Source organism: Saccopteryx bilineata, chromosome 8 (assembly GCF_036850765.1).
Source record: "Saccopteryx bilineata isolate mSacBil1 chromosome 8, mSacBil1_pri_phased_curated, whole genome shotgun sequence".
Classification (NCBI taxonomy): domain Eukaryota; kingdom Metazoa; phylum Chordata; class Mammalia; order Chiroptera; family Emballonuridae; genus Saccopteryx; species Saccopteryx bilineata.
The window spans coordinates 1,145,497-1,720,130 of record NC_089497.1 but is presented as its reverse complement, the minus strand read 5'-3'; the positions used below and the strand labels follow the sequence as shown (position 1 = coordinate 1,720,130).

Below are 574,634 nucleotides of genomic sequence, written 5' to 3'. Positions count from 1 at the left end.
CACCGGGGCAGCGCCGCCGCCGCAGTCCGCCGCGCCGCCGCTGGGGCTGCCGCAGCGCGGGCGGCCCGGAGCCGGTAGCAGGGAGCCTGGCGCAGGGGACGCCGAGCCCCGCGCGCCCTGCAAGTCGCCGGCCGCTCACAAAGTGATTCTCTCTTATTTATTCACTTATTTTTAGGACCGGCTGCTCGGAGGTTCGGGTCTTCCCTGGAACCTGCAGCGACGCCCCCGGCGCGCGCACAAAGGCTCCGACGGCGGCCGGCGGGGGCTGCGGAGCGCGCGGGAGCCGGCGCCAGAGGTCGCCTGTTCACCGGAGCCCGCGCCAGAGGTCGCCTGTTCGCGTCCTAGCCAAGCCCGGGGCACCATGCCGCGGCGCCTGCAGCCCCGGAGCACCGGCACCAGGGGCCCCCCGGCCACGACCGGGGCGGCTTTGGAGGACGTCTCGCGCCCGCACCCCTCGGCCTCCGGGAACCCTTCGGCCCCGGCCAAGGCGCTGCTGCGCTGGGACGAGGTGCCCGACGACTTCGTGGAGTGCTTCATTCTGTCCGGCTACCGGCGGCTGCCCTGCACGGCACAGGAGTGCCTGGCCTCGGTGCTCAAGCCCACCAACGAGACGCTCAACTTCTGGACGCACTTCATCCCGCTGCTGCTGTTCCTGAGCAAGTTCTGCCGCCTGTTCTTCCTGAGCGGCCGCGACGTGCCCTTCCACCACCCGTGGCTGCTGCCGCTGTGGTGCTACGCGTCCGGCGTGCTGCTGACCTTCGCCATGAGCTGTACGGCGCACGTGTTCAGCTGCCTGTCGCTGCGCCTGCGCGCCGCCTTCTTCTACCTGGACTATGCGTCCATCAGCTACTACGGCTTTGGCAGCACCGTGGCCTATTACTACTACCTGCTGCCGGGCCTCAGCTTGCTGGACGCCCGGGTGATGACCCCTTACGTGCAGCAACGCCTGGGCTGGCACGTGGACTGCACGCGCCTCATCGCCGCCTACCGCGCGCTGGTGCTGCCGGTGGCCTTCCTGCTGGCGGTGGCCTGCACCGTGGCCTGCTGCAAGAGCCGCACCGACTGGTGCTCCTACCCGTTCGCGCTGCGCACCTTCGTCTTCGTCATGCCACTCAGCATGGCCTGCCCTATCATGCTGGAGAGCTGGCTCTTCGACCTGCGCGGCGAGAACCCCACGCTCTTCGTGCACTTCTACCGTCGTTACTTCTGGTTGGTGGTGGCGGCCTTCTTCAACGTCAGCAAGATCCCCGAGCGCATCCAGCCGGGCCTCTTCGACATCATCGGCCACAGCCACCAGCTCTTCCACATCTTCACGTTCCTTAGCATCTACGACCAGGTGTACTACGTGGAGGAGGGCCTGCGCCAGTTTCTCAAGGCACCGCCCGCCGCGCCCACCTTTTTGGGCACCGTGGGCTACATGCTGCTGCTGGTCGTCTGCCTGGGGCTGGTCATCAGGAAGTTCTTGAGCAGCTCCGAATTCTGCAGTAAAAAGTGAGCCTCCGCCTTGCAGGCAGGAGACCGCTGGTTTGCCCACCCCGTTTGGACTTTTCTGTTGTTGCTACTGTTTAGTTTGTTTTCCAATTGTGTTGTGTTTTCTTCTTTGCGCAAAGGAGGGCGCTGCAGAGCCACAGGGGGCAAGTCCGGTTCCACACGGGGCTTTCGAGGCACTTGGGGCTTTGGTGTAGGGAAGTGGGTCTAGCAAGAGGGAGAGAGGGCCACTGGGTTTTTGTTTTGTTTTGTTTTTTTCTTTTTTTGCCCCGGGAGACAATTCAGATGGTGTCTGTGACATCCCGGGATTTTTAGAAGGCAGTGAATAAAATCCCAAATAAAACCCCCAAACAGTTCGATTTTTCAAATCCTCTTCTGTGCCTGTGGTGACAAGAAGTAGCCCCTGAGAGGTCAGGTATGCATTCAAGAGGGTAAGGAGACAAAATCCCGGCGTACTTCCCTTTCCGTCTGAGGAATGCTTGGATTCGTCCAAAGAATGGAGCTTTGTAGGACATGGGCACCCAGATACGTAAGCCCAGGGCTTAACCTACTAGAAAATGCATGGAATGTGAACACAAGTTAACTACTTCAAAATGTTTCTCGGATGTCGTTTAAATGGTTATATATATATATATATATATATATATATATATATATATATATATATATATATATATAGTGATCTCTCGTTATTTCTCGAGCCTGTGCTATGCACTGAATTTTATTTGTCCTGCAGTTTTGAATTTGGTGACCCCTTCTGCATTGCACACACTTGAACTAGAAGTCAGGGCAAGGTGCCCGAGAGTCCTCAACTACTTTCATAAACAGTGTTTCCTAAAGGCCTGTGTGCCGGGACTCAGTGAATTACTCTACCTTAGGGACTCCGGTTAGACTACTAGTGAGGAGCTCAGTGGTCTGGGTAGATCCCAGCTGCCCGTTTACTTTAATGTATTCCATGAAACCTACTTCTTTTCTTTTCTTTTTTTGTTTGTTCTGTGTTTACTCTTATTCTTTCCTTCCCTACTTATTTAAATTACCACTGGAATCAATGTGCCTTTTGAAGCAATGTCCAAATGGCTGGCCCTCAAAGACAGGGGAATAAGCTTTTTTTTTTCCTTACTGGACTGCAAATCAGGGTCTAACATTCCACCCAGGAGGGAAGGAAGATGGTGTTGGTTTTAGGTTTTGGGTCGCGCCGGAAGTGCTGACCAGGACCGGCCGCGCCTAGGGCTGCTCCTCTAGGACAAGGGGCCCACCCATTGGTGTGGCTGTGGCTCCTCGCATAGCCGTCAGGGAAGCTGAGGGGATGCCGTTCTAGCCTGATGCCATCTCTCCTCGCTTAAAAAATATAATACTCAGGAATACACGAGGCAGTTACATGAGGAACGCCAGGAGCGTACTACTTGAATCGTGACTGAAATTTTTGAGTTCAATACGATGACCTCTTGCCTAGCGTCAACACTGAAATCTCATTGGGATGCAGACCGGTGCTAAAGAATGCCGGTCATCCGACGTCGTGGAGAAAGGAGTGGACAGTGCTCCTGAGGGCCTTTCTGGCAACCACCCTGGCCAGCGTTAGGTCGGACATTTTTCTTGTCCGTGCTGGCCTGCACCTGAGACCACTGAGGCCGTTGATTTGAATACTGAACACACTTCCTGACTCATCCTTTGGTTGTGAGCCAAATACGTCACTGAATGGGAAGTCTTGACTTGATGGGGTGACTCAGATCAAGCACATAAAACAGACGGACACCTACCTCAGCCCTGGTAGGTGACGCTCCTGAAAACGTGGCTGGTTTTGTTTGCCGCTTTTTTATTTGCGACGGTCTTGGTAAACCGAGAGGCCCGGCACGGTTCCCTGGAGGAACCAGTGTGTTCCGTGTGTTCATCTGCACGCAGAAGTTCATTTCATCTGTGTCTCCATTTGATGTAGAGCCTCTCGAGGGGATTGTAAATACACTTTGCACGTTTGCGGACAGGGATCGGCGTCTCGTCTTCTGCTCGAGTGCAGGGAGGGGGCTCCCGCTCGGTGACCGAGGCTGAGAATCGGTGCCTACTACAGATGCCATTCCTCACCTGTCTCTTCATCCAGTACCTGCCTTCAAGGGCAGCGACGGGAGGCCGGGCATGTCCACCTGCGCGCTTATTCGCCCGGCGCGCTTCTCTCCTCTGGAGCTCCAGAGAGCGTGTGCTGGCTTGGGAGCTGGAGACACGGGTCGATGAGTGTGAAAGGGGGGGCCTGTCGGGAGAGAAGACGGCTTCTGAAAAGGGGCCGAGGCGTTTGAGAACAAGACGCCGGTCCTGGACTCCTCGTTCGCCGTTTCTGCCGGAGGTCTGGGGTCTGCATGCCGAATGCTGGTTCTCGCCCTGTGTCTCTTTCCCTAAGCGGGAGCCCCTTCAGGATGAAATTATTATTACGCCCGTTGTCATTTCCAAACAGTTGTGATGTGTGAGCCCGGTAAGATGTGCCCGTTTCCCTCTCAGAGGTTTCGGCACCTGTTCCCGTCCCGGAGAGAAGGAGGACCCCTCTCCCCTCCCTCCCCTCCCCTTTTCCTTCCCTCCACTTCCCCTTTCCCATCCCATCCTCATTGTGGTGCGCCCGCCACACACTGACTGACAGAGGCCATCCTGGTCAGCGGGAGCCTGCGCTGGTGCACAGAGAGCGTCCAGTGGACCGACGCTGCCCGAGGCCAGAGAGGTTTGGGAACCTGTGTTATTTGCTAAATTATATCGGATTTCTGTCAAGATAAATGATGATATTTTAGAATCAGCAAATATTTACTAAAGTCTCCCAGTTTGCGTGGAACTCTCCGGGTATGTGACCTACCTACGTCGGGGGCCACAATGGCTGTGGGAATAACATAGCTTTAAAAATAGGTCTGCCCTCTCCATCTCGCCGCATCCTGTAAAGCTCAGGTTTTACTGGGTTGGCGTTCAGCTGTTGGAGAATGGAGGGCAGAGGAGGCGCTCCGCGATGACCTCTCCGCCACCTAGTGTGAGAGCCTGTGGTGGAACTCACCTTCTTTCCACTGGTCCGTCGCGATCCAGGGGATGTCACAGGGAGCAGCGCCGTAGAGTTGTGCCACAGAGACGAGGGCGTTTGGTCTCCGTGCCTGTCCCCCTGTGGGGCTGGTCTCTGGGTCTGACTGGGGCTCATTCAGTTGACGGTAGTGGTGAGGGGGTCCCTTTCGTCCCCGTGCTGGCTGCCGCACCCTCAGCTGAGGAAGATGACCTTCCCAGAGAGAGGAAGTGAGTTCTTTGGTCATGTCATGACTGGCTTGTAAAAATAAATGTGATCTTTTTCCACTGGCTGTCCACCTTCTATAAATAGTCCAGGAAGACCGTTCGGGGCTCCGGAGTTAGCCGGCTGGCCGGAGTGGCCTCCACATGTCCCCATTCATAAATCCTGCCTGTAAGTGCTTGCCGTCAAAACAAACAAACAAACAAAATGCTCAGCCTAACTCATCATGCTGCTTCAGGGCACATATTTCTAAGGATGCAAAATGAGGGGATGGAGGTGAATTTTATAATTTTTTTTTTTTCTGGTTTGGTGCTGATTCCGAGGGCTAACAGCAATAAAAACAGGTACTTTTATCTTCAATTTCTTCACAACTTGATTTGGTGAGCCTGTACCAAGTCAGAACAGAAGTTACGGCCGCGTTTGTCTTCATGCCAAGGTGGTACCGTTGGTCCGAGGCGACACGGTTGTTTTCAGACTGACATGAGAATGTGGGCCGGTCGTGTGCTGGACCGGGAGTGTGGGCGGGCCTGCACGGCTGTGATGTCTGGCCAGCCACGAACACGGACGGGAGAATAAAGACGTATATTGTACAACACACAATTGTAAAATAGAGTGAAGTAAGATGCCCGCTGTCCTTGAATTCAGATGATAAAATATTACGCAAAAAACGTTCATTTCTGTCATCGTGGGTTGTTCATCTGTTGACGTCGGCCAGAGCCGACCTCCCTCTGTCAGCGTCTCTGAGTTGATTCTCACCCCTTCGTTCATGTGGTCCCTTCAGTGGTCCTTGAGCGTCCACTGCAGGTTGGACATGGGGGGAGGGTCCATCACATCACCGCCGGCACCCTTTGTCTGCAAGTGGGCGGGGTGGGAGCACCAGAAAGCCCTCGTGAGGCCAGGGACCAAACTGATCTTTGCCACAAGCAGAATGTCCCAAGCCACCCAGTGTGGCTCTTTCTCCTATTAGCATAAGAGCAGTGCATAGAATCTTACTTCAATTAACATGCTACTTACCCACAACAGTTTCTATTTTTCTCTTCTATTTTCTTTCTTTTCTTCCTTCCCTCCCTCCCTCTCTTCCTTCCTTTGTTTCTGTCTGCCTTTAGGTTGTTGAGGATTTTATGGTTAAAAATAACTACAAAATTGAATGTAAATCCAGGCGAAGGCAGGCATATACTTACAAAGAAGGAGTTGAAAAACTTATCAGGACCAGTTAACACAGGCAGTAGTAACAATCACCTTTGGAAGGGTTATAATAGCCACATCATTATGAAGTAAGGTTCATCCAAAGTGCCTAAGTTGTGGTGTTATTAAGTGTCTGAATTTCATAGATAACCTAAGCTTTTGTTCTTTTTTAAATGCAAGCTGAGATGCTTACCTCTCCAAAGATGGGTGTTCTTTAGTCTTTTTTTCCTCCTTTAAGGTCTTCCTGGTGTAATCTATGAGACATGTCTTAGAAGAATAAAAAGATCTGGAGGAAATTATACAGAGAAAGTATCAGATATTAAAAAAAATAAAAATAAAAGATAAAAGACAGGACAGAGGCATGCGAGTTAGGGAGAACCGAGGGCTAGGTCCAGTCGGCTCCAGGGAGCAGCCAGTTCAAGGAGGGACGGCTTCACCCGGGTTTACATTTTGTCCCTGGAGGAGCGGGTGAACCCTCCCACCCCCCACTGTTAGCACTCAGACAGGCGGGCAGGGAATCCTACTGGGCAGCCTAACCACACCCTGCAGCCTTGCGCCTGAGCCCGGGCGCCCAGGTATATACGAGTGGCACATGTAGGTACCCCCTGGCTTCATGTCCTTCATGTGTTCCGGTACAACGAAGGCTTCAGGGGATAGAGAGCACCGGACAAGTGCAGTTTGCCTTCTGAACCCTTTTCTTGAGAGATGACCAGTGTTCTGCCGTGTGGTGCCTGGCAGAAAGCGCACAAGCCTCAGCAGGCTGGGAAGGGAGACCCCCACCCCGCCCCGGGCCAGGGCCGCGAACCGCTGTGTTTCTTCGTGAGAGGCCTCACGCCTTTGCCTGTGGAAGATCGTATTTCTTCAGTGGGACTGTTTCTCCAACGTGAAAGTGGGTGGTCAGCCCTCCCGAGTTACTTTTCCGAAAGGCTGATAAATACAAACGGCTGTTGTGAAGAGGTCATGGACGTCATGCCCCCGTGGCTGCCCGATTTCTAACCGGTTGGCAGGCTGTTTCGTTCTAGAAGAGCTTCTTCATGAAGAGCCTGTGACCAAGTAGCAGAATTGGAATGTTTATTTATAGGTCAGGGGCCAAGAGTGCTCATGTGGCTGTTTATTGTGGCAGGATGTGACTTTTGAAAGCTCTGAACACACAGCTACCTATATGCAACAAAGTGCTATTTACCTCTTTTTTTTTTTTTTTGGAGTTTTTGAAGCTATTCCCCCACTAGACGGCGCTTCTAAATGTAATGCCTGAACTCAACTACTTTTTGTTCTTGAACAATCTCTGGAAGCTCTTCCAAACACAGCATTTCTTAAGGAAAACCTTTTGAACGTGCAAAAGTTGCAGGACCCTTATCTCGGCCTTGTGGCTCCACCCGAAACAGGCGCCCCGCCCTGTGGTGGGCGTGGGGAGGTCCTCAGCTGGCTGTGGGCCCTGCAGCAGAGACAGTCCTTCCCTGCAGGGCGGCTCCCACGACGAGGGGAAGACACACCGCACCGTGGGAATAAGCCTGTCCCTGGATGAAAAGAGTGCGGGGGGGGGGGGTGCACTGATTTCCTTTCTACTTTTATTTTCATCTCTGCTTGCGAAGCGTCCTCTGTTTTTCATATGCTGGATGCCAAACGCCAATAGGAAAATTCTGAAAGCGGGATTCTAAGTTTATATTTTATAAGGTTGTAGTAGCAATTTGTCTATGAAAACAGGCCTCAGAGGCACACAAGTGAGAACCAGCACCTTTTAGAAAGCCTTGTCCTGTCCTGGGCATTTAACCACCTGGATCTCTTACCCAGCGGATAAAGGCCTAGCAGGTCTTTTAAAATGCCGATGCCCTAGCGTTTACCAGACAGGGTGCTCAGAGTCGGCCGGCTGGCCCGAGGCCACCATGTGGGTTTCTCAAATCCGTACATGAATCCACCCCCTTGCTGACTGACCCCACCCAGCCCACAGCCCAGTGCCACCCTGGAAACACTGGGAAATAAAAAACATAATAAATAATAATATGTTAAAAAAATTTTAAGGAAGAAAACTCTCAGATATGTTACACGTGTGTCACAAGGCTAATTAAAAATCCTTGTTGGAAACTTCGTTAAGTTCCCTCTCCCAGCAAGGCTGAGCACACAGGGTCTACTGTTCCACCCGGCCGGTGTCTGCCATCCAGGCTCTGAGCAAACTGCTCTTGGCGACTGAGTCTCAAGGCAGTAGAGGGACAGACGAGGAGCAGGCCACGGTGTGGGGGCAGAACCGTGGGGAACACTACAACCCGAAACATGCACAGCCCCGCCACCTGCTCCTGACTTCTCTGGGGCGGGAGGAGGAGCCAAGGCCTGTGCCCTCACTGCACAGACCAGGGCGAGGGTGACCCAGGCTGGGGGCAGGTTCCGAGGGCCGCTCCGATCTCTGCATGGAGCCCGCGGTAGGGGTGCTGAGCGCTTACCTCCCCCCCCCCCCCCATGGCCTCCACCCTTGACGCCTTCGCTCGCCACAAGCAGCTTTGATGACAAAAGGTTCCTCAGAGGATTCCATCCCGACCTTCTCAAACCATCTGCCTTCGGGGAGGTCCATCCATTTCTAAGCCAAGGGTCCCAATAGGACTGCTGTCCTCAGAGTCACAAGGACGGACCACCAGCAGGTCCCCTTCCTGCAGTGCAGGGGATGTTAGCGGAAGGGCCGCGCTCAGTGGGGGTTCCTCAGCTCAGAGGCAGGCGGAGGATTTAACAGTGACCAAAGAGAGACCTCCTAGTACCAGGCAGGTGTTTTTTTTTTGTTTCGTTTTCGTTTTCCATTTAATGGGGATCGTGGAGGGAGGAGAGAGGAACGCAGGCACGAAGGAAGAAAGAAACAGTTCTTTTTCCCCACCGCTCGCTAAGTTAGCTTTCAGGCCACCCGGTCTCCCGCCATCACACACATCCTACCCAGCAGTGCTGAGAGAGCTAGCGGGACTTTCTCGGGACGCACGAACGTCCCACCCGGGGTTTCCAACCTGCGCGCACTCCGCCAAGCATTGTTTGTTCACAATTCTGCACTATCTGGTAAATGAGCAAAAACAGTCCCTAGGAATGGGTGTCAATCGGGTCAGTTCTGTGCACGTGGCTGAACTAATTTGTGACGTACCTCTGTCCTGTGGTTTGCTCTGATCTTCCCTCTGGTCTTGCATATAAAATTCTGTATAACTATGCATTTCTTTTTTGGCTGAAAAAATGAATGTATGAAGTAATAAATTATTTGTAAGCATAGCGTGTAGGATTGCATTTGTACGCCTCTGTGTGTTTTCAGAAGATCTCTTCCAGCAAACAACTTATTCCGATATTAATAGGAAGCATGTGTAACACTAGTAAGCAAGCATGATAAGAAAAAAACATCATCCTTTTTTATAAAAATAAGCGGGGTAGAAGGGAAGAGTGTAAGTTTGTCCTGAAGAAGCACCCTGAGGGTATTGTTACTTGACAATTTTTAGTTAAATGAAATGGAGAATTCATGAGTTGCTCTGAAACTGTATCTTCTAAGAAAATATAATACTTGTAAGTCTGGACAATGAGGATTTCCCTTAAAGACCCTACTTTCCAAGGGCGCACGAGGCCCGTGGGCTTCTGGGTAATACAGCCTGCCCCTGACCCCTGCTGGCGGGTGGGACTTGGCAGTAGCCCTGCCCCCAAATAACCCCAGCTAGGAGGCGCGGCCGGCGGAGACGGCTCCGTTTTTAAGTCCTGTTGACTCTTGTTTCAGGCAGGGTTTTGTGGTTATTAGGAACAGGAGGCCTCCTCTTGTTTAAGCCTGGAAAGGTCTGTAGGAAGAATCCCGGGGAGTTCAGAGGACGCACGGAGCTGACCGCGCAGGCCGCAGGAAGGACAGCCGCAGGGACCGTGCAGGAGGCTCCCGCAGGACTCCTGCCCCAAGGGAGCCGCTCTCCAGCGCCCGCTGCACGAGTGAGCCAGCGAGCCAGCGTCAGCTGTTCTCGGCCCGGGTGGCCCGTGCCCAGCTCAGATTCCTGGGGGAGAGTGTGTGACTGTCCTAGCGCAGCTCACACGGGCTCTCCAGGCGTCAGGGAGCGCACACCTGTGACTCGGGGCCCTTTCCGGAACCACGTGGAGGGAAGAGGCTAAGTCTCCAAAGGAAGAGAGACCGGGCGGACGGAACAGCAGCTGTCCACTCCACTGTCCACCCCCTTTGGCTCTGTGGCTCACAGGCACACCGCCGTGATCCCAACCCGAGGAGGTGGATGGTTTGCCCAATGGGCACTATGCAAAGCATTTTTCCAAACCAAGTGTCTTACGGTGTGGGGCCCCCGCCCGAGCTCTGGAGCACCTGGTGACAGAAGGAGGGAGGGAGAGGAACCGGGCCAGCAGCCCGCAGCCACTGTAACCACAGCCCCGTGCCCCGCTGGCCGGCCCACACCCTGCTTTCCATATGTGTTTTCCTTACTGTAATACGGCTGTTATTTGTGTAGTCTGAGTCTCCTCGCCCCCTTCCCAAAGTCAACCCAACGTCCTGACGTAGAACTGCAGCGAGCTCCGGGCACGCAGGACCTCCACATGATGGGACGTCCCCTCGGTCAGGGCAGGATGTGGCTGGCGGCCCGCGGACTCACTGCACAGCGGCGGAGGACTGGGCGGCTGAGAGGCCAACTCCCACTCACGTCAGCAGCGTGCGGCGTCGCCGGTGCACGGCGGCCATCGCATCCCGTGGTCCGGGAAGCACAAGCCCTTCATGGTGAGATGAGCTCCTCGGTCCCGTGGGCTGGGAGGACCTCTGTCTACCTTGCTCGTGGCCACTCCCCTTGTTACCACCCATTATCTCCTGGGTCTGTTCCAGCCATCTGCCTGCCGGCCTGGAGACCCGTCTCCCCATCCTGCCCCCCATCTGCTCTATCTCGGAGCTGATCACAGGCTCCCATACCCTCTGGCTGTTCGTTAGGTCCGGGCAAGGGAAGAAATGGAGAAAGATTAAATGAAAGGAGAGGGCAGGACACAGGGATGTCCCTCCTGCCTCCTCTGCCTTCTTCCTTATGGCTCCATTTTCCCTCTGAGATTCTCAGCACTGGATGATGCTGAGGGAAGCCAGGATAAAGAATAAAGCCAGCTTGGCCCTGGCAGGTTGGCTCAGTGGTAGAGCGTCGGCCTGGCGTGCAGGAGTCCTGGGTTTGATTCCTGGCCAAGGCACACAGGAGAAGCGCCCATCTGCTTCTCCACTCCTCACCCTCTCCTTCCTCTCTGTCTCTCTCTTCCCCTCCCACAGCTGAGGCTCCATTGGAGCAAAGTTGGCCCGGGCGCTGAGGATGGCTCCATGGCCTCTGCCTCAGGCACTAGAATGGCTCTGGTTGCAACAGAGCAATGGCCCAGATGGGCGGAGCATCACCCCCAGGTGAGCATGCGGGAGTCTGTCTTACTGCCTCTCCATTTCCAACTTCAGAGAAAAAAAAAAAAGAATAAAGCCAGCTTATGGAGTGGTGCCAAAAGGGTAAATCACAAAGGGAGCCTTGATCAATCTGTGCCTGAAGCCTACCCACTTTTGGGCTTTCCCTTGTGTGAGGCCATCAGTTCCCTTGATTGTACAATCCGGTTTCAGTTATATCTATGCCTTGCAGTGGGAGGCATCTGGACTGGCCTGTAAGGTTTGCTAACCTTCCGACCACATATCACAGGATTCCAGCTTCACTCAGCTGGTCCATATTTGTGGCTCTGCGTGTGACATACACGAAGTACTCAATTGTAGAGTGCAGATTTCTGTACTGGGGCTCAGGGCTGCCCAGGGACCCTGCTGTGTTGCCCGACCGCTTTCTCTCCTGTTCTCCACCTCAGGCTTCTCATCTCTCTGACCGCGCCCCCGACTCTCCCCTCGGTCTCGTCTGTGATCCTACCGATTCCCATCCTGCAGAAACCATCCTCTGCCTGCGGCCCCTTGTTCTCCAGGGCGGTCAACTACTTCTCCTCAGTAGGGCTCTTCCCACGGACGCTGAGAACGGGCTCCTCTATCTCCCACATGCCGAAAGGAGAAAGCCACCCTCTCCCCACCAGGTCCCCGCTCCACAGCCGACCTGGGGCAGGAGCGGTCTCCAGGCCTCCCACTCACTCGTTCGCCCACTGCGCTCTGTCTCCCTTCATCTCCCGAGAACGTTCCTGCAGGGTTTCCAAGAACCTCCTTCTTGACCGACGGGCATTTCTCAGACCCCCTCCCTAATCCACTCCTTTCTTGGGAAAGTCCTCCCTCGGCCCCTGTGACCTCCGGGATCCCCCGCCCACCTCCTGTCCTGCTCTCTCACAACCTCCTCTCCTGGCTCCTCTCCCCTCGCTCAAGCGGGAGGCCTGTCTGCTCACAGTGTGAGCTCAGCCGTCTATGCTTACGGACGTGAAGGACATGGTCAGCACCGTGACCCGGCCACGTGACCGATCGATGCAGGCAGGTGGCATTGCCACCCTTGTTCTGAGAGCCTCGACCTTGTGCCTCCAGTGCACCGGACACCAACCAGGGGGATGCCTGTTCATTAGTCCCCATCAGCCCCACATAGCTGGGGTGGAGTCTGCTGTCTGCAACTGCAGCCCCCCGGTACACAGGCAAGAAGGACAGGTGACCAGAACGGGGAAGCCATAGCTCTCCGCTCCTCAAAACCAACCGCCAGCAAGCGGCACGCTGGGCTTCTGGGATTTTACCTTCCTTTTCCCCAGAAAAGCAAAGCTGGTTCTGTGTCGGGCAGCTTTTTCAAAAAGTTCACATCTATTCCAAAGCAAAAAACAAACAAACACCAAACAACAACAACAACAACAAAAAACACCAAAAAAAACCCCAAAAACCCCAAACATGAAGAAAAAAATTACCTAGGAGTTTTGGGGTTTTTCCCCCCTTAATGTCAACTTAACATAGCTGAAGAGATACTACACCAACACTTAGAGTCTCCAGGGGTCCTCAAACTTTTTACACAGAGGGCCAGTTCACTGTCCTTCAGACCGTTGGAGGGCCGCCACATACAGTGCTCCTCTCACTGACCACCAATGAAAGAGGTGGCCCTTCCAGAAGTGCAGTGGGGGGCTGGATAAATGGCCTCAGGGGGCTGCATGTGGCCTGCGGGCCGTAGTTTGGGGACGCCTGACTTAGACTATGTGTCAAGTGGAACAATAAGTTTAAATAATTTTCATAAAGAAATTCAGCTCCTAACAACAAAAATGCATTAAAGAAAAGAGTACACAGAGTAACAACATTAGATAGGCGCTCCATGAGGCTTTGATGTAAACACTGAAGGGAGACCCCCCCCCCTCAGCCGGAAGCCATCGGAAGTCAGCCAGAACTCCTCTTTCCCTGGACAAGGTCCTTATCGCTGTCACACAGCCTCCTACTTCTTCTAGGAGTACCCTCAGTTTTCTTTTGAGAGAGAGAGACGCAGGAAGAGTGAGAGAGAGAGAGAGAGAGAATGAGAAGCATCTACCCCTAGTAGTTGCTTTCCCTTCGGCTGGGCTCTGACTGCTTCTCCTACATGCTTTGACCAGGGATCAGTCCTTGAACTCAAGCCCAGACAGTGTCCCCTTGCTCAAGTCAGTGACTTTGGACTTCAAGCCAGCGACCTCTGGGCTCAAGCTGGTGACCTTTGGGATGGTGGAAGGATTCCCCTCCACCCGCCACCACTCAAGCCAGCAATCCTGCACTCAAGCTGATGAGCCCGTGCTCCAGCCTACAAGCTCAACCTTGGGGTTCCAAACTGGCGACCTCAGCACTCCGGGTCATCCACTGCACCACCACCGCTCAGGCAGCAGTGCCCTGAGTTTTCTTTTAGGAAGAACTCGACTGCATTGATGAGAATGCTCTCCCTGGGCGTGGGTGAGCATGAGACGCAGGTAGACCTGCAAGGGCAGAGTGTCTCTGGATCCCAAACGTGCCAAGACTCGCCCGTATGTGTCTTCCTGCAATTCTGTGAGGTGCCCACAGCCTTGCCTAAGTACTGCCTCCTTCTTTCTTAGTATTCTTCCTCCCTGAAGTAAGCCAGAGGGTCCCATTTCCTACAACTAAGGAATACAGACGAGACTTCCAGTTTCTAGTCCGGCGTGTAAAGAGCTTAGACGTCGTCACTCCACCCTGACAGCAGTAGGAAAGCTGAACAAACTGAAACACAAACAACTCTTTTTAGATCCGTCAGGGCAGTGGGGTCACGGGGCAAACCAGCCTCCTCAAAACCGGAGGTATTTCTTTTTTTTTTTATTTGTTTTTTATTAAGTGAGAGGAGGAGAGGCAGAGACAGACTCCTGCATGTGCCCTGACCGGGATCCACCCATCAAGCCCCCCCTACCAGGGGATGCTCTGACCATCTGGGGCCGTGCTCCCAACTGAGCTATTTTTAGCACCTAAGGTGGAGGCTTCAAGGAGCCATCCTCAGCGCCTGGGGCCCATGCTCTCGAATCAATCAAGCTATGGCTGTGGGGGGGGGGAGAGAAAGAAAGAGAGAGAGAGAGAGAGAGAAGCAGGGGTGGAGCAGTGGGAAGCATCAACTCATACTTGCTTCTCGTATGTGCTTTCACGAGCAAGCCTGGGGTCGCAAACTGGCCACCTCAGTGTTCCAAGTCGACGCTCTATCCACTGCACCAACACAGGTCAGGCAGAGAGGGTGGATATTTTTAAAATATGATTACCTGTGCAATTTATAAGTACTTCCTAAAATCATAGAATTAATCAAAGAGGCCCCATATCCTGTCTACTCACACAACTTCCATCCTGCCTACCTGGAACCCATGTATCTGTAAAAATATATGTGAAAAAACAAGAGTTAGGGAGAAGGCATGCAGACATTTTCCGTAGAAAATGTAACTCTGAGAGTTATATTGTTAATTAAAGATGACTTGAGTAGGTTTTTACTTCAGCATTTCATTCCATTGTTCCCCATGTTGGTTGATCCTTAGCTGCTATAAATCTGTTTTTTGTTTGTATTTTTCTGAAGTGAGAAGCGGGGAGGAAGAGACACAGACTACATGTGTCTAACTGTGATCCACCCGGCATGCCCACCAGGGGGCGATGCTCTGCGCATCTAGGATGTTGCTCCACTGCAACCAGAGCCATTCTAGAGCCTGAGGCAGAGGCCATGGAGCTGACCTCAGCGCCGGGGCCAACTTTGCTCCAAAGGAGCCTTGGCTGTGGGAGGAGAAGAGAGAGACAGAGAGAAAAGGAGAGGGGGAGGGGTGGAGAAGCAGATGGGCGCTTCTGTGTGCCCTGGCCGGGAATCGAACCAGGGACTTCCACACACAGGGCCGACGCTCTATATAAATCTGTTTTGATAACCTGTAGGTATCAATGTCAAGTTCTTTCATATTCTTATTTTAGTTACACAGAAATGCCATGAAGGACAGAGAGAACGAGTTTCTGCAGACACCAACCTGTACTCCACCAGCTAGGAGACGATGGACACGTCTTGTGTCCCAGGCAAGGAAAAGATGCATGGCCTCCATCCTGGTGTGGTTTCGGTCGATGTTTTGGTTTTCATTTGCTCTTTTTAATTTGTAATTTTGGTGTTTTTCTTTGTATCACTTTCAGCTCCCACAGAACGGGTCCAATATAAAAGATGGCAGACGTGGAGTCCCGCCAGCAGCCCCTAGTTTTGGTCCCCGGTGTGACCTGTGTGTCTGACCGCATGTCAAGTGTGTACCTGGACAGGTGCCGATGTCTCACAGAAACCCACGAGGGGACCTGGGGCACGAGGTATAAATCTTGGGGCTTCCCTCCGTTAATTATTGCTGATGGAATCTGGCCCAAAGGAACTTAAAAGAGAAAAGTGATGGAGTAAAGTTTGGGGGGGGGGGGCTCCGGGGCACCAGTGGCCGTTGGGTAGCCTCCCATCCTGGTGCTGGACGGAGCCACTTGAGCCCCGGCCTGTCTGGCTGCGGTGGGGAAGGCACGGAGCTGTCCCGCAGAGCTGAGTCACTGCCACCCGGTGAGTCAGACTCTAGTGCGGATGCGGTTCTCCTGTCCTCCCTGAGCGCAGCGAGCCCAAGCTCCACCGGGGACACCAGGGTACCTCGGAACATACACCTCTTTCTCCCCGTCCATGCTGTTCAGTCCCATGAGCAGTCGTGTTGCTCAGCTCCCCGCTCACGTGCTGGGACTATTCACTACAGCACTGCAGAACCCACCCCCACCCCCCTGCCTCAAGGAAACAAGTGCACTCAGGAAAAGGAGGGGCTGCCGCCCCAGGGCCTCCTGTGCCACGCACCGCAGCCAAGCCGCATCACGCCCCCTAGCCCGGAGCTCCCGCAGCAGGGGGAGCGGGCCCCACACTGGGGGCAGCGGTGGGCATCCTGCCCCTCGCAAGAGCCCGAAGAGCTGTACATGCACACACGCCCCTGACTCACACGCCCTGGGCACTGCGAGGTGGCCAGATGCCTCCCGGGCGGTACAGGTCTCCAGACAGGAGGGGCAATTGGGCAGTTCGGGGTGGGGTGGGGTAGTCGCTCTGGTTTGGTTCCCCCAGGAATTCGGGCACGGCCCATGTAGGCTCGAGGTCCAGGGCTCCGCGCGTGGGCACTGGTGGGGCGGGTGGAGCGGTGGGACCCGAACTCCCAGCCCTGCAGATCCCGAGAGCGCAGCGGAGTGGGTGAGCTCCTGCCTCCCGCAGCCACATCGGCAGACCTGGGCCAGGGTCGGCTTAGGGAGCTACTCGACCCCTCTGGGCCTCCATCTCCTCACCTGTGAAATGGGGTTAGAGCTACTTCCCACCTCATGGTAGTGTGAGGATTCCCTGCATGAGTGCAAAGCTGTTTCGCTTAGAGTCCGGTGCATGCTGTGTGTTCCAACATTTTAGTGGCTGTTCTGTCGGCTCAAAGTCTTAAGGACTTGTAACACACCCAGTCCATGGGACCCCCCGGGGTGGGGGGGGAGGGGGGGTTGTGTGCACCCTGGAGGAAAAGCTGGATGGAATTAACTTTCTACTCAGTGCGGTCACAGAGAAGAAATACAATGCAAGCCACACGTGCAATTTTCCACTCCCTACATTATAAGAGAAAAAAAAAAAAGGATGAAATTAATTTTAGTGATATATTTCCTTTAGCCCACTGTATCCAAAATGTTAGCATTTCAACATGTGGCCTGGGCCACATTTCAAGACCTTCAACCTCCCGTGAGCTGGACAGCATAGTTCAGACTGGTCACCGTTTGAATCTCAGCCCCAATGCCACCACCACCTCTGATTATCTAAGTAGCTGCCCCTGCCTCCAGCCCCGCACCCCCCCATACACGAATTTAGCATGGCTTCACCCTATTTCTTTTCTTTTCTTTTTTTTTTCTGAAGCTGGAAAAGGGGAGAGACAGTCAGACAGACTCCCGCATGCGCCCGACCAGGATCCACCCGGCAAGCCCACCAGGGGCAACGCTCTGCCCACCAGGGGGCGATGCTCTGCCCCTCCGGGACGTCGCTCTGCTGAGACCAGAGCCACTCTAGCGCCTGGGGCAGAGGCCAAGGAGCCATCCCCAGCGCCCGGGGCCATCTTTTGCTCCAATGGAGCCTCGGCTACGGGAGGGGAAGAGAGAGACTGAGAGGAAGGAGAGGGGGAGGGGTGGAGAAGCAGATGGGCGCTTCTCCTGTGTGCCCTGGCGGGGAATCGAACCCGGGACTTCTGCACGCCAGGCCAACGCTCTACCACTGAGCCACCCGGCCAGGGCTTCACCCTATTTCTAACACATCACCTCTCACCGTGTGACATCGCCTGTTTGTCATCTCTCTCTCCCCATTGGCACCTCAGCTCTGAGACGGCAGAGGGGGACCCTGGACACCAGCACGGCCCCGCACCCTGCGGCCACTCATTTGCTCCTTGCGGCCTGACAGGCAGCAAAGAACCTAATAAGTGAACAAATGACTGGAGGTGGGAGATCGTCCTACTCTACAGACAGACAGGGCCAGCACCCGAGGGTGACAACGAAGGTCTCTCGTCCGCGCGGAGGTAGTCATATTGCAGTGGAAGAATTTACAGGACGCGCAGTGTTCACCGGGACGTGGAAACACAGGCTTCTATAAATCTGGTGACTGATGGAGCAACGGCGAGTGACGCAGCCGCGACCTTTACGCGGAGGGTTATAGACGGATTCACCCAACTGTGATGAGGTGAGTATCACCCGTTCGACAGTCGTTCGTTTTCTTTACGGAGGAACTGAAATGTGCCAACGCCAATATATAAGATTTGTAAAAGAAGAAATAGTTCTCAGAATAAACACTGATACGTAAAAACACTAAACTGAAGAGCCAGTTAACTGCGGGGTGGGTGACCCTGCACCAAAAAGAGAGTCGATGGCTGGCACGCCAGCGTGGGTGTATATATGCTCTGTCGAGACAATTTAGCAATAGTGTTCTCTTGATAAAACTAGACATTTGGGCTATGGGTCAATAACAGTAGTTAAAACTGAGTTCTGGACAGGCTACAGAATTAAGGCAATAATTTTTTTTTTTGTACCAGTTCTAATGGACTCTTTAACTATTACAAAATGGTTAGTAGCCTGACCAGGTGGTGGCACAGTGGATAGAGCGTCGGACTGGGATGCAGAGGACCCAGGTTCGAGACCCCGAGGTTGCCAGCTTGAGCGCAGACTCATCTGGCTTGAGCAGAAAGCCCACCAGCTTGAACCCAAGGTCACTGGCTCCAGCAAGGGGTCACTCGGTCTGCTGAAGCCCCGCGGTCAAGGCACATATGAGAAAGCAATCAATGAACTAAGGTGTCGCAATGAAAAACGAATGATTGATGCTTCTCATCTCTCTCCGTTCCTGTCTGTCTGTCCCTGTCTATCCCTCTCTCTGACTCACTCTTTGTCTCTATAAAAAATTTTAAAAAAAAATGGCGATTTCCAAATCTGACTGCAAAGAATTACCTAGGGGACTTCTACAATACAGATGATTTTCCTGGGCTCTAACCTCGGAGACTAGAACTCAGACACCCTACCCAGGCCCTGGAGGCTGTCGTTAAGAGAGCTCTCTGGAGGTCTTCCGGGGTCAGCCGGGTCTGGGAACCCTCTCTCTGCAGCAGGACTGTCCAAGTGTCAACAGACGCGGATGCTCCAGGACATAGAGGCTCACGTTCCAAGAGCCTCTCATCTGCCTGGGTCCCTCCCAAAGCCCTCTATGTAATTTTGCGTTTGTAATGTTGTGTTCTTTTTCTTAAAGGAGGAAAAAAAAAATTGTCACGTGTTCTCTCTCCCCACAAAGCCTTGATCTGTTCCTGGCCATGAACTCTACTGTAGTCAGAAAATTACAGCCGCAGAGCAAGCCTGGCCCTTCGCCTGGTTTTGTACAACTCACAGCTAAGAATGGTTTTTACATTTTTTTAATGGTTTGAAAAAAAAAAAAAGGAAAAGAAGAATAACTCTTTATGACACACAAAAAATTATATGAAATCCAAATTTCAATAGCTAGAGGACAAGTTACATGGGCTCACAAGCCAGGCTCGTACACTTCTAAATCGTTGGTGACTATGGCAATGTCAGACGTGAGTAGTTACAACAGAGAGTGTGTGGCCTGCAAAGCTTAAAATATTTACTGTCTGACCCTTTACAAAAAAAAAAAAAAAAAAAAGTGGGCCAACTCTTTGACCTACCATCAAATGATGACATTATAGACAGCAGAGAATTGATTGGAGAGGGTGACTTTATTAAATATGAAAAGCCTGATAAGGAATTGTTTGACGTAAACAATGGTAGAAGTGAGACACTTGAGTTCTCGGGTGGTTAAATTCAAATGTGACTGTCACAGACTTTCTAGAACCACAGCGTCTTCCTTAATATCATTTAGAGACACGATGGCAGAACTGAAGGGTTTGTAAGAGGATTCAGGACAGGATGATTACCAGTAAAAAAAAAAAAAACACACAAAACCCCCCCCCACACACACACACAAACAAACAAAACCTTTCCAGGTTGAAAACACAGGAAAAAATCTTGGAGGATCATTGTAAAAGATGTATACAATGAGATTAACCATGAATAATAAAATAATGTGTGTTCTGGGTTGTGGAAAAGTACTGTAAGATGTTGCTCAAGTTATACTTCAAAGTGTGTGGCTGAGCCAGTGAACCCAACACTTGAAACAAAGCTAAAAAAAAAAAAAAAATTAGAACAGCAATGATTAGGTGAACTGGACCAGAACTGTGACAGATCATTGAATTCTGGCAACAAAGCAGATCAAACAATATTGATTTACTTGTCCATTGTCATTGACGGATGATGGGAATGTATGCGGAGTCGTGAGGGTCACTCTGAAGCTCTGAGAGGGAGGAGGGACGTCTGTCAGAGGACAGTAGTCACAGCACCCTGAGCTGGTGTGTCCAGTCGCTGGTCAGGGTCCGTAGACGCAGCCAATGTCTCAGTCCAGCAAGGAGCCAAAGAGCAAATCAGTGGGGAGGATTCGTCAGTGAAGATGTTCGTTCAGTTGAGAGGTCATTTAGAAAGGCAGAAGCTTTACATTTAATAGTCATCCTGACATTGCAGAACTCATGACTGGATTGTACACAGGAAAGTGAGAGATCTTCCTTAGCTGACACTGGGGCCTGGGGCTTTGGAGACCCAGGTGATCTATCTGCTCAGTCCCACTCCTGATGGAACCCCGTCCGTGTGGCGGCCATTTATTCTGTGTCTTTTAGAGGGAGCACAGCCGTCCGGGTTCCAAAGGCCACCCGGGAATAATGTCCCAATCCTAGTTCAGCTTTTCCACTTGTATGACAAGAGAAGGCTCTTGCGAGCTGGAAGCTCGGAGAATTGTTGATGACCTGAAGGAGGAGTGAGTCACCAGGCACACACAGGCAGAGAGGAAGAGAAGCCACGTCTCGGAGCACCTGCCCTGTGCTCGACACTGGGCACAGGCTACTTCGTGGTCTCCACGTTCCCCCGGTACCGTTATCCTCGAGTCCACCTTCCACGTGCAGGTCTGAGGAAACAGGGCGAGTTTCTTGCTTCTACCATCCGGCCAGTGACTGTGGAGTTGAACTGGAATGCAGGTCCATCCCTCTGCCCAGCCCTGTGTCTTCACCCTTCCAACTCATCCTGCTCCGGGCAGGCTCTCTGCGCTGAAGATCACGGCGTCATCAATAGGTTTTTCTGCTTTAACGACCAGCAAGGCCTTTCTTTAAACTTACCTGAGTTATAAAAACTAAACTCCTACCCTCCATTAATTCATTATACTGTCTCTAAGATGGAAGGTCACATTACCCGTCATGGTCTTTCTTAAAGGGACAAATTCTTCATCTCAAAAATGTCCTCTTGGCCTGACCTGTGGTGGCGCAGTGGATAAAGCGTTGACCTGGAAATGCTGAGGTCGCCGGTTCAAAACCCTGGGCTTGCCTGGTCAAGGCACATATAGGAGTTGATGCTTCCTGCTCCTCCCTCCCCCGTCTCTCTCTCTCTCATTCTCTCTCCTCTCTAAAAATTAATTTTAAAAAAAGTAAAATAAATAAATAAATAAATGTCCTCTTCTAGGCCCCTTGGAGAGTGTACACATTTACACATCCAGATAGGCCATAACAATTGTCTCATAGGCTGATGCAAAGCTTGGCTGACCACAGGGGGCCCCAGGCAGGCAAGCAGTCCTCCTGACCCCTGATTCCAGGGGTGACTCCGTGGTTTCTTTTCCACCACACTCCAGTTAGAAGTGAAGTTGTAGTTCTAAGTCTCTCCCCGACTCCCTGGGGTGGGGTTGGGGGTGGGGGTGGGTTCTTTACACAAACCATCACAGTAATGGATCACGTGGTCTTTGCTTAGGTGATGCTCAGTGGTAAAAACACATTCATCATTAGAGGAATTATTATCAGCTTCTTTTAAAATTGGTTAAAGAACATGTTGCCGTTAAGACGTCCTTTAGTTCCCAGACAATAAAAGCTAAGGGAGTTCCTCACCGTCAAACCAGTATTACAGGAAATGTTGAAGGAGCCTTTTTTTTTTTAATAAAAAAGTAGAAAATAATAAATAATAAAATGGCAATAACTACATATCTATCAACAATTACTTATATGTGAAGGGCTTAAATGCTTCAGTCAAAAGACATAGGGTGGCCCTGGCTGTTTGGCTCAGTGGTAGAGAGTCAGCTGGCATGTAGAAGTCCTGGGTTCAATTCCCAGTCAGGGCACACAGGAGAAGCACCCATCTGCTTCTCCACCCCTCCCCCCTTTCCTTTCTTTCTCTTCCCCTCCCACAGCCATGGCTTCATTGGCTCAAGCAAGTTGGCCCTGGGCACTGAGGAGGGCTCTATAGCCTCCATCTCAGGTGCTAAAAAATGGCTCCAGTTACAACAAAACAATGGCCCCAGATGGGCAGAGCATCGCCCCCTAGTGGGCTTGCTGGGTGGACCCTGGTTGGGGCACATGAGGGAGTCTGTCTCTGCCTCCCTGCTTCCCCTCCTCCCACTGAAAAAGAAAAGACTTAGGTAACTGAATAAATAATAAAATAAGACCCTTACACATGCTGCCTACATGAGACATACTCCAGATGGTAAGACACACAGAGACTAAAAGTGAAGGGACAGGAAAAGATATCGCATGAAAACGGAAATGAGAAAGAAAATCTGGGGTAGCAGCACTTACCTCAGGCAGCAGACTCAAAGCCACCCAAACACGAGATAGAAAAGGCCCATGCCTCCTTTGTTCATTACAGCATTGCTTCCCAGAGCCGAGCCACGGGAGCAACCCAAGTGCCCCTCGATAGAGGACTGGGTAAAGAAGAGGCTGTACCTGTCTACAGTGGGATCGTACTCAGCCATAAAACAAAGTGAAATCTTGTTAAAAAATCTATATTGAAATTATTGGGGTGCCATTGGTTAATAAAATTATACAGAATTTCTAATATAATATTGTGTAATGTCAACAGCCATTTAAAAAATTAAAAATCTAAAAAATATGATACAGAATTCTACAATGTGTCTTCTGTATATTACATTGTGTCTTCTCCACCGCAGTGGAGTCTCCCTCCATCACCATGTTCCGCCTCCTCCCTCCCCCACCCCTCCCCTCCCCCTTCCTCCCTGCAGCCCCCACACTGTCATCCGTGCCTGTACCTTTCTTCCCTTTGCTTATTCCTATCACTGTTTCTTCCCATCCCTCGACCCCCGTCCCCTGACCGCTGTCAATTTGTTCTCATGAGTTCATTTCTATTTTATCTGTTATTTTGTTCATTAGATTCTACACCTGAGTGAGATCATATGGTGCTTGTCTTTCTCTGACTGGCTTATGTCACTTAGCACAATGCTCTCCAGGTCCATCCGTGCTGTCACAAAGGGTAAGATTTCCTTCTTTTTTACAGCCAAGTAGTATCCCTTGTGTAAACATACCACAGCTGGTGTATCCACTCATCTACTGACGGGCACTGGGGCTGCCTCCAGATCTTGGCTGTTGTGAATAATGCTGCAGTGAACACAGGGGTGCACATATGCTTTTAAATGAGTGTTTGAAAAAAGAATGAAATCTTATCATATGCAACAACACTGAGGGACCTGGAGAATATTATCCTAAGTGGAATAAGCCAGACAGAAAAAGACAAATGCCATTTGACTTATTTATATGCAGAGTCTAAAGAGCAAAATAAATGCACAAACAAAACAGAAACAGACTCAGATAGAGAGAACATTTCGACAGTTGCCAACCAGGAGGGGGAGTGGGGGGGCAGTTTGGTGGAAAAAGGAAGAGATTAAGATGTGCCAATTGCCAGGTGTGGAAACAGTCACGGGGATGTAAAGTACAGCATAGGGAATGTAGTCAATAATATTGTAGTAGCAACGTATGCTGTCAGATGGACACTAGACCTATCCGGGTGATCACTTTGTAAGGGACAATATATAAATCTCTAATCACTGTGTGGTACACTAAAAACTAATATATTATGTCATCTGTAGTTAAAATTTTTTTTCATTATTTAAAAATAAATATATTAAGGAATAAATAACCCAGAAAAAAGACCTTACTTAGTAAGTTATTTTATTGACTGGTAGATATCTCATTCTTTTTCCTCTTTTTCCAAGTGAGAAGAGGGGAGATAGAGAGACAGACCCCTGCATGCACCCTAACCGGAATCCACTCGGCAACCCCGCATCTGGAACCCATGCTCTGCCCATCTGGGGCCATGCTCACAACGGAGCTATTTTTAGCACCCGAGGTGGAGGCCCCAGGGAGCCATCCTCAGCACCTGGGGCTGATGTGTTTGGAACCAATCGAGCCATGGCTGTGGGAGAGGAAGAAAGAGAGAGAGAGAGAAGGGGGAGGGAGAAGGATGGAGAAGCAGACGGAAGCTTCTCCTGTCCAGGAATCAAACCCAGGATATCCACACGCCGGGCCGATGCTCTACCATTGAGCCAACCATGCAGGGCTAATTTGTATCTATTTCTATTCCCTCCAAAACTGTGTTCTCAAGTTTGTCAGAGATTAAAGTATTTCTTTTTTTTTTTTTCTCCCTAATCACAAACCATTCAGAAGAGGCTATAGGAAGAAACTACCATCAAGAAAAGCTGTCTTATTAAAGAATCCTGTGCACTCTAATTTAGTTGGCTTCCTTTGTAAACCTAGGACTAATCTCAGAATAAACAGAACAAACAGTAGCTCGCTAGATGGCCCCGGGAAATCTGTTTGCTGTACCGCAGAGGCGCAAGCCAGGACTTCCTTAATTAGCAGTTCAGAAAGCTCCTTTCCCAACTTAGAAGCAGAGCGGAGAGATGACCGGGCACCAACCGAAACAGACATTCCATAATTACAGGGCTTCAGGCTTGGAGTTACTTCATGTAATCTTCGCATGACCCAGAATTCAACCCAGAAGAGGAAAAGAACGGCGTTTTCAAGTCTGCTTATGAAAATTAGGGACTAAGCTAGAGTTAATAAAACGGAGAGAAAGAAACACCGGAAGATGTTACTCAAAGCAACATAATTCTTACTCCTCAACGCAAAGTGAAAGAAATATGTCATTGTTCATGTGCCATTGTAACAGGTAACACTTTTGCTTGTAGATTTCTGAAAAAAGAATATAATACCCTGGAGGTGAGCTGTTCCCTGCGGGAAAACCAGATTAAGATTCGCTGCTGGAAGAAGCCCGGAGCTTATCAGATCTGAATGAAAGATTGATTGATGGTGATTCTGGGTTTAAAACTGAAAGCCCAAGCCAGCCACTGACTTTTCACATTCTGAGAGTATTGACAGCCCAGTAAATCAATAAGATCAATTCTGGTTTCTATGGGATGGGTTTTATAAGAAGAAAATTATGACATGGGATTGTGCTTTTCCAGAAGTCATCATTTACTTATTTCACTGGCTGTCATTTGTGAAAATTTTTATTTTGATGTATTTAATGGATAGTATTTACATGGTACATTAGAAAGCCTAGTCTACTAAAAAATGCCTCCCCTTCCCCATCTATTGCTGATAGAGGGATCATTCCAACCTGCACGCACGGTGTACTTGATTTGCAGAAACAAACAATCTGATCATCTGATTGATAAACTCAAATTCAAGCAAACAACTGCTAACTTTTAATTATGTTGAAACTGATCCTCTTTCTGGGAAAAAAAGAAAAAAGAAAAAAAGAGAGACAGAGAGCTTAAAGATAGCCACATCATGCTGTGAAGAAACATCATCAGAGCCGTGAGTCTTCGTAAATAAATGGTGTCTTGTTTATTCAACGCCTTAGTAACTACTTAAGCCTTTTCTCAAAACCAGGTTACCAATTCACCCGAGCTTTGCCTTTGGTGAAGCCCATCTCTCAGGTGACTTAAAGCTGGGAGGGAAGGTAAACGACCTTCCATGAGTTTAAAATGGGCTATAAGAGGAAGCCTACACCCTGACACTGACCTTTAGCCTGGTCTCCCTCGGGTCCAGGGGGTGGAAATGATCTCACTGAATAATGCAGACATAAGCACTGAAACAATAACATATGTTTCCAAATTGTGTTTTCATAAAATAAGGAGATCAAGATTTTTTTTTTATCTTTTAGGATGACCAGACACTTGGTTACATTTAAAATAAAGTAATGAGAAGCGCCTGTGTGGGCCCTGGCTGGTTAGTTCAGTTGATTAGAGCACTATCCCAGGACACCAAGTTGTAGGTTCAATCCCTGGTCAGGGCATATTCCGGAAGCGATCAATGAATGCACAACTAAATGGAACAACAAGCGAATGCCTTTCTCTCTCTCTCTCTCTCTTCCTTCTTCTCTTTGTCTCCTAAAACTAATCAATAATTTAAAAAAGTTTTTTGGCAAAAATCAGTATCAGTTACAGTATCTTTTAATAAGTTGAGGATTTTATTCTCTAATGTGTAGTCCTCCCCCATCCCAAAGAAACCAGTAGAGGGTGAGAAAAAAATGCTACTCTATGTACTGAATGCACAACTAAGTGGAAAAATAAATAGATGCTTCACTCTCACTCGCTCTCTCTTTCTCTCTAAAATCAATCAATAAGTTTTTTAAAGCCTGACCAGTGGTGGCACAGTGGATAGAACATGGACATGGGACACTGAGGTCCCAGGTTTGAAACCCCGAGGTCATCGATTTGAGCGCAGGCTCACCGACTTGAGCTTCGCTGGCTTGAGTGTGGGATCAGAGACATGACCCCATGGTCACTGGCTTGAGCCCAAAGTTGCTGGCTTGAGCCCAAAGTCGCTGGCTTGAGCCCAAGGTCGCTGGCTTGAGTTCAAGGTTGCTGACTTGAGCCCAAGGTCACTGGCTTGAGCAAGGGGCCACTGGCTCAGCCGGAGCCTCCCGGTCAAGCCACATATGAGAAGCAATCAATGAACAACTAAAGTGCTGCAACTACAAGTTGATGCTTCTCATCTCTCCCTTCCTGTCTCTCTTTCTCTCGCTCTCTTCTCTCTCTTGGAAAATATTTATTTTCTTTTTAAAGTTGCCAGTGTGGAAAGAAGTCTCCTTTTCTTTTAATTTTTATTTTATTTATTAATTTTAAGAGAGAAAGGAAAGAGAAAGAGAGAGCGAAAGAGAGCAAGAAACATTACCTGTTCCACTTATTTACGCATTCATCGCTTGATTCTTGCAAGTCGCCCTGACCAGGGAAGTGCCCCCTCCGTGAGGACAAACGGAGCAGGCAGCTTCGGGAGGGACACACATGGAGCAGTGAGGCAGGCAGGGGACAGCGCCTAGCCAGCCAGACCAGCGGATCCACCCCTGTGAGCCATGGGGTGGAAGGTGAGTGTCCCGGCCAGGCTGCCCTCACACCCTAAGGTAATTTCCAGGCATTCTCCGACCTTGTCTGGGGGTACTGCCTCAGGACCTCGTGTTCTGATCACCCTGTGCAGGGCCTCAGCACTGAATGACTGACCCACATGCCCCAGGGAAAACACTCAACATATGGGTTTGTCTGGATAGGGGCTAGTTAGGAGGGACTCTCCCGGTCATCCCAGAATTAAATTTGTCCCTCAAAAGTCTAGACCAAGGACAGCCAAGCTTGCTGGGTGGGCCCCGTGCTGGAGCTGCAAGCCCTTAGCTGACAATATCGCAGCGGGTTTGTCTGGGGCGGGGGGGCGAGGAGAGAGCATTTGGAAAGGGTCAGCGAGCCTACCCTTTCTGGGACCTGCCTAACCCACAACGAAAAAGGTGGCGGCCAGGGCGTGATGTCCACCCTCGGCTCCAGGAGGAGCCCCGCAGAGGAGCCAGGGTCAGACCCGCTGCTCTCTCTGCACCACGGTCCCCACGTGACTCTCCGGGCCGCAACCCCCTTGCCTGCAGGAGCAGCCCTGTCCTGGGCCAAGTTCAGCGAAGCGCGTGCCCTGCCGACCTGGCCCTGCTCAGAGCTCTGCTGCCACGCGGTCCGCGCCCCGGCACCAGCTGGGGTGCTTGCTTCTGGGTGCGAGTCCCAGAAACCCCAGCTCAGGTTACTGCCTAAAGCAAAGGCAGCCGTTTGGCTACTAGGGGGCTCTCGGTTTAAGCACTGAAAACAGATTCAGGACACCGGTTTTCTGAAACCACGCTGGGGAAGGGGAAGGCGAAGGCGAGGGGGAGGGGCCGCGCGCAGCCTGGACGGGGCGGAGGCACCAGCCTGGCGAACACGTGCTGCTGGTAGCGCCCCGTTCTGTGCCGCAGGCAGGGCCCTGACGCTGCTCGCAGCGCTGTCGCCACGGGACACAGGATGCTGCTGCTGTCACCGTGACGGCCACCACCGGAATGAACCCTCCGCTGTCCCACCTTCCTCTCCAGGTCACCTGCTCGGGACTCGCAGGACCATGCAGGTGGGTCTGAGGGCCGCTCCGAGAAGGAGCCTGCGCTCAGTGGTGAAGCTGCCCTGGACTGGGGCGGTCCGGTCCTGGAAGGCGTCTCTGTCCCCCGCCAACATGCGTGTGTGTGTGTGTGTGGGGGGGGACAGATCGCCACGTGTGACCCGTGCTGAGAAGCAGGTCCGAACCTCACGTCCACACACCGCGTTCATTCAGAAGGGAGAGCACCAGAGTCCCGCCACAGTCCTGCCCCTGTCCCTTCCTGTGGTCACATGGGAACTTGGGACGTGCCAGAGCCTGTCACCTGCGTCAGACACTGGGATTACTGGGACTGATTTACGCCAATTAGGGGTCATCCTGGGGGTAGGGATGAGGGTAATCCCACATAAAAAAACAGGACTCATTCAAAATGGGCTGATGCTTGACAGATGTTTGGTTGGAAACACTCCTTCTCCAACAACAGTCGCTGCTCTTTCAGAACTTACATTTTCATGCCTTCTCTTATTTTATATATATAGATATAGATAGATAGATAGATATAGATAGATAGATAGATAGATAGATATAGATAGATATACAGATATATAGATATATAGCTATATCTCCCAAAAAGACTTAGGATCCTTGTGAAATAAGGGCCAGGTGTTTTTTTGTTTGTTTGTTTTGTTTTGTTTTCTACACAGAGAGAGTCAGAGAGAGGGATAGATAGGGACAGAGAGAAATGAGAAGCATCAATTATTAGTTTTTCGTTGCAACACCTTAGTTGTTCATTGATTGCTTTCTAATATGTGCCTTGACCGCGGGCCTTCAGCAGACTGAGTAACCCCTTGCTCGAGCCAAAGCCAATGACCTTGGGTCCAAGCTGGTGAGCTTTGCTCGAACCAGATGAGCACGTGCTCAAGCTGGTGACCTCGGAGTCTCGAACCTGGGTCACTCCGCATCCCAGTCCGATGCTCTATCCACTGCGGCACCGCCTGGTCAGGCAGGACTGGGTTTATAATGTTAGAATTCCCTCTGTGGTTAACATAGGACAGGCCGATGGTCGGCAAACTCATTAGTCAACAGAGCCAAATGTCAACAGTACAACGATTGAAATTTCTTTTGAGAGCCAAACTTTTAAACTTGAACTATATAGGTAGGTACACTACATTGTTATTATAACCTGCGCGCCCACACGTGGTGTTTTGTGGAAGAGCCACGCTCAAGGGACCAAAGAGCCGCATGTGGCTCGCGAGCCGCAGTTTGCCAACCAGGGGGATAGGCCCTCAGCAAGTGACAGTGAATCAGAGATTGTTCCTCCGTTGCTCCATTGTCAGTGATCAATTCATCAAGACCAGTAAAGTAAAGTTGAAGCAGGTCAAATAATTCAAGGACTAGAGTTTTCAGTTATTTCGCCAGAAACTTATCTTCCACGTAACAGAGACCACAGGGATTCCTTTTAAAGGATTTTGAACTACTTGGGGGGGGGGGGGGAGAAATGACTTCATTTAAAACAAGCATTCTCTTATTTCTCTTAGAGCCCTAAAATTGTCAAGAAGGGTGTTATTTATGAGGTCTGTATTTCTGGTGTTGCCTCCGAGTGTGTATTTCTAATCAGTCCCTTTACCCCTTTTCTCCCGACCCCAGTCTACAGTACAATTAATACAATTAGTGATTAGAAGAGACACACGTCTTCAAAAGTGTGTCCTGCCCTCGTTAGTGCCAAAATTAATCCCCCTTGGGTGAACTGACATAACATACTTTATAATTACTATTCTCACTCTGTGAACTCTTCCGTAAGTCTAACTGCAAAGAAGTCCTTCCGAGACCAGCCTTGTCTAGTTTTCATCATTTGCAGGTGAGCACTATTTTTTTTTTAAAAAAAAGTTGGTTTCAGAGTTCTTCTGAACATTCTTTGGGACTTATGTAAGTTACATAAGTAACTGGCTTACATCACTAACTTGGAAACTTAGTAAAGGCAAAGGTTTATGGATTCAAGTGTCCATTTTCATAAGTTGTTTATATTCAAGTTTTAAAAAAAAAAGTTTCCAAGGCTCAGAACCCTAACTGGGGGAAACAGTTCCGTGTCTCCCAGGTTGAGGGAGAAAGTTGGAACCTGCCGTCTCAGGATGGAGCTGTGGGTGGGGGTTAGAGGCCCGAGTCCGCCCCTCTGACTTGTAACCCCCACCCTGTACTTTCTGCCTGAAAGAATGGGGGTGAGGGTATCCAGCCCCACACCGGGGCTTCCCGGGTCCTGACACTCCACCCCGAGGTCTTTGAGTGAGGTGAGTATTTCATTGCCACGTGCCTCCGAGACTTCGTGGAGGTTTCTTTCACAGTAATATCTACAAGCAGCTTAGTTTAATATCATTTTGACCAGTTCTTCTGGGACTGAATTTGATTTATGGAAGATATGAAAGTTGCTCTAGTTTTCCTGGTGGTGGCGCAGGTAGACAGTGTTGACCTGGGACGCTGAGGTCCCCGGTTCGAAACTCTGAGGTCGCCAGCTTGAGTGCGGGCTCATCTGGCTTGAGCGTGGGGCTGCTGGCTTGAGTGTGGGATCACAGCCATGACCCCAAGGTCGCTGGCTTGAGCACAGAGGTCACTGGCTTGAGTCCAAGGTCACTGGCTTGAGCACAAGGTCACTGGCTTGAGCAAGGGGTCACTGGTTCAGCTTCAGTCCTCTGAGTCATAGCACATACCAGAAGCAATCAATGAAAAACTAAACTGAAGCAACTACAAATTGATGCTTCTCACTCTCCTCCCTCCCTTTCTCTCTCTCTCAATCAATAAATGAATAAGACATAAAGGTTGCTCTTAAAGATCAAGACCCCAGGCTCTGAGAACTGAGACTTTCTCTAGCCAATTCATAGACCTGTGGTTCACCTCCCTGCAGAGGACACGTAGAAGTTCTTACACGTTTTTGGCCCCGAACAATGTCTTTAAAATTACTGAGAACCTGAAGAGCTGTTTTTGCTGGGTTACATCTATTGATATTTACAATATTAGAGATTAAAAGAGAAATTTAAAAATATATATGTTTATCAATTCATTTTAAAGTAACCAAAATAAACCCATCAATACTAACATAAATGACATTTTATAAAAATAACTATATATTTCCCCTGGCCGAATAGCCAGGTTGGTTAGAACATCGTCCCAAAGCACAGAGGTTGCCGGTTCGATTCCTGGTTGGGGTACATACAGGAACAGATGGATGTTCCTGTCTTACTCACTAAAATCAATCAAATAAACTACAAAAAATATAAAACTGGATTTTCCAGAACAACAACAACAACAACAAAAAAGATGTGGTAAGTAGGGAGCACTATTTTACATTTTTAGAAATCTCTTTAATGCAGTGCCTGGACCCACGGGAGACAATTAGTGTCACAGGCTTCTGACATTAATTTGTTGCCATATGCTATTTGGGGGGAAGTATATGAAGAACATATGACCCCATACAGACATGAAGTTGGAAAATGGAAGAGCGTTTTAAGAGTCTTTCCAGATAACCGAAGACACTCTTCTGTGCCCCTGCACCCTCGCTTAACAAGTGGCAGTTTCTGAAAAGCTGTTGCCGTGTGGAGGCGGAGACCCTATTGAATATTTTGCACTCCGTTACATTGAAATCCGTTGGTCCATCAGCATTTTGAATGGGTATTTCGTGTATGCGTGATTTTGACCCCACACGCTCCCTGGAATGGTCCTGGGGACCCCAAAGGGTCTCTAGTCCACACTTTGAGAACCGCAGGCATACAGAGTGTCAAATATGCTTGGTCTACAGTCTACAGCACGAGCCGCCGTCTCTTTGCGTGAAACACAATTAGATAAAGAACACTACCTGCAATCTCACTTATCACATTAACAAAAGCTGCACTTGTATTTTAATGATCCTTGCAACTTACGTAAATGAAACCAAAGAATAAGGTTAAGTTTTTTTGGGTTTTTTTTTTCCCCAACCACCTTTGTGTAGAAAACACAGCTGTCTCCTGTATCAGTCTCAACTCGTGTGTGCCGGGCACTGAACAGATAGATGCTGGGGATACAGAGGTAAGACGGACAAGGTCCTCGCCCAGGATGCGCTTCTGGTCTTACAGGCAGCAGAGGGTAAGCAAGGACACAGACAGAGGTGGTCACCTCAGGTCGTGGCTGGCGCTTTGAAGAACGCAGGGCCCCACAAAGTGCAGCTCTGATGTGGCCTGGGAAGCGAGAGGGAAGAGGATGCAGCTTTGAGTCTGTGTTGATCTACGTGGGAACCGCCAGGCCCGCCGGGCAGAGAGAGAAGGGGTGGCTGGGACCCGCTGCGGGCAGACGACAGGCAAAGCCAAGGCAGGCGCTGCTGGGGTACGGTGGGGGCCCTGTGGGGGCTTGGTCTCTTTCCCCAACCCTTACTGAACTCAAGGGGTGCTCCATTTAAGAATGAGACTCTGCAAGGTAGTTTTATTGACTTGCATCAAGTCAAGGAGACAGGGGACTCCCATCCAAAGCTCCCTCTCCTTGACTGGAGGCTTAGGCATGAATGATACACCTTTATTTAGTCAATTACATGTTGATTTCTTCTGTGCACTTGGCTACATTTAGCCCCCCCCCCCCCCCTCCAGAGTTCCTGGTTGCTTACCCTGTTAACTGCTGGGTCTGCAAAAGTCTATGCTACCTGTTCACACTGAACAAGAATAACATTTAGTTACAAATGACATTTAGAGCGGCTCACACCTGGAGACCCCTTCTCCTATCTAACTCAGTGACCTCTGAGGAATCACTGCCCCGTCTGGGCAGTTCAGGCCCCTTGAGGCAAGTTGTCAGCTCTACAGGGGTGTCGGGGTAACAGGAGGGCGGTCCCGGAGCTGGGCCCCGGTCAGGAGGAGAAGACAGCAGTGGGTCCACCTGGCCCACCCCTTCCACAGACCGAGGAACTGCCAGGCAGGGAGGATCGGGTGAAGGGAACTGGCTCTCTCAGGGCATCTGTGTGCAGCCTGTGGGGACGGGGTGAGGGGCAGGGGAGCCCAGGCTGTGGCCCTGGGGGCTCTTCTCACACACTTGGAGGAGAGTCACCGACAAGTGTAAAGCCCAGCTCTACCGCTGGAGACGCTGAGCCCGTCATTCAACACTCTGCCTCCGTTTCTTCATCAGGAAGGTGGGGATACAATGACCTCCACCTCGCCGAGATCTCATGAGGACTGAGTGATTTAATTTAATGAAGCATTTAGAGGTCTCTGTGCCCCCGGGGTCATATGCAGGTCAGTTCTCGCCCTGTCCACGAAGGGGTGGAGATGGGTACACGCTCGCGGTGGGCAGGAGCTGGGAGCCGGCTGCACCCTGAGGGGCAAACACAGACAACGGAATGCCAGTGGTCAGCAGGAAGCAGTGGACAGAGGTGTTAGGTCCGACCACAGCAGGGACGCCCAAGGCCTGATGGGCTCTCTGAGAAGTCTATGTACGCATCTGCAGACAGGCAGGCCTGATGGGCTCTCTGAGAAGTTTATGTACTCATCTGCAGACAGGCAGGCCGAGACCCCGGTGGCATCAGCGGAGAGCTGCAGGCCGGGGGTGTCTGATGCAGGGACTGCGGCAGGCCTGTGCTCCCGTGGGGGTGGGCACACCCGGACGTGCTCAGACGAGCGTGCCCTGGTCTGTGGCCCTGATCACAGGCTGTCGCCCCTTCCCGACCCTCGGGCCCCTCCTGATCAAGCCAGCCACCTTCGCACTTTGGGATGAAGCTCTAACCAATGGAGCCATCGGGCTAGGGCAAAAGTGACATTCTGAACCTTTTCTGAAAGGTTACAAACCCAGGGGAGCAAGAGTGGAGGGGGCAGGGCAAAGAGGAGGAGGAGGGGAGGCCAGCACGGGGCCCCGGAAGGCTGGCCTCCGGTCAGTGGTGTGGGAAGTTTCCAGAGAGGCTGCCTGGAACCCCTGCTCAGAAGAGTCCTCTGAGGGAGAGAAAGAGAAGAATCCCTCTTTCCGTGGGTTCTCTCCCACCTTCTACCTCTCAGTGGTCAAAGCCTCTTCATTCAAATCTGCGTCACTGGGCACTGACTTCCTGCAGTTCCGGCACCATTTCCTGGCCCCCTCTGGTGGCTCTGAGGACGCAGCAGAGACAGCTGCCACCCGCCCGTGAGCAGGGGCAAGCCAGGGACCCTCTCTGCAGCCTCCTGGGCCCTAGGGAGCCGGCGTGGCCCCACAGGCCCTGGGTGTCTTAGACCTCAGTGGTGACAAGGAGGGCCCAGGGTGGAGGAGCAGGGGCCTGCTGTGAGGCACAAGGCAGGGTAATGACAGGGCTGTGCCGTGGGGCACCGGGCGTCCTGGAGTGGCTACGCCTGGGCCCCGTGGCTGGGCAGAAGGCGCTGCGACACCATGGCTTCCCCAGCGGCAGAGCTCCCTGAGCTGGTCGCACAACACGGTCAGACCCACCTGCCTGGGCGCCGAGGACGGCGCTGTTCCCAGAGGGTCAGCAGCAGCACGAGTGAGGAAGACGGCTGGGCCCAGGCAAGTCCGTCTGTGGGGACCTCCTCACGGGTCTTCTGGGCCCAGGCAAGTCCGTCTGTGGGGACCTCCTCACAGGTCTTCTGGGCACAGCAGGACGTCTGTGGGGACCTCCTCACGGGTCTTCTGGGCCCAGGCAAGTCCGTCTGTGGGGACCTCCTCACAGGTCTTCTGGGCACAGCAGGACGTCTGTGGGGACCTCCTCGTGGGTCTTCTGGGCACAGCAGGACGTCTGTGGGGACCTCCTCACGGGTCTTCTGGGCACAGCAGGACGTCTGTGGGGACCTCCTCACGGGTCTTCTGGGCACAGCAGGACGTCTGTGGGGACCTCCTCACGGGTCTTCTGGGCCCAGGCAAGTCCGTCTGTGGGGACCTCCTCATAGGTCTTCTGGGCACAGCAGGACGTCTGTGGGGACCTCCTCACGGGTCTTCTGGGCACAGCAGGACGTCTGTGGGGACCTCCTCACGGGTCTTCTGGGCACAGCAGGACGTCTGTGGGGACCTCCTCGTGGGTCTTCTGGGCATAGCAGGACGTCTGTGGGGACCTCCTCACAGGTCTTCTGGGCAGCAGGACGTCTGTGGGGACCTCCTCGTGGGTCTTCTGGGCAGCAGGACGTCTGTGGGGACCTCCTCACAGGTCTTCTGGGCAGCAGGACGTCTGTGGGGACCTCCTCGTGGGTCTTCTGGGCACAGCAGGACGTCTGTGGGGACCTCCTCGTGGGTCTTCTGGGCACAGCAGGACGTCTGTGGGACATCTGTGGGGACCTCCTCACGGGTCTTCTGGGCAGCAGGACGTCTGTGGGGACCTCCTCACGGGTCTTCTGGGCCCAGGCAAGTCCGTCTGTGGGGACCTCCTCACAGGTCTTCTGGGCAGCAGGACGTCTGTGGGGACCTCCTCACGGGTCTTCTGGGCACAGCAGGACGTCTGTGGGGACCTCCTCGTGGGTCTTCTGGGCACAGCAGGATGTCTGTGGGGGCCTCCTCACGGGTCTTCTGGGCACAGCAGGACGTCTGTGGGGACCTCCTCGTGGGTCTTCTGGGCACAGCAGGACGTCTGTGGGGACCTCCTCGTGGGTCTTCTGGGCATAGCAGGACGTCTGTGGGGACCTCCTCACAGGTCTTCTGGGCAGCAGGACGTCTGTGGGGACCTCCTCACAGGTCTTCTGGGCACAGCAGGACGTCTGTGGGACATCTGTGGGGACCTCCTCGTGGGTCTTCTGGGCACAGCAGGATGTCTGTGGGGGCCTCCTCACGGGTCTTCTGGGCAGCAGGACGTCTGTGGGGACCTCCTCGTGGGTCTTCTGGGCACAGCAGGATGTCTGTGGGGGCCTCCTCACGGGTCTTCTGGGCAGCAGGACGTCTGTGGGGACCTCCTCGTGGGTCTTCTGGGCACAGCAGGATGTCTGTGGGGGCCTCCTCACGGGTCTTCTGGGCACAGCAGGACGTCTGTGGGGACCTCCTCGTGGGTCTTCTGGGCACAGCAGGACGTCTGTGGGGACCTCCTCGTGGGTCTTCTGGGCACAGCAGGACGTCCGTGGGGACCTCCTCACAGGTCTTCTGGGCAGCAGGACGTCTGTGGGGACCTCCTCACAGGTCTTCTGGGCACAGCAGGACGTCTGTGGGACATCTGTGGGGACCTCCTCGTGGGTCTTCTGGGCACAGCAGGATGTCTGTGGGGGCCTCCTCACGGGTCTTCTGGGCAGCAGGACGTCTGTGGGGACCTCCTCGTGGGTCTTCTGGGCACAGCAGGACGTCTGTGGGGACCTCCTCGTGGGTCTTCTGGGCATAGCAGGATGTCTGTGGGGACCTCCTCACAGGTCTTCTGGGCAGCAGGACGTCTGTGGGGACCTCCTCACAGGTCTTCTGGGCACAGCAGGACGTCTGTGGGACATCTGTGGGGACCTCCTCACGGGTCTTCTGGGCAGCAGGACGTCTGTGGGGACCTCCTCACAGGTCTTCTGGGCAGCAGGACGTCTGTGGGGACCTCCTCACAGGTCTTCTGGGCACAGCAGGACGTCTGTGGGGACCTCCTCACAGGTCTTCTGGGCACAGCAGGACGTCTGTGGGGACCTCCTCACGGGTCTTCTGGGCACAGCAGGACGTCTGTGGGGACCTCCTCACGGGTCTTCTGGGCACAGCAGGACGTCTGTGGGGACCTCCTCACGGGTCTTCTGGGCACAGCAGGACGTCTGTGGGGACCTCCTCACAGGTCTTCTGGGCACAGCAGGACGTCTGTGGGGACCTCCTCACGGGTCTTCTGGGCACAGCAGGACGTCTGTGGGGACCTCCTCACAGGTCTTCTGGGCACAGCAGGACGTCTCCCATGTGCCCTCGGCCAGTGGCGTGGCTGGCTGGCCGGGAACATCTGTCTCCCGCCGCGCTGGACAGTGTCACCTTAGCCTCCTAAGTCACAGCTCTCAGGAGCCGCTTGTTGGCGTGTTCTGATTATTCCCTTTCCTTTCCTACAGATAATGCCTGAAAAACTCGACCACTGCTTCATAAATTCAGCCCCCGGGGAGGGGGGGAGATACCCGTGAATATCCCTCTCGTCACCCCCTCCTGAAGACACCGCTACGAGGTAGCTCTTACCAAATTCAGAGGGAAACAGAAGCCACCGTGAAATGATGTCAGTGAGGCATTTTCAACTCCTTGAAGAGAGAGGCTGCCCTGCAACCCACGTTCATTTCAGAACCAAAGTTTTTCCCACCGTTTCCAGGAGGGGGCACAACTTCATTTTAAGTTGATTCTTGGTGCCTTGCCCTTCACAGCGCACTCTAATCTCACCCCGCGCACACACACACTCACACTCCCCCTTCACTCCTGTCCTGCAGGGGACTGGATAAACAGCTCACACCCTCACTTCAGAACCTGTGAAGCGCAGCCTCGGGCAGGCTCCCTTGTAGCTGCAGGACCCCGAATGTTTGTGGGGGCTTCCTGAGTTTTCCGGGCAGGACCGTGCCCACCGGGCCCGGATGTGGGGCCGGCAGGGGGGGTCTGACACCGTAGATGCATCTGGCTGAAGTTCCAGTTCCTGTAGTACATATTTTCCCTCGTTTTCCTGTGGCCTGTGCCTCCCAAGGGCAGACAGGCCTCAGAGGGCTGCATGACCCAGACGGAACTCGGCTAGTAAAACAGATGAAAGGCTGGTCTGCTTCCAGCGCAGGGGCACACACACAGGCAATGCCACACAGTGTCAGATACCACGTGGAGTGCTCTTCCTCCCCCCCCCCAATCTTTTGTTGGTGTACATTAAAAAGAAATTGTTTTTTGAGGTTACAATTCAACTTTGTCACCAATACAATGAGTCTATGTTGCTGTTTGTCCTTTAATCAACGTGGTGTGACCTCATGCAAGTCAGCCCAGGGAAGCCCCCGCACAAACGCACTACCCACTTCGGGCACTGGGTTGGGAGGGCGGGGCCTGCTGCTCAGAGTCCTCGTGCACCCCCCGCCCCGCCCCCCTGCACGTGACGCCCCAACGCTCTGCCTTCCGCGTCAACCCTGGACCCGAAACCACCGATGCCAGCCGCGACCCTGACTCATTTTACGTCTTTAATTCTGTGTGACCTCTTGGAATTTTATTGATAATTAAAATTAAATTTTTAAATCTTATTTTAAAATTACTTAATTTTTAAATAAACTGCAAGGTCTGACACTTTTGCTTAGTCAAGCGCAAATTTTAGTGCATACGGGAAAAATTTTACTGCATTTGAGTAACAGCTTTAAAAATTGAAATTATTATTGTCCCTAATGTTATTGTGTTATCTAATGACAATTAGCCTCGTCTGTCGTTATTCATTTCTGTGGCAGGCAGCCTAATATGTTGGTATATGACTTTTTTCTTTCGAAAAAAACTAATGTAATTAAAAGGCATTAATCTATTGCGTTCTCCTTCTCTCTTGATCCTGCCATCGTTTATTTTATTACTTAATTACTTTAATTACTAAATTGGCTTGAGTATTTAGAAGATAACCAATAAAAGAAAAATGTTTTTTTCTGTCTGTTCTTATTATTCTTCATTTCACTGTCCTGACCGCAGTGACGCACAGAGGGGTGTCCACGCGCCCCCTGCGCCGTGTCCAGGATGCACGGGGCAGGGCACGTCCTGAATGGGAGACGCCCTCGTGGGTCATGGAGCCTGGTGGCCGAGCGGCCCGCCTGCTGAGACCGAGCCTCGCCCCTGCTGCCCGCAGTGAGTTGGCCCCTGAGGCTCTGCAGGGACCAAAACCCTCGCTCCGCCTCCCTTCATCTTCTTCTATTGTGTATGTCACTCAAATGTCAGCTCCACGGGGAGCCAGGCTGTTGCCTGCTCCGCGCCATCCCCGGGAACGCGGGACAGTCCGGGTGCATTTTGCTGAAGGACAGAGGACTGCGGTGTCGCTGGGCACTTAAGGCGTGGGCCCCTGTTCACGCCCGGTCCGAGCAAGAGCCAGCGTCCCCCAGGGTGCTCCCTTTGCCCCCTGGTGGTGCCCACTCTGCAAACCGCAGGCTGACCCATCGCGGACTCCAAGGTCGGGCCGCCAAAGACAATTCCAAAGAAATTACGAATGGCTGAGGAGTTAACACTCGATACAGAAGAGCATCTATTCTTCTTTTACATTCTTTTCTCACCGTTTTACTGGTCTCTTTAGGGTGGGGTTGGAGAAAACACTCAGCTCATTAGAAGATAGGGTAACTGATAATGATCTTTGCCAATTTTTAAAAATGTGTCCATTGGTTTGAGAGAGAGAGAGAGGGAGAGAGAGAGACAGAGAGATGGAGAGAGAGAAGGAGAGAGAGAGAGAGAGAGAGAGGGAGAGAGGGGGAAGCATTCTTTTGTTGTTCCATTTAGTTGTGCATTCATTGGTTGCTTCCCGTATGAGCCCTGACCAGGGATGGAACCCACAACTTTGATATCTCTGGATGGTGCTTTAACGGCCTAAGCAACCAGCCAGGGCCTGATCTATGCCAATTTTAATGATTTATTTCTCATTCATGGAACGGATGCCCAGGAGTACCTCTAACCGCGTCAGAATTACTAAACGTTATATTCAAAGTGGGAAGGAGGAGAGAGAGTCACTCTAAGGTACCTGAGCTGCCCATATAAGATGTTCTTTCAAGACAGGTAATGTAGAAGGTTAGAATGAGACATCCTAAAAACTGCAGAGCCCAGCCTCAGTCTGTAAAAGAAGAAGCCAGGGAACATGAGACGTTTGTCTGTCTCCCAGTTAAGGGGTGGAGCCTGGACCAGAAGCCAGCACCCTTGACTTTTACCCCAGGCACTGTCCTGAACAGCAGAAGTATGAGAAAATGGCTCTCTGTTTATGGTACCAACTGGCTTAAGTTATTTGAGATAGATGGTCCAGGGTTATAGCTCTTGATAGTGGACATTGGCTGAACAATGAAAAAAGAAAGCTTCATTGGCAGATAATATACTGATTCCTGAAGATTTGAAATTACCTTTAGGATTTATTTATTTATTTATTTATTTATTTTTGCATTTTTCTGAAGTGAGAAGCGGAGAGGCAGAGAGACAGACTCCCACATGCGCCTGACCGGGATCCACTAGGCATGCCCACCTGGGGGGGCGATGCTTGGCCTATCTGGGCAGTTGCTCCGTTGCTCAGCAACTGAGCTCTTCTTAGCACCTGAGGCACAGGCCATGGAGCCATCATTGGTGCCCCAGCCAACTTTGCTCCAATGGAGCCTTGGCTACAGAAGGGAAGAGAGAGATAGAGAGAAAAGGAAGGGGAAAGGGTGGAGGAGCAGATGGGCGCTTCTTCTGTGTGCTCTAACCAGGAATCGAACCCAGGACTTCCACATGCCGGGCCGACGCTCTACCGCTGAGCCAACCGGCCAGGGCCAGGAATTATTTATTAAAAAAAAAAAAAGAATCATGTATTATAGCACATACGTTTCAGAGGTAGAATTAAAGAATATCTATTAAGCATCTACCACTCTACCACATTCATGACCTATGTCCTATAGAGACCACAGGATGAATAAATGATAGTACACACTTACAGAACACCATATGCCAGTCTCTGTCCTAAATGCTTCACACTGACTCACACACCAAACCTTCACAACAACCTGCTTTTATCATCACCCCCACTTCACAGATGAGGACACTGAGGCTTGGAGCCCTCCACCAAGATCCAACAGCTTGTAAGTACAGCTCTCCCCAGGCCTGGCCAGCGTAACAGGAAGAGGTGGACGTCAGCGCAGATTTAAGGAACAGTAAAGGAAGAAAGACTCTTAAAAGCTACAAGAGCAAAGCAGTTAGTTCCCTACAAGGGAGCTCCCAAGACTATCAGCTGATTTCTCAACAGAAACTTTGCAGGCACAAAATATTCCACGTGATGGAAAGCAAGGACCTACAACCAAGACTACTCTACCCAGCAAGGCTGTCGTTTAGAACAGGAGGAGAGCCTGACCAGGTGGTGGCGCAGTGGCTAGAGCGTCGGACTGGGATGCGGAAGGATCCAGGTTCGAGACCCCGAGGTCACCAGCTTGAGCGCGGGCTCATCTGGCTTGAGTGAAGAGCTCACCAGCTTGGACCCAAGGCCGCTGGCTCCAGCAGGGGATTACTCGGTCTGCTGAAGGCCCACGGTCAAGGCACATGTGAGAAAGCAATCAATGAACAACTAAGAAGTCGCAACGCGCAACGAGAAACTGATGATTGATGCTTCTCATCTCTCTCCGTTCCTGCCTGTTTGATCCTATCTATCCCTCTCTCTGACTCTCTCTCTGTCCCTGTAAAAATAAATAAATAAATAAAAATAAATAAATAATAGAACAGGAGGAGACATAAAGAGTTTCCCAGACAAGAAGAAGCTGAAGGAGCTCATCACCACCAAACCAGTGTTACAAGAAAAGTGGAAGTGTCTTCTTTAAGAAAAAAGAAAAGATTAAAAATATGAATAACAGAATGGCAATAAATACATATCTATCAATAATTACTTTAAATGCAAATGGATGAAAGGTGCCAATCGAAAGACACACAGTGGCTGAATGGATAATGTAACAAGACCCGTGCACATACTGTCTGCAAGAGATCCCCCACACAGACTGAACATAAGGGGATGAAAAAGATATTTAATGCACATGGAAATGAAAGAAAAGCTGGGATACCAATACTTATACCAGACAAAATAGACTTTAAAACAAAGGTTATATATAACAAGAGACAAAAAAAGGACCCAGCAAATCTACTTTTGGGTATTTATCCAAAGACCCCCAAAACACTAAACCGAAAAGAAATACACTCCCATATGTTCATTGCAGCATTATTTACAACAGCTAAGCTATGGAAGCAACTTAAGTGTCAATAGATGAATGGATTAAAAAGAAGTGGTATTGATATATACATATAATAGAATATTACTCGGCCATAGAAAAGAAAGAAATCTTGCCATTTGTGACAACATGGATGGATGGACAAAGAGGGTATAGCATTGAGTGAAATCGGTCAGATGGAGGAAGACAAGTGTCATATAATTTCACTTATATGTTGAGTCTAAAAAACAAACAAACAAGCACAATGGAACAGACTCATAGACAGAGAGAACGCTCTGATGGTGAGGGCATAAGAAGTACAGTTGGTCATAGACAGAGAGAACATTCTGATGGTGAGGGGAGTAAGAAGTACAGTTGGTCATAGACAGAGAGAACGTTCTGATGGTGAGGGGATTAAGAAGTACAGTTGGTCACAGACAGAGAGAACATTCTGATGGTGAGGGGATTAAGAAGTATAGTTGGTCATAGACAGAGAGAACTTTCTGATGGTGAGGGGATTAAGAAGTACAGTTGATCATAGACAGAGAGAATATTCTGATGGTGAGGGGATTAAGAAGTACAGTTGGTCATAGACAGAGAGAACGTTCTGATAGTGAGGGGATTAAGAAGTACAGTTGGTCACAGACAGAGAGAACGTTCTGATGGTGAGGGGATAAGAAGTACAGTTGGTCATAGACAGAGAGAACGTTCTGATGGTGAGGGGATAAGAAGTACAGTTGGTCACAGACAGAGAGAACGTTCTGATGGTGAGGAGATAAGAAGTACAGTTGGTCATAGACAGAGAGAACGTTCTGATGGTGAGGGGATAAGAAGTACAGTTGGTCACAGACAGAGAGAACGTTCTGATGGTGAGGGGATTAAGAAGTACAGTTGGTCATAGAGAACGTTCTGATGGTGAGGGGATAAGAAGTACAGTTGGTCATAGACAGAGAGAACGTTCTGATGGTGAGGGGATTAAGAAGTACAGTTGGTCATAGACAGAGAGAACGTTCTGATGGTGAGGGGATTAAGAAGTACAATGGGTCATAGACAGAGAGAATGTTCTGATGGTGAGGGGATTAAGAAGTACAGTTGGTCACAGACAGAGAGAACGTTCTGATGGTGAGGGGATAAGAAGTACAGTGGGTCACAGACAGAGAGAACGTTCTGATGGTGAGGGGATAAGAAGTACAGTGGGTCACAGACAGAGAGAACGTTCTGATGGTGAGGGGATTAAGAAGTACAGTTGGTCACAGACAGAGAACGTTCTGATGGTGAGGGGATAAGAAGTACAGTTGGTCACAGACAGAGAGAACGTTCTGATGGTGAGGGGATGAGAAGTACAGTTGGTCATAGACAGAGAGAACGTTCTGATGGTGAGGGGATAAGAAGTACAGTTGGTCATAGACAGAGAGAACGTTCTGATGGTGAGGGGATAAGAAGTACAGTGGGTCACAGACAGAGAACGTTCTGATGGTGAGGGGATAAGAAGTACAGTTGGTCATAGACAGAGAGAACGTTCTGATGGTGAGGAGATAAGAAGTACAGTTGGTCATAGACAGAGAGAACGTTCTGATGGTGAGGGGATTAAGAAGTACAGTTGGTCATAGACAGAGAGAACGTTCTGATGGTGAGGGGATAAGAATTACAGTGGGTCACAGACAGAGAGAACGTTCTGATGGTGAGGGGATTAAGAAGTACAGCTGGTCATAGACAGAGAGAACGTTCTGATGGTGAGGGGATAAGAAGTACAGTTGGTCATAGACAGAGAGAACGTTCTGATGGTGAGGGGATTAAGAAGTACAGTTGGTCATAGACAGAGAGAACGTTCTGATGGTGAGGGGATAAGAAGTACAGTTGGTCATAGACAGAGAGAACGTTCTGATGGTGAGGGGATAAGAAGTACAGTTGGTCACAGACAGAGAGAACGTTCTGATGGTGAGGGGATTAAGAAGTACAGCTGGTCATAGACAGAGAGAACGTTCTGATGGTGAGGAGATAAGAAGTACAGTTGGTCATAGACAGAGAGAACGTTCTGATGGTGAGGGGATAAGAAGTACAGTGGGTCACAGACAGAGAGAACGTTCTGATGGTAAGGGGATTAAGAAGTACAGTTGGTCATAGACAGAGAGAACGTTCTGATAGTGAGGGGATTAAGAAGTACAATTGGTCATAGACAGAGAGAACGTTCTGATGGTGAGGGGATTAAGAAGTACAGTTGGTCATAGACAGAGAGAACGTTCTGATGGTGAGGGGATTAAGAAGTACAGTGGGTCATAGACAGAGAGAATGTTCTGATGGTGAGGGGATTAAGAAGTACAGTTGGTCACAGACAGAGAGAACGTTCTGATGGTGAGGGGATTAAGAAGTACAGTTGGTCACAGACAGAGAGAACGTTCTGATGGTGAGGGGATTAAGAAGTACAGTTGGTCACAGACAGAGAGAACGTTCTGATGGTGAGGGGATTAAGAAGTACAGTTGGTCACAGACAGAGAGAACGTTCTGATGGTGAGGGGATTAAGAAGTACAGTTGGTCACAGACAGAGAGAACGTTCTGATGGTGAGGGGATTAAGAAGTACAGTTGGTCATAGACAGAGAGAACATTCTGATGGTGAGGGGATAAGAAATACAGTTGGTCATAGACAGAGAGAACGTTCTGATGGTGAGGGGATTAAGAAGTACAGTTGGTCACAGAACAGTCACGGGGGCATCAAGTGTAGCACAGGGAATAGAGTCAATAATATTGTAATAACTACGTATGGTTTCAGATGGGTGTTGGATCTGTCACAAAGATCACTTCGTACATTATATAAATGTCTAAAACTATATAACATTGTACTGTATGTCAACTGTAATCTAAAAACATATATATATTTAAAAACAGATTAAATTAAGCCTTAGCCAGTTGGCTCAGTGTTAGAGCATTGGCCCAGCATGTGGATGTCCCAGGTTCAATTCCCAGTAAGGGCACACAGGAGAAGCGCCTGCCTACTTCTCCACCCCCACCCTTTGCTTCTCTCTCTCTCCTCTTCCCCTCCTGCAGCCATGGCTTGATTAGAGTGAGTTGGCCCTGGTGCTAAGCATGGCTCCATGGCCTCCACCTCAGATGGTAAAAAATGGCTCTAATTGTAACAGAGCAACGCCCCAGATGGGCAAAGCATCACCCCCTGGTGGGCATGCCAGGTGGATACTGGTCCGGCACATGCAGGAGTCTGTCTGACTGCCTCCCTTCCTCTCAATAATAATAATAATAATAATAATAATAGATTAAATTATTTCAAAAGCTATTTTTTGCTGTACAGTTAGTTGCTATGAGCTCATTTCATGTATTGACGTCTTGACAGCTGGTTCTTCAGAATTTGACTCTATCTGGAGACAGGACCTTGAAAGAGGCAAATAGGGTAAAATGAAATTATGAAGGTGGGCCCCAACCCAATCCGACGCGTGTCCTTCTAAGAAGAGGGGATGAGGGCACCCACACCGCAGAGGGAAAGACCGAGTGGAGACACAGGGAGAAGACACCATTCAGAAGCCATGGGAGCCGCGGAGGAACCAGCCCTCAGACCCTTGATCTTGGACTCCTGGTCTCCAGAGCCCCGAGGGCATTAGTTTCTGATGTTTAAGCCTCGCAGCTTGCGGTTTTCTGTCGTGGCCGCCCAGCAAACTAACGCGGAGGGATAACGGGTCGTATAGAAACCAAGGGCAGAGGTACAGGACGCGTGAAAGTTAACCCGAGGACCTCCACACCAGACACACACGCGCGCACACACACACACACACACACACAATCTCCCTCTCTCTCTCTCCTCTGTGTCTGACTTCCTCCTCTTCTGTCTCAGATGGGCTTGTTCTGCGTGGAGGGGAAACCTGGCTTGCACTCTGCTCCTCTCTTTCAACGTCAGAACATGAAAATGCCCAGGATGGGCCCCACTGGCCCGTGTTCGACCCCAGACCTCTCTGTTGTGCCCCCTTCTGTCAGGTGTCTCTCCACCACTCACCCTTGCGTGGCCTGTGTCCTGAGTCCGGGGCCTCCTCCGGTTCCCTTTCTTTTTTTTAATTTTTTATTTTTATTAAATTTAATGCAGTGACATTGATAAATCAGGGTACATATGTTGAGAGAAAACATCTCCAGATTATTTTGACATTTGATTACGCTGCATACCCCTCACCCAAAGTCAAATTGTCTTCCATCACCTTCTATCTGGTTTTCTTTGTGCCCCTCCCCTCCCCCCACCCCCTCTCTCCTGCCCCCTCTCCCCCAGTAACCATCACACTCTTGTCCATGTCTCTGAGTCTCATTTTTATGTCTCATCTATGTATAGATTCATATAGTTCTTAGTTTTTTCTGATTTACTTATTTCACTCCGTATAATGTTATCAAGGTCTATCCATGTTATTGTAAATGATCCGATGTCATCATTTCTTATGGCTGAGTAGTATTCCATAGTATATATGTACCAAAGCTTTTTTCTTTTTTTTTTTCTTCCATTTTTCTGAAGCTGGAAACAGGGAGAGACAGTCAGACAGACTCCCGCATGCGCCCGACCGGGATCCACCCGGCACGCCCACCATGGGGCGACGCTCTGCCCACCAGGGGGCGATGCTCTGCCCATCCTGGGCGTCGCCATGTTGCGACCAGAGCCACTCTAGCGCCTGGGGCAGAGGCCACAGAGCCATCCCCAGCGCCCGGGCCATCTTTGCTCCAATGGAGCCCTGGCTGCGGGAGGGGAAGAGAGAGACAGAGAGGAAAGCGCGGCGGAGGGGTGGAGAAGCAAATGTGCGCTTCTCCTGTGTGCCCTGGCCGGGAATCGAACCCGGGTCCTCCGCACGCTAGGCCGACGCTCTACTGCTGAGCCAACCGGCCAGGGCGTACCAAAGCTTTTTAATCCACTCATCCTCTGACGGACACTTGGGCTGTTTCCAGATCTTCGCTATTGTGAACAATGCTGCCACAAACATGCGGGTGCATTTCTCCTTTTCGAGCCGTTCTATGGTGTTCTTGGGGTATATTCCTAAAAGTGGGATAGCTGGGTCAAAAGGCAGTTCGATTTTCAGTTTTTTGAGGAATCTCCATACTGTTTTCCACAGTGGCTGCACCAGTCTGCATTCCTACCAGCAGTGCAGGAGGGTTCCCTTTTCTCCACATCCTCGCCAGCACTTATTCTGTGTTGTTTTGTTGATGAGTGCCATTCTGACTGGTGTGAGGTGATATCTCATTGTGGTTTTAATTTGCATTTCTCTAATGATTAGTGATGTTGAGCATTTTTTCATATGCCTATTGGCCATCTGTATGTCCTCTTTGGAGAAGTGTCTATTCATTTCTTTTTCCCATTTTTTGATAGGATTGTTTGTCTTCCTGGTGTTGAGATTTACAAGTTCTTTATAAATTTTGGTTATTAACCCCTTATCAGATGTATTGTCAAATATGTTCTTCCATTGTGTAGTTTGTCTTTTTATTCTGTTCTTATTGTCTTTAGCTGTGCAAAAGCTTTTTAGTTTGATATAGTCCCATTTGTTTATCCTGTCTTTTATTTCACTTGCCCATGGAGATAAATCAGCAAATATATTGCTCCGAGAGATGTCGGAAAACTTACTGCCTATGTTTTCTTCTAAGATGCTTATGGTTTCACAGCTTACATTTAAGTCTTTTATCCATTTTGAGTTTATTTTTGTGAATGATGTAAGTTGGTGGTCTAGTTTCATTTTTTTGCAGGTAGCTGTCCAATTTTCCCAACACCATTTATTAAAGAGGTTGTCTTTACTCCATTGTATTTCCTTACCTCCTTTGTCAAATATCAGTTGTCCATAGAGCTGTGGGTTTATTTCTGGGTTCTCTGTTTTGTTCCATTGATCTATATTCCTGTTCTTATGCCAGTACCAGGCTATTTTGAGTACAATGGCCTTGTAGTATAACTTGATATCAAGAAGTGTGATACCTCCCACTTTATTCTTCTTTTTTAAGATTGCTGAGGCTATTCGTATTCTTTTTTGGCTCCATATAAATTTTTGGAATATGTGATCTATATCTTTGAAGTATGTCATTGGTATTTTAATTGGTATTGCATTGAATTTATAGATTGCTTTGTGTAATATAGACATTTTAATAATGTTTATTCTTCCTGACCATAAGCAGGGTATGTGCTTCCACTTGTTTGTATCTTCCCTGATGTGATTCCTTGACTCCCCTCGGCCCTCTGTCTGCAGCCTGTCTCTCAGTGCTCCCTGGCTCGGAGGCGTCTCGGCCTCCAGCCGGGGGTCTTGTCCAGGTGCTGGCCAGGCCCCCGCTCCGTCCCCAGCACTACCCACGTGCAGACTCTCAGGGTTTCGCTCTCTCAGCTCTGCCGGGTTACGCTCCACGCCTCGAGCCCCTGACCACGTTCCAGAAATAAGCCGACACCGCTCCTCACCCTCTGTCTCTGTGCCCTCGGCCTGTCTGCCCTCTCTGCCGTCGCGTTCCTGGTGTTCTGGAAGGGCTCGAAGAAAAGCACGTGGTTTTCCAACTGCAGCGTTGAGCCAGAAGTCTATTCCGGGGATTTTCAGGTAACCCTCTGTGGACATGTCACAGTGGCTGCCTCCTGGACCGGTGGCAGTAGCCAGGGCGGAGAGCCCCATGCGGGCTGTGGCCTCACCCCAAGATCAAGCAGATAGCGGGCTTATACGATTTCATTCGAACAAAAAACCTTTAACTAAAAATAGAAAACCTTAACAACCACTGCGTAACCCCAAGCCCGGCTCCTGCATGTTTTACGAGGCGGTGGACACGCAGTCTTGTATTCTGATTTGTTTACCTCAGGCTGCCTTATAAATATCTTTTCATATCTCTGCAGCTATTTCATAATCAGTTTCCTAACCCAGGGCCTGACACATGATGGGCCCTTAGTAAATAGTGATTCAATGAATTGTAATATTTATCAGCTGCTCTTTCTAATTTTTTTTGTTATTAGAGTCATAACTTTTTCTTGTTGATTTTAGAGAGGGAGAGAGAGAGACAGAGGCATCCCTTTGTTCTTACACTTACTGATGCATTCGTTGGTTGCCTCCCGTGTGTGTTCTAAGCAGAGATCAGACCCACAACCTTGTTGTTTCGGAACGATGCTCTAACCCAGAAGACAGTAACCTATGGCTTGTGAGCCAGATGTGGCTCTTTTGATGGCTGCATCTGGCTCACAGACAAATCTTTAATAAAAAAATAATAATAACGTTAAAAATATAAAACATTCTCATGTATTACAATCCATTCATTTCCTACCGCTCATGTTCATGGTTGCAGGTGGCTGGAGCCAATCATAGCTGTCCTCCGGGACAACACCAAATTTTTATTGGATAATGCATAACGTACACGGGTCGTTGTGAGGTCAGGAAGTAAACTTCCCTCCTTTTAATCAAGTAGTCAGCTAGCTAATTGCAGAAACCCTTTTGACAAAGAAGATGGCTAAAAGAAAAAAAGATGAGGAGTATCATACTTTTCAGCAGGAATGGACAGAGGAATTCGCCTTTGTGGAGAGAGCAGGTTCTGCAGTGTGTCTAATATGCAATGATAAAATTGCATGATGAAACGGTCAAATATTTATATAAAGCAGCACTTCGACACACGCCATAGCCATACTACATTTGCATCGAAATATCCAGTGGGGACAGCAGGAAGAAAGCATGTCAAGACTACTGTGCAGAGTGCAAGCTAGTCAGCAGCAACTCCGTGTTTGGACCCAACAAGGTGACTGGAGTTCGGCTAGCTTTGCTGGTGCTTTAGCAGTTGTGAGAAATGGAAAGCCATTCACAGATGGGGAGTATGCCAAAACATTCATGCTTGATGTTGCCAATGAACTTTTTGACGACTTTTCGGATAAAGACAAGATAATCAAACGAATAAAAGACATGCCTCTGTCCGCAAGAACTATTCACGATCGTACCATCATGATGGCAAATCAAATTGAGGCAACACAAGTGAAAGACATAATGCAGCACCATTCTTTTCTCTCGCTTTGGATGAGTCAACAGACGTAAGCCATTTATCCCAGCTCAGCGTGATTGCAAGGCATGCTGTGGGTGACACACTACGTGAGGAAAGTCTTGCTGCTTTGACTATGAAAGAGACAACAAGAGGGGAGGATTTATTCAGGTCTTTCACTGAATTCACTAAAGAAAAAAATCTACTGATGGATAAACTTATTTCGGTGTGTACTGATGGTGCTCCGTACACGGTGGGGAAAATCAGAAGATTTGTAGCGCTTCTTTGTGAACATGAAAAGAGACCCATCCTAAGTTTTCACTGCATCCTACATCAGAAGGCACTTTGTGCTCAGATGTGTGGTGAGCAGCTTGATGAGGTGATGTCGCTGGTCATTCGGGTGGTCAACTTCATTGTTGCCTGAGCTTTAAATGATCGCCAGTTTAAAACACTGCTGGATGAAGTTGGGAATAATTATCCTGGTCTGCTTCTGCACAGCAGTGTGTGTTGGTTGTCAAGAGGGAAGGTGCTCAGCCATTTCACGGCTTGTCTGAGCGAAATCCGGACTTTTCTTGAAATGAAAAACGTCGAGCATCCTGAGTTAGCTAACACTGAGTGGCTCCTGAAGTTCTACTATCTCGTGGACATGACTGAATATCTGAACCAGCTCAATGTGAAAATGCAAGGCGTTGGAAATACAGTCTTATCCCTTCAACAAGCAGTGTTTGCATTTGAAAACAAACTGGAACTCTTCATTGCCGACATTAAAACAGGTCAAAGGTGCATGCACAGGATGTGACCCTGCTCAACATCTTGATCTCCAGCAGCTAGCAGGCTTCACATCTAATCTCCTGCAGTCATTCAAAGCGCGCTTTGGAGAATTTCGTGAGCGCACTCGTCTTTTTAAGTTCATCACCCATCCACACGAGTGTGCAGTAGACAGCGCTGACCTGAGTTACATCCCCAGTGTCTTCGTCAGAGATTTTGAGCTACAAGCTGCTGACCTGAAGGCCTCAGATGTTGTGGACCGGTAATGGCAAAAAGCCATTATAGATTCAAGGCTTGGCAGGGGGCTTAAGTTACCCCCTCCATCTCCATATTTGGCTTTGATGCTCTGTGTTTGCACCCACTCCCCTTCCTTCCTTGGGTTGCAGGAAGCAATATACATACCCTTCCTCTGACTCTTTGTTTTCAGATGTTTGTAAAATTCACTAATGTATACTGTTTTTGCCTTGGGAGAGTTCCTGTCTTAGCCTTTGATGTGCAACTTTGTATCAGGGTCCTTGATTTGCATAGGTCCATATAATAAAGCGAACTGGGGCTGTGAGGCACTCAGATGCTGCCAGGCAGTTTGAGGAGTCCTCCCGGTCCCATCGGTTTTGTTCTGACAAAGTGTGTTTCCTTAATTCCGCACCGTTATTTGGAAGCTGCGCTGGTCCGCGGCAAGTGGTGCCCGAACAGACGACTTGAGTACGAGGAAACTAAAACTGAAGGAAGGTGACGGAACTCCCCAAAGTGAAGTGCACACAGTGAGTAAAGAAAGTTTTTGGGGAAAGTGTAGTTGGGAGTAAAAGAATATGGGACAGATAGGGTCAAAAGTAAGGGACCTTTTTGTAAAAATGTTTCCATATGAAGACAAATCATTGTCTGAAGAGTATCAGGGTAAGCCGGAAACAGAGGGATGTGAATATGAGGATAACTTGAAGTCTGAGGATGACAGGGGGGATGAAAAATCCGTGGCTATGGCTGCCTTAGACGCGGGGCCTCCGCTGCCCTCAGCTCCTTCCTACATTCAACCCTCTGCTCCTCCATTCCCTTATCGGGCTGATTCCATAGTCTATAGCTCAAAATCTGGGAAATCTCTTCTCCAACAATCTATAGACCAGGCTCGAAATATAGGGGAAACAATAGATGGCTTTGCCTGTTTTCCTATTGTGGAAAGACAGGATGATACAGGGAGACTAGTGCGAGAACATGAACCTGTACCTTTTAAAACTCTGAAAGAGCTTAAACTTGCTTGTGCTCAGTATGGGCCTACTGCCCCTTTTACACTTGGTTTATTAGATACCATTAGTGCAAAGGCTCTTCCCCCAAATGACTGGAAGGCGATTGCTCGTGCTTGTCTCTCTGGGGGTGATTATTTGTTGTGGAAGTCAAACTTTCATGAAAAGGCTATAGAGCTGGATGAGAAAAATCAGCAAGAGGAGGTTGCTGTTACTGTAGATATGTTAACTGGAGAAGGACAGTATGCCCATATGGCAACTCAATTAGAATATCGACCAGCTATTTATGATATAATTAATCAGCTAGCCACACAGGCATGGAAATGCCTGCCTATTCCAGGGACCAAACCAGAAGAATTTGGTAAAATTAGGCAGGGTGCAGACGAGCGATTTCAAGACTTTGTCTCACGGCTAATTCAAGCAGTTGAAAGAATAGTAGGGGATAAAAATGTGGGAAAGGTTTTAATAAAACAACTAGCCTATGAAAATGCTAATTCTGCTTGTCAGGCTGCACTTCGGCTTCACCGCAAGAAGGGAGATATAGAGGATTATATTAGAATTTGCGCTGATGTTGGGCCTTCATACATGCAAGATCTTGCCTTTACCACAGGTAATAAGGCAAGATTTCCAGGACAAAATTTTGATAAAGGACAGAACAAGCGAAGGAAGGAAGGTCAGGGAAGTACTTTTGCCCGTGGAAACTGTTTTCAATGCGGGGGTTCGGGGCATTTTGCTAAAAACTGCCCTGCTTTCCCCAGATATTGGTCTCGGCCTCTCCCTCAAGGACAGCCAGCCCTTAAGGCTCCAGACCTCTGCCCACTCTGTAGACATGGGAAACATTGGAAGAATAAGGGGAGGCCTAAATGTACTACCGCAGGACAGGGAAACGGACAATGGGGCCCTCCCCGGCCCCATCAAACAATAGGGGCAATGTCAGTGTTTCCTCAGCAAATTCAGATTCCAGTAGGCCAAACATTGCCCAACTATCCCAGGCAACAACAGGCAGTACAGGACTGGACCTCAGTCCCACCTCCCAATTCGTATTGACTCCAGAGATGGGACCTCAAGCCATACCCACTGGAATTTTTGGGCCACTTCCCAGTAACACAGTAGGAATCTTGTTAGGCAAAAGTAGTTTAACTATGAGGGAATTCTTTGTTCTTCCTGGAGTGATAGACTCTGATTATACAGGGGAAATTAAAGTAATGGCTCACACTTTGAGGAATATAGTCACTATCTCCCCTGATATGAAAATTGCTCAATTAATCCTTTTACCTCTTTTAAGACAAGGCCAAACCCTGCTAAAGGGACCCCAAGAGAATCAAAGATTTGGCTCCACTGATACTGCCTATTGGATTCAAAAAATAGGTCAGGAACGCCCTGAAATGGAACTAACAATACAAGGGCGTAAATTTAAAGGGCTTTTAGATACTGGGGCTGATGTATCTGTTATTGCAAAGCTACATTGGCCTCCTTCCTGGCCCACTCATGCAGCAGCCACAGAATTACAAGGTATAGGGCAGAGTAAATCCCCTCAACAAAGTTCTAGTTTTTTACAATGGGAAGATAAAGAAGGTCATTCTGGATTTTTTCAGCCTTATGTGCTCCCTGGATTGCCAGTTAATTTATGGGGTAGAGATGTTTTGAAAAATATGGGGGCATTGCTTGTCAGTCCTAATAGTTTAGTTAGCACTCAAATGCTTGATCAGGGATTTTTGCCCACTAAGGGTCTAGGGAAAGAACAGCGAGGAATTCTCACCCCCATAGAAGTGGCACCCAATACCAGAAGGCATGGATTAGGATATCAAAATTTTGCATAGGGGCCTTGGTAGCTCCTGCTACCCCAATAATGCACTGTGCAGACCCAATTACTTGGAAATCAGATAATCCTGTATGGGTAGACCAATGGCCCCTTTCTCAGGAGAAACTTAGGGCAGCTGCTCAATTGGTACAGGAACAGCTACAGCTTGGGCACATTGAACCATCTAATAGTCCATGGAATACGCCTATATTTGTCATTAAAAAGAAATCAGGAAACTGGAGGCTATTACAAGATTTGAGAGCAATAAATAAGACTATGGAAATTATGGGTCCTCTCCAGCTAGGACTTCCTTCTCCTACTGCCATTCCATGGAACTATCACCTTATAGTTGCTGATTTGAAGGATTGCTTTTTTACTATTCCTTTAAGCCCTCATGATTGCAAGCGTTTTGCATTCAGTGTTCCTTCACTTAATTTTCAGGCTCCCATGGAGCGATACCAGTGGAGAGTTTTGCCTCAAGGTATGGCTAATAGTCCTACCTTGTGCCAAAAATATGTTGCTCAAGCCATCTCTCCAGTACGAAGGCAACACCCTAAGGCATACATAATTCATTATATGGATGATATTCTTATTGCTCATCCAGATAAAGACACTGTGTTGACCATTTTGCAACAACTAGAATATTCTCTGAAAAAATCAGGACTTTATATAGCTCCTGAAAAGGTACAGCAATCTTTACCTTTTTCTTATTTAGGACAAATTATTGAGGGACAACAAATTCGCCCACAGAAAATAGAAATCAGGACAGATCATTTGCAAACTTTAAACGATTTCCAGAAACTGTTAGGAGACATTAATTGGCTTAGACCTTCCTTGAAATTAACTACTGGAGAACTGAAGCCACTTTTTGATATTCTTAGAGGCTCAGCTGAACCAGCTTCTCCTCGGCTACTTACACCTGCGGGACAACAAGCTTTAAAGCTTGTAGAAAAGGCCTTGCAGCAAGCACAACTAAAACGCATAAATCCTGAGGAATCAATTGCCCTACTAATATGTCCCTCAAGTTACACTCCAACAGGACTATTGTGGCAAGCTTCAGGTCCTATTGAATGGATTCATTTAGCTGTTACTCCTAAGAAAGTTTTATCTCCATATTTTGATCTTGTTGCCTCCTTGATTATCAAGGGGCGTAGGCGACTCTTGCAGCTTATAGGTTTTGAGCCACAGACTATTGTTGTTCCTTTTTCAAAGGATCAACAACAATGGCTCTGGGAAACTTCCACAAAATGGCAAATCGCTTTTGCAAATTTTACAGGCCAAATTGATTCTCACTACCCAGCTGATAAAATAGTTCAATTTTCATTAATTACTACCTTTATATTTCCTAAGACAATTGTTAATGAGCCCATTCCTGAAGCACCTACAATCTTTACTGACGGATCCAGCTCAGGAATAGCAGGCTTAATAATCAATGGACAGCTTTATACTGAAACAGTCACCTTAAAATCAGCCCAAAGAGTAGAATTACATGCCATTATCATGGCTTTTCAGCATTTGCCATACTCCTCCTTTAATTTATATACAGACAGCAGATATTTACTTATGGTTGTTTCCACTATAGAGACTGCTGTCTTAGGGACAACTGCTGATGAGGAACTATTTCAGCAGTTCCTCCTTCTTCAAAGACTTGTACGTCAACATACAGCTCCGTGTTTTATAGGACATATTCGAGCTCACTCCATGCTCCCTGGAGCTTTAGCGCAAGGGAATGCCCTTGTTGATCAAGCTACCCAAAAGAAAATTATTGGAGCAACCATGACAGATCAAGCAATTCAGTCTCATACTATCCATCACCAGAACGCTGCAGCCCTGCGTAAACAGTTTCAACTTTCTCGGGAAGCAGCACGGCAGATTGTTAAATCTTGTCCAAGGTGCCCTATATTACAATCTGTCCCTTCGTTTGGAATTAACCCTCGAGGACTCCTACCGGGGCAACTTTGGCAAATGGATGTTACTCATATACCTTCATTTGGCAAACAATCCTTTGTCCACGTTACAGTAGATACTTATTCTGGATTTATAGTAGCCTCTGCCAGAACAGGAGAGGCTGCTAAACATGTTATAGCTCACTGCTTGTATGCATTTTCTATTATTGGACTTCCTAAACTGATTAAAACTGACAATGCTCCTGCATATGTAGGAAAAGCATTTACTACATTTTGTCAGACTTTTGGACCTGACCTAAGGACGGGAATTCCTTACAATCCCCAGGGTCAAGGCATTGTAGAGCGTGCACATCAAACACTTAAAAACCAATTGGAAAAAATTAAAAAAGGGGAATTATACCCTCAAACTCCTGCAAATCTTCTTTGTCATGCTCTTTTCACTTTAAATTTTTTAAATACTGATGTACAGGGTCATTCAGCAGCAGAGAGACTCTGGAACCCTGCAAGGAAAGCCTTCCCTGAAGTGCGATGGAGGGACCCACTCACAGGAATCTGGCAAGGGCCAGACCCTGTTCTCTTATGGGGCCGAGGATATGTGTGTGTTTTTCCTAGGTCTGCTGAAGCTCCTCGGTGGATCCCTGAACGACTGGTGAGACACCATGATTCTAGATGAGAGACTCACTTCACAAGAGCAATTGCATAAGAGTTACTATGCTCTTTTTCCTTTCTCAATTATTATCTAATTTTTTTTAATGTTTTAGATCATTTTATTTTCCTGATCCATTGCTTGAAAAGAGGGCGAAAGGGGGGCCTGATTTGGGTATTGCTGAATAGAAATCTCATACGGCCGTCTTGAGATTTTTCGAGAGAGATCTCTGTTTAGTATACATCCTTATTACGTTCCTATTAAGATAGCCCTACTTAAGATCAAGCAGGCCATAGTTCAATCTCTAAAACCCCGGGTTTCACTCTTGATTTGTGTGATTGTATGTGAAGTCTTTGTTTAATGTCTAAGTGTTTTTGTTTATAAGGCCTGAATAAGTCCTTACATGAAAAGTAATGATAATAATAGTTTTGGAAGTGCCGGCTGTAGTATTGAAAACAAAATGGGAATAATTTCATTTCCCTATATAAATATAATTTTGTTTGGAATAAGTAGAGCACGCTCATTTTGGATCCAAAAGACTTGCTGGTTTGGCCAGGCTGCTCCAGGCCGCAAGTGAAAGGCTTGAAGCAGCATAGATTTACATAATAAAGGTGTAAAGATTTTTTTGCTGTAGAAGAATAATGAAGATCACAATGGGATTTTTCAGTTTTGATATGTACTCTCTAAAGTGCCTGTTAATTAATGTTAAGGGGGTGTTTTGATAAGTGTGGGAATGTTGTTTGGAGGTGCTTTTACTCTATTTTTGTTAAAAGTTAACAAAGTCAAGAATTTCTTGCAATATTTGAAGTCAAAATATTGTAAAGTGTAATTCAATTGTAAATAATATAAAAAGAAAGGGGGGGGGGAGAGTCATGTCCTGGAGCTCCTGCAGGTCTACCCTGTTACGCTTTTTACTTTAAACAGTTTATCTTGAATGCTGATGTACAAGAGATGCCCAAATTTTTGTCCTGCAAACTACTACCTTTTTTTTTTTACTTTTATTTGATTCCAGCTAATGACACTGTTTTGTTCTATTCTGAATAGCTCCAGATATATAGGCAGATAGGGACCCTCAAGCCCCTCAGTGAGATCTTCTGAGCATGGCTTTTAAGGTACCAAGAGGCCGAAAAAGCCCAAAGGAGATCAGGTAAAATACTAGCTCTTGGCATACGCCCTCAGAGGCTCCAACGCTCCAACTGGAACTTCATCAGGGCCCTGCTTCAATAGTGGAAAGGATGGTCATTTAAGCCAAAGCCTGCCAGGCTTACATGCCTTTGCTGTGAGGAAGAAGGGACACACTGGAAGGTAGGCTTCCCCCTCACTCCTCTAAGGGAGGGTTCAGTCTCTTCCAGCCCTGCTCCATCCACCTGTGACCTAACCTTGCCCAGAATGCTGGGATTTGCCACTGAAGGCTAAAAGGTGCCCAGGGCCGTCAGCCCCATCTACGACACTGTGGACGAGCCTGGGGTATTTCTTCCAAGTAGCTGGTAGACTGGTCTCATTTACACAAGGGTCATTTAACTAGGTCTTGACTGAATATTCAGGTTTTTTATTCTTCCCTCGAAGATCTCTGTTGTGGGTATTGATAGTCCTGTTTTCTGCTGCTTTGATTAATATACAGTCTTTCTTTTATTCCTCCTGCCTCAATGCCCCACTCATAGTTTAGGCTAGGACCTACTCCTAATTCAGAGCTCCTTTTTTCCTTTTTTGCCAATTTACAAAATTACCTCTGCCACCCAGCTTGGTGTATCCCAAGGTTCTCCTCACCACTCCATGGCTGTAAAGCTCCAGTATAGGACCCCTGGGTTCATCTTTCCAGTTTAAAGAAAACGGAAGCTCCGTCTTCATGCGTGCTGCAGATGGCTTTTCCAGTCTACCTGGGTCATTGCCAGCTGGGAAGCAGCGGTCATTGGGACTTTGATGCTAGCTGCAGAGTGTGGAAGTGTGACAGCAATTCCAGTGCCATGTGGACTTCTCCTGAAAGTGGACTTTTCCTGGACTCCTGCTCCTGTGACAGTTTTTGATGGACTGAACTGGGGTTGGGTTGCATTTGCAGAGATTTGGAATGGTGTTGGTGCCAACTTGGACTTGGTGAACACTTTAAGGACATTACTCTTTTATAGATTCTTATTGTATTATTAGCTTAAAGAGTTTGCTTAAAGGCTTTAATTACTGTGATGTATTAGTATACTTGTTTTGGGTATCTGTTAGCATTGGCTATACTAATTTTGTGTTTATTCTGTATTTTCTCCGTCTGCCTCCAAATTAGAAAATCAGATGAGTGCAAATCTCCGCACACAAATTAAAAAGAAAAGGGGGATATGTTGTGGACCAGTAATGGCAAAAAGCCATTATAGATTCAAGGCTTGGCAGGGGGCTTAAGTTCTACCCCCTCCATCTCCATATTTGGCTTTGATGCTCTGTGTTTGCACCCACTCCCCTTCCTTCCTTGGGTTGCAGGAAGCAATATACATACCCTTCCTCTGACTCTTTGTTTTCAGATGTTTGTAAAATTCACTAATGTATACTGTTTTTGCCTTGGGAGAGTTCCTGTCTTAGCCTTTGATGTGCAACTTTGTATCAGGGTCCTTGATTTGCATAGGTCCATATAATAAAGCGAACTGAGGCTGTGAGGCACTCAGATGCTGCCAGGCAGTTTGAGGAGTCCTCCCGGTCCCATCGGTTTTGTTCTGACAAAGTGTGTTTCCTCAATTCCGCACCGTTATTTGGAAGCTGCGCTGGTCCGCGGCACTCAGACATATGGGTGAATAAGTTCAAGTCACTGAATGAAGATTTGGAAAGACTTGCATGACAGCAAGCAGAGTTGCTTAGCAAACACAAGTGGGGAGAAATGAAAAAACTTCAACCCGCGGACCAGCTGATTGTCAAAACTTGGAACGCACTTCCCGTCACATACCACACACTGCAGCGTGTGAGTATTGCTGACAGTGTTTGGCTCTACGTATGCATGTGAGCAGTCTTTCTCACATCTAAAGAACATTAAGACCAACCTACGATCACGTTTAATGGATGGAAGTCTTAACGCCTTCATGAAGCTTAACCTCACCACGTATCAACCAGACTACAAAGCCATCAGCAAAACCATGCAGCACCAGAAGTCGCATTAATGGTAAGAAATACTTTATTCATCATTGGTTAGCAACAGCATAACAACGTTATTAAAAAGAATTCAGAGACTTATTGTGCTTTGAAAGTGTTGGTCTTACATAAAATGCACACATTTACTTGTATTTAGTGTTAAACATATTGTACGGCTCTCACGGAATTACATTTTAAAATATGTGGCGTTCATGGCTCTCTCAACCAAAAAGGTTCCCGACCCCTGCCCAAGAGCAATGGGGACCGTTGCAGGGCTCAAATAAAGGGACAATGTTGCATTTCAAAAAAAAAAGAAAGAAAGAAAGAAACACCACAGCTTGCTTACAATAGGAAGCGTGAATGGAGGAAAAAGTGAGACCTCAGCGAGGACCCCCGAGGGCCGGCAGAGACTGGACGGCCGTGCAGAGAAGGGGGCAGGCTCACGGACCGGACCGGGCAGGCAGGAGCACTGAGCCTCGGTGGCTGCAGGTGGGGTGTGAAGGGGAGGGAGACGGTGTGATGACCCAGATTCCCGGCACAGGCACCACGGGGCTTGGCGATACCATCCAGGCAGAGACGGCAGCCCGGCCGGAGCCAGAGAGCGCACTGGACACTGGTGCCCGAGTGATAGCGAGGGGAGCTGCCTGTGAAATAAGAGGAGAGGGGCTCAGGAGCCCCGGGGGCCAGGCTGCAGCTGGGCACCTGGGAACCTCAGCACAGAAGTGGGAAGAGCTGTGGGACTGCGAGGAGCTTGCCGTCCCTCGGGGAGGAGTGGAGGAGAAGGGGGAGGCCTGTGCTCAGACCCCCAAGGTGTGCTGATGGTCAGGAGGTAAGGACAGGCCCGGGGAGAGCTGGCTGCTCAGGAGACGCCAGGTGTTGGGTGGAATCCAGGGACGCGCTGAGCCGCGGGAGCCCAGAAAAGATGGGGAAGGAGGAGCAGCCCGTGTGTCGGTGTGACAGGGACCGCAAAGTGGCAGCAGGGATGTCCCCTGTGTGCTTGACGAGGCAGCCCCAAGCTCAGCGATGGGACAGAAGCCAGGTTGCCATGGGTTGAGAAGCATCTGAATTTCAGACAAATTATCTAGGCGAGAGTTTTAAGACGTGCCACAGAAATGCAGCAGAGAAGAGAGAGCCTCGCTGGAGGGGAAGAAGAAGGCAAAAGAGACTAGAGTGCTTTCCGTGATACCAATGGCTCCCTGTACCATCTATTTAAAAACAAAATAAGGCTCTCTCAGGTTGGATCAGTGGATAGAGCACGGGCCTGGCGTACGGACGTCCTGGGTTTGTTTCTCAGTCAGGGCACACAGGGGACGCAACCCTCTGCTCCCTCTTCCCTTCCCACAGCCACTGGCTTGATCGGTTTGCGCACCTGCCTCAGGTACTAAAAGTAGCTTGGTACTGGAGCATCAGCCCCAGACCAGGGTTTGCCAGATGGATCCTGGTCAGGGTGCATGCAGGAGTCTGTCTCACTCTCTCCCCTCCTCTCATTGAAAAAAATAATAAAATAAAAAAGAAATACATTTAAAAAGAAATAAAACACAGAACTCCCTCGTCTACTGACACGTCAGGGGGTCCCCAAGGTTTGGCTCAACTAGCTCTGCATCCTACTGTTCTCTCACCCTCACCCTGCGCTGTGGTCAGACGGGTTAGTTCATGGTCCCCGAGGAAAATGCGTGGTTCGCCGCGGCCCTGGTGTCCTCCCCTGAAGTGCCTCTGTCACCTCCCCAGGCATGGCCCGCCTGCCCTGGGCAGCTCATCGCTGGCTCTTGAGAACCCCGTGTGCCCCCAGCCTGAGAAACCCCAGGGCCCGCGGCTCACCCCACCCTGGCGCCCTTTGTCGTCTTCCTTGCCTACGCTGTGCGGGCGATCTCTCTCACGCCCCTACTTTAGTTCCTGAACGGATGGACGGCGGCTTACTTGCCACTTCGTAAGCTCTCCGTCTACAGCGAGAGTTCAATATACCTGAATGAACCAGTGTTTCTCATACACAGTGGCCGCCGACGCCCTAGCAGGAAGCAATTCCCACACCGATGACGATGACCACGCCCTTCTGGGTCCTGGCATTTTCATCCAACAGTAGTAACTCCCCGGGCACCCCCCACCCAGGCGCCGGGCCTGTTGTCTGTTTTACACCTCGACCCTGTGAACCGGCTTCGGTTATCATCCCCTGTTATAGACGACGACAGGAAGGCTCAGAGAGGTGAAGGAACCCGCACCAGGTCACACAGCGAGTGGATGGCAGAACCCAGATGGAGTTCAGACTAAGTCTCGGCCCTTGGAGTTCACGGCCCTATCCAGGACACAACGCTGATGCTGCTGACTTTTTCCTGCTTTCCTTACTGACTCGAAGAATGAAGAAAAATAGTCGTAGGAAATGCTCTAACTGCTCTCCGTGAACATTCATATAAAAGGCTGAAAACCATCCTGCTTCAGGAAGCCCTTTCGGACCAGCAGAAATGTCCATAGATTCCGCGGTTTTTCTTCTTTTAAAATTCGGCAATGAGGAAACAACAGAAACAGTAGCAATCTCCGAGAAATAGCCAGGTGGATGACAATCACTGAAAAAGTCAGTGTGGTTGGGAAAGCGTGGCTGTAATCCATCATCAAGTCCTTAACTGGGCAGGTCACGGTGGGTGACCATGCCCCAGGCCTGTAACTTCTTCAGTGAGAGGTGTCTAAAGGTCAGGGTGGGTGGTCATGCCCCAGGCCTGTAACTTCTTCAGTGAGAGGTGTCTAAAGGTCAGGGTGGGTGACCATGCCCCAGGCCTGTAACTTCTTCAGTGAGAGGTGTCTAAGGGTCAGGGTGGGTGGTCATGCCCCAGGCCTGAAACTTCTTCAGTGAGAGGTGTCTAAAGGTCAGGGTGGGTGGTCATGCCCCAGGCCTGAAACTTCTTCAGTGAGAGGTGTCTAGAGGTCAGGGTGGGTGGTCATGCCCCAGGCCTGTAACTTCTTCAGTGAGAGGTGTCTAAAGGTCAGGGTGGGTGGTCATGCCCCAGGCCTGAAACTTCTTCAGTGAGAGGTGTCTAGAGGTCAGGGTGGGTGGTCGTGCCCCAGGCCTGTAACTTCTTCAGTGAGAGGTGTCTAAGGGTCAGGGTGGGTGGTCATGCCCCAGGCCTGAAACTTCTTCAGTGAGAGGTGTCTAAAGGTCAGGGTGGGTGGTCATGCCCCAGGCCTGAAACTTCTTCAGTGAGAGGTGTCTAGAGGTCAGGGTGGGTGGTCGTGCCCCAGGCCTGTAACTTCTTCAGTGAGAGGTGTCTAAAGGTCAGGGTGGGTGGTCATGCCCCAGGCCTGAAACTTCTTCAGTGAGAGGTGTCTAGAGGTCAGGGTGGGTGGTCGTGCCCCAGGCCTGTAACTTCTTCAGTGAGAGGTGTCTAAAGGTCACGGTGGGTGACCATGCCCCAGGCCTGTAACTTCTTCAGTGAGAGGTGTCTAAGGGTCAGGGTGGGTGGTCATGCCCCAGGCCTGAAACTTCTTCAGTGAGAGGTGTCTAAAGGTCAGGGTGGGTGGTCATGCCCCAGGCCTGAAACTTCTTCAGTGAGAGGTGTCTAGAGGTCAGGGTGGGTGGTCGTGCCCCAGGCCTGTAACTTCTTCAGTGAGAGGTGTCTAAAGGTCAGGCTGGGTGGTCATGCCCCAGGCCTGTAACTTCTTCAGTGAGAGGTGTCTAAAGGTCAGGGTGGGTGGTCATGCCCCAGGCCTGAAACTTCTTCAGTGAGAGGTGTCTAAGCAAACTTTGCCCCTTGTTTCTGTGCATCTAGGTTAAGGCACCTTGGAAATAAGCATGACCGCTCTCAACACAGCGCGTGGCGTCCTGTAACCTGGTTCCCACCCTGCCTTCCCTCACCTCCACCTCATCTTCCTTATGGTCTCTTCTTAATTCCCAATGCCTAAAAGAAGCTGCAAAACTGTCACTCTCCGGAGCGTCTGAGGTCTCGTTTCCTGGCAACTGTCATCAGTGTTAGCTCCAGTGGACTCATAAAAATCCTCTACAAGTCGACCCGAGGTAACGGAAGATGGGGAAGGAGGGACGCGGGCGGAAAGAGACAGTCGCTTTTTCTTGGATTTTATTTAAGCAATACTTAATACTTAGTTGTGAATGGTCGACTCCCGGGCACGATTTTAAGAGCCAGTTTCTTACAAAAATTGTATTTGTCCATGAATTTCCTAGGAACATTCTTTCGTGGTGAGACAGGTGGCTTTTGCTCTTCAAACTTGTAAGAGAGACTCTTTGCTTACACGACCCTGTTGTCCTGGGACAGACACACCAAGCGTCACAACGTCCCGCCACCTGGAAGGAAGCCCAGCGCCCACCCCCAGGGAACCATCCCGCAGTCAGACCGTGGTTTCTCTTTTCACAACCAGGTGGCCGTGGAGGTTTTTTTTTTGTTTTTTGTTTTTGTTTTTTTGTATTTTTCTGAAGCTAGAAACAGGGAGAGACAGTCAGACAGACTCCTGCATGCGCCCGACCGGGATCCAACGGCACGCCCACCAGGGGGCGACACTCTGCCCCTCCGGGGCATCGCTCTATCGCGACCAGAGCCACTCTAGCGCCTGGGGCAGAGGCCAAGGAGCCATCCCCAGCACCCGGGCCATCTTTGCTCCAATGGAGCCTTGGCTGCGGGAGGGGAAGAGAGAGACAGAGAGGAAGGAGAGGGGGAGGGGTGGAGAAGCAGATGGGCGCTTCTCCTGTGTGCCCTGGCCGGGAATCGAACCCGGGACTCCTGCACGCCAGGCCGACGCTCTACCACTGAGCCAACCGGCCAGGGCCCTTGGAGTTTTTTTTTATTAATCTAATAACACTGCTCGTTATTTCTTGATGATGATTATCTAACAGCTCATTTGTTTTTATTTGGAAAATCATTTTTAACTAGATATTCACTATAATAAAATTAAAATACAGCTCAATCTTTGCTAATGGGTGGGCATTCTTCATATTAAGAAAAAAAAATCTATTTCTATGGCATTACAAAGACAGTGAGTTCCAGGATTATTTTTCAGCGAAGTCAGAGACATCCAGCGACGGTCCCTCCTTGGGCCGGATTCCCGGCGATGTCGTTATGTCTTTTCTTTTAGAACGCTGGTTCGACTTTTAAAGTGGGGCAGTCCATCCTTGTGTGATGTGAGAGAGTTCTCTTTCGGTCTAACTCTCGTCTTCTTTCTGATCGCCCAGGTGTTCCATCAAAAAGTGCTCCGTGAACCAGTTTTAAAGTGAAAGTAAAATGAAATTGAAATGAAAAATGCAGTGTGTCGAGGGTTGAGACTGATGACAACCAATGACACTGAAGCAGTAATCGATGACACACCCCAACACGGCTTCACCGGTCAATTTCCCCAAACAGTTCAAGAAGAAGGCTCACCGAGCTGGCTTCAGCAGCACGTCCGCAGTAAGAAGAACTAACGCCTATCCTTTTCAAACTATTCCAGAAACTCAAAAGGAGGAAAGACCCCCAAGCTCATTTTCCAAGGCAAATATTACCCTACTTTCAAAACCAGATAAAGACACCACAAAGAAAGAAAATTATAGGCCAATATGCCCAATAGACATAGAGGCGAAAATCTTCAACAAAATGTTAACAAACCAAATTCAGCAATAATATTAAAAAGATCATACACCATGATCAAGAGGGATTTAGTCCTGGGATGGGAGCTTGGTTCAATGTTCACAAATCAGTTAGCGGGAAAAATGAAGGATAAAAAATCACATGTTCATATCAATAGATACAGAAGAAACATCTGACGGAACCCAACACCCATTTATAATAAAAAACCTCTCAAAAAAGTGGAAGCAGAGAAAACAAACCTCAACATAATAAACCCACAACTAACATCACACTCAACGGGGAAAAGCTAGAAGATCAGGAACAAAGCAAGCATGTCCACTTTCACCACTTGTGTTTAACAGAATAGTGGAAGTCCTAGCCACAGCAATCAAACAAGAAGAAGAAATAAAAGGCATCCAAGTTGGAAAGGAAGAAATAAAACTATCATTATTTGCAAATGACATAGTACTATGTAGACAGAATCCTAAAGATCCCACCAAAAGAACTACTGGAACTAATAAATAAATTCAGTAAGGTAGCAGTCTACAAAATGAATACTCAGGAACTGGTTGAATTTTTATACACCAATGAGGAACTATAAGAAAACAAAATTAGGCCCTGGCCGATTGGCTCAGCGGTAGAGCATCGACCTGGTGTGTGGAAGTCACAGGTTCTATCTCCAGTCAGGGCACACAGGAGAAGAGACCATCTGCTTCTCTCCTCCTCCCTCTTCCCCTTCTCTCTCTCTTCTTCTCTCACAGCCAGTGGCGTGATTGGTTCAAGCATCAGCCCCAGGCACTGAGGAGAGCTTGGTTGATTTCAGCATTAGGCCCAGACGGGGGTTGCTCGGTGGATCCCGGTTGGGGCACATGTTGGAGTCCGTCTAACTCCCCTTCTCTCACTTAAAAAAATATTAATTGTATCAAAAAGAAAATAAAACACCTACAAATAAATTTAACTAAGGAAGTGAAAGAACTATACTCAAAAAATTATAAGACACTGAAGAAAGAAATGGAAGAAGATACAAATAAACAGAAGCATATACTGTGCTCATAGATAGGAAGAATTAACATCGTTAAAAAGTCCATGCTACCAGAGACAATCTATAGACTCAATGCAATTGCTATCAAAATACCCAGGGCATTTTCCACAGAACTAAACAAATAATCTTACAATTTATATAAAACCACAGAAAAACCCAAATAGCCACAGCAATCTTGAGAAAGAAGAACAAAGTTGGAGGTATGATGCTACCTGATAGCAAAATAAACTACAAGGCTCTAGTCATCAAACAGCATGGTCCCGGCGTGGAAACAGACACACAGACAGCGGGACAGAATAGAGAGCCCAGAAATAAGCCCACGTCTTCATGCTCAACTAATCTACGACAAAGGAGGCAAGAACATACAGTGGAGTAAAGACAGTCTCTTCAATAAATGGGGGAAATTAGACAAATACATGCAAAAACATGAAACTAGACCACCTTCTTACACCACATATAAGAATAAATTCAAAATAGAATGAAGACCTAAATGTAAGACTCAAAACCAGAACACTCTAGAAGAAAACATAGACAGTACACTGACATTGTTCTTAGTAATATTTTTTCCAATGCATCTCCTTGGGCAAGGGAAACAAAAGAAAAATAGTCAAAATATAAAAGCAACCTGAGTGTCTATCAATGGTCTACTGGATAAAGAAGAGTTGGCATATATACACAATGCAATATTACTGGGCTATAAAGAGGAATGCAGTCTTACCATCTGCAACAGTGTGGATGGATATTTCCGATGGCTTTAGGTGACCCCTGTGTTTTGGTCGTTTGACCCCTGCCGGGGTCGCGACCCACAGGTTGAGAACCGCTGACCTAGAGGGTAGTGTGCTAAATGAAGTAAGTCAGACAGAGGGAGACCAATACCGTACGGTGTCACTTATCCGTGGAATCTAAAGGACAGTATAAACGGACAAACAGAACAGAAACAGACTCGTAGACACAGAGAGCAGACTGACAGCTGCCAGAGGGGAGGGGTTGGGGGGCTGGGTGACAAAGGCGAAGGGACTGAGAAGCACAGATCGGTGGTTACAAAATAGCTATGAGGATGTAACCGTGCAGCACAGAGAGTGTGTTCAGTAACATTGTAATAACTATGTATGTTCAATAACATTGTAATAACTATGTATGTTCAATAACATTGTAATAACTATGTATGTTCAGTAACATTGTAATAACTATGTATGTTCAATAACATTGTAATAACTATGTATGTTCAATAATGTAATAACTATGTATGTTCAATAACATTGTAATAACTATGTATGTTCAATAACATTGTAATAACTATGTATGGCGCCAGATGGGTGCTTGAATTATGGGGGCGGTCATTTCATAAATTATACTGTTGTCTAACCACTATGCTGCCAACCTGAAACTAATATAATATACTAACTAAATGTCTGACCAGGAGCCTGACCAGGCGGTGGCACAGTGGATAGAGCATTGGACTGGGATGCAGAGGACCCAGGTTTGAGACCACGAGGTTGCCAGCTTGAGCGCAGGCTCATCTGGCTTGAGCAAAAAGCTCACCCGCTTAGACCCAAGGCCGCTGGCTTGAGCAAGGGGTTACTCAGTCTGCTGAAGGCCCACGGTCAAGACACATATGAGAAAGCAGTCAATGAACAACTAAGGTGTCACAATGCGCAATGAAAAACTAATGATTGATGCTTCTCATCTCTCCGTTCCTGTCTGTCTGTCCCTATCTATTCCTCTCTCTGACTCTCTCTCTGTCTCTGTAAAAAATAAATAAATAAATAAATAAATAAATAAAAATAAATAAATTAAATGTATGACCAGGAGGTGGTGTAGTGGATAGAATGTTGGCCTGGAACACTGAGGATCCAGGTTCAAAACCCGAGGTCACCAGCTTGAGCGTGGGATCATAGATATGACCCCATGGTCACTGGCTTGAGACCAAAGGTCGCTGGCTTGAAGCCCAAGGTCACTGGCTTGAGCAAGGGGTCAATGAGTTGCTGGAGTCCCCCCCCCTCCCATCAAGGCACATATGAGAAAGCAATTAATGAACAACTAAGGTGCCACAGCTATGAGGTGATGCTTCTTATCTCTTTCCTTTCCTGTCTGTCCCTGTCTCTCTCTCTCTCTCTCTCTCTCTCACTTGTTAAAAATAAAAATAATAATAATAACATACTAATAAAACTAATATAATTGAATGTCAACTGTAATTGAAAGAGGACAGAGGGAAAGGGGATGAAGGGGGAGGGCACTGTGGGGAGGGGGGAAGGGAGATGTTGAGGGGAATATAGGGGAGGGGGGTGCATTCGGGGCAACACTAGAATCTATGTAAACAAAAGAAATTAAAATCAATTAAAAATGATTTTTAAAAAAGAAAACTATTAAGTGCTTAGACAGTGGTTCTCAAACTTTTTGCAGTCGGGGCACATTTAAAATTCTACAATTGTAGGTGTACTATATGCAAATTTCTGAGAAATATGTTATAATAATTAAGTCAAATATTAGAGAAAAAATATAAAGTCCAAGCGTGTTTTATGGTAATTAAATGAAATAAATATGACAAAATTAAATTTATTCTGACATTAAAAAACATTTTTATGTTACGTTTTTTGAGTTATGCTTTTTAGAATTTGTAAAAAAGGGGTTAAAAAATTAAAAAATGATGACCTGTGGTGGCACAGTGGATAAAGCGTTGACCTGGAAATGCTGAGGTTGCCGGTTCGAAACCCTGGGCTTGCCTGGTCAAGGCACATATGGGAGTTGATGCTTCCAGCTCCTCCCCCCTACTCTCAGTCTCTCCTCCCCCCCTCTCCTCTCTAAAAATGAATTTAAAAAAAATTAAAAAATGACAAAAATTATCTTTATATATATAGAGATAGATAGATAGATACATTCTTAGTAAGATTTAGTAAATTCGGCAGGTTCTGGCATGAATGTGTTAAGTTTCTTCATTCTTGTGTTTATGAGAAACATGAGCCTAATCTGTCCTAGTGATTTCTGCAATGTTTGGGCATATATTTGAAAGGCAAACTCTCATTTCCTCATCAATACATTGAAAAATTCCTCTCTTTTTACTCTTAATTGTGTTGAGTGCAGAAAACTCCCACCATACATATCATCATAACTTTACACCAAACAAAGGATAGAAGAAACTTGCCTCCAGTCTTTCCGGGGAACATGGGGGGTAGTGTAAACAATCCAGCACCACAGCTGAACAGCCTTTTGCAACCTAGTCAGGCAAGTGAGGTAGAGGGTTGGGCAGACTATCAGCTTATAGCCAATTCCTCACACCTCTGTCCCCCCAAAATCTAAACTCCAAAAACCCTGTTGGTTTTTTGGTCCCCAACAGGCACATATTTCTCTGGAATACCATGGGGTACACCTGGGAATCTTCTAGGGCACCCTGGTGCACCCTGGCGCACACTTTGAGAACCACTGGCTTAGAAACTGTCCCAGCACACGCCCTCCCCCCCCCACTCCACTTCCTCAGCTTTTGTGGCTCTCCAGAGCTGCTCCCTGAACTCCCCTCTGAGAGCAGAGGTGGCAGCAGAGCTGGGCATAGGTGGCATCTGGACAGACCTGAACACCTACCCCCAAGCATGAGCCACTCTTCGAGTGTGGGGGTCCCAGTTCTGAATGATACCCCAGGACATTCAGGCAGACGGACTGACCAGCCAGCTGAATGACTGACAGATCTGTCCCATCCTTTGCCCATCCTAACTTTTCACCACCTTACACCATTCCCCTGCTGAGATGCAAATATCTCTTACTGGAAATCTTGGGGGCAGATATTATGTCATTCATTCATTCATTCATGCCACCGATACTAGTGGTGCGCCTGCTGTGTGCCCAGCACTTGGCTAGGCTCTGAGGATAGGGCGCCCACAAAGAGCTCGTTCCCTCAGCGGGGTTACAGCCGCACGTAGAGGAAGCCACGGGTATAAGAGCAAGGACTCTAAGTGATGGAGGTGCGGGTGTAACAGTGTGTACTGAGCACAGCGGGGGAGATAAAGGAGTCGGTTTTAACTGAGGCAAGAAGCCAAAGACGCTCAGATCAGTGGTGCTTAACGTGAGTCTTGAAAGAGGAGGAGGCATTTGCCAGTAGAGGGGGGTGGGAGGGGCGGCAGGAAGGGTGGGGGAGGGGGAGAGGTGCGGGTTCAGGGGTGGGGTGGGGGTGAGGGGGCACGGTGTGGGGGTGGGGGGCAGCCCCTGGCAGAGGACGCAGCAGGAGCTTGCCTGTTCGGTTGAATGTGACAGAAACCTGACCCCAACTGGTTTGAGCAGAAAGGGAATGTGTTGAGGAACCGAGTGAGACGACCAACAGTCCGAGGATGGATGTGTCTCGTGTGGGCGCACTCAGGGCCTCAGCACTGCCCGTGGGACGCGGTTTCCTCCCAGTGCCCTCTGAGACGGCCTCGGGAGTGTCCGGATGGTGGCCGCGGCTCCAACACTGCAGCCACTCAGGTTCCAGCGTCAGGAGACAAAGTGTCACCCTGTCCCACTCTTCTCAGAAGTGACTCGTCCTCCAGAAATGTCTCGGGACGCCCCGTTGGCCCTGGGAAGGGTGCAGTCCTGGCTCATCCCTGAAGACATCACTGCGGCCAGGGGAGCGTGAGCCTCTGAGAAACCGGCCTGACTCATCGCTCCCCGGGGAGCCAGGGTGGAGCTGTCCTCACTCACCAGCACAGCCACAGCCGGACGGAGCATCGAGATGGACCGTCCAGGCCCTGATGTCTCAGGAGAGGGAGGTGGACAACAGATGTCCATGCAGCACTAGGCCTGCAGAACACTGCTGGTCCATGTCACTCTGACCAGGAACCTGTGGCCAAGCGGTCCGACACCACAGAGCCCCCCGCGGACCAGCACCAAGTCAGAACCTCGGGAAGGCTGGATCTCTGGGCATCACCCCCGGGAGCAGTCCGCTTCTCTGCAGTCCACACCCTGGGAAAGGTTTTCTCCTCACCTGCATTCAACCGGAGAGTCCCTGCCTCCAGAGCAGCTGGAGAGCCTGTGGCCACAGAGGTTCCTGGGGCCACAGGGGACACCTGGCTGGCCCACGAGAGAGGACACACCCTTCCCTTCGGTCCTCCCCTCCCCTCCCCACCCCTTCGTCCACCGCAGCCAGGCCATGGGCAGTGTCCCCTCAGCTTGTCACCTTTACTTCCCCTTCCCGCCGTCTCTAACGGAGCAGGAGTCCTGCAGGCTCAGGGCCGGGAGCCCAGCTTCGGGTCTATGCAGCGGCCTCGCTCCTGGATCTCAGAACCATGTCTTCTACCTGCTTGTTGCATGTGCCCACGGCGCTCACAGCGTAGTACCCGGGTCAGAAACGCAGCGGAAGGTGCCCACGGCACTCACAGCGTAGTACCCGGGTCAGAAACGCAGCGGAAGGTGCCCAGGGCGCTCACAGCGCAGTACCCGGGTCAGAAACGCAGCGGAAGGTGCCCAGGGCGCTCACAGCGCAGTACCCGGGTCAGAAACGCAGCGGAAGGTGCCCAGGGCGCTCACAGCGCAGTACCCGGGTCAGAAACGCAGCGGAAGGTGCCCACGGCGCTCACAGAGCAGTACCCGGGTCAGAAACGCAGCGGAAGGTGCCCACGGCGCTCACAGCGCAGTACCCGGGTCAGAAACGCAGCGGAAGGTGCCCACGGCGCTCACAGCGTAGTACCCGGGTCAGAAACGCAGCGGAAGGTGCCCACGGCGCTCACAGCGCAGTACCCGGGTCAGAAACGCAGCGGAAGGTGCCCACGGCGCTCACAGAGCAGTACCCGGGTCAGAAACGCAGCGGAAGGTGCCCACGGCGCTCACAGCGCAGTACCCGGGTCAGAAACGCAGCGGAAGGTGCCCACGGCGCTCACAGCGCAGTACCCGGGTCAGAAACGCAGCGGAAGGTGCCCAGGGCGCTCACAGCGCAGTACCTGGGTCAGAAACGCAGCGGAAGGTGTCCACGGCGCTCACAGTGCAGTACCGGGAAGGACCTGCATTAGGCACTTAGTCTTCTAAAGTGAGACGCTGGCCATTCTTCCGGAAAAGCTCTCCTTGAAACAGCTTCTGCCGTTCTCGTAAGGGTAACGTGAACTACCTGCTATTTTTAAATGCTTCTCTTTTACTGTCTGAGCCGGCCAGAGTGGACTCCTCCGCTGTTTGCCCGAGCAGCCTAACCGGTACAGCCCCCTCCAACGTCTTATTCTTGGGAGGAAGTAGGGGAGGTCTAGGTGCTAATGTGTGTTTACAAACATCAGAATACAGTGAGCCCTTCATTCTAAATATGCTTCTTGGCAAGAGTATCTACTCATGGATCTGTGCACAAAAACTCAAAGTCCACGAGGAGTTCCTAAATATGGATAGTATCTAAAAAGCTGACTTCAGTTCCTAAAAAGATTTAAAATGGACCTGCCTCATGACTCGGCAATTCCACACCCAGGGCTTTACCTGAAGAAACCTGAATTAGTGCTCACTGCACCCTATGTTCACTGCAGCCTTACTCACAACAGCCGAGCTCTGGAGGCAGCCCAAGTGCCCGTCAGTAGACGAGTGGATACACAAGCTGTAGCACGTCCATACAGTGGATGACCACTCGGCCATAGAAGCAAAGAAGGAAATGTTACCATTGTGGCAGCATGCATGGGCCTGGGGGCCTTGTGTTCAGTGAAGTAAGTCGGTCAGAGAGAGACAAGTAACCTATGATTTCACTGGTATGTGGACTCTAAACAACCAGATAAATGATCACACAAAACCGAAGCAGACTCACAGAGACAGAGAGAGAACCGGTAGCTGTGGAGATGGGTGGAAAAGGTTCAAGGACCCGTGGTGGCGCAGTGGATAAAGCGTCGACCTGGGACGCTGAGGTCACTGGTTCGAAACCCGGGGCTTGCCCGGTCAAGGCACATACGAGAAGCAACTATTACAAATTGATGCTTCCTGCTTCGCCTCCATTCCCTTCCTCTTTCTCTCTCTCTAAAAAAAATCAATAAATAAAATCTTTAAAAAAATTAAAAAATATATATAAATGGGTAAAATTACACAATAGTCATGGGGATGTGACATACAGCACAGGGAATAGAGTCAGTAATATTCTAATAACTACGTGTGGTGTCAGATGGGTACTAGAGTTACTGGGGTGATCACGTCCTCACTAGGTTACATCACGTCCAATCGCTGGGTATACACGTGAAACTGATGTAACATTGTATGTCAACTATAACTGAAAAAATTTTAAAAAACATTTAAAAAAATTTCAGAAAAGGCAGTTCCATTACTAAGGCCTCATCACTATTGTAACCTGACCCCAGGGTCTCCTCCCAGATAAAAGGGCGTGGGGAATCTCCCATCAGACAGTTCTACAGACATACAGACGTCACGGAAGTGTCGCAAACACAGCACTGTCGCTCACTGGGCCTGCATAAAGGAATTCCTACACTCCAGGAACTGCCTTCCAGATCCTTCTCCTGCCTGTCACACGCTTCTAACACTTGTGAATCAAGAGATACATGCGTGGCAGCTGGGGCCCTACCCTGTTCACGCGCGGACCACGCCCGAGGTCCAGAGATGGCTCCTGCCTTTAAAAGAACAAGGAGGGCTGGCTAGCAGGGGTGCGGCCCCTCCCTCTCCCCCTCAGTCTGACCCCCTGCCCTGGACGGGCTGCTGCTGCTCCGGCACCTCTCAAGATAATTGGAGACTGTCATCTGAGATGAATCGTGTTGAGGAAAAGGCCAGTGAAAATGGACTTCAAAGAGGCTTCGAATGTTCACTGGAGAGATATTCTCCAGGATTTTATCTTCAAAAATGAAACTGGAAATTCAAAAATTAAATTTATGTTGCAGTGAACAAAACATCATTCCTATGGGCCACTCGGTGCCGTTCTCACGATGAGCAGAGCGGGCGACTCCGTGGGCATGAGAGCCTCCTTTTCCTACAAAAATGCGTTCCAGCAAAATAAGAACATCCCTCCCCTTCACTTTTGACTTCTATAATATTTTTTTTCTTTCTTTTATTGATTTTAATTTGTTGTTCACATAGTTACAAGTGTACCCCCGAACAGATCTCCGTCTCCCCCCCCCTTGTTCTCCTTGATACTTTGGCCCCTCCCCCCACCCCCTTCCCCCCTTCCCTCCCTGGTTTATTATCCTGCTCCCTCTCTCTCTCTGTGATGAGTCTATACTTTCACCAATGTCTTTCTTTGTTCTATAGTATTCATAATGTAGAAGATCGCCTTTGAAAAAAAAATACTGTGGGCCCCCCTTTCTTTTTTTATTTACTCACTGGCTTTTCTTTCATATTTTGGCATTAAAAATCATTCTTCTTTGGAAGGAATTTCCGGTCAGCAAGCTTTTTTTTTGGTTTCTTTCCTTTGGCTGTCCACTGGAGGGACTCGTCCAGGTCTTCACGTGTCAAGAGAGCCTTCGTTGCCCATGTCTTCCCACACCACTGGCGCCCGTTTCATGAAGCCATCCTTGAGCCACCGCCACGGCTCGAGTGGGCACTGGATTCACAGCATCTTTTCGGGTGTTTACAAAGATGAGGGACTGACCAGAGACGGACCGACGGGGATGTTGACACATTGGGCCTCGCTGGATGTGCTAAGAATAGGCAGCAAGGTGTGTCTGACGCGGTACAATTTTTGTAAGCGGTCAGCCCGCTGGGGGATATTTTCGTATTCCCATGACTGGTTCTCTGTGCTGCCTGGTGGGCAGGAGGGACGGGGTACTATATGCTTTGGGTCACGAGGATCGTTTCACCAACCGCGCTGCTTCTCCACGGAGACCCACCCACCGGGTCGCTGTCCCGGCTCCCTCGCCCCTTCCTGTGGCTCCCTGCCCACATCAGGGCTGCTGGGCTCGAGTGCAGAAACGGGTTTCCCGGGAGTGGACCTGACACACACTTTCAGAGTCCACTTGAGCCTGTCTCGGTTTGAACACATTAAGCTTCTCAGGACATTTAAGGTTTAGAGAATTCTGTTCAGAACAGTGGCTTCACACATCTAATGTGTGTTTCTAAGACCCAATCATATGTGTTCTAGTAAACTTTTTTAACATCACACCATGACATCGACGTCTCTCTGTGTGTCCCAACAACAACAGAGCCACCAGTGTAGGGACCCCAGCTCTCTGGTGAGGACATGAACACAGACGCAAGTCCGTAACTTAAGAAGTACCATTGTGTATTTATGCTCAAAACAGTTTTCTATTCATTTAGCTGTGTTTAATATTTTTGTCTTTTAGTTTTAAAATTTGAAAACTTTTAGCTTACTCCTAAGAATGAAGTACATATTTTCTGGCTATGATAACTTCAAATCATTACCAGAAAGTGAGTTGAGCAATATTTTCACTTTATAATTTAAAATAGGACTTTTCAAACATAAGACTTTTTAAATAAAATGTCATCTAAAACATTTATGTGGTTGGATGGCAGATTCTTGAAATGTGTGCCAAATAAACAAACATTTATTTTGCTCTTTGCTTGTTTTAAAGCGATATTTATTGGGTTGAGAGAACATGTTTCAGGATATAAAGTAGTTTGCCAAATTCTGTAATCCCTTTTTTTAAAAAAAATGTTGCACAGGGTGTGGTGCCTTTAGAAAAATTTTGAGAAGTTGTAGTTCTCGGTTTTTTCCTTCTCTTTTTTCAGAAATAGTAAAATAATGCAAACTCCACAGAGAACTATTAGTTCCTACTATAGGCTGATGGGCTTCCTCACTATTAAAAGTCAAATTATTCCCTGCAGCTAGTTGTTACTACTTTCCCCCAGGAGTGGCTATGCTGTTAACTCATTATTAGAAATGGAGTCTTGATACCGACTAATTTAATGTTGTGTTTTTGTTTTTTTGAGGGGTTTTTGTTGGTTGTTTTGTTTTTTTACTTAGAAAGGTGTCAACATTCAGCTACATCCCTCTTGCAGTGGTATGGTTGTTGAAAATCTCAATAAACCCACTGTCTTCTTGTATTTCTTTTATTAATCCCTAGTTACTGGGAAGCACTCAACAAATTAAAGATTTAGAATTGTTTTGCTGGTCCCGGTCGGCTGGCCCACTCCGCTGGCCAGAGGTCCCGGGTTCCACCCTCTGTCAGAAACAAAGAGTTGATGCTTCTCTCTGTCTCTCTCTCTCCTCAATGGAAAAGTTTTAAACATTTTTGAAAAATAAAGTTATTTTTCTATAATTAGAGGAAAGCCTTGATCTCACAAAGCTGGAGTTGCTGTTCTTAGAAAAACAAATTCTCTGTGAATCTTAACTTATCCTTTTCAGAGATGATTGCAAAGAAAAACACATTTTCCGAACTTGAGAGGTTGGGACGCAATGGTTCTGCCTCTGTCTCCTCACCTGACACAGTTAGTGACACAATGTCTCAGTGGCTGAAAATGCACGCCTGGCGCCTGCGCGGAACCCCTCCGTATTCTCACACACCAGCGACACAGGGAAGAACCTCCAGACGAGATATTCAAGAAAGACAATGAGAGCAGGGGCAAAAACAGGAGAAGCTCTCTTCTGTGTCCCCTTTCTTGCCTTAGGTGTGGGTGTTTGAAGGAGACAGAAATAAGGAATCCAGGTTTTTCAGCAAGCGCTCATACTTGTTTAAAAAGCCACTAGGGAAAAACACTTCCCAAAGCAAACCCTGACCCTACCACACCCCACACCCCACACCCCATGACCGTCTGTGGGTCCTGGAGGAAGCCAGGTCACGCTTGGGTACCAAGGGGCGGCGGTGGGGGGGCGGGGCGGGGGTCACCCGTACTCCCTGTCCCCACAGGCCCCTGCAGGTGGGTGGGACCGGACTGTGGGTCCCAGGTGCGGGGAGGAGACGCCCGCCTGCCCCCGGAGAGGAGAGGAGGCGCTCCTGCCCGGGGCCGCCCCTCCCGCCGCCGAGAACAAACGGGATATTCAGCCGAGGCCAGTGGCTGCCAGCAACTCCTCGGGGAAATGAAACGTCGAGTCAGGCTGCACCGTGAGCGCCTTTAAAAGCGCCCGGACACCGCTGGACGCGCACACGCGGATACCTGGCTGCCCGCGGCCGCACGCGCGTGTGTGTGTGCGCGCGTGTGAGTGAGAGCGCGCGCCGCGTGTCCGAGCCGGGGCGCAGCAGAGTCCGAGTCCGCACTGTGCGCGGGGAGGCGGGCGAGCCGAGGGCGTCTGTCTCCACGGCCATGAGCGGTGCGCGCGCCTGGGCGGTGCTCGGCCTGCTGCTGGCGGCCCGGCTGTCGCGGCAGCAGCCCCCGGAGAGGTAATGCTCCCCGCCGGATCCCTCCTCCTTTTCTCTCTCCTCCTCCTCCCCCCGGGGCAGCCCTGCAGCCTCGCGCGCGCAGCTCTGTGCAGTCCACTCCGTGCGTCCCGGGACCTGGTCCCGCACGCAGGCTGTCCCCAGGCCCCAGGTCCACACCGGGCCGCGGGGCTCCCGGCTGGCTGCGGCCCCCCGCCCTGGCCGCCGACTGGCCACTCGGCTGGACCGGCCACCACGTGGCGAGGGCGTCATCCGACCTGCGTCTTCCCTGCCCGCGTGTTTACGCGGACGGAGGGAAGCATTAGGGCCCACATGTGTGGACTCTGGTTGACTTCTGATTTTTCCCCGGGGAGAAAGACCGATGCCTACTAGGGGAAAACTCGCGTGAGGCCCAGCAAGCTGCTCCTATCCACTTAACTCTTCACCGACCTCTGAGCTGCCAGGCTGCCCCGGTACCTGGACCAGGGCACCCACCATGGCCAACTTGGGCATCTCCTCTAACACCTCCATCACTACAGACCTCCCTTTCCAGTGGGGGGGCTCTCCCAATGCCCAATGATTTTCAGAGAAAGAGAGGAGAATTAGGCATCTCTCCAAACCTGGGAAATTTCAACTTTTTTTTTGAATTAACCAATTGCTTGTCTACCTTTAAACCATGCACTTCACACAGCCTAGCTCTCATTTCTCTCACTGCCCCTCGCTGGGTGGGGACTGCGGGAGGGAGAGGGGGTGGGGGAGGTGGAGGAGGGGAGAAGGGAGATAGAAGGTGAAGGAAGGAGAACACACAATACAGTATACAGATGTGTTATAGAATTGTGCGCTTCAAACCTGTATAATTGCATTAGCCAGTAATTTTGATAAAAATTAAAATAAAAAAATAAAATTTTCATTTACTAGTAAGATACTTGGAGGACTTGGCTGCACCTGGATGGATGGATGGATGGATGGATCTGGTGTTATTATGATGGAGATAGGGAGCAACTGGACAGAGCGTGCTATCAGGCTATACTTGAAATCTCCTGAGAGCCAGCAAGCTTTCAGATCCCTTATTCGGTGCAGGCGTTTATTGATCCACACTCACTTCATCCATATTAATAGACGCCTTTCTCTCGTTGACGTGGCCCCCTCTCACTTCCCAGGCCCGGTTTCACGTGTGGCGGAGTCCTGACTGGAGAGTCTGGATTTCTCGGCAGTGAAGGTTTTCCTGGAGTGTACCCTCCCAACAGCAAATGCACTTGGAAAATCACAGTGAGCACATTTTCAAACGGTCCTCTCCTGGGAGTGGGTGCCCGGAACAATGGAAGACAGGCTGCTTTTTTCCCCCTGGGAGGTCAAGGTGCGGGTGAGGGGCCAATGTCTGAAGGTGAGATGTTGGATTTGCCGCAGCTATTTGGAGGTTTTATTATTAATAGAACTAGTGGCGCCCGGCATTAGCGATCGGAGAGCGTGCCAGACAGAGCTCGGAGGGATAAATCCTTAAAGCAGATGTGTTTCTGAGAACCCTGCGTTTCGTGGATTAAAAATTAAGGCTATTTTCAGTCAAAGGCCTGTGGCCCTGATTCTTAGAAGCTATTTGTTGCCTGTGCCTTGCATAACTGTCTCCCCCGGGGGAACAGAAGATCAAAGTCAGCGCTTACCCCTGACCACTTCGCATGCATTACAGAAAAAGGGGCAGGGGAGGGAGACAAAAAGTCCCAGTTAATGTCCCTGACTTGAAACCGCCAGTGAGAGCCATTAGAGAATGAGCATCGATTCCATTTATACGTGGAATCTGAAGGACAATATAAACGGACACACAGAACAGAAACAGACTCATAGACACAGAGAACAGCCTGGAGGTGGCCAGAGGGAGGGGGGGGGGCCGGGTGAAAAGGTGAAGGGATTAAGTACAAATTGGTAGTTACACAGTGTCACAGGGATATAAAGTGCAGCACAGGGAATGAAGTCAATAACGTTGTAGCAACTATGTAGGGTGCTGGGTGGGTGCTGGAAATATTGGGTGAATATTCTGTCAAATATCAGCTTGTCTAACCCCAGGCTCTATACTTGACACTAATATAATACAAAATAATATTGAATGGAACAAAAGTTAAATAAATTAGCAAAAAAAAAAAAAATGAGAATAATCATCAGAGGGACAAAGGCTAATAAAATGCCTGTGCTGGTTAGTAATGGCATAGATGATGCTGAGGATAGGACTCAGAGTTAAAGCCATCAGCTTTTCAGAAAAAGATGTTTGGATTTACAGTTAGCTAGATTGAGTCATCTTCCCCTGTCAGCAGAGTAGGGACTGTTTTCTTCTTCATTCTTTGGTTGTTGGGAAGCTGTTTGGTAATGGAACACCGTGGCTCACCGAGACATCCATTCACTCAGAATACGCCACCCACAGATTAGGATTTTTAAAAGCAGCTCTCTCCAACAGCAGCACTGTGTGCCAGACACTGTGCCAGGTAATGAACAAGGATAATCTCACTGAATGCTCCAGATCACTCTAAGAAAAGGGCATAATTATCCCCATTTTATAGAAGGGGAAGCAGAGGCCTAGAACAATTGGTATCAATCTATTTGACCAAACCTTTGGTAAGTCCAACTTTATGGAAAGTGAAACTTATTTTGCAATGAGGCATTCCCAACAAGGTCATTTGACAGACAGATGAGAGGGGTTCCCCTCCATAATATAAGCCCTGACTCTGAGTGAGAGGGGTTCCTCTTCATAATATAAGCCCTGACTCTGAGTGAGAGGGGTTCCCCTTCATAATATAAGCCCTGACTCTGAGTGAGAGGGGTTCCCCTCCATAATATAAGCCCTGGTTCTACGATATATTGATGCCCTCCCATCAGATATCAACGACCTGATGAGCTGGCACAGACTCCACCATGTTGCAGTGCCTGGGGCCAGGAGAGCATAAGTCATAGAAAATACTTTTGAAATACTGGTATTAGCATAAATGTGAAAGACGACTCAGAAACAAACATAAAGGTAACCTCACCAGTGGTGGCGCAGTGGATTGAGCACCGCCCCAGGATGCTGAGGGCCCCGGCTTCAAAACGCCAAGGTCCCTAGAGCGCGGGATTGCCAGCTTGAGCACAGGGTCGCCCCCTTGAGTGCAGGATGGTCAACATGACCCTGTGGTCGCTGGCTTGAAGCCCAAAGTCACTGACCTGAAGCCCCAGGTGGCTGGCTTGAGTTAGGGGTCCCTGGCTGGGCTTACGCACCCTCCCCTCACACACTTACGAAAAGCAATCAGTACACTAAAGTGAAGCAACGGTGAGTTGATGCTTCTCGTCTCTCTCCTTCCACTCGCTCCCCTGCTTGTCTCTTTCTTTCTCTTAAAAAAAAAAAAAAAAAAAGTAACCTGGTTTTCATATTATAGTTGAATTTCATTGGAATTAAATGGCTACAAGGTCAAAATGACCCAAGAAATTTTATGACTGAGAGGAATCCTGGCCCCCAACAAGGAGGAATTCACAGTTGGCTATTTATTTGGGGTGTTACGGGACACCCCTGTGTGGCGTCAGACTTGGATTAGGGGGGGCGGTGTCCAGTAAGGTTTTCCTTGGGAAAGAAGGGGGTGCCTCCAGAGAGGCCCGGCTGCCTCATTCTCCTGTGGGGGGCAGAGGAGGTGTAGATGCTTCGTTTGGACGCAGTGGAAGGCCTGTGGGCTCGGCAGTCACACCTCCGAGATCCACCTTCTCCTGTCACTCATCAGCCGTGTGACCAGGATGGATCTCTCCTAACCCTCCAGACTGTTGTGAAGATACAGGAAGATAGTGCAGGTAGAGCCCTTGTTGTGAAGATACAGGACTGCTGTGAAGATACAGGAAGATAGTGCAGGCAGAGCCCTTGTTGTGAAGATACAGGACTGCTGTGAAGATGCAAGAAGATAGTGCAGGTAGAGCCCTTGGGCTCAGGGCCTGGGATGCAGTGAGTGCTCAATACCTGCTCGCCATCACTGTTTGATTGCCATTATCCTCGTGATTGCTGGTGTTGAGTTGTCCTGTCTTCTGCCCCAACGTGGCAGGTCACTGCCCACTGCTACCCCTCACCACACTGGCCAGGCTGGGCTTGTTGGCATCAGCTCAGAGCAGTGCTGACCCTCAGGGAACAAGTGCATGGTCATCTATATCGAGGAAGACCTTCCTCCTGGGCTTGGGTCCCCAGCTGTAATCTTACTGGAGCGACTCGGTGTGAGCCGGGGCAGAGTCGGCTTCCAGAAACAGGGACCAGCAACAACAGCGGCTCCGGCAGAGGCTAAGTCCTCCCTCACATAAAGGACCGTGGAGGTAGGCAGCCACCCAGGAGTCGTGTGGCGGCTTCACAACCATTAGGCACCCAGTTATCTTTCTCCCCCCTCCCCCGCTCTGCACGCCCCCTCATGGTCCAAGATCTCTGCTCCTGTGCCAGCCATCACCTTCCTGTTCCAGCCGACTCCAAAGGGAACAGAGGCCAAACCTCCTCCCTTTAAAGACGTTGTGCAGAATTACATGCCACTTGCTCCTTACCTGTCACTGGCTGGTTCTTAGGTACGTGGCCACTGCTGGCAGCAAGGTGGCTGAGGGTCATGTCTTCTGTCACTGTGGAAAGAAGGGAAAATGAGCAGTGGACAGGCAGTCTTGGTGACATACTGATTTGGGGCATGAAATTGAGAAACAAATGCCAACCTTTTTGGGGAGAGGGGAATAAAGAGTTGTCTCTAGAAAGCGGGGCTAAGGTGGAAGAAATGACGCCCAGTTCGCTTTCCGAGTTAGAGGCTGTACGGTTTCGTCTCTGGGCCCGTGGAGTTGTTCCTGCCGCCAGGGGCTGCCTCTCTGGTGCCTGCGTTCGGGCAGCCACCATGGCTCCCGGAGGAGCCGGGCATGCTCTCTTGGTCTTCACGAGAGCCTCAGCAGAGCGTGTGCAAAGGCCCTGGGTGCCTCAAGGTTCCCTTGTGACACCACCTTTGTTTCTTTGTATTTCACAAGGAAGAGCACAGATTCGTTTGCGAAAACATCCGTGGCCCTCTGGTTTGTCGAAGAAGTGGACGGGAGCTCCCAGCTCCCGTGGACTGTAGCGGAGACGAAAGAACCGTGGTAGCGCTAACCCGGTAGCCCTGAGGCTTTTCACATTCACTCAGTGATGTGTGTCGAGCGCTGGGCACTGTTGGGCGGCAGAGGCAAACCAGGCCGCCAGGCGCTTTGCCTTCGTGCTGCTGGTTTGGGGGTAGACAGGCAATTGTTGTTTGAAAAACAACAACAAGAAGTCAAGTATTGATAAATTATAGAACTAGAATAGATATCACATCACAGACAGGACAGCGATGATGGGGGGGGGGAACAGAAAATAACAAGTGTTGGCAAAGATGTGCAGAAATTGGAACCTTTGTGCATTACTGGTAGGAATGTCAACCGTGCCACTGTGAAAACACTATGGCAGTTCCTCAAGAAATTAAATATGGAGGCCCTGGCTGGTTGGCTCAGTGGTAGAGCATCGGCCTGGCGTGCAGGAGTCCCAGGTTCGATTCCCGGCCAGGACACACAGGAGAGGCGCCCATCTGCTTCTCCACCCTTCCCCCTCTCCTTCCTCTCTGTCTCTCTCTTCCCCTCCTGCAGCCAAGGCTCCATTGGAGCAAAGTTGGCCCGGGCGCTGAGGACGGCTCCATGGCCTCTGCCTCAGGCACTAGAATAGCTCTGGTTGCAACAGAGCAACGCCCCAGATGGGCAGAGCATTGCCCCCTGGTGGGCATGCCGGGTGGATCCTGGTCGGGCGCATGCGGGAGTCTGTCTGACTGCCTCCCCGTTTCCAACTTCAAAAAGATACAAAAAAAAAAAAAAAAAGAAAGTAAATATTGAGTTGCCACATTACTAAGGCATTCCACATCTGGGTCGATTCCCACAGGAAGGGAAAGCAGGGACTTGAACAGGTATTTCTGTGTCTGTGTTCATAACATCATCACTCACAATAGGTACAAGACAGAGGCAATCCAGGTGTCTGTCCACAGAAGAATGGATAAACAAAATGTGGTACAGACATACAGGGAGCACTATTCAGCCTACAAAGTAGAGAAATTCTGACACATGCCCTCCACATGGATGAAGACATCCTACGTGACATAAGTTAATCACAAAACGGTCAGTACTGTAGGACTCCACTTAGATGGAGCACCGACAGCAGTCACATCATAGAGACAAAGTAGAGGGTGGTGGCCGAGGGCTGCGGGGAGCAAGAATGGGAGTTCGTGTCTGATGAGGACAGAGTTTCCGTCTGGGAAGATGAGAAAGTTCTGGAGGTGATGGTGATGGTCGCACAACAGCATGGATGTACTCATGTCTCAGGACTGCACATTTAAAAATGGTTGAAAGGGTTAGCTTGGTGACGTGTATTTTTTTAAATTTTTTTAAAATTTTTATTCCTGTATATTTTTTAAATTTATTTATTCATTTTAGAGAGGAGAGGGAGAGACAGAGAGAGAGAAGGGGGGGAGGAGCTGGAAGCATCAACTCCCATATGTGCCTTGACCAGGCAAGCCCAGGGTTTCGAACCGGCGACCTCAGCATTTCCAGGTCGACTCTTTATCCACTGCGCCACCACAGGTCAGGCATGGTGACATATATTTTATCATAATAAAAATATATTAAAAATAGGCCCTGGCCGATTGGCTCAGCGGTAGAGCGTCGGCCTGGCGTGCAGGGGACCCAGGTTCGATTCCTGGCCAGGGCACATAGGAGAAGCGCCCACTTGCTTCTCCACCCCCCCCCCCCTTCCTCTCTGTCTCTCTCTTCCCCTCCCGCAGCCAAGGCTCCATTGGAGCAAAGATGGCCCGGGCGCTGGGGATGGCTCCTTGGCCTCTGCCCCAGGCGCTAGAGTGGCTCTGGTCGCGGCAGAGTGACACCCCAGAGGGGCAGAGCATCGCCCCCTAGTGGGCAGAGCGTCGCCCCTGGTGGGCATGCCGGGTGGATCTCGGTCCGGCGCATGCGGGAGTCTGTCTGACTGTCTCTCCCCATTTCCGGCTTCAGAGAAATACAAAAAAAAAAAATATATATATATATATATATATATATATATATATATATTAAAAATAAAGTGATGGAGACCTGGCCAGTTGGCTCAGTAGTAGAGCATTGGCCCAGTGTGTGGAAGTCCCAGGTTCAATTCCTGGCCAGGGCACACAGGAGAAGCATCCATCTGCTTCTCCACCCCTCCCCCTCTCCTTTCTCTCTCTCTCTCTCTCTCTTCCCCTCCTGCAGCCAAGGCTCCATTGGAGCAAAGTTGGCCCGGGCACTGAGGACGACTCCATGGCCTCCGACTCAGGTGCTAGAATGGCTCCAGCCACAATGGAGCAACACCCCAGATGGGCAGAGCATCGACCCCTGGTGGGCATGCCAGGTGGATCCCGGTTGGGCACATGCGGGAGTCTGTCTGACTGCCTCCCCACTTCTCACTTCAGAAAAATACAAAAAAATAAAAATAAAGTGGTGGAATATTGTGCAAGTCCATTTACACGAAATGTCCAGAAAAGGAACCTATAGAAAGGGGAAAAGGAGATTGGTGGCTGCCTAGAGCAGGGGAGAGTTACAGGAATTAACAGGAAGTGGTCAGGTGGGATCTTATTGAGAGGATGGAAAGGTTTGAAAACTGACAGTGATGGTTATACAACTTGATGTACAAAAAATTACTAAATCATGCACTTGAAATGGGTGATTTTATAATTTGTAAAATATACCTCAAGAAAGTTGCAAAACACACACACACACACACACACACACGCACACAACATGGTGGCGGGATAGAGAGTGGCTATGGTGCTTCATTTAGGTGGGATTGTCTGGGAAGGCCACTCTGAGAAGGTGACATTTAAGTGGAGGCCTGAGGGACGAGGAGTTAGCCATGTGAAAGACTGGGGAGGAGCATTTTAGGCAGAGAGACCAGCAAGTGCAAAGGTCCTGAGGTGCAAAGAAACTTGATTTGTCTAAAGAACAGCCAGGCCAGCGTGGCTGGAACAAGGGGGACATGGGAGGAGAATGTAAACAGGTGAGCAGAGCCCTACAGGTCATGGTGAGGAGAACTTTGAATTTTAATGGAGCAGGAGTCCACTCGAGAGTCTTAAGCAGAGGACTGAGGTTACAGTGTAGTCCCCCTTTACACAAGGGGAATATGTCCCAAACCCCCAGTGGATGCCTGAATCCAGGGACATACTGAACCCTATCTATACTATCTTTCCCCCTATACATACATATATACATACATACATATATATACATATATACATATGATAAATTTTAATTTATAAATTAGACACAGCACTAGATGAACAATAACTAGTAATAAAAATAGAACAATTACAACACTATATTGTAATAGAAGTTATGTGAATGTGGTCTCTCAAAATATCTTACTGTATTGTATGTACAGTGTGATTGTTCTGGAAAAAGGGCTGACTCACGTCCTGGGTGGGATGGAGTGAGATTTCACCAGGCTACTCAGAAAGGCAAGCCATTTCAAACTTACGCATTGTGTATTTCTAGATTTTTCCATGTCCTATTCCGGGGCCATGGCTGACCATGGTTACGGGAGCCGTGGAAAGGGAAACCGTGGATAAGGGGTTCCTGCATCTGATTGGAAATACGGTCTGGCTGCTGAGTGGAGGAGGAACGCAGGGAGTGGAGAGTGGGAGCAGGGAGGCACCACATCAGTGGAGCTGGGGAGAGAGAGGAGGGTGGAGTGGACCCGGGCGGTAACGAGGGAGGCGAGTAAGCACGGAGTCCCGCGTGTTGACTCGGCAGCTCGGAGTGCAGCTCCGTCACCAGCCCAGGGGCCGGATGCACCCGGCTCCAGACAGGGCTGTGCTTCGAGTGTGTCCTCCTTCGAGGCTGTCAGGGGAAGCCCCCCCAACCCCGGGCTGGCAGAACCAGCCCATGTGTTTTCCTGCACCTGCAGTCAGTAAACCAGGATAGAGTGCCCACTGGGTGACTCAGCGTCGTTCTTATTAAAGCAACACAGAGACCCCTCCAGATGGACGGGTCGTAGCGTGCCCTCCAACTCGGGGTTCCCGTGGCTGGAGAGAAATACCCTCACAGTCCCTGCTTCCCATTCGATTCTTCCAGAGTGGAGGGGTGTCCCAGAAAGGTGGCTTCCACCACCACTTTGTTTTTACTCAACTCTGTCTTACCCGTGGGAGTGGAGGAGGGGGTGGGGGAGGGGGGTGAGGAAAGCCTGATTTCAGCGTCTGTACCTTTGAGAAGGATGAATGGTACCCGCACACTCAAACTCCCTAGCCAGTTGTGCTGGACCTTCTGGTACGGAAGTACAGGATACAGACTGGACATTCAGATCTGTCCTGCATGTCCACTAGCCAGCACTTTAACCTTTTCCTAGTGATTCCTTAGACTGCTGTACTGTCTACTACACCATTCACATGGGCTATCTAAATGTAAATGAATTAAAAAGTAAAAATGACAGATTTCAGTTCCTCGGCCACACCAGCCGCGTGTCAAGTGCTCAGTAGCTGCGTGTGCACAGTGCCATCCACATCAGCTAGCATAGAATACGGATACTTTCATCACAGAAATCTCCTCTGGACACGGCTGTTCTGGAGAAGTTTCGAGCTCCGTTTTCACTGGTGTCAAGGTGTCGAGGATGCGGATGCGCCGTGCTGCTTAGCGGACTTCCGCTTTGCACACAGGGAAGCTGACGCTTCTTCTGCATCGTTGTTGGAGCTGTGACTGGAATCCAGCCTCTGGACTCACTGCTATTTTTCTGGCCTCCAATTCTTGGTGACTCCATGTAGTCTCAGGTTTTACTCATTAATTTTGCTGTGTTCTCAAAAGTCAGAGATTAAATGAGGTAATGGAAGGGTGAAGAAACCATTAGATATTTTGTAATCCACGATGGGGTGGAGGGTTTCTTAAAGTTTTCTGTTGATTTTTAGGGCTGTTAACCTAAGAGCATCTGCATGAAATGGCTAGTCAGCCGACGCGGCAGGGGTCAGGTGGGTTCTGACAGCAAAGGTATGCGTAATCCTCTGAAAAACGGTGTCTTTTCTCCTTAGCAGCTTGTGAGGACAGTAGAATTAAGTTGAGGCAAAAGTCACCCCAAATGATTAAGGATGAGAACCAATATCTCAACCTATACCCCAGTCCTGCAACAAGAAATGAAACTCCAAGAACTGGCTTCCCGACCTCTGGAGCCCTGTATTTCAGTGGTCCCCCTGCCGGGTCCACGTGCCCCCAGGGGCAGGACTGTGCACACCGTGTGCAGGAGACAGTGTGGCATCTCTGAGGTCGTGAGAGGAACTCGGGAGAGTGGATCATTGTCAACGAGAGCACAGCCACTGTGATGTTGTTCGCGGACACGTAGGCCAGGCCCAGGCACCGGGCTGGGTGCTGGGACAGAAACATGAAGACAGAGGTGGTCTGAGCAGGGGGCTCCCCATGATGCTGTGCTCCCCGGCCCTCAGCGGAACGTGAGATAAAGCCCACCAGGTTTGCCTTCTTGGCCCCAGAGGCGGCCCGGCACGGAGATCACCTTTCCACATGAGAGGTCAGGGAAATTGCCACAATCCTGTGGTCATTCACTGGGAAACCAGAGGTTCATCTTGCCACCTCAACACATAAGCTTTCAGAGGAAATCCGTATCTAACTGAATCAAGTCTTAAAACTCCTCTATTAGCCAGTTTTAACATCCTCTGCAGTATGGCCCCTTCCGCCCTGCCTGGGGTCCCAGCTTACCGGTCCCCTCTGTGGGCACTGAGCGCCTCCTTGTGCTGAGACAATGCTGAGTACACAGTAAGTGTTCAATAAATGCACACTTGTTCCAGGTTTTTAAGGATAAAAACAAGAGAGTCCTCAGACTTTTATAAAAATATATGACTCTTGGGAAAAGCTGAACATTGACTAAATATTTGATATTGAGAGAGTATTGTTACTGTTTTCAGGTGTGATTATGGTGCTGTTTGTTTGTTTTGTTCTTTTCTAAATCCTTGTGTTTTGGACTGAATTGTTTCCCTAAAAATCCATATGTTGAAGCTCGAACTTCCATGAGACTGTGTTTGGAGATGGGGCCTTTAAGGTGGTCATTAAGATTAAATGAGGTCCTAAGGTTGGAGTCTTGATCCAACAGGAGTGTTGTCCTCATAAGAGGAAGAGACAGCAGGAGGGCAGGGAGCGCAGAAGAAAGGCCATCTGCACGTCAGGAAGGAAGGTCTCACCAGAAACCAACCCAGACGGCATCTTGATCCCCGCCTCTAACCCTCCAGAAGTATACGCCAGTAAATTTCTGTTGTTTAAAAAATCAAAAACAAAACGCCAGTCCATGAATGATGTTATCATGAACTCATTGCAAACTTGACAAATGACCGATACGTCTCCTCCTTGGCCTTTTCATCCACAACCTGTGCGTTTTTTCATCTCATCGTAGAATCAGAGTTCATATTGATGATTTGACACATTTAAAAAAAAATAGGTTATCAGTAGCAAAATACATAACACCTTGTGAAAAAGACTCTTCAGAGTTTGACCTGGGCTAGGAATGGATGGCCCACTGAGTGGAACTGGCTGAACCTTTGTTTAGAACAGTGGTTCTCAACCTTTCTAATGCCGTGACCCCCGCAATACAGTTCCTCATGTTGCGGTGACCCCAAACCAAAGGATAATTTTGGTGGCTACTTCATAACTGTAATTTTGCTACAGTTATGATTCGGAATATAAATACCTGATATGCATTATGTATTTTCCGATGGCTTTAGGCGACCCCGCTGGGGTCGCGACCCACAGGTTGAGAACCGCTGGTTTAGAGCGACCCACAGGTTGAGAACCGCTGGTTTAGAACTATGCAAATGAGAGGAAATGTTAGCCGAGAATGTCGGCAAACTCCCCTCCAATAGGTATATAGAAATGATTTAACATTGGTTCCTGAAGATAAACTATCCCATCTGAATGTGTTAGGCAGTTGCTCTTACTATCCTTCAGAAACAGCAATTAGTATGCGGAGATCAATGAAAATAACTTGAGTTCTTAGATTTAAAGCTGGGCAAACTTTACAAAACAGTTTTAAAATAAGATAAGCCATGTATGTGGTCCTATGGTTACAAATCATTGAAATTATGAGGTATTTATTATTTATTTTTATTTCAAAAAAATTTTTTTTCAGGCACAGAGCCAATTATTGAAGGGTCCGGTTATTTTCAGCACAGCTCGAGCTTGGGAAAAATCAGCAAATGTTTGCGCCATTTAAAACTTGATTATTTATTGAAGTCCTTTAACTCGGAAGTAAATAATGAGGGAGGATGAGAAAGTCAAGACTTTGTCAGAAATGGCAGGAGAATTATAACAATGAGTGGAGTCAGTTCCTTTTAAGCTTGAAAGTATGTGGCAAATTTTTCCTTATTTAGCTAATTCATGCAGAAGAAAAAAAAACAACACAAATTATACATGTGGATCTTCAGATTCCCTGGGGGAACATATGTGCTATCAATTTGATAACTTACCTATCCTGTTTTTCTATTCAGCTGGAAATTAAATATACTAGTTGTTATACAGATCATAGATCTAAAATAATGTCTGGTTTTCAGCATACCTTCTGTCAACCTACGGTTGACGTCAGCTTAACGCCCACACGTATCCCCAGTTTGAGGTGAGGAAACTCTAGTTCGTTCAAAACAGCTCGACTGTGATACAGCACAGCTGTGAAAGCCACACAGCTGGGACGCCTACCTGGGGCTAGGACCTTCTCTGGCTAAGACGGCTCTGCTGTGTGCCCCTCACTGCCGGTGTTCTCTGCTCTGTGCCAGTCTGGCTGGTATGTTCCGATCTGGTCCCACCTGCTCTGCTCTGCTGTTGAAGCTTCAGCAGCTCAGCTCCAGCCCCAGAAAAACCGTCTTCCTTGGAAAGGCAAAATGAGTCTCCCACAGCCCTAGGAGAACTGCCTTATATAGACAGAAGCCCCCGCCCCTGGCCCCTGATTGGTCTGCTCTCATGCAAATGAGGACTCCAAATCTCGCAGTTTGAGTGTTTCTAAAGGCACAGTCCTGATTGGTCTGAATGAAGCCACTCTGATTGGTCAGTGAAGAAGCTGATTGGGGAGGAATACAGCTGCACAGCTCTGATTGGATGGGTAAAGCCTCAGTCCTATTGGTTGAAATAGGATTCTGGAACTCCTCTATATAAGGGCTGGCTCAGGTGCTGGGAGCACAGTGCGAGCAGATCATTTGGTGCAGGCTTTTCCCTGAAGTGCAGTTTGCATGAGAGGTCGTTGTGGAGAAACGGCTGCCAGGCTCTCTGTTTTGTGCGTGGGTCTTTTTTTTTTTTTTTGAGTCCAGTTAGCCCCTGGGAGCCCTTTTTAGTAAGTATCTTCTTTCTCAGGGTCTACACTTCAAATATATTGTATTGTTTTATTCATTTGCCTCCAATTCTGTGAGGGATACGTTTTAGTGTGCCCATTTTCATTAAGTGGGGAAACTGAGGTCTAAAGAACTTGGCCTGACCTGTGGTGGCGCAGTGGATAAAGCGTTGACCTGGAATGCTGAGGTCACCGGTTCAAAACTCTGGGCTTGCCTGGTCAAGGCATATATGGGAATTGATGCTTCTTGCTCCTCCCCCCTTTCTCTCTCTCTCTCTCTCTAACTCTCTGTCCTCTCTAAAATGAATAAATAAATAAAATTTTTTTAAAAACTAAGCTTTTCAAAAAAAAATAAAAAAGAAATAAAGAACTTGTACAGTGCCTGAATATTGTTATGTTTGCAAATGGCGTGAGAAGCACAAAATTTCTGGCTCAGTGACACAGATGCACCACTACACACTTATTTAGCAAACAGATAAACATTTATTCAGCTCTTATTGAGTACCTACCATGCGCTACACATTGGGTTGGGCCCAGGGCGGGTACAAAGACCAGCCATCGTTTCTGTTCTCCGGGAGTTTATAATAGGGTAAGGAGTAGACAAGAGCATCCGTAGTAGTCACATATGTAGATAATTACGATGTTCACTCTAAGTGGTTTTCAGTATGGACAATTTGAAATACAGGCTTCTTTCCATTTATTTAAATTGTTAAAGGTCTTAGGTCACTTAAGATGAAAATATTTACTGCCTCATGCAAATAATAGAAGATGCTATGACCCATTTTACACCTGTCTACTACTCTAAGACTGGAGAAATTGTTTCTATGCCCCTTTTGGTCGTTCGACCCCCGCCGGGGGTCATGACCCACAGGTTGAGAACCACTGCCCTTGTCTGATGGCACAGAGCTATTTACCATACACTCCTGGATATTCCCAAAAATGCCTAATAAACAGTTATGGGCCATTGCCTTGGGAGTGATGTTATTAATGTATGTTAAAGTCATCACGCAGAACCCATGTTCCAAAGAGCCTGATTAAATTTAAGTGACATTCCTATTTTATTTAAAGAAGTAATAGATTAAAAATATGATGGGATTTATATCTTCATGATCACCTTCATGTGGCTTCATGAGCAGAAATTCCTCAGTGGTGGGCCATGGGGTGTGTAGAAATCGAAACATATAGTGATGTTCCGGTAAGATCAGTGCGAGGTATATCATTTGAGAAAACAAGTAGTGAATATAAACAGGAACTCAATATTTAAGTCAATTATACCTAAGGGCATAGCAAGGGATTCTAAAATTACTGTAACTATTATATGCCTGGCATAGGCGCTCAGGAGAGATAGGGAATGGAATTTTGGCCTTAAACACATATTTCCTGGCTTTAAACTACATGTAGGATTTAGCATTATCCAAGAGACTTAAATACCAACCTTAACTACGGTTTTGTTTTGTTTTTAAAGAAAGTGTAACGTATGCATTGTTGGACTAAGCTCAGTTAGGTCAGCTGCCTGGATAATAATTTAACCCAGTGCTTGAGTTAATATGATTGACATCTGATTCCTCAGTAGAGATGACTATAATTAACAGAGAAAGTCTGAACGACCAGGCTTGAGCCCTGACTGATCAGCCTAAGAGCACCATAGCTGGGGCGGGGGTGGGGGTGGGTGGGTTGTATCATGTTTTAAATAATAGAGTACAATTCAGAGACTTTGTGATTCTTGATGACATTTAAACTGTCCCAGTTGGGTTTCAGGAGGTAAGATAGGGAAAAATGAAAACATTTTCCTTGCTGCCTCAATCCTTCTGGGAAGCAGGAGGAGTATAAATCCTAAATAAATAAGCAAGGAGGGGACATATTCCACTGGGTCCTCCATCCAGTTTTTTGTTTGTTTGTTTGTTTGTTTGTTTTTAAATTTATTGTTCTACTTTTTTTTTACTTATTCATTTTAGAGAGGAGAGGGAGAGACAGAGAGAGAGAGAGAGAGAGAGAGAGAGAGAGAGAGAGAGAGAAGGGGGGGGAGGAGCTGGAAGCATCAACTCCCATATGTGCCTTGACCAGGCAAGCCCAGGGTTTCGAACCGGCGACCTCAGCATTTCCAGGTTGACGCTTTATCCACTGCGCCACCACAGGTCAGGCTCCATCCAGTTTTTTATGGTTTGGTTTTGTTTTTTTCTAAATGTGTTGAGTTTTCCTCCTTTGCTTCTAAAGGTTTCTGCTGCTTGTCTTCCTATGCTCTTTCACGTGGAAATCAAATATGTTTTTATTGATTGAACACCTGATGTTTTATAAATGTGTTTGTAGTGCTTGTATTTTTATTTTTTTTAATTCATTTTAGCAAGAGAGGAAAGAAGAGAGAGAGAGAGAGAGATCTATTTGCTATTCCACTTAGTCATGCATTCATTGGTTGATTCTTGTATGTGCCCTGACCAGGGATCGAACCCACAACCTTGGCACGTTGGGACAATGCTCTAACCAACTGAGCCACGTGGCCAGGCTACTACTTGTATTTTCAGTGCAATGCTCAGGCAGATGCCTTAGAGAGGGCTAACTGAGTAGAGAAGGAAATGACAAAACATGAAAATGGAGTCTTCACTGGGTATTTCTTTTTTCTGAAAGAGGTTCTCTTTACTGTATTAATGACCGAAAAAGGTCATTCCTTTCTGAAACATCCCTGTCTTAATGGAGCACAGAGATAACGCACTGAAAACCCCTCCGTTACATACATTGAGAAGGTGTATAATAGAGGTTAGAAACCCAGAAAGAGTTTTTAAGAACATATTATTAAAAAGACTAATTTTTTTTTTTTTTTTTTTTACTGTCACATCCTTTGCCCTCCTGAAGAATTCAAGGTGTGATGTGGAATTGTGGGTGAGTTTGAATTGTACCGTGACTTTGAAATCTTACAAATCTATCAGGTCCTGGCCCTGGCCTGTCGGCTCAGCAGTAGAGTGTCAACCCGGTGTGTGGAAGTCCCGGGTTAAATTCCCAGTCAGAGCACACAGGAGAAACATCCATCTTCTTCTCCACCCCTCCTCCTTCTCTCTCTGTCTCTCTTTCCTCCTGTAGCCATGGCTCAATCAGTTCAAGCAAGTTGGCCCCAGGTGCTGAGGATAGCTCCATGACCTCACCTCAGGTGCTAAAAATAGCTCAGTTGCTGAGCAACAGAGCACCAGCTCCAGATGGTCAGCGTATCACCTGGTAGGGGGCTTGCTGGGTGGATCTTAGTTGGGACACATGTGGGAGTCTGTCTCTGACTCCTTGCCTCTCACTTAAAAAAAAAAAAAAGAAAATCTATCCAGTCCTGACAGTCAAGAAAAGAGAGAGCAGTCTCATTGGTTAATTGCTTTAAGAAGGTTTCTCTTTTTTTGCACATTGTTCTGCCTGGAATTAGGAAAGCATGCCTGTGGATGGCCGCTGTCCCAAGTCCCTTGCTGCACAGGAGCTTGATATGTGCATTGCCAGTCCCTGATCCGATGAAGAATGCCATTCGCGCCATCAGCGTGTCTGCCGCCCCTCCCCACGCAGCAGCCCCTCCCCACGCAGCAGCTCTCCCCACGAAGCAGCCCTCTCCACACCAGCAGTGGGGCTTTTGTGGACACTGTGACTTTTTTAGGCTAGCCACTGGGGAGAATAGCAGTGTTGTCTTCAGGCACACAGTTTGTAAGACAACGAGAGCCCATGGGGCTGGTGTCCGGGAAACCACCAATATAAACATCTACACATAGATGAAACGGCCACACAGAAATGGGGAGGTGGCATGAGAGGTGCCCAAGCCTCTGCCATTAAATGTCACCTCTCATCCACCACCTCACCCCAAGGGCACTCCTGAGCACGACACGTAATGAAGCAGTGTGTCCCCCAGTGTGGAGCCAGCCGTGGGCTGCCCCAGGACCAGGCTGATGAGGACACGGGGAAGTCAGTGGTGATTCTGAGGCTGCTTTGTGCTCCTAGAAACAGATCAGTAGTGGATAGGGGGCCTGAGTGCTCACTACACACCATCCAAAAGACCCAGGGCTACTGCGGACCTTGGGAAGAAATCGTAATGTATTAATTCATTTAAAACTATGTCCCGGCCAGGGCTGGAGGAGGTGTGAGGTGGCTCTCGCTGGTCAGGGAGGTGTCCCAGACATGAGTACCAGTGGCTCAGGGTGACTGGGTTCAGGATAGAGGGTTACACCTGTGGCATTCCTCTGGCAACTAGAACAACAATGGGCATCGGGGACGCATGCTGACCTTCACTGGGAATGCAATGGGGGTTTCCAGAACTTTCTGAGGTTGACACTGTGGTCGGACCTGCCGTGCGAGGGTGACGTGAGGATGGAAGGGGCAGTCGGAGAAAGGCCCTGGGCACAGCGCTTGGGGCGAGCAGTCCTCAGGTAATGGTGTTGGCGATGACTTTTTTTCTGTTTTGCCAGGTAGCTAACACCGTGTTGGACACATGCAATGGGAGTTGAGTGACGGAAAGAATGTATGTATGAATGAACGAAGAAATGAACCAGTGTATGGGGCAGTTTCTCCACCACCTACCTCTAGGCAGAACCACACAGAAGCAATAGTTTCTGCAGAAAAGTATCCGTTGACCGCCAGACAGATCTGGAGATGGGGACTTGCTCTGTAAGATCTCGGAGTTGGTAGAATGCTGCGGTTGAAAGAGATGGTCTCGCCCTGTGTCCGCCCTTCTGCGTCTCTGGCTGTGTTCTGTGTGTGCTGTCTGCCCCCGCCCCGGGGTTGTACTGGGTGACTGTCAGTCAGCGGGACAACATCGTGACGCAAACAGGGCAGCCTACCGTCGTGGGTTTAATGTCAGTGTCCGACTCTTCCCGCCCCTGCACGGGTGAGGGCGAACGTTCCGGATGCTTCCTGGAGGGAAGCTCCCCTTGCCCCTCTCTACGCTGACATCCCACCGCAGGCGGTACCGGTGCAGGTTACACTTTTTGTCCGTGCAGTTGGACCACGATGCGACATTCATGCTGGTTCGGAAGGCTGTGAACTTGATGTGCACACCTGTTATGGACTGGAACGTGCCAACAGTTAAACAGGAAGACAAACAGTACAGACTAAGAGAGCATAGTCTATTAGCTAATTAACTTTAGGAAAAATACTAATTTTTTTTTTAGAGCCAACAAAAGCCTATAAAAATGTAAAGTAACATGAGGCTGAATGGTGTATAGATGAGGTTCAATTATTCTTCTAACATATTCTAACATTTGTAGGCTTGTTGAGTGAACTAGCATTATAACATAATATCATATTCAGCATTGGGTTTAAGTTTTAGGTATTTCATTTCTTATTTCTATTTTTTTTAAACAAAGTGAGAGGAGAGGAGGCAGAGATACAGACTCTCGCACGCACCACAACCCGGATCCACCCAGCATGCCCCATATGAGGTGATGTTCTGCCCATCTGGGACCATTACTCAGTTGCTCAGCAATCAAGCTATTTTTAGCACCTGAGATGAATCCTCATTGCTGGGGCCAACTTGCGGACCAATCGAGCCATTGTTGGGAGGGGAAGAGAGAGAGAGAAAGAGAAAGAGAGAGAAAAGGGGGAGGGGTGGAGAAGCAGATGAGCGCTTCTCCTGTGTGCCCTGATCAGGAATCAAACCCAGGACTTCCACACGCCTGCTGAGTCTCTACCACTGAGCCAACCAGCCAGGGCCAGGTATTTAATTTCATTTAGGCCATAAATCTCTTGATTATAAAAACAAGAACATAGTAGGTGGAAGTTTTCACATTTTATGAGGATGAATGAACAGTGAAATTGTCATCCTGTTGGTGACAATACTTGGCTCTGGCTGAATAGTGATTTTCACACTGACCCGAGGTACGTATTCACGACTATGGAGTACATCCAAGAAAACAGGTGTGGCAACTTGGGTTGCAGAGCAGTGTAACAAGCGGCAAGATTGTTTCCCTGCTCGGTGTTATTTTGTGAGCTGTGATGTAGACTGAAGGTGGGTACGGTTATGGATGCAGCCAGATGCTGGAATGAGAAGTCACAGTATTATTTTACTGGACTTAAGCTTAACACACATCTAATGAGCACCTACCCGGTAACAGGTACTGGTTAGGCACTGGGGAACTACGCAGACAGGCACTCGTGTCCTCGAGGGACTTCACAAGCCTGGCATGGACCGGGAACAGCAGGAAGGCAGCAAAGGGAACTCAGGGGAAGGCGGCGGACACCGAGCTCAGACAGGGAAGGGGGCAGGTCTTGTGCAGCCTTGTGCACCAGTGTGGGCTGTGAGGAGACAAAGACGACGCAGGGAGCAGAAGGAAACTGCGAAAATGATCGTCACCCTTGGAGAGACAGGCGAAGAGATTGTGCACGTAAAATAGAAACAGGATGCTAAGAAAACAGTAAGAAAAACCACGCTTGGAAATTAGTGACTTGATAAACAGATACGTGCATAGAAGGGCTGGAGGGTGAACTTGAAGGAGACACTCAGAAAGCAGACCAGGGGGAAAAGATACAATAAAAACAGGAGGAGAGCGAAGACGAGAAAATGAGGGGATATATCCGGACAGGCTCCGTCTGACTGGTGAGAGTTCTAGAAGAAGAGAACAGAGAATATGGAAAGAAGGGAATGATCTAAGTACAATCAGTGGAAAAAAACAAATACCATGGTGCATCTTTGTTCAAAATCCAGCAAACTTCTGGAGGGCGGGGTTGGGGCAGAATCTTACGGGAAAGAAAAGAGCATCAGCCCATCAGAAGTCAGGCAGCCATGGGACAGTGCCAGTCCCACATGATGACAGTTATTATTATTTTTTTTTTTAGAGAGAGGCAGAAAGAGAGAGACAGACAGAAACAGTTGCGTGTGCCCTGACCGGGGATCGAACCGGCAGCCTCTGCATTTCGGGCGATGGCAGTTATTTTAAAGCTGCCATTCTGTGCAAACGGGGCAGACAGGTGTGAGCCCAGAATAAAGACGTTCTTAGAGAAGCAAGATCTCAAACTTTTTATCTCTGTACACCCTTTGTCATCAAACGACTAAAGGATGAGCTCCAGGAAAATGAGGGATAATATAGCAAGCAAGAAAAATAAATAAATGAAGGGGCCCTGGGGTTTCCTGAGTCGGTGGTGCAGCAGGGGCAGCAGCCCGGGTTCCGGGATGGAGCTGATAGGGTACCAGTGCCTGTCCATCATCGAGACGGGTCTTAGTGATAGGTCCATAGAAAAGTAAGAATAAAGAACGAGGCAACTGTTCACCCTGGGAAAACAACGTGCCAAAAAAGAATTGGGACAGCTTGGTTCAGTAGCGAGTCATCTAAATTTATGTGGTCGTAATAACGGACATCCTGACCACCGCTCTGAGCAGAATGGTGATGGAGCCATGGAGGGTGGTGACGGTCAGCGAGGAGGAAGCACAATCCAGGAAGTAGCAGCACAAGCATGTCACTTAGAAACAAGAAGGTCAGTTCCAACCCAGGCCGTGGAAAGAATAAAACTGTTGGCCTCTGAGGACTCAGAAGATGGATAGGGGTGCGGAGGGATACAGTTACTCTCCAGGACGGCCCGGTGATGCTCTTTTACATCATAAACGGTGGGTGCTGGTTTCTTTTCATAGAAGAACCAGGTTAGTTCTCTTGGGCAACTCTGCTGCCACCATGCAAACCCTGTTTTTTTCACAAGCACACTGGCTGCTGATTTGAACTTGTTCTTCTTTTCAAATGTGTTTATGACCTCACTGTGATTCCTCTTTCTCTCAGAAGGGAAGGGCGTTTTGTTTCATTCCTTAAAAAAAAAAAAAAAAAGATAATTTTGCGTTTCTGATCCATGACATACTTCTCAGATGAAATTACAGATCCCAAAAATATTTTCTTGAAAATGTCATTTCAGATTTTTCTCTTAGGCTGTGGCATTCCACACATCAGACTCACATGGCACGCAGAAGAAAGTGTGGGTGCCGCATGACAAAAAGACCCCGGGCTCGCAAATAAAAGGTCTCCCCCCACCCCGGCTCTTGTGTATCTGTCTCCCCCAAGCCTTGCTTTAAGACAACACGTACGGGCGACCCTTTTCTCCAAGAATCTCCACCAATGTTGCTTTTCCTGTGCTCTGTTCACTTGTGTTGAAAACATCTCTAGAATTGAAAGGATAGCCAAACATGACGGAATGTACTTTGCTCCATTGTTTTCTTTGTTTGTTTTTGTTTTGTATTTTTCTGAAGTTGGAAACGGGTAGGCAGTCAGACAGACTCCCGCATGCGCCCGACCAGGATCCACCTGGCACGCCCACCAGGGGGCAATGCTCTGCCCATCTGGGGTGTCGCTCTTTTACAACCAGAGCCATTCCAGCACCTGAGGCAGAGGCCACAGAGCCATCCTTAGCGCCCGGGCCAACTTTGCTCCAATGGAGCCTTGGCTGCAGGAGGGGAAGAGAGAGACAGAGAGGAAGGAGGGGGGAGGGGTGAAGAAGCAGATGGGCGCTTCTCCTGTGTGCCCTGGCCGGGAATCGAACCCGGGACTTCCACAAGCCGGGCCGACGCTATACTGTTGAGCCAACCAGCCAGGGCGCTCCGTTGTTTTGAGGGTGAATTGCAGCGTGCACCTTGTTCCTACTGGATGCTCTCAGTTCTGTGGTTGCTCCAGACTGTTTGCTGTCACTGGCTGCTGTGCCCATGGCCTGAGACTGTGCCTGCTTTTTGGTGGTCACGTCACCCTCCTGATTCCTGTAGAACTTACGAGCACCAAGAACAGGGTAGATATCACCTGCAGTTACCTGTCACTGACCTGGGGGAAGGATGACTCGGGCATGTCCCTACTATCCAGGTGTTGATCGTGGTCAATCACAGCAAGTGCACATCAAACAACCCCCCCCCCATCAGTGGCCAGCACAGCAAATGGTTACTTCGTGCTCACGCCACAGTTCAGTGCAGGGGACAGCTGTCCTGGGCAGTGACTCCCTGGGCAGCTAGCTCTGCTGTCCCCGGGGGATCTCCTTGTTCCCACCCCTCTACCCCCTCCTGGAAGCACAGAGAACCCCAGAGGGCTGCACAGGACATTGTACGGCTAGGGCTGGAGGCGGGGATCCCACTCATACCTGCAGCCTGTTGACCAGCACTTAGTCACATGGCGCCACCCTAACCGAAAGGGATGCTGGGTAATGTCGACTTCCTGTGCGCCCAGGGACAGGGGACACAGGACCGGTGAGCATGTCCACAGCCTCGGCAGCGGTCAGGCCCCAGGAAGCACAGTGGGCAGCAGTCAGGGGGCCAGGGCTCTGCCACCCGACTGGGCGGGTGGCTTTCGGGAAGTCAGTATAGCCACTCTGAGCGGTTTCTTCCTTCCAATAAGGTGCTCGTACTCCTTGCCTTGAGCCGGGAGTGACTTTACATTGTTATTAAATGTATACACTAGCCGTAGGAGTTGTGGCCCACACTGTTTTTTTAAAAAATAAGGATCCCAGTGATTTATTCAATGACTCTGAATTCCTGTAATAGTCCGGCATTGGACGAGCTACGGACAAGCTCTGACCTCCAGAGCTTGCCTTCTGGTGCAGAGATGGGTGATAAATAATCTCTGGGACAGCTCCTGACTAGGTGACCGGACACAGCTGAAGGGCTCAGGACAGGCCTGTGTAGAAAGGGGACACTTTCAACTTGAAGCTGAGACCTAAATGAAGAGGTGGAGGCCGACAGTCGGACGTGACGATCGGGGAGCGAGACTGCGTGCAAAGGTCCTGAGGTAGAAATGGGCTTGGAGGGTCTCTCGGACAGCTGGGTTGTCATCTGAGAGGGACAGACGCCTGTGAGAGCTGGTCAGGGCCGTATCATTGTAGCAGGGCCTTAGTCTCCCTGGGCCTTGGTGTCCTGGGCGGCAAACTATATAATACCAATCATGCCAACTTCACAAGGCTGCTTGTAAGGGACACAGTGAAGTAACTTGTGGAACGTGCTTGAAAAGAGGCACGGCCCCAGTGTGGGGCTGTGAGGGACGGTTTTATTCCGGATATAGTGGGAGAGTCCTGGACCGGTTTCAGCGGGGGGTGTCACCCAGTCCGCTGGTGCCTCTGGGCGGGGCCTCAGGTGGTTGAAGGTGCCTTTCCTCCTCCCAGACATCCGCGTGTGAAGGTTGTGTTGTGTTGTGTTTGTGGGTGAAATCCCCAACCAAAAACAAAACAAGAGCCTGACCGGGCAGTGGCGCAGTGGATAGAGCATCGGACTGGGATGCGGAAGACCCAGGTTTGAGACCTCGAGGTCGCCAGCTTGAGCGCAAGCTCATCTGGTTTGAGCAAAGTTCACCAGCTTGAACCCAAGGTCGCTGGCTCGAGCAAGGGGTTACTCGGTCTGCTGAAGGCCTGCGGTCAAGGCACGTATAAGAAAGCAATCAATGAACAATTAAGGTATTGCAATGCGCAACGAAAAACTAATGATTGATGCTTCTCATCTCTCCATTCCTGTCTGTCTGTTCCTGTCTATCCCTCTCTCTGACTCTCTCTCTGTCTCTAGGGGAAAAAAAAAGAGTATAAAAAAAAAAAAGTTCAAATCATCACATGCTATTTCCACTAGTCAAAATTTTTTATTTTTCAAACATTTATAAGATTCCCTTAAAAAAAAAGAAATAAAAAGATTACTTGACTATCCGTGAATAAAATCTTGTCCTCTTCTCGTTGGGCCCCTCTCTTGAGATACAACCAAGCACGTATATTTGTACGTGGAGTTTCGGTTCGGTGCGGGTTACGTGTGAGGCGACACTCTGCCTCCCGCGCTCTTGAACTCGATGTGGAATGAAACGCACCGGGCCTCAGAGCAGAGCACGCTCACCGTCCCAGGGCGATCGCGTCGTGGACGAGGGAAGTCTGGGGGAGGTTGCAACGTGGCTTTGAAAACCATGGGCGGGGCTGTGGAAACCTCTCTCTCCGCTCCAGTTAGTCAGTGATGAGTCAGGGAGAAGAAAAATCCCCACCGACACTGAGGATAGTGACCGCTCCTGCGGAAATCTCGCCCACCCCTGGGCAGCTGGCCCTGGATTTGCACTGTGTGTCCTGAAAACGAACCCCCGTCGGCCTGAACCGCGGTCCCCCTTGGTTCGCTGGCAGCCGCTTGGCAGTGGGCATCATCGGGAGACTTGGCACGGTCGCCTGTGACAGTGAGACCCTCCGGGGGCTGCGGGGGTGAGCGAGGTCGCCTGTGACAGTCAGGCCCCCCGGGGGCTGCGGGGGTGAGCGAGGTCACTGTTGCCGCACTGGCTCTCGGGACTCCCGGCTGTGGAGGAACACGGAACGCAAGCGCGGAATTGCTTTCCTCCGGGCAGACAAACGAGTCCCCTGGTTGGTGTCATCGCACGCCAGCCCCCGTAGCTTTGTCCAGGTGCCACCAAAAAGCTCCCTAATGGCGTTTCTGCATGGAATGTGAGCCCTTGACAGTCGATTTGGAATCTAGAGCTTCTTGAAAGATACGTATCTTCCGTTCTGTAAAGAAAGGTTTGGCAGGACGGCAGCCCCAGCGGGGGTGGGGCGCCCCCCCCCCGCCGGCCGGACAGGGCTGGGGGCTGTTAGAGCCCCCAGGAGGTGGTGGCTTGGCCTCTGATCTGAGAGAAGGAACTGGTTTCCCGTTTGGCTTCCGAAGAATTCTTGCATTTAACATCTTTGTGATGCACCTGAGACCAGGTGCTGTCCAGCAGCTGGCCGGGGACAAGGCAGGGGACAAGGCTGGGGACAAGGCCGGGGACAAGGCCGGGGACAAGGCGGGGGACAAGGCCGGGGACAAGGCGGGGGACAAGGCAGAGGACAAGGCCGGGGACAAGGCGGAGGACAGGGCCGGGGACAAGGCGGGGGACAAGGCCAGGGACAAGGCGGAGGACAGGGCCAGGGACAGGGCAGGGGACAAGGCTGGGGACAAGGCAGGGGACAGGGCCGGGGACAGGGCGGGGGACAAGGCGGGGGACAAGGCCGGGGACAGGGCCGGGGACAAGGCGGGGGACAGGGCCGGGGACGAGGCGGGGGACGAGGCAGGGGACAAGGCGGGAGGGGCCCTTGCCTCCTAGGGCCCTATCTGTCAGGGAAAACTGACCATGAGTTGGTACCTGGGTTGAGCCGTGCCATGCTCAGAGACCGAGGGGCGGGCTGCCCACCTGGGAGAGCCCACCTGGGAGGCAGTGTCCCCAACTTTTTTTGGGCCACGGACCGGTTTAATGTCAGAAAATATTTTCACGGACCAGCCTTTAGGGTGGGACGGATAAATGTATCACGTGACCGAGACAAGCGTCGAGAGTGAGTCTTAGACAGATGTAACAGAGGGAAGCTGGTCATTTAAAAAAAATAAAACATCGTTCAGACTTAAATATAAATAAAATGGAAATAATGTAAGTTATTTATTCTTTATCTGCGGACCGGTACCAAATGGCCTACAGAACAGTACTGGTCCGCGGCCCAGGGGTTGGGGACCACTGCTGGGAGGGGATGGGTGCAATCTGGGTTTGCCTCCAGGAAGAGGTGGCGTTGGCACCGTTTCCCTGGCTCATGCTCAGAGAAAGGGCAGAAGAGTGAAAGTGTTCAGGGCGGAAGGCAGAGCCTGGGAAGGCCCTGGGTGGGTTTTTATTTTATTTTTAATTTCTCCCCCTCACCCAGAAAATTCCAGGATGCCCAGGTTGTGGAGGGATTGTAACAGTGTTGTCCTATTTCCAATTATCTATAAAACACAGAACACACAATGCTGTGTGTGGACTCACTGTGCGCACAAAGGTATTTCGGCTGATACGGAAGGAAACCCGCCATGTTTGTGACAGTGGTCGCTTCCGAAAAAGGAGGGAGGGAGGGGGCCTGGGCCGAGGACAAAGAAAAGCTAACCTCATTTTATCAGAAAATGTGAATTTATTTTACCAAAGGAGACCTTAAAAAGGTGTTGACAAAGCAATGATCGATCCTGGCTGGTTGGTGCCTAGGCATTTGTTCTATCACTCTCTATATCTATGTTCTGTTCTATATTTTCACAATATATTTTTTTAAGATTTTACTTATTGATTTAGAGGGAAAGGGAGAAAGGGAGAGAAGGAGAAAGAGAGGGAAGTTGTAGTTGCTTCACTTTAGTTGTTTATGGTTGCTTCTCGAATGTGCCCTGACCAGGCAAGCCTGGAGTTTTGAACCGGTGACCTCAGTGTTCCAGGTCCGTGTTCTGTTTCCTGCGCCACCCCAGGTCAGGCTCACAATTTTCTTAATGAAGAAAAATCAAGGCTACCGACTGTGGCCTCTCTGAGTGGAAGGGTCATCTTCAGAGACGAAGCTTTCCGAAGTCCTTCAGACTGACCTCTGGGACGCTGGGATCATGTGGCACAGCGGCGTTGGACGAGCTTGGCGGCTGGCGTGTGAGTGACAGCCTCCGCGCCCCCAGCAACCGGTCCGTGGCGCCTCCTGCTCGCTATCAAACCTCTCCTAGGCCTCCAGTCAAGACCGCGCTGGTCTCTGGTTACAGCGGACACCCACCCCGCTTCCTTCCGAAGAGTTTCCGCCAGGGGCGTTGGGACCAGCCCGTGCCCCGAACCACAGGGATTCTCTCGCTGAACGTCCTGTGTCTCATTCTCAGGGAGGCTGCAACGTCTCCTTGCAATGGGAGCAAGTGAAGAACTTTCTAGAAGGAATGATGATGGATCCCCGCTGGGGATGAGTAGCCAGGGCCTGCATCCATCTCCACAGCTGACGACAGGAATGAACCAGCAGAATCTCCTTGGTGTCAGAGAACTGGGAACTTGGCAACAAGAGGAGATGGTGCTACCCTGTGCCCTTCCGTGTCACCGTCACCTAGAGACCTCGGGAATGTCTTCCCCACTTCTTGTCATTTCTGGCTCCTGGTTCACTGTCACCGTCTTCACTGTTCTTTCCTCCTTCTCATGGTTCACAGTAATTGCAACGTCCCCGTGGATGACCCTCCCCCCTCCAGCGAGCTGATCCCCCACCATTCCTCAGCTGCCCGCTGCCAGGGTCACTGTCCTCGCCTCCGCCACAATCTAGGGCTGCTCACCCCGCTGTGCCCTGATTTCTGTCCTGATTTCTGTCCTCAATCCCATGGTCCATCTTCACCGGTCATTCCCCTGCCCTCGTCCTCAACTCTCTTGTTGGCTCTCTCTTCTTCCATGGTCCCTCACCTGGCAAACACCCCTCCCTGCTGGCCCCCAGCCCGCCACTGCAGGTCCGGCTCCCTGCCTGCTCTGCACCCCGACCCAGGGAGCTGGCAAACACCCCTCCCTGCTGGCCCCCAGCCTGCCACGGCCAGGTCCGGCTCCCTGCCCGCTCTGCACCCAGACCCAGGGAGCTGATTGTGGCGTGGCGGGCCTGCTACGCTTCCCCGTTCCTTGTCACCCTGGTCCTCCGTTCTCAGACTCCCGAAGCTGCCCTCAGACCTGCTCCTGCTGCTGATCCCCTTGCGTTCTGTTTCAGCGAGGAAAGAAAAGCCATCAGGAGAAAAGTCTCATGGGCTCCTCCCACCTCAGCGACTACCCTGCGTGCCCCTGCCTTCTCCGACACCCAGACACACACACACACACACACACACACACACACACACACACACACACTGGGAGAATCATCGAAGCTCCTGTCTGGGTCACCTCCTCCACCGTGCCTGAGGTCACATCTCCGTCTTCCCATGCTTGCTCAGTGACACTTCTCCGGCCATTCTCCCTCTCTTACTTCATCCATTTGTTTTGCCAACTCTACAGAATGAGTCCCATTGAGGGCAAATGTGCCTTAAAACAGCCCACGTAGCCCTGGCCAGTTGGCTCAGTGGTAAAGCGTGGTCCCCGTGTGTGGATGTCCCAGGTTCAATTCCCGGTCAGGGCACACAGAAGAAGCGACCGTCTGCTTCTCTACCTCTCCCCCTCCTCTACTCTCCACCTCTCTTTCTCTTTCTCTCTCCCACAGCCATGGCTCCACTGGTTCAAATGAGTTGGCCCCAGGAGGTGAGATTGGCTCCCTGGCCTCTGCCTCAGGCGCTAAAAATAGCTCAGTTGCCAAGCAACAGAGCAATACCCCAGATGGGCAGAGCATCGCCCCGGAGGTGGCTTTCCAGGTGGATCCCAGTCAGGGCGCATGCAGGTGTCTTTCTGCCTCCCATCCTCTGACTTAATAAAAGAAAACAGAAAGCACCAGCTAATGTAAAATCCTGTCTTGACCTCACATCCCCTTCCAGCAACACTTCTTGAAAGGTTCGCCCATATTCCCTGGGTCCAGTTCCTCTCACTTCCTTTTCTCTTCATGTTTGTCTTATCAGGCTTTGTCCCTGCTGCTCCGCAGACACAACTTTGTCGGAGTGACCGCCGGCCTTGAGTTGCTAACCCCAGTGGCCATTTCTTGGTCCTCATCTTCCTCTCGACTCAGCCGACCGCTCCTTCCTTCTGGACACAGCCTCTTCCTTTGGGCTCTAGGCCCCACCCCTCTGGTTGCCTTCTACTTAGGGTCTCGATCTCTTTCGTGGTTTGACCTCACCTTGAAACCGGATGACCTTGGCATGCCCTGGGGCTCTATTCTTAGACCTCCCTCCCCCCCCTTTTTTTTTTAAATCTACACTCATCTCTAGGTGGAATGTCTCATGGCTTTGAATCACCCTCCATAATGTCTATCAGCACATGGATACCAATAGTCGTTTTTCCTGCGAGGACAATCCAAACTGAACTCGTTGAGTTCAAAATATTTTTCTTGGCTGGGAATTTTTCAGTGACTCATAGAGAGCTAGCTGGCTTAGAGTCAAGGTTACAGATGGTATCTCACTTTTCACAAATGTCTGATCATGGGATAAAAGCAGAGGTGGTATGCGACAAACAAACAAAAAAAAAACAAGGAAGTTCTGTAACAGATCTCAGCACGAATGTTTAATATTCTAGTAGCATTTTCTGCTATCCATTTCTTAGGCTGTGGCTTTAGAACTCCTGATATTCACGTTATCAAGATAAGCTCCTAGCAACTTCCTCAAATAATTAAAAAGGGAACAGCCTGATGACCCAGCAATTCCCCTTTTGGGGAATTTACCCAAAGAAACCCCAAACACTGTAATTCGAAGGACTATATTCATTGGAGCATTATTTACAACAGCCAGGCTATGGAAGCAACCCAGTGTCTGCCCATCCATAGATAAATGGATAAAAATGTAGTTGTACCTGCCTGACCAGGCGGTGGCGCAGTGGATAGAGCGTCAAACTGGGACACAGAGGACCCAGGTTTGAAACCCCGCGGTCACCAGCTTGAGCGTGAGCTTATCTGGTTTGAGCAAAGCTAACCAGCTTGGACCCAAGGTCGCTGGCTCGAGCAAGGGGTCACTCGGTCTGCTGTAGCCCCACAGTCAAGGCACATATGAGAAAGCAGTCAATGAACAACTAAGGTGTCGCAACTGATGCTTCTCATCTCTCTCCCTTTGTGTCTGTCTGTCCCTATCTGACCCTCTCTGTCTCTGTCACACACGCACAAAAACTGTAGTTGTACATACATTCAATGGAATGTTACTCGGCCATAAAAAAGGAATGAACTTCTAACATTTGTGACAGCATGGATGGACCTATGGGAAGTGAGCTAGGTCAGTCAGAGAAAGACAAACGCCATAGGATTTCACTGATGTGTGGAATCTAAGGAACAAAGTCAATGAGCAAACAAAACTGAAACAGAATCACAGACTCAGAGAGAGAACTGCGGCTGCCAGACGGGCGGGGGTGGGGGGCCGGGTGACACGGGTGAAGGCACTGAGAAGCACAGATTGGCGGTTACGGGAGAGCCACAGGGAAGTTCTTACTGTACAGCGAGGGAACACAGTCAGCCATACTGCAGTCACCGGGTAGGGGCAGTTTTGGGGTATAGGGGAAAAACGGAGAGGGCACTAGGTCAAGTCTATGATTGTCTAACCACCAAGCTGCACCCCTGAAGTAAAAGTAAAATAAAATTGAAAGAAGGAGAAAGCTCCTAACCTCTAGACTGCAACCATGGCAAGACCAGAACATTCCCCTTCTTGTGACGCTCCGTGACTGTTTCTCCATTGGGATGGGAGGTGATGATTGACAGAAAAGGAAAATAGCCCTGAAACACTTCTTCTTATCGTAAAAAAAAAATAAAAATAAAAGAATTCATGGCACTGAACTCACCAACATGGGGAGCCATGTTTCTGTGAGAGCATCAGTTGACTCTTGAGTCTTCTGACAGTTCATTAAAATGAATCTAAACCGCCTGACCTGTGGTGGCGCAGTGGATAAAGCGTCAACCTGGAAATGCTGAGGTCGCCAGTTCGAAACCCTGGGCTTGCCTGGTCAAGGCACATATGGGAGTTGATGCTTCCAGCTCCTCCCCCCTTCTCTCTCTCTCTCTCTCTCTCTCTCTCTCTCTCTCTCTCTCCCTCTCCTCTCTAAAATGAATAAATAAAAAAATAAAATATAAAATAAAATGAATCTAAACCAACCAGTGTGGCTTGTGGGTTTGTTTTGTTTTTAAATCTCCGACCTTTGTCATCCGTAAGATGTGACAGAATGACATTTTTTATGCTCTTCAGCGGGGGACCTCGTCTAGATAAAAAACGATGAAAGGAATCTGATCAAGACTTTATGACTCAACTCCTTGAACGAGGAAATTAGAAGGTGCTGGGAATGGGGCGGGGCATGGGCTTTTGTGAGAATTCTGCCACATGCTCTGCAGCCATCTTCCTTTATGTTGTTGTTGCTGTTCTCGTGCCTATTCAGGGGCTAAGGAGGGACATGTCAGCAGGATTATGTGGGGGAAGCCGTGGGGAAAAAAGTTTTACCGGAAAGAGAGGAGCCATGCTTCCCACCCACGTGCTGTGTTTCGGGTTACCTGGTAACCAGTGTTTCTAGCTGGGGATCGAAGGCTCGGGGGCTTTGAGAAGGGGTGATTCAACCAGTGCGTTAATGTCGCCGGTCTATGTGGTTGGTCTGGGTCTTCCAGGACCCAGAGGGAATGATCCAGAGATTAGCTGCACAATTGTTGAATACCCCCCTCCCCCATGTTCACTTGTTAGAGAGAGTCCCTCTGGTGAGATTGTCCCATTGTATTTGTGAGCCATGACCCTTCCCCTGTCTCTTTGGCACTGTTTTAGCATATGCCGAGGTCCGATCAGGACCGGTGTTCTCCGTGAGCGATGACATCAACGAGTAAGCCTGGGCCTGGGACCCACGCTGCCCTAGAAAACAGTGGCATTTGTCCGAGATGACCCCTGTTTGAGTTTTATGAGGCACACCCCGTCGGGCGCAGTTGAGGTTGGAGAGGAGAAAAAGCGTCCTCGTAGCCAGTGGCCGAGTGGGAGCCCCCCGCCATGTTGCTCTCATGACAAGGTTTCCAACGGGCTCCCCACCCCGCCCCGCCCCCGGCAGGTGCCCAAGGGCAAAGTGGTCGTCCTGCATTTCCGCTACCTGGACCTGGAGAGCGACAGCCTATGCCGCTACGACTTCGTGGACGTCTACAACGGCCACGGCAGCGGCCAGCGCCTCGGCCGCTTCTGCGGCACGTTCCGGCCCGGGGCCCTGGTGTCCGGCGGCAACAAGATGCTGGTGCAGATGGTCTCCGATGCCAACACGGCGGGCAACGGCTTCATGGCCACGTTCTCTGCCGCGGAGCCCAACGAAAGAGGTATGTCCCGGGCCCTGGCCGGTTAGCTCCGTCGGTGAAGAGAGTCATCCCGCAATGACAAGGTTGAGGGTTCGATCCCCGGTCGGGGCACACGTGGGAAGCAACCACTGAATGCACGACTGAGGGGAACAACAGATGAATGCTTCCCTTCCCTCTCCCCTCTCTCTCCCTTCCTCTCTCTGTCTCTACAAAAGAAACATCAATAGTGGTCAGGTAGATGGTTGCTGGGAGCGTTACTCTGCAGCTCTAATGTTGCTGGTTCAGTTCCCCGATCGGGGCACATACGGAGCGGCAGCACCAGATTCTTGTCTCTCTCTTTAAAAAGAAAAAAAAAAAAAAAGGTGCGTCCCTACCTTGTGGCAGTAACCACAGTGACTGAAGGCCTACTGTGTGTCAGCGCTGGTCTCGGCACTTTGTATGTATTCACCCCTTTAATTTAAAGTTTATGAGAATGCTCTTCTACCACAGAGAGGTCATAAATGCTGCTGAACCACCAGGAGACCGTCACAGATCAGTTCCCTTTTTCTTTTTAAAGCCCATATATATGTTAAAAATCCAGCTATGGAAACTCAGCGAGTAAAAGCACGAGGTCTGTAGACACGTGTACACAGACCGCTAGAGAAAACACACCCCTTCGTTCGATGGCAGCCCCCACTCAGACACAGTCACGGCAGGTGGTTCTCCAGCCTCTCCAGTCTGAGGGCTGAGAACTCCCGCAGTCGTTTTTAAAAACGTCAGGGGGATCGTGCAGTCACATTGTTTCACAACATCCTCTTTTCATTTAACACCGTGTGCTGGGATGTTTTCACATCAGTACACGTGCGTTCCCAAGGATAGAAACCTCTGCCCTCAAAAGATAACTGCATTGACTGACCTGTGGTGGCGCAGTGGATAAAGCGTCGACTTGGAATGCTGAGGTCACCGGTTCAGAACCCTGGGCTTGCCTGGTCAAGGCACATACGTGAAGCAACTACTACAAGTTGATGCTTCCTGCTTCTCTCCCCCCCCCTTTCTCTCTCTCTCTCTCTCTCTCTCTAAAAACCAATCAATAAAAAATCTAAAAAAAAAAAGAACCTTAAGGAATTAAGTTTAAAAAACAAAAAAGGTCATTGCCGAGGGCAAGATCTGTTAGGTCCACAGCCTTTTGCCTGAGGGCAGTCAGTCCCCAGTCGGACCTAGCCTGGGGTTGCCGAGCAACAGGACTGGACTGGGGTGTCCGAGGTTGGACTCTGCGGCTGACAGAGTAGCCAGAACGTTTGGGAGGGAGTCCTGGCTGGAGCTGCAGGGGGCCTGGGGCACACGGTGTCCACATAAAATCCACCCCTTCCTTGGCCGACAGCTGCATTCTGCACGAGTGGGGAGGGCTCAGAGCCTGGCACCAAAGCGTCAGTGAGAAGATGGACGGACAGACACTGAAGCAGCTGCCAGCACCAGACAGACATGTTTGCAGCTTGGGTCTAGCTGAGTTCAGTGCCAGCTACAGCACAAATCATTTTTATAAGAACACCAGAGAATCTGGACCCCGTGTAATGTATGGTTCATAATGTCCACTGTCCCACCATGTCAGGAAACCAGAAAAGAGCACCTACATTCCAGCAAAAAGAAAGTTTTCAGTCCGTGAAAACTGACCCCCCCCAGACAACTCATATGTTTTGCAATTAGCAGACAGCACTTTAAAGCAGTGATTAGATATATGTCTAAAAACTTAAAAGGAAATCATATATATATAAAATAGCTTGAAAACCTCAGAAGAGAAAGGGCAACTATAAAAAATAGTAAAATGGCTGGCCCTGGCTGATTGGCTCAGTGGTAGAGTGTTGACCTGGTGTGCAGGAGTCCTGGGTTCGATTCCCGGCCAGGGCACACAGGAGAAGCGCTCACCTGCTTCTCTACCCTTTCCCTCTCCTTCCTCTCTCTCTCTCTTCCTCTCCCACAGCCAAGGCTCCATTGGAGCAAAGTTGGCTCAGGCACTGAGGACTATGGCCTCTGCCTCAGGCACTAGAATGGCTCTGGTTGCAACAGAGCAATGCCCCAGATGGGCAGAGCATCGCCCCCTGGTGGGCGTGCCAGGTGGATCCCGGTGGGGCACATGTGGGAGTCTGTCTGCCTCCCTGTTTCTCACTTAAGAAAAATACTAAATAAATAAATAAAATGGTAATTCTAGAACTGAAAGACACAGAATCTGACATTTTAAAATTTACAAGCAAAAAAAAAAACACAAGAAAAAAATTTTTACAAGCAACTTGGAGATGAGAGAAGCAAGAGCAGTGACTTTGAATAGAAAGGATCTGATATGAAGAACCAGAAGGGGAAATACTGACACGAGAGAGCCCCAGCTCCAGACAGTGAGACAGTGTCCAGTGGTCCTGCCCGTGGGTCATTTGCATCCCAGAGAGTCACAGAGGGAATAAGGTGCAGGAAAAAAATCTGAAGAAATAACGGCTCTGAGCTACCAAGCTTTAGTGAAGTGCGTCCATGTCCAGACCGAGACCAACAGACTTCAAATGGGATCAATAAACCTGAAGCCGCACGGAGGCACATCCAAACTAAAAGTGACAGAAATCGAAAGATGGGGGGACATCTTAAAAGCGCTCTGATAAAACCCAGAAGACGCACCAGGGAAAGAGGGCTTGTTTCATCAGAAACGAGGGCGTCTGGAGGCAGGCCGGGGCCGGCATTTCCAAAGTGCCGGACAGAAGTGCCAACCCAGAATTCATAGCCAGTCTTCAAAACCGAAAGCAACATCAAGACTTTTTATTTATTTATTTTTATTTTTTACAGAGACAGAGTGAGTCAGAGAGAGAGAGAGATAGGGACAGACAGACAGACAGACAGGAACAGAGAGAGATGAGAAGCATCAATCATTAGTTTTTTGTTGCGACACCTTAGTTGTTCATTGATTACTTTCTCATATGTGCCTTGACCGTGGGTCTTCAGGAGACCAAGTGACCCCTTCCTCGAGCCAGCAACCTTGGGTCCAAGCTCACCTTTGCTCAAACCAGATGAGCCCGCACTCAAGCTGGCGACCTCGGAGTCTTGAACCTGGGTCCTCTGCACCCCAGTCCGATGCTCTATCCACTGTGCCACTGCCTGGTCAGGCAACACTTTTTTTTTTTTTTTCACTAAACGCGTGCATCACAAGAAATCGTAAAGTAAGCTCCTCAAGCTGAAGGGAGGTGGTAACGTGAAGGGTATGGAAGGATTGAAGGCCATGAGGAATGGTAAACATGAATGATGATGCATTCTTCTCTTTAATTTCTTTCCATGTGTCCATTCAAAACTAAAACCAGTTTAACACTGCATTGTGGAATATATGATATATGTATAATGAATGTCATATATATATTATATATATATATCACAAGAATAGAACAAAGGCTGGAGAGATAAATGGAACTACACTGTTGCAACCCTGGCCAGTTGGCTCAGGAGCAAAGCATCGGCCTGGCAGGTAGAAGTTCCAGGTTCGATCCCCAGTCAGGACACACAGGAGAAGCGCCCATCTGCTTCTCCACCCCTCCCCCTCTCCTTCCTCTCTGTCTCTCTCTTCCCCTCCTGCAGCCAAGGCTCGACTGGAGTGAGTTGGCCTGGGCGCTGAGGATGGCTTGGTTGGTCCAAGTGCATCAGCCTCAGGTGCTAAAAATTAGCTTAGTATCAACCCGTGCATCAGCCCCATATGGGGTTGCCAGGTGGATCCCTGTCAGGGCCCATGCAGGAGTCTGCCTCACTATCTCCCCTCCTCTCACCTAAAAAAAAAAAAAAAAAAAAAAAAAAGGAAAGGAAAAAATTATTGAAGATGTGTCCCATACAACTCTTTGTTTTTTAGGTAATAAGAGTTTTCTATACCACCTAATTCCATTTTTATCCATGGGCACGGATTCACATGTATGCCATGTGTTGAGCCTGCATGACTTCTGAATGAGTGCATGCCCAAATATTTTCTCTTTATTTGTCCAAAAAAGAAAATGAAAGAAAGAAAAGAAGCGATAGTCCTGACTCCACTCCTTTGCTCTGTGCTGACGTGACGTCAGGTAGCAGAGAGCACTCAGCCTGTGCGTGTACGCTTGTATGTGTGCATGTGTGTGTACATGCGTGTGTGAGAGTGTGGGTGTGCATGTGTGCGCGCATGTGTGTTTGTGTAGAAGAGACTTTGGGACGACCTTTAAGAGAAAGTTTAAGAGCTTCTGCCATCGTCTTTATTTCCTATAATATCGCCTAATATCCCAAATTCCTACTTGCCTCATGGTCGCGTTGTGATAACCTCTACAAAGATATAAACTTGGATTTCTTCCCCTCTATTTAATAACATCAGGGGATCAGTATTGTGGAGGACGCCTCGAGAGACCTTCCGGCTCCTTCAAAACCCCCAACTGGCCAGACCGTGATTACCCTGCAGGAGTCACTTGTCTGTGGCACATCCTGGCCCCCAAGAATCAGGTGAGAGCCCCCCGAAAATGTGAAGAAAGTAACTCCCGGGGGAACTGTCTAGACCATGTGAGAGCCCCCACTCTCGAGAGCTGCTGCCCCATGCCGCGGGCACAGGTCTCCCTGCCCAGGAACACCAGATCCGGAGGGCTTTTGTGCTTATTTGACTTACAAAGTCGTGGGCTCACGTTTCCTGTTCCTAATTTCCGTGTGCAAAGCAGGTTTTGAAACACGCATGGCAGGCACCTTGCACGTGAGATGGTTTAACCGCTGTAGGAGATGTTACAGCAGCAGCCGCCACTCACTGTGGGAAGACAAACGTCCCCAGGTGCACGTGTGCACGTCTCCGGGTCCCCTTCGCTCCCATAGCAACCCCCTTGCGTCCTCGGAGCAGGCATCCCCGTCGCTGAATCAGAAACAGCCAGCCGGCCTCACTTTGACAGAGCCAATGTCAACAGGCCCCATTGTCTCTTCCGAGAGCAGGTGGTCTGCTGAGACAGCTCATCTGCTTCATAGGGTTTGGGTTTTTTTCGTTATTGCTGTTACTGTTATTTAAAGTAGAATCTGTGCGGGTCCCCCACAACTAACTTAATTCATCGCTGTGAAACCGACCAACAACAGAGAAGGCCTTGTTTCCAGTGCTCATTAGTTTGTGGTTACCTGAATTTGCACCGGGACCCACTTCTGTATGTTAATGGCAGGACAGAACGCCGCCTGGGAATGGACCAGGCCCACTCTGGGGACATTTGAAAATAACCCCCCCCCCCCGTACTTTCGTAGCTCTATGTGAATGGAGCTCCTAAGTGTAGGGTTCCTAACCAAGGTTGGTCGGGGATCAATCGACGTGTGATCTTTCGGAATGATTAAGAAAAGGAAAGCCAGAGACTAGCCCGAGAAGTATGAGTAATACCACAGGAGAAATAGGGAAACAGGCAAGAATAATTTAAACGGAATGAATACTTTTTTTTTTTTTTTTACACCAAGGAGAGTCGCAGTCCCCTGCGAGTCTGAGGAGAGGACGAGGGGAGAGTTTCCCTGGTGGAGACCCCGCGAGGCCGCCTGGACCCCTCTGACCCTCTGCTTTCACTCCAGGTCATCGAGGTCAAGTTCGAGAAGTTTGACGTCGAGCGGGACAACTACTGCCGGTACGACTACGTGGCCGTGTTTAACGGCGGCGAAGCCAACGACGCCCGGAGAGTCGGGAAGTACTGCGGGGACAGCCCACCCGCGTGAGTGGCACCGGCGTCTTCATTTGGGACGTGTCCGTGTCCGTGGCCCTTGCGTGTCTCTCCTTCGAGACGTGTCCGTGTCCGTGGCCCTCGCGTGTCTCTCCTTCGGGACGTGTCCGTGTCCGTGGCCCTCGCGTGTCTCTCCTTCGGGACGTGTCCGTGTCCGTGGCCCTCGCGTGTCTCTCCTTCGGGACGTGTCCGTGTCCGTGGCCCTCGCGTGTCTCTCCTTCGGGACGTGTCCGTGTCCGTGGCCCTCGCGTGTCTCTCCTTCGGGACGTGTCCGTGTCCGTGGCCCTCGCGTCTCTCCTTCGGTTGCTCGGTCATCTATCTTTTATTTCCTGAGCGATGTGTGTTGCCGTGTGTTCATGACTCCCTGTGTTCTGTGACCAGGGAACCAACGCCAAGAATAGGCAGCCTGGAGAGTCAGGTGGTCTCACCATGTCGGAGAGGCCTGGAGAGACACACACACACACAGACACACACACAGACATCATACACAGCCACACACACACAGCCACACACACACACAGACACACACACACACAGACACACACACACATACAGACACACACACACCATACACAGCCACACACACAGACACACACACACAGACACACACACAGACACACAAACAGACACACACACACACCATACACAGCCACACACACAGACACACACACACAGACACACAGACACACACACACAGACACACACACAGACACACACACATACACACACAGACACACACACACACACACAGACACACAGACACACACACACAGACACACACACATACACACACACAGACACACACACACACACAGACACACACACAGACACACAGACACACAGACACACACACAGACACACACACACATACACACACAGACACACACACAGACACACACACACATACACACACACACACAGACACAGACACACACACAGACACACACACACACAGACACACACACAGACACACACACACATACACACACAGACACACACACAGACACAGACACACACACAGACACACACACACACAGACACACACAGACACACACACACACACACAGACACACACACACAGACACACACACACACACACAGACACACACACACTCCAGGGGCGGGTGCCGAGTCAGATGCACGCAGAGGTCACCGCCCTGCAGACCTCAGGGTCACGACAAGCAGCATCAGAGTGAATGAGAGAATTCTGAGGGGAGAAAACTGGAGGCTGCCTCCTGGGCGTCCCGAGCAGGCAGCCAGGCAGCGGAAGACAGACCCAGGTGACCCGACCTGATCAGGCTCCGTCCTGGACTTTTCCAAGCCTCAGAGCTCCTCCTGATGTTGTTGCTCGGATTTTTGGTGTGAGAACCTGAAAGCTACTTATCAGAGCATTTCTGGAGCTGCACCACTGGCTAGCTGTGTGACGCTGGACACGGTGCCCAACTGCCTAACTCCTCTCTACTGTATTTTGGTGCAAGATATACTGCTCACAAAAATGAGGGGATATTTCAAAATGAATATGAAGTGATTAAAAAAAAGCAGCACTTGGCCCTGGCCAGTTGGCTCAGCGGTAGAGCGTTGGCCTGGTGTGCAGGAGTCCCGGGTTTGATTCCCGGCCAGGGCACACAGGAGAGGTGCCCATCTGCTTCTCCACCCCTCCCCTCTCCTTCCTCTCTGTCTCTCTCTTCCCCTCCCGCAGCCAAGGCTCCATTGGAGCAAAGTTGGCCCGGGCACTGAGGATGGCTCCATGGCCTCTGCCTCAGGCGCTAGAATGGCTCCGGTCACAACGGAGCAACAGCCCAGATGGGCAGAGCATCACCCCCTGGTGGGCATGCCGGGTGGATCCCGGTCGGGCGCACGTGGGAGTCTGTCTGTTTGCTGCCCCCCCCCCAGCTTCTAACTTCAGAAAAATACAAAAAAATAAGCATTTAATTTTTTTTTTTATTAAACGAGAACATCAGAAAAGCAAACAACAAGTCAAAGAAAGTGGTTCAATTATGCAAATGAGAGGCAAAACCAACTTTTATTTCACTGGTGAAAATGCACTACATAAAAGGTGGAAAATACTGAAATACTGCAGTGTCTATACGTTCCCTGGTCCCCTAATTTTTGTGAGCAGTTCACATCTGCGTGTACAACACTAGGAAAAGTGACAACACGTGAAATGACTGTAGCTTGCCGTGGAAATCACCATTCTGCACAGGTGAACACCCTCCCCTCCTCTGTTGCTTACACATAATTCAATTATATGAATCACTGCTTTTACGTACGTTTCTACGGTTTCCACAGGCACTTGGAGTTAAAGCAAGGATTCTCCTTTGTTTTTTCAGTTTAAATTCATTTATATTTAAGTGCGATCGTTACAAAGAATTTTTTTAATGCATTCAGGCTAGTGGCAACTTAAAGACCGGTCTATCTGAGTCCGGCAGAATGGGTGCCCCTGAATTCTGCTGGCAGCAGCTGGGACACCCAGCGTGTGTGGACATGTGTGAGGTAACCGGATACAAAGGTGGATCAGGAGTGGGAGGGGTGTAAAGGGCAGATGGGTGAGCTGGCAAGAGAGTGTCCTGGGTGAGCTTCTGACAGGGGGTCGGGCGTCAGGGAGGCTTTTTGGAGGACAGGTGATCTCTTGGAGGAAGAGTTAGAGGCAAAAGGAAGGACAGACATGTTCCAATCAGAGAGAACGCCATCAGCCAAGACCCAGGAGAGACACACGCTCTTCTAGAGCCTATCCCCGGGGTGGGGGCCTAGAGAGAGATGGGGGGGTTGGTCGGGCGCTCCATCCTGCAGACATGGGGCCCTCGGAGTGCGTTTAGGCAGGAGATGACAGGACCAGCGCCCCTAGAACCCCGTCCCAGGCATGGTGAGCAGGGCTGGTTGGGAGGTTGTGACAGTGCTCCAGGCCCAGTTGGGGGAGGAGGGGGAAGGAGGGGGGAGGGAGAGAAGGAGGGAGGGGGAGGGGGAGGGAGGGAGGGAGCACGAAGGAGGGGGGAGAGATGGAAGGAGGGAGGGAGAGGGGGCAGGGAGGGAGGGAGCAGGGAGGAAGGGGGAGAGAGGGAAGGAGGGACGGAGAGGGAGGAGGGAGGGAGGAGTGGGGGAAGATGAAGAGGAGGCGGAGGACGAAGGAATATTTAGGCAGGACAGGGCAGTTGATTGACTTTGATCGAAGGAGAGGAAGAGTGGGGTGTGACACAGCAGAAAGTGTGTGACACACGGAACCGTGTCCTTCACCTGTTCCCGGGTTGCCAGGGCGGAGCCGATCCGAGGGCCATTTCCCCTCGCCTTCCTGGCGATTTGTAACGTGGCACGCAGCCCTCCATCCACCCGTGGCGCCCAGACTCTGTGACCTCCACATGAAAGCTCGGTGGCAAGTGTGACAGAAATAGGAGTGTTACCAAAGGACCCCCTTCTTGAGAAAATTCAGAGTCCCATGTGTGCTTCCAAGATGCGGTCAGAGCATGACCTCTATGATCCTGACACCCAGCCTGGCGGGCTGACCTGCACGTGTCGGGTCTTGAAGGTTTCCTTCGGTGCTTACCATAACTTGACGAAACACTTGGTGACGGTGGCGAACAAAACAAGAGGAACATTGTGTCGTTTGTCTGTTGAGAACTGTGTTTCATGCATACCGTTAGTAGTTCGTATGTATTTAATGGGATGAGTTTTCAAAAGCAAGGTAGAATATTTCTGTCCAAGGCGTGATTCTCAGAAGGGTTCTTACTGTCACCTCGTCACTTGCTGTCCACGATGCCAACAAAGAGATCCCGCCAAGGAGACGCCTCGGAGAAAGCACATTAGTCAGCCCACCCATTAACTCAATTAAATGACTTCTTTCATTTTCCACTTCTGACTTAGTTTTTAAATAGAATTAGACAAACAGCATTTCTTTTTTTTTGTAGCGTTGTTTAAATGAGAACAGCAAAAGCTTAAATGGAGCTGCTATTTGTCGTGCCCTGAGATTTAAGAGAGCTGTTGAGCCGCCCTTGATGGGCACCGCTAAGTCGTTAGTACCGACGAACCAGCAAGCCCCTGAAATAGCTTTCAAGTTGGAGTTTGTAACGGTGTCATTCATGGCCATCGAAACAAAGCTGTCCCTTTCTCTTTCTCCTTCATAGAGTTTTGCTACCAGGAGGATACACAGAGATGTTTCCGTACAGAAGAACACTCTTTAAGAATGTTCGGCTGAGCCCTGCATGGCTTTTATTTTTTTATGTGCAGGTGACCAGCTCTTTGGCCGTGTCTTCTCAAGGTCTGGGGGAATTTGTTCCTTAAATTTCTCCATCAGATTCTCCGTGGGCAGCGTCCCTAGCTCTCTGGGACAGCTGGGACCCAGAGCCCTCATTCAGAGAAGCCGTGGGGTTCCCCCATCTGGCTGACTCCCAGCCGCCGCCTCCCTGTTCACATGGGTCTCTGTGTCTCCCACGGTCTCCAGACTTACCTGGTCCTGGGTTCAAAGCCCAACTCTCCTGCATACTAGCTGCAGGGCCACAGGCAAATCACTTGAACCCTCTGAACTTCAGCTGCCTCTTCCATAACAAAGGGATAAGAATATGGTGGTGGGCCTTGACCAGTTGGCTCAGTGGTAGAGCATCAGTCCTGTATATGCATGTCCTGGGTTCAATTCCCGGTCAGGGCACACAGGAGAAGTGCCCACCTGCTTCTCTGTCCCTACCTCTCTTGTTTCTTTCTCTCTCTCTCTCTCTCTCTCTACCCCTCTCCTGCAGCCATGGCTCCATTGGTTCAAATGCATGGGTCCTGGACACTGAGGATGGCTCTGTAGAGCTTCCACCTCAGGCACTAAAAATAGCTCGGTTGTGAGCATGGTCCCAGATGGGCAGACAATCGGCCCCAGACAGGGCTTGCCGGGTGCATCCTGGTCAGGGCACAGGCGGGAGTCTATCTCCTCTCCTCTCACTTGGAAAAGAAGAAAAAATAGATTAAAAAAAAGAATAAGGTTGTGGTGCAAATAGAATCGGAGGGTGTGGGTCAAGCACAGGGGCCCCCCCCTTAGCGAACGTGCAGTAAATGGTAGCGACGAGCAGGAATAGTGAAGCGATTAAGGTTTTTCACCCTTTCGATGTATTTTAGCTTTTAAGTTTAAACCAGCACAGTAGTAACTTGTCAGAAATTAACGGGAAGCTAGGAGAGTCTACCTTTCAGAGAGGTGCCACTTAACCCTACAGTACATGTATTCACTTACACACGTTTCTGTTCCTTTAGGCCCATTGTCTCCGAGAGAAACGAGCTCCTCATTCAGTTCTTCTCAGACTTGAGTCTAACTGCGGATGGATTCATTGGTCACTACAAGTTCAGGCCAAGGAAACTGCCCACGACCGCAGCGCCCACAGTCACCACCACGTTCGCCACCACCACAGGTGCGTCCCTCGGTCCTGAAGTCGGTGCGCAAGACTTAAGGCGTATTTAAAAAATAAAAATCCTTTGAAGTAGAAAAAAAAATCAGAAGGAAGGCGGTTGACCCTAAAATAAGCTAAGATGGTAACATCTGTAAGAGAATAATAATGACACCCGCTTAATAAAAGGATAAGGGGGTAAGCGTACTAATAAAGCTATTAATTTTTAAGTGTCACCTAAGTAAATTACTAGGAACCCTGTAACAGATCATTAGAAGACTGATTTTTTTCTTTCTTTCCTCACACTTGTAAAGTGATGGTTTTCTTTTTATTATGTAGAATGATAGGTTAAGTCTGTTCAGGAGATTGTAGGTTGCAGTTCTAGAGCTTTGCTACCTACCTGTTCTCACTGTCATCATCTCCCAATATGTGGCTGGATTCTTTTGTTTTGTTGTGTGTGTGTGTGTGTGTTTTTTCTTCCTTCCAAAATGTGTCAAATACACAATAGGTTACTTTTCAAACGGGAGTCAATCGAATGAAAATAGTTGACGTGTCCCAGAAGTCATTTGCACACTCTGGTCCGGGACACATCTTAAGAATTGGAAAGGCAGAGAGGGAGACCCTAGCCCCACCCACTGGGGGGTCTCAGGCCTCAAGGATCAAACTCTAAATCCAGGGAAGAGGAAAAAGTGAGAAGGAAGGTTCTAAGGCAGGGGTCCCCAAACTTTTTACACAGGGGGCCAGTTCACTGTCCCTCAGACCGTTGGAGGGCCGGACTATAAAAAAAACTATGAACAAATCCCTATGCACACTGCACATATCTTATTTTAAAGTAAAAAACCAAAACAGGAACAAATACAATATTTAAAATAAAGAACAAGTAAATTTAAATCAACAAATTGACCAGTATTTCAATGGGAACTATGCCCCTCTCACTGACCACCAATGAAAGAGGTGCCCCTTCCGGAAGTGCGGCTGGGCCGGATAAATGGCCTCAGGGGGCCGCATGTGGCCCGCGGGCTGTAGTTTGGGGACCCCTGTTCTCAAGGTAATCAAGGAGCAGGCTGAGATAAGATCAACCCCTCAGCAAGGCCGTCGTGGGCTGGTTATTCCCCGGAGCACCCCTCCCCCACATGTGCCACCTTGTGGCCTGGACGGGCACTGCCTCCCACTCATCTCAGTGGACCCTGGAGTCCTCCTTCTTTCTAGTGAATTCTCAGGGTCACGCCCATGGTGCTGACGGGTTCCCAGCTCTTTCTGAATGTCCAGTCCTAACCTGTCCCTGGCATTGCAAACACGGGTTTGGAATTCTCTCCTGGGGTTTCACAACTGCTAGACGGTTGAATGAAAACCCATCAAACTCAACTTGCTTCTTATCACGCTGTTTTCTGCCTTAAACCAGCTTCTCCACCTCTGCCCCCCAGGCATGGCCCACAGCAGCAGAGCCAGCACTTAGGTCATGTGTGACCCCTCCCTGCATGCCCGTCCCCCCACCCCCACCCCACAGCATACACAGAGGGCCAATCCCACTGCTCTCCCCTTTAAAGTCATTCGGTGCCACGCACGGCCTTAGCCACTACTGAGCTGTTAAAACGTGCCCGCTGACACTGAGGAACTGCAGTTTTAATTTAATGAGATTTAGGAAGCCCCGTGTGGCTAGTGGCTACCCGCGTGGACAGCGTGGGGACCCGGCTCCTTGGCGTGTCCATAGGCCCTCCGCACGTCACTCCCGTTCTCTCGCTACTTTCATCGTTAGTCCCGGTTCCCGCTCTCCCCGCTCTCCGAGTAGTTGCGATTTTATCCTGAGGGTGGGCGGAGCGGCGGACGGATTTAAGCAAAGTTCAGGATCAGACGTACACTGTGAAGATCGCTCGGGCGCTGGGCGGGGAACGGATCAGCGGGGTGAAGGGGACCCGAGGCCTGTGGTTGTCCCTGTAAACAGGGCTGTGACAGGCGCACAGACAGTCCGGAGATGCTCAGTGCTGTGCGAGTCACAGACCTTGGGAGAGGGTGACAGGGCTTGGTGATGAACCGGACCAAGAGGGGGTCAGAAAGGTGTCAAGAGGCCTCCCGGGTCCCTGGCTTGCAGAGCGCCCAGAGGACAGTGTAGCCATTCAGTGACGCTGAGAACTGGAGTTGGGGGTGGACTTTTTTTTTTTTTTGTATTTTTTTTGTATTTTTTTGAAGTGAGAAGCAGGGAGGCAGTCAGACAGACTCACCCATGCACCCCATCGGGATCCACCTGGCATGACCAGCAGGGGGCAGATGCTCTGCCCATATGGGGCGCCGCTCTGCCACAATCAGAGCCATTCTAGTGCCTGAGGCAGAGGCCACAGAGCCATCCTCAGCGCCTGGGCCAACTTTGCTCCAATGGAGCCTTGGCTGCGGGAGGGGAAGAGAGAGACAGAGAGGAAGGAGAGGGGGAGGGGCAGAGAAGCAGATGGGCGCTTCTCCTGTGTGCCCTGACCGGGAATTGAACCCAGAACATCTGTACACCAGACCAATGCTCTATCCACTGAGCCAACTGTCCAGCACCCCAACCAAACAATTTTGTTCCAGTTGTTTTGTTTAGTTCTTCCTAGAATATTGCCACATATAAGTGAATAATTAGCAAATATTTTTCAAGCGATTTTTTTTTTTCTTAATGATGGTAAGGGGGGTGAAATATGTTCATTTTGTTAAGTTGGGGTTTCTCCACCTTGGCATGGTTAACAGTTCGGGCCACAGAATTCCTGTTGTTGTTGGGCACGTCCATAGTGAGATAGCTTGAGCAAAGTACCCACTAGATGTCACCCCCCACCCCGAGTCGTGACAACCAGAAATATTTCCAGACGGGCATACATGACAGGCTCAACACACATGTGTAGTAGTTGGTTGCGTCTAACTCCAGATCTGACACACTTGACACAGGAGCGGTGTCTCTAAAAACCCTGCGCTACTCACATTTAAGCAATTGCTTAAGTTAAACGCACTAGAGACCTCCCTCCCTCCTCGGGGGAAACACCCTACGATTCCTTGGGCACAGTGAAGAACACACCTGTCGTTCCTGAGTTCGTATTTGTGGTACGAGGTTATTCTCATCAGGACACGTGAAGACTGTATCTATTTTCGGTTATAGTGTTCATTTTATAAAAAGGGAGGAAGGAAATAGGGCTAATTCTAGGTTATCTTTGATCTCAGGTTTAAATTTCAGCGAAGGGTATTGAGTTAGACGGAGGACGTTGGACCAGTTGCTGGTCGCACAAAAAGCTTCTTTGGCAAGCCCTCTGATTACATTATTTCATTGCAATGATGTCTGGGCGGCTCCGGGCAGCGGGTGGGCATATGAAGTTGACGGATTCCTATCTAAACACCCATTGTACTTGAATTGCTTTTCCTGAAGCTCCCTGTCTTTCTTCCTTGAATGAAGGTGTCAGACCCACCGTGGCCACGTGTCAACAGAAATGTCGGTGGACAGGTACCCTGGAGAGCAATTACTGTTCCAGTAACTTTGGTAAGAGATCAGACCGGCCTCTTCTCGTGAGTGAGGAAAGCGAGATTGCGCACTTAGTCTGAAGGGGATGGCCGTGAATGACAGGAAGGGGTCAGCTCCACTCGGGACGGAGCCAGGGAAACACGTCCGCACCCGCGGAGGTGGGCTGGCTGGCCCTCTGCAAAGGGTTCGCTTTCACCACCGCGAAAAGATGCGTAGACAACACACACTCCTGAGACAGGGGCCGCCAGGATGCGCCCTCTGACGGGCTCGGTGCTCCTGAAAAAGCAGCTGTGCGTGTTTTTCTCTCGCACGTGTTTCACGTATTGGTTACTTTTCACACGTCTGTAATTTCCGCATCAGTACACGAGAGGCAGGCGAGCTGGCCTCTCGCACAAGAAATTCAAGTAGTATTTCCTCGTTGGTGTCCTACCAAGGACGAAATTAAAACTTGGAAATCTGAAATTCATTAGGAAACACGGATAAATTGGGACGTGAGTAGGCGCTACTTAGAACACCTGAGCTTTCTCAATTAAGAAAGAAAGAAAGAAAGAAAGAAAGAAAGAAGAAAGAAAGAAAGAAAGAAAGAAAGAAAGAAAGAAAGAAAGAAAGAAAGAATTGCACTTTTCATGAAAACCACTCAAGAGCCAAAGATACCCAACATCATTATGTTGCTTCTTTTCAAAAGGACCATTTAAGCAAAGTTTGACCGGGAAACGGAAGCTGCCGTAGCCCGAATAACTAACCCAGGACTGGGGCCTCAGCCAAGCGGACAGGTGTGCTGTCCTGACGTGAGGTTACGTAATAAGAAAGCAGCTGGATTTTGCTGTTTTGTTGTTTTTTTAAGCAAGACGATGTTGTGTGACCTCTCAGTTCTATCCTTTGACTTGTTAAATGGGATACACAGGGTGATGAGAAAGAGAACGTCAAAAGCCCAATAACAGACAGATGTTTACCGATAATTAGAGAGAGACGGCGACCCATGAGATGGGCCGAAGTTGCAGGAGCGAGGGCAGCTGAGAGAAGGGTGGGTGAAGGCGCAGAAAGGCAGGCTCCCACCCACACAGAGAGCGAGAGTCCCATCTCCGTGGCCAGACCCCGGAATGCAACCTCTTAGTGTGGTGTGGCCCCTGAAGATTCAGGAGATGTTGAGCACGCCCCGTGGAGGCTGAGACACCTGTGTCTTCCACGTTGGCTAAGACGTGGTGAGAGTCCTCCTCTCTGTCTCAGACTACAGCGTGGCTCCCTCTCTTCAACCTGAATTTCGGTGACAAGCGTCCAGAATCAAATCAGACACCTCTGTTAGGGCCACCTTGGGTCTCTTGAGCATGAAAATGCATCTCCTCTGAAACCTGGAGAAATGTGAGATTCTTTCGGGTCCCGCCTGCGTCTGCCCACAGGGCGACCCGGTCTCACGGCTGTTCTCTCCCACAGTGATCGCGGGCACCATCATCACCGCCGTCGCTCGAGGGGGCAGTCTACACGCCACGGTCTCGCTCATCAACATCTACAAGGAGGGGACCCTGGCCATCCAGCAGGCCGGCAAGAACATGAGTGCCAAGCTGGTCGTGGTCTGCAGGCAGTGCCCGCTGCTCAGAAGGGGTGAGGAAGCGGGAAATCCCGCGCCTGGTTGCTGGGGAGCTCGGGGACAGGGAAGGGGACAGGGAAGGGGACTGGGGGGGGGGTAGGCGCTCCGAGCAGCGCCTGGGTGTGCCCCTGCTGCGGGAGAGAAGGAAGACCAGGGGGTCGGGCAGAACCGAGCGCTGGTCCTGGTTCTCGTGCTGTGTGTGGACCAGGAGGAGGAGGTCAGCACAGGGGAAGAGGTTCGGGAGATGTTCGGCAAGAAAAGGCAGCTCAGAGCTGAAGTTCAGAAGAGAGAGAGGAGAGGCGTGTATGGGCCGGAAGGAAGGATTGGGGATCATTTTCAGAAATAGGATCATTCGATCCATAGATGGGATTGGGTTTTATAAGAGAAATTATGGAAAAAGGAAAATTACTCCAGAGCGAGAGGCACATAATCTTTTTTTTTTTAAGTTTTCCATCGATTTCAGAGAACCAGAGAGAGAGAAGCATCAACTCATTGTCCCACTTAGTTGTTCCATGAGCAGTGCACTCATGGGTTGTTTCTCACATGGACCCTGACTGGGAGTTGAACTTGTCACCTGGGGCACACCAGGACAATGCTCTATCCACTGAGCCACCTGGCCAGTGGATAAAAATTCTGGAAGAATTTTTAAACAAGCTCCTTAACTTAGAAAAGTAATATATGTTATATATATAATTATATTATATTATAAATATAAATATACTAAATTATAAATATATTGTTATATATTATATATTAATATATGTTATATATATATTAAGTTTAAGTAAAGAGAGAAGGATAGAAAATAAAATGTGAAGCTGTTTCCCTTTTAAATGCAGAGGTCCTATGAAAAGTTCCTTCCAGGAAGTCTCTACCCATCAATACACTTGGACAAATGGGATCAGGCTAGACATACCTTTTGCAACTCCCTACACACACACACGCGATATCCGTGCGGACATCTTTCCATAAACGACCCATGTAGTTACAGCCCTCTCTCTGAAAGGGCAGTGAAGTGACTCCTGGTGCCCCACGGCGTGATGGTCAGGTCTCTCTGCCCCATCTCGTCTCATCCGTGTCCTCACTCTCATTCCAGGACTCCCAAAACCAAAACAAAACAACCAGACAGACAGACAGACAGAGATACAGAATGTTCACTTCAAGAAAGCTTGACTCTGGCTCTGGCTGGTTGGCTCAGTGGTAGAGCATCGGCCTGGAGTGTGGATGTCCCGGGTTCAATTCCTGGTCAGGGCACACAGGAGAAGTGACCATCAACTTCTCTACTCCTCCCCCTTCTCTCTCTCTCTCTCTCTCTCTCTCTCTGTCTCTCTCTCTCTTTTCTCTCTCTCTCCCCCTCCTGCAGCCGTGGCTCAGTTGGAGAGAGTTGGCCCCAGGTGCTGAGGATGGCTCCAGAGCCTCTGCCTCAGGCACTAAGAAGAGCTCAGTTGCTGAGCAATGCCCAAGATGGGCAGAGCATCACCCCCTGGCGAGCATGCCAGGTGGATCCCAGTCAGGGCACATGCAGGAGTCTCTCTGCCTCCCCTCCTCTCACTAAAAAAAATACACATAGGCCCTGGCCGGTTGGCTCAGTGGTAGAGCGTCGGCCTGGCGTGCAGAAGTTCCGGGTTCGATTCCCGCCCAGGGCACACAGGAGAAGCGCCCATCTGCTTTTCCACCCCTCCCCCTCTCCTTCCTCTCTGTCTCTCTCTTCCCCTCCCACAGCGAGGCTCCATTGGAGCAAGGATGGCCCGGGCGCTGGGGATGGCTCCTTGGCCTCTGCCCCAGGCGCTAGAGTGGCTCTGGTCGCAGCAAAGCGACGCCCCGGAGGGGCAGAGCATCTCCCCCTGGTGGGCAGAGCGTCACCCCCTGGTGGGCGTGGCGGGTGGATCCCGGTCGGGCGCATGCGGGAGTCTGACTGTCTCTCCCCGTTTCCAGCTTCAGAAAAATACAAAACAAAACAAAACAAAAAAATACACACATACACACAAAGAAAAGAAAGCTTGACTCTAAAGTCAGGAGGCCGCAGTCTCATGTGGATTTTTCAAAGGAAGTAGCGAAGGCACTATGAAAAAAGATAACCCTTCTTCCCAGTATCACGCACATCTAAGTGCTAACACGGAGAGCTCCTGGTGACGCGGGCAGTCCAGCCGTGCGATGGCCCCCACCCACCCAGCCCATCCAGCCTTCGCACGCTCAAGACCACGGTGACCACGGTGTCAGCCCCCAGGGCGAGGGTGATGCAGGAGGAGCAGCAAACGCGCATCTCCCTTGCGCCACCGGCGGGAGAGGGAGAAGGGAGGGCGTCCTCGTGCGCACTGCCGCCGTGACGGTTTTCTGCCGCGATGTGAATCCTCAGAGCCGAACCCACCGAACCGCGGTGCGGGCCCCCGTCCGGGTCTCACCTAGCCAGACACACGCATATGATGAAAAATGGTATCAACAGAAGTGCTTTATTCGTACCTGTCACGCCGGTGGTGGCCGAGGCCAAGCAGGTCCACGTGGGATTCGAGCAGATGGCAGAGGAGCTGCGGAGCCGGAAGTGCTGGGCCATTTCCGTTTATTAGATTCTTGCAACAGCAGACGAGCAACAGGCCGGGGAAACCGCTTCTCACGTGGCTGTGAGCCAAGAATAAAATCAGCCCTCGCGGCGGCGGGTGGGGGTCCCCCAAAGGGCCCCTCGCGGCGGCAGACGGGGGTCCCCCAAACGGCCCCTCGTGGTGGCGGACGGGGGGGTCCCCCAAACGGCCCCTCCGGCGGCGGGCAAGGAACCGGCACCAAGTCCTGGCTATGTAGCCTGACACGGGCTAAGGGCTACAGACGTGGCTCTGCCCCATGCTCAGGCACTAATCCTGCAAAGGGCAAGCCCCCCACGGCTGTTTTCCCTGCGGTACCTGTGTTCTGGGGGACGACAGGATGCAAGGAAGCACGCGATCCAACCGCGCCCTGAAGAAACTCACACAGTATAGATGCCTGAGACTGGGGATGCCTGAGACTGGGGATGCCTGAGACTGGGGATGCCTGAGACTGGGGATGCCTGAGACTGGGGATGCCTGAGACTGGGGAAACCTTCAAGGCAGCAAGGCCTGAAGACGGGCTGTTAGTTGCCAAAAGTGTGGAAAACCCCGGGGCCCTGTGGGAGTGGGAGAGGCCGTGTGAGGAAGGCACTCCAGGGAGCGCTAGAGGTAGCCTGAGGAGCGAGAGCCCCTCACATGGACACGTGTGTCGTTCTTGGCCAACGCACAGTAAGTGTGCCGGACCACAGCACCCAGAGCAGGCGTGACTGCGCCTCTTCCTCCCACCCGGGCTCCTCACGTCAGCACAGCTACGTCAGCACAGCTGGGACACTAGATTTCTGCTGATGGGAGTCTTAAACCAGATCTCCTCCTAGTATCGTTGTTTCATTTATATCATTGTAGCATTAATGTTTATCTAGCCTTGGCCCGGCCTGTGGAAGTCCCAGGTTCGATTCCCCATCAGAGCACACAGAAGTGACCATCTGCTTCTCCACCCCTTCCCCTTCTCTCTCTCTCTCCTCTCTCTCTCTTTCTTTCTTCCTGTCCCACAGCCATGGCTCAAATAGTTCGAGCAAGTTGGCCCTAGTCGCTGAGGATGGCTCCATAACCTTGCCTCCGGCGCTGAAATGGTTCTGTTGCCGAGCAACTGAGCATCACTCTGTAAGGCAGCGGTTCTCAACCTGTGGGTCGTGACCCCGGCAGGGGTCGAACGACCAAAACACAGGGGTTGCCTAATATGTATTTTCCGATGGCTTTAGGCGACCCCTGTGTTTTGATTGTTTGACCTCTGCCAGGGTCGTGACCCACAGGTTGAGAACCGCCGCTGTAAGGGGTTGGCCGGGCAGATCCCGGTCTGTCTGTTTGCCTCTCCACCTTCCAACCTCTCAATTTTAAAAAATGTAATCTAGAGATAAATTATAGGTGAAGTTGTTTCAAATAAACACACATCGAGAAAAACTTAATGTTCTCTTTCTCTCTCTCTTTTTTTTTTTTTAGGTCAAAATTACATTATTATGGGCCAGGTGGGTGACGATGGCCGAGGCAGAGTCATGCCTAGCAGCTTCGTCATGCTGTTCAAGACCAAGAACCACAAGCTCCTGAACGCCCTGGAGCACAGGCAGTGCTGAGGGCGGCCTGGGTCCCCGGGAGCTCCGGCCTGTCATTGCTGCAAAGAGAGAGATCTATTTTTCTCCGTAGAAACACAGCCTCCCTCATCCTGTTGAATATCGAGCACTCAGAAAGATTCCCTCTTCACACGACGCAGGTGCGGGACCTGCAGGACCGCGGACGGAGGCCGGCTGTGTGCCCACCCCCGGAGCAAGCAGACGCCTCGGAGCGGCGCTGGGACGTGAACGGGACCACACGCAGGCAGCATGGAAGCGTGTATTTATACAACTCTGTGAAAGGGGATTTTAGAAATGGGGTTTTGTGAAGATGTTTAAAGAGAGAGAGAGAGAGATTTTATAAGTGCAATATTCACTCCAAGGAGTTTATATTCTTTTCTTGCCTTTTTAAAGTCAGTGCTTAATAAAATATTTTTAAATGATTCTTATGACAGCCATGAAACTGCTTTTCTATATAAGGGGGGGCACTGAATAAATAAGATTCCTGGCTATGTACATAGAAGTAAATATGTACTGTCTTTGTAACGATTTACACTTTGCCGGAAGACGGCATATGCCGAGAACTTGGGGGCTAGGTGGATCCGGCGGTGTGCACAGATGATGGTTCTTCTCTGCAGAAGCAGGAGATGTGAGTGCTCAGGTGCCGTCCCTCAGGGATCGGGTCAGCGCCGTCGTTTTATAATAGAAATCGAAGTTCGGGTATATTTAGTGACTTGTCCAAACACACATCTCTCCCTCGAGGCAGAGCAAGCCCTCGAGCTCGGACATCCTCGTTCCAAACCCAGGGCCCTCACTGCTAGGACAAGTCCCTCCCTGCCCCAGAGGGAGCCGTGCTATCCTGACTGACCAAGTGCAGCCCTCTGTTCTCCCAGCCTAATCAGACCTGGTCGCTCTGCCGGACTGGAAGTCAGCAGCGAGGCCTGGCCAGTTGGCTCAGTGGTAAAGCGTCGGCACAGCGTGTGGATGTCCCAGGTTTGATTCCTGGTCAAGGCACAGAGGAGAAGTGCCCATCTGCTTTTCCACACACACACACCCTCGCTTCTCTCTCTCTCTCTCTCTCTCTCTTCTCCTGTAGCCATGGCTCCATTGGAGTGAGTTGGCCCCCACCACTGAGGATGGCTCCATGGCCTCAGCCTCTGGAGCTAAGAAGAACTTGGTTGCTGAGCAACAGATCAACGGCCCAGATGGGCAAAGCATCGCCCCCTAATGGTCTTGCCTGGTGGATCCTGGTCGGGCGCATCCCTGCCTCTCACTGAATGAAAAAAGAAAGAAAGAAATGAGAAGGGAGCCTGACACCCTACCCTGTTCTCGTGAACTGGGTCAGGGTGTATCAGTGTGATGCCAGGGCCGAAGCCAGGCAAGTCCACACTGGATCCGGGCAGATGGGAGAGGAACTGCAGAGCTGGAAAGCAGCGGGACATTCCCGTTTAACAGAGTCTCGCAGCAGAGGGTGAGCACACAGGCAGGGGGAGCCGCTTCTCACGCAGCAAGCGAGTGGACAGCCAGAACGGACCCTCCCAGTGGTGGCCAGGTGATCCCTCATCCACCTTGAGGACAAACACCCGTAGCCTCACGTAGACCACACACACGTGCCCTGTGCTCACACACAGCTACTCAGGCAAAGTGCCAGCGAGCAAGCCCAACACAGCTGCCTTCCCACAGTCAGCTAGGGTTTACTCGCCTTTCAAAACTCTACATGGCCTGACCGGAGGTGGCTCAGTGGATAGAGGATCGACCTGGAATACTGAGGTCGCTGGTTCGAAACCCCAGTCCTGCCCGATCAGGGCACATCTGAGAAAGCAACTACCATGAGTTGATGTTTCTTGTTCCTCCCCTGCCCCTTCTCTCTCTAAATTTAATAAATAATTTTTTAAAAAACAACTGTTTAAAAAAAAAAACCAAACTATTTGCACTCAGCATGGGAGGAACCATGAAAGGGCGCCCCATCGTTTGCACAGAGCCTCTCGAAATGCCACTGTAGCTGCCACGGCTGCGGCCACAGCCCTCAGGACGTTGCCGGCCACAAGCTCTCCCATAGTAGAAGCAGAATTTTAGAAAATAGGGAAATATTCTTTGGCGTGAAAATCCAAGTATCATATATGCTATTTGAAACTGACACCTAAAATGTAAGGACACACAAAAGTTGAAGAGACAGAAAAAGGTAACTATACTGGGAAAATATCAACAAGTCTGATGTGGATTTATTCATGTTAGAAAAAAAATAGACTCAAGATGAAGAGGTTTACCAGGAGATACAACAATCCTAACATCTGCAGGGAGCTAATAACATCCTTCAAAGTAAATAACGAAAGATGGTGTTTGTCGGAATACCAGAGGGGGATCTGAACACATTTTCTCAGTAATTGGCAGGTTTAAAAGAAAAAAGAAAGATATAGAAGATGGATCCACACAGTTAACTAGATTCACCTGATAGATGTCTAGGGAACAGAACCAAAAGCATATTTTAATCTCAGTATGGAACAATTTCAACACCTGCTCACTTACTGCCCCATGAAACAAATCCCAACAAATTTCAAGGAACTGGTAACATACAGACATCCTTCAACAACAATGAATAATTAGAGATGAAGAATAAAAAGCAAATAATAGTAAAAATATATATATAAGGAAAAACCTGATGTTGAACATTGAGAAATGTACATTTCAATAACTCATGATCAAAAGGAAATTATAAAAATAAAATATTAAAAATGGAATAACAAAAATGCTAAACTAAAAAATTTAAATGTGTGGACCATAGCTTAAATAACACTTTAAAACTTATTTTTTTATAATTAGGAGAATATGGGGGATTTTTTATTTTATTTTTTGGTTACAGTTTACCTTCAAGATTATTGTGTGTTGGTTTCTGGTGGACGGCATAGTGATTAGACAACCCTACTTTACAAAGTGTTCCCCTCGACATTCCAGCATCCACTGGACACCATACATAGAGGAGGGTGTAGCTTTGCATGTATACTATAAAAATTGTTCCTTAGCTGAAGCTTATTCTTGTTTTTAATTAACATTTCTACCTTATTTTTGAAATAATTCTAGACTTACAGAAAAGGTGTAAAAATAGTGCAGTTTAGGTATACATTTCACCCAGCTTCCCCAGCTTACACCATCCTAGCTCAAGGGTCAAAGTCAGAAAACAGACAGTAGAATACTATCGTTTATACTATAGGCCTTTTTTTTTTAATTCAGTGAGAGATGAGGAGGCAGACAGACAGACTCCCACATGCGCCTGACTGGGAGCCACAGGGCATACCCACTAGGGAGCGATGCTCTGCCCATCTGGGGTGTTGCCTTGTTGCTCAACAACAAAGCTCTTCCTAGTGCCTGAGACAGATGGCCGTGGAGCCATCCTCAGTAACCAGGGCCAACTCACTCCAATTGAGCCATGGTTGCAGGAGAGGAAGAGAAAGAAAGAAGTGAGAAGGGGGGTGTGGAGAAGCAGATGGTCACTTCTCCTGTGTTCCCTGACCGGGAATCCAACCTGGGACATCCACATACTGGGCCAACACTCTACCACTGAGCCAACCAGCCAGGGCCTAAACTACAGGCCTTCTCTGCATTTCACCATCCCCCCCCACCCCGCTCAGTGTTCTAGGATATGACCCAAGATCCCAGATTGCATTTAGTTCCTGTCTCCATGGTCTCCTCCAATCTGTGCCAGTTCCTCAGTCTTTCCTGGACTCTTTTATTTTAATTGAATTTATTGGGGTGACATTGGTTAATACAATTATACAGGTCTCAAGGGTACAGTTCTATAATACATGGTCAGTGTATTGTGTTGTGTGTTCACCAGCCCAAGCCACATCTCCTTCCATCACCATTTACCCCTCACCCTCTTCTACCTCCCCCTACCCTCTCCCTCTGGCCAGCCCCACACTGGGGTCTTATGTCTAGGTGTTTTTTCTTCGCTTGATCCCTTCACATTTTTCGCCCAGCCCCCAACCTGCTCTTCCCCTCTGTCAGCCGTCAGTCTGTTCTCCCTATCTCTGAGTCTGTTTCTATTTTTGTTAGTTCATTTTGTTCATTAGATCCCACATATAAGTGAGATCATATGGTACTTGTCTTCCTCTGACTGGCTTACTTCATTCAGCAGAAGACTCTTCCGGCCCATCCCTGCTGTCACAAAGAGTAAGATTTTATTTATTTCTTTTTACAGCGTAATAGTATTATCCTACTGTGTAAATGGACCACAGCTTTTTTACCCACTCATCTCCTGACAGACACTTGGGCTGTTTCCAGATCTTGGCTACTGCAAAAAAAAAAACCGCTGCAATAAACACAGGGGTGCATATCTTCTTTTGAATTAGTGTTTTGGGATTCTTAGGATATATTCCTAAAAGTGGAATCACTGGGTCAAGAGGCAGTTCCCATTTCTAGTTTGTTGAGGAATCTCCACACTGCCTCCCACAGTGGCTGCACCCGTCTGCATCCCCACCGTGCAGGAGGGTTCCCTTCTCTCCACACCCTCGCCAGCACGTGTTTATTTATTGATGAGAACCATTCTAACAAATGGCAGGTGACATCTCATTGTGGTGTTGATTTGCATATCTTTGACCATTAGTGACATTGAACATATTTTCATTTGTCCTTGAAGAAGTGTCTGTTCAGGTCCTTTGCCCATTTCTTAATTGGTCCTGAACTGGGTCACTTCCCAGGTGAAATCTACCAAACCTTCAACGGAAGACTAACACCTGTCCACAAACTATTCCAAACAGCCAAGGGGAGGGAAGCCTCCCGACTCATTCACGGACCTGACTGGCTGCATAAGTTCTTTTTTGAAAACATACGTTTACCTCTGACATAACCCTGCTGTTTTGCCTGTGGTGTTGCTGTAATTTAATTTACTCAGAAGCCATGTCTCTTAAAGATGGTTATTTTTAAAGCATGCAGCTAGCACCTAAAAAAAATTTTCCTTCACTGATTCTGAGTTGTTCTATCTTAAATATTTATTTCAAACTGGGGGTGGGGAGAGCAGGAAAACGCAATGTGGAATGATCCAATGAAGGGAAACACTGTAACTGGTGATCCTTTTAAGTATATTTTCAAAAAACACAACATATCTACAAACAGGGAAGTGATGTCAGAAAGCTAGGAAGTTAACTGACGACTGAGGAATTCAGAGCAGCTGTGAGGCTGGTGGCCGAGGCCAGGGAGGTCCACACTGGACTCGGCTGACGGTGGAGGAACCGCGGAGCCGCAAAGCACTGGGTCATCCCGTTGGTTAGAGTCTCCCAACGGAGGACCAGCAAACGGGAAAACCGCCCCTCACAGCGGAGGGTCAGTAACCTGCACAAACGGCCCCTGCAGCGGCGGGCAAGCCATAGGCTACACACACGTGTCACATACTAATCATGCAAAGTGCAAGCCAGCAAGCCTCCCACAGCTGTTTGCCCAGCAGCGGCCAACGGCGAACGCAGCAAGGATATCGGAAAATGCCGGAAGATGCCAAATAACATGCTCAACAAACAGTGTGTGAGCCCGTCAGGTTTATCACATCTGAAGCAGGCGACCGGGGCCGTCGGGGGAGACGGAAGGCCGTCGTGGAGGGGGTATTCTCTCTGCCATGCGTGTGCTCTGGGCTTTGACAGGTGGGCAGAACCTCTGAAGTGACAGCTTCAGAAATCCAGCGGCCAGGAAAGGCGAGAAGGGCGTGTGCAGGGCAATGGCAGCGGCGGACGGACTAAGGGCAGGACAGACACGAGAAGCACTTGCTCACCAGTTACCTGCTGGTGCACCTGCAGCCATGCAGCCAGAGGTCACAGCTACAGAGTCCCCGTGTGCGATAAACCCTCGTGCTCGGGATCTGAGGGCGTGACGGGGCGGGGGGGGGCAGGGAAGCGAGAGAGCGAGGTCCAGAGGACCGCGGAGGGGGCGCCCTCCCTGGGTGTCTTCCGGCTGTGACACGGCTTCTGCTGCCGGGCCTCAGCTCGGGGCTGATTCTGACCTACTGGAGAATCTTTCTTATGAATGATTTTAAAGAACAACTTTGATTTTAAAGGTATTAAAATATTTTTTATAAGACTTTGTTGCTCTGTAGGACCCCGATATGCATTTTGTATTGCAATTTATTACCGGCATGGATTTGTAAACAGTTTATTTTCATACTGAATCATATTACTTTTTATTTTTATTTTATTTTTATGTAGTGAGAGGAAGGGGAGGCAGAGACAGAGTCCCGCATGTGCACTGCTGGGATACACCCGGCTTGACCACCAGGGGGCGATACTCTGCCCATCTGGGGTGTTGCTCTGTTGCAACCAGAGCCATTCTAGCGCCTGAGGCAGAGGCCATGGAGCCATCCTCAGCGCCCGGGCCAACTTTGCTCTAATGGAGCCTTGGCTGCAGGAGGGGAAGAGAGAGACAGAGAGGAAGGAGGGGGGGAGGGGGGGAGAAGCAGGTGGGCGCTTCTCCTGTATGCCCTGGCCGGGAATTGAACCCGGGACTCCTGCATGCCAGGCTGAATGTTCTACCACTGAGCCAACCGGCCAGGACCTGAATCATGTTACTTTTGTAATGAAATAAGCAGCAGGGTTAGTTCATGTTTACTCTTTTAAGAAAATATAAGGATAGAGTAAAAAAATATATATTCCATGTAATTACCATTGGAGCTGGGAGGGGCACAGAGGGTTTGAGGTTGATGTTTTGCATTTTAGGTCTTTCTTACCATGATTTAAAAAAACCCATCCAAACACTGAGTTGTATACTTTAAAAGAATGAATTTCAGGATGTTAATTATATCTCAAAAAATGTGTATGATAATACAATGGACAGACTGTCAATTTACAATCAAATGTCAAGTTTTATTCACCTTTCTTACAATATGCTGTCATTGAAAACACACCTCATGAGTGATCCATGCACACAGTAGGCATTCCACAAATACTTTTATTTAATAAGTAGGCATTTTTAAATTGACTAAAAATCCTGATGTAAAATCCCAATTGGGAAGTGCATAATCCCATTGTAGACAAAATATATAACTTTACAATAAACATTTTTATAAGAATTTGCCCCAAAGAGGGAACACTTACAATTTGGGAATTAAAAAGCTAAAAATAAAAGGTGAGATAAACACATACTAATATATTCCGACAAGGACCCTGCATGGGTGGTGCTTACAGACCCAGGTTTGCCTGTACCCCGAGGCCTGAACACCATCTGACATTCAGTTAAGAAGGTAATTATACACCTAATAACCACTTCACTGGGAATGTTACAAGAATAGATAAGCAACAACCTGCCAAAAAATAAATAAATTCTAACTACATCATTTGTATGAACATAGGGGAAGAAATTTAATATATATTTTTATTCTCCAACTTAAAATAAATCAATACGTTTCATGTTAAGCAGCAAGAATGACCCGGCAGTAAGCATGAAGCCACTTTCAGAGATGTTTGTTAAACCCTGTGGAAAACACTTCAGGAGGCAAGTTTAAGAACCTCCGTCCAAATAGAAAACAAATCCTTGCATTAAAGGGTGGGTCCTCTGATGTTTACAAAAATAAGAGAGGCAGTGACCATACATGATAAAGAAGTATCTTCTAAATCCTTATTTTGGGTTAGCTTTATAACAATGAACATTCACTCCAACTTGAAAAAGAATTCTAGCACTATTATTATACGGAAAAGTTAAAAACTACCAAATGCCTAAGCTTGGAGAGATATCTGTGCTGATCCAACAACATAAGCAAGCACTCTAAAGCTACAAATAAGAAGTCTGCTAACAGTATTTTTTAAAAGTGCAATAATTCTATAAAAATTAAATACGGGAACTATATTGATGCATGGAAATGTATATATCAAATACCATTAAGTGGAAAAAAAAGCAAAATTAAAAATATAGTGATTACAACCATGTAAAAGTAAATATAGTACAATAATAAAAGTGAAGTGACTTAAAATTTATAGACATAGATAGATTCAAATAATCATTATGGTCATTTCTTTGTTACTTAAGATTATAATAAAACTAAAAATGGACTATTGTGTTAAATAAAACTATAATCCTAAATGATGAATAACTATATTCTATGTGAAGTCCTAAAACAGAAATTTTAAAAACCATGATGTCAGTATTTCCAGTTAGTCTGTGGACAGAAATCAGCCCACATTTACTGGTCTTTCATGGCAGAAATGTGTACAATAATAACAGCCCTTCTCAAACATAGAAAGAAAGAATGTTAGAGCGCTGTTCAAATAAGAACACGAGGCAGCATGCTTTCCAAAATCTATCCGTGCCTTCCGTCTGCCTCTGGGAAAAGCCACTAACGCGGGTTTTAAAAAACTAATTCTATTTATGTACTTTACATAACATTTAGGCTGTGAACAGTTTAAGGAATGGCTTTAACTTGACTCTGTGTTTCAATATGTATCTTAGCGGTTTTATTGCAAGTGATGCAGAAACAGTCTTTCAGATTTACTACTGGGGAGTCCTTTCTCTATGTGGTTTGGAGAACGGTCAGTTTCTTGGGTAAAGCATAGCGTACTTCGAGGTCCGGAAGCCCAGCAGGTCCCGGACCTCGTTCCGGAAGGTGGACAGGTCCTGGCGCAGCTCGCCGAGGCTCTCCACGGTGGCCTGGTCCGTGCTCTGCGTCCGCTGCCTCATGGAGGTCAGGTAGCGGTGCACCAGGCAGCACATCACCTTCTGGTAGTTCTCGTCCCTCCTCTGCTTCAGGTTCCGCCACTCCTTCAAGACAAGCGGGCACAGGACACGGACAGTGGGCACAGGACACGGACAGTGGGCACTGACAGCCGGCACTGACAGCCCCTGAACGAGGTGGGCTTTTCAAAAATATTCACAATTACAAACGCACCTTCTAAGGCCGCTGCTCTTGAGTTACAAAATAACATTTGACAGCTGTCTAAAACAGGAGCAGCCTGCGCGTTTGTTTTATTCATTCACCTGTAGGCTTGTTGTGATTCAAAAATAGTTGTAGGGCCTGACCAAGTGGTGGTGCAGTGGATAGAGCGTTGGACTGGGACACAGAGGACCCAGGTTCGAAACCCAGAGGTGGCCGGTTTGAGCCCAAAGGTCTCTGGCTTGAGCAAGGGGTCACTTGCTCTGCTGCAGACCCCACCCCCACCCCACCCAGTCAAGGCACATATGAGAAGCAATCAATGAACAACTAAGCAGATGCTTCTCATCTCTCTCCCTTCCTGTCTGTCCCTCTCTCTGACTCTCTGTCTCTGTCAAAACAAACAAATGGAAACAAAATTAGTCCCAGGAACCCGCAGATGATGGGAGGAATTAGCAAACTATGACCCATCGGTGAAGTTGACCCACTCCCCAGTGTTTATGGCCTGTGGGCTAAGAACGGTATTTATCCATGAACATTTGTGACTAGTTTGATGGTAGGAAATAACTGAACCCCAGTCAAACAAAACGTTATCCCTCCAAAATGGAATTCCATTCTTCTCGTTAATAGATCTGTATTACAAACATTATTATTACTTGATTACTGTTACATGTTTAATTTCATCAATAAAAACAATAAAAATTTATGTTCTTTCTTATATTACTACTCATATAACACTTTGATTTTTGTCTCAGCCTACAGTCTGAATTATTTACTATCTGGATCTTTGCAGAAAATGTTTGCCAACTTCCGGTGTATAGCAACATGTACTGAATTATTCATGTAGTGAATAACTTTCAAGAAGAACCAGAAAAACAGGAAACGACTACAGTAGTCAGTGTTTATCGAGGCTCACAGAATAGGGGTTATGAATCTTTTCTATGTTTAAAAACTGAGGTACGATTTCACCAAAAAAAAAAATTGCAGCTCTCTCTCTCTCATTCTCAATAAATACTTACTGACTCCTTACTTTATGTTATGTCTATGCCATGCATCGGGGATCCAGGAGTTAAGAAAATCAGACAGTCAGGAAGCCTATATATATACAGTGTGTCCGTAAAGTCATGGTGCACTTTTGACCGGTCACAGGAAAGCAACAAAAGATGATAGAAATGTGAAATCTGCACCAAATAAAAGGAAAACCCTCCCAGTTTCATACCTATTCAGTGCAGTTTGATGTGGGCTCATGCACAGATTTTTTAGGGCTCCTTAGGTAGCTATCCCGTATAGCCTCTACAGACTCATCACTGACTGATGGCCTACCAGAACGGGGTTTCTCCACCAAACTGCCGGTTTCCTTCAACTGCTTATCCCACTGAGTAATGTTATTCCTATGTGGTGGCGCTTCGTTATAAATGTGCAAATATTCACGTTGCACTTTGGTCACGGATTCGAATTTAGCGAGCCACAGAACACACTGAACTTTCCTCTGTACCGTCCACATCTCGACTGGCATGGCTGTGGCTGCTCCGCTGTATACACGATGTTACGTCATCATCTGTAAATGCGCACATGCTGCCACATCATCCTACAGAAACTGGGAGGGTTTTCCTTTAATTTGGTGCAGATTTCACATTTCTGTTGTCTTTTGCTTTCCTGTGACCGGTCAAAAGTGCACCATGACTTTACGGACACACTGTATTTATGCCTCAGGAAACATCTGAGATTGGGAACCATTCAAACTTCTGTGTTGCAGTCCTCATCTTACCTTCAAGCTGTTCTGCCGTTTGACCTTGCCTTTCGAGGTGTGAGAGCAAATCCATTTACTGAGGCTGCTGAGCATGTAGCAGATGGTCTTGGGGGAGGGGATGATGTTAAAAGGGGGGGGCAGCGTACACTTGTCGTCAAAGTAGCTGAGCCACAACTTGGCACGCGCAAACTTCCATTCTTTGTCTTCATGATTCTGTGGAGGGCAGGTGCAGACGCAGTGCAGGATGGGCACATGCACACGCACATACATGCACACACACATGCACATACATGCACACACACGCGCACATGCACATACATGCACATGCACATACACAAACACGAGGTGGGGTGGGGGGCGGAAAAAGAGAGGTCTTTTTAAACTGTCTAAATATTTCCACACCTTGTAGATAAAAAATTTGGTTCAGGGTTTGCTGTTAATATACGTTCCTTGCATTTAAAGAAACCTAACTGTAAGATGACACTGATTCTGGTAACTATCTGGCGGCCCCATCCACCGCACAAGCCCGGTGTGACCTGCAGGGGGCGTGCTCACCGCGATCAGCTGGAAGCTCTTGTGCAGCATGGCCACCAGCAGCTTGGTGAGCACGATCACCACCACAGCGTTGTACGTCCCCACGATGACGGCCCCCACGAAGGACTGCAGCTCCTCGCCGTAGCTGAACCGCGTGACAAAGATTGCCACGTGGGCTAGGGAGAAAATATACCAGAACAAAGCAAAGCAAGTCCCAGCGAACCTGTAAAGATGATCATGTTTTTGTTTAAAAGACAGTGAAAAGAAGCAGGTAGCAAAAAACAAAACAAAACACAAAGCATTCATTTGTCTCGACACATTGCACAGTGCACGCTGATAACCCAAGAATGAGCATGCTGTGTAAAATAAATGAGGTAAGCCTGACCAGGCACTGGCGCAGTGGATAGAACGTCAGACTGGGATGCGGAGGACCCAGGTTCGAGACCCTGAGGTCGCCAGCTTGAGCGCAGGCTCATCTGGTTTAAGCAAGGCTCACCAGCTTGAGCCCAAGGTCGCTGGCTTGAGCAAGGGGTCACTTGGTCTGCTGTAGCCCCCCCAGTCAAGGCACATATGAGAAAGCAGTCAATGAACAACTAAGGCGTCGCAACGAAAAACTGATGATTGATGCTTCTCATCTCTCTCCGTTCCTGCCTGTCTGTCCCTATCTACCCCTCTCTCCAACTCAGTCTCTGTAAAAAAAAGAAAAAGAAAAAAAAGAGGGGTGGTATTTTATCTGCCTCACCACAACTGGCTGTTCAATTCCTTGTTGAACACACGTAGAGTGTGCACGCATTATGATAACAGTAAACTAGAGGAAAACATTGTTCATGATGCACACTCTAATAATTCTCCACTCTAACGTCCTCCTAACAAGTGATAAAACCGTGACAGACTGCTTTGGTTGTAACAGTGACTGCGAAGCAGAGAGGCTGAATGAACATCTTGCAGAATGTACAGCTGACAAAGAACTGTCCTGTCCAAACACCAGCAGGGCACAAGCCGCCAAGCGTCCCTCTCTTCAGACAGACGGCAGCGGGGAGACCTGCTAGCTATTTAAGATTCTATATGTGAAGATAACTATCAAATGATTCATAGAAAATAGGTATTTCTTATTAAAAAGGAACTTTTTTTTTTTAAGTGAGAGGAAAGGAGACAGACAGACTCCCACATGGGCCCTGACTGGGATGCACGTGGCAACCTCCCATCTGGGGCCAATGCTCTGCCCATCTAGGCTCGATGCTCACAACCGAGCTATTTTTAGTGCCTGAGGCAGAGGCTCCATGGAGCCATCCTCAGTGCCTGGGGCCAATGCACTCAAATCAATCGAGCCATGCTGCAGGAAGGGAAGAGAGAAAAAGAAGGGGAAAGGTGGAGAAGCAGATGATCACTTTGGTGTGCCCTGACCGGGAATCGAACCTGGGACGTCCATACGCCAGGTTGATGCTCTACCACTGAGCCAGCGAGCCAGGGCCAAGACAGAAAACTTCTTAAAGAAAACCTGAAGTTCTGTTTCTGTAGGTTCTAGTTCACACACAGCACAAGGGAAAGAACTATTATTTACTAAAAAGTTTGAGACACTCACGAATGGAAGGTGTCGTTGCTCTGCTCTTCACAGAAGATGCCCACGCAGTCCTTCTTCTCTCTGGAGCTGTAGCCTTTATCATACAGTTGTGTCAACCCAATCGTGAAAGAGAACAAAACAAGAAGGAACATCCCAAGGAACTTTCCAAAATCTTGAAGCATCTGTCCCATTGAAATCTGGAATACACAACACAGGGGTTCATGAAAATTACCAGGAAGACAAAATAGGAAATACTAAGTGACCGGTCAGTAACAGGACGACAGAAAGGAGCCATAAGCTACTCCTCAGCGCCATCTGGCGGAGACAGCTCAGCACGTGCAGAACGTCTGAAGTCGCTGCCCAAGGACACCCCCCCACCCCCTCCCCCACCCCTCATGCCAAGCCTGCAGGGGCGTCGCCGGGTGAAGGTAGAGGTGTAAGGAAGAAGCTAATCTGTGAGGAATTAAAGGAAACCCCCTGCTCAGGTCCAAAGGGAAATACGTGCTCGTATTTACTGCTTCTTCAAGTTTATGAACATATGACCAACATGACAAGGCATTTCATTGCCTTTTTACAACCAAGAATAAACCAATTCCCCAAGGACCGCACGTCCTCCTGCAGGACCGCCCTCCTCTCTTTTGCTGGGGTAACTGGTTTTCTTTCACTGGGGGCCCGTTAGAAGAAAATAACATGAGCACAAGCCCCGTGGCCGGGTCCAGTGTGGACACGATCGTCTTTTGCAGTGTAGACCTGTGCGGTCCACCTGGGAGCTTCGTCCAAGCCGGATGTCATTCTTCTGCAATACTCTTTGGCATCTGGGGAATCATCAGCACTTTATCACAAAATTCCTGGCACACGGATTTGGAGAATAATTCGACACTACCCTTTCGGCTCAGCGAGTCTCTCCCTACACCTCGCCAACAGATCGGAAGTCCACAGAGACGCAGGTGCACAGGCGGATTCCACTGCGGCCCTGGCGGAGGCAGCACGGGAGAGCATCCCGGCTGTTGTGCGTCCTACGGAACGGTCCAGCTACGCGTGCCGGCGCGGGGGGAGGGGGGAGGGGAGGGGGAGGGGGAGGGGAGGGGGAGGGGGAGGGGAGGGGGAGGGGGGAGGGGCGTGTGCATAAAACAGGGAGGCAGAAAACCAGGGCGCGGACAGTGTGGTAACAGCTCCCGTGTCTGTCTCTCAAAGGCTCCGTCAGATCCATGTTTTCGGGTAGAGAGGGCTTCGCACGCACAGGAAACCTCTGTAAGTTTATGTAACAAACTGCTCATGTGCACCTGTAAGGAGGTGGTGGGGCTGGAGGCTGGGAGGCAGCCTTTCTCGCTTTGAACTTTCTTCGCTTTATGCATTTATTCATCTTAAAGTACACCCCTTTCTCTCTCTCTACTCTCTCTAGAAAAAAAAATCAATAAAGTAAAATATTTAAAGTACAAAAAATAGTGTTTAAAAATAATCCTCCCTCAAATTTAACCAGGTCAGATTTATATCATGAAATCCAGCTTCAAGTAAAATTCCTAATTGCCTCAGCCTGCCCAAGCAACATGTGCCACACAGCGATGACACAGGCGGTGACAGCAGGAAGGTGGCCGGCCTGGGCCCTGCGTGAGCGGCTCACCCAGCGCGGAGCCACGCCGGATCCTCTGGGCCACCGCAGCGAGCGCCGGTCTGCGGCAGTGGTAGAGGCCCTGCACCCGACGCACACCTGACTAAATGATTAAAAGAAATCATTTAGTCAGACCATGAGTGCTGAGAATAAAGGCGCGCTGTATCAGTAGAGAATGTAGTAAGTCATGACTGTGAGAATTCAGTAAGTGCTTTAAAGGGTTGCCTTTGAAGACAATTTAGATGCTGAAACCTATACAGAGATTTTTTTTTTCCCAAGAGTGGCTATGTATGATGTTATTTTAATTTTAAAAATTTAGTCCCAAAGTAGAAGGCTTAATTTAACATGACTAAGTTTTAAGAGTAATTCAATTTTAATGTGAAGACAGGCAATATTTTAAAGAAAAAAAGAGAGCAATGTGTAATAAGAAACCCACAGACTTCATGACCTGATTTTTAGAAGCACAACATTAGTCCTGGGGCCATGAGGACAGCCCAAAGCGAGGACTGGGGGGACCTCCGAGCTGATCCAGCCCCGGGAGCACATTAGCCACTCACAGGAAAGGCAGACGTTAAACACAGCACATTTATTTTAGTCTGAGAAAGCACAAGACTTATTGATTTCTAAAAATAATAACAGTATTTTCTTACATGTTTACTTGAAGCTTATTAGCAAATTTTAAGAAATCTGAAATATGAAAACTAAGAATTAAGCATCAGTCTCAAGTGCTAAAAATAGCTCGGTACTCGAGCATCAGCCCCAGATGGGGTTGCTGGGTGGATCCTGGTCAGGGTGCATGGGGAAGCCTGTTTCTCTATCTCCCCTCTTCTCACTTAGAAAAGAAAAGGATTAAAAATGGGGGGTTGGGGGGGTTTGGAGGAGGGGATGGGGGATACATTGATGGACGGAGACCTGACTTGGGGGAGGAGGGCAAACACACAACACGGGGCACAGAGATGTGCTGAAGAACTGTGCACCTGAAACCTACAGCGTTTTGTTAACTAGTGTCACCCCAATAAATTCCATTAAAAGGGTAAAATAAAATATTAAAAAAGAAATGAGTGGAGACAGGTAATGAAAATATCAATACTGAAACATACGCAGCAGGTAATACTGATAACACAGAGAGAGAAAAATATACACATCTCTCCCAGTCATCAGAAAAATGGAAATTAAAGCAAACTACTAAGAGCTCAGGAAGAGGCAGCGCGAACGCCACTCAGGGGGTGGAGACGGTGCTCTCGGCTCCTGCACTGCCTGCGGGACGGCACGCACACATCCTCCCAGAGACAGACAGGCCGCAGGCTCCGGAGGGCTCCCCCTGCTGGACGCGGTCACGCCCCTGAGGACTCGTCCTGGGAAATGGGCGTGGAGGCGAACCGCCGCACGCACACCGCCCTGCGCACGGTGCCCAAAGGGCGCAGCCACAACGCCACGTCTCGTCCTCCCCAACCTTCCCCCAGGGAGAGCGGTCGGCATCGACCTCAGAGTTCCCGTCGGGTCATTGGCGCTGAAAACCTGCTCTGCGTGTGTGAGCGTGGTCCAGCTCCTGGCACCGGAACCGCCGGCACCCAGCCCGGCTTCTCTCTGCAGCCTCACCTGAAGGACACGCTGTCTCCTCTGCCGTCCAAGCGGAAGGACACGCTGTCCCCCCCTAAGCGTACCTCGCTTTCAGACCCCACGGTTCGGTTTCTGCTACTCTCTCTCTGCTCCATTCCAGGCGAGCCGCTCATCCCTTTGAGGCCCCAATCAAATGTCACCTCCTCTAAGAAGCCTTCCTGACTCCCTCCAGCACATGCTCCAAAGCAGTTTGTGTATAATCTCTAAAATTCTATTTTTCACTTTATACTAATGTTTCTGTCCCTTCTAGCAGTCTTTAAGGGCAGGACAATGTCAGTGAGCTCCAGAGCCTGGTATGTTAATTAAAATGTTAAATACATAACTACCTTTTCTATGCCTTTTTACCTAACTCAACCACTTTCTGAGAGCTGTCACCCCACCAGGCGGGAAAGGCCAGTATTAACTCTGTCTTCCTGAGGGGCGGATGGAAGCTCAGAGAGGGGCGGCGAGCGCCTCAGGGCGACAGAAAACGCCAGGCAGCAGTGAATTTCTGCTTCCAAAGCCTCACAAGTGCTTTCCTGACACGTCACCATGCGGCTGTATCTGGGCTCTCCCATTAAAAACCTGGGACTGGGTACAGTGAAGAAGGATTTAGTTCTCACCAACAGTTCCCCCCCACACACACACACACACAGCGCGGCTTGCTGAATTAACACGTGAATAAACACACAAGACAGATGCAACTGTTCACATTTCACGCCAGGTCTCTTGCTAACGCTGCGTGAGCTGAGCCGGAGATTTCTGAGCGTAAAAGGGATGAAGGCCGGACGCTGTGCCAGACCCGGCCACCCACAGCTGGTCAAGATCGGCCAGACTTCACTCCGGTCTGCTCAGTCAGCAGGGGTCGAGGTTGGGGTCGGGACTCGGGCTGCAGGTGACGGGTCCCCCCATCCCCGTGGCTCTGAAGCCTCTCATTTGAGAACCCTGACCAACCCCTGAGTTTTCCTCGAGCTCTGACACTCTGTGCTTCTTAAAAGAAAAATAATCTATCCCCCAAATCACAAAACCCCTAACATCACTCTGGACTCATCACGAATGACAGCCATGGGCCCTTCACGCCACACGGGCCACTGCTAACTCTAACGGTTACCCAGCGAAGCCCCACGACGCACTGGGAGTATACACCATGCACTCGCGTGCCGGTCACTCCATTCACCCGTCCAGTTTCCTGGTGTCGTGTTCGGGTCAGCCACCGCTAACCCCACCGGCCACAGAGGGGCTGGAGGAACCTCTGACCATCTGTGGGAGGCGCCAGCCGTGCATCTTACACTGACCCATTTGCTCCTCTCAGCAGACACAGAACCCCTCAGGCACAGGGGTGCGGTGAGCAGGGCACTGCAGGGCAGGTCGTGACCCGTGCTGTGTGGTCCTCTCTCTCCGAGCTGTCTGGTCACCCCACTGCCAGTGTTATAAGTTGTATATTACATTGGAAACACGTGGATAAACCAGGGGTCGTTTTTAAAAATCTATAAATTAGTAAAGTCTGTCCACAGAAGTGTTATACAATGAAGCTTAGTGAGGAAGCCTGACCAGGCAGTGGCACAATGGTTAGAGTGTCAACCTGGAACACCAAAAACCCAGGCTCAAAACCCCAAGGTCACCGGCTTGCACACGGGCTCATCCAGCTTGAGCGCAGGATCGCCAGCTTATGCGTGGGATCATAGACATGACCCCATGTCTGGCTTGAAGCCCAAGGTCGCTGGCTTAAACCCAAGGTCACTGGCTAGAGCAAGGGGTCACTGGCTTAGCAGGAGCTCCCCAATCAAGGCACATATGAGAAAGCAGTCAATGAACAACTAAGGAACTGCAATGAAGAATTGATGCTTCTCATCTTTCTCCCTTCCTGTCTGTCTGTCCCTTATCCTTCTCTCTTTCTCTCTCAAAAAAGAAAGAAAAATTAGCGAGGGAGTTATATTACTTTGCAAAAAAAAAAAAACCAGAGAGTCCACTTTGCCGGGTGGTCAGACCGTGGGCTCCAGAGCCGTATCGCCTGGGCGGGAACCCTGGCGGCCTTGCTCAAGTCACTGTCTCTACGCCTCAGTTTCCTCCTCTGTAAAATGGGACCTAAGAGTCTGCCTCTCAGGATGGCTGTGAGGATTAAGGGAGGAGAAATGTATAAATAGAGACCTGAGAACAGTAGTAAGCACCCACACGCTCAGGGCCATTATTACTATGACCACCTGCTTACAGATGCTCTCTTACCGTCTGCTTGTTAAAATATGTAACGTTACTGACTTCTGCCCGCCCCACTCTCCTCTGCTGCGGACGAGCTAGTGGCTCCGTGCTGGCAGGAGGTCCATCGGTCAGGAGCAGGCTGGCCTCGGCAACGAGGCTCAGGGTCAACGCCTGGCTCCACTTACTCGTTCTGTGAGCTGTGCAACCGCTACCATCCCCAAGGGGTGTCGTTTGTGCAGTGGAAATGAAAACAACAAGCGTGGTGACGAGGATGCTGTAAGGGGAAAGCACTCCCCACGCGCCCAGGGCGCCCAGGACGCCCAGGAGGCACTGGCTGCTGGCTCGACCTCTGAAGGAGGCAGCACGGCCACAGGCAGGGCGACCTCGCTCCTGGTCGGCCCTCTTCCCTCTCCCCAACAGGTGCCGGTTCCCCAAGTCAACAAACATCATTAAGCAATATGAGAAAATGACCTGTCCTCTAGGAATGTTTTTTAACTTAGTAGAAACAACACAACTGACTAGTTTAGATAAACCGAATTCAAATTGCCTTCCAGTGTAGACCAGCCTCAGAAGTGCCAGTTCACCGGGCGGAGCGTTCCCCTGGCACAGGAGCAGGGACAGACGGCAGCCGGCACGCGCCCCTCTCCAGGGATCCCCCCACTCATCCCCTCCGCCTCCTTCCTCCTCGCCCCTCCCCGTGCTGAACTCCGGGAGCATTCTCTGACACCCCCCTGCCTGCAGCTCCCTCTCCCAATGCCACTGGCCTGCCTGTCACCCTCGTGGGCTGTGAGCTCCATACAGAGACAGGGCAGCTCGCCCATCTTAGGGTCCCCAGAGCCCAGGGCCCTCCTGTCACCCTCGTGGGCTGTGAGCTCCATACAGAGACAGGGCAGCTCGTCCGTAGGGTCCCCAGAGCCCAGGGCCCTCCTGTCACCCCCGTCTTAGGGTCCCCAGAGCCCAGGGCCCTCCTGTCACCCTCGTGGGCTGTGAGCTCCGTACTGAGACAGGGCAGCTCGCCCGTCTTAGGGTCCCCAGAGCCCAGGGCCCTCCTGTCACCCTCGTGGGCTGTGAGCTCCATACAGAGACAGGGCAGCTCGCCCGTCTTAGGGTCCCCAGAGCCCAGGGCGCTCCTGTCACCCTCGTGGGCTGTGAGCTCCATTCGGAGACGGGGCAGCTCGCCCGTCTTAGGGTCCCCAGAGCCCAGGGCGCCCGTCACCCTTGTGGGCTGTGAGCTCCGTACGGAGACAGGGCAGCTCGCCTGTCTTAGGGTCCCCAGAGCCCAGGGCCCTTCTGTCACCCTCGTGGGCTGTGAGCTCCATACAGAGACAGGGCAGCTCGCCTGTCTTAGGGTCCCCAGAGCCCAGGGCCCTTCTATCACCCTCGTGGGCTGTGAGCTCCATACAGAGACAGGGCAGCTCGCCCGTCTTAGGGTCCCCAGAGCCCGGGGCCCTTCTGTCACCCTTGTGGGCTGTGAGCTCCGTATGGAGACAGGGCAGCTCACCCGTCTTAGGGTCCCCAGAGCCCAGGACCTCCTGTCACCCTTGTGGGCTGTGAGCTCCATACAGAGACAGGGCAGCTCGCCCGTCTTAGGGTCCCCAGAGCCCAGGGCGCCCCTGTCACCCTCGTGGGCTGTGAGCTCCGTACTGAGACAGGGCAGCTCACCCGTCTTAGGGTCCCCAGAGCCCAGGACCTCCTGTCACCCTCGTGGGCTGTGAGCTCCATACAGAGACAGGGCAGCTTGCCCGTTTCAGGGTCCCCAGAGCCCAGGGCGCCCCTGTCACCCTTGTGGGCTGTGAGCTCCGTATGGAGACAGGGCAGCTCGCCCGTCCTAGGGTCCCCAGGGCCCTCCTGTCACCCTCGTGGGCTGTGAGCTCCATACAGAGACAGGGCAGCTTGCCCGTCTTAGGGTCCCCAGAGCCCAGGGCGCCCCTGTCACCCTTGTGGGCTGTGAGCTCCGTATGGAGACAGGGCAGCTCGCCCGTCCTAGGGTCCCCAGGGCCCTCCTGTCACCCTCGTGGGCTGTGAGCTCCATACAGAGACAGGGCAGCTTGCCCGTCTTAGGGTCCCCAGAGCCCAGGGCGCCCCTGTCACCCTCGTGGGCTGTGAGCTCCGTATGGAGACAGGGCAGCTCGCCCGTCTTAGGGTCCCCAGAGCCCAGGGCGCCCCTGTCACCCTCGTGGGCTGTGAGCTCCGTACGGAGACAGGGCAGCTCGCCCGTCTTAGGGTCCCCAGAGCCCAGGGCGCTCAGGGAACTGGATACGACTCCAACAGGCAGAGGATAGACAGGGCTGGGACATTCTAAACGGGGTGACCTCAAACAGTGACACGGACGTGGGAAAGCACAGGACACGTGTGACATCAGTGACGGAGACTGAGACAGGAGGACAGGGAGAGAGGGCCGAGCGGACAGGCTGCCTCCCCCGGCTCCCTGCCACCACACCGACGCCACGAGCCAGGAGAAAGGATGCAGTCACTGCCGAACACAGGACCACGTCATGTATTCCACCACAGGACAGTCTCGGACCTCGGTTTGCCTAGGATGGTCCCTTACAGCATCTGTCCCAACTGAGTAATTAATAGCATCCCTTTCGTTCCCCCAGTGTCTCCATGTGGATGATAAAATATGGTCATGTCCAAGCCTGGCCTGTGGTGGTGCAGTGGAATAAAGCATTGACCCGGAATACTGAGGTCGCCAGTTCGAAACCCTGCGCTTGCCTGGTCAAGGCACATATGGGGACTTGGTGCTTCCTGCTCCTCCCCCCTTCTCTCTGTCTCCTCTCTAAAATGAATAAATTTTAAAAAATAAAATAAAATATGGTCATGCTGAACCAAGGGAGAGATCTGTCTGTACCTTACTGAATAGGTTATATAAGCCGTTTAAAAATCAGTCCGTCAACTCCTAAATCTGCAAAGATTTGAAAGGAAATAATGTTAGCAGATGCAGGTAAATTTAACAAATAACTGCAGTAATCACATAAAAACGTGGCCCGAAATAGCAGGTTAGGCACATAAAGGGGGAAGGCTGCACTTCTGCAAAGGTAGTTACCATCGCCAACTGCCTCCTCTCGTTTATTTAGTTTTATATTTATAACTGGATTACTCTACCTTCTTTTAGTTTTATATTTATAACTGGATTACTTATGATGAACAAAACGTGTTTTTTAAAAAAGGTATTAGAAGTGTTATACATGAAATTATTCCAGAATAGAATACTTCGGCACGGTTACGTAATACAAATCTGTCATGTCAGTAAGACTACACCAGAGAGCAACACTTCTCTTTTAAAAAGCCTGCAGACAGGACTGTGCAGGTGCCTGGCCCACCTCTACTTTCCTGCCCTCTCTTCCTGACTAACCAGAGCTTGGTTTCTTGAGGGACAACACGCACAATTAAAAGTGCCTATCTGCTCAGACGTTCCTGTAGCCGCAAATAGCCAGGCCACCCACTTCTGGTCACTGGGTTACCGGTGGAGGTGTGTGGAAAAGGACGGTTCTCTTGGTAAAAAGGGGAAAACGGCTCTCTGCTGCCCCTCCTCCTGCTGGGCGTGGAGCTGACATGATGACCACAGTGGGGAGCCCGCTGTCGCCTGAGAGCCCGCCGGGCGACCTCCTGTCTGAGACCATCTGCTGTGTGACACCACAGTGGTTGCATGGTGCTTCCAGATCCTTCAGCTCCGAGACCCGCCCGCCCCAGACAGTCACACACGGATCAGTCGTCCACGGCGGCCGGGACAGGGGTGGGGAGCACTAATGCCACAAAGGCATCAGGACGCTTCCCGAGGGAATGCAGGTGTTCTACATCCTGGTGGTGGTGGTGATGACACAAGTTCACACATTTCAACACTCATCAAACTGTACACTTAGGACGGGCACCTTTTATTCTGTATGAATTATACCTTAATACAGATACTTTTACTTTAAAAAGAATTTTTTTTTTTTTTAGGTGAGAGGAGGGGAGATAGTGAGGAAGACTTCCACATGTGCTCTGACTGAGATTCACCAGGCAACCCCGTCTGGGGCCGATACGCAGACCAACCGAGCTATCCTCAGTGCCTGGAGCCAACACTCTAACCAATTGGACCACTGGCTGTGGGAGGGGAAGAGGGAGAGAAGGGGGAGAGGGAGGTGGAGAGAAGCAGGTGGTCGCTTCTCATGTGTGCCCTGATCGGGGATTGGACCCGGGACTTTCACACACCGGCCAGGGCCAATAAAGATACTTTTAAAAAAATCCTTTGCTGAACTAGATCATAATATTAAAACATATTAATGATTAACCTGCAGACATTTAAAAATATATATATGAACACAATAAATATAAATACTTGCTGGCCTGACGTGAGTGATACGTCAGCTCTCCGGCGTTAGAACGCTACACCGCGTCCGGCCGGAGGGGCGGGGACTGGCTCACCTGCAGCGTCTGGCCGGAGGGGCGGGGACTGGCTCACCTGCAGCGCCCGGCCGGAGGGGCGGGGACTGGCTCACCTGCAGCGCCCGGCCGGAGGGGCGGGGACTGGCTCACCTGCAGCGTCTGGCCGGAGGGGCGGGGACTGGCTCACCTGCAGCGTCTGGCCGGAGGGGCGGGGACTGGCTCACCTGCAGCGCCGGCCGGAGGGGCGGGGACTGGCTCACCTGCAGCGCCCGGCCGGAGGGGCGGGGACTGGCTCACCTGCAGCGTCTGGCCGGAGGGGCGGGGACTGGCTCACCTGCAGCGCCCGGCCGGAGGGGCGGGGACTGGCTCACCTGCAGCGCCCGGCCGGAGGGGCGGGGACTGGCTCACCTGCAGCGGGCCCAGCACGGAGCTCGTCGTGTACATGAAGAAGAGCCGGAGGTAGCTGAGGACGTTCGCGAACGCAAACAGCCCTTCCGCCACCAGGGTGGGGTGGAACGCGTCCCAGTCCTTCCGGTCCGCGAAGTCGTGGAACTGAGGGCGGGGAGGAAAAGCCAACGGTGAACAGCTCTCTCAGGGAGGACAATAAAATCACATTCCAGTTCTTGAAAGAAAAAACAAACCCCAACCCATGTCAGTTACGGTCTCCTTGTGGGAGATCACCGCTTATACTTGTATAAAGGTCTCCTTTTAATACAGGGGGGTCCTCGGGCTACGACAGTCTTGACATAGGACGTTTCGAGGTCATGACGCTCACTGCCCTGAGAACCCGAAACAGTTGAGACGTGAGTGTTTCGGTCTGTGCCCTCAGCGTCGTACCCACGGACTGTGTGAGCGAACTAGCTGGGTTGCAGGTGGCAGAACACACGGTAACTTCGCATGGGAGGGAGGGAGTTGGCGTCCCCCACACGCCACGTGGGACTGTTAGAAGCACAGGTGTTCCATCTGTGTCCGGCTAGGGTGTGTTTCGACTCAACACCAACATTCAGGTTACGTCTCTGTCGTGGGAACGGAACTGTGTCGTAACCGGAGGCCCCCCTGTAGTAATAACATTGTTTTAACTAAATAAAAGATTTCTACACGGGGGAGGCAATATCACTACTCTATAGGAGGTTTCCTCAGACACGGGTACTTTTTATAAAAAAAAAAATTAAACAATTTAAAAAAATGTCATTAGACCTTGTGTGAATGAAATGTTTGCTAGCTTTTCTGAAATTCCACAACACAAATTTGAGGGACATTTACATGTCAGTTGGTCAGCCGTCATATAAGTTAACCTGGCCCCTGACTAAGGATCCTAGAATGAACCGTAGATGTTCCTGTCCTTTCTCAACGCCGAGGAAAAGAGTGCCCAGCTACCGGATGCAGAGTGGCCACGTGTTCTGGTGGCCTGGGGCAGTCGCAGGTTATCCACCGGTTTTCCCGGCACAATTAATAAGAGCGCTCGTCCCCTTTTATTCTCAAAGAGACCTGGTTTGGTTAATACGTGACTCGGGCATCCCACTACTAGGGCTAAAAGAAAAAACAATGGCCCTCAACTCTTTTTTTTTTTTTACAGAGACAGAGAGAGAGTCAGAGAGAGGGATAGATAGGGACAGACAGACAGGAACGAAGAGAGATGAGAAGCATCAATCATCAGTTTTTTGTTGTGACACTATAGTTGTTCATTGATTGCTTTCTCATATGTGCCTTGACTGTGGGCCTTCAGCAGACCGAGTGACCCCTTGCTCAAGCCAGCGACCTGGGGTCCAAGCTGGTGAGCTTTGCTCAAGCCAGATGAGCCTGCGCTCAAGCTGGTGACCTCGGGGTCTCGAACCTGGGTCCTCCGCATCCCAGCCTGACGCTCTATCCACTGTGCCACCACCTGGTCAAGTAGCCCTCAACTCTTTATTGAACCATATATCTATATGTGACCAAATTTTATTTCTTAGTAATTTCACAACTGAGGTTATTGAACGTAACTAACAAATCCATACTACTGATTACTTCAAGAAATAGAGTTTTTAATAAAGCAAAATGATATTAGATAACCAGCTCACCTTTGCTATAGTCTATAAATTGGTGAAAACAAACAAACAAAAAACCTCAGAAAATACTGTATCTTTTAGTTCCTCAACTGTTACACTTAGAAGAATTTTAAACTCAGAGTTTAAACAAAGATAGTTAACATAAAATCTATGGCCTTCTCTGGGCTTTGGGGAGTGAAAAGCTTTATAAAAGTAAAATGAAAAGGTATTGTGAAGGCTAGAATTTTTGTCAAATTCTAAATTTAAAAAGAAATCGGAGGCCCTGGCCGGTTGGCTCAGCTGTAGAGCGTCGGCCTAGCATGCGGAGGACCCGGGTTCGATTCCCGGCCAGGGCACACAGGAGAAGCGCCCATTTGCTTCTCCACCCCTCCGCCGCACTTTCCTCTCTGTCTCTCTCTTCCCCTCCCGCAGCCGAGGCTCCATTGGAGCGGAGATGGCCCGGGCGCTGGGGATGGCTCCTTGGCCTCTGCCCCAGGCGCTAGAGTGGCTCTGGTCGCAATATGGCGACGCCCAGGATGGGCAGAGCATCGCCCCCTGGTGGGCAGAGCGTCGCCCCTGGTGGGCGTACCGGGTGGATCCCGGTCGGGTGCATGCGGGAGTCTGTCTGACTGTCTCTCCCTGTTTCCAGCTTCAGAAAAATGAAAAAAAAAAAAAAAAAAAAAAAAAAATCAAAAAAATAAAAAAAAAAAAAAAAAGAAATCGGCATCAGAAAAATAGTTACATTTACATTGCTTTTAAAGCTGCGTAAGGTGATAACCATAATTTGGAATGTGTAAAACACTGCATAGTGAATCCTATGTAGATAACTCCCCCTCCACCCCGCAGATGTAAAGATATCAAATACTAATTAATTTAAGTAACTTTGTGTTTTCATTTTAACATAAACAGGTTAATGAAGCACATGAGCCCCGCTCAGATATCGGGAATCAGCACTTGGTAGAAAGAAAACGCCCAGCACAGGTCGGATTTAAATCCGGTCTTGGACAAGCTACTTGATGGTTCTGAGCTTGTTTTCCTTACTTGAAAAGTGGGGGACGCACGTCTGTCTCATCGAGTCCCTGCGAGGAGGGAATGAGATAAAGCACAGCGGGTACCAACCAGGGCACCTGGCACAGTAATAGGTAACCAGGCAACCAACGCTCCTGGGCAACAGGCATCCTCCCGCCCCAGGAAAGGAAGGAGACCGAGCACTCCGTCCCACGCGCGGGGGCATCAGGCACAGCCGTGAGCGCGGGGACATCATGTGAGCACGGGGACATCAGACACAGCCGTGAGCGCGGGGACATCATGTGAGCACGGGAACATCAGACACAGCTGTGAGCGCGGGGGCGTCAGACACAGCCGTGCGCCGCGGGGACATCATGTGAGCACGGGGACATCAGACACAGCTGTGAGCGCGGGGGCGTCAGACACAGCCGTGCGCCGCGGGGGTGTCAGGCACAGCTGTGAGCGCGGGGGCGTCAGACAGGGGACGTCAGACACAGCCGTGAGCACGGGGACGTGGGAACGTCAGGCACAGCCGTGAGCCCGGCGCGACTCTGAGCCGGGTGGCCAAGCACCGTGGGGCTCTTCCTAAGTAAGCCTCGTGTGTGCCTCCAACCAACACAGCGGACAGTCACCTTGTTGTGAGCCACCACCTTGAGGGCAAAGGTCGCCAAGTAAAGCGAATTCATGACAAAACTGAGTTGATTACGAGATTCTTCTAAAAAGTCTTCCAGCCCTTCATACCAGAGTCGTTTAATGTCAGACCAAATCATCCCTAAAAAAAATAAATAAATAAGGAAGGAAGGAAAAAGATCAGATAACACTGTTTTTGATTCAATAATAAACTGAAAAATACCATAAGACTGAACATGTTAAGTAACATCTGCATCAGCGATAGCCTCATTAAAAAAAGAAAACTTTTCAGTTAAAAAAATATTCTCAAAATTTGAAAGAAAATAACCTTAAGTTTCATGCGATAATATCTTTCCAAGAGAGGGAGTAAGCTCAAACAGGCATAAAAGAACAAATAAACTGATGCCACACACCCACGCACGCCCCAAAGGGGCTCAGTCCCCCTCTTTCCTCCATCTGCACTCCCTCCTACAGTGACATCCGTCTAACAGCTATAAATACCAGATAGGCGGCACTTCCAAACTGCTCTCTCTAAACCCAGCCTGTATTTATGTAACAGCTGATACCTCTAAACCTCTCTCTTAAGTTCCCCTGGGATAGGTACCCAGACCTAGGTGCCCTGTTCTTCGCCTGCCGTCTCTCTGAGATACCGCGAAGCCTAACTTGTTGCCAGGGAATATGACTTTAATTTGATTCTTGTGTAGGCTTGGGTGAATTGCATCTTCTTTACAAAATAAAATAGTCTTTCTCTTCATAATGCCATTTAAACAGTAGGTTATAAACAAATAGTACAAAATTTCCGTTCTGTATGACCAAGGCATATATAACCACCTTTCAGAAGTCGTTTAAATGAATTGGGGAAGAAAGTGTTTCTTAGAGATTCCTTTCAGCCCATTATCTCTTAACCTACTCAGATAACAATATACGCTAATTTCACATTGAAAAACATCTATAACAATGCAATTTGGAACTCCATGTGATAAAGTATAAATTATTCCCTAGGCTAAAACATACCATTTCAGAATAGCAGAAACACAGGAAACAGGAAATATTAACAAAAAGACACTATTTAATTGTCTTTGACCTAATGTTCAGATGTGTTTTATTTTTATTTTATGCAGCTTGTTTTATTTTGTAATGGCTTTTATTTTTCAATCACAGCTGACACGCAATATTGTATGAGTTTCACTTGGACACACAGTGACCAGACACTTATATGACTTAGGAAATGGTCACCCTATAGGTCCAGTGGCCATCTGGCACTATACAGACTGAATACATTATTGATTGCATTCCCTACATTGTATTGTACATCCCTGTGACTGTGTTCATATCTGGCAATGGGCACAGCTTGCTCCCTTCCCCCTTCTCACCCAGCACCCCCCCCCAAACGCCCTCCCATCCAGCGCCATCAAACGCTCTCTGTACCTATGAGGCAGCTTCTGCCTTGTTCATCCATCTGGTTTCTCAGATGTCCCACGTAAGTGAAATCACAAGGGATTTGTCCTACTCTGTCCCACCTGTCCCACCCAGGACAGCACCCTCCACACCCACCCATGTTACTGCAAATGGCAACATTTCACTCCTTCTGAGGCTGAGTCAGATTCTGTTGGACACGTACCACCTTTTCTTTATGCACAGTGGTGGTCAGCCTGGTCCCTACCGCCCACTAGCGGAGCAACCAAAGTATAAATAAAAAGATAGATTTAACTATAGTAAGTTGTTTTATAAAGATTTATTCTGCCAAACTTAGCGAAAATCCGACATAAAGTACTTGGTAACTATTATTATATGCTTTCACTTGCTGTTAACTCTGCTTTATAAATTTTATAAAATAAAGTTACTTCCCTACTTTATAAATCATCATGACTGTGGAACCGGTGGGCGGTTAGAAAATGTTACTACTAACAGAGATACAGAAGTGGGCGGTGGGTATAGAAAGGTTGACCATACCCCTGCACTAGTCCGTCAGTGGACGACACACCTGGATTGCTTTCCTAGCTTGGCTACTGTGAACAATGCTGCATGTCTTTTTGAATTAGTGGTTTGGGTTTCTCCCAATAAATAACCAGAAGTGGAATTGCCAGGTCCTTCTTTGTCTCGTTCTAGACTTTGTTATAAAGTCTATTTTGTCTGAGATAAGTGCTGCTCCCTAGATTTTTGCTGTTGTTTCTATTTGCATAAAATACCCTTTGCCATCCGTTTACCTTCAGTCTGTGTGTGTCTTTTGATCTGAAGGAGGTCTCTTGTAGCAGCATATATATGGGTCTCGTTTTCTTATCCATTCAGTTACTCTATGTCTTTTGATTGGAGCATTTAATCCATTTACATTTAAAATAATTGTTGGCAGGTATGAAGTTATTGCCATTTCATTATTTATGTTTTTCATCTTTTTTCCCCCCTTCTTCTTAAAGAAGGCCATGTAACATTTCTTGTAACACTGGTTTGGTGGTGATGAACTCCTCTAGCTTCCTCTTCTCTGGGAAGCTCTTTATCTACCCTTCGATACTAAACAGTAGCTCTTTATCCACCCTTCGATACTAAACAGTAGCTCTTTATCCACCCTTTGATACTAACAGTAGCTTTGCTGGGTAGAGTCATCTTGGTTGGAGGTCCTCGCTTTCCATCGCTCTGAATATTTCATTCCAGTCCCTTCTGACCTGCACAGTTTGTGTTGAGACATCAGCTGACAGTCTTCTGGGAGCTCCCTTGTAGGGAACTAACTGCTTGCTCTTCTCTTGTAGCTTTTAAGATTCTCTCTTTGTCTTTCACTTTTGGCATTTTAATGATGTTGGGTCTTGGTGTGGGGCCTCTTTGGGCTCATCTTGTTTGGGACTCTCTGTGCTTGCTGGACTTTTGTGTCTATTTCTTTCACCAGGTTAGGGAGGTTTTCTGTTATTATTTACTCAAATAGGTTTTCAGTTCCTTTCTCTCTCTTCCTCCTCCTTCTGGTACCCTATGATGCGAATGTTGGTGTGCTCAGTGTTGTCCCAGGGGCCCCTTCAACGATCCTCTTTTTTTTTCCTTTTGCTGTTTTGATGGGGTGTCTTCTGCTTCCTTGTCTTCCAGACCCCTGATCCGATCCTCTGCTGCATCTAGTCTACTGTTGACTCCCTGTAATGTATCCCTCATTTCAGTTATTGACTCTCTTCCTTGTCTCCTCATTTGGGCAGCCTCCCTGTGCTTGTCTCTGTGCATCAGGTCGAGTTGCTGTGTCCCCTGGTCTTGTTCGAGTGGCCTCGTGTAGCAGGTGTGCTGTGGGGCCCAGTGGTGTATTCTCCCTGGTCACCTGAGTCCAGTGTGGCCCTTGTGTGGGTTTGTGTGCCCTCCTGTAGTTGAGCCTTGATTGCGGCTGGCATGTCAGTGGGAGGGACTGACCAGCAGGCTGATTGGTTATCAGGACTGGCCATGACTCCAGTGGCAGGGTTGTTGTGCAGGGGCAGACCCTGCCGAGCAGGACTCCAGATATGGAGCCTATCTACACCTGCACCCGGGAGGGCCACAGCTCAGCAAAGGAACAACGGCTTCTGTCTGGGAGAGAGCTGCCCCTCCAGATCTCACTCAGAAGCCAGACAACTCAGTTCCTTCCAGTGTGACCCTGGCTGTGGCCCCAGCGCTGGAGCTCAGAGCCAGTGAGCCGGCCAGCATGTTAAGTCCTGGGTGGACATTTATAAAGAATACCCAGGACTCTGGCAGCCCTCCTTCCCACTCAGCCATAACCCTCTGAACCAGAATCCCTGCTGGTTGTCCCAGCGCTGGAGCCCTGCCCTCCCCAGAGGGCACCACCCAGCCCTGCCCTCCCCGGGGGGCACCTCCCAGCCCCCCGACTCTCAACTGCCACCGCGGGTGTGGGCCCAGGCTCTGTCGCGTCTCCACCCCTCTGACAGTCACAGCGTGGCTCCTCCTCATGTCCTCAGTTAGAGTTCTGTCCAGCTCTGATAGTCACAGCGTGGCTCCTCCTCATGTCCTCAGTTAGAGGAGTTCTGTCCAGCTCTGACAGTCACAGCGTGGCTCCTCCTCATGTCCTCAGTTAGAGGAGTTCTGTCCAGCTCTGACAGTCAGAGCGTGGCTCCTCCTCATGTCCTCAGTTAGAGGAGTTCTGTCCACCCCTCTGACAGTCACAGCGTGGCTCCTCCTCATGTCCTCAGTTAGAGGAGTTCGTGGCTCCTCCTCATGTCCTCAGAGTTCTGTCCAGCTCTGACAGTCACAGCGTGGCTCCTCCTCATGTCCTCAGTTAGAGGAGTTCGTGGCTCCTCCTCATGTCCTCAGAGTTCTGTCCAGCTCTGGCAGTCACAGCGTGGCTCTTCCTCATGTCCTCAGTTAGAGGAGTTCTGTCCGGCTCTGGCAGTCACAGCGTGGCTCCTCCTCATGTCCTCAGTCAGAGGAGTTCTGTCCGGCTCTGGCAGTCACAGCGTGGCTCCTCCTCATGTCCTCAGTTAGAGGAGTTCTGTCCGGCTCTGACAGTCACAACGTGGCTCCTCCTCATGTCCTCAGTTAGAGGAGTTCTGTCCGGCTCTGGCAGTCACAGCGTGGCTCCTCCTCATGTCCTCAGTTAGAGGAGTTTTGTCCGGCTCTGACAGTCACAACATGGCTCCTCCTCATGTCCTCAGAGGAGTTCTGTCCGGCTCTGACAGTCACAGCGTGGCTCCTCCTCATGTCCTCAGTTAGAGGAGTTCTGTCCAGCTCTGACAGTCACAGCGTGGCTCCTCCTCATGTCCTCAGTTAGAGGAGTTCTGTCCGGCTCTGACAGTCACAGCGTGGCTCCTCCTCATGTCCTCAGTTAGAGGAGTTCTGTCCGGCTCTGACAGTCACAGCGTGGCTCCTCCTCATGTCCTCAGTTAGAGGAGTTCTGTCCGGCTCTGGCAGTCACAGCGTGGCTCCTCCTCATGTCCTCAGTTAGAGGAGTTCTGTCCGGCTCTGGCAGTCACAGCGTGGCTCCTCCTCATGTCCTCAGTTAGAGGAGTTTTGTCCGGCTCTGACAGTCACAACATGGCTCCTCCTCATGTCCTCAGAGGAGTTCTGTCCGGCTCTGACAGTCACAGCGTGGCTCCTCCTCATGTCCTCAGTTAGAGGAGTTCTGTCCAGCTCTGACAGTCACAGCGTGGCTCCTCCTCATGTCCTCAGTTAGAGGAGTTCTGTCCAGCCAGGCTGCGGGCCCTTCTCCGTCCTGGCCGTGTAGTTTAGTTGTAGCTGTGACGTGGCTGCGGGAGGAGGCGAGGACATGGTGACCGCTCTGCCATCTGACCGGAAGACCGTTCTGTCTACCTGACTTGAAACGTGGATGTACCACAGACAACTTTGCCAACAGTGAAACAATGACTGAAATCAAGTTACTTGAAATTAATTTCCCCCAAAAAAGGAAAATCCCAAGTATGCACATTAATTTTATAGCTGAAGGAGAATTAAAAGCCAACAGCATCCACGAACTGTTCTCCAGTTGTTTAAGGACCGAAACAATTGAAGGCACATTCATCGATCAGTGCTTTCAACCATATACAAGACTGACCGTCAATAGCCCTTTACAGCAGACAGTAGAGAGAGGACTCGGGAATGCTGGGGTTAAGAGCAAGGCTGAAGGTCCACAGAGAAATAAAGGAGACGTCATCCAAGCCCAGAAACACACACTGGTCCCCCCAGCCCAGCACAGAAGGGCAAGGGCATCCGACAGTCACTTAAAATACTCAGTATTCAGCATACTTACAAAAAACAATTTTCACAAAACAGAATGTCTTGAAAAAAAACAAACTTGTAATTTCTAAAAAGCTCTAGCTATCAATACAAAGAACTGATTTTTTGTGTGAGTCGCTAAGAAAACAACTACAAAAGTTCGCAGGTTCTTTAAAGAAAAACTAATGATATAATAAAACAAAATACTTAACTCTTAAAATGAACCAAATATAAAATATATTACATTTCAAAATATGTAAAAATAGGTTTATACTCTTATACCCCCCAAAAAGCATTCATCAGCAAAATTTGTTTTTGTTTTAACAAACTATTTTAGAGACTGAGGATTTAAAAAATTTTAACTTCCATGTAATTAAGTAATATTATGTAAGAGTTCTGTTTCCTTATAAGTTCAGGAACACTTTTCTTTACAAAAATGTTAGTTAAGACTCCAGTGATCACAGAAGTGCTCAAATTCTTGATGCGTAAACAGTGTAAAATCACCAAGCGAATGCACTTGTTTATGATGCCACCAAGTAGAGGAGAATGAACGGGCCAATAGAAGCAGAGCCCTTCAAACAAATGTGACACTCACCAAAGATCCACAGTATAAGAAGGTAGTCTATCCTTTCCAGGGCCGGCCCCATCGTGTTCTTCTTATCCTCGTTGTAGACGAGAGAGTACAGGTTCAGCAAGAGCAAGAACGTGAAGTAGGACGCTCCGTGAATAATGAACTTCATGAAGGGCGTGTGGATGATTCTGCCAAACTGAGATTTGGGGGCGATCAAATAGCAAAGAGACAGAAGCGGCCAGCAGATGCCCACTGTTAAAACGGTCATTATCTTCTTACAGGTGGGCTTCCGTCGGTACCCGGACATCTGGCCAAACCAGACCGTGTTCAGAAACTGCTGGCAGTTAGACTGGGACACGAACTGAGAAGGAACAGACAGACAGACACACACAAAAGTCACGTGAAACCTGTAAGCAGGACCTGGTAATACCACTCTTTAATGGCTACTCAAAGCTTTCATAATAAACTCGCTTTCACGTGGCCCACACAGCTGCTTTTCTTAGACGTAGTAAAGAGTGGAGAGGCTAAGAGCACAGGCTCCGGAGCCAGGTGACCTAAGTTCACACCTGGACTCTGCCACTTAATGACCTTGAGCACGTTTTGAAACCTCTCTGAGCCTGAGCCTCAGATCTCCCATCTGCAAAAATGGAGATAGTAATAGTATCTACTTCATAAATGTCCTGCAAGGATCGCATGTCAAGTTCTTGAAATAGTGCCTGGTTCACTATTTCACTAGCATGCACTGTTACATTAATGACCATTACTTAGCTACTTTGCAACATTTAACTTATAAATACGCTTATAATATTGTTTATGAAATTTCAAAGTTAACAAGTAAAGTCCGCAGAAACAGACTTCAGCCCACAAAAAATGACGATTTCAGTTACAAGAAACCAAGATGGCGATCGAGGTAGCGAATCCAAGGATACACACCAAATATATTTCTGAACCATAAAAACTGAAAATTTTAAGAGCAGTAAGGATACTAAAATATTCCCAAATAAGAAGAACATTCCAATTCTACTTCAGGTACAGAAAAATAATTTACTGAAGTTGACAAAGCTCTTCAGTTTACGATTTCCAGAAGCAGTGTGTTCCTACCAGAACACTCATGCTGGGACGTTAACACAGGGATTCTGTAACTCTACACACAGTGCTGTGGTCAGGTTTGACATTATCAGAGTAAAGCACAAGTGGTCATAATGGCATTCAGAGAGCTAAACAGTGTTTAGTCAATCTTGTTTTAAAATGATTCATCCTGAGATAGAATATAATTTGTAGAATGCAACACTGTAGTAAAAGAGAGAGAGTTTCTATTGTCGTTTACTGTGCTTGTCAAAAATTTTCCTAATATACTATACTTTTGGGGGCTTAAGTCTTACTTCATTCTTAGGCGTCTGCTCAGATTCAGGTGTTCTCAGGAAATCTTAATTGTCCTTCAAGACAAAATACTGGAGAGAGAAACAGCTTTCTCTCCCACAAATTACCCAGCTTAGTAGCATCCCACACTTAAGTGGCTTCACCTTTTCCCCAGTTAACAAAGCAATCTCAGGACTGTTTGCTGTCCTTGCCTCCCTCTATATAACGATTTAATTAACAGTAGTGTTAAATATGTAATTGGAAAAGCAAAGTTTCCATTAGAAATGTTACAGGTCCGTGGTGGGTTTAAAGTGTAGACTCACATTATTTGGTACCTTGTTAATCAAAAGGTGGGCCATCACCATTCCTGCCCCTCAGCGAGCCTGTGATTGCTTTCGGCAGGAGATTCTAGAAGTGATGCTATGTGACCTCGGAAGGTCGGTCCCAAAAGGTCATGCGGCTCCCACCCTGAAGAACACTAGCTCTTGGAGCCATACCCTGCCACACAAAGTCCTATGGCCGTGCGTGTGGCCACCGTGCTGCGAGGAAGCCCAGGCTCTACGTAGGCCTGGGGTCAGTGCTGCAAGGATTCTCAGACTGTCCTCGGGCTGTGCCCCTCGGTGGTTCTGGTTCTCAGGAGGCTGTGCCCCTCCGTGGTTCTGGTTCTCAGGAGGCCCACCCTCTATGGATCCATCCGCCTGAGCACCCCACCCACTCAGGCCCCAGACCTGCTTGTGAGGAAGCTTCCAGATCAGTGGTCCCCAACCCCCGGGTCGCAGACCAGTACCGGTCTGTGGGCCACTTGGTACCGGTCCACAGAGAAAGAATAAATAACTTACATTATTTCCGTTTTATTTATATTTAAGTCTGAACGATGTTTTATTTTTTAAAAAAATGACCAGATTCCCTCTGTTACATCTGTCTAAGACTCACTCTTGACGCTTGTCTCAGTCACGTGATCCATTTATCCATCCCACCCTAAAGGCCGGTCCGTGAAAATATTCTGACATTAAACGGGTCTGTGACCCAAAAGAGGTTGGGGACCACTGCCCCAGATGACTGCAGCCCCCATCACCTGAGCCATCTCCAGGTGAGGCCTTCAGCTGGGGAAGAAGAGACATCACCTTTGCTGTGGCCTTCTCTAATTCCTGACCGAGAGACTCCAGAAGCATGAGATCGTGATGATAAAACTAGTACAACATGGTTATGAAAGGCTGTGTTATGCCACTAGGTAGCAGGGTAGTTGTTAGTCAGGATGAATTCCCCAAACAAAGTCTTCCAACTATTTGGGAAAGCATTATCTTCTTCGAATGTATTTAAAAATCTAGTTGAAAAAGCTATTTTACATTTTCAATCATCCTTAAAATTATGGAGTATCTTCCTTTCAACTAAAAAGATCATCATTTCTTGTTGCCTCTTCTCTCATCTCCTTTAGAATTAAACACTGTGTGTCCTTCGGGAGTACAATGATATCATCAGGAAGCCACGTCACAGGCTTTTCTTCCCTGACCCCAAACAACCTCGGTTCTTCCCGCCTTTCTGTGATGTTCTTTGCCCGGTCACTGAGGTTGATTTTTTTGTTTCTTTCTGCTTTGTTTTTTAATTTTTTATTTATTGATTTGAGAGAGAGAGAAAGTGAAACATCAATGTGTTGCTTTACTTATCCATGCACTCACTGCTTGACTCCTGCACGTGCCCTGACTGGGGTCAAACCTGCACCCTTGGCTCTAACCCACTGAGCCGCCTGGCCGGGGCCTTGGCTTAATTCTGTACCTTGTGAGCTCTCTATTCTATCCTCTGCTAAGATTTCCTGTCAACTTACGTAAAATATTAAGTTGTGGAACAAAGAAGTAAATAAATTAACCAAAGATCTAGTCAATAATCATTGTCTAGTCAAAATACATATTGAAGGAAGAACACGTCACCGGGTTTCTATTCTCTGTTCCTACTTACACCCATTAGCGTTGTATTTCCTTTTTAAACCACATAGGTATTTTATTGATTTATAATCTCATAGCTACTCTGATCCAAATTCTTGCACTTAATTTTTTCCCCTATAAATGTTCTACCTCAACTAATAATCTCGGAATACTAAGAAAGTAATAACAATAAAACAAACACAGGTTTTGAAGTCAGAGTCCTGGATAAGCCATAGACTATCGAGGTAATCTTAAATCTAACATCTTAAAATTCCTGTATCAAAGCTATCGTGAGGCTCAAATTTTCAACCAAGATTAAAAGAAAAAAAAAAGTCTGTCCCTACCATCAAAGGTCCTGTATTTTGCCTTCTATCATTACCTACTTCAGGTCACATTTTTGTATTAAAATGAATTTGATAAATGAGCTTTATTATCTCTGTTGATATTACAATAATGGGTCTTAGAAGCAATCCCTTTAAAGTGCCATTTATCAATACTCTATACTGCTGGCTGGATACCACTGTCTGTGTATAAAATGTTCAGTGAGTTATCCTTGAAACAAAATGTAAAATGCTTACCTTCCTGCATCAGGTTCCTGAGCGTTTGTGTGTGTGTGTGTGTGTGAGTGTGAGAGTGTGTGTGTGTGTGAGTGTGTGTGTGTGTGTGTGTGTGTGTAGTACAAATGGGCACATCCCTTGACAGGAAGGAATGTATGTGGTCAGGAAAGCCAGGTTCAACTGAGTCACCTGTCACCTGCCTCTCCACCTCTGGGTTTACAATGAATTAACAAGCAAGGACCAGAAAACATAATGTCTGATACTTTATTTTTAAACAGAAAGGCACCATTCAGAAAAAGGTAAGAACTGTGTGATTTCACACATAGGTGGGATTTAAATCTGAGGCTCATGGACACAGATAAAAGTGAAGTACTTCCCAGGGGGAGGGGGAAGGTGCAAAGAGGGACAAATAAAATGGTGACAGAAAATTATCTGACTTTGGGTGATGGGTATACAGCATAATCAACAGCTCAAATGCTATAGAGATGTTTACCCAAAACCTATGTACTCTTATGGATCAACGTCATCCTATTAAAGTTAATTTCCTAAATAAATATATTTTTTTAAAAAGGCACCATTACTATAAAAAGGACTACTATAACCGATCAATAAAACAAACCACAAACAACAAAACACAAAATGGAAACTTCATGATGAGGTCACGACACAAGACCTCACCTGTGTAGCTACTATTTTGCAAAAACGTTAAACTAATAACGTATATTATTATAATTAAACTTGTTTAAATAAATAATAGCAACTACATCTGGACACTGGTTGAATGCTAGTACTCATGATACTAACCTATTAACTACATCTCCTTAATTATTTCTTGAAACTAAAGCTCAGACAGGCTCAATAACTTTCCGGGGGGGGGCACCCAGCTCCATGAGGCAGAACTAGGACCTCAAGCCCCACACACGCAGCAAAGCCTCCACTCCCCACCCGACAGCTGGGGGGGGGGGCATTTAAACATGTCCCAGAAATCCTCCTACCTCCTTTTGGTTGTATTTGATGGCAAGCTTCAGCCGACTCAAGTTCATCCTTTCTTCTAACAAGCCCCGTTTGTCCAGGGGCTCGTCGCTGGACGTGTGGTTGAGAATGACCTCCAGTTCCCGGGAGTTCCGGGCTTGGGCCAGCAGGTCTTTAGCGAACATTTTACACTGCCGGGCTAGCTCCTCGTAGTCATTCCTGCAAGATGCAACGACCGGTGATTAGAAATGTCACCGCCATCCTGCAGCTAAGCTCCTTTCACAGAAAACGGCGGTGATACTTCAGTGCGACCGCGCTGCAGGAAGTCCCAAGCTGCTCCGTTCTGTGCTGTCAATCATAGGAAGCTGCTGGTGCGTTACTCTCCCACAGCCGTGGGGAAAATGTAACACAGTTACGTTCCCACTGTTCACACTGATCACCTTAGATAAACACAGCGTTTCCTTCCACGTACTGATGCTCCTAGAAATCCTGATACTATTTGTCAACCAGTGCTCCACTTAACTCATTTAACCTTATTCTTTAAAAGTGTGACATAAAATATCCTTTCATACTATCTAAACAGGAGATGATATATTAATGCTAGGTAGTAAATACTATTATATAGTTTTTAACTAAATAATTTGTCAATAACGGCTTACAACATGTTCATGCTACTTCTGATATTAAAATAGTATTCTGATTCACTTTTAAAGTTGAAAAAAATTCAAGTTAGGAAGAGACTGAAACAAGCCCAGTAAATAACTCTCTTTCCTAGAAACTTAGGATTTAACTGCTGTTAAAGGCAGGCTAAATCAATTTGTGGGAAACTAAGAAGTTTAGTAGATACATATATATTTTTAATAGCATTTATATTAAACTTATGCCTGAGTATAAGACAAAGTGGAGTGAGGGGAGGGAGGACTTGGAGCGGTTACAAGTCCTTCTGTTCTTGCTCAGGGTCACCACTGCCACCACCCCAGGACGCCGCAGCAACACTGAGCAAAGCAGGGACCTCAGGGTGGTCCAGGCGGGTCAGAGAGCGGGTGCGGAAGCAGTGACCTAACTGACACCAGGGTCCACTCCTCTGAGGGGGAAGGAAAACCCCGAGGAGAGGCCAGCAAGGCCTGGTCATCCTGGGTCGCGTGGAAGTGGACGCATGTTAGAACTTGGCCTATAAAAACAATCTGGCTGACAATATTCTGAAAAAAAAAAAAAGATATAATTTGTAATTTCCACTCATTCCCACCTGAATTCCACCTCCACGAGGCTCAGTTCTTTCAAATCAGCGCTGAGTTCAAATGCTCTCAGAATTGGATCCTCCTCTGTCAACATTATCAGAGCAGGACTGGCCAAACAGCGGTATATGTCCAGCCGGAACCTGTGGAAAGATGTGACCCCATGGTGTGAAAGAAAATTATCCCAGACTCGGTTAGTGCTTTCAAGTCACAATTTCCATAAATTTAACATTAGACTCTTAAAAATCAAAAGAAAATACAAGAAATATACTTATTATAAGATAACTTGCATAAAAAGACTAAAATATTTTGAGATGTAAATATTGAAAAAGTTTATATCTGTTGTTTTTAAGGCAATTGTTTTAGTGTTTCTTTCATAGATTCAAAACTATTCTTCAACACAATTTAATTTAAAATTTTTCTATTCCTGAATCCAACATTATTTTAAATGAAATATACTAATACATTTTGATTATTAAATTTTTCTGGCCCCAGCCAGTTGGCTCAGTGGTAGAGCATCGGTCAGCGTGTGGAAGTCCCAGGGTTCAATTTCTGGCCAGGGCACACAGGAGAAGCACCCATCTGCTTCTCCACCCCTCCCCCTCTCCTTCCTCTCTGTCTCTTCTCCTCCCGCAGCCAAAGATGGCCCAGGCGCTGAGGATGGTTCCATGGCCTCCGCCTCAGGTGCTAGAATGGCTCTAGTTGCAACAGAGCAACACCCCAGATGGGCAGAGCATTGCCCCCTGGTGGGCATGCCGAGTGGATCCCGGTTGGGCACATGCGGGAGTCTGTCTATCTCCCTGCTTCTTACTTCAGAAAAAAATAAATAAAAAATAAATAAGCAAAATTTTCCTTCTCCAATAGGACTACTTTAATGTGCTAAAAACATGTAACACATGACTCATTCAACCAGATTATTTTTTAAAGATGTTTCAAATCTTAAGAGTGAAATCATGTACTTATGCATAATCTACCTAGTAGATTACTCTTTTTTTACCTTCTGTAATCTAATTAATGTTCATATTCAATACCTACATAAGAACCAAATCAGAAACATTTTGCTAGAATTCTTTCATTTATAAATATATAATTCTTAATTTATAAATTTAGTGGATGTTATGTAGTGTATATTTTTCTTTTAAATATAAATTTAATACATGCTTGTTGTTTTAGAAAAGGAAGTACTATAGAAACAGGATTCTCCAATCAGTTGAATGACAATAATGTGTCACTGTTTGTTCTGGTGTAGCAGATACGCTACACTGGTCAGAGAGCACACCGGAGCAGTCACTGTTCCTCTACAGAGCGCTCCCTCCACACGACCAAACCTTCACCTGAGTCAGCCCGGTGCACACTGGGGGCCACACCCTGGGGAGTCCCTGAGACCCCACTCCATCACAAAGGTCCGTGGGCACAGAGCAGGTGGCCGCTCACCGCAGGGAACCCACAGACGGGCTGACAGCAATCAAGACTGCTGCTGAGTGGCCGCGGACCCAGCCCTGGCTCTGAGTTTGAATGTGAGTCCGTCTGGTAAACACCCCTCGTCCCTGCCTGGTGACTCACTGAAACCCTCACTCACACAACTCGCGTGCCCCCAGAGGCCCTCTCAGAGATCGAGCCCGACAGGCAGCTCACAGGTGAAGGCGGGTCTCGGGGAGCCCGGGCCTTTTGCTGACACCCCCTGGGGTCAGTGCTGGTGGAAATCGGCCTTGTGCAGCTGAGCCCCCCCCCCATGCACACCCAGGTCCAGCCGAGCGGCCACAAACTGGATCACTCCATACCTCCAAACAGGTAGTACAGGGCCCGTCACTGGCCGCATAGGACATCCAGCAGGACTGGAGCCCACCCAAGGCACCCCGAGTCAATACAACCAGCGGTGCAGACCACAGCGCAGCACGACCCAATAAGCTCCACAACCAGCGCACACACAGGGAGGCCTCAGCAGACACCAGGTCAGCTGGGTGGATTCAGCTTTGCGGAGCCAGCCCCCGCATGGCAGCTGTACGTGGCACTCGGGGTCAGTTCCCAGGGCCAGCTGAGGGGCGAAGCCATCCATGGACAGGCTCACAGCAATCAAGACTCAGCTACAACAGCAGAGCTCACATGAGTCCCACGAGAAGCGTTCCGGGAGCACTGAGCTCAGGAGAGTCAAGACCGCTCCTTCGAGCCCCAGAGAACAGCGACGCATCAGGCCGCTGCACCGGAGCGCGGAGCATCGCCCACACTGTGCCGGAGTGCAGCGCCCACACTGCACCGGAGCGCGGAGCATCGCCCACGCTGCGCCGGAGTGCAGCGCCCACACTGCGCCAGAGTGCAGCGCCCACACTGCACCGGAGCGCGGAGCATCGCCCACACTGCGCCGGAGTGCAGCGCCCACACTGCGCCGGAGCGCGGAGCATCGCCCACCACACAGAAACTCCTTGGCTGTGCTCACTGTTTCCAGCTGGGGAGAATGGGAAGAGAAACAGACTTCAATATGTATTGTGTGAGAAGAAATAAGACACAACAGGTTAATATTGATTTAGATAGAAAACAAATTTTGTTATAAAAAGATAGGAAGTGATATCTCTACCCCTTCTACTTGGAAATTCTCATAGATTAATAAACTCCGTTTCTTTTTTTAAAAAATGTTTATTTATTGAATGTAGAGAGAGAGGAAGGAAGAGAGAGAGAGAGAGAGACAGGAACATCAATCTGTTCCTGTATGTGCCCAGACCAGGGATCAAACCGGCAACCTCTCTGCTTCGGGACGATGTTCTAACCAACTGAGCTAACTGGCCAGGGCAATAAACTCTCTTTCTATAAAGCAAATGGTGCCCTTGGTCCCCACCAGCAGAAATATGAAATAAACCTTACTCATCATTTGAAGAAGTTTCCTAATGATTCAACTTTTAGGAGACATTTCTAAAAACTAAAATAAAAATAAAAATGCAGTCCTCATTGTATTAAGCAAAGGAGCTAGAAGTCTGGCTTTCATAAACTCATCCCAGTACTATTATTTCTTAAAAGCTTCAGAAAGAACAATAATTAAATAAAAAATAAATAAATAAAAACTTCACTGACAAGCATCTGACTGCATTACACATCTATTTACCTGGAGTGCCGGAGGCTGTCCTTCTTGTTCTTGGCGGAGCACAGCGTGCACTCGCAGCCGACGGCGTGGGGCCTGGGCAGGGACACCTCCCGCTTCAGCAGCACCGTGAGGATCTCGTAGTTGTTCCGGTGGGCGGCCAGAATGACCGGCGCGACGTCCATCGTGGTTGAGTACTCGGGATTCTGAATCTGCTCCATTAGTTTCTGAAAAGTATTTACGTCAACGTTCAAAAGCTATGTGTGACTTCAAAAAAATACCCGTCATCATCAGAGGAACAAAATGGCAAAATAAAGAAATAAAATTAAAAAAATATTGGAAGACACAAGGAACATAATTCTTTCGAGGGACACGATCGACATTTTGCAGGATGAAATTTTTTTTGAAACTTCCAAACTTAACTTTAGCTTAAAAATGTGATACAACCGAATCAAAATCTTCAACAGGAAACACCCATAGGTCTGTTCTCCTAGAGAAACTCATTAGGAAAAAGTGTCAGAAGACGACGGACCGTGCATGACAAGGACAACGAACAAGGATTTTATAAAACAGAACATACTGAAGAGACAGAAATGGTAAACACAGGCGGAGCATAAACGCGCGAGATAACCTGGGAAACCCCTGCAGCGCGCCCGTCACGCGGTAGCAATGGAGCGGCTGGAAGGGGGTGCGTGCACAGAGCGCCTCGACTGCGCGCAATTCTCGCCACGCTCTCCACCATCGCCTCTCTGCCTTCTCGACAGATGCACAAAAACACCAACAACGGCCGCCAGCACGGCCACTGGATGCTCAGCACCCCGTTCCATCCCCATGGTCTCCGCAGAACCGCACACCTCCTCCCCACAGCGGAGCGGGGGCTCAGAGCAGTTCGCGTGCCCCAGGTTCACGCAGAGCCGCCAAGCGCGGCCCAGAACCAACCGCCCGGCCGCTGGTACCCCAGGGCCTGAGCTCTTGTCCCCACGTGAAAAAAGGAGTGCACACACATCATAAAATATCTAAAAAAATTACAGGAGAGCCAAAGGAAGAATACTCCTGTTCCTACTACACCCCGCCAAACCATTTTACATGATTTCTTTCTGGTCCTTTCTTTACCACGCCCCCTTTTAAGGACTATCTTTGGCATAAGTGATTTGACAGCAGTAATTAAAAACAATGGTCCCTCATATTTGGAAGATCAAGGGCACTTTTAATGATTTCATCAGGCGAGAGCCCAGAATCTTCCAGAAAAAAATTCATGTATAGAATTCTGCATGCGATGTAGGGAATTTCATAGACCGTATTTTAAAGATATTTTATTTTGCTAATTTAAATAACACTATCACAAACATCTTTATGAATATGTTTTTTTCTTTAAATTTAGGATTACCTCATTAACACAGAACCCCTGAATTGCAATTATAGATCAAAGGGCCATAAACACTTTTGACTTTCCTGAAGCACATTGTCAAAGTTCTTTAACCTTTTAATAGCTTCCATTACCAATAATATAGTAATGTACCCAGTTCACTCTAAAGCAGGCGTCCCCAAACTACGGCCCGTGGGCCGCAATGCGGCCCCCTGAGGCCATTTATCCAGCCCCCACTGCACTTCTGGAAGGGGCACCTCTTTCAGTGGTGGTCAGTGAGTGGACCACTGTATTTGGCAGCCCTCCAATGGTCTGAGGGACAGTGAACTGGCCCCCTTTGTAAAAAGTTTGGAGACCCCTGCTAAAGGTTTATTTACCAGCACTGGGCAGGATCACACGTAATGAAAAAAATTATCATAAATACTTACTTCCTTTTGAACACTGGCAAACTTTAATATTTTCTACATATATTTTTGCCCTCTTTAATGAATAGGTTGTTTATATGCTTCCCATTTATTGGGGATTTCAAATTAATGAATTTATCTAAGATTACAGAGAATTCTAAAAGTTTAGCCCTTTCCCCCTTATCAAGGGTTATAAAGAGGAGAAAATTGTATTCAATCCCTTAAGAGGAATATGGTCCTCATTTTTCCTATGAAATATACTTAACTATATGAAAACACTATTAGAGAGAGATAAAAGTTAATAATTTCATTGTTGATAATATGAGCTACATGCTAAAAACAAAACAAAAGAAAAAAACCCCCCGTATTTTTAAGTCAAAATTTATTAAGAGCGTGACCCCTTGGTGGCACAGTGGATAAAGCATCGACCTGGAACGCTGAGGTCACTGGTTGGAAACTCTGAGCTTGCCGGGTCAAGGCACACATGAGAAACAACTATGAGTCAATGCTTCCTGCTCCTACCCCCAACTTCTCTCTCTCTTTTCCTCTCAAAATAAATAAATAAATAAACAAAATTCATTAAAAGGCAATTTTGACAAACCAAGAATACAGAATGAATTTACTGAAATGGTTAAAAGGGTAAATAGAATATTTAACATTGCCTATCTAGAAGTCATAGGGCTGTCAAAACGGGATCTTGCTGTCGCTGGAAGAATTCAAACAAGGGCTTTTTTGTTCACAGCAAAGTAGAAAGTGTTCTTCCACGGAGCAGGTGCTGACTCCCACGGCCTCACAACCCACGATTCAACTGGCAGCGTTTACGGTGATGAGACAGCGGCAGCAGTTACTCCAATCCCCAGCACACCCCGCCCTCCAGCCAGGAAAGCGGACGGGTGCACAGAAGGTGGAACAGGTGTGCCAAATTCCAGTGGTGACCGCAGGACAGGTGACAGGACGTGGAACAGGACTGTGGGTGTTTCTGACCCTTCGGGCGGGGGCTAGCTTCTTAGCCCTGTTTTCCTCTGTTCCTGTTGGTTTTCTGCCACAGGTTAAACTAGCTGGTACCATCCTTCTCTGGAGGAAGTCACGCTTGCACAAACTTTTTGATAGTAAAGCTTGAGTCAAATATGCAGTTAATATTGTACATAATAAAGTAGGCAACTTAGCAGAGTTTCTCACTGTTCTCAGATCATGCCTGATAACCTACAACCGATTTTTAATTCTTTCTTAAGCAATACTTTCCTTCTGAGCATAGCCAGTTTACACTCCAGGAGTTATTTAAATGCTTGTTGTGCTATATGATGCACCAATAATGAATGGTACAGTTTTTAAATTTTGATATACAACAAATATCTCATTTTTAAAGTATAGTATATCTGACTGCTAATGAATATCTTCCTAAAAGCAATAAAGAAATATAAAAAGAGTAAAAATAAAACCCTTAATTTGGCAATGAGACTGCTGCTACCCAGGGACATTCCGCTACATTTCTGTATGGCTCCTTTTCTATGCATATTTATAACCCTGGACTGAATTACATATACAGTTTACTGTTCTCATTTTTTATCCACTTCCTATATCACGTTTTCCATGTTCCTAAATATTCTTTTAAAAATACAATTTTAATATTGATGTAGTTATTTAAATTTCCAATCTTCTATTTTGAGATATTTAGGGTTTTTTTCACTGCTACAAGTGTGATCACAAGTCACATTTTTATCTACACGTCTGACCATTTCCTAAGCAAGTTCCCAGAGGAGGAAGCGCGGAGGGAAAGAATTTGAACACCTCCTGCTTCCCTGAGAAGGAAGAAAAGAACACAAGGAAAAGGAGCCAGCAGGGGAAACTGAGTCAGCCAGCGATCAATCAACGACATCCCCTAGTTCTCTAAATGGTGCTTAGAGTCGCTCACATCTGGAGACCCCTCCCCATTGCTGACCCACCCGAAACTCCCCCTCCCCTCTCCTTGAGTCCTGGGAAACCTGAAACAAAGGAATCACGCGCCCATTGCTTGGATACTGTAAAGATAGATAACCTGTGAGAAAGTCAACTTCGGGGAGCCCGTGTTTTGGAGCTACAAGCCCACGTGCTCCGCTGGCTTTAATCACTTCTCCTTCCTTCGTCAATTAGGTTGTCTGAGTGTACATCCTCCGTCGGGCCGCGTCCTGCCACGTCTGCCCACAGCTAGCCGAAGTCCCGCCTGACCGCGGTGTGCGAGATGGCACCACTCCCCGCCATCGGCGATTTTTTTTAATCTTGTCTAATTTGACAAGTAAATATCAGTATCTTGTATTTGATTATTGGTAAGGTTTCATGTTTTATATTCTCTTTTCTTTTTTTTTTAAGATTCTTTTTTTATCCTTTTTATTATTTTTAAATTATTATTATTATTTTTATTTATTCAGTTTTAGAGAGGAGAGAGAGAGGGAGAGAGAGAGACAGAGAGGGAGAGAGAGGAGAGAAAGAGAGAGAGAGAGAAGGGGGGAGGAGCTGGAAGCATCAACTCCCCTATGTGCCTTGACCAGGCAAGCCCAGGGTTTCGAACCGGCAACCTCAGCATTTCCAGGTCGACGCTTTATCCACTGCACCACCACAGGTCAGGCCTATATTCTCTTTTCGAAGATTTTATTTTTATGTCCTTTTCTGATTTTGGTGTTTTTCATCAACTTATCTAATATTAAGAGGATTAATTGTGAGCTACGCTGCAACTATCTTTTGCCAGATGTCCATCTGCATTCTAAATGTTGCTTGATGTCTGAATTCCGGATGTTTACTGTCTTCGCAGCCAGAGGCTGGGCTGCTGACGTCTGTTCGTCGTTTGTGCGCTTAGAAAGTCCTTCCCCTTCCAGCAAGCTGAACATTCGCCTACCTTTTCTTCCAGATTTATGATTTCACTGTTTATATCTACTTCTTAAATTCATGTGGAAACTGATTTGAGTTTTCAACTTCACCTGCAGAATGTTCCAGGCTAAAAATACTGGTCTGCACTGATGGAAATATCGTGAATTTAGAAAAGGTTTCCTGACAGCAACATTATTCTTAGTGCCTATTTACTTTAAAGCAATATTTTACAGAGTAAAAGAAATCTATTTCCTTAAGACAAAATAAATTTGGGGGAAGAAAAATAAAGGCAATTGAGCAGGAGATCTATTTTGGTTTAAAAATCCAAATTAAAAAACAAACAAACACTGGAGAGCACTGACTACTGTAGGTGGAGGTCTCATGACGACTTCGGTCGATGGCTCAGTAGCATAGGGACAGTGTCCACTACATCAGAGTCGACTGCCACCAAAAAGGCATCTCTGGATTTTAAAAAGAAAAGTTAAAAATGAAAACGGAGGATAAGAAGGTAAACTGTTTATGTTACTAGTTCATAAATAAAACTATTTTTTAAAATGTGAACTGTATTTATACGCAGTAACTGAATTCCCTCAAGTGTAGAAGGTCAGCTCCGTGTCATCGTAAAAGTTCTGTGTGCCACTCAGGCGGGCTCTGTCCTCGCTCCGCTGCACGGGTCGGGGACACTGGACGCTGACAGACAGCTTTACTCACGGACGGTGCTGATCTGTGGCGTGGGGGAAGCTGAAGACAGTTTTCAGGATCTTAACTCTTCAACTTTGAATCAAAAGAATCTTAACATTCCAAATCTATGAAAGAAATTGCCAGGAACTATTCCTACAGACAAAGAACTGTGGTCAGTCCAATAAAAATGACCATTGACGCAACCAGATAGGAGACGAAAGAAAAGACATAAATGGGGTGGGGGACAGGGGGTGCCCTCTGTTCTCAGCTTGAAAACATACCTGGCTGACCAGCATGGTACGAGTCTGAAATTAGTGTCCGTGGTCTTAGCAAGCAAAACTCACAAAGAGCTGGTGACCAATGAATGTCCTTAGGGACAGGACGGAAAAGTGACTTTGTCATTTTAACCTCTAATCTTAGAGCTCATTTTGAAGCTTCAACTTTGACAGGAGAAAGTAATTAGAGGCTCAGAAAATGGGGACTTTCTGTAACAAAAGTCCACCTACAGTTTCATTGTAACACTTGAAAACTGGAATATCAGGTTTGGGGGTTTCTTTTCTTTTTTAGGTTGCTGTTTCGTTTTGTTGTTGTTTTTTAAGGAAAATCATTAAGGCAGAAAGGAAAGATGGGGAGAATGATTTAATCTAAGAAAATGTCCCTGATTACTTTAATCTGTATATTTTTATACTGTTATAATCTGTATCGACTATTTAAATCAACGTTCTCTTAAAAATGAAATTATACCAGTTCTTAAGTATTCTCCATAGCTGGAAGGAATAAAGGCTTCATCTACTTTACCTAGATAGTTAAAAATGGAACTAAAAATTACAGACTTTATAGGACTAAGCAGCCCTGGCTGGTTGGCTCAGTGGTAGAGCATCAGCCCAACGTGTAGAAGTCCCGGGTTCGATTCCTGGCCAGGGCACACAGAAGAAGCACCCATCTGCTTCTCCACTCTTCCCCCTCTCCTTCCTCTCTGTCTCTCTCCTCCCCTCCCACAGCCAAGGCTCCATTGGAGCAAAGTTGGCCCGGGCGCTGAGGATGGCTCCATGGCCTCTGCCTCAGGGGCTAGAATGGCTCCAGTTGCAGCAGAGAAATGCCCCAGATGGGCAGAGCATCACCCCCTGGTGGGCATGACAGGTGGATCCCTGTCGGGCGCATGCGGGAGTCTGTCTGTCTGCCTCCCCACTTCTCACTTCGGAAAAATACAAAAATAAATAATTATTTTAAAAATTAAAAAATAAAAATAGGACTAAGCATCCCCAGACAGGATCATGGGCCATACTCGTCATTGGGACTCACCTATGTATTCTCGTAGGAGAAACTCCCCACTCTGATAAAACCTTAATTCATTATTTTGTCCCTGAAACTTTTAGGGTTCATTGGGCTGTAGCCTATTCACTGAAGTCTAGCATTATTACTCCTCTTCTTAGGAAATGTTTCTCTTACTTGTTTAGTTTTGCTGTATTTGGTCAGGTGAAGCAAAAGAAGAACAAACAACAGAAAACAAAGAACCATGCACTCAGTCCTACTTAACAGTTCCTTTCTGATTTTAAATATTAACTATGAAGCTACATACAGTAAACCACTGCTCTCACAGCGGAAACACCAGGAAATTCCAACCACCTGAAATGTAACCATGGGTCCAGCTGCAAATTTCCCCAGAAAAAAACACATTGCACGGCATGGTCACTAACTTCAGGAGCATCGTTTCCCCAAAGGAACTGCCTCAACCACACTGACTTATGACAGGGAAGGGAGGAAGAGGGGGAGGGAGGGGAAGGGAGGGGAGGAGAGGGGAGGGGAGGAGAGGGGAGGGGAGGAGAGGGGAGGGGAGGGGAGGGGAAGGGAGGGGAGGGGAGGGGAGATGGAGGGAGGGAGGGAGGGAGGGAGGGAGGAAGGAAGGAAGGAAGGAAGGAAGGAAGGAAGGAAGGAAGGAAGGAAGGAAGGAAGGAAGGAAGGAAGGAATAGAGGGAGGGAAGGAAGGGAGGGAGGGAGGTGGAAGGAAGAAAGGTAGGAAGGAAAGAAGGAAGGAAGGAAGAAAAGGAAAGGAAAGGAAAGGGGGAGGGAATGGGAGGAGGGAAGGGAAAAAGGAAGACAGGAAGGGAGGAAAGAAGGAAGGAAGAAAAAAGTAAGAATGAAGGAAGGGAGGGAGGGAGAAAGGAGGAATGGAGGGAGGGAGGGAGGAAGGGAGGGAGGAAGGAAGGAAGGAAAAGAGGGGGGGAGGAGGGAACAGAGAGAGGAAGGGAGGGAGGAAAGAAGGGCAGGGAAGACAGCGGAAGGAAGGAGAGAACATCCCGCACAGCGGCCTCGCGGTACCTGACAGCCGTGGTCCAGGAGAAGCTGCAGGATATCCAAGTTCTCGTTCTCGATAGTTATCGTCACAGCGTTCCTGCCAAGGACATCCATGCAGTTTATGTTCAGGTCATCGGAACTGCTTTCCTCCAGAATCTTTTTGACCATATAATAGTCACCTGAACAACAAATACAAACACGGTTCAGCATTCATGACACATTAAATACCAACAACTGTAACAAAAACCTAGCCTGTCGATATAAAAGATTAAAAGAACCCTAAACTCATTTTTGTATGTGGAGATGTGCAAAGAAAATGCAAACATTTCCTTGCTGAAAACCTATATCCTGAAAAAAAATAATATGTACATCAGCTGCAAGCATAAAAAGTAAAAATATAAAATAAAATAATTTAAATGTGCAGTTTGACATCAATGTTGCTATTTTAAAATTCATAACTGAATTTAAAAGGAAGAAGAGGAACTTTTAGAAGACATATAAAGTGACAAAGAATGTCCAATGAGCCTGACCAGGCGGTGGCACAATAGATAGAGCGTTGGACTGGGATGTGGAAGGACCCAGGTTCGAGACCTCGAGGTCACCAGCTTGAGTGCGGGCTCATCCGGTTTGAACAAAAGCTCACCAGCTTGGACCCAAGGTCGCTGGCTCAAGCAAGGGGTTACTCGGTCTGCTGAAGGCCTGTGGTCAAGGCACATCTGAGAAAGCAATCAATGAACAACTAAGAAGTCACAACGCGCAACGAAAAACTAATGATTGATGCTTCTCATCTGTCTCCATTTCTGTCTGTCTGTCCCTGTCTATCCCTCTGACTCTCTCTCTGTCTCTGTAAAAATAAATAAATAAATAAAAAACAAAAAAAATCTGTTTATTAAAAAAAAAAAAAGAATGTCCAATGACATGGACTGGGAGCTAAAAAAGCTCTAAGCCTCAAATTTTGTGTCTCAAACACACATCCATGTGTACTTGTCCATCGCGGTGGTTAAAAATGGAGAATATTGTTAAGAGGTTTCATATACTTTAGAAAAGCAGTGTGAATATGTGTCTATGCTTGACAAAGGAATGCCTGAAATTCCTCTCCTCTTCTCTACATGCTCCCAACACACACACACACACACACACACACACACACACACACACACACCCCTTATCTCATAAACGACTGTTTAAATGACCAGGCGCCGTCCAACTCACACAACTCTCAGAAGGACCAGGAGGCCAAGTCAGAATATTGCAAAGTAACAGTGTAACCTGTCGGGAGCATGGAGACTTCCTTCTAATTCTAGCCCACATCAAAACAGCGGACCCATAGGGAAAAATGAGAATAATTACGAAGGTGATCATTTTCACGGAGGGCCCACTATATTGTCCGCGGACCACCCGCTGAAGTACTAAGAGGAATAAACCAAAAGAGAAATGCTGGTTAACTGGACAAAGAAGGCAAACTTGATGATCTTCATTATACTTGTGAAGGTAACATGAATAAGCCATTTTAAATGACTTGCAAATACAGTTGTTATTTAGACATCTGTAAATAAAAAACTGAAAAAGAACAGAGTGAAAACCTGAGGAAAAAGAAATGAATGATTTCATGGTACAGAAAGGGTAAGTTTGAAAACCTAAGTGAGTGAATAAGAAAGGTACCATTTGGCCCTGGCCCATTGCTCAGTGGGTAGAGCGCTGGCCCAGCATATGGGGGTCCAGGTTCGATCCCTGGTCAGGGCGCACAGGAGAAACGACCATCTGCTTCTCTTCCCTTCTCTCTCCACCTTCTTTCTCTCTTCCCCTCCTGCAGCCAGTGGCTCCACTGGTTCAGGCCTCAGCCTCAGATGCTAAAAACAGCTCAGGTGATTTGAGCATTGACCCCAGATGGAGTTGCTGGGTAGATCCCATTCGGGGCATATGTGGGAGTCTGCCTCACTATCTCCCCTCCTCTCACCTAAACAAATAAATAAACAGGTAACATTTTTTTCTAGCAAAATTTCAAATACTAGATTTGCTTTTTTTTTTTTTTTTTTTTTTTTCATTTTTCTGAAGCTGGAAACAGGGAGAGACAGTCAGACAGACTCCCGCATGCGCCCGACCGGGATCCACCCGGCACGCCCACCAGGGGCGACGCTCTGCCCACCAGGGGGCGATGCTCTGCCCATCCTGGGCGTCGCCATGTTGCAACCAGAGCCACTCTAGCGCCTGAGGCAGAGGCCACAGAGCCATCCCCAGCGCCCGGGCCATCTTTGCTCCAATGGAGCCTTGGCTGCGGGAGGGGAAGAGAGAGACAGAGAGGAAAGCGCGGCGGAGGGGTGGAGAAGCAAATGGGCGCTTCTCCTGTGTGCCCTGGCCGGGAATCGAACCCGGGTCCTCCGCACGCTAGGCTGACGCTCTACCGCTGAGCCAACCGGCCAGGGCTTGCTATTATTTTTAATCAATGACTTTCAAGTCCCCAGTGCATGTTGGAAGAAGCTGAGTTGTCACTTTCTTGATGGCACATTTCCCTCAAGAAGGAAACCAATCACAAAAGAAAATGTCTTCCTTATAGCACTGCTAATTAATAATACTGATGCTCCTTGGTCAAAACGTATCAAACATTTCACAAAAATGAAGCTCTCAGTCACAAACTGAACTGAGAGTGAACACAGACAGACCACTGAAAATTTATCACAGATACTGAGACATTTAAAACCATATTTCAATAACGTAGTAGAAGAACACTACCCATAAAAACTGGCGTGTTTTCTTTGGTTTTATGATGTGTTTAAGTGAGAGTTTTTAATTTATCCTGCTTGGGACTCATTAGGCTTTCTGAATCTAAGAATGTCTGTCCTTCATTAATTCTGTAATATTTTCAGGCATTACCCAAATATTGCTTTAGCCCCATATTGTTTTTTCTTCTATCGGAACTTCTATTCGACATGTTGGATCATCTCATCCAACTTCTGTGTCTCTCGAAATTACTTATTTTCCTCTTTTTCTCTCTTTCCTGCGTCCTGCAGAATTTCTTCAGATCTCTCTTCAGTCCTCTTAATCTATTTCTGATTAACCCATGCCTTGATTTTTTTTAATTTTAATGACTTTTTAAAATTTCTATAAGTTTTATTGGATTCCTTTCCTAATCTTTTGATTTACTTTCTTACATTTTTCAGTTCCTTATTTTAAGTTCTTAATCATCTTAAGCACACTTATTTTATGGTCTCTGTATGACAATCACAGGAAGGTCTTAAGGACTTACTTACTATTTCTTGTGTCCACTGATTTGCAATAATGGATGCCTGTCTTCTAAAGTTTTATTTCTTTTTATTTATTTACATGAAAATTACTGGGGTGACACTAGTTAACAGAAGTATACAGGTGTCAGGTGCCCCATTCTATAGCCCGTCATCTGTACCCTGTATGGTGTGTTCAGCCCCCGAGTCCAGCTTCCGTCCGTCACCACTCATCCCCCCTCCCCCCTCCCACCCCCTCCCCTCAGCAGTCACCACACTGTAGTACCTGTCCATGGTTTCCTCTTTGCTCAATCCCTCCACCCCCCTCCCTGCCCGCCAAAACTGTCAGCCTGCTCTCTGTATATGAGTTGGTCTCTATTTTGCTTATTAGCTCATTTTGTTCATTAAATTCCACATGTAAGTGAAGTCATATGGTGCTTGTCTCCTTTCTCTGACGGGCTTATGTCACTTAGAATAACGATCCCTGGGCCCAATCATGCTGTCGCAAAAGGTAAGAGGTCTTTCTTTTTTTACAGCCGAGTAGTACTCCATTGTGTAGACATAGCACAGTTTTGTCCACTCATCTACTCATGGGCACTTGGGCTGTTTCCAGATCTCGGCCATTGTAAACAACACTACAATGAACACGGGTGCATATATGCTTTCAAATTAGTGTCTCAGGTTTCTTTGGGTCTATTTCCAGAAGTGGAACCACTGGGTCAAAAGGCAGCTCCATTTCTAATTTTTTGAAGAATCTCCACACTGCTTTCCACAGTGGCTGCACCAGTCTGCATTCCCACCAACAGCGCCTGAGGGCTCCCTTTTCTCCACACCCTCACTAACACCTGTTTTTTGTTGATTTATTGGTGACAGCCATTCTGACAGGTGTGCGGTGATATCTCACTGTGGTTTTTAACTTGCATTTCTGATAAATCATAACATTGAGCATCTTTTCATATGTCTAATGGCTGCCTGTAGAATACTTTGAGGAAAGGGGTTAGTTCTTCCTTGAATGTTTGGTAAAATTCACCTGTGAAGCATCCAGCCCAGGTCTTATGTTTGTTGGGAGCGTTTTGATTCCTGCTTCAGTTTCACCAGCTGTTAACCTGCCTATTCAAGTTCTCCGAGGCTTCCAGATCGCTGTGGAATGTTGTATGTTTTTAGGAATTCATCCATTTCGTCCAGATTGTCCAATTGGTTGGCATATAGTTGCTCATACTATTTTCTTACAATCCTTTGTATTTCTTTGGTGTCAGTTGTTACTTTTCTTCTTTCATGTCTGATTTTATTTACTTAGGTCCCTCTCTCTTTTTTCCTTGATGAGTCTTGTTCAAGGTTTTTCAGTCTTGTTTTTTATTTCAAAAAACCAGCTCTTGATTTCATTGATCTTTTGTATCATTTGTTTAGACTCTAGTTTGTTTATTTCTACTCTGATCTTTGTTATTTCATTTCTTCTGTTCACTTTGGACTTTGCTTGTTGTTCTTTTTCAAGTTCCTTTAACTGTGAGATTAGATTGTTTGAGGTTTCTCTTGTTTCTTGAGATAGGTCTGTAATGCTACAAATTTCCCTCTGAGGACTGCTTTTGCTGTGTCCCATAGATTTTGGGTTGTTGTGTTCTCATTTTCATTTGTTTCAAGGTTTCTTTCTATTTCTTCCTTGATCTCATTGTTAACTCATTCACTGTTTACTAACTTGTTGTTTAGCCTCCATGTCTTAGTGCATTTTTCAGGGGTTTTTTTCTTGTGGTTGATTTCTAGTCTCATACCATTATGATCAGAGAAGATGCTTGATATGATTTCAGTCTTCTTAAATTTACTGAGACTTCTTTTGTGTCCTAACATGTGGTGGTCTATCCTAGAGAGGATCCCATGTGCACTTGAGAAGAATGTATGTTCGCTGCTTTGCGATGAAATGCTTTGAAGAGATCAATTAAACCCGGTGAACCTAGTGTGTGGTTCAAGGCTGCCCTTTCCTCGTTATTTTCTGTCTGGAAGATCTATCCATGGATGTCAGTGGGGTGGTAACACCCCCTGGTGTGACTGTATTTATCTTCTGAAGTTTTAAACTGAGGGTTGTAAACTCACCTGCCTGCGCCTCACCTGTGGGAACCCTGGCAGCATGGTTTGAAAGCCTGTCTCACAAAGACTGTTTTGCCTTTGCTCTCTCCAAGTAACTTGGAGGTTTTTCTGCCTTGTGAACCTTTTTTCTATTAATTAATTTCTCAGTTTAAGTCTTCCAAGACCGAGTAGGAAGAATTTAAACCCAAGCCAACGTTAGGCAGGAGCAGTTACCAATTCTTTGGGGAGTCTTACTGACAAGCCGCTTTGTAGCCCCCTGTACGGTGGACGGGTTCTTTTCCTCCTCTAACCCTTTGCTGAAGGTATAGTCCTTTAAGGACCCGGGTCTTTGTGCCCGGATGCTGTTCCAATTCCCCACTATGTAGCGCCTCAAGACTTTGTGACCTTTTCCCACTAATGAGCATTAAAATCCAAATTCCTACAATGTACAGACCGGAAACTCCCATCCCCACCCATGGGGCAGCTGGAATGTTAGCTTACACGCGCCTCTGATTCTCAGGCTTTATTCCATCTTTGGATCCTGTGGTGTTTCCTCTCCTTTCTTCAACACTCAGCTGTTCATGTAAGTGGATGTTTGATACATTTTAGCTGTCATTTGAAGCAGAAGGGTTTTTAGATCACCTGGTCAGCCATATTGCTAGAGACAGATAAGTATAAAGAACTCTATAGTTATAATTCTTGTAACATTTTATACATTTCAGGCATAGCCAAGAATAATTGGTATACATTTTAAACGTTCAGATAGCAATTTAAATAGTAATTGTATTGTAAGCCCTAGCCAGGTAGCTCAGTTGGTTACAGCACCATCCACTGAGCCAGCCAGCCAGGGCTCCTGCACAACATACTCAAATGTTGTGATTACCGTCAGTCGGTGAAATGTGTTAGAATTCTGTCTACAGTGTGCCCCTTACCTCTCGTTTCTGCAGCACAATCCTTATTATGTTGGGTCCCCCTGTCAACGTAAACTACCCAGGAATACGCACTTTTTTCTTACTACAGCCTTCCTCTTTCCCCCCTTCCAACAGTTCAAAATCTCTTCTCAAGCAGAAACAAAAAATCCCATAAATATATTAAGGAACGTACTATTAAAACAGCAAGCTTTCTATTACTTCACCCGGAAATGCTGCCCTCTTTTCAATATGCTCAGCCCAGAGGTAGGAAAGCACAGTTTATGCAGGAATTCAGGCATCAAAGCACCCGCCTTACAGTGCAACGGTCATGCCACAAGGGTGACCAGAAGGCTCCAGGCTGAGCCAGAGGCTAATGTTGAGATTCAGCTCTCTCCATCGCTGCTCTGACCTCATGGTGAAATTTCAGGAAGGCCTCCCAACCCATTCCTTGCAAATCAGATTTCCTGAGAATGCTTCTCATGGGGAGTTGGCAGAGACTGAATCCTAGACTGAACCTATTTATCACTTCTTTTTTTTTAGGTGAGAGGAGCGGAGACAGAGAGATAGACTCCAGCATGCACCCTGACCAACCAGAATCCACCCGATGCTCTGACCATCGGAGGCCAATGCTTGGCAACTGAGCTATTTTTAGTGCCTAAGGAGGAGCCTCCAGGAGCCATCCTCAGTGCTCGGGGCCAACTTGCTCTAGTGATGGCTATAACAAGGAGAAGAGAGAGAAGGGGGAGAAGGAGGGGTGGAGAAGCAGATGGTCGCTACTCCTATGTGTCCTGACCAGTAATTAAACCCAGGACTTCCACATGTTGGGCAATGCTCTATCTACTGAGCAAAACTGGCCAGGGCCAACTTCATTTTTCTACATGAGAACTGATCACTGATTGTCGGCAGATTAAGGGGCTTCCATACATCTAGCTCATGAATATAAATGAAAAGCTACCATCTGCTCAACAGTTACTCAAAAGAGGTGAGTGAACGTAACTATATTTACTTTCTGCTCCCTTAAAAAAATGATATGAAGCCTTTCTCCAGCCAGCGAGCCTGAAGTTACACCACAGGCTTCCACAAATAAAAGTGGCTCATTACCATACCGGCTTTCAAGGGGACTAGAAAAGACATGGGTAGCAAACAATTAATGCTTAATATTTCATAAAGCAACACATTTGCCAGCTGTTGTTTCAATTAACTTTTACCCTGGCATGGTGGCATGCTGTGTCTAAAAAGAATGAGTGTACTTTCTGAGAATTTTCCTCGTGAGAGACCAGACTTAACTTGATGTTACCGGAACAGGAATTGGCAATTCGCTTTTTCTTCTAAATGTTTTACAAAGATAAGGAACCAGTGTTGAATTTGAGATGACTCTGACCCATTTTCAAAATCAGTAAATAGTTACTATTAAGCGGCCCCTGCCTGGATTGGCCCCTGTCTAGCTCTGTGGAACTCACTCACATAAAAGCCAGCTATACAAAATCTTTTTTTTTCTTAGATTTTTTTTTATTGACTCCTTAATCTGTACGTACCTTTCAAGGCCCACCCACCCACTGACATACACTTTAGTATTAACCAACCACCTTGTCTCCACAATGTTGCTTCAGGAATTCTTCCTAAGTGTAATAGATCGTGAACATTGTATACATGCAGAGTAAGCTTACTACATGAAAAGGATCAGAAACAGGGACTTCTACAGCAGATCTGCTCATGTGCTGCTAAAGCTTTTTACTTTATTGGATACATTTAATCTGCAAAAATCAAAGTTTATAAAGCATTCATAGAGAGCAAGTTTAATCTTCAACTAGTGCGTCCAAATGTGAACATGTCTTTTCTTTTCTTTTTTTTAGATTTTATTTATTCATTTTTAGAGAGACAGGAGAGAGAGAGAGAGAGAGAGAGAGAGAGAGAGAGAGAGAGAAAAGGGGGAGGAGCAGGAAGAATCAACTCCCATATGTGCCTTGACCAGGCAAGCCCAGGATTTCGAACCAGCGACCTCTGCGTTCCAAGTCGACACTCTATCCACTGTACCACCCCAGGTCAGGCCAAATATGTCTTTTCTAATACAACTGATTTTCACTGATGTCATGAAAAGCAGATCAATATAACAGTGGTTAAGAGGCCAGCCTCAAGAAAGGACCTAGTTCTATTACTCCCTTAACTAATGTAACCTTGGGCAAAGTAATTTTAAAATTCTGCTAAGCCTCACTTTTCTCAATTTGTAAAACAAGGATAATAACAGATATGGCTCTTGAGATTGTGAGGGTTAAATGAATTCTCAGAGAGAAGTATGTGTACTCGACTGCAGATAACTGTTTTAGTAAAGAGTTGCTATTTGCTTTGATGAAAGCTTCAATATAATAGTAGAAATTATAATTACTTTCGGATATTTTCACTTTTAGATTTGGTTTGGGTAACACTAAAAAAGGTTTACAACATTAGTGAATACAAACATGCAAAAAAACACTGCTATAATTCATATTTATTTTCTCCGTGTAAATACAATATATACCATTAGTGTAAGAAATAAGGGTTTTTCCCACTCTAACTCAAGAGTTCATTTTACGCTTGACCTGCAGTGGCGCAGTGGATAAAGCGTCGACCTGGAATGCTGAAGTCGCTGGTTCAAAACCCTGGGTTTGCCTGGTCAAGGCACATATGGGAGTTGATGCTTCCAGCTCCTCCCCCTGTTCTATCTCTTTCTCTCTCTCCTCTCTCTCTAATAAAAATGAATAAATAAAATCTAAAAAAAATTTTTTAATTAAATTAAAAAATAACACAAGTGAGTTTTAAAAAAAAAAGAGTTCATTTTACTATACCCAAAACAGGGCATACGTATTTACCCTCATTAAAAAGTTTTAACTTTTTTTTAAAGATTTTATTTATTTATTTTTAGAGAAAAGGGAGAGAGGATGAGGAATCATCAACTCATAGTAGTTGCTTCTCATCTGTGCCCTGACTAGGCAAGCCAGGGTTTTGAACCAGTGACTTCGGCATTCCAGGTCAATGCTTCGTCCACTGCACCACCACAGCTCAGGCAAAAAATTTTAACTTTATATGGAAAGAAAAACATGCATGTTTACTTTCTACCCAGCCCCAAAAGCCAAACATCTCTGAGGATTAAAACTTGCTCCCGTTTGAGATATGCCACACAACAATCTTAAATATACACACCACACAAGTACTTACTCGATCCACATTCCTTAGTCTGACAGGAATATCAAATTCCCTTTCCTGACAGACTTTGTTTGCTTTACAGTGCCCACAGCCCATCAGCGGGGGACGCAGCAGTGATTTACCCATTCTGGTACAACACAGGCTTTTCCCTTCCCCTCGGAGAATTAGTTCTTAGGGAAAAGAACTCACACACCCACTCCATTAATACCAACCAATTTTATATACTCTGCAGACAATGACTTCTGTGAGGTTCGTAGACATATACTCTGCACCTCTTCACACTGCAAAGACTCTCCAAAGCTGTGTTCACAGCAGACTTTCACAAGTACTTTCGAAATACAGGTTCATACTTTTACGTAAGAACATAAAGGTGGCAGACATAGCTGACCTTTACATGTCAATGTGTTTGCAAAAAGGTTGTGTCAACAACAAAATTCTACTTCAAAAGCAGCAAGAGAAGTTGGAGAGGCTGTCGCTTATTAAAAACACACCCGCACATACCAACATATCAACAAAAAACCCTGTAGCTAATCTTTTCACAGTGTAAGGGGCCCTTTGGGCTTATGCTGTGGAAGTCTGTATGATCCTAAACAGAGTTTTCCTAAGTGAGCACGGCCGTTGTATGGTGTGAAAACTAATCAAGGGAAACCTCATTTGAAATGGTGTCAGGAGGCCAGAAAGGGGTGCTGAATGTGCAGCGCCAGGAGAGGTTCAACTGCGGAAGAGGCCCGGCTGGCTTGGCTCAGTGGATAGAGCTTCAGCCTGGCTGTGGACGTCCAGGGTTCCAGCCCCAGTCAGGGCACACAAGAGAAGTGACCATCTGCTTCTCTCCCCTTCCCTCTTCCTCTTCTCTCCCTCTTCCTCTCTCACAGCCAGTGGCTCAGTTGGTCTGAGTGTTGGCCTCAGGCGCTGAGGATAGCTCGGTTGGTCCGAGCGTCGGCCCAAGACAGGGGTTGCCAGGTAGATCCCAGTAGGGGCACCTGTGGTAGTCCATCTATCTCCCCTCCTCTCACTTAAAAAAAAATACAGGAAGAAGTGATTATCAATTACTGACCCCAAGAGAAAAATCCTCAACGGGAAAGAATCAGTGGTAGGCCCCAATGTAAAAGATGTCCACTGCACACCTACAAGACCAACATAAAAGATGTCCACTGCATGCCTACAAGACCAACATAAAAGATGTCCACTGCACGCCTACAAGACCAACATAAAAGATGTCCACTGCACGCCTACAAGACCAACGTAAAAGATGTCCACTGCACGCCTACAAGACCAACGTAAAAGATGTCCACTGCACGCCTACAAGACCAACGTAAAAGATGTCCACTGCAACCCCTACAAGACCAACGTAAAAGATGTCCACTGCAACCCCTACAAGACCAACGTAAAAGATGTCCACTGCAACCCTACAAGACCAACGTAAAAGATGTCCACTGCAACCCTACAAGACCAACATAAAAGATGTCCACTGCAACCCCTACAAGACCAACGTAAAAGATGTCCACTGCACGCCTACAAGACCAACATAAAAGATGTCCACTGCAACCCCTACAAGACCAACGTAAAAGATGTCCACTGCACGCCTACAAGACCAACGTAAAAGATGTCCACTGCATCCCCTACAAGACCAACGTAAAAGATGTCCACTGCACGCCTACAAGACCAACGTAAAAGATGTCCACTGCAACCCCTACAAGACCAACATAAAAGATGTCCACTGCACGCCTACAAGACCAACGTAAAAGATGTCCACTGCAACCCCTACAAGACCAATGTAAAAGATGTCCACTGCAACCCCTACAAGACCAACATAAAAGATGTCCACTGCAACCCCTACAAGACCAACGTAAAAGATGTCCACTGCACGCCTACAAGACCAACGTAAAAGATGTCCACTGCAACCCCTACAAGACCAACGTAAAAGATGTCCACTGCACGCCTACAAGACCAACATAAAAGATGTCCACTGCAACCCCTACAAGACCAACGTAAAAGATGTCCACTGCATCCCCTACAAGACCAACGTAAAAGATGTCCACTGCAACCACTACAAGACCAACGTAAAAGATGTCCACTGCAACCCCTACAAGACCAACGTAAAAGATGTCCACTGCAACCCCTACAAGACCAACGTAAAAGATGTCCACTGCACCCCTACAAGACCAACGTAAAAGATGTCCACTGCAACCCCTACAAGACCAACGTAAAAGATGTCCACTGCAACCCCTACAAGACCAACGTAAAAGATGTCCACTGCACCCCTACAAGACCAACGTAAAAGATGTCCACTGCACCCCTACAAGACCAACGTAAAAGATGTCCACTGCAACCCCTACAAGACCAACGTAAAAGATGTCCACTGCAACCCCTACAAGACCAACATAAAAGATGTCCACTGCACCCCTACAAGACCAACGTAAAAGATGTCCACTGCAACCCCTACAAGACCAACGTAAAAGATGTCCACTGCAACCCCTACAAGACCAACGTAAAAGATGTCCACTGCAACCCCTACAAGACCAACGTAAAAGATGTCCACTGCAACCCCTACAAGACCAACGTAAAAGATGTCCACTGCACCCCTACAAGACCAACGTAAAAGATGTCCACTGCAACCCCTACAAGACCAACGTAAAAGATGTCCACTGCAACCCCTACAAGACCAACATAAAATATGTCCACTGCACCCCTACAAGACCAACGTAAAAGATGTCCACTGCAACCCCTACAAGACCAACGTAAAAGATGTCCACTGCAACCCCTACAAGACCAACGTAAAAGATGTCCACTGCAACCCCTACAAGACCAACGTAAAAGATGTCCACTGCGTCCCCTACAAGACCAACGTAAAAGATGTCCACTGCATCCCCTACAAGACCAATGTAAAAGATGTCCACTGCATCCCCTACAAGACCAACATAAAAGATGTCCACTGCAACCCCTACAAGACCAACGTAAAAGATGTCCACTGCACCCCTACAAGACCAACGTAAAAGATGTCCACTGCATCCCCTACAAGACCAACATAAAAGATGTCCACTGCAACCCCTACAAGACCAACATAAAAGATGTCCACTGCAACCCCTACAAGACCAACATAAAAGATGTCCACTGCATCCCCTACAAGACCAACATAAAGATGTCCACTGCATCCCCTACAAGACCAATGTAAAAGATGTCCACTGCATCCCCTACAAGACCAACATAAAAGATGTCCACTGCAACCCCTACAAGACCAACGTAAAAGATGTCCACTGCACGCCTACAAGACCAACGTAAAAGATGTCCACTGCACGCCTACAAGACCAATGTAAAAGATGTCCACTGCGTCCCCTACAAGATCTCCACCACCACAGCAACTCAGCCGATGAGAAACCGTCATCCCCTTCAACTCACAATGTTCTCCAACAAACTTTTGTTCGACGCTACCCGTCCCGACTTCCCTTTCCCCCATAAAATAACCCTCCTCTTCTCTGTCTGCTGGACGTGCCTGTGGCTTTTGCTGTGTGTGGCTTGCTTGCTCTGAACTGCAGCTCTTTGCTGTTCCCAAACAAACCCATTATTAATAACTTTAAAGGTCAACCAAGGCAAGCCGAATAAATGTAGAAAGAGAAAATTTACAGCAGTTTTGGTTTTTTTTTTTTGTTTTTTTACACAGAGGAAATAAAAGTAGTCTTAGAGCAATCAATTTCCCACGCCTTTTATTACGTGCAGCAGGAGAAAGCATGCGTAAGCAAGCATACTTCATACGGCCATAAAAGTGATGGATCTCTAGTTGTTGTTGGTTTTGTCTGTTGTTTTGTTTTGTTTTTAAGGTAAAACATTAAATATATGCCACATTTTTTTTGCCCTGCAATTAATTTTGCTCTACCTTCATTTCTCAAAGAAGGCCCAGGAGCAATCAACCTTCCTCTCCCATAAAAAGCATGCACAACGTGGTGTGCATCTGCAGAAAGTTGGAGAACACTACCTCGGCCCTGTCTTTATTCTCCACCGGGGATCCTGACATACCCGATGACCGTCCACAGTCACTGAACACCAAGGCACGGGGTGGGTGAAAGTCAACACTGTCATCACAGAAGTGATCTTAATGAAAAGGAGAAAGGAAAACCCGGCGAGAGCCCTTAATCACGAGGCATCTTAAGCAAGGTCATGAATTTTCTTATTAGACAAACCCCCTGGGCTTCAAAATAGAAAGAATGGGAGCGCCCAAGGGGAGAGGCCAGGTCATTCAGGAGGTCAGTACAGAGGCAGGGTTACTCAAGTCCCTGGGTCCGCGTCCCCTCCACGCGCCCCGAGCGCAAGACGCCAGGTCGGTGCCCCGGGGGCCACGGGTCCGCGCGGGGAAGGCGGGTGGCACCGCGCTCGGAGCGCGGCGGCGGCGCGGGCGCCCGGAGGGGAGGCCCCGGGGCAGGCCGGGCATCGGACGGAGAAGGGGGCGCGCTCACCCTTGTCGCACGCCAGCAGGAAGAGCTTCTCGCTCAGGGTGTTGTCCTCCTTCACCTCCCGCACCTCCTTGAGCGCCATCTGGTCGCTGGGCGGCGAGGACGAGGACGCCGAGGAGCGCGGGGAGGCGTACGGGGAGCCCGCAGGGTCCACGACCGGGGACCCGGCCGCCGACATCGCGCCCAGGGCCACCCCGCGGCCGGAGAACGGGTGGGTCGTGCCCGCGGCCGCCACCGCGTACGGCCCATTGGCCACGAAGGGCATCACGTCCCGCGGGAGCCAGCATTCGCCCTCCACCGACAGCCCCAGGTTGGTGGCGGCGCTCGCGCGTCCCCGGGGCCAGCGCCCCCTCCCCGCCCGCCTGCGCCCCGGCCGAGCGGGTCCGCGCCGCTCCGGGGACGACAGGGTGGCGGGCGCCAGGGTGGCGGCCGAGCGCGGGGCCGTGCCAGGAGCTGCGGGGGCCGCGGGGCGGCCCGACCCAGGCAGCGCACGGGAGGGCGGCGGGGCAGCGCTGGGGGACGGCTCCGCTCCGACGGGGCCGTGGCCGGGGGTCGAGGGGAGCCCCAGGGGATGCTCGCGACTCTCCTCGCGTCACCTTCCGCTCCGCCGCTAACGATGACACCGGGCCGGGGCCTGGGAAGGGCTCAGCGCGGTGGGCGCGGCCTACGGCGCTCCGCCCCGCCCCTAACGACCTGGCCGCCCGCCCCTAGCGACGTGAACGCCCCGCCCCTAGCGACATGAACACTCCGCCCCTGGAGACTGGATGCTCTGACGCTAGAGACCTGGATGCTCTGCCCCTGACGACCTGGATGCCCCGCCCCTAGCGACATGAACGCCCCGCCCCTAGCGACTTGGACGCTCCGCCCCTAGAAACCTGGATGCTCCGCCCCTGACGACCTGGGCGCCCCGCCCCTAGCGACATGAACGCCCTGCCCCTAGCGACTTGGACGCTCCGCCCCTAGAAACCTGGATGCTCCGCCCCTGACGACCTGGACGCCCCGCCCCTAGCGACGTGTACGCCCCGGCCCTGGAGACCTGGACGCTGCTGGAGGACTCCAGGCTGAGCCCGCGAGCGGCCCCGGCACAGGTGCGCGGCCCGAGGTCGCCTCCCCGCCGGCCCCTCCCGCACGGAGGTAAGTACGCAGCGCTCCGAGTCACGGAGCCGCTGACGATTCGGGTTCGGGTTAATGCGGAGCGCTGTGTCCCCTGCTTCGCCGCGTGGGCTACCCACCCGCGTTTCTGAACGCGCTGCTTTTTATCAGCTCCTTTGCGGTCGAAGATGCGCGTCGCGTGCCGGATGTCATACATGTATTCGCGTGGAACTCAGATGTACTGACATGTAACTATGGATGAGTACATTCTTAACAATTTTCTTTGGATTGGTTCATTTTACAGAGACCAAGAGAGAAGCAATCATTTCTTGTTCCACTTAGTTGTGCCCTGCCTGCTTCCATTATGTGCCCTGACCCGGGGATCGAACCTGCAACTTTAGTGTTTCAGGCCGGCGCTGCTACCACTGACCAAACCGGTGGGGTGGATAAGCATATGTTTAGGATCGACTCTTGCTTGCATCACAGACCTTCAAGTGGTTTCTTTTTCATCTTCACATTTATAAATCCGATTTTAAAAAGACCCATGCTATTTAGGCAGAGCTCACTGAAGCACGGTAAGAGCTACATTCCTTGAATAGTTTATTTTCTTAAGCAAGCTTTTATTTGTTTGTTTGTTTGTTTGTTTATTTTCTGAATCTGGAAACGGGGAGAGACAGTCAGACAGACTCCCGCATGCGCCCGACCAGGATCCACCCGGCACGCCCACCAGGGGCAACGCTCTGCCCACCAGGGGGCGATGCTCTGCCCCTCTGGGGCGTTGCTCTGCCGTGACCAGAGCCACTCTAGCACCTGGGGCAGAGGCCAAGGAGCCATCCCCAGCGCCCGGGCCATTTTTGCTCCAATGGAGCCTTGGCTGCGGGAGGGGAAGAGAGAGACAGAGAGGAAGGGGGGAGGTGGAGAAGCAAATGGGCGCTTCTCCTATGTGCCCTGGCCGGGAATCGAACCCGGGTCCCCGGCACGCCAGGCCGACGCTCTACCGCTGAGCCAACCGGCCAGGGCAGCAAGCTTTTATTTAAAGCACGTTCTTGCCCTTTTACAACCTGGGAGGGAAAGACCAGGAATTATATGGCTTGAATAATTCTTACTGCTTTCCACCTCCGACCATACAAAACTCTAAATCGTGTCCTCACAGCCTTAGGTTTTCAAAGCAGTACATACTTTCACTTCAGAGCATCTCGTATTTTAGGAAACTACATCCTGTTCTTCTCAGGTTGATTTGTTCCAGCCTGTCCCTGCCAACACTACCTCCCAAATGTCCTAAATATATATATCTTTCTTGTCATCCAAAGCCTTCTTTAGACATTCTGTAAGAGGCCCTACTAGGCAAGATTTTCCACCTTTTCATCTTCATGTCTTTACTTCAAAATAGTGGATTATCTTTTGGATCTTTTTAGCCTTTTTATACATATATAGCATATATCTAGATCATAAATCTTCCTATTCTATCTTTTTGTTTGTTTGTTTGTTTTTTGTTTTGTTTTGTTTTTAATTTATTTTTTTTTTAGAAAGGAGAGAGAGAGGGAGAGACAGAGAGAGAGAGGAGAGAAAGACCGAGAGAGAAAGAAGGGGGGAGGAGCAGGAAGCATCAACTCCCATATGTGCCTTGACCAGGCAAGCCTAGGGTTTCGAACCAGCGACCTCAGCATTTCCAGGTCGATGCTTTATCCACTGCGCCACCACAGGTCAGGCCCTATTCTATCTTGTTGAATTCAGTTTCAAGTGTGTGTATTTGGCAGAATGTCAAAGTTGCTCACTGTGACTTTATGACCAGAGAGCCTGGCGGTAGGTTCATGTGTGTGAGCTTGTCCAGTAACATGCTTACTCAGTAGCAGGACCACCCTGACCTTGACCCATCCGAAAGTCCCCGTGTTAGAGGGTAAAACTTCAGAGAGCTCAGAACTAAGCATACCACGTGAAAGTCTCTTCAAGCGTCTGGGGTTAGGTGGTTCCCGTACGACTTCCACAGGGGCTGGGTTAATTTCTTAGGTTCAGGGGAATTCCTTTAGCAGAGGGAACCACATGTCAATCCAGAGTTATCACAGGGCTTCTTCCTTCAGAGTCCGCAGAGTGGCAACTGTGTCCTGTTCCTCAGAAGTCTTGGCATCATCAGATGTCAGATGATACACCCTTGCCGGTCTGGTACCTTTTTTGTGTGTGTGTGACAGAGAGAGGGAGAAAGGGACAGATAGGGACAGAAAGGAAGGGAGGAAGGGAAAAAGATGAGAAGTATCAATTTTTTGTTGCACTACCTTAGTTGTTCATTGACTGCTTTCTCATATGTGCCTTGACAGGGGGGCTACAGCAGACCGAGTGACCCCTTGCTCAAGCCAGTGACTTGGGCTCAAGCTTGGTGAGCCTTGCTCAAACCAGATGAGCCCGCGCTCAAGCTGGTGACCTCAGGGTCTTGAACCTGGGTCCTCCATGTCCCAGTCCAACTCTCTATCCACTGCGCCACCGCCTAGCCAGGCTCCGGTACATCCTTGATATAGCAGAACATCCCCTGCGTGGTCTGCTTACAGCAGTGGTTCTCAAAGTGTGCGCCAGGGCACACCGGTGTGCCCTGGAACAGTGGTCCCCAACTCCTGGGCCGCAGACTGCTACCGGTCTGCAGAGAAAGAATAAATAACTGACATTACTTCCGTTTTATTTATGTTTAAGTCTGAACAATGTTTTATTTTTAAAAAATACCAGATTGGGTGCCCCGCGTTCCCCGCTGCCGTTAACTGCTGTGTGACCCCTGAGCACCTGGACTAAGGTGCCACGTGGACTCTCGAGCTGCATAGGTGGCTTCCGGGACTCCCGCTCGAGGCACCGTCCCTCGGTGGACAGAAAGCCCGAGGACTCATAACCAGAGAGACAGAGGCCCGTTTCCTAAGGAACTGTGGGGGTGACTTCTGACACCTGGGTGAAGTTAGAATCAACTCCAGAGAAACCCACGGCCTGTTTGGAAGAGCACCGACTTTGGCCACTGTGCAGTGTGGAAGGGCCCCCCCAAACCCGACTTCTCCAGGGAGGGAACTAGGCGGACATCACAGTGCCCCAGCGTCTTCTCCAGCAGTGGCCAATGTGACTGATGACCACGTGGCGGTCTCAGGGGCCTGGGAGCCACTCCAAGGCACCAGCTTCAGGGGACACCCCCAGGGCAGCGAGCCCTGGCCACGTGGTCCCCATTGCCCTGGGTCCCTGGTGCATCTCTCTGAGGGAACCACTTATTTAAGTCACACACTTGCTGTCCCACCCAGGAAGCTTGAGCACGTGGGCGTCTGGGGGACCCGAAACGGAAGATGGGCTGGAGAGGGGACACAAACGGTGGGGCTAAAGTGAGACCTGTGCAGCCTGCGTTCAGGGGCTAGGGTTTCTCCCCCTCCTGCTCCCCGACACAAGCAAAGCACCCAGGTGGAAAGGAGACATCAGTCTGTGTTGGTTTCTGGCACAGAGATGTCATGGTTGCTTGGGAATATTTATCCAAAGCATCCCCCCCCCCATTTCTTCTCTGGACTCTGACTCCCTCTGGATGTACTGGACATGCCCTAACCCTGCCCTGCCCCTGTTCTGCGGGCACCCTCTCCTGTGACCAGGAGTGTTGCGCATGTGTGCTGCAGGCGCGGAGTCACGTGCACGCGGTCTGCGGGGGCGGGTAGGTGCGCCCCCGCGGGCCGCCCCACCCTCTCCTCCCAGTCCAGTTCATCACCCTTCCAAACGGCTCCTGAGTCCTGGCCTGGCTCTCCCTGGCCACCTTCCCCAAGGGGCTTTCAAAAGCTGCACTCTCTTCCCGGGTGTCCTGTTCCCCAGCCCCAACATAACTTACTTAATTTGCACCACCCTTCAGTGCTCAGCTCACGTGGCACTTCCCGGGAAAAGCTCTCCCTGACTGCTCCCTCTCACCTGAGTCACACGCCTGCTGTTTGTCCCTCTAGGTCTCTTTCTTGGCTTCTGTAGTCAACACCCGTGTCAGCCCTTCCTAACAAGGTGTCAGTTCGGTAAAAAACAAAACAAAACAAAACAAAAAACCCCAAAACAAAAAAAAACCCAGATTCCCTCTGTTACATCCGTCTAAGACTCACTCTTGACGCTTGTCTCAGTCATGTGATATATTTATCCGTCCCACCCTAAAGGCCGGTCTGTGAAAATATTTTCTGACATTAAACCAGTCCGTGGCCCAAAAAAGGTTGGGGACCACTGCCCTAGAAGATTTGCAGGTGTGCCCTGTGGTATTCCAGAGAAATATGTGCCTGTTGGGGACCAAAAAACCAACAGGGTTTTTGGAGTTTAGACTTTTGGGGGACAGAGGTGTGGGGAATTGGCTGTAAGCTGACAGTCTGCCCAACCCGCCACCTCACTTGCCTGATTAGGTTGCAAAAGGCTGTTAAACTGTGGTGCTGGATTGTTTACACTACCCTCCATGTTCCCCAGAAAGACTGGAGGCAAGTTTCTTCTATCCTTTGGTGTAAAGTTAAGATGATATATATAGTGGGGGTTTTCTGCACTTGGTACAATTCTTGGGTTGCCTTGGAAACATGATCAAAGATCTCATTGATTTGCTAATGGCCCACTTTGCCCTATAAATAAAGCAAGATGCGCCCTGGCGGGTTAGTGCCGGGGTCCAGCCCCGGCGGTGATCCAAGGGTCCCACAGGAGGAGACGGCGTCGGCGAAAATGGAGTGAGAGAGCCGAATTCTTTTCTTTCTCTTTATTCTCCGGTTAGCATTTACTGCCAGGCATCTCTACCAAATGCTAGTATAGCCCCCTTTTTATACACGCACACCGAGTTACAATCACATGGTGTTAATTATTACTTTTGTTTCACTATGTTTCCATGTTTCCGGATAACAGTTAATTTACATCTATGAGTCACAAATCAGGTAGCAAATCATTCAAAATACAAAATAACTTGAATAGCGATAACAACATCAGTAAAAGCTTTTAGAGTATTAGTTCTAAAAGTTAACTAACTTTACTACTGTTGTGAGTTAAGGGGCAGAGAGAGATTAGCAGACGACAACAATGGACCACCGCTTGCTCAGGTAAATGGCCTTGGGTTTATGCAGTGTCCTACTTTTTCTCACAAGATTCTAAAAGGCTTGTCTCTAAAGAAATTAACATAACATCAAGAATAGCTTTCAGCCTGACCTGTGGTGGCGCAGTGGATAAAGCATCAACCTGGAAATGCTGAGGTTGCTGGTTCGAAACCCTGGGTTTGCCTGGTCAAGGCACATATGGGAGTTGATGCTTCTGGCTCCTCCCCTTCTCTCTCTCTGTCTCTCTCTCTCCCTCTCTGTCTCTCTCTCTCCCTCTCTCTCTCCTCTCTAAAAAAAAAATGAATAAATAAAATTAAAAAAAATATAAAAAGAATAGCTTTCACCCAAAGATATGCAGAGTGCACTTGCAAGATAGCCCAGCAGCAACAGAAGACATTCCATGGATTTCCCTACATTTTTAAATCTCATGAGAACATTTCATTGAGAAAGCCTAGCAATTGCCTTTAGTCAAAAGACAATTCTCTTAGTAAAACATTCTATTCTTGCTGACTACGCTCTCATCCTAGGCCACACAATGGGCTATTCTACTATACCTTACCTAAGATACTATTGTCTAGTCAAATATTACTTATTTATTATATTTAAACACTAGTTAAGATCTGACTCTTCTTCTCAGAATATACCACTATTTGCAGATCAAAGAAGAAAGGAATGTTTCTTTACTTATCACATGAAAAGGCTAGGGAGGAAATAATGTTAAGTGAAGGCCGAAGGGTGCTTTGTGCACAGCCACTGCCTCCTAAGTCACAATTCTTTTTAACATGATTAAGAAGGAATTCTTCTACAAACTTAACCCTTTACGAGGGATATCATAGCCAGCCTCTTATGTCTATGAGCCCAGTTCAAGGGGCTTACAGGCTTTTCTGTGGAACTCACACCCTCTGTCTCATTTCCAAAGAAATCACTACGAATCTACAGGGAAAGCAGGGTACTATTATCCCTGTGCCACAAATAATAGCACACACCCAGAAAAGGGGGGATATAAGGCCAGATTAATTCAAAAAGTCAAAGGGGGGAGTATCGTTGTGCCTATCCTTTGTGGTGACTTTGTCACCCCGCAGCCATTGGTCTTCTCTGCTGTGACTTTGTCAATCAGCAGTTTTTGATCTTCTTCTGCTGTGACCTTGTCAGCCAGCAGTTGTGGTCTTCTCCTGCTGTGACCTTGTCAGCCAGCAGTTGTGGGTCTTCTCCTGCTGTGACCTTGTCAGCCAGCAGTTGTGGATCGGCTCCCGACAGGTTAGCTCAGTGGTAGAGCATCGGCCTGGCGTGCAGAAGTCCCGGGTTCGATTCCCGGCCAGGGCACACAGGAGAGGTGCCCATCTGCCTCTCCACCCCTCCCCCTCTCTTTCCTCTCTGTCTCTCTCTTCCCCTCCCGCAGCAAGACTCCATTGGAGCAAAGATGGCCTGGGCGCTGGGGATGGCTCTTTGGCCTCTGCCCCAGGCGCTAGAGTGGCTCTGGTTGCAACAGAGCGACGCCCCGGAGGGGCAGAGCGTCGCCCCCTGGTGGGCATGCCAGGTGGATCCCGGTTGGGCACATGCGGGAGTCTGTCTGACTGTCTCTCCCTGTTTCCAGCTTCAGAAAAGTGCAAAAATAAATAAATAAATAAATAAATAAATAAATAAATAAAGCAAGATGCGGTTTGGGGGCATGCTTTGTTCTTGCCAGCAGCAATTACAGGGCCCTCCTGACCCCGTATTTTCTTAATTCCTCACCGTTCCCAGTTGGGACCTGGGATTACTAGCTGCGTTGGTTTGCAGCATGTGCCCAGATATAAAAATAAATTTAGTTACTCTGTTATACCATTTCATTACAGAAATACCACGCTTTTTGTTAACACATCATTATTATATTTATTATTAACACATCATTATATTATTTTTAGATAAATACACCCAAATAAAATTGATAGATTTCTTGAAAAGAAGCGTGATATTGAAGAATCCGATTCTGGAAGTGAGCAAAAGTTAAGTGTAAATAAAATAGGACTTGAGGCTGATGGGCAGAATTTAATTTATAGCATTTTCCATCACTTAACACTGAACAATATGATTGGATTAGAAACCCATTCATGGAAGCTTCAAGTGATTTTGGTTTAACATTAACAGAAGAGGAACTGGCAGCTATATCCACTGATCGTGGATTGATGATTAAACATAAGGAATTGTCTCCTGAAGCCTTTTGGATTTCTATAAAAGAAAAATATGTGGCAATATCTAAAAAAGCTTTGAACATTTTACTTCAGTTTTCAACAAACTATTTATGTGAATTAGGATTTTCTACCCTCAACACAATTAAGAGTAAAAAGAGAGGAATTCTTCAATGTATTGACAAGGAAATGAGAGTTTGCCTTTCAACTATACGCCCAAACATTGAAGAAATCGCTAAGACACATCAGGCTTATGTTTCTCATAAACACAAGAATGAAAAACCTTAACACATTCACACCAGGACCTGCCAAATTTACTAAATCTTACAAATAATGTATCTATATATATATAAAGATAACTTTTTTGTCATTTTTTAATTTTTTTTTAAATGGTGGGATCTTTTTTTTTTAAATTTTTTTATTTATTCATTTTAGAAAGGAGAGAGAGAGAGAGAGAGAGAGAGAGAGGAGAGACAGAGAGAGAGAAGGGGGGAGGAGCTGGAAGCATCAACTCCCATATGTGCCTTGACCAAGCAAGCCCAGGGTTTCGAACCAGCGACCTCAGCATTTCCAGGTCGACGCTTTATCCACTGCGCCACCACAGGTCAGGCTCATTTTTTAATTTTTTAACCCTTCTTTTTTACAAATTTTAGAAAGCATAACTCAAAAAATGTAACATAGCCCTGGCCGGTTGGCTCAGTGGTAGAGCGTCGGCCTGGCGTGCAGAAGTCCTGGGTTCAATTCCCGGCCAGGGCACACAGGAGAAGCGCCCATCTGCTTCTCCACCCTTCCCCTCTCCTTCCTTTCTGTCTCTCTCTTCCCCTCCCGCAGCCGCAGCTCCATTGGAGCAAAGATGGCCCGGGCGCTGGGGATGGCTCCTTGGCCTCTGCCCCAGGCGCTAGAGTGGCTCTGGTTGCGGCAGAGCGACGCCCCCGGAGGGGCAGAGCATCGCCCCCTGGTAGGCAGAGCGTCGCCCCCCTCGTGGGCGTGCCGGGTGGATCCCGGTCGGGTGCATGGGGGAGTCTGTCTGACTGTCTCTCCCCGTTTCTAGCTTTGGGGGGAAAAAAAAGTAACATAAAAATGTTTTTTAACATCAGGATAAATTTAATTTTGTCGTATTTATTTTGTTGAATTACCATAAAAGCATGCTTGGACTTTATATTTTTTTAATATTTGACTTATAACATTTCTCAGAAATTTGTATATCGTGAGCCTACAATTATTTGTAGGATTTTAAATGCGCCCCCATTTCAGAAAGTTTGAGAACCAGTGGCTTACAGGGAGTCCTTGGGTTAGGACAGTCTCTACATGTTTCAAGCTTACGACGTTCACTCCCACAAAAACCTTAAGAAATTGGGATGTGAGTGTTTCAGCTTAGCCGTTAGCATCACGCAGACGTGAGCTAGCCGGGTCACACGTGGCCAAAGAAGACACAGAAATGTGACGTGTGTGAGGAAGCTGACGTCCCCCGGTGAGCTTCCCCACGCCAGTTTGGACTGTTAAAAGCGCAAGTGTTTCATTTCTGTTAGGCTAGGGTGTGGTTCGACTTACACCAAAATTCTGGTTACTTCACTGTCCTAGGAACGGAACTGTGTCCTAACCAGAGGACCCCCGGTATTTGCTTCCGTCGCGTGGAAACCGATGGCGGAGGTTTGATGAACAGAACTTGCACTTGACTCCGAGAGCGACTCACCACGCCACCGGATCAGAAGAGGAGCCACCCCCCACTCGGGCTGGAGAGAACACCAGATCCTAGTCCAGTCCTCTAAGCCTACTAGAGCCTACCTGCATCTCCAAACTCTCACTGCTCCCAGACCACATGTGCCGACTTCTCTTGAAAGGCCCACAAGACCTCTGTCTGTCCAGAACCTCTACCCAGGGGTCCCCAAACTTTTTACACCGGGGGCCAGTTCACTGTCCCTCAGACCCGTTGGAGGGCCGGACTATAAAAAAAAAACAACTATGAACAAATCCCTATGTACACTGCACATATCTTATTTTAAGGTAAAAAACAAAACGGGAACAAATACAATATTTAAAATAAAGAACAAGTAAATTTAAATCAACAAACTGACCAGTGTTTCAATGGGAACTATGGGCCTGCTTTTGGCTAATGAGATGGTCAATGTGCTCCTCTCACTGACCACCAATGAAAGAGGTGCCCCTTCAGGAAGTGCAGCAGGGGCCGGATAAATGGCCAATGGCCTCAGGGGGCCGCATGCGGCCCCCAGGCCATAGTTTGGGGACCCCTGCTCTACGCCTTTCCCTCTGCTGACCCTCATCACGGAGCTTCTCATCCTTCCTGTGGTCTGTGTCACATCCTTCAGGAGCCCGTCCCTGAGCACCCTAACTAAGGTGACCTTCAGCCCTGTTCCCAGGTGGGTCTCTGTCACACCACGGTTTCACTGCTCCTCCCACATCTGTCACGACCCGAGAGTCCCAGCTGCTTATCCTCTGTCCCTCTTCGCTAGGACATGAGAGTCCGGAGGGCAGGACATGCCGTCTGTATTCTTCTCAGCTGAATGTCCAGTGTCTAATGTCATACCTGAATCATAAGACTCATTTACGTTTTTGAATGGGTTGAGTCACTAGAATTACGTCAGCACAAATTAAAGTTGTAGCGATGTGTAGTTGGTCTTTACTAAAATTCTTCATGTTACAAGACCATAGGACCACGTTCACTCAAAAATAATCTAATAATTGTTTTTAATTTTTTATTTTTAATGGGAGAGAGAGAGGCAGACAGAAAGGGAGAGAGATGAGAAGCATCAACTCTTAGTTGTGGCACCTTAGTTGTTCATTGATTGCTTCTCATATGTGCCTTGACGGGGGTCTGGGGGGTTCTAGCTGAGCCAGTGACACCTTGCTCAAGCCAGCAACCTTGAGGTCATGTCTATGGTCCCACACTCAAGCCGGTGACCTTGGGGTTTCAAACCTGGGTCCTCAGCGTCCCAGGCCTATGCTCTATCCACTGCACCACCAGGTGGTCAGACTAATAAAAATTTTTTTGTTTTAATAATTAGTTTAGCAATTAGTTTTTACTAACTAGTAATCAGGAATTGTTTTACTAATTATTTTAATTTCTCTTTTCTGGAGAATAACCTTATGATAGATTACCATATTTTTCGCTCCATAAAACGCACTATTTTTCCCCCCAAAAGTGGAGGGGAAAATGCCCGTGCATCTTATGGAGTGAAAAATAGGATATTTTATTAAATATTTTAACACACCATTTTGTTCAGAATATTGTTTTTTCTTATTTTCCTCCTTAAAACTGCAGGTGTGTCTTATGGTCAGATGCATCTTATGGAGTGAAAAATATGGTAATTTTCAAAGTTGTATATGTTTCTTTAAGTGAAATAAACACTGACACATTTGTGCATACACAGAATTTTTATTAAATATACTTTGAGAAAAAGAACATGCTACATAGTACTAAATTTTGTGTAAATTGGATAACTGAGTAACTATCATGGTGAAAAAAAAAATCTTAAGGGGGAAACATGATTTAAATAATCTCACAAAGGAACAGGAACATCTTAGTCGTCATTTTAAAGAAAACCATCATCAAAATATAAAAGGAAAGGAAATCTCTCTCTCGTAGAAGAATATATTTCATCATTCTACCTGGTGATGATTTCAGTTAAAAAGTCTATAAACACCTGAGCTGTCTCACGCTGCCCAACACGTATATTCTCATCAGTGGCAAAAAGGGACGTGCGACTTCTCACTCACAGGGACATAAAGGGACAGCACTTCTGTTCAACGGCACATTCACCGGCACGGACGGGGGAAAATGAAGGGCCAGGTGTCTGAGTTCAACCGTGAGCGAAGAATCTCCCTACTGCTAAAAATTCAGACAAAAACGGGGGGGGGGGGGGTGTCTCGGGTAACACGAGCATTAATTAGCCAAACATTGCCAACTCACAGGAGGTGGCGGAAGAAGAACAAACAAACGTGAGAATACTCGACGTTCAATAGTAGCTTTGCGTCCCGTCCATCCCGTACTGCTCAAGTAGTCTGGCGGGCGGGTTCTAAGTTATCTAGGGCCTCAGTGTTGACCGGAACAAGCATCTGTAATAGGAAGCTGACGTTACAGGGTCAGCGTGCCTTGAAATCCTCTGGCCAGCGTTCGGCTGTAAATAGTTGGACCAAGTCCATCGAAAAATAACCATCACGCACATCGGCAATGGATATTTCTACAAGAAGTTTTCACGTACCAAATAGCTACAAACTGAGAAGAACACGCAGTGTGGGGGTGAGGGGCACAATAAATATAGTTACTTAATGGTTGGCTGACTTACCAATTATACATACTGTTTAGGAAAAACTAGGTTATTCAGGTACAACACACACACACACACACACACACACACACACACACGCTTCTCTAGTAATGTCCTATCAACATATATATGCTGCCCATCATGACCAAACTAGCATGGGTAAAGTATCAATGCAGTTAAAATTAAGTTTTAAGTAAAAAGCTCTGGCTTCTTACATAAGGGAATGAACTTTGGGGTTTATTCAAGAGTTAGTGCTGAATTATATAAAAAAAATTAATGTTACTAGAATAATACTTGTCACTTAAAAGCTTCAGACAATATAGAAATTTACAGACAAGTTAAAAGTTTTTAGACTACTGCTCAGAGAGGAAGCCCACAGGGATTAAACCGGATGAGGACTCTGAAAACAGGGATAATCAAAATTAACACACACAAATCAAAACATGTTTCATAGTAGGAACGGCAAAAAAAATTTTTGTTTTGTATTGATTTTTTTTTTGAACCATGAAAAAAAAAAAAGAATATTAGTCTTGTTTTAATGAGACTTGCAGGAAATGAAAATAATTTAATCAGGAAGTATCCACTTGATGTGGAACATATTCTATGATCGGTATCTACTAGTCAATTAATTGTGTTATCCAAAAAGGGCTTGAAAACTCTTAACAGGTATGAAGAGGATATTGAATTCATTCATGAATTTTACAACTGTTTTCAGCATACAAATCACCTCTGGTTTCAGACCCACTACCTTTCAGAATTCTGTAAACTGTGAGGCATTCAGTGTGTTTGATGTGGCAGAATAGCATACTGAATGTTTATTTTAATCTGTTCAGTCCTTTCCCCATCAGGCATGCGAACACTGTCATCACCATTTTCGGTTTCACTTCCACGAGGTCATCGGGTAAGGCGTATATCCGGGCACCGATCTTTCGAGCAACTGAAATGGCGTATCTTGAAAAGACAAGAAAAACATCCTGGTCTTTGGTATTTACTGTGTGTTCACTTCATATATATGTTAACACAAGAATGAAATAGTGTGATTAAGATATAACTTGACAAGCCTGACCTGTGGTGGCGCAGTGGATAAAGCGTCGACCTGGAAATGCTGAGGTCGCTGGTTCGAAACCCTGGGCTTGCCTGGTCAAGGCACATATGGGAGTTGATGCTTCCAGCTCCTCCCCCCCTTCTCTCTCTCTGTCTCTCCTCTCTCTCTCTCTCTCTCTCTCTCTCTCTCTCTCCCTCCCTCCCTCCCTCTCCTCTCTAAAATGAATAAATAAAAAATTTAAAAAATTTAAAAAAAGATATAACTTGACAAAAAAGTTAAATTTATGACTCTTTACGAGTCCTATCCCCTGTCCAAGGTGTGTGTACTTAACAGTGTGAATTTTTAAAGATTAGTAACTCTGCCCGTAGGGTTTTAAGAAATGGAAGAGGCACGATGTTCCGAACAGAAACCGTAAAGGCTTACTTAGCGTTGTTCAGCCTGTCCTCATCAGAGAGGTCTTCTCGCTTCACCATTTCTTGACGAACTGCGTTTGGTGCAATGGCATCTATTAAATCGAGGACAGGTAAACTCGTGCTAATAGATTTGTCCTAGAGAATAAAGATTATAGATGAATATTCATGTCAGACCAGGCAGGGGGTCATAACCACAGACCTGAAAGCAATCTGTACATTTTCATTATACTTCATTCAGCTTTCCTGCAACCAGCGCACATCAAAAGCCATTTAAAATGCACTTTTTTCTTCCATCTTTACAGAGGTTACAGAGTAGATGGAGCTGTCACCATACCTAAGGTCTGTGGATATGACAATTCTTAAAGTGTGCTAACAACTTTTTTTTTTTAATTAAGTGAGAGGCGGGGGGGAGGGGCAGAGAGACAGACTCCCGCATGTGCCTGACCAGGATCCACCCGACAAGCCCACTAGAGGGTGCTGCTCTGCTCATCTGGGGCCACTGCTCTGTTGCTCAGCAACCGAGCTATTTTAGCACCTGAGGTAAGGCCATAGAGCCATCCTCAGTGCCCAGGGCCAACTCGCTCCAATCATTTGAGCCATGGCTGTGGGAGGAGAAGTGGGGGGAGGTGAGGAGAAAGCAGATAGTCATTTCTCTTGTGTGCTCTGAATGGGAATCGAACCTGGGACTTCTACACACTGGGCTGATGCTCTACTGCTGAGCCAACTGGCCAGGGCCTATACACAACTTTTGAAAGGGAGTAGAAGGTGAATTTTAAATGAATAGTTTTGCAAATTCTAGGAATAATATATATATTTTTTAGACCACGGATTCCTAAGCCGTCACTTGATACTTTTCAACGAGAAAAATGACAGTGAGAAGGAACTAACATGCACAAAGGCATTATTCCTGCTGCGTTCCATGCTCAGCTTATCTGACCCTCCTAACAGCCGGGTGTTCAAGGGAGCACAATCTCTCTTTCAAAGAGAAAGCACATCAAGTTCACAGGCTCGAGTGACTTTATCACTCAGCCAGTAATCTGTGATTTCCGCGTGCTTGCTTTTCACAGTATTTCAGCGGTGATCCAAACACAGACGGGCAGCTTAGCGGCTGCAATATGTTGACGGCTCACTGGCCTGTTTGTGAGGTTTTTCTTGTTTAAATTTGGGGACATTGTTTTATTCACTTGTTTTCTTTTTTGGCTCTCTGGAGGTGTAAGACAACGTGGTAAGACACCTGAAGCATACATCTTGATGCTGTGAAACAATGACTCTCATCTCAGTTAACACGCCCAGCACCACAGGTTTTATGCAGACACACACACATATAATGAAAACATGTAAGTTCTATTCTCTTGGAAAATTTCAATGATACAGTGTAACGTCAACCAGAGTCATCACGTTATATATATATACTTCAGATCTGGAGACTGCATTTATCTTGTAGCTGGAAGACTGTAGACCCTCCATGGTATCTGAAATAATTGCTTCACTCAGATGCAGCAAACAAGGATTTTCCCACCTTTTCCCTATGATTCACCTCAGGAATCACTTTGAGTTGAATGAAAACCTAAGTTTCAAAGATTCTATCAGGTCCCTTATCCTCCTATGGGCCAAGAAAATAGGCCCATCTTCCATCTCCTCTGATTTGTACATTATCAGCGAAAAACATTTTACTTTTGCAAAGGGAGGAGGGGCTGGAATAAAACCCTTAGTTTCGTATATAAATACATTTTCATCATTTTTCCTTCCACGTTCCTTCACTTGATCGTAAAGAAAATATAAGATCCTGGCTGGGTAGTTCAGTCGGTTAGAGCATTGTCCTGACACTCCCAGGTTAGGGGGTTGATCCCTGGTCAGGACACATACAAGAATCAACCAATGAATGCATAGATAAGGGGAACAACAAATCGATCTCTCTCTCTCTAAAACCAATAAATAATAATCAATCAATAACAGTAATAACTCAAATCCCTCCTCTCTCTAATGCTCAAATCAAATCAAACTTTCTCTATCAGGTTCCACCAACTATTCAGTTGGAAACAGCCCACTGGTTTATCTGTGACCATTAGCTGCATTAATTCTTTGGATTTTATCATTTACTCTGTAGTACCGTTACTTTCTTCAGTGAGACAAATTTGTCTTTCAAATAAATGGTGGAAACCCTCTGAGGGTCAAATTATTGATTTCTTAAATTCTGCACCTTCTTCTTTGCCCAGGAAGGTTATTTAATAGTAAGAGCTCAATAAACTTTCCTCCTAAATATTTTCTGTGCTTGACTTAATTATATACATGTTATTTTTTTATAAAGCATAAATGCCTCTAATTCCCAGTATAACAATTTTAATGAGTCAGTGTCAATTAGAGAATTTTATATGTTCTCCTTCCTGTTATATTTTTAAAGTTGTTTTGTCTCTAAAAATCTATAAAGGCAAATCATGGACCGAAATTCTTTCTGTCTATTTGAATAAGCAACATTCACAGCTCCACGTCGTGAGTCCCTTCCAAAAGGGAAAAAGAACACATTTGAACTAGGAACTCAGGCAACATCTCAGCCAACACCCAGCTGTCCCGAGAAAGCCACTGGGGGGCTTAGTTTTTGGTGAAGATGAGAAGATGGAATTTATCCTTTTTTTTTTTTTTTTTTGTATTTTCCTGAAGCTGGAAACGGGGAGAGACAGTCAGACAGACTCCCGCATGCGCCCGACCGGATCCACCTGGCACACCCACCAGGGGGCCACGCTCTGCCCACCAGGGGGCGATGCTCTGCCCCTCCGGGGCGTCGCTCTGCCACGACCAGAGCCACTCTAGCGTCTGGGGCAGAGGCCAAGGAGCCATCCCCAGCGCCTGGGCCATCTTTGCTCCAATGGAGCCTTGGCTGCGGGAGGGGAAGAGAGAGAGAGAGAGGAAGGAGAGGGGGGTGGAGAAGCAAAGGGGCGCTTCTCCTATGTGCCCTGGCCGGGAATCGAACCCAGGTCCCCCACACACCAGGCCGACACTCTACCACTGAGCCAACCGGCCAGGGCCAGAATTTATCCATTTTTGACCTTCCTTCTGCTCTACCATGTTGCTGAACACACAGAAAGAAAGGCAAAGAAGAGAATAAAGATGGTAGATGGCTCTTAGGAGAACTCTTGTAGGGGGCCCTCCATTGTCACTCTTTTATTTTGCTAAAAAAAAAAAAAAATAATAATAATAATAATAATAATGCAACGTGCTGATTTTTCACTTATCGTACACAATCACCACAAACACGAGGCTCACTGAACGGACGTGTGCAAGCGGGCATGCTTCGTGGTGGCTGACGTCAGCTTGCATGCAAAAGCCACAGAATGGAAACGCATGGCCGTGAGTGAGCATGTATGTGCAGGTGACGTTTCTGGGTGCTTTATGAACCGTCCACGGATGCTCAGAAGGGGGTGTTAACGTGCCACCGAGAAGCCACACGACAAGGCGGTTTCCTCCTACCAGTTTTCTCAGCGCCGTGACGCGGGTCTGGCTGGTTCTGCCATGCCTTGGACATGGTGTCAGTACCATTCTGAGACCGCTGCTAGCTAGGGGAGGGGGGCACAAAACGTTATCGGTCCTTGTATGAATGGTGTCTCCTTCCGCTCTCTTGTTCATCTGACAGTTGGGATATTTGGGCCCCTAGTCTGTTTCTGTCTTAAAGATCAGGTGGACCATCGTCTGATAATGTTAACCAGCAAGCACTTCTACACCATGAAGACAACCCATCAAAAACAGGTAAGAATTCAAACTTATGTCTGGTTTCCACATGCCGAGTCAATCAGTGTGCCTGAGCTCACACGATCGAGTGCCTGAGACGGAACGTCCATGGAAACCCCGAACCCAAACCAGCATCCTTCCCCATAGAGATTTCTTCCTAAACTTAATTTCTTGCCAAAAAAGAAAAAAAAATTTTAAATAGCTTTTCATTACCTTGAAGCTGGAAATAGAAGTACTTTTCTTTGCATTTTTAAGAGTCTGATTGACCCACTTGATGATAACCTCATCGTTGACTTTTTCGCCTTCCCCGAGATCTGATAACACGTTCAGTGTGTACCTGTGTAAGAGAAAAGGCACGTCTTCGAGACGAAAAGGGGTGATATCTGCTCCCAGAGCCTATGTATCAATGTTTAGATAAACATGGAAGAAACATTTCAGTTCTCGTAAAGATTTCTAATCTTCGTCTGGTGTTTGCTCTTCGCGACATTCCAGAGGGGCAAAACTCCGTCATCAGAAGCAAAAACCACCACATGGTGTTTTTTTAAAAAAAAATTAAAGCAACTCCTTACAAAGCAGTTTTCGGCAACATGAGGAAACAGCGGTGGTTTCTACTGACTTACCCACTCTTAAAATAAACAATTACTTACAAAGACTAGTCTATCACCCACAGTCAATCATTTAAAAGCAGATATATTTGTAGTCTATTTCTTCTGTTCTTGTTATATCTTCAGAATGTACTACAATTTTAGTTCGGGTGACTGGGGGAAGCCCACCCCCATATCGCTGTAAATGCTGCAGCCCTCACTCACTCACCTCCTCGTCAGCCGCAGCCCTCACTCACTCACCTCCTCGTCAGCTGCAACCCTCACTCACCTCCTCGTCAGCCGCAGCCCTCACTCACTCACCTCCTCGTCAGCCACAGCCCTCACTCACTCACCTCCTCGTCAGCAGCAGCCCTCACTCACCTCCTGTCAGCAGCAGCCCTCTCTCACTCACCTCCTCATTCACTGCAGCCCTCACTCACCTCCTCGTCAGCCACAGCCCTCACTCACTCACCTCCTCGTCAGCCACAGCCCTCACTCACTCACCTCCTCGTCAGCCGCAGCCCTCACTCACTCACCTCCTCGTCAGCCGCAGCCCTCACTCACTCACCTCCTCGTCAGCCGCAGCCCTCACTCACTCACCTCCTCGTCAGCCGCAGCCCTCACTCACTCACCTCCTCATCAGCCACAGCCCTCACTCACCTCGTCAGCCGCAGCCCTCACTCACTCACCTCCTCGTCAGCCGCAGCCCTCACTCACTCACCTCCTCGTCAGCCACAGCCCTCACTCACCTCCTGTCAGCAGCAGCCCTCTCTCACTCACCTCCTCATTCACTGCAGCCCTCACTCACCTCCTCATCAGCTGCCACACCAACGCCAGGGTGAGGGTGGCATTCCCTTCGTTCAGGTCCTGCCCGGCAATGCCCACCAAGGAGAATTTGGCCTTATTCTTCCCAAGCTCCACTGCATAGTTGCAGTTTTCAATCTACAGGTCGGTATAAAAAAAAATTTTAAAGAGTAATATATCTCCGGACTCGGCCAGCCTCGTTGGGTCACCTGCAAGAGAACAGCGATGACACCGGACATTGCATTACGGAGTTTCATTTCATCATCGTCTGGGGGAAATTAAGAAAGTGCTTACTCCCGTGTCACCACTGAACATATCGAAAGCACGGAGGGGTTGGTTCACCAGATAAACACCTGGCTGGAGAGTTTTCAGATCCTCTCTCATCTGGCAAGTCTAGATGGTCCAAGATGATAGAGCTTTATTGGTGGCAAATCTGTTGACAGAAAATCTAGGTCTCCTGCATTCCATTAATAGGGGTAATACATCCAGTCTTGTCTAAACTTAAAGGAAAGAGAAGGCTGTTGTTTCCCTAAGAGTCTAACTTCATCTCCAGTATTATTTATCTAGATCTTCCTCATCCACTGAAATTCCAGTTTCATCCTCCTTTCTTTGACAAGGGTTTCTTTGACCCAGCGGTTCTCAACCTGTGGGTCGCGACCCCAGCGAGTTCGCCTAAAGCCATCGGAAAATACATAATGCATATCAGGTATTTACATTCCGAATCATAACTGTAGCAAAATTACAGTTATGAAGTAGCCACCAAAATTATTTTTTGGTTTGGGGTCACCGCAACATGAGGAACTGAATTGCGGGGTCACAGCATTAGAAAGTTTTAACCCTTTAACTGGGTGACAATAATCTATCCCTTGTCTGAACCCCCAGTGCTCCTTGGGTAACGTGTGGGCCCCAACATATACTCAGTGTCTTGTCTCGTCCTTTCGCCAGCCATCACACAAGGGTCTTTCAGAAAGCAAAAACCGTAATGTGTATAATCTGTATCCCACTCCTCTCTCCCAGCAGGTGCCCTGGCTACAGCGAGACTCTGAGGAGTGAACACCAGGTAAATTACTTACACACACACACACACACACACACAGAACTGACTCGTATATAAACTCTTCACAGAACTGATTCATATATAAACTCTTATGTATTTGAGTTTCTCTCCACCAAAACTGTAAGCTCTTGTAATCGTGGCTTGTATCACCAGTAGTGAAAAGTACTTGCTAAGTAATTTTTAGAATCAAGGGAGCTTTAGTTAAGAAAAAAAAAGTGTAACTGGTTTCTCCTGACCTTCTGTCCCAAGTTTGTGGAGGCCTCATTACAGAACAATTCATCCTAAGACACACAGACGCTTTTTCCTAAGAATAAGACAATATTTCCAGAAAAGGACCACACACAGTAACAGAATTTGCACAAATAAGTGGGTATTATTTTGTTTCTCGTTCTTTTCTCTTTCACTTATTATTATTTTTTTGTGTGTGAGAGAGAGGCAGACAGGCAGAGAGAGACAGACAGGAACGTCAAGCTGCTCCTCCTGCGTGTGCCCCGACCAGGGATTGAACCAGCAACCTCTGTGCTCCGGGACGATGCTCCAACCAACTGAGCTATCAGGCCAGGGCTTTATTTTTATTGATTGATTGATTTTTAGAGAGAGAAAGGACAGGAGAGAGGGGGGAGGGGAAGGAGAGCATTCATCTGTTGTTCCCCTCAGTCGTGCCCTCACTGGCTGCTTCCCCAGGTGTGCCCTGACCGGGGATCAAACCCAGAATCTTGTCATTTCTGGACACTCTAACCAGGAGCTAACTGGCCAGGGCTGGGTATTGTTCTCTACAAAAGAGAATTCAAATTCCCAAAGGTCATTTTTACAAATAAAAAATGACATCTTTTGAACTTGCTGCAATATCTGATTGGTTTCCTAAATTTTAAAAAAAAGGCCCTGGCCGGTTGGCTCAGTGGTAGAGCGTCGGCCTGGTGTGTAGAAGTCCCAGGTTCGATTCCTGGCCAGGGCACACAGGAGAAGCGCCCATCTACTTCTCCACCCCTCCCCCCTCTCCTTCCTCTCTGTCTCTCTCTTCCCCTCCTGCAGCCGAGGCTCCATTGGAGCAAAGATGGCCCGGGCGCTGGGGATGGCTCCTTGGCCTCTGCTCCAGGCGCTAGAGTGGCTCTGGTCGCAAAAGTGCGACGCCCTGGAGGGGCAGAGCATCGCCCCCTGGTGGGCGTGCCGGGTGGATCCTGGTCGTGCGCATGCGGGAGTCTGTCTGACTGTCTCTCCCCGTTTCCAGCTTCAGAAAAATACAAAAAAAAAAGTGTTTGATATGTATTCATTCCCTTAAAACACAAGGAAATAAATGATATTTCAACATCCTTTCATCTTCCTAGTCGTCATATGACATCATAAATCTAGTCTCCCTGCTAGAAGTCCATGCGATAGAAACGCATAGGTTTGAAAAAGTGGCCCAGGCTCCGAACTCACGGAAAACAAGCATCAGAGCTCTGATTCTGCCACCGTGTGAACAGGAGAGACTGAAGACCAGCCTGTTTTCCACGCACACCCATTTCAGTAGGAAGATTCTCTAGCAAATTGTAATAATCATTTTAATAGAAAATGTGTTTTGATGAAAGGCCACCGGTTTTATAATCTGACCAGAATGCCTGAAGGGATAACTGAGGAGGGAGCTCCGAGTTGCCAGTCCAGAGCCCGAGATGCCGGAAGCCACCACCGTGAAGGGAAAACCAGAAACGGATGCTAGTGTGAGGGAAAAGCTGTGTTCTCTATTTTGGCAACATTAGATGCCAACTTTGGCAAAACACTCAAGATATGAAAAGGCAGACCCTGCCTGTTGGCTCAGTGGTAGAGCATCGGCCCAGCATGTGGAAGTCCCGGGTTCAATTCCAAGCCAGGGCACACAGGAGAAGCGCCCATCTGCTTCTTCACCCTTCCCCCTCTCCTTTCTCCCCTTCTCTCTTCTCCTCCCGCAGCCAAGGCTCCATTGGAGCAAAGTTGGCCCAGGTGCTGAGAACGGCTCCATGGCCTCTGCCTCAGGCGCTAGAATGGCACCAGTTATAAAGGAGCAACGCCCCAGATGGGCAGAGCATCGCCCCCTGGTGGGCATGCCTGGTGGATTCTGGTCGGGCACATGTGGGAGTCTGACTGCCTCCCTGTTTCTCACTTCAAAAAATACAAAAAAAAAATGTTTCAGGTATAACGACTTGTTCAATTTTTGTTTTCCTGCTACATTTTGTACCTGACAGTTCTTCGTGAAACACTTCAGTAAAATTGGTTCCATGACTAGAATTCTAGGCAAATCAAATAAAACTTAAAGTGTAGGCAAGTCCAATCACTAGAAATACTGAAAAATATGAATAGAAATCTCTTAAAATTATACTCCTCATTCCACTAATTTTAATATCATGATGCATTTCCTTAGTCTTATTTTTAGTTTTTTTTAAAGTATAAAGTTTATTAATACCTATTCATTCTAGAGAGGCGAAGACGACATGTCCTTTTTGTTTTTTGTGGGTTTTTTTTGTATTTTTCTGAAGTTGGAAACAGGGAGGCAGTCAGACAGACTCCCGCATGCGCCCGACTGGGATCCACCCGGCATGCCCACCAGAGGGTGATGCTCTGCCCATCTGGGGCATCACTCCATTGTAACTGGGGCCATTCTAGCGCCTAAGGTGGAGGTCATAGAGCCATCCTCAGCACCCGGGCCAACTTTGCTCCAATGGAGCCTTGGCTGCGGGAGGGGAAGAGACAGAGAGGAAGGAGAGGGGGAGGGGTGGAGAAGCAGATGGGCGCTTCTCCTGTGTGCCCTGGCTGGGAATTGAACCCGGGACTCCTGCACGCCAGGCCGACGCTCTACCACTGAGCCAACTGGCCAGGGCATCAACAACATGTCCTTTTTAACTGCAAGCCTCTGTGTGTGTGCTTTAAACAAAATAGATTCATATGCATATATGCTATTTTGTATTCTGCTCAGTTCCATATCACTATTCGTAAAATTCTAAAAATGCTGTTTTTCAATGGTGCATTTCCCTTCATCTTATGGGTATATCCTAATTTACTACTAACTCATTATGGAACAGCTAAATTGTTTTCATTTTTTTTCTTTGCTCTTTAAATATTGCTATGATGAGTAGTTTGGTTTGACTTCCTGTCCTTCTGAATATTTCACCAGGATTGATAATAACTGAAATTATTAAATCAAAGGACGTTTTGCAGATTACTGCTACGTATTACCAAATGGAATCTAGAAAGATTATACAAACAAACACTTCTAACACTGGACACAGTGCCATGCAATTCTTTCTCATCTTATTTTTGTTAATTGTTTCTTATTTTAAATTGCATTTCTCTATCATGGATGAACAAGTTTTCTTATGTATTATCCATCGTTCCTTCTTGTCTTGTAAATTGGTCACTCCTATCGGTCACTGTCCCATTCGGCTATTATCATTTTACTACTAGCAAGCCAGTTTTAGAAGTTGATTTGTACGAACTGTTTATATGTTGAGCATACTAACTACTTGTCACATTTGTTGCAAATATGTTTCCATGTTTACTGTGTCTATTGTTAGCTTTTTAATTTTGCTTATGGTATTTACTTTTGTAGCCAGAAGTTAAAATGTATATGTAATCTGCTATGCCATTTTTTCCTTGTAATTTCTAGATCATTCCAAGAGGAGATAATCGTTCACCTTTTTTTATTCGTCTCTTCATGTTGACTTTGATTTAAAAAAAAATGCACACGAATAGCACGTGCCTTCCCAATTTGAGTTGTTAAATGTTAAACACAACCTTCCATTATACTTTTCATACTAAGTTTTTTTTATGTGTGTGTGTCTGTGTGTGTGTGTGTCTGTGTTTGTATCTGTATGTGTGTGTGTCTGTGTGTGTGTCTATGTGTGTGCCTGTGTGTCTGTGTGTGTGTCTATGTGTGTGCCTGTGTGTGTGTGTCTGTGTTTGTGTCTGTATGTGTGTGTGCCTGTGTGTGTGTCTATGTGTGTGCCTGTGTGTGTCTGTGTGTCTGTGTGTGTGTCTGTGTGTGTTTGTGTCTGTGTGTCTGTGTCTGTGTGTGTGTGTCTATGTGTGTGTCTGTGTGTGTGTCTGTGTGTGTGTCTGTGTGTGTTTGTGTCTGTGTGTCTGTGTGTGTGTGTCTATGTGTGTGTCTGTGTGTGTTTGTGTCTGTGTGTCTGTGTCTGTGTCTATGTGTGTGTCTGTATGTGTTTGTGTCTGTGTGCGTGTGTCTGTGTGTGTGTGTGTGTGGCTTTCACAGCCACGGTCACTACGGTCATTCACCTTCTTCATGTTCCCCCCGAGGGCGGGGTAAGGAGGCTTGTTGACATGGCTCCAGTTGACGGGCACACGGATCATCTCATAGAGCTGGAAGATCACGAGGGCGTCGGCGAGGTCCCTGGAACGAGAGAAATGGAGGGTGAGGGCGGAGAAAGGGTGGGACCACCGAATCTGATGAAACACACCAGAGATGGACTTACATCCTTACCAGGACAGCCGGGTCCACTAAATGCTTCGAGAAGTGACGGGATATACACACCATTTGACCCAGAACTCCTAATCTAGGAATCTGTCCAAAATTTTTTCATAGATCTTTTTACAAACCTAGACATTATGTGTACAAGGACATTCATTGCCATAGAATATATAAATTTGGAAACAACTTAAATGCCAGGTGGTCGACGGCTGCTGAACAGCCTACATACCATGGACTCCAGGGCCACCTTTAGACGGGTGGATTTCTAAGTTCTGACATGAAAAGCTTTACAAACATACATCTGTAAAGTCATGGTGCACTTTTGACCGGTCACAGGAAAGCAACAAAAGATGATAGAACTGTGAAATCTGCACCAAATAAAAGGAAAACCCTCCCAGTTTCTGTAGGATGATGTGGCAGCATGTGGCATGCGCAGATGATGATGTAACACCATGTATACAGCGGAGCAGCCCACGGCCATGCCGGTCGAGATGTGGACGGTACAGAGGAAAGTTCAGTGTGTTCTGTGGCTCACTAAATTCAAATCCGTGACCAAAGTGCAACGTGAATATCGGCACATTTATAACGAAGCGCCACCACATAGGAATAAGATTACTGGGTGGGATAAGCAGTTGAAGGAAACCGGCAGTTTGGTGGAGAAACCCCGTTCTGGTAGTCCATCCATCAGTCAGTGACGAGTCTGTAGAGGCTAAGATAGCTACCTAAGGAGCCCTAAAAAATCTGTGCATGAGCCCACATTGAACTGCACTGAATAGGTATGAAACTGGGGGAGTTTTCCTTTTATTTGGTGCAGATTTCACATTTCTATTGTCTTTTGTTGCTTTCCTGTGACTGGTCAAAAGTGCACCATGACTTTACGGACACACTGTATATGCAATTAAAAAGAAAAAGCATGCGGTCAACACGGCATGGTGTATTATTTATTAAATTTGTTTTCAAAATTAAGAGTATTTCAATACCTATATGTTCTATGGGCTGTTAAGAGCGATGATCTCTGGGCAGGAAAGAAAGGAGCATGAGAAGCGTAAGGGCTGGACTCTCGAGTTTTGTTTTATCCTACATACTCGTTTCCCGGAGCCTGTACAGTGGGAACGGAGCTTACCTACTGCTTATGTATCATGGTTTTTAAAACTTTAAAACAATAATTACACAAAAATCACAATCGCTAACTCAGGAGGCAGCCATTCATGTTAAATAATGAGGGTTAAGAGGGAGGCATCCAGTCCTGGCCAGTTGGCTCAGTGATAGAGCGTCGGCCTAGTGTATGGATGTCCTGGGTTTGATTCCCGGGCACACAGGAGAAGCAACCATCTTCTTCTCCACCCTTCCCCCTTTTTTTCTCTCTCTCTCTCTCTTCTCTCCTCCTGTAGCCGTGGCTCAATTGGAGGAAGTTGGCCCCAGACACTTGAGAAGGACTCCATGGCCTCTTCCTCAGGCACTAAAAAAAAAAAAAATTGGCTCTGGTTGTAATGGAGCAAAAGACCCAGATGGGCAGAGCATCAGCCCCTAGTGGGGGCAGATGGATCCTGGTCAGGGCACATGCAGGAGTCTGTCTGACTGCCTCCCCTCCTCTCACTAAAAAGAAAAAATATACACAACAAATTATGGCATAATTGAGGGTTTTGGCAAACAAATAGAATGTGACTTATAATGAAAAATATTGATATAAGAACTATTCATACAATATTACTATTACTCTTATCTGTTAAAAGAGAAATAATTTATTTTCCTGATCAATAATTATAAAATTGTTAAGATGAATTATCTTTATCAAACTATTTGTATCATCAGGAATTATAATTAGGCCCTGGCCGGTTGGCTCAGCAGTAGAGCATCAGCCCCGTGTGGAAGTTCCAGGTTCGATTCTCTGTCAGGGCACACAGAAGAAGTGCCTATCTGCTTCTCCACCCTTCCCCCTCTCCTTTATCTCTGTCTCTCTCTTCCCCTCCCACAGCCAAGGTTCCATTGGAGCAAAGTTGTCCCGGGCACTGAGGACGGCTCCATGGCCTCCGTCTCAGGCGCTAGAATGGCTCTGGCTGCAACGGAGCAATGGCCAGATGGGCAGAGCATCGCCCCCTGGTGGGCATGCCAGGTGGATCCCAGTCCGGTGCATGCGGGAGTCTGTCTGACTGCCTCCCTGCTTCTAACTTTGGAAAAAATACCAAAAAATAAAAATAAAAAAAAACCCCAAAACCAAAAAAGAATTATAACTATTATTATCTTTTCAACCAATACTATATTTTTCTTTCTTTTTTTCAAGGTGACAGGAGGGGAGATAGTGATGCAGACTCCCACATGGTGCCCTGACTGGGATCCTCCAAGAAACCCTGTGTGAAGCTGATGCTCAAGTACTGAACTATTTTTAGTGTCTGAGACTGATAGGCTTAGACCAACTGAGCTATCTTCAGCACCTGGGGCAGACGCTCTAACCAACTGAGCTACTGCCTGCAGAAAGAAAAGAGGCAGAGACGGGGGGGGGGGGGGGAGAGAAAGGGGAAGAGAAGCAGATGGTCACTTCTCTTGTGTGCCCTGACCAGGATTTGAACCCAAGATGTCCATACACCAGGCCAATGCTCTGCCCACTGAGCCACTGGCCAGGGCCAATATTTTTCTTTTAAAACCATTCCATTGCCAATTCCCAGCATTCTGAAACTAAACATTGGCTAAAACTCTTACACAATTTTTATACAATGTCCTCAGGTAAACAAACATACCTATAGCTTGAAACTAGAACACCTGGATCCTAGCCATACAGCTGAAATGCAATGAAACAGTTACCTGTACAGGTGATTAATGTAGGGGTTGACCCCCAAGGAATTCATCCAGTTTCGAAACGTCCGCTCTTCCTTGCTCTCTCCTAGAGTAGACACAAGTTCACACTGATGACTCAGGACAAAAAGGAATGCGGAACTACATTGTAAACAGTTCAGGCAGGTGCAAACAGGCCAGCCATACTTTGCCATGGTTCCTATCATACCACGAAATGTTTAGGGGGAAAAAAAATAAAATCTCTCATTGCCAACGTCCCATTTCCCCCTCTGTCTAGAGAGCCTCTATGGGCTCTAAATTTTTCCATTGAGAGAGCTCTTCACTCGATGTCTGTCAACTACGGAGCCGTGGGTTTCTCTGTCCAGAAAAAGTAACAAACCAAACGTATGTGTTCGTATAGCCGCAGTTAGAATTGCATGCAAAGGGACTGGCTAAAAATCAATGAAAGGGTATGTTTTAGCAGTCGGGGTAATATCAGCACGTGCGCTTAGCAGACACGGAAAAGCAGTCTGACTCCACCTGCTCAGATACGGTCTTACACAGGAACGCTGCCGGGCACAGAAACCAACATTTTAATGACACCCAACAGCAAGGAAGGAGACGGGGATTCCCGGTAACGTACAAACAGGGCATGAGGGAACGGAACTATTTCATAGCCTTCTTGAGTTGTTTTAGACGGTCCCTATTGCACATACATAAGGGACACATTGTAGCATATAGGAAGTCCCTAGACCTCAACGATCACCTCCAGAAGAAATTCCTGCAGGCACCACCACTGGACCTGTGATGACCGGGGCGTGCCCTCAGAGCAGAGTTTATGTATCCTTTCTACGGGAAACGAAGGCTATTGTGTGACACAAGTGAGCAGAGAGAGAGAGATGTATTCCTCTGGACCTGTCTGCCTTCTAGTTCTCCCCCCCCCCCGCCCTCCCCACGTGTCCCAAGGAGACCTTAGTGACTACTAGTGGTACTGTTTGTCTATCAGAGTTAGGGGACACTGGATGGGATGGCCCAGCCGGCAGCTCAATGCCTGACGTCTGAAAATAATGAAACGTGGACAGTACACCTGTAAAGCAGATGCCAGGTACAAGCTGCTTTCTAGACTTTGTCCCAGGGAGATTCCCGGGACACCTGGGCCTCTGAGTCTACAGCCGCCTGAGCTCCAGGGGCCCGTTCCTGTCGAGCCAGCCCTGCAGGTGTCTTCAGACGGGCTGCCCCAGATACGACAAACCCAGAGGAGAAACCAAAACCTTGCAAAATCTAAAAGGTTCTGGGTGGGGTTTTTTTTGCTGTTATTGTTGTTTTTTTGTGGGCCAACTATTCAGGAAATAATCTGTCCCCTATACTTCCATGTGGCCCAGAACCTGTCTGAATTCTTGCTCTCTTTCAATTATACAACCACATCATTTCTGGTTTCACTTTCGTCCCCTCATGCCTGCAATAAAAAGGTCACTGATCATTCTACCGCTTTATAATAACCTATATGAGAACCTTAAAAAAAAAAAAAAAAGGAACCAAGTTAACCTTAATATTTCTAGAAACCACGCTCAGCTTCTTTGATCAGAGTTATTGAACAGGTGCAAAGGAAACGTCTGAACTTTTCTGAAAGTGACAATAAATATAAACATATTCTCATCAACAGCTTGATGCATGTGACACAATCTCTACCACAATCTCTTGTTTTGTGGCATATAAATTTTTTTTTCTAGTCATTTGAGAATTTTTACATCATTTCCATCTCTGAAGATCCAAATGATGTTTTAAAATTACAAACAGGAATAGTGTGACAACTGTTTAATTTTGAATTAAAATAATCTCTAAAATCTTCTGAGCCTGAAAATAGAGTGAATAACATTGAAAAGAAGATACTTGGCCCTGGCCGGTTGGCTCAGTGGTAGAGCGTCAGCCTGGCCTGTGGATGTCCCGGGTTCAATTCCCGGCCAGGGCACACAGGAGAAGCGCCTATCTGCTTCTCCACCCCTCCCCCTCTCCTTCCTCTCTGTCTCTCTCTTCCCCTCCCGCAGCCAAGGCTCCATTGGAGCAAAGTTGGCCCAGGCGCTGAGGATGGCTCCATGGCCTCTGCCTCAGGTGCTAGAATGGCTCTGGTTGCAACAGAGCAACGCCCCAGAGGGGCAGAGCATCGCCCCCTGGTGGGCATGCCAGGTGGATCCCAGTCGAGGTGCATGTGGGAGTCTGTCTCTGCGCCCCTGCTTCTCACTGAATAAAAATAAATTAAAAAAGAAAAAAAAGACACTAAATTATCTCTTGACCAAGTTCCATGAATATTATACATTTCAGAGGTCTGCATTTTTCTATAGTTCTCAACTAATTATATAATTTTTTTACTTAATTTTTGAGACCCAGACAGTAAAATAGATTTTTTAAGTGAGCATTTATTTATCTAATATCATTTCAAGTTGTTTTGGTAAAAAAAAAACAACAAAAAAAAAACGCTCAAAGTCAGCAGCACGGTGCATTTGTGCAAGAGCTGAGGCAAAACACCACGAAAACATCTGTGTTCCAGTTGGAAACATTGTCCGCAATGCGGACAACTGAAGCAATCTTAGGAGAAAAAAACAACAACTGTAAAACATTCTTTCCATTTTCAGGGTCAAACTGACATCTGCAACTGATAAAAAGTTTCAGAAAGAGTAACAAAGATATGAAAGACAGGCTGAAAGAACAGGAACTAAGGTATTTTAAACAGCCCCCTCCACGTGTTGTTCGGTGATGTGGTCTCTCCCTCGGCCTGACCATCACTTGAGCACAGACTGTACGCTCACTTCTTTCGTTCATGAAAAGTCATCGTGACTCACGCTGTCATTCTTCGAGAGAAGTGTGATGAGTCTTGCTTTTATGTAGGAGAAAACCAAGGCTCACAGAGGTCAATCAGATATCTGACGGTGGAACCATGATTAAACAAAGTATAATTCCGTGGCCTAGGGATTTTCTGACACCACAAATGAATTCTGACACGATCTGTCTCTATGCATCAGCGTCCACATTGGGCTTCATTGAATAGGAAGGTTTAATATTTAGCTGGGCTTCCAATGTCCCTTGAGTCCATAGAATAAAATGCTTTGCCAATGAGGACATACTAATATATGAATATGGGATTTCTTAAGGTCAAGCTTCAAACATTGTAAGGATCTAGGAACACAAATTTACAGAGGAAAAAAAAAATTCCAACGACAGTCAAAGTCAAATACATTTCGGCAGATGTATCAGGACATACATAAGTTCTAAACAAAGACGATTGATAAATATTTCCCATGGTATGCTTGCTGGTATACATATTAGTAAATACTAACGAACTAATGGAAATATTTAGCAATCCGGTGCACACTGAAAAATTCCAAAAGCATGCTGAACACTAGCAAAAGAATTCAAACGCTACAAACAGGAGAATGAGCAAGTCAGAGAAGACAACCCAGCAAGGCTCTGGGGACTAAAAGCAGCAGGTCATGTTTAATATGCCCCTCTAAACAATGCCTTCTCACGCCAGCCACGGAGGAACTCGGAAAGCTCCCAGACGCGTAAAAACGCAGCCGTCTTCCTTCCCTGTTTAATTTTTTCAGAAGTGCTCACTCCTCACCCTAAATGTCTCCGCTGAAATGTCCACGTTTTTCTCTCTCGCCTCCCTCTTACTGAGCTGAGTGGAGGAAGAAAGTCCCGATTTTATCTTACTGGGCCTCAGAGAGAGTGGACTGAATCAGTCGTATGCCTTAAAAGAACGTATTTGCTAACTCTGAAACTTCATGACTAAACAAACAAACAAACAAAAAAACACCTGTAATTATAAAGAGACACATTGGAACTCTGGCTGTGTCGGTCAAAAAGAAAGGATCGTGAAACTAACTCGTTCTGTCTCACTAGGGGAGAAATGAGAAGCGTGCGTGGACGAACACTGAATCATCCAATTCTCCCCACCAAGCAGGGTCCTGACTTGAGGTCTGCCTTCTCCAAACCAGGGCCACCAGTGGGTGTGGTTTAGGACCGCCCTCTCCTCCCACCTCTGACGGCTGCCCCCCTCCAAGGCTGCTTGACGCTCATGTGGGTTTTGGTAAGCATGTGAGTGAGAGGGTGGGAAAGGGGGAGAGAAGAGGAGAGAGGCTGCAGGAGACAGGGTGCAGGAGAAAGAACTAGATACAGAGAATGTATATGTGCTGCCGAAGCGAGCACTAGATACAGAGAATGTATCTGTCATTATGATGATTCATATATTGTAGGCTTCAGTGACATTCAGTCAACAAAATACAGCCGGATAAACAAACAAAACCCTCTGTGCGGTAGATCCTCCGCAGATCTCTTCCAAGATGGCTGGCGATACAAGAGGTTTGTGTGTTTACAGGAGAGTGATAAAGGCTTTCACATCAAACCACAGAACCCAACTGTCGATACTGATCGCTAATGTGTTTACAGCGATGCCATCCCACCATCACGGAAGGCACCTCAGGTGGAGAATTTACATAGTATCAAGCTATGCTCCGCTAGTCTAATTACGTTTCATTTGTGTTTCTTGCTTGTCATCATGCATTCTTTAGGCATATTAAGACTGAAAAAAATAAAAATAAAAACACAGCATGAACAATGCAAAAAAAAAAAAAATCAACCCAGACAGAAAGAATACATGGTTCTAATTTAAAACAGAGCATTCAGAAGGAATATATGATAGAGTATAGGAAAGTACTAAATACAGTACCTACATTAGGAGGGGTCAGATCTGCATTTCACGAAGCAAAACAGGAAAGTATTATAAATTATGAGACAGATAACAATAGCCCCCACACAAGACAAGCCATGAATATCATCAATTTTTTTTCACGTACACTAAAAACATTAAAAAAAAAAAAGAGGACAATACTGGAGTCAAAAACTGTAGCTTTCAAAGGAGAAAAGAAGCTACGAATAATTATGATTTTTTTTTTCCAATAGATAATTCATTGTCCATCTGCGTGGTGGAGTTATGTTATGTGGTCATTTAAGAGGATATTTTTCACGTATGACAGTTTTCACTAACGTCTTACAAAGAAATGACAGACAAGTAAGAGTTAGTTACCCCAGCCCTCTCTTCTAGCCAACACCAACAGCAACTTTCTGGAACCTGAATGTCTGACGGGACGCACACACCTACAGACAGTATAAAATACGTCTCCCCCCTCCCCCGGCCCCCCTCCCCTACCTCCAGCAGTGAGGCGGGACGAGACCACAAGGAGACACACACAGTGTATCAAGTAAAGGCAGGAAGAACGTACCTTCCAGTAAATTCATATCGATGTCATTATTATCAGGCTTGTGTAGGCATGGGTATGTGTTAAACAGATTAGCTACAAACGCTAAATTAAGCTTAGGGTTGCCTGAAACCACATCTGCGGGAGTGACGAACTGTCTGCAGCCCAGCTTGTCGGCTTCTTGAAGCATGAACCCAGCACGCTTCAGGTCATTTTTCTCCTAAACAACGAGATGGAAAGGGTCAAGGTTAAACTTTTTACTGATTTACATATTTAGAAGCCACTGCGACTCTTGCCGGGTACGCATCTATCTAATTCTAATCCCAGCGCGAAATGTGAGGCCAGAATGGGCAGGAACTCGAAAGCAACGTCCCAGTTTCTGTTAAATCGACAGGAGTTAAGTCTCTGAGTCTGCTGCCTGGGCTCAGAGTAGTATTCCAGACTCCTTGCTGAAATACTCGACAGAACTCTGAAACACTGTATCAGGAAGCTCCTGCTGCAGATCGAACTACAGGGAGCTTGACCAAGGTCACGTACTCTAGTCGCCTTCTGGTTCAGGGGCTCAGTTTTTCTCACCCATTCTGTCCCAAATGATATTTTCAGTAGACTCTTTTCTCAATGAAAACAAGTTGGGACATTATATTTTAATTTAAAAGAACATTAAAATCAGAAGGAACAACCACCTTCCACAATAGCAAGAAAGACCCCGTGGAAACAAAGCAGGCGATTATCGACAGGGGAGTCGATACACAGACTGTTAGGTTCACAGAGCGACATACAGCAGCGTGAGCGACTTCGGAATACACGATGTTCAAAGTAGGGACTAGCCATGTAAGCAGAACGCCATCAACTTGAGGCAGAGTTGAGATGTAAAATAACTTAATTTTGCAAGGGATCTATATTTGGTTGAAAAAAAAAAAGCGGAAAAGCAAAAAAAAAAACAAAAACGGTGACCTTAAGATGCAAGGCGCCCACGATCACAGTCAGGGAAGGCAGAGGGGCGGCCAGGACAGAACTGCGAGGCTAGAACAGAATTTAACGCCACGGTCTTCGCTTCCGCTGTCGGGCTGAGAGTTCAGAGGGGCGCGTTACAATCTCAACACCAACAACTACAAACAAAAAATACTCCGGTCTCATGTTTCCTTGCCGTCTTCTGATCTGCGTCAGATCGGAAGTTCCTAGGACTTCTATTTTTTGCCTTCATAAGCGGGGCACTTGTGGAGTCAGTCCTGGGATACTCTTTACCAGTTATTTTGTAGCATGTCCTTCCACTGGAATGTGTCTAACGCCCTCTTCTCATAATTAGATAAAGGACATGCAAGCATTTTTAATATCTGTCATTCCCCTCCCACAAAATTCACCCTTTTCAAGTATACGATTAAGCGATTTTCCGTATATTTATAAAGGTGTAAAACCACGACCACTATCTAACTCTGGAATATTCTCATTATCCATCTCCCCACACCCTTCCCCCAAAAGAACGAATAAACAAATGAACAAATGGATATGAGCCCATGATGACAGTATATCGTACACGAATTATGCCGTATCTAATTCAGGGCAGCAGACTTGCAGAAAGGTAAAAGGAAAAGACATCAGAACACTGATAGGTGTAATGCTGTTAAGCAGCAATAAAACCTTGCTAAGGTAAACATCAACAAAGCACGACGTGGGCACCTCATTTAGATCTTACCCCAAACAAACTTTAAAAAGGCAAATCTGACAATTACGAGCCAACAGGATGTGTCAATGTTGACTGGCTATTGAGATGACATGATGGATGATTGTTAATATTTTCGGGTGAAGTAAGGTATGATGGGTCCATTTTAAGTGTCTTGATCTTTTGGAAAATACATACTGAAATACTTATTGATGAAAAGACACGATGTCTAGGATTTGCTTCAAAATAACAGGAGAGAGAAAGGAGATTTGGCAGATGGTAAAACTGAAAACACAAGCCACGAGGTTGATCGCTGTTGAACCTGGGGTGTGCACACGTGGTACTCCGGTTTACTAAGTCCCTTCGCTTTTGAATATGTCTGAAATTTTACATGTTTATTTTTTAAGCTCCTAATATTTTTTACTCAAACTAATTGGCACATTTGCATCATTTTCCGATACGAGCTCTCTTAAGATGTTTCATTACAATAATGTGGAATATGATGGAGGAATGACTTACGTGGCCTTTTAAACTAAATATTGTGAATGCTGTACTTTTAAGTGCGTGATAGATTTCCATACAAACGGTATCGCCTGACCGGATCGTGATGTTTAGACAGAGCCATCCCTGGCACTGACAACGTAGGCTGGAAGAACGGGCGTCCTGGGAACTGTGTTACTTGGATGAGGGTCTGTGCAAGCCCTACCACACCATAAACAGTAGGGATTGTCACCTTTTATGGTGCGTGTCTCAGCACAGCAGTTGGAAGCAATGACACTCCACTGCTTAGCGATCTCGCACTGGCTTGTGGCCCCCTTCCTCGGACACAGCGATGGTCACAGAGACACTCCGTGAGTTCCAGCTACATCGCAGGGAAAAGGACCTACAGATACAGGGCTGGTCCCGCACACACTCAAGGCTGGACGTCTGCCATTCCCTTCTGCGGTGACAACCAGATGACGTGGCACGGAGACTTGCAGCTTAAGGCGTGAGAAAGCTTCCCAAGACCAAGCATGAAGGGAGGGCTCAGGACCCCACCGGGAATGCTCCCTGTGGACAACGGCAGTCTAGATTCGACTGTCCTCGCGAGTCAGACTCAGGGACCTGGGGGCCAGGGCAATGGGGGTCACAGCCGGGGGCAGGTCTCACTACGGGAAGATGGAAGGAGTTCTAGACAGGGACGGTGGTGGTGGCGGCTGCACCCAGTGGGAACAGACTCAAGACCCCCATCCTGCTCTCGCAGCAATGGTTCAAATGGTCACCAATTTCATCTTATGCTTCTTTTACCAAAACTTTAAAAACACTTTTAATGAAACACTGGACTCACATTAAACCCCGAAAGGTCGATGGGGATGGCAGGTCCGTCATCCCGGTCCCCTCGGGGGGCGATCTGATCCAGTAGGTGGAAATAGGCTCTCGAATCCTTCGAGGAAAAGAGAGGAAATAGAAGTTTTTAAATGAATAACATCGTCACGGGACTTCAGGGCGAGGGGGGGAAGTGCTCAAACCGAAGAAAAAGCCCTTGTCCCAAAGAACGGAAGAGAACTATTCACCGGACTGATTCCCTGTGGGTTTCTGAGGGCCCGATGCGACTCTGCCCTTCAGAGCTTCCAGGAATGCTGTTCCCCCTGGAACATGCCCTTCCTCGCCTCGTTCATTAGTACGTCCTGCTGACCGCCAGCCGCAGTTGAGATCAGGGTTAAGTATTATCTCGAGAGCCTTCCCTTGATTCTCGAGAATGTCTCCACACGCTAACAAATGGTTCAATGAAGTCACATCCAAAGACGTGGCTGGCACACGCGTCCTGGTGCGTACACGGGGGCCCCTCCCGTTAACCAGCCCTCCCCATTTGACTCAGACTGGACCTGCGACTTGCTCCCACCAGTAGAATGCGGTCCTAGCACAGTTCTGGGGCTTCCAGAACTTCTTAAGCGAAGCCTGAAGCGTTTCCACTTGGAACTCCCAAGTCCAAGGTCTGGGACCCTCATGCTGTGAGGATGCCCAAGCTGGTCATGTGGACAAAGGCCTCCAGGACAAGCAGAGCCACCAGACATGTGACCGCGCCCCTGCCCACGTCCCGGGCCAGCCCAGCTCACAGCAGGACGCAGACTCAGTGAGCCCAGCCGGGACCATCAGAAGCTGGAACCCCCAGCTAGGCTGATTTTAACAGTAAAAGATGAGAATGTCCTGTTTGTGCTGCTTGGTGGCAAATCAGGCATAGAAGGTACGCCAGCCTTCTGTACAAGAGAGTGCAGGCGAGAGCCCGTTGGCGGAACGGAACGTTCATCACGGGGAATCCCGCTCAACTGCGCCAAGGCGGATACAGTGTTTGTTGACTGAATGACAAAAATTCGAGCAAGAGAGATGGAAGACACCAAAAAGGGTAGGAAATAAAGAAAAGGAAAAGCTGAACCGTGAGAATCAGAGAAAGATGCTGCACTTTTATCATCAAAGCCCAAACTCCTCTCTTACCTGGGGCCACGTGAACAAGGGTAATGTATACCCATGTCCATGGAAGATTCAGGTGACCGAAATTACTTTAACATTTTGGACATTGTTATGTGTCATTCAAAGCATAAATTGGAACTATACTGAAACTAGACTCCACTTAAGAAATAAATTAGCCTGACCAGGCGGTGGCGCAGTGGATAGAGGGTCGACCTGGGACGCTGAGGACCCAGGTTCGAGACCCTGAAGTCTCTGGCTTGAGGAAGGAATCACTGGCTCAGCTGGAGCCCCCCGGACAAGGCACATATGAGAAAGCAGTCAATGAACAACTAAGGAGCCGCAACAAGTTGATGCTTCTCATCTCTCTCCCTTCCTGTCCCTCTATCCCTGTCTCTCTCTCTCTCTCTCAATTGCTAAAAATAAAATAAAAATTAAATTTAAAAATAAATAAATTAAAAAGAATAAAATAAATTAACGTGGCTTCACCAAGAGGCAAATCTCAATGTACTCTGTAACTGCCTGCATTACTGCGGCCCCGAATGCAACGTGGGAGCTCAGGTTCTGAGGGCAGTCTTCCTTAGACTGGTCAAGAGGAGAGCTGGGGTGGAGAACGGGAGAAAAGCCTACTTCCTCCAGCCGATTAAAAAGCTTTACTTTTTGTATCACTTAAAAATGTCTTCGTCTTCCAGTGCCTTGAAAATGACCATTGTGAACATGATAGGTACAAGGTACCGCTTTTTAAAAAATCATCGTTATGCAAAATACGGAAGAAAAGTTATTGGCATGGTTGTTGCATAGTTACGTTGAGAGCAATTAATCAGTGAACCTGCGTTAACTACCTGGTGATGAACTCAGAAAAGTGGTGAGAACTTGCATGTGAAGGTTTTGAATAGGCCTTAATTTTGAAACTAAAAAATGCCTGGATACATCATTCTAGTCTGGGTGTGTGGGCCACTGGCACTGTGGGCCCACTGCCCCATGTGTCCTGGTGAGAGAATGTATTGTCCAGTATGGAGTACAGCTTTGTTTTTTTAAGTGAAAGGAGGGGAGATAGTAAGACAGACTGCCGCATACATCTTGACCAGGATCCACCCAGTGACATCCATCTGGGGCCAACGCTCGAATCAACCAAGCCATTTTTAATGCTTGAAGCTGATGTTCAGAACAACCGAGCCACTGGCTGCAAGAGGAGAAGAGGGAGAGAAAGGGGAGAGGGAGAACAGAAATAAATGGTCACTTTTCTGGGTACCCTGACTGTGGATTGAACCCGGGACATCCACATGCCAGGCAGATGCTCTACCACTGGCCAGGGCCCCAGGTTTTTTTTTTTTTAACTTTTTTAAAAAAAATTTTATTTATTCATTTTAGAGAGGAGAGAGAGAGAGAGAGAGAGAGAGAGAGAGAGGGAGGAGAGGCAGAGAGAGAGAAGGGGAGAGGAGCTAGAAGCATCAACTCCCATATGTGCCTTGACCAGGCAAGCCCAGGGTTTCGAACTGGCAACCTCAGCATTTCCAGGTCGACGCTTTATCCACTGCGCCACCACAGGTCAGGCCCCAGTTTCTTTTTAAATATAAGATTTTGTAGAGTATAACTCTCAGAGAAGTACAAAATTCCGCATCCTACACTGTGCCCCGGGGGACGAATTGTTTTTTTTTTTTTTTTTTTTTTGTACATTTTTTTGAAGCTGGAAACAGGTCGAGACAGTCAGACAGACTCCCACATGCGCCCGACCGGGATCCACCCGGCACGCCCACCTGGGGCGACGCTCTGCCCACCAGGGGGCGATGCTCTGCCCCTCCGGGGCGTCGCTCTGCCGCGACCAGAGCCTCTCTAGCGCCTGGGGTAGAGGCCAAGGAGCCATCCCCAGCGCCTGGGCCATCTTTGCTCCAATGGAGCCTTGGCTGCAGGAGGGGAAGAGAGAGACAGAGAGGAAGGAGGGGGTAGGGGGTGGAGAAGCAGATGGGCGCTTCTCCTGTGTGCCCTGGCTGGGAATCGAACCCGGGTCCCCCACATGCCAGGCCGACGCTCTACCGCTGAGCCAACCGACCAGGGCCGACAAATTGCTTTTGCACCCTCCTGCACCCTGGCTTGATGTGGCACGTTTGAGCGTGACGACAGCACCTTGATGTCCTGGCTGAAGTTGTTGATGGTGTGCCAGCCCGCGTTGGTCAGGTGGTAGTTCACCCATCGCAGCAGCAGCTCCTCGGGCGACAGCTTCATCAGCTCCTCCAGCTCCTCCCCGTCACTGAGCAAGGCGATCAGAGCTGCGGGGAGGGGGGTAGGGGGGGATGCCACACGTCAGCGCGCTTTGCTGCAGGCGTGCGTCCCGGGGCTGCACGCACTGCTGCTGCCGCTGCTGACTGTACCTTCGTTCTTGGAGAGTTCGATGTCCGCAAACAGGCCCACTTTGATGATCTGCCAGAGGAGCCCCAACACCAGGTGCGGCTTTCCCTCCTTGAGGTCCTGCGCGCCGATGTTGACCACCGTGCAGCCGATGGCCGAGGCGGAATTCAGGGCCAGGTTCAAATTTTCCTGAATGGCCAAGGAGAAAAAATAATCCGTGAGGAGGGGTGTGCCTGCCAGAGCCAACGCGTGGTGGTGAAGGGAAGTAAGGAAGGGGGATTGGGGCATTTCAGATCTTTGAAATGTAAGTAGTATTTTTCTCCTTCTTCTCTTATTTTATTCAGTTAGAGGAGGGGAGGCAGAGAGAGACTCTCACATGCGCCCCAACCAGGATCCATCCCCATCCCGCAAGCCTACTACGGGGCCATGCTCTGCCCATCTGGGGTGTTGCTTCATTGCTTGGGAACTGAGCTATTTTTAGTGCCTGAGGCAGAGACCATGGAGCCATCCTCTGTACCCAGGGCCAACTCACTCCAGTTGAGCCATGGCTGCAGGAGGGGAGGAGAAGAGAGAGAGAGAGAGAGAGAGAGAGAGAGGGAAAGAGAGGCAAGAAGGGGAGGGGTGGAGAAGCAGATGGGCACTTTTCCTGTGTGCCCTGACTGGGAATCGAACCCAGGACATCCATATGCCGGGCTAACGCTCTACCACTGAGCCAACCTGCCAGGGCCTATACTCAAAAGAAAATGCTGGTTTTGACAATGACCTCTCTACACCAATGACTTTCAAATACCTGTATCCCAGCCCCCACTCTGAACTCTATACCTGCAATCTCACTTGGTTAGGTCTACCTGGGTGTTTCACAAGTACCTCAAATGCAGCAAGTTCAGAAGCAAAGCAGCTGTCCTGCCAGGCTTCCCTGATCTTCCTCTAACCCCCTGTTACAACTGGCTTTTCTTTACTTCTTGTCTTGGTTGACAGGACCACCATTCATTCTTGCCTTCTTCCTTCCTAAGTCAGAAATCCAAGCAGACTCCTTGTTCTACCTCATTCCCCCCAAAACAAGTCACCAACACCTGTCCATGCCACCTTCCGAACACCTCGGAAACTGTCCACGGCTTTCTTCAGGTTCCTCAATTCCTTCCCGACACCCATCGCCAAGGGTCTACAGTCTGTCTTCCACAGCACTCCCCTGTCGGGGACCACAGTAAAATAGACCCCGGATGGTGTTCGCTAGCTTGAAACCCCTCAGGCCCTGGCTGGGTGGCTTGGTGGAAAGAAGTCATGGGTTCGATCTCCAGTCAGGGCACATTCGAGAAGCAACTGATGAGTGCACAACTAGATGGAGCAAGCCAGTGGAATAATAAGTTCATGCTTCTCCTTCTCTCTCTCTCTCTCTCTCTCTCTCTCTCTCTCTCTCTCTCTCCCCATTCCTCCCTCCCTCCCTCTCTCCATCTCTCAAATCAATGGAAACATTTAAAAAAAAAACAAAAAACCTTCAAACGTTCCCTGTCACTCCTTCTAAGTCCTCTCACTCGCGACACAGGACCTCTGAACCTCTCTGGGGCACCCTTTCCACAAATGTCCGCCAAGTCCTTCAGTATTGCTTAAATGCAGCCCATGGCCTTTCTGATGACCCTACACAGAACAGTGGCATCACCCCGGCCTCTGCGGGCACACGTTGTCCCTACTTGACTCCTGAGTGTCCTCTGACGGAGTCTGTCCTCACAGGTCTATCGTCATATCTCCCCCACTCAGAGTAGGAGCTCTGTGATAACAGGTTTTCGATACATTTGGGGCTGCTTCCCGGGTTCTTAGCACATGGTGCCTGCTCCACAGGTACTGACTGGATAAGCGGGTGAATGGGTAAGAGATGAATGGAACGGAGGGAAAGGAGAAGGTCAAGTCCAACTTCGTCATCGGGCCTGCCTCTTCTCATCCGACGTTAGTCCACTCCTTCAAGCACCCCCGAGACCTAGAGTAGCAGTGACACCCCACTCATACCAGAAGGATGAGCTCTCTAAAAATAAAACTGTAACAGCTTAGCCCCTGAGACCCATCCTGCAGCTATAGTTACAGAACCTTTCCCCCTTTATTTTCTTTAATGCACCGCATACACATACCACAGGTGAAATCAAGTAAGTTTATACAACACAGAGAAATATAGTATTTCAGTGTCGGCCCAGCATGTAGAAGTCCCAGGTTCGATTCCCGGCCAGGGCACACAGGAGAAGCGCCCATCTGCTTCTCCACCCCTCCCCCTCTCCTTCCTCTCTGTCTCTCTCTTCCCCTCCTGCAGCCGAGGCTCCACTGGAGCAAAGATGGCCCGGGCACTGAGGACGGCTCCATGGCCTCCACCTCAGGCGCTAGAATGGCTCCAGTTGCAGCGGAGCAACGGCCCAGATGAGCAGAGCATCAACCCCTGGTGGGCGTGATGGGTCGATCCCGGTTGGGCGCATGCGGGAGTCTGTCTGACTGCTTCCCCGTTTCCAACTTCAGAAAAATACAAAAAGAATAAAAAAAAAAAAAAAAAAAAAGAAATGTGGTATTTCAGATTCAGCACCGTAAAAAATTGTGACATGTGTTCTAGAAATAAGCCATATGTGAATATTCTCAACAGACATTAGATGAAGCATCCTGACATACAAGATGTGAAAATAATATAATAATAATTATTATTATTATCCAGCAATTACACTCAGAAATGGGCTTCTTCAAGAACGGTGGTTTCGGCTAGGGATACGCCCTATTATTGGCTTACTGGAGCAGGGGACACAAAGTTATGTTAGTCAACATCGAGTTCTATAACTCTCAAGGACAAACAGGAAGTGGGGAATCCTCCACATAGTCTGAAATTAACCCCGGGCCACGGTCCTGAGGTCACAGCTTATAGGAGGGACTTGACCATGTCCGTCAGCAAATGCAAGCACTGTACGTGCCCCCGGGAATGAAGGGGACAGACAGCTCAGCACGGCTCACTTCCCACAGCGGCCGCTCCGACTTGCACGCTAAATAGCGGCTGTCGCTGCAACCACGTCAGAGTGGCAGTGTGGCCCCAGGGACTGGAAGGACAAGCGAGTCCTGGACCGTTGGGTCCCCTGGGGTCACAGCCTGGCTCTGACACTGTCACCTCTCGGTGTCTCAGCCTTCACCAGCTCTGAAACCACCGTGACTTGTTTTCAGGCTGCTGGGAGGACTCAGGGGGACAATTCATGGGGTGCGTCTAGAACGGTGACGGGTACCCCGTAAGTACTCAGTCAAGACTGACACCCACCCACTGATCCAGACAGTCTGAGGGAAACTGTGGTGACAATAAACGTCTGAACCTGAACAAGACGTGAGCGGACAACCTGCCCACAGAACAATTACAAAAGAACAGCTAAATATTTTGTGAACTGGTAATAAAAAAAGTAGGCACTATTTTTTCTTTTCAACAACCGACCAGTGAAAACACCGGCATGCAGCAGATCTTGATTAATAAAATGACAGTGATGACAGTAACATAATCTGGATACTATCATCTTAAGTGAAGAGGTTCATCCAAAGTCCTTTGGATCTTAATTGCATTCATTAGAAAATGTAACTAAGTTTGTTATTTAATAAAAACCTAGTTTTCATTTGAAACTGAAATTATGTTAAATCATAGGTTTTACTTGGGCCTAAACATCCATTAAGAAAGGCCTTATAGGCCCTGGACAGTTGGCTCAGCAGTAGAGTGTCAGCCCGGTGTGTAGAAGTCCCAGGTTCAATTCCTGGTCAGGGCACAATGGAGAAGTGACCATCTGCTTCTCCACCCCTTCTCTCTCTTTCTCTCTCACTCTCTCTCTCCCCTATCCTCCCACAGCCGTGGCTTGAATGGTTGGAGCAAGTTGGCCTCAGGCACTGAGGATGGCTCTGTGGCCTCACCTCAGGGGCTAAAAATAGCTGGGTTGCTGAGCAACAAAGCAGCATCCACAGATGGGCAGAGCATTGCCAGTAGGGGGCTTGCTGGGTGGATACCAGTCTAGGCACATGCAGGAGTCTGTCTCTCTGCCTTCCCTGCCTCTCCTTAATAATAAAAAGGAAAAGAAAGTCCTTGTAGTCTGACTAGTGGAGACACAGTGCATAAAGTGTTGACCTGGAATGCTGAGGTTGCTGGTTCAAGGCCCTGGGCTTGCGCTGTCAAGGTACATATGAGAAGCAACTACTACAAGTTGATGCTTCCAGCTCCTATTCCCTTCTTTCTCTCTCTCTCAAATCAATAAATAAAATCTAGAAGAAAGGAAGGAAGGAGGGAGGAAAGAAAGAAGGGAGGGAGGGAGGGAGGGATGGAGGGAGGAAGGGAAGAAGGGAGGGAGGAAGAAAGGAAGGGAGGAAGGGAGGGAGGAGGAAGGGAGGGAGGGAGGAGGAAGGGAGGGAGGAAGGGAGGGAGAAGGGAGGGAGGAAGGGAGGAAGAGAGGGAGGGAGGGAGGAAGGAGGAAGGGAGGGAGGGAGGAAGGGAGGGAGGGAGGAAGGGAGGAAGGGAGGAAGGGAGGAAGGGAGGAAGGGAGGAGGGAAGGCCTTACATTTTACGGCACAGTAACATTGTTACTGGCAAAGTGCAAATACTCACAGAAATAGTGAAAGGGGTGAGCTTTTTCTTGTTAATGGCTCTTTCGTCAATTGTATCCGGTTCAGATAAGTTGATCATTTTGCTAAAGAGAAAATGAGAAAAATTTAGTGTAAGATTCCCAGCAATGTTTTCAGTTTATTTTTGCAATCAGGCAAAATAGTTAAATTTTGAAAAGAAAGAGGAATCCACTTCCTTACAACATCACACTGTAATTCACGTCAGGGACTTTATTGTAAATCTCTAAAAAAAGATCCTCTAACCCTAAAACAACTCCGTCACGCACGGCCGTAGCGACAGCACCACTTCGTCCTGATTTTCACAAACGGTCCTGTGTTTTCTGTACGCAAGCCTTGTCTTTACTTCACGTCATGATCACCGGCACAAAGCGCGGAAAACAAAGACTGTCTCGAGAAGCCGAGCTTCAGAGAGGAAGCCACACGGTGACAACGGTGACAACAACTGTCCTCAAACAGAAAGGGAGTCAGAGACTGGGTCTTTCTAAAACTTTCAAGAGTTCAGACACGTTTTAAGAAATGACTATCCATCTTATCTCTCTGTTCTAGAAGATATTTTGGAAAACACCCAATCAATTAATAATAGGAACTCCCTCTGCAGGTCAGAGGAAGGGAACCAAGTTGTAGGCGGACGTCACAGTATATTTTTGCTCTTCCCTTTTATTTTATTTTATTCTTTTCTTTTTTTCTGTATTTTTCTGAAGTCGGAAACGGGGAGAGACAGTCAGACAGATGCCCGCATTGCCCGACCAGGATCCACCCAGCACGCCCACCAAGGGGCGATGCTCTGCCCCTCCAGGGCGTCGCTCTGTTGCGACCAGAGCCACTCCAGCGCCTGGGGCAGAGGCCAAGGAGCCATTCCCAGTGCCCGGGCCATCTTTGCTCCAATGGAGCCTTGGCTGCGGGAGGGAAAGAGAGAGACAGAGAGGAAGGAGAGGGAGAGGGGTGGAGAAGCAGATGGGTGCTTCTCCTGTGCGCCCTGGCCGGGAATCGAACCCAGGACTCCTGCACGCCAGGCCGATGCTCTACTGCTGAACCAACCAGTCAGGGCCTGTTTTATTTTATTTTTTAAATCATGAGGCCTTGCTTTCAAGGTCTGCATTTCTACGGAAAGAAGGTGAAGGGATTAAGCCGAAGAAACATATACACATCACGCACAGACACAGAGCGCAGGGTGGGGACAGCCAGAGGGAAAGGAGGTGGGAGGTGGACATGGGCCGAGGGGGGTGACGGGGACGGACTTTGCTTGGGGTGATGGCGCACCATACAGGGTGCAGATGGTGTTTTGTTGAGTTGGATGCTTGACACTGGTACGGTTTTGTGAACCGATGTCATCCCAATAAACTCAATCCACTTTTAATAAATAAATATAAAAAGTTCAAGCGAGTTTCAGCCCTTCTGCTCCCCGGGAGGGTCTATCCTCTCTCAGCTCGACTGAGGACACCTGTGTCACTCCATCTGGCAGGTGTGCCTCCCCAGGACTGAGCCAGACTCCAGTCAGAAGGAACAGGGTCTGAGGTCCTACCGACCCTGCCACGCCTGTGCCCTCGGTGGTTTCGCTGGAGTGCAGGCAGGGGACGGTGAGGACCTCGTTCATCTGCTCACAGAACCTGTCACATGTCATGTCCTAAAACAGGGGTCCCCAAACTTTTTACACAGGGGGCCAGTTCACTGTCCCTCAGACCGTTGGAGGGCCGGACTATAAAAAAAACAACTATGAACAAATCTCTATGCACACTGCACATATCTTATTTTAAAGTAAAAAAACAAAACGGGAACAAATACAATATTTAAAATAAAGAACAAGTAAATTTAAATCAACAAACTGACCAGTATTTCAATGGGAACTATGCTCCTCTCACTGACCACCAATGAAAGAGGTGCCCCTTCCGGAAGTGCAGCGGGGGCCGGATAAATGGCCTCAGGGGGCCGCATGTGGCCCGTGGGACATAGTTTGGGGACCCCTGTCCTAAAAGCTGGTATCCTGCACTCGGAGGGAGGGGAAGGTTTTCTTTCTTTTCAAGTAAAATCACTAAAAACAGGCTGACGGAGATATGCTGGATCGGGAAGAACGGCTAAGTGTGGGTGATAAGAATATTTGTGATGGTTCTTTTCTTCTTTGTACATTTTGTGTTTTTAGACACATTTTTTTATTAAAAAAAAAAAAGGAGGCCCTGGCCGGCTGGCTCAGCGCTTGAACGTCTTCCCGGAATACGGAAGTCCCAGGTTTTTTTGTTTTGTTTTGTTTTTTTTCTACAGAGACAGAGAGAGGAACAGAGAGGGACAGACAGACAGGAATGGAGAGAGATGAGAAGCATCAATCATTAGTTTCTCGTTGCGACACCGTAGTTGTTCATTGATTGCTTTCTCATATGTGCCTTGATCGCGGGCCTTCAGCAGACCGAGTGACCCCTTGCTTGAGCCAGCGACCTTGGGTCCAAGCTAGTGAGCTTTTGCACAAACCAGAAGAACCCGCGCTCAAGCTGGCGACCTTGCGGTCTTGAACCTGGGTCCTCTGCATCCCAGTCCGACGCTCTATCCACTGCACCACCGCCTGGTCAGGCAAAGTCCTGGTTTGATTCCTGGCCAGGGCACACAGGTGAAGCGCCCATCTGCTTCTCCACCCCTACCCCTCTCCTTCCTCTCTGTCTCTCTCTTCTCCTCCCGCAGCCGAGGCTCCACTGGAGCAAAGTTGGCCCGGGCACTGAGAACAGCTCCATGGCCTCAGCCTCAGGTGCTAGAATGGCTCCAGTTACAATGGAGCAACGCCCCAGATGGGCAGAGCATTGCCCCCTGGTGGACATGCTGGGTGGATCCCAGTCGGGTGCATGTGGGAGTCTGTCTCTCTGCCTCCCCACTTCTCAATTCAGAAAAATAAGGAAAACGCTTGCTCTGCACCAAGAACTCCGCTGGGACCACAGCACACGACAGAGGTAAGACGTGCCCTTTGAGCGTTTCCAGCGGAGAAAGCAGACAATGACCACAGAGTCGGGGACACGGCAAGGCGGCACCCCACCCTGCGTGGCGCTGCAGCACTGATGCGGTCGGTGCACCTTTAGCTCCCATTCCCCGTTTGCTTGTCCGTCCCCGTCGAGAATCAACACCCCCCCCAATCAAGAACTGGAAAAAGGAGCCCTGGGAATGTTTCAAAACACATCCGAGGCGTAACTCCAAAGCGTCCTGCCAGTTTGAAGGTGCAAAGATAAAACAGACATCAGAACATTTAAAATCACATTTGAAAGAAAGCCCTGGGACACAGACCGCATTCACCCCCTGCGGGGCATCAATTCTTCCAGGCCTACGTTGCCCCTTGTGGACTGATTCCAGGGGACAATGGGTCTGCTCACGGGTCACTGCCACTGACCGCTCGTCGGTGGGGACGGTCAAGGCCACGGCTCCCTCAGCCCTGGGGGCTCAGCTCACCACAGGAGGATGCCGTCTGCGAGGGACCTGAAAAGACTGCCGTCGCCGGGGTTCATGGGGAGGAGGTGCCTGCAGTCAGGGTCGTCCTCCAGGGCTTTGTTGATCCAGTTCACAAAGGCCACCTTCTCTTCCTCTGCAAACAGAAAAGGCTCGGTAGCAGACCTCCCGCCGCAGAGCGCAGAGCGCACGGCTCGGGGGAAACGCTGCCGTTCTGAGATGATCGACGCCAATGATTACGGCTCCACTGAAACGCTGAAGGGGTGTAAGGGGAGGGGAGAGGGGCAGTCACCCCACTTTTTCATCTGCTGCTGCACTAGGCACTTTGGGGGGGGGGAGGGAGGGATAGATCTCATAAAAGGAGCACAATAAACAACTCAGTTTGATTCTGGAGTCTTTCCAAATATAGACTGCTCCTGAGAGCAAATGGATCAGCAGAAGGCAAGCATCGAAGGTCAGACAGACAGACAGACAGACACACACACACACACACACACGGGGGGGGGGGGAATAAGAAACAAATGTCTACCATCACCCCTGAAAAATTCAGACTTGTTATTTGGGGCTTACAACAGAGACGCTTGACTTCAATCAAGAGTTTTTAAGGCTCTGGCCAGTTTGCTCAGTGGATAGAGCATCAGCCCATCATACAGATGTCCCAGGCTCAATTCCTGGTCAGAAGCACACAAGAAAACAACCATCGGCTTTTCTTCCTCTCCACCTTCTCTTCCCACAGTTCAGTGTTGGCCTCAGGATCAGGTGGTCCCAGTGCATCAGCCTCAGGTGCTAAAAATAGTTTGATTGATTTGAGCATCGGCCCCAGATGGTGTTGCCACGTGGATTCCCATTTGAGATGCATGTGGGAGTCTGTCTCACTATCACCCCTCCTCTAAAAAAAAAAAAGTTATTCAATTAACTAACATCCAGATCTAGACACCAGCACTATTCTCAGCCACTTGCACCATCACCTGCCCAACATATAGCTACTGGCATGGGCACCTTGACCTTTAGAGAGAAATGCTGTTGCGTTAATGCAGGGTGCAAAATCGGAAGGGACTAAAAGGAAAAGTGTTCTATTGCTCTATTATTATATAACTATAAAAAACCTTTAACAATATAAAACCTAAAAGGAAATGAGTCCCATGTCCATCACCGGATAATACGCAGTAAGCTGACCTCCATGACTGCCGCCGTTCCAAGAATTAGGCAGTCCTCCTAAGAGCATATCTGACAGGTGACCCAAAAATTAAATACAACACACATACATACACACACAGAATCAAAAAGATACAAACATTTACTAATGTTTCTCTTTTGTACTTATTATAATCTCCCTTCTATCTCCTTAGGGATTTACTGCCCAGGGATTTAAAGATCACTGAGACACTGTAGCTTCACGATAAGATAAAACAGATAAACAAGGAAATGCAATGTAAGGAAAATAAACACACCACAAGAGAGATATAAGCCATGTTTTGAAGAATTTGAGAAAAGAAACAGCCCTCGCTGGAGGCGCAATGAATAAAGCATTGTCCCAGAGCACCGAGGTCACCAGTTCGATCCTGGGGTCGCTGGCTTGACCCCGAGGGTGCCAGCTGGATCCTGCGGTTGCAGATTTGAGCCCCGGTCAGGGCACATGTGAGAAGCAATCAATGGTACAACTAAGTGGAACGAGTTGATGTTTCTCTCTCCCTCACTTTCTGTCTCAACTTCCCTCCCTCTCTTCCTCTTTCTCTCAAAGAAAAGAAAAGAAAGAAAAAAAAAAGAAAAGGAGAGAATAGAAAAGATCACTTCTGGTTGGGGTGGATGAAGAAAAGGCTTTCTGGAGAAGGTATTATGTCATACTAAGTCAAAGGCAGGTTTTAATCCATGAAGCTGGGCAGGGAAAGGGACCAGGAACGAGACACACCTCGCAGCCACGAGCCATGACAAAGAGAACGGACACACGTTGCAGAGAAAGGGGAGAAACGGGACCTCCTGTGCAGTGTTCGCGGGATGTACCATGGCACCGATACTTTGGGAAGACAGTTTGGCAGGGTTGTCTTTTTATTTTTTTTTAATGCTACGCCTAGAGCTCCCAGTGTGACCTGGCAACTCTACCCGCAGGTGTCCCCAGGTGTGCCCCTCAGAGAATTCAAAGCCTGTGCCCACAGCGAAATGTAAACACGGGCGTTCATACAGCCTCGTCCTAGGAACCCGCAACGTGAAAACAACCCAAACACCCGCCAGCCGCCGGGAGGGGCTGCGAGTGTGGCACCCTCCCCGGAACAGAGGGCGCTTCAGTCACAGACAGGAACGGAATGGAGCGGGAGGGACGCCGCAGCACGAGGGAGCTCTGAAGCTGTTGCCACTGAAGCAGCCTGCCAAGCGGAAGGCCACCACCGTAGGGTCCCCCTGAGGTGACTATCCGGGGCAGGCGAACCCCGAGATGGAACGCACGCCAGTCAGCAGCTGCCAGAGGCTGGGGGGTGGGGCGGGGAGCGGCAGCGAGCGTGGGGCTTCTCTTCGGGGTAATAAATGGCTGTCGATAAGATAGGGATGATAATGACCACCCAACTCCTGAACAAATCTGCCCAGCTGTGTACACTTTCTAAAAGGGCGCATCTCACGCTATCTCAATCGCATCTCAGTAAAGCTGTTCTTCTAAAAAGAAAGAAAGAAAAAGGCCATTCAATGTATCTCTTGTTGTAGATAATAGTTACATGGGTGTGTTCATATATATATATATAAATCATCAAACCATATAATGAAGAAGAGCGCCCTTGATGTACTTAACTATGTGTATCATATATCTCCACAAACAACTCAAATATGTAGTGAAGGAAACAGAAGAGTGGTCCCCTCTGAGGAGGAGTACGTGCTGTGAGAGACAGGAAACTTCTCAGGAGCGAGAAATGTCATGTTTGGGTCTGGTTGGCAGCTACATGGATGTAGGTAGCTACAAGATATATATATGCACGTAAAAATTCAGAAATTACAGCACTTGGCTAAATGTGCATATTACCTCAATTATTAATAAAAGGTGGGGTTTTTTTTGAAAGGAAGAAGCCTTTTCCATTAGACTAGACAGGCAGAAATGTAGTCAAAGAGAAAATAATAGCCCTGGCCAGTTGTCTCAGTGGTAGAGCGTCAGCCCAGCATGTAGAAGTCCGGGGTTCAATTCCCGGTCAGGGCACACAGGAGAGACAACCATCTGCTTCTCTTCCCCTCCCTCTCCCCTTTCTCTCCCTCTTCCTCTCCTGCAGCCATGGCTCAATTGGTTCAAATTCATCGGCCTGGGCTGAGGATGGCTCTGTGGAGACTCCACCTGAGGTGCTAAAAATAGCTCAGTTGCCAACACGACCCCAGATGGGCAGGCATCAGCTGCAGATGGGGGTTGCCAGGTGGATCCTGGTTAGGGCGCATGTGGGAGTCTGTCTCTATATCCCCCCTCCTCTCACATGGAGGAAAAAAAAAAGAGAGAGAAAATACCTTTCCAAAAACGGAGGCAGCAGGTATAGACCTCTGCCCTTCCCTGTAGGCCTCCACGGTGGGAAAGGGTTGGGAACAAACCACCAGGCGGGAGAAATGCTAGGGCACCGTTCGGGGGAAGTCTGGTTAGAGAGGGAGAAAAGCAACAGGATACCTCACAGATTTAGATCTCAAAGGAAGCCAGGAGAAAAAAGCTACAGAGAGTTCTCACGAAAAACTTCACAAGCACAGGTCTAATTCTGTCACATTCACATGAACAAAAGGAACTTGGCCAATGGCTCTGTGACATCTCGACCCCGACAGGCAAGCGTCACGCAGGGCAAAGCATCTCATCCTCAGAGCAAACGGGACTCTGGGTTTCTCACCAGGCAACGGTCCAATGGTTCTATCAGATCAGGCAAATCAGGGACGGTGCTCTCTTGTCATGGGACGCTTGCTAAACGGCGGATCGGGAATCTCGGCTCCCGGAACAAGAGAAGGCGAAAGTCCTCGCAATAAAACCTCTCCACAGATGCCTAGATTGGGTCTAAAGGTAACTCGCTTTAACAGTCGGGATGAAAATATCCATTCAAAGCGATGCCTGAACACAGTCCACTGAATAGAAGTCATATTTACTGTGTTGTTTCTTACTTTTTTTTTTTAAAGATTTTATAATATTTATTCATTTTAGAGAGGAGAGAGACAAAGAGAGAGAGAGAGAAAAGAGGGGGGAGGAGCAGGAAGCATCAACTCCCCTATGTGCCTTGACCAGGCAAGCCCAGGGTTTCGAACCGGCGACCTCAGCGTTCCAGGTCGATGTTTTCGCCCCTGGTGCTGTTTCTCCTCATCGCACGCAGCGCCGGACACATAGGAGGAACTCACGGATTTCCCTGGTTCCAGGGTTTTTCACTCCAACATCTCGAGTTTGAGAGACATTTCAAATTTGACGGCAAGTTATCATTTAGTCTGGTGCCCCCCCCCCACGGTTCATCAGGCAACAGCAGCAAGGACCACACACGGAATCTTAGATGGACGGACAGGAGGCCTGCTGAATGAACGCATCAGCGACAGGGGGCGGTGCGGGGGGGGGGGGCTCACCCGAGTAGGAGTGCTGGGTGCCCTCGCTGGAGATGGACGACGTCCCTCCAATGGCGGTGATCCCTTCCCGCTTGTTGATTATTTTCCGGAACGTTCTGCTGATGTCTTTGCTCTTTAACTCCTGCATGAGCTGGAATGAGATAAAAAGGTAAGATGGAGCCTCGATCAGATCAGCACAGAAGGCCTGGCCACAGGAAGGGAGAGAACTATGCCGGCTGCTGTGTTTATTTGGAATGACGTCACAATCAACCCTAACCAGGTATTCTTGCTCTCAGCACGCAGCGCTTGGACTCGCCCGATTAACACTCATGTCATTTTACAAAAAGAAAAACAAAGCCTGACCAGGCGGTGGCGCAGTGGGTAGAGCGTCGGACTGGGATGCGGAGGGCCCAGGTTCGAGACCCCAAGGTAGCCAGCTTGAGCGCGGGCTCATCTGGTTTGAGCAAAAAAGCTCACCAGCTTCAACCCAAGGTTGCTGGCTCAAGCAAGAGGTTACTCAGTCTGCTGAAGACCCATGGTCAAGGCACATATGAGAAAGCAATCAATGAACAACTAAGGTGTTGCAACAAGCAACGGAAAACTAATGATTGATGCTTCTCATCTCTCCGTTCCTGTCTGTCTATCCCTCTCTCTGACTCTCTGTCTCTGTAAAAAAAAAAAAAAGAAAAGAAAAACAAAAAACCAGACACATATTTGCACCCCAACCACTAGAAGATATTTTGTTATAATTAAGCTTCAATTCTTCTTCCAGACTTGCCCTGGATCTCTTCTACTGAAACGAAACAGTAACTACACGATAAGAGTTTTCAATGCCTCCAGGAGGGTATTTTGCTGTCTGAACATCACAGATGTATACAGGTTGACGTAGGGAGGTCGGCTCTTGTCCAACCACTGACTCGCTGGACTTTCTTGAGGATGGTTAGCCTGCAGTCATTCAGTACTCCAAGCACCAGCCACGGAGAGTTTTAAAAAAGGCAAATCCGATCACATCACGTCACACTCTGTCCCTCCTCTGTCGCTGGCTTCCTGTTGCTGTTAGGCTAAGATCGACAATCCTACAAGAGCCTGCAGGCCCTGACCCCGACTCACCTCTCTGGCCATATTCCTTAACTAGCTCAGCTCTGGCCACACGGACCTTTTTTCCCCAAATGCTTAATAGCATCTACTGTCCCTAAAGCCACAGAGTCTCGACAGGGGCCATCGGCTCTGCCTGCCTCATGATTCACTCACCACCCTCCACACCCCATTCCACCCCTTTTCTTTGTTGAACGTTTTCTCTTCAGATCTCGGCTCAGTCTTTGCAGCTTTGGGGACCCCCTCCCCCGCCACCATGGAGTCCCAGGGTTCTCCAGCCTTCCTGTCCAAATCCAATCCGTTCTGCTGTCAACTCTCGGGGAGACCCGTCCTGCTTTGCCATAGCAACAGTCACAGTTCTCTTTTATCCGCTTCTGGGGACGCCGCCTTCCCCACGGCACGCACACTCCACGAAGCAGGGGCCACATGGCCTCCTGTTCAGCCCAGGACTCACTGTGCCGGGAGGGAAGGCAGTTTACACGTCATAAATATTCATTTCATTCTGTGGGTGGTTCTATTTTTCACATGAAAAATACAGTCGCGGCGGTGTGGATGCGAAGAGGCTAAAATAGCTCCTGGCTCAAGTGCTGGCTGACACCGGTCATCTCTGTTGGCCCGAGAGATCTGAGACACATAACACTCAACACACAGCTCCACAATCACGTTTTCTCTCCTTGGTTGAAGTCATATATTATTCCCACCTTGTTCAGTTCCTTAAGCTTCGGTATTGTTTCATATGAAAAGAATGCTACCCTAGCTAGCCTCGAAATATTCCTGGTGGCCCTGCTCAAACGGACGGTATAACTCATCACCAGGAAATGACTGCTTCCCGGGAGGTACAGCTTCCACACCATAGCTATTTCAGTGTGTGTGTGTGTGTGTGTGTTGCATTTCCCAAGGCCAAATACGAAGATACAAAATTATTCTGCGCACAGAGATAGTCCATAAACACGCCATGCAACTACTGTTCTCTCAGCCTGACTTCCACTCCAACAATGCTTGAGAATGATTGTTTTTCTTCCGCTTTACAGATTATTTGTGGACATTACTGTCGTTATCATCGCCATCATCATCAACATCATCATCGATTTTAAAGCAGTGCCTGTTCTGGTCTCGGCAGCCAGTGTAACAAAAGAGAGCAATGACCTTATTAACAACCCCCTCCCTGCCCCCCCCCCCCCGAAGAAGGATGGTCATTGGCCAGGGGAGGGTGAGATTACTTACGGACACAAACTCTTCAAAACTGATCTTGCCATCCTTGTTGTTGTCGGCGACGGCCAGGATCTTCTCCACAATCTCGCGCACTTTGTAGCCAGGCAGAGGGAGGCTCGCTTCCTTAAACAGGTCCTGAAGTTCGTAGTCACTGACATACCCGCTGTTGTCGATGTCTGTAGGACGAATGAGGAGCGGTCGGCCATCAACGGTACTCTTGTCGGCGAGACACATTCCGACGGCCGCCTGGTCCAGTCACAGGCAGGTAAGCCACCTCTCACTTTCTCCACAAGTGGCCATAACCTTGGCTCCTGCAAGTGAACTATACAAGGTGTTCTATACACTGTATAAAAAAACTCATATTTAAATGGAGTTTCTGCCCTGGACAGTTTGCTCAGTGGACGAAGCGTCAGCCCGGCATGCAGATGTCCCAGGTTCGATCCCTGGTCAGGGCACACAGGAGAAGTGACCACCTGCTTCTCTCCCCTTCCCTCTCCCCCTTCTCTCTCTCTTCCCTTCCCACAGCCAGTGGCTCGACTGGTTTGAGCACTGACCCCGGACGCTGTGGATGGCTCAGTTGGTTCAAACATCGGCCTCATACAGGGGTTGCCGGGTGGGTTTCGGTTGGGGCGCATTCAGGAGTCTGTCTCCCTTCCTCTCACTTAAATAAGTAAAAAATTAATGAATTAAGTGGACTCTCCCCCCGTAGGTGTAGGACTGCCATACTTATCTTTAAGTACACAGCACACACATTGCTCCACAGATGAAGAATTCAGGGTTAGCCCATGACTAAGAGTCAAAGAACTCAGTAAGGACTGGGAAGTCTCAGCTCTCGAGACACAGCACAGCCTCAAGGGTCAGAAGGGAACACCCCACCCCCCCACCCCCCGCAGACTTGAACTTCTCCACGGAGTTCACGCAGTGGCTCTGCGGGACCGACCCACGCTTCCGTGTAAGCGATGCGCGTGTAAAACGCACGGAAGGCGTGGCTGGTCTCCATTTCACCCGGCGGCAAGTTCTGTTTCAGGTGTGAATAATTCACGCCTTCCTCATCACGAATTCATGAGCCCATTATGCAGGCGGAGTCACGTTTGATGTCCCCTAGAGATGAAGTGTCCCAGCAACAATCTCACAATTTTGGACTTTTCAAAATAGGTTTCCTGGCGTTTTCACGTCAGACCCGAGAGGCCTCCCCTGGGTTGCCCTGGAGACTGTACGTCACTTGTTGACACAGGACACAAGTGACACAAACAATTTTGCCCAGAACTGGCCGCCGAGCCTCGGACTGTTGGGTGAGTCGCCTGGATCCACCGTGGACAGGCTCTCACGGCCCGTTTGGTGACAGCTGCTTTTGTTCCTACATTGCTTTCTTCCTCCCAGTAAAAGAGCTACCCTCACAACAACTGAATTAGCGACAAAGGCAGACACTTTTCTTTAAGTTTCATGCCCATGTTTCAGAATGAAGACTCTTCAGGACAATGAAAAATTTTTCCAACATAGAATCTACGGATAACCAAAATACCGCTGTATCTCCAAAGTCAGTCGGGAAGCTACATGGCTCGGTATCTCGATAATGAATACCACCTTCCTGGAATGCAGACCAAACCTCATTATTCAGTAGACCACCCTATTCTCATGATTTAGTAGATCACCACTACCAGTTCAGAGCTGTTTCCTATCATTCCGAAATAGAAAAAAGAATAGACCAGGCTGGCTTACTTCCAGACCAGCACGGTGCTGGGGAGTACCTAAAAATAAACAAGACAGAAGAAAAGTTGTTCACCTGCTAACCACCATGCTCACAAACAAGAATGCTGCAAGTCAGGGCTCTGCAGACAGAAAGACGTGTGTGCACCGATCCTGGCCCCACCCTCCCTGGTCTCTGCTGTTTGGACGTGATGACATAACAGACACCATTTTACAGGCACTGATTCTTGTGCCAAGATTTGTGAGGGACCTGACTTATCTCATGAAATCCTTACCTCCTTCAGTGAGTTGATAATACTACTCTAATTTTGAAAAGGAGAAAATCAAAGCTTAGCTTAAATAACCAGAATGATCACATCTTCAGAAGAAACAAGACATTCCTCCAGCTCAATGAGAACAACAACCACAACAACCACAACTGACATGATTTAAAAACGGGCAGAGACGTGAGGAAGTCAAGTACAACACAGGGAATACAGTCGATACTGTTACAGAGTGAGGAAGTCAAGTACAACACAGGGAATACAGTCGATACTGTTACAATAACTATGAATGGTGCCGGTGGGTATCGGAAGGTAACGGGGACCATGTGGTCAAGTATCTGACTGTCTAACCACTGCACTGCACACCTGAAACTAATATAAAGTAATACTGAATGTCAGCAGTAATTGAAAAATATTTTTTAGTTCAAATTTTTTTTAAAACGAACAATGGACTTAAGTTGACATTTCCCCAAAGGAGACGCACAAATGGCCAATAAGCACCTGGAAAGCCGTTCAACACCGAACGTCTAATCATCATGGAAGTCCAAATCAAACCCTCAGTGAGATACCACTTCACACTCATGAGGATGGGCACCACTGTGTCAAAAACAAGACAGGACAGAAGATAACAAGTGTTGGCAAGGATGTGAAGTAATTAAAGCCCATGTGCATTGCTGAGTGGGATTCTAAAATAACGCAGCCACCACAGAAAACAGGATGGTGGTTCCTCAAAACAATTCACCATAAAATTACCATATGATTCACCAATACCATTTCTGAGTACATACCCAAAATAACTGAAGACTTGAACAGCTATTTGCACACGCATGTTCATAGCAACATTATCATCAACAGCCAAAAAGACAGAAACTACTCGAGTGGCCATCGACAGATGAATGGATAGACAAACTGTGGCACATACAATGGAATATTATTATTCAGCCTTTAAAAAGTAAGGGAATTCTGACACATACGATGACACAGATGAGCCCTGAAGACATTAGGCTAAGCCAGTTACACACACAAAAAGAACACACAAATATTTTATGATTGGACATGTATGAGGTCCCTAGAGTAGTGACATTCCTAGACACAGACAGCAGAACGGCAGGAGTCCTCGTGGGGGAGGGGAGACGGACATTGTCATTAACCAAGTCTGGTGACAGCATGGGACGGTAAAACCGTTCTCAACACCGATGGTGGCAATGGTGGCATGACAATGTGAATGTACTGGACACAAGCGACCTGTACACTACATGGCAAATTTTTTGTCTATCTAACCACAGTTTTAAAAAAAATAGGACAGGCCCTGGCCGTTTGGCTCAGTGGTAGAGCACTTGCCTGGCATGTGGAAGTCCTGGGTTTGATTCCCAGTCAGGGCACACAGGAGAAATGCCCACCTGCTTCTCTACCCCTTCCCCTCCTCTTTCTCTCTCTTTCTTCTCCCTCTCTCTCTTCCCCTCCTGCAGCCAAGGCTCCAATGGAGCAAGTTGGCCCCAGGCACTGAGGATGGCGCCATGGCCTCCACCTCAGGCGCTAAGAAGAGCTGGGTTGCTGAACAATGGAGCAACGCCCCAGATGAGCAGAGCATCCCTACTAGCCAGCTCATCAAGTAGATCCCTGTCTGGTGCATGTGGGAGTCTGTCTGTCTGCCTCCCCTCCTCTCACTGAATTAAAAAAAAATAGGACAGAACTATTCTAATCGCCCACTTCTCCCCAGGGACTCCAAGACACCCCCACCTGGTTCGACTGGCGAGGCCTGAGAGAAGTTTGCTGGTGCAAACAAGCAGTGGGCTGGCCGAGCTCACGAGCAGCTCTTCACCTGGTAGATAAACAAGACACTCTCCGCGGCTGTTGGTCCTCCTCCCTCACAGAGCCAGGTACCTTGCTGTCAGAGTCGCCCCATCAATGAATTATTGATTCAAAATATCATTAAATAAATATTACAGGATTACATGTCCCTGAGTCACAAAGATTGCAGTTGGTGCGCTACACAAAGGAAAGGGATGACTAATTCATTTGTTTTCGCTACGATCTGGGCGGCGCTTTTTTATTCAGGCTACCAAACGGCACCTAGGAAAGAAAAGGATCGCCCACGTGAAGAGATGCATTTTTACGACACACTTCCTCTATTTCAATGCTCAACATGAGCAAAATATTCCAACAATTGTCTAAGTTTCTGTCTCGAAAAGACTCTGGGCCTGGCCCTGGCCAGTTGGCTCAGCGGTAGAGCGTCGGCCTGGCGTGTGGGGGACCCGGGTTTGATTCCCGGCCAGGGCACATAGGAGAAGCGCCCATCTGCTTCTCCACCCCTCCCCCTCTCCTTCCTCTCTGTCTCTCTCTTCCCCTCCCGCAGCCAAGGCTCCATTGGAGCAAAGATGGCCCGGGCGCTGGGGATGGCTCCTTGGCCGCTGCCCCAGGCGCTAGAGTGGCTCTGGTCACAGCAGAGCAACGCCCCGGAGGGGCAGAGCATCGCCCCCTGGTGGGCAGAGCGTCGCCCCTGGTGGGCATGCCGGGTGGATCCCAGTCGGGCGCATGCGGGAGTCTGTCTGACTGTCTCTCCCCATTTCCAGCTTCAGAAAAATACAAAAAAAAATAAAAATAAAAAATAAAAAATAAAAAAGACCCTGGGCCTGGCATATAATACGCTCCAAAGTTTATTTTTAATAATGATTTTTTTTTTTTTTAGAAATCATACCGCCTGACCTGTGGTGGCGCAGTGGATAAAGCGTCAACCTGGAAATGCTGAGGTCGCTGGTTCGAAACCCTGGGCTTGCCTGGTCAAGGCACATATGGGAGTTGATGCTTCCAGCTCCTCCCCACCTTCTCTCTCTGTCTCTCTCTCCTCTCTGTCTCCCTCTCTGTCTCTCTCTCTCCCTTTCTCTCTCCTCTCTAAAATGAATAAATAAAGTTAAAAAAAATTTAAAAAAAAAAAGAAATTATACCAAGGTCATGCAATGCCCTAATGACAAATCAGTGGTCCCCCAAATAAAGACGAGAGGCAGAAGGCAGCATTCGCTGTGAGCCGAACTCGGCCACCGTGCAGATTGTATTCTGTGCTGTGGGGACGGCTGGCCATGTGGGGTCCTGTCCTGAAGTTGGCAGAAGTCACTTGACTTCCTAGCGATGATTTGTAAGTCAGAAACTTCCTGAAGGCTGTACTTTTTTTCTTTTCTTTTTTTTCCCAAGAGCTTTACTTTTTCTCTTTAAATCTTACTCTGTTTTGGTTTCCAAAACCCATTCTGCAGGGCAACACAGCTGCCTTCGTTTCCCTTTGTAAGAAATCGAGGTGCAAAACAGCGCTTACTCTATTATCCTACCCGGTCTACCTCCTGACTCCTGAGGAAGGGGCGGAGGCTGGTGACGTCACCAGCCCAGCCAGGGTCAGCTGGCCGGCGGCTTTCGGCCGGTTCACCTTTCACAGGCAGGCCTGAGCAGACTAGAGCTCGTCACTGGGTTTCTACAAGCGAGCGAGCAACCCTGCAGAAGAAGAATTGCAATTCAAGAGCACGAGGGGATGTCTTTGGGTGGGTGGGTGGGTGGGTAGGGCGAGTAACAAAGCTGTTAAAACGATCACATCATAAAGACAAAACACTGGATGGCTTTAAAAAAAAAAAAAAGCGGTGGAAGAAAAATAAGACACAGGACCTTTACTGACCACACTGAAGATCTCTTAAATGATGCATGAGGGAAAAGGAACGTATAAGCCAAGGTGGCCCTTTAAGAAGAACAGTTCAGGTTTTCAAACATTCTGTATGAAGTCAAAAAGCTGTTATGGTCAGTGACCAAGGCGCCGAGGCCAAAGTTCGGTTTGCAGACGGGAGTGTCTCTGTGTTTCTCTCCCCTCCCCTCTGTAATGAGGATATCATGTTCGGCATATTCAATTCTACGGTCATTCATTAACCTGAATTATCCCTCGACAAAGAAATGATCAAAGAATTCAAGCTACAATTGCCCTAGAAATTCAAGCCTGGTTTCAGTGTCTCTTTCAAAAAGAAGGAATCCAGTGAAATCTAGATTTAAAAAAAAAAAAAAAAAAAAAGGAATAAAAGGAATAAATCTCAGGGTAAATGGGTCATGGCAAACGCAATCACAGGGACTATTCCACCCTGGACCCTGAGCCCCAGTGGGAGGGTCACGGGACACTGAGTCAGGCTCAGACATACCTATTTTATTAAAGGCTTCCTGCAGCTCTTCCAGCTCCTCCCGAGAAATGGTCATGGTGCTGTTTTCCATCTTTGGACAGGAAAAACTGCCTTCAGGTCTTTATATCTGAAAAATAAAAAATAAAAATAAAAAGCTATGTTAGGAAAAAAGAGCCCTTTAGAAACATTTCTCTGAGCAATACAGAGTACACAGACAGACAGTAAGTACAGTATCACCTGAGAGGTCTGGCTGACCAGGAACAAACAAATACATCCTCCGGTTTTCCACAGGGAAGAAACACCGGTTTTCCACACCCTGGGGCTGTGACTTAACCGCCGGCAGGCATGATTTCCCGTTGACGCTTCACACCACTATTTCAGTCACAGAGACATTTTGAGTGTGAGAAGAGTGTAGCAGTTGTGAACGCCAAGGAAGAGATGGGGGAAAAATATTCATTCGCAAACAATGTCCCCAAATAGAAGCAAGTAAGAAGGGTCTGACCACCACCGGGGTCTGGCGCTGATGGCCTCCACGGTCAGCTCTAGGACCGTCAGCCATTGCTGCCGACACGCCCTTCCCCTGGGTAAGGTCCCTCCCAGATGTGTGGGTCCCTTCCTACTCTGAGCAAGCAATACAAACTAAAAGATTTAAAAAAAAAATCATGTAAAACTGGGTTGTTAGAAAAACAAACAGACTAGTAGTCGATGCAGAAAGTAATTGGTAACATGCCCAATACAGAAAATTAGCATTGGTGGTCTACTTGTGATCACAGCTGCATTGATGGTCTACTCGTGATCACAGCTGCATTGATGGTCTACTTGTGATCACAGCTGCCTCCCGACACATAACATAAAATTCCCCGTGATTCCACCACCATCCAGAAATATCAACTCGTATCATTTTATTTTCTATATCTAATCTGCTGTACTTTTCAAGTACATGTATACCTTTTTAAGGGGTGAAAAATGTGAGTATACTGCTACATTATAATTTTTTTGTGCTGATACATTGTATGTTTCCATGTGTTTTTTATTTGTTTTTTTGGTGTTTTTTTTTTTTTTTGTGAGAGAAAGCGAGACAGACAGGGATAAACAGGCAGGAAGGGAGAGAGATGAGAAGCATCAATTCTTCCTTGAGACACACCTTAGTTGTTCATTGATTGCTTTCTCATATGTGCCTTGATGGGGGGGGGCCCTCCAGTTGAGTCAGTGACTCCTTGCTCAAGTCCATGACCTTGGGGTTTTGAACCTGGGTTCTCAGCGTCCCAGGCTGATACTCTATCCACTGCGCCCCTGCCTGGTCAGGCATCCATGCTTTTCTTAGTACATTTAATGGTCGCCTATTAAAACATCAGCACTTATCTGGTAAATCTCTTGTTTTGGGGTATTTCCATTGTTTCCAGCACTTTCATTATAAACAATGCTGCGATGAAGATGCTTCCAGATAAATATGTGTACATATCTACGTTTATTTCTGTAAGAGAAATATCTCAAGATGGAATTACAGTAACTCTTTTAAAGCTTCTGATACGTATGTAGCAGGGCAACTCTTTTTAAAAACGACTTAGTGGTTTGGCTGTTCCATGGGAAGCGAAAGGTGAATATTAATCATATTGCCTTCCTCCTGTGCACCCCCGATTACGTCGTAGAGTTAATACACACTTCAGATAATAAGTAAAAACGAGTATTTCTATAAAGTAACAAAACGAAAGCAAAGTGGGAAATTTTTTACACATATATATATAGATATATACACTTATATTTGTATAGTATGTTCAACACGGGCCCTGTTAACTTCTCAGGGAAATAAGATTATTTTTGAAATTAATTTCTGTGTTAAAATTTTTCACTCATCCTTTAAAAATAATAGGAAATGGCGTGAAGCCCTCCAAAGGGTGAGGCTCCCGAGTCATTTGTCGCCCGTCTGCCGACGTGTTTGGTGCCTTTTCTGGTGTTCTTTCAAGAGGGTAGATTTCTAGCTCTTACAATTATTCTGGGCCTGGTTCTAATGAGAAAATGTCATGAAATCTTTTAGTTTTAAATATATCTATTCCACTGCCTACTATCTGATTCTACACTGTTTTGTTTTTCTTTTTTTTTAGTCTGAAAGACATCAGTGGAGCAGGAATCAGAGACGAGTGGAATCTGTCTTCTTCCCCAGAAGCCGTTTCTTACATCTCAGCGACGGACACCCCCATTTTACTGAACTCTCACCTCTAAAACGGCTTCCCGTATTTAAAACTACTATTTACAGGCCATCTTATTTTCTCCTGAAGAGGTTAAGGAGTCCTTCTAGGATTCTCCAACACAGTCCTCTGGCTCTGCAGACTGCTAATTCTGTCGAAATTGGCTCTGCGCCTCTGTGGTTTTTGGTCATCCTGCATATGTTTCTCATATTCAAGATGGTTCCTCTCCCTTGCCTCCAGTTTTAAAAATAGTAGTTCAATTTTAGCACCTGCAGACCACAGAACGTCTGCAAATTAAAGGTCCCTGGGTTGACCCTGCCTTGGAAATGATAAATATACCGGGGGTCCTCGTCTTCGTTCTATTCAAATTTACATCATGGGCTAATGACATTAAAAAAAAAATTTTTTTTTAATTCTCCCATCATCTGGCAAAGCTAGCACAGAAACTTCCTGAAAAACCAACTTACCCAACCCATGCAATAGAACGTTTCTTATTTTTAAAGCTTGGTTTTTATAAAGTATAAAGAAGTTGCTTCAACTCCTTGGGTGCTTGAATGAAACAAATAGAAAAATATAGAACAATCTTCAAGATATCCTCTTCAAAGAACACAGCAAGGTTCAGAAGAGTAAGTACGAGGGGAGAAAGGGGGTTAGTTATATCAGGTGTGGGTGTATGAAACATTTTTGGAAGGCTACAAGAAAAAGGTAGAACTAATTGATTGCCTCTTCGGGGGAATTGGGGGGGGTTGAGGCAGAGTGGGGAAGGGGCTTATTTCTCATTATGTATATGTTTTATTTATTTTTAAGAAATATTAACTTCCTAAAAATAACTGAAAACAATACAGTGAATTGCAATAAAACACTGAAAATAATAAATACCAGTGGTTTGCAGGTCCATGTCATTGAACGCTGATAATAAAAAGCTTAATATGTGTAAGTGCCTATATACATTATCAATTTTTTTTTTATTATTATTATTTTCTGAAGCTGGAAACGAGGAGAGACAGTCAGACAGACTCCTGCATGCGCCCGACCGGGATCCACCCGGCACACCCACCAGGGGGCCACGCTCTGCCCACCAGGGGGCGACGCTCTGCCGAGACCAGAGCCACTCCAGCGCCTGGGGCAGAGGCCAAGGAGCCATCCCCAGCGCCCGGGTCATCTTTGCTCCAATGGAGCCTTGGCTGCGGGAGGGGAAGAGAGAGACAGAGAGGAAGGGGGGAGGGTGGAGAAGCAGATGGGCGCTTCTCTTATGTGCCCTGGCCGGGAATCGAACCCGGGTCCCCCGCATGCCAGGCCGATGCTCTACCGCTGAGCCAACCGGCCAGGGCCTGTTATCAATTTTAAATAAGAGCACACATATATTTCATTATAAATGGAAATACTGTGATTGAAACAGTGAAATAATGTATAGCTCTACACAAAGGCATGAAGAGTCAGCAGTCCAGTGGCTAATGGAAAATATGTTGCCTCTTTTACAAGTATAGACTCATTCAGAAACATAGTATCAGTATTCGTCTGAGTTTTCCCAAAGTTGTGCTAATATTACGATTCTTCAAAAACTAAGTACAGTATAGGGCAGGGGTCCCCAAACTACGGCCTGCGGGCCGCATGCGGCCCCCGAGGCCATTTATCCGGCTCCCTCCGCACTTTCGGAAGGGGCACCTCTTTCATTGGTGGTCAGTGAGAGGAGCACAGTTCCCATTGAAATACTGGTCAGTTTATTGATTTAAATTTACTTGCTTTTTATTTTAAATATTGTATTTGTTCCCGTTTTGTTTTTTTACTTTAAAATAAGATATGTGCAGTATGCATAGGGATTTGTTCATAGTTTTTTTTATATAATCCGGCCCTCCAACGGTCTGAGGGACAGTGAACTGGCCCCCTGTGTAAAAAGTTTGGGGACCCCTGGTATAGGGTGTACCTTTACCTTCACGGGCATTTTTACATACCACAAGAAACGTACTGCAACATATATGGTTGGCTAAGAGAATAGAGTACTGTAGTTTGATTTGGTGTATAAAAGACTAGTTCCAGTTACATGATCCCCAAAATGAATCTTTGATTATGATGTTCTTAAAAAAAAAAAAAAAAAGTTCCTGCTACAATAAAATAGCACTGACCTTTTTTAAATGTATGGCAGAGAACGGAGGCCATCAACAAATTTTCAAAATAGTAACATTTTAAAAGAAAAGCCCAAAGACCCTATAACTGGGAATACAATATTTTTTTCTCACTAGACCCCTCCACACACAGGTAGTTGATTCATGGGTCCCTGCGCTGTCCTAAGTACTTTGTGGCCTTGCTCATTTAATCCTCAGCACTGTGAGCTGGGGGCTGTCTTCATGGTGGTAACTGAGAAAGGGATGTTTCACAGGGGGCAGTGACGTTCTCCAGGTGTCAAAGCAAATCATCTCTCACATAAAACGTCTAATAGCTAAGCTGTGCTCAGAGACCCAACTCTGTCTCACGCCTGCCTCTCGATCAGTACGCTCTGCAGTAACTCAAATATCATCTAATAGCCAGCTATATAAACACATAAATACTTGTATACTAATCGTACCACAACTCACAAATATATGAGGCACATATAATTACTGACTTGTGAAATAAGAGCAGGCATGTTCAAAGGCATTGGTCTCTGGAAAGCGCTTTGTCAAAGAGTTTTGGGTAAAAAAAAAAAAAAAAAAAAATCCCAGTGAGACCCACTCCCTACTTCTCAGTCACCTTACTTGTCATTCCTGAAAACACTCGAGAAAAACACTAGAATTCACTTTGCAATGTGAGAAGTGCAGAACACAACGTCTCACCAGCACCACACACTTGGTGCTGAAGCACACATACCTGGGTGCCCGAGACTGCCAGCTGCCAAGGACAGCCCAGGAGGGCACAGGTTCTGAGAGTCGGTCCCGGAAGACGCAGCCCAGAGACAGCCGGGATCGCGGGCCAGGGAGACCCAGCAGCCGAGCAGGTGACGCTGAGCTCTGCAGAGAGACACAGCGTCCCGGGGGTTTGGACACAGGCTCTGTGTTCCTCCAGCAATCCCAACACTGCTTCCCTCTTCCGCCTTTTCTCGCTCTCTCTCTCTCTCTTTTTAGCCTGTATCATTTTAACTGAAACCTTGTTTCACCAAGTAAAGCCTCTATTTTTTTTTCCTCTCTCTTAATCCTCAAGTGTTCCTTGACAGAAGCAAACATATATTTGGAACCTGAGGAAGTATATTCTAAAGTCGAACTTCTCATTTTAGATGAAACTGGATCTCATCTTTCATCCTCCCTCAAATTTCTAACTTCCTTGAGACTTTAAAAGCTTTGCCAAAATTAGCATTACTCGGTCCTTTTTATGGATCAGCGGGCTCTCACGTCCCTGGAGCAGGTTCAGAGAAAAGGGCATCAGAACGGCCCTGGGACAAGACTTCCACAACGTTAGAAAGAGCACGGCTAGGAGGGACCAGAGCTGCTCCCGCGGGTTACCTTTTGCCTTCCCGGCTGTTCGGTTTTGCCTCCCACCACGGCGGCCAGAGACGGGGTTGCCTGAGATTCTGAGTTCAAAATGCTTTTCTTCCCTTATTTCACCTTATTTAATGTAAAAAAAAAAAAAAAAGCAAATATTACCGAGCTTTCAGTGGGCCTGGCCCTATGCTAATCTCCTCACACACATGAGCTCACTATGTATTTATCTGTTCTTCTACTGATAAAATAAACATCCTCCCTGAAAAAAAATGTAAATTAGAGGCCAGTGGACACTAGGTAACCTACCCAATGAAGGCAGACAAAAGAACAGATTGGAAAGCTAGTATTTCCAGGGCCCAAGCTCTTCAATTCTACGTGTGGTTCAAGCATCATGGTTAGTTGTGTGTGTGTGTGTGTGTGTGTGTGTGTGTGTGTGTGTGTGTGTGTGTGTTTTTCCCTGGCTGTACTTTAAAGCAGTAGTCCCCAACCCCTGGGCCGCAGACCGGTACCGGTCCGCAGAGAAAGAATAAATAACTTACATTATTTCCGATTTATTTATATTTGTCTGAACGATGTTTTATTTTTTAAAAATGACCAGATAATCTCTGTTACATACATCTAAGACTCACTCTTGACGCTTGTCTGGGTCACGTGATACATTTATCCGTCCCACCCTAAAGGCCGGTCTGTGAAAATATTGATATTTTCTGACATTAAACCGGTCCGTGGCCCAAAAAAGGTTGGGGTCCACTGCTTTAAAGGAAGTTTTTAATTTGTCAGTTATAGTTTACATGCAATATTGTTCTGTATTAGTTTCAGGACTACAGCACAGTGATTAGACAATTATGTCCTTTACGAAGTATTCCTCCAATGTTTCTAGTCTGCACCTGGCGCCATACATGGTTATTACAACTTTATTGACTACATTTCCCAGGCTGTACTTTACATCCCCGTGACCATTTTGTAACAAACAATTCGTACTTCTTAATCCCTTCACCTTTTACAGCCAGCCCCCCCCCAAACCCCTTTCCCTCTGGCAAATATCAGCCTGTTCTCTGTCTCTGTTTCTGTTTTGTTTACTCATTTACTCTGTTCATTAGATTCCACATACCAGTAAAATCATATGGGATTTGTCTTTCTCTGAGTTATTTCACTTATAATAACCTTGCAAATATAAGACTTCATTCCTTTTTATGGCTGAGTACCACATCTTCTTTACCCAATTATCTATTTATTGATGGACACTGAGGCTGCTTTCATATCTTCCTTTTATTTTTTTTAGGTGAGAGGAGGAGAGATAGTGAGGCAGACTCCCGCATGCACCCCAACCAGAATCTACCTGGCAACCCATCTGAGGCCGATGCTCCAGTACTGAGCTATTTTTAGCACCTGAGGCTGATGCTCTCCAACAGAGCTATCCTCAGCGTCCAGGGCCACACTCTAACGGTTACCAATCGAGCCACTGCCTGCAGGAGGAGAAGGGGGTGGAGAAGCAGATTCCCCTGTGTGCCCTGACTGGGAATTGAACCCAGGTTGTCCATACACTGGGACGATGCTCTATCCACTGAGCCACTGGCTTTGGCCTCCATATCTTGACTACTATAAATAACGCTGCAATGAACACAGGGGTACATGTGTCTTTTTGAATTCGCGTTTTGGTGTTCTTTAGATAAATACCAAGAGTGGAATTGCTAGATCATAAGGTAGTTTTTGGGTTTTTTGGTTTGTTTTTGTTTTTTTTTTATTATTTTTCTGAAGCTGGAAACAGGGACAGTCAGACAGACTCCCGCATGCACCCGACCAGGATCCACCCAGCACGCCCACCAGGGGTGACCAGAGCCACTCTAGCGCCTGGGGCAGAGGCCAAGGAGCCATCCCCAGCGCCCGGGCCATCTTTGCTCCAATGGAGCCTTGGCTGCAGGAGGGGAAGAGAGAGACAGAGAGGAAGGAGGAGGGGAGGTGGAGAAGCAAATGGGCGCTTCTCCTATGTGCCCTGGCCGAGAATCGAACCCGGGTCCCCCGCACGCCAGGCCGACGCTCTACCGCTGAGCCAACCAGCCAGGGCATAAGGTAGTTTTATTTTTAATTTTTTGAGGACCCCCCCAACTATTTTCCACTGTGACTGCCCTAATCTACAATCCCGCCAACAGTGCACGCGGCTTCCCTTTCTCCACAACCTTGACAACACTTGTTGTTCGTTGATTTATTGGTGAGAGCCATATTGACAGGTGCAAGATGATATCTCAATGAGGTTTTGATTTGTATTCCTCAAATGATAGTAATGTTGAACATCGTCTTTTTCTACGTTTATTGGCCAACTGTATCTTTTTTTTGAGAGAGAGAGAGAGAGAGAGAGAGAGGAATATCTATTCAGGTCCTCTGGCCATTTTTTTCATTGGACTGTTGGGTTTGGGACCAGCTGGTTTTGATTAATTTACATGAGATCCTTAAAATTTTTGGGTAGTCACCCCTTATCAGATCTATATTTAGCAAATATTTTCTTCTGTTCAGTAGGTAGATTTTCTGTTTTGTCAAAGGCTTCCTTTGCTGTGCAAAACCTTTCATTTGATGTCTCATTTGTTTATCTTTTGTTTCCTTTGTCCAAGAGATATATCAGAGAGAGAAAAAAATATTACTAAGAGCAAAGTCAAAGAATTTACTGCCCATGTTTTCTTCTAGGGAGTTTTATGGTGTTAGGTCTTACATTTAAGTCTTCAATCCATTTGGAGTTTATTCTTGTACATGGTATAAGAAGGTGGTCTAGTTTCATTGTGTGTGTGTGTGTGTGTGTGTGTGTGTGTGTATGTCCGGTTTTTTGTTTGTAGTATTTTCTTATAATCCTCTTTATTTCTGTGGCGTCACTTGTCACTTCTCCTCTTTCATCTCTGATTTCATTTATGCATGTGCTCTTTTATTTTCTTGATGAGTCTGGTTAAAGATTGATCACTTCTGTTGATCTATTCAAAGTATCCGCTATTGGTTTCATAGATCTTTTGCATTTCTGTCTTAGACTCAAGTTCATTCATTTCCACTCTGCATTACTTCCTTCCTTCCGCTCATTTGCTTTGTTTGCTGTTCTCCCTCTAGCTGTTTTAGGTGTCAGGTTACCCTGTGTATGAGAGATTCATCGCTCCTCTCTCTCCTGTACCCCACCCTCCAGACGGTGGCTTGTTTGCCGGCACCTTTTAGAGGCTCCTGAAACAACTCTCACGTGTTTTTTTTTAAATACTTGTTTTCTTTTTGCTCTTCTTGAGGCAATGTTTTCTACCTCGTCTTTCTAAATCTCCTATTCATTCCAATGTGCTGTGAATTCCTTCTAGTGTGGTTTTACAGTCTTCATTTCTCACTGGCTCTCTTTTTATGGTTTCTGCCGTTTTTGTTTTTGTTTTTTTACTCTCTGTTGAAGTTCTCACTAAGTTCTTGGAGCATCCTTATAACCAGTGTTTTGAACCCTGCATCCTGTAGACTCCTGTCTCCACTTTGTTCAGTCCTTTTTCCGGAGATTTCTCTTATTTTTTTCATTTGGGATATGTTCATCTGTCTCCTCATTTTATCTGCCCTCTGTGTTTGCTTGTGTTTATTGGGCAGAGCTGCTCTGTGTCCCAGTCTTGGCAGAGTGTCCTATAGTAGGTGACCTGTGCGGCCCCGTGGCACAGTCTTTCTGATTACCTGAGCCAGGTGCTCCCAGGAGAGTCCCTGGTGTGCGGTGTGCACCCTCCTGTTTCAGCCGGGCCTTGATCGCTGTTGGCACATCAGCAGGTGGGGTGGGTCCTCAGGCTGACTGACTAGCTGTGAGGACCGGCCACAACCAGCACGGCACACAAACGGCTGTGTGGGGCTGACCCCTCGGAAAAGGATTCCCCACAGTGGGACCTGTGCCTGCTGAGACCGCCCTCTGGGGTGCTGCTTGTAGAACTAATGGGGGAGGGGTGCTCCCTTGTGCTGTGAAGCCGGCAAGCAGGTTTATTGGTTCTGAGGCCTGTCTAGAGAAGGACGCCTGTGCAGGCCAAGGTTTGCAGCTGCCTGTCACTGGCCCCAGGGCCACTTGGTACAAGCTACAAGTAAACTGGCCTGGAGAGATGTGGGAGAGGCCAGCTGCCGCAAGCACCAAGCCTGGGGCCACTCAGCAGGAGGCACCGAGCACCCTGAGGTCTGACACCTGCTGGCTCAGGTGGTATGTGAGTTGGTTGCAGCCGGGTCTCAGGAAGTCACCAGGGCAGGGCAGGTGGACTTCACCAGGTTAATGCAGGTTCAGACTTGGCACCAATGCCAAGCCTAGGACCAGTGAGCAAAGGCATAGGGCACATGGAGGCCAGCAGACCTTTGAGAGGTATTAAGACAGACTGCAGCACCCGTCAGGGCCGGCCACCTACTGCTGCAAGAGCCTGTGTTGGTGCGAGAGCTGCGTGGCATGGGACCTCAGGAAGTCACCGGCGGGTTGAGTGGTGTTGACCGGCTAATGCCGATTCAGACTTGGCCATGTGGGGGGGGGGGGGGGCGTTCAACACAGGACAACAACGACAGTCTCTCCAGCGCCTGCCCTAAAGCCACACAGCTCAGCTTGTGTGTTCCCTGGCGCCCCAACAGCCCCCGTCCCTTTGCTGGAGCCCAAGGTCCGTGCCTGCGAGCAAGTAATTCTGTGTGCAGGCCCTTACGGGGATCCCTGGGTTCCCTGCAGGTCTTGGTCTCATGTGGACGCATGAAGTGCCCGCTGTTGTGGGGTCCCCCCTGCTGGGCACCGGTTCTCCAGGCTGGGGGACCTTGTGGGGAGCAGGGGCCCCTTGCTCCTCGAAGAGGACCGCTGCAGCCTTACCAATTCTCAACCACCCCACGTGGGTCTGGGACCCCGCTGTTCCGGCTCCGCCCCTCCTTCCGGCCTCCACGTGGCCCCGCCCCTCCTTCCGGCCTCCAGTGGCCCCGCCCCTCCTTCCGGCCTCCACGTGGCCCCGCCCCTCCTTCCAGCCTCCACGTGGCTTCCTCTGTAGCCGTAGTTACGGGACGTCTGTCCAGCTGGTCCTCAGATGGTCCTCCCGGCTGCCTGTTCTGTAATTTAGCTGTAACTCTGATGTGGTCACGGGAGGAGGAGGGAGGGTGCTAGCAGAGCGCTGACCTACTCCGTCATCTTGACCAGAACTCTGCATCGTAGTTAGGTTGAAAGAAAGGATGAGAGTCTGACCTGCAGCAGGAGCAGAGGGGGAACCCCAGAAAGCCCTGAGCCGCCCCACCGCTGGGGTCCTAGCTGCCACCACATCCGGGGAGGAGCCGGCCCCAGTTACCACAACCGCAACCTGAGCGGGGCGAACAGAGACCCCGCACGACGCTGCCGCCCACCCTCGGTGCAGCGACACCAAGCCCAGCACCGTGGGCAGCGGTGGCCCCGGCGGCCTCACATGGGTGCCACTTGCGGTGATGGGGAGGGAGAGGGGGCAAGATGGTCATCTCAACAAAGATTCTGGGAGCAGTAAAATGACTCTGTGTAAGGAACAGATATGGTTTCATCAGCAGGAACAACATCAAGGTCGATGTCCACCAGGCCACCCTAAAGAAAGAGAGCCCAGGACGCACCTGCGCAGGGCGGGAGACGGAGAGACTGTGCATTCTGAGGGTTCGGAGGCAGCAGATGTCACAGGCCCCGGTGGGGTTCCAGGGCAAAGCAGGGAAGAGGCAGCAGACCGTGAGCGGCAGGGGTCCCCACGCAGTTACCAGCAGGGTTAGCAGAACAGTAAATGGGGGGCGGGAGTGAGGGATCAGAGAGTGCTCCAGGCCAGGCCACCAGCGCCAGCCCTACCGCAGGCAGGTGACAGGTCCCACCTGCTACCCTATGGGCTTCAAGCACGGTGTTCCAACCCTCCTGTGCAGGGAGAAGCCGGGGAGGGTGCCCACACCCAGGCTGCAGGGGAATAAGGCAGACCAGCTGAATCCACTGGACTATAAACCCTTGGTACCTTTTGTGGTTACCTAAAATCCTTTTATTGTTTTTAAAGCCAGCCAAATTGGGTTTCTGTTGCTTGCAACAAAGAGTCCAAAAAAACTGAAATTACAAAGAGCACTTAAGGCATAATTTACAAAAAAGAAAACGGAAGGGGAAGTCAGTTCTTCAAAGGATAGAGAATATTTGGACATTCTGAATCCAGAAAGAAAATGAACCACAATCCTATTTTCTGAATAAACTGAAGAAGTCTAGATTAGAAGCATTATTTCTGTCACAATGTATATACTTTTACCAACACGGCTCACCTGTGGAACCATCTGTCCGTCTGTGGATGGTTTCCCCCAGGGCAAGCCGAGCTGAGGATGACATCCCTGCCTGATAGCTGGTGGCTTCTTTGCACCCCCCCCTTCACTTTATCCACAAAGATTCTTCCCATTTCTCTCTCAATTCCCCTCGAGCTAATGATGACAAACTGAGTAGTCAGCTCTCCAAAAAATGGCAGGTCTTTCTGGTGTGAGGCAAGGCAGGGTCATCTAGCTGTGATAATAAACACTCAAGGGCAACAAATCATTAAAACCAGGAACTAATGCATCGTGCATATAGGGTGGGGGGTGAGGGATGGGTGGGGGTAGTAATTTATCCAAATCAGTGAGAATCAAAAAGTACCTGTAAGTCAGGCATGTTTACAGGCTTATCCCCAAGCACCACCTTCCTGCAAGTTGGTCCGATTTCCAAAGAGGTACTGAAATCAGACTTCAGAAGGAGCCATACTAGAGTCACCATGTGGTACCGTGAGGAGCTTCCAAAGTACACAGGGAACAAGAAAGAGCCTCTCAAAGCATGACTGAAGCTAGAAAAATAAAATTCCCTGTCTATTCTTACGATAGCATTTTTATACACAATCAGATCGCTAATGTAGTTATGGCTTCTCCATGAAATAAGCCTGAAATAAAATTTAAGGGGGCAGGCCCTGGCTGGTTGGCTCAGTGGCTAGAGTGTCGGCCCAGAATATGGATGTCCCGGGTTCGATTCCCAGTCAGGACACACAGGAGAAGCAACCATTTGCTTTTTCCTCCTCCCTCTCCCCTTTCTCGTCCTCTTTCCCTCCCACAGCCAGTGATTTGATTGGTTTGAGTGTGGCCCCAAGCATCAAGGATGGTTCCATTGGTCTTGGTCTGAGCATCAGCCTCAGGTGCTAAAAATAGTTCAGTACTTGAGCATTGGCCCCAGATGGGGTTGCTGGGTAGGTCTTTGCTGGGGGCTGGGGCACATGCGGGAGTCTCTGTGTCTATCTCAATTCTCTCACCTTAAAAAAAATGTATGAGGGCACATCAAAAATGACACCCTCGGCTGAGGCTGTGCACCAACCACAAAGAATGACATTTCACGGACAAGCTAAACTGGCATTCAAGAGCAAGGCCCCTCAGTACCGGTACAAGATGGCGGAGTAGGAAGATCCTGAGCTCCCCTCCTCTCACTGACACCAACCCTACGAGGACATAGAGAACACCTATCTCTCAGAACAACCTGAAGACGAGAACAGATTCCTGTGGCTACGGATATAAAGAAAAAGCCACCGTGAAGCAGGTAGGAGGGGTCGAGCCTCAGTCTAGTCAGGACCTACCCCAACCCACAGTCCTCGTGTGGTGACTCACAAATAGCAGGACGGCACAACCCTGGAGGTCGTCCCGGAAGACTGAGAGGTCTGGCCCTAGCTGGAGGCGGGGCGGGTGGGGGGACCTGCACCAGGAAGAGGGGTCGTCCCGGAAGACTGAGGGGTCTGGCCCTAGCTGGAGGCGGGGCGGGTGGGGGGACCTGCACCAGGAAGAGGGGTCGTCCCGGAAGACTGAGGGGTCTGGCCCTAGCTGGAGGCGGGGTGGGTGGGGGGACCTGCACCAGGAAGAGGGGTCGTCCCGGAAGACTGAGGGCTCTGGCCCTAGCTGGAGGCGGGGCGGGTGGGGGGGCCTGCACCAGGAAGAGGGGTCGTCCCAGAAGACTGAGGGGTCTGGCCCTAGCTGGAGGTGGGGCGGGTGGGGGGACCTGCACCAGGAAGAGGAGCCCCCATAACTTCTGGCTTTGAAAACCAGCTGGGGTCACATCTGGGAGCGTCAAAGGGCCGTAGGAAACCAGGCTGTGTTCTTTCTGAGTCCTGGCCCAGGGGCAGCAGTGTGAAAAGCACTTGGATCACAGGTGAACGGGACACAATGACAAAGTGTAGGGTGTGTGCTGGAGGGACAGGAATCTGCTGGGACGTTCTCCTGAGTCAGAGGGGTGGCAGGTGTCATTCCCACCTCCCCCCCCCCTTTCTTTAACCGAGCTGGTCTGGCACTGGCAGGTGACACATTAACCTTGCTAGCCCTGTCCTGGCATTTCCCTGAAGACCCTCTCATGCTAGCACCCCTCCAAAGGGGCTCCTGTTTGGCCACACCCAGTGGGCGGCCTCTGTCAGCACCAGCCCATACCAGTGTGTCTGCAACAGTGTGGCTGGACCTCACAGCCGGCCACACCAAAGGCTTGCCCTGCACACCAGTGAGCCCATGACAGCTGTGCCCACACCACACAACCTGCGGGCCAGGGACCATCCCAACCTGCCAGTGTGTCCATAGAAGTTGTGGCCCAGCTGCAACAGGAGGCCCCGCCAATCCACTTAGGGGACAGACACCTCTGGAGCACCTGGCTATGGTGACAGGGGGAACTCCACCACTGGGTCTCAGAGGACACCTTCTAAACAAGACTGTGTTTTTAAGACCAGGAGATTCAGCTGACCTACCTAATACCTAGAAACAAACAGGTGAAGTGAGGAGAGAAAAGAATATGTTACAAACAAACAAATGAAAGACAAAGCCCAAAAGAAACATATGAAACTGAGATAAGTTGTCTACTAGATACAAGAGTTCAAAGTCTGAACCATAAAGAGGCTCATCCAACTCTGCAGACAGCGAATAAACTCAGTGAGAACTTCAACAGAGAGGTAAAAATGACAAAGAAGGACCTATCAGAACCGAGGACTGTAACAACTGAAATAAAAAGTACACTGCAGGGAGTCTACAGCAGATCAGAGGACGCAGAAGAATGGACCAGCAACCCGGAAGACAGGATAGTAGAAAATACCCAATTGGAAGATCAGAAAGATCTCCCTGACCAGTGCTGGCACAGTGGACGGAGTGCTGACCTGGAACGCTGAGGTCACTGGGTTGAAACCCTAGGCTTGCTGGTCAAGGCACACACAGGAAGCAACTACGAGTGAATGCTTCCTGCTCCTCCTGTCCTTTCTCTCTCTCTATCCTCTCTCTAAGATCAATAAATAAAACCTTAAAAAAAAAAATAGAAAGAAAAAGAAAATACAACCTGACCAGTGGTGGCACAAGGGATAGCGCACTGACCTGGAATGCTGAGATTCGAAGCCCTGAGGTCACTGGCTTGAGTGTAGGCTCGCCAGCTTGAAGGCGGGGTCACCAGCTTGAGTGTGGGATCATCGAAATGATCCCATAGTCACTGGCTTGAAGCCCAAGGCCGCTGCCTTGAGCCCAACATTGCTGGCTTGAGCAAGGGTCACTCTCTCTGCTGTAGCACCCCCCACCCCCGTCAAGGCACATATGAGAAAGCAATCAACAAACAACTAAATTGACACAACCACAAGTTGATGCTTCTCATCTCTCTCTCCCTGTCTTCTTGTCTGTCCCCACCTCTCTCACTCACACATGGGAGTATTACTCAGCCACACAAAAAAAGAATCTTGCCATTTGCAACAGTACAAACAGACCAAGAGAGTATTAGGCCAAGTGAAATAAGTCAGAGTAAGACAAAGACTATATATATCATGTCACTTCTGTGTGGAATCTAAAACAAACAACACAGACATAGATACAGAAAGACGGCAGGTTGCGGAGGGTTGGGTGGTGGGGGTACGGGCAAAAAGGGTGAGGGGGATTAGGAGGTACAAACTTACAGTTATCACATAAAAAGTCACAGGGTTAGAATGTACAGCATAGGGAAGACAGCCACTGATGTCTCAACAACGCTGTGCGGTGTCAGAGGGAATAGTGGACTTTTTGTGCCGGTCCCTTGGGAAGGTGTGGCGTTTATGTCATGCTCCAGAAATTAATATAATATTGTATATCAGCTACACTTTGGTTAAAAAGAGCTTTACGCTCCAGAACGAAAAATACATAAGTAGAAAGGACAGAGCCTTCTTTGTCACGTCTATTTGCTGCTTTTCTTCTCGTTCTGGACGCCCAGTTTACAACATCTTCATGAGATGTCACTGTATCTCTGTTCACAATGACACCAGCTGTCCACTTATACTCTGCTTACATTGCACAGGAGGAGAAACACCCCAGAAGCTGAGGAACCTCCCACAGCTGGCTTTCCTCGTTTTCTGTCCTTGTTCCTCTGAACCGTGCTTCATAGAAAGACTTTGCTTCCACAGAATGTGGCCTCAACAATGTCAGCGGAACCTATGCCCCGAGACTCTCCTCCACTGTGAATAATTCTCGGGTCCCCTGTCCCCTGAGAAAGGTCTCGTCTTCTTCCTCCTGCGGTCTCTCCCTGATCCTCCCGGAACCTTCCTTCCTGTCGTTCTCCTCTCCCTAGACCTCCGTCCTCCCACAGCCAAATCCTCGCCTGCCCTCACAGCACAGCTCAGATTTCACCAACTTCTCCACCGCCCTCATCGCCTCTCAGCACGTTGCCCGATAACACCTAGAGCGCCAGGTTGTTGTGTCAAGCGTTGAAGGCAATCACACAGTGACGGACACAGGGACCTGGCCCTCGGGGAATTTGCAATCTAGTAAGGGAGTCAATAAGCCACAGATAACGGCGAGGACGACAAGCACAGGAGAGTCCCCTGCTTATCGCGTAAGAGCTGGGGCCGCAGCTCGAAAGACGCAGGGGACGTGTGTGGGGGAACGGAGTTGGCTGGCTTTGCGTGAAGCTGGAGGGGTCGTTTTCTCCCAGACAGAAGAGCTGGCAGACACCATCGTTCCAGGTACGGGCAGGTGACACAGGCAGGTGACACATCTGAGTCCCCATTCACCTGGCTCACACTGCTGGCCCCACCCTAGTGTTATTCCCTGAGACGCCACCCCCACCCACTCTCTGGTCCACTCAAGCTGCTTCCGGCGGCTTTTCCATACAAAGAGCCCGTCCTGGCTCATGCTGTGGACTTCCCTAAAACCGCACAAACCCCAAACCAGCAGCAGCGACCCTGCGTGCCTCGAAGCTCTCGCTACGCAGCTCCAAGCTTGGCAACAGTGACAGATGACCTCAGTTTGCAGCCCAGCCGTTCTCAGGCACCTCCAAGCCCAGCACAAGTGGCAATCATCCGAAGGACACTCTGTGGCTCATACCAAGTGGCCCAGGGCAGGGCACAGGCAGCGGCCGACTTGGGCCTGCACCTCCTCCCAGAACCAACACACCCAGGGGCCAGCTCCAGACCGCACCAGAGCACCACCCAACCAGCTTCGCAAACAACACACTAGTGAAGGGCGGACGCAGCAGGCGCCCCAGCACGGCTCTACTGCATCGTGCTCCGAGGGTCAGCCCCTCCCTGCACAACAGCCCCCCTGCTGGGGTCAGAGTCTGTCCCCCAAACCCATCAGCCCGAGGGTCAGTCAGTCCCTCCACTGGGGTGCAAACAGCAATCAGGCTCAACTACAACAGGGGTACACACACAGCCCACACAAGGGACCTTCCTGGAGCACCCCGCTCAGGCGACCAGGGAGGCTGCACCCCTGAGCCCCACAGGACACCGGCTACACAAGGCCACTCCACCACGCCCAGGGGGGGACGTACCATTGTCAGGTGCAGAGTTCACAACACGGGTTACAGTGTGGAGACTGCCAGGGGTGGGGTGGGGGGAGTGGAGGCGGAGGAGGGCCCGGGGGGATAAATGGTGATAGATAAAGACCTGACTGGGGGGGGGGGGTAGACACAATATGGTGTACACAGATGTGTTGTGGAATTGTACACCTGAAACTTGCACAATTGTGTTAATCCAGGGTCCGCGAACTACGGCCCACGGCTGCATGCGGCCCCCTGAGGCCATTTATCCGGCCCCCTGCCACACTTCCAGAAGGGGCACTTCTTTCATTGGTGGTCTGTGAGAGGAGCACATTGACCATCTCATTAGCCAAAAGCAGGCCCATAGTTCCCATTGAAATACTGGTCAGTTTGTTGATTTAAATTTACTTGTTCTTTATTTTAAATATTGTACTTGTTCCCGTTTTGTTTTTTTACTTTAAAATAAGATATGTGCAGTGTGCATAGGGATCTGCTCATAGTTTTTTTAATAGTCCGGCCCTCCCACGGTCTGAGGGACAGTGAACTGGCCCCCTGTGTAAAAGGTTTGGGGACCCCTGTGTTAATCAGTGTCACCTCAACCAAATTCAAAAATTAAGTAAGACAAAAGAAAAACACTGGTTATAAGGATGTTCAATGCTCACAATGAGAACCTCAACAAAGAGACAGGAAACACAAAAATGGAGATAGAAACCATAAAAAAGAACCAGTCAGAAATGAAGCATACAATGAATGAAACAAAGACTATTATTACAGGGAAGCAACAGTAGATTAGCTGAAACAGAGGGTCAAATCTGAGATTTGAATGACAAGGTAGCAAAAAAAAAAACACCAAACACCCGATCAGAACAGGGCAAAAAAAAAGAATCCAGAAAAGTGAGAATAGTTTAGGGCGTCCTCTGGGACAGCAGCAATCATATCAATATTTGCATTGTAGGGTTACCAGAGGAAGAAGAGAAAGCAAGGAACTAAAATCCTACGTGAAGAAATAATGACGGAAAAGTTGCCTGACCTGGTGAAGGAAACAGACATACAACCCAGGAAGTGCAGAGTCTCAAACAAGATGAACCCAAACAGACCCAAATAGGACGCATCATAATAAAATGCCAAAAATTAAATACAGAGAGAGAAGATCTTAAAAGCAGCAAGAGAAAAGCTACTTACCTACAAGGGAGCCCCTCCCCCCCCACTGTCAGCTAAAACACTGTCAGCTGATTTCTCAGGAGATTCTCTGCAGGTCAGAAGGGAGTGGCACAAACCATTTAAAGTGATGGAAAGTGAGGACTTGCAACCGAGATCACTATGGCCAGCAAGGCTGTCGTTCAGAGTCAGGACAAAGAGCTTTCTAGACCAAAAAAAAAAAAAAAAAAAAGGCTAAAGGAGTTCATCACCACCAAACCAGTGTTGTAAGAAATGTTAAAAAGTTTTCTTGAAGAAGTAGAAAAAAATATGAATCATAAAATGGAAATCACTATGTACCTAACCATAATCACTTTAAGTGTAAATAGATTAAATGTTCCAGTCGAAAGACACAGAGTAGCTGAATGGACAAGAAAACAAGAAACCCTTACAGATGCTGTCCACAGGGGACTCACTTCAGATCTAAAGACATACACAGACTGAAAGTAATGGGATGGAAAGAGAGATATTTCATAAAAATAAGAGGGAAAAGGCCAGGATAACAATACTTGTAGAAAAAGTAAACTTTAAAACAAAGGCTATAAGAAGAGACAAGGAGGCCCTGGCCGGTTTGCTCAGTGGTAGAGCGTCGGCCTGGCGTGCAGAAGTCCCGGGTTCGATTCCCGGCCAGGGCACACAGGAGAAGCGCCCATCTGCTTCTCCACCCCTCCCCCTCTCCTTCCTCTCTGTCTCTCTCTTCCCCTCCTGCAGCCAAGGCTCCATTGGAGCAAAGATGGCCCGGGCGCTGGGGAGGGCTCCTTGGCCTCTGCCCCAGGCGCTAAAGTGGCTCTGGTCGCAACAGAGCGACGCCCCAGAGGAGCAGAGTATCGCCCCCTGGTGGGCAGAGCGTCGCCCCCTGGTGGGCGTGCTGGGTGGATCCCTGTCGGGCGCTTGCGGGAGTCTGTCTGACTGTCTCTCCCTGTTTCCAGCTTCAGAAAAATACAAAAAAAATTAAATAAAGAAGAGACAAGGAAAGACCCAGAAATCCCACTTCTGGGAATTTATCCAGAGAAACCCAAAACACTAATTTGAAAAAACATACGCCTCCAATGTGTTCACTGCAGCGTTATTTACAGTAGCCGCGATATGGAAGCAGCCTCGGTGTCCGTCAGTAGAGGAGTGGATACAGAAGCAGCCGGGCCTATGTAGGATGGAATATTACCCAGCCGTGAAAAAGGACGAGACCGTGCCCTCTGCAATAACATGGGTGACCTCAAGGGCACTGTGCTGAGTGAAGTCAGAAAAAGGCCAATGCCTCCTGATTTCACGTCTGTGGAACCTAAAAAAATAATAATAATAAAATAAACAAAACAGAAGCAAACTCATCGATTCAGAGGACGTTCTGCTGGTTGCCCGATGGGAGAGGGTTTGGGGTGGGGTTGGCTGAACAAGGGGAAGGAACTAAGAAGTACAAATTAGTAGCTCCTAGTCATGGAGCTGTGACGTACAGTGAATAATACTGTAATAACTCCATGTGGCGACAGACGGGTTCCACATTTATCAGGGTGATCACTGCGTAAGTCAGGGGTCCCCAAACTGCGGCCCCCTGAGGCCATTTATCCGGCCCCCACCGCACTTCCGGAAGGGGCACCTCTTTCATTGGTGGTCAGTGAGAGGAGCACAGGATGTGGATTTCTGTGCTCCTGGAGTATTGTACGTGGCAGCGCTCACATACAGTACTACTTCCGGTGATGCGGGACGCACGCGTCACGGCTCCAGAAGCACGTCATATCATTTGTTACGGCTAGCAGTGACAAATATGGAACCAGACATTGACCATCTCATTAGCCAAAAGCAGGCCCAGAGTTCCCATTGAAATACTGGTCAGTTCGTTGATTTAAATTTACTTGTTCTTTATTTTAAATATTGTATTTGTTCCCGTTTTGTTTTTTTACTTTAAAATACGATATGTGCAGTGTGCATAGGGATTTGTTCATAGTTTTTTTTATAGTCCGGCCCTCCATCGGTCTGAGGGACAGTGAACTAGCCCCCTGTGTAAAAAGTTTGGGGACCCCTGGCGTAAGTTCTATAAATGTCTAATCACTATGTTTGTATGCCCAATTAAATTAATATGATACTGTATGTCAACTGTAATTTAAAAATAATTTTTTTAAAGAAAACTTTATTTTAGAAATATCAAACAAACAAACAGAAAAGTATCCAGATCATATTACAGCACCTTCCATCTCTGCCACATGAGCAACAACCCCCACCATCTCCAGAGACTCCTGCAGGCCAGCACCTGCATTTGGAACAGACCAGTGCTGGCCAGCCTATAGCAGGGGTCCCCAAACTTTTTACACAGGGGGCCAGTTCACTGTCCCTCAGACCGTTAGAGGACTGCCACATACAGTGCTCCTCTCACTGACCACCAATGAAAGAGGTGTCCCCTCCGGAAGTGTGGCTGGGGGCCAGATAAATGGCCTCAGGGGGCCGCATGTGGCCCGCGGGCCGTAGTTTGGGGACGCCTGCCAGTCTCCCCTTCTCCACTCAGTTAGGTCAAGAGCTCCCTTCCTCTGCACCTCAGAAGACAAGGGACACTCTCAGTGCAAGCCATATTCTCGAAGGAGGAACTGTCTGTGACTTCCAAGACTTCTTGGGTTTGTCTATGTCCCTTTTACCCACTGACAATGAAAACATTTACTCTCCTTGGTATTTGTTCCAGTTAATGTAACTCGATTAACTCCAGGCCCTGGAAGGTTGGCTCAACGGTAGAGCATTGGCCCGGCATGTGAATGTCCTGAGTTCGATTCCCGGTTAGGACACACAGGAGAAGCGCCCATCTGCTTCTCCCTCCCTCCCCCTCCCCCTCTCACATCTCTCTCTCTCTCTTCCCCATCTGCAGTCATGGCTCCATTGGAGCAAGTTGGCCCCGGACGCTGAGGATGGCTCCATGGCCTCTGCCTCAGGTACTAAGAAGAGCTCAGTTGCTGAGCAACAGAGCGAAGCCCCAAAATGAGCAGAGCATCGCCCCCTAGTGGGCTTGCCGGGTGGATCCCAGTTGGGGCGCCTACGGGAGTCTGTCTCTGCCTCCCTTCCTCTCACTGAATTTAAAAAAACCCCACAACTGACTCTGACAATATTCTCCCCAGAAAAGGAACACACTGAGAAGGGCGCTGGGGGGTGGCTGAAAGACTCCAGGGAGCCTGACACGCAGGCTCTGGAAGCACAGGTGCCAGGCAGCTGCAAGGGGCCCCCCAGGGGAAACTGGGACGTGCCACTTGGAAGGACGGTTTCCCGCTGCCTCGGCCACCCCCACCTGTGACTGACAGTCTCATTCCCAGGACGCCAGCCGCATGGACAGAGCTCGGGCCCCGTGCCCATCTCTGTGGTCAGGGGAATCCTACGAGGACAGGACCCGCAGCCGTAGAGAATCCTCGTCCTAGGTTCATCGCCTCCTGCATGGCGCCTGTGGTCGCAGGGAGCAAAGCTAAGAGTTTAAATCTTGACTGCCGGGTAAATGCAGAGCACGTCTTCCTAACGGTCTTCTTCTGACTGGCACCTGTTTCTCCCAGTCAAAGCTCCTGAAACAAGACTCATAAGTCTCCCCCAAACTCTCCATCCCCCCAAAAAAAAACCACAGAACACAGCTCCCAGGCCCCATGGCAGTCCAGAGAAGGCAAGAAAGACCCCCCCCCAACACACACACACACACACACACACACACACACGCACACACCCTCTTTAGCAATAATACACATTCGTGGGCACTCACCACAGACCGAGTCCTGCTCTACATGGTATCTACCGTCTCTCCTCATCTTCACTGTGGGACAAGGCCGGTAATATTACTGTTCCCATTTTACAGTAAGGAAGTTGAGGCCACAGGCTTCACAATCCCTGGGAGGGCTGGATCCACTCCCCGGGGCGTCTGCGGAGCCCAGCCCCTCAGTTACACATCGCCTTCATAGCAGGGTCTCCACACGTCCCCTCCCATCTCGGTCTCTCAGGTTACACAGGCTGCCACCACCTCCCGACCAGAGCTGCCCTACCACCTGAATCTCCAAGGTGGGACAGTCAGTGCAGCCTATTATGTAGTCACAGGATATTATGGAGAGAACGGTCCCGACCGTGACTAAGTGTAATGCCAAGGATCTCATTCGGAATGAGCAGCCCAACACTTCCAGCCAAGAATTTCTATGTAAGTGATTCACAGCAACAGAGCCGTCCTGGTCCACCTGAGTCCTGGTCCACCTGGGTCCTGATCCACCTGAGTCCTGGTCCACCTGGGTCCTGGTCCACCTGGGTCCTGGCCCACCTGGGTCCTGGTCCACCTGAGTCCTGGTCCACCTGGGTCCTGATCCACTTGGGTCCTGATCCACCTGAGTCCTGGTCCACCTGGGTCCTGGTCTACCTGGGTCCTGGCCCACCTGGGTCCTGGCCCACCTGGGTCCTGGCCCACCTGAGTCCTGGTCCACCTGGGTCCTGATCCACTTGGGTCCTGATCCACCTGAGTCCTGGTCCACCTGGGTCCTGGTCCACCTGAGTCCTGATCCACCTGAGTCCTGGTCCACCTGAGTCCTGGTCCACTTGGGTCCTGATCCACCTGAGTCCTGGTCCACCTGGGTACTGGTCCACCTGAGTCCTGGTCCACCTGAGTCCTGGTCCACCTGAGTCTGGTCCACCTGGGTCCTGATCCACCTGAGTCCTGGTCCACCTGGGTCCTGGTCCACCTGGGTCCTGGTCCACCTGGGTCCTGGTCCACCTGAGTCCTGGTCCACCTGGGTCCTGGTCCACCTGAGTCCTGGTCCACCTGGGTCCTGATCCACTTGGGTCCTGATCCACCTGAGTCCTGGTCCACCTGGGTACTGGTCCACCTGAGTCCTGGTCCACCTGAGTCTGGTCCACCTGGGTCCTGATCCACCTGAGTCCTGGTCCACCTGGGTCCTGGTCCACCTGAGTCCTGGTCCACCTGGGTCCTGGTCCACCTGGGTCCTGATCCACCTGAGTCCTGGTCCACCTGAGTCCTGGTCCACCTGGGTCCTGATCCACCTGAGTCCTGGTCCACCTGGGTCCTGGTCCACCTGAGTCCTGGTCCACCTGGGTCCTGGTCCACCTGAGTCCTGGTCCACCTGGGTCCTGGTCCACCTGAGTGCTGGTCCACCTGGGTCCTGGTCCACCTGGGTCCTGGTCCACCTGAGTCCTGGTCCACCTGAGTCCTGATCCACTTGGGTCCTGGTCCACCTGAGTCCTGGTCCACCTGAGTCCTGGTCCACCTGGGTCCTGATCCACCTGAGTCCTGGTCCACCTGAGTCCTGATCCACCTGAGTCTGGTCCACCTGGGTCCTGATCCACCTGAGTCCTGGTCCACCTGGGTCCTGGTCCACCTGAGTCCTGGTCCACCTGAGTCCTGGTCCACCTGAGTCCTGATCCACCTGAGTCCTGGTCCACCTGGGTCCTGATCCACCTGAGTCCTGATCCACCTGAGTCCTGGTCCACCTGGGTCCTGATCCACCTGGGTCCTGGTCCACCTGAGTCCTGGTCCACCTGGGTCCTGATCCACCTGAGTCCTGGTCCACCTGAGTCCTGATCCACCTGAGTCCTGGTCCACCTGGGTCCTGATCCACCTGGGTCCTGATCCACCTGAGTCCTGATCCACCTGAGTCCTGGTCCACCTGAGTCCTGATCCACCTGGGTCCTGATCCACCTGAGTCCTGGTCCACCTGGGTACTGGTCCACCTGAGTCCTGGTCCACCTGAGTCTGGTCCACCTGGGTCCTGATCCACCTGAGTCCTGGTCCACCTGGGTCCTGGTCCACCTGAGTCCTGGTCCACCTGGGTCCTGATCCACCTGGGTCCTGGTCCACCTGGGTCCTGATCCACCTGGGTCCTGGTCCACCTGAGTCCTGGTCCACCTGGGTCCTGGTCCACCTGGGTCCTGATCCACCTGAGTCCTGGTCCACCTGGGTCCTGATCCACCTGGGTCCTGATCCACCTGGGTCCTGATCCACCTGAGTCCTGGTCCACCTGAGTCCTGATCCACCTGAGTCCTGGTCCACCTGGGTCCTGATCCACCTGGGTCCTGATCCACCTGAGTCCTGGTCCACCTGAGTCCTGATCCACCTGAGTCCTGGTCCACCTGAGTCCTGGTCCACTTGGGTCCTGATCCACCTGAGTCCTGGTCCACCTGGGTACTGGTCCACCTGAGTCCTGGTCCACCTGAGTCCTGGTCCACCTGAGTCCTGGTCCACCTGGGTCCTGGTCCACCTGAGTCCTGGTCCACCTGGGTCCTGGTCCACCTGAGTCCTGGTCCACCTGGGTCCTGATCCACTTGGGTCCTGATCCACCTGAGTCCTGGTCCACCTGGGTACTGGTCCACCTGAGTCCTGGTCCACCTGAGTCTGGTCCACCTGGGTCCTGATCCACCTGAGTCCTGGTCCACCTGGGTCCTGGTCCACCTGAGTCCTGGTCCACCTGGGTCCTGGTCCACCTGGGTCCTGATCCACCTGAGTCCTGGTCCACCTGAGTCCTGGTCCACCTGGGTCCTGATCCACCTGAGTCCTGGTCCACCTGGGTCCTGGTCCACCTGAGTCCTGGTCCACCTGGGTCCTGGTCCACCTGAGTCCTGGTCCACCTGGGTCCTGGTCCACCTGAGTGCTGGTCCACCTGGGTCCTGGTCCACCTGGGTCCTGGTCCACCTGAGTCCTGGTCCACCTGAGTCCTGATCCACTTGGGTCCTGGTCCACCTGAGTCCTGGTCCACCTGAGTCCTGGTCCACCTGGGTCCTGATCCACCTGAGTCCTGGTCCACCTGAGTCCTGATCCACCTGAGTCTGGTCCACCTGGGTCCTGATCCACCTGAGTCCTGGTCCACCTGGGTCCTGGTCCACCTGGGTCCTGGTCCACCTGAGTCCTGGTCCACCTGAGTCCTGATCCACCTGAGTCCTGGTCCACCTGGGTCCTGATCCACCTGAGTCCTGATCCACCTGAGTCCTGGTCCACCTGGGTCCTGATCCACCTGGGTCCTGGTCCACCTGAGTCCTGGTCCACCTGGGTCCTGATCCACCTGAGTCCTGGTCCACCTGAGTCCTGATCCACCTGAGTCCTGGTCCACCTGGGTCCTGATCCACCTGGGTCCTGATCCACCTGAGTCCTGATCCACCTGAGTCCTGGTCCACCTGAGTCCTGATCCACCTGGGTCCTGATCCACCTGAGTCCTGGTCCACCTGGGTACTGGTCCACCTGAGTCCTGGTCCACCTGAGTCTGGTCCACCTGGGTCCTGATCCACCTGAGTCCTGGTCCACCTGGGTCCTGGTCCACCTGGGTCCTGATCCACCTGGGTCCTGGTCCACCTGGGTCCTGATCCACCTGGGTCCTGGTCCACCTGAGTCCTGGTCCACCTGGGTCCTGGTCCACCTGGGTCCTGATCCACCTGAGTCCTGGTCCACCTGGGTCCTGATCCACCTGGGTCCTGATCCACCTGAGTCCTGATCCACCTGAGTCCTGGTCCACCTGAGTCCTGATCCACCTGAGTCCTGGTCCACCTGGGTCCTGATCCACCTGGGTCCTGATCCACCTGAGTCCTGGTCCACCTGAGTCCTGATCCACCTGAGTCCTGGTCCACCTGAGTCCTGGTCCACTTGGGTCCTGATCCACCTGAGTCCTGGTCCACCTGGGTACTGGTCCACCTGAGTCCTGGTCCACCTGAGTCCTGGTCCACCTGAGTCTGGTCCACCTGGGTCCTGATCCACCTGAGTCCTGGTCCACCTGGGTCCTGGTCCACCTGAGTCCTGGTCCACCTGGGTCCTGGTCCACCTGAGTCCTGGTCCACCTGGGTCCTGGTCCACCTGAGTCCTGGTCCACCTGGGTCCTGATCCACTTGGGTCCTGATCCACCTGAGTCCTGGTCCACCTGGGTCCTGGTCCACCTGAGTCCTGGTCCACCTGAGTCCTGGTCCACCTGGGTCCTGGTCCACCTGAGTCCTGGTCCACCTGAGTCCTGGTCCACCTGAGTGCTGGTCCACCTGAGTCCTGGTCCACCTGGGTCCTGGTCCACCTGAGTCCTGGTCCACCTGAGTCCTGGTCCACCTGGGTCCTGGTCCACCTGAGTCCTGGTCCACCTGGGTCCTGGTCCACCTGAGCAGCGGATTCCTCCCCAGCCTGTTTCCTTGTCAGGGTCTGAACTTGACCCTCCGAAACCCACGTCAGTCTAAACTGGAAGTTTTTCGGGTTTTTTACACACGTATACATCAAAACACTGTTTTCAAGAGCTGAGACTGTGTGGTACTTTATTTAGGGACCTGAAGAATCCATCCCTGACCCTCATTATCAATCGGAAAAAGGAAGGAATTTTCACATATGTGTCTTTTCACTTAGAAAAAAATCAAAGGGGAAACAGGACGTGTAAAAATGGGAACAGGAGGTGTCTTGGGAGCGAGGCTGGTGGGACTGCGGACGATTTTTTTTCTCTAGATAGCTGCACAATTTTCACAAAGACTCTAAATATGTTAATTTTATAATAGACAGGAGATGAAGACGAGGAAAAGAGGGAAGAGGCACAGTGACTAGTTCCTGCCTGACAGAAAGAATTTTGGTAAAAAGAAAGGGGTAAACCTTATGTCCTACTAGAATAAATCCACGGTGATGTCTCACGAAACGCCCTACAACCCAGACACATTGTCAAAAACCAATGGCCAGGGCTGTTATTTTTCTGGCATTTTATGGCTTCTCATCTCTGACACACTACGTGTATAATCACATCCATTTATTTCCCTTCCCTGGGCTATAAAACTCTGCTGGGTAATTTTAATCAACATCTTACATCACTTCCAATTTTTTTTAATTTTTTTCTTTTTTCTTCTTTTCTAAATGTGAGGAAGAGAGATAAGAGAGACAGACTCTCGCCTGCGCCCCCACCGGGATCCACTCTGCAAAGCCCCGTCCGGAGCTGATGCTCTGCCTAGCTGGGGCCATGCTCAAAACCGAGCTATTTTTTTAGTGTCTGAGGCAGAAGCCTCCACAGAGCCATCCTCAGCACCCAGGGCCAAAGTGCTGGAACCAATGGAGCCATGGCTATGGGAAGAGAAAAGAGAGAGAGAAGGAGGAAGGGGGGCGAAGCAGATGGTTGCTTTTCCTGTGTACCCTGACTGGAAATCGAACCCAGGACATCCACACGCCTGGCCGACACGCTACTACTTACTGAACCAAACGGCCAGGGCCTTGCCTCATTTTCAATGACTGGTCCACAGCAGACGTGGTTGTTCTAGGCTTCCCTGCACACTGGAAACACATGTAGAATCACTGACACAAAATGACCTTTCAATTAAGTCAATACTTCACGATGGCTCAGTGTTCAGCACTATTTATGTTAACCATCACAGGAGCTGATATAGAAGACATACTGGATTTAGTTTCTGTACTCAAAACATTTGTTTTTTTTTAAAGATTTTATTTATTAATTTTAGGGGGGGGAGAGAGAGAGAGAGAGAGAGAGAGAGGGAGAGAAGGAGGGTGGGAAACATCAGCTCGTCGTAGTTGCTTCTACTGGGCAACCTGACTGGGCAAACCCAGGGTTTTGAACCAGTGGCCTCAGCGCTCCTGGTCAATGCTTTATCCACTGCACCACCACAGGCCAGGCTACTCAAACCGTTTAAATTCATTCATTTATTCATTCAGGAGAGCATCCAGATTTCTTTTTGGAGAGCGGGGTTAGTGACAAATATTTTTTACTGACTCTATTGGAGTAACATTAGTTACTAAAATTACATAGCTTTCGGGTGCACAATTCTATAATACATCACCTGTATATGGTTTTGTGTGTTCCCCACCCCAAGTCAAGCCTCCTTCCGTCACCTACCTGGCTCGGGCATTCCAGGGGCCATAAGGGACATAAATAGAAATTTAAATAGCAATGTTTGTATTGTGTATGTGACCAATAACGTTCAGCAGAAAAATGTTAGGAGATGTTCAAAATGATAAGATAATTTTTAAAGGGTCACACAGTTGCTGGTGTGGCCCAGACACAAAGAACAGAACGTGTTTAAGGGACACATGGTGATAGAAAGGGACAGCGTGGCATCTCAGGTATGACGAGAGGAGCCTACCGAAGAGTAACTTTCTGTGGTACAATTCCCCCCCTTCCCGCACCCACCACCGTTCCACCACGAAACCAACTGGATCTGAAGGGGACTCGGGCACTTCGTGAAGTGGACACCACCAGGACCACAGGCCAGGCAGGAAATCGGAGACCTGAGCAGATGTCTGCCGGGAGGGACGGCCACATCCAGGGACCAGACGAGGGTGTTAGGGAAACAAACCCCTCAGCTCATACACCTCATAGCCATGCCGTGACGCTGATCATGAAAATACCACCCAGGGAAGACGGCCGGGTTCAGCCTGCAGTGACTGAGTTTTACCCCGTGAGGACTGGAGCAGCCTTCCCCGACTTGGGTACTCCTGACAGAAACGACACTGTCACAGGAAAATAAAGATGTTTCTCACACACCTCAATTCTGACGCCTAAGGATTTCTCCTTGCTACAGGGGCTTCAACAAATCAAATGCACTCAAGACGGCAAGCCATCTCATTCCGAAATGAGCTGCAGAGACACGGAAGTCATGGCTCGTGTTTGACTGACACCACCCCCAGGCAGTCTGGGTGAGGGAGGCGTGTTTGTGCCAACGCTGAAACAATCACTACTGGCCCTGGGTTCCAAAGGCAGCTTCACCGACCAGCTCCGTGGACTCACCCAAGAAAGTGGCCCAGCCCTCCTCCTCAGCCTTTTTCTTGTATGAAAACACAATCAGGCAAGGGGCCTAAACACATCTTAAAACTATCAAAAGGGGCCCTGGTGGGTTTGGCTCAGGGGGAGAACATCGACCCAGTGTGTGGATGTTCCAGGTTCGATTCCCGGTCAGAGCACACAAGAAGCAACCATCTGCTTCTCCTTCCCTCTTCTCTCTCTCTTCTCCTCGCAAAGCCATGGGTCCATTGGTTTGAGTGCACTGGCCCCAGGCACTGAGGATGGCTCTGTGAAATTCCAGCCTCAGGTGCTAAAAATAGCTCTGTTGCGAGCATCGACCCCAGACATGGGTTTCCAGATGGATCCTGGTCAGGGCACATGCGGGAGTCTGTCTCTCTATCTCCTCTCCTCTCAACTTGGAAAATAATAATTAAAAAAATAGTAACAGCACCAGTCTTCGTAATAATCAACACTGCAGAGAGCTGAAAACATACAAAAATGAGGAACTGTGCCAGAGACAAAAGGAATCGGCAGCTCTTGTTTGCACACTGCTCTCCAAACTGGTCCACCTGGAAGAGGTGATGACCTGCGTCCCCTGCACCCCGAAGTTGTACCGCTGGGGATTGATCCAGGAGAAACTTCAACACAAATAGAGGGGATTGGCAAAACCGGGTTTACACCTGTCCTTATAAAAAATGGAATCATCAATCAATAATAACACGAGAATAAACTTCCACATACTCACAGCTGTAAACCTACTTTTGCTTACCCCATGTATGCCAAAATACAGGTCAAAAGCACAGCACTGTTTACAGGATCAAAAGTTTGTACACCACCTTCATGCCTGATATCAGAAAACTAGATAATTGTAGAATATATTGCATTTCGTGAAGCACTGCACAACAGTTCAGGTGAAGAAGATCATCTGTACGGATGTGAGAAAATCTTGGAAAGGGGTTAAATGGCAACGATGTGCAGCAGGTATCATTTGTAAACATTTCAACCCATTAAAATAGTTCTCCATGCCTGACCAGGAGGTGGCGCAGCGGATAGAGCGTCGGCCTGGGACGCTGAGGACCTAGGTTCGAAACCCTGAGGTTGCTGGCTTGAGTCAGGGGTCACTGGCTCGACTGGAGCTCCCCAAGTCAAGGCACATATGAGAAAGCAATCAGTGAATAACTAAGGTGCTGCAACTATGAGTTGACGCTTCTCATCTCTCTCCCTTTCTGTCTGTCCCTGTCTCTCTCTCTCTCTCACTGAAATGAATAAAATAAAATAGTTCTCTGTTATTAATGGAAATTTTCATGGAAAATACAGAGATGGATGGGAAGAATAATTAACATGTGCCAACCTCAAGACTGTTGGCGGGGGGGGGGGGGTGGGGGGGAGGCCGGCAAGATCTCCAGGGTCTTATTCCTCACAGAAAATAAAGAGCTGATATACAAAATAAAAGGCAAATTGCTGACATTTCTTCAAGCTAGAGAGAGAAAAATAGGAGTCTATATTACATTATTCCTTTTCACATTTCATTATTTTATAATTAAAAATACGATAGGAAGTTGAAACAGAAGCATAGTGCATTAGGGCACATCCCACAACTGCATACAGTGGTCCTTCTTTCCACAATATGTTTTACTTAACCGTCCTCTTTACCTGGTTTTAAAAAAATATATAGGTGAAAACCTATTTCTAAAGCAAATGACGTAGTCACTCCCCTAAGTTAACATTTCAATTTGGGAACGCACAGGAAAAGCTTAGATGTGTGTCGGAATCTGTTTTTAGGCTTAAATAAAAAGCACCCGGAGTGAAAGGCTCCAGCGTGAACCGGGGTGGATGCAGCAGACCAGCCTAGACGCGCCTGCACAAACATGGAACGGACAGCACAACCTTCTGTACGGGTGATGTGAACCGATGGGCAACACACTTTATTTTTAACCCTGAGAACCACTCCTAAATGGAGAAAGAAAAGCTACTGTTACTAGTAAAGAAACTCCAGCTCAGGAAGGCTGAGTAACTTGCCCCACACCAACCACCCAGCTGGTACGTGCTTGAGTCATATAATTAAAACCACAGAGTCAAGGTCCACATTTTCCCTCCTCCATAAAAGGGGAGGTTCCGGAAAGCACTCTGGACCTGCCACACACAACTGCCTTGACTCTGCCCGACTCCTACAGTCTTAGAAAATTTTGCTGTAGTTCACTTCAGAATCTGAAAATAGCATTCATGAGCTGATACAATGTTTCTGTGTGTGTGTATGTGTTTTAATGCGATGGATTTCCCCTTTAAGTCTGTTTATTCAGTTAGGATAAGCGTCTCCAGGCAAATTTGCTAGAGGTTTTACCTTTAGTTAATAATAATGGGCCCTGGCTGGTTGGCTCAGTGGATAGAGTATCAGCCTATCCACTGTGGATGTCCTGGGTTTGATCCCCAGGTCAGGGCACACAGGAGAAATGATCATCTGCTTCTCTCCCCTCTCCCTCTTTTCTCTCTCTTCCCCTCCCACAGCCAGTGGCTCCATTAGTTCAAGTGTCAGCCCAGGCACTGAGAATAGCTCAGTTGATTCGAGCATTGGCCCTAGATGGGAGTTGCCAGGTGTATCTCAGTTGGGGCTGGGGTGTATGCGGGAGTCTATCTCCCCTCATCTCACTTAAAAAAAAAAAGCATATCCTAATATGTCACTCATATTTCTAAAAATTATTCCTTTTAGAAAGGACTTCCAAGAAGTGACAGTCACTTACTTATAAGGATAAGTTAACATGCAATGTAGCAATATATATTAAAAATAAATGGGGTAAAAATTCAGAATACAACCTTAGAAGTCATCTGGTCCAATCCCCTCTATTTACAGCTGAGAAAAGTGAGGCCACACCTATGGACCCAGAAGACAACAGTCACCAAGAACAACCATCTCCACCGGAGGGCAGAAGTAAATATTGGGGGGGGGGGGGGGAATATATTAGGGAATGAAACTAGACTTATAAATATCTAACATATGTATCTTCAGGAGTAGCCTTCTTACTTGGTCCTGTGGACAAAGGATTCCATGACACAAACAGCTCAAGGGGACCCTCCAAGAGAGAAGCAGCACGTGCCACAAAGCACAGGCTGGACAGTGGACCCTCATGCCTTTGATCATGACCAGCATCTGACAGCCTGCAGTTTATATGCACACCTACCTGGTGAGTAGATTAATAGATGACATCATTGAGCTGATATCCAACCTATCTTCACCAAATGGGCAAGCAGCTTTCAGAGATGCCTGCCAAGAAACTGCGTACGGAAAACATACTACAAGTACAAGAAAACGGGTAGCTCAGTTGGTTACAGCATCCTCCCAATGTGCCAAGGTTATGGGTTCGATCCCAGGTCAGGGCACATACAAGCATCCACCAACGAATGCGTAAGTCAGTGGAACAACAGATTGATGTTGCTCTCTCTCTCTCTTCCTCTCTAAAATCAATCAATAAATTCAAGAATAAAAATTTAAACCAGGCAACTGTGACCAAGTTGGACATACAATTCAAAATGATCAAGACAATCAAATTACAGCCTTACATTGTGACAGACAATAAACAGAGCCCTGGGCGGACACTGTCCCGTGAAATGTTACATAAGGGTATTATGAAATCCTAGCGAACAGCGCATTTTTTGCTAGTTAAATAGAGTGTCTTTTCTATCCTGCGAGACTGAGAATTGGGTTGGAAACATGGGGGGGGGGGGAGAAGAACAGTGAAGGAACCCTTAAACCATCAATCCCAGTAGAAGGATGTAATCAGAAAGGTCAATAAACTTGAATAACTCTCAAAGCAACTCAAGCCCAGACATACAGCAACGGGAGATCCAAGTCAGCACTTGGAAGAAAAAAAAAGCAAGGATAAGTTGTGCTTTTCAGCGCACCCCTGCCCAGGGCCACTCCCCCGGGCCGTGGTCCTGAGGGGGTCCTCAGCAACGGGGGTCTTCTACAGCCCTGTGACCCTCGCGGTCAGCATGACCGCATACTTTCTTAACGGCTGGAAAAGGCCACGCCATTAGTAGCATTTGTAGCTATGCAAAGTAACACAATAAGGGTAATCAAATATCATGCTTTGGCCAGTAAACTGATCCAAACTGGGGATCATAAAGGAATGCTACGCCCGCCCCGTCCTCTGGGAGAACACAATTGAGCGTTCAGGCTGGTTCGTTAGCGCCAGGACCGGCACCCGCCTGGCCTTTGTTGGAGTCTGGACATGATACAGGAAGGGGAATTCTGATTCCTGAGAGAGTCACAAAGGGTTGGCTTCTTTTTTTTCTCTCTCTCTCTCTTTTAAAGAACGACGTGAAACTCATCCACGGCACTCACTTTCCGGAGCTCACCGGTCTTGATGTGTCCGCTTCTCTGAGAAGCACCCCAGTGCCACCCTCTATTCTGACTCCCCTAAATAAAGCCGGGCAGGTAGAGAACGTCTTCACCTTGGACTTCCGTCTGAGAGCTCGGGTCCCAGACAGAGGGGAACTTGCATTTAAAAAAGAGCCGGCCCTTTTCTTTTTAAGAAAACTCAAAAGAAGAGTGTATTTCACTCTTTGGCATAAAGAACCTATGCAAATGACCAGCGGTGTCGGTGACCAGGTTTCCTGGGCATGCATCATTTAAGACCTTCTCAGCTTCCCGGGGCGGGGAACTGCTCCTTTTCTGCTTTTACTAAGAAAAGAGCTTCAAGGGAGACGGGCTTTGCGGCAGCTTTCCGGAGCAAGGACAGATGGCGGCTGGGGGTCAACTTCAGAAGCGGGGATGAACGCTCAGCGCGGGAGGGCTTATCTGTACACTATTCCGGAGGAAACTTTCTCTGGGAAGTCTGCAGCCTCGCCTTCAATTCAATAAAACCAGCGACTACAGCTCTGCTCGGGAGCCAGAAGAGCCCAAACCAGAGCCATGTGCATTCTGGTTCTTAACAACCGGGAAGAGAAAGCCTTCATTCCACGCAGACCTCCTCTGCAGACTTCAGACGCCTGCATACCGTCTCCCCACACCCCTTGCAAGGTGACAGTCCTTGTCACCCTCTGTCTTATACACCAGTGGGACCCTTTAGGAAAAAAACAAAAACAGGAGTTTTGCTTTTCCATGATTAAATGGCAGACTAGAAGAGAGCCATTTGGTCGGACTGTAACAATCAGGCTCTGGAGCAATAATTACCCATGCCCCATACATTACATTCTAGCCGGCACAGAGAGAGTACGTTCAGTCACATCTGTGTTTTCCTAAGGCTTTTTACACACTTCTAAATGGAAGATCGAAGCTCAATCAAAAACTGTACATGAACATTCTTTTTTTTTATCCAACCCCGAATAAACCAAAACAGTCCTTGTCGTACCTAACAAGTGCTGCGTTAAGGAAGCTGTCTTCAAATCAGAAAAAACGACAGAGAGAGTTAAGGATTATATGATCTTTATACCACGATTAGTTACAATTTGCATTGATTAGGCAAAGTCTAATCCCCAAAGCAAGAAATGTCCTAGAAAACAAATGAACAAACAAAAAACACCATGAGGGTATTTATCTCAATTTAACAATCTTACTAAAAAAAAAAAAAAAATTAAAAAAGGCAGTTCTAGACTCTGAGACTACTCTTAACTTAAAGGAAAATTTTGCATACCTGCTTCCACTGGTCTTATCCCCTGAAATTTGGAGGTCCAAGACGACAAATCCAGAAAATGTAAAACACAAGTCTCTCTAAACCGTGTCTGTTCCCAAATAGTCCTCGGCCAAATTCAGCGTTTGACCAAAGAAAACAAGCAACTCCACACTGAAGTGTTCTGCCTGCAAGGGCAGATTTTAATCTAAAAGAACTTGGTCTCAAGTAGAAAGGCCAATTTGCAACATGGGTGTGGTTTGGAACTATAAAAAAAAAAAAATCAAGAGGCAAAATGTAGGCGCCATCAGCATTTCCGTGGATTCTGACTGTGCTGAAGGTGTTATCAGGATGCTCCCAGGAGCCTTCGGAGACTCTCCAGCAGGTCTTCCCCTGTGGATCGGGGCTGCCCTGTGAGGTCTGACATTTTTATTAACAGATCTTTGCCATTCTAATTTTGAAGTGGCAACTTAGTTTTCGCCACTTGAAACAATCATTTAGCAATTAAGACGACATTGGGATTCCTGTAAAGAATCAGAAAACTGTGTTCAATGTTACTCCAACCAACCAAAAAAAACCAAAACACAAAAAAACAAACAAAAAAAAACCCTACTGAATTTCTTTTGTTTACAGTCACTGGACTAATTTCAAGCAAAGGTACAAAATTACCTTTGAACGATAACTGGAAACATGGTATAGAATTACACAGAGCTCAAGCCAGGGAGTGCCCAGAGGGGAATCGTCCCATTCCCACTCCATAGGGAAGGCAAGAACAAGTTCACATATAAAAATCCCTCATCTGCTCTCACAGAATGGTTACTTCTTGGAGGAGGAAGTCTGGAACACCTTTTATGGTCGCTCCATAAAAGTAATGAACGGCTGTTATAAAACCGCTTCACAAAGTGAAAGAAAAAGTGAAGGTGTTGTGTGTTACAAGCCAGTTTAAAAAGGAAAGTACACACACCGTCTAATTCCAGCTCTATGAAATTCTAGAAAACGACGCTAATGTACCACACTGTGTACGGTGACAGAACGGAGAGCAGTGGTCCCCGGGGGGACGGGTGGAAGGAAGGACGGTCTGACTGTAAAGGGGTGTGAACAAAACTCTGGAGGGCAATGAAAACGTTTTGCATCTCGAGTGTGCTGGTGACTTTGTGGGTGTATTAAACTCTATTAAGTCCAATTTCCTGGGTGCTGTCTGTGAGACCCAAATCACACCTCGATGACTGTTCCAAGTAGGCACACACCCCGTGCACTGAATATTTAAGAGGCGCCCGTATTAAAGAGGGCTCACCGCTGCTCCACGTGGCCACGGGATGGTGCTGATCGAGGGCCACGAAGCAGAAATACCGGGAGAAGAATTCTGCACCGATAAAAGGAAACACATTCGGTCCGAGCGGTCCAACCCGGGCTACCTGGGGACACTGAGGTGCTCTTCCCTGGGCCTGCTCCCACACAGGCTCAAAGTACATTGTGGGGGTGCAGATGACACTGTGTTTGAGGTTCCTACGTAGAGAGTTGGAGGAATGTTTCTTGCATCAAAAATTCCATTATTTCGGCTGAACAGGTGGTGGCTCAGTGGACTGGGACACGGAGAACCCAGGTTCGAAACCCTGAGGTCACATGCTTGAGCGCGGGCTCACCTGGTTTGAGCAAGGCTCACCAGCTTGAGCCCAAGGTCGCTGGCTTGAGCAAGGGGTCACTCTCTTTGCTGGAGCCCCCCCCCCCACGTCAAGGCACATGTGAGAAAGCAATCAATGAATAACTAGGGAGCCACAACTATGAATTGACACTTATCATCTCTCTCCCTTCCTGCCTGTCTGCCCCTCTCTCTGTCTCTGTTTTAAAAAAAAAAATTCACTATTTCAAAAAGAACCCTTAATGGATGTTTGTGACCCTGCCACCGTGATACAAACATGTATTTGATGTTTCTGGTCCCCCCCCCCAAAAAAAAAAATTTCACTTTGCAGGAAATTATCCATTAAATACCCAAGGCCTCCTTTTAAAAAATGGATCCAGTATGGTTATTTCCTGATTGTTTTTTAAGTAATATATAAAATGAAAATACTTGGAAAATAAGAAAATTCAAACTGATCTTAAGCACGCCATTCAGAAACGGACAGAACCCCGTGGCGAGTTTCCAGCCTCTCTCTCTGCACGTGTGCAGGAATACACGTCCTCGTCGCTGTTCTCTCTTCACCATGTTGGTGTCTCTCAACAGACAGGGTGGGGCAGCAGCAGGTGTAGAGTCCTTCACATGGAAAATAACACAGTAACTGACAACCCACACCACAAGAACAGGCTGTGTTTCGCATTCTCACGCGGTAAGCCTACTGCTGCCCCAGCCTGTACGGTGTGAGCTAACTTTATTTCCTTTTTTATTTATTTATGATTTTAATTTGTGTTTACATAGATTCAAGTGTTCCACCGAATATATCTCCCCCCACCCTCTTATTCCCCCTCGGCCCCCCCACGTCCCCTCCCCCCCAATGCCGTCCCCCCTTCCCTCCAGGATTTTCTGTCCTGCTCTCTATAACGCTGTGTCATGTGTATATACTTTCATTAATCTCTTTCCCTTCTCTGATCCCATCTTCTCTTCTACTTTCCCTCTGAGCGCTTTCCCTCTAGGTCCCTTTGATCCCATCTCTGTCTCAACTCTGTTCCTCAGTTCACATTGTTCATTAGATTTCTCAAATGAGTGAGGTCCTATGATATTTTTCTTTCTCTGCCTGGCTTATTTCACTTAGCATGATAGTTTCCAGGTCCATCCATGTTGTCGCAAAAGGTAAGATCTCCTTCTTCCTCACGACCACATAGTATTCCATTGTGTGTATGCACCGCTGCTTTTTAATCCATTCGTCCACTGACGGACACCTGGGTTGGCTAACTTTATCACGTAAGATGTTTCCCATCTCATCGAGCGTTTTTGGAAAACACGCCCTGCATACTTCTGTTAGTTGTCCACGTCGTGACCGCACCAGGAGCGATTTAATGAGCGCTCGTGTTGGTGAGGGAGGGGCTTTCCAGCGTGTTCCCTTTGGAAATAAGGCTCCCACACGCTCGAGCTCAGATCCTGCACAGAAAACGAGGGGACGCACCGTCCTGCATCCAGCGTCTCCATCATTTCATCCACCGCATTTTGTTTCACGCAGTTTCAACGTCCACTGTGCCGGGAAGTATGGTAGACACTTACGATGAGTGGTATGGTGGCTCCTGCCTCCGCTGACACTGGTTTTGTTCTGTTTTTTCATCTTGAGTGTCTGCTGTGAAAATGTATTGATTTTTCTTTTCTAAGTGAGAGGTGGGGAGGCAGAAAGATAGGCTCCGGGCATGTGCCCTGACCAGGATTTGCCCAGCAAGCCGTCTGGGGCTGATGTTCTGCCCATCTGGGGCCGCTGCTCCATTACTCAGCAACTGAGCCGTTTCAGCACCTGAGGCAAGACCATGGAGCCATCCTCAGTGCCTGGGGCCACCTTCCTCAAACCATTCAAGCCATGGCTGTGGGAGGAGAGGGAGAGGGAGAGGGAGAGGGAGAGGGAGAGGGAGAGGGAGAGAGAGAGAGAGAGAGAGGAGCAGAGGGGTGGAGAAGCAGGTGGTTGCTTCTCCTGTGTGCCCTGACCAGGAATTGAACCTGGGACTTCCATACGCCAGGCCAACACCCTACCGCTGGGCCAACCAGCCAGGGCTCAAATGCACTAATTTGATCTCAGTTAACAACTCAGTAGAAAATGACGTCATGTGAGTCACCCACCAGGGCCAAGTGCATGGTGCAGTTTTAACAGCCTGTGAAGGCAAAAGGATTGTTTGAGCCGTTACAGGTACTCAATAAACACTGGAAAATAATAAACTGGATTCAGAGTTGCTTGTGTGACTTAAACTACTTGATACAACAAGCACACTTAGAGAAGAACCTACTGTTCCATCTTTGCACCTTTGGGGCACAAGCCATACTTTTAAAATCTCTGTAAACCCACAGATCTGTTCATAAGAAGTATTTCCACAATACGTAAAGAATTTTTTATCTTTGTCTTAAAAATAGTCCATTTCTCAAACTTCTAAAACATCAGGGTAACGATTAACCTTGAAAGGGGTTGTAACAACTAGTGGTCATAACTAGAGGGTTATGGGATTATCACTTTGGTTTCTTGGTCAAAGTGTTGGTTTTGTAGGAGAATGTGTGCAACTTCATCAAGTTATTATACACTTATGATTAGTACATTTTTGTGCTTGTATATACTATACATCAATTAGAGATTCAAAAATACAAACACAAAGAAAAAGAAAATAAAAATCCTAGTTCCTTGCCTCCTACGTTCCAATTAGGTAATCTGTCCAGACATGAATTAACATTTTTGGTAAAAGGTAAACCAGAAACCTCATCTCTAAAAATCCAAGTTTTACTCATTTTATTCTTATCGTTATTTTATTTTTTTTTACTGATTGATTTCAGAGAGAGGAAGGGAGAGAGAAAGAGACAGGAACATTGATCAGCTTCTGCATGCTCCATGACCAGGGATCAAACTGGCTGCCTCTCACATCGGGACGACGCTTCATCCCACCGAGCCACCCGGCCAGGGCTCAGTTTGACTCACTTTCAATTAAACATTCCTAGCACCGTTCCTGTATGAACAACGGTGCAAGGAAACAGTACACATGCCTTACAGGGTTGGGGCGTGTGGACACCATAATCAAACCGCTGAAGTTTAACAACTTCAAATCAGTTCGACACGTGGTTTTCTGAGTGCCTCCTCGTGTCCAGGATGTTGCAGGGGCTTCCTGCACGTGTGGACTGAGGGAGAGGAAGGGCAGCGGCCTCAGGGAAGAACCCAGAACCCAGCCCCAAGCCCGGCCGGCCTGGACAGGCACGCCTCCCATCCTCTCCGTCCAGCGACTGGGAAGCGTGAGTGGGTTCCGCCTGTGAGCACCTTGGACGATGTCTCTGAGGATAAGCGGGTGTCATAACTTGTCATCAACTTGTATTTTTTTTCTTTTCTTTCTTTTTTTTTTTTTTTTAGCAAGAGAGAGAGAAGAAGAGAAAGAGACGAACAGGAACAGACAGGAAGGAACAGAGGTGAGCAGCATCAATTCTTCATGTGGCATCTTAGTTGTTCATTGATTGCTTTCTCATATGTGCCTGGATTGGGAGGTTACAGCAGTGTGAGTGACCCCTTGCTCAAGCCAGCAACCCTGAGCTCAAGCTGGCAACCTCGGGGTTTTGAACCTGGGTCCTCAGCATCCCAGGCCAAGGTTCTATGCACTGCGTCACTGCCTGGTCAGGCATAGACAGGTATTATTATGAATACACGGCAGAAAGAGTTTTTAAAAGGACAGCCGGAGCGGCTGGAAGCACGTGAACAAAGCTGCGTTGAGCCCCAGAGCACGTGGTGTGTGGGCAGAAGCCAGGAGCAAATATCCCGGCAGAGTGATGTGCCCATTGCAACATCCATCCTTCGTTCCTGGATCAAAAAGGACCAGAGCCCTGGCCGGTTGGCTCAGCGGTAGAGCGTCGGCCTAGCATGCGGAGGACCCGGGTTTGATTCCCGGCCAGGGCACACAGGAGAAGCGCCCATTTGCTTCTCCACCCCTCCGCCGCGCTTTCCTCTCTGTCTCTCTCTTCCCCTCCCGCAGCCAAGGCTCCATTGGAGCAAAGATGGCCCGGGCGCTGGGCATGGCTCTGTGGCCTCTGCCTCAGGCGCTAGAGTGGCTCTGGTCGCAATATGGCGACGCCCAGGATGGGCAGAGCATCGCCCCCTGGGGGGCAGAGCGTCGCCCCTGGTGGGCGTGCCGGGTGGATCCTGGTCGGGCGCATGCAGGAGTCTGTCTGACTGTCTCTCCCTGTTTCCAGCTTCAGAAAAATGAAAAAAAAAAAAAAAAAAAAAAAAAAAGGACCAGAGAAGCAGGCATCGCGTGCATCGCTCCCCTGGAGACACACAGAGGCGGGCACTGCTGCAGGTCAGCCCGAGACATCGTGCGCAAGAGTCCCGACACATTCCTGTCAACACGACCGGCTCTGGAATCCGGCCCTGAGGTGACCCTGATACAGAAAACGACCCACTTTCATCACATTTTCTCACACGCATCAACGTCAGTGCCCGCAGCCCCACCAGCACCGGAACCAGCACCGGAACCACCGCCGTCTTATTTGTCAACAGAGAAGACAACGTCTCTGTGGCAGCCGTAATAACTCCCCCCAACGTGCCCAAGACCCGAGTCCTCAGAACGTGTAACGAGCACGTGACCTCACAGGGCAGAAGGGGCTCTGCAGACGTGATCAAGGGCGAGGGCGTGGGACGGGCAGGTTATCTCGGGATGCCCAGACAGGCCCAGTCGAGTCACATGAGTCATAGAGCAGAGAACATTCTCTGCCGGGAGACGGGAAACAGAGGAGGAGGTGGAGGGGAGACTCCAGGTGTCAGAGGGCTGGACCCACCCTGCTGGCTGTGAAGATGGAGAAGGGGCCAGGAACCCAGAAATGCAGGTGGCCTCAAGAAGCCGGAAGTGGCCTTCAGTTTGTGCCCTGTAAGAAATGGGGGTCTCACCCTGGCAGGCTGGCTCAGTGGTAGAGCGTTAGCCCACCATGTGGAAGTCCCGGGTTCGATTCCTGGCCAGGGCACACAGGAGAAGAGCCCATATGCTTCTCCATCCCTCCCCTTCTCTCTCTCTCTCCCTGTCACTCTCTTCCTCTCCCGCAGCCAAGGCTCCATTGGTTCAAGCACATCAGCCCCGGGTGCTGAGGACGGCTCCATGCCTCTGCCTTAGCGCTTGATGCCAGCTGGCCCCAGAGGGGCAGAGCATCAGCCCCAGACGGGGGCTGCCAGGTGGATCCCAGTCATGGCGCATGTGGGAGTCTGTCTATCTCCCCTCTTCTCACGTGGATAAAAAGAAAAATAAAAAAGAAATCAGAGTCTCAGGCCTATCACCTCAAGAAACTGAATTCTGTCAATACCACAAATGAGCCGTGGAAAGGATCCCCCCTGCCCAGGGCCTCCAGAGAGAAACACAGCCCCACCCACACCCTGATTTTAGCCCCGCTGAGCCCCGTGTTGGAACTGTCAGATAATAAATGTGCTACTTAAGTCACTAAATCTGTGGCACTTTGTTACAGGATCAATAGAACATGAATATAGCTCAAAAGAGTTTTATCCAGAACAGGATGTTCTCATTATCTTGGCCTCAAGTTGTCCAAAAGAGAGAACAGCTGTCATCAGGGAGAAGTGGAGGAGGAGCCAATACTGGCTTCACACAGTTCTCCTTAAATAAATAATCTCTCTGAGAGGTGATACACACTTATTGGAAAGTTAGTCAAATATTCAGCTTAGTAGCTAAAAACAAACAAACAAAAAACCACTACGAAAATTAAAATAATCAAGACTGTGTTAACAACGATAAGCACTGGTACCTCCCTGCCTGACCGCCCCCCCCCTAACTTAACAGACTGGGGCCCAGAGACTGCTGCAGTCGACAAGAAATGCCACCCAGCAACTGGGTGCCGTGGTTCTCATTAGTGGTGTTAAGACCACCCGGCAGAGCTTACTTTAAATGTTCATTCCAGGCCCTGGCCAGTCGGCTCAGCGGTAGAACATTGGCCTGGCGTGTGGGTGTCCCGGGCTCGATCCCCCAGGAGGGTGAAGCCCACATTGGCCCGGCGTGTGGCTGTCCCGGGCTTGATCCCCCGGGAGAGTGAAGCCCACATTGGCCCGGCGTGTGGCTGTCCCGGGCTTGATCCCCCGGGAGGGTGAAGCCCACATTGGCCTGGCGTGTGGGTGTCCCGGGTTCGATCCCCCGGGAGGGTGAAGCCCACATTGGCCCGGCGTGTGGGTGTCCCAGGCTCGATCCCCCGGGAGGGTGAAGCCCACATTGGCCCGGCGTGAAGCCCACATTGGCCCGGCGTGTGGGTGTCCCAGGCTCGATCCCCCGGGAGGGTGAAGCCCACATTGGCCCGGCGTGTGGGTGTCCCAGGCTCGATCCCCCGGGAGGGTGAAGCCCACATTGGCCCGGCGTGTGGGTGTCCCAGGCTCGATCCCCCGGGAGAGTGAAGCCCACATTGGCCTGGCATGTGGGTGTCCCAGGCTCGATCCCCCGGGAGGGTGAAGCCCACATTGGCCCGATGTGTGGGTGTCCTGGGCTCGATGCCCCGGGAGGCCTTAAGCCCACACCTGGTTCTTAAGGTTCTATAGCTTCCATACTACGCCTCCCCCCATCCAAGGGTGTCTGTAACTTCTGCACCAAACGCAGAGCCTCTCCTGGCTGCCAAGGGACAAGTGGCCCCCGGGGACCACATCCCAATCCTGCCTGGACACATGTCCTCTGCGGCTCACTCAGTGTCTTTTAAATTTTGGAGCTAACACATAAAAATGAGGATACCGGCCATGGCCAGGTAGCTCAGTGGATAGAGCACCCTCCCGCCGCACCGAGGTCGCTGGTTTGACCCCCGGTCAGGGCACGCAGGAGAGGCAACCAACAGGTGCACAACTAAGTGGGACAGTAAAGTGGAACGAGGAGTTTGATGCTTTTCTCTCCCTCCCTCCCTCCCTCCCTCCCTCCCTCCCTCCCTCTCTCTCTGTTTCTCTCCCTCCCCCTCCCTCTCTCTCAAATCAATGGAAAAACGTTCCATAAGAATGAGGACGTGGACATAAAATTCACATTTCTATTATCTTCTCCACAGCTGGCTGTTGCCTCCACGATCTGTCCCAAAGTCATCCTTGTAGGAGTCAAGAACGAATGGACGAGTGTTTACCCCAAAGTGGCCCAGACTCCCGGAGGGCAGAGGGCTCGATGTACAAAGACAATCTTCTTTTGAATGTCTCTAGGTCCTTAAAAGACCAGGACTCGTGAAACAAATAAAATAAAGTATAAAACAGCCAAACCTTGTGTTGTTTGAGGACAAGAATTCCATAAAAATCCAAAGTTACCAAACGCAGCATTGTATGGCACATTTAACTTTTTTAAATTACATATAAAGCAAAAAAAAAAAAAAATGTTTATTGTCTCTGAAAGACCCTATTACCCGATAGCCCTTTCTATTTCGCAGTAAACTAGATTACAGAGGATTATTAACTAATTAGGAAGTGATCACTGTGCGCTAAAAGTGTACAAAATCTTTTTTTTTTTTTTTTTTGGTCTCAAATTATCTGTTATTGGCATGGACAATGAACTGGTTGAAATGATTGCTATGTCACCATCAAATGACGGCCGCGTCACCGACGGAGACTGACTCCATAGTGGCACAAGTCTGGGTACCTCTTGAATTTCTGACCGTTGGCCATAAGATTAGATCAGTCAGTGTCAAGGTGAAAACATTTGATTTTCAAAATTCTTCCTTCTCGTTCTCACTTTCTTCTTTCCAAGGCCAGCACTTATGCGGGAAAAATACAATGTATCCCTTATGACTCCCCTTTCTTCTCAGAGACGTCCTAGGAGGAGAATGGATTCTGTTGTTCTTTCCTTCCTGGTTGGACACAAAACAGGTCCAAGAGTGAATTCGGGGCAATTCTCAATCCTCCGCTAGGTATCTTTCAGAGGTGTGTTCGCTGAAGACCTAACCTTTTCTACTGACCAAACGGAAGGAACAAATGAAACCAGGGCTCGGGCCAACCCACAGTGAAACGGTCCACTGCGGTGACGAACAATGGCTCCTTTGGAGGACAAGTTGCACAGTACTTTTGTGTACTGTGTCACATGCAACAGAGTCTTTTGTGAATTCTATATACAAAGTATCTGTAGTAGTTACACAGTGCTTTCGAGTACTGTGTCATGTGCCACTGAGTCTTTTGTGAACTCTATATACAAAGTATCTGTAGTAGTTACACAGTGCTTTCATGTAAGGTGTCACCTGCAACAGAGTCTTTTGTGAACTCTATATACAAAGTATCTGTAGTAGTTACACAGTGCTTTCGAGTACTGTGTCATGTGCCACTGAGTCTTTTGTGAACTCTATATACAAAGTATCTGTAGTAGTTACACAGTGCTTTCATGTAAGGTGTCACCTGCAACAGAGTCTTTTGTGAACTCTATATACAAAGTATCTGTAGTATGATTTTTTTTTAAGCTGAATAAGATGCATGGTTGTATGGTCAACCCACCCCTGCCCCGACCCTCGGTGTGAACTCGGGAAGCTCACGGAAGAGGAACACCTCAATGCGCTATTTATCCCACGTGAGTCTGAACGGACGATCTCTGCTTGTGCACAGGATCAACAGAAAGAGCCAAAGCTAGGAGGACGCTCCCATCCCGAACGTTTTTCTCTTTCAACTGCATTCTTGCTTTTTAGGAAAAATAATCTTTTAATCTTTAGTCGCCACTTCTATTTACTTACATTGCAATAAAAAAACAAACAAAAAAAAACCTAGTTCAACGACTTCAATAAAACATCTATTTCAGGGCCCTGGCCGGTTGGCTCAGTGGTAGAGCATTGGCCTGGCGTGCCAGTTCGATTTCCGGCCAGGGCACACAGAAGTGCCCATCTGCTTCTCCACCCTTCCCCCTCTTCTTCCTCTCTGTCTCTCTCTTCCCCTCCTGCAGCCGAGGCTCCATTGGAGCAAAGTTGGCCTGGGCGCTGAGGATGGCTCCATGGCCTCTGCCTCAGGCGCTAGAATGGCTCTGGTTGCAACAGAGCGACGCCCCAGATGGGCAGAGCATCGCCCCCTGGTGGGTGTGCTGGGTGGATCTCGGTCGGGTGCATCGGGAGTCTGTCTGACTGCCTCCCCGTTTCTGGCTTCAGAAAAATACAAAAAAAAAAAATTACAAAACATCTATTTCAGTACCCAGGAAGGCAGAGCAAACACACCAGGAGGTGCATGGCTCTGGAGTCAGAATTCTTGGGAATGAATACATACTCTGTTTTTTTGGGGGTTTTTTTTTTGTATTTTTCCGAAGCTGGAAACGGGGAGAGACAGTCAGACAGACTCCGGCATGCGCCCGACCGGGATCCACCCGGCACGCCCACCAGGGGCAATGCTCTGCCCACCAGGGGGCGATGCTCTGCCCCTCTGGGGCGTCGCTCTGTTGCAACCAGAGCCACTCTAGCGCCTGGGGCAGAGGCCAAGGAGCCATCCCCAGCGCTCGGGCCATCTTTGCTCCAGGAATCGAACCCAGGACTTCTGCACGCCAGGCCAACGCTCTACCACTGAGCCAACCGGCCAGGGCCCATACTCTGCTTTTTAACCTTGGGTACGTCATTCTAAATCCATCTTCTCACTGCCAAAAATTGAAGATGATGATGATGATATCAACTTCAGAGAGTCTGGGGAAAGGGTCAATTAAAATAAACAGCAAGGAGCTTAGAAAAGAACCTGAAATTGAAGAGGTGCTCAACAGATGTTAGGCATTATTTTGAGTATGTATTGGTGATTTGTGATTTTCATAAAATTTGTGGTCCCCAATAGTAATATATATGTATGTGCTCCCACGTACATTATGTATTTTGCATAATATATAAATGTGACTATTGCATGTTAAAATGTACATGTCATGCAAAATTATACATAATTTGCACAGATGACATTCGCCAGTAACTGGTGGAAAGTTGCTTATTGAAGAAAGAAGCTGGAGGGAATTACGTGGAAACACTGAACTTGAATAATAACTCAGGAAGGCACTGTCTCTACTGTGCGACTCTAACACCATTCAGCGCTGCTTCTGGGACAGGGGTCATCAGCAACCTCAGCGCCACAGGCCAAGTCTGGCCGACAGACAGTCTGCTTGGACCTGACCTGTGAACTAAGCGTGGTTTTTGCACAGTTCAACCGTTGAAAACAATTCAAGAGTGATCGTTTGTGACATGTAACAAGTATAAGAAATTGACACTGTAATGTTCATGGCCATAAGTAACGCTTCCCGGAACACAGCCAGGCTCGTCCACTTACATGTGTTTGCTGTTGGGGCTACAAGAGCCGAGCTCAGATGCTGAGCCGGAGACCACCTGGCCCACGAAGCCCAGAATACTTACTGCCTGTCTCGATACAGAAAACGTGCGCTGACGCTTGGTCTACCCTGTTGTTTCCACGAGGACAAGGACTGCAGGGGCAGAGCTCAGCGCCTGGCCCATGTGTTCAGCAACCATGTGATGAAAGAACAGGGCACCAGCATAGCGAGCCCAAGGCGGGGCTCCGGCATGTCCTAAAGATCACTGCTCTCGAGTGACAGAGAGCCCTTTTCAAACAGAGAACAAGAGAGAACTGCTCGCGTCTGTGTAACCCAACGAGGGTCTTTGTTGCGGCCGCTCTCGTTCTAAAGGTGTCATTTAAGGTCACGGTGAAGAGAGTGGAAAAGGGCAGATACTGAAGACAAGTTAAAGAGGAGTTCTGCACTTCCCATGGGAGCTCTGCATCACGGAAATGCAACTGAAGAAAATCAGTTTGGAAAAAGCATTTATACAAAAAAAAAAATACACACACATACACACACACACACACACACACACACACACCCTGGGGCCCGAGTTCACCATAAACTCATTTCTAGAAGTGGCTACAAAGTTTGCAAAGTCTTAAATCACATGTATGTACATGTTTGTGTGTGTGTCCAAATCACAGCCAACATGAGGTCTCACGGTAATCTAAACGAGGTCCAGAGTGCCGCCCTCAACCCGGGAGTCGCTCGTGCAGGGAGGTACAGGGACAGCCCCAGTCTCACGGAGAGCTGTCAGCATGGTGACGGTTCCAGTGTGTGGACACAACTTCAGACACGGCCCAGTGGACAGAACTGGAGGATGTCTAGCTTGGAGATCAAATCCCAGTCCCGCACTGGAATTAATTTAAATAGTTATTAACTATTCCCGTACACTTCCCGTCCCTGCTGGAACTGTCTTTGTGTTTCCTCTCTGTTGGTTTGGCAAACTAACCCGTTACTTTAGCCCCAAAGAAGGGGAGGCAGAGGAGTTTGTTGTTCATGGAACAGCCATGTGTTTGTTCTCTCTCAGGTCCAGCAGGGTCACCTGATTAGTTCCAGCCAATGAGCTGTGAGTAGGCATGACTCCGGTCCCTCTAGGACCAAACTTCCAGCATCCCATTCTCCGGCTCCCCCATCCCTGCGAAGACCGTCTGTAAGCCCCGTGTAAAAACGACAAAATCACCACCACTCGATTCTCGAGACACTGCAGGTAGAACCCCCTGCATGCAGACCAGCCCACGCACACTGGTGTCTACATGAACAAGAAGCCCACGGAGACCCCAGCACTAATTTGTGACTGCAACATATGTACATAGCTTAACCCTATCCTGATGTCTAAAGAAAGTCTGACCGGGAAGAAACCTCCTATCCGTCTGGGACCAACCAGCAGAGACCCTTAGCCAGCATCTGCTGAAGAAGTAGGAACTTTCGCCAAACCTTCCTCAGACAGGATCTTGATTATTTCATCTCAAGGGCGTTCACAGATTATTTCCACATTTAATTCTATTCAAAGGTAAATGTTAGACACCAAATCCTTCATGCCACTCATTTATCAGAAGGACGTAAGAGCTGACGGAGACATGCAGGGAGTGATGTCACCACTGACCAGCCTCAGCTGGATCCTTTGCTCATCCTCACACTTCCTTTCCTGCTTTATGGCTCTCCGGCTTCACTTTCTTTTCTTTTTTTTTTTTAAGTTAGAGGAGGGGAGATAGACAGACTTCCACAGGCGCCCTGACTGGGACCCACCTGGCAACACCAGTCTGGGGCCCATGCTCGTGTACCGAGCTATTTCTTTTCTTTTTTTTTTTTTTTTTTGTATTTTTCTGAAGTGAGAAGCGGGGAGGCAGAGAGACAGACTCCCACATGCACCTGACCAGGATCCACCAGGCATGATTACTAGGGGGCAATGCTCTGCCCATCTGGGCTGTTGCTCTGTTGCGACTGGAGCCATTCTAGCACCTGAGGCAGAGGCCATGGAGCCATCCTCAGCGCCCGGGCCAACTTTGCTCCAGTGAAGCCTTGGCTGCGGAAAGGAAAGAGAGAGACAGAGAAGAAGGAGAGGGGGAGGGGTGGAGAAGCAGATGAGTGCTTCTCCTGTGTGCCCTGGCTGGGAATTGAACCTGGGACTTCCACACACTGGGCCAACACTCTACCACTAAGCCAACTGGCCAGGCCTTGAGCTATTTTTAGCATCTGAAGCTGATGTCTCGGACCAACTAAGCTGTCCTCAGTGCCCAGAGCCACACTCGAACCAACCGAGCCGCTGGCTGCAAAAGGGAAGAGAGAGAAGGGGGGGGGAGAGAAGCAGATGGCCGCTTCTCCTCTATGTCCTGACTGGGGATTGAACCCAGGACGTCCACATGCCAGGCTGATGCTCTACCCACTGAGCAAACCAGCCCTGGGCTTCAGCAGTGGAGTTACTGCTCGGCAGACAGTCATGATGGTGCAGCGCCCTGGGCAGAGCTGGCTCAGTTTCCCTTTGTTACAGTCAGCAAGTACGCCGCTAATCGGACTGACTGATTTTGTTGTGGTCTTGAACACAGACATGCTGTCTCTTCTGGCTGGCAGGGAAAATGTTCAGTAAGATAAGGATTGAAGCCGATGTCCTTCGATCCACTCCTGATGTAAATTCACAGGAAACCGTGCTGCCTGACAGACTGCAGGCTATCAAAGTCTACGGCCCCGGGTTCAGTTCTCAGCTCAGCTCCGCCCCGCTGTGTGAGTCGAGTGACAGGGCCTCTCTGAGCCTCTCAGCCCCTCCCCCCGTCGGGCGTCTGTGAAGGTCAGCAGAGCTGGTGGAGGCAGAAGCGCTCACTGGACGCTGGGCTCTCGTGGCCCCGTGACAGGGACAGGTCTCCCCGAAGCAAATCTGAATTTCTATTAACTGTGTTTTATTATAAGCAAAACAATCTTCTCGGCTGCCTTGAAAGCAGTGACAAATATGCTTTTGGCTTTACCCTGAGCCGAGAGGGGATGACAGTCTCCAAAGTAAGCTCGAGCATCCAAAATGGCAGCAGAGCAGGTGGGTGTTACACACACCTCCCCCCAGGACCGAACTGGGGGTACAGGGGCACGTCAGAACCATCACCCCGATTAACCGACTCCAGACGGCACGGAGAGGGGTCCTATAACCAAGGAGTCCCAGAAGAAGCCAGACGGGGCCGGGCAGGAAGGGCAGAGACGCAGAAAGGGCTGGCCCCCTCCCACGAGCAGTGGGGTGGCTGAGGTTTGAGGAACGGCTCAGCTGTGGGTGTGGGGGGGCTCCCACTGGGAAGTATGGAGCCTAAACTCCAAGTGGGGCTCCTCAGCCCTAGAGCACCACAGCCGGGGAGGAGCACCCCACAGCCGGGGAGGAGCACCCCACAGCCGGGGAGGAGCACCCCCGGAGCACCCCACAGCCGGGGAGGAGCACCCCACAGCTGGGAAGGAGCACCCCACAGCCGGGGAGGAGCACCCCACAGCCGGGGAGGAGCACCCCACAGCATTCTGCTGTGAAAAGCGGCGAGGTTTCTGTCCACCAGAGAAAGACAGGCGTCCACAGAGATGCCGGCACCTTCTTAAAGGGCCAACGCACAAAACCCCATGCACAGTCATGTACCCTGGGCTCTGGCGGAGGGAGGCTGAGTCGATTCGAGGTGCCTGAGTAGAGAATCAGGGGTCCGTGGCTCTGGGGACAGACACGGTGGGGGACAGCCACCAGGACCCCTGTGCTGAGTTGTTCTCCAATACTGAAGTCACCGTCTTTCTCAGGTGGATCACGCCCTTCCATCAGGCATTAGCCTGGAGGAGGGCAACGTCCCCACCCTCGGATCTCCCTCTCACCCCACCCTGAAGAGATCAGGCCTGGCTGAGGAGTCAGGGGCCTTGGCCAGGGAGTAGAGGTCTGGACAGACTCAGCAGGTGACAGTGACGCAGCTGTCTGGCTTCGAGGCAGGGGCCATTCCCACATGGGAGTTACCCCTCCCATGACTCTGAGTGGCATTTCCCCCTCATGAAAGACTCGGTAGAACCACTCTCCCGTCAGCCGGCAGACCCAGCCTCCGTTCTCCAGGGACCCCGCCCACCCGACTGCCAGCAGCTTCACAGACTCAGACCTGTGGCTCAGGGGTGGGGCCACAACCCACCACCTTCTCTGAAGCCTTATCAGCCCCTTGTCCTCAGGGGAGCTCCGCCAGCCCCATCCTCCCTGTCTCCACCAGAGGCGCTTTCAGTGAGCAGAGGTGGGTCGGGGTACCTTGGGACTCTTACTGCCCTGCCCATGGGCCCAGTGCTGGTCAGAGCCAGCCTCAGTGGGCACCTTGGTCCTTCCCACAAGCCCCTGAGCCCAGCAGAGGCCCCTACAAACTGTGGATCCAAACAGGCTGCCGCGGGCCAGTCACCATCAGCGTCCTACACTGCTCTGCACCAGTGCCCTCCTAAGAGGCCCAGAACCAACAGACCCAGTGGCCAGCTTCAGACAACACCAGAGCAGCGTCCAGTTAGCTTCCCAGCAGCACAGCCAAAGGGAGATCTTGTCGGGCACCAAACCCAGCGGAGGCGCATTCGGCTCCCATGGTCAGCACCTGCCCAGCGGTTCACCTGTGGTGATCAGGGTAGAGCCCCACAGTCAGCCAGCAGGAGGGTCGATCTCATGCACAATGAGCCAAGAACAAACAAGACTCAGCCCCAACAGCAGGGCCCACAAACCCCACACAAGGGGCCTTCTGGGAGCACCCAGCTCAGGTGACCAAGGAGACTGCACCCCTGGACCCAACAGAACACCCGCCACCCCACGTAAGTCAGCTGGCAGCCTCCCCCAGTCTTCCCCATGAAGACTGGGACCAGCAGGAAACCTAGCTGCTACATAGAAACAAACTCAGAGAGGCAGCCAAAGGGGGAGAAAAAGAAACAAGTAACAAATGACAAAACAGGAGGAATCTAAAGAGCTAAATAAAATGGAGGTAAGCAATTTATCAGCAATGGAGTTCAAAGTAATGGTTACATGGATGCTCAAGGAACAAAGAGAGAACTTTATCAAAGAGATACCAAGCATAAAAAAAACACAAGGAAACTATAAAGAGGAACCAGTCAGAAATAAAGGATACAATGTACAACATCCAGAATACTCTGGAAGCCTGGCCGGCAGTGGTGCGGGGGAGAGAGCATCAGCCTGGTGCGCTGAGGTCCCAGGTTCAAAGCTCAGAGGCCAACAACTTGGGCCCGGGCTCATCCGGCTTGAGTGCAGGCTCACCAGCTTGAGCATGAAATCATCAACATGATCCCACAGTCACTGGCCTGAAGCCCAAGGTCACTGGCTTGAGCAAGGGGTCACCGGCTTGGCTGGAGCCCCCTGGGCAAGGCACGTATGAGAAAGCAATCAATGAACACCTAAGTGACGCAACTACAAGTTCATGTTTCTCTCTCTCTCTCAAAAAAAAAATTAATTAGAAAAACAACAACCTAAGAATATAGGAATCAACTTTAGTCAAGAATAATACAGCAATATGGGTACATGAATTATAACAAAAGCACCACCCTGACGTAAAGCATCAATCACAGGGTCAACTGTGGGTCAGAGGGGGTTCACAAAAACTCCGTACTTTCTGCTCAATTTCTCTGTAAAATCAAAGCTTTTCTAAAATATAAAATGTTATACGAAAAGGTATGTCACCACAATGAGATACCACTTCACACCCATCAGTTGTTAAGATGCCCTTAAAGAACTGAAGCCCCCAGTCAAGACACATAGGAGAAAGCAATCAATGAACAACTCACATGCCACAATTATGAATTGATACTTCTCATCTCTCTCTCCCTTCCGGTCCGCCACAAGAACTTTTAAAACATGCAATACCTGACCCTTTAGTCAGGGGCACCGACTTCTTCTCCCTTCTATTGTCAAGTAAAAAATGACAACAGCCAATACAACAATAGCTGTCCGGTGGGAATGAATCGAAATTATACTTTTTTTGGAGGGGTGAGATGAGCAAAAAAGAAAAAACAAAAACATTTTTTGGCATGCTGCAGAATTTTAGTAATTAGTTTACAAGGTGAAAAAGGTTGAAAATCGCTGGCATGAGAGACCAGGAGTCAGCATAAACCATCACCCCCTGAACTCGGCCGCCCCCGCCCTGGTTGTTACAACGGAAAGTGAACCTGCCTTCTCCGTTCCCCCACATTTGGTTTCTACCTAATGGCTCTCGGGAGCAGCCGCCCCCGCATACGACCGTGAATTCACGCATTTTTAACCCTCCTGCAGGACCCACACGTTTTCGGAGGGCGCGGTAGGAACCTTCTGCAATCGAGTATGTTCTAGCTGCTCCAAACATATTTGTTGAGAAAACTTCACCTTACGCCCAGATTAACAAAATGAAACCCCAATACCTTCCCTTGGAGGTTAACTAGTCATTCAGAACTGGTTTGGGTCACCTCCTAATGTCACCTAGAACTGATGTGGGCTACTCAACGCTGCTGGCGGAACAGCAGCTGTTTCAAAACACGGAATAGCAGCCAAGGGCTTGTTTCTTGGGAGAACTGGCCAGGAAAGGGGGTGGGTGGGGGGTTGAAATAGAGTCAAACAAGAAACTTCCAGAGGACAACAATGGGCACAAAGCAGCCGCCACTTGGTAAACGAGACTCATTAAAAAACCACCACCACCAAAAAATAAAATAAAATAGCAACAAACAAAAAATCCCCATCTGAACCATCCATTTCATGATGATAGTAGAATGTCAAGACAACAATTACTTTCTAGCAGCCCACCTATCTCAGACCCCCTACACTCCAGCCGCCTGGGAGTTCCCAGATCATCAACTGTGGAAATTCTCTGGCCCCAACCCAGACCTAAAGGAGAAATGCTGCCTTGGCAGAGTGGCCCAGTGGGTCAAGTGTCCACCCAGCGAGTCAGAGGCTGTGGCTTGACCCCCAGGGTCAGGGCATGCAGGAGAAACCACCAATGAGCGCACAGCTCAAGGGGTCAGCTAAGTGGAACAGGTTGATGCTTCCCTCTCCCCCTCCCCCTCTCAAATCAATGGGGTGGGGGTGGGGGGGAGAATGAGACATCCTGGGTTGGAACCAGCAATCTGCTAACTCTCCAGGTCACTCTTACACATGCTCAGGTTGGACAACGTGTTCAAGTACCTGCCGTTTCCTGAACAGGCCAGCTGTGGCTTCTGCTCCCGATACCCCCCCCACCCTTCCCCCTCCCCCCCAGGCATGCTCCGTCCTCTGCTCTCTGTAGGTTGAACTGGTACTGTCCTTTCAAAGCTCAGCTCAAAGGCCCTGACACCTTCCTCAACCCACAGCACAAAACTGACCACCCAGCATGAGTGTGCCCCCAAAGTTTCATCCTGCCCTTCCCCCAGCACCCCCTCTTATCACAGGGCTCCCCCTGGGCCTGCCTCCTCCGTCTGACCAAGAACCAGGGGTACAAGGACTAAGTCTCCCACCCGGCCCCACCCCCGCCCACCTCCCTTCCCTCAATCACGCCCCTCGGAGTCTGCAGAGGAGAGAAAACAGTCTTGTGGAACAAGCCTCCGCTCAACAAGAAGAATGCTGACAGGCACACCCGACCCCTCTGTCCCTGGTGGAAATCAGTCAATGTCCTGCCAAGTGACATCTGAGGTTTAGGGGGGGCGGTCACTGAACGCATCCCGGGAACACAGACATCGCTGGAAGGGCTCCGTGGTCAGAAGATACATTGAGGACTGAGAGAAGTCACATAAATGTCACAGAGAAATGATTCCCTCTGGTCAGTGAAAGAAAAAAAAAAGTAGATTAATTGGAAGAACCCTAGATTTGGGGCTAGACCAGCTCTGTGAGGATAGGGACCCTTGATCTCATCACTATGGTCCCCACACCGAGAGTCCTGACACGCTGTCAAGTTAAGAAAACATGGCCTGTGCAGGCGGTGGCACAGTGGATAGAGCAAGGGTCCCCAAACCTTTTACACAGGGGGCCAGTTCACTGTCCCTCAGACCGTTGGAGGGCCGGACTATAAAAAAGAACTATGAACAAATCCTTATGCACACTGCACATACCTTATTTTAAAGTAAAAAAACAAAACGAGAACAAATACAATATTTAAAATAAAGAACAAGTAAATTTAAATCAACAAACTGACCAGTACTTCAGTGGGAACTCTGGGCCTGCTTTTGGCTAATGAGATGGTCAATGTCCGGTTCCATATTTGTCACTGCTAGCCGTAACAAGTAATATGACGCGCTTCCCAAACCGTGACGCATGCGTCCCGCGTCACCAGAAGTAGTACTGCACGTGAGCAACACCGCGCTTTGTGGTGCCACCACATACAGTGCTCCTCTACTGACCACCAATGAAAGAGGTGCCCCTTCCGGAAGTGCGGCGGGGGCCGGATAAATGGCCTCAGGGGGCCGCATGCGACTCATGGGCCGTAGTTTGGGGACCCCTGGTATAGAGCATCAGATTGGGACACAGAGGACCCAGGTTCGAAATCCCAAGGTCACCAGCTTGAGCGCGGGTTCATCAGGTTTGAGCAAAGCTCACCAGCTTGGACCCAAGGTTGCTGGCTCGAGCAAGGGGTCACTCACTCTACTATAGTCCCTCAGTCAAGGCACATAGGAGAAAGCAATCAATGAACAACTAAGGTGCTGCAACAAAGAACTGATGCTTCTCATCTCTCTCCCTTCCTGTCTGCCTGTCCCTATCTGTCCTTCTGTCTCTGTCACAAAAATAAATAAATAAAATTTTAAAAAGACACAGATATGAAGACACAGACTTGAGTTCCGTGTGCCACTTCCAAGCCAAGGACCCTTCCCCCGGGCAGGCCAGCCTCTAGGTCTGGGCCACTTGTCGGTGAAAGGTCGGCCAAGTCAGAACTGGATTATAACCACTTCCTTACCTCCCAGTTTACCAACTGCCCTCACCTCCAATGTCTTGTTTAATCATCAAACCTGCAGTTAGAGAAAAGGCCTCCCTTCTCCTGGGATCACAGACGGAACGGCAGACTTTGACTCTCCCTCCATCCACAGTCCTTGACCACAGTCGGGCCAACGCATGACTCCAGCTACCTGAACGTTAAATCACCAGAAGGAGCTCATATTGTTCGACCACTAAACAAATACGCAGAGCCTTTAGATAACCTCTTTCAGCCTGACGGTGACCTTGGTTTAACTTGGCCCGTTTGAGGGTAAGAAAAGGGACCGGGCCCAATTGCTACAATTCTTATTTTGCTGAAATTAATTCATCTGCATGACATCTTTTGCTAAAAAGAAACCATCACTCGGTTTCTGTGCGCCGTGGTTCCCGCCTGGCACCCCACTGACCTGGTAGTACTTAAAACTCTTCAAGAACCGGGCCACTCGTGGAGACATCCCCTGGACCACAAGAGTGTCCCGGTGAGCCCACACCTGAGAGAGAAAGGAGAGGGGGACTTCGCAGTGACAGAATGCTGACATGTTCATGGGAAAGAGGCAGGAGTCTCTGAAAACTTGCTGGCATATTCTCAAAAGGTTATAAATACTGCCCGACCTGGGTGGCACAGCGGATAAAGCATTCGACCTGGAATGCTGTGGTCACCCATTCAAAACCCTGGTCTTGCCCGGTCAAGGCAGATAAGAGAAGCAACTATGAGTTGATGCTTCCTGCTCCTCCCCACCTTGCCTTTCTCTCTCACTCTCTCTAAAATAAATAAAATATATTTTTTAAAAAGGTTATAGCCTGACCAGGTGGTGGTGCAGTGAATAGAGCATCAGACTGAGATGAAGAGGACCCAGGTTCGAAACCCCGAGGTTGCCAGCCTGAGTGTGGTCTCATCCAGCTTGAGCGTGGGGTCACTGGCTTGAGCGTGTGACCACAGGCATGACCCCATGGTTGCTGGCTTGATCCCAAAGGTCGCTGGCTTGAGTCCAAGGTCGCTGGCTTGAGAAAGGGGTCACTTGATCTGCTGGAGCCCCTCAGTCAAAGCACATATAAGAAAGCAATCAATGAACAACTAAGGAGCTGCAACGAAGAACTGATGCTTCTCATCTCTCTCCCTTCATGTCTGTCCCTCTCTGTCCTCTCTCTGTATCTCTCTGTCTCTGTCACACAAAAAATGGTTATAAATACTAACTTGATATCTATCTAGCTAAAGGTTCAATTATGTACTAACTTGATACTGTCTTTCTACCAAATTATTGATGAATAGCATTAAAACCCTAACTAGAGACTCATTTATCAAACCTCAAAGTTCTAGTGCGCATTGATTTTTATCTATAAAATGACAGTGAGTCTATATCATCCAGAGAGGGAAAAGAAAAGGAAGAAACCAACATAACCATAAAAGATAACATTTAAGATGACAAAGTAAAAGATGAGACGAAAAGTCCACTTGTACCTTTGATCGTAAGTTATAAATGAGTCCGTTCTGAACCTGCTTCTCTTCTCTCTTAGTTTAGCTATTGAATCTAGACTCTGAACACCAGTTAGAGGAACAATGTGTGAGCAAAGGTGGTATCTTCTCCCGGAGGCATTCAGATTGCTCGATCAACATCAGGTTTGGGCCATAGATGGTCACGCACTGCTTGGAACAGTCGTGATCTGTGGAGATAGGCTAACGCAGGTGTTTCTGAGTACGGAGGGCGCCGCAAGGGAGGTCATTGTTGGGGAGAAGGTTTAGAGACAATGAGACCTTGGCCCAAGGGGTAACGAACCTGACAGATCCTTCTCTACACACTGACCAATGTTTTAGACTCAAACTCAATGCGAGTCTATTTTGACAGCACCGGTCAACGCTTGTGCTTCTTGGCTCTCCAACAAATTGTAGGGACTTTTCTCATTTTTTAAATTTTTTATTAAAAGATGAGTTTATTTCCTGGGACTAGGCCTTTAAAGAATGTAATTCATTGAGTTACTTAATAATAAAGTAAATCTGGTTTCCTCTAATATTTTGAGTCTTACAGTCAACCATTCCCCAAAACCTTTTGCTTTTTATCACAAAGAAGCCTCCTCCCCCCACCCCAACAAAACCTCTCCCGCCTTCCTAAGACATCCCCCCACCATACTTTCCTGTTTTCTTGGTTGGTTGCCTTGGATTTTTTTTTTAAGGCGGCAGGTCTGTATGTAACCAGTTATCATCCAAATACTCTTATAGTTTTATAGCTCTGGATTGCTCAAAAGAGTAAATCATAAACATTTAGTTGACTATAAAGTCTGAAGTCCTCGTCCACAACTGGACTCTGTGAACAAACTATCTGTAAGTCTGCTAGAAAATAACACACTCCTGGCCCTGGCTGGTTGGCTCAGTGGTAGAGCGTCAGCCTGGTGTGTGGAAGTCCCATCCCGGGGTCGATTCCCGGTCAGGGCACACTGGAGAAGCACCCATCTGCTTTTCCACCCTTCCCCCTTCCCCTTCTCTCTCTCTCTCTCTCTCCATCTCTCTTTCTCTCTCTTTCCCTCTCGCAACCATAGCTCAGTTGGAGCAGGTTGGCCCCGGGTGCTGAGGATGGTTCCATGGCCTCCACCTCAGGCACTAAATAGCTCAGTTGCCAAACAACAGAGCAATGGCCCAGCTGGGCAGAGCATCACCTGGTTAGGGGCTTGCCAGGTGGGTCCAGGTTGGGGCACATGTGGGAATCTGTCTCTCTGCCTCCCCACTTCTCACTTAAGAAAAAAAAGAGAAAAGAACACACTTCTGATAAAACAAGTATAGAAGAAAACCTCTCCTGCTCATGATCACCCCAACTCTCCCGCCCTGCCGGTGTGGACGGGGCTGCTAAGCGGCGCCTCGTTTTTACGGAAGCCGTGCTCTCTGCTTCTCCCCAGAAAAGGCAAACAGGAACTTTCAGACATACATCGCAGTGCTGAAAAGAAAGATGACCCACGTTAACACAGGCCACCACTCTCAGGTGACTTCTGAGTCAGCACCACTTCCTGCAATCACGCTGTACAACCGTGTGACACGCAATAAACCCGAGTGTAGCACAAAGGCCACCTCCCCTCTCCCTGACGGCCACCACTTCCCGGAATCACGCTGTACGACCGTGTGACACGCAATAAACCCGAGTGTAGCACAAAGGCCACCTCCCCTCTCCCTGACGGCCACCACTTCCCGGAATCACGCTGTACAACCGTGTGACACGCAATAAACCCGAGTGTAGCACGAAGGCCACCTCCCCTCTCCCTGACGGCCACCACTTCCTGGAATCACAGATGGATTCAGAGCTTTGTTCAGGGACAGAGTCGGGTGACCTGAGTGAGCGATGGGCAGAGGCCAGAAGCAGGTGGCCTGTCCTCTCCTGGGAGCACAGACCCGGAGGATGCAGAACACCAGCTCAGGAGAAGGGGAAGGAGAAACAGGAAAAGGAAAGATGGCTCAGACAGCACAGGGAGGGAAGACCTTTCTCCCCTTCCTCCTCTCTCTCTCTCTCTCTCTCTCTCTCTCTCAAGTCCCATGAGAGGTGATGTTAGGCTCCTGTGGTGGTGGGGGTGGATGGTTAGCATTTCCTCAACAGCCAAGGGCCACTGATCCAATCTGGGGACCCGCTAGCCCTGCCTCTGAACCAGCTGTCCCTGATCTGGGGCCCTATCAGAGGTGTCTATCTACACACGCCTGCCTCCAAGTGCAACGAGTCCGCACAGACTCCGGAACTTCCTGACCTCGCTCAGGTCTGGATCCTTCCTTGCTTCTAGGACTGTGGTTCTCGGACCACAGTCCCAAGGCTTGGGATCAGGGTAAGGGTCAAGACTCACAGATGTGGGCCCTGGCTGGTTGGCTCGGTGGTAGAGCGTCAGCCTGGCGTGCAGGAGTCCCCGGTTCGATTCCCGGCCAGGGCACACAGGAGAAGCGCCCATCTGCTTCTCCACCCTCCACCCTCTCCTTCCTCTCTGTCTCTCTCTTCCCCTCCTGCAGCCAAGGCTCCACTGGAGCAAAGTTGGCCCGGGCGCTGAGGATGGCTCTGTGGCCTCTGCCTCAGGCGCTAGAATGGCTCTGGTCGCAACAGAGCAACGTCCCAGATGGGCAGAGCATCGCCCCCTGGTGGGCGTGCCGGGTGGATCCCGGTCGGGCGCATGCGGGAGTCTGTCTGACTGCCTCCCTGTTTCCAGCTTTGGAAAAAAATGCAAAAAAAAAAAAAGACTCACAGATGTCCCAGGGCTTCTAGCAGGCAGGGGGAAAAAAGTCCTTACAAACCTGGCCAGCCTAAAGGAGAATAAAAAATTACATAAAAACTAGAAAGGACACTTGGCTGCCTTAAGAGTCCTTAGGCTCATACGCAGGGTTCCCCACGCAGCCCCAATTCCATGTGTCTCCCGGATCACTCTACCAACTCACCTCTGTAACCCCAGTTCCTCCCGAAAGAGGGAGGGAGCCCAAGAGAACAGGCGTTATGGGGCTCCCAGATCAAGAGCTGCTGCCTCAGCCTCCACGAATGCTTCGAGAAAAAAAAGGACAGAAAGACTAAGAGACTAAGTGGAGTAATTAAAAAGAACAACAACAGAAAACAGAAGGACTCATCACTGTGGTGTTGTTTCTCAGATTGGAGTCTGGCTCATAGAATGCTGGGAGTTTCACCAGCCCAAGCCTGGGAGCCTTCTCGGCGGAGGCAGCCCAAGCATCTGTTAGGGGTTTACTACAGGTAATGTTTTGCATCTTGTGAAAGATATTTGATTAAGTTATTTAAGCTCTCTGTGCCTGGAGTCGGGAAGGGCTGGGATCCAAGCTCAGCCCAGCCACGTGCTCACCGTGGGACCTCAGAGATAGGATTTTTATCCAGGCCTCGGTTTTCTCATCTGGAAAATGGGAATAATAAACAACTGCATCGATCTCACAGGATGGAGTGCTCAGTACACTGGCCGTGAGAAAGACTCCTCACTACTGGTTACCAATATTACTATTATTATTTTCAGCACATTACATAAGAGTCATTTTATCCAGGATTGTGGTAGTAGGTAGCTCCAGATTTTAATACGTGGGCATTTTTTCTTTTTTTCATTTTTCCAAAGCTGGAAACGGGGAGGCAGTCAGACAAGAGTCCCGCATGCGCCCCGACCGGGATCCAACCGGGATCCACCTGGCACGCCCACCAGGGGGCAATGCTCTGCCCATCTGGAGCATCGCTCTGTTGCAACCAGAGCCATTCTAGCACCTGAGGCAGAGGCCACAGAGCCGTCCTCAGTGCCCGGGGCCAACTTTACTCCAATGGAGCCTCGGCTGCGGGAAGGGAAGAGACAGAGAGGAAGGAGAGGGGGAGGGGTGGAGAAGCAGATGGGTGCTTTTCCTGTGTGCCCTGGCCGGGAATCGAACCTGGGACTCCTGCACGCCAGGCTGACGCTCTACCGCTGAGCCAACCGGCCAGGGCCGGCATTTTTTTGAAGAGTATGTGATGTTGACATGTGGCTGTCCAATCAATTTTGACACAAGACATGATAAAAAAAAAAAAAGTCATCCCGCGTTCCCTGGCCAACCTTCCCTCGCCCCAGGAGCTGTGTCTCTCCCCTCAAGGGCTCTCCTCTCGGTATCTGCATGAGAAACAGCCGGTGGAAGAGGGGGACATGCCCTCCACTTGCTCCCTCAATGCTGAGTGCCCCGCCATAGGAAGGCTGTGTTTTGATTTGCAAAACGGCTATTTGCAACACCTGTTCCAACTAAACAAATATTCCAAACTGGGATTTGAGGTTCTGAGGGGTTGCCCTCTGGCTTGTTTTTCCAGGCTGAGAGTCTGAGCACAACACTCTCTCTCTCTCTCTCTCTCTCTCTCTCTCAACAGTTCCTGGGTCATCAACAACACGACCATCCCTCACCACATGCTGACAGTGTAGACTGTCTCTCCCAAATACACTCTCAGTCCGACGGCTTTGGGCCAGCCTGTGGATGTCATCTGCCCCCGACCACCTCAGCTATGGTGACCCTTCCAGACTCAACTCCTTCGCGTGCGGATTCCCAAAACCCCGCCTCACACCCTCCTCACTCTGTGCACTTAGCCTGGAAGAGATCCACCATCCTTTGCCTCATCTCTTCCAGTGACAAGCCATCTGCCCCTCGGCCACTAAGTTCCCCCTTTGGATTGGTCTCCGAGGGCTTTGGATCCACAAAATATTTCAAAGTGGGTCCTGGCCGGTTGGCTCAGCGGTAGAGTGTCGGCCTGGCGTGCGGGGGACCCGGGTTCGATTCCCGGCCAGGGCACATAGGAGAAGCGCCCATTTGCTTCTCCACCCCCCCCCCTTCCTCTCTGTCTCTCTCTTCCCCTCCCGCAGCCAAGGCTCCATTGGAGCAAAAATGGCCCAGGCACCCAAGCGCTGGGGATGGCTCCTTGGCCTCTGCCCCAGGCACTAGAGTGGCTCTGGTCGCGGCAGAGTGATGCCCCAGAGGGGCAGAGCATCGCCCCCTGGTGGGCGTGCCGGGTGGATCCCGGTCGGGCGCATGCGGGAGTCTGTCTGACTGTCTCTCCCCGTTTCCAGCTTCAGAAAAAAAAAATACAAAAAAAAAAATATTTCAAAGTGGACTGTCCTGCTGCCAATGCAACTTCCTCTTGGGGCCAACCACCTCAAAAAGTAAGGGTTCGTGCACCTGACCACTGTCGTGACGCAGTGGATAGAGAGGGCATCGACCCCAGGATGCTGAGGGGCACCGGCTGGAAACCCTGAGGTCACCAGGTTGAGCAAGGGCTTGCCGGCTTGCGCTCAGGATCGTCGACATGATCCAAGGCCGTGGCTTTAGTCCAAAGGTCAGTGGCTTGAAGCTCAAGGTCGCTGGCTTGAGCTAGGAGCCACTGGTTCACCTTGAGCACCTGCCCAGGTCAAGACAGTATGAGAAGCAGTCAATGAACAACTAAAGGAAAAGCAACTACAAGTTGATGCTTCTCATCTCTCTCTCTCTCAAAATAAATAAATAAATAAAGTAAGGGTCAGTGGAACAAGCATAGGGCTAGTAGCGAAGAGATGTAAGTAGAGGATCCGGCTACACCACGAGCTAGCTTAATTAAGCATACTTCAATTCCTCCTCTATATAACGAGGGAATGATGCGGATAATGTGGTACCTTACAGCTCTGAGATACTAAATGCCCACCCTCCCCATGTCAAAACAGAACACTTATATACTCATGCAATAACTATTGAGGGTCTACTACTGCCAAGCCTGGCATCGTGAGGGGTTCAAGACCAGCCCTTATCACCTAGAATGAGAAATAAGACAATTACATCAGTCACTGTAAAAAAAAACAGAAAGAAATAATGTCGTGATCGGAGGTACTTATCAGATAAAAAAGAAAAGCATGACCAGCCTGTTACCAACACAACAAGCCTGAAACTAAAGTAATTTTCAGCATGTCCTTCCCTCTCTGCATCTGGTCTTTCACCAGATGCCTTTTTCCCTTTACACCATTTCCTAAATCTGTGCTCTCCACTCTGCACTTAGCAGGCAGGCCTTGGGCAACACTCCTCCATGATGATTTGACCTCTGACCCCCAACACTTCAAGCTGGTGTGACTGGACGACTGTCCTGCTACAGATTCAAGGTGGCCTTCCCCAAATTACAGAACATACACAATCAAATCCCTTAAAAAAACCAAACAAACTGGCCCTGGCCGGTTGGCTCAGTGGTAGAGCGTCGACCTGGTGTGCAGAAGTCCCGGGTTCGATTACCGGCCAGGGCACACAGGAGAAGCGCCCATCTGCTTCTCCACCCCTCCCCCTCTCCTTCCTCTCTGTCTCTCTCTTCCCCTCCCACAGCCAAGGCTCCATTGGAGTAAAGATGGCCCCGGCGCTGGGGATGGCTTTGTGGCCTCTGCCCCAGGCGCTAGAGTGGCTCTGGTAGCAACAGAGCGACACCCAGGAGGGGCAGGGCATCGCCCCCTAGTGGGGCAGAGCGTCACCCCTGGTGGGCGTGTCGGGTGGATCCCGGTCGGGCACATGTGGGAGTCTGTCTGACTGTCTCTCCCCGTTTCCAGCTTCAGAAAAATACAAAACAAACAAACAAACAAAAAACAACAAACAAACTATCCACGCCTCTCATCCTCTCTCCCACAAACAGTGGCTGAGAATATACTTTGTACTTGGTGCTGGGTAGGATGTCTTGAGTCTAGACTAGAACCTCCCAGAGGTTTCGCATGGGCCAGGCCGAGAAGCTGGGCCTGTGCTGACATACAACAATTCAGAAATCGAAAGCCGGGGAATTCTCGCAGCACAGAGGGTAGCAGTCAACGCTAGAGGATTCAGAAGGTGGAGAACTGTTTTCTAGCCACAGTCATCAAAGCAAGTTTCTAGGAAGAAGTCACATCTGAACTCCTTACTCCCAGCACTGTGGGCAGGACCTCACGCAGGGAGGCACACAGGTATTCTGGCCCAAGGGCCCAAAGTGACGGAGACAAGGAAGGAAGGCAGTGTCAAGACCAGCAAATGGTTAGTTAGGTCAGCGTTGGGAGAGGGGATCCTTTTTTTTTTTTTAAGAGAGGATACCTTTTCAAAGAACTGTACAAGGTTACTGGAAAGTTTAGTAGCAGGAATAACTATCTGCTTCAGCCAGACCACACAGTGTAAAAGATGAGGATCTTTAACAATCTAACCAGACTGTGAAGAGAGAGTAACAGCAGAGCTCTGGAAATCAGAAAACTGTGGGGTTCTGTCTCCACCCCCGCGCCCCCCCCAGCTTCGCCAAGGAGGGGTTCCGGGGAGGCCACCGCAAGTCATTTAACCTGGCTGGTCTCAGTTTTCTCATTTGTAAACTGAAGCAGCTGAACCTCTGACCTGTAAGGTCTCTAGCGTTCAAACCTAAACCTACTGTATATTATTTCTGCCATTAAAACATTCATCATGGGCTGGGGGGGGGGGGTATGGAGGGAAAGGCTATCTGTATTCCCTTTCCATGAGGTTTCTCTCCCTGAACTAAACATGTCTTTTCCCTAAACGTTTTAATTCTATGCATATGCCTCCTCCCACATCATAAATGTAACAACCTAATATTCAGCGTGTATGTGTGTGTGTGTTTATGGTTCACAGAAACCATAGGTTACTCAAGAAAGGTGTGCCGCACAACCTTCCCCTTGTAACCAACACCGCAGCCCCAGGGCAAAACGTCTCCGCAGGAGCCACACAATGTGACAGGGTACATACACAAAGGAGAAAGAAAAAGGGCGACCTCTGTTACTCACCTAGGCCAGTTCCTTTCCAAAGCCTGAAATAACAGTAACGTAGAAAAGGGGGGGAGGGATCTTAAATTTTAGAAAGTTTCTACTTTCTATAAATAAATAAATAAATAAATAAATAAATAAATAAATAAATAAATAAAATGCAGCGAACATGCAGAAAGTTTTTGGCGCTGAAATTGATTGAAAAGTTTACTTTTTCGATGGCGCATCCGTCAGCAGGCGCGCACCGCTCCTGGAAAGGCAGAGAACCGGCACCGCGAGCGCGACTCGCTCCGACCCTATCGATCCTCTCTGCACCAAAAGGCCTCCGGCACCGAGCCCGACCCAGAAGGCGAGCGCAGCAGACTGGGTCGGAACGCGCCGGCGGCCGCCGCCCACCCAGGTGGAAGGGAGCGAGTTCCCGAGACGCGGAAGGGCGCGCAGGGGGCGGCACGCAGCTCCCGGGCCGGCCGGGCCAGCGAGCAGCAGGGGCGCACACCTTGGCACCTGTGCGCCCCCAGCCTGCGCGCCTCGGGCAGGAGCGCGCACCGCCCCGCGCGCTGGGGACCCCCGGCACCGACGCCCTCCAGCCGCGACCACGCGGAGGGAGCTCGTCTCCGGCCTCGGCGCCCAGCCCTGCTTCCCGGGCACCCCGCGCCGCTACCCCCGCACCTACCGCGTCCCGCCGGTGCCCGCAGCTCCGCTCTGCGGCTGCCTGGCTGCGCTCGCCCGGCTGCCGCGCTCGCGCCTCTGCGCATGCCCGCCCGACACCCAGGCCGGCACGCGGGTAATCCACCTGCCGGGTTTTGGCTGCGGCTCCCGGGGACGACGACCCGAGTCGCAGTGCCCGGTTCAGCAGGAGGGTGCTGGGAGGGGCGAGGGGACCCGCGTTCTCCCGGCCGCCCGGTTACGCAGGACGCACGCTCCTCCCCGCCGCTGGGGGACCACCTCCAGCGGTTTGCTAAGCCGATGACCCCGCACCCGGAGTTTCCCACTCAAGTAGGGCGTAGGGAGGAGGCCCAGCAGTGGGCACGCCTAACATTTTTCTATGGAGAGACCGCTGCTACCAGACCCCGGCGTGCCATGCACGACGCTTTATGAACCAGGGGGCTAGAGAAAAGGGTGACATTTTCTCTCCCCCAACACTTTCTGGGATTTCACAAAACGCTTCCTCGTCACTTGACAGAGCCACACCTGCTTTAAAAATAAGTAACTACACCTCACACGCAAACAAAGGTGGGCTATTTTCCTTCTGCGTGTGAGTCACGGAAATGGAATGCAGCCCCGGGAGTTCTCACATGGTTTGTAGTAGCGTCATCTAGTCTTGTCACTTCAGCTCTGTCCCCGGCAACGGGGCGGGGGTGGGGGGGTCCTATTTTGCTGCCCTTTTTTTTTTTTTTTTTTTTCCTGAAGGTGGAAACAGGGAGAGACAGTCAAGACAGACTCCCGCATGCGCCCGACCGGGATCCACCCGGCACGCCCACCAGGGGCGACGCTCTGCCCACCAGGGGGCGATGCTCTGCCCATCCTGGGCGTCGCCATGTTGCGACCAGAGCCAATCTAGCGCCTGGGGCAGAGGCCACAGAACCATCCCCAGCGCCCGGGCCATCTTTGCTCCAATGGAGCCCTGGCTGCGGGAGGGTAAGAGAGAGACAGAGAGGAAGGCGCGGCGGAGGGGTGGAGAAGCAAATGGGCGCTTCTCCTATGTGCCCTGGCCGGGAATCGAATTGCTGCCCTTTTAACTCACTGCCCCCCCCCCTCACTGCCTAGCACATTTCTGGGTACAAAACAGGTACCCAAGAAATCCTGAGATGGTTATCAGTGGGGCTGCAGAGAGACCGTAAGGAAGAAGGATGCTGAAGTTATTTTAGGAACCCAGAGGAACTGATAAGAAATTAAATATGGAAGTACATGGGCCAAGTTTGGGGATGATAAGGATTTTTCCTTGCCTTCCACCTAGAAAAATCGGTGGATTTAGTATGCTTATAGGAGCCCAGATATGCAGAAGGAATTGAGTAGGCAAGCTGTCACAAAAGCTTTCTGTGTGTGTGTGTGTGTGAGAGAGAGAGAGGGATAGATAGGGTCAGACAGAAAAAGAGAGCGATGAGAAGCGTCAATTCTTTGTTGTGGCTCTTTTGTCTCCTTAGTTGTTCATGGGTTGCTCTCTCTTATGTGCCTTGGTGGGGAGGCGTTGGGAGGCTACAGCAGAGCTGGCAACCCCTTGCTCAAGCCAGCGAACTTGGGCTCAGGCCAGCAACCTCGGGTTTTGAACCTGGGTCCTCTAGCATTCCAGTCCAAAGCTCTATCCACTGCACCACCGCCTGATCAGGCGAAAGATTTCTTAACCTAAACACACGTCTGCCACACAAGCCAGCCATTCCGTTTGTGAATGAAAAAGGGGGCTTTAATAAAGCTGACAAGTCCAGTACCAGCAAGTAGCCTCACAGGGTGATCTGATCATAAACTCTTAAATGGGCATAGTGCATAGTCCCCCCCACCCCCACCCAGGAATGTAACTTTTTCAGTAAAAGGTCTATCTTCGCCTTAAGCAAAACCCTGTCTGGTTATTCTTAAGCACCTAAATTAACATGCTTTTGAAATGCCAGTGTATTCCTCTCTTTTTCAGACGCCCTCTGAAGCAACCAGCCTCAAGAAAGCCATAATCTTGTTGACTACCCTGTTATCAAATCCCGAATCCCTGTTTTTCTCTCCCCCACCTCCATGTAATCTTCCTTCCCTTCCCTTCTTTTTTTTTTTTTGGTATTTTTCTGAAGCTGGAAACGGGGAGAAACAGTCAGACAGACTCCCGCATGCGCCCGACCAGGATCCACCCGGCACGCCCACCAGGGGGCCACGCTCTGCCCACCAGGGGGCAATGTTCTGCCCCTCCAGGGCGTCGCTCTGCCGCGACCAGAGCCACTCTAGCGCCTGGGGCAGAGGCCAAGGAGCCATCCCCAGCGCCTGGGCCATCTTTGCTCCAATGGAGTCTTGGCTTCGGGAGGGGAAGAGAGAGACAGAGAGGAAGGAGAGGGGGAGGGGTGGAGAAGCAGATGGGCGCTTCTCCTGTGTGCCCTGGCCGGGAATCGAACCCAGGACTTCTGCACGCCAGGCCGACGCTCTACCACTGAGCCAACCGGCCAGGGCTCTGGAAAGTACTCATTGTGCCACTCGACATTTACGGAAGACCTGCAGGAGTTCTTGTTTTTGCTAACAGACAGAAATATGGAGAGGGTCTTTGCTTTTGGGGTGGGTGGGGGGAGAGAAAAGCGAGCAAGGCGTTCAGCGTTGAGTTCAGACCTTCCCAACTCGAGGGAAGTGTGGTGTACCCCTGGAGCCAAGACTGGTGCCACCAAGCTCCCCCTCTGGGTACCACACTCAGCATCTCAGCCCCGAGAGCTGCCTCAGGCTCTGAACTGTGTCTGTCAGCATCTGTGCTGAATGCATCTCAGTCTGTCTTGGGCATCGTGAGCAAGACTGTCCCAGGGTCTCAGAAAATAAAATGAGAAAATGAATACTAGGAAACTGAAGTACAGAAATCTTAGTAAAAAGTACAGAACACTTTTAACCTTTGGGTGGACCTTCCCCAGCAGGACTCAAACCCCAGAAGATGTTAGCTTTAGCGTGACCCTGGAAAGAATCAAGCATATAGGTTATTTTGGGGGACTCCGGGAATGCTCAACACATTTTTCCATATAAATTAATGGTGTTTGTTTCTTTGCTTTACTTTGTTTTGACTTGCAAAAGCTTTCACAGAAAGGCTCTGCTTTTGGATAGTGGGGAGAAAGCCTGTCTTTCGGAAATGATGGCATATTGAAATAATGGGAAGTGATGGGCTAGCCAGTGACAGATACAGGGCTGTGGTCTGCCCCACTCTGTCCTTGGGTCCTTCCTGGAAAGCCAAAATTACGTTTCCCAGGTTCACCCGTCGTTAGGGCTCCGGGTACTAGATTTAGGCTCTACCAAGCCCTGTGAGACCTGGCAGGAAGCCGAAGTGTGAGAGAGAGGCAGGGCGTGTTCCTCTGTCCCGCTGTTTTCAGAGTCAGCACCTGCCTAGGCAGGAAATCTGGGGGCTTCTTGAACTCCAATGACTCTGTAGATTTTCTGCATCTCATCTTGAACCTTTTTGTTCTTAAACTAGCCAAAGGGACTCCGTTCCTGAAAAATGCACTGTCCATCTGAGAAGAAGCAACCTGTCTTACTCAAAAATAATCAGGAAATAAAATGAGAAAATGAATACTAGGAAACTGAAGTACAGAAATCTTAGTAAAAAGTACAGAACACTTTTAACCTTTGGGTGGACCTTCCCCAGCAGGACTCAAACCCCAGAAGCTGTAAAGAAAAAGATGTGATCCTTTCTGCCTCAACTACCTGTAAATCACCCATTCTCACTTCTGAAATCTAATGCTTTGCCCCCCACCCCCACCCCCACCCCCACGCTTTTCTCCTCTGTCTGAAAATTTCACCTATACCCAATGTTGCCTCACTATCTTTGGAATTCTCATGCATATGTGAATTCCCCAAGCACGTTAAAATTGTGATGTTCCTCCTGCTAAAAAGAAAAAAGTAAAAAAAGAAAGGGAGGGAGAAAGGAAGGAAACCTCTTTCCTCCACTTTTATTTCTGTAGCAGAACTAATAGGAGGATAAGAGCAGATGACACAGATGAAGTATTTTCAGTAAAGTCAAAGTACAATGATCGCAAGTGCAAATTAATCATTGCCACTCAAACCAACTGGATAGCATCTCAGTGTCATACTTAACAATAGGGATGACAATAATTCATTGCTAAGGTAGAAATCTCTTGCGCACGCGAGAAAGCAGTCCCATTCCTGATTCCTGGTTCCTCCCCAAATGGAGTGGAGTCCTAGTTCTATAGCACACAGCCTTAGGAGATGTGAAACCGCTACATGAACTGGATAACAAGTAGCTTTCCTTTCGAATTTCTCAAATATTATTAGTTTCCCTACTGAGAACTAGATGTTTTTTGTAATTTGGTTTTGTTTTTTTTTTGGCAGTGTTTCTACTACATGAGACACATGTGTTTTTGCTATTTGGCTATACAGGTCCACTTATTCTGCTTTATTTAGTTTCAGCATGTTGACTGCTATTTGAGGCTTTATTCACTCAAAGCCAATGGACTTGTGCCCTTTTTTTTCTTTTTTTTTTTTTTATACCTGTCAATCTGTTTGACAATATTCAATACCTAGTCATGTTGTTGATGCAGGGGAATGGCACAATTGTATTTGGGGTTTGAAAAGACTGCTCTCTCTGCTGTATAGAACATTTCCACAGAATATCAGCATTGACTAGAAAAAAATTTTTTTTCCTAATTATTAAACATGCAAACTATTCAATAATGAAGGTGTATTTTGAAGTTCATTTTGGGTGGAAAAAGGAACCTGTCAAATTGTATTTTTTTATCTCACTTTTTAAAAATATTTATTTATTTATTTATTTATTTGCATTTTTCTGAAGCTGGAAACGGAGAGGCAGTCAGACAGACTCCCGCATGCGCCTGACCGGGATCCACCCGGCACGCCCACCAGGGGGCGATGCTCTGCCCACCAGGGGGCGATGCTCTGCCCATGGGAGGGGTTGCTCTGTTGCGACCAGAGCCACTCTAGCGCCTGAGGCAGAGGCCACAGAGCCATCCTCAGCGCCCGGGCCATCTTTGCTCCAATGGAGCCTTGGCTGTGGGAGGGGAAGAGAGAGACAGAGAGGAAGGAGAGGGGGAGGGGTGGAGAAGCAAATGGGCGCTTCTCCTGTGTGCCCTGGCCGGGAATCGAACCCGGGACCTCAGCACAACAGGCCGGCGCTCTACCATTGAGCCAACCGGCCAGGGCCTTTATCTCACTTTTAAAGGATTTCTATTTTAATGTTTGCTTTGTGATGCTAATGATACAGTAGAATATTGACCTAATACCACAAACGAAGTTAAAAAAAAAACACAAAAAATCCAATGCATTATTAATGGGACTTGCAGAGCTGGGCTGCAAAGAGTTTGGGTATTTGACAGCGAAACCTAACGGTCTCGGTCTCATTTGAGTTGTAGTGCCACCTAGTGGTCATTCCAATCGCAAAAGTTCCAGGAGGAACTAACTTTCCGTTTCAGATGGAGTGCCGCAGTTTCCTGATCTCCCTGTGGAGCAGATAGGACTTCTCCCGTCCTTATCTTTCCAGTGCATAGTATTTCTATATTTCTTTTGGCATTCGTTAAATTTTTCTTTGCTTTAAATTTTCTGGGTTACTATATCCTTTCTACACCCGCAGATTGTACAGATAGGACTTGAAAGGGACTTTGTCTTGCTCACCTTTGTGTCACAGAAGAACCGGACACAACGTCTGGCACAAAAAATACCTTTTTGAATTAAATTGGGCTCCCAATATATTGTTTCTAACGTTTGTTCTAATTCAGCCTTTTACAATGACAATGCTATTCAGCCATTGCCTCTCATGTCATATTGTAATTTATTTTTATTTTTGCCACAGGAGAGTGGGAACGCAGTCCCCTGTGACCACAAATCACGCAGTCCAGTTTCCCACATTTGTGGAAATCACAGTTCGTGGTTATGGTATCTCCTCTGCCAAGTTAGTATTAACAATGTGATTTTTACAATCTTTCTTCATATGATCCAAAATCAACACCTAACATTTGTTACTTTTTTAGTTGATAAACTGTTTTTCAACCTAAGCTTTAAAAAATATTTTTTTATACATTTTGGGATATGTTAACCATACAGATACAAATAGTAATATAACACCCACCCAAATAGAGCAAATATTAAACTTGTCATAATTAATTCAGATCCTCTTAAATGAAAACCCTCACAGGTATGTTGAAACCTCATAATTTCATTCTTCTGCAGTTAATGTATATCTTCCCAACCCTTATATATACATATATACTCTTAGAATATATGTATGTATGCATAACTCACACAAAGTATTTATTTTGTGGTTTTATGTTTTTGGGTTTTTTTAAATTGATTTTAACGAGAGGAAAGGAGAGAGAAAGAGAGAGGGACAGGAACATCCATTTCTTCCTGTACATGCCCTGACCAAGGATCAAACTGGTAACCTCTGTTTCCGGATAAAGCTCGAACCAACCAAGCTATCTGGCCAGGACTTTGTGTGTGTGTGTGTGTGTGTGTGGTGATTTTAGAATGATATGTAAGTGGTACACTATTATGTACTCCTTTGCAATTTGCAACATCATTTTCAGGATTTTTCTTGGTTAGCACATGTTGCATAATGCATTCATTCTAACTATGGAATGATATTCAAGCGTATGACCCTACCACCTCTTATTTCATCTTATAAAGTATATATTATTTATCCCATTTAGAGGTGAAACGCTGAAGTACAGAGAGGTTAAGTAACTTGACCTAGGTAACACAGTTTCTGAAAATGGAATGAGAACTTGTGCATGGTCTCTAATTCCTAATCCTAGGATCTTTCCACTGTATCATTCAACTATTTAACAAATATTTACTGAACACCAACTATGTGCCAGGCCGTGATGTAGGTTCCTGGGTATCTAAGTAGAGAAGATCCTACTCTCAAGGAGCCTATATCCTAATTACCGGAGACAGTCAATAGAATAGTATGCAACACAGCACTTGGTTCTGGTTCTAGTGCTGTGAAGAAAAAGAAAGCAGGTGGAGGGGAAGAGTGGCATTTCAGCGCTCTCTGGTGGCGCTCAAGCAAATACCTGAAGACGAGCGACGAGAGAGGGGCGTTCAAGGTCAAGGCAAGGGGTTCAACAAATGCCAACTCCCTGAGGCAGAAGCATATATGGTTATCATTCCATAACTTTGATATTTGTCTTCTTTTTAGATACTGTATCCAAACTCCATGTGCAAAGAACACGTGGAAGCCCACTGCGCGGCTGTGCCTGCTTACACGCACACTTTTTTTTTTTTTTTTCCAAATTTTTTATTTATTTATTTATTTTTTCATTTTTCTGAAGGTGGAAACAGGGAGAGACAGTCAGACAGACTCCCGCATGCGCCCGACCGGGATCCACCCGGCACGCCCACCAGGGGCGACGCTCTGCCCACCAGGGGGCGATGCTCTGCCCATCCTGGGCGTCGCCATGTTGCGACCAGAGCCACTCTAGCGCCTGGGGCAGAGGCCACAGAGCCATCCCCAGCGCCCGGGCCATCTTTGCTCCAATGGAGCCTTGGCTGCGGGAGGGTAAGAGAGAGACAGAGAGGAAAGCGCGGCGGAGGGGTGGAGAAGCAAATGGGCGCTTCTCCTGTGTGCCCTGGCCGGGAATTGAACCCGGGTCCTCCGCACGCTAGGCCGACGCTCTACCGCTGAGCCAACCGGCCAGGGCCACACGCACACTTTTGACATGTTAACGGTCTCCCGGTGATGGGTTGGGTTGGGCCGGAACATGTCTCCAGACAGAATCCACAGATGGACTGGAGGCGCCCCTTAAGATGGCAACGCAGCACTGCTGCTCACCGGAGGAGAGACCTGGACACACAGCTCGACCCCCTTTCTGTATATGAAAGACTGGGGAAATCTTCCAGGACACCCGGGTGACAGAAGCTAGAAAAGCTGTGGAAACAGAAAGGGCAGGGAAGAGCCCCCTTCTGCACCGTGCGTCAGAAAAGCTGCCGAGAGAGGGAGAGGAACACGAGGATACTCAGCCTGGGTTCTCGTCTTGGCTCTGACCCCGCGGGACTAGCTCGGTTCCCAGGTGTGTGACGCGGAGTCCAGCCGGTGTGCCTCCTCGCACCCGGGAGCGGCTGTGCCGAGTGTTTCCCTGCGGGAGCTAAGGAGCAGCGCGCCCCGGCCCCGCCCACCCGCTGTGAGGCCCCGCCCACTATGAGGCCCCGCCTCGAGCCCCGCCCACCCCGCGCGCCTTCCCTGCCGGAAGCCGCCGGGGAAGCCCGCCCTGCGCGTGCGCCCGCGCAAACCCCCTCGGCGCAGAGGGGCGGGTCTGGCGCGCGCAGCCGCCGCGGCTTTCAGGAGGAGGTTTGAACTCCGCGAGGCCCCGTCGGGCGCCGCTCCTTCCCGGCAGAGACGCGGCCGTGGGGCCGCCGCGAGCCCGCCTGCGCGCCGTGGACGGTCCTCGCGCCGCCTCAGCATGGGCGAGCCCGGCCTGGAGCTGGCGTCCATGATCCCCGCCTTGCGGGAGCTGGGCAGGTAGGCCGGCCGGCCGTCGCGGTCCTCACGTGGGGGTCCCTTCCCCGTCCGCACGCGCGCTCGTCCGGCCTCGGAGGCGGCGGCCCGGGGCTCCCCGCCCGGCCCGGTGGGAGCGCTCGCGCGGGAGTGGCTGTTCAGCGCTCCGCGTAGACCCAGAGCTCCGGTGCGGGGAGAATCGGCCACCGGCTCTGGTTCTGGTTCCGGTTCTGCGCGCGGCAGCCCGCTCCTCCCGGGGGGCGGTGGGGAGACCGCAGGCCGCCCCGGCTCGGCGGACCCCGGCGGGGCGCTGCCCACCCCGGAGGACGGCGCGGACCGGCCTCCCTGCGTCCCGGGGCCGAGGCGGGGTGTCCTGGGGGCGGGCGCCACTGGCGGGCGCTCAGCTCCGGCCGCGGTCCCCGCGTCCCGGCTTCTCATACGGTTCCCACCCGCGGAGCGCTGCGTCCCACTCGGCTCCCGGGTGCCGGGGCCCGCCGCGTCTGGTGTCGCACGCTGTGCACATGGTCACTGCGTGTTCCCGGTCTGCAGAGCAGCACCCGCCTTTCCAGCTGACGGCGGAGCCACCCGGGCCAGCGCCCGTAGACCCGGTCCACCTTCTGGGCTCAGCGCCCGTGGGCCGGCCCACCTTCTGGGCTCAGCGCCCGTGGGCCGGCCCACCTTCCGGGCTCAGCGCCCGTGGACTCGGTCCACCTTATGGGCTCAGCGCCCGTGGACCGGTCCACCTTCCGGGCCAGCGCCCGTAGACCCGGTCCACCTTCCGGGCTCAGCGCCCGTAGACCCGGTCCACCTTCCGGGCTAGTGCCCGTGGACACGGTGCACCCTCCGGGCTCAGCGCCGGGCCCGGCGTGTTCTGCTCGGACGTGGAACCCATTCGCTGATGCCGGCTTCTCCGTTCCGTTCTCGCTCCCTCCGAGGCATCGGCAAGAGCCTCTCCCGTCCATGGTCACCCTCCGGGTCCTTCACTGGCAGCCACGCGAAAGGCATGGATTGGAGAGAGAGCTGCTCCGCAGAGCACTGTCCTGACGGTGTGCGGTGTCCTGGCTGTCCCGTCGCCGCTGCCGCAGTGTCCCAGCGTGTCCGCGGCATGGGAGGCAGCGAATGTTCCCTCCAGGGAGATGCGGAGCCCCGAAGGACACAGAGAGACCCCGTGCGCCGGCAGGCCCCCAGGCCTCCTCTCCCGGCTGGTGTTCCTCTTGCGGACGGTGGCAGTGAGATTTCTGGGGAAAGTGGGATGTCATGCAGTGATGCTTGGGCTCTTCTTGCTCTGTGTCTCTGAGGTGACAGTTGTTCCAGCCTTTTCTCTGCCCGGCCTTTCTGGGTGGGCGCCTGCTCGCAGCTGCACTCTGCTGTTTGATGAGGCCTGATGTCCTTTGCCAAGGCGTGTCCATCGGCAGCGCACCTGCATGTACTTTTCTTATTTTGTATTTTATTTCTTTATTTTTTATTCAAGTTCATCGATGTAGGGATATTTCAGTAAATGATACTGTGTTCACTCATTTTCCAGACCAAGAACCTGAGAATCATTCTTCACTGTCCTGGTGCTTTGGGGCTGTGTGCTTGGCTCTCTCTTCACCATCTTCCTGAGTTACTTCATCTCTAGCCTTGTGACTTTATAGATCAGCTAAATGCCGATAACTCCTAGATTTTTATCCCCAGCTCAGAGATGTCAGTTCTGTTGCTTACCGAACATCTACACCCAGGAATGAAAACGAACACACCAAGAGCAGACCTCCTGATTTGCTGCTCCTCCCAATGGGTCATTGTAAATGTACCCATCAGCAGCCCAGGAGTGATCCTTGATTTGTGCCCTTATCCCCGATGACCCATCCGCAAGTCTCATCGGCACTTCCTTTAAAAGACACTTCTCATCTTCCCTGCTGCCACTGTAACCTCTCATTTGGATGACTACTGTAACCAAATGAGACTACTACTGTAACCTCTCAGCTTATCTCTCCATTGCCATCCCCCCTCCCCCGTTTACAGTGGAATTCCCACTCAACAATCAAAAGTGATTTTGATAACTGTGAATCATACTGTAGATTATATAGTGTCAGTCCCCTGCTCAAAGCCTTCCTCTGGCTTTCTGTGGCACAGTTGGAATAAAATCCAAACTCCTTTACCACAGCTCTAAAACCCTGTGTAATCTGGCCTCTGCCTGCCTCAGACCTCGTGGCCTAGTGCCTGCCCCTTGCTCCCTCTACTCCGGTAACATGGTTCTTGTCTTCTGTGCCCACCACGGTCCTCCCTGCCCTCAGTCCTTGTCACTCGCTGTTCCTTCTCTCTGAACACTGGCCAGTTCCATTCAGGTGTCATTTCAGAGTGGCCTTCCCCGATCCTCCTGTGTAGAATTACTTTGTAATCACAGGTTGTGATAGATGCTATTAAGATATTAAATGAGATAATGGGAGGGAGATATGGTCCAGGGGCAGCTGCATTAGCCAGTAGGGGAGGTTTGGATGGCAGAAAGCAGCCAGTGATTGGAAAGGTGTCTGGGATGGAACAGGAAGTCCAGAGGCCCCTGTGTGGGAGTGAGCCTGCGTTTGGAAGGACGGGAAGGAGGCTGGATCAGTAGGAGGAAAGGAGGCGGTGGGATTAGTAAGGATGAAGGGAGAAGCAGGCAGGGGCCTGGTCCTTTAGAACCTTCCAGACCAGGGTAAGGAGTTGGCTTTTATTTTTAAGTGCAGTGGGAAAACCATTGGAAGGTCTAAAACAGGGAAATAACACCATTGAATTCATGTTTTAAAAACATGTTTAGCTGCCTGATTGGGGGTAGCACAATGGATAGAGCGTAGACCTGGAATGCTGAGGTCCCAGATTCGAAACCCCGAGATCACTGGCTTGTGCGTAGGCTTAGCAGTTTCAGTGCAGGGTCGCTGGCTTGAGCCCAAGGTCGCTGGCTTGAGCAGGGGGTCACTGGCTTAGATGGAGCCCCACATTCAAGGCACCTATGAGAAACAATCAACGGAGAACAAAAAGTTGAGGCTTCTCATCTCGCTCCCTTCCTGTCTCTCTCACAAAACAAAAAAGCCGCCCCAAAATGTTTTACCTATCCTCTTCTTAAAACCTTCCCAGCGTTTTGTCTCATTGCCTTCTGTACAAAATCCAGCCTCCGTAGTTCACCCTTTGGCCTTGTCTGCACTCCCCAGCTCCACCTCCAGTTACTGCCCCTCTTCAGCCACCTGGAGTCTCCTTGAGATTCTGGAGCAGCCTGTGTTTATTCCTGAGCCTTGGTTTCTTTCCTCCGTGGGGCTCGCCTTTCTCCCTTCCCTTGTTTTCCCTGCCTCGCCTCTTAGGGACCCTGCCTTTTTTTTTTTTTTTTTTTTTCATTTTTCTGAAGCTGGAAACAGGGAGAGACAGTCAGACAGACTCCCGCATGCGCCCGACCGGGATCCACCCGGCGTGCCCACCATGGGGCGACGCTCTGCCCACCAGGGGGCGATGCTCTGCCCATCATGGGCATTGCCATGTTGCGACCAGAGCCACTCTAGCGCCTGAGGCAGAGGCCACAGAGCCATCCCCAGCGCCCGGGCCATCTTTGCTCCAATGGAGCCTTGGCTGCGGGAGGGGAAGAGAGAGACAGAGAGGAAAGTGCAGCGGAGGGGTGGAGAAGCAAATGGGCGCTTCTCCTGTGTGCCCTGGCCAGGAATCGAACCTGGGTCCTCCGCACGCTAGGCCGACGCTCTACCACTGAGCCAACCGGCCAGGGCGACCCTGCTTTTTTATCTCCTCCTCCAGGGTGCCTTGACTGCTTGGCCCTTCTCAGGACTGAGTGGCCCTCTTGTGCTCTGTGTTGGCACCATGCTGCGTTCAAACGATTTGCCCTTTAATTTACAAATTGTTCTGGGGCAGACGATGCACAGTATCCTCCCGGTTATCTGGTATTGAATGCGTCCTCCGTAGGAGGTAGGTGCTCGAGTGTCTGCTGCTTATGTCAGAGCACTTAAGTGTCCACTCAAATAGTACAGTGTATATAAGCACACACACACTGTCCCCTGTCCCCCAAGTGGAACTGCTGTGTCTGCCCGTGCTCCTGTCTGGCCTCGCCCGCGTGCACGCAGGGTCTCGGCCCAGCAGTGCTCCTGGCACAGACAGAACTTTGCGTTCTGCCCTTTTGGCTTCCCGTCCTGCCGTGAGCGTTTTTTCTGTGTTGTTAGGTGGTCATCATCTTTCTCATACGAATTGTTGCACACTGTTCCAAAGAGTACATAAATAACAATAATTATCACCCTAATGTAAGTCACTGAAGTGGTTCCCTATTCCAGTGGTCCCCAACCCCCGGGCCGCGGACCAGTACCGGTCTGTGGGCCATTTGGTACCGGTCCACAGAGAAAGAATATATAACTTACGTTATTTCCGTTTTACTTATATTTAAGTCTGAACGATGTTTTATTTTTAAAAAATGACCAGATTCCCTCTGTTACATCCGTCTAAGACTCACTCTTGACGCTTGTCTCAGTCACGTGATACATTTATCCATCCCACCCTAAAGGCTGGTCCGTGAAAATATTTCCTGACATTAAACCGGTCCGTGGCCCAAAAAAGGTTGGGAACCACTGCCCTATTCCCCCTGTTACAAATGATGCAGTGCATGTTTTATGGAAACAGCGTCTTGCTTCGTCTGAGTTCCTTCCTCAGGTCCCTTCCTGGGGTGAGATAGCTATGTCAAAGGGCACGAATGGGTTAATAATTCCTGCCCACGAGCTCAGTGGCACAGCTTCCCTGGTCTTCTGAGAGGGGTGGGGGGGTGGGGGGGTGGGAAGAGAGTGCACCAGGTATGTCCCTGTGTCTGTTGGTGTCACTGGGGGGGGGACTGACCCCCAGGCTGATCAGCTTTGAGGACTGGCTGTGACCACAGCACAGGAGCTGCTGAGCAGGAGTCAACCCTACAGAGCAGGACTGGCTTCAGTGGGGCTTTGCTGCTCCCCCAGTCTGCCCCTTGAGTGTGTCACCCTGGGTCGGGTTGTAACCCAGGGTGATCTGAAGCTGACCACAGGTGCACTGGCTCTGGGGCCTTCTGGGAAGTACAAGGTCAGCCACCACCTGTGCCCTGCCTGGGGCACCTGGCATGAGCTACAGAGCACTGTGCAGATGGCTGTTACCTGTGCTGGGCATGGAGGTGCCCGGGAGGGGCCAATGAACCAACACTGGCTGTGGCTCCTGCCAGGCTTGGGGCCACTTAGCAAGAGGTCTGGGGCACACAGAGGCCAGATGCTGCTTATTTGAGATTTTAGGAAAGTGCAAAGCAGGAGCCAACACAGGCCATTTGTATGGAAAAGTCACTGGTAACGGCTTGGGTGGGCCAGCAGGTTGGGTGGGGAGGGGTCTCAGGGTCCAGCTGGGTGGCGTGAACAGTGAGAGCCAGGATGATGGGGACTCAGGTGTGGTGTCCACCTGCTGGCTCTGAGGGAAGGGAGGTGTCTCAGTGAAGGAACAGTGACCTCTGCCAGCACTTCTGTGTGAGAGAAAACTTCCCCCCTTGATGTTGACAGTCCAGTTCCTCCCCGTGTGCCCCTGGTGCCCTTCAAGCTGCTGCCCCAGCGCTGGAGCCCAGAGGGAGGGAGTCTGAGGAAGTCCGTGTGGGCCCTTTAAGAGGAACGCCTGGGACTCCAGCAGCTCCGTCTCCCTCAGCCACAGCCCCTGCTGGTTTTACAGCCAGAAGTTATGGGACTTCTCTTCCCGGCTCTGGGGGCCTGGACTGGGGCTGGGACCCCTTGCCCTTCAGGAGTGGACCTTCATACCTGAGACATCCCTCCTGATTTTAAACCACCACATGCAGGGTGGGACCAGCCCATCCCTTGTCCCCGCCCCTCCTACCAGTCTTGATGTGGCTTCCTGAACTCCCTAGACTTCCCTTCAGCCAGATCTCAGGCGGTTCTGAATGACGGCTGCTCTTTCAGCTGTGACTTTGCTGTGGGTGTGGGAGGAGGTGAGGGCCGTGTTCACCTGCACTGCCCTCATGTTTACCATGTTGGCCTGGATGTCTAACCTTCGGTGTTTTCATGATGATGAGCCTTGGAGTGGGCTTCTTTGGGTTCATCATGTTTGGGACTCTTCTGTGCTTCCTGGACTTGCGTGTCTGTTTCCTTCACTAGGTTAGGGATGTTTTCTGTCATTATTTTTTCCCGTAGATTTTCAATATTTGGTTCTGTAGTAGTGACCAATAGTACAGTCTCTATGAATGTCCATCTCCTCATCTGCAAATTAAGGTCAATATTTCAATCTTAATGCTTGTAAAAAATGAAATAATACGGACAGTAGTTTTTAGCCTTGTTTGGTAGGTATTAGTATTACATGATGATAACCTGTAGCTTTAGGCTAGGTATTTCTTGAGGTCTGTAACTGTAATTTGACAGCCTTTTGGACGTCCCACCTAGTTGTTTCCTTGAGACCTTAAGCTCAGTATTTCTCTGGCTGGTTTTGTTTCTCTCCCCAGACGGGGCTTCCTCCTGTGTCGACTGTGGTGTGGGATCTCAGCCCACCTCGGGGAGAGGGCATGGTTGAGTGTGCAGTCTCCCCCCACTAGTCTGTCTCTTTCAGATTCCCAGCAGAAGCTCCTGACGTTGCGCCTGGTGCCTCACAGGTGCTCGGTAAATGTTTGTTGATCATATGAATGAGTAATCCTATGTGATGGAACGCAGACTTCCTACTCTGCTCTTATATTCTGTTCTATGGTGGTTTACACCAAATCATGGAGTTTAAGTTAAATTCATTTAGGATTCTAGGATACCATTTTTTTATTTAACTATTATATCATCTCTTTATTATTTTTCCTTGATTGATCCTAAAATACAATATATGTATTTTTTCACATTTTTTAAGTTTTTGTGATAACTTTAAACATACAAAATAAGACAAAATGGTACATTGATTTTCCATGTAGTCACCACCCAATAATTAATCAATTTATGGGCCTTTTCCTTTCAACTCATTACTTTGAAGCAAATTACAACATCATTTTATCAATAAATAATAGTAATTATCTCTGAAGGGTACTTTTTTATTTTAAGTGAGAGAAGGGGAGAGAGACAGACTCCTGCCTGCGACCTGACCGGGGTTCCACCCAGCACCCCTCTTTTGGGCCAGTGCTCGAATTAACTGAGCTATGTTTAGTACCTGAGGTTGATGCTGGGACCAATGAGCCATCCTCAGCAACCGCTTAGGCCGTGCTTGAACCAATCCAGCCACTGGCTGCGGGAGGGGGAGAGAGAGAAGGGGGAGAAGGAGGGGAGGAGAAGCAGAGGGTCGCTTCTCCTGTGTGCCCCGACCGGGAATCACACCCGGGACATGCGCACACCAGGCCAATGCTCTATCCACTGAGCCAACCGACCAGGGCCAAGAAAGACTTCTTAAACACACCACAATACCATATCACACCTTAAAGTAATAATCTCTTAACATCGGATATCCAGTCTCTGTTCTAATTTTCCCAGTGGTCTTATATTGCGGGCTAACAGTTTTCATTCTGAATCAGATTCAGCGTAGGTTTATACGTTGTAAGTGGTTGATACCGCTCGCTTGTCTTAGTTGTAGGTCTCCTGCTCTCTTTCCCTTGGAATTTATTTGTTGAAAAAACTGTGTTCTGTCGATTTTTAACAGTGTAGGTCAGCTCCACTCAATAGAAATATAATGCATATGTGAAATTTGGATGTTCCGGTTGCCACATTGTACAAAGGAAAAGGAAATAGGTGAAATTAATTTTTAATTATATATTTAACTCAGATATTTCAATATGTAATTAACATAAAGTTATTGAGATGTTGTGATTTTTTTTTGTATTTTTCTGAAGTTGGAAACGGGGAGGCAGTCAGACAGACTCCTGCATGCACCCGACCGGGATCCACCCGGCACGCCCACCAGGGGGCGATGCTCTGCCCATCTGAGCTGTTGCTCTATTTGGACCAGAGCCATTCTAGCGCCTGAGGCTGAGGCCATGGAGCCGTCCTCAGTGCCCAGGCCATCTTTGCTCCAATGGAGCCTCGGCTGCGGGAGGGGAAGAGAGAGACAGAGAGGAAGGAGAGGGGGAGGGGTGGAGAAGCAGATGGACTCTTCTCCTGTGTGCCCTGGCCAGGAATCGAACCGGGGACTCCTGCACACCAGGCCGACGCTCTACCATTGAGCCAACCAGCCAGGGCCAGATGTTGTGATATTTTTTGTACCAACTATTCAAAATCCAATGTATATTTTATATGTAGAGTCCGTCTGAGTTTAGGCTCAGCAGATTTCAAGTGCTCGGTACCTACTGCGTGTGGCTGCTATCACCACGGCTGCTGTCACCACGGCGGCTGGCCACCGTGCTGGCCTGGGCAGTGTAGGCTTTGCAGATTGGATGCTGTGGTGAAATACAGCGGGTCCTATTTTCCTCGTAAATTGGTGGTAACATGTATTTAGTTTTTCCTTTAAATAGAAGAATATTGTGAATGTCAGTGTTAAAATTATACACATTTAGCCTGACCTGTGGTGGTGCAGTGGATAAAGCGTCAACCTGGAAACGCTGAGGTTGCCGGTTCAAAACCCTGGGCTTACCTGGTCAAGGCACATATGGGAGTGGATGCTTCCTGCTCCTCCCCCACCTCCCCTCTCTATGAATAAATAAAATCTTAAAAAAAATTATACACATTTGATAAGTTGAGCATTTGAGAATGTCTTACGAATGAAACTGCGACTCCCTTCAGAGGTGCGGACCTGTCTGTCTGTGTTTCAGCGCCGGTCCAGAGGAGTACAGCTCCGTTGTGCAGAAGCCGCGGCAGATCCTCTGTCAGTTTATCGACCGAATCCTCACAGATGTGAATGTTGGTGAGTAGTTATTATGTCTCATATTAGAAGTCAAGTTGTTTTCCTTTCCGGTCTGGTGGGATAGCTCAGTTGGTTAGAGCATCAGACTGAAGTGCAGAGGTTGCTGGTTTGACCCCCGGTCAGGGCACATACAGGAGCAGAACAACGTTCCTGTCTCTCTAAAATCAAGAAAATAAGCATTAAAATGAGTGAATGAATGAATGAATTGGTTCTTTTCCATATAGACAACATTCTGCAAGCAGTTTTCTCCATTTAGTTTTCTAAAATTAGTATTTACGATGGTTACTATTTTCAAGCAAGTTACTTACAGTATAATTTGTTACATAATGTGAATTAGGCTTTTAAGTAAGTCTTTTCCTACTTGTTACCTAGATTTTCCTGCTGCTTACTATGACTTCTTTGGTAAAAAATATTATTATGGATTAAAAAACATACTTGGCCAGTTCCAAAGATGTGGCTGTGTTTTAGTTAGGTCTTGTGACGGTGGTTGAAAAAGAGCAAATGCCGTAAGAAACTGGTGACTCTGTGTGTGAGTTGAGGAGTCGACCCCTGTCTGTGTTTCCTGTCCGCGGCAGTCCAGAAGACAGGTGACAGGCGCGATGGTGTCGCCTGTGTCACAGGTGTCAGCGCTGCAGTGGAGGGCAGGCCCTCAGCGAGGGCTTATACACTCGATTCCAAATGTGGCACAGATTTTATGACTGGTGATAGTTACTCACCTTTCTCTTTCCAACCAGTACAAGTACGCGTCTCTGAAAAGCACAGAGGACTGAGAAGGCTTGCAGGGTGTGCTCCTCCTGTGAGCCCCCCAGCCCCTCCCCGGGTGCCCTCTGACCCCTCGTCATTTAGGGGGCGGCAGCCTCGCTGCGCCTTCCCCTCACCGTTTCCTCGACTGGGGACGAGGCAGTTGACTTACTGTATTGTCATCACGATGTGTTTGTCTGCCTCCCCGTCAAGGGACCGTTTGTGCTCAGACCTGAGCACAGGGCCGGGCGTGTTGTCGGCCACGGGACATGTTTGGTGAGGGGATGCGTAACCGATGAGTGAGCACGATTACTCAGCATCTGAAATGAGAAGGGGGGTGGCGGTGAGCCCCACCGACCTAGCACGAGCACTGTTCAAAGTCTAGGTCCTTAACGGAGCACCGCTGACTTGTCCCAGCTCTGCAGTGAGCCTTGCATTTTTAGTTGCTCTAGAACTCGTCAAGAAAACGGACTCTCAGCCAACCTCGGTGATGCTGCTCGATTTCATCCAGCATATCATGAAGTCCTCCCCACTGATGTTTGTAAACGTGAGTGGGGGCTGTGGGCAGACGGAGGCCAAAGGCAGCTGTATCGGTGAGTCCTGGTGTGTGGGCATTCATGCAGTCTGTCTTGTGACACCTGCCTCCTCTCTGGAACAGAACACGTACACAGACATATTTTAGCTGTACTTGCTATAAATTGAAGGAGCAAAAAGGTAGTGGTTACTTTTAGGCATCCTAGTTGTTTTCTTCTGTTACGAGCTAGATACCCACAATGCAACAAACTTTATCAAAGTTGCTTGTTTGCCATGGAATACCTTAGCTGTTTTCTTTTTTCTGGTTTTGGTAATCTCTTTCTCTAGGTTAGGCATTAACAAAAATGGCCCACAGGCAGGCTGCCTGCTTTAATTTTTATTTATTTATTTATTTGTATTTTTCTGAAGTGAGAAGTGGGGGGCAGAGAGACAGACTCCCGCATGTGCCTGACCGGGATCCACCTGGCATGCCCACCAGGGGGCGATGCTCTGCCCATCTGGGGCATTGCTCTGCTGCAACCAGAGCCATTCTAGCACCTGAGGCAGAGGCCACAGAGCCATCCTCAGTGCCCGGGCCAACTTTGCTCCAATGGAGCCTTGGCTGCGGGAGGGGAAGAGAGAGACAGAGAGGAAAGAGAGGGGGAGGGGTGGAGAAGCAGATTGGCGCTTCTCCTGTGTGCTCTGGCTCGGAACTGAACCCGGGACCTTCCACACGCCAGGCTGACACTCTACCACTGAGCCAACTGGCCAGGGCCTGCCTGTTTTTATAACTATTTATGGTAACACAGCCACACTCATTTATTTACTTATAATTGAAACTACTGAGAAGACAACATTGAGTAGTTCACATGGAGACCACATAGTCCTTGGACCTATCTGGCCCTTTAAGAATGAGTTTGCTGGGGTTATTTTATGGAGGGGGTTTGTTTGTTTGTTTGTTTGTTTTTGCTTAACCCCTTCACCTTTTTAGCCAAGCCTCACAACCACAACACAAACGAACAGATAAACTCATAGACACAGACGTAGTGTGGGGATGTGACCAGAGGGAGAGCGTGGGGACGGAGGAGAGGGTGAAGGGATGAGTGGTGATGGAGGAGAGAGTGAAGGGATGAGTGGTGAAGGAGGAGAGAGGGAAGGGATGAGTGGTGATGGAGGGAGACGTGGCTGGGGCTGGTGAACGCACGGTGCAGCACACAGACGGTGTGTTACAGAACTGTCCTCCTGAATCCTGCATAGTTCTATTAATCAGTGTCACCCTAATCAACTCAATAGAAAAGGAAGAAACAAGAAGGAGTGTTCTCACACTGTCCTAGATGTGGAAGTTTTTTTTCTAGACTTACTCCTTAGTTTTCCCACTACTAGCTCTTTTTTTGGCTTCCTCCTAAAGAGATGTGAAGCAAACATCTTTTTTTATGAACAATGCACAGAATATTAAAAACATTTTTTGCTTGAATTTCAAGATTCAACTTTGATAGCATATCCTCCAAAAAATCCTGGCTGCCTGGCTTCGGACTGGCTTTGTCGCTCCTTTGTAATGCTTTGTTAATACACACTGTTCTGCATTTCTCCTGTCATTGTGGTTTTTACATTGTATTATAAATACTGGTTTTTCTATATTCTTTTTACCGTGTTTTTAAACAATAGATGGTGACCCGTTATGGGTTCTGAAGATGAACTAGAACAGACTAGAAAGTTTCATAATACACTACATAGAATGAGAATAAATACTGTTCCATGAAACTTGTTTCATCCATTCAAATAAATATGCCTAAATGTGTTTGGTCATGACATAAAAATGTGTATCTTAGCTTTAGTCAAAAAGTTCCATAAACTGTATTACAGGGTCTGAGGGGACGGGACTCTGACTGACGTGTTCTTGTGCACTTGGGACGAAGTCGCCGCTCTGTCAGTAGTTGTTGAAGGAAGGGGTGATCGTGCCTCAGCTCTCAACTGAGCGTGTATTTAGCCTCAGGCACTGTGCTGAAGATTCCACATACAGTGTCTCACATGACCCTCACAGTCACCGTAAAGTACGGTGTCCTCATTCCCCTGTCACAGGTGAAGCCAGAGGTTTGGAGAACGAGGGAGTGGAAAGCCAGCACCTTGTCTGTTGGACTGCACAGTCAGTGTTCTGAATTACCCTCTTTTCCTTGTAGGGGGGGTTAGACTCCAGTTCGTAACGTTTGTACTTCAAATTATCAAGCACTTAGCAAACTAATGAGTGTTTCTGGTGTACTTGTTTTGTCTCTCTTGAAGACTTCAGCAACTGGATCATAAGAAGGCTCTTGAGAATCACGGCCAGCCCCTCCTGTCACATGCTGCACGAGAAAATCTGTGACGTCATCTGCTCGCTGTTATTTCTTTTTAAAAGCAAGAGTCCGGCTCTTTTTGGTGTCCTGACAAGGGAGTTGTTGCATCTGTTTGAAGACTTGGTGCGCCTGCACAGCAGCCACGCGGTGGGGCGCCCGGTGGAATGGCCCGTGGTCCTCGGCCGGTTTTCGAGTGGGTTGGACGAGCACGTGGGGTACCTGCAGCCCGCGCCTTTGCAGTTCCCGGGCGTGCAGAATTTAGAACTCACCGCAGTCGCCTTGCTGACGGTTCTGACTCGCACCGTCGCGCTTCTGTTTGTCAGGAGGCAGCAGCTCCTGCTCTGGCAGGTGAGCTGTGTTCTGCTGCAGCACGGCGGCCCGACAACGCAGCCCCTGGTGCTCAGCCTGCTGACCGAGCTCTTTGAGCTCGGGGGGCTTCCTGCACAAGCAGCCGGCCCGTTCTTCAGCTCGTTTCTGGAATTGCTCAGACACCTGGCGGAGCTGGAGGCTGACCGGCTGGCACTGTACGAAGAGCCACTGTCCAGGCTGATCCGGACGCTGTTCCCCGTGCGAGCAGAGGCCCGCGGGCACATTGAGCCCGTCTACTTGAGCATGCTGCTGGAGAGCCTCCGCGGAGTGTTCCAGGCCGGCGTGCTCACCCGCCTGCGCTCCGATCTGCTGCGGGAGGCGCTGTGCCACGTGCTGCGGTATTTCCTCACGTGCGTGCCGGCCGGGTACGAGTCCGCTCTGCCCGTCAGGCGGGGCCACGTGAGGGCCATCTGCAGAGCCCTCGTGGACGTGCTGGGGCTTCAGGCAGATGCACAGGTAGGTCACTGTGACCGTTACCTGTTCAGTATGTGTTTTTTTCATAATGTGCATATGCATATATTTGAGATGTGATAATGAGAACAATATTTTAATAATAATGCATATTGAGAACAGGGTGGTTTTCATAATCTACCTGGGCTTCCTATAATGGATATTTTACTCTGATTTCAGAAGAACCTGTCCACTAAGTTGGTAATGAACCACCAATGAAGTCTGATGCTTTAAAGTAGGATTTGTGAAGTGTATGCACGCTGGCCACATTATTAATTAAAAGGGGGCCAGTTAACAAACGGGTTTTATCTGCCATGTTGTAATCAATGACTCTTAGAAAACTTAGGGGACGTAGCACTCACTAGTCATCCTCAGTCACGCTTCTTTTTCCGTTTAACTCTGGGCGACCAGCAGCACAAGAAAACAGATCTGCATAATGTGACCAAATACAGTGGTACCTTGAGAGACGATCAGACCACCATACGAATTTTTAATATACAAGCTGCAACTCGGTCCGTATTTTTGTTTGAGATCCGAGCGAAATTCTGAGATACAAGTCGTGATTCGGGAAGCTGCCGCTAGTTGGCGCGTTGGCACACGGGTCCAGTATTGGCAGTTTGATATACGAGTTGACTGATTTACGAGCTCGGTTACAGAACAAGGTACCACTGTACTTCTGTTTGCTTTATCTATGAGAGTTGCTGGATTTACAGTATGGAAGAGCAAGTAATTCCCTGAGAATTTCTTTTGCAGCATTTTGATAGAGGGAGAAACAAGTTATAGGGAGAAGGGTTTGTTCTGCCCTCGGAGAGGAGAAGCACAGTTCTAGACAGAGAATTGTATGTATACTTAGGTCTCTGTTTTCCTGATGAGTTTTGGAAATAGTTACCTCATTAGAAAGCTTACAGCTCACACCTAATGAATGCGTTTTTGCTGTCTATGAATAATATAAGCATTCTCTAAGAGAGAGTTTTTGAATTTTCTTTGCTTTCTCAGTATTTGTTGGGCCCGCTCTATGCTGCTTTAAAAATGGAAAGTATGGAAGTTATTGAGGGTGTTCAGTGCCAAGTTCAACAGGAAAACCTCAGCGGTGACGGTGACGGTGACGGTGACGGAACGTCCCCCAAAAGGTGCCGGCTCAGCAGGTCTCTAACCTCTTCCCAGAGAGCAGCACGTCGGACCAGGGAGTACGACCTGCTTCAGTCTTTACTTAGTCGCGTAGTAAAACTTACTTCAGTTCTGAAAATCACCTTAAGTGCTTCGACTTAAATACACGAACAACATTTGTTCTTCCTGAAGGTGGTTGCAGGAGGGCTTAAGATATTTTAATAGTGCTGGTATGAAAAATTTCATGACTAAATATGGTTGCTTAAAAGATTCTCAGGCACTGATCAGCTGGCTCAGTGGGTCGAGTGTCGGCCCAGCCTGCAGACATCCTGGGTTCCTGGTCAGGCACACAGGAGAAGGGCCCAGCTGCTTCTCTCTCCCTCCCTGTCCCCCTCCTTGTCCCCCTTCTCTCCCTCTGCCCCTCCCACAGCCAGTGGCTCGATCGATTTGAGTGTGGCCCCAAGTGCTGAGAAAAGCTCAGTTGGTTTGGGCATCAGCCTCAGCCGCTGGGTGGATCCCTGTCGGGGCCCATGTGGAGTCTTGTCTGTCTTTCTCCCCTTCTCTCACTTAAAAAAAAGGTAATAAACACTTTTAAAAAGTCTTTACTTGCCTATCTAGTTTAACTTGTTAATATATGAAAAATCTCTGAGATTGTACATCTAATAGCAATTTTTAAAAATGTAAACAAATAAGTGATATTTTTTCGTCATATGGCCAAAGAATTGCTCTATTTCAGACAGCCCTAAAAGTTGTTTTAGATCTTAGGATAAATGTGAGTAGTTGACATTACATGTTACCTTCTGTTTTAAATATTGTTCACATTTGAACCGACTTACATTAAGTGTATCTATACTTGCACTGTGGTTAACACTGCAGGGTTCGTCGTGTGGATATGAACAGCAAGGGTGTGCTGTGGCGCGCACTGAGACAGAGAGCTGAGGCCCTGCTGGCCGCTCTGGACGGCGGCCATCCGCAGAGCCCCACGCTGGAGACTCTGGAGGGCATCGCTGTTGTCCTGCAGCTGACCGCCCTGTGCACTGTCCACTGTCCTGAAGACACGGACGGGTGAGGTGACTGGTGGTTTCTGGGTGGGCCTCCTGTAAAATAAATACAGACTTACCGTTTAGGAGACCTCATTCGCTCGATTTGTGTGACCATAGAACACGCACTCCGTCAAACAGACAAATTCCTTTTTTTTATTTTGTATTTTTCCAAAGCTGGAAACGGGGAGGCAGTCAGACAGACTCCTGCATGCGCCCGACCGGGATCCACCCGGCATGCCCACCAGGGGGCGACGCTCTGCCCATCTGGGGTGTTGCTCTGTTGTGACCAGAGCCATTCTAGCACTTGAGGCAGAGGCCATAGAGCCATCCTCAGTGCCCGGGCCAACCTTGCTCCTATGGAGCCTTGGCTGTGGGAGGGGAAGAGACAGAGAGGAAGGAGAGGGGGAAGGGTAGAGAAGCAGATGGGCACTTCTCCTGTGTGCCCTGGCCGGGAATCGAACCTGGGACTCCCACATGCCAGGCCGACGCTCTACCACTGAGCCAACCGGCCAGGGCGACAAATTCTTTTTTTTTTTTTTTTTTTTTGTATTTTTCCGAAGCTGGAAACGGGGAGAGACAGACAGACTCCCGCATGCGCCCGACCGGGATCCACCCGGCACACCCACCAGGGGGCGATGCTCTGCCCACCAGGGGGGTCGCTCTGCCGCAACCAGAGCCACTCCAGCACCTGGGGCAGAGGCCAAGGAGCCATCCCCAGCGCCCGGGCCATCTTTGCTCCATTGGAGCCTTGGCTGCGGGAGGGGAAGAGAGAGACAGAGAGGAAGGAGAGGGGGAGGGGTGGAGAAGCAGATGGGTGCTTCTCCTGTGTGCCCTGGCCGGGAATTGAACCCGGGACTTCTGCACGCTAGGCCAATGCTCTACCACTGAGCCAAACGGCCAGGGCCGACAAATTCCTTTTTTATCGAGCACTTGCTAAACGCTAGGTACTGAGATACGTGCTGTGTGTAACACTTAATTTTTCAGTTCTGTGAGGTAAATGGTGGTTATGCCTACTTTACAAATGAGAGAGCGAGGCTCTGTTCTGTCTGAGGTCCAGACTTACCTTCCTGAGCGCACATGTTAGAAAGCAGCAGGAGACATTTCTATGCAACTCAAAAGCCAATGTTACGTTAGTCAGATACTGAGTTTAAAAGTACAAATTTAGAACTTGTTAGAAATATATTTTTGGTTCAGTATTCTTAATATAGGTTAATTATTCTATCAGAAGAAACAGTCGGATGAGCTCTCTCTGAAGAGTGTCTTACTTTCGGTGCCACGTGATCGACCAGTACTCCTTGTTGTTTTTTTTTTTTTTTTTTTTTTTGTATTTTTCTGAAGCTGGAAACGGGGAGAGATAGTCAGACAGACTCCCGCATGCGCCTGACCGGGATCCACCCGGCACGCCCACCAGGGGCGATGCTCTGCCCACCAGGGGGCGATGCTCTGCCCCTCCAGGGGGTCGCTCTGCCGCGACCAGAGCCACTCTAGCGCCTGGGGCAGAGGCCAAGGAGCCACCCCCAGCGCCCGGGCCATCTTTGCTCCAGTGGAGCCTTGGCTGCGGGAGGGGAAGAGAGAGACAGAGAGGAAGGAGGGGGGGGGGGTGGAGAAGCAAATGGGCGCTTCTCCTATGTGCCCTGGCTGGGAATCGAACCCGGGTCCCCCGCATGCCAGGCCGACGTTCTACCGCTGAGCCAACTGGCCAGGGCCCTCCTTGTTGGTTTTTACACGATCGTTTGTTCTGTATTTCCTGATTTACTCTTTTAAAAATGACAGTTTACATGCAGTATTATTGTGTGTTAGTCTCAGATACAGAGCACAGTGGTAAGACAGTCCTGTACTTTACAGAGTGGGCCCCCACATGTAGTTACTATGACACTACTTACCATATGCCCTGTGCAGTGGTCTCTGTTACTATGGTACTTCTGACCACGCTCCCTGTGCGGTGATCTCTGTTACTATGGTACTACTGACCACGCTCCCTGTGCGGTGGTCTCTGTTACTATGGTACTACTGACCGCGTTCCCTGTGCGGTGATCTCTGTTACTATGACACCACTGACCCCAATCCCTGTGCGGTGATCTCTGTTACTATGACACCACTGACCACAATCCCTGTGCGGTGATCTCTGTTACTATGACACCACTGACCACAATCCCTGTGCGGTGATCTCTGTTACTATGACACCACTGACCACAATCCCTGTGCGGTGATCTCTGTTACTATGACACCACTGACCACGCTCCCTGTGCGGTGATCTCTGTTACTATGACACCACTGACCACAATCCCTGTGCGGTGATCTCTGTTACTATGACACCACTGACCACAATCCCTGTGCGGTGATCTCTGTTACTATGACACCACTGACCACGCTCCCTGTGCGGTGATCTCTGTTACTATGACACCACTGACCACAATCCCTGTGCGGTGATCTCTGTTACTATGACACCACTGAGCACGCTCCCTGTGCGGTGGTCTCTGTTACTATGACACCACTGACCGCAATCCCTGTGCGGTGATCTCTGTTACTATGACACCACTGACCACAATCCCTGTGCGGTGGTCTCTGTTACTATGACACCACTGACCACGCTCCCTGTGCGGTGATCTCTGTTACTATGACACCACTGACCACGCTCCCTGTGCGGTGATCTCTGTTACTATGACACCACTGACCACGCTCCCTGTGCGGTGGTCTCTGTTACTATGACACCACTGACCACGCTCCCTGTGCGGTGATCTCTGTTACTATGACACCACTGACCACGCTCCCTGTGCGGTGGTCTCTGTTACTATGACACCACTGACCACGCTCCCTGTTTGGTGATCTCTGTTACTATGACACCACTGACCACGCTCCCTGTGCGGTGATCTCTGTTACTATGACACCACTGACCACGCTCCCTGTGCGGTGATCTCTGTTACTATGACACCACTGACCGCGCTCCCTGTGCGGTGGTCTCTGTTACTATGACACCACTGACCACGCTCCCTGTGCGGTGATCTCTGTTACTATGACACCACTGACCGTGCTCCCTGTGCGGTGGTCTCTGTTATTATGACACCACTGACTGCGTTTGCTGTGCAGTGATCTTAGTTACCATGACACCACTGACCGCGTTCCTTGTGCGGTAGTCTCTGTTACCACGGCACCACTGACCGCGTGCCCTGTGCGGTGGTCTCTGTTACTATGACACCACTGACCACGCTCCCTGTGCGGTGATCTCTGTTACTATGACGCTACTGACCGTGCTCCCTGTGGGGTGGTCTCTGTTACCATGACACCACTGACCACGCTCCCTGTGCGGTGATCTCTGTTACTATGACACCACTGACTGCGTTTGCTGTGCAGTGATCTTAGTTACCATGACACCACTGACCGCGTTCCTTGTGCGGTAGTCTCTGTTACCACGGCACCACTGACCACGCTCCCTGTGCGGTGATCTCTGTTACTATGACACCACTGACTGCGTTTGCTGTGCAGTGATCTTAGTTACCGCGACACCACTGACCGTGTTCCCTGTGCGGTGGTCTTTGTTACCATGACACCACTGACCGTGGTCCTTGTGCGGTAGTCTCTGTTACCATGACACCACTGACCATGTTCCTGTGCAGTGATCTTTGTTACTATGACACCACTGACTGCGTTTCCTGTGCAGTGATCTTAGTTACCATGATACCACTGACCGAGTTCCCTGTGCAGTGAACTTAGTTACCATGATACCACTGACCGTGTTCTCTGTGCGGTGGTCTTTGTTACCATGACACCACTGACCGAGTTCCCTGTGCAGTGAACTTAGTTACCATGATACCACTGACCGTGTTCCCTGTGCAGTGATCTGAGTTACTATGACACCACTGACCGAGTTCCCTGTGCGGCGAGCTAGTTAGGGCAAAGTTATGGAGCAGATTTTAAGAAACTATGTCAATTTAGCCTGACCAGGCGGTGGCGCAGTGAATAGAGCGTTGGACTGGGATGCAGAGGACCCGGGTTCGAGATCCCGAGGTTACCAGCTTGAGTGCGGGCTCATCTGGTTTGAGCAAAGCTCACCAGCTTGAACCCAAGGCCGCTGGCTTCAGCAAAGAGTTACTCGGTCTGCTGAAGGCCCGCGGTCAAAGCACATATGAGAAAGCAATCAATGAACAACTAAGGTGTTGCAACGCGCATCAGAAAAACTAATGATTGATGCTTCTCATCTCTCTCCGTTCCTGTCTGTCTGTCTCTGTCTATCCCTCTCTCTCTGACTCACTCTCTGTCTCTGTAAAAAATAAATAAATAAATAAAAATTAAGAAACTGTCAATTTATATTGCATTACAGTTGGGATTTGGGAAAACTTGAAGGAATAACTAATTAGGCTGAAGTCCCCTCTTGTCCTATTATTAAGAAAGAATTTACTAATCAAGTCAATAATTATGCAGGCAGCCAAGGCTCCATTGGAGCAAAGATGGCCTGGGCGCTGGGGATGGCTCTGTGGCCTCTGCCCCAGGCGCTAGAGTGGCTCTGGTCGCAACATGGCGACACCCAGGATGGGCAGAGCATCGCCCCCTGGTGGGCGTGCCGGGTGTATCCCGGTTGGGCGCATGCGGGAGTCTATCTGACTGTCTCTCCCTGTTTCCAGCTTCAGAAAAATGGAAAAGAAAAAAAAAATAATAATTATGCAGGCATATCTTTGGTCATTTTTTTAATTTATTTTATTTATTTTTTTTTACAGAGACAGAGAGAGAGTCAGAGTGAGGGATAGACAGGGACAGACAGGAACGGAGAGATGAGAAGATCAATCATTAGTTTTTTCGTTGCGTATTGCGACACCTTAGTTGTTCATTGATTGCTTTCTCATATGTGTCTTGATCGTGGGCCTTCAGCAGACCGAGTAACCCCTTGCTGGAGCCAGCGACCTTGGGTCCAAGCTGGTGAATTTTTGCTCAAACCAGATGAGCCCGTGCTCAAGCTGGCGACCTCGGGGTCTCGAACCTGGGTCTTCCGCATCCCAGTCTGACGCTCTATCCACTGCCCACCGCCTGGTCAGGCTCTTTGGTCATTTTTAAGCCTAGAGATTCTAGGTTTAAATATCCTAGATTAATTTTAAATACCAAATCCTGAGAGTGATTTAGAAAGTCATAAAGAGATTAGACTTAAAAGAATAATGACATATTAATTGGTTTACATACATATTTACTTTGATTTGGTTTAAAGTCGTATGTTAGTTTTATGCTGTACTCAGAATTTCTTTTGGCTATGTATATTAGGTTTGATCAATGATTCATTTTAATCTGTGTGTTAAAAATGTGTTAACTACAGCCATAATTTCAAGGACTGTCAACAGAAGTATATGAAGAAACCTTCCGTAGTAATAACTTGGATGTCTTTGGATTTTTACACAAAAGTGCTTAAGAGCTGCAGGAGTTTGTTGGAATCTGTTCAGAAACCTGACCTGGAGGCAATCATAGATAAAGTGATAAAAATATATGATGCTTTTGTTTACATTCAAGGTGAGTACACATAAGCAGCAAGAATAATCTTGAGAGATCTGAGTAGTAGAGAAATCGTTTTTTTACCCAACACGTTTGAAACCAAACAAATGTTTAAAATATCCTAAAGTGATTTTTTGATTTCAGTTCTGTTAAGCTTGTCAGTAATTTCCAAGTTCCAGATTTATGTGTGTAATATATAACTTTAAAATTTTGATTTGAGAACCTGAAGAACGCAGCGGTCCTCAGCAGCACGCAGGCGTGCATTGTCGGGAAGTCACACCGACTCTGTCTGGCTTCACCGGCCTGAGAGCACAGTCTCGGGGTCCTGGACCCTGTCGGCCATTTGTTCTAGTTCTGCCTGATGTTGAGGACATCTGTTTCATTGGAAAAAGACAAGGAGACGCTGTCACTGACCACCTGCTGTGTGTTTCTGTAGTGAGAGCCCCACTTGAACTGACCACCTGCTGTGTGTTTCTGTAGTGAGAACCCCACTTGAACTGACCACCTGCTGTGTGTTTCTGTAGTGAGAGCCCCACTTGAACTGACCACCTGCCGTGTGTTTCTGTAGTGAGAGCCCCACTTGAACTGACCACCTGCTGTGTGTTTCTGTAGTGAGAACCCCACTTGAACTGACCACCTGCCGTGTGTTTCTGTAGTGAGAGCCCCACTTGAACTGACCACCTGCTGTGTGTTTCTGTAGTGAGAGCCCCACTTGAACTGACCACCTGCTGTGTGTTTCTGTAGTGAGAGCCCCACTTGAACTGACCACCTGCTGTGTGTTTCTGTAGTGAGAACCCCACTTGAACTGACCACCTGCTGTGTGTTTCTGTAGTGAGAGCCCCACTTGAACTGACCACCTGCCGTGTGTTTCTGTAGTGAGAGCCCCACTTGAACTGACCACCTGCTGTGTGTTTCTGTAGTGAGAACCCCACTTGAACTGACCACCTGCCGTGTGTTTCTGTAGTGAGAGCCCCACTTGAACTGACCACCTGCTGTGTGTTTCTGTAGTGAGAGCCCCACTTGAACTGACCACCTGCTGTGTGTTTCTGTAGTGAGAACCCCACTTGATCTGACCACCTGCTGTGTGTTTCTGTAGTGAGAGCCCCACTTGAACTGACCACCTGCCGTGTGTTTCTGTAGTGAGAGCCCCACTTGAACTGACCTCCTGCTGTGTGTTTCTGTAGTGAGAACCCCACTTGAACTGACCACCTGCTGTGTGTTTCTGTAGTGAGAGCCCCTCTTGAACTGACCTCCTGCTGTGTGTTTCTGTAGTGAGAACCCCACTTGAACTGACCACCTGCTGTGTGTTTCTGTAGTGAGAACCCCACTTGAACTGACCACCTGCTGTGTGTTTCTGTAGTGAGAACCCCACTTGAACTGACCACCTGCTGTGTGTTTCTGTAGTGAGAGCCCCACTTGAACTGACCACCTGCTGTGTGTTTCTGTAGTGAGAGCCCCACTTGAACTGACCACCTGCCGTGTGTTTCTGTAGTGAGAGCCCCACTTGAACTGACCTCCTGCTGTGTGTTTCTGTAGTGAGAGCCCCACTTGAACTGACCTCCTGCCGTGTGTTTCTGTAGTGAGAACCCCACTTGAACTGACCACCTGCCGTGTGTTTCTGTAGTGAGAACCCCACTTGAACTGACCTCCTGCCGTGTGTTTCTGTAGTGAGAGCCCCACTTGAACTGACCTCCTGCTGTGTGTTTCTGTAGTGAGAGCCCCACTTGAACTGACCACCTGCCGTGTGTTTTTGTAGTGAGAGCCCCACTTGAACTGACCACCTGCTGTGTGTTTCTGTAGTGAGAGCCCCACTTGAACTGACCACCTGCTGTGTGTTTCTGTAGTGAGAGCCTCACTTGAACTGACCACCTGCTGTGTGTTTCTGTAGTGAGAACCCCACTTGAACTGACCACCTGCTGTGTGTTTCTGTAGTGAGAGCCCCACTTGAACTGACCTCCTGCTGTGTGTTTCTGTAGTGAGAACCCCACTTGATGACGACCTTCTGGAGGAGGTGTGTGGGATGCTCTCCCTCCCCTGGATCTCCTCCCATCCCGACGACGGCTCGTGGAAGCTGACCAGCTCTGCCCCTCGTCTTCTGGCCTTGAGCCAGAGGGTCTCTGACGGCTTCTGTAAGTGCTCACGGCTCCACCCCTCCCTCTGTGGGGCCGCTCACCTCTGACTTTGCAGTGATGAGCAGGGGATGCACATTAATAGTGCAAGAACAAGTCAGACATGTCAGAGTTAAAAACTGTAGGATTTGCATGTCCTCAGCTCTGTTCTGTCACACGGGTCTCCAAAAATGTCGGTCCAGTTTACACTCCTGTTAGCAGAATGTGAAGAGTGTACATTGTTTCACATCCTCACTTTAAAATCTTCGCTATCTGCAAAGAAGAGAAAAAATGTCAAGGGGTAACTATCTAACAACAATAGTTGTTTTTTTTGGTGATGTGATGGGTGTGATTTTCAATTTGCATTTCCTTGATTATATAGTAATATTGTACATAGTACTTTTTCTGTGAAAATGGGTTATTTTTAGGAAAGGAATTTTTTTTTTAAGATTTTATTTATTGATTTTAGAGACAGAGGAGAGGGGGTGTGGGGCAAGAAGCATCAACTTATGGTTGCTTCTCAAATGCACCTTGACCAGGCAAACCCAGTTTCAAACCAGCGACCTCAGCACTCCAGGTCGATGCTCTGTCCACTGTGCCACCACCGGTCGGTGGAAAGGAAGCTGACTATAATTATTATTGTTGTTGTTACTGTTTTTGCTGTAGAGAGAGAGGGAGCAGCATCAGCTCACAGTTGCCTCACTTTACTTGTACATTGCTTCTCGTATGCACCTTCGCCTTGACCAAGGAGCTGTCCCCTTGCTCAGGTCAGCAACCTTTGGACTTAGGGACCTAGGGGTTTTTATCCCAGTCACCTTAGGGCTCAAGCTGGCGACCTTGGGATTGTGTGAATGATCCCCATCCCCCGCTCAGGCTGGCGAGCCCACACCCAACACTGTTAAGTTCACGCTTAAGCCCGCGACCTCAGGGCTGTGAACTGGTGACTTGAGCGTTGCAGGTCAACACTTTGTCCACTGCACCCCCACTGGTCAGGCTGGAAAGGGAGTTCTTAATTAGATTAAATAGTATATGTATTTTAGATGCACCTCACAACAAAGAATGCACATATGAGTGTACGTTACATATAAAATTAACCCTTAGAGCCTTACCAGGCGGTGGTGATGTGGATAGAGCGTTGGACTGGGACACGGAGGACCCAGGTTCAAAACCCCGAGGTCTCCAGTTTGAGTTTGGGCTCATCTGGCTTGAGTGCAGGCTCACCAGCTTGAGTGCGGAATCGCTGACATGAGCCCAAGGTCACTGGCTTGAGCAAGGGGTCACTCGCTCTGCTATACCCCCGCCAAGGCACATATGAGAAAGCAATCACCAAACAACTAAGGAGCTGCAACAAAGAATTGATGCTTCTCATTTCTCTCCCTTTCAGTCTGTCCCTCTCTCTAACTTTCTATCTCTGTCAAAAAATAAAATGAACCCTTAGAGGTCTTATTTAATAACTTAATTTCTCAGCACCACAGGCACAGTCGCGATGCGTCTTTCTTCTGACTCTGTTCCCGAGAAGACTGCTCTTTGAGTGGAGAGCGGCGGTTTACAGCTGGGCCCTGCAGAGCCCCCAGGAAGTCATCAGGATGAGTTGTGTCCACGGTTTTTTTCTCCTGTTGCAGAAGCAGAATTCGTGTAGCAGAATTCCTAAGGTTCTTGTGTACGTCTCAACATTTTACTGTGAATAGATAGCGTGGTTGGAAAGATCACATATGCACGTTTGTCTTAATTGCTGATGTCAGCAGAGCAAATGTTATGTCTTGTTTTAGAATTTAACTCTTTTATCTTCGAGGCTTTGTCTTCCTAGTACTTGTGCCCCAGATTAAGCAAGACTATTCAGACCACAGAATTAAGCTAGAAGTTTTAATCCTTTTCTCTTCTTGTTCCCTCAGAGATAAAGTGAAAGACGATTCTGATACTGTCAAGAAGGAATTTGCCTCTAGCCTTGGCCAGCTGGTCTGTACACTTCACGGTGCGTTTTACCTGACGAGTTCTTTCACAGAACCCTTTGCTGAGCGTGGACGGAGCGACCTCTTGTGTGCGAGCCTGAGAGCCACTTCCCGGCACGGATGTGCCTCTTCGCGGCTGAGAGCCGATGTTTTCAAGCCATTCCTTTTCTTACTGAAGAAAAAAGTACCCAGTGCTGTGAAACTCGGTGAGTGGTTTGTTATTTGATATTTTAACCTACTTAACCCCTGTTTTTAGAATCAGTGATAGCATTAGCCTGAAGCCTTACAAGTTGGACTTGCTTGATAGATTCAGTGCTCGTGTCAGGATTATTTATCCAGGGGTGTTGGGTAGAGCAGACTGTATCGCAGAGCTCACAAGGGGAGTAATTGGGGGATGTTAAAATGTGCTTACGATTTCACAGCATCCTGGGGCATCTACCTGATGTCCGGTCCAGGGGAGTGTGGTTCAGTGTTCTGTGTCCTCCTTGGTGACAGCAGGGACCTGCTGAGTGTGTCCCCCGCCACTGCCTCGGGGCTTCAGAACCTCAGAGAGTTGGATACCGCCCAGCCGAGACCCGTAGACGGAATCTCCGCGACCACTTCCCAGTGGCAGGGGTGTGGGCTTGTTGGGAGCATGAGATTTACGCAGATACTGGGAGACCGCTTGTTTGGGTTCTAATTTGTAACTTGTTCTCAAGTTTTCAAGACAGTCTGTAATAGCTAGCTTCTAGGACTTCCTCCATCTGTCAGGAAAGATGAACAAGGCTTAGGTTGCCCGGAGTTCACAGTTCCTCACAGAGGTGACACGTACTTTTAAGTCTGTCTTGTAACACACAGATCTAAGTGACTAGTCACTTCTACAACTTAAAAAAATCCTAGAATTTATTTTAGATTGAAATCATTTCTACCTTAATAAGTATAAAGTATATTTAAAAATTGTAAATTCATTGTAATTCTTCACAATTCTCTATATGCTCTACAAATTTAAATACTTAGTAAATATTGACATCATAAGGCAACTTAGAATTCTGTGTAGTATATTATTTATAGACTGTTTTTTACACAAAAACTCCGATATCTGATGTGTGAAATTAGTCATTACTCTGCTCTTGCCTTTTAGCTTTTATAGATAATCTAGGTCATCTTTGCAAGCATCTTGATTTTAGAGAAGACGAAACAGATGTAAAAATAGTTCTTGGAAAGCTGTTAGATTTAATGGAAGACCCAGACAAGGACGTCCGAGTGGCTTTCAGCGGAAATATCAAGCACATCCTGGAATCGCTGGACTCTGAAGATGGGTTTGTAAAAGAGGTGGGTCACCTTTACTTTTAAACACTTGTGTTTGCATCAGCCTGGCCCTAAACGATTTAACTGGTGAATTTCATTGTTCCAGCTTTTTGTCTTGAGAATGAAGGAAGCGTACACACGTGCTCAGATCTCGAGAAACCATGAGTTGAAGGACACCTTGATTCTCACCACAGGGGACATCGGAAGGTGCGTCGGGTGGCGTTTATGTGCCTCCTTACTTGTTTTGGCAGGCTCTGTTTTGTCTGCTGGTGTTGGGCGTGGCGGTATGAGGGATGCGATACCATGGGAAGAAACCTGGCATCAGCATGTGTTTGTTTGTGGGTGTGTGTTTGTGTTTGGGACCCTGGAGGTCACCGTTTCTCTTTACTTCCAGGGCCGCCCGAGGGGACCTGGTGCCCTTTGCTTTGCTCCACCTTCTGCACTGCTTACTGTCCAAGTCGGCGTCGGTCTCCGGAGCCGCTTACACGGAAATCCGAGCCCTGGTTGCCGCGAAAAGTGTCAAACTGCAGAACTTCTTCAGCCAGTACAAGAAGCCCATCTGTCAGGTGCGGCCGGCGGCGGGCGCTGTGGGCAGAGCGGTGCTCGGCAGGAGTCAGAACAAGAGCATACACCTGCTTTGGTGCTTTTTTTGCCTTAAAAGATAGAGTTTTTATAATGATGTATTCCATTTATGTAAGAGAGCCTACATCTTTCTCGTTTTATATTTTAGCATCTTGGACTGAAGATGCAGGTTATAAGTGGGAGAGGGAAAATTCACCTGATAATAGACTGGATTATCATGCTCTATTTTTAAGCTAGGAAGAGTTGCTTTTCCATTTTAGCCTTTCTTTCAGTGATGATAAACTTCTGTGCTTTGATATTCTGGATAAGGGATTTTAAAAGGTTGACTGACTTGATGGCTGGAAAGTTAGGATATGTTAAAATACTGACTCTGCCCTGTGTCGGTGAAATCCTAAGACAGACATTCAGGTTTCTTAACGAAGCCTGGCTACGTCCCTGTAAAGGGGGGTTACAAATACTCTATCCCGTTAAGGTTCTGACAGCAACTGAATGAGTTAGTTCAGGGTATGTTTAGATCGCTGTCTGGTCCTGTGTGTGTCCCCTGTGTCGCCTCACAGAGTCTCAGCACAGTCTTCTCGCTGTCTGTGTGTGTCCTCTGTGTGGCCTCACAGAGTCTCAGCACAGTCTTCTCGCTGTCTGTGTGTGTCCTCTGTGTCACCTCACAGAGTCTCAGCACAGTGTTCTCGCTGTCTGTGTGTGTCCCCTGTGTCACCTCACAGAGTCTCAGCACAGTGTTCTCGCTGTCTGTGTGTGTCCTCTGTGTGGCCTCACAGAGTCTCAGCACAGTGTTCTCGCTGTCTGTGTGTGTCGCCTCACAGAGTCTCAGCACAGTGTTCTCGCTGTCTGTGTGTCCTCTGTGTGGCCTCACAGAGTCTCAGCACAGTGTTCTCGCTGTCTGTGTGTCCTCTGTGTGGCCTCACAGAGTCTCAGCACAGTGTTCTCGCTGTCTGTGTGTGTCCTCTGTGTCACCTCACAGAGTCTCAGCACAGTCTTCTCGCTGTCTGTGTGTGTCCTCTGTGTCACCTCACAGAGTCTCAGCACAGTGTTCTCGCTGTCTGTGTGTGTCCTCTGTGTCACCTCACAGAGTCTCAGCACAGTGTTCTCGCTGTCTGTGTGTGTCCCCTGTGTCACCTCACAGAGTCTCAGCACAGTGTTCTCGCTGTCTGTGTGTCCTCTGTGTGGCCTCACAGAGTCTCAGCACAGTGTTCTCGCTGTCTGTGTGTGTCCTCTGTGTCACCTCACAGAGTCTCAGCACAGTCTTCTTGCTGTCTGTGTGTGTCCTCTGTGTGGCCTCACAGAGTCTCAGCACAGTGTTCTCGCTGTCTGTGTGTCCTCTGTGTGGCCTCACAGAGTCTCAGCACAGTGTTCTCGCTGTCTGTGTGTGTCCTCTGTGTCACCTCACAGAGTCTCAGCACAGTGTTCTCGCTGTCTGTGTGTGTCCTCTGTGTCACCTCACAGAGTCTCAGCACAGTCTTCTCGCTGTCTGTGTGTGTCCTCTGTGTCACCTCACAGAGTCTCAGCACAGTCTTCTCGCTGTCTGTGTGTGTCCTCTGTGTGGCCTCACAGAGTCTCAGCACAGTGTTCTCGCTGTCTGTGTGTGTCCTCTGTGTCACCTCACAGAGTCTCAGCACAGTGTTCTCGCTGTCTGTGTGTGTCCTCTGTGTCACCTCACAGAGTCTCAGCACAGTCTTCTCGCTGTCTGTGTGTGTCCTCTGTGTCACCTCACAGAGTCTCAGCACAGTCTTCTCGCTGTCTGTGTGTGTCCTCTGTGTCACCTCACAGAGTCTCAGCACAGTCTTCTCGCTGTCTGTGTGTGTCCTCTGTGTCACCTCACAGAGTCTCAGCACAGTGTTCTCGCTGTCTGTGTGTGTCCTCTGTGTCACCTCACAGAGTCTCAGCACAGTGTTCTCGCTGTCTGTGTGTGTCCTCTGTGTGGCCTCACAGAGTCTCAGCACAGTCTTCTCGCTGTCTGTGTGTGTCCTCTGTGTCACCTCACAGAGTCTCAGCACAGTCTTCTCGCTGTCTGTGTGTGTCCTCTGTGTCACCTCACAGAGTCTCAGCACAGTGTTCTCACTGTCTGTGTGTGTCCTCTGTGTGGCCTCACAGAGTCTCAGCACAGTGTTCTCGCTGTCTGTGTGTGTCCTCTGTGTCACCTCACAGAGTCTCAGCACAGTCTTCTCGCTGTCTGTGTGTGTCCTCTGTGTCACCTCACAGAGTCTCAGCACAGTCTTCTCGCTGTCTGTGTGTGTCCTCTGTGTCACCTCACAGAGTCTCAGCACAGTGTTCTCGCTGTCTGTGTGTGTCCTCTGTGTCACCTCACAGAGTCTCAGCACAGTGTTCTCGCTGTCTGTGTGTGTCCTCTGTGTGGCCTCACAGAGTCTCAGCACAGTGTTCTCGCTGTCTGTGTGTGTCCTCTGTGTGGCCTCACAGAGTCTCAGCACAGTGTTCTCGCTGTCTGTGTGTGTCCTCTGTGTCACCTCACAGAGTCTCAGCACAGTCTTCTCGCTGTCTGTGTGTGTCCTCTGTGTCACCTCACAGAGTCTCAGCACAGTCTTCTCGCTGTCTGTGTGTGTCCTCTGTGTCACCTCACAGAGTCTCAGCACAGTCTTCTCGCTGTCTGTGTGTGTCCTCTGTGTCACCTCACAGAGTCTCAGCACAGTCTTCTCGCTGTCTGTGTGTATCCTCTGTGTGGCCTCACAGAGTCTCAGCACAGTCTTCTCGCTGTCTGTGTGTGTCCTCTGTGTGGCCTCACAGAGTCTCAGCACAGTGTTCTCGCTGTCTGTGTGTGTCCTCTGTGTCACCTCACAGAGTCTCAGCACAGTCTTCTCGCTGTCTGTGTGTGTCCTCTGTGTCACCTCACAGAGTCTCAGCACAGTCTTCTCAGCTGTCTGTGTGTGTCCTCTGTGTGCACCTCACAGAGTCTCAGCACAGTCTTCTCGCTGTCTGTGTGTGTCCTCTGTGTGGCCTCACAGAGTCTCAGCACAGTCTTCTCGCTGTCTGTGTGTGTCCTCTGTGTGGCCTCACAGAGTCTCAGCACAGTCTTCTCGCTGTCTGTGTGTGTCCTCTGTGTGGCCTCACAGAGTCTCAGCACAGTGTTCTCGCTGTCTGTGTGTGTCCTCTGTGTCACCTCACAGAGTCTCAGCACAGTCTTCTCGCTGTCTGTGTGTGTCCTCTGTGTCACCTCACAGAGTCTCAGCACAGTCTTCTCACTGTCTGTGTGTGTCCTCTGTGTCACCTCACAGAGTCTCAGCACAGTCTTCTTGCTGTCTGTGTGTGTCCTCTGTGTGGCCTCACAGAGTCTCAGCACAGTCTTCTCGCTGTCTGTGTGTGTCCTCTGTGTCACTTCACAGAGTCTCAGCACAGTCTTCTCGCTGTCTGTGTGTGTCCTCTGTGTCACCTCACAGAGTCTCAGCACAGTCTTCTCGCTGTCTGTGTGTGTCCTCTGTGTGGCCTCACAGAGTCTCAGCACAGTGTTCTCGCTGTCTGTGTGTGTCCTCTGTGTGGCCTCACAGAGTCTCAGCACAGTGTTCTCGCTGTCTGTGTGTGTCCTCTGTGTGGCCTCACAGAGTCTCAGCACAGTGTTCTCGCTGTCTGTGTGTGTCCTCTGTGTCACCTCACAGAGTCTCAGCACAGTGTTCTCGCTGTCTGTGTGTGTCCTCTGTGTGGCCTCACAGAGTCTCAGCACAGTGTTCTCGCTGTCTGTGTGTGTCCTCTGTGTCACCTCACAGAGTCTCAGCACAGTCTTCTCGCTGTCTGTGTGTGTCCTCTGTGTCACCTCACAGAGTCTCAGCACAGTGTTCTCGCTGTCTGTGTGTGTCCTCTGTGTCACCTCACAGAGTCTCAGCACAGTGTTCTCGCTGTCTGTGTGTGTCCTCTGTGTCACCTCACAGAGTCTCAGCACAGTGTTCTCGCTGTCTGTGTGTGTCCTCTGTGTCGCCTCACAGAGTCTCAGCACAGTCTTCTCGCTGTCTGTGTGTGTCCTCTGTGTGGCCTCACAGAGTCTCAGCACAGTGTTCTCGCTGTCTGTGTGTGTCCTCTGTGTCACCTCACAGAGTCTCAGCACAGTCTTCTCGCTGTCTGTGTGTGTCCTCTGTGTCGCCTCACAGAGTCTCAGCACAGTCTTCTCGCTGTCTGTGTGTGTCCTCTGTGTCACCTCACAGAGTCTCAGCACAGTCTTCTCGCTGTCTGTGTGTGTCCTCTGTGTCACCTCACAGAGTCTCAGCACAGTCTTCTCGCTGTCTGTGTGTGTCCTCTGTGTCACCTCACAGAGTCTCAGCACAGTCTATCCTTGTGTGGAAACTAACACACCGTTTCGCTCTAGTTCCTGGTGGAATCCCTGCACTCCAGTCAGGTGACAGCCGGCCTGGGCACCCCGTGCCAGAGCGCCGAGACGCGCCAGCAGGACGTGGCGCACCAGAGAGACGTGGCCCTGAACACGCTGTCTGAGATCGCCAACGTGTTTGACTTCCCGGATCTCAACCGTTTCCTCACGGTACGTTGCGCAGCAGGGTTGGCGTGTGTGGAGTTTCACCTCCGTGTTTTCTTTTGTTTTAATATTTTTAAAGACAAATTGGCATGTGCATTGAGGAGCATGCAGACCCTAGATTTTCAGATTCTGACTTTGATTTGATGTAATAATGTTACTTATAGTATAAAATTTTAAGTTCATGTTGCTTTGAGTAATTGCTCTATATCAGGAGTCGAGTCCCTTTTTGGCTGAGAGAGCCATGAACGCCACATATTTTTAAATATAATTCCGTGAGAGCCATACAATATGTTTAACACTAAATACAAGTAAATGTGTGCCTTTTATGTAAGACTAACACTTTTAAAGTACAATAAATCTCTGAATTCTTTTTAATAAAGTTGTTATGCTGTTGCTAACCAATGGTGAATAAAGTAGTTCTTACCATTAATGCGACTTCTGGTGCTGCATGGTTTTGCTGATGGCTTTGTAGTCTGGTTGATACGTGGTAAGGTTAAGCTTCATGAAGGCGTTAAGACTTCCATCTGTTAAACCTGATCGTAGGTTGGTCTTAACGTTCTTTAGATGTGAGAAAGACTGCTCACATGCATACATAGAGCCAAACATTGTCAGTACAGCAATACTCACGCAGCGTGTGGTATGTGATGGGAAGCGCGTTCCAAGTTTTGACAATCAGCTGGTCCACAGGTTAAAGTTTTTCATTTCTCCCCACTTGTGTTTGCTCACCAACTCTGCTTGCTGTCGTGCAAGTCTTTCCAAATCTTCATTGAGTGACTTGAACTTACTCACCCACATATATGAAGCCCTCAGGTCGGCAGCTTGTAGCTAAAAATCTCTGACGGAGACACCGGGGGATGAAACTCAGGTCGGCGCTGTCCACTGCACGCTCGTGTGGATGGGTGATGAGCTTAAAAAAGACGAGTGCGCTCACAAAATTCTCCAAAGCGCGCTTTGAATGACTGCAGGAGATTAGATGTGAAGCCCGCTAGCTGCTGGAGATCAAGATGTTGAGCAGGGTCACTTGCTGTGCATGCATCTTTAAACTCTCAGTTTTTCAAAGTGTAGTAAACGACCTGTTCCAATGTCGGCGATGAAGAGTTCCAGCTTGTTTTCAAATGCAAACACTGCTTGTTGAAGGGATAAGACTGTATTTCCAACGCCTTGCATTTTCACATTGAGCTGGTTCAGATGTTCAGTCATGTCCATGAGATAGTAGAACTTCAGGAGCCACTCAGTGTTAGCTAACTCTGGATGCTCGATGTTTTCCATTTCAAGGAAAGTCCAGATTTTGCTCAGCCACGCCGTGAAACGGCTCAGCACCTTCCCTCTTGACAACCAACGCACATTGCTGTGCAAAAGCAGACCAGGATAATTATTCCCAACTTCATCCAGCAGTGTTTTAAACTGGCAATCATTTAAAGCTCAGGCAACAATAAAGTTGACCACCCGAATGACCAGTGACATCACCTCACCAAGCTGCTGCTCGCCACACATCTGAGCACAAAGCACCTCCTGATGTACGATGCAGTGAAAACTTAGGATGGGTCTCTTTTCATGTTCATGAAGAAGCGCTACGAATCCTCTCTTTTTCCCCACCATGCACGGAGCACCATCAGTACACACCAAAATAAGTTTATCCATCGGTAGATTTTTTTTTTCTTTAGCGAACTCAGTGAAAGACTTGAATAAATCCTCCTCTTTTGTTGTCTCTTTCATAGTCAAAACAGCAAGACTTTCCTCAGATAGTGTGTCACCGACAGCATACCTTGCAATCATGCTGAACTGGGATAAATGGCTTAGGTCTGTTGACTCATCCAAAGCGAGAGAAAAGAATGGTGCTGCATTTATGTCCTTCACTTGTGTAGCCTCAATTTGATTTGCCATCATGATGGTACGATCGTGAACAGTTCTTGCCGACAGAGGCATGTCTTTTTATTTGTTTGATTATCTTTTCTTTTTCCGAAAAGTCGTCAAAAGTTCATTGGCAACATCAAGCATGAATGTTTTGGCATACTCCCCATCTGTGAATGGCTTTCCGTTTCTCACAATTGCTAAAGCACCAGCAAAGCTAGCTAAATTCTAGTCACCTTGTTGGGTCCAAACACGGAGTTGCTGCTGACTAGCTTGCACTCTGCACAGTAGCTCTTGACGTGCTTTCTTCCTGCTATCCCCCGCTGGATATTTTGAAGCAAATGTAGTATGGCGTGTGTCGAAGTGCCGCTTTATATTTGACCATTTCATCGATGCAATTTTATCATTGCATATTATACACACTGCAGAACCTGCTCTCTCCACAAAGGCGAATTCCTCTGTCCATTCCTGCTGAAAAGTACGATACTCCTCATTTTTTTTTTCCTTTTAGCCATCTTCTTTGTCAAAAGGGTTTCTGCAATTAGCTAGTTGACTACTTGATTAAAAGGAGGGAAGTTTACTTTCTGACCTCACAACAACCCGTGTACGTTAGGCATTATCCAGTAAAAATTTGGTGTTGTCCTGGAGGACGGCTGTGATTGGCTCCAGCCACCTGCAACGATGAACATGAGTGGTAGGAAATAAATGGATTGTGATACATGAGAATGTTTTATATTTTTAACATTATTATTTTTTTTATTAAAGATTTGTCTGCGAGCCAGATGCAGCCATCGAAAGAGCCACATCTGGCTTGCGAGCCGTAGGTTCCCGACCCTGCTCTATATAGTTAGCTGTCTCAAAAGATTAATGCTAATTAGTTGAACTGACTGAGCCTTTCTGTCGTTAGTGCTCTGACTGGTGCTGTTGGTAACGCAGAGTCTAACATGGTAACTTCCACCCTAGAGGAGTTGGAGTAATATAGGATAAACCTGGTGACACCCGTGGTCTTCTGTGACCTCGGATGACAGTTTGGAGGACGAGTGGTTTGGGAAGTCATCAGGGCTGAGATGTGAGGGACGGATGGAGGAGGTTTTTCTTCTCGCCCTTTCTCAAAGGCAAAGTTTGTTACTACTTTCAGCCAATGTTGTAATAGTGGTCTACACGGGGTTTTTTTCTACAGTATTATCTTTTAACAAACTTAAATTGCTTCTGAATTGGTCAGATCGTGATGTTATACAGTAAGGGCTATAGCGCTATTCTTCCTTCTCGTTCAGTATTTCCAATGTGGGAGCCAAAAGACACAGATGTTTATTGCAGCATTTTCTAAGAAGCAAAACTAAACAAAATCCTGAGAATGAACTTAACTAAAGTGAAGGAACTAGGAGTTGATGCTTCTTATCCTTTCTCTCTCTCAAAATCAAAACATAAATTTTCTTTTATTTTTATTTTTTTAGCGGAGAGGGAGAGACAGGCAGGGACAGACAGGAAGGGAAAGAGATAAGAAGCATCAATTCTTTGTTGCAGCTCCTTAGTTGTTCATTGATTGCTTTCTCATATGTGCCTTGTCTTGGGGGCTCCAGGCAAGCCAGTGACCTCTTCCTTAATCCAGTGACCTTGGGCTTCAAGCCAGTGACCTTTGGGCTCAGATGAGCGACTATAGGGGTCATGTCCATGATCCCACTCATGCCGGTGACCCCGTGCTCAAGCTGGTTCACACTAGAGCTAGATGATCCCACACTCAAGCCGGCAACATCTGGGTTTTGAACCTGGGTCCTCAGCGTCGCAGGTCAACACTTTGTCCACTGTACACAACCTGGTCAGGCCAATACATAAAGTCTTTAAAAAAATAATGAGCATGAGTCTATTTTAACACCCACTTGTGGAAAAGGATCTTCTTTGCCTATTGGCTGCCTCTCTGTGTGACAGCGTGAACTCTGTCACCAGGGACCTTGCCTGGCTTTTCCCTTCACCTGCAGTGCTAAGTCATAGTGGATGCTCGGTAAATACAGTGTGTCAGTAAAGTCATGGTGCACTTTTGACCGGTCACAGGAAAGCAACAAAAGACGATAGAAATGTGAAATCTGCACCAAATAAAAGGAAAACCCTCCCAGTTTCTGTAGGATGATGTGGCAGCATGTGCGCATGCGTAGATGATGACGTAACACCGTGTATACAGTGGAGCAGCCCACGGCCATGCCAGTCAAGATGTGGACGGTACAAAGGAAAGTTCAGTGTGTTCTGTGGCTCACTAAATTCGAATCTGTGAGCAAAGTGCAACATGAATATCGGTGCATTTATAACAAACGCCACCACATAGGAATAACATTACTCAGTGGGATAAGCAGTTGAAGGGAACCGGCAGTTTGGTGGAGAAACCCCGTTCTGGTAGGCCATCAGTCAGTGACGAGTCTGTAGAGGCTATACGGGATAGCTACCTAAGGAGCCCTAAAAAACCTGTGCGTGAGCCCACATCGAACTGCACTGAATAGGTATGAAACTGGGAGAGTTTTCATTTTATTTGGTGCAGATTTCACATTTCTATCGTCTTTTGTTGCTTTCCTGTGACCGGTCAAAAGTGCACCAGGACTTTATGGACACACTGTAAATGAATAAATGGTTGAACGAATAAATGGTAAATCTGAACTCAGATACGTCATACGCGGACTTCAAATTTGCATTTTACAATAGTTTTGTACATGGTGTATGTTGACTGCTTCACCATCCAGACAAACGTGGTGTCTGTTTTCCAGAGGACGTTGCAGGTGCTGCTTCCTGACCTGGCGGCCAAGGCCAGCCCCGCCGCCTCCGCCCTCATCCGCACGCTGGGGAAGCAGCTGAACGTCAACCGCAGGGAGATCTTAATCAACAACTTCAAGTACATCTTCTCCCACCTGGTCTGTTCCTGCTCCAAAGATGAGTTAGAGCGCGCTCTCCATTATCTGAAGGTCATCGAGTGTTTCTGCGTCACTCCTGTCTCAGTTAGCACTGAGGGAAACTGCAGTCACATCCCTGCAGGGCGGGGGGTGGGTCCCTGACAGCCCCTCCTAGAGTCAGACAAATTCAAATGGTATTCTGTAAATAAGCTTTGTCCTGGGCCCACAGGAGCTTAGTACATAGAATTATTTTTGATCATTTCATCATAATGGGATATGATAATTATTCATTCATGGATCAGATTCTCAGCTCATATTATTTTAGATTTTTTTAAATTGATTGGAACTATAAGTTGACTTATATGCAAATAACTATATCTATAGGAAGAGGCAGTTTCCTTCAAATGGAGTATAATGTTAGCATTTACCTAGTTACTTTGTGCACTGCTTACAGTTTCGCTCAGCTTCCTGCTAGTTTTTATATTTGAAATGACAGATTGTGTGTCTTTTTTGGTGTCATATTAGCAGTAGTGTCTTTCAAAAAAATGAGATATTCTGTATGATATGCATGTGTGTGACCTTCCTGTTTACTCTGACGTTAACTTTTTGGGGCTGGGAAGGGAGAGAAGATGAGAAGCATCAGCTCGTAGTTGTGGCACCTTAGTTGTTCCTTGATTGCACCTCGTGTGCCTTGATGGGGGCAAGCCAGTGTCCCCTTGCTCAAGCCAGTGACCTTGGGTTTTTCATGCCAACAGTGTTTGGGTTCAACCTGGTGAGCTTTGGGATTGTGTGAACTGTCCCCCGCTCAAGCCAGGGACCCCGTGCTGATGAGCTAGCGACCCCAGGGATTTGAACCGGCACCCTCAGTGTTCCAGGTGGACACTATGCACTGCGCCTCCACGGGTCAGGCGCCCTGGTGTTAATTATTTCATGTGTTTCATGAGATGCCAGCAATAGCTCTCTTTCCAGATGACAGTTACTGAGCACTGAGTATGTTTATTCGTGTTGGAGAAGATCTGTGTTGCAGGGGGAATGATACTGAGGAGTGTTTTTGGAGTGCTCACAGTGTGTCAGAACCTTTGCCAAATAGCTATGAGTCATTTCACTCGCAGGCACCTGATGAGATAGCAGTACTGTTCTCTTTCCATTTCTGTGAGGAAGTAAGGCAGGGACAGGTCTGGTGCGGTCGCTGGTTCAGGTCCCCGCACAGCTAGTGACAGAGCTGGGGCTGGAACCCAGCAGTGCGTGGAAGGCTGTGCTCTAGGCCCTCACTGCCTTTGTCCTCGAAGGCTCTGTGTGTGGGAATGGTGAGCTGATGGCACTCTGAGGCCTTCCCCAAAACTAGGGCTTCCTTTCCAGGTTTTATTTCCCAGTAAAATCTGACCGTGTCTCTTCAGTACCTCTAGCCAGCGGGGACCTCCCAGGAGAGAACGGGATGAGAGTCGTTTCCCATCGCCTTTAAAAACATCATTAGTACAGCTTATCGCCGATGTAGAACTCCTGAATTAAAGAATCAGTATTTTTAGGATGTTGGTGTGGAGAAAAAGCTAAGGAAAACGTTCGCTGTCTTTGGGTCAGAATGAGACGGAGATCGAGCTGGGGAGCCTCCTGCGGCAAGACTTCCAGGGGCTGCACAACGAGCTGCTGCTGCGCCTCGGGGAGCACCACCAGCAGGTATTCAACGGGCTGGCCATCCTCGCCTCGTTTGCGTCCAGCGATGACCCGTACCAGGGCCCGAGGGACGTCATCTCGCCCGAACTCATGGTGAGCCGTGTGTCCTGCGGGCTCGTCTCCTGCCGCCGAGGGGAGGGACTGGGAAAGCGCGGTTCTCCGGGTTCCCTAGGGCTCGTCTCCTGCCGCCGAGGGGAGGGGCTGGGAAAGCGGTTCTCCGGGTTCCCTAGGGCTCGTCTCCTGCCGCGGAGGGAGGGACTGGGAAAGCGCGGTTCTCCCAGTTCCCTAGGGCTCGTCTCCTGCCGCAGAGGGAGGGAGGGACTGGGAAAGCGGTTCTCCGGGTTCCCTAGGGCTCGTCTCCTGCCGCCGAGGGGAGGGACTGGGAAAGCGGTTCTCCGGGTTCCCTAGGGCTCGTCTCCTGCCGCAGAGGGAGGGGAGGGACTGGGAAAGCGCGGTTCTCCCAGTTCCCTAGGGCTCGTCTCCTGCCGCGGAGGGAGGGACTGGGAAAGCGGTTCTCCGGGTTCCCTAGGGCTCGTCTCCTGCCGCAGAGGGAGGGAGGGAGGGACTGGGAAAGCGCGGTTCTCCCAGTTCCCTAGGGCTCGTCTCCTGCCGCGGAGGGAGGGACTGGGAAAGCACGGTTCTCCCAGTTCCCTAGGGCTCGTCTCCTGCCGCGGAGGGAGGGACTGGGAAAGCACGGTTCTCCCAGTTCCCTAGGGCTCGTCTCCTGCCGCGGAGGGAGGGAGGGAGGGACTGGGAAAGCGGTTCTCCGGGTTCCCTAGGGCTCGTCTCCTGCCGCAGAGGGAGGGAGGGAGGGACTGGGAAAGCGGTTCTCCGGGTTCCCTAGACGCCGGAGAGGAGTTTAACTCTTACCTTGGGATTTTTATCTTGAAAAGGTTGATGATTTTGATTGTATGGTCACAGCAGGGCATTGACAATATGTAATACCATGTAAAAACAGACATTTTCAGCCCAGGCCGGGTAGATCAGTCGGTAGAGCATCGGACTTTGAAGCACAAGGGTTGCCAGTTCGATCCCCGGTCAGGGCACAGAGAGGAGCACATCAGTGTTCCTGCCTGTCTCCCTCCCTCAAATCAATAAATAAAATTAAAAAAAAGTAAAGAAAAATACACATTTTCAAATGACTAGATTTTTTTCCCCACTGGGTTAATAATGTTTCTTTTTCTTCACTGGTTGACTCTTGTGTGTGCCCTGACTGGGGATCAAACCCGCCCCCTGGGCCTATCAGGACATCACTGTGACCAGCTGAGCCACCGGCAGGGCTGGAAAATACTTCCATTGCTGCTCTTCTCAGCTCTTCTTTTGCCATTTCCTGCCCGTATAAATGAAAGGGGAATATTCTTCACAGGTTACTCACATGCCCAGCTTCAGTTCTTTTCATCTTGCTGTGTTCTCAGTGCGTGGTGCTGTGACTTGATCCGACTCCCCAGTGACTGCGTAGGGGTCTCTCCGTGTTCCCACCCTGCAGGCTGAGAGGGGTTTAGGAAGTGACCCCACAGCACTCGCTGGGAAGAGTCAGAATTGGGATTCACGCCCAGGTCCGGCTGACTTCGAGCCCCGTATCCTCTCTTCTGTGACCCCCTTTCAAGGAAGAGTAGCCCCGAGAGTGCCCTGGTCATTGCTGCCCATCCTCTGACCCCTCCCCACGGTTACCCCAGGGGACGAGGACTTTGGGCAGGAGCCTCTCTCTGGCCGGCACCGCCTTCTCCGGCTTCGCTCTGCGTGCTCTGGAGGGACAGCGGTGTCCTCTCCTGTCGTCTGTGCCTCGGGAGTGGAACCGCCCCCCTCGCTGAGTCCAGAACCCAGCGCTCCTGGTTTCCTCACACAGCTCTGCGTAGTTACATTTGGTCGTGGTGTCAACACATACAGAAGTTTCACCGGTTTTTAAAATACTAGATGTGACAATATAGGCATTTGGAGAAACTTAATTGCCAAATGTCTGTTTTTGTTATTTAATAGGTCAAATAGAAGTGGTGTTAGTTAAATAATTAAACTGTTTGCTTATGAAATTTGATCTGTATGAAGGATATATAATATGGGGTTTCTTTTTTTTCCCCCTTAGGCTGATTATTTGCAGCCCAAGTTGCTGGGCATCTTGGCCTTTTTTAACATGCAGTTACTGAGCTCCAGCGTCGGCCTTGAAGACAAGAAAATGGTAGGTGGAACCGGTCCAGCTGCAAACTGCTGGAATGGAAATCTTACAGCATGTGCGGGAAACATGGCTTCTGCTGCTCCCTGCAGACAGTCACAGATAGGGAGGAGTCGGACAGAACACGGCCTCTGCTGCTCCCTGCAGACAGTCACAGATAGGGAGGAGTCGGACAGAACACGGCTTCTGCTGCTCCCTGCAGACAGTCACAGGTAGGGAGGAGTCGGACAGAACACGGCTTCTGCTCCCTGCAGACAGTCACAGATAGGGAGGAGTCGGTCAGAACACGGCTTCTGCTGCTCCCTGCAGACAGTCACAGGTAGGGAGGAGTCGGACAGAACACGGCTTCTGCTCCCTGCAGACAGTCACAGATAGGGAGGAGTCGGACAGAACACGGCTTCTGCTGCTCCCTGCAGTCAGTCACAGATAGGGGGCAGTCGGACAGAGCACGGCTTCTGCTGCTCCCTGCAGACAGTCACAGGTAGGGAGGAGTCGGTCAGAACACGGCTTCTGCTGCTCCCTGCAGTCAGTCACAGATAGGGAGGAGTCGGACAGAACACGGCTTCTGCTGCTCCCTGCTGACAGTCACAGATAGGGAGGAGTCGGTCAGAACACGGCCTCTGCTGCTCCCTGCAGACAGTCACAGATAGGGAGGAGTGGGACAGAACACGGCTTCTGCTGCTCCCTGCAGACAGTCACAGATAGGGAGGAGTCGGACAGAACACGGCTTCTGCTGCTCCCTGCAGACAGTCACAGGTAGGGAGGAGTCGGACAGAACACGGCCTCTGCTGCTCCCTGCAGTCAGTCACAGATAGGGAGGAGTCGGACAGAACACGGCTTCTGCTGCTCCCTGCAGACAGTCACAGATAGGGAGGAGTCGGACAGAACACGGCTTCTGCTGCTCCCTGCAGACAGTCACAGATAGGGAGGAGTCGGACAGAACACGGCTTCTGCTGCTCCCTGCAGACAGTCACAGATAGGGAGGAGTCGGACAGAACACGGCTTCTGCTGCTCCCTGCAGACAGTCACAGGTAGGGAGGAGTCGGACAGAACACGGCTTCTGCTGCTCCCTGCAGTCAGTCACAGATAGGGAGGAGTCGGACAGAACACGGCTTCTGCTGCTCCCTGCAGTCAGTCACAGGTAGGGAGGAGTCGGACAGAACACGGCCTCTGCTGCTCCCTGCAGTCAGTCACAGATAGGGAGGAGTCGGACAGAACACGGCTTCTGCTGCTCCCTGCAGACAGTCACAGATAGGGAGGAGTCGGACAGAACACGGCTTCTGCTGCTCCCTGCAGACAGTCACAGATAGGGAGGAGTCGGACAAAACACGGCTTCTGCTGCTCCCTGCAGTCAGTCACAGATAGGGAGGAGTCGGACAGAACACGGCTTCTGCTGCTCCCTGCAGACAGTCACAGATAGGGAGGAGTCGGACAGAACACGGCTTCTGCTGCTCCCTGCAGACAGTCACAGATAGGGAGGAGTCGGACAGAACACGGCTTCTGCTGCTCCCTGCAGACAGTCACAGATAGGGAGGAGTCGGACAGAACACGGCTTCTGCTGCTCCCTGCAGTCAGTCACAGGTAGGGAGGAGTCGGACAGAACACGGCTTCTGCTCCCTGCAGTCAGTCACAGATAGGGGGGAGTCGGTCAGAACACGGCCTCTGCTGCTCCCTGCAGACAGTCACAGGTAGGGGGGAGTCGGACAGAACACGGCTTCTGCTGCTCCCTGCAGACAGTCACAGATAGGGAGGAGTCGGACAGAACACGGCTTCTGCTGCTCCCTGCAGACAGTCACAGATAGGGAGGAGTCGGACAGAACACGGCCTCTGCTGCTCCCTGCAGACAGTCACAGATAGGGAGGAGTCGGACAGAACACGGCTTCTGCTCCCTGCAGACAGTCACAGATAGGGAGGAGTCGGACAGAACACGGCCTCTGCTGCTCCCTGCAGACAGTCACAGATAGGGAGGAGTCGGACAGAACACGGCTTCTGCTGCTCCCTGCAGACAGTCACAGATAGGGAGGAGTCGGACAGAACACGGCTTCTGCTGCTCCCTGCAGACAGTCACAGGTAGGGAGGAGTCGGACAGAACACGGCTTCTGCTGCTCCCTGCAGTCAGTCACAGATAGGGAGGAGTCGGACAGAACACGGCTTCTGCTGCTCCCTGCAGACAGTCACAGGTAGGGAGGAGTCGGACAGAACACGGCCTCTGCTGCTCCCTGCAGTCAGTCACAGATAGGGAGGAGTCGGACAGAACACGGCTTCTGCTGCTCCCTGCAGACAGTCACAGATAGGGAGGAGTCGGACAGAACACGGCTTCTGCTGCTCCCTGCAGACAGTCACAGATAGGGAGGAGTCGGACAAAACACGGCTTCTGCTGCTCCCTGCAGTCAGTCACAGATAGGGAGGAGTCGGACAGAACACGGCTTCTGCTGCTCCCTGCAGACAGTCACAGATAGGGAGGAGTCGGACAGAACACGGCTTCTGCTGCTCCCTGCAGTCAGTCACAGATAGGGAGGAGTCGGACAGAACACGGCCTCTGCTGCTCCCTGCAGACAGTCACAGATAGGGAGGAGTCGGACAGAACACGGCTTCTGCTCCCTGCAGACAGTCACAGGTAGGGAGGAGTCGGACAGAACACGGCCTCTGCTGCTCCCTGCAGACAGTCACAGATAGGGAGGAGTCGGACAGAACACGGCTTCTGCTGCTCCCTGCAGTCAGTCACAGATAGGGAGGAGTCGGACAGAACACGGCTTCTGCTGCTCCCTGCAGACAGTCACAGGTAGGGAGGAGTCGGACAGAACACGGCTTCTGCTGCTCCCTGCAGTCAGTCACAGATAGGGAGGAGTCGGACAGAACACGGCTTCTGCTGCTCCCTGCAGTCAGTCACAGATAGGGAGGAGTCGGACAGAACACGGCTTCTGCTGCTCCCTGCAGTCAGTCACAGATAGGGAGGAGTCGGACAGAACACGGCTTCTGCTGCTCCCTGCAGTCAGTCACAGATAGGGAGGAGTCGGACAGAACACGGCTTCTGCTGCTCCCTGCAGACAGTCACAGATAGGGAGGAGTCGGACAAAACACGGCTTCTGCTGCTCCCTGCAGTCAGTCACAGATAGGGAGGAGTTGGACAGAACACGGCTTCTGCTGCTCCCTGCAGACAGTCACAGGTAGGGAGGAGTCGGACAGAACACGGCTTCTGCTGCTACCTGCAGACAGTCACAGATAGGGAGGAGTCGGACAGAACACGGCTTCTGCTGCTCCCTGCAGACAGTCACAGATAGGGAGGAGTCGGACAGAACACGGCTTCTGCTGCTCCCTGCAGTCAGTCACAGGTAGGGAGGAGTCGGACAGAACACGGCTTCTGCTCCCTGCAGTCAGTCACAGATAGGGGGGAGTCGGTCAGAACACGGCCTCTGCTGCTCCCTGCAGACAGTCACAGGTAGGGGGGAGTCGGACAGAACACGGCTTCTGCTGCTCCCTGCAGACAGTCACAGATAGGGAGGAGTCGGACAGAACACGGCTTCTGCTGCTCCCTGCAGACAGTCACAGATAGGGAGGAGTCGGACAGAACACGGCCTCTGCTGCTCCCTGCAGACAGTCACAGATAGGGAGGAGTCGGACAGAACACGGCTTCTGCTCCCTGCAGACAGTCACAGATAGGGAGGAGTCGGACAGAACACGGCCACTGCTGCTCCCTGCAGACAGTCACAGATAGGGAGGAGTCGGACAGAACACGGCTTCTGCTGCTCCCTGCAGACAGTCACAGATAGGGAGGAGTCGGACAGAACACGGCTTCTGCTCCCTGCAGACAGTCACAGGTAGGGAGGAGTCGGACAGAACACGGCTTCTGCTCCCTGCAGACAGTCACAGGTAGGGAGGAGTCGGACAGAACACGGCCTCTGCTGCTCCCTGCAGACAGTCACAGGTAGGGAGGAGTCGGACAGAACACGGCTTCTGCTGCTCCCTGCAGACAGTCACAGGTAGGGAGGAGTCGGACAGAACACGGCTTCTGCTCCCTGCAGTCAGTCACAGATAGGGGGGAGTCGGTCAGAACACGGCCTCTGCTGCTCCCTGCAGACAGTCACAGATAGGGAGGAGTCGGACAGAACACGGCTTCTGCTCCCTGCAGTCAGTCACAGATAGGGGGGAGTCGGTCAGAACACGGCCTCTGCTGCTCCCTGCAGACAGTCACAGGTAGGGAGGAGTCGGACAGAACACGGCTTCTGCTGCTCCCTGCAGACAGTCACAGGTAGGGAGGAGTCGGACAGAACACGGCTTCTGCTCCCTGCAGTCAGTCACAGATAGGGGGGAGTCGGTCAGAACACGGCCTCTGCTGCTCCCTGCTGACAGTCACAGTTAGGGAGGAGTCGGACAGAACACGGCTTCTGCTGCTCCCTGCAGACAGTCACAGATAGGGAGGAGTCGGACAGAACACGGCCTCTGCTGCTCCCTGCAGACAGTCACAGATAGGGAGGAGTCGGACAGAACACGGCTTCTGCTGCTCCCTGCAGACAGTCACAGATAGGGAGGAGTCGGACAGAACACGGCTTCTGCTGCTCCCTGCAGACAGTCACAGGTAGGGAGGAGTCGGACAGAACACGGCTTCTGCTCCCTGCAGTCAGTCACAGATAGGGGGGAGTCGGTCAGAACACGGCCTCTGCTGCTCCCTGCAGACAGTCACAGATAGGGAGGAGTCGGACAGAACACGGCTTCTGCTCCCTGCAGTCAGTCACAGATAGGGGGGAGTCGGTCAGAACACGGCCTCTGCTGCTCCCTGCAGACAGTCACAGGTAGGGAGGAGTCGGACAGAACACGGCTTCTGCTGCTCCCTGCAGACAGTCACAGGTAGGGAGGAGTCGGACAGAACACGGCTTCTGCTCCCTGCAGTCAGTCACAGATAGGGGGGAGTCGGTCAGAACACGGCCTCTGCTGCTCCCTGCAGACAGTCACAGATAGGGAGGAGTCGGACAGAACACGGCTTCTGCTGCTCCCTGCAGACAGTCACAGATAGGGAGGAGTCGGACAGAACACGGCCTCTGCTGCTCCCTGCAGACAGTCACAGATAGGGAGGAGTCGGACAGAACACGGCTTCTGCTGCTCCCTGCAGACAGTCACAGATAGGGAGGAGTCGGACAGAACACGGCTTCTGCTGCTCCCTGCAGACAGTCACAGGTAGGGAGGAGTCGGACAGAACACGGCCTCTGCTGCTCCCTGCAGACAGTAACAGATAGGGAGGAGTCGGACAGAACACGGCTTCTGCTGCTCCCTGCAGACAGTCACAGGTAGGGAGGAGTCGGACAGAACACGGCTTCTGCTGCTCCCTGCAGACAGTCACAGATAGGGAGGAGTCGGACAGAACACGGCTTCTGCTCCCTGCAGACAGTCACAGGTAGGGAGGAGTCGGACAGAACACGGCTTCTGCTCCCTGCAGTCAGTCACAGATAGGGGGGAGTCGGTCAGAACACGGCCTCTGCTGCTCCCTGCAGACAGTCACAGATAGGGAGGAGTCGGACAGAACACGGCTTCTGCTGCTCCCTGCAGACAGTCACAGATAGGGAGGAGTCGGACAGAACACGGCTTCTGCTCCCTGCAGACAGTCACAGGTAGGGAGGAGTTGGACAGAACACGGCTTCTGCTCCCTGCAGTCAGTCACAGATAGGGGGGAGTCGGACAGAACACGGCTTCTGCTGCTCCCTGCAGACAGTCACAGATAGGGAGGAGTCGGACAGAACACGGCCTCTGCTGCTCCCTGCAGACAGTCACAGGTAGGGAGGAGTCGGACAGAACACGGCTTCTGCTCCCTGCAGTCAGTCACAGGTAGGGAGGAGTCGGTCAGAACACGGCCTCTGCTGCTCCCTGCAGACAGTCACAGATAGGGAGGAGTCGGACAGAACACGGCTTCTGCTGCTCCCTGCAGTCAGTCACAGGTAGGGAGGAGTCGGACAGAACACGGCTTCTGCTGCTCCCTGCAGACAGTCACAGATAGGGAGGAGTCGGACAGAACACGGCTTCTGCTGCTCCCTGCAGACAGTCACAGATATGGAGGAGTCGGACAGAACACGGCTTCTGCTCCCTGCAGACAGTCACAGATAGGGGGGAGTCGGTCAGAACACGGCTTCTGCTGCTCCCTGCAGACAGTCACAGATAGGGAGGAGTCGGTCAGAACACGGCCTCTGCTGCTCCCTGCAGACAGTCACAGATATGGAGGAGTCGGACAGAACACGGCTTCTGCTCCCTGCAGACAGTCACAGATAGGGGGGAGTCGGTCAGAACACGGCTTCTGCTGCTCCCTGCAGACAGTCACAGATAGGGAGGAGTCGGTCAGAACACGGCCTCTGCTGCTCCCTGCAGACAGTCACAGATATGGAGGAGTCGGACAGAACACGGCTTCTGCTCCCTGCAGACAGTCACAGATAGGGGGGAGTCGGTCAGAACACGGCTTCTGCTGCTCCCTGCAGACAGTCACAGATAGGGAGGAGTCGGTCAGAACACGGCCTCTGCTGCTCCCTGCAGACAGTCACAGATATGGAGGAGTCGGACAGAACACGGCTTCTGCTCCCTGCAGACAGTCACAGATAGGGGGGAGTCGGTCAGAACACGGCTTCTGCTGCTCCCTGCAGACAGTCACAGATAGGGAGGAGTCGGTCAGAACACGGCCTCTGCTGCTCCCTGCAGACAGTCACAGATATGGAGGAGTCGGACAGAACACGGCTTCTGCTCCCTGCAGACAGTCACAGATAGGGGGGAGTCGGTCAGAACACGGCTTCTGCTGCTCCCTGCAGACAGTCACAGGTAGGGAGGAGTCGGACAGAGCACGGCTTCTGCTCCCTGCAGACAGTCACAGATAGGGAGGAGTCGGACAGAACACGGCTTCTGCTCCCTGCAGACAGTCACAGATAGGGAGGAGTCGGACAGAGCACGGCTTCTGCTCCCTGCAGACAGTCACAGATAGGGGGGAGTCGGTCAGAACACGGCTTCTGCTGCTCCCTGCAGACAGTCACAGATAGGGGGGAGTCGGACAGAACACGGCTTCTGCTCCCTGCAGACAGTCACAGATAGGGAGGAGTCGGACAGAACACGGCCTCTGCTGCTCCCTGCAGACAGTCACAGATAGGGAGGAGTCGGTCAGAACACGGCTTCTGTTGCTCCCTGCAGACAGTCACAGGTAGGGAGGAGTCGGACAGAACACGGCTTCTGCTGCTCCCTGCAGACAGTCACAGATATGGAGGAGTCGGACAGAACACGGCTTCTGCTGCTCCCTGCAGACAGTCACAGATAGGGAGGAGTCGGTCAGAACACGGCTTCTGTTGCTCCCTGCAGACAGTCACAGGTAGGGAGGAGTCGGACGGAGGGTGCTCTGTGTCAGTGAACAACAGAAGTCATGGCATTTGCAGTTCTTTTTTTAATAATGGACAGAAAACTCAACCCAGACTGGCTTAGAAGGAGTCTGTTGGCCCCGTCACTGAAAGTAGGAGGGCAGCACAGCATCCAGTATTGCTGGATTTGGGGCACCGTGTTCTCAGAACCGGTCTCTTAACTCCCGGTCCCCTGGATTGATGAGCTCAGTGCTTACCTGCCAGGGGACGGCCCAGCAGTCTCGGGCTCCCCTCATCTCAACATCTATCCCAGGGGTCGGAAACCTGTGGCTCGCGAGCCAGATGTGGCTCTTTTGATGGCTGCATCTGGCTCACCAATATTTAATAGTAAAAAAATAATAACGTTAAAAATATAAAACATTCTCATGTATTATCCTCCATTCATTTCCTGCCGCTCATGTTCATGGTTGCAGGTGGCTTGAGCCGATCACAGCTGTCCTCCAGGACAACACCCCCCCTTTTTTTTTTTTTTTTAAAGTTTTAATTTTTAATTTATTCATTTTAGAGAGGGAGAGACAGAGAGAGAGAGAGAGAGACAGAGAGAGAGAGAGAGGAGAGACAGAGAGAGAGAAGAGGGGGAGGAGCAGGAAGCATCAACTCCCATATGTGCCTTGACCAGGCAAGCCCAGGGTTTTGAACCGGCGACCTCAGCATTTCCAAGTCGACGCTTTATCCACTGCACCACCACAGGTCAGGCCTCAACACCACATTTTTATTGGATAATGTGTAATGTACATAGGTTGTTGTACGGCTCTCACGAAATTACATTTTAAAATATGTGGTGTTCATGGCTCTCTCAGCCAGAGTTTCCCGACCCCTGTTCTAGCTCACGGGGAGATGGGAGCCAGCGATCACGGGAAGCTCAGAGCAGTGCTGCCGAGTTGACTGTGGGTCCATGTTGGTCGGATGTGGTCAGGGCCCTCGTGGTTTTGCACACTGAGGACACGGCGTCTGCGGCAGGTGCGGTCACCACACCTGCTGGTGGGTTGTTGGTTCATGTTCACCTGCGTCTGGCACAGGGTGGTCTCACTGTGATTGCTGTCGCCGTTGGTCACCACTGGGAGTTTTTGTCCATAGATTGGGAGACATTTATATATTGATGATTTGCTTTTACCTCTGCTGTCAGTAAAATTACAGTTAAAATTCGAGAGTAGCAGTTTACTTCAGTCTAGACTGCTCTTCAGTAACCTCGAGGAGCCAAGACAGACACGGTACAATGTGACCCCCACAAACTTGAGCTACACTGCTGTTCTTTGCTGTCTCCTGGTGGAGTCAGTCCCCAGACTTCTCGTCCGTCTGCACGGCCTCTTCCGTATTGGAATCCTGATGAGAGAGTCTGAAGTCTGAGAAAACTAGAGTTTGCTTTAAACCACAGAGCTCTTGCATGTGCTGGCATAGTTACGGTTGGACTAGAGTTTCTCTGCTCCTTCATTGGAGTCGGAGCTGCTGACACAAGTCTGGGTCTGTGTTTCACACACAATAGAATGTGTGTTACTGGTTACTTGTTTTACTAAACTCAGAGCATCTCAAATTCAGTGTCGTGAGGATGAAAATGCATGTACTGCATAGCAGTGGGGCGGATTTGCAGAAAAATCACACAAGGGTATTCTTTTTTTTTTAAATTTTAATTTTTTCATTTTTAGAGAGGAGAGAGAGAAAGGGACAGACAGAGAGAGAGAGAGAGAGGAAAGAGAGACAGAGAGAGAGAAGGGGGAGGAGCTGGAAACATCAACTCCCATATGTGCCTTGACCAGGCAAGCCCAGGGTTTTGAACCGGCGACCTCAGCATTTCCAGGTCGATGCTTTATCCACCATGCCACCACAGGTCAGACTCCACAAGGGTATTCTTCTTCTTCTTTTTTTTTTTTTCTGAAGCTGGAAACAGGGAGAGACAGACAGACTCCCGCATGCGCCCGACCAGGATCCACCTGGCACGCCCACCAGGGGCGACGCTCCGCCCACCAGGGGGCGATGCTCTGCCCCTCTGGGGCATCACTCTGCCGTGACCAAGAGCCACTCTAGCGCCTGGGGCAGAGGCCAAGGAGCCATCCCCAGCGCCCGGGCCATCCTTACCCCAATGGAGCCTCGGCTGCAGGAGGGGAAGAGAGAGACAGAGAGGAAGGAGGGGGGGTGTGGAGAAGCAAATGGGCACTTCTCCTATGTGCCCTGGCCGAGAATAGAACCCGGGTCCCCCGCACGCCAGGCCGATGCTCCACCGCTGAGCCAACCAGCCAGGGCCAAGGGTATTCTTAATAAACGGGAAAATCACCGGCCAGAGGACCGCCAGGACTAAGGTAACAAATCACTTTCAAGGGAAGAAGCACAAACCAGAGCTCGTAGACTTCAAACTCTTACTTCCTGCGTGAGGAGGTGGACAAGGAGGACGGCCAGCATCTGTGAGCCTGTGTGGCCAGAGGCTTGGTTCTCCTGGGAGGTCGGAGGTTGGAGGTCGGGCAGGAGCCCGTGGGCAGGGCCCTCTCCCCGCCCCTTTGCCGGCAGGCTGTGTGAATGCCCTGCTTGCTTTCTAGGCCTTGACCAGTTTGATGGCCTTGATGAGACTGATGGGCCCCAAGCACGTCAGCTCCGTGCGGGTGAAGATGATGACCACGCTGAGGACCGGCCTGCGGTTCAAGGACGACTTCCCCGAGCTGTGCTGCAGGTGAGCGGCGGCCGCGCAGGGCTGTCTCGCGCTTCCTGGGAGGCTTGTGGCTTTGTCCCTCAGCGCCTGCCCCGCACACGCTGCTCCTAAGCCACTGGGGATTTGTAGGCTGGGCTCGTTGCTAATCCAGCTTAAACGTTGCGGCTAACAGTAAGGCGACCGATACGGTGTGAGCTTCTTGAAGGTTCTGTGTCCTTAGACTCTGGCTCCCTGTAGGTGGACAGTCAGGGTGACATGTTTAACATCACGTGACGTGCCTGTGTTCTGTGTGCAGGTACCGCTAACTTGATACTTGATATTGTTAGGCTCGTTTATGTCAGTTCATTTAAAACTTTTAGAGACCTTTTTTTTTTTTTTTTACAGAGACAGAGAGAGAGAGTCAGAGAGAGGGACAGATAGGGACAGACAGACAGGAACGGAGAGAGATGAGAAGCATCAATCATCAGTTTTTCATTGCAACACCTTAGTTGTTCATTGATTGCTTTCTTATATGTGCCTTGACTTTGGGGCTTCAGCAGACCGAGTAACCCCTTGCTGGAGCCAGCGACCTTGGACTCAGGCTGGTGAGCTTTTGCTCAAACCAGATGATTCGTGCTCAAGCTGGCGACCTCAGGGTCTCGGACATGGGTCCTCCGCATCCCAGTCCGACGCTCTATCCACTGGGCCACCACCTGGTCAGGCTTACCCTTTATTACTTTCAAAATCATATAGTACATTTGTTTACATTGTCCCAAATTCAAATTTGTTTAAGTTACACTCAGAGAACCTAGCTGCTGTTCCTGCATCCTGCAGGCATTCATCTGTGTTAACTCGTGTGCAATGCCCCCTTTCTGAAAGCATGAACAGACTCTCACACGCATGTTTTTCTGTGTTACCCCTGACAACGCCCCCTTTCTGAAAGCATGAACAGACTCACACATGTATGTTTTTCTGTGTTACCCCTGACAACGCCCCCTTTCTGAAAGCATGAACAGACTCTCACACGCATGTTTTTCTGTGTTACCCCTGACAATGCCCCCTTTCTGAAAGCATGAACAGACTCTCACACGCATGTTTTTCTGTGTTACCCCTGACTCAGCGGTGTCATATGGTGAGTGCTGTTTTCACTTTGCTTTCCTGACTTAACATATTTAATATTGGGGTATACAATACTGATCTTGATTCCATTTCTGCAGCTACCTTGTGATTTTTTTTTTTTTACATTTAAAAAAATTTTTTTATTTTATTTATTCATTTTAGAGAGGAGAGAGAGAGGGAGAAAGAGAGAGAGAGAGGGAGAAAGAGAGAGAGAGAGAGACGGGGGGAGGAGCTGGAAGCATCAACTCCCATATGTGCCTTGACCAGGCAAGCCCAGGGTTTCGAACCGGCGACCTCGGCATTTCCAGGTCAACCTCGGCATTTCCAGGTCAACGCTTTATCCACTGCGCCACCACAGGTCCGGCCACTTTTTTTTTTTTTTTTTGCATTTTTCCGAAGCTGGAAACGGGGAGGCAGTCAGACAGACTCGCGCATGCGCCCGACCGGGATCCACCTGGCATCCCCACCAGGGGGCGATGCTCTGCCCCTCTGGGGCGTTGCTCTGTTGCATCCAGAGCTATCCTAGCGCCTGAGGCAGAGGCCACAGAGCCATCCTCAGCACCCGGGCCATCTTTGCTCCAGTGGAGCCTCGGCTGCGGGAGGGGAAGAGAGAGAAAGAGAGGAAGGAGAGGGGGAGGGGTGGAGAAGCAGATGGGCGCTTCTCCTGTGTGCCCTGGCCGGGAATTACCTTGTGTTTTTTTTTTTTTCTTTTTTTTTTTTTTTTCTGAAGCTGGAAACAGGGAGAGACAGTCAGACAGACTCCTGCATGCCCCTGACCGGGATCCACCCGGCACGCCCAGCAGGGGCAAAGCTCTGCCCCTCCAGGGTGTTGCTCTGCCATGACCAGAGCCACTCTAGCAGCTGGGGCAGAGGCCAAGGAGCCATTCCCAGTGCCCGGGCCATCTTTGCTCCAATAGAGCCTTGGCTGCGGGAGGGGAAGAGAGAGACAGAGAGGAAGGAGGGGATGGGGGTGGAGAAGCAAATGGGCGCTTCTCCTATGTGCCCTGGCCGGGAATCGAACCCGGGTCCCCCTGCCCGCCAGGCCGACGCTCTACCGCTGAGCCAACCGGCCAGGGCCTACCTTGTGATTTTATTACCTGTATGTATCATTGTTCATTTAGAAGTAACTCACTGATGGGCCTTTATACATTATAAAAAGAATGTGATTTGTAACTTTTCTTGTTTAACTTTTATTTATTGCACAGAGCTTGGGACTGCTTCGTTCGCTGCCTGGATCACGCCTACCTGGGCCCTCTCCTCAGTCACGTGATCGTGGCTCTGCTGCCGCTGGTCCACACGCAGCCCGCGGAGACCGCAGCCATCTTCCATTTCCTCATCATCGATCACAGGTGTGTGGCCGACCCGGGCAAACAGCTTGTCATCACTGTCTTTATGTCTCAGGGTACAGGGTTACTGTTACGTGGAACTGGTCATATTCTTTTTAAAATAGTTTTCACTTGCTTTTTATTTTTCCATTGATTTGAGAGAGAGAGAGAGAGAGAGAGAGAGAGGGAGAGGCATCAACTCATTGTACACTTAGTTGTTCCATTCAGTTGTGCACTCAGTGGTTGCTTCTCACGTGTGCCCTGACTGGGGATCGGAAAAGTGACCTCGGCACACCGGGACGATTCTCTCCACCGCGCCACCCACCCAGGTCCTAGTACTCTCTTTACTTTAGAGTTCATCAGTAAACAAAAGTAATTGGCAGGTATTAAGACAATACGTACTGAACTGATACTATCTCGGTTGTGATATGACTTCCACTGAAACCATATTTTAAATTTATTCATTAGTAGGCCAGCAACTCAGTTGTTTTTCATCAGTGTTGTAAAAGGTGAGGCTGGTTTACTGTTCCTCTCGCAGCTGAGAGGCAGGTAGTAGAGTGTCGTGTGGAAGGTTGCAGGGGATATTCACCTGCTTGCTAATTTTCCTTAGTTGAAATCCTTACTCCAACGTTAGATTAACTTTTAAACCCATCTCCCTTCCTTGGAGCTTTTATTAGGTTTCCTCCTGTGGTTCACATTTAAAAGCCCCTTCATCTGAATCACTCCAGCAGACAGAGACGTTCTGTGGTTCTGCATTCCTGACCGACAAATTCCAAATTGGTTATCCGGACATTCTCATGGCTTCCCAAAGCCTGGCCACATCTTACTAGTTAAAATCCTCCCCCAAGACTCGCAGGTGTCCCCAAACTACGGCCCCGCAGGCCGCATGCGACCCCCTGAGGCCATTTATCCGGCCCCCTGCTGCACTTCTGGAAGGGGCACCTCTTTCATTGGTGGTCAGTGAGAGGAGCACTGTATGTGGTGGCCCTCCAACGGTCTGTGGGACAGTGAACTGGCCCCCTGTGTAAAAAGTTTGGGGACCCCTGCTAGAGCGCACCCCGGGGCGGAGCAATCCAGGCTGCCGGGGCGGGACCTGCGTGGTTTCCGTCCAGCTCGGCGCCTTCAGCCCGGAGCGTTCCTGTGCATCTCACACTGTTTCCACTTTGCACTTACTGTCGTGAGTCGTGAGTCGTGGTCCCTGTGCTTCTGAAAGGTCAGGATGCGAGGCTGCCACTCACCGAGGTGCTCAGACACTTGCTTTCCCTGTTCATTACTTCCAGTAACTGCCCAATCAGGGAGAAAGTAAAGAAGAAAAGGGTAATGGTAGTGTTTTTTTGTTTTGTTTTTATTAAAAACTTTTGTTTTTGATATGTTGTACATGATAGAAGAGCATAATCACTAATGTCAATCACTTTTCAAATATGTTTTGGGTTATCATGCAAGTAGTGTATCTTTGCTGTTTGTTATAGAAGAGTCATTTCTCTGCCTTTTTTGTATCACTGAAGACTCCTCTGTCACTCGGTCCTCAGTCGAGGTTCTCGGGCTCCAAGGGGAGGAATTGTGTCAGCTGTTTTTATTGTTGCAAACTCATGTCTAGTGCATAATAGTGCATAGTACTTACTTGGTGAATTTCTGTTGCCTGAGTTAATGAAGACTAGAATATAGAAACACTTTATTTGGACCCAGGAAGATTCGAGTATTACATTTGAAGCAAATTAAAAATTGTTGCCTTAGTAAGGAATTATTTGAAGTTTTCTCTAAAATTCTTCATGAGAATTTGTTTTAGGGCTGGGTAATACGCTGTCTATTGCCGCATTGCAAAACACTCCAAAACAGACTGTCTTAAAACAGTGAGCAGCTTGACTTACTCAAGAGTTTTACAATCGGGGGTTCAGCTGGTTGATTCCATGGCCGGTCTGGTGAATGGTTGTTGGTGTGAGAGCAGTCAGGCTTCTGGTAGACTCGGCTGGGCTCTCCCTGTTTCCATGTGATCTCAGAGCCTGCCTGTTCACGTTGCCTGTCCATGTCCACGAAGCCTGACCTTGTTGGTGGCAACTCAGGATTCTCGTGAGTACAAACCGAGCCAGGAGCTGTCAGACTAGAGCATGTCTACCCAGACCGGCACAGTGTCCCCTCTGCCATATTCTGTCTGTTAAAGCAGGTCACACACCTCGCACAGATTGGGGAGGAGGTGACTATACCAAGAAGTATCATTTGCTCACGGCCACCAATGTAGCAGGCTGCCACAGGCTTATTAGGTTTGATTTTTTACCACTCGTAGTAGCTGAGCATTTTAGACATGGTTAGGAAGAATACTTTGTGATTGACACATGTCAGTGATTGACTCGCACTTTTAAATGCGCATTAGGTTGGCCTGTCGGTCTCCGCTTTATATATTTTTCATGTGCGTTCTCTCTGCAAATAATTCTTTCTTCTCCAACTGACTCTTAGGGACGCTGTACAAGATTTTCTTCATGAAATATACTTTTTACCTGACCATCCGGAATTAAAACAGATAAAAGCAGTTCTACAGGAATACAGAAAGGTACTCAATTTTTTATTCATGATTCAGGAGATCATTGATACAAAATTATTCCCAAATTCCACTACATTGAAAGAAATTCTTTAGAGTCATATCTAGGGACAGTACAGTCGTATTCTGGTGGCTGATTCCTGGTGACTAGATAGTCCTGTCATGAGTCCATGGTTTCTAGAAGGAAGTTCTAGCATTTAGATTAGAGATGTAACAGCATGAGATAGAAAAGAGAGCAAAACATGCCTTTCTTGTGCCTTCACTACCCAGGTCAGTGTGTTCCATTTACAGTCCCCAAGAGAAGCCACCGCAGCTGCACGCCCTGTGTAACAGAGCAGGCTATGGAATGATTCTAGTTATATTGTGCTGTAAACAGTGGTGTGGGAATCAGGTCCAATATTCCTGAGCTCTGCATGGGGAATGCACGGTGGTCCATTACCTTGAGGTCCAGTGGACTCTCTGAAAGGATGGAAATAGTAATGGTGAGTCCATAGAATTTTACGGCGGAAAGTGGGGTATCTGACCTCAGATCAGCGAGGCAGAGGTGCTGACTGCAGACCCCATGGCTGGATGTGAAGACCTGGTTTTTCCTTCTGTGGGTAAGTTCATCCCAGTCGGAGAAAACAAGGAGCCCGGGTGAGAAGGGGAATCATCTGCATAGTCTACAGACTTGTTTCAGGGCTGTTGTGTGGCCCTTTGTAAGTTGAGGGAAACTTGTATTTCTTACCGAGAAGGATTTATTTTACGTAAGTAAACTCTTATTTAGTTGAAAAATGTTATTATCTGCAGCTCCAAAGATTTTAAAATGAAATCCCTTTCCCTGAGAATTACTAACAATGAGACAGGCTACACTGAGGAAGAGATGGAAATAGTATTTTAAAGCTGCTCTTAATGGGGGTATGACTTAACTACTTTAACGGGTAGCGTAGGGACCTGGCCTTCCAAGTGGTTGCTGACGGGGTCGTTGACCGGCACGCCTCTGCCCCTCCCACAGGAGACCGCCGAGAGCGCTGACCTGCAGACGGCTCTCCGGCTCTCCATGAAGGCGGTCCAGCACGAGAACGTCGACGTCCGCACGCACGCCCTCACGAGCTTGAAGGAGACCTTGTATAAGAACCAGGTACGCTGAGATGTGGTTTAAGAGCTACAGAAGAGGGAGTTTGGAAGTTCAAAGACAAGGTGACAGTGCTGTGTTTGCTTGAGGTTCAGTGGGTCCCATGAAAGTGATATTTTAAAGATTATCTGTTTTTCAATGACAGTTGACATACAGAAGAAGAGGTTTTTATTTTATGTAGGTGATTGGTCTGATTCAGAGTGAGTAGTCCATGCCATGTCCTTTGATGCTGAACGTCCGTGGTCTGCGGTTTTTGTTTGAAGGACCGTGGTGTGGTGGTTGCACCTTAGGTCTCTACCTTCCTGAGTGGGGGGCGTGTGTCTGAGCAGCACAGCTTATGTGAGTTTCCTCGTATAACTGCCCATAGATATCTGCCATGTAAAATTTTGGTAATTTTGCCGTTTTACATTTTGACTGAATTAACTTGATTAGTTCTGATGGAGCTAAATTTTTAAGTATACTTTTTCATGGGGCCAGGGAACTTTATTCTTTTCGTTGTCAGTATAATGTAGATTATCTCTAATCTTGGTGACAGTGAGAACTGAATTTAAAATACCAGATTGGCCCTGGCCAGTGGCTCAGTGGATAGAAAGTCGGCCCAGCCTGTGGACATCCCGGGTTCAATCCCTGGTCAGGGCACACATGAGAAATGACCGTCTACTTCTCCCCCTGCCTCTCTTCCCCTCCTGCAGCCTGTGGCTTGATTGGTTCAAGCATGGTCCTGGGTGCTGAGGATGGCTCTATTGGAGCACATCAGCCTCAGGCACTAAAAATAGCTCGGTTGATTCAAGCATTGACCCCAGACTGGGAGTTGCTGGGTGGATCCTGGTCAGGGTGCATGTGGAGTCTGTCTCACTATCTCCCCTCCACTCACTACAAAAAACAAACAAACGAGGTGACTATAAACCTATACAGTGGAAACATTTGACTGAGGTACTAATTTCTGCATATCAAGAACTTACATGATACGACGTGAAGGTCTAAGACCCTCCTGAGTTAGTGTTACGTCTGTTTTCATGACATAAGGAAGCACCTACTTAGGACAGAAGCGTTCAGTTTACTCAGCATGGTGGTGATGGGCACGTGCTTCTGGACCAGTGAGCCTGCATGGCCGGGGTGCAGAGCAGTCAGTGTGGAGGTGGTCCCACCACAAGGGGGGAGCCTTGCTCTCCTCGCATCTGTGATTTGTGCCACCCCACTGTGGGTCTGCGGTACGCGTGTCACAGCCTCAGGCTCTGCCCTGCACGTCACTGACCCCACTGCTTACCACTGGTCCAGACCGCTACCTGGGTTCCATCTGTGGAGGTACGCGTGTCACAGCCTCAGGCTCTGCCCTGCACGTCACTGACCCCACTGCTTACCACTGGTCCAGACCGCGACCTGGGTTCCGTCTGTGAAGGTACGCGTGTCACAGCCTCAGGCTCTGCCCTGCACGTCACTGACCCCACCACTGACCACTGGTCCAGACCGCGACCTGGATTCCGTCTGTGAAGGTACGCGTGTCACAGCCTCAGGCTCTGCCCTGCACGTCACTGACCCCACCGCTGACCACTGGTCCAGACTGCGACCTGGGTTCCATCTGTGGAGGTACGCGTGTCACAGCCTCAGGCTCTGCCCTGCACGTCACTGACCCCACCGCTGACCACTGGTCCAGACCGCGACCTGGGTTCCGTCTGTGAAGGGTCTCGAGCTTTTTTTTGTTTGTTTTAAAAGGGAGCATGATTTTATTGAAATGTTTGAGTACAGTGTTGGAAAATCTTAAAATCCTATATTCTAAACCAATGCAATCGCTGGACATGACGGATTCCTGAATCTATCTGACGTCCTAAGAGAGGACAGTTGCAACGTGAACGTCTATAAGTTGATTCATACAAGTTGGAGGCTGAGCGACTCCAGCACATTGACATTCTCTGTCTGGCTCCTCGTCGGGCTGCTTTTGCTGAGTCAGCCTCTGTTCCACAAAGCCAGGCTCAGTGTCTTCTTTTTCTTTTGAAATGTATCACTTTAATATGAACCGCAGTTTTAACATTGAATTCGAGATGCTCGCTTATATGTGCTTTACTTTTTTGCTAGAGAGAAAGTGATACAAACGAGGTTGTTCTAAAGTGCTCTCACAAGTACAGTAGCTCAGTCTTAACTGGCTTGAGGGTGGGCTCTTCTTTCTTAAGGTTTTGATTACATCATCCTCAGGAGACAGATGAAGAAGGGTTATTTGAACACTGTATTTTTCTTTAAGGACACCTTTTTCCTCTTACCTCCTTTTAAAAAATTTTTTTCTTTTTTCTTTTTTCTTTTCTTTTTTTTTTTTTTTTTTTTAAGTGAGAGGAGGGAAGGCAGAGACAGACTCCCATATGTGCTCCGACCAGAATCCACCTGGCAAGCCCATGAGGGGGCGATGGGCGATGCTCTGCCCATCTGGGGCATTACTCCATTGCTCAGCAAGCAAGCTCTTAGCACCTGAGGCGGAGGCCATGGAGCCATCCTCAGTACCTGGGACCGACTCGCTCTAAATGAGCCATGGCTGTGGGAGGAGAAGGGGGGGAGTTTGAGAAGCAGATGGGTGCTTCTCCTGTGTGCCCTGACAGGGAATCGAACCCGGGACTTACACACACCAGGTTGATACTCTATCACTGAGCCAACCGGCCAGGGCTTCTTCCTACTTCTTTTTAAAAAATCATTTCCACAGAACCCTTTTCCCCTTTTTCTTTTCTCTCTAGTAGTCTTTTACATACTTTACAGTTTTCTTGTTTTAACTAATAGCTGTTCCTCCAAGGTTTATTTACGGGAATATTGGTTGACTCTCATGAGTTCTTCTTCGTCTTCTTCATTGTTTCTTTAGCTTGTTACTGTACATACCATGTGATACTTTAATTACTGGTTTACATGTCTGTTTTCCCATTAGATTGTGAACTCGGGTTAAGAACTGTGTCTTACTTTTTTATGCTGATGTAGTCATACTCAGTCATTGTTTAGTAGGTTAATGATTTAAACTTTCAAACACACTTAATTATTATAATACTATGGAACATGTTGTGAACTATAATATGTGAACTTACCAAAAACTAGCTGAAAAGACTGCAGATATGGGAATTTAATTTTGTCCTTTTCTGATTGACTTGATTGGGTGACACTGGCGAACGTCACCACACAGGCCTCAGGTGCCTGGTTCTGCGGCACATCTCTGTGCCCCGTGTCGTGTGCTCATCCCGCACGTTCAGTCTCCGTCGTCCACGTCAGATGTTCCTTAGTACACGAAAGCGCTTTAGCTAGGAACGTATGCTAGTTTGTAGAAGCTACGTGCAAACCTTTTTCTTTTTCTTTCAGGAAAAACTGATAAAATACGCGACAGACAGTGAGACGGTGGATCCCGTGGTCTCGCAGCTGGTGACGGTGCTGCTGAAGGGCTGCCAGGACGCCCACCCCCAAGCCCGGCTGCTCTGCGGGGAGTGCCTGGGGGAGCTGGGGGCCGTGGACCCCGGCCGGCTGGACTTCTCGGCCGCCGAGACCCACGGCAAAGACTTCACGTTCGTGGTAGGTCCTGGAGAGGGGCGTGCCCGGGAGTTCTCTGTCCTGTAGGCCCTGGAGAGGGGCGTGCCCGGGAGTTCTCTGTCCTGTAGGTCCCGGAGAGGGGCGTGCCCGGGAGTTCTCTGTCCTGTTGGGGCTGCTGTGCCTCCTTCCCAGGGGCCCGTTCTGTTCTCCGGGTGGAGCCGCGCTAACACAGACAGTGTAGGTGACTGCTACGGTTATTCCTCCCTTAGTGCTACTGCAGAGCTCGTCTGCCAACAAGAATGAAGTTTGAGCCCGCTGTGCTGTGCCGTGTTCTTTAAAATAAGCCTCCTAATCTACTTCTGACAAATACTTAGAACTTAATTAATTATTTAAATATTGCTCTTCAGGCCCCAGCTGGGTGGCTCAGTGGATAAAGCATAGACCTGTCGTGCCAGAGTTCGAGGGTTTGACCCTCGGTCAGGGCACATACAAGAGGCAGTTAATGAGTACACTACTAAATGGAACAGCCAAGTGAAACATTGCTTCGCTCTTTCCTCCCTAAGTCAATGGGAAAATTAACTATTACTGTTTAAACACTATTGCTAAGTGTTTCTAGGGGAAACTGATTTCCTGGGGTGTTCTAAGAGTGTACATTTAGGAAAGATTCTGTGGCCAAAGGACTTTGGAAAATCTTGTATAAAAAAATTAAACATGCCTGACCAGGTGGTGGCGCAGTGGATAGAGCATCAAACTGGGATGCGGAAGGACCCAGGTTTGAGACCCCAAGGTAGCCAGCTTGAGCTCAGGCTCATCTGGTTTGAGCAAAGCTCACCAGCTTGGACCCAGGTCGCTGGCTTGAGCAAGGGGTCACTCGGTCTGTTGAAGGCCCATGGTCAAGGCACGTATGAGAAAGTAATCAATGAACAACTAAGGTGTCGCAACAAAGAAATGATGATTGATGCTTCTCATTTCTCTCCATTCTTGTCTGTCTGTCTCTGTCTATCCCTCTCTCTGACTCTGTCTCTGAAAAAAAAAACTAAAAAAAAAAAATTAAACATGACATTTAATATATTGGTGCACACACATTGTGAGTCTCCAAGAGAAAGTTTTATTCAAATTATTTCTTGGAGCTTCTCAAGTGACCAGGGTTCTACAGAATGCAATTTAGAGAATGACATATATAGTTTTCTTTCTCAGGGTTAAAAAACAGAAAACTGCAAACTGTTAGTCACTGAGAAGTGGAATGGCTCTGCTTGTCGTATGAGCAGCCTCCCCAGCCCTGAGTCTGGCTCCGCTGCTGCAGCTCGTGTTTACCCTCAGCCTGGCCACCACACTCAGCTTGAACCTTCCTGTTTTTCTAAGTTAAATTCACCAGGGAAGACACAGTTCAGTAGAACAAGTTACACAAATTATCCATGCATTTTTTTCTTGTTTGCATTGAGACTGGAGTAGAAGATTTGAATTTTGCGTATGGATTGTTGATGGAGCTGACCAGGGCTTACCTCGCGTATGCAGACAACAGCCGGGCCCAGGACTCCGCTGCATACGCCATTCAGGTGAGCGTGCGTGCCTGTAGACGGGGCTGGTCTGTGCCATGGGCCTCGGGCAGAAAGCCCTAAACTCTGTGCTGTGAAAACTCGCGTTTTATTTTAAGCTCAATTGAGAGCACGGCCCCAGATGGGCAGAGCATCAGCCCCAGATGAGTGTTACCGGGTGGATCCTGGTCGGGCACATGCGGGAGTCTATCTCCCTCCCTTCCTCTCACTTAGAAAAGAGGGAAACCAAAAAAAATAGAAAACTCTTATTTTTTTAACTATCATTTTAACTATCAAAGTAATTCAAGATCACGATAAAAATCCTAGAGTACAGAAGTGTATCCTCTTAAGAGATTATAAGGTACTTTGAAAATATTTCTACATATATATAAATATGTATGTTTTCTCAACCAAACAAGGATATCATATTACTTGTGATGCTCTATAACTTGAGTTTCTTTTTGTGTTTAACAATTTGTCTTGGGTAACTTCCATTTTAATACAATTCATTTTCTTCAATGACTTAATTTTCAATATGAATATATGATTATTTAAGAAATGTACCTGTATTTTCCATATATAAGATACACTCTTTTCTGAAAAACTTGGGGTCTAGAAACTGGGTGGATCTCATACAGTGGTTGTGGCATTTCCAATGCCATAGATGGAACTGAGGATGAGGCGATCTATGAAGACAGGGACTCGTCATCAGACACAGAGGAGGAAAGGATAATGGATGGGAGTTCTGACAGTGATGAGGAGTTGTGTGAGTTTTATGATAAATACAACTAGAGTTCAATAACTTTATGTAATACTTTTTTTTTTCAAATGTTGGGCCCCAAAATTAAGGTGTGTCTTATACATGGGGAATTACAGTATTTGCTACATTGAGGTGGTTTAATATTTTGCTTTTACCAAAAAAAAAAAAATATTTAGAGAACATACATACATTTCTGAGCACTTAAGTGATATGTCAATAATATAAATGCCCAGAAATTAAAATGTGTTTCAGAGCAAGTATAGAATTTTATAAAGAAAAAGTTTTGGTACTGGCTGGTTGGCTCAGGGGTAGAGTGTTAGCTCGGTGTGTGGAAGTCCCGGGTTCGATTCCCGGTCAGGGCACACAGGAGAAGCGCCATCTGTTTCTCCACTCCTCCCTTTTCTCTCCCCCCAAACCCCGAAGCCATGGTTTGGTTGGAGTGAGTTGGCCCTGGATGCTGAGGATGGCTCCATGGCCTCTGCCTCAGGCCCTAAGAAGAGCTTGGTTGCTGAGCAATGGAGCAATGCCCCAGATGGGCAGAGCATTGCCCTCTAGTGGGATTGCCAGGTGGATCCTGGTCAGGGTGCATGTAAGTCTGTCTGTCTGCCTCTCTGTCTTTCACTTAATTTAAAAAAACAAACTTTTACAAGTTCATACTCCCATGACAAATCCTTTTTTCTTCAGAATTTTAAATCTTTGCCAATGTTACGGATGAAAAATGGTACTGTTTTAATTTGCATTTAATTATGAGAGAGTTACAATATTTTTTATATATTTATTGCTTTTTTGAGAATTTTCTCTAGATCTTTTCCCATTTTCCTCTTAGTTATTGGTTTATTTTTGTTGATATGTAAAATTTATTTGGATATAACGGAAATTAACTCTTTGTCTATTATACATGTAATAAATAATTTTCCAGTTTGGCTTTCTTTACCTTTTTAATTTTATTTATTTTTAATTAAAAGTTTCTTTGTTTCATTAAATGTTCAGGTCTGGTATTCAGGGTGAGAGGTCTCTGTGACAGATAGATGCTAGATTATTTTGTTGCTGAGATGTTGCTTACAGCTGTGGTTCTGGATGAGGTCGTAGGTTCTGGTACTGAGGTCCAGACAGTGAGGTCAGTGCGGGGAGGACGGAACAAGAGAGAAACTGGAAGGAGCTGTTCGTCAGGTGGGAGAACGTGCTGTTCCACAAGACAGGGAAGCGTTTCAGGAAATGTAGGTGACCTCCTGTGTGTTCAGTGCTGGCCACAGCTGTCGTTTAAGGATTGACAGTGGACTCGGCTTGTTACCTAGAGGTCATTGCGGACCTGGTCAGAGCAGCCCCAGCAGAGTGCCGAAAGCCTCGTCGAGTATGTGGAAGCATGTGTGGGAAGTGGGGAGTTAGAGACCTCCCAGACACGTTGAGGGTGGTGCAGAGGAGCAGGTGGCTGGGCAGGAGCGGGGGAGGGCGGACAAGCCCCAGGGCGTGCCTGTGCTGCTGGGGCAGCGTGGCAGAGGGACATGGGCGGCCCAGGAGGCGGTGGAGATGGGAAGTGCAGTGTGGCAGTGGAAGAGGCTCCCTCGTGAACGAGGACGGCAGTTCCTAGTGATGAGAGAGAGAGAGACACTGGTGCTGACATTGCCGAGCTGGGTGGGGCAGGATGGACGGACAGGGCAGGACGGACGGATGGGAGAGGACACAGATGGATAGAAAAGATGGACCGATGGGGGAGGACGGACAGGCGGACAGGGCAGGATGGACGGACGGATGAGGAGGATGGACGAATGAGGCAGGACAGACAGATGGGGAAGGACGGATGGACGGACACTGCAGGCTGTATTTTGGCTGCCGCTGCTTCCTCAGGGAAGTGAAGCACGGTGCACACCAGTGGGTGTGAGCACCTGTGAGTGTGCGTGGTCCTGGAACGAAGCCGGGGGGTTACTAAGGCTGTCTGTTAGCCAGAGCAACTTGGCCAAGCACCAGAAAAGGCTGGCTTCAAATAAAACTGTAGTAACACTTTCACGTTATGTGAAAGTGAGTTTTGGATATTGCTGTATTTGAACTTACCTTACTTTTATTTTAAAATGCCAAATAAAGTATAAAGTACGTATTTTGCTAGACAGTACTCGCATTTTGTAAGTATTAGGAATACAGCTATTGCATGTGGTCATTTTTAGTGGAATTGGAAAGAGTAACGGATGATGGAAGATACGGTACCCAACCATATTTGATTGTTTTCAAGATTGCTATTAGAGACAAAGATTTTTTTCTTCATGTATAGCGTCTTGTTTTATTTTCAGGAAAGTAAAATATGATCATTTAATTCCTGGGCTTGAGGAATAAATTGGTCTTTAACATTTGCATTGTATTTTTAAAATTTTAAGCTCAGTATTTTATATCTAGAATGTGAGATATTTTCACTGTTTTGTATTTGTAGTTGCTTTCATTAAAATTCAAAATAGATTAAATTCTAAGATTTAAACTTCTGAAAATATAGAAAATTTTTATTTTTTCTTCCAAATAGCCCTTTTTTTAAAAAAAAATTTTTTTTTATTAGAGGAGCGAGGCAGAGACAGATTCTCTCATGTGCCCGACCCGAATCTACCCAGCAAGCCCCCTACAGGTCGATGCTCTATCCATCTGGAGCCACTGCTCTATTGCTCGGCAACCAGGCTACTTCAGAGCCTGGGGGGAGGCCATGGAACCATCTCAATGCCCAGGGCCAAACTGCTCCAACCATTTGAGCTGTGGCTGTGGGAGGGGAAGAGAGAGAGGAAATGAGAGTGTGAAGGGAGAGGGGGAGGAGTGGAGAAGCAGATGGTCACCTTTCTTGTCACCTTTCTTGTGTGCCCTGACCAGGAATTGAACCCGGGACTTCCACACGCCCGGCCGACACTCTACCACTGAGCCAACTGGCCAGGGCCCAGATAGCTCTTACTCTTATTATTTCAATACATGCTATATATAGAACATAAACTGCATGTTCACGTACTGCCCCAGCTTTGTGACCTTGACTGAGTCACCTAAATTGATTCTAAGCATTGAAATTAAAGGTCCTGAGCAAGTTCATGAGCCTTAATTTTACAATTCCGTGTTTTTCCATGTATTAATATTTTTATAACTGATGGGTAGACTGTTGAGTGTGAACGCTTCCCTGCGTTGCTGTGGACTCACAAATGTGAACTTGGCGTCTGTAGGAGTTACTGTCCATCTACGGCTGCAGAGAGGCGCAGGTGGACGGCCCCGGCCCCCAGCTGTGGAGAGCGTTCCCGGAGCACGTTCGGGAGATCCTGGAGCCTCACCTGAACACCAGGTTGGTGGACTCCTTCAAACTGGTTTCACACACTTGTCTTTGACTTTATAAGAGTAACTTGATTATTTCTTCAATGATATTTTAGCATTCAGTTTTTTAGTATGTTCAAATAAGTATTTTTCATTGTGATTTAAGTTTATAATCTTGTTAAAATGAAAGTACAGTTTGCTTATTGGTTAAATTCTATAAGTATTTAAGCACATTTGTTGAAGCTAAAAGGATGGACTTCCAAAATGGTCAGCTGTCCTGGTACTTTGAAAGAACCTACTTTAAGTTGATTATGGGTTCGTTGAAGCTTTTGATACATGTAATTAATATAGAAGTTTAAAGCTAGTCTCAGTGTCTTTATTAACCCCAGTTAGATAAGCCATTTCTCCTCATGAACAGGTTTTCTTCTTGTACTTTTAAAAAATAGTATACCCTGGCCGGTTGGCTCAGCGGTAGAGTGTCGGCCTAGCGTGCGGAGGACCCAGGTTTGATTCCCGGTCAGGGCACACAGGAGAAGCGCCCATTTGCTTCTCCACCCCTCCGCTGCGCTTTCCTCTCTGTCTCTCTCTTCCCCTCCCGCAGCCAAGGCTCCATTGGAGCAAAGATGGCCCGGGCGCTGGGGATGGCTCTGTGGCCTCTGCCTCAGGCGCTAGAGTGGCTCTAGTCGCAACATGGCGACGCCCAGGAGGGGCAGAGCATCGCCCCCTGGTGGGCAGAGCGTCGCCATAATAAATATTGGTCTCTTAATCTTCGTTTTGCTTACCAGAGGTGATCTATTTTAAATAGATCATCTTCTTCATATTTTTCCATTAATATTTTAAATATATCTCATCATTTATTTTTAAAGCAAAGAAAGACTGAATCCCACGAACTATGGCACTCTTCATGATAAGCACAGAGGAGGAAATCTGAGAGTTACAATCTCAAAATTCTTTTATGAAGGGAACAGTGTGGGTATATATATATATATATGTTTTTTTGTGTTTTTTTTTAAGTGAGAGGAGGGGAGGTGGAGAGGTAGACTCCTGCTTGCACCCCAGCTGGAGTTCACCTGGCGACCCCTGTCTGGGGCTGATTCTCTGCCCATCTGAGGCCCATGCTCACAACCAAACTATTTTTAGCACTTGAGGCAGAGGCTCCACTGAGCCATCCTCAGTGCCTGGGGCCAGAGTGCTTGAATCAGTGGAGCCTTGGCTGCGGGAGGAGAGAGACAGAGAGGAAGGAGGGGGGGAAGGGTGGAGAAGCAGATGGGCGCTTCTCCTGTGTGCCCTGGCCGGGATTCGAACCCAGGACTTCCACACACCGGACCGACGTTCTACCACTGAGCCAACCTGCCAGGATGGGGCATATTTATAAAAACCAATTCATGTAGCTGATTTGTAGAAGGTTTATATAAGTATAACCTGAACATACTTAATAAAGAGAAATAAAGACAACAGTGGACTTATTTCTATGCCCCTCCAAAGTGAGGTATTCAAATGCAAGTTTAAATAATAGACTGGTAAACAACAAAAAGAAGAAAAACTTTTAGATCGAAGAGCTCACAGAAAGGTGCCGATCAGTCGTCAGATGTGGTTTCCTCTCTGGAGCAGAGCGGGTTTCCACTGCGGTTCTTCCCGCCCCTCCCCTCTCCTGACGGGCACCGCGGAGCCGGGTTCTCAGGCCCCGGGTTTCCACTGCGGTTCTTCCCGCCCCTCCCCTCTCCTGACGGGCACCGCGGAGCCGGGTTCTCAGGCCCCGGGTTTCCACTGCGGTTCTTCCCGCCCCTCCCCTCTCCTGACGGGCACCGCGGGGCCGGGTTCTCAGGCCCCGGGTTTCCACTGCGGTTCTTCCCGCCCCCTCCCCTCTCCTGACGGGCACCGCGGAGCCGGGTTCTCAGGCCCCGGGTTTCCACTGCGGTTCTTCCCGCCCCTCCCCTCTCCTGACGGGCACCGCGGGGCCGGGTTCTCAGGCCCCGGGTTTCCACTGCGGTTCTTCCCGCCCCCTCCCCTCTCCTGACGGGCACCGCGGAGCCGGGTTCTCAGGCCCCGGGTTTCCATGTCGGTTCTTCCCGCCCCTCCCCTCTCCTGACGGGCACCGCGGGGCCGGGTTCTCAGGCCCCGGGTTTCCACTGCGGTTCTTCCCGCCCCTCCCCTCTCCTGACGGGCACCGCGGAGCCGGGTTCCTAGGCCCCGGGTTTCCACTGCGGTTCTTCCCGCCCCTCCCCTCTCCTGACGGGCACCGCGGAGCCGGGTTCTCAGGCCCCGGGTTTCCACTGCGGTTCTTCCCGCCCCTCCCCTCTCCTGACGGGCACCGCGGAGCCGGGTTCCTAGGCCCCGGGTTTCCACTGCGGTTCTTCCCGCCCCCTCCCCTCTCCTGACGGGCACCGCGGAGCCGGGTTCCTAGGCCCCGGGTTTCCATGTTGGTTCTTCCCGCCCCTCCCCTCTCCTGACGGGCACCGCGGGGCCGGGTTCTCAGGCCCCCTCTGTGTGCTCTTAATGAGCTGACTGGGGCTGACGTCCGGTCTGCTGGGAACCTGGGGTGCTCTGCTCTTCGGAGCCTGCTCCCCGTAGTTTCTTGCAGAGCGTTGAGATCGAGATAAAGACTGGAACTGGACCAGCACGTGCAGACGTCCTTGCTTCTGCACTCCGCCATGTTTGTCGTTTCCTGTACGTGATGGGTTTCGAATAGATCATCTTCAGGGAACAGCTTTCGGGGGTTTTGTTTTCAGACTGAAGAATGGTGGCTACTTTTCTTCTTCCGTGTCGTCTGACTTTCCCGATGGAGAAGTCACCCCACTGTCCCCACCCTGGGACACCGGGACCTTGTAACCCTTTCTCCTGGGCCGCCATCGAAGTGCTCCTCCCCATGCGCTTGGTTTTTCTCCGTCCCCGTCACTGTCACCACACGTGGCAACAGACTCTCCCTTTTTACTTTTGGTAAAAGTAAAAAGCATTTTCATTTTGGGGTCAGCAGGGACCTTTGGGGGTTCAGCGGAACTACAGAACCCTTTCCTGAAGCTCCGATGGACAATTTGGAAGGTTTGCCGTTTGAGGTCCGTGTTTCTTCTTGCCTATTTTTGGCTTCTTTGTCTTCCTGCTCACTGGTGATAGTTCCCGCACGCTGTAAGGTGGCGGCCTCTCCCTTGACGTGAGGGGTTCTGGGAGTGCTGTTCCTGAGGCGTTCTCTGATGACGTCACTTCAGTGCGTTTGGCTCACGCTGCTCAAGGCTTTGGGGCCACTGAGCACGTCCGTCTGTTTCTCCAGAAGCCTGTGCGCTGCTGACCGGGCTGTCGCTCGTGCAGTCGCGGTAGAATCAGGCTTTTTACAAACCTACAAAATTGGTATCATCACCGAGAGGAGATTTAGTTGCTGTGTCAGGTGTCAGTTCCCTCGTGGCGTGAGTGGCTTCAAGCGACTGTTGTATCCGCTTCTGTTTTTCTTTTTAACATGCATCTTCAGTGCCCTTTTTTCCACTCTAGTCTGCCCACCTCCTGGCAAGGTTTGGGCTTCTCTTCACTTCTCTCATCTTCTCAGCCTCGTGTGTGAGGGTCAGAGCCCCCAGCTGAGCCACGGTGGGTGTAGGAGGCGGGTCTGCTGCGGGCTCATCAACCTCTTCCTCGACTCTAAAGATAGTATTTTCAGCCCTAGCCAGGTGGGTCAATGGGTAAAGCGTCGACCGGGTACCAGAGGTCGCGTTTTGACCCCTGGTCAGGGCATGTAGAACAGGGGACCAGGGAGCCCCCAGCTGAACGGAACAACTAAGTACAACGAGTGGATGCTTCTCTCTCTCCCTCTCCCACCTCCATCAGTGGAAAAACGTGGTTTCTCATCCCTTTTTAATTTTATTAACTTTGTTAGGACTCACTGAAACACATAAATTATGTTATTTTTATTTAGAAACTGTAATTTTAGGTACTAGGTCACATCTTAATTGGATATGTAAACTTGGGTAAGTTAGTAATTCTTTGAACCTTGGTACCATGCCTAGCCTTGTACTAATTCTTTATAAGAGCCTGAAGTATGCATTCTGATTTGCTAGATACATTTTTATATTTAGAAACCTTTTAAACATAATTTTATTTTTTATAGGCAGCATTATTTAAAGATACATTTTATTAATAGAAAATGAAATTCTACAGTTAAACTTTGGTTTTTCTTGTGTGAGCATTCCACCCTTTATTTCTGTAGTCTGTATTTTGTAGCCTGTGTTGCTAGAGGCTGAGTCTCTGACCTGGTGGGAGGTGTTTGGCCCTTGGAGTCACGTAGCTTTAAGTTTGAGTCCTGGCTCCGCATTGGCTAGCTCGGAAGTATCAGGCAAGTTGCTTAACATTTCCAAGTTTCAGGGTTTTTTTTGTCTTAAAATGTGGATAGTTTTATTTACCTTGAATGATCATTGTTAGAAATGAAGATAATATCAAAATGTAACTAGTAGAGTGCCTAATATTTGCCTGATACTCTTTAATAAATGCTTTTTCAATCCCAGCTTGTTGAATCAAGTCCTTGCTTTTTCTGTGAGGGATGGGCTAGCTTGCCACACTAATGTTTTTGCAAACTTGCTATTCAATTTGATTTTTCATAAGAAGCCAACATTATATGCCTACTTGTTTTTGTTTTTTTTTTAATTTTCCATTGATTTGAGAGAGAGGGAGGAGGGGGAGAGAGACATCCACTTATTGTGTCACTTAGTTGTTTCGTTTCGTTGTGCACTCCTCGACTGCCTCTCGTTCGTGCCTGGACTGGGAATCGAACTCTGCGTCCTCGCTGTACCAGGACAGCGCTTTACCCACTGAGCCACCTGTCCAGGGCTGCCCACTTGTTATCCTTTCCTGAGAAGCAACGTTTAAGAGGTCATTTGTAAGAGTGATCTCAGCAAAGCGGTACGACTTCTTAGGGTCCTTCTGTTTCTACATGTGGGAGCTTGAAGGGACCTCTCAGATGATCTCTCAGTGGTGGGACTCAGGAGGTTTGTGTGGCTGGGATCTGCTCGTGGGACTGTCGCCTCGTAAAACCACGAGGTCAGTAGAGGGCAGTGTTAATGCAGTTGAGCCATGTTTGTTTGAAAGCTTCTGTATAAAACACCAAGATGTCAGGTTACTCGACAGGTCACTTTTATAGCTCGGACTTCTTGATTCTTGCTTCAGAAGGCCTGGGAGAAATAATGGCTTGCACCCTGATATTAGTAGTTTTCTAGCTAAGTTCATTATAAAACTTGGTAAATCACCTGGAGAATTATATTCATGATGATTTAGAATAGTGATGGTTAACTGAGAAATTACTGAATTTTTAGAAATTTGGGATATGGTGAGATCCAACATGTTTGCTGGGGACCTTGCATACAGGGCACTTTCTACGCCTGTCACTTCCTCACCTTATTGGTGATTGACAAGGAGCCCAGGCTCCTAGAGATGCTCCACACGTGTGTGTGAGAGCATGTGGACGCTCCACACGTGTGTGTGAGAGCATGTGGACGCTCCACACGTGTGTGTGAGAGCATGTGGACGCTCCACACGTGTGTGTGAGAGCATGTGGACGCTCCACACGTGTGTGTGAGAGCATGTGGACGCTCCACACGTGTGTGTGAGAGCATGTGGACAGTTCTGTGCTGCTGCTCAGGGGTGGGCACAAAGGTGGCGTGGAGGTCATGAGAGAGGTGAGGGCTGAGACAGGCCCGAGGAGCGTCTGGAGGGGCGTCACATCCAGTCGGAGGTCAGACCGGAGGGAGCAGCTGCTGCTTCTCTGCCTTGGGAGGAGGAGGGGATGGCTGCAGCTCAGCCAAGGTTACGGATGTGAGTCTGGGAAGCAGTGGTTGTCCTCCACGAAGTCTGGAAGATGAGCTGCTTGGCGCAGGTGGCAGTGGGGTTGGTGGGTGTTGTGCGGAGAGCGGCGACTGAAACGGTCACTGTGGAGAGCGGGAGAGAGCTAACGGGGAGAGCCCGGAGCTTCCTGGGCAGCGGACAGGCCTGCCGAGGTTGAGCAGGAACGGAAGTACTGATCTCACAAGCAGCCGAGTGGCCTTCCCACTTCTCAGTGCAGTGGCCCTGGGTGTCATTACAGGGGAGGCAGATGTTTAGATTGACCCCAGGCTGGGAGGTTGGCAGGTGAGTCCAGCTGGTAGAGACGGGGTGGCAGTGGGGTGCATAGGGGGTGTCCCCCAGAGAATGGTTGAAGGGCCATGGAGACCACACTGGTCAGGGAAAGTCAGTGAAAGGCACGGATTGTGATGAAGAGGATGTAGCTAGGTCAAGGGACAAAAGACCTCAGGGGGGACAGATGTGTAAGAGTAGCTGGTGAAAGAAAGGGGAATTTGGGAAGCTGTGGCCTAGAAAGGCGTCTAACTAGTTCATTTTGAAAGTGGTAAGTTTTTCTGTATTGGCAAGGGAGTCATGATAAAGAAATAGAGGAGAAGACCATCAGAAGGTTCAAGTCTGATGAGAAATCCAGCCAGACATGGAAGTCACTCAGGATGACTAGACGGGGGAGGAGAGAAAGCCCCGAGCATGTACTGACAATATTAGTGAGTTTGCTAATCAGCGGGGTTGGTAGATGCCCTGATGAGGAGAGAACGACATTCCTGGGGGGCTTGAAACTCAAAGGAGACCTTTCTTACGGAAGGTAAGAGGGGAGTTGGTTGGCTCTGAAAGGAGCAGTGAGGAAGAAGAGGCAGACTGGAGTCCTTCGAAGTGTTTCTTATGTGTTAAGAATGACCTCCCGCCCTGGCCGGTTGGCTCAGTGGTAGAGCATCGGCCTAGCGTGCAGAGGACCCGGGTTCGATTCCCGGCCAGGGCACATAGGAGAAGCGCCCATTTGCTTCTCCACCCCTCCGCCGCACTTTTCTCTCTGTCTCTCTCTTCCCCTCCCACAGCCAAGGCTCCATTGGAGCAAAGATGGCCCGGGCGCTGGGGATGGCTCCTTGGCCTCTGCCTCAGGTGCTAGAGTGGCTCTGGTCGCAACATGGCGATGCCCAGGATGGGCAGAGCATCGCCCCCTGGTGGGCAGAGCATCGCCCCTGGTGGGCGTGCCGGGTGGATCCCGGTCGGGCGCATGCGGGAGTCTGTCTGACTGTCTCTCCTTGTTTCCAGCTTCAGAAAAATGAAAAAAAAAAAAAAAAAAAAGACCTCCCATCCCACCATCAAGAAGAATATAAGAACAGTAGTTGTTTTAACTGGGTTTCAGTAAAGGCCAAGCTGTCGTAGGATAGTGAGTGATAGCTTATAGTTTCTTAGACTTTTACTAAAGATCTTAACAGATAGAAATCTAATAATATATTTTTAATACACAAATTTTCAAAATTACAGATACAAGAGTTCGCAGAAGTCAACAGATTGGTCTGGAGTAAAGAAGCCAATTTACTTAAGTAAATTAGGTAATAACTTTGCAGAATGGTCAGCATCTTGGGCAGGTTATCTTATAACAAAGGTAAGAGAGCCCTGTTCAGAATTTGTTACCTGAACAGAAATTCTAAAGGAAATGAGAACACCTATCTGAATGTGTAGTACATGTGGGAGGCAGTGAATGAAATATTTGTGCTGCTGATAGAAGTTTCTGTAGAAAATATGTAACTAATAGAGAGTAACAATTTTGCTATTGCTACTAGTAACAGTTTCTGGGTAAGAAGGGAATTACCCAGCAGTTACCAGTTTAGTCAAGCAAATTACTGTGTTTTTAGTGTGTTTGTAAAATGTCTGTTACTTTATGTCTGCTCATTTTGAGTTGCCAAATACTGTTTAAAAGGAAGTTGATACTTTATTAGTATTTATTACATCATAAAAAGATTCTTTATGTAGTAAAAAGATACATTATCTGTTAGTGGTTACCTTTTTAAGAATATACATGATCTGAACTTGCTCCAAACTAAAAATACAGATTTTCCAAAAAATGAAATTTCATGGAAAAATAGATGTATTTCTTTCCCCTTTTTTTTAGCAAGTTAGAGAGAGACAGAAAGACACACATATAGTTAGGGGAAGAGATGAGAAGCATCAATTCAAAGTTGCAGCACTTTAATTGTTCATTGATTGCTTCTCATGTGTGCCTTGACTGTGGGCTCCAGTTGAGCCAGTGACCCATTGCTCAACCAGAGACCTTGGGCTCAAGCCAGTGACCTTGGGATCATGTTAGTGATCCTGCATTCAAGCTGGTGACCAGGTGCTCAAGCTGGTGAGCCTGCGCTTGAGCCAGGTGAGTCTACAACCTTAGAGTTTTGAACCTGGGTCCTCAGCATCCCAGGTCAGTGCTCTGTCCACTGCTCCATCACGTGGTCTGGCAGAGAGGCATATTTCTGATGTTTTCTGATGTGAAATTTTGACATATGCAGAGAGAAAAAGGTACTCTGTGTTCCAAGAAAATTTTTAAGGCAAATTTGAAAGTCAAAACTCTTTAAAAAGTTAATATTTATGTTAGTGTTTAAAATTATAATAACTTATATCTGATAATTTGGATAAAGTTTTTTTTGAAAAAAAACATACTAAAATGTGAAATGTGAAAATGTTAATTACTTCCAGATGTGGAAATTTTTTAGGTTTTTTTTTTTTTTTTTTTAAGTGATGCGTTTATATTTGAAGAAGGAAAGCCTTTAAAGTTTTATAAGAGAACAAACAGTGATGTGAGTGTATCAGAGGTTAGGTCAGGGGTCGGGAACCTATGGCTCGCGAGCCAGATGTGGCTCTTTAGATGGCTGCATCTGGCTCACAGACAAATCTTTAATAATAAAAAAATAACGTTAAAAATATAAAACATTCTCATGTATTACAATCCATTCATTTCCTACTGCTCGTGTTCATGGTTGCGGGTGGCTGGAGCCGATCACAGCTGTCCTCCGGGACAACACCAAATTCTTATTGGATAATGTGTAATATACACGGTCGTTGAATGGCTCTCATGGGATTACATTTTAAAATATGTGGCGTTCATGGCTCTCTCAGCCAAAATGGTTCCTGACCCCTGTGTTAGGTCACACTAATACAATTTTATTCTTAACTCCCAATAATTTAATTTTCTATTTATTTTTTTCCTATAGTTAATCACTGTTTCTTTCTTATTAAATATGTTAACCTTATATTTCATGGGCTGGCCCTGAGCATATTTTTGGTTACTTTTCTCATCTGTGTGCCCAGAAAATTAATACACTAAACTTAATGTTAGCCAAGGAAAATATTCCGTAATCAGGGAAGTGCATCTGTAACAAAACATGGCGCATTCTACAATGAGCTGTAGGTGGAGGACTGTTTAGGCCGAGTCGTGGGCAGCCCGGGAGCGGAGCTGCGTGTAGGGTCTCAGGAGTGCTGGCACTTAGGGGCGTTTAGTTACAAGAGCGGCAGCTAGCTGGACTCTTCCCCGCTTGAGTCCCCACCCTCTCTCTGTGAGAGAGAGTCCCCGCTCACAGGAATAGATAATCTCACTTTTCCCTTTGACATTCATCGGCAGAATAAAGTGTGTAAAGCTACTCACTGTCCCTCGACCGTTGGATTGACAGGTGCGGCATGATCTCGCCAGTAAAATCTTCACCTGCTGCAGCATCATGATGAAGCATGACTTCAAGGTGACCATCTACCTGCTCCCGCACATTCTGGTGTACGTCTTGCTGGGGTGCACCCCGGAAGATCAGCAGGAGGTGAGGCTCTGCCCGTCCCACGTTTGTCCTGTGCACCAAGCGCCACACGGTAGGCTGTGGGGGTCGGTGCCATGTCTGCGGCCACGTCTGAAGGCTTGCAGCGTCCTTTGACCTTTAATCAGTCAGTCAACACTGCGGTGATGCTGAGTGCGGAAAACCAGAACGTGTGTGTTCTGTACGCCCCAGCAGACTCGGGACATTCGAGGAGGACACGTGAGCGTGTGGATCGTGGTTTCTCCTGTGAATTAGGTGGGGAAGGAGAGTATTCTATCAATCATTTAATAATATTTTATGTGTTTAGTTTTTTTTATTTTTATTTTTATTTTATTTTATTTTTTGGTATTTTTCTGAAGCTGGAAATGGGGAGAGACAGACAGACTCCCACATGCACCCGATTGGGATCCACCCAGCACGCCCACCAGGGGCGAAGCTCTGCCCACCAAGGGGCGATGCTCTGCCCCTCCGGGGCATCACTCTGTCGTGACCAGAGCCACTCTAGCGCCTGGGGCAGAGGCCAAGGAGCCATCTCCAGCGCCCGGGCCATCTTTGCTCCAATGGAGCCTCGGCTGCGGGAGGGGAAGAGAGAAACAGAGAGGAAGGAGGGGGTGGGGTGGAGAAGCAGATGGGCGCTTCTCCTGTGTGCCCTGGCCGGGAATCGAACCTGGGACTTCTGCATGCCAGGCCGACGCTCTACCACTGAGCCAACTGGCCAGGGCCTGTGTTTAGTTTTTTAACATGCAGTGTGTAACACTTTAAAAATGATTCTTCATAATAGCATAAGTAGCATATTATTATGTTCCTAAAGTAAAAATTCAAATGATACGGATAAATTTAAGTGTACTCTTGGACTACCATTCTAATCCTCTATGTTCAGAGGTCATTACTGTTATTAATTTGATGTATATTTTTCCAGACCTTTTTTTTTAATGCAGTGTGTTCTGTTCTGTTTTTTATAATAGTTTCCTATCCTAGGTGGTGTTCTGCAACTTGCCTTCTTTTTTTCTTTCATTCAGTGAGACTGTGCCGCCCTTTGTTAGTGTTAGTGCTGTATAAGATAATCCCACTTGATAGCTGGTGCTGTGATTGACGTAACTACTGCCGTAGTAATGACGATCCTTCCCAGTGCTCTGCTCTTACAGACGGTGCTGGGGGAGCCCCGTGGCAGCTCACACTGAGAGAGTGTGTGCAGGGTGGGTTCCGAGGGCAGCTCACACTGTGAGAGTGTGTGCAGGGTGGGTTCCGAGGGCAGCTCACACTGTGAGAGTGTGTGCAGGGTGGGTTCCGAGGGCAGCTCACACTGAGAGTGTGCAGGGTGGGTTCCGAGGGCAGAGCTGTGGCTTCTGTGGTGTGTGCACTTACGTTTCTCTTAGAGACCGCAGAACGCTCACACCTGTGCCGTCCTGCCAGCAGTCACAAGTCTCTCCGTCTCCCAGACTCTTGCCACTACTTCCTGTTTCCAAACATTTAAATTTACGCAACATGATTATAGATTAAAAAAAAAAAGATATTTTTTTGTTTTAACTTGTGTTTTTATTATTCCCAGTACTTATGTTTTTTGGCCATTTGGATTACTTTTCTATAAATTATCTGTTCCTATCCACTGCTTGCTTAGAGGTGTGTGTCTGCCCGTTTTCACTCACTGGTAGGGGTTCTGTGCCCGTCCTGGGCAGCAGCTGTGCCGGCCACAGCCAGCAGAAGTCCTCCCCAGGAGCGGCTTTCTTCCTGGCCTGGGTTGACACCCGCCGCTGTGCAGAGCTTCCAGATGTAAATGCCGGTCAAACACCAAGCCTTTTATGCGGTGCCTTCTCTTAGTCCAGCGGCTTCCGACCTTTTTCATCTCATGGCACACATAATAAACTAAAATTCTGCAGCGCAGCAAAAAATATATTTTTGCCAGTCTGACAAAAGTACAGGTATAGTTTTGATCCATTCGCACCAGACAGCTGCTGTTGCACTGGCTGTTGTCACTTTTCTGTCGCACCGGCGAAGGGGACAGAGGCCAGTGCCCCTGCCTACACAGTCAGCGTTGCGTGCTGTCACAGTTCTTGCTGCACTCCAGCCGGCCTGCCTCGGCACACCAGTGGGAAGCTGCTGTCCTAGAAGAATTTAAACATATTTTTGTATTGACATTATAACTCCTCTTTTACAGATTTTCTTTTTTTTTTTTTTTTCTTCATTTTTATAAGTTGGAATCAGGGAGAGACAGTCAGACAGACTCCCGCATGCGCCCGACCGGGATCCACCCGGCCCTCACACCATGGGGCCACGTTCTGCGCACCAGCGGGAGATTCTCTGCCCATCCTGAGAGTCGCCATGTTGTGAACAGAGCCACTCTAGGAGCCAGAGGCAAAGGCCACAGAGCCATCCCCAGCGCCTGGGGCATCTTTGCTCCAATGGAGCCTTGGCTGCGGGAGGGGAAGAGAGAGACAGAGAGGAAAGCGCGGCGGAGGGGTGGAGAGGCAAATGGGCGCTTCTCCTGTGTGCCCTGGCCGGGAATCGAACCCGGGTCCTCCTCACACTAGGCTGTACAGATTTTCTTTTTAATGTAAACTTTTATTGGCTTAACTATAGCTAAGAGGGATAATTTATTATTAATTGATGGTGTGTTTTTTCTTTTGAAAGTTGTTGCCTTAGTCGTAGAATGGCTCGGTACTAGTACGCTGACATGTAGACACATTATCCACCACACCACGGTTTCTTCTCAGGTTCACGCAGAAATCATGGCCGTCCTGAAGCATGACGACCAGCACGGCACGGGGACCCAGGACAGCGCGTCTGACCTGTGGCAGCTGAGCACCCAGACGGTGTTCTCCATGATCGACCACCTCACGCAGTGGTCGCGGCACAAGCTGCAGGCGCTGAATGCGGAGAAGTTCCCGCAGGGCAAGCCCGGCCGGGACAAAGCGTGCCCACTGGGTGAGTCCGGCCACCGGCTCCACAAGTCTCAGTTATGTCCAGAGCAGCTCCTTTCTGGGTCAGTCCTGACGTTTCAGCGATAGCTGTTAAAAGACCTTTTTTTTTTTCTTAAGGTGGCCTTTTCACTGAGAAAAAGGAGTGAATTTAGAGTTAGCAAACCTCTAAGTCAGCGGTTCTCAACCTGTGGGTGGGGTCGCGACCCACAGGTTGAGAATCACTGAACCGCTGCTCTGAGTTCCCAGTCTCATTTTCTCAGGCAGGACACCCACTAGTTCTTGTCAGTGTGACGCAGGACTGATGGTACCGCTCAGGATGTTGCAGATTAAAGTAAGAGGCTGAGTGTGTAAGTGGTGAAGTGTGGCAGACACTCTTCGTGTCTGTGACCTTCTCTCCTTGCAGCAAGTGGACGGCGTCTGTCACCTGCCTGCCTCTGCACACCTCAGCCATTTTCATGGGCGTGGCATGTTCTAGCCCCCCCCCCCCCAGGCTTTGAGGCTAATTGGAAACACTGACCAACAGCTCTTGCAGAGGCCTTCTCTTCCCCAGTCCTCCATTTCCGGGTGTCCCCTGGCCCCGGTACCTGTGCAGCTCCGGTGTTCCTGTGGCTGAGCACGAGAGTAGTTTTCTAAAGATTTTTTTTACTTTTTGAACAGGCAGTAATTATGTCTGGGGGAATGTTTTTCTCTGGAATGTGGCTGATAGATTCCATTATCTAACACGTAATGTTTGTTCCTGTTTCTGCCTGTGGAAATGGCATCATAAAGCCAAGCATGAACTCTCTGGTCACCGCTTCTGCTAACATTGCAATGAACATTCTAGCTCTCAAGGATAATATTTACAACGGTTCAAAAGTATAATATCTTTAATATTTCTTATAATTTGAAATGATACACATTTTTTGATGGAAGTAAAGGACTTATTTTAAATATTATATATTTATTATTGCAGATTTTACTTATTTTTTAAAAAGTTTTAATTGAACTTATTGGGGTGACACCGGTTAGCAAAATGACCCAGGTTTTGTGTGCTCAGTTCTGCAACACGTCATCTGTGCACTGTGTTCACCCTTCCCCCGACTCAGGTCTCCTCTGCCACCATTCACCCCCCACCCCCTTCCAACTCCCCCCCCTTCCAACCCCCCCCTTCCAACTTCCCCACCTCCTTCCAACTCCCCCCCCTTCCAACCCCCCCCAGCTATCACCACAGCGGTGTTTGTGTCTTGTTAGTGTTTTCTGTTTTTTTCTTTTTGCCTTTTTTTGCTCAATTTACTATCTCTATTATTTAAATTTGGGAGAAATTTATTTCTACTCCGTTTTCCACATACCATTACGAATCATTATTAAAACTAATATGTTTTAAATAAGAATTCAGACATTGGACTGCTCTCATTTAGAAGTTTCCAACTTATGTCAACACAGGTTGTTAACAAAGAATTCTAAACTTTAAAATTAAAAAGCTTATTGTGATATTTCAGCTTTTCCCCTACCGATGGCTATACTCAATCAGTGCTGTTAGTTACCAGTAATTAATAACTTTATATCTTTTGTATCGTGTTTGTATCTTTTCAGCAGTTAGTGTAGTTTTGTGCCTAATGCTCACCACAACATTGTAAGGAAGGTAGGATGGACAATGAGACTCTCCTTTTATTGGTGAGGAGACAGAAATTCTGGCGCTTTCTGTGATTGTCCCCAGCAGGGGCTGTAAGGACGGGGGCTGAGGCAGGAGCCCTCCGAGCTGGCGTCTTATTGACAGCTGCCTTCTGAGTGTGGCCCCCTCATATGTGCTGATGACTTTGCTAGTGCCGTAGATGGAGCAAAGAGCACAAGAGCACTGACGTTGAGGTGAACCCTCGTGGACTTCCCTTTTCTAAGTCTTCAGTGGCCTGTCTCCTTCTGCCGCAGTGTCCCCGGCGGGTTACGAAGACTATCAGAGTGTGGCCCGCTTCCTGGACCTCATTCCCCAGGACACGCTGGCGGGGGCGTCCTTCCGCTCCAAGGCGTACACGCGCGCTGTCATGCACTTCGAGTCGTTCATCACGGAGAAGAAGCAGGACATTCAGGAGCACCTGGGATTTCTGCAGGTTCGCAGTTCCTACAGTGAATTGAATCGTGTTTATTGCCAGCCCATGTTGTTACATTGTTACATTGTCCGTTCTGTCGGGTGTGGAGATGCTGTGCTGGGAACTGGGTGTCTGTGAGCACTGCAGACGCTTACAGACCCATGGAGAGAGAGAATCACTTGATTTAATGTCATTGCCTGGGTACAGTGACATCGGTGTGCCCTGAGGAGGGACAGTTAACTCGTGTTCTGCGAGGGCTGTGGCGAGAGACGGGGTGGCGAGCCCGGGCTCCGTGGGAGCTTCCTGGGGGTGACGTCTGGGGGTCTTGAAGACCGAGTGGGTGGTAAGTGGAAGGAGGCAGACACGCCACACGGAGCATCCCTGTGGATCCCAGAAGGAGTGCGGAGGGAGTGGCGGAGGGAGACCTCAGAGGACGTCTGAGCTGCCCGGGGCTCTGGGGGATCTGAGCAGTGAAGGGGTAGGAGGGCACTGGAGCGGAATGCCTGTGGCGTTGTAGAGGGAGGAGCCGGGCAGGGCTGGAATGTCAGGGAGCAGGCGTCACTGTTGTCATGGGAAACGGGGGGGACCTTGGGGGGCGGGGGAGGGCAGCGGGGAGGGGAGGTACCCTTACAGCAGGGATCAGCCCTGACCACGCCTGAGAAGTGGTTCAGGGGATCCTTCTTGAGGAGGGAGAAGGCCGCAAGGGCAGGGGTGGCCAGGGCGGTGGCACTGACGCGGGAGAGCAGCTCTGCTGGGCGTCTCCCAGGGTGGGAAGCAGTGTGGCCAGAACGGGCCTCAGGAGCTGTGAGCCCACCCCTGTGCTGTGTCCCCTCGCATTGTGTCCCTTGTTTCTTGTTCAATCACCCCCGACCCCTGACGGGTTGCTCACCATCCTGGGTCTCCCCTCCCTCTGTATGCTGCCTGCCGGCTCGGTGCAGCTCCAGCCCCCCTGCCCTCGCCCGTCTGCCCGCCGGTGTCTGCGTGGGAGCCGCTGGCCGTGGCTGGGGACCTTCAGTCCCAGGACTGGCTTTCACTGCTTTTCAGTTCGCAGCCCAGCGCTGCGGCTGCTCTTCTGGATGTCTCTCCGTAGACGACCGCTTCCTCCCCTCCTCCCCTCAGGTCTTACCCTCCTCCCTTCTCAGCTGCTGCGTGCTGCACTGTGCATTAGCAAGTGTCTGCCCCGTCTGCAGATACTGGGGCCTCAGCATGAGTTCTCCCCTCCCCTCCCCTCCTTCCTTCCCCTCCCCCACACCCCCCTCTTTCCTTCCCCTCCCCCTCTCCCCTCCCCTCCCCTCCCCTCCCCCCTTCCTTCAGTGCAAGCCTCTGCTCAGCTCTCTGTTCCAAGCAGTCACACCTTCCAGCATCCTGCCTCCCCCAGGAGCGCTGACACTCTCCAGGCTGCAGAGGGTGCAGACACGCTGTGCCACCCCCTTTGATTTCCTACAATCCCTTGGTCTTCGTGCTCCGGCAGAGGCTCCGTCTGTTGCCCTCCACATGGCTTTAGAAGAGTTGTCTGTCTCACCGTCAGGCACCTCTCCCCTTTGCTCTGGGCCTGCTCCGCCAGGACCTCTGGTCCCATCCTGCCGTCCCCGCTCTTGTCACCAAACCCAGTGTTCCCGGCCCTCCTGTCAGCCTGCACTGTTCGACCACTCCTTCCTTAAGCAAGGCGTCTGCTTCTCCCCCACAACTCCTGGGGCACCCCTTCTCTAGGTCTCCTCAGACGCTCCGGTTCCTGCTTCCACTTTTATTGGCCCGCTCATTCCTGGTTACCACCTGCCCTCTCTCCCTGGCGCTGCCCTCTCCGCTCATTTCCCAGGCTGCCAGCCTCTCCCGCCTCCTCTGAGCTTGATGCCCCTCAGCACGTCTCTGCCCCAGTCTCTTTGGACCAGATGGGCGTCTTGGTCTCTTGAACGCATCCAGATACCAGCATGTTAAAGTGCTTGTTTACAGGGCTTTTTATTTCAGATTGAATGAAACACTTATAAACTGTACTCAACAGAATTTATTTTAAATTGGGTTTAAAGAGAGTTCGGGACCTTGAGGCTCTTTACAGTGTGTTAGAGTAACGGTTAGGAACACAGGTTTGTCTTTAAGTGTGGCAGGGATAGAAAGTCTGGGAATAAAAGTGATTTTATTGTGTGTCGTCAGCCTTGAGAAGAACTCATCGCTGCTTGGAGAAGAAATTCTCGTACGTCCCTTTCACATGAACTGGTGTTTCATGGTCATCTTTCCCCTCATTTTATTGTTTCCAATGGCTGAACACAGAAACTGTACGCCGCCATGCACGAGCCGGACGGGGTGGCCGGGGTCAGCGCGCTGCGGAAGGCGGAGCCCTCGCTCAAGGAGCAGATCCTGGAGCACGAGAGCATCGGCCTGCTGAGGGACGCCACCGCCTGCTACGACAGGGCCATCCAGCTGGAGCCCGACCAGGTGAGGGGCCGCGGGGCGCCCGCAAAACTCAGTCCCCCCAAAAAAAACCAAAATAAATTCAGTCCCTCTGCCGTCTCCACCGGGTCCCAGGGTCCCGGGGACTAATCAGCGCCGAGCGTGCGTTCCTGCATTCCCTGGTTGATGACGTTCGAGACTGCGCCAGATGATCTCCTACAGCCCTTCCAGCGCCAGGCCTCTATGACCTGGCACCCCCCCAAGCCAGGGCGATTTTTCACAGAGTATATTTATTTTAAACGGTGTGTCAGATTACTCTAAAATTAACATAGTGTCAGCCTGCTATTAAAGGTGTAAGACAGGCATCAGTTTTTGATGGTAATAGTGATACTCGAAGAAACTGAGATTTCCCACGCTCCCTGCCAGTGTCTGCGACCCCCTCGGAGAGCTGAGTGAGGGGGGTGCTGCCAAGCCCGAGTTTATCGGGAAAGGAAGGGGCTCAGAACCGCTGATTTATAATCCCGGCTGAAGTTCTCTCTGATCCTGGAGCACTGCTTTGTATCGTAGTTAACGTGTTATTTTCTCAGAGACTCGGCATCCAGGGCTTTTGTTTTTCATAGTCTTGTGTTCAGTTTTAAAGAATATTGCATAATTCCATTAAACTTTTTTGTTACTAAAACACAAAATCTGCATTAATAATGCTGTGTCATTGAACTTTTACATATTATGTGACAGTTATGACAAATAATCTTTAAATAAAATATTAAAGAGTTATTTGTTACTTTGATGTTTGATTTAAACCAAAAATTAGGCCACCTTTGGGCAAAAATAATGAATTTAATCTGAGTTTTTTAAGGTTGTCTGCATTTTAAATAAACACGCAGATGTGTTCTGACATGGGTAGGAGATTGCCATATGCCAAGCCTGATGACACTGAACTAACATGTGTGGGCTCCACAAGAGGCATAGTGTTTTATAAAATAAATATTAAACCATTTTGGGTTCCCAGGATACATTTGAAGTGACGATTGTTATTTAAATACCTTTAAATTTTTAGATCGTTCATTATCATGGTGTGGTGAGGTCCATGCTGGGTCTTGGCCAGCTATCCACTGTAATCACTCAGGTGAACGGAGTGCATGCTAACAGGTAATGTCTTTTAAAAGAATGATTTTCCTTTGTTATTGTACCTGGTCAGGGCACATGGGAGAGGTAACCATCTGCTTCTTCACCCTTCCTCCTCTCCTTTCTCTCTGTCTCTTTCTTCCCCTCCCGCAGCCAATGCTCCATTGGAGCAAAGTTGACCTTGGCGTTGAGGATGGCTCCATGGCCTCCACCTCAGGTGCTAGAATGGCTCCAGTTACAACAGAGCAACGCCCCAGATGGGCAGAGCATCGCCCCCTGGTGGGCATGCTGGGAGGATCCTGATCAGGCGGACGCGGGAGTCTGTATAACTGCCTCTTCCTCACTTCAGAAAAAAAAAGAAAAAGAAATTAGAGAATATTTAATATTCATGCCGCTATTTTAGATTTTTTAAAATAAAACAAATACTAGTTAACTAATTTGTTACATTTTTAAAATGTGTTTTTACTACAGAAAGAGCAAGGAGGACTTTTAAGGGCATTGATCCTCCCTGACTCTGTTACCTTCTTTATAACATAGAAATATAGGGGCCTTTCATTGTCACTGGTTAACTAAATGGAAAAGTGCACCCCACCCGGGGTCTCATATAGCAGGTATTCAAATGGGGTGCTAGTAAAGAAGAAATGTGAGGAAAGTCTAGCTTCTTGTGTGGAGTCATGATCTAAAACATCACCAGCTATCTTAGTGCCACTTAAATAGAATACTTATGGAAATTAATTACCCATACATATCAGACTGTTTTTGCAAACTCATATTTTGGAGTTCCTGAAATCGGTCTAAGAGTAGACACAGACTTGAGTGAGCGATTGTCGTACGCTTTGTTTCTCTGGGAATACCTGCTTTGTGACTGTCACGCCCTCACGTCACTGTGTGTCTCTGCACTCCGCTCCTGCCCCTGACACGCTGCGTCCTCTCCTGTCATCTCACCTGAAACTTCATTCATCATCCCTGAGTGTTGGGAGTGGCTTACCCCTGAACACCTGACACAGGTGTGTTCAGCTGGCTCTTCCTCTTCTCCCTTTGTTCAAGTGAAGCACGAAGCTCATCTTACAGGTGCACTTTGTGGTTATCCAGGTGTTCACTCTGCTCCAGCGCAGGGCCCGATCTGATTCATCAAGGAATGGCATTTTCTAATGGCTCCATCGGAAGTAATTGTTAAAGAGATGTTTTGGGGAAATAGAAAGATGAAAATTTAGGAGGTTCTGCCCTGGCCATGGCATAGTGGGTAGAGTGTCATCCTAGAGCACTGAGGTCACAAGGTCAATGCTAGGGGCACCAGCTTGACCTCAAAGTCGCTGGTTCGAGCCCTGGTCCGGGCACATATGAGAAACAATTACTGGGTGTGCAGCTAAGTGAAGCAATGAGTTGTTGCTTCTCTCTCTGTCTCTTTCTCTCAAAAGATAAAAATTTGGGAGGTTCTTTTGGGTAGACCTAATTATTTTGTATCTAAGAACAAAATACAGTACAGACACAATAAACAGAACAATAAATAAATACAATTAATAGAGGATAGAAAACAATGAAATAATCTTACATGCCACCTCAAATTTAAATAAGTAGAAGCTACATTGACACTGTTTCTTGTAATAGGTCGGAGTGGACAGATGAGCTGAACACTTACAGAGTGGAAGCCGCTTGGAAACTGTCCCAGTGGGATCTGGTGGAAAACTATTTGGCGGCAGGTAAAGTTACATCTTAAGATACGAGCAGTTTTACTGTGTCGTAAACAGTTAGACTTAAGTAGCAAAGTCACAGTGAACCTCTCAGCTTGTTTTACAAGAGCCTCGCTTACCTGTTCAAAGCTGCATGGAACCACCTGGTCAGCGTGTCCTCCGACCACGTCGCCCCGTGAGGCCGGTTCGCAGACCTGGCTCTCACACTCCTCGGCCTTCGTTTGTTTTCCAGACAGGAAGTCGACCACCTGGAGCGTCAGACTGGGGCAGCTGTTGCTGTCAGCCAAGAAACGAGATGCCGCCACTTTCTATGACACGTTGAAACTCGTGAGAGCGGAGCAGATCGTGCCTCTGTCGGCGGCAAGCTTCGAGAGGGGCTCTTACCAGCGCGGATACGAGTACATAGTGAGGTATTGAGAGCTTCCTGTGTCCCTGGTCTGTGCGTGTCGTCTGATGGCCCAGACTTTTCTGATTCATAGACAACGGATAGTTTGTTTGCCATCGTGCGTGGCTAAAAAAGATGGCTTTTTCATTCTTTAACTCACAATCACCCTATTTTAAGAATGTTTTAACATACATTCTGTGCCTGACCTGTGGTGACACAGTGGATAAAGGGTCAACCTGGAACGCTGAGGTTGCTGGTTTGAAACCCTGGGCTCACCTGGTCAAGGCACATATGGGGGTTGATGCTTCCTGTTCTTCCCCTTTCTCCCTCTCCCTCTCCCTCTTTCTCTCCCTCTCCCTTTCCCTCTCCCTTTCCCTCTCCCTTCCTCCCTCTCTCTCTCTCTCTAAAATGAGTAAAGTCTAAAAGAATGTTCTAACATACATTCTATTGATTGGGAAGGCAATCATGAGATAGAAAAAATAAAAAACCCGCCTGACCTGTGGTGGCACAGTGGATAAAGCGTCGACCTGGAATGCTGAGGTCGCAGGTTCAAAACCCTGGGCTTGCTTGGTCAAGGCACATATGGGAGTTGATGCTTCCTGCTCCTCCCTTCTCTCTCTCTCTCTCTCCTCTCTAAAATGAATAAATAAAGTCTTTAAAAAAACAAACAAAAAACCCAAAAAAAAACCCTTGTATTTGTCCTGATGTAATTCATAGTTTATTTTTTATACAGCTGATCTGAATAATCTAGACATCTGTGCTTGGCAATCGGTGTTCACTACTTGTCCCCTTTCCTTCTTCAATGCCCTTAAGAAAGGCATTTGACATTTTCCCCCCAAAATGTAGGCATTACATTACTAGAAAGGAATATTAACTATTAGAAGTAAGAAAGAACTTTATGGAAAACATTTTAGGTCTCTTAATTCATCTGAAGAAAATAATTAAACATGGTTTAATTGAACTACAATAAAGTGAAAAGATAAGTAAGCATTTATTTTTATTTAAAAAAAATTTTTAATGGATTGATTTTAGAGAGAGAGAAAGGGGGAGAGAGAGAGAGAGAGAGAGAGAGAGAGGAACACAGATCTGTTTCTGTAGGAGCCCTGACCAGGGATCAAACCAGCAACCTCTGCACTTCAGGATGATGATCTAACCAACCAAGCCATCTGGCCAGGGCAAGCATTTATCTTTAGTTAGAAGAATTTACTGTTTGTATAACCACCTTTGGTAACAGCTTAACGAAACCAAGAAAGAGTTTGAACCACCAGTTTTATTTCTGTTCTGTTACTGTCTTCCTGAAGGAAGGGGAGAGAGAAACATCGGTTTGCTGTACCACTACTTGTGCACTCTGGTTGATGCTTGTCTGTGCCCTGACCGGGGATTGAACCCACAGCCTTGGCGTGTCAGACGGTGTTCTGGCCCCCTGAGCCGCTCGGCAGGGCCTGTAGCGATATTCTTGAACACTGACGGAGTCAGACACCGACGGCTTTACACGGGAGAGAGGCTGTTGTAAAAGTGTCATGAGTGTTTCCATTACTCTTGGGTAAAAAAGAACCACGTGACATCATTTTGCATTTTTTACTGGCATCTATGTGCCAGGTCCTTCTGTGTATAGATAGTTAGGTTGACATGTAACAATCCAAGTTTTCTTTTATCTTTACGTAGGAGATCAAGTTTCGTTTTCACACATTTGAGTTTAGTTTTATATATTCTTCTCTAATCCATAGGAATTTGGGGATCGCAGCAAAGCACTAAATATTTAAGTAAACATAAGTTGGTATTTCTACCCCATATGAAAAGATGTTACTATTTATATTTGCTGAGGATATATATTAAAGTTCTTCCACAGAAAACTGGACATGTCAGATTCTTCATGGCTAATTTAAAGCACATGCTGTATGTGTGAGGTCAGTAAGGACGAATGTTGCATTGAACACAAGCCCCCTCTCTCTGCAGATTGCACATGCTCTGTGAGCTGGAGCACAGCGTCGCGCCTCTCCTCCCCCAGCCTCCCGGCAGCAGCGCTCAGGAGGACTCCCTGGACTGGGCGGCCCGGCTGGAGATGACCCAGAACTCCTACAGAGCCAAGGAGCCCGTCCTGGCCCTCCGCAGGGCTCTGCTGAGTCTCAGCAAAAGGTTTCCATACTTCCTCTTACGCAGCTACCGTGAAGTTAGAAACGCACTTCCATATTATTTGAGCGTATTTATTTTCCCTAATTTTCTCTCTGCATACACATATTTCCGTTTTGGTTTTTTTGTTTGTTTGTTTGTTTTTTTTATATTTTTCTGAAGTTAGAAACGGGGAGGCAGTCAGACAGACTCCCACATGCGCCCAACCAGGATCCACCCAGCATGCCCACCAGGGGGCGATGCTCTGCCCATCTGGGGCATTGCTCTGTTGCAACCAGAGCCATTCTAGCACCTGAGGTAGAGGCCATGGAGCCATCCTCAGCGCCCAGGCCATCTTTGCTCCAATGGAGCCTTGGCTGCGGGAGGGGAAGAGAGAGAGAAGAAGGAGAGGGGGAGGGGTGGAGAAGCAGATGGCCGCGTCTCCTGTGTGCCCTGACTGGGAATCGAACCCAGGACTCCTGCACGCCAGGCCAATGCTCTACCACTGAGCCAACCGGCCAGGGCCATACACATATTTCTGTTTTTAATTGTTGAGGCTACCCCGTGTAGTTGAAGTGAACCTAGAGCGTAAGCATCACGTGTTCCTGCCGTGTGTCTTTCTCTTAGTGCAGAAGACTTACCCGGAGAAGCTGCAGACACAGGTCAGTGATAGAGGTCAGTGATAGGTCTTCCAGACACAGCGTCCATAACATGGAGTGCTTTAAGAAAATAAAAATATTTTTTAACAAATGAAGTTTGGACTCCTTTGACATGATAAGGATGTCCCGTGTTAGGAAGGGGTGTTCTGGTTGTCACGGAGCACATGTGATAGGATGTCCCGTGTTAGGAAGGGCTGTTCTGGTTGTCACGGAGCACACGTGATAGGATGTCCCGTGTTAGGAAGGGCTGTTCTGGTTGTCACGGAGCACACGTGATAGGATGTCCCATGTTAGGAAGGGGTGTTCTGGTTGTCATGGAGCACATGTGATAGGATGTCCTGTGTTAGGAAGGGCTGCTCTGGTTGTCACGGAGCACACGTGATAGGATGTCCCGTGTTAGGAAGGGCTGTTCTGGTTGTCACGGAGCACACGTGATAGGATGTCCCGTGTTAGGAAGGGCTGTTCTGGTTGTCACGGAGCACACGTGATAGGATGTCCCGTGTTAGGAAGGGGTGTTCTGGTTGTCATGGAGCACATGTGATAGGATGTCCCGTGTTAGGAAGGGCTGTTCTGGTTGTCATGGAGCACACGTGATAGGATGTCCCGTGTTAGGAAGGGCTGTTCTGGTTGTCACGGAGCACACGTGATAGGATGTCCCGTGTTAGGAAGGGGTGTTCTGGTTGTCATGGAGCACATGTGGACATGCTCTCTCTGTGCTGTTGTGTCGCCCGCAGCCGAGACACGGCGGAGATGGTTGGCGAGTGCTGGCTGCAGAGCGCCAGGGTGGCCCGGAAGGCCGGCCACCACCAGACCGCCTTCAACGCGCTGCTCAACGCCGGCGAGTCCCGGCTGGCCGAGCTGTACGTGGAGAGGGCGAAGTGGCTGCGGTCCAAGGTACCGTCCCGTGTCCGTCCGTGTGCTCCCGCAGCTGTGGACTCCTGCAGCGGCCTGAGTGAGGCCACCGCGATGTCAGTTCCTGGCTTCTCTTCCTGTCACGGTTCTTCCCCCTTCATCTTCCAGGGTGGGGGGGGCCTTCCCCCGCCCCCCTTCATCTTCCAGGGTGGGGGGGGCCTTCCCCCTTCATCTTCCAGGGTGGGAGGGCCTTCCCCCTTCATCTTCCAGGGTGGGGGGCCTTCCCTCTTCATCTTCCAGGGTGGGGGGGCCTTCCCCCTTCATCTTCCAGGGTGGGGGGGGCCTTCCCCTTTCATCTTCCAGGGTGGGGGAGGGGGGCTCGCCTTCTGTCCCGCGGGCCCCAGGGTTTTCCAGTGCAAGACGGAAACTCGTTCCTTCCGTTTTCATCTGTTGTGCATGTCATTCCTGAGGGAGGGACCAGCCTTCACCTGATAGTGACCTGTGCATGTCAGGGGTGCGTGTGTTGAGAACTCAGGCAGCACTTGTCAGTGAACACAGCCCTGTCCTCATACGTCCTTGGCAGGTAGTGGGTCAGGTGTGGACTGGGCAGTGTCGCTGTGAGCATTCACTTCTCGTTAGTTCAGCCCGTCGCAAAGGGCTTAGCGTCAGACCTAGGGTCCCCCGTGGGCCCCGTTTAAAGCTGCAGTCGTGAGGAAGGGGCTTTCTCAATGTCGTGACTGTGACGCTCCTGTCCCAGATTTACGTGGCTCTCACTTGTTTCCTCACGCTTGCGCCAGTGCAGAGCGAGTAGTAGGCATCGCCTGTTCTGAAAGCGACAGTTACAGGTGGTTGGTGCAGCTGGGGTCGCCCCACTTCCTGGTGGTGGACAAAGGACAGGAGAGAAGGTGCTTCCCCGACAGGAAGTGAAGGTCATCGTCCAGGCCACATCAGTTACCGAGCTAGTGCTAATCTGTGTGTTACAATACCTTCAACACAGTAATTTAAAAAAGCAGTTTATCATCCAGTCCTCAATGCCCGTTTCTCCTCCCAAATTCCCTTTATTCTGGGAAGGACGCCGCTGCCTTCTCTCACCCGAGGCAGGAATCTTTCTCTCATGCTTCCACCCTCTCCGCGTCCAGCTGGAGACTGAGTCTCCTTTAGAAGTGTCTTCAGCATTCTCTCCCTCTTCATTGTCTCTGCTGCTTTGATTCCTGCCATTCGTAGGCAGAACAATGTCACTAGCCCGCTGGCTTCTCAGCTGTTCTCCGAGCACAGTGCTGCAGTCTGCGGGGCTCCCCAGAGTCACACTGATTCAAGTCCCGCACAGCGTGCCTGTGCCTTTCGAGGTGCGTCTGAGCGCGGGGCAGTCCACAGGGTCCCGGACCCCCAGTCTGTCTCTTCGTTTTCTTGGTCACTCTCGCAGACCCTTGAAGCTAAAATCGGACGACTTGTTTTTCCCAATGAAATTTTTTTTTCTTTCTACCAAGAATGTCATTCACTGAATTCTCTGCCAGGGCAGTTGACACTCATTCTTTAAGACCTAGTTCAGGCGTTCCTCATTTCATAACCTTTCCTGGCTGCCGCTCTCCCCCACTTTCTTGTCTTCTCAGGTGCATTTGGGGGACAGCGCCCTCTCTCTTTGCCCCCACAGTGCCCCTGTGAGTTGCTCTGTTATAGCTCTTGGCACAGTGTGTTGTCTTATATAAAAGGCTGTTTCCTCATTTGACTGTGAGCTCTTCAAATCAGAGATTTTGATTTATTCATTTTTATCCCCAGACATACAGGTACATCTTCAGTTTCCTGCCTTTGATTGACAATAACATGAATGAGTAAAGGAATATAATTTCTACATGGAATGAAGACACACTTCCCTTTCGGGATTTTACTTTATAGAGTAGAAATATGAGCTGAACGTGAAATTCAGATGGGTTTATACAGTAACTATCCTGAACTTGACATCATAATGATTTTATTTGTTTCTCAGAAGATGGAAATATGTTCTTAAAGTAAAAGGTTTGCTGTTGGCCTTTTTTTTCTTTCAGGGTGATGTTCACCAGGCACTAATTGTTCTTCAAAAGGGTGTTGAATTATGTTTTCCTGAAAATAAGACCCCAGCTGAGAGTAAGAGCATGCTGATCCACGGTCGAGCCATGCTGCTCGTGGGCCGGTTCATGGAGGAGACAGCCAACTTTGAGAGCAACGCCGTTATGAAAAAGTATAAGGCAAGTAGATGCGTCATGCAGCTTCATGTGACACTCACTCTCTGGTTTTTTTTGTTTGTTTGTTTTTTTAAAGATTTTTTTTTTAATTTTATTTTTTTTTACAGAGACAGGGAGTGAGTCAGAGAGAGGGATAGACAGGGACAGACAGACAGGAACGGAGAGAGATGAGAAGCATCAATCATTAGTTTTCCATTGCGCATTGCAACACCCTAGTTGTTCATTGATTGCTTTCTCATATGTGCCTTGACTGTGGGCCTTCAGCAGACCGAGCAACCCCATGCTGGAGCCAGCGACCCTGGGTTCAAGCTGGTGAGCTTTTGCTCAAACCAGATGAGCCCGCGCTCAAACTGGCAACCTCAGGGTCTCGAACCTGGGTCCTCTGCATCCAGTCCGACGCTCTATCCACTGCGCCACTGCCTGGCCACTCTCTGTTTTTGAAAATGGATAAAATGATTTGAAAGCCCAAATGGAAGAACACATGTATAAAAATAGCCAGGAGACTTCTCTGACCTCAGTAGTGAGTACCCAGCGTGAGTCTACAGCTGGGGGTTGTTACAAAGCACACCCACTGTGACACCAGCTCGGGGCGGGAGGCAGATGTGGTCAGCACTTCACCACCCACCCCTCCCCTGCATTCCCCCAGGCTTACGACCCCCTGGCCTGAAGAATTTTCAGCAAACACAATCTGTACCTTCCTTACTAGTTATTGAGCCTTTCGTGGATGGTGTTACAAGATAGATACTTCTCAGTCACCCATGGGTCGAAGAACAGATACTTTGAACTGAGTGATAATAAAAACATCATGTATCAAAACCTGTGTGATACAGCTAAAGCCATTCTCAAAGCGAATTTAAAATGTTATTTGCATGTAGTACAAGAAAATGTAGTCCCAGTGAGTCTTAATGAGGCTAAGTGTCCACCTGAGAGAATTAGAAAAGGAACTAAAAAATAAAAAAACAAAGACTGTAGAAGACAGGAAGTAATCAAGTAAGAGCCGGTGGCTGGAATGTGTGCAGCAGATGAGCTGAGAGAGAAGTACAACACGGGAAGTTGTAGGTGCCTGGGAGGCCCCGGGGTCCGTCTGAGGAGGTGTCAGGGGGATGTGCACAACTGGAAACTGAGGCTCCGCTGGAAACAGCGACTGAGGAAGGGTCACTGGCGGGGGCGAGACGGAGAGCAGCATGTGGGGGGCAGACAGGCCCGTTCATGTGAATCACTCGTGTCAGTCTGTCGGGACACAGCCGGAGAGAGAGAGTAAACTGACAGGTAAACTGACCCGGAAGGGCAGACTGAGGCTGAGCGGCCTGGGCATCAGGACACTACAGAGCTGTCGTAATTGAGCTGAGTTTGTGCTCCCGCTAGGTTAGACGAGAGCACCAGGACAGGGCCCAGGGAGGGGCCCCCGGGGGTGCCGGGAGCCCTGGGCGTCCTCTTCTCAGTGAAGGGTGGTGTGTCGTCCAGGTCCTTACAGGGAAAAGAGGTCGGTGGTGTGTCGTCCGGGTCCTTACAGGGAAAAGAGGTCGGTGGTGTGTCGTCCGGGTCCTTACAGGGAAAAGAGGTCGGTGGTGTGTCGTCCGGGTCCTTACAGGGAAAAGAGGTCGGTGGTGTGTCGTCCGGGTCCTTACAGGGAAAAGAGGTCGGTGGTGTGTCGTCCGGGTCCTTACAGGGAAAAGAGGTCAGACCCAGTCTCCTCTTCACACTATAGCAAAAACAAACGTCACAGGTAAGTGGTAGAGCTAAGTGTGCAACACCAAATAATGAAGGTAATAATAAAGGTCCCAAAATATACGTAATACAGGAGCTTATCTTCACACCTAGCGGTTTGAAAAAGTCAGGACTTCTTCAACAGATCAAAACCCTAACTGTAAAAGAAACACTTGATACATTTCACTAGCTTCACATGATGAATTTCTGGTTATCAAAGATACTGGGGCCTGACCTGTGGTGGCGCAGTGGGATAAAGTGTCGACTTGGAACGCTGAGGTCGCTGGTTCGAAACCCTGGGCTTGCCTGGTCAAGGCACATATGGGAGTTGATGCTTCCTGCTCCTCCCCCTCCTCTCTCCCCCCTCTTCTCTAAAATGAATAAATAAAATCTTAAAAAAAAAGAAAAGATACTGGGAAGAGTGTAGAGGCAGCCCTGGCCAGGTAGCTCGGTGTGTTGGAGCGTCGGCCGGAAGCACAGAAGAATGTAGGACGAGCCGTAGATGACGAGGTTTGCATTACATCAGTGATAAAGGCTCAGGTCCAGAATACTGTAAGAACTCGTGAAAATCAGTAAGAAAAATACAGAAAACTAAAGAAAATTTTTTTTAAATTTATTGATTTCAGTCAGAGAGTAAGGGACATGGGGAACAGAGTCAGGAACATCAATCCATTTCTGTCTGTGCCCTGACCGGGGATGAACCCGGCAACTCTGCTTCAGGACGATGCTCCAGCCAACAGCTACTCGGTCAGGGCTTTGATCATTTCAGAACTACATTTTTATGCTTTTAAATTCCTATCCTTTTCAGAAGTTTGATATTATCTCTGCTTCCTTTGATTTTTTTTTTAACAGTAAAAATGTACACACACACAGAGGCAGAAAAGACTAATGGAAATTACTTTGATGTATCAGACAGAGTCACAGTGTAATGGAGTTTTCTTTTCCTATGTAGCAAATTATAAAGTAGACCAGCGGACAGTGGCAGGTGCTGACTGGCCAACCTGAGGAAATGTTTGTAAGAAAGTCGCTGTTCCCTGTCCACACGGAAGAGTCTGGCAGACTTGGCCCTGCCCCGGTGGGGCCTCCGCTGTGGGTCTCAGTGCCTGTCCCTGCTCCCCCCAGCCCAGTGCGGGCCCTCTGAGGTGCTGCCTCGATGGGGCCTCCGCTGTGGGTCTCAGTGCCTGTCCCTGCTCTCCTCAGCCCAGTGCGGGCTCTCTGAGGTGCTGCCTCGATGGGGCCTCCGCTGTGGGTCTCAGTGCCTGTCCCTGCTCTCCCCAGCCCAGTGCGGGCTCTCTGAGGTGCTGCCTCGATGGGGCCTCCGCTGTGGGTCTCAGTGCCTGTCCCTGCTCCCCCCAGCCCAGTGCGGGCCCTCTGAGGTGCTGCCTCGATGGGGCCTCCGCTGTGGGTCTCGGTGCCTGTCCCTGCTCCCCCCAGCCCAGTGCGGGCTCTCTGAGGTGCTGCCTCGATGGGGCCTCCGCTGTGGGTCTCAGTGCCTGTCCCTGCTCCCCCCAGCCCAGTGCGGGCTCTCTGAGGTGCTGCCTCGATGGGGCCTCCGCTGTGGGTCTCAGTGCCTGTCCCTGCTCTCCCCAGCCCAGTGCGGGCTCTCTGAGGTGCTGCCCCGATGGGGCCTCCGCTGTGGGTCTCAGTGCCTGTCCGTGCTCCCCCCAGCCCAGTGCGGGCTCTCTGAGGTGCTGCCCCCATTGGGCCTCCGCTGTGGGTCTCAGTGCCTGTCCCTGCTCTCCCCAGCCCAGTGCGGGCTCTCTGAGGTGCTGCCCCGATGGGGCCTCCGCTGTGGGTCTCAGTGCCTGTCCCTGCTCTCCTCAGCCCAGTGCGGCCTCTCTGAGGTGCTGCCCCCATGGGGCCTCCGCTGTGGGTCTCAGTGCCTGTCCCTGCTCCCCCCAGCCCAGTGCGGGCTCTCTGAGGTGCTGCCCCGATGGGGCCTCCGCTGTGGGTCTCAGTGCCTGTCCCTGCTCTCCTCAGCCCAGTGCGGGCTCTCTGAGGTGCTGTCCTGATGGGGCCTCCGCTGTGGGTCTCAGTGCCTGTCCCTGCTCTCCCCAGCCCAGTGCGGGCTCTCTGAGGTGCTGCCCCGATGGGGCCTCCGCTGTGGGTCTCAGTGCCTGTCCGTGCTCCCCCCAGCCCAGTGCGGGCTATCTGAGGTGCTGCCCCCATGGGGCCTCCGCTGTGGGTCTCAGTGCCTGTCCCTGCTCTCCCCAGCCCAGTGTGGGCTCTCTGAGGTGCTGCCCCCATGGGGCCTCCGCTGTGGGTCTCAGTGCCTGTCCGTGCTCCCCCCAGCCCAGTGCGGGCTCTCTGAGGTGCTGCCCCCATGGGGCCTCCGCTGTGGGTCTCAGTGCCTGTCCCTGCTCTCCTCAGCCCAGTGCGGGCCGTCTGAGGTGCTGCCCCGATGGGGCCTCCGCTGTGGGTCTCAGTGCCTGTCCCTGCTCTCCCCAGCCCAGTGCGGGCTCTCTGAGGTGCTGTCCTGATGGGGCCTCCGCTGTGGGTCTCAGTGCCTGTCCCTGCTCTCCCCAGCCCAGTGCAGGCCGTCTGAGGAGCTGCCCTGTGCTCTCTTCCAGGATGTGACCTTGTTCCTGCCCGAGTGGGAGGATGGGCACTTCTACCTCGCCAAGTACTATGACAAGCTGATGCCCATGGTCACAGACAACAAGATGGAAAAGCAGGGCGACCTCATCCGGTACATCGTCCTTCACTTCGGGAGGTGCGTGTGGGACTGGCGTCCGCTGATCAGACGTGTCAGGGTGACTGCCGATAGTGGATTGTTGTCACAGATCTCGGCATACTCAGGATGTTTTCTGCTTTGCCGCTGATTCAGCCTAACTCCTCAGATGAGTTATTAATATTCTCTTTATATTTTTTCTTCCCTTTAAAAAATAACTATTTTAATGGAGGGAAGCATGCGTACTTTTTTTAAAATTCAATAGTCCTAGTAGATACAATGAAATTAAGTGCCCTCATTTCAGACCTCATCCCGAGTGTACCTCCCTGGAGTTCCAGAAGACCCTGATTCGTATGTGTTGAATGGTTGTATCTCACTGCCTGTGGAGTCTTTCCCTCCAGCCCATGTTACTAAGAAGTAGTGGATGGGGTGTGGCCAAAGTTGGTTTACAGGTGTTCATATGGAAAATAATAACAAAAAGAGGAAAATAAACTGTTTTGCATGCTCACAGCTGTAAACCTGCATTAGCCTCACCCTGTATAGAAGAGAATGGTTTTGTTGTGTTTTTTTTTGTTGTTTTTTTTTGTTTGTTTTTTTCATTTTTCTGAAGCTGGAAACAGGGAGAGACAGTCAGACAGACTCCCGCATGCGCCCGACCGGGATCCACCCGGCACGCCTACCAGGGGCGACGCTCTGCCCACCAGGGGGCGATGCTCTGCCCATCCTGGGCATCGCCATGTTGCGACCAGAGCCACTCTAGCGCCTGGGGCAGAGGCCACAGAGCCATCCCCAGCGCCCGGGCCATCTTTGCTCCAATGGAGCCTTGGCTGCGGGAGGGGACGAGAGAGACAGAGAGAAAGCGCGGCGGAGGGGTGGAGAAGCAAATGGGCGCTTCTCCTGTGTGCCCTGGCCGGGAATTGAACCCGGGTCCTCCGCACGCTAGGCCGACGCTCAGAATGGTTTTGATATCAGGTTTGTAGAAAGAGTTTATGTCTTAAACTAGGTGACAGGTGAAATATAGCTTAATTTTGTATGTTACAGTAAATGCTATATTATCTCATGCCTACTGTTTACAGGATCACAAATTATTAAGAGGTAATAATGACATTCCAGTTATTTTATTATGCATGTTATCATTGCTTTATACTAAAGGGTAACTCACTTCAGAGCAATAAATCTATTTAAAGTTGCCTATTATTAGGTATGTTGACTTCTCAGTTTAATATTTTCAGGAATTAAAGCAATAGATGTTTATCTGTGATGGTAGGATTGTAAGATTTTAGCCAAACCTTTCTTCCCAAGATGGAATTCAAATTTTATAAAATCTAAACCAGTTTTATTTATGTGATTATCAATTGCTTGTTATCGAGGCAGAATTTCTTGCTTATTGGTGTTTTGAAATGGAAGCGTAAACAGAGGATATTATTTTCCTTTTCTACAGTGAGCAGTAGCTTTCGTTTGCTTTTGAGCGTTAGTATAGACCATGTATTGATACATTGTGTACAGCGTTTATTTAATAATACATTTCTTCTAAGACAGAGTTCTTCCGAGTCGTTAATGTGTATAACATTGTTAGGTATAGTGTGAGATATTTGTAAGTGTAGTTGAAGAAAATAAGGCTATTTTAGAGCATATTTTATTCATAGATAAAAATAAAACATTTGGTTACTTAAAGGAGTACACTCAGGGCCCTGCCTGGGTGGCTCGGTCAATAAAATGCCAGCCCTGGGTCTGGGCATGAGAAGCAGTCAGTGAGCGCACAACTGGAATGAAAGAACTAAGTGAAGCTTGATGCATCTTCCTCCCTCCCCTCCATGCTCGCTCTCTTTTTCTGTCTCTTTCCCCCTTCCTGTCTCTTTCTCAAATCAATGGAAAAATCAAAGGAGTACACTCAGCTGTCCAGATCGATTTATCCTCTGAGTGGTTGGATTACTGTCACTACTAATTAAGCCTTAGTATTTGCCCTCCGGGAACAACAGGCCAGTTTGATGGAGGGACCCTGAGGCACACGGAACATTTAAATAATGGTACATAATAGAATGTGTGATCAAGAATCAAAATAAATGGTATAAATGTCTCTCTGGTATTAGCAAGATACCAGAAACAAAGCAAACGAGTCCAGAAGTCATGAGTTTGAGGCAAATCTGAAGCCAAAACTCCGGCCCTGGCTTCCTGGTCTGGAAGGTCTCCCTTTCCGCCCTGCCCTGCTCTGCTGCGGGTCGGTCGGCCTCGGGAAGGAGGTGGGGTGTGAGGCCTTCAAGTCAAGGGGATGGTGTGGCTAGCTTTTCACAGGTCTGGCAGAGAACCAGGGTCAGAGTGGTTTGTGGAGAGGAGGGAGATGAAGTCTGACCTCATGGAAGAGGTATGCGGGTGTGCAGGAAGAGGCTGAGGTTGGAAAGTTGTGAAGAAGCAAGATTGTGTCTTTTAATCCTAGGCAGTGTCGTTTACATGGTCTTAATATATAGGTGGTTAATTCCTGTTTTTGCACAGGGGGGAGAGCATGATTAAACTAGAACTTAAGGGATGTTAGTCCAGAATTTATCAAAGGGAAGGAAGGTAGAATCAGGTAGACTGAGTTATAGTTTCCCAGAAGTGAGTGACAGGGCTGACCGGGGCTTCCGGCCGAGGAACGCAGCAGAAGGCACAGAGCAGTGTGGGAACAGTGCGGACAGACGGGGTCTCAGGAGGCCGTCCTGGGGTTCCTTGAGGCACTGGCGGTGTAGGGCTCGGTGAGGAGAGCAGTGAGGGAGGGCGGGGAGGAGGCCAAGATGACCTGTACCATGGGAAGTGCTGACACCACAGCTTCTGTCAGGCTCTCTGTAACTCAAGAGGTGGTTTAAATCCTAACATGTTACTATCTAACATAAACAAGGGACACTGTGTCAGGTGTAATCCTAACATGTTACTATCTAACATAAACAAGGGACACTGTGTCAGGTGTAATCCTAACATGTTACTATCTAACATAAGCAAGGGACACTGTGTCAGGCGTCCCCTCTGTGACTGCAGGTCCCTGCGGTTTGGAAACCAGTTCATATACCAGTCGATGCCCCGCATGCTGTCCCTCTGGCTGGACTTCGGCGCCAAGGCGTATGAATGGGAGAAAGGTATGATTTTGTACGTAACATTTTAAGGAACCAAGAATTACGGTGTTTGTATGAAGTCAGATTTGGTTTGACAGTTTAACTTACTAAAACCTAGGAATGAATTTGATAATTAAGATTTTATAAGTTCAGAAAAAGCTGTAATTGAGAAATGTAAAAGAATATTTTATATGTGTGAACAAGAAACTGAATGTTAAAAAGAAGAAAGACTAAACATAGACTTTTAAAATTAAAATACAGTTAACGAACAATATTCTGTTAGCCTCATGCGTCCCACACGGTTATTCACCTTTCACACGCCTGGCAGAGGGACCAGCGCGGTGAATCCGATGCCCCCCGCCACTGCGCAGAATCACCACACTGTCAGCTGTCTTCCCTGCACTGTAACCTCCATCCCCAGGATCGCTCATTTCATAACTGAGTTTCTCCCTCTTCTCCCCTCCCCTCCCCTCTGACAGCCACCTGTCTGTTGTCTGTACCCGTGAGCCTGGGTCTGTTTTGTTTTGATTTTAAAATACCTAAATGTAGACTTTTTAAGTAGTTGCCGTTCAGAGCCTGCAGTGGAAACTCTTCTGATTCCCTGATGAAGCTGACACTGAAAATACTAGTTTAAGTCAAATAACTTACCATAAAAAGTACAATGGGTTGTGGCTTGTTCTGTTTGTATGTTTGTTTGTTTGTTTTTGCATTTTTCCAAAGCTGGAAACAGGGAGGCAGTCAGACAGACTCCCGCATGCGCCCGACCAGGATCCACCCAGCATGCCCACCAGGGGGAGATGCTCTGCTCATCTGGGGCGTCACTCTGTCACAACCAGAGCCATTCTAGCGCCTGAGGCAGAGGCCACGGAGCCATCCTCAGTGCCCAGGCTAACTTTGCTCCAATGGAGCCTCGGCTGCGGGAGGGGAAGAGAGAGAGAGGAAGGAGAGGGGGAGGGGTGGAGAAGCAGATGGGCACTTCTCCTGTGTGCCCTGGCCGGGAATTGAACCTGGAAATTACACACGCTGGGCTGATGCTCTACCACTGAGCCAAACGGCCAGGGCTAGTGCTATTTGTTTCTAGTGACAGCTAATGGCCCTGGAATTTTTCAGTGGCTCCTAAATGTCTGTTCCTACTTGGGCAGAGAAGACTGTTCTTTTCACCAACGGGCACCTGGTCCGTTTCTGTACCTGAGGAATGTGCAGCAGCCCCTCCCCCACGCCCCGGGGGTGCCCGACACCTCGGGCCACAGACCCCGCTCGGCTCCCGCAGGCTGCTGGCCAGGTGTCTGTGCTGTTCAGGGTCACCTGCTCCGGACCCTGTGACCGCCCCGCGGTTAGTGAGTGGCGTGGCATCACTCATTCTGGGCGTCCTTTGCGGAAGTCTTCACGGGCCCAGTGCTCGCCGGGCAGCTCGTGGCTCTCCATCCCGGCCGGTCTTCTGTCCCTGTCTTTCACAGACTCACTGAGCACTCCTCACAGTGGCTGTCCTTCTGCAGCCTCGGGCACGGTAGCAAAACTAGTAGGAACTTCTTTACTGTTCTTTGCAACTTCACGGATCGAAGAGTCCTCTTAGTGTATACAGACTGCAGCCACCTCAGTGTGCAATTGTTTTCTTTCCGTGTTGTTGAGAACCTGCACCCTTTCGCTTAACCGAAGCTCTCTGTGGCTTCTTGGGCACTCTACGGCGTGTCTGAATTGCCAGTGTCATGACTCTTGTGCTTGGGGGCCATCGTTAAGTAAATAAGGGCGACTTGAACACAAGCACAGTGATGCCACCCTGGTCGACCCGACAGCTGAGAGGGCCACTGAGTGACCAGCGCGTGCAGCGTGAGGACTTGTGTCCCAGGGAGGACAGGGCCAGGTGGCAGATGTCACCACACTACCCAGCATGGCACGTGACTTAGAATTTAGGACTGCCTATTTCTGGAACTTTCCACTCAGTATTTTTAGACAGTTGTTGACTGCCAGAAAGCTTCATACATTTTATAAAATGGAGATGAACCGAAAAGGTGGAAAGCAGAACTGTGGACAGAGGGCATTACTACACATCTTAAAGCCGTTTCTAAAACAAAACTTCTTCTGTGAGATGAACTGATACACTATTTCATTCTTTTTAATTTTTAACATTTTTTTACCTTTGATTTTCCTTGCAGCTGGCCGCTCTGACCGCGTCCAGATGCGGAACGATCTAGCCAAGATCAACAAGGTCATCCTGGAGCACACGGGCCACCTGGCCCCGTACCAGTTCCTGACCGCCTTCTCGCAGCTCATCTCCCGCATCTGCCACTCGCACGACGAGGTCTTTGTGGTCCTGACAGAGATGGTGGCCAAAGTGTTCCTGGCCTATCCCCAGCAGGCCATGTGGATGATGACAGCGGTGTCGAAGGTGACGTGCCAGGCCCGGTGCCAGGGTGCAGGGGCCGGGGCTCCTTCCTCCTGTCAGGGGCGATGCTCTGCCCATCTGGGGTGTTGCTCTGTTGCAACCAGGGCCACTTTAGCGCCTGGGGCAGAGGCCATGGAGCCATCCCCAGCGCCCGGGCCATCTTTGCTCCAATGGAGCCTTGGCTGCGGGAGGGGAAGAGAGAGACAGAGAGGAAGGAGAGGGGGAGGGGTGGAGAAGCAGATGGGCGCTTCACCTGTGTGCCCTGGCCGGAAATCAAACCCGGGACTCTGCACGCCAGGCCGACGCTCTACTGCTGAGCCAACCAGCCAGGGCCCAAACTACCTGAACTATTAATACTAGAAAAAATTAGTTGCATTATTAATGGAACTTTACAACTTGGTAAATATGTTTGTTTAATAAATATTTTAGAGACAAATAATACACAGATATAAAATATTCACTACTATTCATTCATGTTTTATGTATATTTATGTATTTTCTATGCATATTTTGGCCTTAATTTGGATTGCATTGCTATGTAATTTTATATTTTTTCACTTAAGATTGTTATCATACATATTTCTATGTTATTAAATACCCTTTGAAGACACAGTATTAATAATCCTATAAAACTTTATAGTAGTTAGCCATCTATATTTTAATTGTTGATCATCATTAAGGTTTAGTACTGTTTTTTGCTATTGTAACACATTTGGAATCATCTGTATTTATTCTCATTTCTGGTTACTTCTTCAGGGTAGATCCCTAAGAAGGGAATGTATCTTCAGGGTAGATCCCTAAGAAGGGAAGGTATCAGGTCAGAGGAGAGGAGTGTCTATGACTCTGGATACTGTCGACAACTAGATTTTCAGAAATCTTGTCTCTGTATAAACTCTCATCATGAATACTTTTGAGGTTGATTTTTATTCAAAGTTTTATCTTTTTAGAATCTTGTATAAAACTGCATTTAACTTTTCTTTTATGACAGTCGTCTTACCCCATGCGTGTGAACAGATGCAAGGAGATCCTGAATAAAGCGATTCAGATGAAAAAGTCCTTGGAAAAGTTTGTTGGAGATGCAACTCGCCTAACAGATAAGCTTCTGGAACTGTGCAATAAACCGGTATTTTCACAAATCTTACGACCTTGTAGACCAGTGTTGGGTAATTTTATATAAAACTTCCATAGGATTTTAGCTGGTTTTCTTTCCTTGGATTAACTAGATTAAAATTCTAACATATATTGGTATGCACAGATACCGGATGTCATCAAATTGTGTACTTTAAATGTGTGTGGTTTATCTTAATAAAGTGGTTTTAAAAATCACTAATATATGTCCCTCTCTCACATAACTTCTAAATTTCTAAAAGTTCTTCATGTGAATTTAGAGTAAATGACCCATATTTATTAAGAACAAGGTTACGTGAGGCTGTGAAGGAAGCCGTGGGTAAAGCGTCTTCGAGGATGTGTTCTGTCGAATCTTTAAACTTTGAAGGCGTGTGCCCTAAGCTGCAGTCACGAGAGGGAGGAGGAGGGCCGGGCTGTGGCCTTCGTCCTGGCCATGCACATCGGCTTTCCTGCCAGGACGCAGGCCCTGGGCTGAGGGAGACCGAGATGACTAAGACGCACTCTCCTGTCTCGAGCTCAGTCTCGTAGGAAAGTCACAGGCTGTGGCTCTCACTGTGACCACTCCTTTTTTCCGTAAACTGAGACTAGAGTGAGGAAGTGCTCATGGGAGTGACCCACTCGTCTACGTAAGGGATCCGAGGGGGAAAAGCTCTGAGGAGGGTGTGGGAGAGGCAGAGTGGGCAAGGCTCGTTACGAGGAGGGGAGACCCGGTGAGGTGAACGGCTCTGTCTCTCTCACACTGTCACTGCTGGCTGTTGCTAGGTGAGAAGACACAGACTGCCCCCGTTTCGCCTTCCCTCCACAGCACACATCTTGAGAGAGTAATCTGGTTTTGTTTTAACCAGCTTGAATGCTCTGATTTCTGAGGCACTCAACATTGTCAAAAACTGTTGTAATGGCCAAGACTTATTGAACACTGGAATCTGTACAAGTTCCTAATTCTTTATCTGAAACCTTTGTGGCCCGCCACATTTAGAAATTTAGAACTTTTTAGATTTCTAAAGGGAGTATACAGTACATATACTTTATATTGAGTATCATAATCAGATACATAATTATTTCTGTGGTGAAACATATTCATCTTTGCTCTGAGTGAGAAAATTTAGGTATCATTTTGCTGCCAGATGAAATATGGTACCAAAAAAAAAAATTTGGTTTGCAGAAGTGTTTGAGTTCTGTAACGTCTGATAATGGATGAGAGACTCCGGTTTCTCATTTAGTCACTTACAGTCCTGTGATGTGGTTATTCTCATTGATTCGGCAGAAGAATACCGAGAAGTTAAAATGAGACGAGGTGTAAAAGTGACTTAGAAAACTGCAGGCTGTGGAGCCACTGTCATTAAGATACTGCAGAAATGAGAGCATATTTGGGGCGGCACTGAGGGTTCTAGAATTCAGGGTGAACAGAGAAGGTCGAGTCTGCCCCCCTTCCCCGCAGGTGGACGGAGGCAGCTCCACCCTGAGCATGAGCACGCATTTCAAAGCACTGAAGAAGCTGGTGGGCGAGGCCACGTTCAGCGAGATCCTCATCCCACTACAGTCCGTCATGATCCCCACGCTGCCCTCGGCCCCGGGCGCCCACGCCAGCCACGACCCCTTCCCCGGGCACTGGGCTTACATCGCGGGCTTTGATGACACGGTAAACTTCAGTTTTACAGAAGCATGACTCTGTTTTTTTAAATTTCATAACGAGAACCTTTTCAGCTGAAGTTTAAAAGCATTTTTCTCAGAGGCTAAATGAAGTCTATTTGCGAAGGAAAAGTGATTTGTAATTCAGAAAAGAAAAATGCTTACACTGGTGAGACAAAAATCAGTGACAAAAATCCCACGTTAACCGAGTCTTTAGATTTTCACAGGCTGGTGCCTGTGTTGGGATCGACTATAATCTTTACCTTTTATACAATTTGATTTTTTCATACTTTTTTTTTCTTATATATGGAGAACAGAAAGAAAAAAATACCACCTTTTGTGTTTTGGAAAGAAGTGAAGTTCAGCTAGAAAGAGCTTGACCCTTCGATTGGAGTATGATTGTGACTGACTTTTAAAGAAATGGTGCTAACAGCACTTCTGAGTAAATACTTTTGAAAACTGTATTTACTCCAATACTTCTGTGACTCAGAACATTTGCGTAACTGTGTCAGAACCCGTGATTAAACCACACAGTGCAACGTTATTGCTTACAGTCACACTTTGTTGTTAACGTTATTAAGCAATTTTCCTCACCTCATTGGGTCACTTGATTTTTCAGGAGTTTCTTCTTTCAAAAATCAAGTGACTCGGCCCTGGCCGGTTGGCTCAGCGGTGGAGCATCGGCCTGGCGTGCGGGGGACCCGGGTTCGATTCCCGGCCAGGGCACATAGGAGAGGTGCCCATTTGCTTCTCCACCCCCCCTTCCTCTCTGTCTCTCTCTTCCCCTCCCGCAGCCGAGGCTCCATTGGAGCAAGGATGGCCCGGGCGCTGGGGATGGCTCCTTGGCCTCTGCCCCAGGCGCTAGAGTGGCTCTGGTCACGGCAGAGCGGCGCCCCGGAGGGGCAGAGCGTTGCCCCTGGTGGACGTGCCGGGTGGATCCCGGTCGGGTGCATGCGGGAGTCTGTCGGACTGTCTCTCCCCGTTTCCAGCTTCAGAAAAGTAAAAAAAAAAAAAAAAAAAATCAAGTGACTTTCCATAGGTAAACATTTCTTACCATTAAAAACATTTAAAAACAGTGTCTCAGGCTCTGAAGAAAGGTCCTAAAAATATTTCAAAAATATTATAAACATTGTGACTGCTTCAGGGGCTGGCCTAATGTGGATGTGCATGACCTCACACTGCTGATGAGATAAAGGGCCCTTGTGCTTCACCGTCATTCCTAACGAGTGAGTGTCTGTCTCCCACCACGCGCCCCGTCCTTTTCGTGGGTCATCAGTAAGATAAAAGAAATGAAAGGATAGGTTTTCTGCATAATGTAGATGATTCTCCTTTTTATGATGTCGGTATCACAATGTTTATAATACACGCAGAAGTCAGAAACAGACTGGTCCTGATGCACCGCCTCGTCTTTCAGGTGGAGATTCTGGCTTCTCTGCAGAAGCCCAAGAAGCTCTCGCTGCAGGGCTCGGACGGGAAGGGCTACATCATGATGTGCAAGCCCAAGGACGACCTGCGGAAGGACTGCCGGCTCATGGAGTTCAACTCCCTGATCAACAAGGTGGGCAGAGGGCGCGCTCTTACTCAGAGTGACCGTCACAACTGTCGATGTGGTGCGGGTCCTCAGAGTGCCAACAGGTCCCTCTTAGAAAGAAGGAAGGCTTGACCGATGGCGGCACGGCAGATAGAGCGTCCACCCAGGACGCCAAGGTCCCCCGTGTGAAACCCTGAGGTGGCTGGCTCTGAGCGCGGCTCACTGGCTTGAGCAGGGGACCGTTCATAGGATCCAAAGCTCGCAAGCTGGGGCCCAGAGGTCATGGGCATGAAAAGCCCAGGGTTGCTGGCTTGAGCCAGGGGACGCTGGCATGTCCCTGGTCAAGGCATGGCGAGAAGCTCAGTGCACAACTACAGTGAAAGCAACTACTGCTCGATGCTTATCTCTCCCCCTTCCTGTCTCTCTCTCTCAAAAAAAAAAGAAGGGGGAATGAAATGCACTGCCTTTCATTCCATTTTCAATTAATTTTTAAAACTACGATAAAATAATAGGTAACATAAAATTGACCATCTTAACCATTTTTAAGTGTCCAGTTCAGTTCAGTGGCAATAAGTACATTCATATTATTGTACAACCGTCACCACCATCGTCTCTCCAGGAAGCCTTCATCTTCCCAAACGGACACTCTGGGTCCACTACACAGTCACCCCCTGGCCCCTCCCCCCGCCCCGGCACCCACCACTCCACTCTCTGTCTCCGCATTTTACTGCTCTGGGCCTCAGGGTCGCGCAGTCACACCGGCTCTTCCCTTTCCACTGGCTTGTTTCACGGGGCGTTGTGTCTCCAAGGTCCGTCCCTGTTACAGTCTGTGTCCGAGTGTCTTTCGTAGGGGGTGCTACATGCTGTGACCCGTTCCCCTCAGCGCACGCCTGGGGAGCCTCCCCCTTTGGCTGTGAGCCCGGTGTGCGCAGCTGTGTGTGTGCGCTCGGGAACAGCCTTGAGAAAACGTATAGGGTGTATTAACGAGGGAAAATATTTCCCTCTTCATGTTCCAATTATCTGTAGTATACTTTTTTTACATCAGATTTTTTTATGTTTTATGTTTCGTGCTAGAGAGAAAATATCCATTTGTATTTTTAACAACACGCTGTTTATTTATTTATTTATTTTTAACAACACGCTGTTTAAAGGTGATCATTAGTGGGTTTTTTTGTTTTATTGAAGTACTTAATTTCTTTCTCATAAATTTTATGAGAAATCTCATTAAAGGGTTAAGAATATCTGGTCTTAGGTATTTTGAATTATTCTGTAGCCAGGTCTTAAAAAATGTACAGAATCTGTTTTTCTATTGGTAAAAGTAAACCATGCGTGCAGAAGGATGAAACCTCACCTCTTTCCTCTACGCTCTGGCCATGCTCCCCACGCTGTCTGTCGCTTCACTGGGACCTCTTCTGAGCAGAAAAAGATACAGTACCAGATGAGTTCACTTTTTAAACAAGCCAGTTAGGATTTGTGTTTAGTTTAATCAAAAGTAAGTTAAAAACTAATGCCGTATTTAAAAACCCATTTCAAAAGCGGTATGAAGGGAAGGAATAGTATTTATTTTAAAATGTTGTTTGGTAAATTGGTCACTTAATTTACTATTCAACTATCCGTATGTTTGTCCCACAGCTTTCTGACTATCAAGTGGCCTGGCTCTGGATATATATTTATCTTAATCAGCCTTGTTAGTGGTTACCTTCTTTCATCACTATTGCTCCACTTGCCCATGGTCAAATAACGTAGCCTGAGTGAGCAAAGTGGGAGGTTCTCCATGTTGGTCTAGGAGGCCACACACTGGTCTTTACTGGTGATTCTAATGCCTTACGGCTTTGCTACATACTGACATTTATGTATCTGCTTGTTCCTAGAGCTGACAGTGTTTTTGGTCAGTGATAGTACCTTTGAATTGGACAGGTTATCATTATAGGTATGCATTCTTAGTTTATTTCATACAGTTCCAGAATTAAGCAAAATGTGTTTCATCCTTAACCTAATCTATTTCAGGATTAATCAGATGAGATGTGGAAAGCTTTTTTATGAGAGGATTTTTCAAATGAAGGTATAATATTAAACTGCAAGAATAAGAAATAAATCTGGAGGATATCAGAAAACTCACATTCTTTTGTTTGTGCATTTGTGAGATAATTAAAATTAAACAGCCTTCTCTGTGCCTTTAATATTTCAATAACATTTTGGAAGCAATAAAAGCAAAAGTATTTTGTCACTGTTAAGTACAATATGCAACTATGATATTTTTTGTATGTATGATATGTTGTTGTCACATTTGGTATATAATTAAAAAGAAAGACTTACCCAAATCATTTTTAATGATTTGGAAAGAGATTAAGGATACTGTCCAGGTAGTTTCCTGGCCTGTCATTCTGAAGAAATATTCATGTACACCACATGGTAAACTTTTATTAACCTTCTCTTGCTATGACGTGGGCACTCTTGAGCTATATTTGATATGATGTTTAGAAATTTTTAACTTTTTAAGTTCATCTGTGTTTTTTTAATAGTGCTTAAGAAAAGATGCTGAATCTCGTCGACGAGAACTTCATATCCGAACATACGCGGTGATCCCGTTGAACGATGAGTGTGGCATCATCGAATGGGTCAACAACACGGCTGGCTTGAGACCTATTCTCACCAAACTATATAAGGAAAAAGGTGCCAAATTCATTTCTGCAATATGAATATATTTATAGAATATACATATAATGACTGCTAACGTATTCTGTGGGTATGATTGTTATTAACATATGTCATTGAGTATTTTTTTTTTTTTTTGTATTTTTCTGAAGTTGGAAACAGGGAGGCAGTCAAACAGACTCCTGCATATGCCCGACCAGGATCCACCCGGCATGCCCACCAGGGGGCGATGCTCTGCACATCTAGGGCATCGCTCTGTTGCGACCAGAGCCATTCTAGCACCTGAGGCAGAGGCCATGGAGCCATCCTCAGCGCCTAGGCCAACTTTGCTCCAGTGGAACCTTAGCTGAGGGAGAGGAAGAGAGAGACAGAGAGGAAGGAGAGGGGGAGGGGTGGAGAAGCAGATGGATGCTTCTCCTGTGTGCCCTGGCCGGGAATCGAACTCGGGACTCCTGCACGCCAGGCCGACGCTCTACCACTGAGCCAACCAGCCAGGGCTTTGAGTATTTTTTTGATGTAAGCCATGATGAAATTTCTGTTCAAATCAGATTCTGTAGACAGAACTTCTAAGTGTTTTCTTTCCTTCCTTCCTTATATTTTAATTTATTTTATCTTCATTCCAAAAGGGTTGAGGTAGCTGGCAAAAATGTATATGAATATGTGTTTTTCACAGAGTTATTGGTAAGCAATTCTGAAACTGCTTTACGTGGACACTGGACTCAGCATATAGTTAACTGTATGGAAGCTAGTTTTTCTGTCCTGAGAAAGAAGAAGAAAGGGAAGGGTAGATCAGAAGAGGGCCTCCCGCTGGTCGACCTTGGGACAGTATGAGCACCAAACTAGGTAATGGTAGGGTTGGGTTATAACCCGGGTAAAATAAACAGACTCACACTAGTGTAAACACATATTTGAATAACAAGAAACCGGGAATTATGACCAGTTCTTCCTTACAGTAGAACTGAGGTGACTCAATGTAAACGAAATGATGGAAAGAGGAAGTCATCAATTCGCAAACACCATAGTGATATTTGTTGCAGACAGTGAATCTTGGTGGATCCTGAAATTAAAGTGTGACAGAAACAGATTATTTACAGAATCTCAAGAGTTTATCCCCTAAGACAGTTTATTAATTACAACAGGAAAGAATAGTAACTTCACAGTGAGAAAACAAAAATATAACTGCTCAGAATCCTTTAAAAATTATAATGTGAAGAAAGACAAAGACAGAAATCTCCCAGATTTGAGCACAGGGAGGAGATGTAACAACCGAACGCAAAATAGGACCCTGGATTGGGCCCCGATCCAGAAAAGGCTGTTGTAGGGCAGGTGGTGGGATCTGGATAAGGTCTGAAGGTTCGTTAATAATGTCACAGCAGCCTGACCGGGCGGTGGCGCAGTGGATAGTGTCGGACTGGGATGCACAGGACCCAGGTTCGAGACTCCGAGGTCGCCAGCTTGAGCGCAGGCTCATCTGGTTTGAGCAAAAGCTCACCAGCTTGGACCCAAGGTCACTGGCTTGAGCAAGGGGTCACTCACTCTGCTGTGGCCCCGCGGTCAAAGCACATATGAGAAAGCAATCAATGAGCAACTAGGTGTCACAATGCGCAACGAAAAACTAATGATTGATGCTTCTCATCTCTCCATTCCTGTCTGTCTGTCCTTGTCTATCCCTCTCTGACTCTTTCTCTGTCTCTGTTAAAATAAATTTTAAAATAATGTCACAGCAATATTGAGTTTCTGGTTTAGATGACTTATAGAAAAGATGAACAATGAGAAAATCTGGATGATGAATATATACAGGATTCTTTGTATCTTTTATGCAGTTTCTTGTAAGTCTGAAATTATTTGTAAACTGTTTTTAAAATGCATGCGATACACACATTAAAAGTAAACATATTGTTTGAGTGAAGTAGAAAATAAGTCTATCAGTTTTCCAGGGCCTTTGTAGCACAGTGCTGCAGCCTGGCTACAGTGTCCTGTCACAGTTCTGGAGGCTGGCATCCAGAATCACGTCCAGAATCACGGTGCCCACAGGGCCAGAGCCCTCTGAGGGCCGGCGTCTTCCAAACCCCGCCTGCTGGTCTCCACGGCAGGTTCCCGCTGACGGCTGCAGCGCTGACCCCTGGACAGCCCCCTGCCGCTGTCTCCCTGAGCCCCTGTCTGCGCCCCCAGACAGCCCCCTGCCTCTGTCTCCCTGAGCCCCTGTCTGCACCCCCGGACAGCCCCTGCCGCTGTCTCCCTGAGCCCCTGTCTGCACCCCCGGACAGCCCCCTGCCTCTGTCTCCCTGAGCCCCTGTCTGCACCCCCGGACAGCCCCCTGCCTCTGTCTCCCTGAGCCCCTGTCTGCACCCCCGGACAGCCCCTGCCTCTGTCTCCCTGAGCCCCTGTCTGCACCCCCGGACAGCCCCTGCCGCTGTCTCCCTGAGCCCCTGTCTGCACCCCGGACAGCCCCCTGCCTTTGTCTCCCTGAGCCCCTGTCTGCACCCCCGGACAGCCCCTGCCGCTGTCTCCCTGAGCCCCTGTCTGCTGTCTCTTCCTGGAGGGACACTGGTCACAGTGTATTTGGGGCCCACCCTGGTGACTTCATCTTAACCTGATCCCATGGACAGAGACTCTATTTTTAGACCCTATTTCCAAATAAGGTCACGTTGATCGTTCACAGGAACCAGGGGTTAGGATTTGAGCATATTTTTCTGCGTAATACATTTCAACTCACAGCATTAAGCAGTATTGATAATTGACTATATTATGGGTTTTGTGCTGAGCATGTTATTTACATCAGTGGTTTTCAACCTCTTTATACTTGGGGACCCATGAAAATAGGAGAATTATTTTGGGGACTGCTAAGGCAGAAATTGCCTTGAGCATAAGTGAATTCGAGTAAGATCACTGTGTCTGTAACCCTTTTACAACATCAGGGTGATGAACTCTTCTGCAGCCTAGCAGGAAATTTCTGGTGGACCAGTCTGTGGAATGGCGGTTGAAAAACACCAATGTACATTATTTTATTCATTATTCCTTCTTCATAAAGAGCACCAGAGGTTAAGTCATTTATCCACGATCACACAGCGAGGGTGCTGGTTGAAGAGGTGCAGTTCAAGCATATTTGCATCTGGTTTCAAAGAACTTGCTGTTGACTATTTTATTCAGAAGGATGAAGTATTGTGTAAGTTTTAGTTAGCGCTGTTGGATTTAAAAATGTATATATTTTCCACTTTACCATGAACACACAATTAAACTATGTAACATTTGACTCTAAGAACCTCAAATCACAAATTTGTCCATGAAGCTTTTAGCTGTGCCTTCGGTATAAAAGCATTAAACCAGGTGGATCTGAATGGGGTGTGATTAGCTGGAGTCACACCAGTCCTCTGCTGTGGCTCAGCAATAATGTCACAGCAATATTGAGTTTCTGGTTTAGATGATTGTCATAGAAAAGATGAACAATGAGAAAATCTGGATGATGAGTACATACAGGATTCTTTGTATCTTTTATGCAGCAGAAGGAAGGGCCGCCTCCCGGGCCATTTGCCTTGTGCGGGGTGAGGTTGAGAAGCAGCTGCACTGTGGCCCTGGTAGGCTCAGCTGGCCTTCGCCCAGGGCAGACTGGCAGAGCAGCACAGTGCGTTCCGTAGCAGTGGTTAGGGTGGCCCTGTACCACGTACTGACTGACAGAGAGATCGCTGTAATTTTAACGAGGGCTGTGGCAACTTGACGATTTTTGCAAGAGGCACTGTTCGCATTGGGTTTATTCTGAGTGCTGTCTTCTGGTGTTATCTGATTCCACAACATTGGTTTTAGTTGACGTCAATTATAATCAACAAAATAAACTTTCCTCTGTGCAGAGAATTATCCACTCTTGCTTCTGAATAACAATTTGGATAAGAGTAGATGTGTCTGTCCTGTACTAACAATAACAGCAGCGAGCGCCCGCTCCTCCCCGGCCTGAGTGACAGGTGCCCGCTGTCCTTGCAGGCGTCTACATGACGGGCAAGGAGCTTCGCCAGTGCATGCTGCCCAAGTCGGCCGCCTTGTCCGAGAAGCTCAAGGTGTTCCAGGAGTTCCTCCTGCCCAGGCACCCGCCCGTGTTCCACGAGTGGTTCCTGAGGACGTTCCCTGACCCGACCTCATGGTACGTTTCCGTGGTTACAGTACGCTGTCAGGGCCGGAGCTCTCAGAGGTGTTCTCAGTGCCTGTTCCCCGTGTGCTGAGGGCCCTGTGCTTCTCAGGTACAGCAGCAGGTCTGCCTACTGCCGCTCCACCGCGGTCATGTCCATGGTGGGCTACATCCTGGGCCTCGGGGACCGCCACGGCGAGAACATCCTCTTCGACTCCTTCACTGGAGAGTGCGTCCACGTGGATTTCAACTGTCTCTTCAATAAGGTAGGTGGTTGGCTCCCGCGCGTTCACGGTGTGTTTCCTCCTGACGCACTCTCTTCCCGGACGGACCCAGTGGCAGCAGTGACGGGCACGGGGGCCCAGGTTCTCGCAGCCCTCCGCAGAGCAGCTCAGAACTGCGAGAGCTCAGAGAGCGCTGAGCCTAAGCCCAGAAACAGAGGTTCGGGTGCTAATTCAGCCAGTTCTTAGCCACATGAAGACAGACAGAGCAGTGGCCTTGACGGAGACTCACTGTTAGAGAAACGGTCATTCGACCGGACGGTTTCCGACTGTCAGCTTCAGAACCACCCGAGAGTTTGTTCTGTAGTGCAGACGTCGGGAATCGTCCCAGGGATTCCGGTTCTGTAGGTCCAGAGTGGGGCCTGGGAACACATCAGGCCACGTGGTCGGGACCCTCCCGCACCGCCTCCCCTGGGGTTGGACCTCAGAGAGCAGGTGGCAGGTGGACCCAGGAGCCTCTTCATCCTCATTCTCTCTGGGTGGCCTTCTGCTGTCACAGAGCAAATGGAGAACAAATCCGGGATAAACCACACGTGTAGGTTAAGCATACAGGAGAGGAGTTCAGGGAAACTGGTGGGGGTGAGAAAGTCCCACGACAGAAAGGTTAGGTAGGCAGTGGCAAAAAAAACTAAATGAACTGAATGTCATTGTATCCCATGCTGCCTTTCCTGAGGGCTGTGAGCATCTACCATGTGGCTGTATCTTTTCCTTCCTGTTTTAAAGTGAGAGTCTTAAAGAAATTAAGAGGCCCTGGCTGGTTGGCTCAGCAGTAGAGCATTGGCCCGGTGTGTGGAAGTTTCGGGTTCAATTCCCAGTCAGGGCACATAGGAGAAGCGACCACCTGCTTCTCCACCCTTTTCCCTCTTCCTTCTCTCTCTCTCTCTCTCTCTCTCTCTCTTTTCCTCCTGTAGCCATGGCTCAGTTGGAGCAAGTTGGCCAGGGGTGCTGAGGATGGCTTCATGGCCTTACCTCAGGCACTAGGAAGAGCTCAGTTGTTGAGCAACAGAGCCACAGCCCCAGACAGGCAGAGCATCACTCCCTAGGGGGCTTACCAGGTGGATCCTGGTCAGGGCACATGCAGGAGTCTGTCTGTGCCTCCCCATCCTCACTGAATAAAAAAAAAATTTTAAAGAAAAGAAAAATGTCAGCACTTATATGTGCCTTATATTATTCAAGAAGGACAGTAAGGGAGTTAATATAAGACGGTTGGCTACATACAAGTTTCTCTGTGATGATGCTCACTGTGGTCATTCAGTGAAAACTGAGTCCATCATCTCCAGCTGTTCTCTGAGAGGCTGCCTTTAAGTTCCCCGGAAGCCAGTGCAGAGTCCTCTCAAGCCTTTAGGATATCAGCCTCTAACATGGTTACAAATACAGATATTTTGATGGTATGCTCCCTATTTACTAAATCAATATAGGCATGAAATTCTAAATCTTTTGCATAAAGATTTTAACATTCTAACAGTATTACTTTTTAATAAAACACCCTGTTTGAAGGGAGAGACCTTTGAAGTTCCAGAAATTGTTCCATTTCGCCTGACTCACAACATGGTTAACGGAATGGGTCCCATGGGCACGGAAGGCCTTTTCAGAAGAGCTTGCGAAGTGACGATGAGGCTGATGCGAGATCAGAGGGAGCCTTTAATGAGGTGAGAGTCTGTGTCCTCAGCCTGCGGTGACTCTGAGCCGGGGTAGGGGTGGGGCTGGGCTCCTCATGTGTTTCCTTTAGTAGAAGCCACTTTGATTCTGTTGAAGTAGACATCTGTATAAATAAAAATGTAAATGTTCGTTTATTCAAAATCTTAAATCTCTGAAAGTTCTTTACCAATTGTTTTGAAATTTTGACACGTTGCATTCAAATACACGCATGTTTTTATGTTTTTATCTACCTACTATTATATAGATGTCACACCTGTGACAGGTAAAAACATGCTTTAAAAAAAACAGCACCTTGCCTGACCTGTGGTGGCGCAGTGGATAAAGCGTCGAACTGGAAATGCTAAGGTCGCCTGTTCGAAACCCTGGGCTTGCCTGGTCAAGGCACATATGGGAGTTGATGCTTCCAGCTCCTACCCCCCTTCTGTCTCTCCTCTCCTCTCTAAAATGAATAAATAAGAAAAAAACAAAACCACAATTTAAATAAATAAATAAAGGTTTTAAAAAAAACAGCACCATCTGTTGGATGTAAAAGCAACACACACTATACTAAATATTTTACAATTCCATTTCAACATTATGTGAGAAATATAAATCGCACATGGCTGAAGATATTTCCCGTCGAATACGCAAGGAAAATTCAAATATGAACATGGATTTCACAGCAGAAATCTACAACAAAGCATTGATAATGATTGAAGATTTGTGCTTAGAAATTGCAAACAAAGTTCTCAATCAGTTGGGAATGCCATCACCGAATCAATCTGCTGCTGCTTCGTTTGATGTAGAATTGCATGGTGAACAAAATTACAACACGGGTGATCTTTGTCGTATGTGCAATCAAATTTTCCTAAGCTAACGCTTGAGCAAAAAGGCATTTATGATCAAATAATGCAAACTGTCAATAACAGGGTTGGAGAAATCTTCTTTGATGCACCAGGAGGAACTGGTAAAACATTCCTAATTAGATCTATTCTGGCAGCAATTCGATCCCAAAATGACATAGCCTTAGCTCTTGCGTCGTCTGGAATAGCTGTGACATTGCTACCAGGTGGAAGAACTGCTCATTCCGCTTTGAAATTGCCTTTGAACATGCAATTCATTGAAACTCCCCCGTGCAACATTTCCAAAGCATCTGGCATGGGAAAAGTATTGCAGAAATGCAAAATTATTGTTTGGGATGAATGCACAATGGGGCACAAAAAAATCGCTCGAGGCTCTTGATCGATCATTGCAAGATTTGTGTGGAAATATCAGACCATTTGGGAACGCATTAATATTGCTTGCAGGAGATTTCAGGCAAACATTACCTGTAATTCCTCGATCGACACCAGCGGATGAAATAAATGCTTGCCTGAAATACTCTACTTTGTGGCGACATATAAAGACGTTAAAATTAACTATAAATATGTGTGTCCAGCTGCAAAACGATCGATCAGCTGAGATATTCTCACATCAATTGCTGGACATTGGGAACAGAAAGGTGCCGGTTGATCTGACCTCAGGACAAATTTCATTGCCTCATAACTTCTGCAATTTAGTGACGTCAAAAGAAGAATTGGTTGAAAAAGTATTTCCCAATATTCAAACCAATTATAAGAATCATGATTGGCTGAGTGAACGAGCCATTCTTGCAGCCAAGAACAAAGACGTCTATGAACTTAACAATATTATCAGTCTAACAGTCAAAGTGAGGCAGTCACATACAAGTCTGTCGACATTGTTGTGGAAGCAGATGAAGCGGTTAATTATCCAACAGAATTTTTGAATTCACTCGATCTGCCAGGGATGCCACCGCACGTACTGCAGTTGCAAAATTGGCTTGCCAATGATCATGTTGGAAAATATCAACCAGCCAAAGTTTTGCAATGGCACGCAGCTTGCAATAAAAAAATTAATGAGCAACGTCGTAGAAGTAACAATGTTGACAGGACCTTTCAAAGGTGAAGATGTCCTCATTCCTTGCATTCCTGTGATTCCAACGGATACGCCATTTCAATTTAAGAGATTGCAGTTCCCAATTCGATTGGTGTTTGCAATCACCATCGACAAAGCTCAGGGCCAATCTTTAGAATTGTGTGGTTTACATCTAGACACGGATTGCTTTTCACATGGACAATTATATGTTGCGTGTTCTAGAGTCGGCAAAGCAGACAATCTCTATATCTGCACAGACAATGGAACAACAAAAAATACTGTATACCGACAGGCAATGTGTAATTAAACCTATTAGAAACGTGCGCTTTCTCTTTTCTTTCTTTTCCATTTATCCAGACTGAGCCACAGCAACGCGTGGCCGGGCGCAGCTAGTTTTTAAATAGTAACTTTGTGTAATTTACATACCGTAAAATTTATATATAAATCCTTTTAAAGTGCACACTACAGTGGTTTTTAGTATAGTTACAGAGTGCAGCCCTCATTGCTGTCTGGTTAGAAAACATTTCCATCACCCCGGAGAGAAATTGGCAATCACTCTCCGTCCCCATGCCCCCCATCGCCACGCTGCGCCCCGGCCCCACTCCCCCACCTGCCCCCTCTTCAGTCCCATCCCTCCCTTCCCCATGCGCCACGCCACGCCCTGGCCCCACTCCCCCACCTGCCCCCTCTTCAGTCCCGTCCCTCCCCTTCCCCGTGCGCCCTCCCATTGCCACGCCACGCCCGGGCCCGCCCTCCCCACATTGCCCCCTTGCCTACCAACCAGGATGCTGCTTTCTGACTGGATTTGCCTCCTGGACATTCCCTGTATAAGTTGGATCGCACTTGACTTGGGAGGGGAACACACAACAGCCTACAGATGACGTGATGTAGAACTGGGCACCTGAAACCTGCATAGTTTTGTTAATTAATGTCACCCCCATAAATTTGATAAAAAGGAAAAATAAATTTTAAAAATGTATGTCTTTAAGTACTTCATTCCATTTAATTTTGAATTGTTGATTGCTAGTGTATATAACTGGTGTTTATATGTGATCTTGTGCCCTGCAACCTTGCTGAACTTGTTTATTACTTCTAATAGTTATTTTAGATATCTTACAATTTTCTCTCTACAACAGCATGTCACCTGCAGGTACAGTTTTACTGCTTCCTTTCCAGCCTTCATCCCTTTTCTTTTTCTTGCCTGATTGCCCAGCTCCATCAGTGTTGAGGAGACGTGGGAGGGCCCAACTGGCCAGGGCCTCAACTGTAGTTTTTAAAAAGGACCTACCAAGCTCATTTATTCACCTTTTCACTGCAGGCCAGTCGTTGTGGTCTCCTTCCGGGTCTTGTTCTTGGTCTCAGGGGTGGAGAAATCCGCCTTTCACCATTAAGTACAATGTTAGCTTTGGGAAGGGCTTCTGATGCTTGGACAGCATGGGGTCAGGGTATCAACCCCTGCGCTTTGGAAAATCTGTGTCTAACTTTTAACTCCCCGAAAACTTAACTACTAATAGCCTACTGTTAACTGGAAGCCTCAAATTAACATGTATTTTGTATATTATATACTGTATTCTTACAATAAAGCAAACCAGATTCAAGAAAATGTTACCAAAAGTATCATGAGGAGCCCTGGCCAGAGAGCTCCGTTGCTAGAGCATCATCCTAAAATGCAAAGGTTGCTGGTTCAATCCCTGGGCAGAGCAAGTACAGGAATGGCTCCATATTCCTGTCTTCCTCTCTCTCTCTCTCTCCCTTCCTCTCTCACTCAAATCGATAAATAAAAATTATAAAATAATAAAAAGTAAAATCATAAGGAAGAGAAAATTTAAATCTAAATTTACTATATAGATTTATTGAAAAAAAAATCCTCATATAAGTAAGGACTTGGTAGTTCAAACCCACATTATGTTGTTCATGGGTCAACTGTAGTTTTTTTTTTTTTTAATTTTTTCTTCTTTTTTGTATTTCTCTGAAGTTGGAAACGGGGAGGCAGTCAGACTCCCGCATGCGCCCGACCGGGATCCGCCCGACCGGGATCCACCGGGCATGCCCACCAGGGGGTGATGTTCTGCCCATCTGGGCGTGGCTCTGTTGCATCCAGAGCCATTCTAGCGCCTGAGGCAGAGGCCACAGAGCCATCCTCAGCGCCCGGGCCAACTTTGCTCCAATGGAGCCTTGGCTGTGGGAGGGGAAGAGAGAGACAGAGAGGAAGGAGAGGGGGAGGGGTGGAGAAGCAGATGGGTGCCTCTCCTGTGTGCCCTAACCAGGAATCGAACCCAGGACTCCCGCACACCAGGCCGACGCTCTACCACTGAGCCAACTGGCCAGGGCCTCAACTGTAGTTTTTAAAAAGGACCTACAAAGCTCATTTATTCACCTTTTCACTGCAGACCAGTCGTTGTGGTAAAGTGTGTTGGCTGGCTGTAGGCAAGAGCAAGTTCTGGAGGGAGGAATGGAGCGCCTGGTGACCCTGTCTCTCTGGACAGGTCAGGAAGTTCCTTCCGGAGGAAGTCAGTAGCTGGGACCCTGCAGATCAGTAGAGGCGGCCCAGCAGAAGGGAAGCGAGTGCTGGGGGGGGGGGGGGGCACGGCCTGCCCGGGAAACGCGGAGTCCCCTGGCGGACTCCCTGCGGCACTCCTCCCTGTGCTGTGCTGGGGGCTGGACCCTGAAAACACTCGCCCCCCGAGGGCGCTTTACTCGTTTAAACGTTTCCCTGAGGACAACCAGAAGCCACTGGAGGTTTTTTTTTTCTTAATTGAATTTACTGGAGTGACATTAGTTAATTAGACGACATAGGTTTCAGGTGTAGCGTTCCTTAACCTGTCGTCTGTACGCTGCGCGGCACGGCACGTTCTCCACCCCACGTCCTCTGCTCCGTCACCATTCACCCCTTTGCCGCCTCCTGCCTCCCCCACGCCCACCCGGAAGCACCGCTGCTGCCTCTGCCTGAGTTCCTTTCCTTGGCCCAGCCCCTTCTGCCAGCACCCCCCCCCCCCCACGGGGCGGTCTGTTCTCGTTGTTTATGTTGTTCATGGGATTCCACATGCAGGTGTTTATCTCACATAGCGGTTTATTCCTAGCGGGTGGTGTGAGCAGAGCTAGACTAGAAAAGGTCTTCGTGAAGCTGGTTTGCACATTTAAACTTCTCCCTGAGAACAACCGGAAGTCACTGAAAGGTTTTAAAATCAAAACCGGGGGAAAAAAAGGAGGAAATGAGATCATCAGATTTGCACTGTAGAAAAATTCCAATTCTTGTTTGGGCTCGAGGCCGGAAAACTGGTTGGAGTATTGTCACAGTGACTCAGACAGTGACAGCGACAGTGAGGGTGGTGATGAGTAGAGTGTCAGGTGGTTTCCAGGTAGAGCCAGAGGACGAGGCGGCAAGGAGGATTCCTAGAGATTTATTCAGGGCCAGTGGGCACACAGTGTTGCTCGTGACTGATTGGAGGCATATAAGAGAAACAGTTTGGGGAAGAGTCATGAAGTTCTTTTATTTTATTTATTCATTTTAGAGAGGAGAGAGAAAGGGAGAGAGAGAGAGACAGAGAGGGAGAGAAAGAGAAGGTGAGGAGGAGCTGGAAGCATCAACTCCCGTATGTGCCTAGACCAGGCAAGTCCAGGGTTTCGAACCGGCGACCTCAGCATTTCCAGGTTGACGCTTTATCCACTGCGCCACCACAGGTCAGGCCGAGTCATGAAGTTCTTTTAAAAAATAAGATGCTAAGTGGGTGTTTCCCACAGGTGACTGGATTTGACAGCACAGTAGAAAACTCTGGGCGGGGGTCTGTCTGTGGTCGCTCTCCATATTTCATGGCTGTCTGGAGCCGTGGCAGGGGATGAACTTCACTCACAGAGATTCAATGGCCAGGTTACAGTGTGCATTCAGAGATGGCTCGGGAACATCTTGCTGTCCTCCACCTTGTCTCCTCCGCCCCGCCCCACCCCGTGCCCCGCCCCACCCCGTGCCCCTCCTCCACAAACAGTAATTTCACATATTTTACAGAAACAGTAATAATGTGTTGTGAATTAACCATTATCAGCTTCTCATCTGTCATTTATTCTTCACCTATTGTCAACTTCATCAAGATTTTTTTTACAAAAATAACACTGCAATTTTTATTTTTAGGATTTTATTTATGGATTTTAGAGAGAGAGCAAGAAGGGTGGTGGTGGGGGTGGGAAGCACCAACTTGTATTTGTTGCTTCTCACATGTGCCCCGAGTGAGAAATTCCAGGGCTGATGACTGTGCCACCACAGGTCATGGATACTGTATTATTACAATATTTTCTTTCCGTTTTAGTGTCTTAAAGACTTTTCTGCATGACCCCCTTGTGGAATGGAGCAAGCCGGTGAAAGGGCATTCCAGAGCATCACTGAATGAAACCGGGGAAGTTGTCAACGAGAAGGTTAGTAGCTAGTGTGAAGCGAGCGGATACCATGCATCTCTCCAAAGGAAAACTGACTGTGAACACTGCCAGTGACTGACCACAGAGTCCTTGGGACTCTGGTTCTCTAGCATGTTGGTGCCCTAACCTTTTTTACTGTCACTGCTATCATTAATGTTATCATTTGTGTAATCAAAGCCTCATTCAGGACACACTTGTTTAACCACAGACAGCTCACAATTGTGAGGGAGAGAACCTTGAACAAATTGAGTGAACTTACAGAGCAGCAGCTCTCAGCTTTAACATTTTAACTGTTCTGATTTTATATTCATCTTAAGTATATAAAAACAATATATAAACTTAGTCTACACTCTTCTATCTGTAGAAGTAAATTTTAATAGCTGCTTAGTTATATCACTACATTTTTATTGCAAAATAGTTATTTGAATACTTAAAAATGGAAGGTGTACAAAGATTAACACATGGTGAATTGACATGTAAAACTGTTTTAATACAACAGTTGCGTTTGTGTCTACACACAGATGTCCTTGGTAGTTAAACAAGACACAACGTTGAAAAGACCACGTTTGTTAAAACAAAAGGACTGGGACGAACAGGTCGGGACTGAGTGGCAGCAGCATATTCACTCAGCTCTGGGTATCTCAAGTTTTACAGTTTGCATTGAGAGTTACTTCTTCTATCGACACTGTAAGGAAAACAAATAAGAATTCACCCCCTCCTGATAGTGCCTGGAATCTGAGTCCAGAAGAACGGCTGGCTGGTTGGTGTTGGATCAACACTGCAAGCCATCCTATCGTGCCCTGTTGTACTCGTTTCATTTCTGTACTCACCTCTTACAAAAGGGGCTCTGATCTGTAAAATAACATTAACGTTTGTAATAACAGAAGGGTAGTAATTCCAAATCATCAACATGCACAGGTCACTGGGTCCTTAGACCTTATGATACTCAATTTTTCCTTTTAGGCCAAGACCCATGTTCTTGACATCGAGCAACGACTGCAAGGTGTTATCAAGACCCGAAACAGAGTGACAGGCCTGCCTTTGTCTATTGAAGGCCATGTGCATTACCTTATACAAGAAGCTACTGATGAAAACTTACTCTGCCAAATGTACCTTGGCTGGACCCCATACATGTGAAAAGAAATGACTTCAGAGAATACGTTAAATAATCTAAAATCAACATATTTGGTGTTAATCTGTTTTTATCTGTTCAATTCTAGAGTACAAGATGTTTTACGTTCTCATAGCAATTGGTATTATTTCCGATTGTTAATAATATTGAAAATAATATATGTTATTAAGAAATAAACTTTCTTAATATGTACTGTGTCTTATAACTAGAGAAAGGGAACATCAAATGTTCCTATGCTCTAAAAATATGTATTTGCAAGGATCAAACCAGTCTTACTTAATTTTACTTTTATTTTTAAGTACTTGCTAGCCTAAGGATTCATTTGGACAACAAAAAATTATATTGAATAAATTTTGTGGATAAAGCGCTGTGCTAGATTTGTTCAGAGCTTATGTCCCTTGCCCTCGGGAACTGACAGTCTTATAAAACAGATATAAACATAAATAGCACATCAGTACGTTCACTTAATATAACTTTTTTTTTTTGGATGGTTGAAAGTGTGATAGGGAAAAAAATAAGACAAAAAGCATGAATGTGAAAACTATGAATATTTTGTGATTGTTTAGATGCTGCCATGGCTCGTTTGGTGAATCATGTCATCCCAATAAATTAAAAAGGGAAAGAAAGACCAGTGGGGAATCTCTGAGCAGAGGAAGCCTATGAACACTGCTGTTTTGTGCGGGCATTCATTCTCTGTGCTCTTTGGTTGTGGTGAGAAAACAATTAGCAAAACAGCTTACACTTTTATTTACTTTTCCATACCTCTGCCCCATGTTTATCTTCCTCAAAATCCATCCTCCCCCCCAAAAAAAAACTATTTGAGAAAAAATAATAAAGATGCTGCCATATTCGTGCAGAATCCCATGGCCTGGAAGACAGCAATACTTGAAATTTCATACTTCAAAGTCTAAAAAAAATGTTTAATGTGGTTAAATTTTTTCGTGTCTTTTGCAGAGGACTTAAAAAGTAATTACAAAGCAATGAGGTTATTACACTCAATAAATGGAAGACTTTTTGTAACAGAAGATTTCACTTAAGTTTCCTTCCAAGACTTCCACTTCTGTGTACCGCTGCAAGTGTGATGGGGAACGAGGGCCAGAGGTATGAACGTGAAATCCAAACATTTCCATCTGAAGGCCTAATACTGAGACTTAAGGAGGAAGCTGGTGGCAGGCAATGGAGGGAGGCAGGAATTTTTTTTCCAGCAAATAACTTGTTAAAGAGCGTTTTTATTATTTTGAGAGAGAAATGGAGAGAGGGAGCCATCAACTTGTCTACGTGTACTGCTAGTTGCTTCTAGTCTAAGCCCTGCCCGGGCCCCAGCGGGCGATCACCGGGTCCTAGCGCACAACGCCCGAACCCCAGCGAGTGATCACCGGACCCTAGCGCACAACTACAGATGACCCCCAGCCCTAGCGCACGACCCACAGGCGACCCCCGGGCTCCAACGGGCGACCCCGAGCCCTGGCAAAGTGATCACCGGGCCCTAGCGGGTGACCCGCGGACCCTAATGGGCGATCCCCCGGCCCTCCCGGGCGACCCCTGGACCCTAGCGGGCGATCCCCGGGCCCTCCTGGGCAACCCCCGGACCCTAGCGGGCGACCCCCGGACCCTAGCGGGCAATCCGCAAGCCCTAGCGGGTGACCCCCGGACCCTAGCGGGCGATCCCCGGGCCCTAGCGGGCGAACCCCGGGCCATCCCGGGCGACCCCCGGACCCTAGCGGGTGATCCCCAGACCCTAGCGGGCGACCCCCAGACCCTAGCGGGCAATCCACAAGCCCTAGAGGACGACCTCCGGACCCTAGCGGGCGATCCGCGAGCCCTAGCGGGCGATCACCGGACCCTAGCGGGCGATCCGCAAGCCCTAGCGGGCGATCACCGGACCCTAGCGGGCGATCCGCAAGCCCTAGCGGGCAATCAACGGGCCCTAGCGGGCGATCACCGGACCCTAGCAGGCGATCCGCAAGCCCTAGCGGGCAATCAACGGACCCTAGCGGGTGATCCGCGGGCCCTAGCGAGCTACCCCTGGACCCTAGCGGACGACCCCCGGGCCCTAGCGAGCTACCCCTGGACCCTAGCGGACGACCCCCGGGCCCTAGCGAGCTACCCCTGGACCCTAGCGGACGACCCCCGGGCCCTAGCGAGCTACCCCTGGACCCTAGCGGACGACCCCCGGGTTCCAGCGGGCGACCCCAGACCCTAGCGAGCGACTCCCGGGCCCTGGCGGGCGATTCCCGGGTTCCAGCGGGCGACCCCAGGACAAGGCCTCGTCCCCCGCAACACAGGCTGGGGCTCAATGGACACTTTTAATAGAAACTCCGCTGTGTGCGCCCCTGCAAGACACCGAATTATCCACTAGACACCGATCGAGGAATAGGCGGCCTGCAGGGCCCAGCATCTCCGGCGGACAGGGTGGTGCCACGCACGCGCCGGGCGCGCGGCCGCAGCAGCGCGGACACGCGCGGGACGCGGGGGCGAGCGCGGCGGGGCGGGGCTGGCCTGGCTCGGCCGCTCTAGGCCGGCGGGCGCTCTGTGGTCGGGCAGCCGTGTTGTCATCTTTGGGAGCGACGGCCGGAGGCGGCGGCGGCGGAGGTCTGGCCCGAGCGGAGACAATCGGGGGTGACAGCGGAGATGGGCGTCCCCAAGTTCTACCGCTGGATCTCGGAGCGGTACCCATGTCTGAGCGAGGTGGTGAAGGAGCATCAGGTGGGCGAGAAGGCCGCCCGGGACGCGGGACGGCGCACCGCGGGCGGCGCAGCGGCGAGGACGGGCTGTCCCCGGCTCCGTGGGCCCCGGCGTCGTCCCGCGGAGCCCCGTCCGTGCCCGGGGGCGCGGCGTGCGCTCCCCCCTGCTAGGGATTGCGGGCCGCGGGCCGAGGGCCGCGGGCTCTGGGCCGCAGACAGGCCTCCGCCGCGCAGGCCCGCGCGCCCACTGCGCCTGCGCGGCCCGGACGCGGACTTCCGGGAGCGCGCTCTCCCGCCCGCTGGCCCGCGCTTGCGCGCTGCGCCTGCGGGGGCCGCGCGGGGCGCTGTGACACCCCGTGCGGGGCTCACTCTCGGCCGGGAGACACGAGTGAGCGGGCTGTGCTGGTTGTGCCCGCGGCGCCGGGGCGGCCCCAGGAGCTCCGCCGCGCCCGCCAGAGGTGCCCTGGAGTCTCGCCTCGGAGCCCGGGCGGTGGCCACGTGGGGGACGCGCGTCGGCTCGCCTGCGGTCCGCGTGAAGCGGGACGGAGCTGGGTGTGGGCGACATTGCCGCCCCGACACGAGGGGAAGGTGACCGGCGCTCCGCGGGAGCGCGTACATCAACGCTGGCCCTCCGGCCCCTTCCCGTGGACGGCGGCCGAGTGCCCGCCACTCACGATCGCGCCACCTGTCGCGTGTGGCGTGGGTGTGGATCGGACTCCCGCAGTCAGGTGTCATTTCATTCATTCGTGCTCTTACTTGGTCTCGTGGGCACAGAACTCGCTGTAGGGAAGCATCTCTGGTCCTCCCGGTCTCTTCGAGGGTCCGGTTCCTGGGGGACGGACCTCTTTCACGCGGTTCCACGATGTGCAGGCTGCGGGTGGGGTTAACCGTGCTTCGCCACAGTGATGTCTTACGAAGGTCTGTGATCATGGTGGTTAACCATGACAGCAGTATCAGCAAATATTGTAAGGAGTGACCCCGATTCTCAGGGCGGTGCTGAGAAGACCGCATGCCTAACCGGGTGCGCAGTGGGTCTGCAGCCAGCCCTGCGGGGGCAGGGTTCGGGAACGCTGGTGGCGGTGGTGGTAGCACAGTCCTTGCTCTATGAACCCTCACATGAAAACAGAAAGCAATCAGATAGCAAAACTTAAAATGCATAGGACTATAACAAAACAGGGTTACCCCTACACACTCCAAAATACAAGCAAGGGAACAGACTACCAAGGGCCTTTAGACCCATTCGTGTTGGCCCCTGTGCAAGAGGAAGACGAACGCAGTGGGAGACACAGGATGAACTGAGAACAGAGCTCCATGTGGTCCCTGAAAGACCTCAGGGCCCTACACAGCGGGTGCACTAAGGAGTGCTGGGGGCGGTGCTTCTCCCTCCTCGGAGTGCGCCCCGCGGACTGGCCAGGCTCCACTCCAAGGCAGGGCTTGCCCTGAGTTGAGACTACTGGGAGGGAAGTAAAATTTTATCGGAAAAAGGACAATAGAGATAAGTAGAAGGTCCAAATAAAAGTTACAGAGTCAGGCAGGCCCTGGCCGGTTGGCTCAGCGGTAGAGCGTCGGCCTGGCGTGCAGAAGTCCTGGGTTCGATTCCTGGCCAGGGCACACAGGAGAAGCGCCCATCTGCTTCTCCACCCCACCCCCTCCTTCCTCTCTGTCTCTCTCTTCCCCTCCCGCAGCGAGGCTCCATTGGAGCAAAGATGGCCCGGGCGCTGGGGATGGCTCCTTGGCCTCTGCCCAGGCGCTAGAGTGGCTCTGGTCTCGGCAGAGCCTCCCCCGGAGGGGCAGAGCATCGCCCCCTGGTGGGCAGAGCGTCAGGCGTGCCGGGTGGATCCCGGTCGGGCGCATGCGGGAGTCTGTCTGACTGTCTCTCCCCGTTTCCAGCTTCAGAAAAATACAAAAAAAAAAAAAAGTTAGAATCAAGAAACCTTAACAAACAGACTGCCAACCCAACCCCGCTGTTTTTGACATTATCCTAGAACAGCAGAAGAGGGAAGCTTTGTGAAGTTACGACTTTCCTGAACCCTTGCATTTTAAAAGTTCAGGGACATTAAATTTACATAAAAATGAGCAGTAGACAGGTACCAGGGTCAAACAGCATACAGTTATTACAGGGTAAAGAAGGAAACTAGGCAGGGTTCCTCCAGACAATCAGCTTGTAGTGAAAACATGCACATACGACAGACCAGACGACCCTCTCGTATTTCAGAATGAACTACAAGGTGCTAGGAAGAGGATGTAAGACATGAAAGAACAACACGCATCAATTATGAAAGTCTGTTACTAAGGTGACAGGACTTAGGGAAAATTACACATAAATTAAAAAATTATTTCAGAAGTGAAGCCAGGCAAGAATAAATGATGCCATAAGAAAAAAAAAAACAAGGGTGAAAAGAAATTTTAAAAGATAAAAAAGTTTCAAGAGAAGGTAAGAATAACATAATGGGGGTTTCTGAAAAAAGGAAATCAAAGCACCATCACAATAAATATTAAAGCTATAATTAGGCCTGACCTGTGGTGGCGCAGTGGATAAAGCGTTGACCTGGAACACCGAGGTCTCCGATTCGAAACCATGGGTTTGCCTGGTCAAGGCACATATGGGAGTTGGTGTTTCCTGCTCCTCCCCCTTCTCTCTCTCTCTCTAAAAAAAATAAATTAAAAAAAAAGCTGTAATTAAAACTTTCCTGAAATTAAAAAAATTGAAACTTCATGTTGAAAGAATAACCACGTGCCTAAGGGTATTGATTCAGATGACCAACACTAAGACCTATTCTAGTAAAGTTAACTCAACTTTAAAGAAAAGGAAAAAAAAAAAAAGCCTTTAGTTAGAAAAAAAGAACACATGCTTTATAAGGAAAAGAAAATTAGGTTTCCATCACAGCACTTATGCCAGAAGAAACTAGAGTAACATGATAGTCCACTGACATTTGAGCAAAAAGGATAAGCTGATAAACAGCTATCTGTGTGCAAGAATTCAGGAATATTGTTCCTTTGAGCACTTCCTTGAGGAGTGAGCTTCACACAAACTGACTAGGGAGACACCAACAGGACCCGGGTGGACAACAGATACACAGAAACAAAATGAGAGTTGAGGGAGAAAGCTTAGTATATAGTAGCTATATGCTCTGACAGTATGTAGGCAGCACAACTGCGAAGTAAATGGATGGGGAGAAGGGGAAAAACTTGGGCAAAGAACATTTTGCATCACCAGGGCTCAACATTGGTAGTAATATCGATATTTTTTTCTGAAATCTGTGTGGGTGATATGATAAATGCCTAATATAGGTAGTTTTAATTCTATCATCTCTTGAATGCTTGAGAACCAAGATTCTTGGTATGTACAAATAGAGTTACAGATGCAGTAGAAAAAAATGTTAAGTCAAAGCTCTTTAGTCATGAGTTGGAACTGGAAGCGTCAGTATGAACCTGAGACACACACGTGTGTGTAAAATTTCTAGCTCTGGCCCTCTGCCATCCCTCAGTCCATGGAGCAGGCCTAAACACAGCGATCAGTCCAGTAGCCATATATATCCTTGTACCCAGGTTACAGCCTTGAAGTGCTGTATTCACTAAAAGAAGTCAGGATTTCTTGGAGAAATGACAGATTCTAGGTCAGGCAGGAAGTGTTCCAGGCGGGCTTGGGAACTTGTCATGACATGCAGCGAAGAAGCTGCTAACGGGGAAGAAGAATGAAACCTCTGACCAATAACAGCTACCATTCTTGAAAACCGTGAGACAGCCGACACACCCGAGTCCAGCTTCCACTGAGGTTGTTGGTGATGTAGACTAGTTTCTTCCCAGGGTCACCTGCCCCTGTCCCACGTGTCCTTAGGCCAATGGTTCTCAAAGTGTGTGCCAGGTGGTAGATGTCCAGGTGCGCCCGATGGTATTCCAGAGAAATATGTGCCTGTTGGGGACCAAAAAATCAACAGGGTTTTTGGAGTTTAGATTTTGGGGGGACAGAGGTATGCAGAATTGGCTGTAAGCTGACAGTCTGCCCAACCCCCCACCTCACTTGCCTGATTAGGTTGCAAAAGGCTGTTAAGCTGTGGTGCTGGATTGTTTACACTACCCTCCATGTTCCCTGGGAAGACTGGAGGCAAGTTTCTTCTATCCTTTGTTTGGTGTAAAGTTAAGATGATATGTATGATGGGGGTTTTCTGCACTCAACACAATTAAGAGTAAAAAGAGAGGAATTCTTCAATGTATTGACAAGGAAATGAGAGTTTGCCTTTCAAATATATGCCCAAACATTGAAGAAATCACTAGGACACATCAGGCTCATGTTTCTCATAAACACAAGAATGAAAAAACTTGCTGGGACCTGCCGAATTTACTAAATCTTACTAAGAATGTATCTATATATATAAAAAGATAAATTTTTTTGTAGTTTTTTAAATTTTTTAACCCCTCTTTTTTACAAATTCTAAAAAGCATAACTCAAAAAATGTTCTTTAATGTCAGAATAAATTTAATTTTGTCATATTTATTTCGTTTAGTTACCATAAAAGCATGCTTGGACTTTATATATTTTTTCTTTAATATTTGACTTAATTATTATAACATATGTCTCAGAAATTTGTATGTAGTGCGCCTACAATTATTTGTAGGATTTTAAATGCACCCCGACTTCAAAAAGTTTGAGAACCACTGCCTTAGGCTGTGGCTGTCCCCACGTCGGCGTTTCCCAGGTACCTGGCATTGCTGTCTCTGAGCCTCTATTCCTGCAGTGCTGGACAGACCTCCTCCCCCTCAGGGAGGCCTCTGACCCCTCCGGGTATCCTGTCCTGCGGAGAGGAGAGGTGCATGGTCGTGTTGCTGGTCGTTTTCCTGTCCGCCTGCCCTTGCTTGGTTATACCTAAGGGCAGGAACTCTTTCTTTCTTTTTTTTTTTACAGAGACAGAGTCAGAGAGAGGGATAGACAGGGACAGACAGACAGGAACGGAGAAATGAGAAGCATCAATCATTAGTTTTTCGTTGCGACACCTTAGTTGTTCATTGATTGCCTTCTGATATGTGCCTTGACTATGGGCCTTCAGCAGACCGAGTAACCCCTTGCTCGAGCCAGCGACCCTGGGTCCAAGATGGTGAGCTTTGCTCAAACCAGATGAGCTCACACTCAAACTGGCGACCTCGGGGTCTCGAACCTGGGCCCTCCACATCCTAGTCTGATGCTCTATCCACTGTACCACTGCCAGTCAGGCAGGAACTCTTTCTTGAGTGGTTCACTTCTTTCATAGTGCCTGGCAGTTAACAGCTGTTCACTCCGTGTTTGCTGATTTAATGAATGAGTGATAGAGATAAAAGGAGAAGTAGAGATGATGTTCTAATGAGGAACACATGCAGGGTGTGGCAAAAGTAGGTTTACAGTTCATATGGAAAATAACACAGTGATTAATAAATAATGCAAGAATAAACCCTGTTCCATGTGCTCAAAACTGTGAGCCTGCTTTTGCCCCACCCTGTGAAGCTGATAAAAACTTAACACTTACAAAACAAAGGTCATGTGATTACGATGATGGTAGTCCTCTGTGATTAGAAGGCAATACAGTGCTGTCCTAATGCCCAAGGTTTGTTAAGCACTTGCCATGTGTAAGCACTGTGGTAAGTGTTTTATATGCGTTCACTTACCTTTTGTAGCTGAGAAAGCGGAGTGTCAGAACGACTGAGTTATCCAGAGTGCTTGACTCCACAGCTAGCAGAGTCATTGTTGGAGTTAAACTTGGCATGGACCCGGGTTTGATTCCCAGTCCGGGCACACAGGATAAGCAACCATCAGTTTCTTTTTTTTTTTTTTATGCATTTATTGATTAGTAGAAGCTTAAACAGTTTGCATAATATTTTCAATACAATATCTGGGAAGGACGATTGGAAAACCCCAAATGAAGGCACTAGAGGAGAACAACCATCAGTTTCTCTACCCTTCTCCTCCCCTTCTTTCTTCTTTCTTTCTTTCTTTCTTTCTTTCTTTCTTTCTTTCTTTCTCTCTCTCTCTCTCTCTCTCTCTCTCTCCCCCTCCTGCTGCCATGGCTCGATTGGAGCGAGTTGGTCGGGGTGCTGAGGACCGCGGTGGCCTCTGCCTGAGCTAAGAACTTGGTTGCTGAGCAACGGAGCAGCGCCCCAGATGAGCAGAGCATCTCCCCCTAGTGGGCTCCCAGCAGGGGCGCATGTGAGAGTGTGTCTGCTTCTCTTCCTCTCACTGAGTAAAAAAGAGAGAGAGATTAATTTGTGGCTCCACTTATTTATACATTCATTGGTTGATTTTTTTCTTATTGATTGATTTTTTTTCTTTTAGAGAGAGAGAAGAAGGGAGAGAGAGAGACAGAAACAGAAACACTGAACTGTTCTTGTCTGTTCCCTGACCAGGATTGAACCTGCAACCATCTCATTTCAGGATGACACTCTTAACTAACTGAGCTATCTGGCCCAGGGGTGGTTTGATTCTTGTATGTGATCTGACCGGGGATTGAACCCACAACCTTCTGTTGGGTCGACACTAAGTGACTGGGCTACCCAGCAAGGGCACCTTCTGGACCATTTTTCAGTGCACAGTCCAGCAGTGCTGAGTGCATTTACAGTGTTGTGCTACAGCTTGTACTTTTAAAACCAGTCTTCTCTGCATTTTGTTACAACTTGCTACTTGACTATGGAAATCTAAAATTTCAAATTACAGGGAACACAGGCTGGCATTTCTGCTTAAAGCATTGCTCCGTGTTGGAGCTCATCTGTCTTATTCTTGGCTGTACTCACTATCCTACTGCATTCACTGTTACGTCCCTGCCCCTGTGTGTGGCAAGCACATCTTCAGTAGATATTTATGGACTGAATGAACTTTTTAACTACAGCATATTACATAATCTATAAAATTATACATAGTATATAAAATATACATAGTATATAAAATATACATAGTATATTTTATAAATATAAAATATACATAGTATATAAAACACTATTAAATGTTTATTAAAACAGTCTAGTGTATTAGTATGTCTTAAAACAGAATATTAAGAAATGAATTGAAGCAGCAATTGTTAAAATAACAATTGTTAAGTAGTATTAAGAAACTAGAGAAAACACTGGGGAAAAAAATTTTTGTTGCATCCACAGAAACACTTGTTCTTACCTAATTCGAGTGTGCTGATCTCAAATTTGACATTAGTTTTTCTCTGTAAGCTACAGTTTTTTTTGCAATTCAAGATTTTAGGTTTTCATCTTATTGTAAAATTTTCAACATTTAATTTAACATAATGAAGTAGAATGTCTTCTTGGGCATCATCTTTGTGAAAATATAATTTATATAATGCAGTAAATACACTAATACACTAAAAGATATGATTGCATCAGAATTTGTCTACAATTTTGAAATAGGACATATTAAAACACTTATTTTAATCATAAAGTTTGCACAAAACTCATTTAAATTCTATTCAGGCAAAAATTTGTGTTTGTAGCTCTTGCGTTTGTGTACTTGTTGAGGACAATCTCGTTTGATGCTCCAGCAGTAGTCTGCTCATTAACAGCTCCAAGATTTTTGGGAAACTGATCAAGGTGACTGTTCAGGAAGTGTATCTTAACGCTCATGTTACATTCAATGTTGTGGAAAGCCAACAGCATCCTTTGAACCAGAAGTTCATAGTTTTCTGCTTTTTTGTTGCCAAGGAAGTTCTTTGTAACTGCCACAAAAGACTGCCATGCTGCTTTCTCATCCTTATTCATTTTCCTGGCAAATTCGTCATGTATGAGGGTTTGAATTTGAGGTCCATCAAATACACCTGCTTTTATCTTTAAAGACAAATCAGGAAAAGCAGACATAACATGCTGAAAGCATTCACTTTCTCTATTCAAAGCGTGAACAAACTGCTTCATTAAGCCAAGTTTGGAAGTGTGGGAAAAATGATCCTGTCTCAATTAACTACAGGTTCATTCACAATATTTGCATCCCTACTTCCAGAGCTTCAGGTTTCGGCCACTCCTTCTGTGTCCAGTGTTTCTCCCGAGCTTGGCTGTCCCACAAACACAGAAAGCAAGTATACTTCGTGAAACCTCTCTGGTGTCCTAACAGGAAATTTACCATTTTTAAGATCCACACAAATGATCTAGTTATGCTCCTCATACTTTGGAAAGTCGAGGACAATTTTTTATGTCATTCTTACTAAGTCATTCAATTCAGGTTGGCTAAACTGCTGAGGGGTTAATGACTGCTTGGTATCAGAAGAAGACCCTTCAGATTCTGCAACCATTTCCTTATACATCTTATCAAAATACACCTGATCACCATGTTCACTTTCTTCGTTCTTAGAAGAAATAAAACCATTGAAAACTGGAACCGGGAGTGTCTCAGAGTGCGGGATTGGTCGTATTGCTGAAGGAATATTAGGATATGTGATCATATGCCGTTTTTTTCTTGCCGATGCCCTTTGAATGGACTAGACAGAAATAACAGTCACTGCTGTGGTCCTTAGTTCACGCCAAACTGTGGGAATACCAAAACGCATTCCTTTGTGTTTTCCTTTTGTCCAGTCACGAAGCATTTCCTCACAATTATGACACACAATATGAGGAGCCCAATTCTTGTCTGGATCGCCAAGGGGAACTTGAAAATAGGCAATATATGCACATGTGACAAATGATGAAATATTGCGCCTTTGACGTTGAAGTGTGTAATAGCGACATATATAACAGGAGGTGTCAGGACTATTACATTTACGCCTACTCGAAGAAGCCATGATTCAATCTTAAAACAAAATAAGAGGATGTTTTTATCAGATAATAATTTTTAACATTTAAAAACAACTACAATTATGTAAAAATTATGTTTGTAAAACATTAATTGCCTTGTGGTTATGTTCAATCCAAGAGTCGTTGCCCTCTAACTCCAATTTAAAAATTAATGCATGCCATTAACTGTAACAAAAAGAAATTAAAATTGCATAAAAACTAGAGCATGCACCAAAAAGCGGATTTCAGATTTGGAATCAGCAATGCAGAAATATATAGAAACAGTTCTAAAACCTCATGTAACAGAAAATGAAAAAAAAAAATTGTTCCCCAGTGAATTAACGCTCTTTTGAACAGTCAAATAGATATTGTCTTGATGTGAAAGGCATTTTGCAAGGACACTAAGTAGGATGCAAAGTTATACTAACAAAAAGAAGCTGGTGTTTTGAGAGAATTAGATGCAGAGATGTTAGTGTGATACTTAGCCACAGTTGAAAGCAGGATGTGTGTGCCTTCCAAGTGAGTGTGAAAGGCTAGATTGCTACACAGTCAGTAAAAGGAAAGCTTTATCGATTTATTCCTTACATATTTTTGATTTCCCACTTTGTGTCAGCCAGTGTGCCCAGAGTTCCACACGTGAGCACATCAGAGACCTAGCCTGGGGGGTCAGAGTTCAGCAGGAAGGGACACACATTAGACTTCAGCTCTCCACAGCCATGTTCAGAGCACCTACTACGTGCCTGGCACTCCTGTATTTGTTGGGAACACAAAACAAGTACAATATGACATGAAGAAAGGAGCTTCCTGTCCCCTTGGCTGAGGAAGGCAGAGCTTCCAGACAGAGATAGCGACGCTGCATCCTGAAAGCAGAGTCAGAATCCATACGTCATGAAGGGAGGAAAGAGTTTCTGGAAGTGGGAACAGCATCTGTAAAGCCACGGAGGTTTGAGACAGTCCAGCGCAGTGAGGGCTCTCTCATTTAGTGTAGTTAGCTTGTAGGTGTTTGTGGAGGCAGGGGAAAGGATGGGATGGGCGGGAAAGGTAGCCCCCAAACCATCCGTGACCTTTTTTTGGTATTAAGGATTCGTAGTAACATATGGGTTTAAGGAAGTAAGGGAGCATCATGGTCAGGTTATGTTTTATAAAAATGGCTAAAGTGTGGTGAGAGAGAAAGCTGGAAGTAAGCAGGCCAGTTGGTAAACTGAGGCAGGAACAGGGATAGAGAGAAGATGGGATGGCCTGACACCACGGGAGTGGACAGGGGCTGCAGAGACACTCGGGATGCTCACAGTGACCCTCAGACTCACTGGATTTGGGGTTGACACAGAGGGCAGTGTAAATAAGATAACCTGGAGGTCTCTTTCTGTTACAGTTTCTAGTTATTGCAGAACAAGATTCTACTGCGTGTTCTCACTGTCTTTGCTACTTTGGCCAGTCAGTGATTGCTTAATCATGCTGTATCCTTCTTACTAATCAAGTTTAAGAGAATTTTAAATTTTTTTCTAAAAGGAAAATTACAGGATTTTTTTCAGACTATAAAGTGTACTTGTTTTGTAAAAATGCATATAATACAGAAAGATGTAAAAGCTGTTATGTATCTAGAGGAAAGTAAAAAGCAGCTGCAATCGTGTCATCCAGAGTTAGATGCCATACCTCAGTTTTGGATACATACTTTCATATTAGTTACATCAATTGATGATTCCCAGACGACTGGGTGTAAATGCCGTTGCTCTCTTTTCTAGCTCTGTGGCTTTCCTCTTCTGTAAGATGGGGAGTCTAAATGTTTCCTCTTCTGTAAGATGGGGAGTCTAAATGTTTCCTCTTCTGTAAGATGGGGAGTCTAAATGTTTTCCTTTTAAGGCTGTTTTAATTAAGCGAACCAATGACTATAAATGTTCTAATAAATGCTTAATAAATGGCAGCTATTGCTTTTTAAAATTTTTTTATTGATTGATTTTGGGAGGTAGGGTGGCAGGCATTGACCTTGTGGTTGCTTCTCAGATGTTCCCTGACCAGACAAGCCCAGGGCTTCGAACCTGCAACCTCAGCATCGCAGGTCGAGGCTCCGTCCACTGCGCCACCACAGGCCAGACAGCTATTGCTCTTTATTAAAATATGCGTTTCCCAGAACCTTACCAATAATGGGTCCTGTCAGTCTTCCTGATCTTTGCACACATGATGGGAAATGGTGTGTCATTTTAATTGAAATTTGGAGGAGTCGAACAGCTCTGCGTGTTTATTAGACTTTTGTGTTTCTTCCTTGCTTTGCATTTTCCGTGCTTTTAAGTTTTGCTCTTTTTCTTACTTCCATTTTAGCATTTTTGTATATTGGGAATGTTGACTTTGTCCCAATTTGCAAGCATTTCTCTACATTTTGTCATATTCATTAAACTTGTTTATGGCTCTTTTTTTATCCCTATCGATTTAAAAATATATTTTTAGATAGCCAGCTCCACTGTTTGTTTGATGTATGATTTCTGGCTTTTCCCACCCTGATTACCAAAATATTTGTATATGATTTTTTTTACTTACATTTCTCAATTAAAATTCCTAATCCTCGTGGAATTTATTCTGTTATAAAATGAGCTAGCTTTGTTTCTGCATGGTTAGCTAGCTGCCCCATTCCTTTCTGTCATGGATTTGAAATGCCTCTGGTTACTGCATTTCTGTGTGCCCTTAGACTACTTATAAACTATTTGGTTAAATCGAGTCGTTTTATAATTTTTAATGTATGGGACAGATTTTTTTTTCATTACTCTTCTTTTCAATATTATTCTTTGTATGTTTATTCTCCAAGGGAAGCTTTGTAATAATTTTATAAAGGACCCTCAACCTTCTCTATAAAAGGTCATTTAGATTTTGATTGAGGGTTTTCAGATTTCTTGAAAATCTTGAATGTACTTTTAAAATCTTATGATTACAGTTGTTTCAGTTGTATCTGTTATTCAGTAAGGGCATTTACAATTTTATGTGGTACATACTACAAGTGGGTGCTCTGCTGAAATGTTTTCATAGTGTTTATTGATTCAGAGGCCGAAACTTTTCACACCCCTAAAGTTCAGAGACATGTCCTTTCCTCAATAATAGAAGCTGTTGTTACCTGTGCATGTGGTAGGACTTGAATGCTTGTTTCAGAGGTGGTTTTCATTCTTCATTAAGTTTATACAAGGAAAGCCCATTGTATTTTTTTGTTTGAAAATACAAAATACTATTTTTTTTTGTATTTTTCTGAAGCTGGAAACGGGAGAGACAGTCAGACAAGACTCCCGCATGTGCCCGACCGGGATCCACCCGGCATGCCCACCAGGGGCGAAGCTCTGCCCACCAGGGGGCGTCGCTCTGTCGCGACCAGAGCCACTCTAGCGCCTGGGGCAGAGGCCAAGGAGCCATCCCCAGCGCCCAGGCCATCCTTGCTCCAATGGAGCCTCGGCTACGGGAGGGGAAGAGAGAGACAGAGAGGAAGGAGAGGGGGAGGGGTGGAGAAGCAGATGGGCGCTTCTCCTGTGTGCCCTGGCTGGGAATCGAACCCGGGACTTCTGCACGCCAGGCCGACGCTCTACCACTGAGCCAACCATCCAGGGCCCAAAATACTTTTTAAAAAAAATTAGTATGTAGCTTGACCAGGCGGTGGTGCAGTGGATAGAGCGTCAGACTGGGATGCAAAAGATCCAGGTTCGAGACCCCAAGGACGCCAGCTTGAGCGCAGGCTCGTCTGGTTTGAGAAAAAGCTCACCAGCTTGGACCCAAGGTCGCTGGCTTGAGCAAGGGGTTACTCGGTCTGCTGAAAGTCTCCGGTCAAGGCACATATGAGAAAGCAATCAATGAACAACTAAGATGTCGCAACAAAAAACTTATGATTGATGCTTCTCACTTCTCTCCATTCCTGCCTGTCTGTCCCTATCTATCCCTCTCTCTGACTCTGTAATAAATAAATAAATAAATAAATAAATAAAATCTTTAAAAAAAATTAGTATGTAAGGCAGACTACTCTAAAAATTCTTTAATTGCACTAGCTATTGTACCTATTAAGTTGTGTCCATGTCAGTTCCTGATTGAAGTGTATATATTTGTTTCAGTGGTGTCTCCCTTACTCGCTCACCAACATGTAGACAGAGGAAAATAAGTGAGACCCAGAGGCTTGAAGGCCTCTTAGTAAAAGCAGAGACCTGTTGGCCGTCGGCTACAGAGTAAAAAGAAGTCGGTTTTCAGAGTTAACGAAATTACTTGGCATAATCTAAGCTTTTAGAATTAATACAACCAAATCAGTGACTCTGTTTTGGTGAAACCAAATATACAGTAAGGCTTTAAGTCATTTGTAAAATCTTTTAATGACCATGTACACGTAGCTTTTTTGAAACAGATGGACATTATTTATCCAAACAGAAAAACTGAGGCGTGGAGAGTTCCTGTCAGCTAGTATGAAGAAAGGAAATCAGTCTTTTAAGTACAAAGTGAGCCATGCACTTTTTTTTTGGGGGGGGGGGTGTTTTCCCAGGTTATCTTATTTTAAATAATTAATTTCCTGACAGTAACTTTGATCAATTGCTACACAATGTATGTAACCATATACTGTGTCTCTGTCTTAGCAATTCTTCCTGTTTTTGTCTTTATGTTCTTTATTCAGATGTGGCTGTTCACTCAGTTTTATATATATAATAAGGCCGCCCCAATATCCTGCTTTTTATCAGCTGCTTGGATATCCCTGGTTGATTATAATAATGATCCTAACCATTTTTGTTTGTGTTTTAGATTCCTGAATTTGACAACTTGTATCTGGATATGAATGGAATTATACACCAGTGCTCCCATCCTAACGATGATGACGTTCACTTCAGAATTTCAGATGACAAAATCTTTACGGATATTTTTCACTACTTGGAAGTGTTGTTCCGCATCATTAAGCCTAGGAAAGTGTTTTTTATGGCTGTGGACGGTGTGGCTCCTCGAGCGAAAATGAACCAGCAGCGTGGGCGGCGTTTCAGGTAAAGCGTTTACTTCTTGCTTCATTCAGAACGCCACTGAGATGAATCAAATGCATTTTAACTACGTATAACGGACTTAACACAATGAATCCTCTCTTCATGTTTCTTTTCTGCTCTACTTTCCTTAGCAATGGAAATATACCTACAGTGTAACATTGTTTCAGTTAAGTCACAATAATTCAAGAGAGGGGCCTTTCTCAAAGCCTGTGTTAGGCTGGGGGTCCCTCTGCTGTTCCCAGTGGCGCATGGTCAAACATCTGGTTGATAATTTGCAACGGTTGCAGTAGAGACAGCTGCTGTGTCATGTGCCTGGGGCTGGGAAACTGCAGAATGAACGGAGCAATGGTTCTAATCAGAATATCAGGGAAGCTTAATTTAATTCAATAAACATTTGTCGAATGCCCAGGCTCGGGTTGGACGATGACCCCTCTCCCCGCCCCCAACCGAGCTTGCGTCCAGGGCAGGTGAGACAGAGGTGACTGATGAAGCGTGGGGACAGAGCTGAGCTGGGTTGGCACACCCACTGTGCAGGTGGGCAGAAGCAGGCATACAGCTGTGGGTACAGGAAACAGTTCATTCATGTGTTATTATGTATTGATTACTCTATTGTTTTGCATGTGAACACCTGTGCACCTACTTTGGGCTCACCCTGCATTACCAGCCCTGGAGTTGGAGAGCAGAGTGGAGGGACGAGAAGAGGGCGTGCACAGAGAGAGGGTGTGAAGCCACAGTCCTGGGCGTGCGAGATGTTCTGAAGGACAGTGAGAGCCTGCCGCACCTTCCTTTATGGCTCACAGAACTCAAGTTAAAGAGGGCTTTTGAGTTGAAGGAACAGAAGCCTAAGTCCAGCGTATTTGATGAGCCATTAGCATAATGAGCCTTCACCGTAGAGGCAGGTTAAGGGCACCCGTGGGGATGAATCAAATGTGGGGATTGTCAAGGGCCGTAAGGGCACCGTGGAAGCCAGCACTGAGTGTGGGAGGAGGAGGGTCAAATACCAGCAGAGAAAAGATTCTGAAGATACTGGAATCATTGTGAAATCTTTGAAGACAAGGCCCATCTCTTACCAAAACTTAGATTCTCAAGTACCATCCAAGACTTATTGAACCTGAATCTTTATAAGTTGGACACTGGAAACTGTTTTTACGAGACACCCCTAGTATTTGTTGAAATAGTTTTGGGAGCTACGAGGCTAGAAAATTTAGTATTGAGGAAGGGTTACATCAGCCCAGTGTATCAGTCAGTATTCAGTCAAGGTAATAGAAACCTAGCTACTTTAAGCAGAAAGGTCTATAATAGAATTAGGTGCATATAAACATTGTTATAAGAGCCCAAAGGGTGAGCCTCCAAGAATGACTTCCAAGAAGAGCTAACACTTCTCCTTCTCAAACTGTTCCAAAAAATTCAAGTAGAGGGGAGACATCCAACCTCATTTTACGATGTATGCATTATCCTAATTCCAAAACCACGTAAAGATACTAAAAAGAAAACTGTAGACCAGTATCTCTGATGAACATAGATGCTAAAATCCTCAACAAAATATTAGCAAACCAGATCCGGCATTGCATGAAGAAGGTCATACACCATGACCAAGTGGGATTTATTCTGGGGATACAAGGTTGTTACCACATCCACAATATGATATACCACATAAACAAAATGAAAGCTAAAAAGCAGGTAACTATATCAATAAATGCAGAAAAAGTATTTGATAAAATCCAGCACCCATTTATGTTAAAAACTCTCAGTAAAGTGGGAATAGAGGGAACATACCTCAACATAATAAAGGCCATCTCTGACAAACCCACAGCCAACATCATACTCAATGGGTGAAATCTATAAGCATTTCCTTTAAGATCTAGAACAAGACAAGGATGTCTACTGTCACCACACTTGTTCAACATAGCACTGGAAGCCCTAGCCACAGCAATCAGACATTAGGAAGAAATAAAAGATATCTTAATTGGAAAGGAAGAAGTAAAACTGTCATCTGCAAATGACATGATAACTATACATAGAAAACCCTATAGACTCCACCAAGAAACTACTATATCTGATACATGAATTCAGTAAAGTATCAGGATACAAAATAAATGTTCAAAAATCAGTTGCATCTTTATACACCAATAATGACCTATCAAAAAGGGAAACTGAGAAAACAATACATTAACAATTACTTCAAAAAGAATAAAATACATAGGAATAAATTTAACCAAGAATGTGAAAGACCTATACTGGTAAATTATAGTCACACTGAAGAAAGAAACTGAAGAAGGTACAAATAAGTGGGAGCACATACCATGTTCATGGATAGAAAGAATTAACATCATTAAAAGCAATTTATACATTCAGTGCAATTGCTATCAAGGCACCAATGGCATATTTCACAGAACTAGAACAAATAGTCCAAAAATTTATATGGAACCACAAGAGACCCCCCAAAGCCACAGCAATCTTGATAAAGAAGAACAAAGTTGGAGGAATCACTCTACCTGATACCAAACTATACTACAAGGACATAGTAATCAAAACAGCATGGTCCTGGCATAAAGACAGACATATAGATCAGTGGAACAGAGAAGAGTCCAGAAATCAATTACTATTTGACAAAGGAGGCAAGAACATACAATGGGGTAAAGATAGTCTACTCAAGAAATGGTGTGGGGAAAATTGGACAGATGTGCAAAAAACAATAAAGAACACTTACTACACCATATGTACACAAGAATAAACTTAAAAACTTATAATGCATTAAAGATTTAAATCTAAGACATGAAACTATAAAAATACTCCAAGAAAACATAGGCAATAAAATCATGGCCATTTCCTACAGCAATATTTTTTTGAATATATCTCCTCGGGCAAGGGAAACAAGGAAAAGACAAACAGGATTACATCAGACTAAAAAGTTCATGCACAGCAAAGAAAACCATCAACAAAATGAAAATACAATCCACTGAATGAGAGAAGATATTTCCAATACATCTAATAAGAGATTACTATCCAAAATTTATAAAGATCCTTTAAAACTGAACACACACACACACAAAAAAAATTTAAAACATGAGCAAAGGACCTGAATAGACACTTTTCTAAAAGGGACATTCAGATGGCCAATAGACATATGAAAGGATGCTTAAGGTTACTAATCAGAGAAATTAAAACCACAGTGAGATACCACCTCACACCCGTCAGAATTGCTATCATTAATAAATCAACAAAGATGTTGACAGGCTGTGGAGAAAAGGGAACCCTTATGCACTGCTGTTGGGAATGCAGACTGGTGCAGCCACTGTGGAAAGCAGTGTGGAGTTACCTCAAAAAATTAAAAATGGAACTGCCTTTTGACCCAGCAGTCCCATTTCTGGGAGTATATCCTAAAAATCCCAAAACACTAATTCAGAAGAATGTATGCTCCCCTGTATTCATTGGAGCGTATTCACAACAGCCAAGATCTGGAAACAGCCCAAGTGCCCATCAGTAGATGAGTAGATAGACAAGCTGTGGTACATATACACAATGGAATACTTTGCAGCCACAAAAAAGAAGGAAATCTTACCTTTTGTGACAGCAGGGATGGACCGGGAGAGCATTGTACCGAGTGAAGTGAGCCCGTCAGAGAAAGACAAGTACAGTGTGAGTTCACTCGTCTGTGGGATGAAGAAAGTGAACTAATGAGCGAAGCCGAGAGCGGTTCCTACATAGAGAGCAGCTGACCGCGGTCAGGTGGGAGGGGCTGGGTGAGGGAGGTAGGGGAGCGATAGAGCAAAGGACAAACACCCTCATGGACACAGACAGCGGTGTGGACAATGTGGGGTGTGGTGGAGGGAGGGTGTGGGGGGATAAATGGTGATGGGTGAAGACGACTTGGGGTGGTGGACATACTATGTGGTGTACAGAGATGTGTTGTAGAATCGGGCACCTGAAACCTGTATAATTATGTTAACCAGGGTCACTCTAATAAAATTCAAAAAAAGAAAAAGGACTTCCATGCACACCGTACAACAGACGCACCAGTAGGTGGCACTGCGACCGCCACTCGAGGAGGTGAGGCGCTGGGCCCGCGTGGGAACAGGTAGTTCCAGGAACTTCTTTCAGCTGTGATTCAGAGATGAAGAAATTACCACCCGAGCTGAGCCGTTGGCTCCAAGATGACATCACTTTCGTTGAAATTCAGCTAGAATCTAGAGCCACCTAGAATCTAGACTCTAGAGCCCCAGAGCACCTGCTTGGTCCTTAAGGGAAAGACGGATGCCCGCGCCTGCTTTTCGGTGCCTGCGAGGAGGCAGAGTGACGCGGTCTCTTCTGTGGCTGAGGGACACCCCGCCCCCCCAGCACCTGCGCGCCGCCCCCCACCAGCTCCTGTACCCCGGCTGTCCAGCGCACCTGACCCCACCCTCTCTTTCCAAAACTTGCTGGACGCATCTGACGAAATGCAAGTCCCGTGCAGAAGCCTAGTGGCGGGAAAGCCCACGAGTCTGAGTGTTTCAGCTTTCCAGCGCCCCGCCCCCAGTATCGGAGGGCAACGAGGAGTGGAGCGGAGACAACCCGCCCCCCCATCGGCCCTGCTCTCTTCACTCACAGCCTTGCATCAATCGTAACCCTTCCACTTGTCTCATTTCACCCGTGTCTGCCCTCGGGCTTTCTTCCCCGCCAGGCGTCCCCAAACTATGGCCCGCGGGCCGCATGCGGCCCCCTGAGGCCATTTATCCAGCCCCCCACCGCACTTCAGGAAGGGGCACCTCTTTCATTGGTGGTCAGTGAGAGGAGCACTGTATGTGGTGGTTCTCCAACAGTCTGAGGGACTGTAAACTAGCCCCCTGTGTAAAAAGTTTGGGGACCCCTGCGAGACCCACCGCGCCTCCTCACAGATGGCAGACAGACTCCGCTGCCTAGAGCTGAAGAAGAGGCCCTTTATCTACGGCATTCTAACCAAGTTGCCTTTCTTTTCTCAAACTTTGTGTGGCCACACACTCTCTGACTGCCCCTGTCCAGCCTCCTTTCCTGGTCTTCCTCTGCTTTTTCTGAAATATTGATATTTTCTTAAGGTTCCATCCTGGGTCCTGAGTGATCTTATCCAGTGACTTCAGTGATTGTGTCTGTACTGATGACTCCCACACTTGTCTTTCTGGAAGATGCCTCCGTCCAGGGCCCCTGAATATCCAAGTGCTTGCTCAGTGTCTCCTCGGACTCCACAGATACATTTCAGGCTTAACGTGTTCAGGACTGAACTCACGTTGCCTCAAAGGTGCCTGCCTTCTACCTGGCCTGTTTCAGTGAATGACGACACACCATGCAGATAGCTGCTCTACCAAAACGCCCAAAAGTAGTTTGGACTTCTCCCCCCCTTTTTTTCCTCTCTTATTTAAGTCCTTTATCCAGTCTTAAAAGTTCCTCATCTCTATTGACTCTATGATCTAGATTAATAGTCTGACCTTGTCCCTTTCTGAAACATTCTCTTGTAGTCACATAAACCTTATGGCGGTGTCATTTTCCATCTCCCACCGGAGTTTCTCTTTTGCTATATCCCAAGAACTTGTCACATTGTAACAAATTGTCCAATCTATGAAGGAAGGGGAGGGAAGAGGGAGGAATGGCTTTCACTGGAGAGGTTACCACCCAGTTGCAATCTTTAGAATGTTGGTTATATGGAGGTGGTTGGTAAGAGGGAGAGTTCAAGATGAGGCCACGTGGATGACAGAAGGAGAACGCCACAGGGCACAGTGACAAGGCTGCAGAAAAGGTGCGTGAAGCAGAGCTTCCTAACCTGCATGCCGCGTGGCACGCTGGTGTGCCACCAAGAGTGGCAGTTCTGAAACAGGACAGGAATTCAGATGCTGTGTTCACACCTCCTGCGTCTGCCTCCCAAGCTCGTGTTCCTTCTGCCTGGTGCACCTGACAGCCACAAGGATGAGTTGGGTTTACCAGCTGGTGCCAGTAATGCTATTAAGCTTTTATTCCAAATGTTTTTATGAGGAGACCTGAAGGAAAAGACCCTGCACAAATACAGTGTGTCCATAAAGTCATGGTGCACTTTGGACCGGTCACAGGAAAGCAACAAAAGACGATAGAAATGTGAAATATGCACCAAATAAAAGGAAAACTCTCCCAGTTTCATACCTATTCAGTGCAGTTCGATGTGGGCTCATGCACAGATTTTTAGGGCTCCTTAGGTAGCTATCCCGTATAGCCTCTACAGACTCGTCACTGACTGATGGCCTACCAGAACGGGGTTTCTCCACCAAACTGTCGGTTTCTTTCAACTGCTTATCCCACCGAGTAATGTTATTCCTATGCGGTGGTGCTTCGTTATAAACGCGCCAATATTCACGTTGCACTTTGGTCACGGATTCGAATTTAGCAAGCCACAGAACACACTGAACTTTCCTCTGTACTGTCCACATCTCGACTGGCATGGCCGTGGGCTGCTCCGCTATGTACACGGTGTTATGTCATCATCTGTGCATGCCACATGCTGCCACATCATCCTACAGAAACTGGGAGGGTTTTCCTTTTATTGGGTGCAGATGTCACATTTCTATCATCTTTTGTTGCTTTCCTGTGACCGGTCAAAAGTGTACCATGACTTTACGGACACACTGTATAAACGCTAGTTAACTTCAGAGCAGGGGTTACTTGGAGACAAGAGATCTTGGAGTGTGTGGACCATACAGGAGACTGGCCTGGGGTTACTTGAATACAAGTACACAGGATTCGTGGAGGAATGCCTTCAAGAACCAGATGTCCTTTGTGATTGATAAGCTCTGAGACTGACTCTTCTTGTGTCCTTGATCATGAGGACACAGTAGACGTGCAGGATTGGGGATGAAATGGATGGGAAAAAGGCTTTTGTAGCTTTCTAGTTTTATCTGCTGAGCTGTGGCTTTTGGAACTCAATAAATATGCAGTGACGCAGTTTCTCGGGGCTGATTCCGCCTAAGAGTTTCAGCCTCTGCTACACTACTCTCATCTGACGTGTCTTATTCCTTGCGAGTCCCGTAACAGAGACCTAAAGATACAATTACAGTTTTATAATTATTTTTATGTAGTATTCTTAGAAATCATGTTTACAATGTACTTCTTGTTTGATCGTGAATATAGATACAGGGTGAGGCAAAAGTAGGTTTACAGTTGTGAGTGCATAGAATAGCTTACTTCTACATTATTATTTGTGAATTATTGCATTATCTTCCACACGAACAACTGTGAACCTACTTTTGCCACACCCTGCATAATGGGTGTTGAACGCTCTATACCAGGGGTAGTCAACCTTTTTATACCTACCGCCCACTTTTGTATCTCTGTTAGTAGTAAAATTTTCTAACCGCCCACCGGTTCCACAGTCATGGTGATTTATAAAGTAGGGAAGTAACTTTACTTTATAAAATTTATAAAGCAGAGTTACAGCAAGTTAAAGCATATAATAATAATTACTTACCAAGTACTTTATGTCAGATTTTCGCTGTTTGGCAGAATAAATCTTTATAAAACAACTTACTATAGTTAAATCTATCTTTTTATTTATACTTTGGTTGCTCTACTTTGGTTGCACACCATGAAAGCTGGAACGCCCACTAGTGGGCGGTAGGGACCAGGTTGACTACCACTGCTCTATACTTTTGAGCTTATTCTGAGAAGCAGTTTGCAGTATACTGGTGATGAGAAAGGAATTACTTTGTAGTTAAGTGTTTGTAATGATGACAGTTTCACACTGTTACAATGTTCTATTCGCATTGTCCTTACCTGAAAAACCTCAGTTCTTCAAATAATAGACACAAACAAGACTGAGGCTCATCTTTACCAATATAAGTATTTCAAAACGTTTATGGTTTTGAACCTTAAAATGGACACAGTGGTATTTTTGTTATAAAGACATCTAAGTAACAGTTTACTTTATGGAAAGATTTCCACTTTTTCCCAGAAAGTTTAAGGTGTTTCCTGCCTTCTCATTTAAGGTCAGCAAAGGAGGCAGAAGACAAAATTAAAAAGGCCGTGGAGAAAGGAGAGACTCTCCCCACGGAGGCCAGGTTTGACTCCAACTGCATCACCCCAGGTAAACTCACTGCGGGGACACTCTGAGGGGCATAAATGTTCATTTAATTTTATTTTTCCAACTATGTCTTGTCATTTTTACCTCCAGTTATTTTTTCCTTAGGATTCTATGCACTTTATTTGTCCAGTTGTGTCTCCTCACAAGACGGGCGGGTTGCTTGGTCGTGAGCGCTCCTGTGAGGACCACTGTGGGGATGGGCGGTGTGGGCGAGAGCAGACAGCTCTCCTGCAGAGGACAGGACTTCAGACCTAAGGGGAGCTTGTAGGGTCTGGCCACCGGCCACCGTATTTCCCCACGTATAAGATGCACCCTTTTTCAAAAAATTTGGGGTCTAAAACTGGGTGCGTTTCAGACAGTGGTTGTGGCATTTCCAATGCCATTGATGGAACTGAGGATGAGGTGATCTATGAAGACAGTGATTTGTCATCAGACACAGATGAGGACGAGCTAATGGACAGGAGTTTTGACAGTGATGAGTTGTATGAATTTTATGATGAATAAAACGTGAGTTCAATAACTTTACGTAATACATTTTCTTTCAAATTTCGGGCCCCCAAATTAAGGTGCGTCTTCTGTGTGGGAGCGTCTTATACATGGGAAATACAGTCTGTGTGAAAACGGACTCTGGGGCTGTGGTTCTTCTCAGCCCGCGCGGCCAGCTTGTCGGGTTCCAAATACAACACCGAGGCTCCCAGCCGACAGTGCTGTTTCTGTGGCTTGAAGAATAAATGAATTCATCAGTATTATAAGTTTAATGTTATAGACAACAGCACACTGTACTTCCTTGATCATTGTCAAACATCATTACAATCCTTTACTTTGGAAAAAAGTAAACTTGAAATCTTACTTTTTCATGAATTCTTTACTAACTGATCATTTTCTTTTTCATAAAGTGCCCTAATCACACACTGCTTGGTTTAATCACCAGCTTTCTCCTGATTGTGGTTTAATACTGTATTGCCTTGACTACTGACCATCTCGGCTTTCATAAAACATAGTCATCCAGACAGTTTCCAGATCCATAAGGATTTTCCAGGTTAAGAGTAGTAATACTAACAGCAGCCTTTGCTGTGATTAGCAACCTGAATAAAGTTGCATGCCTTGCCAAAAAAAAGAAAAGAAAAAACAAATCTTCAGACTCCAGCAGAGGAAGTAGAAGATCTAGGTTTATTAGGAAGTTGAAACTCTGCCCTTTGAAAATATTTGAGGCATGGTCCTAAGGCAGCTGTAAGTCACATCCCTTGGCTGTCCCTGTGTGACAGTAGCTTCATTTCAGGATAACCAATGAAATTAGAAACAGTCGTGGTGCTTGCTGGGGAAAGATGCAACAGGACGTGTTTCTAGAGGAGAAGTTTCTGACCTCCTTGGGAGGTCTCAGACCTCACGAAACGGGACACCAAGATCCCGTTTCATATTGTCACTGGCAACGCACTGTTTCTTATCTCTCAAATTAAACCTTTTATATTTATAGGGACCGAATTCATGGCCAGACTCCACGAACATCTGAAGTATTTTGTAAACATGAAAATTTCTACAGACAAGTCGTGGCAAGGAGTTACCATCTATTTCTCAGGCCATGAGGTTGTTACCTTTTTTTATTTTTAATTTTTTTACCTAAAGAGTTTTTTTAAATTGAATATTTTAACGCAAATCATATTACCAAACTTTTAAAAACATTATATTTAGACTCCCGGGGAAGGAGAGCACAAAATCATGGAGTTTATCAGATCGGAGAAGGCGAAGCCAGACCATGACCCCAACACCAGACACTGTCTGTACGGCTTGGACGCTGACCTGGTGAGTGAGGCCTGTCTCCCCGAGCGCTGGGCCATGGTGCTCAGCACCTGAGACCACCCGGTCTACACCAGACACTGTCTGTACGGCCTAGACGCTGACCTGATGAGTGAGGCCTGCTGCCCCGAGCGCTGGGCCATGGTGCTCAGCACCTGAGGCCACCCGGTCTCTGTGCAGGGGCTCGCTGGCTGCGGTAGTGACCGCCGCTTCTGCCGCGACAAGAGCAGCTGGAGGACAGGCTCTCGTGCCCTGTGTTTTGGTCACCAGGCCTCCCTGTGGTGGGCATGCTCACCTCACTGACCTTAATGCTGTGAGTGACCTGCTGAGGTCAGGGTGGTGGCCCTGTCAACCTCATGCTTAATACGTGACTTTACCACCTGACTTGACCCCAAGACCCAATCACTTCATTGGATTGTGTGTGTCTGTATGTGCGTGTGTGCATGCGTGTGCATGCGTGTGCATGCGTGCGTGCGTGTGTGTACGTGTTTGCGTGTGCGTGCATGGGTGGGTGCATGTGTGTGCATGTGCATGTGTGCGTGTGTGCACATGTGTGTGTGCATGTGTGGAAATTTTCAGATGTAAACAAAAGTGGAGAAGAGCCTGCTCGTGCCCTTTATTTACCTTAGATCGTTTCCAGCTCCCGTCCTTTGCCGACTGTCTCCTTTCTCCTGCTTCTCTGGATTCTGGAAGCAAATCCCAGACCTTGTACCACTGAATCTATAAATATTTCATAATGTTTCTCTAAAGAGGGTTAATTTTTGAAAAAAATAAATAACATAGTGCCATTAGCCCACATAAAACAAAAATTAACAATCACTGTTGAATATGTAAATAACCACTGAGTATTTTCCTTTCTCCGATGGCCTCATCAGTGTTGCACTTTGTTTTAATCAGCACAGAAAAAAAAATAAACACGACCTCGCCATTGTTGGTGTAGCTCACCAGACTGCTTACGTACTCTGGGGATTAGAATGCTAAGTGAGGACGCTCGTCTCCGGTCCCTTCTGAGTGTTCTCACTCAGAGGTGTCCCAAGCCGGGAAGAGTTCCCTTCCTCCTGCTGCACAGCTCTGGCCTTGGGCTCCTTGTCCAAGCCCATGGCCAGTGGGAGGTGTGAAGGCCAAGAGGAGTGTTCACACACATGGGGACGTGTTCTTGTGGGGAGTTTGCAGTGAATGTCTAAGGTAAACACTGTTTCCTTAAGAAAGTACACACACTTTACCCCATTCGTAATCTATCAGGGGATCATATTTTCATGTTTCTGTATTTACTGTGCTAACAAATTGTTTCATTTTCCTTAAAGTAATTATGCTCTTCTTTGTATAGAAATATTTTTTATTTGATTGCTCTTGTGAACCTGATACTATGAAACATGATAGAACAGACATTTCTTAATCCTTTCCCACAGATTATGCTTGGATTGACCAGTCATGAGGCGCACTTCTCTCTGCTAAGAGAAGAGGTTCGGTTCGGTGGCAAAAAGACACAGAGGTCAGTCATTCTTTCTGCGTACACTACAGGGAGACCGTGACCCTGTGCAGACACGGTCTGTAAATGGTCGTTCCCGTCTGTGCTTACCTCACAGCACGCGGTCAGCCAACGCACTCGGCTCTTAGCTGTGATGAAGTCCAGTCTGTTTCTTTTGTTTCTTGTACTAATTTAAGTGTAATGTCCACAAAATAAAGCTTTTCCCCATTTTATGCTGAGTTTAATAGCTTTAGGTCTTTGATCCATGTTGAATTAATGTTTTGTAAATGGTGTAAGATAAGGATCCCACTTCATTCCTTTGCATGTAGATATTCAGTTTTCCTCCACCACGTGTTGGCAAGATTGTTCCCCGTTGAATGGTACTGGCCCTGGGGTAGAAAATCACTCGACCACATGTGCATGGGTTCATTTCTGGGCTCTGTCGTCTATCCCGTCGGCTGCATGCCTGTCTGTGCCAGTGCCACAGTTTCTGTTTTTGTTGCTTTTGTTTTTGTTTTGAGAAAGAGAGAGGAAGGGGGAGGAGGGGGAGAAGCCTCAACTCAGAGTTGTGTCACTTTAGCTGTCCATTGATTGCTTCTCGTACATGCCTTGACCATGAGGGGCTCAAGCAGAGCCAGTGACCCTTTGCTCAAGCCAGCGACCTTGGGATTATGCTGATAATCCCACGCTCAAGCAGGCGACCTTGTGCTCAAGCTGGTGAGCCCACACTCAAGCTGGTGACCTTGGGATTTGAACCTGGGTCCTCAGTGTCCCAGGCTGATGCTCTATCCACTGCACCGCCACCAGTCAGGCTGTATCACAGTATTTTGATCATTATAGCTTTATAATAGTAAGTGTTGAAATCAGGAAGGGTGAGACCTCCAATTTTGTTCTTGTTTTTCAGGATTATTTTGGATATTTGGGGTCTTCTGAGCTATCACAATTTTTAGGATGGAGTTTTTAATTTTTGTAAAAAAAATCCTTGGACTTTTCTTAGGGATGGCACTGAATCTGTAGGTCCTTTCGGGTATGTGACATCTTGATGTTAAGTCTTCCGCTCCATTGAGATGGGCTGTCTTCCTTTATTCCTTCTGGCAGCGTTTGGTAGTTTCAGTGCAAGCCTTTTGCCTTCTTTATTTTACTTATATTAAAAACTAGCTGCACCCGGCCACGCGTTGCTGTGGCTCAGTCTGGATAAATGGAAAAGAAAGAAAAGAGAAAGCGCACATTTCTAATAGGTTTAATTCCACAATGCTTGTGGGTATACAATATTTTTTTGTTGTTCCATTGTCTGTGCAGATATAGAGATTGTTTGGTTTGCCGACTCTAGAACATGCAACATAATTGTCCATATAAGAAGCAATCCGTGTCTAGATTTAAACCGCACAATTCTAAAAATTGGCCCTGAGCTTTGTCGATGGTGATTGCAAACACCAATCGAATTGGGAACTGCAATCTCTTAAATTGAAATGGCATATCCGTTGGAATCACAGGAATGTGAGGAATGAGGACATCTTCACCTTTGAAAGGTCCTGTCAAGATGGTTGCTTCTACGACGTTGCTCATTAATTTTTTTACTGCAAACCGCGTGCCTTCGCAAAGCTTTGGCTGGTTGATATTTCGCAACATGATAACTGGCACGCCGATTTTCAACTGCAGTACGTGTGGTGGCATCCCTGGCAGATCGAGTGAATTCAAAAATTCTGTTGGATAATTAACCGCTTCATCTGCTTCCACAACAGTGTCAACGGACTTGTATGTGACTGCCTCGCTTTGAATGTTAGACTGAATAATATTAAGTTCGTAGACGTCTTTGTTCTTGGCCGCAAGAATGGCTCGTTCACTCAGCCAATCGTGATTCTTATAATTGGTTTGAATATTGGGAAATACTTTTTCAACCAATCCTTCTTTTGACATCACTAAATTGCAGAAGTTATGAGGCAGTGAAATTCATCCTGAGGTCAGATCAACCGGCACCTTTCTGTTCCCAATGTCCAGCAATTGATGTGAGAATATCTCAGCTGATCGATCGTTTTGCAGCTGGACATATATATTTATAGTTAATTTTTATTTATTTATTTATTACAGTGACAGAGAGACAGAGAGAGGGATAGATAGGGACAGACAGGAACGGAGAAAGATGAGAAATATCAATTATTAGTTTTCGTTGCGACACCTTAGTTGTTCATTGATTGCTTTCTCATATGTGCCTTGACCACGGGGCTGCAGTAGACCAAGTAACCCCTTGCTTGAGCCATTGACCTTGGGTCCAAGCTGGTGAGCTTTGCTCAAACCAGATGAGCCCGCGCTCAAGCTGATGAGCTCGGGGTCTCGAACCTGGGTCTTTCTGCATCCCAGTCCGATGCTCTATCCACTGCGCCACTGTCCGGTCAGGCATTTATAGTTCATTTTAATGTCTTTACTTGTCGCCACAAAGTAGAGTATTTCAGGCAAGCATTTATTTCATCCGCTGGTGTTGATTGAGGAATTACAGGTAATGTTTGCCTGAAATCTCCTGCAAGCAATATTAATGTGTTTCCAAATGGTCTGATGTTTCCATGCAAATCTTGCAATGATCGATCAAGAGCCTCGAGCGATTTTTTTGTGCCCCATTGTGCATTCATCCCAAACAATAAGTTTGCATTTCTGCAATACTTTTCCCATGCCGGATGCTTTGGAAATGTTGCACGGGGGAGTTTCAATGAATTGCATGTTCAATGGCAATTTCAAAGAGGAATGAGCAGTTCTTCCACCTGGTAGCAATGTCACAGCTATTCCAGACGACGCAAGAGCTAAGGCTATGTCATTTTGGGATCGAATTGCTGCCAGAATAGATCTAATTAGGAATGTTTTACCAGTTCCTCCTGGTGCATCAAAGAAGATTTCTCCAACCCTGTTATTGACAGTTTGCATTATTTGATCATAAATGCCTTTTTGCTCAAGCGTTAGCTTAGGAATATTTGATTGCACATATGACAAAAGATCACCCGTGTTGTAATTTTGTTCACCACGCAATTCTACATCAAACGAAGCAGCAACAGATTGATTCGGAGATGGCATTCCCAACTGATTGAGAACTTTGTTTGCAATTTCTAAGCACAGATCTTCAATCATTATCAACGCTTTGTTGTAGATTTCTGCTGTGAAATCCACGTTCATATTTGAATTTTCCTTGCGTATTCGACGGAAAATATCTTCAGCCATGTGCAATTTATATTTCTCGCATAATGTTGAAATGGAATTGTAAAATATTTAGTATAGCGTGTGTTGCTTTTACGTCCAACAGATGGCGCTGTTTTTTTTTAAAAGCATGTTTTTACCTGTCACAGGTGTGGCGACTATATAATAGTAGGTATATAAAAACAAAAACACGCATGTATTCAAATGCAACGTTGTGTCAAAATTTCAAAGCAATTGGTGAAGAACTTTTGGAGATTTAAGATTTTGAACAAACAAACATTTACATTTTTATTTATATAGATAAATGAACAAACAAACAAAAGCTGGCACGCTGTACATTTTATGCCCAGGATCTATGCACCTAGTGACTGGAGCCTGCATCTTCAAAGCACTCACTCATTTTGCGCACCCCCCACCCCCGCCCTGGAAGCCTTCATTCTGTTCTCTGAACTTGGTTTTTGCCTCTGGTTTTTTTCTTTTGCGCCCTTGGTCAGGTTTATTACTATGTGTTTTATAACTTTGGATGGCGTTGTAAGTATAATTGTTTATTTCCTTTTTGGATTGTTTGTTGCTGGTTTGTAAAAACACACTGATTTGTGTTTGTTTATCTGCTGCTCACTAGCAGCTTTCCTGAGGACTCTGGGATTTCATGTGTGTAGAATTATGTCATGTGTAAATAAAGTGTTAGTTCTCCTTTTCCAGTTTGGATGCCTGAGGGCCCTGGGTAGGGCGTCCAGGGTAGTGTTGAGTAGCTGTGTGGAAATGGGCCTCTTTGTCTTCTTTGTGGTCTTAGAGAGCTCTCAGTCATGGACCACCGAGTGTGATGTAAGCTATGGGTGTTTTATAAATTCCTCTGACTACATGAAGGGAGTTTCCTTCTATTCCTACTATGCTGAGTGTTTTTGTCATGAAGGGTGTTGAGTTTTGACACTTTTTTCTGCTAGGTGATTGTACGGTGGTGTTTCCTTTGCTTATTGACATGGTGTGCGGCTTCCTTTTTCTCCTGCGTGGAACTGTCTCTGCACTCCTGGGACAAATCCCTCTTGCTGTTGGTGCAGAACACTTTTCTTCATATGCTCTTGTCAGCTTGAATCTGTAGCTTTGCTCGGAGAATGTGGACCTGTGCACCCAGCCAGGGAGAGGGAGGGAGGTGACAGAGCTTCCCCGTGGTGGCCTCCCACAGCACAGCCGTGGACAGGGAAGGATTGGCTGCTTGTCTGCACACTGGCTGCTGGGCACAGCTTTACACGCCGGTCCCGTGGTTTCTCAGAACATGGATTAGGCTTTCTTAATTCGGAGAGTGCTTCCATAGAAAGCATGATGTGAACCAAGTATCGTGAGCTTTGTGCTACATGTGTTATCATGTAATCGTATTTTTAGCTTTGCGTTGTCCTGCAGCTTTCGTACATATTACATCCCTTACAAGAATTGATTATCTTCTAATGATAAGTTTTAAGTCTTGCTCCATTTTTAAACTTGGACATTAGGAATATGATTAACTCTAAATGTCTGTCCAGTTAACTGTGTTGATCGTCTGACTGAATCCAGGGTCTGTGCCCCGGAGGAAACCACGTTCCACCTGCTGCACCTGTCCCTCATGAGAGAGTACATCGACTACGAGTTCTCAGTGTTAAAGGTAAGGAGCCCGGCCGCCTGGCACAGACAGGGGCGCACGCAAGTGTCTGCAGGACTCGACTCCTTCTCCGTGTCCCTGCAGGACAAGATCACGTTTCCATACGACATAGAGAGGATCATAGACGACTGGATCCTGATGGGCTTTCTGGTCGGCAACGACTTCATCCCTCACCTACCTCATCTGCACATCAACCACGACGCCCTGCCTCTGCTCTACGGGACCTACGTCACCATCCTGCCCGAGCTCGGGGGTGAGACTCATGCCTGCACAGCTGCAGGGGGGCCACGGGGGCTCCGCTGAGCGAAGGGGCAAGCTCTGCAGTTACCGACGTCAGCGGTTCACAAGCAAAGAGAATGACCAGACTTCCGGAGCCTCAGTGATTGATACCTCACTGACCTGTGCCCTTACGTGTTTAGAAACTCAGTAGAGATCGGTGGTTTTTCTTCTGTCATAATTAAGCATAGAAATCCAGTTTTTCTGGATGGGTGGCATCAGGGCCTAGTCCAAGGGAGGAGTGAGTCAAGTTGCAGGGAAGTAAAGTGGCAGAGTGGCAGGTGCTGGTCCCCCTCCTCTCTCGGTGACCCCGGGGAACGCTGTGCACAGACCCCAGACCCCGTTCAGCGTCCTTCACTGTCGGCAGGTGGTGGAAGTGTGTGGGGATCACGATTACGTGAACCTGGAATTTTCCATATTTTGCTTCGGTTCTTTCTTACTGTGTCTGACAGTCCCAGCAGGTCCAGAGAGACTAGAGCCGTGTGGGGTCGAACCCTGCATTTCCCTTGTTTAATGATTTGTAGAATGTCAACATTCAACACGTTGCAGAACTTTGTAGAATTGTTTTTTAAAAATGTCATCTTTTACTGCATATTTAGATTTTGTTCCCTTTAGGTTATATTAATGAAAGTGGCCATCTCAGCTTACCTCGGTTTGAGAAGTATCTTATGAAGTTATCAGATGTAAGTAGCAACAAGTTTTTGTTTTCCTGACACAGGGTAGCTGTATAGGTGGTCAGTATGATTGCATGATACCAAAAGGAAAAAGAAAAAATTGTTCTGTAACTTTAACCCCGTTGGCTGGTCATCCTGTGTACATAACTTTACCTAAATTATTTTTATTTTCTCTCCACTTCTCAGAGTCGTAGTTGAGGTCCCCATGTGCACGAAAAAATAACATCCTCGGATTCCCTTTGCCCCAGAAATAGTCCGTGTTAAAAACTTGTCTTGTATTCTTCCAGACACACTTAAACGACTTTTAAGTGAATTTGCGTATTTCTGTGTAGTTTGACAGGGAGCATTTCAGTGAAGTGTTTGTGGACCTCAAGTGGTTTGAGAGCAAAGTGGGTAACAAGTACCTCAACGAAGCAGCCGGCTTTGCGGCAGAAGAAGCCAGGAGCCACAAGGAAAAGAAAAAGTCAAAGGTGTCCATTCTTTTAAGTGTCCTTCCATTTTTTTAGCTGTAAAGATAAGGCTTATATTTCTTGTTTCTCATTTTTTTGCTTATGATTTTGGATTCCTTTATTTCATTTTTGTTTCTTCTATGGGTGTATTAAAAACTATTTTTGATTTTTCTTTCTCTACTAGAGCCTATCATTTAAATCTGATCTCTGAAAAGCAGTTTCTTATTTTTACCCTTGAAGAACATTATTTCCTTTGCTCTTCTATTTGAAGTGTAGAAAATATTCCTAAATATCATAGCCCAGAAAATTAGTTATCTTTTTAAAACATGGATATGTATAGCATTTAATGTTATGAGACATGAATGAGATCAGTGATCTTTCTGGAGAAATAATTTGTATATAAAATCCTGTACGTAACACAGCAATAGGCCAGGTCAAGAGTGATGAATAGCACAATATCCCAGAAATGTTAGGTGCTCATTAAATGAATAATAGAATTAGTTAGAATATGCTAGTGCCTTGTAAGACGTCTCTGATAAGGCATCAAGGATACCGTGTATGTTTTAGCTGGGAGAAGAAGCCTCAGCTTATCTGTAATTACTGGATTCTCGGGACATTGATTTCCTGTATCCTCCTTGCTCTGCTGGTGCCAGTTGGGGCTCTTGCTCCAGGAAGGGCACTGTTTTTGACTTGCCTCTCAAGTCCTCCTAATTGTGTGAGTTTTTCTTGGTGGAGCTTAAGCACCAGCCACTTAGAATTCTGGTTTGTGTTTTCTTCCCTAAGAAAACAGCCTCTGTGACTTTTTGGGAACCTGGACTCACACATCTTACATTTCAGCCAATAATCCCTGGCCCCGCCCACCTCAGCTCTGTCCTTAAACTTCCCAAGTCCCCCAGCCTCTGTGGTTGACAGAGACACCTCCGTAACACGAGAGGAGCTGGGGAGCTGCCCCCCCACCCCCCGTGTGCCTGAGGAGCAGGACGGGATGGGGGTCGGGTGGGACCACCTGGTGAGAGTCCCTGGCAGGAGCGAGGGAGTCAGAATAGGAGAGGGGAGAAAGGTGACAGCACGAGAGAGGACGAGGACAGGAAGGACTTGACGAGATGGAGGAACTACAAGGAACAGGTGGCTGCACACGAGAAAACAGACGTGGAGGGTGGGGGCGGAGTCAGGGCGGGGGCGGAGTCAGAGTGAGGGGCCCTAAAGGTGCAGGGAGGAGGTGCTGTTTCTAATCTCTGGGCTCCAGCCTCCTCAGTGACACTGTTCACAGTGGCCCTGAATTCGACACATAAAAATGTTAAAATTGATTAGTTATAAAAGAATTTGGTATTGATTATATAATTTTCTCTAAGTAAATGAAATATTTTTGAAGTGTTTTTTTCTTAAAGCACTTATAAAATTAAATATATTTTTCAAAAAAATTATGTATATTTCTCTTTTATATTTAAGACAATTACTTATTATATATTTTTTGCGAGGCCTGCATGTTAAGTTCTACAATTAAAGATTTGTCACTTTATGTCTGACCAGGCGGTGGCACAGTGGATAGAGTGTTGGACTGGGACTGGAAGACCCAGGTTCGAAACCCTGAGGTCACTGGCTTGAGCATGGGTTCATCTGGTTTGAGCAAGGCTCACCAGCTTGAAGCCCAAGGTCACTGGCTTGAGCAAAGGGTCACTCGCTCTGCTGTAGCCCCCCCCCCCCCCCCGTCAAGGCACATAGGGGAAAGCAGTCAGTGAACAACTAAGGTGCTACAACAAAGAATTCATGCTTCTTACCTCTCTCTGTTTCTGTCTGTCTGTCCCTATCTGTCCCTCTCTCTGACTCTCTCTCTGTCTCTGTCAAAAAAAAAAAAAGATTTATCACTTTAGAAAACCAAAAACATTTAGACAGTATTTGAGAATTATTTTTAAAATAAACTTTTATAGTGTGTCACTTAAGTGTCATTCTGTTCAGTATCTTTTTTGAAATCTCCCTGTGAAACATCTCACTTTAAAATACATCTTGCGCCCTGGCCGGTTGGCTCAGTGGTAGAGCGTCGGCCTGTCGTGCGGAAGTCCCGGGTTCGATTCCCGGCCAGGGCACAGAGGAGAAGCGCCCATCTGCTTCTCCACCCCTCCCCCTCTCCTTCCTCTCTGTCTTTCTCTTCCCCTCCCGCAGCCAAGGCTCCATTGGAGCAAAGTTGGCCCGGGCGCTGAGGACAGCTCCATGGCCTCTGCCTCAGGTGCTAGAATGGCTCTGGTCGCAACAGAGCGACGCCCCAGATGGGCAGAGCATCGCCCCCTGGTGAGCATGCTGGGTGGATCCTGGTCGGGCGCATGCGGGAGTCTGTCTGACTGCCTCCCCGTTTCCAACTTCAGAAAAATACCAAAAAAATAAATAAATATAAATAAATAAATAAAATACATCTTGCCATTAAGTTTATATTGATTTATAATCTATTTTTATAGGGCCAGGAAAATGCCGTGTGTTGGGCCGCTCTAGATAAAAATAGAGAAGTGGTGGCTTTGAAGGGTGAGTACACACTATGTGTTTTAATGTTACCTTCTGTACGGAAGGCTGTTACAGATTTCTTTTATTAGTGCTCAGTGAGTCGTGTGTGGCACAGAGTTCTGCGGTAGCTTGTGAGCACTACTTGGATGTGTTTCTCAGAGCGTAGCCGTAGGTGAAGAAACAACGTCCGTCATTGTCAGCCACGCTGTCTCTGGCGTTTCTTGCAGACCACCCGGAGGAGGAGACGGAGGAGGACGACCTGTTTGAGACCGAGTTCAGACAGTACAAAAGGACGTACTACATGACAAAGATGGGGGTCGACGTGGTGACCGAGTGCGTGTCCGCCACCGCTCACGGGTGCTTCAGAGCCGGGGCAGTCGGCCGGCGGTTCTGCGTGAAACGGCCTGTTTTTGATACTTACGGGAGTGGGAAAGAGGGCTTTTTGGTTTCATGACTCAGTCTCGATGAGAAGGTGATATTAACTGACTTGTGTGGGATTCCTATGATAAAAAGGGCCAGATAGAAGTGGTTAGTTTTTGCTTCTCTCTCCTAAAGGTGACATCACACTTACCCCAGAGGCCACCGGGCTCAGCCCCAGGTGACATGTACTCCAGAAGATTCTTCAGAACCGGGTCTCTAGAGCTCTGGCTTTCGTGCTTTTAACTGCAGCCCACGATACGAATTAGCGTGCTCATGCTTTATTTACATACTTTAACTCGCAAACACGTGCCAGGTGCCTGCCAGATGCCAAGCCGTATTTTAAGCATTTAAAACTATTCACTCATTTAATCCTCACAGCCATTCTGTAAGACAAGTAGAGTTACTGTTTATCAGTGGAGGAGGCTGAGGAACGAGAGGTGTGAGCAGTCTGCTCACGGTGACCAAGCAGCAGGGAGAGCCAGGCTTTCTGCTTCAGATCGTAAGCCCACCGACGGGGTGAGGCTGCTTCTCCGAGGGAAGCTTTCAGGAAATGCCGCGTACCCCTATTAGGGCAGTATGCACAGGTATTTTCTATACTATTATTTTTACTTTTTAAAAGTGAGTATGATAAAGCCCCAAATGTTAGATCTTTTCTGGAGCTGGCCCAGGGGTGGACGGAAGCTCTCAGACTCTGCTCTGCGCCCTCTCAGACTGTCTCCTAGTCCGGACAGTCCTTCTGAAGGATCTTATTCCTCCTGACCCACGGACACAGGGATTCCGGCCCAGCCCACCAGCTCATCGGTCAGCAGGGAGGAATTTTGAGACTTGAGAAATAAAATGTCTGCGATACTTATACCTTGACCCCTCTATTCTGTCGCTCTCATTTCCTGGGCTCCAGGGGTGGAGAACCGTGGGGCCCGCAGCTGCCACTCAGTCGGACAGGCAGCCAGTCTTCGGTTTGATTCCTTCCTTCAATATATTAAAACACAGACTTACGAAATGAGATACCAGTTGTTTGCACAGAAAATAAATCTTTCTAAATTGTTTTATTCATCACTGGTCCAGAGTAGTGGTAGACTTCTTCCCTTAATTACTGGTCAGGACAGAAATTGGTGAAGCTATTTTGGAAAGCATATATGCACATATATTCAGAAGCCTTAAAATATTTATTCCTCTGACCCCAAAATTCTAATTGTTAATCTATCTTAAAAATATAAGCTCAAACACAGAACATTTTTGTACACACAGATATTCACTACAAAGTCTTTTATAATAGTGAAAAATTATTACACTGTATTTCCAATAAGAAGGTTCATTGTAATCATCTTCACCTCCTCATTATAGCCACCATCTACACCAGAATCTGCAGGTCTGCTCAACTGGAACTTACAAAAAGCCCATAATAATTTAGAAAGATGCTTTACATCGTTAATAAGTACAAGTTTTAAAAGCAGGACACAAAATGTGTGTGTGTGTGTGTGTGTGTGTATACTTCCATTAAAAATAAATAAAAACACTGGAGACATACCGAAGTATAAACAGTGATTGCTGTAAGGTGATAAAACATGCTTTTCTTCATTATCTGGATTTTCAGTAATGAGGAAATGTTTCTTCTATAATGAGAAAGTAGTACGTTTCATTTTTAAGAGTGTAGCCTCATGAAAAGCGGAGATCTGGAATGTTTGAGTGCGTCTCTGCCTGAGGTTTGGTAACGGGCACCAACGAGTGTATAGCCCTTCTGGATTTAGCCTAGAGCTCTTTTTTTCCCCCCTGATGAGGATTTACTTTATCCTAAATGACAGTTTTTGAGAAAGAAGAAGGAATTAGAGGGAAGATGGTCAGTGGATATAGCACGTCTCACAGTTTGTCCTAACTGCTGTAACGAGGTTTGAACTCTTTCTGATTCCCTCCTGTGGTCCTCTCAGGCACCCTCCCGGAAGAAAACCCCCACCCCTGTCTCAGAGTGCCCGCTGTCTCAGGGTCTGGCGGTGCCCCCGTGTAGAGAGCTGCCCGGGCCGAGTCCTCAGCCTCCACCCCAGAGCACTGCGCATTGACGGAACAAACAAACTGCTCAGCGGGTTTACACGCCCTGGTGGCCGCTCTAGGAAAAATAGAAGGCAAACCTTGACTCTGACAGGATGGACGTTTCTTTTAAAATAATGTTTTGGAGTTTTCCTAATTATAACAATTATCGAACTTACTCATTAATTAAATGAAACATTGAGGCAGAGCGTGGTTTCAGCAGATAGGACGCTCTAAGGACAGTGGCCTCTCTAACAAGCGGTGTGATAATGAAAACCCTCTGTTCTGTTTCAGTGACTTCCTGGCCGCCCAGGCTGCGTGCTACGTTCAGGCCATCCAGTGGATTCTGCACTATTACTACCACGGAGTGCAGTCCTGGAGCTGGTGAGGGCAGTCTGCTGTCGCCTCATCTAGGGAGTTCTTTTCCTTTTGTTTATATTTTTTGGTGGCATTTTTTAAAGTTAGTTTGAGAGAGAGAGGAAGGGGGGGAGAAAAAGGAAAACATCAATTGGTTGTTCTGTTTATTCATACGTTCGCTGGTCGATTCTTGTCTGTGCCCTGACTGGGGATCGAACCTGCAACCTTGATATTGACACAAGCTCGAACCAACTGAGCCACCCGACCAGGGTCTTCAGTGTCTTTTTGTTGTTGTTCTAGTTTTTTTTAGTAATTAAATTTAATGGGGTGACATCGATCAATAAGAGCACATAGGTCTCAGGTGAACGTCTCTATAGCATTTGAACTGTTGATTGTGTTGTGTGCCCGTCACCCAAAGTTAGACCATTTTCTGTCCTTCTGTGTTTGTCCCTCTTTACTCCCCTTGCTTGGCAGCTACTTCACTTTTATCTGTGTCCATGAGTCTCAGTTTCATATACCACCTGTGTGTGAAATTATACAGTTCTTAGCTTCTTCTGATTTACTTATTTCACTTAGTTCTCAAGGTCCATCCATGTTGTTGTACGTGGCAATATGTCATCATTTCTTATGGCTGAGTAGTATTCCATTGTGTATATGAACCACATCTTCTTTATCCAGTCCTCTAACAAGGGACACTTTGGTTGTTTCTATGTCTTGACCACTGTGAATAATGCTGCAATGCACATGGGGCTGCATGTGTCTTTGCATACCAATGTTTTTGAGCCTTTTGAGTAGATCCTTGAGTAGAAGGATTGTTGGATCATACAGCAATTCAATCTCAATTTTTTGAGAAATCATCATACTTTCTTCCATATGGCTATACCAGTTTACATTCCCACCAGCAATAAATGAGGGTTTCTTTGTCTCCACAGCCTCTCCAGCACCTGTTATTATCTGTCTTGTTGGTAATAGCCAATCTGACTGATGTGAGGTGGTATCTCATTGTAGTTTTGATTTGCATTTCTCCAATAGCTAGTGAAGATCAACATCTTTTTATATATCTGTTGGTCATTTGTATGTTCTCTTGGGAGAAGGGTTCAGGTACTCTCTTCATTTTTTAATTGGATTGTTTGTTGTTGAGTTTTGTGAATTCTTTATATATTTTAGATATTAACCCCTTATCTGAGCTGTTGTTTTTAAATATCATTCATCTCTCATTTGGTTGCTGCCTTTTTGTTTTATTGTCGGTTTCTTTTGCTGTGCAGAAGCTTTTTAGTTTGATATAGTCCCGTTCATTTATTTTTGCTTTTATTTCCCTTGCCTTTGGGGTCAAATTCATGAAATATTCTCTATGGCTGCAGTATATAAATTTAGTAATTATGTTTTCTTCTCTATAATTTTTGTTTCAGATCTTATATTTAGGTCTTTGATCCATTTTGAATTAATTTTGTTTGTTTGTTTGTTTTTGTATTTTTCCAAAGCTAGAAACGGGGAGGCAGTCAGACAGACTCCCGCATGTGCCTGACCGGGATCCACCCGGCATGCCCACCGGGGGCGATGCTCTGCCCATCTTGGGGCGTTGCTCTGTTGTGACCAGAGCCATTCTAGCACCTGAGGCAGAGGCCATGGAGCCATCCTTAGCACCCAGGCCAACTTTGCTCCAATGGAGCCTTGGCTTGTGGGAGGGAAAGAGAGAGACAAAGAGGAAGGAGAGAGGGAGGGGTGGAGAAGCAGATGGACGCTTCTCCTGTGTGCCTTGGCCGGGAATCGAACCTGGGACTCCTGCACTCCAGGCCAACGCTCTACCACTGAGCCAACCGGCCAGGGCCTGAATTAATTTTTGTGCATGGGGACAAGGTGTAGCTAAGTTTTATTCTTTTGCATGTGGTTTTCCGATTTTTGCAGCACTATTTATTGAGGAGGCTTTCTTTTCTCCATTGTGTGTTTTTGGCTACTTTGTCAGAGATAATTTATCCATAGATATGTGGTTTTATTTCTGAGCTCTCAATTCCTTTCCATTGGTCTTTATGTCTGTTTTCTGTGGCCCCCCATATTGTCTATCCTTGAGAATGTACCATGCACATTGGAAAAGTATGTATAATCTGATGTCTGGGATGAAATGTTCTGTGAATGTCTATTATGTCCATCTGGTCTAGTGTGTCATTTAAGGTCAATATATATAAGACACCAAAATATATAAGACATCTTTTTTCTTTTTTTTTTTTAAAGAGAGAGAAAGAGAGACAGGAAGGGAGAAAGATGAGAAGCATCAACTCATAGTTGTGGCACTCTAGTTGTTCATTGATTGCTTTCTCATATGTGCCTTGACCAGGGGTCTATAGCTGAGCCAGTGACCCCTTGCTCAAACTGGTAAGCTTGTGTACATGCTGGCAACTTTGGGGTTTCGAACATGGGTCCTCAGCACCCCAGGTTGACGCTCTGTCCACTGCGCCACTGGATAGTCAGGCAAGACATCTTGTAATGAAACAGAAAAAATAAACAGACAAAAACACAATCATAGTTGGAAATCTCAAAACATCATTGACAGTTTTAGATAGATCATCTACAGGAAATCAATAAAGAAATACCTGCCTTAAACGACACATTAGACCAAATGGTGCTATTTTTTTAGAAAGGTAAGTACAGCCACATTTAAATGAAATAGAAGTAATCTCTTTGTCAAGATAAACCTTTGTATGACAGAGATACTTTCAGCCCTGGCAGACGGACCATAATAAAAGCTCTTTATTAATCTGAAGATTTAAAATCCTCTGTCATGATGAGCCAAGACTGACAGAGCCTTTATAATTATTGGGTCTGAGTGATTGTTTGGTGGGGTTGTTTACTATATTATTTTCTACATTTTCTGTGTTTGAGGAAATTTTTTTAGCAGGAGTCATTATTGAGGAATGGGTTATTTGAATGTTAGACTGTGATGGGGCTAAAGGAAAGGAGAAAAGAATTATTTGCTTTTTTTAGAAATAGTAGTAATTTTCCATCTCTCTCTGCTTTCTATTCCAACAAGTTTCATCTACACTTCCTAACTATCCACCCAAACAGAAAAATAACAAACCAAAATCTGGTGCAGGGAAAAGTAGTGAGCTTACCAAGAGCCTCCTGACTACCTCATTACTTCCCTCTAAGAATGCGTTCTTTGGAAGAGTCACACTCAGCATTTTTGGAACTAAGCCATTATGTTACATACGTCCTCCAATTCCACTGTACATCCCAATTTTGGGAATGTGAAGCTGTACTTCAAAAATTAAGTGGAGGAGGACGATTTGACTTTGAGTGAGGGGTATGCAGCATAATCAAAGGTCAAAATAATCTGGAGATGTTTTCTCAGAACATATGTACCCTGATTTATCAATGTCACTGCATTAAAATTAATAAAAATAAGATTAAAAAAATTAAGTGGATATAACATTTGTCGCCATCATATGACCTAAATTTTCCGAGAGTACTGATTTCTTGTATTCAAGGGGTAGAAGTATTGGGTGATCAGTTTTTCCTTTAGGATTATTGGTATGTGCTATGAAAATAAAACGTGGAAACATGTATACTTACTATTGACCTGCTTCATAGCGTCACCCGTTGTCTGACGCTCGGTTTTGTATTCTAGGTATTACCCTTACCATTACGCACCCTTCCTGTCTGACATCCGCAACGTCAGCGCACTCAGAATCCATTTTGAACTAGGAAAACCTTTTAAACCATTCGAGCAGCTTCTTGCTGTACTTCCTGCCGCCAGCAAAAACCTACTTCCTGAATGCTACCAGGTGGGTTTTATAACTAAATGTTTTCATGTTCTTTTTCATATTTGGGATCTCCTCCTCCACACTAGAACCATAGTAACCCAATTTCTTTAATAGCTAAATGTACCTTTATTTTCAAAAACAGGAGTTTTTAAGTCCCTTGCAAAGTAATTCTGATTTGAAGTGAGCTTTGTTTTCAAAGCGCAGGCACACCTTAAAAACCATGAGCATAGACAGCTCTTTCGTCCCCAGCACCTCTGTGCACGTCCGTAGTTTGTCTCTGCGCTGATGAAAATAAACGGGACAGGCAGACTCTGAGCCGTCTTCTGCGTCCAGAAATGGACACTTTCACTCCCGTCCTCTTTTACCTTCTCGGGTCAGATGAGGTGTGGTTCCCGTACACCACTTATCCCTACAGAAATGTCGGCTCAGGCTGTACTTGGGCTTAAGTGTTTTGTTTATCGTGCTGTGGATGAGAGAGGCTCTTCTCCGGTTGCCATGGTACCTGACGGAGTGTGGGGGGGGACTATTTAGGGGCAACTGAGTCACCAAAACTAGACTCTGCCTACTGTGCTGATGCTGGGGGTGAGAGTCATTAAGCTCTTCTACAGCATCAGTCTGGTCTTCAGATTCCATGGCCGGGTCCCAGGACTAGAGTAAACACGCACACACGTGTCAGGCGCCCTGTGCACCCCCTGCAGCCTGCCCACGGGCCTCCCTCTCCTGTTTCTCTGATTCTCTTCCCTTCCTTTACGGACACTAAGGATTGATACTTGGTCGCTTTATAGCCATATCTGCCTGCCTGCTCTGTGGCCACGGCGGCCTGGTCATCACACGGTTTGAGTGTTACCCTGAGGAGCACGCTGTTTTATTAGAAGACAATCTCATGCTTTCATGTTTCAACTCGCTTAAAAAAAAATCTCCAGTAAAATAGGTCTTACTGCACTTTTCATCTCTGCTGTGAGTGGTGAAGAGATTCTTGGGTCTCAGGACTGTTTTCCTTTTAAATCATCTTAGGCGATAGTTTTTATGTTACTTAAATCAGTTGATTAGGGCATTAAAGTAAATTCTTTAAGGTTTAAAGTGGGAGGAGTATTAGAAGGCTGTGAAATAAACTGGTGTTTGCACAGGAAAACAGACTTTAGGTGGGCAGGCCTTGCATAGTGAAAACACAAGAGAAGATAGAAATGGCAGAATTTAAATCTGAGGGCCGACAGTTTGCTGCATGACCAGGGGGGTGGGGCGTGACGAGAAACTGGGCAGTCGGAAGTGCTGCGGGTGAAAATCAGAGCGGAGCAAGGGCATTGCCCATGTCGAGATATAAACATTTAGTTTTGCTTTGCTTAGAAACTTTGAGCTGTAACCTTTGGGGAACTGTTATAAATATGTTCACAAAAAACTGTATCGATACTCTTCTATTACACTATTCTGTCTTTCCCCAGCATTTGATGACCAATGAGGACTCGCCAATTATAGAATATTACCCACCTGACTTTAAAACGGACCTAAACGGGAAACAGCAGGAGTGGGAGGCGGTGGTGCTGATACCGTTCATCGACGAGGTCAGTGCCTGAAGGCGTTACGTGTGTGCACGCGGTCTGGCCGACACAGAGACCGTTCCACATACGCTCATGAGCCGTGGGCTTCAGTTACCGTGTCTGCGTGGCTAATGAGATTAACTACAATCTTCTTTCGTGTGTGTAACTTGTAGCTACACTAATGATAAGAGCCTGGAGTGGCTTCACTAACATCAGGCAAAGTGCACTGCTGAACACGGAGTGTTACCAGAGACCAGGAGGGATATTTTATACTGATTCAAAAGTCAACTCAGTTCATAAAGACATAAAAATTCTAAATGTTTATATACTTAATAACAGAGCTTCAAAGACAGGAAGCAAAAACAGTCAGAATAGAAAGGAGACGTCGACACCCACAGTTACAGGGGGAATGTCCGGCCCCTCCCCAAGGGCGGGGCAATGCCCGGCTCCTCCCCAAGGGCGGAGCAATGTCCGACTCCTCCCTGAGGGCGGGGCAATGTCCGGCTCCTCCCCAAGGGCGGAGCAATGTCCGGCTCCTCCCTGAGGGCGGGCAGAGCGAGACCGAGACTCTGGAAGGAAGGAGACCAGCACTTCAGCCTGGCCGGCTGCTCGGCAGTCCCAGAGCGTGCGCCCACCAACCACAGGACACACCTGCTTTCTAAGTGAATAAGGAGCCGTTGCCAACATCATCGGCTGAGATATAAAACGTGTCTCAGTCAGTTTGAAGGGCTGATGTCACACAGGTTCTCTGACCGCATGGAATTAAATTAAAAATCAACACAAATGTCTGGAAGATCTGCAGAATTTTTGAAATTAACACACTTCCAAATAACCCATGGATGAAAGAAGAAATTGAAAGGGAAGTTCAGATCCATTTTAATTTGAATGACAATGAAAACAACACAAGGAACCTAATCTGTGTGATGAATTTTAAGGAAAAGTTGGGTTCCTAATGCTTATTATACTAAATTAAAAATTAAAAATAAATTATATAAGCTTCCTACCATAAGAAGCTACATAGCAAAACAAGATCAAATTAAACCCAAGCTAGGCAGAGAGCTGTCTATTTATGTGGAAAAACTTAATCTTGGTCCATAGCTTACACCGTGCCCAAAACTTAATTCAAAATCCATCATAGCTCTAAATATAAAAGCTACAACTGTAAAATTTCTTGACATAAACAGGAGAAAATCTTAGACAAGATGCAGAATGCACTAAACATAAGAAAAGAATTGAAAAAATAGGTTTCATCAAAATAAAAAAATTGCTTTTCAAAAGACACTATTAAACAATGAATAGGTAAGCCACACAATGGGAGAAAGTATTTGCACAGCATATATGTGCGAAAGACGGGTGTGCAGAGTTTATAAACAACTCTTCCAACTCAATGTAGGAAGACAGGAACCCCAATTGTAGAAAGACAGAAAACCTAATTTTTAAAATGGGCAAAACATTTGAAGGGACATTTCAGAAAGCAAGATACACAAATAGTCAGTAAGCTCATAGAAAGTATGAAGCATCATTAGACATTAGAGACCTCTACAGTGAGGCCATGCTGCGATGGCCCTGCACTACGCTCTCAGCAGAATGCAGAAAAATTAAAAGATTGAAACAGTACCCAATATTGGCAAGAATGGGGAGCAACTGCAATTTTTATGCATTGATGGTGGAGTGTAAAACAGCACTAACAATTTTCCTATCTGTCTGGCACTTCCTTATCAAGTTAAGCATAAAGCTACCCTAGAACCTAGCAATTCCATTCTTAGCTATTTACCAAGAGGGGGGATGTCCACAGAAAGCCTTGTGCAGAGTACTCCTAGTGACTGAACACGGATCAGCCCAGTAACCATGAACAGCACAGGCAAACAAGTTGTGATGAGCCCACACCGTACAGCACTGCTCAGCAGTCCAGGAAGAAGAGGGACTGATACCTGCCAACCACGTGGAAGAGACTGAGAAACAATCTGAGGAGAAGAAGCCAGGCACATGAGAGAACAAACTAACCTCTGGTGGAAGAAAGCAGAACAGGGGTCACGTTGTGAGGGGGGAGTCGGAAAGGGTGGAGTGGGAAGGACATGCCGGATGACGAGAGTGTTCTTGGTGCGCAGCTGTCCAGTTCCTCCCAGCGTCCGCTGCAGGCCCACGTGCTCCACTGAACCTGAATTCTGCCTCAGTTGAATACGTGATGTTGGAGGGGAGGTAGGGTATAAGTAAAATACCATTGTGGAAATTCAATTTACTGTTTATTTCCTGAGAGAGTGTTATTTATTTTATTGTATCCTTTACAATATCAGTGGTATCTTAAAATTGAGAAATTATGGTACAGTATTATCTGTTTCACTCCATAATCTTTTTCCAGGTTTTGCTCTTTGCTGCTTCTTTCTACAGCTCTGTAAAGGCTTGGAAAGTGGTATAGATCGTTACTGGAGCGAAAGTCTAGGAAGACACTCCGGAAACGGTTCAAGAGTTCTTTACAAAGTTAAACATAGATTTACTGTCCGACTCGTTAGTCACTCTCCTGGAGTGTGATTTTTAAAATTTATCCTAGAGAAATGAAAACGTGTGGTGTACACAAAAACCTGTGTACTAGTGGTCAGAGCAGGTTATCTGTGATCATTCCAAACTGGAGGAAATTCAGATGTCCCTCAGCGACTGAGGGGTAAACACACTGCAGTCTCTGGGCCACTACTCAGCATCAACGATCGGTAGAAACAACGTGGATGAAAAAAGTCAGTCTCAGAAGGTGGTATATGACATGCTTCTATTCATGTACTGTTATTTCTTAAATAATGTTCCTGAAACGACAAGATTATTGTCATATAAAACACAGCAGTGGTTGCCAGGGGTCAGGGTTGGGGACACCGAGGGGCTAGTTTCTTTATGACGATGGGACGTTTCTGTTTCCGTTTGCGTGGGGGTTACCCGAACCTGCAATACACGCGACAAGAATTCCACAGCAGTGCACACACACAAAGGAGACCACAGGCAGGAGCTAGGGAAATCTGTGCTGCCCGTAGCTCAGTTAGAGCGTCGTCCTGATGTCAAGGTGGTGGGTTCGATCCCCAGTCAGGGCACATACAAAAATCAACCAATGAATGCATGAATAAGTGAAACAAATCGGTATTTCTCTTTCTCCCTCTATTTCCCTCTTTTCAATAAATAAATACAAAAACAAAACAAAAAAAAACACTTTAAACCATTGCAATTCTAATTGGAATTATGTTAAATATAAAATAATTTCAAAGATAAACATTTCTGAACCATTGGCAGAACTTGTAAAGTAAAAGATCAAGATTCTGTGAATTATGATAAATTATAATAAAGATGATAAACTCATATTTAAATTTTGATTCTCAGCTCTGGCTGGTTGGCTCAGCAGTAGAGTGTCGGCCCAGCATGCGGATGTCCTGGGTTTGATTCCTGGTCAGGGCCCACAGGAGAAGCAGCTGTCTGCTTCTCCCCCCCCCCTTTCTCTCTCCCTCTCTCCCACATCCATGGCTCCATTGGTTCGAGCACATTGGCTCTGGGTGCTGAGGACGGCTCCATGGAGCCTTCTCATCAGGTGCTAAAAATAGCTTATTTGTGAACATGGCCCCACATGGGGTTGCTGGGTGAATCCCAGGCAGGGTGAATGTGGGAGTCTGTCTCGCTGTCTCCCTTCCTCTCACTTGGAAAAGAAGGAAACAAGAAAAATTCGATTCTCTGCTGTTCTTGTCCCCACTTTAGTGACTGCTTTTGGAGTCATCGGTTCAGAGGAATTTGCAGAGGCAAGAAATATATTCTGGCAATATTCCAGGCCTTTGAAACCACGAGTAATAGCAAATTATCTTTTCGTGTAACGACATGGAAAAGGATCCCATTCAGTCAGATTTTCGTTTTTCAAGAACACAGATCATTCGGTGTCCTGAGGGAAAGTACTTATTCTGCATGCTGCAATGACGGGATTTTTATACTTTCAACCCCTCTCTTTGGTCTCCACCTTCAGAAGCGACTGCTGGAGGCCATGGAGCTGTGTAACCACGCCCTCAGAAAGGAGGAGAGGAAGAGGAACCAGCACAGCGAGTGTCTGATGTACTGGTTCGACGGGGACACGGAGTTCACCTACGCCTCTCCCTGGCCCGGGAAGTTCCCCGCCATCCAGCGGTGCTGCACCAGGTGACCCGCCCCCGCCCCCGGCCCCACCCCATGACCAACAGGGAAGGCTTGGGAATAGAGAGTTGGAGAACGAACAAATAATGTATTAGAACAGTTATAGTCAATTTATAGTTAGTCACCTCCCACTCTCCAAAGACGAGGCATCTCTCACTTGTTTGTATGGTTCTCTGCCTCTCTCTCCGTCTTCCGTTGTGTCCCGGGATTTCCCTCCTTAGCCGGCATCCCTGTCGCCCCTCCGGGGTGTGGGGGGCTTGCTCCCTGGAGGCCCCTGTCCCCTCCAGCATCCAGTGGTGATTGGCCGGCTGGGACTCGCCCCGCCACCCCGCTGGGGAGAAGCAGAAAGGAACACGGAGCCCCTCTGTTTTCTTACCCCAAACCCACTTCTTTATCTTCCTCGTCAAAATGTCTTCCTTGTTTAATCCTCTTCTCTCGCCGTCCAGGAAAATGCTGTGCTCAGGGGCAGACTAGTTGCAGACAAAGGGAATACCTCTCACTTAGGATGTTTTTTCTTTTTTTAAAGCAAGAGAAAGGTCAATAGACATTATAAAATATTTACTTTCCATTCTAGGTTTTAGAATATGGAGGATAGGGAGGTTTATATGTAGTTAATATGACCCATTATTTTAAAAAATAATTATATGTATGGTTTTGTTTATATATGTGTGTGTGTGTGTGTGTGTGTGTGTGTATATATATATATATATATATAGTTTTGTTTTAAACAAATGGAGAAAACTTGCATTCAGTCTCCTCCAGGCATGGTTGTGCCTGTCTCAACAGAGAACCTGGTTGTCTTTGTTTGTGAGGAGGAGTTGTTGGTGCCTTGTTTAAAAGCCAGGGTGACCAGTCCCTGGACAGCGGCTCAGAGGATAAAGCTCCGTCCTGGCACTATGGTCACCAGTCAGTCCCCGGGCAGGGCGTGTAGGAGAAGCAACCAGTGAGCACACAGCTAATGGAGCGACTAAGTGGAGCAGCGAGTTGTTGCCTCTCTCTCTCTCTCCTCTCCCTTCCTCTCTCTCTCTGTCTCAGAATCAATGGAAAATTAAAAAATAAATAAATAAAAGCAAGGATGACTCTTGCAAAACATTCAAGGGGATGCTGAAAAACTGATTGCGTATAACCTGTGACTTTCTGGTGACCTGTCTTGGCTCCCCGTCCAGGTACCAGAAGATCTCTCTGGACGCCTGGCACGTGGACATCAGCCAGAACAGGATCACCCGGGTGGACCAGAAGGCGCTGTACTTCTGCGGCTTCCCCACCCTGAAGCACATCCGACACAAGGTCAGCCGCTCCGCTCGGAACTCCGTGGCGCTCGTAGTGAGTGTGCCGGGATTGCAGAGAAGAGCTTGACATTAAATCCCCTGCCGTTCTTTCTTCACTCAAGTTTTTTCTGAGGAAAAGCGGGGTCCAGGTGTTCCAGCAGAGCAGCCGCGGGGAGAACATGATGCTGGAGATCTCGGTGGACGTGGAGTCGGAGGAGCTGGTGAGTGTCCCATGCTTGGCAGGGGCTCCTTCGGCACAGAGCTGTCCTGCCTGCAGCCTGGCTGCCGAGGGGTGTCCACGGGGAGGGCGGCGGGCGGCCGGAGCCCCGCGTGGGCCTGGGCCCTGGACCTCAGTCTGGGCGGGGCCGGAGAGGGGCTCTGGGTGAGAGGAGTCGCCTGACCTGGGGGTTGTGGTAGAAGACAGGTGGGGTGCAGTAGCTCCCGCGTCTCAACCTTTCTGTGAGTGAGGGTTTTCTTAACACTCGCTCTTGTGTAGGAGTCCACGTGCAGCACGAGGGAAGGGGAGGTGGCCGGGTGGACGGAGGAGGTGTGGGGGTGCGGGGGAGGGGGCGGCTGGAGAGGCAGGTGCCGCCAGGACGCGGAGGACCGGGAATTCCAGGCTGAGGCGTTGGGACTAGTTTTTTTTTTCATGATCGTTATCTTGAAATCGGAATTTTCTTAAAGATGAATTTGGTGGCTGCGTAATAGGCTGTTGCACAGGAGAGAAGCGGAGGGGCAGGGACAGCCTGTGGGGTCAGAGGCTGGGTGTGGAGGCTTCCTGTGGGCAGGAGGGGCCTCGGCCATCTCAGGGACTCGCAGATGGGCTGCGAGGGTCTGCGGCACACCAGGACGTGTTTGCTGGTCTGACAGGTGTAGTTTCGATTCATGCACACTGGACGGCTGTTGTTGTGTCGGCTGTTGTCGTTATTTTGTATGACAACCTACGGAGAAGAGAGGAGGTCAGCGCACCGACTCTGGACAGGCACTGCACGTTGTCAAAGTCCTGGCAGCCTACCGGCTGGAAACTGCCAATCTAAGTGAACACGGCTAAATAAAATTGACCTTTTATCAGTTGTTCAAATCTAGGAGTTGAAAAGAGGAGAAAATATGAAATGTGACTGAGGATCTAGGCTAATTAACCAGGAAGTGATGGCCGTTTACTGGAATAAAGAGGTTAAAAGCGAGGGTCCCTGGGGTGAGGGGACCCGTGGTCAGTAGTCAGGGAAGTTCAAGGTGGTGCTCGTACTCTGCGGTGGGCCTTTCTCTGCAGGGACCCGCTGCCCTGAGCCTCACTTGTATGTGGTGGAGCAGTTCGTCTCCACTTTGAGTGAGTTCGTTGAGGACGGTTCTGCTTCCGTGCCGTGATTGGGAAGGCGGAGGAGACAGTCACATTGTAGCATCCTGTGCTTTAGACGACCACTGCCCACCGGGGAGGGCCCTTGTCCCCAGCTTAGCACCTGGCGCTGGCGCTGAGGGGACAAGTGCACAGTCGACAGCATGAGGTGGGTCAGGCCCCGGGATTCGAGGGCTCAGCATCAAGAAGTGCTCAGCCGCGCCTGACCAGGCGGTGGCGCAGTGGATAGAGCCTCGGACTGGGACGCAGGACCCAGGTTTGAGACCCCGAGGTCGCCAGCTTGAGCGCGGGCTCATCTGGTTTGAGCAAAAGCTCACCAGCTTGAGCCCAAGGTCGCTGGCTTGAGCAAGGGGTCACTCAGTCTGCTGAAGGCCCACGGTCAAGGCACATATGAGAAAGCAATCACTGAACAACTAAGGTGTCACAACAAAGTATTGATGCTTCTCATCTCTTTCCGTTCCTGTCTGTCTGTCCCTATCTATCCCTCTCTCTTTCTCTCTCTCTCTCTCTCTCTTTCTGTCCCTGAAAAAAAAAAGAAGTACTCAGCCATTAGGAAGGGTGGGGATGGAACAGTGACCCTGACAAGGTGTCAAGAGAAGTAAGAGAGATGCCCCAGGTATGCAGCATCACCGAAGTGTGGGCTGGGCGCTGCTTCTAGTGCAAGAAGAACAGAAACTGAGAAAAAGGCTGTGCGTTTGCCGTGCAGGCGTCACGGGTGCCTTTGAGGGTGCATCCTGGTGGATGGGGAGCTGGAGCCCGCTCCCGAGGACTGTGGGACCCAGTAGGGAGAGCATAGGCGGCAGGCCGCGGGGGCCCTGGAGAAGATGCTCCTCATTTAGCAGAAGGCTGGAAGCACAGAGGCGGGGGGGGGGGGGGGGGCGGAGCTGAGCGCACAGGAGAGGGGGTGCTGGAGAAGGGGGTGCGGGCCGAGAGGAGGGCGCTGTGCAGTGAGAGCAGTGCCCGGGCGGCAGGGAGAGGCTTGTCCGCAGCTTCTGTGACAGCGTCCCTCTGGGAAGGAGGGCAGCTGCTTCCAGCGCTGAGGGAGAGGCTGGGAGGACGCAGTCAGGACTAGAGGTGTGGACAGAGGGACAGGACAGTTCCTGGAGCCTTGTTCTGACGATGAAGCTTGTTTTATTGATCAGAATAGTCACTCCCTTGTAGCTCACAGTAAGTAATGTCTAAATAGAATCCATAAAATTAAAAGTTAGCACCAGAAAGTTGGGAGACAGTCATCTTAAACTGCAAAACCGGGTGGACGCAGTGTCCCCACTGTAAGGCCTGTGCTCCTGCCCCAGGATACTGACCACAGCATGAAGAGAGGTCGCGTCTCGGGTCCTCTTTTCTACTATCTGACTTCTGAGATGGACCGATGAATAGTAACCCTTTTCTAGGCATTTCTGCTCTTTTCCCCCCCTTAATTTCTATAAGAAAAGTAAGTGAAAGAATCATAAAAATGATGGAATCGTGGAATTTTACAGCTGGATAGAATTTTAAAAAACAGCCAGAGATTGACTAGACCTTCCCTCAGCTAGGAGACAGCAGGACGTAGGCTTCCCACTGCGTGTGTCTGCTCACGTCGGCAGGGACTGGGGACACTGACCCCTTGTCCGTGGGCGCCCTTCTGTCTGTCCTGAAGCTTGTTTTCTCAGTAAGCACTTCCACCCAGGGTTAAGACGAGGGGGCGCTCCATGCACGCTGCTGAGGAAGCGAGTTGGAAGCAGGCTCCCTGTGTCGCAGGGCGTGTGCACCGACGGGGACCCGCCTCTCCAACCCGGAGGGGGCAGAGCGCAAGGTCTGCTTGGGTAACTGGCACAGGCTCGTGCTGCGTTCAAGGCCAGGAAAGGCCGGTATTACAGACAACTGAAAAATAACTTTTCCAAAAAGGAAAGGAAAACAGGACTTGAAAATATCCCGGAGATCCTGGAGAGCGTACTAGAAAGAGGGAGTAGTCAGCAATTAGGTGCAGCGTAAGGACGGGGAAACTGACGGAGCTCCCGCAGGCAGCCGTGGAGCTGAGTGGACGTGGAGGGGCGGCCGGAGCGAGAACGGCGGGGTCCCCAGCTGGCGTGTGCAAGCGTGTGCCTGTCTCCGTCACGCACGCGGAGTTCTCTGCCGATGCTCAGCCCACAGTCGCAAACAGCTCCCAGTTCTTCCTTCCGTTTAACATTGCCTCTGAAATGTCCCCCGGGCCCGAGCGGTCTGAGCGTGCTGCTGCTTCCCCCGCAGCGGATTGAGAGCGTTGCTGCCGCCGTGCTCGGGAAGCCCGTCTTCGTCAACTGGCCTCATCTGGAGGAAGCGCGCGTCGTTGCCGTGTCAGATGGAGAGACCAAGTAAGCCTCCACTGATGATGTTTACAGATGTCTGTTTGCCTTGCTGCTTCGTGGCTTTTACTGATACAGTTGTTGTGAAAATATTTGCACTCTGCAGTGAAAAGGACAGCCCTCTGGTCACAGCTCTTGAAGTTCAGCCCCGATTGAGCTCCTGGCCCAGCACAGAGAGCAGTGACAGAGTGGTCCTGGGCGCAGAGCTTAGCACGGGGGAGGGAGGCGGTGGTTCTGAGAACGAACTGTGTGTGGGGCCGGGCGGGACGAGACTTACCAAGGGTCACTTTGCAGATTACGTCAATGTCCAAGCACCAAGCTGCTCACCTGAAACTGCTATAAGCTAATAGTAAATGTCAGCTGTAATCGGAAGATGAAAATAAGGTAGCTAGGACGTTAGCGAGTCTATTCTGAGCCCTCTGTGGGGGCCGCCGGCCGGCACCTGCTTTCCTCCCTGCTCTGCACATCCGCCTGCCAGCTGGGCAGCAGGTCCCAGCAGAGGGAGGCGCCTTTCTCACACCTTTTTAAATTTTTTCAACATTGTTTTAGCTTTGGGCCCTTTGCCTTTCCATATAAATTTTAGAATAAATTGTATATCTGCAAAAATCGCGGAGAGATTTTGACAGGCATGGTATTAAACCTAGGCGTGAGTCCGGGGGGCCTGCCGTCTACCCTGCTGAGTCCTCTGACCCGGTGGCCCTGCGTGTCAGAGCCCCTGCTCCAGCTTGCAGAGCTGCATGTGTTCTGTCAGGAGCGGAGCTCAGCGTTTAACCTGCTTTGAAACAACCGTAGATGGGGTGTGTGAACGTTCCCTGTCCCAAGCCAGTCTGCAGAAATACTGGGGATTTCTGTGTGTTGGTTTTCTGTCCTAGGATTTGGCTGAACCTCCCTCCCTGCCTTTCTACCGAGGAGGGCAGGCCAGATGCTCCGTATGGGGTCTGGGTTTCCTGGCTGTGTCCTCTTAGCTGGGCCTCCAACCCACAGGGCTCCGGGGAACTCTGGCGGGCGCGGTGGCTCTGGGGTCAAGTTAACCATCTTTAGCAAAAATGCTTTCTAATTTTTACATTTTTATGATTTAGTTAGTTTCTGAAGAGAGAAAGATTAGTCATTTGTTTTTAAATCTGGGTTAAAATAGTTGACAAGATTTTGCTCTGAAATTTATATTACAGTTTTTAAAAAGAAAGCTTTTACATTTTGTTTTGCTGTTTTAGAGTGTAGACACCTTTTTGCTTTGCCAACTCACCCTGCTAGACCTCTCTATTAAACTGCAGATGTGGGGGCTGTTTTATTTTCGCATTTAAGGTTCTACGTGGAAGAACCCCCGGGAACACAGAAACTGTATCTGGGAAGAACAGCCCCGCCCTCCAGAGTGGTCCATCTTGGGGACAAAGAACAATCCACCTGGACAAAGGAAGTCCAGGGCATTTCAGAACAGTGAGTGTCCTGACGCGCTGGGTGTCACAGAGCTGCAGCGGGGCTCCTGTGCTCGTCACCTCCGCTTCCGACCCACCATACCTCACGATCTCCTCGCACCCAGAGCCCCCCTCTGCGCGGTCCCCTCCCCAGCCCCACCCCAACCCCGCCCCAGCCCCACCCCAGCCCGCAGCCCTGGCCCACGCGGGGCTCCCCCAGCTCACCCCCCCCACCGTGGACTGTGGAGCCACTGCAGGACACCTCTCTGCAGACATGCTGCGGTCAGGGAAGTTTGTGGGTCTCCCCCAGCTCACCCCCCCATGGACTGTGGAGCCACTGCAGGACACCCCTCCACAGACATGCTACGGTCAGGGCAGTTTGTGCAGAATGAGCCCCTAGCAAGTGTGTGTCTAGAGAAGAAAGCGTGTACAAACCATGAACTACTTGATAAGTTTTCAAACGCGTAACCAGAACACAAGTCAAGAAACAGAACCAAAGAAAAACTTCTGTCCCTGAAAGCCAAGGATTCTGACACCAGACCCTTCCAGGCCTTACCGTCCGCCCCCCACCCTGTCCCTCCTGCCCCCCCACCCTGTACCCCCTGCCCCCCCGCCCTGTCCTCCCTGCCCCCCTGCCCTGTCCCTCTGCCCCCCCGCCCTGTCCTCCCTGCCCCCCTGCCCTGTCCCTCTGCCCCTCCCGCCCTGTCCCCCTGTCCCTCCTGCCCCCCCGCCCTGTCCCTCTGCCCCCCGCCCTGTCCCCCTGCCCTCCCGCCTTGTCCCCCCTGCCCCCCCACCCTGTCCCTCCTGCCCCCTGCCTGCCCCACCTGCCCCCCCGCCTGCCGCCACCTGGCCCCGCGATTACTATTTTGATTTCTAACTCAGAGGTTCCTCTTTCTGTTGTTGAATGTTGTATGATTGATTCATACAGAATGTACTCTTTTTGAAGCTGACCTCTTTGCTCAGCGCTGTGATTCTAACATTCATTTGTGTGGTTAGATATACGTCCTTGGCTCCTTTTCGATAATGGTGCTGTTACGTAGTGAGTTTGTTTAGAATTTATCGAAGCGTTTGAGGATGAGCTGATGGTTTGGATGATCATTACCACCCTCGAATACATACACACTCATACGTGTCTATATGCTTTATTCTTTCTTTTAGGTACCTGAGAAGAAAAGGAATCATAATAAATGAGACATGTGCAGTCGTGTACGCACAGTTACTCACAGGCCGTAAATACCAAATAACTCAAGACGGTGAAGTTCATCTAGAGAAACAGTGGTCAAAGCAAGTTCTCCCTTTTGTGTATCAAACTATCGTCAAGGTGAGTGCCCCTTGACTCCCAGCTCCGTCCCAGAGCCCAGGGCAGCATGCTCTGTAAGAAGACGGTGTCACGTTAACCCTTACATAGCGATGCATCATGAAGACTAGTACACTTTGTGAAATACTGTCTTTTAAAGGAGTGTTACATACTCAGACACTCTGAGGTTAGGAACTTGTCCTTTTAATTTACTTTTTAACTTAATCTCTAAAAGAAAAATTCCAGGGTCAACTTTTATATCCTTGCATTTTTAGATTTTTATTCTCCAAAAAAAAAAAAAGTTTGGCTTAAACAAATTAGTAAATGCAAAACACTGTTGTGCTTATAATCTCAGGTGTGGTATGGGATCAGAACATCTCAAAGCGTGTGGATACCCCGTAACTCGGGGAAATAGGACGGTGCTGTGGTTAAGAGCACAGACGCCCCAGCCGGCTGCCCAGCTGTGTGGCCGGGGCAGGGCGGGGCGCCCCCTCTGTGCCTGTGTGCCCTCGTCTGTGACAGGGGCTGGTTGTGGCCTCCCGTAGCGCACTGTCCTGGGACTGAAGGGGCTCGTAGCCGTGTGCAGTGCCGGGGATGGCAGCCTGCGTGGTGACAGCCGGGAGCTGTGGCTGCTAGTGCGGCCGTGTAGACGGTCACTTCTGAGATGCGCAGACCTCACGGCCGTGGTCCCCTGGGGCGGACGCTGGGTGTCGCTCGATCTGGGTTCTGACCGTGGTGGTTTCCTTTGACCTTTCATCCTCTGCAGGACATCAGCGCCTTCGACTCCCGTTTCTCCAACATCAAAACGCTGGACGACTTGTTTCCTCCGAGGAGCACGGTCTTCATGCTGGGGACCCCCTACTACGGCTGCACTGGAGAGGTTGGTCCCTGTTCCTGTTACGAATCGCTCTTTCTCTCTTCTTTGAGGTTGACACGATTCTTTAACTTCTCTTCCTTGAGGTGTCAGAGAAAAGGTGACACCTCAGGGGGAAAATAAGGAAGAACTGACCCCTCTAACTCGTCTGGCTGCGCAGCCTTCCGCTTGAGCGGGCTGGGGTCAGGACGTTGGGGGAGAGAATTCAAGTCCTTCTCTCCTGGGCGGTGTGCTGTGGTGGTGGAGATGAACCAGTCCTGGAGTTACGTTAGACAATGCTGGGGTTGATGGGTGTGCAAGTGTGCTGCTGTTCTGGCGAGCTCAGCGCTCTCCTGGGAAAAGGAATGAACAGATCTGCATGTAGTCCACGCCCAGACAGGCCGGATTTCCTAGTCTGCTGGCACAGGAGGGAGGAAGCAGAGAGACTCCGGTGGCAGTGAGCCCATGGAGTGCCCACACCTTGCCCTCTGATGCCGTACCCTGCTGCAGAGAACAGGGCTCCTTGGAGACATGGCTGGGGCCGGGGCCGGGGGGCAGGTGGGCGTCAGCGGGCCTGGAGCCTCTGGTGTGTCAGGAAGGGAGGGAGAGCCCCCAGGAACGATGGCAGGACATCACGTTGTCCCAGAACCAGGCTGCAGGGGCTCCTGCCGGTCGAATCTGGGACAGTTTGAGGATCAGAATAATTATGTGCAGGAATGAACTATGAACCATTGGGGCAGAGACAGGAATTGATGATTTCATGGTGGAGATGAATAATTGGTGACGGGAGGCACTCTTGCTTAAAGTGTTCTGTCCGGGCCAGTGAGGGGAGCGTGCTGGGGGGCGTGTCACGGTCCAGCCTTCGGGATAAAGACTGACCTGGGCAACAACCACCGCTGGAAGTAAGTCTCAGGGAGTCTTAGATCAGGAGCAGGAAGTTCTCATGGTCTTGAAAGTGTTTTCCCACAAAACATGCATTAGTTTTAAGTTCAACAAATAACTATAATTGTACAGTGAAGAAATTGAGCAACGTCTTGATGGTATGGTCAAAGTTCTGATGAGTGACAGGTGAGCATCTTGCCCCTCCAGATGTGACATTTCTGAGAAGCCCACAGCCGCTGTGCACTGTTCTGCTCACAATACCTACCCTGAGCCTAATCACAAGGGAGCCTCAGATACTTCCAAAATGAGGGGCCTTTTCCCTAAGGGCAAGTGAGGGGGAGGAAGGGACCTGCCCGCAGATGCCGCTGCTGTGAAGGAGAAAGGGAAGGCCTGGCGGTCACTGTCCTGTGTTAACGGAGCTGAAGGGAGAGGGGCCGCGTGCGGGTCTGGTCACCGCCTGGGCCTGCCGTGCAGGGAGACGGCTTTCCATCAGGGACACGTCAGGTCCCCTGACAGAATGGGAATGTGCAGGAGAGACTAGATAAAACCGTTTTAACAGTGTAAATGTTGTACTCCGTAACTGTGCTGTGATTATATAATGAAATATCCTTATTAGGAAGTAGACATGAAATATTTAGGGGTGAGGGGCAGATACATATAATATACCCTCAAAAAGTTCAGAAAAAGTAATTATGTAGATTTAAACACACATACAGAACACAGATGTCAAAACAAAGGAAGTAAAATTTACAATATGATTACATTCACTTAGAAATTCCAGGAGAGTAACTGATATCCAACTTTTTTGTGTTATCATAATTTAGAAATAATAAACACTTTAAGTAAGAAGAAAAAGCAACTAAATGAAATGTAGTGGAAGAGAATAAACATGCTGTGATTTTTTCCTCCAAGGTTCAGGATTCGGGGGATGTGATTGCGGAAGGTAGGATCCGTGTGGTGTTCAGCATTCCCTGTGAGCCCAACCTTGACGCTCTCATACAGAACCAGCACGTAAGTACCGCAGTCCGTCTTGTCCAGCTGAGGCCCGAGGAACTCTGGAGGTTTAGAATGGTGTTCTTGACAACCTCTTTGAATGTATTGTAAACATCTTGTTTAATTCTGATTAGATTCCCAGTAACATCTGTAGCAGTGTTATTGAGAACTAAGGGTGGGGTCTGCTCAGAACTTCATGTAGACCTGTGGGGGAGAGAGCACTGACCCCCATTACTGCTCTCTGACGGTCATCACGGGCTGCTGTATTCAAGCTTCGCCGTGGCACATGGACTAGCATGCCCACTAGGAATCAACTTGGGCTTGTTAAATGTTTCACAGTTAGTCAAAGCCTGCATTTTTACTTCCAAGTGACAGATGGCCTTCTGCACAAGTTTAGTGTCCCTCCTTAGCTCAAGGGGAACCATTTCTAGAGAAAGTTTGGAAATTGCACTTAAGGTCACAGCACCGTTTTTCAGGGCCCTTTCCTCAAAGGTGTTCACTGGCTTCCTTTGGTGCTCCCCTGTGGAGGTGGGGGCTCCTGGGAGGGGCCACTGTTCTTACTGATTGGACAGTCAGCGTGACTGAAGTGAGGCCACGTGGATAGTCAGCGTGGCTGAAGTGAGGTCACGGGGATAGTCAGCGTGACTGAAGTGAGGCCACGTGGATAGTCAGCGTGGCTGAAGTGAGGCCACGGGCAGCAGCTTTCACTGCTGTCCTGTGCTCTGACAGTCAAGTGTGTAGCTCCCTGCCCTGCAGAGTGAGTGTGAGGCTTCAGCACACCCAGGGGGAGATGGACATGTGGAAGGCAGGCAGATTGGCCTGAAGTGCTGCCCTGCGGCCCCTGCCCCTGGGCTCTGGCCCCTCGAAGAAGGCTCCAGAAAGCCCAATCAGGAAGCTGAGGGTGTGGCCCCTAGAGTAGAAGCAGGACTGTGCCCTGGGGATACGGGGAGGAACCTGTGTTCAGGCCGTGGAGCCTGGCTCTCTGGGCCTGGAGGGACCCCCCCCACCTTCACCCCCGGGCTGTGCTGGAGGCTCTACCACACGGTGCTGTGGGTCGGCCTCTCCTGGGCACTCCCGGTCCTCATGGACTTGAACTTCTTTCTGCTCAGGCCTTCCTTCTCTTCCCTGACCGCTCAGCTGTGGGTTTGCACTCTCCGGGGTTTCTGTGTGGTTATCGTTCATTTTAATTGTACTAGAGCCAGTGTTTCTACAGGAGTCCAGTATGTCCTTTGCCGGGAAGGACAGCGGGCCTCCTTGGCCCTGGACACTGAGGGCTGGTTGCCTGCCAGCTGACCCATTTCCAGGTGCCCCTTAGAGAAGTAGCTCTAGCTGTGACAGGGAGCTGCTGCTGAGCTCTGCTGTGGCCGTGGGGGCCCGTTGGTCTGTGTGCACGACTGCCCAGTCTGACCCGGTTCCGGAGGGAAACGGTGGTGAGATCTTGAGGAGCCGGTCAGGGTGCTCTGACAGTCACTGTGTCTGCAGGCCACCCAGAACGTTGACCCACTCACAGGGGACTGCAGACAGGATCTTTGAAAGAGTAATGGTGGCTGAATCAGTTCCCTACCAATCTCTGGAAATTTTGTATTTATTGGTGATAAAAATCCTTGTTTTCATATGAAATATGAGTATAAAATATTTTTGTAATTCATATAAATATAGAAGTTTTATATTTACATATTCATGAATATGAGTACAGTACGTGAAACCCATATAAAATAAGTATGAGCTATCATTATGCACAGTGTGTTAGAAGTACACAGTGGCTGACCCCAGTTGGTACTGGACTTGGGAGTAATTTGCCTTTGGTTAAAAATTATATGATCTGATACGTAAAAAAATATTGCCAGTCTTCGTGGTTTGCTCCCTTACCTGCACAGATTAAAAGAGGAGCTCACAGGAGCCTGTTAGTCTCAGGTGACAGTGAAAGTGAGGGAACAGTGTTACTTGTATCCGTACATGAGGATACTTTTGGCTTTTGCTCAGTAGCCGCTTTTTTGCTGACATACCCATGTTTTAATTCATCATTATGATAATCAGGGTCTCCTTCCGTCCTGGGTCCTGACTCAGCCCTGCTTGGATAGGAGAGTCAATGTTCTCAGTGTAATTCTTGTCTGCAGCTTGCTGCTCAGCACTGAGAGCTGATCTCTTGAGACAGTTGCACAGACGGTGTGAACCCCCCTCCCTGGCACCCACCCTGGGGAGTTCTGCCCTTCAAGGAGGGGGAGGGGCAGAAAAAGTCTGTCTACAGATCCTTTAGAACAGAAAAGAGAAGTGATCCCTGACTTTTCAGAAATTTTATATAGCCACAATCCAGTGCTTAGTCCTGTCCTGGTTGCTGCCAAATGTGATTTATTTTAATTATTTTTAATGTATCAATTTGAGAGTGAGGATCAAGGGGAGAGAGGGAGAAACATTGACTTGTTGTTCCACTTATCTGTGCATTCATTGGTTGATTCTTGTATGTGCCCTGACCAGGGATCGAACCTGCAACCTTGGCCTATTGGGACGACGCTCTAACCAACTGAGCTACCTGGCCAGGGCTCCTCCAAATTTTAAACGTAAAGAAATAACATTTAATGCTTTGTGTTTCTATAATTGACCTTTTTGTTTTTATATTCAAAGAAATATTCTATAAAGTACAACCCAGGATATGTGTTGGCCAGTCGCCTTGGAGTGAGTGGATACCTTGTTTCAAGGTTTACAGGAAGTATTTTTATTGGAAGAGGATCTAGGAGAAAGTAAGTTTATGTTAAAGAAATTTACTTACAGTGACAGAAAAAATTGAATGATAAAGATTAAATGGTTACTATTTCAGTATATATTTTCACTTATTAATTGCTCTGGCTTCTCCTGAAAATTTATGCAGAAATTTCTTGATGGTGATCTTTTATTTAAATGGCACGTGTTATTAGGTGGTTGAAAAGACAGTTTTTAATTTTAGCAGTTAACAAATTGAACCTTGAAAAAAGGTATCAAGGTGTGTGTGAATTTCAATAATACCTTTCCCTGCATTTTCTCATTTTACTCTGCTCCCTAGTTACGTAATCTGTGTTAACTGTTACGCTTTGTTAACTTAGATTTTGAAGCCTTTCCTCAATTTTTTTTAATTACTGCTACTTTGGAAATAACCATGATAACTAAAATAAAGAAGAACAATCCAAACTAAGCTTTTCTAAGAATTAAAAGCCAAACTTTGGTTCTCTGAACGAAATTTTAAAACTCTTCTGGTGTGTGTGCGTGTGATTTAAATTCAGCCCTCACGGAGAACACAAAGCCAATGTGGGGCTCAATCTCAAGTTCAACAAAAAAAACGAGGAGGTCCCTGGATACACCAAGAAAGTTGGAAGCGAGTGGATGTACTCCTCGGCCGCGGAGCAGCTACTGGCTGAGTACATCGAGAGGTGAGTGCCCGGCGGGGCCCCGCAGGTGCCCGGGAACGGGGCGGGGTCTTAGCAGTCTTGCCCTGCTGATCCCAGTGTCAGAGAAAAAATGTTTCTTTTAGGAAGATTTGACAAGTGGTGCATGTAAACTCCTTCTTGGCATTGGCAGACTTTTATTTATTTTAATTTAAAAAGTTTTAATTACAGTTGACATACAATGTTATGGGAGTGTCAGGTGTATAGCATAGTGATTAGACAGTTGTATAACTTACAAAGTGATCACCTCAAAAAGTCCACTACCCATCTGGCCCCATACACAGTTCTTGCGATATCACTGACTCTATTACCTGGGCTGTACTTGAAATCCTTGAGACTACTTTTATCATCTCAGTTTGTACCTCCTCACTACCATCCCCCTTTTCACCCACACCCACAACACCCATCTCATCTGACAACCATCAGAATGTTCTCTGTATCCATGAGTTTGTTTTTGTTTTGTTTGTTCGTTTATTTTGTGTTTTAGATTCTATGTGTAAGAGAAGTCATATGGTATTTGTCTCGGTCTGTGTGAATTATTTCACTTAGAAGAATGCCCTCAGGGCCCATCCGTACCGTTGCAGACGGTGAGATTTCACTCCTTTTCATGGCTGAGTCATACTCCCTGGGGCACATGTATCTTCTTTATTCATATTTCTGTCAGTGGACACTCCAGTGGCTTCCATATCTTGGCTACTGTAAATAACGCCGCAGCAACTATGGGAATGCATATGTCTTTTTGAATTAGGGGTTTGGGTTTCTTCAAATAAATACCCAGAAATGGAATTGCTGAGTCATATTGTTCTGTTTTTCAGTTTTTTGAGGAACCTCCATACTGCTTTCCCAGTTGGCTCCACCAGTCTGCCCACAGTGTGCGAGGGTTCCCTTTTCTCCACATGTTAGCCAACTCTTGTTGATTTATTGCTGACAGCCATTCTGACAGGTGTGAGGTGTTATCTCATTGTGGTTGTAATTTGCATTTTGCTGATGATTAGTGACGTTGAGCATTTTTTCATATGTCTTTTGGCCATTAGTATGTCTTCATTGGAGAAGTGTCTAGGTCCTCTGCCCATTTTTTAATTAGATTGTTTGGGTTTTTTGGTGTTAAATTATGTGAATTCTTTATACAATTTTGGATATTAACCCCTTATTGGATATATCATTGGCAAATGTCTTCATCCATCTAATAGGTTGTCTTTTCATTTTGTTGATGATTTTTTTTCTCTATACAGAAACTCTTTAATAATCTCATTTGTTTATTTTGTTTGCTTCTTTCTTTCCCTTCCTAAGACAACACACTCCAAAAGATATTACTGAGAGAGATGTCAAAGAGTTTACTGCCTGTTTTCTTCTAGGGGCTTTAGGGTTTTGAGTCTTAATTTCAGTCCTTAATCCATTTTGAGTTTATTTTTGTATATGGAATGAAAAGTGGTGTAGTTTTGTTTTTTGCAGGTATCTTTCTTCTGTTCTCAACACCATTTATTTAAGAGATTGTCTTTATTCCATTGTGTATTCTTATCCCATTTGTCATACATTAATTGACCATGTAGGGCTGAGTGTATCCTGGACACTCTATTCTGTTCCATTGACCTATAGGTCTGGTTTTACTCCAGTACTATGTTGTTTTGGTGTCTATAGCCTTATAGTATAATTTGATATCAGGTAGTATGATACCTTTAACTTTGTTCTTCTTTTTCAAGATTGCTTTGGCTATTCAGGTTTTTTGTGATTCATATTCAATTTTAGGGTTATTTGTCCTAGTCCTATGAAAAATGCCATTAGTATTTAATAGAAAATGCATTGACTCTGTAGAGTGCTTTGGGTTGTATGGATATTATAATGATGTTAATTCTTCCTATCCATGATCATGGTATATACTTTCATTATTTGTATCTTCTTTAGTTTCTTTCTGGAGTGTCTTAGAGTTTTCAAGTACAGGTCTTTTACTTCCTTGGTTAAATTTATTTGTGGGTATTTTATTTTTTGGTTCAATTATAAATGGATTGTTTTCTTAATTTCTCTTTCTGATAGTTCATTGTTGGAGTATAACCAATTTCTGAATGTTAATTTTGTATTCTGCTTCTTGGCTGAATTCATTTATCAGTTCTAGTACTTTTTTGGGAGAATCTTTAGGATTCTGTACATACAGTATCATGTCATCTGCAAATAATGACAGTTTTATTTTTTTTCTGTTCCAACTTGAATACCTTTTATTTCTTTTCTTTTTTTCTCTTTCTTATTTTTGGCTGATTGCTATAGCTAGGAATTCCAATACTGTTTTGAATAAACAGGTTGGATAGCCTTTTCTTGTTTTGGATCATGAGAAGTACTGTTTTACCTCTTTCTCATTGTGTATGATGTTAGCTGTGGTTTCGCCATATATGGCCTTCATTATGTTGAGGTATGTGCTCTCTATTATCACTTTGCTGAGAGTTTTTTATTATAAATGGATGATGGATTTTGTCAGATCCTTTTCTATATCTGTTGATATGATCATAGAAATTGTATGCTTGATTTTGTGTGGTATCACATGATTTGAATTGCAGATGTTGAACCAACTTTGCATCTCAAATATAAGTCCCACTTGATCATGGTGTATTATTTTTTAATGTATTGCTAAAGTTGATTTGCTAATATTTTCTTGAGATTTTTAGTGTCTATGTTCATCAGGGATATTGGCTTATAATTTTCTTTTTCTCTAGTGTCTTTGTGTGGTTTTGAAATCAGGGTAATGCTGGCTTCGTAAAATGAGCTTGGGAGCATCTCACCTCTTCAGTTTTGAATATTTTGAGTAGGATAGGTATTAAATTTTTTCTGAATATGTGGTAAAAATTCACCTGAGAAGCCATCCAGTTCAGGACTTTTGTTTGTTGAAAGATTTTGATCACTGATTCGATATCATTAATTGTAATTGGTCTGTTTAGGTTTTCTGGTTCTTCTGACCTCAGTCTTGGAAGATTGTATGTTTTTAGAAATTTATCTTTTTCTTCCAGGTTGTTCAGTTTGTTGGCATATGATTGTTTGTATAATAGTATTTTCCTATAATTTCTTTGGTGTCAGTTTTTAATTCTCTGCTTTCATTTCTGATATTATTTATTTGAGTCTTCTCTTTTTCATAACTGATGAAAGTGTCATCAATCTTGTTTATCTTTTCGAAGAACCAACAACTGTTGGTTTTATTGATCTTTCGTATTGTGGTTTTAGACTCAAGTTTGTTTATTTCCACTCTGATATTTTTTTTCTTCTATTTTGGGCTTTGTTTATTGGTCCTTTTCTACATTAGGTATGAGGTTGGATTGAGATTTGAGATTTTCTTGTCTTGAGACAGACCTGTATTGCAATGAATTTTCCTCTTAAAACTGTTTTGGCTGTGGCCTATAGATGTTTGGCTTGTTGTATTTTTATTGTCATTCCTCTCATGATACTTTTTAAGGTCTTTCTTGATTCCATTGTTAATGTAGTGATTGTTGCATAGCATGTTATTTAGCCTCCGTATGTTGGTGTGTTTTTCAGTTTTCTTTTTGTAATTGATTTCTGGTTTCATATCACTGTGATCCAAGAAGATGCTTGATATTGTTTCAGTCTTCTTTATTGAGACTTGTTTTGTGGCCTAACATGTGACCTATTGTGGAAAATATTCCATGTGTGCTTGAAAAGAATGCATATACTATTGCTTTGGGGTGAAATGTTCTAAAAATATCAATCAAGTCTATCTGGTCCAATGTGTCATTTAAGGCCACTATTTCCTTGGTAATTTTCTGTCTGATGATTTAGCCATTCATGTAGTGGGGATGTTTAAGTTCCCTACTATGAGTGTTAGTTGTTGATTTCTCCCTTTATGTCCATCAAGATTTGCTTTATCTATTTAGGTGCTCCTGTGTTGGGTATGGAAATGTTACCAGGGTTTTATCCTCTTGTGGGATTGATCACTTAATCATTGTGAAATGTCTTTTATCTCTTGGTACAGCCTTTATTTTAAAGTCTGCTTGTCCAATATTAGTATTGCTAGCCTACCTTTTTTTTTTTTTTTTTTTGAATTTTTCTGAAGTGAGAAGCGGGGAGGCAGTCAGACAGACTCCTGCATGCACCAACCGGGATCCACCTGGCATGCCCACCAGGGGGCGATGCTCTGCCCATCTGGGATGTTGTTCTGCTGCAACCAGAGCCATTCTAGCGCCTGAGGTGGAGGCCATAGAGCCATCCTCAGCGCCTGGGCCAACTTTGCTCCAGTGGAGCTTTGGCTCCGGGAGTGGAAGAGAGAGATAGAGAGAAAAAGAAGAGGGGGAAGGGTGGAGAAGCAGATGGGTGCCTCTCCTGTGTGCCCTGGCTGGTAATTGAACCCAGGACTTCCACACACCGGGCCAACGCTCTACCGTTGAGCCAACCAGCCAGGGCCTACCCTACCATTTTTAAATTTTTCATTTGCATGAAATATCTTTTTCCATCCTTTTACCTTCATTATGTGTGTATCTTTCGTTCTGAGGTGGGTCTTTTGTAGGCAGCATATATATGGGTCTTGTTTTCTTACTCATTCAGCTACCCATTGTCTTTTGATTGGAGCATTTATTCCATTTACATTAAAGGTGATTATTCATAGCTATGTAGTTACTGCCACTTTATTTGTCATATTTTTTATATTTTCTTATTGTTGTTCTTTTTGAAGAACTCCCTTTAACATTTTTTTGTAACACTGGTTTGGTGGTGGTGGACTCCTTTGGCTTTTTCCTATCTGGGAAGCTCTCTATCTATCCTTGAATTCTAGATGATAGTCTTTCTGGGTAGTCATTTTCCATATACGTTCTTACTGTGTCCTGCAAAGTTTCTGCTGAGAAGTCAGTTGGCAGCCTTGGGGTCCCTCTGTAATAACCAGGGGCTTTTAAGATTCTCTCTTCATCTTGACCTTTTGCATTTCCGTTACGATGTGTTTGGTGTGGGCCTCTTTTGAGTTCATTTTATTTGGGACTCTTCCACGCTTCCTGAACCTCTGTGTCTGTTTCCTTCACCATGTTGGGGAGGTTCCAATGTTACTTCATCAGACAGGTTTTGGTTCCCTGTTCTCTGTCTTCTCCATCTGGTTCCTATGTGGTGTGAATGCTGCTGTGCTTTATATTGTTTCAGGGCCCCTTAAACGATTGCCATGACTCTTTTACTATTTCTTTTCTATTTGCTCTTCTGATTATGTTTTCTACTACCTTGTCTTTCAAGTTGCTGACTTAACCCTCTGCTTCAGCTAATTTGCAGGTAATTCCATCTAGTGCAGGGGTCCCCAAACTATGGCCCGCGGGCCGCATACAGCCCCCCTGAGGCCATTTATCTGGCCCCCCGCTGCACTTTCGGAAGGGGCACCTCTTTCATTGGTGGAAAGTGAGAGTACTGTATGTGGCAGTGCCGCAAAGTGTGGCATCAGTCACATACAGTACTACTTCCGGTGACGTGGGAGGCACACGTCATGGCTCTGGAAGCGCATCACATCACTTGTTATAGCTAGCAGTGACAAATATGGAACCGGACATTGACCATCTCATTAGCCAAAAGCAGGCCCATAGTTCCCATTGAAATACTGGTCAGTTTGTTGATTTAAATTTATTTGTTCTTTATTTTAAATACTGTATTTGTTCCCGTTTTGTTTTTTTACTTTAAAATAAGATATGTGCAATGTGCATAGAGATTTGTTCATAGTTGTTTTTTTTTTAAATCTATCATCTTTTTATTTATTTATTTATTTATTTTTTCTGAAGCTGGAAACTGGGAGAGACAGTCAGACAGACTCCCGCATGTGCCCGACCAGATCCACCCGCACGCCCACCAGGGGGCAACGCTCTGCCCCTCCGGGGCGTCGCTCTGTCACGACCAGAGCCACTCTAGCACCTGGGGCAGAGGCCAAGGAGCCATCCCCAGTGCCCGGGCCATCTTTTTGCTCCAATGGAGCCTCGGCTGCGGGAAGGGAAGAGAGAGACAGAGAGGAAGGAGAGGGGGAGGGGTGGAGAAGCAGATGGGCGCTTCTCCTGTGTGCCCTGGCCGGGAATCGAACCCGGGACTTCTGCACGCCAGGCCGACGCTCTACCACTGAGCCAACCGGCAGGGCCTGTTCATAGTTTTTTTTTTTTTTAAAGATTTTATTTATTCATTTTACAGAGAGAGAGAGAGAGAGAGAGAGAGAGAGAGAGAAGGGGGTAGGAGGAGCAGGAAGCATCAACTCCCATATGTGCCTTGACCAGGCAAGCCCAGGGTTTTGAACTTGCAACCTCAGCATTCCAGGTCGACGCTTTATCCACTGTGCCACTGCAGGTCAGGCCATAGTTTTTTTTATAGTCCGGCCCTCCAACGGTCTGAGGGACAGTGAACTGGCCCCCTGTGTAAAAAGTTTGGGGACCCCTGATCTAGTGACTGTGGTCTTCGTTTCTGACTGGTCCTTCTTTATGCTCAAGTTCTCACTGAGTTCATCTCTTCCCCTGAGCTCACTGACCCTCCTTATAACCTGTGTTTGAACTCCCTGGTGCCCTTCAAGCTGCTGCCCCAGCGCTGGAGCCCAGAGGGAGGGAGTCTGAGGCAGTCCCTGTGGGCCCTTTAAGAGGAACGCCTGGGACTCCAGCAGCTCCGTCTCCCTCAGCCACAGTCCCTGCTGGTTTCTACAGTCAGAAGCTGTGGGGACTCCTCTTCCCGGCACTAGGACCCTGGGCTGGGGGCCTGGGCTGGGGCTGGGACCCCTGGCTCCTCAGGGGGGGACCCTCACAGCCAAGATGTGCCTTCTGGTTCTTATCCTCCACACATGGGGGTGGGTTGAGCTGGTTCCTTGACCCCGCCCTCCTGCCAGTCAAATCCTTTGTTGTGGGACTTCTGTTCAGCTCGGCTCCGGGCAGCTCTCAGTGCTGGCTCTGCAGCTATCTTGTAATTCTGGAGTCGTTGTGGGGAGATGACAGTGTTTACCTACCTCCCTGTCTGACTGGAGGCACACGTGTGAACTTAATTCTGTGTCATGGAGCGTCTTAGCCATTAGCTGAAATAGAGTGGGGAATACTGTACTTACAGTATTTAAAATGAAAAAGGATGTGATGGTTTTCTCTTCACCGTTGTTCTGTTCTCTCTCTCTGGGACCCGCTGGGTCAGTGGTCTGGGTTCCCAGAGCGCCTCTCACCGTTTTCCGTGCCGCACGGTTACACTGCCCTCTGCTGGTGGAGGGTCCCTGCCGCACTGTTACACTGCCCTCTGCTGGTGGGAGGGTCCGTGCCGCACCGTTAGACTGCCCTCTGCTGGTGGGAGGGTCCGTGCCGCACCGTTACACTGCCCTCTGCTGGTGGGAGGGTCCGTGCCCCACAGTTACACTGCCCTCTGCTGGTAGAGGGTCCCTGCCGCACCGTTACACTGCCCTCTGCCGGTGGGAGGGTCCGTGCCACACCGTTACACTGCCCTCTGCTGGTGGAGGGTCCCTGCCGCACTGTTACACTGCCCTCTGCTGGTGGAGGGTCCCTGCCGCACTGTTACACTGCCCTCTGCTGGTGGAGGGTCCGTGCCGCACCGTTAGACTGCCCTCTGCTGGTGGGAGGGTCCGTGCCGCACTGTTACACTGCCCTCTGCCGGTGGGAGGGTCCGTGCCGCACCATTAGACTGCCCTCTGCTGGTCGGAGGGTCCGTGCCGCACCGTTACACTGTCCTCTGCTGGTGGGAGGGTCCGTGCCGCACCATTAGACTGCCCTCTGCTGGTGGGAGGGTCCGTGCCGCACTGTTACACTGCCCTCTGCTGGTGGAGGGTCCGTGCCGCACCGTTACACTGCCCTCTGCCGGTGGGAGGGTCCGTGCCGCACCGTTACACTGCCCTCTGCCGGTGGAGGGTCCGTGCCGCACCGTTACACTGCCCTCTGCTGGTGGGAGGGTCCGTGCCGCACCGTTACACTGCCCTCTGCTGGTGGAGGGTCCGTGCCGCACCGTTACACTGCCCTCTGCTGGTGGAGGGTCCGTGCCGCACCGTTACACTGCCCTCTGCTGGTGGAGGGTCCGTGCCACACTGTTACACTGCCCTCTGCTGGTGGGAGGGTCCGTGCCGCACCGTTACACTGCCCTCTGCTGGTGGGAGGGTCCGTGCCGCACTGTTACACTGCCCTCTGCTGGTGGGAGGGTCCGTGCCGCACCGTTACACTGCCCTCTGCTGGTGGGAGGGTCCGTGCCGCACTGTTACACTGCCCTCTGCTGGTGGGAGGGTCCGTGCCGCACTGTTACACTGCCCTCTGCTGGTGGAGGGTCCGTGCCGCACCGTTACACTGCCCTCTGCTGGTAGAGGGTCCCTGCTGCACCGTTACACTGCCCTCTGCTGGTGGGAGGGTCCGTGCCGCACCGTTACACTGCCCTCTGCTGGTGGGAGGGTCTTCAGCTCTGTCTTGTGTCGTTCCAAAAACTGCTGTTCCTCATAACCATTTTTAATTTAAAAGTGCGTCCATATTCTCTGACATTCCTTTTTAAAATATCATCTTGTTCTTAAAATGAGTGAAATATCTTTTCATTTCCTCGAAGGTAGTATTCCTAGATTTTTCTTCTTTTGTTCTCTGTTTTCTCTAAGTGGGTCTTTTTGTTTGTTTGTTTGATTTGGTTTCTCTCTCTTCATGTTGAAGCTTTTCCAGTTGGCTGGTGGGTCTCAGGTGTCCAGCTATATTTAAGAGTGAGGCGCAGAGAGTCTGACTGGGAATTCCGCGTTGTTTGGTGGAGCCTGCCGGGGCTCGGCTGTTCCTACGGGGGGGTGTCCAAGTATGACCCCTGCCTGTGTGTCTTCCCTTTGAGGCTGGCGGGTTTTCCCAGAGAGTGTCACAGCCTTTGTCTTAGAGGACAGGTGTGGAGAACAACGCTGACTCCCACATCCTGGAAACTGAGCAGGGAACGGGGTGTCACCATGCTGTGGGTGCTGTGACACCCCCTCTAGTACCCTCTCTAGTGGTCCCTTTAGGACTGAAGGGCCTGTTGCAGCAGGGACGCTGCTGTCTGGCACCTGCGGGCATGAGCTCTCTGCAGGGACAGCCAGGCGGAAGAGCTCACCTCTTCTGCAGTGGTAGCCCCTCCCCCCACAGCCGTATGTCCAGTGCCTGGTCTGCAAGCAGCTGTGAGGGCCAGCACCGTGACTGCTCCAGCTGGACACGTCCAAAAGGCCACCCCAGTCTGGGGTCTCTGGGCCTGGCCAGAATGACACAGCCCTGCTTCTCCTGCGTGCCAGCCTGCCTCCTCCGTCTTCTCTCCCTCCTGCGGGGACAGGCTCCAGCACCCGTGCCTGCACCCCAGTCTGGTTCCTCAGGACACTGTGCCGCCTGTACACACGTGCAGCGGTCATACTGTCCCTGTCCCCTGTGCAGGGGGCCCCTCCTCTCCACCTCACGCCCTGCCCCCGGCCCCGCTAGCCGCGCAGGTGTGCCTGGTGTACCCAAGCGTGAGCACCGCGTCCCTGCTGGCCTCTGAGATATGCAGACTGCGGCTCTCACGCCAGTGGTGGTGTGCAGTCCCGTGACTGTCTGCTGTAACGAGGCAGAGTTTTCTGCTGAAAGGCTGCTAGACTTCCCTGCACCCTGCAGCAGTAGAACCCACAGGAGCCCACAGTGCCCGGGCTTTGTGGACTTCCACAGCTCAGACCAGCCGTCTCCTGCTGACTTCCCGTGCATGAGGCTCAGGTGCAGGGCATTCTGTCCGTCCCGTGTTCCGTTTCTAAAACTGCTGACACCTCACATGTGCTGTCAGGCTCTGTTTCTCCTCGCGGCCTCTCCAGGTCTGTGCCCTGTTCCGTGCGCTCTGTGGCTTCCGTGGCTGAGAGGGGAGCAGCGGACGCACAGACGTTTGTTCTGCCGGCGCGCCTGAGAGCCCTGTGCTCTGGGGGACGCAGCACTTCTGGGGATGATCGGAAGAAACCTTTAATGCATTTTAGTGGCTCTTGTGGAGTGCTCCAGCTTTGCTGTAAAAATTAGAAAATGTACCTGTCGATGTAATTTTAGTCCATTTATCAACATGAGCTAAGGGTATAGAGCCAGAAATTGAAGTTTATTACAGTTTACAACTTGAATCATTGCTCCCTCAGCGACTGAAAGGTTTGTGACGGCCTATGGATACTTCCAAACATTGTAGTCTCTGTTCCTTACTAATGCTCTGTGGACAGAAACCAGCTCTCAGTATATTTCATGTGTCCCCTTAGCATCCAGAGTTATTTGATGGGAAGTGATGTGAAGTTTGCCATATGATTTTCTAAAGCAGTGTTTTTGTTTGTTCGTTTGTTTGCCCAGAGCTCCAGAACTATTTAGTTATATCGCCAAAAACAGTCAAGAGGACGTGTTCTATGAGGATGACATTTGGCCTGAGGAAAATGAGAACGGGTAAGCAAGACGTGTGCCTCACAGGTCCATGCAGTGGTCTCAATGAACATACAGGAGTAGTTTTTTTGAGAATTTATATTACTCCCCACCTGACTGGTGGTGGCGCAGTGGACAGAGTGTCCACCTGGAACACTGAAGTCCCAGCTTTGAAACCCCAGGGTTGCCGGCATTAGTGCAGGCTCATCCGGCTTGGGCATGGGATCATGTCTGTGGCCACTGGCTTGAGCCCAAAGGTCACTAGCTTGAGCAAGGGGTCACTGCTCGGCTTGAGCCCCCCAGTCAAGGCACATATGCGAACGCAATCAATGAACAACTAAGGTGCCGCAACACAACTATGAGGTGATGCTTCTCATCTCTCTCCCTCCCTGTCTGTCTCTTTTCCCCTCCCACCTCTCTCTCTCTCTTAAAAAAAAAAGAATGTATATTACTTTTGGGGACAGGGTTTTATATTGTTTTGTTTTTGCTTCAAGATCTTAATACAATTCTTTATTTCATTTAGGACAAAGTACTTTTAAACTAATTTTGTGACTTTTAGAAAAGTACTGAGAATGAACATATTCAGAGTCACTCCCAGTTAGGGGTAGTGACCGATGTCTAATTAATTACACATGGATGACTTCCGTGCTCTGCAGCCCTCCGGAGGTTTCTGTCGGGCCTTTGATGTAGCCCTCACGAGGCTCTAACCTGTGGGAAACCGTTTGTTTTCCACGTAGTGCCGAGAAAGTTCAGGAGATCATGACGTGGCTGAAAGGACACCCGGTCAGCACCCTGTCGCGCTCCTCCTGTGACCTGCAGACCCTGGACGTGGCCATCGTGGAGCGGATCGAGGAAGAGGTCGAGAAGTGCAAGGTACCGTGCTCTCCATCCCCCGCCTCGACGCAGTGGGAAGCCGATTGATTGCATCCCTTTCTGTAACTTTGATTCCCCTTCCCGCGTGCCTGCTGTGGGATCACGGAGCTGTCCCTCTGCGGACAGTGCAGCAGGGGCGGCGGGAGTGGGCTGTGCCGCCGACCACGCCCCGTTCCGCCCCCGCCCCGCCCCGTGCTCCTGGCCGGGCAGACTCCTCACCTCCCCTGACTTCCTTTCCTCGTGTACACCGAGGATAAATGCATCTGCCGCGGGGTCACCAGAGGGCTCACCGAGGGGGTGTGGTGCCTCCCTGTCACCGTCATTACGCCTGGGGACCCCGGGATGCTGCAGCTGCTCTCTCCTCAGTGTGAATGCAGTAGGAAAGCACCAGACGTGACTGCCTCTCTGGGGAACGAGGGTTTGGTGCTTTGAAAGGTCATTGAGTTCAGCTGAGGACAGAGTCTGCGTTTCTTTTTTTCTTTGTCTTTTTACATTTCTTTTTAAAAATCTACTTGTCCAGCATTGTTTTTTTGTTTGTTTGGGGAATTTTGTGTGTGTGTTTTCAGTGAGAGAGACAGACAGGAAGGGAGAGAGATGAGAAGTATTAACTCACAGTTGCGACACCTTAGTTGTTCATTGATTGCTTTCTCATATGTGCCTTGACCGGGGGCTACAGCAGAGCGAGTGACCCTTTGCTCAAGCCAGCAACCTTGGGCTCAAGATAGCAACTATGGGGTCATGTCTATGAGCCACGTTCAAGCTGGCGACATTGGGATTTCGAACCTGGGTCCTCCATGTCCCAGTCCAGTGCTCCAACCACTGCACCACTGCCTGGTCAGGCCCAGCACTGTTTTTGAAATGAGTTTTCTACTTAATAGAAGTTTGTAATTTTAAGCCCCCAAATTTTACGTTAACCCATTTGGACACAGAGCTTCCTAAAAGGTTTTACACGTTTCTGTCTTACTTTATAAACAGAAGATACACGTGCAAAGCTGTAGTCTAATGTTCTGGTTACAACATTTTTAAATTTATGTGTGCCTATAAATACAAGGAATTAAAAATATATTAATGTGTCAAGGAGGTACAGTTATGAGTGATGTTTTTCCCTTTCAGGGCAGTAAACAAACCCAAAAGGACAACATTCTGAGCACAGTGGATACGTTTATAATGCGGGATTATCATTAACAGTCTCGGTTGTTTTCTTACTGGACAGGATTCCCAAGCTCAGCTAATTATAAAAATTGCTGGAGGCACTTTTTAAAAAACACGGCTCTGGGTTCCACCCCTGTAGCGGTGCTGCTCGCACTTGAACATGCAGAAGGTCCCAGGCAGGTCTCATTGGGACACAGGTTCTGGTTCCGTAGCTCTCGGGTAAGCATGAGACTCTGTTTCTGACGAGCTTGCAGGTGACCACATTTTGAGTAGCCAGCCCCAGAACTTCTCATCCAGTAGTTGTGATTTGGGGTTTAGTGTGAAAATCCCTGGCGTATTGATTTGCCTAACGGGTCAGGTGTGATTGCTGTGTCTTCTCATTGGTGCTACAGTGTATCACTACCAGGGGTGTGTCATCTCCCATGCTACAGTGTATCACTACCAGGGGTGTGTCATCTCCCATGCTACAGTGTATCACTACCAGGGGTGTGTCATCTCCCATGCTACAGTGTATCACTGCCTGGGGTGTGTCATTTCCCATGCTACAGTGTATCACTACCAGGGGTGTGTCATCTCCCATGCTACAGTGTATCACTGCCTGGGGTGTGTCATCTCCCATGCTACAGTGTATCACTGCCTGGGGTGTGTCATCTCCCATGCTACAGTGTATCATTGCTGCCTGGGGTGTGTCACCTCCCGTGCTACAGTGTATCACTGCCTGGGGTGTGTCATCTCCCGTGCTACAGTGTATCACTGCCTGGGGTGTGTCATCTCCCATGCTACAGTGTATCACTGCCTGGGGTGTGTCATCTCCCGTGCTACAGTGTATCACTGCCTGGGGTGTGTTATCTCCCATGCTACAGTGTATCACTGCCTGGGGTGTGTCATCTCCCGTGCTACAGTGTATCACTGCCTGGGGTGTGTTACCTCCCATGCTACAGTGTATCATTGCCTGGCGTATGTTAAAGCCAACTCTCCAGGCACAGTTCTTCACTCTGCTTTTTGAAATCGTTTTAGATGTTCTATATTCTCTCCCCTCCTGCGGTTGTCAGTGGATGGAGACCAGTTGGGTCTCTCCATCCTTCTGGTCGGGAAACAGGGGCACCCTGTCAGTGAGGCCATCCCCGGTCACCCTGTTTGCAGCTGCCCGCCTCCTGCCTGCTCTGCTCCTCACTGTGCTTTCTACCTTCAAACTCACTATCTTTTCCTTATTCTGTTTCTCTGCTGTCTCCATCAACTGGAAGACAGGAACACATCACTGCTCCGTCCCCACACCAAAACCAATATGTGGCCCACAAGGGAGCTCAGAAATTGTTGTTGGGCGAATAAACGCAGTGTCTCTGTAATACAATAAAGTGTGCTCTGTTGAAGGGCCGGAGTATCTCACAGTGCGCACACGTGGGCCCCATAGCGTGAAGGTGCTGCAGCCTGGCTGTCTCGTGTCCCCTCTCTTACTGCCCTGTGCTCGGAAGACGGGTGACCGCTGCAGGCTGAACTGCTGCCGTGTTCCTGGTCGAGAGTTCAGTTCAGAGTGTGTTGTGTGACGGGTGGTTGTACAGCGCTGGTGGGCATCAGCTAGCCTGACAGTTTTCCCATCCCACAGATGGGAAGGAGTGACGCTCGGTTACATGTGAGCTGACGGAGTTATTAATACGAGCGCCATAGATAACAATGCAGAGGGCTCTGCCAGCATTTTGTAGGTCAGAAAATTCAAACATCAGTGCTGGTTTCGCAACAGAGTCCAAAAGCAGGGATTTTATTAAATGAGTGGTACCTGTTTATAAGTAGCCACAAAACCCACAGTATTGGCATAGATCAATACTTTATACCTTTAAAGAAAAAGTCTTTGTTGACCATTGTTTACAGTACTTTTTAGAGTAAAGAAGTCATTTGCATGGGCTAGCATTTCCATCACGTGTGACCGTGGGTGCTGGCAGGCAGGGTGCTGGTGGGAAGGCTGCTGCCAGTGCTCAGTGATGGGCAGAGCTGTCTCCCAGAGCCGGGCACGCTCACCACAGACATACTCATGCCGTGAGCATCCTCCAGGCTGCCTCCTTGTCATTCTGCATGTTTCTATCTGTCTTATTCTTTAAAATTGTTACTGTAAGTTAGAATTTATTTAGCCTGACCTCTGGTGGCGCAGTGGATAAAGCGTCGACCTGGAACGCGGAGGTCACCAATTTGAAACCCTGGGCTTGCCCGGTCAAGGCACATACAATAAGCAATCAATCAATGAACAACGGACAGTGAAGCCACTAGGAGTTGGTACTTGTCAGTCCCCGTCTCTCTCTCATCTCTCTGTAAATTCAATAAGTAGAATCTTAAAAAGAAAGAAAGAAAGAAAAGAATCAGTTTATCATTCCTCCTTGCTGCATCTGAAGAACCGCAGTCATCAGTATCTGAAACGCTTTGTCTCCTCAGCAAAGGAAGAGCAACAAGAAGGTGCGGGTGACAGTGAAGCCCCACTTGCTGTACCGGGTGAGTCCCCGCTGCCACGGTCAGAGCGGTCCCAGCGGGCAGCCGCCGCAGCCGCCGTGTGCTGTAGCGTTGAGATTCGGGCTGGTCGTGAGCCGAGCTCTCTCCCTTCAGCCTCTGGAGCAGCAGCACGGAGTCATTCCCGACCGGGACGCGGACTTCCGGCTCTTCGACCGCGTGGTGAACGTGCGGGACAGCTTCTCCGTGCCCGTGGGCCTGCGGGGCACCGTCATCGGGATCAAAGGCGGTAGGAGCCTGGCGCCGGCCCTCAGCGTGGGGCGTGCCCGCGGCGTAGCAGGCAGGGATGACGAGAGCAGGGGCCTCTGCATTCTTTTCTGTCGGTTAATTGTTTTGTTTTAGTTTTCAAAGAAAAATCTTTTCTGTCTTGTGCCAGTCAGTGTCTAGGAAGTGATTAAAAGAAGGGGAGGCTGGGTGAGGACTGTGGGAAACCTGGCAGCTTCCACAGAACCCGTGAAACCGCAGGAGACCTTGGAGCAGGTGCACACGCCCTCGTGAACCGCGAGGAAAGCTCTGCCGTGTCTCCCGAGTCAGGTCTCCGGCTGGTCTTGCTGGACGTGGACCTTAACGGTCATCGTGACTTCTTGGTTTCCATGGAGAAATAAACAAATGTGAATCAGGAGCTTATTTACAGTTAAGAGTTTCCAGTTCAATGTGCACATTAGCTTGAATTTTATAAACACGGCTAGATTCTGGATATAGAACAGACCCACCGATCTATTGCACAACCGTGGGCAAATAGTTAACACTTCCGTGCTGTACACTTAAAAATGTTAAGATGGTAAGTTTTATGTTGTGTTTTCTTTTACCAAAAAAAAAAAAAGTGAGAGAGAGTGGAGAGGAGACAGAGGGACAGCAAGGACCTCCCGGTGCCTGGGGGGAGTCCCAGCAGGGACCCCAGAGAGTCCGCCCCACATAAAGCAGCCCCTCTGAGGCTGGGGCCCAGTGCTGGCCGGGCAGCCCTCCCCATCTGGCACCCCCGCTTGCTGTCAGGAGGGAGGAAGGGCAGGCGGACCGTGAGCCCGGGAGAACTGCTTTTTCAGCGCCAGCCCTGTGCCAGGCGCTCGACACTTCACATTTAGCCCCAGGTGTTATCCCCCCCCCCCCCCCCCCCGTGGTTAGGTGACTGCCCTGTCCTCACCTCGGTGGGTGGCGGTGTGGGGTTCGAGCTCTCGCCTTGCTCTTTCCTAACTGTGGGCGTGGCTCTCCACGGTTCCTATCTTCTAACTGGGCGTGGCTCTCCACGGTTCCCATCCTCTAACTGGGCGTGGCTCTCCACAGTTCCCATCCTCTAACTGGGCGTGGCTCTCCACTGTTCCCATCCTCTAACCGGGCGTGGCTCTCCACGGTTCTCATCCTCTAACTGGGCGTGGCTCTCCATGGTTCCCATCTTCTCATCCTCTGGGCATCTCCCCTGTTTAGTTGAATTCTCTAAAAGAGAATTTTCTTCTCTGATTTGTATTTTTCTGAAGCTGGAAACCGGGAGAGACAGTCAGACAGACTCCCGCATGCGCCCGGCGGGGATCCACCCTGCACGCCCACCAGGGGCGACGCTCTGCCCACCAGGGGGCGATGCTCTGCCCCACCGGGGCGTCGCTCTGCCGCGACCAGAGCCACTGTAGTGCCTGGGGCAGAGGCCACAGAGCCATCCCCAGCGCCCGGGCCATCTTTGCTCCAGTGGAGCCTCAGCTGCGGGAGGGGAAGAGAGAGACAGAGAGGAAGGAGAGGGGGAGGGGTGGAGAAGCAGATGGGCGCTTCTCCTGTGTGCCCTGGCCGGGAATCGAACCCGGGCCCCCCGCACGCCAGGCCGACGCTCTACTGCTGAGCCAACCGGCCAGGGCCTCTTTTCTGATTTTTTTAAATGTCTTGGCTCTCTTTCTGGCTGCTGGAAATGGAGAGAGGAGGGCGTGGGCCGGGTGTGGAAGGGTCCGAGGGGTCAGGGAGGCAGCCCCCCGCCGCGGTCTGCTCCCCTGCTGCGTAGGCCTTGCAGACAGCGAGCCTGCTGGGTTGGACGCAAGCTAGGCTTCCAGTAAAGGCCTGAGGAATCTGGTGAGCCGCGTCTCCTCCTCTGACTGTCAGTCCTCGGGAATGCTTGGAGTTTTGTGTTGAGAGCTGTGTCCACCCTGAGTGGGGAGAGCTGTCCTTGGTGAGCCGCATCCGGCTGGACATGTAGAGAAAGCGGGGTATTGGTTGTTAGGGCCCTCGGCCGAGAGCTCATCTCCATGGTGACTCCCCTGAGCAGTGAAAAGCGTCAGCTGTCTGGTGAGGAAGTGGCCCCTCCGTCAGACAGGCAGTGGGGGCTGGAGGGGAGCGTCTGGTAACGTGTCAGGTTGGAAGGTACAGCAGGGTGAGTTCTGCGGGGTGGTCTCACTTGGGGGGGGACTGTGGGTGGGGAGGTCCTCCCCCGCACCAGGAGCTAGTGAGTGTCAGAGAAACACAGCTGGAGTCATGGAAGGTGGGGAGTCATTGTAGCTAATGATGTCGCTTGACCTTGGTGAGGGGGTAATGCGACCTTGGCCGACAGCCCACCTTGCTGTCTGCACCTGTGCTCCCTGCCCGAGAAAAGACGCCTCATGTCTCAGCAGTGACCTCCAGTCTCCACGTCACTGTCAGCCAGAGCCCTGGGGGCTCCTGCCAGCTCCGTTCTCCAGTCCCACCCGCAAGCCGCACACCTCCACGGCTCCGTCGTCTCCGGTAAACCGCAGACGCTGAGGTTACGCTCTGGTTGACACTTTTGCTGTGAAGGAGTTCACATGTGTACATTGCAGAGAGAAGAGGGCCGTCCCCACGCGGGACTTAGAATACCATTTTACTTGAACACGTAAGGTGACCCGGGAGCCTGTTCACTTCCATGCTGTCTGTTCCTCCACACCGTTTTCTGGTAGTTCTGTTGCTTCTTACATTTCAAAACCTCAGGATTTTTCATCATCTCTTTTTCTTTAACAGCCAGTAGAGAAGCTGATGTACTGTTTGAAGTACTGTTTGATGAAGAGTTTCCTGGAGGCCTGACAATAAGGTGTGTGTTTCCAGAGATCATCATGGTTTACAAACACGTCCCCGTGGCCCCTGGTCTCCATTCCTCCTCTGTCCGCGATTTAAGTTCCTGTTCCACCCAAGACACCCTGCAGGCCGCTAGGGGCGCGACATTGACCAAGACACAGGTGCTCTCTGCCTGTGGAGCCTTCGTTATCATGTGGGAGAAAATCAGCTGTTTGTAATATTAATTAATTAATTAATTGTGACCTGTGTGGGGAGGGGAGTTCCCGTGTCTGTGACAGCGTGCCCTGGCCTGAGGCTGCCAGAAAGCTGGGAGCTGCGTCAACACCAGCGAACAGGGAGGGAGAGAGGCGGAGTGTGGAAGAAGGAACAGCATCTGATACCCCAGTGTCCTCCCCTCAGAGACTAGGAGACTGCGGGTGCTGACCGCCGGTGACCGCAGGCTAGCGGGGGGCGAACAGCAAGGCCCCGCCCTGTGCGAGCGGGCTCGGGACCTGGGTGTATTCCGGGTCTTCCTCCTCAAAACAGCGGGAAGCCATCAAAATCAGACATATGGCATGATCCGTTTTGCATTTTTTAATGTGTAAATAACTTGCAGACCAGCAACTTTGTGAATTTAGTAGCATCCTAAGCCTTTGTCACCTGTTTTAATGTAATTGTGGGTAATTAGCTCAAACTCAACAGAGGTGGTTTCAGGTATGAGTGGCAGGTGTCATAACGGAGATGGGACATTGAGCTGACCCTCGAGGAGTCTGAAGGGGAGAGAACATAACCAGAGCTCGGGGGCTTAGAGGAAGAGAACTGGGTTGTTATTTTTTTGTTCTTATTTTAATTTTATTATAAATTTATTTTGTTTTTATTATATTTTATTTTCACTTTTATTAAATGTCTTGGGGTAACACTAAGTTTCAGGTGCACAACTTTATAAACAACATCTGTGTGCTCCACTGTGTGCTCGCCAGCCCACGTCCGGTCGCCCCAGGTCACCACACACTTGACCCCTTTGACCCCCTTGAACCCCCTTGTCTGCCCCCAGCACCCCTCCAGTCTGGTGGATTCGTTCTCTTGTCCATCTGTTTTTCTTTGTTTATTCTTTTTCTTTTTAAATTGTATTTATTGGGGTGACCTTGGTTAATGGAATCGTGTAGGTTCCAGCTGTGTGGTTCTGGAACTCATCATCTGTGTGTTGTATCCACCACTCAGGTCAAGTCTCCTCCCTTCCCCGTTTACCCCCCCCACCTCTTCCACCCCCCCACCTCTTCCCCCCCACCTCTTCCCCCCCCACCTCTTCCACCCCCCCTGCCCTCTTGTCATCACCACACTGCTGTCTCTGTCTATGTGCCTTGTTCCTTTGTTGCTTTTTTTTATCCCACATGAGAGAAGTCACGTGGTTTTCGTAGTTTTCCACCAGAGTAGTTCACTTAGCATGATACTCTCAGGGTCATCCGTGTAGTTGCCAATGACAGCATTTTTTGGGTTTTGTGGCTGAGTAGTATAGCCGTGAGTAATGTAATAAATACAATCTTTATCTGGTCACTGGTCAGAGGACACTAGGTTTTCCTTGTCATGGCTATTCTGAATAATGCTGTAATGAACACAGGGGCACACATATTTTTACAAGTCCATGTTTTCAGATTTTGTCTCTGTATAGCCAGAGGAGAGATTGCTGAGTCATATAGTGGCTCTATATTTTATTTTAATTAATTAATTTACTTTCAGTAGGGAAGAGGAGGCAGAGACAGACTCCTGCATGCGCCCCAACCAGGGTCCACCTGGCAGGTCCACTGGGGGGGGGGGGCGATGCCCTGCCCATCTAGGGCATTGCTTCATTGCTCGACAACCAAGCTCTTCTTAGTGCCTGAGGCGGAGGCCACAGAGCCGTCCTCAGCGCCTGGGCCAACTTTGCTCCAGTGGAGCTTTGGCTGCAGGAGGGAAAGAGAGAGAGACAGAGAGGAAGGAGAGAGGGAAGGGTGGAAAAGCAAGTGGGTGCTTCTCCTGTGTGCCCTGAACGGGAATCAAACTCAGGACATCCACATGCTGGGCCAACACTCTACCACTGAGCCAACCAGCCAGGGCCTATTTTTTATTCTTTGAGGAGCCAGCATGCTGTCTTTCGTAGGTGTGGGCCAGTTCACTGCCCCACCAGCAGTGCACAGCCTCCCTGCCCTCCAACACCTGTCACGTCTTGTCTTGCAGATGACGGCCATTCTCACATGTGTGAGGTGGTATCTCATGGTGGCTTTGATTTGCATTTCTCTAGTGACTAGTGATGTTCAATGGCATTTTATGTTCAAGTTTCTCTACTGAATTTAAAGGCACTTATTGATGCAAATTTGGACTATGCACCCAAATTACCATAGTTTTCGCTCCATAAGATGCACTTTTTTCCCCCAAAAGGGGAGGGGGAAATGCCTGTGCGTCTTATGGAGCGAAAACTACAGTGTTTTATTAAATATTGTAACACACTATTTGGTTCAGAATATTTTTTTTCTTATTTTCCTCCTTAAAACCCTAGGTGTGTCTTATGGTCAGATGCGTCTTACCGGGCAAAAAGTACGGTATTTGCTGCTTCTTCCCAGCACATTGTTTCACTGTGATTCTGAGGCAACAACTGTTGCCTTCCAGGTGCTCGGCGGGGCGGGGCTACCGGCTGCCGACCAGCGCCTTGGTGAACCTGTCCCACGGGAGTCGCTCCGAGACCGGAAGTCAGAAGCTGACGGCCATTGTGAAGCCGCAGCCCGCTGTCAGTCAGCAGAGCGCCAGTCCGTCCGTCCTATCTGGGCAGCTGGGAAGCCTGAATCATTCCCCACGGTCCCTCTTCGTCCCGGCCCAGGTGAGACCCCCGGTCTTTCCCTTCTCTGCCTCCTGTACAGATCACAGGCACACCAAATGGAAACCTAGTTTGACTTAGTGTTTTTGCTTTTAAGTTATTATTTTTTTATTTTTTTTTAAGTGAGAGGAGGGGAGATAGACGGGCTTCTGCAGGCGCCCCGACCAGGATCCACCTGGCAACCTCTGTTGGGGGCCGATGCGCGAACCAGTTGAGCCACTGGCTTCAGGAGGGGGGGGGAGAGGGAGAGAAGCAGATGGTCACTTCTCCTGTGTGTCCTGACGGGGAACCCAGGATGTCTGCACACAGGGCTGACCTTCTATCCACTGAGCAAACCTACCAGGGCCAAAAGCTTTGATTTAAGTCAATCCCAGATTTATTTTAAACTAGTAGGCTAGTATAGAATGCTATTGATAACATTCTACCTATGTTATAAAATTAAAACATAATCTTGAAAATGTCTTTTTTTTTCTCAGTATTTATTTATTTTTAAACTAATGTTTAAATTTTTTTCTTTTGTAACCCAACTATGCTGTGCTGTCTGCTATAGAATGACAGAATTTTCAGGTGAAAGGGCAGGGCTGTCAGAAGCATTTCCAAGTCCCCCTGGTGCGCGTGGGGGGTTTCCTCTGCTCCACCTTCCTGGGGACGGGAAGTGAGTGGTTTTGTGTGAGACACTCACCTTTGTTTAATTCCGTGGCCACAGATCATACCACACTCTAATCCCAATACTACGTGTTTATTATAGACTGATTAGAAAACACAGACCAGGAGATAACAACAAAGGAAACAGAAGCAAAATTCCTCTCCAAGCCTCCTGGGAACTACTGTTAAATTTTGGTGCCTAGTTTTGCAGAGTTCTAATCTACATGAAATCAGCTCCCTAAACTAATAGCTGATTTTTAATCTATTAGATTCCTTTTGGGTAAAACAAATATTTTTTTTTTTTTTTTTTTTATTTATTTCTCTGAAGTTGGAAACGGGGAGGCAGTCAGACTCCCGCATGCGCCCTACCGGGATCCACCGGCATGCCCACCAGGGGGCGATGCTCTGTCCATCTGGGGCATTGCTCTGTTGCAACCAGAGCCATTCTAGCGCCTGAGGCAGAGGCCATAAAACCATCCTCAGCGCCCGGGCCAACCTTGCTCCAGTGGAGCCTTAGCTGCGGGAGGGAAGAGAGAGACAAAGAGGAAGGAGAGGGGGAGGGGTGGAGAAGCAGATGGGCGCTTCTCCTGTGTGCCCTGGCCGGGAATCTAACCCAGGACTCCTGCACGCCAGGCCGATGCTCTACCACTGAGCCAACCGGCCAGGGCAAAACAAAGATTTTTAAAATGAAGTCAAATGTTAGTTTAAATGAGGTAATATGCCATTACATTGGAGGACAAATCTGTCGGTGAGGATTTATTGATTCAGTATAATCTTTTGTGCCGTTTGTTATACTTTAAATCCTTTCCAGTAAAACCATTCAAAACCAATTACCTTGAAGAAAGCCATTTTCACGCCAATAGAACTCACCTTTATGGTGACTATACTGAGAGCTCCAGAAAGGAAGAATTGAGATTTCAGATAATGAAAGTTAAATATCTTCTCTTGTGCGAAATCATTTTAATGAATAAGTTATTTGGTTTTTAATAAGCATCTCAGTTTTATCATGTTTCAACTAAGAAGTCTCTTGTGCGTTGCCAGGTCCCGGCCAAGGAGGACGAGTTCTGCCACATCTGGCAGTCGCTGCAGGGCTCCGGGAAGGCCCCGTGCCCCCAGCCCGCCCTGCCGGACAAGGTTGGTGTCCTGGGGTGGGCGTTTCCCCTTAGAGCATGTAGTGTGATACTCCTTTTCTAGGTGTGCAGCGATCAGTGTTCTCCTGAAGTTCTGTGAAGTAGACTTAAGTTTTGATCATGACTTTCCATACTTCCATTCAGCTATATAAAAATTTTTGGATCAGAAAGTAAGAATATAGACAGTTTTTCCTTGACATCAGGTTTGGATTATTTTTATTTCTCTACAAAAGTCATAGCTATAGTTCAAACTGAAAGGCTTCACAATACTCGTTAACTTCTTTATCTGCACTTGAACATGTCTCGTGTGCTGGCGGTGGGTCTTAAGGAGAAGTGGGCAAATTCACATCCTCGGTGGAAATGAAGAAGGGGAGAGAGGTTCTGCTGAGAGAGTGGACACAACAGTGAGAGGTTCTGCTGAGACAGTGGACATGACAGTGAGAGGTTCTGCTGGGAGAGTGGACACGACAGGGAGAGGTTCTGCTGGGAGAGTGGACACGACAGGGAGAGGTTCTGCTGGGAGAGTGGACACAGACAGTGAGAGGTTCTGCTGGGAGAGTGGACACAGACAGTGAGAGGTTCTGCTGGGAGAGTGGACACAGACAATGAGAGGTTCTGCTGGGAGAGTGGACACAGACAGTGAGAGGTTCTGCTGGGAGAGTGGACACAGACAGTGAGAGGTTCTGCTGGGAGAGTGGACACAGACAGTGAGAGGTTCTGCTGGGAGAGTGGACATGACAGGGAGAGGTTCTGCTGGGAGAGTGGACACAGACAATGAGAGGTTCTGCTGGGAGAGTGGACACAGACAGTGAGAGGTTCTGCTGGGAGAGTGGACACAGACAGTGAGAGGTTCTGCTGAGAGAGTGGACACGACAGGGAGAGGTTCTGCTGGGAGAGTGGACACAGGGAGAGGTTCTGCTGAGAGAGTGGACACGACAGTGAGAGGTTCTGCTGGGAGAGTGGACACAGACAGGGAGAGGTTCTGCTGGGAGAGTGGACACAGACAGTGAGAGGTTCTGCTGGGAGAGTGGACACAGACAGTGAGAGGTTCTGCTGGGAGAGTGGACACAACAGGGAGAGGTTCTGCTGGGAGAGTGGACACAGGGAGAGGTTCTGCTGAGAGAGTGGACACGACAGTGAGAGGTTCTGCTGGGAGAGTGGACACAGACAGTGAGAGGTTCTGCTGGGAGAGTGGACACAGACAGTGAGAGGTTCTGCTGGGAGAGTGGACACAGACAGTGAGAGGTTCTGCTGGGAGAGTGGACACAGGGAGAGGTTCTGCTGAGAGAGTGGACACGACAGTGAGAGGTTCTGCTGGGAGAGTGGACACAGACAATGAGAGGTTCTGCTGAGAGAGTGGACACAGACAGTGAGAGGTTCTGCTGGGGGAGTGGACACAGACAATGAGAGGTTCTGCTGAGAGAGTGGACACAGACAGTGAGAGGTTCTGCTGGGAGAGTGGACACAGACAGTGAGAGGTTCTGCTGGGAGAGTGGACACAGACAGTGAGAGGTTCTGCTGAGAGAGTGGACACAGACAATGAGAGGTTCTGCTGAGAGAGTGGACACAGAGAGAGAAGAAGAGAATTCCCGTGCCTTTGTCGCAAGCTGCGGGCCTGTCTTCTCAGCCTGGGTCTCGTTTGTAAACCCGTATCTGACCCACGAGGGCCCGTTTACCCTGATACCCTCCAGCGATGGCGATGGCGATGGTGGCGTTACCCGGGCCGGGGAACGGTGGCAGAAGGAACCTGCCCGCTGAGTGTGACGACACACTGACCCCTGGCCGGCGTGCTGCTTCCCTTGGGTCTCCCGTAGGCCGTGTGCACCTGCGTATGACCCAGATCCGGACTTTCAGGCCCTTTTTTCCCCCTTTTTTCAAAATGTTTTCCATTGATTTGTCGGAGAGGAGACTGAGAGAGAAAGAAGCATCAGCTCATTGTTTCACTTAGTTGCTCCACTCAGTTGTGCGCGCGCTGGTTGCTTATCCTACGTGCCCGACCAGGGGTTGAACCCACAACTCTGGTGCGTGGGGTTGGCACGGCCCCTGAGCCACCCCGCCAGGGTGCCTCTTGTCCTCTTCAGTGTGTGTGCTGCGTCTCAGCACTCACTCTCCAGGACTACTCTGTACCACCCTTCGTTCTGTGAACATGTGCTCACTTCGACCAGGGTGGTGGAGCCTGGGAGGGGAGGTCGGCTCTCGACCAGGGGACGGTGGAATAGGTACAGGGTATGAAAGAAAGAACGAGCTCATTGCTTCAACTTCCGTCTCAGGCACAACTGAACTTCCAAACCAGGGGAGGCGAGAGGAGTGTGATGAACCCAGAGACACTGCCCCCTTTCCCACACAGGTCCCAGAACACCTGCGTGTCCCCACCCCACCCCCACAGGGACGGGGGTTCTGGGGCACATTTAGAGGGGTCTCTAGAGGCTGTTACTTCTGTTGTGAAGGACACTGACCTAAAGTTTAATCATTGCTTTAGTTTCTGTAGTAACTTCAAGCAAAATTAGATTCGATTCTTTTCTATTGAAAGTAGCATATTGGTAAAAGGATTGTTTTCTCTGTGTCTTGCTAAGGAATGCCCACAGAAACATCTGGAGTGATGATCGTTATGCTAATAACGGTTACTTCTGGGTGGTGGAATTTGAGTGGTTTTTAAAATTCTTTATACTTTCCTGTATCCCTTATTTGTTTTCTAGTGAGCTATATAATTTTAATAAAAATAATCACTTATTAAACATTGAAGGAAAGCAGTTGTTATTATATATTAAGAGTTTCTTTAAGTCATTTATAAGAATTTTGACTTGCAGGGTGCAGTTCTACCTCAAGAAGTAAGTCAAGTGACTCAGCCTCTTACGCCAGGCTCGAGCGACGCCAGCGTTCAGAGTCAGCAGAGAGAACAGGAGCCTCACAGGAAACGTAAGTGTGGAGTCCGAGGAGTGTACTGAGCTGCCGAGGGCCTCCTGTTATCTGTATTCACTAACAGCTGTGCCGAGTTATAATCCACAGGACAACGTTGGTCATCTTGAAGTATGCAATCAGTGGGGTTTTTTTGGTATTTTCACAGTTATACAACCATGACAATATTGAAAACATTTTCATCCCCCCCCAAGGAGAAATACCCCCCCTGGTAGCAGGCCCTCCTCCAGCCCAGCACCCACTAACTTCCTTCCAGCCTCTGTGGCCTGGCCTCTTCTGGACACTTCAGACCAGTGGACTCGTGAACTGTGTGACCTTTCACGGCGAGCTCTTTTCCATTGGCGTGATGTTTTCAGGGTTCATCCATGTTGTATGTTGTGGCGTGTATCGGTATTGCCTTTCTTTTTCTGGATAAATAATACTGCACTGTACGAATGCTACATTTTGTTCACCAAATGAACAAAGGCTGCTGTGACCATCGTGTACAAGAGTCTGTGGGAACCTAAGTCTGCAGGTGTCTTGGGTGTAGATGAATGAGGGGAATTGAGTGAGTCATGTGTTCAGCTCTGCGTGTGACATGCTGTGGAACTATTGAACTCTCCCCCAAAATGGTGGTTCCTATCACATTTCTACCAGCAGTGCTGACCTTCCCACACCTCCGTCATTCTTGTTATCGTCCATCCGTCTTTCCCGTCACGGCCGTCCCAGCGGGTGTGACGTGAGCCTCTGGGCCTTGCACTCACGACCCAGTGGTGGCTCCAGTGTGAGCGTCTTTACATGAGCTCATGGCGGTCTCTGTATCTTCTCTGCTGAAGTGTCTGTTGAGATTATTTCCTCATTTTAAAATTGTCTTCTTATTTTTGATTTGTAAGGATTCTTTCTATATTCTGTCTGCTGTTTTTCTACTTCGTTTTTGTTTGCTTGTGCTTCAAGTGTCATGATAAAAACCATTGTCTAATCCTGTGCATGCTTTTTTTCTCAGTTTTATAGTTTTAGCTCTTACATGTAGTTCTTTCTTCCGTTTGTGAGTGTTTGTATAAGGTGTGAGGTAGGGGTTGTATCCATTCTTTTGCACATGGATCATCAGTTGTCCCAGCACCATTTGCTAAAACACTGTTCTTTCTCTTGTTAAGTCAGTTGATGTAGATGTGTGGGTTTATTTCTGGCCTCTCAATTCCATTTTATTGATATCTGCCATCTTTGTGGGAACAGCACACTGTCTTAATTACTGTGCCTTCGTTGTAGTTTTGAAATTGAGGAATTTGAATCCTCCAACTCGTTTTTCCAGATGGCTTTTTTTTATTCTAGTCCAGTGGTCGGCAAACCGCGGCTTGTGAGCCACATGTGGCTCTTTGGCCCCTTGAGTGTGGCTCTTCCATAAAATACCATGTGCAGGTGCTACCTCGATAAGGAATGTACCTACCTATATAGTTTAAGTTTTAAAAATCTGGCTCTCAAAAGAAATTTCAATCGTATTTTTGATAACTGACCCTCTTGACTAATGAGTTTGTCGACCACTGTAGTCCCTGCATTTTCGTTTGAATTTTAGGATCAGCTTGTCTATTTCTGCAAAAGTGGCAACTGAAATTTTTTTAGGGATTGCATCTATCACTTTGGGTAGTATTGTCCTTTTAACAATATTAAGTCTTCTTATCCATGAACACAAAATGTCTTAACATTTATTTAGTTCTTTAATTTCTTTCAATGTCTTATAGTTTTCAGTGTACAAGTCTTGCACATTTTTCTTAAATTTATTTCTAAGTATTTTATTCTTTTTTTACTGCCGTTGTCAATGGGCTTGGGTGGTTGGGGAAGCTGTGCCACTGGACCCTACAGAACCCTGACAGCACGAGGCCACTCCACCAAGCTTGGGAGACACGCAGCTCCACCGCTACACAGAAACACAGGGAGACTGCCCCAATGAGGAGACAGGAGACATGCAGCTCCACCGCTACACAGAAACACAGGGAGACTGCCCCAATGAGGAGACAGGAGACACGCAGCTCCACCGCTACACAGAAACAAACACAGGGAGACTGCCCCAACCAGGAGACAGGAGACACGCAGCTCCACCTGATACACAGAAACAAACACAGGGAGACTGCCCCAACCAGGAGACAGGAGACACGCAGCTCCACCTGATACACAGAAACAAACACAGGGAGACTGCCCCAACCAGGAGACAGGAGACACGCAGCTCCACCTGATACACAGAAACAATCACAGGGAGACTGCCCCAACCAGGAGACAGGAGACACGCAGCTCCACCTGATACACAGAAACAATCACAGGGAGACTGCCCCAACCAGGAGACAGGAGACACGCAGCTCCACCTGATACACAGAAACAATCACAGGGAGACTGCCCCAACCAGGAGACAGGAGACACGCAGCTCCACCTGATACATAGAAACAAACACAGGGAGACTGCCCCAACCAGGAGACAGGAGACACGCAGCTCCACCTGATACACAGAAACAAACACAGGGAGACTGCCCCAACCAGGAGACAGGAGACACGCAGCTCCACCTGATACATAGAAACAAACACAGGGAGACTGCCCCAACCAGGAGACAGGAGACAGGCAGCTCCACCTGATACACAGAAACAAACACAGGGAGACTGCCCCAACCAGGAGACAGGAGACACGCAGCTCCACCTGATACACAGAAACAAACACAGGGAGACTGCCCCAACCAGGAGACAGGAGACAGGCAGCTCCACCTGATACACAGAAACAAACACAGGGAGACTGCCCCAACCAGGAGACAGGAGACACGCAGCTCCACCTGATACACAGAAACAAACACAGGGAGACTGCCCCAACCAGGAGACAGGAGACACGCAGCTCCACCTGATACATAGAAACAAAAACACAGGGAGACTGCCCCAACCAGGAGACAGGAGACACGCAGCTCCACCTGATACACAGAAACAAACACAGGGAGACTGCCCCAACCAGGAGACAGGAGACACGCAGCTCCACCTGATACATAGAAACAAAAACACAGGGAGACTGCCCCAACCAGGAGACAGGAGACACGCAGCTCCACCTGATACACAGAAACAATCACAGGGAGACTGCCCCAACCAGGAGACAGGAGACACGCAGCTCCACCTGATACATAGAAACAAAAACACAGGGAGACTGCCCCAACCAGGAGACAGGAGACACGCAGCTCCACCTGATACACAGAAACAATCACAGGGAGACTGCCCCAACCAGGAGACAGGAGACACGCAGCTCTACCTGATACATAGAAACAAACACAGGGAGACTGCCCCAACCAGGAGACAGGAGACACGCAGCTCCACCTGATACACAGAAACAAACACAGGGAGACTGCCCCAACCAGGAGACAGGAGACACGCAGCTCCACCTGATACACAGAAACAAACACAGGGAGACTGCCCCAACCAGGAGACAGGAGACAGGCAGCTCCACCTGATACACAGAAACAAACACAGGGAGACTGCCCCAACCAGGAGACAGGAGACACGCAGCTCCACCTGATACACAGAAACAAAAACACAGGGAGACTGCCCCAACCAGGAGACAGGAGACACGCAGCTCCACCTGATACACAGAAACAAACACAGGGAGACTGCCCCAACCAGGAGACAGGAGACACGCAGCTCCACCTGATACATAGAAACAAACACAGGAGACTGCCCCAACCAGGAGACAGGAGACAGGCAGCTCCACCTGATACACAGAAACACAGGGAGACTGCCCCAACCAGGAGACAGGAGACAGGCAGCTCCACCTGATACATAGAAACAAACACAGGGAGACTGCCCCAACCAGGAGACAGGAGACACGCAGCTCCACCTGATACACAGAAACAAACACAGGGAGACTGCCCCAACCAGGAGACAGGAGACAGGCAGCTCCACCTGATACACAGAAACACAGGGAGACTGCCCCAACCAGGAGACAGGAGACAGGCAGCTCCACCTGATACATAGAAACAAACACAGGGAGACTGCCCCAACCAGGAGACAGGAGACACGCAGCTCCACCTGATACACAGAAACAAACACAGGGAGACTGACCCAACCAGGAGACAGGAGACACACAGCTCCACCTGATACACAGAAACAAACACAGGGAGACTGCCCCAACCAGGAGACAGGAGACACACAGCTCCACCTGATACACAGAAACAAACACAGGGAGACTGCCCCAACCAGGAGACAGGAGACACGCAGCTCCACCTGATACACAGAAACAATCACAGGGAGACTGCCCCAACCAGGAGACAGGAGACAGGCAGCTCCACCTGATACACAGAAACAATCACAGGGAGACTGCCCCAACCAGGAGACAGGAGACACGCAGCTCCACCTGATACACAGAAACAAACACAGGGAGACTGCCCCAACCAGGAGACAGGAGACACGCAGCTCCACCTGATACACAGAAACAAACACAGGGAGACTGCCCCAACCAGGAGACAGGAGACAGGCAGCTCCACCTGATACACAGAAACACAGGGAGACTGCCCCAACCAGGAGACAGGAGACACGCAGCTCCACCTGATACATAGAAACAAACACAGGGAGACTGCCCCAACCAGGAGACAGGAGACACACAGCTCCACCTGATACATAGAAACAAACACAGGGAGACTGCCCCAACCAGGAGACAGGAGACACGCAGCTCCACCTGATACACAGAAACAAACACAGGGAGACTGCCCCAACCAGGAGACAGGAGACACACAGCTCCACCTGATACACAGAAACAAACACAGGGAGACTGCCCCAACCAGGAGACAGGAGACACGCAGCTCCACCTGATACACAGAAACAATCACAGGGAGACTGCCCCAACCAGGAGACAGGAGACACGCAGCTCCACCTGATACACAGAAACACAGGGAGACTGCCCCAACCAGGAGACAGGAGACACACAGCTCCACCTGATACACAGAAACAATCACAGGGAGACTGCCCCAACCAGGAGACAGGAGACACGCAACTCCACCTGATACACAGAAACAAACACAGGGAGACTGCCCCAACCAGGAGACAGGAGACACGCAGCTCCACCTGATACACAGAAACAAACACAGGGAGACTGCCCCAACCAGGAGACAGGAGACACGCAGCTCCAGCTGATACACAGAAACAAACACAGGGAGACTGCCCCAACCAGGAGACAGGAGACACGCAGCTCCACCTGATACACAGAAACAAACACAGGGAGACTGCCCCAACCAGGAAACATGAGACACGCAGCACCACCTCCTCATTTCGGCAGTAATGTGCACTGTGCTCCACGCACACTAGGAGATGCAGAGATGAGAATCTTCATCTTGCATGCACTTACTTTTTCTCTTCTTTTTTAAAAAATTTTATTTAGAAAATTAAATTTAACAGGATGACGCTGATCAGTAAGAGCACATAGGTCTCAGGTGATCGTCTCTATAGGGTGTGAACTGCTGACTGCCTGTGGGCCCGTCACCCGAAGTCAAAGCATTTTCTGTCCCCATAGATGTGTCCCTCTTTATCCTCTTCCCCCTCCTCTCCCTCCCGGGTTCACTCTTATCTACGTCCATGAGACTCAGTTTTATATCCTGCCTATGTGTAAAATGATACAGTTCTTAGCTTTTTCTGATTTATTTATTTCACTCAGTATAATGTTCTCAAGGTCCATCCATGCTGTTGTAAATAGGACTAGAGCATCATTTCTTATGGCTGAGTAGTATTCCAGTGTGTATATATGAACCACATCTTCTTTATCCAGCCCCTATAGAGGGACACTTTGGTTGTTTCTGTGTCTTGGCCACTGTGAATAATGCCGTGATGAACATGGGGGAGCGTGTGTCTTTGCGTACAAATGTTTTTGAGGTTTTTGAGGGGTAGATACCCAGTAGAGGGATTGCTGGTCAGATGGCAGTTCTATTCTTACTGTTTTGAGGAGCCACCGTACTGTTTTCCATAGTGTCTGTTGCAGCTTACATTCCCACCAGCAGTGGACGAGGGTCCCTGTTTCTCCACAGCCTCTCCACACTTGTTACTTATTACCTGTCGTGTTGACAACAGCCAGCCTGACAGGTGTGAGGTGGTTTCTCCTTGGACGTTTGATTTGCATTAAGCGCTGCTTTTCTCTTCTCTTGATCAAACTGTTCCCAAACTGCAGCAAATGGCTCGTTATGTTTAAAACACGACTCATTTGTTATTCATCTATTCAGCGTGCACATGACGGAATGCACGGATAAGCAACACAGACAGGTTTTTCCATCCTCATGTGGAGTCTGAGCCCAAACAGAAGTTCCATCATCTGCAATAATGGTGAGAAGTGAAGCAGCTCGTGAGGAGAGAGAACAGGTGGTCAGGGACGCCCGCCTGGGGATGGAGCCGTGACTGGAGGCCCCGTGGGGGGGCAGCTCCCTGCAGGGAGGCGGCAGAGGCAGGCTCCTGACTCCGTTACTGCACTGCATACACACACGCTTTTATGTACTTACATAGAACTGACAGGCAGCATTAAATAGTGCTTCAAAATATCTTTCTAAAAAATTATCTTTAAAACACTGTTTGTGGTTCTATAACTTTAGTTCAGTTTGATAACTGCTAAGTGGACTATATTTTTGCATTGATATCTATATGTTACCTTTTCTTTTATAATTTAATGTCCCTGAAATCTGATATAGTTTAAATATGTTATATTGAATTGAAATACATTATCCTTATTCTTCAAATAATTGTTTACATAAATATATGTAAATTATTTTAATTATATGGACATCTAGTTAGTTTTCTTGTGTGTCTTAGTAAAGCTTTGATGTTGATACCTGTCAACTCACTTTTTCTTTTCTTTTCAAAATTCCTTCCTTCTTCCCTCCCCGTCTTCCTCTCTCTCTGTTCCACTCTTCCTTCTGTAGCTTGCCCCCCTCTTCTCTCAGCCCCCCCCCCCCCCGCCTGTTGCCCCTGGCCTGCCGGCTCGCTCTGTCCTGGTCGTTCCTCTGCTGGTGGCACCGCCTGCTTCCCGACGCAGGAGGCCCCGCTCGCGCCTCAGCCTCTGGAGCTGCTCCCTCTGGAGTTTCCTAAGCTCGTCCCTTCTCTGTGTCCTGGGCTCTCGTCCTGTTTCCTCTGCTGGAACCCTCACCTCCCGTTCTGCCCCTTGGAACCTGTTACCCTCGGGGCTCGTGGGACGCCCCCTCCTCTTTCCAGGGTGTCCCTCTCCTCCCTCCTCTAGAACGAGTGCCCTCAGGACCAGGACCTTTGTCCTCTCGGAGCTATGTGACTCTAACATAGAACCTCTTGGTGGTAAATGTTTGGTCGCTTTATTTGGTGTGCAAGTTCTTTCCTTCACCAAAATTTCCACTTTCTCGACCCTAGTTAAAGAAGAGTGTAAGAGCCCTAACACTGAGAGCCGGCTACAGAAAGTGCCACATAACCAGGTGAGCCTTCTTCAGACGGAACACCCCGCTGTCACCGGCTCGTTGCAGCCGGTGGCTCTGCCAGCCCTGTCAGCACCATCAGGAAGATGGTTGAATTACACGACTTTTAAGGGCCTCTTCTATGACTCTTAGACCATAATTTCCTTTATTCTGAGAAAGGGGTTTATCAACTTCTCGTGCCATGGACCTCTGGTGAAAACCTCTGGACTCTTTCACAGAGTCGTGTCCTAATGCTGAAGCAGCACAGCAGACGTGGAAGAGAAGCAGCTGTGCTGTTAGAATCACCCTGTTGTGATTTACAGCCCGTGTTCATAATTGACTGAGTTAATGGGGATGAAGCTGTGATTTCCCCTCACCAAGTTTGCACCCCTTCGCCTGTGATGCGGGGGTGGGGGGTACACTGCACGTTAAGACGCTGGCCAGTGCCCCACACACTGTCGGATGCGGCAGGAGGGTCTCTCTGCGCAGACAGCTCACGGGTCCTGCCCGATCCCGGCGTGAGAGCTACCGCAGACAGGCCAACAGGTGCAGGTGCAGACGTCCCTGGGAACCGCAGGGTGGCTGGCCAGATGCAAGGCCGCTGGGTCCCCTGGTTAGACAGCTGGCAGGACTGGCCGTCCCCATCGGGCACGGAGCGCGGTGCCCCTCTAGGTCCTTGCCTCGGCCTCACGCGCAGACGCTGCTCTTTCAGCCGCACGCTGGGTTCGAGAACTTCCTGGCGTCCTTGAACATCTCCAGGGAGAACGAAGTCCCGCCCTCCGGTCCCGAGGAGCCCCCGAGTGAAGAGCACCTGTCGCCACAGTCGTTCGCGATGGTGCGTGTGCATGTGCGGGCAGAGTGTGTGCGCGGCCGCAGATGTCCCAGTGCGCGGCCGTGAGCGCGCGGCCGGCTCCAGCCCTGGACCTTGTGTGGCCCTGATGCGGGCGCGGTGGGCGCACACCTGTTGTTGTTGGAGAGGCCAGGCCCTCTGCTGACCGCTCGGAGCCCCTGCCGTCCGGCTCTGCTGCTGGGCGCTGCGGTCGGAGGTTGGGCAGGGAAGTGTTGGTATTTTTGTTCTTCCAACTCTAGAGGGTTGGTTTTCCCTCTTGAATCAGAACGTAGTCGTTTTCACGTGGGCACTGCAGCTCATTAAGAGAAGGAGCAGTCAGCTCCGAAAGCCCTCACCGCTTCTCCCCCCACCCCACCCTCTCCACGCCCATCGTTCTCAACACAGAAGGGGACGCGCATGCTTAAAGAAATCCTGAAGATTGACAGCTCAGACGCCGCGGACAGCAAGGCTGGAGCCAAGCAGGCCGGGGATGAGGCCGCGGCGCCTTCGGGCAGGGCCAGTGAGCGGGCGCCGGCTGTGCAGCCCGGGCCGGGACGGAGATCTGGTAAGCAGGCCACCAGCCCCACTTCAGAGAGCCGTTCGCTCCCTATCAGTTGCTTGTCACGGATAAAACTGCTTTTATTTTTAAAAGGCTATCATTAAGTTACAAATAAGAGTAATTTTTGTATCACATAGAGTAACTGTAACTAATAGGTGTGTAGTTACCAAATGTCTCCTTGGAATACTGAAACCACTACTCTTGCAGATAAATACTCAGGCTGCAGACCCCAAACCTAGAGAGAGTTTCACATTTTAGCTTCTTTTTTTCAGTAATTTAAAAATGATTGTGTAAGTTAACTATAATATATCATGTAATATATAATACTATATATCAGTGGTCCCCAATCCCTGGGCCGTGGACTGGTATCGGACCTCAGAGAAAGAATACATAACTTACATTATTAACGTTTTATTTATATTTAAGTCTGAACGATGTTTTATTTTTAAAAAATGACCAGATTCCCTCTGTTACATCCGTCTAAGACTCACTCTTGACGCTTGTCTCGGTCACGTGATACATTTATCTGTCCCACCCTAAAACAGCCGGTCTGTGAAAATATTTTCTGACATTAAACCGGTCCATGGCTCAAAAAAGGTTGAGGACCACTGCTATATATCACAACTTTTCTAAAATTCTTTTCAGTTTATAAAATGAGAATACCAATTCAGGTGACTCTTGTGGTAATTCTATGGCACGTAGGAAACAGTACTGTGTCTAGCACATTGTAGTAGCCAAAACTTAGCATTATGTTAAAATAACTTGACCAACACAAATAAAAATGAAAAGAAGCTATAAAATCAATTAAAAAATAACTAATGGAAGCAGACATTGAAAAATACTTACCTTAACTCTTGAAACCTATAGCACAGCATCTGGGCCGTGGTTGAATTTCAATAAATATCCATCATTGTCCCCACCCTCTGTGTCCCCCACACTTCAGTATTGTCTATAATTATCTACAAGAGGCTGCCGGGCACAGTCACTACTGTGGGGGTGGGGGGCAGAAGTTTCTCAGACAGGTGGAAAATCACTTTGACATAAGCAGACCTTAGCTTATTGAGGATCAAAATCTGAGGCCTTTCTCCATTTATACTCCCGTGAGTATTGGGGTAAATAATTAATTTAAACTTCCAAGAACTGATCAGAAACTGTTTGTCATCGTGACAGACAGGCTCTTGAAATAGGGCAAAGTAAAAATTTTAAATGAAACTGGATAAAGCTGGTCCGCTGTCAAAAGCAAGTACCTTTTATTTGATTTCAGTCTGGTGAAAAAAGTCACAGCCCCGAGGGAGGGTCAGGAGAGGCCCCGCCCAGGGTCACAGCCCCGAGGGAGGGTCAGGAGCGGCCCCAGCCCAGGGTCACAGCCCCGAGGGAGGGTCAGGAGAGGCCCCAGCCCAGGGTCACAGCCCCGAGGGAGGGTCAGGAGAGGCCCCAGCCCAGGGTCATAGCCCCGAGGGAGGGTCAGGAGCGGCCCCAGCCCAGGGTCACAGCCCCTGTGAGGGAGGGTCAGGAGCCGCCCCAGCCCAGGGTCACAGCCCCGAGGGAGGGTCAGGAGCGGCCCCAGCCCAGTGTCACAGCCCCGAGGGAGGGTCAGGAGCGGCCCCAGCCCAGTGTCACAGCCCCTGTGAGGGAGGGTCAGGAGCGGCCCCAGCCCAGGGTCACAGCCCCTGTGAGGGAGGGTCAGGAGTGGCCCCAGCCCAGGGTCACAGCCCCTGTGAGGGAGGGTCAGGAGCGGCCCCAGCCCAGGGTCACAGCCCCTGTGAGGGAGGGTCAGGAGCGGCCCCAGCCCAGGGTCACAGCCCCTGTGAGGGAGGGTCAGGAGCGGCCCCAGCCCAGGGTCACAGCCCCGAGGGAGGGTCAGGAGCGGCCCCAGCCCAGGGTCACAGCCCCGAGGGAGGGTCAGGAGCGGCCCCAGCCCAGGGTCACAGCCCCGAGGGAGGGTCAGGAGAGGCCCCAGCCCAGGGTCACAGCCCCCTGAGGGAGGGTCAGGAGCCGCCCCAGCCCAGGGTCACAGCCCCGAGGGAGGGTCAGGAGCTGCCCCAGCCCAGGGTCACAGCCACGAGGGAGGGTCAGGAGCCGCCCCAGCCCAGGGTCACAGCCCCGAGGGAGGGTCAGGAGCGGCCCCAGCCCAGGGTCACAGCCCCTGTGAGGGAGGGTCAGGAGCCACCCCAGCCCAGGGTCACAGCCCCTGTGAGGGAGGGTCAGGAGCCGCCCCAGCCCAGTGTCACAGCCCCTGTGAGGGAAGGTCAGGAGCGGCCCCAGCCCAGGGTCACAGCCCCGAGGGAGGGTCAGTAGAGGCCCCAGCCCAGGGTCACAGCCCCTGTGAGGGAGGGTCAGGAGCGGCCCTAGCCCAGGGTCACAGCCCCGAGGGAGGGTCAGGAGCGGCCCCAGCCCAGGGTCACAGCCCCCTGAGGGAGGGTCAGGAGCGGCCCCAGCCCAGGGTCACAGCCCCTGAGGGAGGGTCAGGAGCGGCCCCAGCCCAGGGTCACAGCCCCCTGAGGGAGGGTCAGGAGCGGCCCCAGCCCAGGGTCACAGCCACGAGGGAGGGTCAGGAGCGGCCCCAGCCCAGGGTCACAGCCCCCTGAGGGAGGGTCAGGAGCGGCCCCAGCCCAGGGTCACAGCCACGAGGGAGGGTCAGGAGCCGCCCCAGCCCAGGGTCACAGCCACGAGGGAGGGTCAGGAGCCGCCCCAGCCCAGGGTCACAGCCGCGAGGGAGGGTCAGGAGCGGCCCCAGCCCAGGGTCACAGCCCCCAGGGTGGGTCAGGAGCGGCCCCAGCCCAGGGTCACAGCCCCGAGGGAGGGTCAGGAGCGGCCCCAGCCCAGGGTCACAGCCCCTGTGAGGGAGGGTCAGGAGAGGCCCCAGCCCAGTGTCACAGCCCCGAGGGAGGGTCAGGAGCCGCCCCAGCCCAGGGTCACAGCCCCAAGGGAGGGTCAGGAGCGGCCCCAACCCAGGGTCACAGCCCCGAGGGAGGGTCAGGAGCGGCCCCAGCCCAGGGTTACAGCCCTCTGAGGCCCGGGGCTCCAGCCAGGCCGCTCAACCTCTGTCCTCTCACACAGAACGAGGCGTGCATGTGCCTGTCCCCGGGCTGTGCGCTTGCTCTGTGAGCTTGTTGAGCCTAAAGAACGGGAATTTTCAGAATTTTTAAATCATTTTCTATATAAAAGCACTGTAAAGGGTAATTTCAGAAAAAATTTTAAGAAGCATCATTTGGAGCGACAAAAACGTTCATTTATTGTGTCCCAGAACGTGAGGTAGAATGTTGAGAAGACTGCAGCCAAGGCCCCAAGTCTTAGAATTAATTGTAGGTCAGCTCAGGGAGTCGTCTGGGTGAAACGTTGCCTGTAACCCACCGAGTTCCCCACGTACAGGACGCTCCCATGGATAATACGTGCCTTCATTTCGGGGCCCAAAATTTGAAAAAAAATGTATTTCACAAAGTTATTTACCTCAAGTTTTATTCATCATAAAACTCACACAACTCCTCATCACTGTCAAAACTCCCGTCCCTTAGCTTGTCCTCCTCTGTGTCTGAGGACGAATCCCTGTCTTTATAGATGGCCTCGTCCTCAGTTGAAATGTCACAACCACTGTATGAAATGCATCCAGTTTTTAGATCCCAAATTTTTCCAAAAAGTGCGTCTTGCACATGGGGAAATATGGTAACTATGGAGTTATTCCATTCTCAAGATGTTCATTTCTGGCTGTCAGCTGCCTATCGTATTTTAAAATCTTTATTTGGATCATGCATTGTTAATCAATGACAGTCCCCTAGAAATCTTCATTAAATTCTAAGTAATTTTAGGCAGTACTATATTGTTCTTATATTTGCTTCATAGGAGATGCCTCTTTTCACCTTTTAACAATGTTTTGCTTGTATTCTATGAAACCCTGCAATAACTGTGTCGTTTAAGATGCCGTGTGATGTAGTCATGCCCTCTTCTCTTCTCTTCTCTCCTCTGCCAGCACCTTACCTGAACACGCCTCCCGGGGCTCGTGAGCACCACCATGTGCGGCCCGTGGACAACATGTGGTGGTCTGGCTCCGGCCCGCTTCCTCCCGTGGCCACACGCGAGCTGGAGCTCTGCAGTGTGTGCTCCTACATGGGACTGCCACCACCAGATTTCTCCTTTCTTAGAACATCACAGGTATCGTATGCGCGGGTTCCCTTTAAGGAAGTTCTTGAACACTGGGCTTCGATGCACTGAAAGTCTTCAGCGAGAAGAAGTATAACCGCTGACTTGTTTTTTCACTGCATCAGCAGCATAGGCACAGACTTGTCACTCTTGTGGTTCCATTTGGGCCGAACAGGAACCTCAGTGAGCCCAGCCACAGGGAGCCGGGCGGGTCCCCGCAGTGACGGAACCAGGGGTCTGTCTGAAGGGTCTAGGGTCCAGCGTTTTGATTTTAGAAACTTCCCCTTTTGGGGACCCCAACAAACTTTTGTTTACTTGTATTATATCCACATTTACAGTATTAGAAATTAAAACTGAAAAATTTGAAGGTATTTATTTAAAAATAAGTTCCCAAAACACATTAGTGACTGTCCTGGCTTTACATTTTTGCAATTTTTTTTTATGTCTAGCTTAACAGAAGCTCAATCCTCCTACCGTCTTACTCTCCATCTCTCGTGATGTGTTGTTTTGGTTGAAATACCTGAAGAAAGTCCAGCCGCATGGAGACAGATAGTTGGGAAAGGGAAAGAATTTTAAAAGCCTTTTCATGTGATTGTGGATATTCTTTGATACCACAGTGAAACCTAGAGTTTTCTTAAAAGTTAGTTCCAGTGTAGAATCTGAAATCACGTGAGTTTTTTCTTCTCTGTGTACTTGTGGGAAATGGGAGTAAAAGGCACCAACATCTTGATTACTGTTACAGACATGGTTCTGACCTCCAGGACCCTGGGCCCCCACACTGCATCCTCAGGACCCCTGGCTACAAGACCCCTCTCCCTCTGCACAGCTGACCCCGGGGCCCCCACACTGCATCCTCAGGACCCTGGGGCCCCCACACTGCATCCTCAGGACCCCTGGCCTCAAGACCCCTCTCCCTCTGCACAGCTGACCCCGGGGCCCCCACACTGCATCCTCAGGACCCCAGGGCCCCCACACTGCATCCTCAGGACCCCGGGGCCCCCACACTGCATCCTTAGGACCACTGGGCCCCCACACTGCATCCTCAGGACCCCGGGGCCCCCACACTGCATCCTCAGGACCCCGGGGCCCCCACACTGCATCCTCAGGACCCCGGGGCCCCCACACTGCATCCTCAGGACCACTGGCTACAAGATCCCTTCTCCCTCTGTACAACTGAGTTCCTGACACTTTCTTGCCTAAAACAGAAAGCAGGAGTAAACTCCGCTACCTTCTGAAAAAGTAGAATTTTTTAAAAAGAATCCTTTTTGTAAAAGGAAAAGAAAAAGGCTAACGTAAAGGATTATAATTTAAATGTGAATATAAAATCAGTCAGTACCTCCAAGTCCTTTAGATTTTTGTAATTAATTTATATCGGCCAAATATCTGCTATTTGGAGGATGGCGTAACGCAGGAGTCAGGGAATTTTTCCTGTAAAGGTGCAGACAGTCACTGTTTTGGGCTCTGCGGGCTGTGTGGTCTCTGTCATGACCACTCACTGCCAGTTGTGTGGAAACAGCCACAGGCAACACAGAGAGGAAGGATCGAGCCCGTCCCGGTGACACCGTCCCGGTGACACGGGTGTAGAGGAAACACTTGCTGGCATTGGGCACCGGGCCCTCCGCTAGCTTAGAACGCATCTTACTCTGTAAAAGCGGAAAGAGAAGGCAACGGTTCTAAAGTCTTTGCGTGCTAATCCAGAATTTAGTCCTCTTTAGAATTCTTGATTTCTTTTTGATTTTTTTATTTTTCACAGAGTGTCAGCTGACAGACTCTGTGTTGACACTGAGCTTTGGGGGAGGAAGTCGGCCTCCGCGGCCGATGACTTCCCAGACGCCACCTTCTCTCTTCCAGGCCATGACGGTGTGCCAGGTGAAGCTGCCCAACGGCCTCCTGGTGCACGGGCCGCAGTGCCCTTCCGAGCGCGAGGCCAAGGAGAAGGCCTCCTTTCTGGCTCTGAAGCAGCTGGCGGTGAGAAGGGCTCGCGACCGCGCCACCGGCTTGGATGGCTTCCGGGGGGGGGGTGGCTCTTGTCGCCCCTTCTCATGCCTTGTACCTGCTTCCACAGGGCTCCCTGGGGCTGACCTTCCCTCCGCCTCCGCCCGCCTTTGCCAGTTTCCCGGAGGCCTTCCGACCCAGGGCCGCGCCTCCGACCTGCCCGCTGCTGCCTGGTAAGACGCTCTGCTCTTCTGAGTGTTCGGTATGGAGGCACGAGACCGAATCACCGATCGCAGCCCCGGGGCGTGTGCGCGGTGGGCCTGAGCCCCGAGCCGCAGGTGCGCCTGGCAGCGCCCACCCCGCCCGCAGCCCCTAGTGCGGCGGGAGCCGAGTGCACGCCGTTCCGGGCCGCCCGGTGGATTCGGGTTTCAGTCCGACATGAAAAACGCAGGTGGGAGAAAAGACGGGTGAGGGTCAGGCTCTGCCGCGCTCGCTGCGGAAGGCTGTCCTGGGGGGGCAGAGGCGGAGGGGTTTGCAAGCTCGTGGTTGTCCCCGCCTGACCTCCACGTGGAGGGCCTGCGCCCTGCAGCAGTGGCGACGCCCTGCCGGGCTGGGGGTGGGCGCGTGGCCGTGGGATCAGGACCCTCCTGTCCTCCCCCCGTGCAGACGGGACTCAGGCCCCAATGGGCTCTGAAAAATGAGTGGCCCCTTCGGAATCCATTTCTGTCTTCACGCCAGACTGCTCGGGTCTCTCAGAGACTCACACTGTGTCGTTCTGATTCTAAATCTTACGTTCATTGAACATTTAGAACCCCTTTTCCCTGATGAGGGTCGGCTTCTTCAAACCCTAATCATGGTCATCTTAAAACTGGTCACTTGTTTATTTCAAGTTTGGGAAGTTACTTTTTTGAGTCTCTGAGAAGCCAGGCATTGTTCCCGGAGTTCTTCCTACCTCCTGCTCGCTGTGGCCATGTGAGGGTTCCTCGTGCTGCTACACAAGTTATACCTTCGTTTTACCTAAACTCTAACTAAAAAATCGTTTTAAAAGTGTAAGCCTAGCCTGACCTGTGGTGGCGCAGTGGATAAAGCGTCGATCTGGAAATGCTGAGGTCGCCGGTTCGAAACCCTGGGCTTGCCTGGTCAAGGCACATAAGGGAGTTGATGCTTCCAGCTTCTCTCCTCTCTGTCCCTCTCTCTCTCTCTGTCTCTCCCTCTCCTCTCTAAAAAAAGAAAAATGAACAAAAAGTGTAAGCCTAGAAGGACAAAGAGATAAGAGAAGAAATATCAGGAAATGAGGGATTTGAAAAGAGCTTGTGAGGAGGAAGGCAGGCGGAGGGACGGGGCTCTTCAGCGTGGGAGGGCCGAGTTGCACACTCCGGTGGGTCGTGGACCCCGCTGCGGGGGAGCTTCCCCGCGCCAGACAGGCCTAGGCAGAGGGGTGGGGCGGGTCAGCGTCTCTGTGGAGTTACAGGGCCCTTCCGGGCGCCCCCTCCACACAGCCAGGCAGTGGGCAGTTTGGGCAGAGCCCCCCACCCCAGAGAAGGGGGCGACACCAGGCACAGAACAGAGGACGAGTTATTGGGCTGAAAACCCAGCCTGAGATACTTGTTGTTTTTCCATTCTGTTTTCTGACTGTAGGCAGCCATAGTCCAGGTAGTAGGAAGTTAGATGGAGGATGGCTCTTCAGAGAAACTCATTGAACTCCACCAAATAACACCACTGACTTTTGGAGCATGCCCCAACCAAAAGGCTGGTTCACTGCCCATTGTGGTAGAGAAGCCTACGCGGCACCTAACCCCGGCCCCTCCCACGCAGGCCCCCTCCCACGCAGGCCCCCTCCCACGCAGGCCTTGCTGCCAATCACCGCTTTAGGGCCTTGCTCTTGGCATAGGAATAGATGGTAGACCTTGAGAGATCCTGGACCTGTCAGGGAAAGAAAATCTCTAGAATTAAGAGTCCAAAACAAAGAGAATTGAAAGGGATCTGGAAACGGATTATGTAGGAAATAAAACTTCAAAGACAGTCGTTGTTAATATTCTTAGTGAAATAAAGCAGTATTGCAACAAAAATGAGAACAAGAATGTATAAAAAGAATCATTGCAGAATAAGACTCAAACGTTGAGTTGTGTGTTTTATTTATTTTACTTTTTGTGTGTTTTTCTGAAGTGAGAAGCAGACTCCCCCCCCCCCATGCGCTTGACTGGGATCCACCAGGCATGCCCACCAGGGGACGTTGCTTCGTTGCTCAGCAACTGAGCTCTTCTTAGGCCTGAGGCAAAGACTATGGAGCTATCCTCAACGCCTGGGCCAACTTTGCTCCAATGGAGCCTTGGCTGCGGGAGGGGAAGAGAGAGACAGAAAAAGGAGAGGGGGAAGGGTGGAGAAGCAGATGGGCACTTCTCCTGTGTGCCCTGGCCGGGAATCGAACCCGGGACTTCCACACAGTGGGCCGACACTACCACCGAGCCAGTGGGGCCAAGTTGAATGTTTTAAATCCAGAAGGTAAAGCCCCAGCAAAGCCACGGTCCACTCAGGAGGGAGAACAAGCTGGACCAGTCAGAAAAGAGGGAGGAGGGGGTTTGGGGGCAGCACACAGACCCCCCCCCGGGTCCCGGAGTTCCAGGAGAAGGCCAGAGGGCCTGGGAAGGAACTAGAGGCAGACAGCCTAGAAACTCAGCACCGAGTGGGAAGGGACAGTCTGGCGTTGGGAGGAAGATGCGTCCCACAGATCCAGGGTCAGGAGGATGTTAACTATTTCCAGGGGCAGCGCTAGAAAGCCACTGAGCATTGAATGCCCCCGAATTCCAAGGCTTTTCTGTTGTAGCCAAACTATGACTTTCTTCACGTTATGACAACTACCCAAGGTGCTCAGTCTTATCAAGACCTCATTTTCTCAATCTTCCTCGTTCTCTGCATCCTGGAATTTATGCACGTATAATTCATAACAGTCAAATACCTGTATTATGTATGATTCTCCTAATGCAAAAATCTTCTGTAGCAGAACTTTAAGGAAGCGATACTGCCTTGTGGTTCTGGTGGCCTTCCCGTCTCTGTCTGTCTGACAGGGCAGTGTGAGCGCACTGACCTCTCTGTCTGACAGGGCAGTGTGAGCGCACTGACCTCAGCCTTGACGATGGCCCCCTGCGGAGCTGTGAGCCGCAGGCCGGGCCTCACGGCCCCTTTGCTCCGCTGGGCTCTGCCCAGAAGCCTGCCCTGCACAGCCTCCCAGGGACTCACGAGACAGCCTCACCGCAGGCTTGCAGACTCTGGTTCATGGCGCTTTCCATATTGACATTGTTTGAAAATCCTTCAATTAAAAATACTAGAACAGGGGGAAGAAAGTCTCCATGTCATGAAAGTGACCACATTGGATGAACTGAGCTCTTTGGGGTTTCTTGCAGGCTGGGAGCAGTTTATGAGCAACACCGCACTGGGGGCAGGTGAGAGAGCCTTGAGATATTTCCCCCTAACCCCACCCCACACCCATGCCCAGCCTTCTCCCTGGGGACCGTTTCGGGGACCTTCTCGTTGCTTTGTAAATACATAGTATGACAAATATTCCGAATACTCACATCAGTGTACGTTAGTCTGGGCCACTGTAGGCCGGACAGCATAATGGTAAGTAAGCTGACTTCTGGAATGGTCCGCAATCCTGAGAGGGGCTTGGAGAGTGAGTGTTACGAGCAAGAGTGGTCTTGAGTATACGCGTCTTCGCCAAAGAGAGAGACGCCAGGAGGGGCTGCACACGGAGGTCCTCACTTTCAGGGCTCGGATGAGACCGTCTTTCTGAAAAAGAAATGTCCTGTGATTTTTGACAGCTAACAAAAGGCCTGACTCGTCTCATCTCTATCGCACAACGCCCTGGGGACCAGGTGTGCCAATGTCTGGAAAGCCCTTTCTCCACAACCCCTATGCCGGGACCGTGCCCGGGGGCGTGGCAGCAGGGGTGCACAATCAGTTCATACCCCTGCAGGTGAGTTCATACCCCTGCAGGTGAGTTCATGCCCCTGCGGGCGCGTTCATGCCGCTGCGCGTGCGTTCATGCTGCTGCGCATGCGTTCATGCCCATGCGGGCGCGTTCATGCCGCTGCGCATGCGTTCATGCCCCTGCGGGCATATTTATGCCACTGCGCATGCGTTCATGCCCCTGCGGGGGCGTTCATGCCGCTGCGCGTGCGTTCATGCCCCTGCAGGTGAGTTCATGCCCCTGGAAGTGCGTTCATGCCGCTGCAGGTGAGACCTGGAAAGAGAATTCTATGTTTAAAAGGAGGTTTTAATGCTCTAGACAACTGATAAAAATTGTTTATTCTGTAATTACTTACTCGGTGCCAGCTAGAAGCCCAGTGCTGGTCTGGGTGCTGAGATCATTGGTTATGACCAGTAGTGACCAGTCTGACCTTCCCCGCTGTCTTGAGTTTATGTTCTAATTAGTGATGGAACTGTGGGAAGTAGTGATGTCTTTTTCTAGCACAAGGTGACTTAAAGTCAGGAATAGAAATTTCCTTTATATAATACTTAAGGTATGAAGAATTTTTTAAATATTTCATTCCTGAGGTGTTTTAATTTCTAAAGTCTGGTTTGGACATTTATAACAAAGTCACAAGTCAGCAATGATGGACAAATAGTAGCAGCGTGGTTTACGTATTTTCTGACAGTAGTGTTTTTGTGTGTTTTAGCCCACATTGTTAACCAGTGATGCTTTTGTTCCTTACAGGTGACTAAGAAAAGGGCAGCAAACAAAAAGAACAGTGAGAATAAGGAGGCCCCGAGCTCCCCAGCCAACGTACTGCAGGCTGGCCAGCCCGCGTCTTCCAGCGCCGCCTCGGGAGCCAGCCCGCCGGGGGCCGCCGCCGCCCAGCCTGCGCCCACGGCCCCGCCTGTGCCCACGGCCCCACCCACGGAGGACACGGCCCCACCTGCGGCAGACATGGCCCCACCCGCGGCAGACACGGCCCCACCGGCAGCAGACACGGCCCCACCGGCAGCAGACACGGCCCCACCCGCGGCAGACACGGCCCCACCCGCGGCAGACACGGCCTCCCAGGGCCACACCCCGTCCCCGCCGAAGGCCGCGCCAAGCTCGTCTTCAAGGAGGAGATCGAGAAAGCTGGCCGTCAATTTTGGCGTTCCTAAACCTTCTGAATAAATTTGGTACTTGGAATTAAATTAATTTCTTTCCTTCCCACCCACTTTTTTATAAATCCACATCTCTGTCTTCATTAAAAAAAAAAGAGAATGTGCTATTTTAAAACAGTCTGTTTCCACCGAAAATTTTTAATTTTTAATTTGTCCAGCACTCTTCACACTGTTTAAAAGACTGTATCAAATTGTGCATCTTAACTGTGCAGTCTGCTTCACATTAATTATACCTCAATAAAGCTGTTGTTTTTAAAAGACTAAATTAAACCTGGTGTTGAAACCAGTGGGCCGAGCAGTCCAGAGCAGCAGCCCTCTGACCACCGGCCTCGTCCTCGGACGCGTCCTGGACTCGGAATTTGACCTGTCGCAGTAACAGGAAACAATCTTTCTACACGATCATTGAGGGATAATTAAATGAAGCGTGACATTGGGCCTCCAGTACCATTTACTGAATGTGGATGTTATTTTGCTTTTTAATGATGTAACAGAATTGTCAGGAAAATGGCTCTTATTATAACTCATGTTCTGTTGTTTCTGAGGGTCCTGGACCCGCTGGGGTGGGGGGTGCGGGGGCTGCCAGTTTACTTTATTCTGAATTTTGTACCAAAGCCACTTTAGAAGACTGACCAGAATATTTCATGCAACTAACTAATTAGAACATAAATAGCAATCTAGATTTGAAACAAGTAAATTACATTTTTTTTTTTTAGATTATTCAACAACCAGCACTGGTCATTTCTAATAAAATCAAGTGTCAGAATTTACAGGGTACAACGATTACAAATTAACCTTCCAGCAGACAGAAGTAGGAAACGTCAATCATGTGAGTGAGAATAAACTGTGTTACTCTTTCGTGCGGCTCGCTCAGCCGTGTGTGAGCGATTCGTTGCTGGTCCGCGGGCCCTGCTTCCCGGGACCAAGGACGTTCTCATTTTCTAACCATCCACCGTGTGCTGCGTATTACAAGCACAATCACTCTGTGGTGTGTCTTATTTACATGACAAATGCCTCTCGTTCTCTGTCCCCTTTTGTAGCTTTATACAGAACTGCTCGGTGAGGCCGCATCTTGTCTTTGCATGTCACGTGTGGTGGTGTAATTTCCAAGCTGTGGCTCTTGAAATTATTTTAGAATTTTTAGAAATGTATCAGTGGTACCAGGGCCTGAATTTTTATATCTATCTCTATATACACACACATATATATATATGTATTTATCCTTTAGTTTTTGTGATGTGCTTATATTTTTAAGGAAGTAAGTTATACTTTTTAAAAAGTTGGAACCACAATTTTTATATGGAGCGGCTGCTTCTGACATCTGATTTCATGTAGCTCATCGGAAACTCTGCCTTGAGTCTTAGAGTAGTCTTGTCTGTTTTTTAAAATGCTGGTACTGAACAAAGTAGGTTCCTTTAACTGCTGCCTCCAGAGTTTCCCTGAATGTCCGCAGGATATGTGTCTGTTCCAGTGCCTTTCGTGTAAGAGAGGAGTGCTCAGCGTCTGTTGTCAGCGTCGTGTGAGCTTCTGTGATTCCTGTCCCCCTTCCTAGACCCACAGGCCCAGCAGTTCCCAGCAGTCCCTGGTTGGGAGTGTTTACCTATCTCTGGTGGGACCCTGCGTCCTGAGGCTCTGGTCGTTCTCAGCCTTTGTCCTTACTGCCTCACAAACTGTGTATTTGTTTTTAAAGGAAGTGTCTATTATGAGAATACAATACAAAAAGTTATATTGTGATAGTAATCATCTGTTTACAGTGTAACATCTCTCACCTTGTGTAACTGTACAAATGGCCGTAGTCAAACCCTCCCTCAGCACCCGTGTGACTCATGTTTTCTTAGTTCACAGGCAGGACGGCACTCACGACCTTCTGGGGGCCGCTGGGCCATTGACGGACAGCTTTGGGAAACTTGCAGTTCTTCCTTTCTGGGGGGGGGGCGACTCGGCTCCCCAGAGTTCAGATCTGTGTCTGCCCAGCCCAGGAGCCTGCTGTGGACGGGGTGTGAGGACCGTGGGGGCCGGGAGAGCAGGCCCCCAGTTCTCTGTGCTTCTACATCAGGGGAGAGGGAACTCCAACCGCCTTGTTCAGTCATTTCTTTCCTTCTGGGTTTTGTGTTTTTTTTTTAATTTTTTGGAGCCCATTAAGTAAAATCTGAAGATTGATCTTTGTTTCTTTTGTTTTTGTCTCTTTTCACTGTTTCTTCCATCACCATCACTTGGTCGCTACCTGAGTTTTATAATTTGACAGAATCTATCCATTGATTTAAAACACCACGTACACCAACGTCTTAAATATCCGAGACGCAGCTGCGTGGAACATTAATTTCACCTGTAAGGGAACCTGAGTTTCCGTTTAAAGCCAGTTTTTCTTGTTTGTTTGTTTTTCAGAGGGCTAAGGAGTTCTTTCAGGACTAAAACACAACGAGATCTTTTCTTTCCCCCTATTGTGGGGAGGGACGGAAGAACACGGAGCGGAGTTTTGTTACTTCTTTTTCTGATCAGGTGTTTGCCGTGGTTAGGCTGGAATCCCCACTCTCCTCTGGAATGTCGGTTGTGGGGGGCGGAGAGAAGGCAGGTGGGAGAGGAACGCCGGTCACTGTGTGTCCGACAGGGACAGGTTCTCTGGCTCCTGGCACTGGACAGGCATCAGTGTGCTGCACGCGCTCGCGTTGTGGTCAGCTGCTGTCTGCGTCCACATGTCCACATTCTCATCGTGGTGGTCTAATGTCCACCAGAAGGTAGAGCTGCCCACTCTCCACCGCAGTCCAGCCCTGTGTCCTCTCCTGGTGGGGGGCTGTTTTTAAAACACCAGTGCAGACGTTCCCCCCCGCTGTGCTCCTTAGAGCCATCTTGCTTACGGATTGTGTGTTTATGGTAGAGGAGAGGTAGAGGCAAGTCCATTCATCGGAGAGAAATGACTGTGACGGCATTGTCACCTGTAAGAAAACAAGTCACAGGAGCTCCCTACCTTGCTAGTGACAGTGACATTGCTCAGAGCAGCGGGGACCCTCACACAGGTCAGGGGCACTTTGTCAGTGAGACGCTCTCTCTGGCCGGAGCTTCCTGTCTCGGTGAAGCTTAGACTCCCAGACGCGAACCAGACCAGGCACAGGTTCCAGACGCCACCAGCGAGGTGGCACTGCTGTGGGCCGGCGGGCAAACTGCGGTCCTCCCGGGTGTGAACGGTTCCAGCAGCAGCGAGGGCGGCAGCCGTCCAGGCCTGGCCGTGTGAGCCCGCGCGTCAGGGCGTCTTCTGCCCTCAGCACCACTGGTCACAGAGACTCCGGGTTTACCCGGTCAAACCCACAACGCTCGCTGTTCCCACGCCCCCCCCCCCCCAGGGCCAGGCACTGTCTGAGCGGTCAGTACGCTATCAGGCGGCCCCGCCCAGTAGTGAAGTGTCCGTACACGGTGGAGCTGTTGGGAGCCAAATTCTTGTGCCATTTCTAATGAAACGAGAGGGGCAGGATTTGGGTCCACGGTTTGCTTTAACTCGTGTTGCTGTTGTTGTGGTTGTTTTGAATTTACTGGGGTGACGTGGTTTGCCAAACCGGACGGGTTCCGAGTGGACAGCTCCGTGGAGTCCGTCTGCCCACTCAGTCCAACTGTCCCTCCCTGCCCCTCGCAGCGAAGGGGCTGGTTGGTTGGTTTTGAACCTTTTTTTTTTTTTTTGCCTTGGTCTCATGTTTTCCTCGCCAGGTCTGGCGTGTCCCCCGCGTTTGAGGTTGGGCTGCCGATCACGGCCGAGTCACCGTGTCACCGGACAGCTCGCGCTGGGCTCGCTCACACAATCTCAGTGTCATTCACACATCATGTATCTCAGTTTCTTTCTTTTCCCCATGGCGATGTTTGTAAGTAACGTGACTTTTTTCATTGATCTTATACAGAGCAGTATTTTATTAAAAATTCAAAAGGGAAGACTTTCGTGCTCCTTTTGTAGTTTGTTTGTTTGTTGTTGTTGTTTCTAAATATCTTTACATTATCCGCAATTAAAGTGTTTTAAACTTGCATTGAAATGGACTTGGAGTGTGTTTTTTGTGTTGTTGTCCATCGATAGACCTGTAGCGTGAAGTTGGCCACGCACTGCTGTGCGGGTGGGAGAGTTTCCCCGCCCCAGAGCCCCCGAGGGCGCGTGGGTCTCCATCAGACGGTTGAGAATGGACCACAGGCTGTTCCTGCTGCTATGTTCACATTAATGTCCTGAGCAGAAACGTCCCCCGAGCCGCTGGTGTCCCATAGCCCCGTAGCTGTCTTCTGAATCCACGTCCTTCAGCGTAAACCGGTCGGCACTGTTGGTAAAAAAACAAACAAACGAACCCGAACTGTGGGTGCAGAGGGCCGCTGTTCCGACTCAGCTTCCTTCTCGCTGGTGGTGACGAGGTCACTGTCCTGTTCACGCTGGCCAGGGAGGTGAGGTCCGAGTCCCCGGTTCTTCCCCTCCCGCTGGAGGAAGACGGCACCCCGGGTGACTACAGAGCCGTGTCACGCACGAGGGGCACAGTGGGTGTGGGACAGTAAGTGAAGGTTTGTCACGGTGGGTGAAGGTCTGTTCCTTGGGTCTCAGCGGAGCGCTCTGAGGGGGCACCAGGTTCCTCTCTGCTCTTTCCACTGCACCCCTCAGTGCACAGTTCAGAGTCCCCGTGCCTCCCCGGGGCACCTGTCGGGGGGGCTCCTGTCCTTCCGTCCCTGCCCTGCCTGTCACCATCCCCTGGACCGTTGCCACCATGCGGAGCCGGCCACGCAGGCAGAGGCTGTAATTCCCACTCGGAAGCCCGGGGAATCGGCCAGACCAGCGTCTTGCCGATAGTGGCCCCGTCTCTCAAGGCATCTCTGCGGCATAACCTGAGCTAAGGCTCTGAGACGGGCGGGAAGGAGCTGGAAAGAAGGGGCTGAGGGGGGTGGTCTCTTCCTGCCACCTCTGCGTCCAGCTCCACCCTGCCAGTCAAGCTGTTCCCACTGCTGCCCTTCACTGCGGGCCCCAGGGAGCCACGTTCTGGTGATCCGGCCACCGCGGTGCCCAGAGGCCCCCGGTGGAGTCTCCCCTGCTGCCCCCTGTCGGCCCCCACGCCGAGAGCCATGGCCACCGCCCTCTGCTCCCCGGTCCAGAGCATTGCTGGGCTCTCTTTTAAATCTTGGTGCCCGTATTTTGGCTGGGAATCAAAACTGCGACCAAAACCCACTCAAGCTTAGGAGAGAGAAGTTCTGTCGGGAGAATACCGGGCCCTCTGAGAGTCCAGTTCAGGACGCACAGGAGGCTGCTGGGAAACAGAACCTGAGTCCAGTGTGACCGTCCAGTTCACCTGTCTCCCGTCCACGGGGCCGTGGGCTCTGGTGTCTGCAACACCGCAGGTGAGACCTTGGCTCGCTGACCGGTAGCATGAGCCGCCTTCAGGGGCTGCCCCGGAGGGATGTGGGTTGACAAGGAAATGCCGGCCTCCCCGAAGGCGGACTCTCCACCCACATCCAGGACCTGCAGTCGGTCCTTTCCGTTTTTATAGAAGAGACGGCCTGCGAGTGACCGGAGCTCGCTGCCCACCAGGTGTTTGCAAACAGCTCACAGAAGAGCAATGCCTGTTGCAGTCCCTCATCTTGGAAAACGGTTGCCTTTAGTATCATTTTCCAAGGCTGTAAGGGTTTCCTAGGAGGCCTCGCCGTGTTCCAGCGAGTTCCTAAACACAGGATCGATAACCAAGTCCGTCTCCCTAGGAAGTGTTGGACACCCCAGGCCAGCGTCCTGAATGGTGTGCATGGCTGGGACCCTCGTAGCCTTCCCGTGTGTGCAGTGCTCACCGATGCAGGTCTTCCTGCACTCGCCCCCTTCCTAGGCTCCAAGGTTTGGGATCAGTGATCCAGTGTTGACATTGACACTGTGTATGCAGTTAGTTTCATTATGAATGTGTCCTTTCCTCCCATTTGCTATTCATGGCTTGTCATTTGAGGGTTTAGCACAAGCACAGAGGTTACCAGTATGAACAAGACCTAGCCGGCCACCCGCCCGGTGCGGCTCCGGGGGAACAAGCCTGCCGGAAGGGAGCCGCACCGGCAGCGGGCGAGGGACCCGGGGGAGGGGGGGCAGGTCGTCAGAGCCGAGTTCGAGTGACGTAGGGCGCAGAGTAAGAGCAGGCAGAGGTGAAGTGAAAGGCATGGTAAGGAAGGCTGTCTTCACCAAAGCTCTTCTGTTGGACGGTAGCAAACATCTCTCGTAAATGAGCTACAGGGAAACCACCCAGAATCCAAGAACGGGGCCACAGCTGGGTCTCAGAGGGGCCAGGACTGACAACAAGACAGCTGTGGGGAGCAAACACCCGCCCCCTCACCTCGCCTGTCTTTTCTTTTCTTTTTTTTTTTTCTATTTAAAGTTTCTTCATGCTTCTTTATTTATCGATTAATTGATGTTAGTGAGAGAGGAAGGGAGAGAGAGAGAGAGAGAGACAGGAACATTGATTCGTTCCTGTATGACCAGCAACCTCTGCACTTCAGGACGACGCTCCAACCAACTGAGCCACCTGGTCTGGGCTCTGCCTTTTCTTAATTTTTTTTAATTTTTACAAAAATTTTTTATTTTATTTAATCATTTTTTTTAGAGAGGAGAGAGACAGAGATGGAGAGAGAGGAGAGAGAGATAGAGAGAGAGGGGGGGGAGGAGCTGGAAGCATCAATTCCCATATGTGCCTTGACCAGGCAAGCCCAGGGTTTTGAACCGGCGACCTCAGCATTTCCAGGTCGATGCTTTATCCACTGTGCCACCACAGGTCAGGCTTGGGCTCTGCCTTTTCTATTGAACACGCGTGGCTTCCATGTGGCAGATGTACACACACCGCTTCCATTCCAGCCGCCGGCCAGGGACCAGCGCTTGCGTCTCCAACTCAACTCCAGACAGTTGTCTGGTCAGATGTCCGCTGCCGGGGTCGCGAGGTCAGCGGGCACGCGCGCGGCTGCCAGGGCCGCTCACGGACAGGGTGCACCCCCACATGCTCCTCTGCTGGGAACTACAGCGTGATTTTGAGGAGGTGTGGACCAGACCAGATGGACACGCAGTGGTATCAGTGACCAGTGAGGACGGCAAAGCGAAACAAGGAGTGTGGGAGCAGTGTGTCCCGGACCGCCCTCCTGACAGGCCTGGGGGGTCCTGCAGCCCGTGAGTGGTTGGTCAGGAACAGCACGTGGGCCCCACCCAGCCTTCCTAAGAGGAATCCCTTTCTCCCACTCTCTCTGTACGACCCGCTGAGTCTTTCCATCATCTACGAAAGAACAGATCTCTCCAAGAACTTCCTCAGCCTGGAACGTCATAAACAAGCACTGCCTTCAGCAGCTGTGTCCCTGGATGCTCAGGAGCACGGACTCCCCACCAAGAATGCACACCCCCACCCCCGAGTCGGGCCGCCCCTCCACCGCCCCGGGGTCCGGAAGGGTGGTCACTGGTCTTTGCTATTGTGGCAGAACCGTGTCCTACACAAGGTGCTTGGGTGCAGATAGACGGGGAGCCCCTCACCCCCACAGCCAAGACTGGGCGTGTCTCCACTAATGGGGCACAGTGCTTGCAGGCAGCCGTCACACCGTTAATTACATCACACTGTTAATTACATCTCTGTGGACACAGCACTCAAGTTTCCTGCTCAGGGCTCAGTAATAGTAACTGTTACTACCTACGGGCTACCCACTGGGTGCCTGTCGCTTTATGTAACGATTTCAATCCTGGGAACATTAACAGTATTGGCCCACAGATGACAGAATGTAACTGACCCGGCAGCACAGGAGACGTCGGTGGGAGCCCCCCACCCACGATCTCACTCACTTTCTCTCCTCAAGTTAGTTTTAAGTTATGCAATACGTCGCTGCCCTTCCTCCCAGAGCTGCCAGCGCGGCGGGAAGAGGGACATCTGCTGACCGGCTTTGGGAGGTCATCGCTGTTGGCATGTGGCGTGGGTCCCTCAGTCCACTTTGAAATGGTGCGCACACTGCGTGCACACGCAGCTAACTTCAAACTGTCTTTTGTTTTTACTTTATATCACCGGCTTCGTGCTTTCTGCCTCGTTCTGAAACTGGCCTTTTCCCCCTCGACCAACAAACACCGCTGAGGCCCGGCGTGCTCTGCCCGTGCTGGTCTGCCCGCTCCTCTGAGCGGCTGGCGACACGCACCAGTCGGTTCAGCGCCCACAGCCCCCGGCTCCTTCGCGAGACTTTTCTTTTCCTTCTCTTTTCTCGAGCCAGGGGGTGGGGGTGGGGGGGAGATCTCCACCAGAAATCCAGATGGACTTCAAGGAACGAGTGGAAGAAGGGGCCCCCGGCAGTCAGGGGAGCCGGGTCACCGCTCAGGGAGACGCCGCGTCAGGAGGGTCCCGGGGCAGCAGCCGAGGTCCTGCGATGAGCCCGGCACCGGCAGGAAACTCGGGCTTCCAGGGAAGAGCTGCAGAGGAGAGGGAGTGAGAAGCCAGGACTCTCAGCGAGGACACAGACGGCATCCCTTCCCCGAGAGGCGCCCGTGTGTTCATCACGCGGTCCTCCTGCCTTGTGTGAGACCCTAAAGAACACATTTCTTTCTCAGTCAGAACGTTAAAAGTAAGCTGGTGTGCCTGACCTGTGGGGGCGCCCTGGATAAAGCGTCGACCTGGAATGTGGAGGTCGCTGGTTCAAAACCCCGGGCATTTGTCTGGTCAGGACACATACGAGAAGCAACCCCTACGAGTTGATGCTTCCTGCTCCTCCCTCCATCTTTCCCTCTCTATCCTCTCTCTAAAATCAATAAATAAAATCTTTTAAAAACAACAACAACAACAAAAAAAAAATGCTGGCATGATTTCCAGGCACAGAGGGACATTTGTTTGGCAGAGAATCGGAGAATCTTGCTTCTCTCACTCCAGGGGCGGAGGCGGTGAGACCACAGAGCCTGGCGTAGGAACCGTGGCCCGGCCCCCGCTCGCTGAGTTCTTCTCTCCCTCTCCGGAGAGGAGCAGTCACGGTGGATGTCCAAGCGTCCTCGTGAGGAGACACGGCAGGATGGGGTACAGGGCCCAGGTGCTGGGGTCCAGCAAGGAGCCGGGCGTGTCCACCTGGGGTCTGCACACGGTGCCGCCTACGCTGGGGCTAAGGATTCACACGGTTTCCGTGGTGGCCCTTGCTTTTCTGCTGGGCTTTGTTGTCCTTGGTACCGTTCTGTGACCATTGCGAGAGACTCTTTCCTGAATTGGACACACACACACACAGAACTGCTTTCCTCACCTCGAGAGCTGAGCCGGCCCCTGGGGGCGGCTTGGCCTGGCCGGGGGGGTGTCTGGGGTTACGGGCGTGATGTCCCAATCACACTTCCTCAGGGCCGCGCCATGAAGGAAGTCATAACGTTTGCTGAGATGTCATTGTGCGGTGCTTCTACATTCATTCCTGACAAGTAATTCTGGTCCTGGTGAGAGGAGTCACCTTTGAGTCCTCTGTTGTCCCCCCCCCCACGGGCCCCTCTTGTAACCACTTCCTTTTTCTCCACCCTCACGGTTGTCATGTTCACACAGGTCCCCTGCTTCTCCACGGCTCATTGCCAAGGTCTTCAGCTCCCCCTGCCTCCTGTCCTAACTCACGCTTGTCCATGAAAAATAGAAGGATAAACTGTGCAGAGTGCCTTACAGCATTCTGCTATTTGACTCTCCCCCCCAATACTGTGAGGTAGGCATTTAAAAAGTTTCTTTCTAAGCCCTGAGTGGTTGGCTCAGTGGATAGAGCACCAGCCTGGTGTATGGACATCCCGGGTTTGATTCCTGGTCAGGGCACACAGAGAGAAGTGACCATCTGCTTCTCTCCCCCTCCCTCTCCCCCTTCTCTTCCTCTTCCCCTCCCACAGTTAGTGGCTTGATTGGTTAGAGCGTCAGCCTCAGGCACTAAAACTAGCTCAGTTGGTTCGAGCATTGGCCCCTGGTGCTGAGGCTAGCTTGGTTGATTCGAATATTGGACCCAGATAGGTAGCCGGGTGGATCCTGGTCAGGGCACATGCAGGAGTCTGTCTCTCTATCTCCCCTCCTCTCACTTAAAAATAATAATGAATCAATAAAAAGTTTCTTTTTATTTTATTGTGGTAAGAACACAGTATGAGATGAGAGGGTCCCTCTTCACAGGGTTGTGAGTGCATGACAATGCTATTGACTGGAAGCACTGTATCTTACATCGGATCTCTAGAATGACCCCTGAAACTTCATGCTCGGAGAGTCCCGTTTACGCCTCCTTCCGACCCAGGCAGGCGCCGCTCGGGCTGGGCTTTCCCGCAGCGCCCAGCAGCGAAGAACAGCACCGCGCGAGGCTCCGCCGTGGTGACACTCTAGAATACTCAGGCCAAAGAGCTCTTGAAAGTTTCCAAGAAAGAAGAAAAATCGTGCAAAGGATCGAGACGTCTCAGCGGAGGCACCAAGCACTGGAGGGCCGTGTGGCGGCACCTGCAATCAAGTTCACGAGGAGGAGTCGCCGCGAACATGGAATTCCACACCCAGTTAGCACGCCAGTCGGGTGTTGGCAGGGAATCAGAACAGGTGCTACCATAAACAGTTGATCTTTTCAGGCCACTGTTTCTCAGGAAACGGCTAGAGGAGATACACTAACAAAGTGAGCGTGGGAGCCAGGATTGGAGATTTCATTGGAACGGAGAGAAAGGTCCCGTTTCCCAAGAAGAGAGCGTGTCCCGAGAGACAGCAAAGCCGAGTGCTGCAGGAACCTAGAGGCTAGAAGAACAGCTCCCACGCCTGACCCGTGGTGGCACAGTGGATAAACTGTTGACCCGGAACACTGAGGTCGCTGGTTTGAATCCCCGGGCTTGCCTGGTCAAGGCACACATGGGAGTTGGTGCTTCCGGCTCCTTCCTCTTCTCTCTCTCTCTCTCTTCTCTCTAAAATGAATTTTTAAAAAATAAATAAACAGGCCTGACCTGTGGTGGCACAGTGGGATAAAGCGTCGACCTGGAACACTGAGGTTGCTGGTTCGAAACCTTGGGCTTGCCTGGTCAAGGCACATATGGGAGTTGATGCTTCCTGCTCCTCCCCTTCTCTCTGTCTCTCTCTTTCTCTCTCACTCCTCTCTCTCTAAAAATCAATAAATAAAAAATAATAAATAAATAAATAAATAAATAACAGCTCCCAGAGAAATGGCTTCAAGACTAGGAAGCCGGGAAAATCGCCGATGTTTCTGAACACTTCGAGAGGTGGTTAGGAAACCAATCGAAGGTATTTGGATTCCGTTCCTAAGTTCATAGAAAAGCAACACAGGGAAGTCAAATCAGAACCTTCAAGGAAAAGAGAAAAGTTTTGCAGAAGAGAAAAGAAGCATAATGGAGGTCCGACAGAAAACAGCATGATGTAAGAGCATGCAATCAAAAGATGAGAGCAATTTTTACAGGTGGGGGTGGGTTTAGGAAAACAGAAAATACTAATAACTTAGTAACTGTCACCATCCCAAGCCTGAGGGGGCACGAGGCCACTCCTGGGCCACAAAGACACCCTCATAAAGACAGCGGCCTTTTGTAGAACTAAGTGGCTAACCCACGGCAGCTAGAGAGACCTCGGAACAAACACGCTATGACCCCATTTTCCCCCTTCCCTCGAGGTCTTGCTGGTGCCCCCTTCCGGCCACACCCATGGACCTCGCGGTCAAGTGAGGGAGCCGCTGATGGAGTCCAGCCTCCCAAGACACGGAGCAGAACGGGGAGGGGGGAGGAGTCAATCTGCAAAAGTAAACAGAAGCCACACAGCACTGTGGTGGTACGCTGGGTGTCCCTGCGGGTTTTTATTATAGTCATGGAAACAGCAGACGAGATGTATTTGTGTGCACTCTATTCTGTGGTGAAAATCAATAGGTCATGCCCAGAAAAAAAAAAAAAAGATTTACTGTGACTGCCTCGCATAAAATAAAACAATAAAGGAATCGACCACGAAGATCTCGGTGGCGTCCTAACACCCTGTGATCTCAGGGGCCCTCGGAGGGAAAGGATACATTTGAGTAGGGAAACTTCTACCTGAGGAATAATTCAGAGATTTTTACAAAAATCTATACATGAGACGTTCTGATAGCCTCAAAATGTGAGTCCACGGATGACTCGTTAAGCACAAGAAGGAGAAGGTACCTCCACTGTGCGGAGATTGGGCGGTCACTCTCTTAAACAAGCGGTCGAGCCCCGCAGGAGTGACTGAGAGAGGGAAAGAAGACTGACGTCCGTGTGTCTCCATGTCGCGCAGAGGGAAGAACGCCCATCTCCAATTCTGGCCCAAAGCGCAGGTCCTGGTGCCAACGGAGGGAAACAGCCAGACGGGTGAGGTTCCTGGCTCGAATCCAGGCCAGGCACCGGGGAGAGATCCAAGAATCCTAACAGTCTGATGCCAGCTGTGAACTTGTGAGTGGATCTAGGTCAGGGGAGAAAAAAATCACAGTTATGAGGTATCTGATGGAACAACAGGCGTCTTCGTGGACGGAGGGTCTTCCCGAGTGAGCGAGCTGTCATGGGTCTCGGGTGTGGCGATGAGGCCGCACCTCGTGGGGGACGCACACTGAGGCCTTCAGGAGTGAAGTGTCGTAACATCCGCTACCCACCTTCGGACGGTCTGGAAGAAAGGAACCGTAGGAAAAGATGGCGATTGTGTGGTCAGATGTCAGATGAGGACTGTGTGGGTATGAATGCTGTTTTTTTCACCTTTTCAGCAGGTTCCAAAAACAGTTGATTTTTCAGGTGCCTCTGCGGAGGAACAAGTGTGGGATGGGTGGGCTCTGTTTTTCATAATAACCCTTCCTGAGTCACTGACTGTCAACTATGAGCATGTTGTGGATAGAAATTGCCATGATCAAGTCCTTCACGTCCAAGAAACCAAAACAAAGCTCAGAGGTCACAATGGGGTTGCCTTATGCTCACCTCACCTATGAACTTGTTTTAAAAAACTAATTCTTTTTTTAGGTGAGAGGAAGGGAGATAGAGAGATAGGCTCCCACATGTGCCTCCTCCCAGCAGACCTGTCTTGGGCTGATGCTTGAGTACCGAGCTATTTTTAGTGCCTGAGGCTGACATGCTTCAAAGAGCTATCCTCACTACCCAGGGCCATTGCTGGAATCAGTTGAGCCACTGGCTGCAGGAAGGGAAGAGAGAGAGAACAGGGAAAGGGAGGGGAAGAGAAGCAGATGGTCACTTCTCCTGTGTGCCCTGACTGGGGATTGAACCTGGATATCCATATGCTAGGCCGAGGCTCTATATACTGAGCATTGGCCAGGGCCAAACATTTTTTTTAAATTTTCTATTTCAGTTGGCATTCAGTTTGAAAACTATCAGTTTCAGGCATACAGCACAGCAGTTAGAACCGGCACAATTCTGAACCAGCTGGGAGACCGCATCCTGAACTCCACTCCCCTGTCACTACGGCAACCAGAACATCTTCCCTCTTCCTCTTGGCAGGAGTCAGTCGGGCCACCAGCTAGAGGTTTGGACTCTCGGACATTTGTCCTTGCCACATGGACACATCGTGGTAAGCTTGCTTACCTCGGGGTCTCACCCCTTGGACCTGAATGCTCCTCCTTGAACTAGTGCCATCGTGTTAGAAGGATCACACCCTCACGGGTGTTGCCTCAGCAAACCCTGCCTGCCTTTGTCGGGTCTGAGCATCTCCGTGGTTAGATTCAAGTCCTTGAAGACCCCAAAACGATCTTTTAATTTGTTTTACAATCCTCAGATCTTTTTTTTTTTTTTGTCAACAATGTTTACCTTTGATAAGAATAAAAGCTAATAAAACAAAATAAGCCAAGGTTGATAGAAGAAACATGACTCTTTTTTTTTTTTGAGAAAAATGTAAAAGAATCAAATCAGGTAGGTATGTGGCAATTAGAATTTTTTATTTTTTTATTTTTTAATCTGGTGGTTGAGTCTAAGGGCTGGAATCCACCCTGGAGAACCTCTCAGGCTGTCTCTTCCTCTGGAGAGATTAGTAACAGGAGGCTCACTGTGGACAAGGCCCACCGGGGGTGAGGACTCCGGGGACCAGATTCAGTGACGCAGATCCGCTTTATTCAGGAAGTAAGCTAGCTTATACACACGGGTTCAGCCTATAGGGTGTTACAGCGTGTTCTTCACAGCCAGTGGCTGGAAAGGTCAGGGAGCTGCCTGGTTGGCGCTGAATTACCTCCCCACAGCGGGCGAGCTCCCTCCTGGGTGTACCTAGGAGGGTTTCAGGTGCTGGGGTGTTCTCACAGCATTGCATCAGCCACAGCTGCTAGGAATGCACTCTGCGCTCTATTTACAGCTCACTTGCCAGGGGGCCACCCATGGAGGTGACACCCACGGAGGTGACACCCACGGAGGTGAGGGCAGAGCCAGGTCTGGAAGCCAGGTCTCCGCACATCTGTCTCAATAACCCTTATGCAGCCTGGCCGCTCACCTGCTGTGGTGTAATCAACCCTCTTGCAAGGTGAGCAAACAGCATGCGGCGACCTGTGCCCCATTGTCAGACAGGGAACAGTGGTGGTGAACGGTTAGGGCGAAGGAAAAACACGGAGCTGAAAAGACCATGGTTGGTTAGGGGCTGGGCGGGGACATGGAGACCCACACGGCTGAGCCTTTCAAAGTAAGTAGCAGACATCAGCTGCAACTTTCTTGTTCCTCTCGGCAACAAATTGACTCTCCCAAACTGGGGCTTCACCTGCTCACCCGCCCACGGGACTAGCCGAGCTCAGTGGCTGATACTAAGACCCGCCTAGGCTCCCAACATTGGGCCCCAGCTGTCAAAAATGTCTGTGCTGGGCGGGACTGGCCAGGAGGCTCTGCTGCTGTTTGTAGTGACCACGGAAGTGTTCAGACACAGAAAAACAGTTTCCAGAATGTGGGGTATGTGGCTCATTTTCTTGCCAGGGTTTGACAGGGTGTATTTTCATTTTTAATTCATTCCTTCCTCATTTTCCTCTAGATTTTATTATGAAAAAATTCTAAACACGCATAAAAAGTGAAAAAAATTTTCAGTGAACATCTATATATGTACTGCCTAAATCCCACCATGAATATTATACTATTTCTTACTTATCACGTGCCTATCCCTCTAGCCGTCTCTCTGTCCATTTAATAGTCCACCTTATTCTTTTTTTTTCCAGTGAGAGGAGGGGAGTCAGAGACAGACTCCCTCACATGCCCGGACCGGGATCCACCCAGCAAGCTCACTAGGGAGCGATGTTCTGCCCATCTGGGGTGATGCTCCATTGCTCAGCAACCAAGCTCTTCTTAGTGCCTGAGGCGGATGCCATGGAGCCATCCACAGTGCCCGGGCCAATTTTGCTTCAATGGAGTCTTGACTGTGGGAGGGGAAGAGAGAGACAGAGAGAAAGAGAGGGGGAAGGTGGAGAAGCAGATGGGCACTTCTCCTGTGTGCCCTGGCCAGGAATCATCCACACATTGAGCCAACACTCTACCACTGAGCCAACCGGTCTGGGCTAATCCAACTGATTCTTGAATGCATTTCAAAGTAAGTAGTGGACATCAGTATATTTTCCCCCAAATAGTTCATCACGCACATCATTACATAGAATTAAATATTTTTACAGTTCTCTTTTTCCTATAGAGCTAAAATTTACATACAGTGAAACGCACAGGCCTTAAATGTCCCATCCCTTGAGATCTGACATCTAAATCATCACCGAGACACACGACAGGAACGCCAGGGGCAGAAGGTCCCGCACACCCTCTCCCAGTTCTCTCCACACCAGCACCCAGAGGCCATCATTATTCCGAAACTTTTTTTTTACCACAAATTAATTTGCAAGTTCTCTAGAACTTCATATCAAGGGGAAAACACAGTATGTACTCCTTATGTGTGGTTCCTTTTACTCAGTGCGACGTTTTGGGACTTGTCCACGCGGAGTGTCTCTCTGTTCGGAACAGGGGTCCGTGGGTGAGGAACACGGCTCCCCGGTGATTCTCTGGGAGACAGACGGACGGCAGAGCTTTTTCCCGTCCGGGGCTCAGAGGGGCGTAGCTGCGAGGGACGTTCTTGTGCACGTCTCCCTGTGGACACTCGCTTTCATTTTATCTCGGGAAAATACCTAGGACGGGTCGATGGGTCACAGGACAGTTCCATAAGAAACTGTTAAGAGATAGTGCATCAAAATTACAACAAAGATATGGAACCATCTGAAATCGAGCTGCGTGGAAGTCCTACAGCTAGAGAGTTAAAGAAGCCGCATCAAGGCTGGTAGGAGGGGCGGGGATAAGGGACGGGCTGGTCCCACACCACGTGTGGTGGTTTAAAATCACCAGGGAAATCTCAGCTGTGAGGGTTCCCACTGAGGAGGGAGGGGCCCCAGCCCCAGCCCCAGCCCAGCCCCCAGCCCAGGCTCCCAGAGCCGGGAAGAGAAGTCCCCACAACTTCTGGCTGTAAAACCAGCAGGGACTGTGGCTGAGGGAGACGGAGCTGCTGGAGTCCCAGGCGTTCCTCTTAAAGGGCCCACACGGACTGCCTCAGACTCCCCCCCTCTGGGCTCCAGCGCTGGGGCAGCAGCTTGAAGGGCACCAGGGGCACACGGGGAGGAGCTGGACTGTTGGACATCGGAGCAAGAGCTGGGGGTGGGAGGGCAGCTTTCTCCCAGACACAAGTGCTGGCAGAGGCCATCGGTCCCTTGCTGAGCCTCTTCCCTCAGAGCCAGCAGGTGCCATACCTGAGTCCCCATCAACCTGGCTCTCACTGTTCATGCCACTCAGGTGGACCCTGAGACCCCTCCCCACCCAACCTGCTGGCCCACCCAAGCCGTTACCAGTGACTTTTCCATACAAATGGCCTGTGTTGCCTCCTGCTTTGGATTTTCCTAAAATCTCTCAATAAGCAGCATCTGGCCTCTGTGTGCCCCATACCTCTTGCTAAGTGGCCCCAGGCCTGGCAGGAGTGACAGCCAGTGTTGGTTCACAGCTTGGCCCCTCCCAGGCACCTCCATGCCCAGCACAGGTAGCAGCCATCTGCACAGTGCTCTGTAGCTCATGCCAGGTGCCCCAGGCAGGGCACAGGTGGTGGCTGACCTTGCACCTCCCGGGAGGCCCCAGAGCCAGTGCACCTGTGGTCAGCTTCAGATCACCCTGGGTTACAACCCGACCACCTCCATGAGTGACACACTCAAGGGGCAGACTGGGGGAGCAGCACAGCCCCACTGAAGCCAGTCCTGCTCTGTAGGGTCGACTCCTGCTCAGCAGCTCCTCTGCTGTGGTCACAGCCGGTCCTCAGCCTAGGGGTCAGTCCCCCCACTCCAGTGACACCAACAGCAATTAAGGCTCAATTACACCTGGACAGACACACAGCCCACACAGGAGTGCACCTGGAACACTCTGTGCTTCCTGGACTTGTACGTCTATTTCCTTCACCAGATCAGGAAACTGTGAATCATTATTTCTTCTAATAGGTTTTCAATACCTTCCTCTCTCTCTCTCTCTCCCTTTCTCTCTCTCTCTCTCTCTCTCCTCCTTCCAATACCCTATGATGTGAATGAGGGCATGCGGGTTGTCCCAGAGACCCCCTAAACTATCCTCATTTTTAAAAATCTCTTTGCTGTTCTGATGGGGTGTCTTCCGCTACCTCGTCTTCCAAATCGTTACTCCTCCACTTGACGGAATCTACTGCTGATTCTCTCTAATCTCGTCTTCATTCCAGTGAGTGTATTCTTCTCTGACTGGTTCTTCTCCATGTTTTCTTCTTCTCTCTCTTATTTCTTTGTGTCCTGAAGTTCTCACTGAGATCACTGAGCTTTCCTAACACCATCGCTTTGCACTCTGTGTCTAGTGGATTGCTTGTCCCCACTGTGTTTATGCTTCAGACTTTTCTGGACCTGAGTTTGGTTCTGGTCTTTGATCTGGGACGTGTCCCTTTGTCTCTTCATCTGGGGCAGCCTCCCCGTGTTGGCTTCTCTGTGTTAGGGAGAGCTGCTGGGTGTCCCAGTCTTGGCAGGACGCCCTTGTGTTGTAAGTGTCCTGAGGGGCCAAGGGGGGCAATCCTCTGGCACCTGAGCCAGGTGCTCCAGGTGTGTTCTTTGTGTGGGCGGTGTGTGCTCTCCTGCTATTGTTAACCCTTGATGATTGTTGGCTTATCACTGGGCAGGACTGACTGGCTGTAAGAACTGGCTGTGACCACAGAGGAGGAGCTGACCCCAGGGAGGGAGCATGATTCACTCTAGTAGGGCTCTGGTGAGTTTGCTCTTGGGGTGTGTTGTTTCTAGAGTGGGTTAGGTGGTGCTCTGGTGTGCTCCGAAGCTGGCCACCTGGTGTGTTGGTCCTAGGACATCTGGGAAGGGGCTCTGATGCAGGCCAAGGTCAACTGTGGCCTGTGCTATGCCCGAAGCCACGTGGTAGAAGCTACAAAGTTATCTGCAGTGGTGTCCACTTGTGCTGGCCTTGGAGGTGCCTGGGAGAGGCCAGGCTGTGGACGTGGGCCAACTGCCGAGCTTGGGACAAGAGGCACAGGGCGTGGAGAGGCCCGGTGCTGCTTGTTTGGTGTTGGTGAACCTTGGAGAAGTTTTAGGAAAGTCTGAAGCATAAACCCAATTCTGACTGAGGCCCTTTGTGTGGAGAAGTCACTGGAAGTGGTTTGGGTGGGCCTACGAGTTAGAGGCTGTGGGCTCTCAAGGAATCACCAGGTTGGGGCACAGCATGTGAGCCAGGTTGATGGAGACTCAGATATGGCGCCCACCTGTGCTCAGAAATTGGCCACTTAAGTTTAACAGTAAAAGACTGATTACTGACTACAGTGCATTGCAATACCTTCAGAAGGAAAGGGGAATGTTCTCTGGACCATTTGGGGTGTGTGTGTGTGTGTGTATGTGTGGAGGTGTTTATTAGTTTTTAAAGTCAGTACTTTTTAATGGAAAACAATGTGACCAAAAACTCTGTCACAGGGCTCTGAGACCCATTCAGACAAAGGTTAATTGAGAACAACACGAGAATGGGTGAACAGATAAACAGGATGAACAAAATGTGGTGCTACAGCCTGACCAGGCAGTGGCACAGTGGATAGAGCGTCGGACTGGGACGCAGAGGAACCAGGTTCGAGACCCCGAGGTCACCAGCTTGAGCGGGGGCTCATCTGGTTTGAGCACAAAGGCCACCAGCTTGAACCCAAGGTCGCTGGCTCCAACAAGGGGTTACTCGGTCTGCTGAAGGCCCGCGGTCAAGGCACATATGAGAAAGCAATCAATGAACAACTAAGGTGTCGCAATGCGCAACGAAAAACTAATGATTGATACTTCTCATCTCTCTCCATTCCTGTCTGTCCCTGGCTATCCCTCTCTCTGACTCATTCTCTGTCTCTATAAAAAAATAAATAAATAAAATTTTAAAAAATTTAAAAAAAATGTGGTGCTACGCTAATATTTGGAAAGTCTGGGTAGAGGGCACCTGGGAATTCTCTGTGCTATCTTGCAACTCTTCTGTAAGTCTGAAATTGTGTCATAACTAACGTTTAAAATGAAATATCCGGCCCTGGCCGGTTGGCTCAGCGGTAGAGCGTCAGCCTAGCGTGCGGAGGACCCGGGTTCGATTCCCGGCCAGGGCACACAGGAGAAGCGCCCATTTGCTTCTCCACCCCTCCGCCGCGCTTTCCTCTCTGTCTCTCTCTTCCCCTCCCGCAGCCAAGGCTCCATTGGAGCAAAGATGGCCCGGGCGCTGGGGATGGCTCTGTGGCCTCTGCCTCAGGCGCTAGAGTGGCTCTGGTCGCAACATGGCGACGCCCAGGATGGGCAGAGCATCGCCCCCTGGTGGGCAGAGCGTC

General features: G+C 48.8%; 6 protein-coding genes and 3 non-coding genes across 12 annotated transcripts in view; 6 read left to right on the top strand and 3 right to left on the bottom strand.

Annotated features, from left to right (window-relative positions):
* PAQR9 (progestin and adipoQ receptor family member 9) overlaps positions 1 to 2,111 on the top strand; it is a 2,287-nt gene extending 176 nt beyond the window's left edge. The window contains exon 2 of the mRNA XM_066240922.1: positions 176 to 2,111. Within this exon, the coding sequence (XP_066097019.1) occupies positions 176 to 1,495 (1,320 nt within the window). The 3' untranslated portion in view covers positions 1,496 to 2,111. The remainder of the gene's footprint in view (positions 1 to 175) is intronic.
* A 74,503-nt stretch (positions 2,112 to 76,614) lies between these two features.
* On the top strand, positions 76,615 to 129,455 carry PCOLCE2 (procollagen C-endopeptidase enhancer 2). Its single transcript, XM_066241579.1, has 9 exons — positions 76,615 to 76,945; positions 78,082 to 78,190; positions 108,560 to 108,815; positions 113,128 to 113,252; positions 114,333 to 114,469; positions 119,699 to 119,853; positions 123,239 to 123,322; positions 124,736 to 124,903; positions 128,900 to 129,455. The coding sequence occupies exons 1-9, from the start codon at positions 76,869 to 76,871 to the stop codon at positions 129,028 to 129,030; spliced, it is 1,242 nt and encodes a 413-aa protein (XP_066097676.1). The 5' UTR covers positions 76,615 to 76,868; the 3' UTR covers positions 129,031 to 129,455.
* A 6,369-nt stretch (positions 129,456 to 135,824) lies between these two features.
* On the bottom strand, positions 135,825 to 192,503 carry TRPC1 (transient receptor potential cation channel subfamily C member 1). Its single transcript, XM_066241202.1, has 12 exons — positions 191,874 to 192,503; positions 178,083 to 178,237; positions 170,496 to 170,698; positions 167,413 to 167,544; positions 166,190 to 166,385; positions 161,384 to 161,720; positions 155,124 to 155,263; positions 151,868 to 152,011; positions 141,709 to 141,884; positions 140,148 to 140,349; positions 139,611 to 139,805; positions 135,825 to 137,733 (listed from the first exon to the last, which is right to left on the bottom strand). Exons 1-12 carry the CDS (start codon positions 192,133 to 192,135, stop codon positions 137,506 to 137,508), a joined length of 2,370 nt encoding a protein of 789 aa, XP_066097299.1. The 5' UTR covers positions 192,136 to 192,503; the 3' UTR covers positions 135,825 to 137,505.
* Positions 176,613 to 176,688, top strand: TRNAV-AAC (transfer RNA valine (anticodon AAC)). The gene has a single exon. It is a non-coding gene; the product is annotated as a tRNA-Val (tRNA).
* Positions 192,504 to 203,543: 11,040 nt separating the features above from the next.
* Positions 203,544 to 317,578, bottom strand: PLS1 (plastin 1). Of its 3 annotated transcripts, none has more exons than XM_066241278.1 (16): positions 317,422 to 317,578; positions 251,984 to 252,089; positions 245,860 to 246,023; positions 243,562 to 243,691; positions 239,017 to 239,149; positions 235,580 to 235,661; positions 231,015 to 231,180; positions 230,770 to 230,912; positions 227,528 to 227,623; positions 224,565 to 224,760; positions 219,319 to 219,397; positions 216,327 to 216,441; positions 211,029 to 211,162; positions 209,850 to 209,973; positions 205,924 to 206,048; positions 203,544 to 205,406 (listed from the first exon to the last, which is right to left on the bottom strand). In XM_066241278.1, the coding sequence occupies exons 2-16, from the start codon at positions 252,051 to 252,053 to the stop codon at positions 205,271 to 205,273; spliced, it is 1,893 nt and encodes a 630-aa protein (XP_066097375.1). In that variant the 5' UTR covers positions 252,054 to 252,089; positions 317,422 to 317,578; the 3' UTR covers positions 203,544 to 205,270. The 3 variants fall into 3 exon arrangements, with proteins under 3 accessions (XP_066097375.1, XP_066097374.1, XP_066097376.1); XM_066241277.1 differs by lacking the exon at positions 317,422 to 317,578 and adding an exon at positions 286,820 to 286,991; XM_066241279.1 differs by lacking the exon at positions 317,422 to 317,578 and adding an exon at positions 256,993 to 257,015.
* Positions 317,579 to 322,510: 4,932 nt separating this feature from the next.
* Positions 322,511 to 322,586, bottom strand: TRNAN-GUU (transfer RNA asparagine (anticodon GUU)). Its single transcript has one exon. It is a non-coding gene; the product is annotated as a tRNA-Asn (tRNA).
* A 3,091-nt stretch (positions 322,587 to 325,677) lies between these two features.
* ATR (ATR serine/threonine kinase) lies at positions 325,678 to 448,075 on the top strand. Of its 2 annotated transcripts, none has more exons than XM_066241020.1 (47): positions 325,678 to 325,899; positions 334,598 to 334,689; positions 335,874 to 336,023; positions 338,221 to 339,098; positions 340,089 to 340,222; positions 341,076 to 341,264; positions 346,542 to 346,732; positions 348,691 to 348,843; positions 350,290 to 350,482; positions 350,715 to 350,977; positions 351,892 to 352,082; positions 352,165 to 352,265; positions 352,453 to 352,624; positions 356,962 to 357,132; positions 361,728 to 361,922; positions 363,429 to 363,614; positions 365,602 to 365,694; positions 375,593 to 375,723; positions 378,006 to 378,149; positions 380,577 to 380,670; positions 381,653 to 381,778; positions 385,097 to 385,303; positions 386,704 to 386,817; positions 390,736 to 390,851; positions 398,117 to 398,237; positions 400,294 to 400,431; positions 403,137 to 403,347; positions 405,249 to 405,427; positions 407,672 to 407,836; positions 408,849 to 408,940; positions 410,525 to 410,616; positions 410,840 to 411,017; positions 412,949 to 413,128; positions 414,495 to 414,654; positions 416,655 to 416,834; positions 421,109 to 421,251; positions 424,219 to 424,316; positions 426,446 to 426,678; positions 427,664 to 427,798; positions 429,242 to 429,442; positions 430,847 to 430,990; positions 433,486 to 433,636; positions 437,594 to 437,750; positions 437,848 to 438,001; positions 439,514 to 439,665; positions 445,891 to 445,996; positions 446,960 to 448,075. In XM_066241020.1, exons 1-47 carry the CDS (start codon positions 325,841 to 325,843, stop codon positions 447,131 to 447,133), a joined length of 7,887 nt encoding a protein of 2,628 aa, XP_066097117.1. In that variant the 5' UTR covers positions 325,678 to 325,840; the 3' UTR covers positions 447,134 to 448,075. The 2 variants fall into 2 exon arrangements, with proteins under 2 accessions (XP_066097117.1, XP_066097115.1); XM_066241018.1 differs by having other exon boundaries at positions 340,089 to 340,279.
* Positions 448,076 to 449,620: 1,545 nt separating this feature from the next.
* XRN1 (5'-3' exoribonuclease 1) lies at positions 449,621 to 558,911 on the top strand. The gene is made up of 42 exons (XM_066241760.1): positions 449,621 to 449,834; positions 463,289 to 463,521; positions 471,477 to 471,574; positions 473,046 to 473,155; positions 473,261 to 473,371; positions 474,775 to 474,857; positions 479,562 to 479,649; positions 479,731 to 479,899; positions 480,538 to 480,605; positions 480,929 to 481,066; positions 483,496 to 483,559; positions 483,766 to 483,871; positions 486,275 to 486,364; positions 489,960 to 490,116; positions 491,535 to 491,654; positions 495,616 to 495,785; positions 496,946 to 497,066; positions 497,170 to 497,268; positions 500,628 to 500,731; positions 502,025 to 502,156; positions 503,293 to 503,455; positions 504,198 to 504,311; positions 506,079 to 506,177; positions 508,782 to 508,897; positions 509,414 to 509,560; positions 519,823 to 519,912; positions 520,626 to 520,761; positions 524,335 to 524,391; positions 524,503 to 524,635; positions 527,353 to 527,422; positions 530,029 to 530,236; positions 531,920 to 532,012; positions 534,816 to 534,924; positions 542,271 to 542,332; positions 543,024 to 543,146; positions 543,546 to 543,705; positions 547,667 to 547,848; positions 549,688 to 549,804; positions 549,902 to 550,004; positions 553,173 to 553,211; positions 553,590 to 553,744; positions 554,486 to 558,911. Exons 1-42 carry the CDS (start codon positions 449,760 to 449,762, stop codon positions 554,915 to 554,917), a joined length of 5,244 nt encoding a protein of 1,747 aa, XP_066097857.1. The 5' UTR covers positions 449,621 to 449,759; the 3' UTR covers positions 554,918 to 558,911.
* Positions 483,054 to 483,129, top strand: TRNAD-GUC (transfer RNA aspartic acid (anticodon GUC)). Its single transcript has one exon. It is a non-coding gene; the product is annotated as a tRNA-Asp (tRNA).
* Positions 558,912 to 574,634: the final 15,723 nt, after the last annotated feature.

What these genes read in the sequence shown, in the direction of transcription:
- XRN1 (XM_066241760.1), top strand. Translation starts at nt 449,760, where the DNA reads ATGGGCGTCCCCAAGTTCTACCGCTGGATCTCGGAGCGGTACCCATGT. An exon ending in CGTCATCGGGATCAAAGGCG is followed by an intron (nt 524,636 to 527,352) that starts GTAGGAGCCTGG and finishes TTTCTTTAACAG; the next exon opens with CCAGTAGAGAAGCTGATGTA. An exon ending in ACAGGAGCCTCACAGGAAAC is followed by an intron (nt 534,925 to 542,270) that starts GTAAGTGTGGAG and finishes TCTCGACCCTAG; the next exon opens with TTAAAGAAGAGTGTAAGAGC.
- TRPC1 (XM_066241202.1), bottom strand. Translation starts at nt 192,135, where the DNA reads ATGCCCTTCGTGGCCAATGGGCCGTACGCGGTGGCGGCCGCGGGCACG. An exon ending in TCAAATACAACCAAAAGGAG is followed by an intron (nt 161,721 to 166,189) that starts GTAGGAGGATTT and finishes GTTCCTTCTCAG; the next exon opens with TTCGTGTCCCAGTCTAACTG. An exon ending in CCGTGCTGGGCCCGCTGCAG is followed by an intron (nt 141,885 to 151,867) that starts GTGAGCCAGTCC and finishes TGTGTATTCCAG; the next exon opens with ATTTCAATGGGACAGATGCT.
- PCOLCE2 (XM_066241579.1), top strand. Translation starts at nt 76,869, where the DNA reads ATGAGCGGTGCGCGCGCCTGGGCGGTGCTCGGCCTGCTGCTGGCGGCC. An exon ending in CGCGGAGCCCAACGAAAGAG is followed by an intron (nt 108,816 to 113,127) that starts GTATGTCCCGGG and finishes TAATAACATCAG; the next exon opens with GGGATCAGTATTGTGGAGGA. An exon ending in GTGCCCGCTGCTCAGAAGGG is followed by an intron (nt 124,904 to 128,899) that starts GTGAGGAAGCGG and finishes TTTTTTTTTTAG; the next exon opens with GTCAAAATTACATTATTATG.
- PLS1 (XM_066241278.1), bottom strand. Translation starts at nt 252,053, where the DNA reads ATGGAAAACAGCACCATGACCATTTCTCGGGAGGAGCTGGAAGAGCTG. An exon ending in GCAGACGGCATCCTCCTGTG is followed by an intron (nt 235,662 to 239,016) that starts GTGAGCTGAGCC and finishes TTTTCTCTTTAG; the next exon opens with CAAAATGATCAACTTATCTG. An exon ending in TCACCCCTTTCACTATTTCT is followed by an intron (nt 231,181 to 235,579) that starts GTGAGTATTTGC and finishes TTGGCCATTCAG; the next exon opens with GAAAATTTGAACCTGGCCCT.
- ATR (XM_066241018.1), top strand. Translation starts at nt 325,841, where the DNA reads ATGGGCGAGCCCGGCCTGGAGCTGGCGTCCATGATCCCCGCCTTGCGG. An exon ending in TGCTTTTGTTTACATTCAAG is followed by an intron (nt 346,733 to 348,690) that starts GTGAGTACACAT and finishes GTGTTTCTGTAG; the next exon opens with TGAGAACCCCACTTGATGAC. An exon ending in TCGCGGGCTTTGATGACACG is followed by an intron (nt 429,443 to 430,846) that starts GTAAACTTCAGT and finishes CTCGTCTTTCAG; the next exon opens with GTGGAGATTCTGGCTTCTCT.